At 39.1% G+C, this 576,716-nt stretch overlaps 1 protein-coding gene and 1 pseudogene across 5 annotated transcripts; both read left to right on the top strand.

Annotated features, from left to right (window-relative positions):
- Positions 1 to 182,218: 182,218 nt before the first annotated feature.
- On the top strand, positions 182,219 to 183,192 carry LOC132365522 (putative monooxygenase p33MONOX; annotated as a pseudogene).
- Positions 183,193 to 227,359: 44,167 nt separating this feature from the next.
- Positions 227,360 to 502,891, top strand: APP (amyloid beta precursor protein). 5 transcript variants are annotated; one of them, XM_059921403.1, is made up of 18 exons: positions 227,360 to 227,582; positions 284,113 to 284,280; positions 304,456 to 304,585; positions 337,832 to 337,944; positions 340,017 to 340,210; positions 383,361 to 383,563; positions 398,957 to 399,124; positions 401,660 to 401,716; positions 412,609 to 412,742; positions 417,617 to 417,691; positions 418,402 to 418,560; positions 435,659 to 435,787; positions 436,658 to 436,757; positions 475,240 to 475,461; positions 483,443 to 483,496; positions 489,974 to 490,074; positions 493,259 to 493,405; positions 501,659 to 502,891. In XM_059921403.1, exons 1-18 carry the CDS (start codon positions 227,526 to 227,528, stop codon positions 501,758 to 501,760), a joined length of 2,313 nt encoding a protein of 770 aa, XP_059777386.1. In that variant the 5' UTR covers positions 227,360 to 227,525; the 3' UTR covers positions 501,761 to 502,891. The 5 variants fall into 5 exon arrangements, with proteins under 5 accessions (XP_059777386.1, XP_059777388.1, XP_059777387.1 ...); XM_059921405.1 differs by lacking the exon at positions 398,957 to 399,124; XM_059921404.1 differs by lacking the exon at positions 483,443 to 483,496.
- The last annotated feature ends 73,825 nt before the right edge of the window (positions 502,892 to 576,716 follow it).

Here is a 576,716-nt window from a genome sequence, read left to right as displayed (position 1 = left end):
AAGAAAAAAATAAATAAATAAAATTTTAACAAAATAAAAAATAGTAATAAAATTTTTAAAAAAGGAAAAGAAGAGAGTAACCAAACCAATAAACAAATCCACCAATAATAACAAGCACTAAAAACTAGACTAAGATAACTGTAAAAATCAGAAACAAATCAGTCACAGACAGCAAACCCCAAGTCTACAGTTGCTCCCAAAGTCCACCGCCTCAATTTTGGGAACATTTGTTGTCTATTCAGGTACTCCACAGATGCAGGGTTTATCAAGTTGATTGTGAGGATTTAATCCACTGCTCCTGAGGCTGCATGGAGAAATTTCCCTTTTTCTTCTTTGTTCACACAGCTCCTGGGGTTCAGCTTTGGTTTTGGCCCTGCCTCTGCATGTAGGTCACCCTCAGGTGTCTGTTCCCCACCCAGACAGGAGAGGGTTAAAGCACTGGCTGATTAGGGCTCTCTTGCTCTCTCAGGCCAGGCAGAGGGAGGGCTATGGTAGTCATAATTGGAATGCAGGGAGAACCGGCAGTAGCAGAGGCCAGGATGACATTGCAACAACCTGAGGCACGCCGTGTGTTCTCCCAGGGAACTTGTCCCTGGATCTCGGCACCCTGGCAGTGGCATGCTGTACAGGCTCCCGGGAATGGAGGTGTGGGGTAGTGACCTGCGCTTGCACACAGGATTCTTGGTGGCAGCGGCAGCAGCCTTGGCATTTCATGCCCATTTCTGGGGTCCGAGTTGATAGCCACGGCTCACATCCATCTCTGGATCTCACTTAGGCGGTGCTCTGCCTTCTGTGGGCACACAGGGAAGGAATCCCCTCTCCTCGCGCACCCCAAAACAATGGTCTCTTGCCTCTTCGGCAGGTCCAGACATTTTCCTGGACTCCCTCCTGGCTAGCTGTGGTGCACTAGCCCCCTTCAGGCTGTCTTCGCACAGCCAACCCCAGTCCTCTCCCTGGGATCTGACCTCTGAAGCCCGAGCCTCAGCTCCCAGCCCCCACGTGCCCTGGCGGGTGAGCAGACAAGCCTCTCAGGCTGGTGAGTGCTGGTCAGCACTGATCCTCTGTGCAGGAATCTCTCCACTTTGCCCTCTGCACCCCTGTTGCTGCACTCTCCTCCGTGGCTCCGAAGCTTCCCCCCTACCCGCCCCCCGTTTCCACCAGTGAAGGGGCTTCCTAGTGTGTAGAAACTTTTCCTCCTTCACAGCTCCCTCCCCAAGGTGAAGGTCCTGTCCCTATTCTTTTGTCTCTGTTTTTTTCTTTTTTCTTTTGCCCTACTCAGGTACATGGGGAGTTTCTTGCCTTTGGGGAAGTCTGAGGTCTTTTGCCAGCATTCAGTAGGTGTTCCGTAGGAGTTGTTCCACATGTAGATGTATTTTTGATGTATTTGTGGGGCGGAAGGTGATCTCCAGGTTTTACTCCTCCGCCATCTTGAAGGTCTCCTCAGGCTCTTTTTTCTTTTATTTTGGTCCAGTTTTATTGTGATATAATTGACTTACAGCACTGTGTAAGTTTAAAGTATACAGCATAATGATTTGACCTTCATATATTGTGAAATAATTTCCACAATTTAGTTAACATCCATCATCTTATACAGACATAAAAAAGAGGAGAAAAGTTATTTTCCTTTTAACGAGAACTCTTCAGATCTTTCTTAAAGGTTCTTGACAAGAGGAAAAAGGAAGAATCTTTAGATGATGCAGAAAAAAATTGATGAGGCCAAGCAAAGAATTTGGACTCAAAAAAAATGTATACTCTTAAGGAGCTATACAGACCTGAGTTATTCTAACCTCCCTGGCTCTCAGTTTTATCACTCATACAATGAGAGACTAAATGACATCTAATTGCCATCTCAATTTTGAAATTCTAAGATTCTACTATGAAATATGTCAAAGTGAATATTAGTTTCTTACCAAAATTACTTTAAAATTACCACGTTTCATAACATTACCACATTAAACATTTTGTATAAGGATTTTTTTTTCATATTTAACCCTACGCAACACTTGAGGAGGCATTTGACCAAGGCTATCAAATACATTTCTTCATAGGGTGACTAGCAGTTAAAACAGGACTGTCTCAGTTTTACAGTTCAGAGGCCTGTGTCCCAGGACCCCCCTTGATCACCGGCCAGCCAGGAAGGCTCATCACCCTACATCATCACAACACTATACTAGTCACTCCCTTCCACCACCTCCATAGCTCCCTTCTCCTACAGGGATTAGTTCCTTCAATTGTCAGATTCAGTCCCAACCAGTTACTGATTCGATCTCAACCAAGAAAGACCTTCTATAAGGAACTATAATCTAGAATTGTCTTGGTTCTATTTCTCAGCTGCCATTTAATGAGCCTGGGAGAACCTTGGCCAGCTGCTTGCCCACTGAGAACTTGTTCCTGTATTGGTGGGAAATCCTGCTATAACAGCCTGACCTCTCATCTGTGGCCTTGACAACTTGCCATGCCCTTCTCCCACTCCCATGTGGGAGCTGTACCTGCCATTTGTATTCCTTGATGAAGGTCTGAACCTTGAAATTTGAACCAATTCAACTTTCCACCTGGTAGTAATAGATGTGAATCTCACTTCTACTCCTTTCATTTCTATGCAAAAACTCCCAGACTGGGCTGCCCTCTCACTATCCCAAACCACCCAAACACTCCTGAAAGAGAATCTAGGCCAGCCCAAATCTAGCTAGATGGCCATATCCCTATGAGCACCATAATTTGTGCCAACAGCCATCTTTGCAACCATCCTTGGTTCCTCTCAATCCTAGTTTCCCTATTCTCCCACTAGCTTGCATTGTTGGAGCTTCCAGTATGAGGTATGGAGGTTCCAGTCCAAATCATGGCCAAGCTCACCCACAATGGGATATGGCCCTGTCATTCTAAATGAGTCGAATTTCTCATATTCGACTCCTTCAGCTTGAATTTACTGTTGAAGGGACAGGTGATGCTAATGCTTGAGGCTCTGCTCCTTGCCCACACTAGTACCAACTCTGTCTCAGCATCGCTGGAGCACAGCTACGGAAAGGATGACGTCAGTAGGAGAATGAGCATACTAACCCATCTCAGCCTCTTCAAATAATTGATGGCCACCTAGAATTTCACGCAGTCTTTTTAATATACGTGGATTATATTACTTCAACACAGAAGAGTGTTCCTCAGAAAGAAATCAGGATCTTCAGCTTTAAATGATGTTTTCAGAGGATACTGGGGAGGAATCAGATCTGCTGTCAGCTGTCAGTCAATAATCCAACCAGGAGTATTGTCTGAATCTAATTCACTCTTCCTGCGGGAGCTCTTCAGTCCTTAGTGGCAAGACCCAGGAATAATGAGCACCAGCTGAGTGAGCAATTAAGACCCCTCCCCCCACCACTCCCACCCTACGGTTAAGGTGGTGGCCATCTTCCAACCTTTAGGAAAGTAAGATCCTCACTCTAAGCTGAGACATGGACCCCACCAAAGGCCCAGTCAGATGTGGGAAGGAGAGGAAAAGCATGAAAGTTAAGTATTGTTCACTGGCCCTTTCCCCAAGAGTAGTTTCAGAGGATGGGATTCAAGTGCCTCAGAAAAGGGAAAAATCTGACGTTAAATAGTGCAGAAGACCTGTGCATACTACCTGCAGGTAGGGAATGTCATACAGCTTGGGAAATCCGGGGGAGAACAGAAAACAGACACAGAGGCAAATTAAGTAGCAACAGGGAAGTGAGCCATCATGGGGCAGGAGGCCAAGAGCCGCTGGAGCTGGAAACTGCTGGAGAGGCAAGTTGGCAGCAACTCTGGAAAAGGGCAGCAGAGCAGAAGGAAGAGACTAAGGGAACTAACCAAGTCAGAGCAGCAGCAGCTGAGTCAGGGCAAAGCCTAGTCCTGTCTGGACAAGACAAAGCCAGACTGAGGCCGAAAGAGGTGTCATGGAGGTGACTCATGAATGCAACAGTTGGGAAACCATGGAGATGGGAATCAGTGGGTTGGCTTGCCCATTATGACTTCATTGTTAAAATTCTTGACAAAAGGCACACCTTGTTAAATTCTTGTTCCAGCTATTCTTCACTATAATCGTTGCTTTCCAAATGCCAGAAGAATCAGCGTGTGAAACCTCGTGACCAACCAGATATTTAAGTAGTCAACTAATACACATCCAAGACTTGTATAGTCAGGGACCATGGAGGAAAAAAGTGATTACAATGACCTGCACCTACTGAAAATTTATACAGAATCTGAGAGTGATGAAATTGGCCAAACTCACTTTGCTCAATAGCACTCACCACTGCCATTGGATTTTGGGTGTGTGAGATGGAGTACAGGACAGGCAATTGGCTTAGAAAGAGACAGTGTGTTTCTCTACTAATCCTCCAATTACCTACCCACCCATCACCCCTTCCCCCCACCCCCCGGCCAAAAAAAAAATCTACATTGGAATAAGAAACCCTGAATCAATAGTTAAGAAACCAAAGGTCAAGATAAGAATATGCTACTCATAAATTATAAAATCTTAGACATTACCTAAATGCTCAGGAACTCAACTGCTTTATCTGTAAAATGAGGGTGATGGTGCTGCTTTCAAAGTGGAATGTGAAGAGGGTAAGGTACTATAAATGTACACTACAATTATGACCATATAGAGATAATAGGAGAGGCATTTTTAAATTTCTATTTCGTTTCCTTTCTTCCTTATTTCTTTTTTTATTTCTCTGCCTGAACAGACAGGGTATATTCTACTTTCTGACTGAACAACTTTCTAATTGTCTTCAAATAAGATAAAGTACAGAGAAGCCAAAAGGAATTTGGAACATCAGGTTTATCAGAAATGCTATTTATTGTGGGATGAATTGGGAGATTGGGATTGACATATATACACTAATATGTATAAAATAGATAACTACTAAGAACCTGCTGTATAAAAGACAAATAAAATAAAATTCAAAAATTCAAAAAAAGAAAAGAAATGCTATTTATTAAGAAGGATTGTTAGATAACGTCTGCTTACTCATCATCGACAGAGGATTAGCATCAGCTCAATAGCACTAAGACATCACCAACAGCCCTTCCTCTATGTTTTCCTTCTTGTCCTTTCCTCATACATCTTACTTTGTTCTCCCTCCAAAATGGTGTCACTTTCCTGATTTTCAGCCAAGTAAGTCTTCTTGTCCTCGTGTATAGAATTTAAAGTCACTTGATTATACACGGAAACATTGTTAAAATAAACTTTGTTTTAAAATGTCTACATAATACAGTGACAGCGTCTATTATTTGTCAGAGTCTCCATCTGATGGAGACAATTTCTGAAGCCACTGGTCTGGCTTTTTAACTTCCTTTACCCTCTAAGAAAAGGAAAGGGGACAGGGGAAAGTGAAATAGAGAGAAATTGGAGAGTTGGAAATATTAGCAATAGTTTAATTTAGAATTCGAAGTTGCCCTGTGCTATGAACTGAATATTTATGTCTCTGCCAACATTCACATGTTGGAACCTAATCCCCAATGTGATGGTATTTGGAGGTGGGGCATGTAGGAGGTGATTAGGTCATGAGGTTATAACCCTCATGAATGGGAGTATGTTCTCTTATAAAAGAAGCCATGGAAAGATCCCTTGCCCCTTCTGCCATGTGAGGACACAGTGAGAAGGTGCCTGTTAAGGAATCAGGCACTTAACGGACACTGAATATGATAGCACCTTGATCTTGGACTTCCAGCCTCCAGAACCATGAGAAATTAATTTCTCTTATTGATAAGCCACTCAGTCGATGGTATTTTGTTATAGCAGTCTGAAGGGACTAAGATATCCTGGAATCCCTCCTCTCCTGTATCCTCCACATCCAACGGGTCACTAAACCTATTTTTTAAATATATTTCTATTCTAGCTCTTCCCTCTTTTATTGCCATTTCTCTATTCCATATCCTTGTGATCAGAGATCTTATAATACTCTTTTAACTGGTTCCTTCTTTCTGCCCTTTAATCTCCAGTCCATCCTCTAACTGTCATCAAGCTTCTCTGTTTAAAGACCTCTGATGGTTCCCTATTGCTTATAGTCTGACATCAAGTCTCCAGAGCCTGACCCCAGATCAAACATCTAGTAGATCTGTCTTAACACTTTTCCACCATGTATTCTTCTCTTCCATCAGAGTGGACTATTTATAAATTATCACCACGGTGTGATTTTTTTTTAAAATGAAGGCTCATAAAAAATCATTTTAGAACAATCAATCTTTTGAACCCTGAAGATTAGCCTTTCATTTAAAAGGTTCTTCTTTTCAAGAAATCACTGTTTTTCCCATAGAACTTAGACCTGGGGAGAAAAACATTACAAATCTAAATTTTAACATACTGATGTGGTTGCAGATTTCTTTTTATTCTTTCAACAAATATTTACAGAGTGTCCATCGTGTATTCTTCTGTGTTTGGTGCAGTAGACCGAGTGAATGGTCACTGTCTACTGTGACTATTAAGGAATGCTTTGTAGAAGAAACAGAAATCCATCTAAGGTCCTGTAAATAGCAAGGAAAAGGACATTCCGAATGAAAAAGCCACAGGTGTACACGTGTATGGGGAAAAGGTTAAAGAATGACATGGTTATAATGGGCATAGTTTGTTGGAGAATGTAAACTCAAAATATAATACCAAGGTCTAGTGCCACCTAAACGTTAAGGAATTTTTATAGACATTTTTGGAGATAAAAGTCATTATCATCTGACTGGAAGGGGATAAAAAATAAGGGTAAGCTTCATGATATACATGCTCAATGGATCACTTTCAGCACCCAGGCACGGCAGGGCTTATTGTGCAGAAAAATTTTGATAGAGCACAGGAATGGAGAAAGATGAAACAAAAGGAAGGAGCACCCCAGAACTGAGATGTGTGTCAATATTTTTGAGTATTTGGATCTCAAACAAAATGATAGGTAGGCAAAATGGTACCATTGAATAGGCCTTTCGATGGCATCTTTTGCTATATCTGCAAAGAGATACGTTGGTAATATTAATTTTTTGTGTTTGACTGACTTACTGGGTCAAACCACTTCGGGTCTTTTAGGATTGGAGTTGGGTTTCAGTCATAATTTATTTGGATAACATACTAATTATTTATTCTCATACTACTCTTGGAGTAGCAGAGCATATAAAATACTGTTCCAAAAGAGTTGAGGAGCAGAATCGAAAGTCCAGAAATAGACTCATGGATTTATGATCAGTTGAGTCGCAACAACTTGGGGAAAGGAGAGTAGAGAGCACAGCTTGACAATAAAAATGAATGACACAGTCAAAAAAGTGGGTAAATCTCAAAAATAGTATGTTGAGTGAAAGAAACTAAACACAAAGGAGAACATGCTGCATGATCCTATTTATATGAAGTTTAAGAAAAGTCTAATAAATCTATAGTGATAGAAATCAGATCAGTGTTTTGTCTGGAGTTGGGAGGAAGGGTGGAGACCGACTGCAGGAAGACACCAGGGAACTTTCACGGGTGATGATAATATTCTCTATCTTATTTGGAGTGATGGCTACAAGGTATATCAGTTTCCTAGGGCTGCCATCATGAAGAATCACAAACTGAGTGACTTAAAGAAGAAAAATTGATTGACTCACCATTCTGGAGGCTAGAAGTCTAAGATTAAGATGTCATCTGGTCCCTGTTGCTTCTGAAGGCAAAAAAGGGATCTGATTCAGGCCTCTCTCCTACGTTCTGGTAGTTGCTTGGCTTGTGGAAGCATAAGTGCAAACTTCACATGGCATTCTCCCTGCGTGCATGCCTCTGTGTCCAAAATTCCCCTTTTTATAAGGTTACCAATTATATTGGATTAGGGCCTACTTAATTACTTCAGTTTAACTTGATTACCTCTGTAAGACACTGTCTCCAAATAAGGTCATATTCTGAGGTACTGAGGGTTAAGATTCCAACGTATCTTTTTTTGGGGGGAGGGCACAATTTAACCCACAGCACATGGCTTATACATTTGTCATAAGTCATAGAACTGTACACTTAAAATGTGTGCATTATATTGTATACAAATCATACATCAATAAAGTCAATTTTAGAAAAGCTTGACATCTATGAAATTTTTTGTGGTTGTTGTTGAGAGTTATGTTTTATTAGGCAGAAATTTTTAGGACTTCAAGCCCAGGAGGCAGCATCTCAAGTAACCCTGAGAGAACTGCTACGAGGAGGCGAGGTGGGGAGGCAGGATATACAGGAGTTTTGCAACAAAGGGCAGGTAGTCCGAACATCAAAAGATTATTGTTAATTAAAGAAAACCAGATATGTCAAGTTAAGGAATTTAGCGCTTTTCTATGTATGGGAAGATGCAAGAGTCTGGGCTCACTGAAATCATTCCTTTGATAGGCACCTCAGTTATCTGGGACGAGTATCCTGTGTTTTCACATCCTGAGTTTCCTCAGGGAAATTTTTGACATCTGAAATGCATATTATAGAAGAGAACTCACGCTCTTCTCTCAGTACAATAGTGTGTTGTAAGGACAAACCCTCATTTTGTCCTGCCTTTTTCCCAACTATATTAAACCCAGCATATTAAACTCAGCAAAAAGACACCATCTGTGGGACTTCCCTGGTGGCACAGTGGTTAAGAATCTGCCTGCCAATGCAAGGGACACAGGTTCAAGCCCTGGTCCGGGAAGATCCCACATGCCGCAGAGCAACTAAGCCTGTGTGTCATAACTACTGAGCCTGTGCTCTAGAGGCCGCAAGCCACAACTACTGAGCCCGCATGCCACAACTACTGAAGCCCGCAAGCCCTAGAGCCCGTGTCCACAGCAAGAGAAGCCACCGCAGTGAGAAGCCCACGCACCGCAACTAGAGAGTAGCCCTCACTTGCCGCAACTAGAGAAAGCCCGCGCATAGAAATGAAGACCCAACACAGCCAAAAATGAATGAATAAATAAGTAAATTTATTTTAAAAAAAGATACAATTGCCAAATGTTTCATAAGGAATATATATATTTTTAAAAAAAGACATCATTTGTCCCATTCATCCACATGCAGGAAAGTAACCAACTCTTACTGAATGCTGCTTATACCTTACATAACCCAAGTGACTTCCTGATGAAGAACTCACTCTTTTAAATACAAGGGTATGAATACAGTTAGACTCGAGGTAATGAAAACAGTAGCCAACATTTAGGATTCCAAATGATTTTAAAACCCTTTACTTTGGTCTCATCAGTGGAGTGCAGTGTGGAAGAGGAGTACACCTCAGTGGAAAGAAATCTAGCCCTGGAATAAATCGGTGTGAACTTTAAAAATCCAGAAACTTGTAGAGCAGCGGTCCCCAACATTTTGGGCACCAGGGACCGGTTTCGTGGAAGACAATTTTCCACGGACCGGGGTCGGGGTGGGGGAGCTGATTCAGGCAGTAATGCAAGTGATGGGGCGCAGCAGATGAAGCTTCTCTCGCTCACCCGCCGCTCACCTCCTGCTGCGCGGCCCGGTTCCTAACAAGTGACGGACCGGTACTGATCCACAGTCCAGGGGTTGGGGACCCCGTTGTAGAGTGAAAAACCATCGTAAAAGCCAACAAAACTACCCTCTTTTTGGAGACATAGAGAGGTTAGTGCTTTGCCCAAGGTCACATGGCTACTGAGAGGTAAAACAAGAACTGGAAACCACATTTTCTGACAACTTGACTCATACCCTTTCCAAGCCCCTGCTCTGTCTACACTCAGTTCTTGTTATGCTCTGTGTGAAATGCAAAAGAGAGAAAGAAGAGTCTAACACAATCACCACAGAAAGGGGAGGACAGAATTTCATGTCCAAGAAAGTAAAACTCTAATTTCTTTGTATGATAAAAATGCAAGAGTGGAAAAATACAATACTCCAAAATTGAATAAATCATCTGTATATGTCTTTATTGTGGATATGTAGTTTTTCCAGAAATTTCTGTCATGACGAGTTGATATGTAAAAGCTTGAAAAACACAGATAATTTTGTCTTAAATGGTTCTCCACCTACAATTTAAGTATATTTGTAACAGTTCATATCTTTGGTTAATTAAAACACACTCATATTTTCCTTTCAATGATAGAAAGTTCTTTGGCTTTAAACCTAGCTAAGTCGTAGAGAAAGAATGTCACAATCATTTTAATACTTAAAGCAAAGTGAAATTATTTTGCCTCATTAAATAATATTTTTAACATTACAGGCATAGTTGTTGCAAAATAAAAAATTATCTGAAGATCCAGTAATTTTAAATATGATCTCTGTGTAACTCATGTACATACACATATATTTGTGTTCATTCTTTCATTTCTTAATTCATTTATTCAACAAAAATTTGTTGAGCACTTATTATGGGCCTGGCTCACTACCACAAGGTTTAAAACATAAAAATACAAAATGTTCTTTCTGTTTCCTTATCAGAAATAGTTACTTAGACCTTAACAACTGTTAGAGCAAGATAACTCCAGGCCATCCGTCAAATGTTTACCATTATCAAAACTCTCCCTGGAGGGAGTTGCAACTTTGGCTCACCTCACCAGCAGTAATTTAATTTTTCTTAGGTTCAAAGTGTTCCAAATGCCTCAGGCACAGCAGAGAAATAAAATAAGATCCCTGGCTCTGGGAAGCTTACATTCCATTGGAAGGAACAAAAATAAACAAATAAATATACAATATAACTTCAGGTAGTACAGAGTTCAAAGAAGAACAATAAGTGTAGTAGAAAGATGGCAAGCATGGGGGGAGGGGGGTGGTTATTCAAATAAGGTGGTCCAGAAAGTCCTCTCTGAATAGATGACGTTTGCACAGAGACCTGAATAAAATAAAAGCAAGCCTGTGTATATCTTGGGGGAAAGCCGTGTAGCCAAAGCAAACAGCAAGGGCAAAAATGTGGGTAGAAACATATTTAGTATGTTCAAGGAACAGCAAGGAGACCGGTGTGGCCAGGGTGCATGGAAAAGGGGGAGCGTGATAGAAAATGGCTTGGAAATGTAGACCCTTGTCTTTGTATTTTATAGTCACTGGGATGCAAAGTGTTTTGGAGGGTTCCGAGATAAGAACGGCATAATCTGATTGGCATTTCAAAAGATCACTTTGTTTTCTGTACGCAAATTAGGCTCTAGGAGAACAAGAGTGAGAGATGAGTTGAAGGCTTTTGGTGGCGGTCCAGGTGAAAGCTTTGACAAGGGTGATAATGATGAAGAATGGCTGGATTTTTGACATATTTCAGAGGTAGAGCCAAAAGATTTACTAGCATATTTGGGGAATAAGGAAAAGAAGCGTGATGGTTGAGGTTGAGTAACCAAGTAAGTGGTGGTGTCTTTCATTGAAATGGGGAAAACTGGAGAGAGGAAGACATCAGGCTTCAGCTCGAGGGCATTGGTAAGTTTGAGACACTCACTAGACATCTAAATGGAGATGTCGAATAATTGAACACTTGACTCTGGAGTTCAGGGAGAACTCCTGGCTAGAAATAAAGATTTGGAAACCACCATCCTATTGATAATTTTTAAAACCTCAGGATTGCATGAGCACAACTAAGAAACGAGTGTTAATTAGAAAAGACACGGGCCAAAGACTACATTCTCAACATCCTATGGAACTGAAAGAGGAAGAGGAGCAGCAAAGGGTTCTGATAAGGAACAGCCAGGGGAGAAGCAGGAAACCTGGAGAATGTGGGATTCAGGAAGGCAACAGAAGAAAATATATCAAGATGGAAAAAATGATCAACTGAGTCAAAACTGGTGAGAGAACAAGGTGAGGACTAAACACTCATCCCTTGGAGTTAAAGATGGAGGCTAAGACCTTGTCAACGCAGAGGGCATTAGTGATCTTGGTGAACGCTAGCAACAACACCTGCACAGAGTAGGTGCGAGAGAGTACAGAAGGTAATGGTAATGTAGCTAACAAGTAGTAGAAACATTTCCCAAGAGTTTGGCTATAAAGAACAGAGATAGGCAGCAGTAGCTAGAGGAGAAACCCGTTCATATATTCTAGATTTTCTAGTTATAACTATAAAATAATTTCTGCCCTACAATCAATGTAATGTTGGCGGGGGTTTCTACATGCACAGGCCTTTTCTTAAATTAGAAATTTTAATTTTCATAATGGCCATAATAAAACAAATTCAAGTTCAGGATGCACTTTTGATATTATCTGGAAATGTTCAGCAGGAAAAAAAATGCTGAGAAATGCAAAGCAATATTTAGGTTCATTTAAGCTACCCAGCATCTGAGGGCTCTTCTGCATCTCCCAGAGGACATAACCATTACCATGCACACCAAAACTCAGTAAATACTATTTAGATTGAATTTGACACCACCAAATCCAGAGAAAGTAAGGTTTAAAAAAAATACCAGAACAAAATATCTGAGGTTGCCTGCAGATAAGGTTCTGCCAGGAAATCTTAATGGTCATTTTCATAAAGCGTAGTACAAAGTCAAAGCAACTATGTGGGCAATTTGGATAAGATACATCGAAATAAAATCTGGAAAAGCTAGAAAAATGAAACCAAATCAACCAACTGAGAGAGAGGTAGATGCAGGGAATTTCTCTACATTTTTATTTTATCCTTTGTGTCTTGTATACTGGAAATAAGGAGTGAGTCCTTTTTCAAAAAGTTATATTAATTCTGCATATAATCATTTGAGTTTTTTTCTGAATCTGGCAACATTTACAAGATCACTTCCTTTAATTAAAATGATTTTGGCTGTGCCCTCTGGGTTAAACATCTCCTCTCTACGCACCCAAGACTCCATCCTCAGGAGACGAGAAAGCCTCATGTCCTCAAAGTGAGACCACCCCTCCCTGGCCTCCACAGATCATTCAGAAGCCCTGAAGGGGGTGTCCCAGGCCCCCACTCCTTACTACCTCTCAACATTCAAAGAATCAACCTTGAGGCCATGAGGATTCACCTAATTATGGCCCATCCCACTAATTATACGGGTCAACCCAAGAAACTCCAACTCTCCTAGGTGACCTTTCATCTCCTCTAATCTAATCTCCCAGATCTCGCCATATCCCTGGGTCTGTTTCAATCCCTGACTCTCCCCTGAGACTCTTCCACTGTGCCCTCTGGAACTCAAGCCAGACGCCCTCAAAACATCCAATCACTTCAACTCTCCGCAGGGGTTTTATTGCCCTTCCTAGTCTAACAGACACCTGGATCTCCCCGAGGGCATGCTGCCCCCCAAACCCTCTCAAGAGGTGGTTACTTTCTCCCACTGCCTCAGATTCTGAGTGGAGAGCTTGGGGAATGTCTTTCTTGATTCTCACTTCTACACCGTCTATCCTTCCTAAAAGCTCAGCTTCGAATTCCTCTTGTATCTCAAAAACCTTAGCGCCCAGCTCACTGTCATTCCCTCTCCAAAACTACCTCTATCTTTAATCCTAAGTGATTTTATTACTCATATGAATGACGTTCGCAACACCCCAGACTCTCGGCTCATTAAACTCCTCTCTTCCGTAACCTTGATCTGAACAGTTTCCCAGCCACAGACTCCCCTGGTCATAACCCAGGCCTAGTCATAGTAAATAAATGCAACCCCTCCTTAATATCAATTTCAAAAATTATATTCTCTAACATACAACAATCCTGCTCCAATAAACAGTCATTCCTTTAACCCTGCCCCCTTTCCACTCATTCTCTTAGTGTCTTCCTTTTCCTCCTGACCCAAAACTTAAATTCCACTTCAATCATTGTAAAATCTCCCTGGTGAACAATCTCGATCCCTTGCTCCTCTCTCACTCTGTAATACATTTTTAGCAAAACTTGAACCCTGGTCAAGTTCATCTCTCTACCTTCTCTACAATTGCATCTCTGCAACTAAACATGGCGAGGGTAAAATGGAAAAAACATGTTGGTTGGTCTCATTTTAAATTCATGACTTCCAACTTCAAGTGGGTTCTGTTGCTGCCCCAAAATTATGCTACACTTCCTTAGACCACCCATACTCACATTTATTCAATGATTGTGAGATACCTTCTCCTCTCTCCTGAATCTTTGACACCGTCCCACCCTTTCATCACACTCCCAAATGATCAGCTCTCTTTTCACTTCACTGAGAATCTGTAAATCATCAGAAGAGAACTTCCTCAAGTTGACCCACCTACTATCATTGGCCCCCATACACTATAATTTTCTCCTATTACTATAATCAGTGATCCTTAAAGAGTGGTCCCCAGCCCAGCAGCATCAATATCACCTGGGATATTAGAAATGCAAATTCTCAGATGGACTCAGATCTACTGAATCAGAAACTCTGGGGGTGGAGCCCAGCAGTCTGCATTCTACCAAGTCCTAGGAGTGATTCTGACACATGCTAAAAGCTTGAGAGCCATCTGGGAAACATTTTTTTTAAATGTGTCTAAAAGTCCTCCCCCAGAGACTGTTTTTAAATTTTAGGGGATAAGAGGTGGACAACAGGAGTTTTAAAAGCTCCCCCAAGTGATTCTAATGGGCAATTTTGAAAACCACTGCTATGAATGAACGGTCCACACTCATATCTAAGGACAACCTCTCAATATGATCAGTAGCTTCCCCCACCTTTGCCTCCTCAAACACAATTCACCAGCAATTTCTTCTCTTCTCTCTCTCCTGAATCTTTGATTTTTCTTCTCCGCTAGAGCGTGCCCATCTCCCTAAAACATGCTGTTCTACCTCGTTAAAAAAAATTTCTCAACTCCACCCACTTCCAGTTACTGCCCTATTTTTCTACTTATCTTTACAGCAAAACACCTCTTTTTTTTTTATAAATTATTTTATCTTACTTTATTTATTTTTGGCTGTGTTGGGTCTTCATTGCTGTGTGCAGGCTTTCTCTAGCTGCAGTGAGCGGGGGCTACTCTTCGTTGTGGTGCATGGGCTTCTCATTGCGGTGGCTTCTCTTTGTTGCAGAGCATGGGCTCTAGGTGCGTGGGCTTCCGTAGTTGTAGCACGCAGGCTTGGTAGTTGTGGCACACGGGCTTAATTGCTCCACGGCATGTAGGATCTTCCCGGACCAGGGCTCGAACCCGTGTCCCCTGTGTTGGCGGGCAGATTCTTAACCCCTGTGCCTCCAGGGAAGTCCCAAAACACTTTGAGTGGTATCTTTTTTGATACAAAACACTCAAGAGAAATCTATGCTAATTATTTCCAGTGCACATCTTTCCATTCCCATTCTCATTAAAACCACTCTAATCAGCTTTTCTCCCCACTACCCTAGGAAATCTGGACATGCTAAGGACACTAACGACCTCCAAGCTCCTTGAGCCAATGGTTCGTCTCAATCCTCATTATACTTGATTTATCAGCAGCAGCTGACACTGTTGATTACTCCCTCCCCCTGGAAACATGTTCTTCACTTTGTTTTCAGGAAACCATCTCCTCTTCGTGTTATTTTTTTCTCTCTGCTGTGCTGGCAGCTCCTTCTCTGTCTTCTTTGTTGATTTCTCCTTAGTGTTGGGGTGCTCCAGGCCCCAGTCTTTGGTCCCCCTCTCATGTCTCTCCACACTCACTCTTTTGGTGATCGCATCTCATTTAATGAATTTAAAGACCATCTAACATTAACATCTACAAAACTATTTCCTGGTAAGACCTTACTCCAAGACTCATAAAGCCATCTGTCTATTCACCATGTCCCAACAGACACCTTAAACTCAACATGTCCAAAACTGATTGCTGAGCTTTCCTCCCAAAACGATGCTCTTTCCAGTCTTCCCCAAATCAATCAACAGCAACTCTGTCCTTCCGACTAGGAGTCATCCTTGGTCCCTTGACTCCTCTCTTTTGCGCACACACACATATGCCATTCAGTCTGTCAGCAAATCCTGTTGGCTCTACTTTTAAATTTATTTGGAAACCCACCATTTCTTACACTCTCCATTGCATCCACCTGTAAACTACTGTCTCTCTTGCCTGAATTAGGCACCAGCATCCTCGCTGGTCTCAAGATTCCAGCCTTGTCTCACCACAGTCTATTGTTAACCCAGCATCCAGAGAGATACTTTTAAGATATGTCAGCCCTCATCACCTTTTCACACAGAACTCCCCATCAGTTCCCTGTTTCATTCACAGTAAGAGCTAAGGACTTTACAAGCCCCAACAATGCTATCCAATTCTAGTCTGCTGTTTCTCTGACTCATTTCCTGGAACTCCTACTCAATCACTCCTCTGTAATCACAGGGACGTCCTTGCTATTCCTCTTCCTGTCAGCCATGATCTCACCTCAGAGCTTGTGCTGAGTGTCTTCAGTAGGCCCCTCCAGACCCTCTTCCCAACCTTCTCAGCCCTGCTCTGTACCCTGGAAGGATGAACTCCATGAATGACTGCAACGGTCCCCCTGGCCCTCTGCTTCCAGGTGGATTCAGCCAGGGCAGAGCACAGCAGAAGATCTGAAGGAAGGACGAATGCGAGGTTAGAGTCTCCTTTTCTCTCCTTTGTGGTGCTTTCTTCCTGCAGTGCTGGTGCAGGCACTGCATCCCTCAACCTAAGGTCACAGCTCCCATCAGGCAGACTCTCCACACAGCCTCTTATTCCGAGGTTCCCAAACCACTGCCCAGTCACCCCCTCAGGACTAGTGCCGATTATAGTGCCCACATCTCTAGCTTCGGGAAACCACGCTGTCCCTTATCATTTCCTTACAGCCGGCCCACAGTATTTTTTAATTGAAATATAGTTGATTTATACAATATTGTGTAAAGTTGAGTGTTTTATGTATATCTTTTTTCTGATTTTTTCCTGTTATCGTTTATTACAAGATAGTATGGAGGGTCCTTTAAAAACTAAAAATAGAGTTACCATATGATCCAGCAGTCCCACTCCTGGGCATATATCCAAAAAAGACGAAAGCTCTAATTTGAAAAGATACGTGCACTCCAATGTTCATAGCAGCACTATTTACAGTAGCCAAGACATGGAAGCAATCTAAAGGGTCCACATTTTAAAAAATAATCACTTTTTTCAACTCTCCTCAAAATATCCAATTTGATTGTATCATCCGTCTCCTGCTCTGACTGATGCAGGGCCTTTGCACTTGCTGTTTCCTCTGCCTGGGCGCTCTTTTCCAAATATGTACATCACTCGCCCCCAAGCCTCTTTCAAGTCTTCACTCAAATGTCACCATCTCAGCGAGGCCCTCTCTGTTCTTCTGATTTAAGATTGCACTTTTCCTCACCCTCTTTCCCTGTACCTCTTCCCTACTTTGCTCTTTTCCATGGCATTTATCATCCTCTAATATGCCAACTTACTTATTTTATTTATTGCTTATCTCCCCCTCCTCCCACTAGAATTGAAACTCCCTGAAGACAGGGATTTTTGTTTGGTTTTATTCACTGCTTATATCATGAACATGTAGAACAGTACTTAACTGCATGGGGCCAGTATGCAATAGAAGTTTCCTAAATGCATGCAAAACAAAAAACAAAAACAGAACAAGCAGAAAAGCCCTCCTAAGATGCCAGGAGGTTAAGAAAACTTGAAAATCTTGCCAAGTTTTAGTAATGTGATCGGTTTAGCTTTATCCAAACCCAGGTGAATTGTTAGAGATTTTACTACTAGAGATTTTACTGAGTTTCACCACTGGTGACTTAAGATTCCTATTTGAACAGGTAAAGCCTAGAAAGACAGACTTGCCCTTCAAATCCCACTTTTAAAGTGAATGTTAAAGTCTATAAATCATTTCAGTTGCTTAATTAGACATAAAGCCCGGTCTCAGAAGTGTACAGCAGAAATAGCTTTAGTTTGATTACATGTGATTACTCAGTGTTTTCTATCTCCTGGCAGTATATTGAGCCTGCATTTTGTGAGTTTGTAGGAGAAAGTAATTTTTTACTCAAGTAATTTTGCGTGGATGAATTCTCAGCACCTCAGTGCCATTATTCCTGACATGTAGAAAAGCCCAAAGCCCTGCATTTCTCTCAGTCTTTGGATCTATAATTCTTTCTATAATTTTCTTGCTCCCTTAGTTCATCTTCCCCTCATTGAAATTAGAAAAATTTTATTCTTTTGTGAATGAAGCCCTCCTGACACCAGCCTACCCAGGATGCAGGTATATAACCCATAAATTATTTAAAGTTAAAAGAGCTGTCATTCTGATGATTTCACTTGCATCTTATCCTTAGGAGTTTCCTTTCATGTGAGGATCTGAAAATGTTTTACAAGCATTATTGGATGATGATACCTGAATGTCCTCCTGCAGGTACCCTGCCCTGCTTTAAAAGTCTCCACCTCTGCCTTAAGCCTGCCAGGAGGACCCCACTGTTTCAACAGAAATAAAATCATGCTTTCCAAGGTTTGTGTATTGTGATTAATATCTTTCCAATGGTCCGTTTGAACATCTTTTACACTCTGGTAGAAATACAGGATACAATTAAAGTAGGCAATATCTAGGGACTTCCCTGGTGGCGCAGTGGTTAAGAATTCGCCTGCCAATGCAGGAGACACAGGTTCGAGCCCTGGTCTGGGAAGATCCCACATGCCGCACGCAGAGCAGCTAGGCCCGTGTACCACAACTACTGAGCCTGCGCTCTAGAGCCCGCGAGCCACAACTACTGAAGCCTGTGCATCCAGAGCCCGTGCTCCACAACAAAGAGAAGCCACCGCAATGGGAAGCCCACACACCGCAACCAAGAGTAGCCCCCCCTCGCCGCAACTAGAGAAAGCCTGCACGCAGCAACGAAGACCCAACACAGGCAAAAATAAATAATAAATTAATTAATTACTTATTTAAAAAGTACGCAATATCTAAGGTTGATGCCCATTTCATATGCCAATATCAAATTTACAATATGAACTGATATGACAGAACAATCATTTTATTTCAGATTCACAGGTGGATTCATAATCCCTTGATTTATTATGATGGAATGTGTTTACGTGGTAGGGATCTGAATGTAACAATCTGAAGTGGATATTTAATATGGAACTAATTGCTCAACCGTTAAAATTAGTTGTCATATATTATGATAACTTATATTTCTTTTCTGACTAAAAAGCCACATTTATTGTTAGAAATGTGGAGTACATATAAATGCAAACTAAAGGAAAATAAAACTCACTCTTAGTCCCATGGGGCAGTCATAGAGACGTGTCACTCAGATGATGTTCAAAGAAGGAATTGTTGTCCACAGTAAATGTGACTGGCTGACAACCTCCAAAGGTTAACTCCTTCAGCACCTGCCTCAGCATCCAAGCTGAGGTCCTGCTCATCTCAGGGCAACTGCCAAACAATGACTGAGCAAGGCCATGGTAGCCAAATTCATGGTAACCAAAGTCAAGGAAGTGATGCAAAGGACTAGCCATTTCTGCCCAACGCGGCCCCTTCTAATGGGCTATCTTTGCTCCTGAGCTCCTACTGGCCTGATAGAGACTGTCTACAACACAATCTGGTGGTTCTCCTACTTAATATTCCTTCCTCCCCTTTTCTTTCACGGGTGTTACTCCCCAATAATCCATTTTTTTTATTTCAATTGTGGTGAAATAATACACATAACATAAAATTTACCTTATTAACCCTTTTTAAGTATACAGTTCAACAGTATTACGTATATTCACATTGTTGAGATTGAAACTCTGTACCCATTTAACAACTCCCCATCCTCCCCTCCCCCAATCCCTGGCAACCACCATTCTACTTTCTGTTTCTATGAACTTGACTGCTCTAGATGACCTCATGTAAGTAGAATCATGCAGTATTTGTCTTTTTGACAAATACTGAGTACGATGTCCTCAAGGTTCAAGGATGTGTCAGAATTTCATTCCTTTGTTAAGGCTGAATAACATTACATTGTATGTATAAATTACATTTTGTTCATCCATTCATTTGTTCATGGACACTTGGGTTGCTTCCACCTTTTGGCTATTATAAATAACACTGCTATGGACATGGGTATGCAAATATCTCTTTGAGACACTGCTTTCAATTCTTTTGGATATATACCCAGAAATGGAATTGCTAGATCATATGGTAAAAATATTTTTAGTTTTCTGAGGAAGCACCATATTGTTTTCCATAGTGGCTGCACCATTCTGCATTCCCACCAACAATGCCCAAGCACTGTATTTTCTCCAGATCCTCATCAACACTTGTTATTTTTAATTTTTATTTTTTGATAGCAGCCATCTTAATGGGTATGAGGTAGTATCTTGTGATTTTGATTTGCACTTACCTAGTGATTAGTAATGTTGAGTATCTTTTCACATGCTTGTTGACCATTTGTATATCTTCTTTGGAGAACTGTTTATTCAAGTCCTTTGTCCATTTTTAAGTTGGATTATATGTTTTGTGTGTGTGTGTGTGGTTGAGTTGTAGTTGTTTACATACTCTAGATATTAACCTCTTTTCAAATATATAGTCTGTGAATATTTTCTCCCATTTCATAGGTTATCTTTTTGCTCTGTTGATTGTCCTTGGATGCACAGATGTTTTTAATTTTGATAGAGTCCCATTTACCTATTTTCACTTTTGTTACCTGTGCTTTTGGTGTCATATCCAAGAAATCTTTGTAAAATCCAATGTTATCAAACTTTTCCTCTCTTTTCTTCCAAGAGTTTTATAGTTTTAAGTCTTATATTTAGGTCTTTGATCATTTTGAGCTAACTTTTGTAGTATGTGGTAGTATAAGGTAGGGGGTCTAACTTCGTTCTTTTGCATGTGGATATCCAGTTTTCCTAGCATCATTTGTCAAATTCCTAATAATCCTTTTGCACTCCTAACTTTGCCACAGTGTCTGCTTCCCAGATGACCCAATTAGCACAACCCTGAATCAGAGGTAGCAACTGCTAAGGTTCTGTATCTATCCTTCCAGTCCTGTCACTCTCTCTCCTCTTCTTCTCTCCCTACAATACACACACACACACATGCCCTTCTTCATACTGCTGTGTGTGCTGCTATTTAAACATAACAATATATTGTTATGTTTCTGTTTCATTAGATATTTTCAGCACCGTCAAGTTTAAAAACTCTGTAGTGACTCATGTGGATGTACCATTATTTGCTTAACCAATACACTATTTTTAATGACATATATTAAAAGATTACTTCATTTTTTTTAAATATCCTGTTTCCTTTAGAAGACTGACCTATGAAAAAGTATATGCTTGAATTATAGAAAAAAAAACTTTACTGGAAATGTATTGATTATTGTTTCAATTATTCTTAGCTTTTTTCTTCCTTTATAGACTTTTGTGTAAAATCTGAAAAAAATGAATATTTAGGCTTCTATGCCTTAAATAAAAATAGAATTCGCTAGATCCTTCATATGGTGCACTGGGAGACCTAAAAATGCACTTCATCCAGGTTCTGGTTGGAAGTGATGATAGGGTTTTAATTCCTCGAGGAACAAGATGCCCTGGGATGGCAAAGCTATTTAGTGCGCTTGTTAGTGCATTTGACCTCAGGGCTGACCAGTGCTAAGAAACCCACTCTCCAGCAACCTCCAACCCACTCTCCAGTTCTCTTTTCCTTGGATCTCCTTGCTCTATCTCCAGGAACTTACTGACTTCACTGGCTGCCAAAACTTTGAAAGATTCCTAGCAACAGGGCAGAAGCAACTACAGGCAGAGCAAAGCCATGGAAGACGGGAAACCAAGTTCCCCTCTGGCCTCTTACTGGCTCTGTGATTCTAGTTACATCTCTTACACATTCTGAGCCTTGTTTTCCCATCTTTAAATTAGCGGTAGTAATTACCTTCTGCTCAAAGTTGTTGTGAGCTTCAAATAAGGTAACATGTGGGGAAGTAATTTATAAATAGAAGGCATGATACAAATTTCAGTTGTTATTCTTAATAATTAGTGAGTGTGGTCAAGCGTGCAAGTAACCAGTGGCTTCAGTGCCCCGGGCTTCTTGGGGAAACAGGAGGGCTGGCAAACTTCAACTCTCACATGTAACAAACAACTTCACTCACCACAGCTTGCCACATATTTGTCAAGCTGAGCCAAGGCTCCCAAACACTACTCACTGATGGACTGATCTGCAGGTTTCAGCCCAGTCAACGGCAGCTTTTTAATCACCACTGAGTATCCATAACAACCAGCAGTGGAGATTTGTTCAGTCCTCAGACATTCAGTGGTGCCCAGCTGGTCTGAGTCCTCCTTACCAGAACAACCAGAGATTCCAGGGAGGGTGGGCAATCCCCTGGAGGAACAAGAAAATTCCATTCGTTCCAGGCTATTTGATACTGCGAAGAGTGAAGTCACAGGAACTCAGATGTGAAGAAAGTGCAGACTGCCTCACTGACCCCTGTGAAAAGTTAAAGCCTCCGTATAAGTACCAAAGGGCAGAGCCAACCTGGAATTCTTTATCCTCCAGCATCCTCAGTCTCTGAGGTATAAAAAACAACTCCATCTGAGGAAATTTCCACATCCATTCGACTCCCACTCTCTTCACTCCCTCCCCCACCCACCCCCACTGCAATGAAATGCTTCTGAAATCAATGGACTCCAACGTATTTTGAACATAAAGATGAACAGAACGTTCACCATGGTCCCTTTATAGGACTATAAATGCCTGTGCCCCTACTCTGGTCAAGAAAGGGAGAAGCTGTTTTCTGATTCTTGTATTAAAACACCTGAAATATGACACTGTTTAATCTTTCAATCAAAGGGAACTAAAACTGGAATCAAGGGTTCGGCCTGCTTCTAAGGGAAGGATCAAGACTTAGGGAAATAGAAAGTCAGGTTGACATTGTTGAGAACTCAGGATACAGCACTGTGTCAAATAAGCATCCTATTCCAGCTCAAAATCTTCCCCTGGCAGCATGGCGGTGGGGATTGTTCATATGAACTCACTGAAAATAAAAAAAAAATGTACTGGTGGTGAATTAAAATCAGAACTTCTATTTTCTAAGCTCCTGTGCTTCTGTAAGTAGAGAGAAAGAGGTAAAGAGGGAAGAAAGAGAGGAAAAAAAATTTGATACTTAAAGAGTTAATAGTATTCGTGCAGGTTGCAAGTCTGAATAAAGCTAGAAGGAGATATATAAATAGCATCTCCCTTCATACACACATTTGAAAGAAGTCAAAAATCTATTTCTTAGGGAAAATAATTGCTGTTCAAGAAAAATCATTCCAACATTTCCTTGGAGTCAGTCCCCTCCCCCAGATCCTTCCCATCTGGCTCTAACCACCATCCCACACTTCCCTCAGCCTATACCTTGGCTGCTCCAATCCCTCACTTCCATCTACTCCTCTATCTGCTACATGGGTCCAGCTTCCTCAATAACAAGTTGATTTTATTTTTGATAAGTTGAACAATGACCCTGACATCATCAAATAAAATGGACATATTTCTGTTCTTCTCTTACTTGTCCTTGTTGTGATACTTTCCATCACTGCCGTCTCAGCATCCCTCCTCCTCAGTATCTGGGATATCTCTCTATTCCAGCTTTAATCCCATTTCTCCTTCTGATCCCTTTCAAACACCTTTAGCACATTTCCTTCTCCTTTGTAATCTATGAAATGTTTAGGTTTCCACAGCTCTATTCTAAGCCCCCTGCTCTAATCGGTCTACGAACCAGCCATTGATCAGCTGATCCATGTTTATATGCCGATGGTTGTCTTCTAGCTCGTAACCTTCTGCTGGACTTCAATCCTGTATAACTGACTGCCCATGTTTTGCATCATATGGGCATCTGAACCCTCTCAAGCCTGACCTTCCTATACTTCTACGAATGGCCCTATCTTCCACCCAGTGACCACAGCCATAAACCTCATCGACATTTTAAACACTCTCCCTTTACTTGCTCTTCCACATCCAGTTAGTCGCCGTCCTATAAATTCTATCTCCTTCATTTGTCTCAAAATCATCTTTTCCCTCAATCTCCACTGCCATTGTTTAAGTCCACACTCTCATCAGTTCACTCCAGGTTTAGTTAAATAGCATACTAATCCATCTGCCCACATCAACTGTGCCACTATCTCCCTTCAACCTCTATTCTAGTTACAACTATGAGAATGGTGATTAAAAATTTCAAGTTTTTTAACTTCAAAGTATACTACAAAGCTACAGTAATCAAAACAGTTTTGTACTGGCACAAAAACAGACACATAGATCAATGGAACAGAATAGAGAACCCAGAAATGAACCCACACTTATATGGGTAATTAATCTACAACAAAGGAGTCAAGAATATACAATGGAGAAAAGTCAGCCTATTCAATAAACGGTGTTGGGAATACTGGAAGACTACACGCAAAAGAATCAAACTGGACTACTTTCTCACACCAAATATGAAAATAAACTCAAAATGGATTGAAGTCTTAAATGTAAGACCTGAAACAATAAAGCTTCTGGAAGAAAATATTATACTCTTTGATATCTGTCTTAGCAATTTTTTTTGGATATGTCTCCTCAGGTAAGGGAAATAAAAGCAAAAATAAACAAATGGGACTAATCAAACTAAGAAGATTTTACACAGTGAAGGAAACTACCAACAGAATGAAAGAGCCACCTACTAAATGGGAGAAGATAGTTGCAAAAGATATATCTAATAAGGTGTTAATATCTAAAATATACAATGAACTCATACAACTCAACATCACAAAAACAAACAACCCAATTAAAAAATGAGCAGAGTAGTGAATATACATTTTTCTAAAGAAGACATACAGATGACCAATAGGCACATGAAAAAATGCTCAACATCACTAATCATCATGGAAATGCAAATCAAAACCATCCTGCTTTGTGACCACCTAGAGGGGTGGGATGATGCAAGAGGGAGGGGATATGGGGATATGGGGATATATGTATACATATAGCTGATTCACTTTGTTATACAGCAGCAACTAACACAACAATGTAAAGCAATTATACTCCAATAAAGATGTTAAAAAAAAACAATGAAATATCACCTCATATCTGTTAGAATGGCTAATATCAAGAAGATAAGAAACAGCAAATGTTGACAAGGATGTGGAGAAAAGAGAACCACTGTGCACTGTTGGTGGGAATGTAAACTGGTGCAGCTAATATGGAAAACAGTATGGAAATACCTCAAAAAACTTTTTAAAAACTACCATATGATCCAGCAATTCCACTCCTAGGTATTTATCCCCCCCAAAATGAAAACTCTAATTAGAAAAGATATATGCACCCCTAAGTTCCTTGATGCATCATTTACAATACCAAGATACAGAAGCAATCTAAGTGCCCATCAATAGATGAATGGATAAAGAAGATGTGGTACGTATATATATAAATAATGGAATATTACCCAACCATAGAAAAGAAGGAAATCTTTCCATTTGTGACAACATGGATGGACCTAGAAGGTATTATGCTAAGTGAAATAAGTCAGACAGAGAAAGATAAATATTGTATGATTTCACTTATATGTGGAATCTAAAAAACAAAATAAAAGAATAAACAGAAACAGAAACAGAGTCATCGATACAGAGAACAAACAGATGGTTGCCAGAGGGGTTGCCAGGGACTGGGATTAAGAGAGAAATAGGTGAGAGAGATTAAAAGGTACAAACTTTCAGTTACAAAATAAATGGGTCACAGGTATGAAATGTACAGTGTGGGGAATATAGTCAATAATTATGTAATATCTTTGTATGGTGACAGATGGTAACTAGACTTATCAGGGTGATCATTTTGAAATGTATGGAAATATTGCATCACTATGTTGTATACCGGGAACTAATATAGTGTTGCAGTTCAATTATGCTTCAAGAACAAACAAACTTGTAGAAAAAGAGATCAGATTTGTGGTTACCAGAGGTGGGGGCGTAGGGGTAGGGGGAATTGGATGAAGGTGGTCAAAAAGTACAAACTTCCAGCTCTAAGATAAATAAGTACTAGGGATGTAATGTACAACATGATAAATAAAATTAACACTGCTGTATGTTATAATATATAAAAGCTGTTAAGACAGTAAATCCTAAGAACTCTCACCACAATGAAAAAGAATTTTCTACTTCTTTAATGTTGTATCTATATGAGATGATGGGTGGTCACTAAAGTTATTGTGATAATTATTTCATGATGTATGTAAGTCAAGTCATTATGCTGTACACCTCAAACTTATACAGTGTTGTATGTCAATTATATCTCAATAAAACTGGAAGAAAATAAAAAATAAAAAAATAAATATTTGAAAAATTAAAAAATAAAAGGGAAAAATGAATTTCAGGATTTTCAGTTAGAGGTTTGAGAATTCTGATCACACACTAACCAGATCCCTATGGGAAACTTCTCTAAATTTCCATTTCCTTGCCTCTATAACGAGCCTAATTATACTTTTTTGGAGGTTTGTTAGGAGAATTGAATGAGATACTACGCAAGTAGCTCTTAAACATTGCCTGGCACATAAAAAGTCCTCAATAAGTAAAGAAACTCCATCTTTGCTAATGTTACCTTATCATAACAAAATTCTGATTATTTTATTTTTCTGGTTATAATTCTAAAATTACATTCCAGTGCACCCAGAATAAGTTCAGACTCTTTTTTTTATTTCATTTTTTAAATTTTTTGGCTGTGTTGGGTCTTTGTTTCCGTGCGAGGGCTTTCTCTAGTTGCGGCGAGCGGGGGCCACTCTTCATCGCGGTGTGTGGGCCTCTCACTGTCGCGGCCTCTCTTGTTGCGGAGCACAGGCTCCAGACGCGCAGGCTCAGTAATTGTGGCTTACGGGCTTAGTTGCTCCGCGGCATGTGGGATCTTCCTGGACCAGGGCTCGAACCCATGTCCTCTGCATTGGCAGGCAGATTCTCAACCACTGCGCCACCAGGGAAGTCCTAAGTTCAGACTCCTTTTTTTATTTTTTTTTAATTATTATTTATTTATTTATTTATTTGGCTGTGTTGGGTCTTCGTTTCTGTGCGAGGGCTTTCTCTAGCTGTGGCAAGCGGGGGCCACTCTTCATCGCGGTGCGCGGGCCTCTCACTATCGTGGCCTCTCGTTGCGGAGCACAGGCTCCAGACGCGCAGGCTCAGTAGTTGTGGCTCACGGGCCCAGTTGCTCTGCGGCATGTGGGATCTTCCCAGACCAGGGCTCGAACCCGTGTCCCCTGCATTGGCAGGCAGAGTCTCAACCACTGCGCCACCAGGGAAGCCCCAGACTCTTCATTTTAGTTTCTATGAACTTCATAATCCGGCTTCTGCCTTCCTTTTGCTTCATCTCCTTAACCACCCTCACATGCCATGTCTTCCCTAGATACATGGGACACCTATCGTTTCCAAAACATACCCTGCTATGTCCTCAGCATATCCACATTGCTGTCACTGCTCTTGAATGCCTTTATTCTTTTTATCAGTCAAAAGATTCCTATTCATTCTTTAAAACTCAGATCAGATCTCAAAATCTGCAGGGAAATGTCCTTTTTCCACACAATCTCATTTGTCCACATCTATGGGAATCACATCTTGGGTGTACCTACATCTTTGTGTAACTACATCAAAGCTTTTATCATCTTCTTCTCTTTGTGCTTCTTAGCTTGACTCTCTCTCCCTGTCCCCCCAATCCAGTACCATAAACTCTATTGGTACATGGGTCTTGTCTGTGTGTTCACCTCCTCCTATGCCTGGCACATAGTAAATGCTCAAAGCAAGTAGAGGAAGGAAGGAAGGAAAGAAGGAAGGAAGGGAGGGATGGAGGGAGGAAGGAAAAGAAGGAAAGAAGGAAAGAAGGAATGGAGCAAATGGGAAGATAAGAGTAAATAGATGAAAAAAGGAAAACCAGCCATTTCTTACTAGGCTGAAGTCCCATGGTATTAATTCTTCAGCTTCTCAAGTCTCATAGACCCCCATTTTGCTGCAGCAAGAGACGTTATAATCTCTCATATAGTTTGTGTCTTCATCTCCCTGCAAACAATCACCCAGGTAGCTTTGTTTCTGTGCTCCCTATTCAATGGAATCCCTGCTTCCAGCCTTTTTTTTAATCTACTCTGATCCACAGATCTTCATCCTAACAAATGATCCTTTATTAATTCTGGAGAGATTTATCCCTTTGACTTTTTACAGTGCACTTTCAATGACGGGAACAAAAGGACAACCTGTGAAAAGAGCTAGAGAGAGGAATTTGTGCTTTACTTGTATGACTCCCCAGTAACTCAGCGAGTTATTGAACAAATATATTTTGAACATTTGCTCTTTGCCTAATAGCGCGTGATGCACAAGAAATACAAAAGTTGATACCCAAAGGTCCTGGTTTGGCAAGCTCACAGATTAGTGGATTCTTTCAACTGACTTTGTTTTGAGTGCCTACTATGTGCCAGGCACTGTACTTGGTGCTGGGGAAATAACAGTGAACAAAACATAAAAAGTTCCTGTTCTCATGGTAGTGACACCCTAGAAAGAAAAGCAGACAATAAACATTTGGGCTGCTCTGAGGATAAAAGAATGAAGAGGAACAAAGGCGAGCCCTGGGAGATCAATTATCTACTTGAGGTGGACCAATCAAGAAGTGATTGTACATTTCTTGGAGTAGGGTGGTAATGGTGGTAAAAGAAAACAAAACAAAAACAAAAAACTATTGAATTCTGTGGCGTCAGCTGAATCTGCTGACAGATTGAACATGAGTTCTTAAAGAGAAACATGAGTCACACTGACATCAAGTATTTTTGAATAGTACCTGAGAGAAAAGAGCTGCCTTTCCTTGATTTGGAAAAGTCAGCAAGAGTAGATTTTTTTTTAGTGAAATAAGAAGCAAGATGATGATCTGAGAGTAAAGAATGAAGAGGAAGTGTAGAGAAGAGAGGAGAACTAGTTGTCTGGGAAAGTATTTAATTGTCTATCCCCTCTGGTTTGAAGGTGAGAGGAAGATGAAAGATAAAAATGTTTAATTTTATGTGGTATGTTTGAGATGCCTAGAAAGAATAACAGCATTTATATATAATCACTGGAAGATGTAATCACTAAAAGACATAACGGTGTAAATTTAAATCAGGATATGTTGTGTTGGTGAAACAGTAACAGTGATATAACTTATCACAGTACGGGTTCAGGACACCATTCTCCTGCATTAGAGTTAAGACAGGGGAACATTTTGTATTTTAGAAAAGAATTGTTTTATTCTTTGTGGATTAGGATAAAGGACCACCAATCCTTTAGGAGTATAATCTCTCTTTATGGCAGCAGAAGTTACAGATCATGAGTAATGGGGCTTATGTCGCAGAAATAAATGAATATTCACCAATAGCCGAGAAAAGCATGGTTAACTCGTCTCTGCGGGGACATTGGCTTATTGCACGCCCAGCTTTATTAAACATTTAGCCTCAGTTGTAAAAACTGTGGAAAGCAAAACCTTCAGTTCATATATCAGAAGAATCAGAACGCATCTCAAAGTTTATCATCTGTTTTTCAACCAAAGAACATTTAGTGGATTTTGGTAGTGCTTTATGTAGACTGTGCTGAGTTCTTATATTTCAATAAATAGAATTTATCCCCTGCTTACATGGTAAAAAAAAAAAAAAAAAAAGTGTTTTAAGAAGGAAGAAATGATGAACTGCAACAAATGTTACTGGTGGTTAAAAGAAAATGAAGGCTGAGATTTACCTTTGAGCTTGACAATTTTAAAGTCATTAGTGACCACGACAAGAACAGTTTTTGAGAAGTAAGGGGGAAGAGGGCCTGACAAGAGGAGGTTCCAGGGAGAACAAAAGGAGAATAACTAGAAATACAGAATATAAATAACTCTTCTAAGGGGTTTTTCCCAAGAGGAGCAGAGATACGGAGTCATAGCTGCAGGAACATATGGGTTAAGGGAGGGTTGTTAAAATGGAAGAGCTTATGGTTCCTTTGAAAGCTAATAGAAATGACACAGTGTGAGTAGAAATGATGATGCAGGAGGAGAGAAGTCATAGGGAAGTAGAGAGAAAATGGAAACTAATGATGAAATAGAGGAATTGGCTTTAGATAAAATGAGGGAGGACAGATCGACCATGGTTACTGGAGATTAAGGCAAAGAAAAGATGTAAGTATTAGATTTATTAAGGGAACATGTCAAATTCTCTTTTTTTTAAGTTTTTTTTTTTGATGTGGACCATTTTTTTTAAGTCTTTATTGAATTTGTTACAATATTGCTTCTGTTTCTTTTTTTTATGTTTTGGTTTTTTGGCCATGAGGAATGTAGGATCTTAGCTCCCCAACTAGGGATCGAACACGCACCCCCTGCATTGGAAGGCGAAGTCTTAACCACTGGACCGCCAGGGAAGTCCCTCAAATTCTCTTTTGATTGTTTTTATTTTTCGGCAATATACAAAGAAAGGTTGAGACTAAGAAATGGGGAGATGGTGGAGGCTTGGGAGAGAGCAGAAGGGATGAACCAGTTAGTTACCTGGGACAGTTTTTAATTGTCTGTCCTCTCTGTGGAATATTTCCTGCAGAAGTCCCCCATCAAAACCACGTGAGTCTATGTCATGGCCACAAATCATGATGGAGAGGTGAGCCCTTGTTCTAAATCTGGTTAATTCTGTCTTCTCTTAAGACCTCAACCTCCTGGATAAGCCTAGGAGTGAGGACCTCACACAAGATGGGCGAATACTGATTCCTTCCATGGGAATTTTGGACCTGGAAATGAGAGTGTCAGTCTCCCTCTGGAAAGGCTTGATTTGTGGAAACGCAAATCCTTATTTCATGCCAGGGGACAGTGAAAAGAACATCTGCAGGGACAGGGGTGGGGGAGAATAAAGTAGATGTGAATAAACAGCAAAGTGAGAGAGTCCTGAGAGTGTGGTTAACCTTAACTCCAGGCATTCCTGAATCCGAGACCTTGGATTGCAAGAGAATCCTTAATACTGTCCCATACCCTTTTTTGCTTGACATAGCTTGACTTTGTTTTCTATCACATGCAGTTATAAGGTTCCAAAATAAGCCACCCTCCACCATGGCTGGCCTGGTGAATAGGCAGAACAGGCACTAAGGGTATATAATATGAGGGATTCAGGAAAGTGAACTTTCTTGAGCAAAGTATCTTCCCCAATTCACCAGCTGTGGTTTATGAAATTCCACAATGAGGGTGGAAGGGACTCACCATTTACCGAGTAACTTCTAGAAGTCTAACCCTAAGCTAGGTGTCTTAAAAACATTATCTCATTGAGATAGTCAGTCCTTTGGCACTGGAGAAAAGCTTAATTTTCCAGAGCCCATGGAAGAAATATCCCTTCCTAAAATATACACATAGATGTCCAAAATATCATTGTATATGCCTTTGTCCAGCTTTAGGTGGGAGTAACATTAATTATGATATTTAGAAATGATAAAATTATGATTTAATGAGAAGAAAGCAGTGAGGTAAGAAAATGTGAATTCTTGAGCTGGAGACAAAGACACTGAAAATAAGAGTACAGTAGACAGAGGGCTAGGGGTGAAGTGGCAGTCACAAAAAATACAACAGCAGACAGAGGTAAATCAGGCATAAAAAGAAAAGCTATAGGCAGCTGCTGAAAGCAACACATCCAGACAGATTAAAAAAGTGTCTGGGAAGGAGAAAGACTGGTGTGTGGAAATGCCTATTAAGGGAATCAATTATTGCTCAATATGTCAGGTGAGCGTTCTCAACTGGATTATAAGGTTGGAAGGGATTACATAAAAACTAATGTCCTTAGTTATCAGAAGTTCAAAAAAGAAAGGTCTGCCTGGATTCAGATGAAAAGCCAGTGGAGAAAAAGAATGTGATACAGAAAATAAATGTCCATAAAAGCCAACTCTCTATCCCATGGAAAGCTTTTTATTTTCAGCTAGAATAAATAACAGGATGTTGTACTTACTGAAATTTAGCTACCAAAACAGAGAGATATCTAATGCATATATATTTATATAATACATATACTGGACACATATTGTATATCTCTTTGATTTTGTGGCTAAACTTAAAATATACAAATATAAATATATAAAGAAATATGTATATATATATATATAATGCTCTACAAAAAATATTATTAAGAAAGGATTATGGGGAGGATTCAAAGTTAAAGGGGCAAGGTTGTCATTTGGGGTGGAGAAATCCTTAGCAATGAGCTACCTGCGGTGGAAAAGATCAACAGAATCCTTACACTCACCCCCCTTTTGGAACCAGGAAATCTACCCAATACTTAGTTTAAATCTTTGTTCTAGAATTTTTCTTCTCCCAGCATTCAGGGCCTGCTGAAGGAGAGCTCTTTACAATCTGGGAAGTATTCATACAATTATTTAGACTCAATTCTCCCTTCTCCCTTTTCTTTTTCCATCTGAGACTCATTTGAGAGACTTTTCCTCAAGCAATTCTCCAACTGAGGTGTGGGAAAAATATTTCTGCACAAAAGGAATTGCAATGGTTTTCAAAATGGCATATCCAAATGTGATTTGAAATGAATAACCCAAAACTTTAAAATTTTTCCCATCATCACAGACACATACAATGAAAATGAAATGAATCTGAAAAGGAATTTAGGAACCATATGGTACAAAATGCTTATTTTGTTCATAAATAAACTAAGGCCCAGATAGCCAAAAAGAAAGGACCATGGCCATACTGATCGGATCACACAACTGGAAGGAAATCAGAAGTGTTCCACTCCCAGCCCCAATTTCTTCTGAAATATACCTTCTGGGACTTTTGAAGAACTTTCATAAACTCCTGACAGCATTTGAATCTACACATTAATAGCTAACATAAAGGAGATCACTAAAAAGATGATTAACTAATTCAAAAATCTAAACAGCACATACCCTTTGTGAATGAAACAAAGCAATTCATTAAAAATTGGAAGGGGAGAAAAAAAATCTTAAATAGTAAAAATAATGCTCTATAGTTAAAGTTATCCATGTACCACATAGATGAGCACCATAAAGTTACCCCTAAAATCGCATTCATTATAGAGTCACCAAAAAATGACTCTAGAAAAAAAAAAAAAATAGCAGAACCCTAGAAGGAGTGGTTACTGAGAGAGAATATCCAATTGATGGTCTTTTTCCATCAAAAGCATTGACAGCAGAGCACAACAGGTGTGCATCCAAGAAGATAGCTGAGAAAATACGAGAGTAGCTGGACAGGTACAGCAGAACTGTGAATTTTCTCTATTAAATTCAGGAACTGTTCTACATAGAAAAGGTTTGTTAAAATATAAGAATGAAGGCATTGATTAAATAGTAAAATGAGGTAGATTTCACTGAAGTCACTAAAGGGGGGCACTCACCCTAGCCTAGATCTAGTGCTCCCTACCCCAATATGGGGCAGGACTCAGAGATGGAAGATGTCAGCTGACTGGACTGAGGTCCAGAAACTCAGATGAGGTCTTTTCCAGGGCAGTTAAGGAAGGGTGGAAAGATAGGAAACTTGGTGTAGGAAGAAAGGTAAGAGACGAACCCTGCAGAAATGTGAGGAATATGGGAATCAAGTTGAGTCAGGCACCAACAGAGAATCCATCAAGAACACAAATTGGGTGAGTAGCTTAAAGGGTCATCAGCAGCCCCACCCAGTAGACAAGAGACCCAGTCAGGCTCAGCTGGCCAGCTTGGTTCTGTCTTAACGGACCCTTTGATGAGGCAACCTGGGGCCTTAGCTCAACCCAGTGCCTATGAATCATGTGTTTCAACACTAAGCCATGTTAACATAACGCCAAATGAAAGTAAAGAAAATAGGGTGCCTGCCCAAAGGGGCAGAAATAATGGGCCTGCGAGAGTCCATTATTTCTTTGGTGTATTAACCTTCAGGGGAGAAAAGAGCTTTAAGGCCAGAGGAAACAGCAGCTTCTCAGGCATTAAGAAGATTAAGGGAAATAGTACTGGACTGGAACAGAGAGGAAATTATTCGCCTGTCTTGGAGAGGACATTTCTGTTGTTATTGCCCCTATAAACTATCTTCACCCTCAGTTTCAAATCAGGCAGGGCTGATGGGATTTGTTGAGGCGATATATCACATTAGTCTTGCTGAGGAAACTCTGGAGGGAGGCCTGGAGCCAAGGAGTGTCCTAAATTTATCTAAGTGACAGGACACTTATAAGAGCAAATGGAGCTCCTAGCTGCCACTGTGGACATCAAAGCCAAAATGATGCTGATTAGAAGGCCTGTGCCTTTAGTTCCAGGGAGGAAAGGAAGATTCGGAGAGCAGACCAACGCCCACCTAAAGTCTTTATTACCAGGCCTGAACTTGCGTGAAAATGAAAGAAAATGTCATGAACACAATCAGAAGTTCAGAGATTTCCAGCACCATTAGGAGAACACATGAGGGCTATAATGATGCACACCTACCCCGTTCATTGGATTGAGAATGATCAAGATCACACAAATATTATAAAAGCAAGTAAACTGTCTACTAAGCTTTAAGGCAAGAGGCTGTGGAAAGATATTCACCGGCTGAGTGAACCCTGAGAGGCCCCGAGGGGCCCTGAGGAGCCCCTCCAGCCTGGAGAGCTGCCCTTTCGTCACCCTCAGGGTGTAGGAGGCATACATTGTGCTTAGCAAAGCCATAAGAGTCATCTGAGCTTCTCAGTGTAATGCAGTCAGCTTCAATAGACCACAGCCAAACACATCCTACGATTTATGTTCTTGAGGGTTCACAGCAAGTTCATCGTCTTCACACGGACCAGCTAAGCCCTCCCTGTCCCCCACCAATCTCCTCTGTCTCAAGCTGGGTTCCTCAAGAAGCAGACCCTAAGAGTTTAATGTGCAGAACGTTTACCTGGGAGAGCCCTAAGTTTCAACACCTGAGCAAAGAAGGAAAAGGAAGCAAGATTCGGCAGAAGTTGAGTCATGATGCAGACCATGACAGCCTCAATGAATGTCATGGGCAGCTCTGAGGCAAGATGCCCCTTCAGAGTTGTCCTGAGATGGGTCAAGATGGCCAGGACTTTAAACCCTCTCTGATCAGTCACTAGATGTGGACCACTCGGGGAAGTGTGCGACCACTGGGCAGGGCAGCTCACTGTAGTTCAGGCAGTCTCTGAAGGGGCTGACAGCTGAAGGCTGGTGCCAACAGCATCCCAACAGGTGGAGCAACAAATCCTTCCTTAAAGGAGGATCTGGACAGCACATCACTGTATCTACCACATGCTCTCCACGGGTTTTCTAAATTTCCACGCAACTCCAGGAAGTGAACGTGGAATTGAAGTTTGAACCTCCCAACCGTTTTCAATGCAGAAACCATGGCCGGAAAAGAAAAATGCCAAGTATGAAAAATGTTTTGATGCCAAGCACCCTGAAGAATTAAAGTAACAGCCTCTGGTATTGCAATTATGAGACCAAGACTAAAAAGTGGCTTTGCTTTAAAACAATGTCTTCCCTTTGTCCCCTTCTGAGAAATGTTCACAAGTTTCATTCAATCAGTGACTTCCTATTGAGAGTCTGCTATGTGCTCGGTATTGCACTAGATCCAGCTGTAGGAGATGCCAGAGAAATACAGAACATGATCTCTAACTTTGAGGACGTTTTGGTCTAGATGGGAAGGAAAATAAACACACAGGAGCATAGGAGAGCATCTTTTTGCTCAACTACAAGCTCTTGGGAGGTCAAGGTAGCATAGTATAGCATCGTATGGCAAATTTTTACTTAATTACTGTATGAACTTGGTCACATTATTGATATGAGGTTGATCGGGACAGCTACATCTACAAGGACCACTTTCCTCTTTTTTTTTTTTTTTAAGTATGGTTGATGTATAATATATAAATTGCAGGTGTACAATAGAGTTTTTCACAAATTTTAAAGGTTATACTCCATTTATAGTTATTGTAAAATATTGGCTATATTCCCCCTGTTGTACAATACAGCCTTGTAGCTTATTTTATATCTAATAGTTTGTACCTCTTTCCCTCCTATCCCTATATTGCCCTCTCCCCACTGGATCTAGATCTACCATACCTAGCTTACAAGTGTGTTGTGAAAATTAAGTAAGGCAAGGGTTATAAGCATGCTTTGTAAGTTATAAGAAATAATGCGAATATTTGCTGCTCCTTCCATACCTGACTCTTAGTGTGTCAAAGAAGAGAGAGAAAAAAAAAAAAAAGGGAGAGAGGGGTTTCCCTGATGGCGCAGTGGTTGAGAATCTGCCTGCCAATGCAGGGGACACGGGTTCGAGCCCTGGTCTGGGAAGATCCCACGTGCCGCGGAGCAACTGGGCCCGTGAGCCACAACTACTGAGCCTGCGCGTCTGGAGCCTGTGCTCCGCAACAAGAGAGGCTGCGATAGTGAGAGGCCCGCGCACCACGATGAAGAGGGGCCCCCGCTTGCCACAACTAGAGAAAGCCCTCGCACAGAAACGAAGACCCAACTCAGCCATAAATAAATAAATTAATTAATTAATTAAAAAAAAAAAAAAAAAAAGAAGGGAGAGAAAAAATGATGAGCTGGACAAGTTAGCGATTTCAAAGAAGGAGACCTGAACATCGGAGCAAAGGCTGCGAGCTTTCAGTGTTCTGCTGGCCCAAAGTGCCCACAGCCTCGGTGATCTGTCCCACGCGATGTTACCTTCTGTTTATTCTGAATCCCTTTAGAAGGGGCGCATCATTCTAAACACGTTCTAGGTTCGAGCCAGGCACATCATTCCCACTGTCTGTAAAGCCCACTGATGAACAAGCACTGGGGACAGAGCTGTGTCAAAGAGTTTGTTATTGAACTTGCTGCAGCATGGAGTGAACGCCCGAGGAACTGAGGGTCGTTGCGGGGGGAGGTGGGAGGAGCTTCTTACGGAGTGTAGGCCTGTGTGAGAGGTGTCCGAGGAGGACGGAAGGAAGCTGGAACCAGCTGTGGACCGGAGGCTGTCGGGAGGTGGGGTTTTTTCATGACTGATTAGCTTATTAAGTTTTATCTAGGAGGTGGGAGGGTTAAATTGAGGTTCAGAGTTGTCATGGGTATGTAGTAGACAGAAGAGGGGGCGCCTTAGTCATTTTTGTGTTTCTAGCACGGTCCTGTCTCGTCCCCAGCGTGGTGGCACTGCAGCCCTGTCTGAACAGTGTATACACTCTGTGAACACGTTTAGGATCCTTTGGGAAGGTCACGGCCTTGCTGGCAATGAAGCCACTTTCCATTTCTCGTATCTTCCATCCCACCACACGCACACATTTGCATAAGTCTCCGGGTTTCTTTAGACATCTGAATTTGCTACTCTTATGGGCTGAATTGTGTCCACCTAAAATTCGTATATTAAAGCCCTAACCCAGTATCTTAGAATGTGACTATTTGGAGATGGGGCCTTTAGAGAGGTGATTAAGTTAAATGAGGCCATTAGGGTGGGCCCTAATCCAATCTGACTGCATCCTTATAAGAAGAGGAGAGTAGGACACACAGAGGGACATCAGGGATGTACCTCACAGAGGAAGGACCATGTGAGGACACAGGAAAAAGACAGTTATCTGCAGGCCAAGCAGAGAGGCCTCAGAAGAAACCAAACCTGCCAACACTTTGATCTTGGACTTCCAGCCTCCAGAACTGTGAGAAAATAAATAATGTCTGTTATTTAAGCACCCCCAGTCTGTGGTACTTCATTATGGCAGCCCTAGAAAACGAATACAGCTACCCTCCCTTAACTGAGATAGGATTGAGAGTCCAGGCTGAAAGAAACCTAACTCTGCCGGGGGGCGGCTTTCAAGGAGCTGATATGAAGAGTAGTCTTAAGGATGAGTTAGAATGTGGCGCGCAGAGAGGCAGGCAAGGGTATCCGCTACAGCAGAGAATCTGGAAGTGTGGTCCCTGCACCAGCGGAATCAGCCTCACCTGGGAACTTGTCAGAAATGCAAATTCTCACCGCCCTTCTCACAGGTACTAAATCAGAAACTCGGGTAGGGCTCGGCCATATTTAACAAGCCCTCCAAGTGATGCGGATGCCGGCTAGGGTGTGAAAACCACAGCCCTACAGTAGGCGAGAAGGCTCCCAAGTGCAATCCTGAGTAGTTCAGTTTAGTAGCTGATAAATACTAGCGTGACTCGGGAAGGTTTAAAGAGAGAAGTGGGGGGCTTCCCTGGTGGCGCAGCGGTTGAGAATCTGCCTGCCAATGCAGGGGACATGGGTTCGAGCCCTGGTCTGGGAAGATCCCACATGCCGCGGAGCAACTAGACCCGTGAGCCACAACTACTGAGCCTGCGCGTCTGGAGCCTGTGCTCCGCAACAAGAGAGGCCGCGATAGTGAGAGGCCCGCGCACCGCGATGAAGAGTGGCCCCCGCTTGCCGCAATTAGAGAAAGCCCTCGCACAGAAACGAAGACCCAACAACAGCCATAAATAAATAAATAAAATTAAAAATAAAAAAAATTAAAGTGAACTAAAATTAAATTAAAAAAAAAAAAAAGAGAGAAGTGGGAGTTGAGTGGAGCCTTGAAAGAGGTAGAAAGGTGGGTCAGTGCGAGGAGGAGGAGACGCAGTCGAGGATACAGAAATAGCGAGTGGAAACTCCTGCCTCTGGCTTAATCCTTGGCTTAGGACTTGAGATCTAAACATTGCAGTGCTCCAAGGTCAAACTGACCCTAAAATTAAGAGGTTTAGGACCAAGGGCACATTATCCTGGATTTTCTACCAAAACAAAGACTTAATGAAGAACTTGTTCGACATTAATCTGAAGTGGTGAAAAACACTTAAAACAGTCCATCTGGAAAAGTTAAAAGTTCTCAAGCAGAGAATTGAAAGAGATATTGAAAGAGATATTTTAGAGCCAAATTGAAAAGGATGTAAAAGTTGCATTAATCGTCCAGAACGCATCCTTTGTGTGGAACGCGACCTCAGCTATAGGCGTTTAGTGAAATGAAACCTCTTCACACCTCGCCAAACTTGTGACTTTCCCATATGAGGGACTGGAGCCCACCTTCTGGAAAAGGGTTGCCGCAATGCTCACCTGCCAATGTTTTACTGGCGGGGGGTTGGGGGAGGGTAGTGATGCAGAGGCTGAAGAGGAATGAAAACCATGCGCCCAGTGAAGAAAAGACAATCTGCATCATGATACTTTGGACTTAACAAAATTCGCTGTTAGCAAATTGAGTCATTCAAATCTAAGATTGGAAAGTTTTAATTAGTCTTTCATTCATGCTGGGTTGTTTTTGTTCTTTGTTTTTACAGAATTGATTGAGTTGCTTTTGCTTTCCCATGCCACATGAATGCACCTGACCAATTATTTATCGTTTCTACCCCCTTGACAGGGATGAGACTGTGTCCTGTAAATCATCATCCCATTCAGTTTATTTGCTTGGAACTTGGACTTCTGTGTTGACAGTGTGTGACTAATTTGCATGTTTCTATCTGCCCCCTTTCTCCATACCTTGCACAGATGTTATCATTTATGCTTTAGCTTTTTCAGATCCCTTTATAGCATAAACTAGTTTCTTCATGTTCATTTAATTGCACCCTGAGAAATTATCTATCCACATACTCAGTGGCAAAAGACAAGAACAGATGGCTCTAAAACTGAAATAGGAATTCTTCTGGAAACTTAAAGGGAAAGATTGTGTTCAGGGACTGGACTGTGTGTATTTCATGTTTTTAGTTCCCATAAAAAAGTTGACTTCCTCAAATCAGATATAGATTTGACAAAACCATTTATTCAGCAATGGCTTCCTTGCCCTTCTTCAACAGTGACATAAAATACCTGAGCATTTTCTTTCCTCGCTGATAAGAAAACTATTCAAATGCACTGCCATAATATTTATTTAATTAGTTTGCTGAAATCTTTCTATGGAGAAATAAATGCAACTCTACTCTTTCCCTTTTAGACTTGTAAAATGAAGCTGACTTCCAGTGCTACAATATTTTAGTGTCCTTTGAGTCTTCCAAAGATGAAACCTAGAAAATACAAATTTAAAAGAAGCCTCATATAAACTGTACTGTTATTTTAATCAGCACTTCTATTCACTTTCTTTTTTTTAATTTGCCAGCTTTTCTTCTGATTGTATCATAATAACTGTCTAGACACTGTTCTCAACTGTGATGGATTTTAAGAGACTGTACAAACGGGGCCAGAAAAAAATAAATTAGCAGTACTGTGCATTAAAGTGCCACAGTTTAAAACGTTATGAATAGAAAAATCATTGACCACTTACATGTCAGCTAAGATAGCCTGCTATCTATTCATTTTCTTCAAGGTTATAGCTTTTGATTAGGAAGTTCTTATCCACCTTGCTGTTAAAAGGTATAATACATAGTGACTTACAACAGTATGTTTCTATGTTCCCCATTTAACTTTCTGTTTTACACTAGATGTAAAAGCTTCATGGGAATCTTGATTTGGGGTTAAGTTACAGCTATGATTATAATGGTCTTGGGGACTGGTCTTATGAGTTTCCGACTTCTTTGGGGATTTGCAGGACTGCCATAGGTTCAAAGCCACAGTTATTAATGTTTTACTTCAAGCAACACAACAATAACAATGACAACAAACAATATCAGAAACAATTCTCCCAGTCTGATATTTAATCAGTAGGAACTGGTATAACCATAATGAAAGACTTCCTAAAAGGCTGAAAATCAGCTTATGCCCTAAGCATCCCCTAACCCAAAGCCCTACCACTCCACCTCTGCTGCCTCAGCCCCTTCTCCAGTATCTCCATCTCTTAATGACCTGACACCTAAAATTTAACATCTGGCCCAGTAGGGAAACTCCGTTCATGGTATGTTCCGACTGGCTACTACTCACTGATAAGCATATATGCTATAAGTATTTTTAATGTTATTCCTGATTAAACCTCATCACTTAACCATCTCAGCGAGCATGTTAGTATCCAGCAAAGCCAGATAAAAATGGGTCTCAGAACAACTCCTAGATGTGTGAAACGAAAAAGAAGGAGGTAGAGGAAATCACGAAGGGGGGAATAAAAAAAGATGTATGGGGAGAGGGTTTCTGCTGCGAAGCTTCAAAAGACTGTTATAGTTGCAAACAAATCTCTATTTCAGCATTTTCTTTCAGGTCAACTTATCTTTGCCAATTACCTAATTGCTCTATAGGATTTTCTCAGAGGCAGGATGACTTACCATGTTCTGCAATGTGACAAAAGATATATTCAGCCCTTAAGGTTAGAATTTGGGAATATTCATAGGTGGGCAGGATTCTGCCTGCAAGCTTACATGTATCCAGTAGATGGTACCCCACCCAGACCTCCTTTACTGAGCCAATGCACCCATCCCCCAGCAGCTGGTGGGAGTTTCTAGTGGTTCACAGGTGCACCCTCTTACAGGTAATTTGTGTCAGCCAAGGAGATCACCCTTGCCTGCAAATGCCTTGGAGGTATGCTTCCACCACCAGCAGAATAGCTTGCTCCTAAGGACTGATTCTATCCTTGCAGGATAATTTTTTGGTGCCATTCATGCTCCAGAGCCCTCGTGGAATCAGGTTGAGCTAGATAACCACACCTTTGTTTAGCTTCTTCTCCTGCACCAGCCTGCTTTCCTCGTGTCCTTGAAGACTTCTCCTGAAAGCACTCCCTTAAAGAATTCCTTGGGCTTCCCTGGTGGCGCAGTGGTTGAGAGTCTGCCTGCTAGTGCAGGGGACAGGGGTTCGAGCCCTGGTCTGGGAGGATCCCACATGCCGCGGAGCAACTGGGCCCGTGAGCCACAACTACTGAGCCTGCGCGTCTGGAGCCTGTGCTCCGCAACAAGAGAGGCCGCGATAGTGAAGAGGCCCGCGCACCGCGATGATGCGTGGCCCCCCGCTTGCCGCAACTGGAGAAAGCCCTCGCACAGAAACGAAGACCCAACACAGCCAAAAATAAATATAAAAATAAATAAGTAAATAAGACCCCGTGCAACCAAATAAATAAATAAATATTTAAAAAAAAAAGGAATCCCTGTGTCAGTTTCCACTTTTAGGTAACCCAATACTTTTTTTTTCTTGAAGACAGAATTGAAGACTTTTTTTGCTAAATATAAATGACAAAAAATTATATTTTTACACTTTCATCAAGTCTAATTTTTAGACTTCTGTCAAACAAATTTGAGGGACGTTAATAATGTTTAATGTTGATTTTCTACAAATTATACCATTACAAATCTAAAATAGAATGTAGTCCTAGTTTTCTTTTCTGTTGCAATACTTTTTTTCTTTTTGTTGGACTTCTGTATTTGAAACTCATGTTTTCCATTATGTTTTCCCTATTTCTGATTATCCTGCACATACAGAGATATAAAGGAAAGTGTCAATACATTGTAGACTACAATTAGCTACCTCAGCTAATAAAGAAGGCATCTGGGTATTTTTGTTTTGCCCCCCACCCCATCCACTCTCCACCCTTCTCCATCCTGCTCTGAGCCCCAAGACTTTAACTTCTGGGGACTGTACCAACAGGCTTCCTTGCCCTCCAACTTTCAGTTCAGCCAATGGAAGACATTTGCAAAGAAATTGAAGGATTAGTGAAGAATGAAGCAAGCATTTTTATTCCAGCAGCAAATTCCTTGCCAGGTCATCACAGGCTGGCTCTGACCCTCTATCCAAGGCACCGGTTCCTTTTGGGCAGCCCTTTCCATCCAGCTCTTTTCTCTGTATTCCAGTAACTAACTGCTCCCCACCCCAGACCCCTCAGAACTCCTGCTTTTGCTGGCTCTAGGGTACTGCCCTATCCTTTGTTACTTTTCCCTGCCCACATCATTATAAACACTCCCTTCATTAAGCTCCCTTCAGTGGTCCCTTTGAGAGTGTGATCTTCTGTCTGGACATTGGGTGAAACAGTAGTATGTCCTAAGTTGGCTAACACTGGAATGGAAAAATATTTCTTACTTGGGGAAAAATGAATCTGCTAGAAATACTTAAGTCATTCCTAGGGTATCTGTTTACTTAGGAACTCCTAGACTCATTATTACCCATTGATTTTTTTTTTTTTTTTGGTTATAGTCATTCAATCATTCCATTTTTTCATTTATTCCATAACCAGTTATTGATCACCAACTAAGACTGATGGTCTGTGAGCTATGGTAATCAGGCAAGGCACAGAACTAGTGTCATGCACTACATCATAAATTTCTCCCTGTGAATGATTTCCAGGTTACCTTTGAACAGGCAAATGAAAATGCTAAAGAATGGAAGTAAACATGCTGACCTCTATTTGGTACTGAAATGAGAAAGCCCAGGGATTAAAGCAATGAAAGTGACTTGTAAGACAATTGCTCTTACAGTAAGCGATTGAAGTACCACTCTGGAGAGGTCTCAATTGATGAAGAGGTTATCAACCCTTTGTATGGAAAAGCCTGTGCCCTAGAAGATGCCTGGTAGCTAAGTGGATGGTCTTAAAGCTGTGCTGAAAATTGGGGTGAAAAAAGCTATGAATCCCAAATGCTTTGGAAACAATTTCCCAGGCTGTCTTACCTAAGGGGCACGTCATTCAACAGTGACTGAACAGTCAATTTAGTGAAAGTCAGTCAAACTGTTTGATATTCTCAAGACTAAAAAAACCAGTTGTGTGACCAAGTTTTTCATTTTTCAAGGCAGTCATTGTCGAAAGAATCTAAATTTTTCAGATGATTGCTTTTAGAATAACACTGAGGTTTAATCTCTGAGTTGTTCTTTCTGCTACAGACATCTTGAAACAGAGCAAATAAATGCTGCAGAGTAAAAAAAAGTCTTCAGGACAAAAGCGTGGGTTAGGGTACCACTTACAAAATATTTCTACATTTTGCTGCATATTCTATATTGCTGAATCATAACTAAATATGTTTTCCCCCCAAAAATGTATTTCTTTAAATTAAAGGAGCTAGGGAAATGCTGATATAATCAAGAAAAGGTATTGAACGTAACAAAAGTATAGAGGGTTGTCTTCATTCTTAACCCCTACCACTTGGTCCAGTTTCCTGGCACTTCTGATTACGCCATGCAGATTGTTGAATGACTAAAAAAGAGCAGAAGTTATTTGTAGATGGCAATAATTCCATCTGTGTCTAAGAAGACGAAGAGACATTTGACAATGATATTGACCAGTATAATAAATATTTGAGAGCTGGCCAATCTATGTCAGGTAAACTTACCTGAAATAATATTATGCATAGATATGTAAGCTCCTATTGAAATATAAAGATTTGCTGATATTTTTGTGAAATACAGTGTTGCTTCTAGCCTATGCTCATATTCGTCATAGCTGCTATATGCAATCTGAAGACATTCAGATGGGGAATGGGAAGCACTAAATACTCCAGTTGCAAATTATCTTCAAGAAGAGTGGGACTAACTAATGAACATTCCTTTGGCTAAACAATCAAATGTGGCACACTGTTGGTTGGCTGATCTCTGTCAAATACAAGGGTTCCCTCATATGATAAGAAATTTGGGAGTGAAACAAATTGTCAGCACAGGGCCTCTGAGTGCCTTGGGAGCCAGACGGTACGCCATTTTTATCTTGATATTCCAAAACCTAGGTCAGTGCTTGGTGTACACTACACACAGTATATGCAAACACTGGTCATAAATATCTGTGGAGTGAACCAGTGTGTTTTGAGTTTTAGCAAAGGGTAACAATCAGTGCCCCTCTTTAGGGCATGAAAGTGTCAAAACAATAAATGACCTCATCTGGCCGGGTAGGAAACAGGTATGTCCACAATTTGACATGAAGTAACGCTGTGAGAGAGAAACATAATAAGCACAATGGATTTATTTTCCTGAAAAACCAATGGCTTCCATTTATATTCAAGCCAAAAGGTTCAGTTCTTTATACATAGTCCTAAATGGTCAGCTCTGATAGAGATGAATTTTGTCCACACTAAGTGGGAGAAATATCACATCTTTGTTTCTTTCAATCAGCTTAGTTCAACTGTGATCCATCCCACTGGAATTCCTACTCATGCTTAGCCCCAGCCTCCAACGTCCACCTCCATGTGTGCATGAATGTGTGCACACGTGCACACACACACACACACACAGATGAGGCTCTGATGAGGCAAAGATAAGAATAAAACAAAGTTCTAGTCTTTGGAAAGGTCCTTCTAAGATCCTTCAATTTTCACTCTACTTCTGAGTATGTTTAGTATGGTTCCTTTGTGTCCCGTAACCTGCCCCTGGGTCACACTTGGGGTATAGGGATTTGGGGGAGTCTGAGCAAACAGAGCCACTCCTTCCTGAGGACTCCTCACTCTCCCTGATGCTGTCAGACTGAAGAGCTTGAGTCCACAACACCAGCAGCCTGTGGTCCTTTCTCTCCTTTTCATTCTGACTTAGCTCTTTCCCTGCTTCCAAATCCTCTCCCTTGTTCCTCACCAACTCTGGCACTCCATCACTTCTAAAGGGCTGAGATTTTTATATAAAAGAAAAAAGAAGCTTTGGGTTTGACTGCTTGTGTTTTCTGCCAGGCTAACATTATCCATGAAGCAAGAAATTTCAAAACCTGGATTCTGCCTTGAAATAGAGCAAGGAAAAAGCAGAAGTAGAACAAATACGATTGAATGTCTTAAATTGTCTGCTGCAAAACAAAGCCAAAGTGTTTTTGGTGAAATTCAAGAGGATGGTAGATGGATATTTGTAATACTAACGTTGGCTAAAGGTGAATTTTAAAACTGTATTTTAGGAATTGTTTATTAATTACTCATTATGATTTTGAAAGAATCACTTTAATTGTACATTTTTACTTATGTCACCTGAAATTCTAGTAGATGATGTAGTGGTAGATTTGTGGTGGGACCGCACTCAGTGTGATTTGTGAGGGTGTATCTGTGTGTTTCCTTATAAACTCTTACCCTGCAGTATAATTTTCTCCTAAGAGCTTAGCTGCTTTGAGAAATAAATTTAGAACTCAGGTGAGGTGTCTGTTAAATAAAACCACAGAAAGCCTGGAAAACAATTTTTCTAATATTCTAATCTACCTCCAATTGGCAGGATTTACCATAATTCTATTTCAAACTTGACCCAACCTCTCCATACATATTTCTCATATGTGGCATGTTTTATCAAATATTTTACTTTAAATACAAAGAAAGTTCCTTTGTGAAAAAAACATATATTAAATCTTCTTCCTAACTGAGATGTTGGTCTAAAGCAATGTTTAAAATTAATGTAGAATTTTTTATTCTTTTTATAAGATCACTAAGACTACTTTCTGCCTAACAAAAAAAGGACCATTTATGGTAGGTAGGAAAGTGGATGGATAGGTGTATTTTACATTAGGAAAGAGTAATAAATACTTAAGACTCATAGGCATATCACTGTGCTATATAGTTCGTGTGGAGTACATTTTCTTAAAATTTTGACCACCTATTTTTTGAGGAAAAAAATGCCCAGGTAATGCAGTCACTAAGCAACCAATTGGATGCCTGTTTTCAAGGACAGTTACACATATACACATACACATATAATATGTTTGCATGTATTTACCAAGTGTTTCCAAAAGGCTTTGAAATCCAAACACACTCTAGGAATTAGCACTACTCTCAAATACGTCAAGGTCTCTGCAGTTCCCAGTAATAATCTGGATCACAGGCCATTATGCATCCCCAGCTGGGCTCAATATCTGCTCTGAATATGTATTTACTAGTGAACACTTTAAGAATTTACAGGCTAATCTGGAAGGACCAGATCAATTTGACCTGTGTTTTAATGTTCCTGTGTTTAATGCAATCTGTATTTGAACTCTTTGCTGACTCTATGCACTTTTTCGTGAAGTTTCCATCTAGTATTGAAGAGAAAAGGTGTGGGAGGATCCCTTTTTTATTATTTGTCTCATTTGGTTAACAGATGCAGTTTGATAAAGAGTAAGAAGTCTTCGCAGGTGAGAAGGGTCTCAGATGTGGGCTCTTTCCTTGGCTCTATAAACTTTTTTACTGTTTCTGAAATAGACTCCCAACCTGTTATAGACAAATCGATTTCACTGCATGACTTACAGAAATGTTGGTTGTCTCTGGGGCTTGCATTTGGCTGGTATGACTGGTTATTAAAATAGAAATCCTTGGGTACCCTTAGAATTATCCTAAAACTCCCTCCCCCACCACCCTTCCACCACCCTTGGGTCCCACTGACCTCCCCTGTACTCTAGCTCTATGACTGTGTCTGCTCTGATTGCTTTGTGGCCATCCATCAAGTTGTTAAATATTTTTCACATTATCTAAGTTCTTTTAATTATACTTGTTCTTCTGTGCGTAGAGATAGTAAGCCACATGGATGGTAGGGTTACCAGAATATTCTTTGTCGAGTGAGCTGTTCTCCATTATGAAATGAATCTTTTAATACAGGAAGTGCATTACTTTGGAGACCCTACTAATGTTATCATCAGGGCAGACAAGAATTGGAAATTAGATCACGTACCTAGCACTCCTCCACCCCCCAGATTCTCATGATGACCCATGGAGCTGGCTCTCTCTGCTCCGCTGTGTAGTGTGTATGCCTTCTTCCCATCCCACTCTCATACACCTCACATTCAAATTGGTTTTCTTCATTCAACTTGCCCTACCTAGGACATCCCATATTCACCTTCACAAATTCCTCCCATCCTTTTTTTTTATTGTGGTAAAAGTCACATAATATAAGACATACTATTTTAACCATATTTAACTGTACAGTTCAGTGGCACTAAGTACATTCACATTGTTGTGCAACTCTCACCATTATCCATCTCCCGAATTTTTCACCTTCCTAAACTGAAACTCCGTCCCCATTAAACACTAACTCCCCTTTCCCCCTCCCCACGCCCCCCTGCCAAGCCCCAGCCCCTGGCATCAACCAATGTACTTTCTGACTGTGAATCTGACTATTCTTGATACCTCATAAAAGTGGAATCTAACAGTATTTGTCTGCACCTACTGTATACTGGAATGCATTTTTAAGGTTAATTTAATATATGTTCTACAAACAGATTGTACCTTTTTTATTCCCCTGTGCTATACAGTAGGTTCTCATTAGTTATCTATTTTATACATAGTAGTGTATATATGTCAATCCCAATCTCCCAATTTATCCCACCCCCTCCCCTTTCCCCCTTTGGTGTCCATACGTTTGTTCTCTATGTTCATGTCTCTCCTCCCCTCCTTTTTATACAGTCCCTCCCTCCATATGGCTCTGTGCTCATCCTTAGGACTCTGCTTTTGGCATTCAAAGAAATTGATTATCTAAACACATCACTGCTGATGTGATGATTACTGCTATCATGAGAAGAAAAGACTTGTACCTAGTGAACTGGGTTTTGACTGTGACATTCTGGAGTCAGGGTCCTCACCGTCCTTTACTAGCCAACCCAAAAGACACTCTTAATCGGTGAGTCCTACAGGCCTGGGAGGGAGGCTGACTCACGAGAAGCTGGCTGAACCTTTCTGAGTCATCGTTACTCATGCCTCCTTCCCATCTGTGCAGTCCTTTCCAGGAGAAGGAGCATTTTCCAAGAATTGTACTGATATAGTCTGAATGAAGCAGAAGTTCTTATACCATTATTTAGTGAGTTTAAGAGATTGTTCACATTGCCTGCTTGCATGGGGCAAGCAAGGAAGAATAAATCAGTCTGCTTTAATTTTTCAGAACGGCTGGATTGGGTCCCAGATCATCAAGTTGTTATGGTACCTTCCTTTTGCTTTGGCCCCAGAGTCACTGCTGAGTAATATTCTTTAACCCAATTATATTCACGCTTCTCTCAAGTCCTCTTGTGTTCAGTTAGGATAAACATTATTTAATGGCATATTACTTCTTTAAAAGGTTTCAAGCAGCATGAACTTTAGATTTCATTTCTTCTAGCACAATCGATCAGCCACATCTCACTGTGCCTGATACTTCACACCTCAAATATCTAAAATCTACTCACTATTTGCTCATTCAAATTCATGTAAGAATCCATCATGCCAAATAAAATTTATCTCAGCTTATGGGTTTTCTCTGAGGGACCCCTAATATTCTGCCTCTGTCCATATTCTAGGAGGGTGGTCGTATAGCATAGTGTTCCTGTTCTGGTATTTAAGAAAAATCATCAGAATATACAGGTTTGCTAAAAAGGACCCAAACCACTTGAAGGAGAAACAGTAGCCAAGAGTTTGGGGGTGGAAATGGCAAAGATGTTGCTGGTTTTCAGAAATATCAGGACCATCTGCTATGTCAACAACATTTCTGCCACAGTCAGAACCAGCTGGTGAGAATAACGGCTCGGCAGGATCACAGCCCCTGCCTGAGATGAGAGAAGTCGGTCTTCCTGATAGGGGAAAGTTTGTTTTGGAAGGGGTTTGACAAAGGAGACAGCGAGTGGGGAGCTGCAGGCCCCAACAAGGTCTGTGTTTGCAAACACAACGTAGATCATACGACTGATGAGGGCTGTTTGTCCTGGCCTTGTCTCAAGAACGCCTTAGTCACACACATGGCGTTTATAGAAGTAAGGTGCCATATTACTCACTGGAAGGCCTTGTCCACACCTTGACTGGAGATGTTATGGGGCATCGATAAATTGGATTCTCTACTGTCCTTGGAGTTGTCCTGGGAGAGCATAAGAAAGCAGTAAATGAAGGCTGGCCATTGTGGTGTGGAGGATTATCTTGAGACTGTTCTGAGCCGTGGTGCGTTTGCCTACATGAAGAAGCAGTGGGTCAGATGACTCACTGGGGGAAGTGAAGAACGCTCTCCCAAGAAAACATTCCCTAAGCTATGTCTGCGCAGAAAACATTCCTGTCACCATTTACTTCCTCCTGGCCCCAAATATCCATCCACTTGTCGCCCCAAATATCCATCCACTTTTCACCCAAAATTCATGATTTGGGTTTAATCTAAGGGCCACATGAAGAATGCCATCATCATTTCAAGGTAGACAGAATGTCATGTGATAAAAGGTAAAACAAAGACCTGCATTAGATCAGGTGTATCATTAAAGTCTGACAAAGTGGAAAAGATGTGATTCAATTTTACTTTGGTTTCAATTCTGTAGAATGCTAGAATTGGTACGATCTTGCCATTTTTAGGTCTAATCTATTACGGTATAACAGCAGTTACCTTTAGCCTCTTTCAAACCTGTATAAATATAATAATTAGGAATATGTTGCAGAGATTTTGTGTGTGTGTGTGTGTGTGTGTGTGTGTGTGTGTGTGTGTGTAACTGTTCCTCTGGCTTTCAGTCCAACTATTGACAAGTGCTGTTTTGTTGTACTGTCCTATGGCAATGGTTTTTCAAGAAAATTAAGCAAGTGATAGTCTCCATTTTAGTACATCTTAGGTAATCTCCTAAAAACTAAAATGACTTTTCCTATATAATGACAGAATGGTCCATCCTCCCAATTTGACTTTATTTATACAGGTAATTCTCAGAATCCTCAAAGCAGCCAGTTTCCAATACAGCTCCCTTGAATAATCCATAAGATCACTTTTATTGCACTGTAGTCCAAATGTGAATCGTGCAGAGATTTTTTTTTCATGGCAGTTCATAAACATTCTAGTTCCTTTTTAGCTAGACTTGTCACTAACAAAGCATTTACAGTCAACATTTGAAAGGTGGCTATCAAAACTGAATTCTGTTCCTCCATACTAAAGATATTTATGTACTTATAAAAACAACTACTCAGATTCATTAAGTTCAGCTATAAATCTTCCTCCTGAAATGGTGATTCTGCTCTCTTCAAGTCTCTGCAGAAGCACAGTGCTAACTGCTGCAGGTTGACTTTAGCCTAGAGGCAGACTGCTACAGAGACCGAGACCGTATGGTAGCGTAGATAGAGTGTGAAAAGAATCCACCCCCCCAGTCTGCCCTGAGGTCCCAGGCAACCTTGAGCAAGTCATTTGGGCTTTTCTTTGCATTTCAGAGTTTCTTTCTACAACAATGGAAAAATCCTTGCATCTTCTCTCTTTGCAAGAATCATTCTAATATTGCCTTAATTTCTTCCTATTATATATATTTTTACTATTGTTTTCCTATTTCCCTTATCATATGACCATCCAACATTCCTGGGTAACTGTGTGATTATGTCAGAGAATCAGAGGACATTTATGCTTTGGGCAGGAAGCTGGATTAGAATAATTAGGCAACTGTTAAGGCCTATGATTCTCCTTCATTTCTCATGCTTCGTTGAAATGTTACAATATTTTCTTCATGGCCTTCTTTTTTTCATATCTGCTCCATGCCCCTTCCTCAGTCTTCTTTTATATAATCCACATTTGTTTTTAATATTTCAGACTTCCTAAACAAAAGAAAGGGCTACATATTACTGAGTTCTAGCATATGGGAGATGATTTATTCATTCAGCAAGCATGTAATCAATAACAGAGTTGAAGGACTGTCAGACAAAAATAGGACAAAGTTAGGAGAGTTTCAAAGAGAAAAATTTTTGACTCAGCATAAATTTTTTTCTTCCCATGTCGACTTGCTTAAATGTGAGACATGTAGGATAGAGAGCATTGCTTTGCTAGAAGAAGGCCGTGTGCTGAAAAAGAAGGAAATTCTGGGCACTACCACAACCTGCATACAACTACCCTAGTTGTACAGGCTGGGCCAGCAGAATCACTGGCTTGTCCAACAGGGTTGTCAGAACAGGCCTGATGGAATCAAGCAGTGATACCAGTGGACCCTGTTCAGCTATTGGGAAGGAGGTTCCCTGGCTACGATGTGAAGTCAGATTTCAAGATTTTGGAACATTATCCCATCCTCAACAGCACCCTAACCAGCTAGAGAACCACCACCACCACCATTGCCCTCATTCTCAGTGAAAAAGGACTGTCTAGAAATGGGGATAGTATCTGCCCCAACATACCTGGGTTCTGGCCCTGTCCTAGTTTTAGAAAGAAACTGAGATTCTGGGTAGTATAACAATGCAGACTACTGAGAAAAGAAAAGGGAAAAAAGCAGCCCCTGACATCCAGAAGATGGCCTTGCACACACAGCTAGGTCATGTTATTTTCCTATTGGACATCAACAATCTCACAGAATACCAACATCAGACAAGGTTACTCTGAGACCAAGATAAAGTAAGACAAAACAAGCCTACTTCATAATCTTGTCTAAGTACAGATAAAACCGAGGTCACTGTACCACCCATAAAATACCAAACACCCCTTCTCTTGGCCACAATGAGTGGCTGCTCCTTCTTTACTAGTTTGCCCTGTCCATAGGTAAGATTTCTTGATACCCGATTGTAGAACTGGCCCTGCTTTCTGACAGCATCCAATCTAGAGTGAACCCCCTGCTTTTTTAGACCTTCCCTCATATCACTCAACCATAGCCCAGATCCTCTAAGACAGTGGTCCCCAACCTTTTTGGCACCAGGAACTGGTTTCCTGAAAGACAATTTTTCCATGGACAGGGGACAGGGATGGTTTCGAGATGATTCAAGCTCATTATATTTATTGTGCACTTTATTTCTACTACTATTACACTGTAATATATAATGAAATAATTATACAACTTACCATAATGTAGAATCAGTGGGAGCCCTGAGCTTGTTTTCCTGCAACTGAATGGTCCCATCTAGGGGTGATGGGAGACAGTGACACCTGAAGTGTGTGACTTATGTCCAGTCTACTCCGTAATCTCAGTTTCGTTGCTGTCACTGCAGAAAATCCTGCTTCACAAAGATAGGATGTTGGAAATGGAAGCAGGCTTTTCAGTGCTTTTGTGGCAATATCAGGACATTCCACCTTGACTTTAATCCAGAATGTATGGAGATTTGAAGTTGTCTCAAACATACGTTTAAGGCCACCGTCATTTGCCATCTCAAGCAGTTGATCCTCTTCTAGCACGGACAAAGTCGATTCACCTGGCTTATTCACAAATGGGTCAAGGATCCATTCCTTCCCAGTTCGGTGGTCTTTTGTGGTTGGGAAGTAATGCTCAGACTCTTTTGAAAGCTGAGATAGGTGATCATGCACCAGCTGGGAGAAAGAAGGCCCTAGCTCAGTCTCTTTCAAAATCTCTGCTAATGTTTGAAACATGTCAAAAATCCCAATGTTCACTCATCGCCTCATAATTCCAGTTTGGCTTTGAATGCAGCCACTTTATCTGCCAACTTGAACCCAGCTGTCATTCCCCCCTGAAGTGACAGACTGAGTTCGTTGAGCAGGTTGAATATGTCACACAAGTAAGCAAGTTTTGTGACCCATTCTGTGTCACTGAAATGTGCTGCCAGTGGTGACTGTTTTTCTAAAAGAAATCTCTGGAGCGGCGCTCATAACTCAAAAGCTCTGACCAGTGATCTACCTTTAGAAAGCCATCTCACTTCTGGTATAAGAGAAGAAGTATGTGCTCTGCGTCCATCTCCTCACAGAGCTGTGTGAACAGATGTGAGTTAAGAGCATGTACTTTAATGTTGTTGATAATTTTGATCACATCCTGCAAAACGTTGTTAAGTTCAGGTGACATTTTTCGGCTAGCCGGCATTTCTCTATGGGTGACACAGTGCGTAGACTCACATTCAGAAGCGACCTCTTTGACCCGAGTAGTGAAACCAGACAGCTGTCCAGTCATGGCAGCCTCTCCGTCTGTGCATATACTGACACAAAGTGACCAATTCAGTTTTCTTGATATGTAATCATTCAAAGACTTGAATACTTCTGCAGCTGTGGTGTTGGTTGGCAACAAAAGTGCACATAACATATCCTCATGCACATCCTCCTGAAAAATATATCGCACAAAAACAAGCACTGTTGCCTTGTTGCCAACATCGGTAGACTAGTCAACCTGGATTGTGTACCATGGTGACTCATTAATCCTCTCTAACAATTGTGCCTCAATACCCTCTGCTATTTCATCGATTCGTCTAGTTATGGTGCTATCCTAAAGAGGAACACGTGCCACCTTTTGAACTGCAGCCTCTGCTAAAAGTTCACAACAAATGTCCTTAGCAGCAGGAAGGATCAACTCCTCACCAATAGTAAAGGGCTGCTTAGCTTTAGCCATGTGGTCAGCCACTAAGAATGATGCTCTCTGTGCAGATACATTTGATGAAGTGGTGGCCTTCAGTAATTGCTTCTGTTCTTCCTGTTCATGTTTTTTTTTCTTTTGAAAAACTCCAGAGTCTTGTCTTTTAATGCAGGGTGCTTGGTCTCCACATGGCAAAGCAGTTTTGAAGATTCCATGGCTTCCATGGCCTCACCACATATTACACAAAGCAGGCTTGGAGGATGGGAATCACCTGTTGCAATGAACCCATAATTTAAGTAGGACTCTTGGTATTTTCTTTTAAATGCAGTTGGCAGTCTTAGAGTCTTTTTGTTGGCAGTCTTAGAGTCTTCTGTTGTCTCATCACTAGGTCTTTCCCCCTTTTCAAAGAAGCTCTCCAGCAACATTTGTTTTTTACTCATTTTGTGTAGGGTTAGCTTGTGGGCTTACCAAAACTGTGACTGAGACAAGTGCATAGTGCGGGAAAGAGCCGCCGATGGAAGTGGTAAATAAAATAATGGGTGGGCCACACGTGGACTAAAATGTGTCAGATTCTGACTTAAATCCTGCCACGAGATGCAGCTGTACAATTGAAGTATAGCAACTCACTTGCCACTATAAAGCCTGCCACCAGATGCAGCTTAATTGTCACTTGCCACTCACTGATAGGGTTTTGATATGAGTCTGCAAGCAACTGATTTATCATGGTCTCTGTGCAGTCAAACCTCTCTGCTAATGATAATCTGTATTTGCAGTCGCTCCCCAGCGCTAGCATCACAGCCTCAGCTCCACCTCAGATCATCAGGCATTAGATTCTCATAAGCAGCACGCAGCCTAGATCCCTCGCATGCGCAGTTCACAGCAGGGTTCAAGCTCCTATGAGAACCTAATGCTGCCGCTGATCTGACAGGAGGCGGAGCTCAGGCGGTAACGCAATCGATGGGGAGCGGCTGTAAATACAGATGACGCTTTGCTCACTCACCCGCCACTCACCTCCTGCTGTGCAGCCTGGTTCCTAACAGGCCACGGACTGGTACCCGGGGGTTGGGGACCCCTGCTGTAAGAGGGTCTTTCTCATTTATTACAGAGACACCCCATAGTTTCCTATGGTGTGTGTTCTCCCTCGCTGAAACAAGTGATAAACCCAACTTGTCCAATTGCAGGTGTGCTCCTGATGGCCTTTGGCTGGAGGGATTGACACGGCAAAGTTGAATTCAAGACAGAAGCCCAGTTCTAAGGAATGAGCCAACATTTAGAAGATGAACATTTATTACAACTGTAACACGTTTGGAGTTACACAAGCAGCTGAGGTTTGCCGCAGGCCTGGACCTTGGAACTAGTTCTCACCACAAGTCAATTCCAAACTACTCCAGAAAGTAGAGCTGATGTCACAGTTCTGGCTGAAATTGGGATCTTTAGGGTAACAGGAAACACTACTTGGGCCTGCCGTGGGGAGTTAGGGAAAGAAGAAGCAAAGAGGGAAGGAAGCAGCAATTAGTGAGCTGAGCTGTTTTTATAATACTCAAAAAGCCATATAATGTTACAGGCAAGGACCTTTATAATCAGAACTATCAAATCTGTCAACCACCCAGAGATACATTAAAGAAAACCAAAAACAATGATATTATTGTTGCTAGAATCTAGGAAAACCTTAAGAAAGTCTAGCTATGAGGCCATTTATACAGTATCCTTTTTATTTAGTTTATGCTCTCTTGCTTTCACTCTCTCTCTTTCATACACACAATACCTTGTTATCAGTGTATCTTTATTGTTTTCTATTTTCAAGCCTTTTATACTTATTCTCAAGGCTAGGTGTTCTAACTTGTTTTATTTTCTACTTAAAGCAGTAGTTCTTGACTTTGGTGGCTATGCATTAAAATCCCCTGGGGAACATCAAAAAAAAAGTTGTGTCTAGGACATACCCCAGACCAATTCAGCTAGAATCTCTGGAGTAAAACTCTGATATCAGTTCGATGTTTTGTTTTGTTTTATTGTCTTTCTCTTATGCACAGGTGACTCCAATGTACAGCCAAGATTGAGACCCACTGGCTTAGAGTTTCTGCCTTAGCTTTGCTAAGAGTCTCCTTATTTAACTGGTGAGTTCTTTTCCAAAGAACAGACCATACCCTTCTGCCATATTCTTCTAACACAATTCTTGACTTGCCTAGATCCCACCTAGGGGCTTAATTTGAGAGTGCTGGGGTTGGCTCAGTCACCTGTATTGAGCACTGAACTTCCACCAGGTACACAGGGGGAATATTTAAAATAAGAACAGTTCATATCAACCAGTTAGAATAGGTGATGGCAGCTGTGCTGGGGGATTTGTGGGAAGAGGGTCACAGAGACCTCCAAATGTGCCAAATACCAAATCTTAATTGCTGGATGAAGGTGAGGCACAAGGGATCCGAAGAAGTGGTCTGGGAAGCCAGGGCAGTCAAGTGTCATTTGGAGGACCTGCAACCAGCAAAGAAGCATTTTCATGCTTTAACATCTGGTGCAGGCTTTCCTGTGAGTATGACCAGAATATCAGCCCTCCACGAGCCTGCAGCTAGAGTAACACCTGTCACTCTTGTGTAGCAACTATACATTTGCTATTTGAGAATGCATATCATGTGCTCAATAGATGCTTGATAAATGAATGAATGCATGAACTTTAATGCAGAGAGCCCTTTTATTCTTTCTCACTATATTTAAAAATATTTTCTCTTTTAGACCATAGCCACCATCTTAGTATCTTTATAACTGTAAAGACCATGAAGAATATCATAACGGCTTTTTTTGAATATTGAGCATACTGTGTGCTTAACATGGTATTTGGTATTATAAGGAAGAGCAGAAAGTATAAGATAAGATTTCTGAGTTCCAGGTGCTTATGGACACTAGGTTAGACCCTTGGTGCCATTTCATCTCATGGTCTTACCAGGCCCTATGGAATCAGCACCCAGAGGGAGCTTCTACAATGACAGCATCTCAGGTCCCATGGCTGGCTACTGGGGAAGGACAATTGGGGGCATGAAGACTTTTCTTTTACCCTATTCCTTATAAATAACTTCTTATTCATAGACACAAGAGATGAAATTTCCTGATCTATATCAAGCTATATGTTGTTTGATATACATTATTTTAAGAGGCACCTCTTGATCCAATTACTTAACATAGCAGTGGAAGCCAAGGTCAGAACATTCAACCATCCTAACTCCAGTCATTAGTTCACATTATTTTTCATGCCTCCCTCTTGAAGAAAATTAAACCAAAGCCACCAGTAGGTAAAAAGCAGAAAGAAGAACTGCATTTTACTCCATAGACAGAGCCCATAGTGAGCATACATTTATACAGTGAGCATACATTTTAGCATTTCAGAAGTCTTAAAGTGATTTATTGATTCCAAAAATGTCCTAATTTTAAAGAACCTAGGCAAACAATTTTTCATTATATTTAAAATATATGGTTAATATATTTGATTTGGTTTAAATATTTGATATCCCCACAATGATTCATATGATACACACATTTTAATCAGTCTTGAGAATTAATAATGATTATATTTGTTACTGTGAAATATCCACCCAAAGGTGCTCTCATGGGCATACAGTGCCCAAAACAAGTGTGGTCCTTGGCCAGGACCCTAACTTTAAGGATTACTTTCCTGGTCTTTCTCCAAACGGTGCCTCCATAGATAGAATGACTATCTTGATTTTTGGTCCAATGCACCTTCTCTTTATCTTAGAGTGTTTCTTTGCTATAGTGGCATTAAAATTTTTTACAATTAGTTAATATCCAACACAGATCCATGAAGATAAATACTGGTCTATCCTATCAATGACCAAAATAAATTACTCAGTTTTCCATTGCACAGGAAAAGCCCATTTTCATGTTGGTATCAGGAAACACATTGAATGACCATAATTTAATCATATAACTACAGGGTATTATTGTATGAAGCTCTTATCATTCAGGGACTTAATTTGAAGGTTGGTATTCTTTATGATAAATGTCTGCATAATATTAGGTTTTGCTCCAGTTATCTGAATACCCAATGGAAGCCTAACATTCTATTAAGGTCAATCTTCTGAAAATAAGCTGTGAGTTTAAGTTTTTTTAATGTATTCTTTCTTTGGTATCTCTCTATGTTTGATTTCTGTGAACACCTGTGTCTACAGGACACAGCTGGATGAATTTGCAGCTGGAATAATACATAAGCAGAAAAATATTCTGGGAATTCATATGAAGAGATAAAGCTCTCAATGAAAGGCCCAGCTAGCACAGAATAGTTAAGTTGAGAAATCTAACTCACAGAAGAAGAACTGGCTCTATGCAGAAGGAGTAAAGCCTTTAAGTAAAAAGGATGGAAAGTAAACTCAAGCCCGTTCCTGGCCAGCCCCACTGTTGAAGGGATCTGAACTGAGGAATCAGGATGGAATGAGGCACTGGGACTTGTCTGCAGTGCTAGCTGTCAACTAGTCATGTGAGACAAGGGGATTTGCAATTGGAGGCAAGGCACAGCAGGCTGAGAGCAAACACCCAGACACCTAGGGCATGGATTAGAATGAAATGGCAACAATAGGCTCCCCAGCTCAGCAACTGAGCTATCAGAGTAAGTACTACAGCCCACACCCAACCTGAACCCCAGTTGGGTCACACAAAGAAGGCAGTCACTGATGGAACTGTAAAAAGATGCTCTTGTCTAACATGTAAGGTTCCATTTACCTCCAGGCACTGAAACATCAAAAACGGCAGCCTGAAGAATATTTCCAGAACCTCTTGGCTACTTACTGAGGGAAAAGCCAAGAGATCCATATGACAAGTACGTTAGAAAGGAGAATGAAAAAGACGGTAACAGAAAAAATGCAAGGTCTCAGGACTTACTGATTGTTGTGTCCTGTTAGTAAATCAGATCAGTTCTAGGGCATATTTGCACTCCATCAAGACCAAATTCTCAAATGCAAATTAGCTTTCAATAAAATTGAACCAGACTCAAAATAAATCAGACTTAAGAAGACAAAATTTGTGGGGCTTCCCTGGTGGCGCAGTGGTTGAGAATCTGCCTGCCAATGCAGGGGACACGGGTTCGAACCCTGGTCTGGGAAGATCCCGCATGCCGTGGAGTAACTGGGCCCGTGAGCCATAATTACTGAGTCTGCGCGTCTGGAGCCTGTGCTCCGCAACAAGAGAGGCCGCGATAGTGAGAGGCCCGCGCACCACGATGAAGAGTGGCCCCCACTTGCCGCAACTAGAGAAAGCCCTCGCACAGAAACGAAGACCCAACACAGCCATAAATAAATAAAATTAAAAAAAAAAAAAAAAAGAAGACAAAATTTGTAATTTAAAAAACTGAATGATAAAACCAGATGCAATGCCATTGCAGCTTAGGTGCATCTACTCATTAATTTATTCATGGAGCAAACATTTGTTGAGCAAATAACATGTGGTAGGCATTGTTCTAAACACCAGCGGACAAGACGCAGAGATTTCTAATGGTGTGGGGGGGGCAAAAGAAATTAACAATAAAAATACAGAATAATTCCAGATATTGTTTGTCACAGGAGGATAATAAAGTGGGTTCATGTGTTAGAGATTGACTGTGGAGGGGAAGTGAGAGGACTTCTTTATATAGAGTGGTCAGAAGAGGCCTTTCCCAGAAGGGGTAGTTTTTGACTGAGACCTGAATGGTGGAAAGGAGCTGGCAGAGGAAAGAGTTCCAAGCATAGAGTGAAGCCGTATCTGCTGCTTAGGGTTCAAGCACATCTGGACGTGTTTGATGAACTCATTTTCAGGTCCAAGAGATCCCAGTGTCTATGATTTCACCTGCTCATAGCCCTTGATGTTTGGCTAAGAGAGACAGGAACAAGGACCTGGTAAAAAGCAATGGAAGCATTCAGGAGGACTGAACAGTGTCTGTTACCCAGCGTGGGTCCAGAGACCACCATCTGAGACAAATGAAAACACCTGCTGCAGGTCAAAGATGGAGGAAGGCACTGTTTTCCAAGGGGCTCATGAGATACAAAGGAACACCATCTAGGGGACAAAGCACATTCCAGGGTAGAGGAGGGGCATACCCTCTATTTTGCAGGGGGAAGCCCGGTATGTTTCAGGCTCATGGTAGACAAAAGGGAAAACAACACCACTTTGACACCATGAGGGATGCAGAAAGTGTAGACATCAGCATATTCATTAAGGGCCCCCTATTGAGATGGTAAGAACTGCAACTCTCAAGAACTCTGGGGGAAGGATACTCCCCAAATGAGCTAGAGTGGAGGAGCAGGAGTAGACTGTTTACAGACGTGTATATGACACCTGACTCCTAGAAGTATCTGTGGTCCACAAGAGAAACAGGGATTTAAGTTAGTAAAGCATGTATGTTACCACATTCCCAGGCATAAAATCCCCTAGAAATTCACCCTCTTCTCTGAATCTTCCCTTCACTTTTTTGTACCCCTGAGGATACAGTTTTTCCTGCTGCTCCAAGGGGTGGCCTTGATAACATTGGGTCTGCAGGTAGGGTAGGTGTCCTCATTGTTCTTTGTTGCCTCTTTCAGACAACTCTACTCCCTTTATCCTAACCCCCGTCTCCAGCATCAATAACATGTAATTATCAGTGTTATGGACTCAAATGTGTCCCTCCAAATTCATATGCTGAATTCCTAACCCCCAGTTCCTCAAAATCCAACTGTATTTGGAGACTGGGTCTTTAAAGAGGTAATTAAGGTTAAATGAGGACTTTAGGGTGAGCCCTAATTCAATATGACTGGTGTCCTTATAAGAGGAAATTTGGACACAGACACTCACAGAGGAAAGACCATGTGAAGACAAAGGGAAAAGATAGTCATCTACAAGCCAAGTAAAGAGGTTTCAGTAGAAACCAACTCTGCTGACGGACACCTTGATCCCAGATATCTAGCTTCCAGAACTGTGAGAAGATATGTCAGTTGTTTAAGCCACTCAGCCTATGGTATTTGTTCTGGTGCCCCTAGCTGACTAACACAATCAGATACTCATCTTTCTTGCTTCTGTTTTTCTGTAGTCATCTTTGAAATTTTTTATTCTTAATTTCGTCTTGTTCCTCTCTCCTATACAACCTCTGTCTCAATCTTTGGTGATTTCTAGAACTATATGTATGATCCTTCCAACACCTCAGCTTCCCAGTTCCTTGTTCCTCTCTCTGACCCAGTCACCCACTCCCAAGGTCATCAAAGATCAGAACTCCTGAGAAGAGAGCTACTCTGCCCTCAAAGAGGCTGAGAATTGTGTGAGCCTGCAAAGCCCTCAGCCAATCACTACTGGCTTCAGGCCAGATTACTGTACAGATATGCTATAAACTGTTACCACTTTCTATGTGACCACGACAGGAAAAAGTGCTAGAAGGCACTGCACTAGATCATATCACTACTAATAACAGCACCCCATTCACAGCCTCACCTCAACAATGACTTTTTTACAAATCACCATCTCCCATTGTTCCGGCCTCCTTTCTCTAGTTATCTAAATCCAGAAATTTTTTACCCCATTAGGGCCTATATGCTATTGCAACTTCCAAAATTAGTATTGGTTGAATAAATGAATAAATAGATGAATTTTTAGTGTCATCCCACCTTCTCTTTAACCTTTCTTTTTCCCAAAAGTCATGAGATTAGGATGGGGCTATTTGTGTTTCACTGGGGCTATTTGTGACTTTCCTAATACACATAGGGCAAAGGAATTAATCTCAAATTAGAATTATAATCTGTGGGACACAGCCTGAGAGCTAGGAAGCCCTCAGAGCAGCCCCACTCCACCTCTTCTCATGCCGCTCATCATGATTATCAAAACGGCATCAGGACTTTGTTTTTAGGGTTCTGAATATTTTTTTAGATGTTGTTCATCACAGCTGTTAACAAAAGCAAGTATTTTGCACTTGTCTTCAAGGACAGTATGAAGCAACTGCTGTTATTCTGCAGAGGGTTGTCCATGTTTTATTTAAAGATTAGATGTGACAGTAAATTTGGAAAAAAATCCACTCAACGTGGATAGGGAAAAGTTCAATAGTCTACAGAAAATGTTGCAATCTGCTCAGATGTCCTATTATTACCTATCTACTATCTTCAAAAATGTGTAACTTCTTTCTTCTAAAGGTTCATATATGTATCTTCAAACTCTCCTGCTCAAATAATCTCACTGAGCTATGAAATTATAACTCTTGGCAAGACCATCAGAATTCACAATGACTGCAGCTTCCCTGCCAAGACCAATGTTCTGTCTTTCACCGGCCATTGACCAGAAGGCTGTCACCCACATGGTTGCTTAAAGCTCTGTCTCTTTAGTTACCCTCATCTTACCCCCTCCTCCTCCAAATTACAGAGACTTCTCTGTTCTTGTTTTCCTCATTCCTCCATTCTCGTAACTATTTTACTTTTAATTCTCTAGAGTCTAGAAAATATATGCCTTGTGGAGAGAATATGTTCCAAAAATATTAAAAAGCATTACTGTATATCATCATGCAGCCTACTAGGATTTTTAAAAAAAGAATTTAATGTGTATTCATAGCTCAGAGAGATATTTATATATAGCTAAAACTACATATGGTTTTATGGCTGTTACTAGCACTTTGTTCTTACTTTACAACACTTATTATGGTATATTACAGTCAACCATTTAGGTGTCTGTTTCCCAACTAAACAATAAGTTCTTCAAGGGCAAGTACAAGGTCTTGTTCTTATTCATATCCAAAAGAATCTTGCCAAGGGTCAAGCACTTAGAATAAGTTGAATAACTATTTTTTTCAGTGGAAAAGGCTACATGAAGTTATTTTATTTTGTGTGTGTGTTAATGTAAAAAAAAAAAAAAACTGGCTGTTGAGTTCTACCTTCAGGAAAGTAAATAAATACATAGGCCAAAATTCTATTTTAGGAATTTTTTAAAAAGACCTACAACCAAAAATATTTCATTGCAGAAAGAGAGAAGCAATCACAAACATGTGGAACAGTCACTCTAAAAGTGGCTTTGGAAGCTGGGCTTTGACATCATTGGTAAAACTGCATTGCCACCAAGAATAGAACAACAGATCAAAAGTTGCTAAAAAAGCACAATGTGTAATGCATATTTGAATCACTATGCTTAAGGTCAAAACATTTCTCTTCTAGTTCACTATACATATATATGTGTGCTATGTATATATATATACTTCACACACACACACACACACACACTTTCCTAATTTCAAGTGTAGCCTTCAGGTCAGTTACAAAAATTTATACCCAACTATCCCAAGTCACTTTGAGAAGAAAAACAATTGATTGCACTAGTGAAAAAAACTGACCATTTTGTTGTTGTTGTTGCTGTTTTGAATTGGAGTATAGTTGTTTTACAATGTTGTGTTAGTTTCTACTGTACAGTGAAGTAGAATTCCCTGTGCTATACAGAAGGTTCTCATTAGTTATCTATTTTATATATATTAGTGTATATATGTCAATCTCAATCTCCCAATTCATCCCACCCCTCCTTTCCCCCCTTGGTGTCCATATGTTTGTTCTCTACATCTGTGTCTCTATCTCTGCCTTGCAAACTGGTTCATCTGTACCATATTTCTAGATTCCACATATATGCATTAATAATGATATTTTTCTCTTTCTGACTTACTCCACTCTGTGTGACAGTCTCTAGGTCCATCCACATCTCTACAAATGACCCAGCTTTGTTCCTTTTTATGGCTGAGTAATATTCCATTGTATATATGTACCACATCTTCTCTATCCATTCGTCTGTCAATGGGCATTTAGGTTGCTCCATGACCTGGCTATTGTAAATAGTGTTGCAATGAATATTGGGATGCATGTATCTTTTTGAATTATGGTTTTCTCTGGGTATATGCCCAGTAGTGGATTGCTGGGTCATATGGTAATTCTATTTTTAGTTTTTTAAGGAACCTCCATACTGTTCTCCATAGTGGCTGTATCAATTTACACTCCCACCGACAGTGTAAGAGGGTTCCCTTTTCTCCACAGCCTCTCCAGCATTTATTGTTTGTAGATTTTCTGATGATGGCCATTCTGACCAATGTGAGGTGATACCTCATTGTAGTTTTGATTTGCATTTCTCTAATAATTAGTGATGTTGAGCAGCTTTTCATGTGCCTCTTGGCCATCTGTATGTCTTCTTTGGAGAAATGTCTATTTAGGTCTTCCACCCATTTTTTGATTGGGTTGTTTCTTTTTTTGATATTAAGCTGCATGAGCTGTTTGTATATTTTGGAGACTAATCCATTGTCTGTTGATTTGTTTGCAAATATTTTTTCTCATTCTGAGGGTTGTCTTTTTGTCTTGTTTATGATTTCCTTTGCTGTGCAAAAGCTTTGAAGTTTCATTAGGTCCCATTTGTTTATTTTTCTTTTTATTTCCATTACTCTAGGAGGTGGGTCAGAAAAGATCTTGCTGTGATTTATGTCCAAGAGTGTTCTTCCTATGTTTTCCTCTAAGAGTTTTATAGTGTTCAGTCTTACATTTAGGTCTCTAATTCATTTTGAATTTATTTTTGTGTATGGTGTTAGGGAGTGTTCTAATTTCATTCTTTTACATGTAGCTGTCCAGTTTTCCCAGCACCAAAAGAGACTGTCTTTTCTCCATTGTATATCCTTGCCTCCTTTGTCATAGATTAGTTGACCATAGGTGTGTGGGTTTATCTCTGGGCTTTCTATCCTGTTCCATTGATCTATATTTCTGTTTTTGTGCCAGTACCATACTGTTTTGATGACTGTAGCTTTGTAGTATAGTCTGGAGTCAGGGAGCCTGATTCCTCCAGCTCCATTTTTTTTTTTTTTTTTTTTCCCTCAAGATTGCTTTGGCTATTCGGGGTCTTTTGTGTCTCCATACAAATTAAAAATTGTTTTTGTTCTAGTTCTGTGAAAACTGCCGTTGGTGATTTGATAGGAAAACTGACCATTTGAATAGCCAACTGAATCTAGTCAATTTGTTAAGAACCAGCTATCAATTATAGGCATACCCTAGAAATACTGCGGGTTCTATTCCAGACCACCTCAATAAAGCAAATATAGCAATAAACCAAGTCGCATGGACTTTTTTTGTTTCCCAGTGCATATAAAAGTTATGCTTACACTATACTGTAGTCTATTAAGTATGCAATAGCATTATGTCTAAAAAAAATGTACATACCTTAATTTAAAAATATTTTATTGCTATAAAATATTAACCTTTATCTGAGCTCCAGCAAGTTATCATCTTTTTGCTGGTGAAGGGTCTTGCCTTGATGATGATGGCTGCTGACTGACCAGAGTGGAGCTGATGAAGGTTGGAGTGGCTATGGCCATTTCTTAAAATAAGACACCAATGAAATTTGCTGCATCAGTGACTCTTCCTTTCAGGAACAATTTCTCTGTAACATGCAATGCTGTTTGATAGCATTTTACCCACAGTAGAACTTCTTTCAAAACTGGAATTAATCCCTTCAAACTCTGCCACTGCCTATCAACCACGTTTATATAATATTCTAAATCCTCTGTTGTCATTTCAAAAATCTTTACAGGATCTTCACCAGGAGTAGATTCCATCTTAAGAAACCACTTTCCTTGTTCAACCATTAGAAGCAACTCCTCATCCATAAAGTTTTATCATGAGATTGCAGGAATTCAGTCACATCTTCAAGCTCCACTTCTAATTCCAGTTCCCTTGCTATTCCACCACATCTGTGGTTAATTCCTCCACTGAAGTCTTGAACCTCTCAAAGTCATCCACGAGGGTGAATCAGCTTCTTCAAAACTCCTCAAAATGTTGATACTTTGACCTCTTCCCATGAATCATAAAATGTTCTTAATGGCATCTAGAATGGTAAATCCTTTTCAGAAGGTTTTAAATCGACTTTATCCAGATCCATCAGAAGAATCATTATCTATGGCAGCTACAGCCTTATGAAATGTATTCTCATTTTTTGTATTATTGGCATATAATTGAGGTTCAATATTATGTTACTTTCAGATGTACTACATAGTGATTTGACATATGCATACATTATGAAATGATCATCACAATAATCCTAGTAACCATCAGTCCCCATACATAGTTATTGCAATATTATTGACCATATTCCTTATGTTCTATATTACATCCCTGTGGCTTATTTATTTTATAACTGAAGATCTGTACCCTTCACTTATTGTACCTCTGCAACTCCCTCCCTCTGGCATTCACCTGTTTGTTTTCTGTATCTATGAATCTGTTTTCATTTTATTTTGTTTGGGTTTTTTTGTTTGTTTCTTAGATTCTACATATAAGTGATATCATACAGTATTTGTCTTTCTCTGTCTGACTCATTTCATGCAGCATAATGACCTCTAGAACCATCCCTGTGGTCGCAAATGGTAAGATTTCATTTTTTTTGGCTGAATAATACACACACACACACAGAGAAAAAGAGAGAAAAAAATAATACACATACATATGTGTGTGTGTGTGTGTGTGTGTGTCACGTTTTTATCTATTCATACCATGAGCATGGTACATCTTTCTATTTGTTGGTGTAATTTGAGAAGGATGGGTGTTAGCTCTTCTCTAAATGTTTGATAGAATTCACTTGTGAAGCCATCTGGTCCTGGACTTTTGTTTGTTGGAAGATTTTTAAACACAGTTTCAATTTCATTACTTGTGATTGTTCTGTTCATATTTTCTATTTCTTCCTGGTTCAGTCTTGAAAGGTTATACCTTTCTAAGAATTTGTCCATTTCTTCCAGGTTGTCCATTTTATTGGCATAGAGTTGCTTGTAGTAGTCTCTTAGGATGCTTTGTATTTCTGCAGTGTCCATTGCAAGTCCTCCTTTTTCATTTCTAATTTTATTGACTTGGGTCCTCTCCCTCTTTTTCTTGATGAGTATGGCTAAAGGTTTATCAATTTTGTTTATCTTCTCAAAGAACCAGCTTTTAGTTTTATTGATCTTTGCTATTGTTTTCTTTGTTTCCATTTCATTTATTTCCGCTCTGATCTTTATGATTTCTTTCCTTCTACTAACTTTGGATTTTGTTTGTTCTTCTTTCTCTAGTTCCTTTAGGTGTAAGGTTAAATTGTTTATTTGAGATTTTTCTTGTTTCTTGAAGTAGGATTGTATTGCTATAAACTTCCCTCTTAGAACTGCTTTTGCTGCATCCCATAGGTTTTGGATCGTCGTGTTTTCATTGTCATTTGTCTCTAGGTATTTTTTGATTTCCTCTTTGATTTCTTCAGTGATCTCTTGGTTATTTAGTAATGTATTGTTTAGCCTCCATGTGTTTGTGTTTTTTAGGCTTTTTTCCCTGTAACTGATTTCTAATCTCATGGCATTTTGGTTGGAAAAGATGCTTGATACAATTTCAATTTTCTTCAATTTACCGAGGCTCGATTTGTGACCCAAGATGTGATCTATCCTGGAGAATGTTCCGTACGCACTTGAGAAGAAAGTGTAATCTGCTGTTTTTGGATGGAATGTCCTATAAATATCAATTAAATCTATCTGGTCTATTGTGTCATTTAAAGCTTGTGTTTCCTTATTAATTTTCAGTCTGGATGACCTGTCCATTGGTGTAAGAGATGTGTTAAAGTCCCCCACTATTATAGTGTTACTGTTGATTTCCTCTTTTGTACCTGTTAGCATTCACCTTATGTATTGAGGTGCTCCTATGTTGGGTGCATATATTTATAATTGTTATATCTTCTTGGATTGATCCCTTGATCATTATGTAGTGTTCTTCCTTTTCTCTTGTAATATTCTTTATTTTAAAGTCTACTTTATCTGATACGAGTATTGCTACTCCAGCTTTTTCTTGATTTCCATTTGCATGGATTAACTTTTTCCATCCCCTTACTTTCAGTCTGTATGTGTCCCTAGGTCTGAAGTGGGTCTCTTGTAGACAGCATATATATGGGTCTTGTTTTTGTATCCATTCAGCAAGCCTGTGTCTTTTGGTGGGAGCATTTAATCCATTCACATTTAAGGTAATTATCGATATGTATGTTCCTATGACTATTTTCTTAATTGTTTTGGGTTTGTTTCTGTAGGTCCTTTTCATCTCTTGTGTTTCCCACTTACAGAAGCTCCTTTAGCATTTGTTGTAGAGGTGGTTTGGTGGTGCTGAACTCTCTTAACTTTTGCTTGTCTGTAAAGCTTTTGATTTCTCCATCGAATCTGAATGAGATACTTGCCAGGTAGAGTAATCTTGGTTGTAGGTTCTTCCCTTTCATCACTTTATGTATATCGTGCCACTCCCTTCTGGCTTGTAGAGTTTCTGCTGAGAAATCAGCTGTTAACCTTATGGGAGTTCCCTTGTATGTAATTTGTCTTTTTTCCCTTGTTGCTTTTAATAATTTTTCTTTGTCTTTAATTTTTGTCAATTTGATTACTATGTGTCTCAGCATGTTTGTCCTTGGGCTTATCCTGCCTGGGACTCTGCGCTTCCTGGACTTGGGTGACTATTTCCTTTCCCGTGTTAGGGAAGTTTTTGACTATAATCTCTTCAAATATTTTCTTGTGTCCTTTCTCTCTTTCTTCTCCTTCTGGGACCCCTATAATGCAAATGTTGGTGCGTGCATTTAATGTTGTCCCAGAGGTCTCTTAGGTTGTCGTCATTTCTTTTCATTCTTTTTTCTTTATTCTGTTCTGCAGCACTGAATTCCACCATTCTGTCTTCCAGGTCACTTCTCTGTTCTTCTGCCTCACTTATTCTGCTATTGATTCCTTCTACTGTATTTTTCATTTCAGTTATTGTATTGTTCATCTCTGTTTGTTTGTTCTTTAATTCTTCTAGGTGTTTGTTCTTTAATTCTTCTAGGTCTTTGTTAAACATTCCTTGCATCTTCTCGATCTTTGCCTCCATTCTTTTTCCAAGGTCCTGGATCATCTTCACTATCATTATTCTGAATTCTTTTTCTGCCAGGTTGCCTATCTCCACTTCATTTAATTGTTTTTCTGGGGTTTTATCTTGCTCCTTCATCTGGTATATAGTCCTCTGCCTTTTCATTTTGTCTATACTTCTGTGAATGTGGTTTTTGTTCCACAGGCTGCAGGATTGTAGTTCTTGCTTCTGCTGTCTGCCCTCTGGTGGATGAGGCTACCTAAGAGGTTTGTACAAGCTTCCTGATGCGAGGGACTGGTGGTGTGTAGAGCTGGGTGTTGCTCTGCTGGGCAGAGCTCAGTAAAATTTTAATCTGCTTGTCTGCTGAAGGGAGGGGCTGAGTTCCCTCCCTGTTGGTTGTTTGGCCTGAGGCAACCCAGCACTGGAGGCTACAGGCTCTTTGGTGGGGCTAAGGGCAGACTCCAGGAGGGCTCATGCCAAGGGGTACTTCCCAGAACTTCCACTGCCAGTGTCCTTGTCCCCGTGGTGAGCCACAGCCACCTCCCACGTCTGCATTCAGGAGACCCTACAACATTAGCAGGAATTTCTGGTTCAGTCTCCTATGGGGTCACTGCTCCTTCCCCCTGGGTCCTGATGCACACACTACTTTGTGTGTGCCCTCCAAGATTGGAGTCTCTGTTTCCCCAAGTCCTGTCAAAGTCCTGCAATCAAATCCTGCTAGTCTTCAATGTCTGATTCTCTGGGAATTCCTCCTCCCATTGCTGGACACCCAGATTGGGAATCCTGACGTGGAGCTCAGAACCTTCACTCCAGTGGGTGGACTTCTGTGGTATAATTGTTCTCCAGTTTGTGAGTCATCCACCCAGCAGTTATGGAATTTGATTTTATTGTGATTGCGCAACTCTTACGGTCTCATTGCGGCTTCTCCTTTGTCTTTGGATGTGGGGTATCTTTTTTGGTGAGTTCCAGTGTCTTCCTGTGGATGACTGTTCAGCAGTTAGTTGTGATTCCAGTGCTCTTGCAAGAAGGAGTGAGCACACATCCTTCTATTCTGCCATCTTGAACCAATCTCTCGGTTGCATCGTCTTGTAGAATAAATATGAATAAAGCCAGCACTAGCCCCCTGAGGTACCCTGGATGTCAACAAGGTTTATTATTGGTGTAAGTTCCTCACTCCCTTTTCCATTCGACCACACACTATTTGCACACCTTATTATAGCACTTATAATTTTGCATTGTGAGTGATTATGCTCTTTTCTGTTTTACCTGCTTTTCCTTAAATTCATCCAAGTAACTAATTACATCTTATTCATTTTGAATCACTACTGTACCTAGCAGAGTTCACAGTTAAAGAGAAGTAAATGTTCTTAAACTAAATTACTCAATTGATCAATTCTACCCAAAGATCAGTGCTTTTGGTGATTATATATTATATCAGTGACTTAACAAACGTCAGGTCTTTCATTTAAAACCAGCTTTCTAAAATATGAAGGCAAAAGTCAAAATTAAGATAAAAAGAAGTGCTAAATAGAAAATAGCCTGAGTGAGTAGTCCCTTGAATATGTTAAAGGGAGCCTGAAACCCACTGGTGGGTCTTGCCATTACCTCTATGTCAGCACGGTCCATGTTACATCAAATATGTTCATTTGTGTGGCACTATATTAAAAGTTTCTCATGCCGTATTCATCTTTGCAACCCCAGTGCCTAGCACAGTGTGTGACATTAGGTAAGTGTCCAATAATATTAAACTATTAAAATGTCAAGTCCTGAATCTTAACTTTCTGAGAAAAATAAAGCTCTTAATGCAAACATGGATGAGATTTACATATTTTGACTCATCTTTAAAGAAATAAATTTCCTTCTCCTCTTCTCTTGAGCATTATAAACTCATTCAAGTTTCTATCCAATTCTCATCTGTCCAAAAAGGGCTTCCCTTGACTACTTTTTCTAAAGTAGCTCTTCCTCGGTACCTCTCTATCCTTTCCCTCTATTTCTACCTTTTTTGTTGAATTGAGCACTATGTGAATTCATCTTAGCCACCTGTTTTTGGTCCTCCTTTTTCACTCTGGAACATACGTTTCCTTATCATCTTCCTGGTTTGCCTCTGTATCCAGTATCTAGAACAACTTTGCCCAATCCTAATCTATATTGGAAACACAGGGAGCTTTTAAACAGATAGGTGCCCCGGCTCAATACAGGACAATTAAACCAGACTCTGGAGCAAGAGACTCAAGAATCACTATTTCATCTTGCTTTAAGATTAACAAGTAATTGTAAAAGGCAGCCAAGTCAGAGAACCACTGACCTAGAACATAATGGATGATTACTAAGTACAAATGAATGAATTGACTAGAACTCAGTGCTCATTGTTCAGTATCTGATTTTTACATAGGATACATCCTTTTGCTTTGTTTCAAAGCCACAGCTGGAATCCTAAATAGCTCTCATGGATATAATGGCTTTTAATTTAAGCATCATCTCTTTATTGCAACTGGAAAAACTACTTGTGATGAGTCAGTAGCAGATTCTCTGTTTATTAAAGGCAGTGCATTATGGAAACAGAATAAGTAAAGGAAATCCTCAAAAATTCTAAGGATAGACAATTCTGTACATGACAGATGGATCCATGTGATAAAGGAATTGACTAGCACAAACCAAGCCATATGCAGATTTTGAAAAATGGGAGATGCCAGCTATACAGACAAAGCAAATATACAATATCCAAAATCACCATAACATGAAATTATTTTAAAATATTCTTGAAAAGATTTGTTTTATTCTGCTTTCTCTCAATCATTAAACTCCTCATGCAGTTCTCAGAGGAGGAAAGTCACGATTATATCTTATACTTAAGTGAGCTTCTTGGACTAGACGGATTTATTTCTGCATTTTGTAAGTTATTCCATCACACTCTGCTTCAGTCAATAGTAGAGAAAGCATCAAAATTCCTATCAACTCTGACACTCTAAAAGGCAGTAATAATTCTCTTTTTGGGTATTCCATATTTTTCGTTAGTCCTTCCCATCAGCCATGGAATGACAAGGATCATTTTATCCGATTTCTAATTTAAAATGCTGCAAGTAACAACTAGGAACACTAGTTATTTAATAGAATCAACAATTCTTCAGGGTGGATACAAGCATAGAATTACCTTTGGGTAAAACTTATTGGCTAAACTATTTCTTTCCAAAGTGAGAGTAATTTATTTGACTCTAGGTAATACTCGAGAAAATAAAAGAGATAGAAAGGAATTCTATATTTTAAAAGAGATACCAACCAGTTGCATTGTATGGATCTTATTTAGAACCCAGTTCAAATAAACGGAAAAATAATTTTTAAATTCTATAAGACAACTGAGGAAATGTGAACACCGACAAGGTATTTGATGATATTAAAGAAATATCAAGTTTTTTTCAATAATGGTATTATGGATGTATTATATTTAAGAATCCTTTCCTTATAGAGATACATACTGAAATATTTACAATGAGATGACATGTCTGGGAATTGCTTTCAAACAAATCTAGAAGTGGGAATGTATGGGGGTCTTGATGAAACAAAAATGGCCATATATTAATAAATGCTGAAGCTACGTAATTAGATATAGGTTTTTTTTTTTTACTCCTCTCCCTCTCTCTGTATAGATAGATAGATATGTATAGATATGTACATCTATCTATACTTTTTTATTATACGAATTTTCAAATATATATATGTATACCAAATATGTATATATATTTGAAAATTCCCATAATAAAAAAGTTATTTTTATGGGAATTTTTATGGAAATTTATGGGAATTTTCAAATATATATACACATATATTTGAAAATATATGTATATATTTGAATATATGTATATTTATATGAAAATATATATGTGTATATATGTACATATATGTATATTTGAAAACTCCCATAACGAAAAGGTAAACAACCAAAAACACATTAGACAATAGTAAGGCCAATGATTACAGTGATCAGATATTTCTTGGTGTGGTAATGCCAAAAAAAATAATAAATAGAAAAATGTGTACAACAAACTTTGATATATTGTACTTCGACCCTACCTTCATATCATTGAATGAAAAATAGATTTCAGTCCAGACAATTGTATCTAGAACTCTATCCAAACACATTTAATTCTGAAAAGTAAAAAAAAGTCTTACTATATTAGATAGTCCCCCACATGGGCTATAGAGTAAGACAAGCAGTCTAAGGTACTCTATTTAAATTTTATGCTGTCCTGTTTAAATGGATTGCTCTTTACCATTTATTCCTTCAATAAATATTCTCCATCATATACTGTGTCTCAGGGACTATTCCAGGTGCTCAGAAGGTGGTGATGAATTGTATGGTCTCTGTTCTGGAAGAGCTTACTGGCTATGGGATAAATGCTGTTGAACAGATCATCAAACAAATACACGGGCTTCTCTGGTGGCGCAGTGGTTGAGAACCTGCCTGCCAATGCAGGGGACACAGGTTCGAGCCCTGGTCTGGGAAGATCCCACATGCCGCGGAGCAACTGGTCCCGTGAGCCACAACTACTGAGCCTGCGCGTCTGGAGCCCGTGCTCCACAACAAGAGAGGCCGCGACAGTGAGAGGCCCGCGCACCGCGATGAAGAATGGCCCCCACTCGCCGCAACTAGAGAAAGCCCTCGCACAGAAACGAAGACCCAACACAGCTAAAAATAAATAAATAATTAATTAATTTAAAAAAAAACACAAATACACAATGAGATGTGTGATAAAAAATAAAATAAAATAAAATAAAAGATTTTATTTTAAAGCACTATAAAATAAAAATTACAAGTTATTTATTTTATAGAGATATTTGTTATATGGAAACATATAACAAGGCCACCTGATCTCCTCTGTGGGGTGGTGATGAGTAGCAAGAACTCATAAAGGAAGACTTTCCTGAGTCTTGCTCCTGATAGAAATGGGAAACCTTTGCAGGGTTTTAAGCAGATATGACATGATCAGATTTTCATTTTTATAAACAACTAAAGTACATCAGTAGAACATAGAAGATAAGTATAGAAGTTCCAGTTTTGCCACTTACTAGCCGTCACCTTCAGTGTCCACATCTTTAAAGTCATAAAACTATAATTCCTCCTCTGAGGATTGTATTGATATTAAAGATCAAATGAGCTAGTCCATAACAAGTTCTCAGATATATTACCAATTTTTAACACAAGAGAAAGAAGATGGGAACCTGGGCCAGTCTGTCAAATGCCAAGGGTTTGATTTGATGATTGAAGAAAAAACACATTTTCTTTCTATTAAGTATGCTTTTTTTGATATCAGTACTTGGCTTTTAGAAGTCTTTAAAATTATAGCCAATTCTTCAAAATAAAAATAGTCAATTTTCAAACTGATAATTAATGTAGAATACTCTCTTGTTAAAAGGTTAATAACACTTCTAAAAAATCTATTTTATGTTCATAAGCTGTGCTCATTTCTCATTTACAAGAATATCAGTTCATCTAAAGTGCATTCATAACATCGAAGTATTCAACCACAGCAATATTTTCCTAACTTTATCATTAGGTTCTGTCATGTCCATAGTCATGAAAACTATAGCTTGGCCAAGTAAGGAATTAGTCTGCATTTTGACTCCTACTTAAATATCTCATCATGTAACATTCAAACAATTACAGATTTTTGTAAATCCCCAGATTTTTTATTGTATCCTCATTACCATCGTAAAAAAAAATATATCCACAAGCCTACTATTCTTTGTTCACTAATTTTGTCTACTGTGAACTTCATGACAAGATAAAGAATTATGTTATTCCTTTGTTTCTTAAAAATTTTTGACAAAGGTTAAAATTTCTCTTCTAATAGCTAGCTATGTTTAGAATTCTGTTTCCTGAATTTAGTTTTTCTTGTGTAATAAATTTCAGTGTTGTTCTATTCACAAATATCTAGAAATGAAGAGCAAAGATGAACTGGCTGGTCACTACTGTCTGCCACTTTCACTGATACAGCATCAGGCCCATAGCACAGGTTACTTAGAGAGGAAACAGCACTGCCCGGAAGTAAAGGCAGTTTGCTTCCAGGGCCTGACTTTGCAATTGACAGTTGTGTGACTTTGGTAAATCTTTCACTGATGATGGCACTCTGATCCTATTATCAGCAAAATGAAGGAGGTTGACTAGATTAGGGGTAACAAGTTTGACATCTATGGACCAGGTTTCTTTGCAAGCCAAATCCACTGTCTTTTGTCAGCCTGCAGAATGCAGATAGGCAGGACATTCACTTTCTGGTACGTCATAGCCCCACTCCTTCATTTTAATCTTTTTAAAATTAACAGACATCATTTTTGAATAGTCTTATATTTACAGAAAAATTGACCAGATAGTACAGAGTTATATATCCCCTGCACAGTTTCCCCTATTATTACCATCTTATATTAGTATGGTACATTTGTTACAAGGAATGAACCAATGTTGTACAGATACATTATTATTAATAAAATCCTTAGTTATTTGAATTTCCTTACTTGTTGCCTCAAGTCTTTTGTAACAGAGAACAAAAACCTGACTCTATATTGGATCTGTTCCTTTAGCTTTAACACTTGTGCTCTACTGCCTGTGCTTAGTCATGCTGCCTCTGCACCTTTTGTAAAAGGATATTGCCTATAGCCTGAAATATACATGATAGCCCACTCTCAAGGCTCTGACCTTTAAAACCTAACACTTTTCCATTCATATAGAGATAGAAAGTTGCAGAACAGATAATAACATTCGTCTTGTTGGAGGTTTATGGAACATTGTGACCTACATGGGCAGCTGCAAGAACAAGGATTCCTGCACCAAGAAGTTTGCAACAGGCAGCCACACCCTCTCCCCTTTTAGTACAAAAAAAGCCTGAATTATAACTCGGGTAAGATGGTTCTTTGGGACACTAGTCCACCATCTTCTCAGTCTTCAGGCTTTCCAAATAAAGTCACCATCCCTTGCCCCAACAACTCATCTCTAAATTTATTGGCCTGTTGTGCTGTAAGCAGTACAAGTTTAGACTCAGTAACACTTTTTCTGTTCTGGGATCCCCTCCATGATATCATATTTCATTTAGTCATCATGTCTTTTGGGGTTAATCTGGATTGTGACATTTTCTCACACTTTTCCTTGGTTTTGATGACCATGACAGTTTTGAGGAGTACTGGTCAGGTATTTTGTAGGATGCTAATCTATTGAAATTTTTTTTTTAATTATTTATTTATTTATGTATTTATTTATTTATTTATGGCTGTGTTGGGTCTTCGTTTCTGTGCGAGGGCTTTCTCTAGTTGTGGCAAGCGGGGGCCACTCTTCATTGCGGTGTGCGCGCCTCTCACTATCGCGGCCTCTCTTGTTGCAGAGCACAGGCTCCAGACGCACAAGCTCAGTAATTGTGGCTCACGGGCCCAGCTGCTCCGCGGCATGTGGGATCTTCCCAGACCAGGGGTCGAACCCGTGTCCCCTGCATTGGCAGGCAGATTCTCAACCACTGTGCCACCAGGGAAGCCCCTAACCTATTGAAATTTGTCTGATGTTTTTCTCATAAATAGGCTGGGGTTGTAGGTTTTGAGAAGGAAGATCACAGAAGGAAAGTACCATTCTCATCACATCATATCAACAGTACATACTATCAACATGATTTATGACTGCTGATATTGATCTGATCACCTGGCTGAAGTAGTATTTGTTAGGCTTTTCCACTGGAAAGTTACTCCTTTACTTCCTGCCCACACTATATACTTTAGAAGGAAGTAACTATGTGCAGCCGACACTTAAGGAGTCGGTAGTTAGTTAAACTCCTGCTCCTTGAGGTGGAATACCTCCACAAATTATTTGCAATTTTTCTGTATGGGAGATTTTTGTCTTTTACCCTTTTAAAATTTATTCAATCACTTATTTATATCAATATGAACTCATGGATATTTATTTTATACTTTGGGGATTGTCCTAGCATTTGTTATCTGAAGCTTTTTCAGTTGGATCCTTTTCTTTGACACACCCCCATCAACGTGGGTTTGGACTTTTTTTTTTTTTTTTAGCTCTTTCTTACTTTCCGATACTATAAGATGCTCAAGATTTATGTTTTACATTTCCTGCCCCAGTCCTAGAATCAACCATTTCTCCAGGAGCCCTCGTTCCTTTTGTTGGAGAATGGTATTAGAAACCAAGATCTGAGGGGTAGGTATGCTCATTGCTACCAGGGTGTTGTTTCTTTTGGGTCCTCTCAGCTCACAGAGCCTCCCTTTAATTTTACACCTGACCTGAGTCACATATTTGGTTACTAGTCTGGGCATTGAAGACATTTGAGTTTTCTTGACCCAAGATCTAAATTACCTCTAAGTTTCCTTCCAACTGTTATAGCATTGTTAGTATTCCCTCAGTCAATGAAAAGATCGCCAATTATGGGCCCAAATTGAAATGTAAGAAATGAAAATGGATAAATTTCAGGACAAATTTATTATGGGCTCTACCCAATCAGACACATCCTCCCATGAGTTCATTCTTTTCAATGACTCTGATATATATTGCTTCTTTTATTTACATTTCACCCTAGTCCAGATCTACCTCATCACCATGGACCTTTCCAATGCAAAATTTCTCAAACTAAACACTATCAACATTTTAAGCTGGATCATTCTTTGTTGTGTGGGGCTGTCCTGTGCAATGTAGGATGTGTATGCATGATGTCTACCTCCTAGATACCAGTAGTACCACCTCCCATTTTGGTGTGACAACCAAAATTATTTCCAGACATTACCAAATCTTCCCAAGGAGGCCAAATCGCCCTGGCTTGAGAACCGCTGCCCTAAAATGTAAAGTTAAATTTTCAGAACCTGCTGCTAAATCCTTCTGACACCACAGTTCACCTGCCTGCCTGGATAGACATGTTCCTTTGGGAATGGAGCCTGTACTACAATGAGTACTATACTAAACTATCCCCAATTGTTTGCCTTGCCCCTGTGATCTCAGGGCTCTCGTTTTCTTATCCTACCTTAGCCAACTACTGAAAAAGCCCTGGCTATGAACAACTCATTGTCTCTACCCTCTTGGTATATGCTGTTTGCTATTATCTCTTCATAGGAATGCGTCTATCTCTACTTTTAACCTGCAAACATTTCAAAGTCAATGACTATAATTTGAGCTTCTCTTTATCTCAGACATGTCTAGAAATGGCTACAGTGTATAATTGTTGGTTTACTGATCATTTTCCAACTCACTACATTAAGGAATCTCAGTATATCAAAACAGTTTTTGAAAAAAAATCAATAATAATTGGGAACAAGAGTAAAGCAAGTTTAAGTTATCTTCTTTGCCAAGTTAGCAATATTATTTTAATGGAGCAATGAGCTTTTATTGTTCTGGATCCCTATTCAAAGATTTATAAGGAGGATTTGGGGAATTATTTTTCCCCCAAATTGATTTTTGAGCTCTCTGCAACCCCTTGATTGTGGCAAAGATTTTTGTGTAACTATGGGACTAGGGAAGTGAAAATTTAAATGAAGATGGAAAAGCTCACCTTTTTCTATTGTTTCTTTATATTATGGCCTACTACCTTTCAGTAATGCCCACACAGTGGGCCTCTCTTCTGGATTTCCCAGCACTTGCACCTACTTCTAGCAACAGCATCTCCTGTCTTCCTTGAGGGAAACATTTTCCCCCCACTCAAGACATGATTACGGACAAGCTGAAATCTCAGTGCTCTACTTTTAACCACATAGAGTGGATTTTTGGGTGTGGCCAATCAGTCATGGTTTTGTAAAGTAAAAGCTTCTTCTAACAAATCAGCCCATCAGGGATGGTCAGAACTAATTCCTGGAGAGAAGTCCTTCTCCTTTTTGTTCCTAACAAGGAGAATGTAAACTTAGGACTGCTGTTCACTTCATCTTCCTTTCCATAGTTGGAAGAAGCAGAGATGGTTACAACTGTGCCCCCAGTTCTAGGTCTGTCTCCATCTTCAATGATTCATCCTAACATCTGTGGTAGATTCTATTATTGCTCACAATGATCTGTGGCCCTCTCTGTAAGAGGACTCTACATCCCTTCCTTGGTCATGTCACTTGCAATATCTCCCTGTGGGAGGTGATACTTCCCTCACCTTTGCCATCAGTCTTGGCCACGTGGCTTGCTTTAACTGACAGAATACAACCAGAAGTAATTTATGATACATCCAGGCAAAAATTTTATGAGCCACCACCAGGTTCTACAATTATTTCTTTTCTTTTCCACAAGACTGAAATCAGGGGTGCTCCTTCAGCCCAGTTCCCAGAATGAGAATGTATATGGAACAGAGACACAAGCAGAATGTAAAATGAACAAGAAACAAACATTTGTTATTGTACAACAAAAACTCCTTCTAATAAATCAGCCTCTCTCTCTCTTTCTGTCTCTCCCAGAAGATGGTTCCACCAGGTTTCTATCCTTGTAACTAGAAGCATTCTGACTAATTATCCTATGACTAATATATATTCTTTATTCCATGACTAATACATACAGTTTAGCAACACATTTACAAAGCATATTACGAAGATCCCAAAATGTGTGAGCAAGTATACATTTAACTAGTCTATCCTAGAAATGGTTATTTTAATGCCAAAGAAGAAATTATCTTAACATTAAATATATGCTCAGAGATGCTAAACAAGTTTTCACAGTAACACTAATTTGTTCTAACACTCATATTTACATTATAGCTAATGTTTGTTTTAAGTCTCTTATCAAATACAAAAAATTATAATTTCAACTTCTTTTAATAATTCTTTCAATGTATTTTCATTGCTTTTTATAGTTTAATAAAATTTAAATAGTTCTTAAGAATTGTTAAATTTACTTTGAACATGCAATATTATTTGTTTCATGTTGAAACTGAAACATATTAACATTTTCATATATGTTTAGATATATAGTAAAATTTTGAAATTTCTCTATTTCCATTAGCTAATGTGTTATAGACTACTAGTGCATATCCATATTTGGTTCTCCTTTCCTTCTTACAAACACAAGAAGACCATTTTTGTCAACAATCTTGCAGTTAGAGCTGAATGACTATTTCTAGTTCAATGGGTTTCAACCGAGAGCAATTTTCTCCCTCACTCCCCACCACTCCACCAGGGGACATTTAGTAATGTCTGGAGACATCTTTGGTTATCACAGCTGTAGAAGGTGCTACTGGCAACTAGTATAAAGAGCCCAGGATGCTGCGACACATCCTACCAAGTACAAGACAGCCTGTCAATAACAAAGGATTATTCAGCCCCAAATGCCAATAGGGCCAAGGTTGAGAAACCCTATTCTAGGCAATGAAACTTAAGTGGAAGTTATTTAGGTCACTTCCAAACTGTGGCCTTCACGAGCCTCTCTTTGCTTTAGGAAGCAACTTTGGAAGCCATGTGTTGAAATGGAAGAACCACAGGAAGCAAATGGACTGGGTTCCTGAGTCATCACATAGAAAGGAGCGACCCTGGAGAGTTGCTTGAGCCTTAACAGTCTTTGTGTAATCATTATATAAATCTCTTTTTGTCTCTAACCTTTATTGTGTGTTTTAGACCAGATTTCAGGGTTAATTTGTTACTGCAGTATAATTCATCCTTTCCTTACTAATACCACTAGTTTCACAAATTTTCACTTATATGCATATAAATATACTACATTTTTTAAATGCCAGCTCATATCATATGCACAGTGTCAAGTAGCTTTCAAATATAACTTATTTTTAGGTAAATATCTTTTATTATTTCAGTCATTAATACATGCTGAAGATAGAGATTACATTATTCAAGCACGAACAGGATTTGAAAAATGTATTTTAAAGACCAATTGACAGTACACTCAATAATCTTCCAAATGTAGAACATAATTGTGGGAGTGTGAGAAGAGGAGATCACTCAGGTTTGAAAATGAAACTGAGAAATTCTGACTTCCAGGGAGTGTAGAATGTTTTTATCCACAAGTCATAAGAATATAAAATAAAGTTTGAAAATGAATTTTTTCCTCAGCAGAGTAGATACTGTGTTGCATTTCACAGCTGCCTAGCTACAGCGAGTGATGTACGCTCATAACACAGTGGCTGGTGGCTTAGGAAGGTAATCCAATAAAATCTATGTTGGAGCCAAGAATTCAATTCAAGGAAAATGCCTCTAGTTAATCACCATTATCACTCCCCCTGTGTGCCAGAGAAGGGCTCACTTTCTAATTCAGTCTTACTGTAGATTATTTAAATTAGCCAAGAGCAGTGCTACAAGGCTAAGGCTCCCAAAATTTTAACTTAAAGGTAAGAGTTACCTGTTTTTTTCATACTTTCCACATTTTTTCCTTTTTGAGTTAAAGGCATAATAATAATTTGTGAATCTTTCAATTCACGCTTTAAAGTCCTTAACAACCATCTTATTATGAGACATAAAGTTGTTTGAAAAGGAAGAAAAAATGAATAAGAAATGTGAGTCCTACTGTGATGATGCCAGCGTGCAAAATATTGACAAGCTCCAAAATGGCAATACTTGCAGCAACTGTGTATTTAACTTCAGATTTTCCCAATGGAAACATTTTATTGACAAGGAAGCAATGAAAACCAGAACTCATATATATCTTTTTTAATCAAAAATTAATTCTATGCGAGCATATCTCATGGTTACCTGGAGACCATTTTGATGTAAGCAAGGAAAACAATAGCTTTATCTAATAATTATGTTTTTCCTTGATCAATAACTTTGACCTTGTGATGGTGCTAATTATTCTAAGACAGTCTCATGCAAGTGACACCGTATGATGTTCTGGAAGGTGAAACTGGCTGTAGTTCTGGGATTCAAATTCTGATACTAAAGAACTTCTAAAACTCTAGACTGTTATGCAAATATTGCTGAGTCTCAGACAGTCTCCACCACAAAACACTAGGACCTCACTTTCACCTGGAGAGGGGAAGAGGGAAAGTCCACATTTGAGACCACTGGATACTCAACTTTGCTGTAGGAGTAACCAACAAATTAATATATTTTGTTCAGGGTCATGTAGAGAAGTCAGCCTGGTTCACACAGGTATGACTGTTCAAGAAGGTCCAATCCAAAGGGTGGAATGGACCAATAGGAGCATAAGTGACAAGACTAGTTCCTGTTGATGCTCAGAGAGGGAGGACGATCAAGTAGCTGATAGTACAGGAAGGATGATACAGCATCATTTGGGAAACATCACGGCCCTGGCCTCATAGACTGGAATTCCCAGTTGGGGGGTCCAAGCACTACAGGAAACTGAAGTGCTAGAGACACAGAGGTGCCAAACCCAACCCCATGACCTGGGCTACCGCAACAGAGGAATGCACAGGCTGTCTAAGGAAAAAGAGTACCAGGATTATGTCTGTAAAATTATATCACCTTCTACTTCCGGGTGGAACTAAAACTCCAAATTTACCCTCCATCTTCGTCAGAACTGGTGTCAAGACCAGAAAGGATGTTTGCTGGTACTCACTTTGGAGTTAGGGAAAGGCCATAACTGAGAAAATACAAAGAATGAAATTTTTTTCATCTTAACATTTTAAAAATGCTTCCATACTGTCCTTGGAAGTACAAATGTAATCTCCTAATCCAAATGCTATTCAGTGTATAAGCACTCCAGCACTGAGCGTAAATGGCGTCAGTATTCTAATTTCACATCGACAGTATATAAGAAATTAGAAATTCAAGAGTTAAAATTAAGAGAAAATACTCAGCTATTTAGAATTGTCACGTAGTTAGAAACGAAAATAAATATTGAAATCAGTTTATTCAAAGTATAACATAAACATTGTAAGAAGCATTAAATTACATGACCTTTATTTTCTGACCGCATTTAAATTGTATCCACTGGTGCTAGACTGTGAAGATGGGTTATTCACCTTTCTAACTCTTCCAGTTTCACGACTCATAGTAGGTACTAATGTTCTCAAAAGGAATGTGTTCAAACCATGGCTGTGACATCTGCTTTATGATCTCAACTTTGACAGTAGGTTTACTGTACTGAAATCATGGCTATTTTACCCACATGGTCAATCAATAAAGTAACAACATTTTTAGCAAGTACAAAACCCCCTGGGGTTTCATGAATTCAGTTCTAACTTGGTCCATAGGGAAAGTCATGGTGATTATAGCTCTAAAATACAATTATCACACTGCAACAATAGACCTTCATGCAATTGATTAGAGTTAGGTAATAGTTGCCTCTTTAACCGAGCATAAGCACTCTGGTTTCTCATAGTTACAACCACTTCTTGACTCTGAGGTCTGTGTTATTTGCTATTTGTCACTCAATTTGAGTTGTTAAACTCAGCCCGCCCAATCCCTGTGGGCATCTGAGTTTGTCCCTGCTATTTAGCCTTGACAAAAAAGCATCCTGCGTTATCTTGCAAGTGTCCTCTCCTAGCTCTTGATTTCTCTCATATTTCTTGCAAAGCTTTGGAAAGGACCCATGGAAATACGACGAAGTCAGAGGACACTCACATAGCCAGCCAGACCAATGGCCTCAACCCATGCTATCAATGGAAACAACTATTATACTTAAGAGCATTCTTTTCTCATGTCTGACATGCAAACATCATGAGGTCAATATGTTACTTTTAAATGCCTCATTACAGTGATTTCCACTGACCACATATTTTCTAAATGCCAAATATATCAAGAACCTTAATTTTTAAAGGCAAAAATTAAGGAAGTTTTCTTGGTATCATGATGTTAGAATCATTTATCATAACTTCACAGTCCGGGTAGGTATACAGTTGCCCAAAACAACTCAAAGATGAGGTCCTTATAAAATAAAGAGAGATAACAGGCTATGCAGAATGTATTATTTTGCTGAAAGTCTTTAGTCAGCCACTAGGTTCATTTTTCTGAATGCCCAGTTTTCTCCTTCAGTGATTTTGATTAAAATTCTGGAAACAGATGCAACTCTCTGGTAATATAGCAGGCAAAATGTAAAGCAGACCAGATTAACCTGTCACTAACTTTAAATATTCCTTTTCTTGTCTCGTACAAAACGAGCCTCATCTACCATGTATTTTCATTCCTCTGGCTCCTTTCAGGTTATTGATCTTTGTATTATTTCTACAAGCACATGGAAAGGTTTTATTATGTGTCTGAATTAAATCTATGATGCATAGAGGCTGCTTTACTCAGCCGAATGTGTCTTTAATACACTTCAAAGTGAATCTTTTTAAAAAAAATCGTCATTAAGAACCGTTTTCCATTATAACTTCTAAAATTACTTGATAGCCTTATGTAGTTTTACAACATGCACTAAATATAAATGAAGAGCAAATAAAAATAAATATTACACATCAGGAGTGATCATAAAACCACTGTGTAATTGTTCTGTCCTCTAACTAAGCCCAAGAAAGTAGCACCTAAAATCCTATTTTTAATGTTCTACACTTTCTATTAAAACCTTATGACTGCTCCCAAGATAAGGCCATACGCTTAAACCAACATTAGGCAATTTCTCTTTTTCTCCCATTAAAGCAACAAAACAACACAAAAAAATCCAGAAGCTAAGCAAATTTAGCTTTGGCTTTTTAATATCAACCTTTTTAATTAGGAAGATAAAGCATTTTAATCTTAAAAGCCAATTATTTATTCCTCAGCAGTTTATTTTTCCATAATATATAATACTAAATGTTCTGAGCACATTATTTAAAATAGTAGATGGGTCTCTTGGCCCCAGGGCATAAATACACACCATGATACTCTAACAATGAAGAAACAGTTTATTCTCTTAATTACTTACAATGGTTTTGTTCTCTAATAACATTTATGGTGTGTTAAGAAAATAAATCAAGAACAATTTAAAAGTAGAAATATATGGAACAATCTCTACAGAGGTCACAAAATACAGCTGAAAGAAAAATGGAAGTCTGAGTAGTTGGGGGCTCTAACACTAACCTTGGGTGTCCACTTTCATGTAAATCATTTATTCTATTCCCCCTCATTAATTATTATTATTAATAATATTATTGCTATAATATTAATTCTTAAATAATGTAATATTAATGTGAGTTAATATTTAATTAATAATCAATCTGTAGGAATATGTAATTTATATGCCCATCCAAAATGCTATTGTGCATTCTGATAGCAGACAGTATAACAATACCATCTGGGGGACTAAAATTAAGATAGGAAAACTATCTTAAGAACCAGAGTCAAAATCCACAATGTATACAAAGATGAACACAAAGTGCAGCAGGGTTTAAAGTTCTCTGGGAATAAATCAATACACAAAAAAAATAAGTTCCGCCCATGAAGGAGTGACTATTTCTTCCCCTAATTTCCCCAAGTACAAATAGAAAGGAATTTTCAATTTTAAAAACAGGGGGATTTTCAATTTAAAAACAGTCAAAAACCTTGAAAAGGGATTTTATGAAAGAGTCTATCAAAATAGCCAATAAGCATATGAAAAGATGCTCAACATTACTCAATGGGAAGTTCAAATTAAAACCCAAAATAAGATACCACTAAACACCTACCTGAATGGCAAAAGCTAAAAAGACTAACAATTCTTTTTTTTGTCTGTTGTTTTTTTACGTTTGTTTTTCTGTTTTTATTGAAGTATAGTTGATTTACAATGTTGTGTTAGTTTCAGGTGTACAGCAAAGTGATTCAGTTATACATACATATCTTTTTTTTTTCAGATTCTTTTCCCTTATAGGTTATTACAAAATATTGAGTATAGTTCCCTTGCTATACAGTAGGTCCTTTTTGGTTATGTATTATATATATAGTAGTGTGTATATGTTAATCTTAAACTCCTAATTTATCCCCCCTTTCCCCTTCAGTAACTATAAGTTTTCTATGTCTGTGGGTCTGTTTCTGTTTTGTATATAAGTTCATTTGTATCATTTTTCTTTAGATTCCACATATAAGCAATATCATATGATATTTGTCTTTCTTTGTCTGGCTTACTTCACTTAGTATGATAATCTCTAGGTCCATCCATGTTGTTGCAAATGGCATTATTTCATTCTTTTTTATGGCTGAGTAATAGTCCATTGTATAACTAGACCATGTCTTCTTTATCCATTTATCTGTCAATGGACACTTAGGTTGCTTCCATGTCTTGGCTATTGTAAATAGTGCTGCTGTGAACATTGAGGTGCATGTATCTTTTCAAATTACAATGTTCTCCAGATATACGCCCAGGAGGGATTACTGGATTATATGGTGGCTCTATTTTTAGTTTTTTAAGGAACCTCCATACTGTTCTCCATAGTGGTTGTACTAATTATATCCCCACCAAAGTGTAGGAGGGTTTCTTTTTCTCCACACCTTGTCTGGCATTTATTGTTCGTAGACTTTTTGATGGTGGCCATTCTGACTGGTATGAGGTGATACCTCATTCTAGTTTTGATTTGCACTTTTCTAATAATTAGCAATGTGAGCATCTTTTCATATGCCGAAAAGGCTAACAATTCTAAGTGTTGGCAAGGACATGGAGCAAGTAAAACTCTCATACATTTTTGGTAAGTGTGTGAATTGCTACAATAAATTTGCCTTGGAATAGTACTTGATAGTATCTATTAAAACTACTTATATACCTAACATATACTATCACCAAATAATTCCACCCTTACATATATATCCAAGAGAAATGAATGTATATGTCCACCAAAAAAAAAAAAACAAGAATTCTTAGCAACCTTCTTCATAATCACCAAAACCTAACAACCTAAATGTCTACTAACAGTAGAATAATTACCTAGCAGTTAAAGAGAAAAAGAACATGCCTTAATGCAATGAACATGAATGATTTTCAAGGGCATAAACAGTAACAACTATGTAATACGATAGCATGTGATAGAGGATAAAATTCTTCATGTAAAACTTCCTAATAAACAAGTCGAAATTTCCTAAGAAACAAGCTGAACAAATGTAGAAATGTTTGACTAAAAATATAAAATTTGTCCTTAACTGAAGCTAAGAAACTATGTTTTCTGTTTTCTCTTTTCGGCCCACCTTAAGCAATAATAATATATATTTTTTATAATTCAATACATTTACTTTTCAAATATCAAACATTACGTCTACAAGTTTAGAAATAGCAGTGTCTTTTACAAACATGCATTCCTTCTATTCTTTCCAAAATTATGTTATAAATATGTGTACTTTATATGTACTTCATATGTATACTATATATGTCCCAAATGAATTCCCTATTGTAATTAAGTATCTGAATTTATATTAGTGAATATTGAGCAATTATTTATATAAAAGAGATATTCTACTAACAGAAAAAAAAACCTATAAGTAATTTATGGGTATTGTAATGTAATTCCATTTACAAAATGTAATTCCATTTACAAAAATTCGATTTTCATACAAGTATTTATCTTTGCATAGAATGAGACTCATTTCTGTCACTTACTTAAAATGCAGTGGTTATTGCATAAGAAACAACTTTGGTTTTCACCAGCTGGGTAAGTGATCATCACAAACCAAATATCCTTAACTGCTTTTTTGTCCTCTCAATGTAAAAAGATAGATAGTTACTATGGATCAATTCTCCTCAAGATATGCTGGGATTCCAAATGGTCTGGCAAAATGGGGAAGTGTGCCAGAAAGTAGTCTACCTGGATTAGGAGATACTACTTGGTTAGGGGAGAATAGCTAACAGTATAACAAACTGTGCTTAAGTTTCAGTCATAACCAAGTTCAAATACTATGTCAACTATTTATTAGTTGTGTGACTAGTAAATAATATACTCTGACATCCTAAGACTTACTTTATTTATCCAAAAAGCATGGATAGAAGTGGTATCTACCTTGTAGAGGTATGACTGGCATTTAGTGAGTAGTCAGTAAATGGTATTATCATTATTATTATTCTATTATTGCTTAGGGAGGTGATGAGGTAAGGCTCAACTAGTGTTTTTTGTTTGTTTTACTAGAAATTATACCTTTTCCTTTTCCTCTTTACTGAAGAAGCTCTAGAAGAGAAGGTGAAGTGATTCTGATGCCCAACCCCAGGTGAGAGCCTCCATCAAAAGGAGAGAAGTTTGTCAAGAGCTAAGCAGAATATCCAGTCACCACCCATGCAGACTAAGATACAGGGCAACTGGAATATGCATTCAGGGGCCAATGGAAAGGACCAGATATGCAGATTTGGGAAACTCAGCAGGGTTTTGAGAAGATGCCATTTCTCTGGACAGGTAGGAGTTAGAGTCTCAGCCCAGATCCACTTGCTTAGACAAACTCCTCTTGCTGATGGGGCCATGGCCCTTGTGCTATGTGGAACTGGTTGCACAATATCAAGAGGGACAGACTTTGCTGGAGACCAGTAGTCATGGGCTGAATTGTGTTCCCCCCAAAATCCATACACTGAAGTTCTAACCCCAGAACCTCAGGATGTGATTGTATATGGAAATAGAGCCTTTATTTAAAGAGATAATCAAGTTGAGGGGCTTCCCTGGTGGCGCAGTGGTTAAGAATCCCTCTGCCAATGCAGGGGACACAGGTTCAAGCCCTGGTCTGGGAAGATCCCACATGCCATGGAGCAACTAAGCCCGTGCGCCACAACTACTGAGCCTGAGCTCTAGAGCCTGCAAGCCACAACTACTGAGCCAACACACCACAACTACTGAAGCCTGCGTACCTAGAGCCTGTGTTCCACAACAAGAGAAGCCACCGCAATGAGAAGCCTGCGCACCGCAACGAAGAGTAGCCCCCGCTCGCCGCAACTAGAGAAAGCCCACGTGCAGCAATGAAGACACAATGCTGCCAAACATAAATTAATTAAATTAATTAATTTTTAAAAAAATTTTTAAAAGAGATAATTAAGTTGAAAAGAGGTCATTAGGGTGGGCCTTAATCCAATATGAATAGTGTTCTTATAAGAGGAATTTGGACACTGACACATATAGAGGGAAGGACATGTAAAGACACAGGCAGAAGACCGTCTATAACTCAAGGAGAGAAGCCTGGGGCAGATTCTTCCCTCATGGCTCTCAGAAGAAATCAAATCTGCAGATACCTTGATCAAACTTCTAGCCTCCGGAAATGTAAGAAAATAATTTCTATGTTTAAGCCACCCAGCTTGTGACCTTTTCATCTATCTTCACGTAATCTTAACCATGCAAATACACCCACACGAACACGTCCCCACACGTTAGCCTGTACGATGGAGCGATATTTTATGGAGTAGATTCCAAGTTACAGATTTTCCTCAGAATCAGGAAGGTTTATTGTGCCTGTTCACCAATGTCCATGAGTCCTAGACAGCTGTTCCACTGTGAATGTTTGAGAGTCATCGGTACTTCTGATTCTGACCCTATAACCACCATTGCTACCAAACAGTTGGTCTTAATTCTAATTAATCAGGTGTATATTGAAGGTACTGTTGGATGGGGTCTCTAGCAGAGATGCAACTATTTTTAGCAAGAGAAAACAAGTGTTGTTTGTTTATTTTACAACTGTAAGATAAAAAAAAATTATGAGTTGGGTAATTACCACATATGGTTCTTAAATGTAAATGTTTAAATTATGATGGCTCTTCCTTCATATAATACACATGTCATTCCAGGCACTGTGCTTGGCATTAGGAGTGCCACTAGGTACAGGACAGGTATGATCCCTGCTGTTGAGGAGCTTACATTCAGGTGAAGGAGGTGGGAAAACAAACAAAGTGTCAAATAATTAAATAACTATTAGTGGTGGTAGCTGTGTGAAATAAACTAACAAGAATGAGCTAAGGAATAATAGCAGAGAGCAGATATTTTACAGGATAGTCTGGAAAGACCTCTCTGAGAGGGTGGCCTTTCTTTCAGACTTGATAATTGAACCACAGTCACAGTAAATTCTGTTCCATGATCAGAATCTGAACATTTCAGCTATAACGTACAATGTAAAAACGACGAACTTCTTCAATTAAACCTAAGTTACACGCCTCATGTCCCTCTAAAAGCATGGCAATCACTTGGACATGAAAAAGTTGATGTAAAAAGAAGATAAATGAGTAGGTTCTCAGGCTTTGTCTTCTAGTTTTATGAAATTCCAAACTCACTGTAAATAGCTTACAGAAACAAGCAGTTCATTGGGTTCAGTCCCTAGCAAGAGAGCACACAGCACTTAATCCTCACCAGAGTATTACTGGTACATTCAAGTCTATAAGAGAAATAAATTTCAGCACTCAATTACCAGCTCTAGTCACAGTGAATAGAAACAGGGAAAGATGTATTTACCCAATGTGAGAATAACGTGAGTACCCAAGCAGCTTAGTTGCTTTGGTAAGTTGTAATAAATTACTATGTACTTTAGCCAGTGGAATAGCCAAAGGTACATAATATATACAGTTCTTTCTAAGTTTTCAACAAATTTCAATCTGTTCTAGTTTGGAAATTTTCCTTTATTAAACAAACTGTAGGCTTTATTGTAGAAAGATCATAAAATGCAGAAAAGCGAGGGAAAAGAAGAAAAAAAGTGTACCCCTGTGGTAGATCAAAGGTAATAATGGCCCGAGTTTGTCATTCATCCCTATAGCTATACCCTTTGTCTGTAACTCTATAGCAATCTCCCATCCTGTGCGCAGACATTTGACTCACTTTAAGCCAATAAGATTATGATGAGTGTGACACAAACAAAGGCATGGAAGGCACCGGCATGATTGAGCTTACTTCTGCCACTGCCATAAAAAGGACATGCCCCAGCAAGCCCTCTTGTACCAGGAGGAGAATGAGAGATGCAAGGACCAGAGCTGAGTTGCCCCAGTCATCCTGGCAGGACCATCCTAGAAGCCACCCAGACATGGAAGAGAGCTTAGCCAAGCTCAGCAGAGCCCCTACCCAACCTATAGCTGACTGCAAACACATGCAATGAGCCCAATCCAGGGCTGATCGGCTGAACCTGCAGACCTAGAAGCTAAATAAACACTTATTGCTGTACCCCACTGAGATTGTTGTTGTTTATTAAAGAGAATTATTGTGACAATCAATTTGTGATACACACACTACCCTGAAACAGAACAATTTAACATTGCTCTAATTTTACTTTAGCATTTTGTCCAATTTATGGACTTTCTAAAGGTTAAAGATAGCAAACAACATCAGCATAAAGCACTATGAGTTCTAGTTTCCTAGATTTAATCATCACACTGGGCTAACAGAGATACTAGGAGAGAAAAATCCAACTGTAGTTCTGATATTGAAAGTTCACTACAGTAAATTAGAGTAATTTCTGATTTGCCATCCAGGCAATCAGCGAGGAAAAATCCTAGGGGAAAATAGTAGGCTATCCCACCAAGTCAAGAAAGTAAAATGGGCTAGATGTAGGGCATGAAGCTGGAAATAGGGTTGTGTTGGGGGAAGACATTCCAAATGGAAAGAATACTGTGACACTTAGGACTCTTTCCTTGCCAGCAACTCTGGCTAACTTAGGTAAACAGAAGAACTTATTAGAAAGTTTCTGGGTAGCTCACAAAATCAGAAAGAAAGCCAACCCAGCAAGCTTAAGTAAGGATAGGTAAGGGTAGCCCAAGAGAGCTCAGTAGCAGTAACATGTCTCTTCTGGATTCTTCCTCTAGAACAAGTCAGTTTTAACCACCTTTAGCTTAAGTTGTTACTCTGTTCAAAGTTAAAGACCTGGCAAAGATTATCCAAATGTGCCAGGGTTACATACACTCCCTTCCCCTACTTACCGAGCAGGGGAAGAAGAGCAGGCCACTGTGGTTGAGAGCTCTCCCGTATCCACGGAGTGAGCGGGAGGGATATGTATAAAGTAAGGGGGAAGTGTCTCAGGACAGGCAAAAACGATACATGTCTACTAGAAACACGAAGAGCAGGTGAGCAAGAGTTGTAGTTTATATGAAACAGTAAAGGGGAATAAACCACCTACTTTAGATTGGATTCCAGCTGAGATGTGAAATGGTCCATGTGCACCAATGGTCCATGTGCACCATGTGCACAAATGGTCCATGTGCAACCATGTCTCCAGAAAGGTCTCTCCATCTTAACGAGGGCTGCTCCTCTCTTACCCTAAAGGAGCTTAGCAGCTGGGAGGTCTGTCTTGCCATGAAAATGTGATTGCTTCCCAGCATGGCTCTCACTGGCCCACAGGACACTGGAAAACGACCCAGTAAAAATAGCAAAGCATATGCATCAGAGCAAAGGCAATGGGGACCATGTGACTGACTCCAATGGGTGAAATGAATATGACCATAATTCCTAAAGAGAAATTCTCTATGCCCCATTATCTTTTTCTAAGCCAAGTAAACTGAATTATCATATGAAAAATTAAATTTAAGGATTTCAATTGGGAAAATTTTTACTTCACAAGGTATGCCAAAGTGAATCTCGTGCCACGCAAAGTCCTGCTGACTTTATCCAGAAATGATCCAACAGGGACAAGTGGTCAGCTAAAGCCCCCACATTTGCAGGGCTCAGGGCAAGAGTACAAACAGAGGCCCCTATTGCATCTATCTTTAAAAGATTTGTAAAGAGTTAAATCAAGTTAATACACTGTTAAATTAAGTAAGTCCTACTCTTCTGCCTTGACAAATCCTCCTGCATGACAACCTGGGAGGCCAGGTTCAAATTTAGAATTCTCCAACATTTTGGGGTACTTTGCCAGAACATGAAGTGAGGGAAGAGCCAGCCCCCAGCCTCTGGCTTGAGGCCTGCTCCATTCCTTCCTACCCCTGCTCCATGCCACACCTCAAAGGCCTTCATAAACTTGCATGTAGAAATCCCAGCTCAACACCTGAAGCTCAACCCCAAGGCCCCACACCCCACAATCAGCCTCCCCTTGGCCACACTTGGGAGCAGGGTATGTGTGCCAGTGCAGTTATCTCCTCTTTTGATAACAGACTCGAGGAAGGGGTCTGCCATAGTGAGTCCTGTGATGTGACTCCAAGACCCCCTTCAATGAAAGAATTGTTGCCCCATCGTATGGAAGTGCTGCAGGCAGATAGATCATTCTTTGTTATTAGCTTCTTTAGGATTGTTCAGCTGCAAAAAGCTGCCTCACCCAAGGTCATGTTCATTCCACGGGCATCCCACATTCAATGACCAACTGATGTGAGACTATACAGGCCTGCCTGACCTGGCCCAATTCGAGCTCCCAAGCTCCCATGCAGTCAGCTAAGACTTTTGCTGGACCTGTAACACAGCTCAACTTCTCCCTCTGCCCAATCCTGCTTCCTTCCCCGAGCTTCCCCAGGTTTCCATCTCAAGACCACTCCTTTCTAAACATACTGCATGCTGAGCTCCTCAGAATTTGATTCCCAGGAAATCCAATCCGAGCACAGGCAGAGACACTAGAATTAGGTTCAGTGATATGTGAGCAGGAAATCCAGGATGCTGTGGTCCAAAGAGGCAGGGCACAGGCTCAGATGTGCACATTCCCTCCGTCCCATGGACACTTCATCTTATGGTAAGAGGTCCTTCAGAGTGGGGCCCTCGCAAGAATAAGGCATAGCGTAGCGATCCTCTTGACTGGATCTAAGAGCAGCACTAATCAGCCATGTTGCTTTTTAAAGGTCCCCGAATTGCCGCAAACTGAATGACTTACACACCAAGACACATATTAATCAAACTATCAAAAATTAAATACAAAGAAAAAATATTAAAAGCAGCAAGGGAAAAACAACAAATAACACACAAGGGATTCCCCATAAGGTTAACAGCTGATCTTTCAGCAGAAACTCTGCAAGCCAGAAGGGAGTGGCAGGACATATTTAAAGTGATGAAGGGGAAAAACCTACAACCAAGATTACTCTACCCAGCAAGGATCTCATTCAGATTTGATAGAGAAATAAAAAGCTTTACAGACAAGTAAAAGCTAAGAGAATTCAGCACGACCAAACCAGCTTTACAACAAATGCTAAAGGAACTTCTCTAGGCAGGAAACACAAGAGAAGGAAAAGACATACAATAACAAACCCAAAACAATTAAGAAAATGGTCATAGGAACATACATATCCTTAATTACCCAAAATGTAAATGGACATAGACTGGCTGAATGGATACAAAAACAAGACCCGTATATATGCTGTCTACAAGAGACCCACTTCAGACCTAGGGACACATACAGACTGAAAGTGAGGGGATGGAAAAAGATTTTCCATGCAAATGGAAATCAAAAGAAAGTTGGAGTAGCAATTCTCATATCAGACAAAAAAGACTTTAAAATAAAGACTGTTACAAGAGACAAAGAAGGACATTACATAATGATCAAGGGATCGATCCAAGAAGAAGATATAACAATTGTAAATATTTATGCACCCAACATAGGAGCACCTCAATATATAAGGCAAATACTAACAGCCATACAAGGGGAAATGGACAGTAACAAAATCATAGTAGGGGACTTTAACACCTCACTTTTACCAATGGACAGATCATCCAAAATGAAAATAAATAAGGAAACACAAGCTTTAAATGATACATTAAACAAGATGGACTTAATTTATATTTATAGGACATTCCATCCAAAAAAACCAGAATACACATTCTTCTCAAGTGCTCATGGAACATTCTCCAGGATAGATCATATCCTGGGTCACAAATCAAGCCTTGGTAAATTTAAGAAAATTGAAATCGTACCAAGTATCTTTTCCGACCACAACGCTATGAGACTAGATATCAATTACAGGAAAAATCTGTAAAAAATACAAACACATGGAGGCTAAACAGTACACTATTTAATAACCAAGAGATCACTAAAGAAATCAAAGAGGAAATCAAAAAATACCTAAAAACAAATGACAATGAAAACACGATGACCCAAAACCTTTGGGACGCAGCAAAAGCAGTTCTAACAGGGAAGTTTATAGCAATACAATCCTACCTCAAGAAACAAGAAACATCTCAAATAAACAACCTAACCTTACACCTAAAGCAATTAGAGAGAGAATAACAAAAAAAAAAACCCCAAAGTTAGCAGAAGGAAAGAAATCGTAAAGATCAGATCAGAAATAAATGAAAAAGAAATGACGGAAACAATACCATAGATCAATAAAACTAAAAGCTGGTTCTTTGAGGAGATAAACAAAATTGATAAACCATTTGCCAGACTCATCAAGAAAAAAAGGAAGAAGACTCAAATCAATAGAATTAGAAATGAAAAAGGTGAAGTAACAACTGACACTGCAGAAATACAAAGGATCATGAGAGATTACTACAAGCAACCCTATGCCAATAAAATGGACAACCTGGAAGAAATGGACAAATTCTTAGAAATGCACAACCTTGCGAGACTGAACCAGGAAGAAGTAGAAAATATGAACAGACCAATCACAAGCACTGAAATTGAAACTGTGATTAAAAATCTTCCAACAAACAAAAGCCCAGGACCAGATGGCTTCACAGGCGAACTCTATCAAACATTTAGAGAAGAGCTAACACCTATCCTTCTCAAAATCTTCCAAAATATAGCAGAGGGGGGAAAACTCCCCAACTCATTCTACGAGGCCACCATCACCCTGATACCAAAACCAGACAAAGATGTCACAAAGAAAGAAAACTACAGGCCAATATCACTGATGAACATAGATGCAAAAATCCACAACTAAATACTAGCAAACAGAATCCAACAGCACATTAAAAGGATCATACACCATGATCAAGTGGGGTTTATCCTAGGAATGCAAGGATTCTTCAATATACGCAAATCAATCAATGTGATACACCATATTAACAAATTGAAGGAGAAAAACCATATGATCATCTCAATAGATGCAGAAAAAACTTTCGACATAATTCAACACCCATTTATGATAAAAACCCTCCAGACAGTAGGCATAGAGGGAACTTTCCTCAACATAATAAAGGCCATATATGACAAACCCACAGCCAACATTGTCCTCAATGGTGAAAAACTGAAACCATTTCCACTAAGATCAGGAACAAGACAAGGTTGCCCACTCTCACCACTATTATTCAACATAGTTTTGGAAGTTTTAGCCACAGCAGTCAGAGAAGAAAAAGAAATAAGAGGAATCCAAATCAGAAAAGAAGAAGTAAAGCTGTCACTGTATGCAGATGATATGATATTATACATAGAGAATCCTAAAGATGCTACCAGAAAACTACTAGAGCTAATCAATGAATTTGGTAAAGTAGCAGGATACAAAATTAATGCACAGAAATCTCTTGCATTCCTATACACTAACGATGAAAAATCTGAAAGTGAAATTAAGGAAACACTCCCATTTACCATTGCAACAAAAAGAAAAAAATATCTAGGAATAAACCTACCTAAGGAGACAAAAGACCTGTATGCAGAAAATTATAAGACACTGATGAAAGAAATTAAAGATGATACAAATAGATGGAGAGATATACCATGTTCTTGGATTGGAAGAATCAACATTGTGAAAATGATTCTACTACACAAAACAATCTACAGATTCAATGTAATCCCTATGAAACTACCACTGGCATTTTTCACAGAAGTAGAACAAAAAATTTCACAATTTGTATGGAAACACAAAAGACCCCGAATAGCCAAAGCAATCTTGAGAAAGAAAAACAGAGCTTGAGGAATCAGGCTCCCTGACTTCAGACTATACTACAAGGCTACAGTAATCAAGACAGTATGGTACTGGCACAAAAACAGAAATATAGATCAATGGAACAGGATAGAAAGCCCAGAGATAAACCCACGCACATATGGTCACCTTATCTTTGATAAAGGAGGCAAGCATATACAGTGGAGGAAAGACAGCCTCTTCAATAAGCGGTGCTGGGAAAACTGGACAGCTACATGTAAAAGAATGAAATTAGAACACTCCCTAACACCATACACAAAAATAAACTCAAAATGGATTAAAGACCTAAATGTAAGGCCAGACACTATCAAACTCTTAGAGGAAAACATAGGCAGAACACTCTATGACATAAATCACAGCTAGATCGTTTTTGACCCAGCTCCTAGAGAAATGGAAATAAAAACAAAAATAAACAAATGGGACCTAATGAAACTTAAAAGCTTTTTCACAGCGAAGGAAACCATAAACAAGACGAAAAGACAACCCTCATAATGGGAGAAATTATTTGCAAATGAAGCAATGGACAAAGGATTAATCTCCAGAATTTACAAGCAGCTCATGCAGCTCAATATCAAGAAAACAAACAACCCAATCCAGAAATGGGCAGAAGACCTAAATAGACATTTCTCCAAAGAAGACATACAGATGGCCAAGAAGCACATGAAAAGCTGCTCAACATCACTAATTATTAGAGAAATGCAAATCAAAACTACAATGAGGTATCAGCTCACACCGGTCAGAATGGCCATCATCAAAAAATCTACAAACAATAAATGCTGGAGAGGGTGTGGAGAAAAGGGAACCCTCTTGCACTGTTGGTGGGAATGTAAATTGATACAGCCACTATGGAGAACAGTATGCAGGTTCCTTAAAAAACTAAAAATAGAACTACCATACGACCCAGCAATACCACTACTGGGCATATACCCTGAAAAAAACATAATTCAAAAAGAGTCATGTACCAAAATGCTCATTGCAGCTCTATTTACAATAGCCAGGACGTGGAAGCAACCTAAGTGTCCATCGACAGATGAATGGATAAAGAGGATGTGGCACATATATACCATGGAATATTACTCAGCCATAAAAAGAAATGAAATTGAGTTATTTGTAGTGAGGTGGATGGACCTAGAGTCTGTCATAAAGAGTGAAGTAAGTCAGAAAGAGAAAAACAAATACCGTATGCTAACACATATATATGGAATCTAAGAAAAAAAAAAGTTCATGAAGAACCTAGGGGCAAGATGGGAATAAAGACACAGACCTACTAGCGAATGGACCTGAGGATATGGGGAGGGGGAAGGGTAAGCTGTGACAAAGTGAGAGAGTGACATGGACATATATACACTACCAAACGTAAAATAGATAGCTCATGGGAAGCAGCCGCATAGCACAGGGAGATCAGCTTGGTGCTTCGTGACCTCCTAGAGGGGTGGGATAGGGAGGGTGGGAGGGAGGGAGATGCAAGAGGGAAGAGATATGGGAACATATGTATATGTATAACTGATTCACTTTGTTATAAAGCAGAAACTAACACACCATTGTAACGCAATTATACTGCAATAAAGATGTTAAAAAAAAAACTGAATGACTTAAAACAACACAAATTTTATTATCTTACAGTTACAAAGGTCAGAATTTCAAGACTGGGTCTTATGGTGCTAAATCAAGTTGTCTGCAGGGCTGCGCTCCTTCTGGAAGCTCTAGAGGAGAATCTCTTTCTTGCCTTTTCTGGCTTCTAGAGGTGTTGCCTTCCTTGGCTCGTGGTCCCTCCCTCCAACTTCAAAACCAGCAGTGTAGGATCTTCAAATCGCTCCTGCCTCTCTCTTATAAGGACATTTGTGATTACTTTTAGGGCCCTTCCAAATAATCCAGGATAATCTTTCTATTTCAATATCCTTAATTTTTTTCTTTTAAAAAATTTTTTATTTCATATTGTACTATAGTTGATTTATAATGTTATGTTAGTTTGAGGTGTACAGCAAAGTGATTCAGTCATACATATACATATATCTATTCTTTTCCCATTTAGGTTATTACAGAATATGGAGCAGAGTTCCCTGTGCTATACAGTAGGTCTTTGTTGGTTATCTATTTTAAGTATAGTAGTGTGTATATGTTAATCCCGAACTCCCAATTTATCCCTCCCCCTTAACCTTTCCCTTTTGGTAACCATAAGTTTGTTTTCTATGTCTGTGAGTCTGTTTCTGCTTTGTAAATAAGTTCATTTGTCTCATTTTTTTTTAAGATTCCGCCCATAAGTGACATCATATGGTAACTGTCCTTCTCTGCCTGACTTACTTCACTTGGTATGATAATCTCCAGGTCCATCCATGTTGCTGCAAATGGCATCAAGATCCTTGATCAGAACTGCAAACTCCCTTTGGCCATGGAATATAACATAGTCAGAGGCTTGGCGGATGAGGACACGGACATTTTGGGAAGGATATTATTCTGCCTACCATACCATCTTAGAGTGGGAAGTCTACATTTTAGCTACGTTTGTGAAGTTTACTCCTCCTTCAACTTGCTTCAGCCCCACTGGGCTTCCCAATATTCCTACATGCTCCAGGCATGCTTCCATCTTAGGGTCCAGGTATGTGCTGTTTCCTCAGATGGAATATTTTTACTACAGATATTGACATGGTTCACTTCCTCACCTTCTTCCAATCTTTATTCAAATGAGACCTTCTCAATAAGGTCTCCCCTAGAAATACTATCTAAAATTACAACTCACCCCTTCCCCCAGACATTTCCTAGCTCCCTTACTTTTTTCTCCTTGGAATTTATGAAGTCTCATGAAGACAGCTTATCTGTTGTGTCACTTTCTGCCTGCCCCACTAGAATGTCGCTCCATGACGGCAGCATCTGAGTCTGCATCCACATCCCTCACATCAGTACTGTCTGGCACATGGTCAGTTCTCAGTATGTAATGGCTGAGTTAGTTAACTGAATGTTCTACAGAGGAAGGGGGAAAGTCCAGCATTGCTGGGGAAGAAGGCAAAAGGATGATGCCTTAGAGTTCCCCTAAGAGAAAAGCCTAGAATAAGGACTTGGTTACAGTTAAGTTTTTTTGGAAGCTGATCTCAGGAAGCAGAAGTGAGGAAAGAGAGTCAGGCAGGGAAGGAGGAAAACCACTAGAGAGATGGTGCTTTAATGAAGTCTCTGCTATAGGCATCAGGAGTGGGATTCTGGGGCTTCCCTGGTGGCACAGTGGTTGAGAATCTGCATGCTAATGCAGGGGACACGGGTTCGAGCCCTGGTCTGGGAAGATTCCACATGCCGCAGAGCAGCTAGGCCCATGAGCCACAACTACTGAGCCTGCGCGTCTGGAGCCTGTGCTCTGCAACAAGAGAGGCCGCGATAGTGAGAGGCCCGCGCACCGCGATGAAGAGTGGCCCCTGCTTGCCACAACTAGAGAAAGCCCTCGCAGAGAAACGAAGACCCAACACAGCCATAAATAAATAAATAAAATTTAAAAAAAAAAAGAGTGGGATTCTGCCAGAACTGCTGAGAAAGCACTCATGAAATGCCTCCCAGAACTGATCATCTGAAAGGTGAGAGAGTGGAACATTTTCCCACTGGCTCCCATCTCCCATTGGACACAAATCCCTCCGCCATCCCTGCACCTCTGGGTTTCCCAATGTGAGCCAGCTGGGGGGCCCATGCATTGAAGAACGGTCTGGGGAAGACTACAGAGAGACAGATGCAAGTGCTTGCAGCAAGATCCTGTCAGGAAGAGAAGAGTCTGAGCTTCCACGGTCTGTCCACCACAGCTGTGGTTAAAATCAGAAGACAGCTGAGTAAATGCAACATGGGCACCGAGGGCCTCTGTTTCAGATGAGGACAGCAAAGCATGAAGCATGTTCTTTACAACTCACTCTCACTTAATGAAGATTTCTCATTCTTGCCATGTGGCTTAAAAACAATAATAATTCCTAATATTTACATAGCATGTTCATACATATTTAGATGTCCCAATTTCCCCACAAGGCAACAATTACCATTGTTTTTCAAGGTTAAAATAAAAGAAAGGAAAATTAATATGTCTTATGAAGCTACCAATGTGGCAATCAGAGATAAAAAAAAATAATTAAAACAATTAAAGACCATTTTGCCCAGCAAATTGGCAAAGTTCTTAGCATTATATTCCCCAGTGTCAATGAGAATACAATGAGATGGCACCCTTGTACACTATGAAGGGAGAAACTGATATATCCTTTCCAGAGGGAAACCTGAAAATATGCACCAAACATTATTTTAAAATAGTCATTCATATGGAATACTACTCAACCATAAAAAAGAAGGAAATTTTGCCATTTGCAGCAACATGGAATGACTTGGAAGGCATCATGCCAAGTGAAATAAGTCAGACAGAGAAAGACAAATACTGTATGATATCACTTATATGTGGAATCTAAAAAATACAACAAACTAGTGAATATAACAAAAAAAGAAGCAGACTTACAGATATAGAGAAGAACTAGTGGTCACCTATAGGGAGAGTGAAGTGGGGAGGGGCAATATAGGGGTGGGTGATTAAGAAGCACAAACTATTAGGTATAAAATAAGCTATGGGAAAAAAAATAAAATAAAATAAGCTATGGGGATATATTGTACAACACAAGGAATATAGCCAATATTTTACAATAACTGTAAGTGAAGTACAACCTTTAAAAATTGTGAACCACTATATTGTACACATGTAACATATAATATTGTGTATCAACTATACTTCAATTTAAAAAATAAAGTAAAAATAGTCATTCATGACACTTGATCCAGTAATTCCCTCAAAAGTGAGTAGAAAATTTATGAACAAAAATATTCATTGTAGTCTCATTTCTAATAACAAATAATTGGAAACAACTGAAATGCTCTAAAACATAGGATAGTAAAATAAAATGTGGTACATCCATATGTTCTTATCCTCTGCATGCCTCAAAATTCATGTTTTTGAAGAACACTCAATGACATATTGTTAGGCGACAAAGCATCATTTAAAACTATCCAGCATATGACAAATTTGGTTTAGGTATAAACATATATACATATACCATATATAAGTACGGTAGTGTATATTCGTACATGCTTTAATATGTCTGAATAGAAAAACACTAGAAGGAAGTAGAACAATATATTAATAATTGATAATTCCGAGTAGCTATCAGCATAGTTACCTGAGTAGTGGTAGATAATTCAAGGCACTTTTTATTTTGTTTTTATACTGTTCAGTATGTTTTAAATTTTTAGATGTAAATTCAGAAATGATTGTTTTTCTTTAAATAAATAAAAGAATCAGTACTAGCTTTCCCCAAATTTATAACTTAATGGAAAAATCAAAACAGAATTACCGTAACTTTAAAAATCCTAAAATCAGTATCAGAAATTTATACATAAGTTACTTCTTAATCTCAACGATTCTTTGTTTAAAGGAAGAGAATTGCTAAATGTTCTGAAGATAAATAAGATACCAAATAATCTGTATTCTTTTAATTTGTATCCCTTACATTTTTCACTAACTGTTTTTGCTGCATTTGGGAAGACTAAGGACTAACCTCCCTCTTTTAAAACTAGAATTTTAAGTAAATCAATATCAAGGAGGTAAAGTGATCTACTGAGTCCTTTTGGAGGGAAAAAACTATAGATTATATTGATTGTGAAAATTTTTAAGGGCAAATGAAAAGCAAGGCAGCAAACTTTATATTTAGATTCCTGCCCCTAGCTATAATAGAGTTAACCAAGCTACTTCACTTCATCAAGATCACAGGGGAGCCTGTCGGCAAAATACCTCTAAGGTCAGGCAGGGCCACTGATTCAGTCCAAGTTATAGAATAAGAGCCAGCCTTGAGCAAAATTGGAAAGCCAACAAATTTTGTCTTCTGCACTTGATGTGCCACACACATGAGCGGAAATCTATCCTTCTATGGAATTCCTCCTTCCACTCTATGCCTGCAAAGCTCCTGTCCTGTACCTGAACACACCCTCACTCTTGCCCCAGCTATCAAGGTTGACTCATAATAGATCATGCTGCCTTCCTAGAAGTAGCTTGACTATGTGACTCTCCCACTCCTCTACCTATCTGTCCCCAGTCTCCAACCAATATGGAGAACTACTTTGCACTTAAAAAAAAAAAAATTAACGGCTGATGAGGCAGGAAAATTGGTTATGAGGTTTCCTTCTTTCAGGAGACAGACTCAGATGAAAAAGGCCCTTCCAGAGGTCAGGAATAAGACAAAAGAATGCCTGTAATAGTGAGGACTGCAGATACTCTTGTCTGACCGATAGAAATACCCTGGGGTAGGCAAGACTTTTGAGTCACACCATCCCAATAGCCACCCATCCTGGTAATGCCAAGCCCTGACTGACAGAGCAATGTTAGCAAACATTTTTACAGCATTTTGTTGGAGTTAGGCAGTAAAAAGGGAAGAAGAGAAGAGAGACAAGAAACGGGGTAAAAGCTTAGAATCTGAGTTGATGGAAATGCCCAAGAGACTCCACAGAAACAGAAAGTTGGATATTCAACTCAACAGATCTAAAGCTGAGGTGTAACGTCCCTTTCCATTACCTGTGGCTTCAGTAAAGTTGGTGACACACAAATGCCTGTGTGCTTAATGGTCCTCACTGGAACAACTAGATGAGGAAAAGGATGAGAATTCTCAAAATGACTACATGAGCCATTTCCTGAAAATTTCTTCAGCAAAATAAGTCTCTGAGACAAAAAAAGTTTAGGAAAAATGTTTAGCCACGTTTCTCCCTGGAAGCCTTCTGTGCTGCTTGGTCTCCTGGTCTTCAGCCACCACTGGGAGGGGGCATCTAGCCAATTTCATCTGACTCTCAGAGGTCAGGCTGTCTCAAATGACATGTGAGCTACAGAAGCTAAACTGAAACATAAATAACATCAGTGCCATCCCATAGTCTCAGAACATGGCCAAAATAATGAGTCCTCCCTGCACCAGGCATTTCCTAGGAAAGTTACTGACAAAAGCTATCAGGTCATGAGTTTCTTTTCAGTCATTTCACTTAAGTTTTCCTGGACTAGAAATTCTACCAAGACGTATCTGAGCAACAGTCTCTCAGAAAAGATGAACCCAGGGCAAGCCAATTAGTACTTGTTGCCATGGATACCTGTAGATAATCTGAATATATGACTGGTCATTATGTTGCTTCTTCAGGGTCTTAATGAAGATAACAGAAGACAATTACTCAACCTGCCTGCTAGCTGGCTGGTTCAAACAAACAGAATCAGCTGGTAGCACACCAATATTTTTAACTCTTTCCTAGCTAGCTGCCTTTCCTCTTTCTCCCTTCTCCCCTCAACCCAAATAAAATGTAGCATTTTCCTGAATCTCTCAATCCAAACGTTACCCCCTTAACTCACCAATGACTCACTTGCTTACATATGTGTCTCCCTACTTCTCTAAAATACCTTGTTAGATCAAGGACATGAATTTTACATTTGACATTGAGCTTGGCATTTAGGAAATGTTTATAATACCTGCTGAATAAATGAAAAGTCCTTTTGCCCTTCGGGGGCATTGCCCTTCCCTTGGAATTCTTCTTCCACGGCTTTTGAGATGTCTAGCACAATCTCATCCTTAGGTCTTTGACTCAACTGGAACTTTTTGTTGACTCTTCTTATTACTTTCTCTAAAGCAGCCTCTCCCTGATTACTTTCTTAGGCATCACTTTGTTGATCTTCTTCACAGCAATTGTCACAATCTGTAATTACCTTATTTCTTTCTGTACTTTTTCATTAATGTCTCTTTTATAAATTATCTGAGAGAAGGATCCTTGTGTGTGCTGTTTACAGCTTTCTCCTTAACACCCAAAACACAGAAGCCCTCAAATTGTTGTTGAAAGAACGATTACCATGTCTGAGTTGACAGGGGAGTTCTGTAATGGAGCTTTCTGCCCAGGACACAAACTAAGAAATACCAGCTACCCAAGCAGTAGTTTCTGAGTGTGATTGTTGTCGCTTATGTGCTAGGTTTGCACTTACTTGCTAGGTCTGTGAGGTGTGACACTGGATACAACAGTATGAATCTTACCTGTGTAGATGTCTAGACACAGAGCACCCTTGCCAATGGCAAGCCCATTGGCAGATGTCCAAATTCATATTAGAGCTCTTTAGGGCTGCAGAAGGATTCTGAAGGTTTTCCTTTTACACACATATAAATCTTTGTGATCTTTGACTTTATTTTGTTCTGACAAATCCAACTTTTTTCTCCCCCCCACCCCTTTTCTTTAAGAGAGAGAGGATTTGGTTGTTCAGTCAAAAATGTTTCTAAGTCTTAAATTAAATTATTTAATCTTGTTCCAAACTTCCACAAAAACAGTGCTATTTTTGGAATGAAATATACTTACATGTGAGCATTACTTACCATCTTAACTATCTGAATAAATTTCCCTTTAAAGCTCTGCATGTATACAAAAAGGCCTTCAAATATCTACTGAAGCACATTAATTTTTTTCTTTTCGGAAACCTCAATTTATCTTGTTCTAAATGCTTTGATTATTTGATTTGTTTCCTAATTATGGCAAATCTTCTTTTAATGAGGGAATTAAACTTCTGGATAACGTCATCATGGGAAAACTAGCATTCTTAAAATTCTCTTTAGGACAAAGTTATGGTTTTGGAACATATGTTCATTTCCCTTAAGAGTTTAATGTTTCTTGATAAAGAGAAATTTTTTTCCTTGAAAATATCTTGCTGTCTCAACTTTGTATATAGTTGTTGAATAATCCATGTCAATTTCCTGTCTAAAGCTAATGTGGAAACAATATTTTGTTGTGGCCAAACTTTTAATTTCATTTCATGCGCAAATGTCACAAAATTGGTCAGCCGAGAAAAGTAAACTTGTATTTTTTAAATGAACCTTTATCTGCTTGAAAGTAGAAAGTGAATTATTGTGTGTGTGAGGGGGGTGGTAATGAAAAGCCATGTAGTCCAAAATAAAATAAAATTTGATGTAAACTTTTGTCAGTAAACATTCCACATCATGTAGATATTTTTGATATATTTTTGTTACTCAAGTTCAGTATTTTTAACAAAACGAATTTTTACGTCTCAGCCACCCTTCTTTCTATGTCTCATCCTTTCCAATAAAGCAAGGTCCCTTCAGCCTGGCAACCAGGGTCTTCACAATCCATTGCTTGGGTTTTCTTTCACCTCTGTTTCCCACACTCTATTTTTCAGGCACACTGAGGATGATTCTCCAACCTCAGATCATTGACATAAACATTCAGACTTCTGTGCTTTTCTGTATGATGTTTCCTCTTTATCCTTCCCAGCTATCCAGCCTGCATAACCAATTAATTCCTCTGTGCTTCCATTCAACTTGATATATCTACAGTTATCAAATTAATTGTTCATACATCTGTCTCCCCATCGCCCCACCTCCTCAACTTCTCCAGAACAGAAATCACTCCTTATTCATTTTTGTGTTCCTAGTACAGAGCAGCATGTGGTCATACTCTGGCCTATGTAAACACGTAACAGTTGTCTCAGCTTTGTCAGTTTTTAAAATCTGCATGTATATTTTTCTGCTTTGTTCTGATTTTTCCAACTATTGCCAGAAAAGAAGTTATTTTATATATATATATACATATATATGTATATATGTATAAAACATATCTATAATTAAAATGCTGTCAGTTAATATTTGGTGATTTAAATAATGGTCAAAGGAAATGACAGAATTTGTACTCCTTCGTATTTTTTGAAGGTCCTTATTGACTGACTGTCATGTAGTATTATCCGGGTGAGCTGTTCAACTGAATATCCACATCTTCCATCTTTTCTTTAAAACAGAGGGGAAATAACGTGCATTATTCTGAGGACTAGGGGGAAATATCAAGATTGCTTACTCATTAATAATTCTTACTAATTTAAATAACTCATATTATGTGAGTAAGTCACTGAACCAGGAGTATACTGGGAAATCAAGTGAAGAAGCGCATATTTGCTGAAAGCCCTGATGAAAACATTAGAAAGAGAATAAATCTACACCAAGAAACGATGTGTCTATTATTAGCAATCTATGATTTATCTTAAAACAAAATCATAGATCAGATTAGCTATCTCTCTCAATCTCCTAACATAAATTACTTTTCCACCTTTGTCTCTCTGGTACAAGGGAAAATTGCATAAAATCCAGCTCTTTTTGTTGAAGTCAGATCTATTCATATATATATAGGTGTGATTTTTTTTTTTATGGCCATAACGTCATCTTTGATTTCACTGGATTATAATAACACTGATGAAAACACTGGGGCTCAGGGTTCAGCAGTGGTGTGGTAAGTGAGGTTCTCTGAGGCCATGTAAACAGACTGTCTTTGCAGCCAGTGTAGCTATCATGGAAGGTCAGTCTAACTGGGGCTACCATTGCTACGCATTTTCCAGCATTATCATATTTTTAGAGCACATAAAATATTAGAACTCTTATTTGTGTACATAAGAATGTGTACCAAGATTTCGTTTTCTAAATGCCTATTAAAATAATAAGTTACATAACTCTACCAACCTCTGGAAACTCTCCTTCCATGGCATTGGGTACACCCTTAAATTAAAGCCAATGTTTAAAATTCCAACAAAGAATACACTAAAATAATTAAAGGAGAGTTAAAGGAATAATAGGTAGAAAACAAAAAATGAAATATTAATAAATCATTATTTAAATGCTACAAAGAGACTAGCTATCATTTTTTGTTTTGTCGATATCTAGAAAGAGACAAGAATTCTATAAGGAATGGTTGAAGAAAATCTACCTTCTGTTGTCACAAAGCACACAAAACATTTTCCCACGCAAAGTTTGCACTTCTCATTAAGACATTCCACATCATGTATGAATGTTTAAATTATTTAAAGATTAGTTAACACATTTCATTTTTTTTCTACTGCAGAATAAGAAAAGCATACTTCTATAATGAGAAATACCTTTTGCACATTCTATAATCAGCAAAGCTGATTTTGATTTTCAGAACAATGCAACATTCAATAATTTGATTTGCCAAACTTTCTTTTCAGACCAGTTTTACAGAAAACAACATTTGAAGAGTGGGAAAGAAATAAGGCATAGAAGAATAAAATAACAATTTTGATTACTGGTGTACAGTAGTTCTTAAGCTCAAAAAAATGGAATATTGCACAAGGAAAGATCCACTTTACAAAGAGATCATAATGATAAGCAAAATGTTGCCAGCTTAGATTGTGCTCATTAAAGTTGTAAGACTGTAATCTTGTGACCTTTCTCAGAGGTGGCATTCAGCACTTGATGGTTGTCTCATGCTATTTGTATATGCATCTATGTGTAAAGAGATCAAAGTGAAGCCTGAAAGTAAACATCAAAGTGTTAGAATGTACTAATGCCTAATGGGATCTTTTTCCCATTATGGAACCAATTAAAAAATCCTTAACCAAATTTGGGAGTTACTTTGAGCAATTTATACACATATGTGCATACATATACACACACATGCACACCACATAATATATTGGCCTTCTTTTTTACAATAGTTTTATATTCTAAAGATTGTCAAGATAAGAATACTATAATACTACTGCCCTCTCCTCTACAGACCAGATGATATGGCAGTTCAGACTGTGGTTCTGAAGCCAAAATACTCAGGTTTAAATCCTGCCTCTTCCATTCAAAGTTTATGAACTTGAAACAAATGGGACCTACTGAAACTTAAAAGCTTTTGCACAGCAAAGGAAACCATAAACAAGACGAAAAGACAACCCTCAGAATGGGAGAAAATATTTGCAAATGAAGCAACTGACAAAGGATTAATCTCCAAAATTTACAAGCAGCTCATGCAGCTCAACATTAAAAAAACAAACAACCCAATCCAAAAATGGGCAGAAGACCTAAATAGACATTTCTCCAAAGAAGACATACACATGGCCAAGAAGCACATGAAAAGCTGCTCAACGTCACTAATTATTAGAGAAATGCAAATCAAAACTACAATGAGGTATCACCTCACACCAGTTAGAATGGGCTTCATCAGAAAATCTACAAACAACAAATGCTGGAGAGGGTGTGGAGAAAAGGGAACCCTCTTGCACTGTTGGTGGGAATGTAAACTGATACAGTCACTATGGAGAACAGTATGGAGGTTCCTTAAAAACCTAAAAATAGAACTACCATATGACCCAGAAATCCCACTACTGGGCATATACCCTGAGAAAACCATAATTCAAAAAGAGTCATGTACCAAAATGTTCATTGCAGCTCTATTTACAATAGCCAGGACATGGAAGCAACTGAAGTGTCCATCAACAGATGAATAGATAAAGAAGATATGGCACATATATACAATGGAATACTACTTTGCCATAAAAAGGAACAAAACTGAGTTATTTGTAGTGAGGTGGATGGACCTAGAGTCTGTCATACAGAGTGAAGTAAGTCAGAAAGAGAAAAGCAAATACCGTATGCTAACACATATATACGGAATCTAAAAAGAAAAAAGAAAAAAGTGGTCATGAAGAACCTAGAAGCAAGATGGGAATAAAGATGCAGACCTACTAGAGAATGGACTTGAGGATAATGGGAGGGGGAAAGGTAAGCTGAGACAAAGTGAGAGAGTGGCATGGACATATATACACTACCAAACATAAAATAGATAGCTCGTGGGAAGCAGCCACATAGCACAGGGAGATGAGCTTGGTGCTTTGTGACCACCTAGAGGGATGGGATAGGGAGGGTGGGAGGGAGGGAGATGCAAGAGGGAAGAGATATGGGGACATATGTATATGTATAACTGATTCACTTTGTTATAAAGCAGAAACTAACACACCTTTGTAAAGCAATTAAACTCCAATAAAGATGTTAAAAAAAAAAAACAGTGTATGAACTTGAAAAACTTACTTAACTTCATATTTCGGTTTTCTCACGTCTAAAATGAAAATCTACTTCATACAGTTGTCGAGAAGTAGCACTTAAAATATGAAAAAAGTAGAATATGAATATTACCTGGTACTGTTGTAATAAAAGTAACCCTCTCATTCCTGCTCTAAAATATTGTTAGAAATTAAGAGGTAGACAACATTTTTGTTCATTAATTATGTAGAAGAAACAATGATTGGGTGATTTTCTTTTTCCAGAAACTAATTATAAGTAGCATCACAAGTAATAGGTTTTCTGTGAACAAGTTTTAATTTGTCACTTATTTTCTATGTTCAGTGTTTTCTAATTCACTCATTTATTTAGTCATTTGGAGGGGAAAAAACACCCTGAAAATAAAATTTTAATTTAATTGTATCCACATAGATATGTTCAATATTAATAAATCTCTACTCTTCACACATCAAATTATTTAAAATATAATTCATCACTTCTAAAATAGTTACATTATAATTATTTTAGACTCTGGAATAAAATATGTTATCTTTATAACTTATTAGATATTTATGTATTGGGTAATGTCTTTCTAAGAAATAAGAAGAGTTATAAGGATGGGTCTGCAATACATAGTTAATCAATGATCCACTTTTTTTTTAAGGAATTTTTTCAGACCTCTATGGTAGTAAGTTGTCTCAATTCCATTTGAGGTAGAGAATATTAGTTCTAAGTAGACTATGAAAAGTTAAGTATGTGTGTTGTAATCCCTAGAGCACTAAACAAACTATAAACCATATAAAGAAACATAGTAAAAAATACAATAGACAAACTAAAATGAAATATTAAAAACATTCAAAAAAAGCAAAAGGAGGCAGGAAAAGAAAAACAGAGGAATAAAAAGGAAGAAATAAAATAAATAATAAATGGTAGAGTTAAACCCAAATATATAAACAATCATATTAAATATAAATGATTAAGCAGACCAATTAAGAGACAAAAATTGTCAGAATGGATTTGTTTTAATGACCTGACTATATTGTTCATAAGACACTCATTCAAATGTAATGAACTATATGCACTTTAAAAAGTAAAAAGATAAACACTAATCACATGTAACACTAGTGTTACATGTACACTAGTGTTACATGTAAACACTAATCACAGTAAAGCAGGAGTGGTGGACTTAATACCAAAGTGGACTTCAGAGCAAAGAAAATAACCAAGGATAGAGAGGCAAACCACATAATAATAAAAGAGTCAGTTTACCAAAAAGCCAAAACAACCCTAAATCTGTATGTACATAAGAACAGAGCTTCAAAATACAGAAAGAAAAACTGACAAAACTAAAAGAAGAAATAGAGAAATCTATAGGTATATTTGGAAACTTCAAAACTCCTCTCATAAGTAGAATGGTGGTTGCCAGGGGCTGGGGGTTGGGAGAAATGGGGAGGTATTGGTCAAAGGGTACAAACTTCCAGTTATAAGATGAATAAGTTCTAGAGATCTAAGGTATAGCATGGTAACTACAGTTAACAATACTGTATTATATACTTGAAAACTGCTAAGAGAATAAGTCTTAAATATTCTTATCACCAAAAGGAAAAAAAAACCCAGGTAATTATGTGAGGTGATGGAGATGTTAACTAATCCTACTGTGGTAATCATTTCACAATATAAGTGTATCAAATTATCACATTACACATCTTAAACTCACACAATGTTATATGTCAGATATACCTCAATAAAGGGAGGAAAAACAAAAACTCCTCTCCTATCAAGCAATAGAAATAGTAGAAAGTCAGAAAGGTTACAAAAGGACTGTCCAACATCAACCAACTGTAATTAAGTGACATTTGTAAAACATTCCACCCAACAAAACCAGAATAGACATTCTTTCAAGTGCACCTGGAACTGATACAAAAATAGACTATATCCTGGGTTAGAAAACAAGCCTGAACAAATTTAAAGCATTTAAATCATATAAAATATGTTCTCTGAAAATAATGGAATTAAACTAGAAATCAATAACATAACTATAACACGAAAAACTCCACACACTTAGAAATTAAACAACAAACTCCTACATAATCCATAGGCCAAAGAGGAAATCTCAAGGAAAATTATAAAGCAATTTAAAGTAAACAAAAAAATACAATGTACCAAAATTTGTGGAATGCAGCTAAAACAGTGCTCAGAGGGAAACTTAGAGCAATAAATGCTTATATAGGCAGGCCTAGCTTTGAACCAGTTTCAATATATGTGAATTTCTGTTACCACAGTTTAACTAAATAATATCAGCCTCCCAACAACACCGTTCAAATTTTAGTTACTAAAACCTATATTTTTAGGATATATTTACTGTGAATAATTGGATAAAGTACAAGCTTTGTTTCTAGCTCTTTAGTCCACAAATCACTGTGTAAGTAACAGAAAAGCATCATGATCAGTGACCAATTGCTTCTTTCAAAGTCTGTCAATAATTGGCCACTATAAACTTATTACTTAGTTCATGCACAGACAGCAAAAAGTGTAGTTGTGTTGAATCCTTTTTTCCCAGTGATAAACCCATCTGACATTTTCTAAAATGTATAATCAAAAGAGGAAACTGGCCAACAAAGAAGAATGTGCAGCTAAGAAGTGAAATGAAATTTGAATCCAACATAAATGGAGTAATAGAAGAAACAGTTGGCTGTGGAAATGTTGACAGTGTAGCCGTTCAGGAGGTTCTGGAGGAGCCAGAGGAACTCTGTGCAGATGAACTTTTTGACAAACAAGGAAAGTGGTAGCAACCAAAAGGACAAAGAAGTCTCAAAGGAAATGACATTGACAAAACATCACATTAAAGAAACAATGGAAATAGTTCACAACATTAGGAACCCAAAGGATAAACTATTGGAAAATAATCCAAACTTAGAAAGCAATAAGACAAATTGTCAAAGCATAGACAAGACATTTGCTCCACACAAAGAGAAGTTCAAAATAGTTTAAGTTTTGATAAATAAAACATTTCATTTCTCAAAATTTATAACATTTTAAATTGCAGTATATTAAATAAGTATTAGTTTCACTGGTTATTTTTTTAAATTTGCCAGACACTTGTAACCAAGAGGAAGAAAGTATTTAATGTATTTATGAAAATTGTTATCAGTCATGGAAAAAAATTAAAACTTTTCTATGATTATTAAGACTATTTTGTACCATTTCAGCTTACATGGTCATTTTTGCAGCCCAGCACTAGCAGGCAAAGCAAGAACTGCCTGTATTAGAAAATAAGAAAGGTCGCAACTCAGTAATATAAACTTCCAACTTAAAAAATTAGAAAGAGAAAAGTGAAACAAATTCAAAACAAGCAGAGGAAGAAAAAAATAAAGTAGTAAAGATAAGAGCAGAAATTGATGGAAGAGAAAAAAAGAAAAAAATCTAATGAAAGCAAAAGTTGATATTTTAAAAAGACTTCTAGCAAGACTGACAAAGAAAGAGAGAGAAATTACTGATACAAGGAATGGGAGAGAACATATCATTACTGACCCTGCAGATATTAAAAGTATCCTAAGACTATACTACAAACAACTATGCACAAAAATGCAACAACTTTTAGATGAAATAAACCAATTCCTCAGAAACTAACCCAAGATGAAATAGACAACCTGAATAATCCTGTTATCTGTATCTCATAAAGAACTGAATTTCTAGATAAAACCCTTTTGAAAATAAAATCTACAAGCCCAGATGGCTTCATTAGTAAATTATGTCAAATATTTCAAGAAGAAATAATACCAACTTAACACGGTCTCTTCCAGAAAACTGGAGAGGATGGGACACCTCTCATTTTAGAGGCCAGTATTACCCTGATAACAAAATCAAACAAAGACAGTGAGAAAACAAAACCTCAGACCAATACCCCTCATGAAACAGGCACAAAGAGATCCTCAATAAAATTTTAGCAAATCAAATCCAGTAATATATAAAACAAAGAATATACCCTGACCAAATGGAGTTTATCCCAGGAAAGAAAGACTGGTTCTAGATTTGAAAATCGATCAATGCAATCTATCATATTAACAGCTTAAAGAAAAAAATCACATGATTATATCAACTGATGCAAAATAAAGCACTTGACAAAATTCAGTATTCATTCATTATTAAATCCCTCAGCAAACTAGGAATAGAGTGAAATTTCCTCTATCTGATAAAGGGCATTAATTAATGAAAAACCTACCTCCACATTACATTTAATGATGAAAGATTGACCGCTTTCATCCTAATAGGAACAAGGCAAGGTTGCCCACTCTCACCACTCCTATTCAATATTATACTGGAAGTCCTAACCATAACAATAAGGGGGGAAAAAGTCATATAGATCATAAGGAAAAAAATAAAACTGTCTCTACTCACAGACAACATGATTTTCTACATAGACAATCTCAAGGAATCAACAAAAAAACCAAAAAACAACCCCCCCCCCCACAAAAAAACAAAACACTTCCTAGAACTAATAAGTGAATTTAGCAAGGTCACATGGTACAAGGTCAACATACAAAACTCAATCATATATTCCCATCTACTAACAATAAACAATCCAAAACAATATTTAAACATACACATTTACAATAACTGCAAAAAAAATTAAAATCTATGTTCATGGAACACAAGGCCCAACACAGTAAGAGAAGCCAACTCTCCCCAAGTGGATTTACAGATAAAACACAACAGCAGGGCTTCCCTGGTGGCACAGTGGTTGAGAATCTGCCTGCCAATGCAGGGGACACGGGTTCGAGCCCTGGTCCGGGAAGATACCACATGCTGCGGAGCAACTAGGCCTGTGAGCCACAATTGCTGAGCCTGCGCGTCTGGAGCCTGTGCTCCGCAACAAGAGAGGCCGCGATAGTGAGAGGCCCACGCACCGCGATGAAGAGTGGCCCCGCTTGCCACAACTAGAGAAAGCCCTCGCACAGAAACGAAGACCCAACACAGCCATAAATAAATAAATAAATAAAATTAAAAAAACAAAACAAAACACAACTGCAATCAAAATCCCAGCAAGATTTTTTGGTGGATATAGACAACCTGATTCTAAAATTCATGTGTGCAAACAAAGTCAAAGCAATTTTGAGAAAGAATAAAACTGGAAGTATGAATTTTAGGCCTACTGTAAAGCTATAGTATGGTAATGGTAGAGGGCTAGACACATAAGCCAATGAAACAGAACTGAATCCAGAAATAGACCTCCACATAAATGGCCAATTGATTTTTTCTTTTTTTTTTTCCCCTAAAAATCCTCTGTGTTCCACATATTCATTGCTCCCTCTTCATAACCTCTGGTAACCACTGATATTTTTACTGTCTCTATAGTTTTGCCCTTTTCTAGAATGTTATATAATTGGGCTCATAAAGTAGATACATCTTCAGATCACCTCTATCACTTAGTAATATGCATTTGAGATTCTTTCATGTCTTTTCATGGTTTGATAGCTCATTCCATTTTATCATTGAATAACTTTCCATTTTCTGGATGTACCATAGTTTATGTATCCATTCACCTACTGAAGGACATCTTAGTTGCTTCCAAGTTTTTGGCAATTATGAACAAAGCTGCTATAAACATCTGCGTACATGTTTTTGAGTGGACATAAGTTTTCAACTCATCTGGGTAAACATCAAAAAGCACAACTGCTAGATCGTACGGTAAGAGTATGTTTAGTTTTGTAAGAAACTACCAACTGTCTTTCAAAGTGGGTATATCATTTTGCATTCCCACCAGCAATGAATGAGAGTTCCTGTTGCTCTACATCCTTGCCAACATTTAGCGTTTTCAGTGTTTTGGATTTTGGTGTGTAATGGCATCTCACTATTGGTTGAATTTGCAATTTCCTAATGACATATGATGTTGAGTATCTTTTCATATGCTTATTTGCCATCTGTACATATTCTTTGACAAGTTGTCTGTCCAGGCCTTTTGCCATTTTTTAAACCAGATTCTTCACTTTCTTACTGTTGACTTTTAAGAGTTCTTTGTATAGTTTGGATAACAGTCCTTTATCAGATATATCTTTTGCAAATATTCTCTCCCACTCTGTGGGTTTTCTTCTTATTCTCTTGAACCAACTGATTTTTTTTACACAAGTGTAAAGGTAATTAAATGGGGAAAAGATAGTCTTTTCCAAAACAGTTAAGACAATTGAACATACATAAGCAAAAAAAGTGAACAGCAACTTAAACCTCATACCTCACACAAAAATTAACTCAAAATGAATCACAGATATACATATAAACATAATACTATAAAACTTTTTAAATAGTTTTTCTTCATTACCTCAATTAAGTGAAGAAATTTTAGATATCACACCAAAAGCATGAATGCAACAAAAATAATCATAAATCAGACTTCATCAAAATTAAAAATTTTCACTCTGTGAAAGACACTATTAAGAGAATGAAAAGATAAGCTATAGACCAGGAGAAGATATTTGCAAATCACATATCTGACAAAGCTTTGTATCTAAATAGAATACGTAAAGTACTCTCTAAACTCACCAGTAAGCAAACAAATAATCTGATTTTAGAAACAGTCAAAAGACTTAAATAAACATTTCACTAAGGAGGATATACAGATGGCTAGTAAGCACATGAAATGATGTTCAACAGTGATCATTAGTCATTAGGGAAATGTAAATTAAAACCACTAGAAGATATTGCCATATACTCGTTAGAATGGCTAAAATAAGCAATACTGACAATACCAAGTGCTGACGAGGACACAGAGCATCAGTAACTCTCGTACATTGTTGATGGGAATGCAAAATGGTAAAGCCACCCTGAAAAACAGCTTGGCAGTTTCTTATAAAGTTATATATACTTACCATATGATCAAGCAATCTCATTCCTGGGAATTTACACCAGAGAAATAAAAACTCACGTTAACACAAAAATCTGTACGTGAATATTTATAGCAGTTCTATTGGAAATCACCAAAAAACTGGAAACAACCCAAATGTCCTTCAACATGTAAATGAATAAACAAACTGTGATAGATCCTTAGAATGGAATACAACTCAGCAATAAAAAGTATCAATGCACATATATCAAACAACTTTAATGAATCTCAAGGACAGTAGGCCTAGTGAAAGAAGTCAGTTCCAAAAGTTTATATACTGTATAATTTTATTTATATGACATTCTTTAAAAATACATAAACTATAGTGCCATAAAGCTGATCGATATTTGCTAAGGACTGGGAGGAGGAGGGTAGTGGAACTGTTCTTATGCTGATTATGGTGTGATAATACAAATCTATCATGTGTTAAAATTTATATAACTGTACTCCAAAAATTGTCTTATTGTATGTTAATGTTACATTTTAAATTTAAAAATTATTTTTTAGAAATAGCAATATATCTAGGTGACTCATTCTAAGATGATTTTATCTTGAGATGCTTCTTTGAATAATTATTTTTTTGTATTCTTATATATTTCTTTTATCCTGTACTATCTCTTTTGCCTTACTGCTTTTTCATGTTATTAGTACTTGTGGTGTCATTCATTCTTGTGTTCTTTAGAACTCTTTATGCTTTTACTTAAAGGAAAGTAGATATATGGCACCAGAGTAGCATTCTTCAACTTTTATGTACATGGGAATCTGATGTGTGTCAAAAAGCAGATTTCTTACCCTTCTCCCTCAGAAATCATTTAGAGGGCTAGATTAGTTCCTTGAAAATCACCATGTGATATCAATGTGGGGCGTTCCACTGACCACCCTTTGAAAAGCACTGTTAGAGGCACATGAGGCAAAAAAATGAGAACTTCCTTAGTTTGTTAAGCATCTCTTCATGAAAGCACTCAATCATCTTGGAAACTGGTAGAACATAAGATCAATCTGAAGAACTTCAGTCATTGTTACCTAGAAGATACTCTTAGCTTTGCCTATGGGGTATAAACACCATGACCAGTATTTTAGTAATGCACCCAGCTATTTGCTGGAGGTTTGATGTCTGATATAAACACCTCCCCCAACTTTCACAAAAAATGGATCAAGTTTTTTCATAAGAAAAATATAATCACAGGTTGTATTTTCTCCAAGGATGTAAACTCAAATAAATTACAGATGTGCTTAGCAATATGTCAAAAAAAACAGAGCTACAACCATTAACAATGTATTTGTTTAAATATTTAAATAATACCCTGAGCCCTATAAAATGGATATATTTCTTTGTGTATGTACATATTGGCATATATATACATATACATATATATATATGGCATATATACATGCAATATATATATATATACATATATGTATATCTATATCTAAGTGATATTGATAATAATAATAGATTCCAGGTATTAAGTACCTGCTATGTACTAGACAATGAGCTAACTGCTTTGTACTCTTTCTTTTTTTTTTTTTTTTTTTGCTGCACCTCTCAGCTTGTGGGATCTTAGTTCCCTGACCAGGGATTGAACCCAGCAGTGAAAGCGCCAAGTCCTAACCACTGGACTGCCAGGGAATTCCCTGTACCCATTTTCTTGTTTCATCTTGAAAGGAACATATTACTGTATTACCACTTTACAGATGATAAAATCCAGGAGCCAAGAGAAGCTAATTGTCTTGTCCAAGGTCACACAGCTAGAAAGTTCTATGATAAACATGTAGAAGCCAAATAAATGTAACTATATTACATCATGCATTTAACCTACTAAAATGAATATGCCAGCTATAATAACAATTAATAAACCATTTAGTTACCAATAATTCAGCTTTCTTTTAAACTTGTAAGCATTTTCTTATAATGATTTGGATGGCGCATCCCAACAAAGTTATCCAGTAAAATTTCAGACAATATGTTATTTGAGTTTTCCAGAAAAATTCTCTGAGGCAAGAGAACTTCAAAGCTTATTCCAAAGAAAATAAATAAATAAATAAACACTGCACAGTGTCATATTAAATTATGTCAATTTTCTTGTTTTGATATTGAACTATAGTTCTATAAGTTATCACTCACTGTAGGAAGCCGGGTGAAAGATTCAAGGGAGTCTCTGTACTGCTTTCGCGACTTCTTATAAGTCCATAATCATTTCAAAATAAAAAGTTAAAATAACTCTGCAGCATCCAAATATTTGAAGGCTTTCCAAAGCTAAGGTATGTAAGTTTGGAGAACTTACCCTTACATTAATCCTGTCTAAATCCCAAACCACAATTTAGAAACAGCTTTGGAAGAGAAAGGGAGTCTCTTACGGGTGTTTGTGTGTGGGGAAGAGTAGAACCAAGACTAATAAGAGTCCTTGGTCTTGGTGCTATTGCGTTGTTGGATCTCTTGGGATAACTGCATTTGCAAGTAACAGAGAAGCCAACATAAACTGGCTTAAACTGAAATTCACTGGCTCATGCAGTCCAGAGGACATTTAGGCTTCTGGTAGCTTTGATAAGGACATACCTCGCTTTATGGCACTTTGCAGATACTGTGTATTTTTGCAAATTGAGGGTTTATGGCAACCGTGCATCGAACAAGTCTATCAGCATCATTTTGCGAACAGCATTTTCTCACCTCGTGCCTCTGTCACATTTTGGTAATTCTCACTACATTTCCAACTTTTTCATTGTTGTATTTGTTATGGTAATCTGCGGTCAGTAATCTTTGATCACTATTGCAAAAAGATTACAACTCACTGAAGGCTTTATTTTTTAGCAATAAAATATTTTCTTAATTGAGACATGTTCATTGTTTTTTAGACATAATGTTATTGCTCATTTAATAGACTACAGTATAGTGTAAACATAACTTTTATACGCACTGGGGAACCAAAAAGTTGTGTGCCTTGCTTTATCATGATATTCGCTTCATTGTGGTGGTCTGAAACTGAACTCACAATATCTCCAAGGTATGCCTGTAGTTCTCTGTCATTCACTGAGGTTTACCACCCTGGTGTGCCAGCTTTATCCTGAGAGTGGCTTTCCTTATAGTAGCAAAGTATCTATAGCAGTTCCAGCCCTCACATCAAGACACTACACCATCCAGAAGAAGAGAGAACTTCTGTTCTCCCAAGCTTTGAATAAATGCCAATCAGGGCTTCACTCTGATTGGAACAATTCATGTCATGTGAACCAATCTGAACCTATCACCATGAGCAGGGAGATGGGATTGCACTATAGGCTAAGACAATGAGAGTCTAGTTCTAAAGCTAGAGCTCATGCCAGTTATCTGGATTAGTGGCTCCTCTATTGTAAAGGAGGGATGGAATTGATGCTGGAGAAGCAACAATAATGTCCACTACAGACAAAGTCACATTTAAACAGAGGCTGTACCTGCCTAACAATCATTTAGATAGTATTAACCAGAAAAGTCTGTTCCTTCATTCAAATAACAGATCTATGTAATCAAGTATGCAGGATGAAAGATATTTTTTGCTTATATGGTCAACCAATCATTTAAAAAAAGTGATTAAAGCATTGAATCATTATTTCACTATTTTAACAAGACACCTTGAGAGAGTGGGCATCCAACTATCGGTTAAATTTTATATGAGTGTGTATTCAGACTGTGTTTATATATGTCTATCATTTTTCAAGAATTTTACTGGCAGTTTTAAAAATCAATTAATTAAAGCAACAAGTAACTTACTCTTTTTAACAGGATTAATCAATAACCAAGTACTAATACCATCACGTTTTCTCTGCACAATGTAAATTCAACCAACTGCAAAGTTGAGGAGCTCTGGGGAGTAGGCAAATAGTTTCTTTCTTCTGCAAGTTGACATATAACAGATTTATTACTACTTTCTCCTCCACCCATAAATCTACTCATAATTTTATCAGATCAACTGGTTGTTTTGGCACCGTAAAGCCACAATATATATTCAAGCTGTTCAACGAGTAAATGAACTACAATATTATGGAAGCATTTTTCATATGCAAATGAAGTGCACCAAACAGAAAACCAACAGCAGTTTCCTCTAAAATTTGAAAATCAACTCTTAAAATTGATCTTCTTTAACCATCTGGTCATAGTGCTAAATGACTTAGTAGAAAAATTGTCTCACATTTTTATTGGCTTGAGAGAGGGTAAATGTTTGTTTTTAATATGTTCTATTAATTTTGTATTCAAAGGAACCAACAGAGAGCCACTGATATTAGTATATCTACTACGGAAAGCTCAGATAACTACTATGTATGTAGACTATTTTTGATCTACAATTGTTCTTTTCCACATACTCCCACTTAAATGTTTCACTGTTATTCTCTTCCAGTCACATGGTTATTTTTTTAAAAGGGTTTTGTATGTACAAAAAGATCTTTTCATTTCTATATTCTTTTGATTTATCTTCTTATCCTGACTAACTCATGGTTATTTCCCTCCTATATTTTAATTATACTGTGTCATCCTCTACCTGATTTTCCTTAGCTAATTTAGAGCAAAGGACCATGCAAATCCACTGAGTCACTTTTATTTTTAAAATACAATATAAACCTTATTTCTTTTGTGATTTCTAGATCAGTATATTTTTAAATAATTGAATATTCTTTACAAATTCACAAAAAGAAATTTTGCTCCTCTATTTCTCTCAAGATTTAGTCCTCAGGGATAGCTTGAGACTTCCTGGAACAGAAAAAAGATTGCAAGCCATTTTATTTATAGAAAAAGAAAGTATGTTAACTGAGCAACTATAAGAAGAACTATTCAAATGTAAGATTTTAGAAATTTCAAAACCACATATTTATCTTTCTCTCTGATCTAAATGTAGTTCTATTCCAAATTATAGTTTTTTAAAATGCAAAGTTAATTTCCTAAATCAACATAACATTCTATAGTAGGAAAGATTAGAAACAGGCCCTCAGGAAGACAATTTTCACAATCAAAGCTATTTCCTTTAGCTATTTGCTCTTCTTTCTCCAAATATCCATGATGCAACTGCAATACAAGCTGTCTTGAAACAAAAATATATTGATTCCCAGTGACCTCTGGCAAACATTAATACCTTTTCTTACTTGTATAACTTAATTTTTAACCAGCAAGAGAAGGAAGGAAGGAAGGAAGGAAAGAAGGGAGGGGGGGGAGAGGAGAGGAGGGGAGGGGAGGGGAAAGGAAAGGAGAAGAGAGGAGAAAAGAGGAGAGGAGAGAAGAAAAGAGAAAAGAAAAGAAAAGAAAAGAAAAAAGAGAAGAAAAGAAAAGACACTGTTTTGCAAGGATACCTTTGTCTTATACTCCTGGGGAGACATGCCAAGTAATTTAGTAATTATATGACCAAAGGAGTTTTCATGCTTTTTGCTCTACTAAAATAACTAAGTAACCCAAAGGCAAATGGTCTCAGAGAAGGCAAAGCTAATGGTTCTGCTATTACGAGCTCAGCTTTGCAGCTGGTCACAGTGAGGAACGGACGCTGGCCATCCAACCTCAATTGCACCTCGGGGGACACCACCCCCACCCCAGCACTGCAATGACATCACACTGACCTGTTTTCAGATCCCAAACTCTACTCCAGTCTCTTCTCATAACCTCTTGCGTTGTTTTCCTCCATATGTAGAAAGGAGAAATTTACAGCCCCAGTCTCAGGATTGGTATGAAGATTCAGTGAGATAATATACCAAAAATGTAAGACACATAGATTTTTCTTAAAAATAAATTTCCAATCTAACCCTCTTTAAAAGATCTAGAACAAGATTGTTTTCTTTTTTTTTTAATACATCTTTATTGGAGTATAATTTCTTCACATGCTGTGTTAGTTTCTGTTGTACAACAAAGTGAGTCAGCTATATGCATACATGTATCCCCATATCCCCTCCCTCTTGAGCCTCCCTCCCATCCTCCCTATCCCACCCCTCTTCACATGTCAATCACAAGATCATTCAAAGATTCTGACTCATTACAACCAACATTATCTGGTTTTTTCCAACAGCAAAGGTACACCTCCAGCATCAAGAAAATGGTGCAATAATTTGATACAGAGAAAGCTGGTTCCCTCATATTTTTCCTCAAAAAAACCACAACTGAATATTATAATAACAAACATCTATAAAGTGCTTACTATCTGCCATACACACATATTAGTCATTCAATCTTTAAAACCCTAGTACTGTATTATTTATTATACCCATTTTAGAGATGAGAAAATTGAGTAACCGAGAACTTAATTTTCCCAAGGGCACCAAGCAAAAGAATGGAAGAGCTGTGCTCTGAACCAAGTAGAATCTATGCTTTTTAACTTTAACTACCATATACTGTCTCCCTATGGATGAGATTCTATAATTGGGCCATTCTGTCATTAATGCCTAGCATTCGGTTCCTACTGGATGTGAACCAGTTCTTTCCTAGGAGACGTCTGCGATGCCCCTCTTGATATGGAAAGTTGCAATTTCCTATCCAGAGGGAAAATAGTACATTTACAACACAGTTGTCTAGCTCTAGCCTCTAGCAATTTGGCCTTGAGAAGCAGGACGAAGGGCCTTGAAAACAAACATCTTTGATGATTTAAACTATCTTTATGATTATTAATAAAAATCATCCAGAATGCATTCATTTTCCTCTTGTACTCACAATTAAGTATGAGAATTGTTGCAAATTTGCAGAAACTTGAAGCATCTTACACAGAAACTTCTGGAAATGATACAAATCTAACATTTCACTGCCATGTAATTAATCAGTATCACCAGGTGATGAGAACTAGTATGATGGATCTTGGGCTTGATTATGGTGGGTTCTGAATGGCAATTTATTCCCTAAAATAAAGCTTCCTTCATCATCTACATTTGATAACCTAGGTTTTATGGTGCTCATGGTGTATCCTTCAGTAGCTCAAAAAAAAACCTCTTATGGGGCTTCCCTGGTGGCGCAGTGGTTGAGAGTCTGCCTGCCAATGCAGGGGACACGAGTTCGAGCCCTGGTCTGGGAAGATCCCACATGCCGCGGAGCAGCTGGGCCCGTGAGCTGCAATTACTGAGCCTGCGCGTCTGGAGGCTGTGCTCCGCAATGGGAGAGGCCGCGATAGTGAGAGGCCCGCGCACCGCGATGAAGAGTGGCCCCCGCTTGCCACAACTAGAGAAAGCCCTCGCACAGAAATGAAGACCCAACACAGCCACAAATAAATTTTAAAAAAAACAAAAACAAAAACAAAAAACCTTTTATGATAGATGCTGTGATGCACCCGCTCCAGAACTGAGACATGTTCTAGCTGCTGCAATTACTGACTGCTGAGGGTTTTCAGCTGAGCCTCTCTCCAGGAATTGCTTGTGCATAAAAAGAGTCACTTCACCAAAATTTCTGCCCCCTCTTCTGGGTCAGCCCACATCCAATGATGGTTAATATTGGGATCTAAGGCCCTGGCCCCTTTGCCTCTATTCGGAACACTCTAGAACCATCTCAGCTCCTCCACATCCCATGGGATCAACTGAGGCCTTTGTTGGAACCACATTCAACTTCAACTTCACTGTCTGCCCAATCCTATTTCCTTCATTCTCCCAGAGCTATTGATCCCAAGAGCACTCCCCAGTAAACCCCCTGCCACAAACCTCTGCTTCAGAATCTGTTTTCTGGGAACGTGACCTGCAACAGTTGTTTAACAAAATTAGTCTCCACATCGTCTGGGGCACATATTTCCTGCCTTCTGCAGACCACACTGGCCGCATCCTCTGCTTTCCCATGATGAACAGTATTTGTATTCTGTGATAAACTGGTGGTGTCTCTGGCAAGGACATTTTCTCAGGTCAATATAATTATGAAAATTTCTTCAGTCAAGCACTGTCATTGAAGGACTTTATTATAAGCTCAACAAAAGAGTCAATCCCATAAAATTATCTAAGAAATCCCTAAAATTTCATGTTGAAAAAAGATAGTACAGTCTGCAAGATAAACAGTAATAACTTTGCTGGACTATTGGCTCAACCTGTGAAATTCAAATCTCTTAAGAGTGGCCAATAATTCAATGGAAAATTATGATTTCAATGATCATAAAAACTCATAAACCACTGATCTCAGGTAAAATAGGGAGAATATTCTGCTAGAATATGTTGATTTCCCTGCAATTCTTCAGGAGTATACATGCATCTCTTCAGAGCTCTCCATTTTGTTTGCTCAAGATTAAGACATTTTCATTCTAATAAATGGAGAGAAATGACATCAAAGCAAGGTGTGCTCCACAGCCCAGAGCTTTGTTCAATTACCAACCAATACCAGTGTGTCTTCTTTATATACACTGAACTTGTGCAGCTTTTTTCTCAACAGAAATAGACTTTTATAACCAGAAAAAAAAAAAGTTCTGTTGGACAACAGCTTCAAAACAGGCAGACACACACACACACACACACAGAAGAAATAGCATCTCTCTAACAACAAAACCTTTTGTTTTTACAAAACTACTCTAGTCTTAGAGCACCCTACTGGCAACTATGAGACCTTAGATGGACCTATACATTTGGGGCCTACGTGAACCTAAACAATCTTCCAAAGAATCTAAAATCTGAACCTAAGACTAAGATTAATAAATTATTATTGTATTCACCAGCCGAGCTTCCTAGAGTCTATAACTTTTCACTCGCTGATTATTTTTTATTGATTTAACATTATATTTAGAGATATCTTTATGTGATCTCTGTATTTCTTTAGAGTTTTATCTCTGGTTCAAAAAAGAGAAGATACTTAAACCCAAATTTGTACTGATTTGCTCTTGTTTTACTTACAGCCAACTGTATTTTCCAAAGATGGCTGCAGCAATATCTCCCATCTTTCTTGCTTTTCTTACAATATGATCATGGCATCTCTCACATGAAGCTGTAGTGTCTTTCTTTGAAACAGTTGTATCCTTGTGACTGCCTTATCCAAGAGTATGAAAGAAGTGACACACTGTGAATTTCAAGGCTAGATCATAAACTGCGTGTACTTCAGCCTTGGTCTCTTGGGGTTTGCTCTTGAAACCCAGCTGCCACGCTATAAGGAAGCCCAAGCAACCTGAGCAAGGGCATCCCTTCATCAGGGAAAATTCTTTCTGAAGGCCAAAACTGGGTTAGGATCTCCCTTACATACTTTCATAGTACTGTGTATTTTTCCCATAGATCCATTAAAACAATAGTAATTAATTAATTATTTGAATATTTATTCATTTCTGTCAACTTCTTCCACTAGAATTTAATTTCAGGAAGACTGCAACTGAGTCTGCCTTATTCTTATCTCCCTTATGTCTAGAATGCCTGCAGTGTAACAGACAGTCAACACATGTTGACTGAATTTAAAAAGGAATAAAACTGCCAAGCAATTGGCAATACCTCACCCATCTGGTACTTGTGACCTTAAGGATAAGGTACAGCTCTTTCAAAGGATCTGAAAGCTTACAAAGGGACCATGACTATGGAGATATTTACATGTATTGCATGTTTTCCCAGGTCACCGGTATCTGGCTCCACACCCCTCGTTTGCGGCAGAAGCCCCTTCCCTTTGCAGCCCTCTCACGAGGCTTGGAGCCCCCATCAGGATGTTTGAGACGTGCCTGTGGAACAGATCCTCTCATTTACCCAGCGATGCCTCCATATTTGTCCTTTCTTGCTCAACACCACTACAGTGATACAGTCATAGGTGCAAGTTAGTCATAGACGCTGGTGCTACTGACATTTTGAACTGGGTAATTATTTGTTTGGGAGGGGAGGTGGGGACTGTCCTGAGTACTGTGGGATGTATAGCAATATCCCTGGCCTCCACCCACCAGAGAGCAGTAGCAACACCCCCTCACCCTCCCACCACATCCCCCCAAATTGTGTTAACTGAAAAATGTCTCTGGACATTGCCCGATGTCCCCGGCAGGAAAAAACTGCCACTAGTTGAGAATCACTGGTCACAGAGAAAACACAGAAAAGCTGCCAGGCAGCCGTCAAGCCTCTGTCTAAGGAGCACAGTGCTGTCCCATGTGGACACCAAGGGCGTCAGTGCCCACACAGTGTGGCTCGTGGCCTTGCCAGCCTCCCCTTACAGCCAAGTCCAGGCAGGTCTGGCCTGATGCTACACGGCCTCATTTTGTTCTACGTTGGGTCCACGTGCCTACTGACCCTCAACAGCCAAGTACTCTTCACCCTCCTCTAAGGCTATACTCTGCAATAAAAGCCTCAAAGCAATGCTTTTGTGCATTAAATACCTTTTGGAGGTTTTAGACAGTTCTTTTATACATATTCTTTTTTATTGTAATCCCTCTTCATAGGGTCTGGGATGAGGCCAGTTGGCCCATCCAGAGTACAAGTGATTGATAGACACATGCTACTCTTAGGATCCCCACTACCCACCAAAGCCTCCTTCAGGACTCAAGATATACCCAAATATATAGGAATCCAGGGGTGAGCATGGCTTAGATTCAGCCTGAGACCTTTACTGTAATCATGTATGAAATAAGTAGTGCTCATAGCAGGACAGAGAAATAAATAACTATATTGAGCTTCTGTTCACATTTCTATTCCCGAATCTTGCTGGAAACGTTGGTTAAAAACCATTAGCTAACATTTCTCATAGGGATACCAGGCAAGTAAGTGTCATGAAATGAGTGTCTCTCCACATTCCTTAAAATAGCCCAGGCTTCTCCAACGGTCATAATCCAAATGACATTCCCTCAAAGTCAGTTCCACATTTCAATGCAGTAAAATTGATGTTGTTTCCCAAGCCCCAGGTAGTAGAGATTCAATAGCTCACACGCCTTTCTGCTTTCCTGCTGGTCTGTTTATAGAGTAGGCAGCCTGATTACAAATTATTGAAACAGAAAAGCCAGATAATGATGTGTTTTGAGAACAGCCTCAGAAACATTGCCTGTGCTCACTCCCTCTTGTGTTTGAGGGAAGCCTATATCATCTGGCTGTGAGAGTTCTGGTTTAATGGGGGTGATGCAGTTAAGGCCCAGCCCTCACGTAGCTCTGTTTAAAAAATAGGGATTCCTGTGCAGAAGACAGATACTCCCAGGAAACATGTGGTGGCCACTGTCTGATTTTAAAGCTCATGATTGCAAATAGCCTCACCTAGGATTCAAAAGTTAGAATGAGGAGAATCTGTCTTCCTTCTCAGTATTGCTCTGGAGATGAATTTAAGGATGTCTTCCAAAGACTAAGTGAATCACCACCCCTTGCTTCAGTTGCTCTGTGGAATGTTTTAAAATTATTTTATGTTGTTTAAAAGTTCAGATAACTCTTTACCTTCTGTGCAGTGATCTGACATTGGAAATCATTTTTCGGCAACAAGAACATTGAGAGTGAGATTTGAGGTTATTTTCCACCGCGGCAAGATAGGTATATGTGTCGCTCTTACTGCATCCATGAAGAGGAAGGCTCTAGAATCTCAAATAGGACATGAATATTCAGGTTATTTACGAGGAAACAGAACTCATCATTTACACAGATGCCAATGGCTCTGACCTGCCTACCCTGTATAATAGGGAACCTGTTGGTGACACATTTGGGATGCAGGGCGTGTGCTCTGGAGGATGGTACAGCTGAGCAGAGCAAAGCCCCAAGTAAGGAGAGCATCCCTATTCCTTCCCAAAGGGGACAAGTGAATGAGGAGTCACAGGTCACCAGCCAATAGTGTTTAACAATTACCTGTATCATAAACAGTAATTGGGCTCATCTACTTCAAGCGAGAAAAAAATGTTCTTTCACCTTAAGCAATTACTTCTATCAGCCAGTTAAAGTCCCAATCCAATGGAAAACGATTTCAGGCAATTGTGTTCTTTGAGTCGTAAGAAGAAAAAAAATAGACTATTAAAAATAAAACTTCATGAGAGACCATGACCTTAGCATGATTTTGAAGAGAAACCAAAACCATGAAATATCAAAATTGCATAGCCAATCTGCAAAGCAGATTCCAAGTCAGCTCAACTAAAGCTTTCATTTGGGATGAAGCTGAGCAGCTTCTCTGTCTTATCTATTAGACTTTCCACGTGCTTGACAGTGGATAGCAGTTTTTGTTTCAAGACTCTCTAGGGCAAGAATTGCTGAAATTTTTCCACATAGACTCTTTCCTGAGAACCAAAGCAGGTAAGCATCATTAGGAATAAAAGGGAAAGAAGATGTAATGCAGAAGCCACGGTATTTGAAATTACTAACCATGCTTGGGGTAGCATTTGGGATAGATTTCTGAGCTCTTCTGCTTCTATTTATATTGTCAGCTAACTGCGGGAAAGTCAATGTGGTGGAACAAATGAAGTAAAAATGGCAGAGAAAGGAAATTAAATCAGCATATTCTGAGATACTCTCAGGAACAACAGAAGCTGTGCCAAGGAACAAGCATAAACACAATGTTAAGCTAAATGTAGCTAAAACTGTCAAAACTTTTTAATATTTATTTACATGCCCAATTTTACCATTGCTGTGACCACTGTCGGAATGTCTTTGTTGCTACAATGGAAATATCTAGCCTGTCAACAGAAAATTGATATGCAAGAGGATAAAAGGTGTTCAAATTCTAGTGTTCAGATGTGTCCATTCTAGTTCGTATCGTGCAGTCTCAGGAGAACGTTAGTATCTGGGCTGCGATTTGGCTACAGCATAGTAGTGGTCTGTCCAGATCCTCTTTTGAGGGGGGCCCACCCAGCTCCCAGTGGCTGAGGGCTCACAGCTGCATCCCACACTGGGAATTGCCTCTGTCACAGGAACTGCTTTGCCCGAGGTCACATCTCCTGGGGAAGGTGGTCCCACAGCTAATGATGAGCTGCTATGGGGATGGAAGGCCAAGCTCCCTTTCCTCTATTTAGGAGGACCTGAAGAACCATCCCAGCTCTAAAATTCCCCTTGGGATCAGCTGAAGCCTCCCTTGCAACTGTATGGGAGGTCAGCTTCTTGGTCTTCTCAATCTTATCACCCTGACTTCCTTACCAGTGTATTTCCCAAGAACACTCCCCAACAAACTTTCTACTGCTGCCTGCAGCTCCTTATCTCAGAATCTTTCCAAGGAACCTAGTTTAAGTGGGTTGATGCCAGGAGTGGTTCCAGGAAGAAAACACTAAATTGGGATTTGGGAGCTGGATCACATAGTATCTGGCATGCTATAGCAGTGCAATTGTTCAAACTTTCACTCGTACAACGGATGTGATAGCACTGGGAGGCAAAGCACTAGCCAATGTGGTGTATCTAGTGTTTGAGAGAGAGGAGGAAAGAGGCAACTATAAGAATAGAATTGGGTGGCTGTTGAGGTCCATTGATTCATAAAAAGAAGCAGTGACTAACTAAGGGTGATTTGAGCACCGATTCAAAGCAGAAGTGAATGTACCTATGGCTCTGCAGGAGCTGGTTAAAACAGACGACCAGAAACTTGGAAAGTATGGCTGTGAATACGGATTCTAAAAGAATGTTGGATCAAGGGATAAAGGAGAGGGATGTGAAGTTGGATTAGGAAGAGTTTATTAATCTTCTTTCAGAATACAGATTTAATAATCTGGCAAGGAACCTGGAAAACAATGCAACACAGCTAGGCTGGCTCTTGGAAACTTAGACAAAGCAATAGCCCACACTCAGCGAAGTAGAAATGCCAGAACCGATATAACAGTGGGTAGGATAAGGAATCAAAGTACTCAAAAAGGTGGGCATGGTAAAGTAGATATACTACATAAAGCCTACTATTTACTGCAAGTAGGCACACAGAAGACTCCCTTTGCTGATGCAGTAAGAATGCACTGGTGAGAAAGTTTTCAGCATTACCGGGGAGCTCAGTAGCGGCCATATTCTGAAGAGCAGGGCCAGGATTGGCAACCTAATTTGCAGGGCCTGGTGCAAAATGAAAATGTGGAGTCCCTTGTTTAAAAAGAATTTCAAGCCTGCAACAGCACAGCATTAAACAAAGTGTGGGACCCTTCCAAGTGCAGGGCTATGTGCAACTGCACAGGACACACATTCACGAAGCCGGTCATGAATAGGGCTAATGGGAAAACTTGTTCTTAACAGAACCGGGCTCCCTCATGGCAATGGAGATGACAGAATCCTGAAATAACAGAGACCAAGTGGCAGCACCTAACCCTGGGAAGCAAGTGAGCACAATGCCCACAGTAAGAAGCAAGGTTGGAATAACAGCCGGGAAGCCTGACGCACAGAGAACAATGGAAATGTTCCTAAAGGCGAAATGGGTAGCAGATGACAGTCGTTCTGAACTTACATAATCAAGATGACCAGGAAGCTGAGAGCAGCCATCTCAATAAAAACTGGGTATCTCTTGCTCAATTTCCAGACATGAGCCTGTTCTCAGACCCTACAACCCACTGACTCTAGAAAGACCAGTTACCCTTTGAAGAAAGAGTCTGAAACGCCATAGTAAGTATGTTCAGTAGTAAGTTCCCAAGTCCTTCTTCCAAGGGGCTAACGCCATTTACTTAAGTAACCGTGCATTGAGGACAAAGGAATGCCCAGACCTTTCAAGAATTGGAGGATTCTAAATTGGATTGATACCCAGGGATCCAAAGTATCACCACGGTCCCCTTGTTGGGACACATAAAGATCAGTAATTAATGAAGTCCTCGCCTAGGTCCCTCTCATAGTTCATTCACTCAGTCCGTGAAGCCATCCAGTGGTCATTTCTACCAGACTCCAAATATATCACATTGGTTCCTTAATATGTGGTGTAAGCTATCATAGTGGAGAAGGTCAAGTGAAAGGTCTGAAACTGCTCCCTCCTTGACCAAGATAGTAAATCAAAACAAAAGCACAGGGGTGGGGCGGCATTGCCACCTTCACAGTTTAAAGAAGGCAGGGATGGTGGTCTCCGTGAGTTCTTAATTTAATCACTAGTCAGGCTTCTCAAACACCAAATTAATTATGGTGGGGGCTAACAAGCTGCTACCAAATTAAACAAGCATGAGCCCAACGGCAGCTGCTGGGCTAGATAGGATACCTTTGCTATCGCAGGTTAACACATGGGGTATGCTACCTTTCATCTGACAGTTTTGCATCCTTTTCTCTCCCTAACATGAAGAGGATCAGAAGCATTCTGTATTCACATAGAACAGAAAATGGTAGACATCTATGGTAGACATCTAATGATAATATACATCCTCTCACTCCTGTTTTAATGTGGTCTGAAGAGGCCTGGACTGTCTTTTTGCACAACGTCGCATTGGTCCACTCTATAAATGACATTATATTAATCAAACCAGATGAACAGGAAGTGGCACATACAGTGGAGCCCTTGGTTAAGACGCATGTGACAGAGTATAGAACATAAATCCTATGGCAGTCTCAGGAGGCCACCACATCAATGATGCGTCCAGGAGCCGGGGGTTTGCCAGAACATCACTTCTGAAGTTAAGGGCAAATGATTGCTCATTGAACCTCCTAAAACAGAGGCATGTTGCCTTATAAACGTTTTCAGGTTCTAGAGGCAGCACATTTCCTCATTTGGGAATCCTATTTTGATCTATTTGGCAGCTGACAAGGAAGGCTGGTAGCTTTCAGAGAAGCCCAGAGCAGGTCCAGTCTGTGATCATTCAGCCCTGTCTCTTGGGTCATATAATCTGGCAGACCCTATGGTCCCAGAGGCCTGTGTGGTGGAAAAGGAACCATGTGGAGTTTATGACTGTTTCAAATAGCAGAATCGCAATGTAGGCCCACAGCGTTCTAGAGCAAGGCATACAGTCTCCAGTAAAGAACTATACACCATTCCAAAAGCAGCTTCTAGCATTGCCCTTTTATTATCTGACTGTGGGACCCCAAGTGATCATGTGGCTGGAGCATCAAGATCTGGGTTCTGTCACATCCACTAAGGTAAAAGGTTGGGCAGGGGAAATTCCCTGGTGGTCCAGTGGTTAGGAATCCACGCTTTCGCTGCCGAGGGTGTGGGTTCTATCCCTGGTCGGGGAACTAAGATCCTGCAAGTCAAGCAACGCGGCCAAAAAAACATTTTTTTTAATAAAAAAAATATTTTTTGAATTAAAAAAAAATAAAGGTTGAGCAGGTCCAGCAGTCCACTGTAAAATGGATTAGATGCACACTCAGCCAGCAAACACAAGTAAGCTGCCTAATCAGGTGACCAAGACTATTATGTAATCCACAATTGTCGCTTCGTCACCTCTCCCTCAGCTCACACCTCTGGCCACATGGAAGGGTCCTTTATGACCAGCTGACAGAGGAGGAAAAAAGGCCAAGCTTGTTTCTCGGATGGGTTAACTCAGTAAGCAGGTGTCAGGCTTAACACTGTTTCATGGGATCTCACTCAATCCTCATGGTTAGATTGAAAAAAACGCTTCATTAGGTCAGAAAGTTTGTCTGTCTTGTTCACCATTCAATCACCAGGGCCCAGTACAGTGTCTATATGGTAAGTATTCTTTCAACAAATATTAATTGATCCCATAGTATATGCCTAGGGCTACAGCAATAAACACAACAGAATTTACTAGGTTATCATAGACTCAATAAATATTTGTTGAAGAATGAAAGAATAATAACCTTTTATCATCTGGGGTCCCATCAGGAATCAGAATCCAATTCAAATGGCTAAAAAGTCTTTCTCATGATATGGTCAGAGACCGGAAATAGTGAGAAGACGTTACCATCTCTAGGCCTCAAGACACGAGAGGTGGGGATGGTATGAGAGGGTTAGATTTGGAAATATGAAGCCAGGACCATCAGCAGAACGGTAGCCGAGGGACTCAGCTATTGCATGAAACACGGCCCACAGCAGCATGAGAGCCAGGAAGAGACAGCCCACCTCTCTCTTCCTTCACCCTCTGATCTCCACTGGTGTCTCTCTTTGGCAACAAATGGAAGCCAACCAACTGGTACGGAAACCTTGATAATATGGTCTGCAGGCATCTCCTTCCCAAAGAATTGACTGGAGCAGAGAAGATGAAACAATGGATGTGGGAGTGGGGGAAGAGGGCAGATGGAGAAAAGAGAATAAGCACTTTGGGAAAGGTATCCTTTTCTCCATTTTAACAGATGAGAAAGCTGAAGCTAGCCCTGATCATACAAGCAGAATTGCATAGACACTATTCAAACCCAGGGCAAATGATTCCAGAGTCATCACTTTTAACCAGTACCTTATTTTGACTCTAGACATTCTGATTTCTGGAGAACCAGAAATTGCATAGATTGCATAAATTATATTTTGTATTCCCACAAGCACCTGCAAATTAGTCTCAGTAAATGTTAGCTGATAAGGTGACACTACCCTAATAACACACCTGGAAACTTGATCATAGAAAGTCTTATAATGGACAACTCATTTCAAAGGGGAGTATGCACCAGGTCTGAGGATTGCTGACCCTCACACAGGACAGTATTTGCAATATTGGCCCTACTGATAAGCTGGTGTGAAATAACAATGGAAAGTATCATACTTCTTACCCCTCCTCTGTGCATCTGGGCTTTATGCTCCTTGGCAGGGGGGCATGAAGACTTCCCAGCAGATATGCATCATGGTGGTTTTACGTGAATCCATTTCCAGATCCTCCATTTCCACATATACCCTTTCTACAATAAATTTGCCCAATAATGTGCCTGCAGGCTGCTAGTTTTCCTTTTCTGCCTCTCATCTCAAAATCACTGTTCTCTCACTTTACAAAAGAAAGGCATACCTCTCACTCATCCCGAGACCTACTATGATATCTTGCCCCGAAGCTTACTAGCCAACCTGACACCAAGCAAAAGAACACTGGGAGGGACTTCCCTGGTGGTGCAGTGGTTAAGAATCTGCCTGCCAATGCAGGGGACACGGGTTCGAGTCCTGGTCCAGGAAGATCCCACATGCCACGGAGCAACTAAGCCCGTGCGCCACAACCACTGAGCCTGCGCTCTAGAGCCAGTGAGCCGCAACTATTGAGCCCATGTGCCACAACTACGGAAGCCCACACGCCTAGAGCCATGCTCTGCAACAAAGAGAAGCCACTGCAACGAGAAGCCTGCGCACCAACCAAGAGTAGCCCCCGCTCACCACAACTAGAGAAAGCCAGCGTGCAGCAACAAAGACCCAATGCAGCCAAAAATAAATAAATAGAATAAATAAATTTATTTTTAAAAAAAAAAGAACACTGGGGGACCATATTGCTCTTGAAGGTCAGTCTTTAAAGTACAAATTACGAAATACTCATGGCAAGGCTTCCTGCTTTAGCTAGCTAGCTAACTAGTTTTCTGAGTATCGAATTATTTATTTAATCATCCTAGAATTTGTATTCTAAAATGAGATGGCTGTCACCAGGTTGCATGTTAACAAATGTATTTGAATGAAAAAAATAAAGTCAGACTTTTCTAATGAAAACTAAGTCTGACTTGGCTGAATGATTTGACAATAGGAACTGGCTTTGTTAATTAGATGATGTGGCAGCATGTACCATAAGCTGGATAAGCTAAATCTACAGGCCCACAGTTTTGATTAAAATACATTAAAAACCCTTATGCAACATACAATATGTTGGAAACTACATCCTTTGTAACTAAACTTATGACATGTGGATTTAAAAATATGGGGGGGTACACACCTTTTAAAAATTATTTTTGGAAGTACAAGAGCAAAACAGTTGGAGGATACTATCCTAGATCTCATAGTAGAACAAAATTTAAATCTAGAAGGGATACAGCTATTTGGTACAACTTTATTTATAGAGAAGCAAACAAACACAGAAAAATTAAACAAGCTGCAACCAATTTGTGACAGAGCTGAGATTAGATCCTGAGTCTCCTGGTCCCTAAAGAATAATTCCACTGGGTACCCTTCTCTCCTAGGGTTCTGCCCTCTATCCCGCCCACACCGAGCCATGAAGGAGCCCCCCTCGTGCAGAAAGCAGACATTAGTTAAATAAATGAACAAATCTCTTCAGAATAGAAGTGCCAAAGTAGGTAGAATCTGCTTGATTGCTTATCCTTAATGGCCTTTAACTGTGACACCAGTGGGAAGAAGCGGGATGTACAATCCTTGGAGTCTGAAGAGTTAGCATGAGTCACAAAAATATCTTGATGGGCCACAGGTTATTTCACAGTCCCGGGCCAGCCACTTAACTGGAAGATCAATTTCCCCCAGCCTCACACAGTGATCACGTCTGTCTTCTGAAATGTGTTCCTTGAGCTCACCCAGCTCCTCTTACTCCACTGCCAGACTTCAGCCTGACACCTGGTTGCTTCTCAAAGTGTCTCTCTTTCAGATTTAATTAGCATGACGCTCTAGGGGAGCCCCTCACAGAGGTACAATAGCCTGTGTCCCTAAGCACGTTTGGTCATGATTTTGCCTCACAGGCGATGAAATTATATCCCCTGTTGATTCAGTCATAACTTCCCTATGACATAGTTCATGTTCTCTGCTTTATTTTCCTGGTTTGGGTTTTTTGTTCTGTTTTCTTCCTACTCCAGAGAATTTCTATTTTTCTGTTCAGCTTAACTGAAGATGTTTACCTGCTTTAAGCTCAGAGGAATGAGGGCATATAAATTATCTCTGAAGGCAGGCAAGGGAAGGCATTTGGGTTTGTAAGATTCCACTGGCTTTCATTTGCAATGACTAACAATGCTAACTAGACTAAAATCCGAAAACTATATATTAATAGTGAAGGAATAGTCCATATTAATTGGGCATACAATTACAGTGGAACATTTAATGAGCAAAGTATAAGGGCCAAGAGGGCTCACAATAAAAATCATTGAAAGAAGTTCAGTGACCATTGATTTTGAATGGATGGCATTAATTTATGAGCAATCAATACTCTTTTAATTGGAATTTTGCTGTCTTTAGGTACATAAAGAGCAAAGTCTATTAAAGCAAGTGATAAGTCCTCTTTGTTTTAGAGCTTACGGCAGGGAATTGGAGATGAGATCTTGGATTAGGACATTTATAACACTCACGAGTATCATTTAGCTATGAAATAAAATCAAAGAAGCAGCTCTATTTACACCAGAGACTCTGAATCTAAAGAAGTATTCTCTCTCCTTCTGTGTATACAAATACTGTCACCAATCACCCCCATCCTGCTTCCTTACTATCCACTATTTCAGAGAAAGCAAGGCCATGTACTTTAGAAAAGGATTTTTTTTTTTCTTGCTTGGGAGGTTAGATACTAGAAAAACCTATAGACAAGAGTGAGAGCTCCAGATTTCCTTCAGACGCCATTACTTATCACTTATCACACGTGTGACTTCTCTGAGCTTTGGTTGAATCACCTAAGAAATCAAGATAATACTATTTACTTCCTCGGGTGGTAAGGATTAAATGTTAGAAGCTATACAATGTATGACTATACAATGTAAGTCAGTATGATGGCCTCTGCTAATGGACTCTTCTGGGTGAAGATTTCACTTGCTAGCCTTAAATGCTCACCCACTTATCAAAACAAAACGTCCCCAAAATTCTAGGAGACCAGGTAGTTCCATGGACAGTACATCACGATCACATCCACATCACATTTTTCCTTGCCTTTCTACACCTTCAAAATTCATGTGATTCCACAGGCCATTTCCAGAAAAAGCCAAGGGCCCTCTGAGCTTGTCCCAAGCCTGCTGAACAATGCCAAACCCTCTTCCAACTTCAGACAAACTGAAGAACAGGAGGGAAGCGGCCCTCAAAATGAGGGAGGGGAGTGAGGGAAGATGCTACAGGGGCTGGCTGTGCTGACTGGCCTGATTCTAAGCAAATCAGTCCTGCGTGGACATTTTAAACATAATCTCTCCCCTTTCAGGACTAGCATTCAATGGAGAAACGTGTGAGAGGAAAAGCCTCTTAAGAGGATAAGCTGCAGCAAAATTCCAAAAGCCTTGAGATGTGGGAGAAAAGTGCCAGAAGAAGATACTTGGAGCATGTTATACCCAAATGCATCATCTGTTCTGACGGGCAAATTTCATGAGGAGACAAACCTTGACGATTCTCCTCCCCTGTTTTTTAAAAACTGCTTCCCGGGGCTTCCCTGGTGGCGCAGTGGTTGAGAGTCTGCCTGCCAATGCAGGGGACACGGGTTCGAGCCCTGGCCTGGGAAGATCCCACATGCCGCGGAGCAGCTGGGCCCGTGAGCCACAATTACTGAGCCTGCGTTCTGGAGCCTGTGCTCTGCAACAAGAGAGGCTGCGATAGTGAGAGGCCCGCGCACCGCGATGAAGAGTGGCCCCTGCTCGCCGCAACTAGAGAAAGCCCTTGCACAGAAACGAAGACCCAACACAGCCAAAAATAAATAAATAAATAAATAAAAATTTTAAAAAAATCTTAAAAAAACAAACAAAAAACTGCTTCCCTAGCAACCCCTCACTAAGCGGTGCAGTCTGCAGGTGTGCAGGTGTGCTGTTTGCTGGCCCTTCCCTCTCCATGAGGCTAATTTATTCAGATGGGTGGTGCAGGTGGAGAGTGAGGAAGTGAGGAAAGTTGGGAGCAGCACATCTCCGCTGTCCCCCACGAAGAGTCCCTGGCACATTTTCCCCTTATGCTCAGCTCTTGTCATGAATACATTTTCCATCTTGTAAATGTTATTGAGGGGGTTAGATTATTTGCTTGGGGGGGCATTTGTTTCATTTCTTTGATAGTTAAGTAGGATAGCAAAAGAATGCCAATTCCCTATAGGGTGTTGACATATTCTATAAACATCGTAGAAGAGCTGGCAACATAATGGGCATATCTTGCACAGTAAGAGTTTTGTATATTTTAATTTTGATAGTGGAAGGGAATTAAAGAGGAAGGTTAAAAATAAACAAAAACTACATTAAAAGTGTTATTGAGGGAATTCCCTGGCGGTCCAGTGATCAGGACTCCGCGCTTTGACCGCCAAGGGCCCGGGTTCGATCCCTGGTCAGGGAATTAAGATCCCACAAGCCGCAAGGCGAGGCCAGAAAAAAGGAAGTGTTGTTGAGATGACTGTATAGGATGTGGAGCACGCATGTGCACACACACAGACACACACAAAACTAAGTTTAGCGAATATTAGATCACAATCTAAATGGGAAAGAATTTGAAAAAGAATAGATACATGTGTATGTATAACTGAATCACTCTGCTGTACACCTGAAACTATCACAACATTGTTAATCAACTATACTCCAATATCAAATAAAAAGTTAAAAAAAGGGACCCTATCCTGAAAATCTACCATATTAGCAGATGAAAAGATAGCGCTCTGAGCTATTTTAATAAGTATTTATGTAATATGGCTATCCCAGGTCAAAAGAGGTTAAGACAACAGAAGGTTTACCTTTAGGCATGGGGGGCGTGAAATACTACAGGCAGATGCTAATTCCATTTTCCTGTACTTTTTGCCACAATACTAGAAGATCTACCTCTCCACTGACCTATGTGTTTCTATTTTAAGCTCTAAACTATCTCCACTGCCTTGACCCAGAGGTGATTTGGAAGTCAAACCAGAATATCCCAGAGAAATGTATCAGCCCTTGAATTTTTTAAAGAGCTTGCTATTTGTCTCAAATGGTAACTCCTTTCTTAAAAGGACAAATGCTAGATTGATGTTGCTTTCCCGAGAAATTAAAATAAGTTATATCTTTGGTCCAAATCCCATTTCCTCTCCCCATTATGGCTCACTTAGTCAACAGACATTTATTTACTACTCCAGACCCAGATGGTGACATAGGAGGCTCCTGAATTTCCCTCCTCCCACGGATGCACCACATGTACAGCTACACACACAAAGCAAATCCCTCTGAGAGATTCAGGCACTAGCCAAGTGACTGCTACACATCAGACAACTAAGAAAATACATCGAAACAGGTAGGAAAGGCTGAGACACACTCTTGCCATAAATTCACCTGGCACAGCAACATACATTTGGGAGGGAATCCCAAACTCTCAGTTTCTCCTGAGGAGAAAAGGGTTTGGACCCCATATCTAGCTCCCCAACTTTTAAGCCTCCCACAGAGGGATGACACCTAAGTCCCCTACCTCTGATAGCCAGTGAGGTTTTGTTCAACCAAGTCCCACAGGACTGTAGCAAACCAAGAAAGAGTTGTTAACAGGACACAGGAGAACTCACCGCAGCGCAGAGAGAGCAGACAAAAAGGCCCACCCCCTGACCTTCCCCGAGAAGGGTTTGACTGCATACTTTACAAGTCACTGCCTGAGAGTCTAGCTTCTAATTAGTAGGCATCTGGGTGATGACTGCGATCCTCCCCAGAGACTGAATGGGCTGGTGGGCACTTCCCCTCTCCCTGCTCCGGTTTGCCCCAACAATAAAACCAAGTGTCCAGTATCTCCCTGGAAGATGCTTGTCCAAATCCCAGCTGATAGCCAACAGGACTCGCATGCACAAGTCCCACAGGACTACAGCAAACAAGGAAGCAGTTCTTAAACAGGTGCCGGAGTAACCAAGTACACACACACGCACGCACACACACACACACACACACACACACACACACACCCTCTGCAGCTCAACACCTGGATTCAGTGCAAAGGGAGCAGGCAAAAGTGCCCATAGCCCAGTTTCTCCCCGAAGGAGACTGACTGCTTACTTTCCCAGTTACTGCCTGAGGGTCCAGCCTCTAATCAGCCTGCACCATCAGGGAAATGCAAATCACAACCACAATAAGGTATCACCTCACACCTGTTAGGATCTCTGTTGTCAAAAAGACAAGAATTAACAAGTGTTGGCGAGGACTTGGAGAAAGTGGAATCCTTGAGCATTGTTGGTGGGAATGTAAATTGGTGCAGGCACTGTAGAAAACAGCATGGAGCTTTCTCAACAAATTAAAAAGAGAACTACCATATGATCCAGGAATCCCACTCCTGGGTATACAGGCAGATCTCGTTTCACTGCCCTTCTCTTTATTATGCTTCACAGATACTGTGTTTTTCACAAATTGAAGGTGTGTGGCAACCCTGCATCCAGCAAGCCTATTGGCGCTATTTTTCCAACAGCACTTGCTCACTTCGTGTCTCTGTGTCACATTTTGGTAATTCTTTCGATATTTCAAACTCTTTCATTATTATTTTATTTGTTATAGTGATCTGTGATCAGTGATCTTTGCTGTTACTACGACGACTTGCTGAAGGCTCAGATGATGGTTAGCATTTTTTAGTAATAAAGTATTTTTTAATTAAGGTGTATACATTTTTTTAGACACAGTGCTATTGTACACTTAACAGACTACAGTACAGTGTAAACATAACTTTTACATACACTGGGAAACCAAAAAATTCATGTGACTCTCTTTATTGTGATATTCACTTTATTTTGGAGGTCTAGAACCAAACCCGCAATATTTTCAAGATATTTCTGTACATGCAAAGGAAACAAAATCACTATGTCAAAGAGCTGGCTGTTTTCCCATGTTGATTGTGGTATTATTCACAAGAGCTAAGGTATGAAAACAACCTAAGCATCCTTCGACAGATGAATAGATAAAGAAAATGTGACAGATATAGACACAATGGAATACTATTTGGCCTAAAAAAAGAAGGAAATCCTGCCATTTGTGACAACATGAATGAACCTGGAGGGCATTATGCTAAGTGAAATAAGCCAGACAGGGAAAGACAAATAATACATGTTGTCACTTGTATTTGTAATCTAAAAAAAAAAAAAAAAAAGTTTAACTCATAGAAACAGAGTAGAATGGTGGTTGCCAGGGGCTGGGATGCGGGGGAGATAAGGAGAGCCTGGTAAAAAGCTATCAAACAGTTATATGGTAAGGTCTCAGTATATACAACATGGTGACTATCGTTGATAATACTGTACTGTATAATTGAAATGAGCTAAGAGAGTAAAATCTAGGTATTTAAGTGTTCTCACACACCAAAAAAGGCAAGAATGCAAGGTGATGGATGTGTTAATTAACTCGATGGTGGGAATCCTTTCACACTCTATATGTGTATGTTGTTTCCCAAATTTAGAAGCTTCCCCCTCCTCCCCACCAGTACACAGAGGGCAAGGAGAGACCAAAGAAAGAGGCAGACCACTGCAAGATTAGTATGTGGCAGTTTTAATAAGCAAGGGATTGAGGACACAGGGAGGGGGAAGGTAAGCTGGGACAAAGTGAGAGAGCGGCATGGACACATATACACTACCAAATGTAAAATAGATAGCTAGTGGGAAGCAGCCGCATAGCACAGGGAGATCACCTAGGTGCTTTGTGACCACCTAGAGGGGTGGGATAGGGAGGGTGGGATGGAGACACAAGAGGGAGGGGATATGGGGATATATGTATACATATAGTTGATTCACTTTGTTATACAGCAGAAACTAACACAACATTGTAAAGCAATTCTACTCCAATAAAGATGTTTTAAAAAATAATAAGCAAGGAGCCTGAACCAAGATGGCAGAGTAGAAGGACATGCTCTCACTCCCTCTTGTGAGAACACCAGAATCACAACTAGCTGCTGGACAACCATCGACAGGAAGACACTGGAACTCACCAAAAAGGATACCCCACATCCAAAGAAAAAGGAGAAGCCACAGTGAGACGGTAGGAGGGGCGCAATCACAGCAAAATCAAATCCCATAACTGCTGGGTGGGTGACTCACAGACTGGAGAACACTTATACCACAGAAGTCCACCCACTGGAGTGAAGGTTCTGAGCCCCACGTCAGGCTTCCCAACCTGGGGGTCCGGCAATGGGAGGAGGAATTCCTAGAGAATCAGACTTTGAAGGAGAGTGGGATTTGATTGCAGGACTTTGACAGGACTGGGGGAAACAGAGACTCCAGTCTTGGAGGGCACACACAAAGTAGTGTGCGCATCAGGACCCAGGGGAAGGAGCAGTGACCCCAGGGGAGACTGAACCTGACCTACCTGTTAGAGTTGGAGGGTCTCCTGCAGAGGCGGGGGGTGGTTATGGCTCACCGTGGGGACAAGAACACTGGCAGCAGAAGTTCTGGGAAGTACTCCTTGGTGTGAGCCCTCCCAGAGTCCGCCAATAGCTCCACCAAAGAGCCGGGTAGGCTCCAGTGTTGGGTTGCCTAAGGCCAAACAACCAACAGCCAGGGAACCCAGCCCCACCCATCAGCAGTCAAGCAGATTAAAGTTTTACTGAGCTCTGCCCACCAGAGCAACACCCAGCTCTACCCACCACCAGTCCCTCCCATCAGGAAACCTGCACAAGCCTCTTAGATAGCCTCATCCACCAGAGGGCAGACATCAGAAACAAGAACTACAATCCTGCAGCCTGTGGAACAAAGACCACATTCACAGAAAGATAGACAAGATGAAAAGGCAGAGGTACTAGATGTACTAGATGAAGGAACAAGATAAAACCCCAGAAAAACAACTAAATGAAGGGGAGATAGGCAACCTTCCAGAAAAAGAATTCAGAATAATGACAGTGAAGATGATTCAGGACCTCGGAAAAACAATGGAGACAAAGATAGAGAAGATGCAAGAAATGTTTAACAAAGACCTAGAAGAATTAAAGAACAAACAAACAGAGATGAACAATACAATAAATGAAATGAAAACTACACTAGAAGGAATCAATAGTAAAATAACTGAGGCAGAAAAACGGACAAGTGACCTGGAAGACAGAACGGTGGAATTCACTGCTGTGGAACAGACTAAAGAAAAAAGAATGAAAAGAAATGAAGACAGCCTAAGAGACCTCTGGAACAACATTAAATGCAACAACATTCGCATTATAGGGATCCCAGAAGGAGAAGAGAGATAGAGACGGCCAGAGAAAATATCTGAAGAGATTATAGTCGAAAACTTCCCTAACATGGGAAAGGAAATAGCCACCCAAGTCCAGGAAGAGCAGAGAGTCCCATACAGGATAAACCCAAGGAGAAACATGCTGAGACACATAGTAATCAAACTGGCAAAAATTAAAGACAAAGAAAAATTATTGAAAGCAGCAAGGGAAAAACGATAAATAACATACAAGGGAACTCCCATAAGGTTAACAGCTGATTTCTCAGCAGAAACTCTACAAGCCAGAAGGGAGTGGCATGATAAACATAAAGTGATGAAAGGGAAGAACCTACAACCGAGATTACTCTAGCCGGCAAGGATCTCATTCAGATTCGATGGAGAAATCAAAAGCTTTACAGACAAGCAAAAGCTAAGAGAATTCAGCACCACCAAACCAGCTCTACAACAAATGCTAAAGGAACTTCTCTAAATGGGAAACACAAGAGAAGAAAAGGACCTACAAAAACAGACCCAAAACAATTAAGAAAATGGTCATAGGAACATACATATCAATAATTATCTTAAACGTGAATGGATTAAATGCTCCCACCAAAAGACACAGGCTTGCTGAATGGATACAAAAACAAGACCCATATATTTGCTGTCTACAAGAGACCCATTTCAGACCTAGGGACACATACAGACTGAAAGTGAGGGGATGGAAAAAGATATTCCATGCAAACAGAAATCAAAACAAAGCTGGAGTAGCAATACTCATATCAGATAAAATAGACTTTAAAATAAAGAATGTTACAAGAGACAAAGAAGGACACTATATAATGATCAAGGGATCAATCCAAGAAGAAGGCATAACAATTATAAATATATATGCACCCAACATAGGAGCACCTCAATATATAAGGCAACTGATAACAGCTGTAAAAGAGGAAATCAACAGTAACACAATAATAGTGGGGGACTAGTTTAACACCTCACTGACACCAATGGACAGATCATCCAAAATGAAAATAAATAAGGAAACAGAAGCTTTAAATGACACAATAGACGAGATAGATTTAACTGATATTTATAGGACATTCCACCCAAAAACAGCAGATAACACTTTCTTCTCAAGTGTGCACGGAACACTCTCCAGGATAGATCACATCTTGGGTCACAAATCAAGCCTCAGTGAATTTAAGAAAATTGAAATCACATCAAGCATCTTCTCTGACCACAACGCTATGAGATTAGAAATGAATTACAGGGAAAAAAACGTAAAAAACACAAACACATGGAGGCTAAACAATACGTTACTAAATAACCAAGAGATCACTGAAGCAATCAAAGAGGAAATCAAAAAATACCTAGAGACAAATGACAATGAAAACACGACGATCCAAAACCTACGGGATGCAGCAAAAGCAGTTCTAAGAGGGAAGTTTATAGCTATACAAGCCTACCTCAAGAAACAAGAAAAATCTCAAATAAACAATCTAACCTTACACCTAAAGGAACTAGAGAAAGAAGAACAAACAAAACCCAAAGTTAGCAGAATGAAAGAAATCATAAAGCTCAGATAAGAAATAAATGAAATAGAAACAAAGAAAAAAATAGCAAAGATCAATACAACTAAAAGCTGGTTCTTTGAGAAGATAAACAACATGGATAAACCATTACTCAGACTCATCAAGAAAAAGAGGGAGAGGACTCAAATCAATAAAATTAGAAATGAAAAAGGAGAAGTTACAACAGACACCACAGAAATACAAAGCATCCTAAGAGACTACTACAAGCAACTCTATGCCAATAAAACAGACAACCTGGAAGAAATGGACAAATTCTTAGAAAGGTATAACCTTCCAAGACTAAACCAGGAAGAAACAGAAAATATGAACTGACCAATCACACGTAATGAAATTGAGACTGTGATTAAGAATCTTCCAACAAACAAAAGTCCAGGACCAGATGGCTTCACAGGTGAATTCTATTAAACATTTATAGAATAGCTGACACCCATCCTTCTCAGACTCTTCCAAAAAATTGCGGAGGAAGTAACACTCCCAAACTCATTCTATGAGGCCACCATCACCCTGATACCAAAACCAGACAAAGATACTACAAAAAAAGAAAATTACACACCAATATCACTAATGAATATAGATGCAAAATCCTCAACAAAATAGGAGCAAACAGAAGCCAACAACACATTAAAAGGATCATACACCATGATTAAGTGGGGTTTATCCCAGGGATGCAAGGATTCTTCAATATATGCAAATCAATCAATGTGATACACCATATTAACAAATTGAAGAATAAAAACCATATGATCATCTCAATAGATGCAGAAAAAGCTTTTGACAAAATTCAACACCCATTTATGATAAAAACTCTCCAGAAAGTGGGCATAGAGGGAACCTACCTCAACATAATAAAGGCCATATATGACAAACCCACAGCAAACATCATTCTCAATGGTGAAAAACTGAAAGCATTTCCTCTAAGATCAGGAACAAGACAAGGATGTCCACTCTCACCGCTATTATTCAACATAGTTTTGGAAGTCCTAGCCTCGGCAATCAGAGAAGAAAAAGAAATAAAAGGAATACAAATTGGAAAAGAAGAAGTAAAACTGTCACTGTTTGCAGATGACATGATACTATATATAGAGAATCCTAAAAATGCCACCAGAAGACCACTAGACCTAACCAACGAATTTGGTAAAGTTGCAGGATACAAAATTAATGCACAGAAATCTCTAGCATTCCTATACACTAATGATGAAAAATCTGAAAGAGAAATTAAGGAAACACTCCCATTTACCATTGCAACAAAAGGATTAAAATACCTAGGAATAAACCTACCTAGGGAGACAAAAGACCTGTATGCAGAAAAGTATAAGACACTGATGAAAGAAATTAAAGATGATACAAACAGATGGAGAGATATACCATGTTCTTGGATTGGAAGAATCAATATTGTGAAAATGACTATACTACCCAAAGCAATCTACAGATTCAATGCAATCCCTATCAAATTGCCAATGGCATTTTTTATGGAACTAGAACAAAAAATCTTAAAATTTGTATGGAGACACAAAAGACCCCAAATAGCCAAAGCAGTCTTGAGGGGTAGAAACGGAGCTGGAGGAATCAGACTCTCTTACTTCAGACTATACTACAAAGCTACAGTAATCAAGTCAATATGGTACTGGCACAAAAACAGAAACATAGATCAATGGAACAAGATAGAAAGCCCAGAGGCAAACCCACGCATCTGTGGTCAACTAATCTATGACAAAGGAGGCAAGGATATACAATGGAGATAAGATAGTCTCTTCAATAAGTGGTGCTGGGAAAACTGGACAGCTACATGTAAAAGAATGAAATTAGAACACTCCCTAACACCATACACAAAAATACACTCAAAATGGATTAGAGACCTAAATGTAAGAGAGGACATTATAAAACTCTTAGAGGAAAACATAGGAAGAACACTCTTTGACATAAATCACAGCAAGATCTTATTTGATCCACCTTCTAGAGTAATGGAAATAAAAATAAAAATAAACAAATGGGACCTAATGAAACTTAAAAGCTTTTTCACAGCAAAGGAAACCATAAACAAGACAAAAAGACAACCCTCAGAATGGGAGAAAATATGTGCAAACGAATCAACGGACAAAGGATTAATCTCCAAAATATATGAATAGCTCATGCAGCTCAATATTAAAGAAACAAACAACCCAATCCAAAAATGGTCACAGACCTAAATAGACATTTCTCCGAAGAAGACATACAGATGGCCAAGAAGCACATGAAAAGCTGCTCAACATCACTAATTATTAGAGAAATGCAAATCAAAACTACAATGAGGTATCACCTCATACCGGTTAGAATGGGCTTCATCAGAAAATCTACAAACAACAAATGCTGGAGAGGGTGTGGAGAAAAGGGAACCCTCTTGCACTGTTGGTGGGAATGTAAATTGATACAGCCACTATGGAGAACAGTATGGAGGTTCCTTAAAAAACTAAAAATAGAATTACCATATGATCCAGCAATCCCACTACTGGGCATGTACCCAGAGAAAACCATAATTCAAAAAGACACATGCACCCCAGTGTTCATTGCAGCACTATTTAGAATAGCCAGGTCATGGAAGCAACCTAAATGCCCATTGACAGACGAATGGATAAAGAAGATGTGGCACATATATACAATGGAATATTACTCAGCCATGAAAAGGAAGAAAATTGGGTCATTTGTTGAGACGTGGATGGATCTAGAGACTGTCATACAGAGTGAAGTAAGTCAGAAAGAGAAAAACAAATATCGTATATTAACGCATGTATGTGGAACCTAGAAAAATAGCACAGATGAACTGGTTTGCAGGGCAGAAGTTGAGACACAGATGTAGAGAACAAACGTATGGACACCAAGGGGGGAGAGCCATGGGGTGTGGGAATGGTGGTGTGATGAATTGGGCATTTGGTATTGACATGTATACACTGATGTGTATAAAATTGATGACTAATAAGAACCTGCTGTATAAAAAAAATAAATAAAATTAAATTTAAAAATTAAAAAAAAAAAAAAGAACTGTCCTACTCCCATAATAACCAATTTTCAGATGAAGAATCTGAGACTGAGGACACGTAAACTGCTTAAAGTCAAAGTGCTAATATAATCTGGAGCAAGGATTTAGATGCAAGTCTGTGTGACTTTCAACCACTGAACTCAGGAATACAATTCAGGTGGTGATTATAATTCATGCTTCATTTTTATTTACTATTAAAACATTCCTTAACGCAGCCAGTATGTTGTGTACAGCACTGTGTCGGGGACATACTTGTGGAAAAATGTGTAACATAAACATAAATTATTATCTGACAGAAGCTTTAGATTTCTGGTTCTAAATGGGGAGATATCTTCCATGAGGTGGCATCTGGGAAGGTTTTTGGGAGAGACTTTGGTGGTCATGATGATGACATGATTTAATAGGGAAGCCTGTTTAAATTTAGGGAGTGGGGAAGACCCTGGGGAAGGTTTTAAATATTGCAATGTGTGGGATAACGATGCAAGATGAAGATGTGTCCCTTGCCCTGAAAGATTGTCGTGGAAGCGAGGAAGCTATTTGTAATTATCTAAGGCTAGAACCCATCTTCCATGTATTAAACATTTTTTGTGTGTGATTAAAATATACAATGAACTTTTAAAAAAATAATAATAATAAGCAAGAGAATTTACATACTGGACTTGCTTTGGGCGGCCACAAGATGAGTAGATCTTCACACCACTAGCCAGAACCTTAAAAGTTTATATAGAGGCCTTAATGGGGTTCAGTCACATACACAGTCCAGATGGTCTCAACAACACCTTGCTTTCTCAAGGTTGTGTCCTTGACAATGACTTCTACTGTGGGAACAGTGGGTGAATGTACATTCCAAGGACACGGGGAGGAGGTGAGGAACCTCTGATTGTCCTGGTCCGGCTCACAGCTAAACCAGCTGTCATACCCTCTTGATGACTTCCTCCAACAGTATATCAAATTATCACGTTGTATATCTTAAATATATTACAATTTTATTTGTCCATTATACCACAACAAAGCTGGAAAAGAAAACATTTATTTACTGAGCTTCTGCTATTGTGCACTGAAAACATACATGAACATTTTAAAACCTGGAACTTGCCCTTAAGGAAGTTTCTATCTAAACAAAAATGTTAAGACAGTCAATGATTGTTATAATTCCAGACTGAAAATAATACACAAAACAAAAATGTAATAATAATGTACTATGATGAGAGAGGAGAGAGACTATTTTGCTGGGGTTAACAGGGGAGATTTTGTGAACGAAATGACATTTAAACTGGATTTTGAAGGAAAGATAAAATTTGGAAATTTAAACCATGGAGGAACAAAAAGCACTCCAGAAAAGGCAAGGACTTGAATAAAGCAGAGAACAATAAAAAATTGTGTTAAATATGAGGATAACAAGTAGTTTGGTCTGGCTGGAATACAGATTTCATGAACAAGATAGAAATCAAGTTGGAAGACTGTGGAAGACCTGAAATGCCAGGATACGGATTTTGAGTGGAGACTCTTGAAGATATTTTGAGCAGCAGCATGGCATAATCAAACCCTTTGGGATGGTTGATCTGGCAGCCATGACCCAGACAGATTTGTTAGGGAGAAAGGAATCAACTGAAATTGTTTAAGTAAGTGGTCCTGAAGGGCTAAAATAAGGCAATGAGAATGCAAATGGAAAGAGGGGAAGAGCTAGGAAAGCAAAATGGAAAGGAGTTGGCATCAACTGGAGCAAGAGAAGTTAACCGGGGCTCATGAGTTTTAGAGCCCATGCAACTAGAAACACAGTGTCTCTTCGAAAGAAGACAGAGAAGATCTGAGACATGATTCCATCAGGAAGACACTGGCACAAATAAGTGGTACCACGGATAACCACTGCCCGGCTACAGAGATGGTTGCCTGTGCGGAGAGTGTTATAAGCCCACTGGAAGCAGAAATAGCAATTTTTTATACATAAATATGCACACATAGCCATGGTCGGATGGAGGTAGGTATTGTCATGACAGAGTCACAATGTGCTTTCAGGAAGAAAAGGTGGAACTCTCCTGCTGGGGGCTAGTCAAAACGTGTCAAGGGGATCACTGAGAAAGGGCTGAATAATGCTGGCACTCTCCACTGCCTGGTAGGAATGGGCATGGACCCACCCTTTGGAAGCATTTGGGTAAAATGTCCATCAAAAATTTCATAAAACGAGCCCACATTATTTCCCTTCTAGGAGCATAGCCTAATAATCTAAATATACGGAAGCTTCTTATAGGTATTCATCACTGCATTATTAAAATGAGTCAAGTAAATATTCTGTATCTGGTTGGGGTTATGGTTACTTGAATGTAAATGTTTATCAAAACTCATCAAATTATTCATTTAGGATTGGTACATTTCACTATAAATTTTATCTCAAAAATTAAATAATATATATAAATCTAATTTATTTCTTAAAAATAAAGAGCCAAATACCAAATTAACCCAAATGGCCCAACACAGGGAAGTATCACTCTTGGAGGATCCATTTGATTATATCCCATGATATTATTAAAGTAAGGATTTAATCATGAATGTTTCTAATAATATAGAAAACGTGCTAAGACATAAGTTGAAAATAAATACAAAATGCTATAGAGAATATAATCACAAGAATGTTAAAATATGCATAAGGGACAGACTGAAGGTTAACATGTCTAAATATTAACAGTAATTGTCATGATAGGATTATGCATTATGCTTTCTTCCTTTTATTTTTCTGTATTTTCTATATGTTATACACTGAAACTCATTACAGCAAAACAAAACTGTTTAATTATTTTAAATATTGAATAAGATGCTGCTCCCAGTCACTCCCCAACACATCTCCACTAAGTTCTTGAGCAAATTAGCAGGCCTGGACAGCGCTATTCCTAATCAAGGATAAGAATTAATCCAAAAGGATCTAACATAAATACAATTCAAAAAGGAAATTCCCTCCAAAAAAGAAGTTAGCAAATTCATGACAACATTGGAAATAAGGTTGCCAGCAGACTAGAAAAATGAGGGATCTCCAGTAGTGATAGAGCAACAGCAAATAGCCTGGCAACATAACCCAAAAGAGCTGAGGAACTCCTCTCAGAAGACAAATAAAACATCCCCAAATAGTGCTCTTTCCCTGGAAAACTCCAGAATAATGCCACTGTCAGAGGCAGTGAAGGCAGGAAGGAGAGTATGATAGTGTTTTAGGTAATTAACTAACGAGTGACACAGATAAGACAGCAACTCCCCACTCACCCATTTACTGTATTTGTCCCCAGGTTAGAGCTATGAGTAGCCCCTCCTAAGAAATCTGAGGTGTGAGACAACCAGGGTGGCTATTGAGCAAAAGAAAGGGAGAGAGTTTCTGTCTGCCAGGAGGTATGAGCAGTCTCATTCCCAAAGGTCAAGCCTCCTTCACACTTTCCTCTCCTCGCTTTGGTCTTCTTCTCCTGTAGACTCACCAGAGGTCATCAGAGTTGTGTCAACTGCCAGACAAACAGGGATTCTCATTTGGGCTGAGAAAATACACCCCAAAATCAACGAAATGTTCAATCTAGAACCTTAACCACAAATAAGAGAAAACAAGAAACACTAAATAGTTAAGGAATTTAACACTGCAAAAGAGATACTCTGGACTCAATAAATACCTATTACAGGAAAAATGATTTTTATTGAAAAAACATTATTATAATAAAAAAATTAAGTGTAAATATTGGAAAGAATAAGAACTATTATTATTATCAAACAATGTGAGTGTCCGTCTAGAATACCCAAAAGACTCTGCTAATAAACTTTTAGACCAGACAGAGGGTTTAGTTAGGTGGATACAAGGTCAACATATGAGAATTAATAGTAGCTTTTATACCCCTGAAATAACCAATTAGAATGTATTTAAAGATTCCATCATAATAGCAAAGAAAAATATTACATATTATAATTGAGTCCAACAAGAGATGTACAATACATTTATGAAGAATGCTGTATAATTTTTACTGAAGAAAGAAAAAGAAGCTCTAAATTAATAGAAGGGCAAACTGGTTCTGGATGGGAAGACTCAATAAAGTATAAGATCTCTCCAAATTTATATATAAATTTGATACAATTCCCAGTCAAAATTCTAAAAGGATGTCTTATGAAATAAATGAAATGAAGTGAAATATCCAGTAAAGTTTGGAAAAAAGGAATAGCGAGGAGGGACTTACATGATCATTCTAAATATGAAAAATAGTGTGGCACTGGTCCAAAATTAGATAAAGAGATCAATATGAAAAGATAAAGCAGGTGATATTTCAAATCGGGGAGAAAATAATTCAATAAGTGATGTTGGTATAACAGGCTAGCTATTTACAGACAGATTAAGAACTAAGCTCAATAAAACATTAAAAGCATTAAAAATGATATAAGTATTAGTAAAAATATACGAGAATTTTATGTCTTAATCTTTAAATGGGGAATGCTTTCATAAGCAAAAACAGCAAAAGTCATACAGTTAAAAGATTTGGCTATATAAAAATTCAAATAGTTTGAATAATATAAAAATTATAAATAAAGTTCAAAGATGAGATACTGACTGTGGGACAATATCAACATGTGTAATAGGTAAGTATTAATAACCAATGTGAAGGGCCCCTAGAAATCAGTAAGAAGTGAAAAAAGGCCTTCGAAAAATAGGCAAAGGAATTCACAAAGAAAAATGTGTCTAATGAGTATTTTTTAAAATATGCTGAAATTCCACTGTAATTGGAATATGCATTTTTTTAGAATAATGAGTTAATATTTTTAACTTATTGGCAAAAGTGAAAAAGCAGGATAATACTGCATTTTGACAAGGGTGTGTGCAGGGAAACAGACTCTCATTAAGTAGACATCGGAATGGACTTGTTGAAAATTTTACTTGTGCCTTTTCTTATACCTACAAAGTCCACTTCTAGGATTATATGTGATAAGCGTACTTGCAGTGTCCATGTAGAAGACTGTTCATTGCAGCATTTTAGGGTAAATATGTGGCCAAGAACAGTAGATGGTTAAATAAACAATATTACAACCACAGCATGCAATAAGTCATTTGGTAGTAGAAAAATAGGTATTGGCATAAAAAGGTCACCAAGATACACTAGTAAAGCAGAAAATTCTTATGTATAAGCATGCACAGGAAAAAGTCAAGAAGTAGACATAGAAAAGTATTAAACAGTAGTTACTTTTTAGATAGGGATGGGGTGAAGGATTGGGACTAACTGTCACTTACTATCTATACTTTTTATGTTTGACTTTTTTAAAATGACCACATGTGGAGACCAGCAGAAATGATACACTTAACCAAGGTAAAGTAAATAATTTGGCCATTTAACGCAAAGGTATACTTGATGGTAGTGTGATCATGGTTTTCTAGAGCTTTCCTTATGTGGGTGAGCTTATTCAGGTAGGTCAGGTAAGGGTCTTGACACTTAGACCAGCCTTGTTCCTCTCTTCACCCTCAGGCTCTATTTCCTCTATTTCCTGCAGCCTGGGAAGTCACATCCTAGAGCCAGTACCTACCTTACACAATGATGCTCTGCCCTGGGTCTCTCTCACCATCTAGGTCCAATTTTCCTAACACTGATGTCAGATTTCTAGCTCTCCCATCTAGGAATTGCTCTCAATATTGCATAAAGACTTTGCACGCAGCAGGACTGGTAATGGTATAATTGTTTAACACTTGTAAACCAAGGGGGGTGGGACTTACAAAGAATATACATCAAAAGAAGTACTGCAGGAAACAGGGGGGAGAAAAAAAAACTTTGACAAATAATTCTCTACACTCCCAAAGACACAAAAGAGGGAAAAGAACTATCTGAAACGGAGAACTGCATGAAGAGGGATATGAAATTAAAGAGGAAATAAGATGGCGGTAAATGCGAACTGGCAGAGTTCATAAAAGAGCTCCAAGTGAATGATACAGACACCAGAGAAATAAAAATGATACAGAAACACAAAAACAATACAAGAGATACTATTTTTGAAAAGAATTGTAACATGGAAGAGAGGCTTAAAAAAAATCCAAAAGCTTAAATGGCAAAGGACAAAGAAACAAAGGTAATTAGAAAGGTATATATGGAGAGAGATCAAAGACAGCCAACATAAGCTTGACCAGCAAAGGAAGTGGAACAAATGGATCAGAAATAATAGTCAAATATTAAATAGAACATGTTTCTGAAATAAAGGGAAACCTGAATCTGAGGATCAAAAGGTCATACCGTGTTCCAGGGGGAAGCAATTTGTTCCAGTAATCAACATGCTGTATTCTGGTGAGGTTGCTCACCTTTAAGAATAAACATAGAATTATATAAGCATTCAGTCAGAAGAAGCAGTTCACCTACCAAGTAGGAAAATCAGAGTGAACTCAGATTTCTTCACAGCCGCATTTAGTACCCCCAAAATTGTGAGCCAGGAAGTTTATAGGCAGCCTTTCTTGTGGAATAAAAAACTATTTGATGATAAAGTCTCACCAAAGAAGTGCTGTAATGAAAAGAACTGAGAAAGGAAGAATTCATGGCATAAAAGTATTTGTGATTTGCACTGAGTTGATCAGAATATAGAAGTAAGGCTGAACAATTATGCAAAGTTATAAACATTGAAATGGGTAAGTAAGAACATAGCTAAGAAAAATGGGCAATGGTGTGAAAAGATCAGAAAAAAGTACAAATATGTAAATTTCTTAATCTTTCATGTCAGGAGTTAAAAGATATTATTTACTCTTGATGTTCCGATATTTCCCTTCTGTCTGAAAAAGTTCCTTTAGTAATCCTTTAGCTGTAATGTAAGGTTGATTTAACATTAGAAAAAATATGAGTCATCATATATTAATAGATTGAAATTGAACAACCGTATGATCATCCCAGTAGATGCAGGAAAAAATATTTTACAAACTTCAACACCCATTTGGGATAGAAGTACTTGCAGCAAACTAGGAGTAAAACAGAACCTCCTCAATCCAATAAAAAGAAATTTATAAATAAAACGCTAAAGACAGAAAGCTACTAAACATTACTGAGAGGAATTAAAAGACTACTAGATAAATGGAGAGATACACTGTGTTCAGGAATCAGAAAATGCAAAATTGTTAAAATAAGATATCAAGTATCCTCACATTAATCTATAGATTTGACACAATTCCAAAATCTCAAGTGTTTTTTGTAGAAATTACACACAGATTGTAAAATTTATAGAGAAATGCAAAACGCCCAGAATAGCCAAAAGAAAGGAAAAAGTAAAGTTGGGAGTCTTTTGAAAAAGAAAAACAAAGTTGCAAGTATTAAACTCCCACTTAGTATAAAGCTTACAGTTTGACTTAGTATAAAACTACAGTAATCAAGTTAGTCTGATATTGACATATAAATCAATGTAACAGAAAAGTAAGTCCAGAAATAGACCTATACATACATAGCTCATTGATTACCAACAAAGGGGCCAGTGTATTTCAGTGTTAAAAGGATATTCTTTTCACAAATGGTGTTAGAAAGTTGGATATTAACATACAAAAACAAAAGAAAGAACTTCAACCCTCATCTTCACACCCTATCCAAAATTTAACTCAAAAAGGATCATATACCTAAATGTAAGCGTTAAAGCTTTAAAACTTCTAGAAGTTTTAGGAGAAAAATTTATTACCTTTAGTTACACTAGATTTCTATAAAAACATAAACCATAAAAGCAAAAATAAAAAGTTGGACTTTAAAAATTAAAGTTTGCCAAATGTGTATTACAAAACAGAAACAGACTCTCAGACATAGAAAGCAAACGAGTGGTTACCAGTGGGAGAGGGAAGCGGGGAAGGGCAAGATATGGGTATGGGATTAAGAGGTACAAACTACTATGTATAAAATAAATAAGCTACAAGCCCATAGTGTACAGCACAGGGAAATATAGCCATTGTTTTGAAAAAATCTTAAATGGAGTATAATCTATAAAAATGTTGAACCACTATGTTGTACACCTGAAACTAATACAATATTGTAACTCAACTATAATTTTTAAAAAAATTAAGTTTGCTCTTAAAAAGACACTTAAGAAAATAAAAAGACAAACTGTAGACTGGGATAAAATATTTGCAAAGCATATAGCTGATAAAGGATTTGCTTCAAGAATATATAAAGAACTCTTACAACTCAATAAGACAAACAATCTAAATTTAAAATTGGGGAATTTTTTTGAAAAGACACTTCACCAAATAAGATAGATAAATGGTAAGTGAACATATACAAAGATGCTCAACATTATTAGTCGTTAGGAAAATGCAAGTTAAAACCACACTGATATACCACAAAACACTCACTAGAATTAAAAACAAAAAACAAAAAAACCCCACTTAACTTAAAATATCAAATGCTGGTGAGAATGTAGACCTCCTGGATCACTCATACATTGCTGATGGAAATACAAAATGGTACATCCACACGAAAAAAACTTTAGTGGTTTCTTATTAAGTGAAATATACTCTTACCATACAACTCAGCAATCTCACTCTTAAGCATTTACCCAGGAGAAATAACATATGCCCAAACAAAAATATGTATTTGAATGTTCATAGTCACGTTGTTCGATAACCAGAAATTTGCAAACAACCCAAATGTCCATCAACTATTGAGTATAAATAAATTGTTGTACATCCATGCAATGGAATACTAAGTGAAAAAATCCAGACACAAAAAAACTGCATGTTGTGTGACTCCATTCACACAAAATTCTAGGAAGGGCAAAACTACAATGACAAAAAGCCATTTAGTGGTCGCCAGCAGGCAGGCAGACGGAGAGGCCATTGGCTAGAAAGGACCAGGAGGGAACTTTCAGGAGTGAAGGATATGTTCCAGATCATGATTGTGGTGGTTACTGCACAACTGTCATAAACTTTATTTTTGTGTAAGTACACAAAATACAACTGTATACCTTTGTCAAAACTCAGAATTGCAAACTTAAAATTGGCAAATTTTGTTGTATGTATATTTACTTCATTAAAGGTGATTTTTTTTTAATGCAAGATAATATATAATTAAGGGAAAGTCATTAGCATACCAAGACAATAACTGCAATGACACTTTAATGTTCTGAGTACTGTCAATGAATTATGTTACATACTAGATGTTGAATGTCAGTAAGGCATTGTCCCCTCTGGGAAATCGTAGTTTATTTCTAGAATGTTAGCTTCATGGGGAGCAGGGATCACATCCTTGTTTCCTACTATATCTTTTGGACCTAGTATGGTACCTGATACCTAATAGATGCTTAATAAGCATTTTTTTTTTTTTTTTTTTGATTGGCTGACTGAGTCCCTATACCCACATTTTTGAAATGTGAATATAGGGACTTCCCTGGTGGTCCAGTGGGCAAAACTCCGTGCTCCCAATGCAGGGGGCCCGGGCACCACCCCCACCGGGGAACCACATCCTGCACACATGCCACAACTAAGTGTTCGCACGTCACAACCAAGAAGTTCGTCCGCATGCCGCAACTAAAAAAAAGATCCCACACGCCGCAACCAAGATCCCTCGTGCCGCAACCAAGACCCGTCGCAGCCAAAACAAACAAACACTGGGAATTATCATTTAAAAAAAATAAAACGTGAATATAAAAAATGAAAGGAAGGAAACAATTTAAGGCTGAGAGAGAGCAATGAACTAGAACGCTCTAAACCATGCCTTTGGATTAGGTTTTCAAGCTGAACCTTGATGGATGAGTATGATGTAGAGGGATTTAGTCATGGAAAGGAGCAGGGACATGACCTTTTGCTTTACAGCGGATCTGCTGGAGCAGAGGTTTCATTTCAGCAGAGGATCTGCTGGAGCAGAAGGATACCAGGTTACATCCAGATGGAGGGCGGCTTTTAAAGCTGAATAAAGATGTTCAAATCTTTCAGAAGGTTAACATAAAGCCCACAAAAATGTTTGAACAGGAAAGTAAAAGATGAAAGTAATTTATGAAATATTAATTTCTTGGCAGAAGAAAGGCATTGTAAGGCTATCACAGATTTGCTGTAACAAGCATCCTTAACATCTCAGTGGCTTAATACAAGCAATGTTTCACTTAGGTATAATATGATTATATGTTTGCTAAGTGGCCTTCCATGTAGTGATTTAAGATGTGGTTCCTTCCCTTTTTTGGTGCCAACATCCACAGCTTCCTTGGGGGTCCCTAATGGACACTTTGCCTTCAGCTTTCCAAGGAGTGAAGCAAGTAAGGAAAATGAGGTGGGACATCTGATGATCAGACCTGGAAATGGCACATATCACTCTGACCATGTTCTATTGGATGGAACCAGTCACATGGCCCCAACCTTAATAATAAAGCATCTGGAAAATGTGGCAATCTTATGTGTCTAGGTATAGAAAAGAGAAGTGGACAGCAATTAGCCAGTCTCTGCTGCGGAACTCTAAAAGCTCAGAGAAATCTTGCAGTAAAAAGTCTGTTTAACTACGTTTGGCTTCATGCTTTCTAAACTTACTTGATTACGATTTTCAGTTTTTAGAATAATAAAAGGTGATATTTTTAAAAGCAGGAAATTAGAAAGGTGAGATTCTATAAAACACATTTTATAATAAAAGTCTAATCCCATAGACAGGATACTTCATATTATTTGTAGATGATTATTGCCACCTTGAAGAGCCCATAGGAATCCTTCAAACACTAACATATGAAAATTCAGTAAGATGACTGGCTATGAAATTAATACACAGAGATATTGATTGTGCTTTCCTACATGCAAATAATTAGTAAAAACTATAACGGGGGAAACATCACATTTCGGAATTCACAAAATATATTAAAAAAAATATGCAACACCTATATAAAGAAAGTTTTAAATCACTCCTGAGGAAAAAAGAAAAAATCAGTAACTATAAAAAGTGTTCTCTGGGGGCTTCCCTGGTGGCGCAGTGGTTGAGAGTCTGCCTGCCAATGCAGGGGACACGGGTTCGAGCCCTGGTCTGGGAAGATCCCACATGCCACGGAGCAACTGGGCCCGTGAGCCACAATTACTGAGCCTGCGCGTCTGGAGCCTGTGCTCCGCAACAAGAGAGGCCGCGATGGTGAGAGGCCCGCGCACCGCGATGAAGAGTGGCCCCCACTTGCCGCAACTAGAGAAAGCCCTCGCACAGAAACAAAGACCCAACACAGCCATAAATAAATAAATTAATTTAAAAAAAAAAGTGTACTCTGTTCTTGGTTAAGAAAACTTTGTATTAAAATTAAAAGTCTTTCTTTTCCCTAAATTGAACTATAAATTAATTTCAATCTCAATAGAACAGGCTCTAGAAATAATCCCAAACATACTTTCTGATTTTGAATATGATTAATAAGCTACTTCAAATCATTGGAGACAAATTATTTAATAAATGAAATTGGGATAACTTTTAAGCTTTAGGAAAATATGTTTATGTGTATACTTCAATCCTTAAGTAATAATAAATTCTGTTCACATCAAAGATTTATGTGCTAAAAATAAAACTATAAAGTTTAGAGGAAAATATGAGTATTTTTTTTATTATCCTAGGGTTGGGAAGATCTACCTAAGTTTACATAAAATTCAAAATTCAGAAAGATAAAAACTATTAAATTTGACTTCATGAAAAATTTAACTATCTGTGATGCAAAAATTTACTGTAACTAAATTCAAATGATAAATGACAAACTGGTTTAAAAATAATCGGCAACACAAATGTCAAAGAGCTAACTTCCTTAAAATTAAAATTGTTCTCACAAGGAATAAAGAAGAGACAACCAACCAATAGATAATATGGTAAAGAACATAAAGACGTAATAATAGTAAAGGGGAAAAAAGTACAAATGGCCTATAAAATGAGATGATGCTCATTTCACTTCACTTACAATTAAAGAAATTAATATTAAATAGGGATGAGGTGCCATTTTTCACATAGACGAGAAGCCAAAATTTTGTTAATATTTGGCCATGTCCACTGCATGCCTCCTAATGCAGTAAGAAATAGGACATAGAACTTTTTGACTAAGGGCAGCAGGAGTCACCATTTATGGGAGTAATTACTCCATTGAGTGGTACCGTGGCCCCTGCCTCACCCAAATGGTATGAGATGCAGAGAGTATGCAGTCCTGGACACCTTCAATCTGAACCATAGATCCCCAGGTTCACCTCCAAGAGGCCTAAAGAAAGCTTTGGGCAAGCTCTACTGCAGTGGTTCTCAAACTTTGGTGAGCCTCAGAATCGCATGGGGGGCTTGTTAAAACTCATATTGTTGGGTCCTGGTGTGGAAATGTATGATTCAGGAGGTCTAGGGTGGCACCTGAGAACTTGCATTTATAACAAGTTCCCAGGAGGTACTGATGCTCCCCAGCCAGGGACCGCACTTTGAGAGCCTCTGGTCTGGTGAATACCCTTTGCCCTGCTTGCTTGCCGTTTCAGTGGTAAACTGAAATAAAGGCAACATTAATCAGAGTCCCATTCTTCCTTGCCAGTCTTCAAAGCCAGACCAGCCCTCTGTGGTTTGGCTCAGTTTACCAGTTGGTAAAGACTCAGATAATAAAATATTTTCCCTCAGTATTAGTGAAAAAATAAACACATGCAGCCCTTTCCAATTTAGCAATATTTCTCAAAATTCATATGCATATATTCTTGGCCCAGAAATTCCATTTCTAGATATTTATCCTGCACATATGCTCCCCCCAAAATGCAAAGATTATATGTATGAAGATGTTTATTGCAGCATGTTGACAATAGCTAAAAACTGGAAACAACTTAAATGTCATTCAGTTGGGAATTGTTTAAATAAATTAGGGTACATCTCAAGGGAATACTTTGCAGCCATTAGGATGAATGTGGTAGATTGATCATACTGAAATGGAAATATGCCCACAATGTATAATTAAATGCAAGAGAGAAACCACAGAATGGTACATGGAATGAGATCCATTTTTTGTCAAAATTAAAAAGATATATCTTGGGCTTCCCTGGTGGCGCAGCGGTTGGGAGTCTGCCTGCCAATGTAGGGGACACGGGTTCGAGCCCTGGTCTGGGAAGATCCCACATGCCGCGGAGCAACTAGCCCCCTGAGCCACAGTTACTGAGCCTGCGCGTCTGGAGCCTGTGCTCCGCAACAAGAGAGGCCGCGATAGTGAGAGGCCCACGCACCGCGATGAAGAGTGGCCCCCGCTTGCCGCAACTAGAGAAAGCCCTCGCACAGAAACGAAGACCCAACACAGCCATAAATAAATAAATAAATTTTTTTTAAAAAAGATATATCTTATATAGAAGATATGACATATGATACATATAATGTAATATATATAAAGATATGATTGATACATGTGCACAGAGTATGCACGCATGTGTGTGTATGCAAAGGTTTCTGAAAAGCTTCTTACAGACTTAGCCCAGGGAAAGGGTGCTGGAGCCTCAAAGGCAGTGATACTGCATGGCTAGGGGGAGAGCAGGTATGACACTGAAGGACAATTACTTCAAAATTTTCCTGTTTGAATTATTTTACAACAAGCACATATACCATGTCCTGTCTCATTTATTTTAAAAGTACTTTTTCAAAGTCAAATCAAGAGCAACAATTCAATACCACCAGTGTCTTGGCCTTAAGCAAGTTTTATCTATTGATTACAGATGGTTCTCAAGGGCCTCTAATTGGGAACAATTTCTTTGCCTAGTTTTTAATCACTGGGTATAAATGAGATTAATAAAACAATGACATAAGAAAGATAAAAATAAGATAGGATATAAATAAGGGACCCACAGCAAATAGAGAGTGACCCAGTGGGCCTGTACTCCGGCCACACTCTGTCCTCTGTTCCATTTTAATTCTCTCTCCAACATCTTGAAGAAAAATTAGCATCATATAATTGAAAATGTAAATGTTTATCTTGTGTCCGCAATTTCTCTGTTGACTCAATGGTTGCTTCGATAACCGTAAACTGAGTTCGTATGACACCTGCCTACTTCACGTGGCTGCCATTTTTATGGGTTCTGGAAAAGCAAGGACAGTATATGATGCCAGTATATGATGATAATACACATGCCAGGTTATGCTAAAAATACTGGGGACCTAGAATCCCCTCATGGCAAGGGTGTACCTGAAATTAGCAACATTTAGGAGAATAACAGGAAATTACCAACTTGTAAAGAGAAATTAATGAATTCTGCTGCGGGCCTGACATTAAGGACTTTCAGGCAGCTAGGTCAAGCTGGCATTTCGATATGCAAACCTACTGCTCCAAGGTATAAGGCCAGCTCTCAGGGGAGAGAAAGCAGGGCTAAAGGTACAATCCAATTTTAAACTTCTCTTTAGAGTCATGAAAGCTTAAGCCATGAGATAAATATTTATATGCTCTGGATTTTTTTTAATTAAAAAAAAATTCCAAAAAGCCATAATGGAACAAAAGCCTATATCACTCCTCAACCTGAAAGAATAAAATAAGACTGAAAATTTCAAAGAATCACGCATTTTCTCATTCTCCCAAAAGCATATGGAAGAGGCCCTGGTACAATCTCTTAGTTACTCCATAAAGAGGCACTGATATTATCCGTAAAGTTTGTACCCTTTGGTGGAAAATTCTGTAAAACTGGATCACCAACATCCAAACAGACTCACAAGTTTATGTGTCAAACAATATAAACTAAGAAGTTTCTTTCATCCTGGAACCAGTAGTTCTCTTGCCTTAGCAGGCCCAAAACATCATGTGTTATATGTCATATGTCATTTGCCATGGACTTAACACTTCAGTTATGTAACTGATTGATTTTGGCCACTCATGGATAATCTTTCTTAACTCAAACCACCTTAAGTGTTTTCCTTAGTCACCTTAAGACAGGCTAAAAATCCTCAAACTTTTCTAATTTTTTTTACATCTACCCAACAAGTTAATTTGATTATAGCACCATCATTTGGGAGACAGGATAGGACATCACTGCACCCTTGCAATTGTATAAAGGGAAATTGACTGGAATTGGGAAAGCCACAGAAAAGCAGTTGAACTACAAAGGAATCAGAGACTTGACTAATGGCAAAAGACTTTCCAATTAATAATACCAGATAAATCTTGTGATCCTGGCTTTCTCTAAGGGACTCAAAGTGCTTTACAACAATTATTGAATGAGTAACCCAAACATCCTTGCACATCGGCAGGGAGAATGTACTATAATAGTCACTTAATGGATTGGAAAAACTGGCACCGCAGAAAGGTTAAGTGATTTACCAAATATTACAAAATGAGTCAGGATGAGAACAGAAAATAGTCCTCAATGACCCCGATCTGGTCACTGGCCCTAGCTGCATAAGCACCTTTGTTGTCTGTTTTAACTTTCTCCAGGTAATAGTGACTAACAAAGGGTTTAATCTTCTCCCCATGGACTGCTCTTTGTTGGTTCTCTTTTGTTCCTCCTTATTTTTACTCCATAATAATGAAAATGATGCTAGTAATATTTGAAGAGCATCATATCTCACGAAGTGCTTTCTATAGTCACTATCTCCTCTAATTAAGCAAACTCATTCTCTGCTTTCTGCATTTCTCTACTCCCTGACTCAAGCTGACTTGAAATTGTCAAAAGACACCATATATGAAATGTAGTGGCAAGAATGGGATTTCCTTTCAGCCACTATTTTCACGATAGACACCCAGTATGGGAGTGCCCGCCATCTTTTACTCCGTTACTCAGCAAACATTCATTGGGCACCATTCTGTAAGACAAAGCTAAGTACGACGGATATGAAGGTAATTAAGATAGAACCTTTAGCTTCAAGATGGCAGAGGAGTGAGAAGATCACCTTCCTCCCCACAAATACATCAGAAATACAACTACATGTGGAACAACTCCTACAGAACACCTACTGAACACTGGCAGAAGACCTTAGACTTCCAAAAGGCAAAAAACTGCACGAACCTGGGTAGGGCAAAAGAAAAAAGAAAAAACAGAGACAAAAGAATAGGGACGAGACCTGCACCTCGGGGAGGGAGCTGTAAAGGAGGAAACGTTTCCACACACTGGGAAGCCCCTTCACTGGCGGAGACAGGGGTGGCGGGGGGAAGCATCGGAGGCATGGAGGAGAGCGCAGCAACAGGGGTGCAGAGGGCAAAGTGGAGAGGTTCCCGCACAGAGGATCGGTGCCGACCAGCACTCACCAGCCCGAGAGGCTTGTCTGCTCACCCGATGGGATGGGTGGGGGCTGGGAGCTGAGGCTCGGCATTCGGAAGTCAGACACAAGGGAGAAGACTGGGGTTGGCTGTGTGAACACAGCCTGAAGGGGGCTAGTGTGCCACAGCTAGCCGGGAGGGAGCCCAGGAAAAAGTCTGGAACTGCCGAAGAGGCAAGAGACCATTGTTTCAGGGTGCGCAAGGAGAGGAGATTCAGAGCACTGCCTAAATGAGCTCCAGAGGCGGGCGCAAGCCGCGGCTATCAGCACAGACACCAGAGACTGACATGAAAAGCTAAGGCTGCTGCTGCTGCCACCAAGAAGCCTGTGTGCAAGCACAGGTCACTATCCACACCGCCCCTCCCGGGAGCCTGTGCAGCCCGCCACTGCCAGGGTCGCGTGATCCGGGGACAACTTCCCCGGGAGAACGCACGGCTCGCCTCAGGCTGCTGCAACGTCACGCCAGCCTCTGCTGCCGCAGGCTCGCCCCACATCCGTACCCCTCCCTCCCCCTGGCCTGAGTGACCCAGAGCCCCCTAATCAGCTGCTCCTTTAACCCTGTCCTGTCTGGGTGGGGAACAGACACCCTCAGGCGACCTACATGCAGAGGCGGGTCCAAATCCAAAGCTGAACCCCGGGAGCTGTGCGAACAAAGAAGAGAAAGGGAAATCTCTCCCAGCAGCCTCAGGAGCAACGGATTAAATCTCCACAGTCAACTTGATGTACCCTGCATCTATGGAATACCTGAATACATGACGAATCATCCAAAAATTGAGGTGGTGGACTTTGGGAGCAGCTGTAGACTTGGGGTTTGCTTTCTGCATCTAATTTTTTTCTGGTTTTATTTTTATTTTAGTTTACTACTTAGAGTTTATTATCATTGGTAGATTTGTTTATTGATTTGGTTGCTCTCTTCCTTTTTTTTTTTCCTATATATATTTTTTTCCTTTTTCTCTTTTGTGAGTGTGTATGTGTATGCTTCTTTGTGTGATTTTGTCTGTATAGCTTTACTTTTACCATTTATCCTAGGGCTCTGTCGGTCTGTATTTTTGTTTGTTTGTTTTTTTAGTATAGTTTTTTTAAATTAATTTATTTATGGCTGTGTTGGGTCTTCGTTTCTGTGCGAGGGCTTTCTCTAGTTGCGCAAGTGGGGGCCACTTTAGTATAGTTTTTAGCGTTTGTTATCATTGGTGGATTTGTTTTTTTGGTTTGGTTGCTCTCTTCGTTCTTTCTTTTATTACTTTTTAACCTTTTTTATTTTTAATAATTCTTTTATTTTTTATTTTAATAACTTTATATTATTTTATTTTATTCTTTATTTCTTTTTTCCCCCCTTTTATTCTGAGCTGTGTGGCTGACAGGGTCTTGGTGCTCTGGCCAGGTGTGGGGCCTGTGCCTCTGAGGTGGGACAGCTGAAATCAGGGCATTGGTCTACCAGAGACGTCCCAGCTCCACATAATATCAAACGGCGAAAGCTCTCCCACAGATCTCCATCTCAAAGCTAAGACCCAACTCCACTCAACGACCAGCAAGCTACAGTGCTGGACACCCTATGGCAAACAATTAGCAAGACAGGAACACAACCCCATCCATTAGCACAGAGGCTGCCTAAAATTATAATAAGGTCACAGGCACCCCCAAACACACCACAGCATGCAGTTCTGCCCACCAGAAAGACAAGATGCAGCCTCAGCCACCAGAACACAAGCACCAGTCCCGTCCACCAGGAAGCCTACACAACCCACTGAACCAACCTTACCCACTGGGGGCAGACACCAAAAACATCGGGAACAATGAACCTGCAGGCTGTGAAAAGGAGACCCCAAACACAGTAAGTTAAGCAAAATGAGAAGACAGAGAAACACACAGCAGATGAAGGAGCAAGGTAAAAACCCACCAGACCAAATGCAGAGGAAACAGGCAGTCTACCAGAAAAATAATTCAGAGTAATGATAGTAAAGATGACCCAAAATCTTGGAAATAGAATGGAGAAAATACAAGAAACGTTTAACAAGGACCTAGAAGAACTAAAGAGCAAACAAAGAATGATGAACAACACAATAAATGAAATTTAAAATTCTCTATAAGGAATCAATAGCAGAATAACTGAGACAGAAGAACAGATAAGTGACTTGGAAGATAAAATAGTGGAAATAACTACCACAGAGCAGAATAAAGAAAAAAGAATGAAAAGAATTGAGGATAGTCTCAGAGACCTCTGGGACAACATTAAACACACCATCATTCGAATTATAGGGGTCCCAGAAGAAAAAGAGAAAAAAAAAGGGACTGAGAAAATATTTGAAGAGATTATACTTGAAAACTTCCCTAATATGGGAAAGGAAATAGTCAGTCAAGTCCAGGAAGTGCAGAGAGTCCCATATAGGATAAATCCAAGGAGAAACATGCCAAGACACATATTAATCAAACTATCAAGAATTAAACACAAAGAAAAAATATTAAAAGCAGCAAGGGAAAAACAACAAATAACATACAAGGGAATCCCCATGAGGTAACAGCTGATCTTTCAGCACAAACTCTGCAAGCCAGAAAGGAGTGGCAGGACATATTGAAAGTGATGAAAGGGAAAAATCTACAACCAAGATTACACTACTGAGCAAGGATCTCATTCAGATTTCACAAAGAAAGTAAAACCTTTACAGACAAGCAAAAGCTAAGAGAATTCAGCACGACCAAACCAGCTTTACAACAAATGCTAAAGGAATTTCTCTAGGCAGGAAACACAAGAGAAGGAAAAGACATACAATAACAAACCCAAAACAATTAAGAAAATGGTAATAGGAACATACATAGCGATAATTACCTTAAATTACCTTAAATGCTCCAACCAAAAGACAAAGACTGGCTGAATGGTTACAAAAACAAGACCTGTATATGTGCTGTCTACAAGAGACCCACTTCAGACCTAGGGACACATACAGACTGAAAGTGAGGGGATGGAAAAAGATATTCCGTGCAAATGGAAATCAAAAGAAAGCTGGAGTAGCAATTCTCATATCAGACAAAATAGACTTTAAAACAAAGACTATTACAAGAGACAAAGAAGGACACTACATAATGATCAAGGGATCAATCCAAGAAGAAGATATAACAATTGTAAATATTTATGCACCCAACATAGGAGCACCTCAGTACATACGGCAAATACTAACAGCCGTAAAAGGGGAAATTGACAGTAACACAATCATAGTAGGGGACTTTAACACCCCACTTTCACCAATGGACAGATCATCCAAGTTGAAAATAAATATGGAAACACAAGCTTTAAATGATGCATTAAGCAAGATGGACTTAATTGATATTTATAGGACATTCCATCCAAAAACAACAGAATACACTTTCTTCTCAAGTGCTCATGGAACATTCTCCAGGATAGATCATATCTTGGGTCACAAATCAAGCCTTGGTAAATTTAAGAAAATTGAAGTCATATCAAGTATCTTTTCCGACCACAATGCTATGAGACTAGATATCAATTACATGAAAAAATCTGTAAAAAATACAAACACATGGAGGCTAAACAATACACTCTTAATAACTAAGAGATCACTGGGGAAATCAAAGAGGAAATCAGAAAATACCTAAAAACCAATGACAATGAAAACACGATGACCCAAAACCTTTGGGATGCAGCAAAAGAAGTTCTAAGAGGGAAGTTTATAGCAATACAATCCTACCTTAAGAAGCAAGAAACATCTTAAATAAACAACTTAACCTTACATCTAAAGCAATTAGAGAAAGAAGAACAAAAAATCCCCAAAGTTAGCAGAAGGAAAGAAATCATAAAGATCAGATCAGAAATAAATGAAAAAGAAATGACGGAAACGATAGCAAAGACAAATAAAACTAAAAGCTTATTCTTTGAGAAGATAAACAACATTGATAAACCATTAGCCAGACTCATCAAGAAAAAAAGGGAGAAGACTCAAATCAATAGAATTAGAAATGAAAAAGGAGAAGTAACAACTGACACTGCAGAAATACAAAGGATCATGAGAGACTTCAAGCAACTATATGCCAATAAAATGGACAACCTGGAAGAAATGGACAAATTCTTAGAAATGCACAACCTGCTGAGACTGAACCAGGAAGAAATAGAACATATGAACAGACCAATCACAAGCACTGAAATTGAGACTGTGATTAAAAATCTTCCAACAAACAAAAGCCCAGGACCAGATGGCTTCACAGGCGAATTCTATCAAACATTTAGAGAAGAGCTAACACCTATCCTTCTCAAGCTCTTCCAAAATATTACAGAGGGAAGAACACTCCCAACTCATTCTACGAGGCCACCATCACCCTGATACCAAAACCAGACAAAGATGTCACAAAGAAAGAAAACTACAGGCCAATATCACTGATGAACATAGATGCAAAAATCCTCAACAAAACACTAGCAAACAGAATCCAACAGCACATTAAAAGGATCATACACCATGATCAAGTGGGGTTTATCCCAGGAATGCAAGGATTCTTCAATATACACAAATCAATCAATGTGATAAACCATATTAACAAATTGAAGAATAAAAACCATATGATCATCTCAATAGATGCAGAGAAAGCTTTTGACAAAATTCAACACCCATTTATGATAAAAACCCTCCAGAAAGTAGGCATAGAGGGAACTTTCCTCAACATAATATAGGCCATATATGACAAACCCACAGCCAACATCGTCCTCATGGTGAAAAACTGAAACCATTTCCAGTAAGATCAGGAACAAGACAAGGTTGCCCACTCTCACCACTATTATTCAACATAGTTTTGGAAGTTTTAGCCACAGCAATCAGAGAAGAAGAAGAAATAAAAGGAATCCAAATCGGAAAAGAGGAAGTAAAGCTGTCACTGTTTGCAGATGACATGATACTATACATAGAGAATCCTAAAGATGCAACCAGGAAACTACTAGAGCTAATCAATGAATTTGGTAAAGTAGCAGGATGCAAAAGTAATGCACAGAAATCTCTTGCATTCCTATACACTAATGATGAAAAATCTGAAAGTGAAATTAAGAAAACACTCCCATTTACCATTGCAACAAAAAGAATAAAATATCTAGGAATAAACCTACCTAAGCAGACAAAAGATCTGTATGCAGAAAATTATAAGACACTGGTGAAAGAAATTAAAGATGATACAAATAGATGGAGAGATATACCATGTTCTTGGATTGGAAGAATCAACATTGTGAAAATGACTCTACTACCCAAAGCAATCTACAGATTCATGCAATCCCTATCAAACTACCACTGGCATTTTTCACAGAACTAGAACAAAAAATTTCACAATTTGTATGGAAACACAAAAGACCCCGAATAGCCAAAGCAATCTTGAGAAAAAAAATAACGGAGCTGGAGGAATCATGCTCCCTGACTTCAGACTATACTACAAAGCTACAGTAATCAAGAGAGTATGGTACTGGCACAAAAACAGAAGTATAGATCAATTGAACAGGATAGAAAGCCCAGAGATAAACCCACGCACATATGGTCACCTTATCTTTGATAAAGGAGTCAAGAATATACAGTGGAGAAAAGACAGCCTCTTCCTAAATGGTGCTGGGAAAACTGGACAGCTACATGTAAAAGAATGAAATTAGAACACTCCCTAACACCATACACAAAAAAAACTCAAAATGGATTAAAGACCTCAATGTAAGGCCAAACACTTAAACCTCTTAGAGGAAAACATAGGCAGAACACTCTATGACATAAATCACAGCAAGATCCTTTTGAACCCACCTCCTAGAGAAATGGAAATGAAAACAAAAATAAACAAATGGGACCTAATGAAACCTAAAAGCTTTTGCACAGCAAAGGAAAACATAAACAAATGAAAAGACAACCCTCAGAATGCGAGAAAATATTTGCAAATGAAGCAACTGACAAAGGATTAATCTCCAGAATTTACAAGCAGCTCATGAAGCTCAATATCAAAAAAACAAACAACCCAATCTAAAAATGGGCAGAAGACTTAAATAGACATTTCTCCAAGGAAGATATACAGATTGCCAACAAACACATGAAAGGATGCTCAATGTCACTAATCATTAGAGAAATGCAAATCAAAACTACAATGAGGTATCACCTCACACCAGTCAGAATGGCCATCATCAAAAAATCTACAAACAATAAATGCTGGAGAGGGTGTGGAGAAAAGGGAACCCTCTTGCACTGTTGGTGGGAATGTAAATTGATACAGCCACTATGGAGAACAGTATGGAGGTTCCTTCAAAAACTAAAAATAGAACTACCATACGACCCAGCATTCCCACTACTGGGCATATACCCTGAGAAAACCATAATTCAAAATGAGTCATGCATATACACACACTACCAAATGTAAAATAGATAGCTAGTGGGAAGCAGCCACATAGCACAGGGAGATCGGCTCAGTGCTTTGTGACCACCTAAAGGGATTGGATAGGGAGGGTGGGAGGGAGACACTAAGGGGAGGAGATATGGGGATATACGTATATGTATGGCTGATTCACTTTGTTATAAAGCAGAAACTAACACACTATTGTAGAGCAATTATACTCCAAAAAAGATGTTAATAAAAAAAAAAAAGTCATGTACCACAATGTTCATTGCAGCTCTATTTACAATAGTCAGGACATGGAAGCAACCTAAGTGTCCATCAACAGATGAATGGATAAAGAAGATGTGGCACAAATATACAGTGGAATATTACTCAGCCATAAAAAGAAACAAAATTAAGTTATTTGTAGTGAGGTGGATGGACCTAGAGTCTGTCATACAGAGTGAAGTAAGTCAGAAAGAGAAAAACAAATACCATATGCTGACACATATATATGGAATCTAAAAAAAAAGGGGGTGTTCTGAAGAACCTAGAGGCAGGACAGGAATAAAGATGTAGACGTAGAGAATGGACTTGAGGACATGGCGAGTGGGAAGTGTAATCTGGGACAAAGTGAGAGAGTGGCATGGACATATATACACTACCAAATGTAAAATAGATAGCTAGTGGGAAGCAGCCCCATAGCATGGGGAGATCAACTCAGTGCTTTGTCACTACCTAGAGGGGTGGGATAGGGAGGGTGGGAGGGAGACCGCAAGAGGGAGGAGATATGGGGATATATGTATATGTATAGCTGATTCACTTTGTTATAGAGCAGAAACTAGCACACCATTGTGAAGCAATTATACTCCAATAAAGATGTTAAAACAACAAAAAAAGAGCCTTTAAATGAAGGAGCTTATCATCTAAACATGGAAATAAATTACAAATATAATATCACAGGTGCCTGAGTGAAGGAATGAATAAAATGTCCTTGGAAATTCAATGAGGGAGAAATGAGTTCAGCTTGGGGGAATCAGAAAAAGCTGCTCCGCTGAATTGCCTTCAGCAATTTGCCCTTTCCCCCCACATCCTCTCTCCACCTGATCTGTACCCCAGGGAGCTAATATTTGTGGACAGCACCACCATGCTCCCTTGCTTGCCTTCTAGCTTTTGGCAGGGTTGGGCAATGGCTAGTTCCAGCAGGAGATCACAGGGCGTGCAGAGACAGGTGGGGTGTTTATTTCCCCAGTTCCCTCCCTGCCCAGTTACAGTTTGGCAGTGACCATATTCTTCTATCAAAAGCCAGCATGCCTGCCCTAAAGTCACAAGTTCACTCAGGGTCACTGTTCCCTTACTTACTTCCTCTGGCCCAGGGTGGTAGGCTGCCATCCTTACTAGCCCCAGAGAACCTCACCATCTTTGTACTATCTTAACCCTTTTTTATAATATATCCATGAAGATTTTCAAGTAGGAGAATGACTGAATGAGTTTACAGTAGGGAGTTATTAAATAAGGATGACCCTGGAAGCAGGGGTCCTAATTAGAAGCTGCTGGGATCTTGAATTCATACTAGAACATAAATTAAGGCAATGGTAGCATAGGATGGAAAAAAAAAATAACTGACTTGCAAGATATTTTTGGAACTTGAATTGTTATGCTCAACTGGACATTGAGGAGGGTGAGGGAATATGAGTGAAGCTGAAGGTAACTTCCAGGCTCTTTAAAAATATATATGTATATGTATGGCTGAGTCACTTTGCTGTGTACCTGAAACTATCACAACATTGTTAATTGGCTACACTCCAATATAAAATAAAAAGTTTTTAAAAAATGAAATAAACATTTGAGAAGTAAAATATATATATATATGTTTCTTAAAAAATTTTAAAGCTATATTGGTATGAGTGATATATTTTTAATTAAAGGTAATTCAGCAAAAAATGCTGCTGTTTATTAAGTGTTCTGCCCCTACATTTGGCAAGAAATCAATAGTCACCTTCAAGAAGGTTTGCATTACAAACTGTGCCACCTGAGCACAGGTACCCTCAGGTGTACTCCTCCCACCACGGCCACGTATCCAGCTGCCAGGGCCTCTCGTGGTGGATGTTCAGCCATCCAAAGCCATGTAGAACAGCAGAAAAGATCACACACCTTTGGAGTCAATCTTGTGCATTGAAGTCAATATATTTTGAGATTACCTGAATTTATGTATCATTCAGTCTAAATATACCAGAACGTGGATGAAAACATACCACATTCTAGCATTTATATGAATGGTGGTAAACCTGGTGTTTTTATGCTAAGTGAAATAAGTCAGAGAGAGAAAGACAAATACCGTATGATTGTTACCGAGTCCCAGCTCATAATGCTCACTACAGGACAGGCCAATCAAACGAGAGACAAGGCGGTAGGGCAAGGAATGGCAACGTTATTCAGAAAGCCAGTAGACCAAGAAGATGGTACACTAGTGTCCCAAAGAATCATCTTGTCCAGGTTTGGATGCTAATTTCTTTTATAAAGCAAAGAGGGGAAAGTGAGGAGGTAAAGTAAAAAAAAGGTGGTAAATTGTTGCAAATATTTCCTGGTTCCCTCCGGACTCTGGAGGGGATTTGTTAATTTCTTCCTTCCTGCAGCCATTCATGGGTGGGCCTGGTCAGGATGTTTCCTGTGAGCTTAAACAAAGGTATTTCAGCTTAATGCTCAGACATGGGAGGCAGGGTCCCCAGAGATGGGCCATTGTGTATACTTTAAGCTATAGGCAACATCCCTTTAGTAGTTAACTTGTAGCAAAAACAATAGAATATAAAGGTTAAAGTAAAAGAAACAGATCCAGTATGGAGTCAGGTTTGTTCTTCCCGATTCCATGCTCTCATTTATATGTGGAATCTAAAAAGACCAAACTCATAGAAACAGAGATCAGATTTGTGGTTGCAGTTTGGGGTTAGGTGAAGGTGGTCAAAAGGTTCAAACTCCTAGTTATAAGATAAATAAGGTCTGGGGGCTGTAATGCACAGCATGGTGACTACAGCTAATACCGTATTGTGTATTAGAAAGTCACTAAGAGAGTACATCTTATGAGTTCTTATGACAAGGAAACAAACTGTACCTTCATGAGGTGATGGAACTAAACTTACGTGGTGATCATTTCACCATACATACATGTAGCACGTCATTATGTTTGTATATCTTAAACGTACACAATGTCAATTACATCTCAGTAAAACTGGGGTGGGCGAGAACTCCTGCTATTGTTGCTTTCTCTCTAGGGCTCTGCTGCTTTGGGGGGAGGTCGTCAAGAGGACGCGGCTGCCAGTTGACCCAAGAGCTGGACTTGGGCAATCAGAGGCTCCTCACTCGCTCCCCTGTCCTTGGAATATACATTCTGCCCACCGTTCCTGTAGCTGGAACCATTTCAAGGATTACCCTTGAGAGAGTAATGTGATACTGAGACCATATGGACTGAATACTTGACTGAACCCCATTAAGGCCTCTATATAAACTCTTAAGATTCTGGCAGGTGGGTGCAGTGATCTTCTTATCTTGCTGGCCGCCCAAGCCTCAAATGTAAAACTGCCACCTGCCAATCTCAAGTGGTCTGCCTCTTTCTTTGGCCTCTCCTTGCCCTCTGGGTATGGGGGCCAATTTCAGATTTCACCCAGGAAGTTCCCGAGGGTGCAGACCAACAGCTGCCCACTTTAAATTTCCATTAACCTCAAAAGCACAAAGTGCAAACAAAAGTTTCTTTAATTCTATCACCAGACTACTTCCACATGGCTGAAATTTCCAGAGAAATGCTTGTAAAATATATACTTATAAATAGATGTAGACCTGGGTGAGAATGAAATCTCAGAGGCCATAAAAAATACATCCTTCTTTCTGGAATATGAATAATTAGGTATTATAACCATATTACAAATGCATTCCACTTCCACCAACAGTGGAAACTGAACCTTAACAAATATTCATACTCAAATAAAAACAGAGGCTCAAATAACCTTAATGTTTCTTCTATTTATGAAATAAGGGGGAAAAACATTTTTAGGTCTTTATAAGGAAATCCTTTCCTTTAAATAAAATCTCACTAAGTCCGAGGAAGCAGTAACTTTTCTGGAGGCACTCTGACACAAAGCAACACATAAAATGTGAGGGTAAAAAAGAATAGCATGCAAAAATGTATGTACAAGGATATTGATGACACTATTGATAATAACTGAAAACCACACGCATTAGTGTTCAACAATAGAGAACTGGTTTACTACATCTTGGATGCCAAGGAGATGTTTTTTTGTTCAGCCTCATGTAGCCAACCCTTATTCCAGCAGCATAAGTAGCACGCTGGGTCACCGGTACAGTCTACTCTTTTCTCAAGGCGAACTTCTCTCTGGGGTTCTTGGTGCTCTTTCTTGTCTGCAGCCCTTGATCACGGCAAAGGTTTTCCTTAACACTGAATTTTGAAAAGAGAGATTAGTATTTCTTCCAGAAGGCACTGGGGCTTCTTATGCAAATTATTCCCCACCACTAGCATCTAATTCTGCATACCAAGAGAAAGGGCAAACTTGAAAAGTGACACAGCCCTTGAAATGTGGCTCAGATTGAAAACATGTGTTTACATCTTCTGTTCTATCGCAAAATACTGCTAAAATGATGATTTTTTTAAAAAAAATTCACCTGCAAAAATAAGGAGATGAGGAGAGGAGACTACAGCCATCAAGTTTGGATACCAAAAAGTAGACAGCAAAGCTGTGACTGAGAGAGAAAAAACTAGGTCATACACACAGGTTAGGAATTAGAAGGGCATCTTCCTTCTTAACAGAAGCACTGGACACAAGAAGAAAATAAAGCAATACCTTCAAAACCCTGAAGGAAAATGACTTCCAACTGGGAACTCCATATTGAGCCACACTCTTATTAGAGTATGAGAGTAAAATAAAGATTTTTTTCAAGACATGCAAAATTCCCCAAAACATTTGCCTCCTATTCAGCTTTACTCAGGAAGCTACCAGAGTAGGTGCTCTTCCACATCAGAGAGTTTACTAAGAAAGCAAAAACAGAAACTCAGGGTCCATTTCAGAACCAGCAACATAATTTGCAGGATGAGACCCAGTATAAAATGAAAACACAAGACCCCTTGTTCAAAATTTATTAAGAATTTCAAGATGATGACAACCGAGCACTAAGCCAAATGCAGACCCTTCTAAGTGTAATGGCACAGGACCCAGACCCCATGAAACCAGCCCTGGGTCCAATCCAGGAGAGGGAAGAGAGAATTCCCAGGATGATGGTGAAGGGAGATCCCAGGACAACAGCTTTGAAGCTAGTCTAGACAATCACCAATCCACACTGGAGCTAGAAAATGTAGTGCTTCAAGAAGGATATCTGCAAGGAAAACAATGAATTACTCAATGTAATTGTAAGGGGTTGAGAGGACATTTCCACTTCTTGGGGGAAAGCATATGGAAGAATTAAAGTTGGACACAGTTAGAGCAACTTTCCAGACAAATCCATTACTGGCAAGTGTCAATATTTTATGACAAGCCTGCTGTGAGAGCAAAGGCACTGTGCTCTGGAGCTGTGAAGACAGATAAACAAGAAACTGACCTCCAATCACTTACATATTCTTGGAAGACACAGGTGTTAAACAAAGCCTGTCTTGGTAGAACAGTGGGACTTTTTTAGGAATCTGAGATGGAGAGAGGCCTTCTGGTAGAATATAGAACAACATATACAAAGGCATGACAGAGCATAGACAATGCTGAACAAGCCTGGATGAACTGAGCTCTTGGCTAATGATGAGTGCCAGAATGCGGAAATGTTCTAGATTTTTCGCTCATCATCCCTCACAAATTTCCATTCAAAGGCTGATGTGCTAGAAATATATGCGAGTGAATGGCTCCTAATTGGGATCCTATTAGGACCTGTAAAACAAGCACATTTTGTTTTCTGCATATTGATTCCAGTGTATTGATTTTAATTTATTTGCTGTAATTAAACTTGTGTAATTATTGCAAGGAAATTCAATGAAAACAGGCACAGACGTTTCTGTTCCACCAGCTCTCTACGTTGCTATAGTTCATTGAGATTCTCTCGAGGCTTGAAGGTAGGCACTCGAGGTCAAAGCAGAACGCTCCCCAATAGTAAGGGAGAGAGTAAGAGGCACAATTCAGAGCAGAATTATTTTTCCTTTTAAAGTAGCTTTATTACTGTTCTTATGATACCAGAACTTTTTGCAAGTTCTAACAGTAAAGAAAATCTCAAAGGAGAAATAAAAAAGTAATCCCAAATCCCACCATTTAGAGGTAAGCCCTATTCACTTTTATCAGTTATCCTGCTGGACGTCTCCCTATGTACTTAAATACAAAGAGAAGAAGACGAACACTAACATGAATGGTAAAATTGCATGTTACTCTGTGATCCACTTTGTTCATTCCATAATATATCTTAGGTATTTTATATGTCAAAATATTTATTTCTATATCATCACTTTAATAGCTGCATGGTATATACCATCTTATGTATGCAATAATTTATTTTAAAAACTTCTTTTGCTGAGTGTATTTCCAATTTTTCTTTATTATAAAAATAATTGCAGTAACTTAAATGTACATTATGCTTGTCTAATTATCTCCTTCAGGTAAATTCCCATAGGTGGGTTTGTTGGCTCAAAATGAACAAAATTGCCACCTGTCGTCCAAAGTTGTTTTTTTTAAATCAATTTACACTTGCACTAGGAGCATAAGAATATACAGATGCCAGTAAGTATGTGAAAAGATATTAGCCATCAGGGAAATGCAAGTCAAAACCACAATGAGCTATTACTCCATAGTCACTCGCATGGCTATCATCAAAAAGACAGATAATAACAAGTGTTGCTGAAGCTACGGAGAACTTGGAGCCCTCATGCGCTACTGGTGGGAATGTAAATTGGTGCAGCCACTTTGGAAAACAGTCTGGCAGTTTCTCAAAAAGAGTTACCTGACGACCCAGCAATTGCACTCCTAGGTATATGCTCCAAAAAATTGAACTCAGGGACTCAAACAGATATTTGCACACAAATGTTCATTGCAGCAGTATTCGCAATAGCCAAAAGGTAGAAACGACCCAAGTCTTCATCAACAGTGAATGGATAAACAAAATGTGGTATATCCATACAGTTGAGTATTATTCATCCATAAGAGGAAGGGAAGTTCTGATATATGCTGCAACACAGATGAACCCTGAAAACATCATGCTAAGTGAAATAAGTCAGACACAAAAGGATAAATATTGCATGATTTCACTTACATGTAATATCTAGAATAGGCAAATTCATAGAGACAGAAAGGAGATTAGAGGTTATCAGGGGCTGAGACAGAGGGGGAAATCGGGAGTTACTGCTTAATGGTTACATTTCTATTTAGGGTAAAGAACAGTTTGGAAATAGATACTGGTGTTTGTTGCATGGCATTGTGAGTGTAATTAATGCCACTGAATTATGCATTTTTAAATGGTTAAAATGGCAAATTTTATGTTATATATATTTTACCACAACAAAAAAATGAAAAAAATCTAAGTTCTAAAATTTTTTTAAAGGAATTCAGTACAGATACATGCTACAATATGGATAAACCTTGAAAACATTTTACAAGATGAAATAAGTTGGTCACAAAAGACAACATATTGTATGATTCCAATCTATATAAAATGTTCAGAATTGGCAAATCTACAGAGACAGAAAGTAGATCAGTGTGTTGCCTAGGGCTGGAGGCCCGGGGTAAGGTGGAGTGAAAAGAGGAGGGACGGGATGGGGGTATGAAAATGTTCTGAAATTAATTGTAGTGATGGTTGTACAACTCTGTGAATATACTAAAAACCACTGAAATTTATACTATAAATAGGTGAACTGTATGCTATATGAAATATATCTCAAAAAAGCTGTTGTGTTTTTTTATTGCAGCTTTCTCTGTGATGGATGAGTTGGACCATTTTTTCCATATTTATTGGCCATCTGTATTTATTCTATTGTAAATGGCTTGTTCATGTTCTTTGTTCTGGTTGTTTTGTTTTTGTTTTTATAAATGCAAAGATATATTCAGAGTCTACATTGACAAGTATTTTTTTAAGTACATTATTTTCTGGTGGAAAATACTGCAGGTGGCATGCCTCAAGCCAGAAGAGAAGGCCAGTTCTGAAGCTGCTGACAGTCTAACAGGCTGAACTGATTTTATTTGTAGCTGAGTAAACACAGCATGGAAGGGCAGCACAAAGAGAACACTGCTTGAATTCTTCAGTACCATACTAGGTGCTTTACAAATATGACCTCACGTAATCCGTCACACCCATTTACGAAGGAAAGAGGTCAAGTTCCCCAAGGTTACACAGCCAGCTGCTGCCAACTGGGATTTGAGCCTAGCTCTCTCTGTCTTCAAAGTGCTAGTCCATTCTAAGTGCCCTCTGTAGAGTACTGATCACATAAGCATGGCCAGTAATAGGAAGCTATGATGACGCCCTTTGTACTTTCTGAGTTCCAGACACCTATGACTGCAGTAGTGCCGAGCAGCCACTGGCAATAGGAAATTGCAGCTGTCAGAATGTACATTTCCTTCACTGCTCCCAGAGATGCCATGTGGAGAAATTTACCAACACAAACATAAATTCTTCAAGGTCCCTCGAATGGCCCTGTGGGGATTTATGAGACTCCCTGGGTTATAAGGATTATACTTGGACATCCCTGCTCAGCCAAAGCTCTGATTCAGGATGTAGCAGTAATAGGTCAGATGTCACACACAGACCAAGAAACGTCAAAGTCACACGAAGAATGACATACAGCCATCAAAAGAGCTAATAAATACCTCACTTGGGAAATTAATTTGTAGATTCCATAGGATTATACATCTGTGTAATTATGGATAGTGTCATACAAAGATCAAATTTCTTCATTGAAAGGGATCTTAGAGTTTCTCTCTTCAGACCTGTTATTTTACAGATATAGAAACTGAGATCCTGAGATTTTAATTAACTATTTTACTTAGAAAAATCTCTGAGGGGAAGGCAGCATGATTTCTGATGACTCCAAATCCCTAGCTTGGCTGCCTTTCCTCCTCACTCGGAAAAACCTCCGAAGTCATTTTTCTATGGCAAAACCATATCCTGTGAATTTAATATTTTCTAGCTTTCTGTGCTGCACTGGGAATTGTTCAACTCCAACTCTCTTTAGCTATGAAGACTGGAAGAGAATACAGTTCTCAACACTGCTCATGTTTTCAAGTCACATGTCCTCAGGTTGCTAAAAATCTCCAGTCTGTGAAACACGAAATGAAATGCCAGGATGCTATTTTTGATTGACACAGAAAGCAAGGAAGCAGATTTATATCCACTGGCAAAATCGTATGCTGATAGTGAGAAACTGCTAGTGATGATATGAATGTTACCACATTGCATCGATGAAGATTCCACTTTTCCTGTTTACTGTGATGAGAGTGCTTTCCTTTGGCCTCTACTTTCTAAGATTCTAAAATGAGACATTTAACTTTATTTTTAAATTAATTGTAAATGTAATTGTATCATAAGTGTGATTCAGCAAAGAGTGAAAAGAAAAACAAATGGAGGTCAGGAACCACTTGCTTTATCATCTTCTATTTCATCTATGTTTTCCTTCCCTTGGAATTTAATTATCTTCATATAACTTAATTTTTAAAAATACTTCTACAAATAGATATGCTCAGAAAATTTATATGAATTAATTTTTCAAGCAGATATTACAAGGGACAAAAGTGAGTTCAATAACTGTAAATATATTTTTAATCCTTATGTATAATCTAGCACAATAGAATGGATTGCTTTAAAAGATAGAAAGTGTTCATTTAATTTTTAAAAATATATTTCATGTGTATTCTGGTGTCAGCCAACCCTGTGCCCCAGTAGCAGGTAATTCAAGATAAGCACACTTAAAATATAAGGAAAATACTTAAAATGTCAAAGTCTGTGGCACATTTACATAGCAATATAGAATTCTGCTTCACTCCTTGGTTAATGAACATAATGGTCAGCCTTAAAAATAAATATTTAATATATATGCATATCTGACATTCATATAATATATAACATTAAATAATATATGCTTATATTTAATATATATTAAGTAATTATTTTAGAATACAGTTGGAATCAATTGGAAAGTCAAAATATAATTTTATATATAAAGAGGTAGATATATACTGAACTAAATATTTGTTAAATACACAATGTAATATATATATATATATATATAAAATAAAAAACCTGACATCTTCTTTTTCTCCATTCAGTTAGCCGACTGGTGATTTTTCACAATCATGTAGATAAAAATACAAACAAGAATATGCACTTATATAGCCAAGAAAAATCTATAGTATTGTCTTTTTATCTTAACTCCACTTTTGTCTTTTATTTTCTAAGGGATTAGACTACTTCTAGACTTCTGTGTTTTTATGTTAGTTTTTTTCCAAGTTGACTTTGTTTTACTCTTTCACTTCATGCCATTGTTTGCTGACATAGTGAAATGTGACTTAAAGCACAATAACCGGCCAACTGGAGAACATATTATCTGGAAACTGGGAATGCAAACAGTAAAGAACGTCAGGATCCACTAAAAATAGAAGGTTTTATACTTTCAGTTTAGTCATCTTTGTTTGGGAATAAAAATCTCTTACTTCAGCTCATCGTGAGTTTTTTGGGGTTTTTTTTAAAGCATAGTGCGGGGAACAATTCAATGTGAAAGTTATTTTTTTAAACTTTTTTTTAGCCCATCAAATTTCAGTATACATAGTTAATAACCACGTCAAATTGCTATGCCAGGAGAAACCACTCTTACCTAATTGCCTGCCAAGGCTCATAAAGCACCTCTGTGTCACTGGTAATTCATTGCTCTATTGATATCGTAACTCACAGTGATATTTTCTGGCTGTCATCTTTTACACTCACTGATGCTCACTTCCTTCAATTTTTACATCCAGTAGTTTCAAAATTAAAGGCTATGTCTTGGCCATACGATTTTTACTAGGTTCTTTACAAGTTCTCCTAAGTGGATTTTCTCTTTGTCTAGACCACACACATACGCACACATATGCACGCATGCATGTACACACACACAGACTTTAAATGGTTGAATATATTCTCCTCTGAATTTTTTCATTAGATGTAAAACATTTCATTTTCATACTGATCTACAGCGCCTTTTAAAGCTACTCCAAAGCCTCATCATGTGACACATTGGTGATCAAACCACTTTATCTCACAATGCCAGAATCTTTACAAGATCACAGCTAATGACTTCGTTTCCAGCATGGTGTCACGCGGCTCAGTTCCCAGAACCAAATCATATCTGTCAGTTCTTTTCACAGGAGCACACGTCTCCTCTGTTGGTATAGAGTGTCATGCAGTGGCCGGCACCGTGCAATGGCAAACAGCTCATATCAGGACCCTCCGTCTCTTTCCCCCGGATGACTCTGCACGAGGTGAAGAAAGAATGTTCACACCTGCCAATTCTGCCAAATTTCAGCCTCTCAGGCCACACACTAGTTCATTTCACATTCTCAAGAGTGTGAAGAGCTGTCTTTTGGCAGCAACCTGACTGTCCTCTACTACCTCGGAGGAAAGTAGAATTCATCTTTCCTAGTAGAATGGAGAAAAGTTGAGACATGATGGGAAATGGTTCCTGTAGGGAGAAAAGTTTCCTTGGATGGGTCAAATCACTGTTAGCTTCAGTAAACATGGCGACTCAGCCCCAAGTGGGCCAAACTCCTCCTTCCTCTCAACACCACTTCCTGGGACATTACAGGACACGAGCAAAGGGTGGAAACTTGATCAGTGAGGTTTGTGGAACCCAAGGTTGGCCAGGTTAAACGCCACAAAGAAATTAGTTATACAGAAATCAGTCCACTTCAGCTATAGGGCTGCCACATCAACCACAGCTTACAATTCTGTTTGAAAAAAATGTACATTTGGATTGTTTTCCAGAAAGTGGCTATGGCATTATACCCTGACTGCATTTGCCTTTGAAAAAAATGAATACAATATTCTGTAAAACTGTCCAGCTTACAATGACAAGCTATTGAACTTACTGCCTGCATCTACCTCACATATCTTAAAGTAACTCAGAAGAGCCATCTGAATGATTAAACAGTAATCTGTTTGCAAAATCATTTTGTCCACCAAAAATCACCTCCTAACATCCTTAGACCAATCAGTTCCTCCCTGGGTTTTTAAGCCAGAATTCTACAACTAACGTGGAAAAAGGCCACATTTTTTTCTGACAGTGGTGTGAACTTTTTAACTTTTCTAGTTGTTGCTTCATAAGGATCATATTCTTGAAAATTTCAAAAGAAATGTTATTGCTGTCAAGTCAGCACTCAACATTCATGTAAATGATGTGATGTTGTGATTCATAATAAGAAATATATTTTTGGGTCCCTCCCTGGTTGGTGCTTGGGGCCTTCTGTGTCGCCGCGGGCACAGCGCCGCTCACACCAGGGCTTGGGTCATGAATGCGCCACAGCCTCTTGAGAGACGTGGGTCCTCGGAGCCTCTTTAGTGCCGGAGCTCGGGCCGCAGGCGGGTCCGCAGAGGCGGAAAAACAGAACCTCTGGAATGGATGGACTCCTGCCGAGCAGCTTTGCTAATTTGCAGCAGCTGGACAATGCTCTTTTTTTTTTTTTAATTTATTTATTTATTTATTTATTTATTTTTGGCTGTGTTGGGTCTTCGTTTCTGTGTGAGGGCTTTCTCTAGTTGTGGCAAGTGGGGGCCACTCTTCATCGCGGTGCGCGGGCCTCTCACTATCGCGGCCTCTCTTGTTGCGGAGCACAGGCTCCAGACGCGCAGGCTCAGCAGTTGTGGCTCACGGGCCCAGTTGCTCCGCGTCATGTGGGATCTTCCCAGACCAGAGCTCGAACCCGTGTCCCCTGCATTAGCAGGCAGATTCTCAACCACTGCGCCACCAGGGAAGCCCAATGCTCCTCTGTAATACCTGTCAGCATAATCTTCACATCATTTCACTCTGGTAGCAGGGACTCAGCTCTGAATTCTGTATAGAAAAAGCACCCGGATCCCAGTCTTTCAATGGCTTCGAGACAACCAGAAGTGCCTGCTATTGAGCCTCGTGGGCCTCTAGGCAAGATGTCCCTGCCCATCGGGACGTACCGCCGGGCATTCAGCTATCATGATGCCCTGCAGGACCCTACGTCCATGACTCCTCCTCCATCGGACACGGGCAGCATCCCCTGGAAGCCAGTGATTCCGGAGTGCAAGTATCAGCACCTCGCCAAGGTGGAGGAAGGAGAGGCCAGTGTCTCTGCCATCGGCCACTGACGGTGCGGACAAGGTCCCCGTGGTGAAGGCTAAATCTACCCATGTCATCGTGAGGTCTCTGATCAGAAAACAGACCCAGGAGAAGGAGAGCATTCAGCGTTTTGAGCAGCAGGCAGGGCTGAGAGATGCTGGCTACACACCCTCAAGGGCCTCACCACCGAGGAGACCAAGTACCCTCGAGTGGCAGAAGCACTCCACAAACTAAAGCTCCAGAGCGGAGAGATAACAAGAGAGGAGAAGCAGCCGGCCTCCACCCAGGCCACCCCAAGCAGCAACTCCCACTCTTCCTCTAAGCAGAAGCCCAGAGGCTGGTTCACTTCTGGTTCTTCCACAGCCTTACCTGGCCCCAGTCTTAGCACCATGGATTCTGGAAGCGGGGAAAAAGACAGAAGCTCAGCAGATAAATGGAGCCTCTTTGGACCAAGATCCCTCCAGAAGTCTGATTCTGGAGGTTTTGCCATCCAGGCCTACAAAGGAGCCCAGAAGCCTTCTCCAATGGCCTGCATGCAGGCCACCCGAATGGCCGAGGATCCAGCAGTGTTCAAGCCACCCAAGATGGACATCCCAGTGATAGAAGGGAAGAAACAGCTGCCGCGGGCCCACAATCTCAAACCGTAGGACTTGAATGTTCTCACACCCACTGGCTTCTAGAGCTCTTTCTGTTCCAGGAACTCTGGATAGAGGGTGCCTTGAGCCCAGCTCCCCTTTACCTTGGCTCTGACACAGGAAAAGTTTTGTTTCGTCTTTTAAAAAATCTCTCAAACTGAGGCTAGAGCTGGAGACATAATTGATTTTTGAGAGACATTAGTGCAAAGTTTGTCCTTGTGCAGAAGATGCCATTTTGTACTGCTTTAATTTAAAGTTAGACTAAACCTCAGCAGTGATGTATGGGGACCTCATTACCTATTTTTGTATCTTTACTCTACCCAAGAACTTTGATCATTACTTACTAGGTAAATAATGTTTGTGTTGTTCCAAAACCAAGGCTTCTTGATTCCTTTACCACTATCCATGTGCGCATGGACAAATCATGGCGTAGAGGCGTTCACTGACTAGTTTAGACGACTTTGGCCCTCTTGGCTGTGCTGGCACTGTGTGCTCCAGCCTTGTCAGTTATGGGGACCCAGGATCTGTTTGAGATCTGGGTATAGTTAAGAGCCAGCTTGGCAGGGATCCCCTCTGTTTTCTGCTGAAACCGGAATCTCCTTGCTTGTTGGTAGACCTCACGGATCACTTTGTCCTGCAGCCAGTTCTTACTGTAGTACCTCTTGGGCCAGTGCTATTGGAGGGATGCTTCTCTTTTGTGTGTCACAGTACAAACACTAGCCTTACATATCCTTTGTTGCACTTTAAAGTGAGATTAATTTAACTCCCATTTGGTTGAAAACTTCCTAAGGGAGAAAATTCAGTCTACTGGTTTGGTATAAGATAAATGGACGTTAAACTTTCTTAAAGGAGGCGGCAACTGCCGTTTGAGTATAGTCTTGTGGTTCATATGAAACTAGTGTCACCCTATTTTGAGTTTCTTGTTCAGGCCAGGGCCTGAAAAATTTTTTCCTGGGAGGTGGAAGAATTAAAAAATTTTCTGTATGCAATCATTTTCCCCCCCAGATGAGCCTCATACCTTTATAAACACGTACCTCACTGAGGAAAGGGACTAGGGAAACCACCTTTTCATTTCTCCTCACTGTGTACATGTTCAATCATTGTCTTGAACACTGTCTCAAATTCCTGCTGCCTTTTGCTTTGGACAGTATGGTGTCTACACAAGGAGCTGAGCTGATCTTCCTACAGAGATGCCCTGGAGTCTAAAATGATCAGAACAATTAATTTATTTGTGTCTTCTGTTATGCTTGTTTCTCTTAACTTGTTTTGACAATAAAAATCCTTACTACTTTCTCAAAAAAAAAAATATATATATATATATATATATTTTTTGGTCTTCGTCCCTGTTTCTGGCACAGAGCTCCTAAAACTCTCGGAATTTCCTAAAGGAGTTTTGTTATGCTAATGAGGTGACTTGTGCAAAGCCCATAAAGATGGGATCTGGTTGCCAGGGGAACCAACCATATGATTAGAGCCTTGGAACTTTCAGCCTCACCACCCCAGGGAGGGGAGAGGGGCTGGAGACTAAGTTCAGTCATCAATGGTTAATGATTTAATCAACCATGCCTAGGTAATGAAGCCTCCATAAAACCCAAAAAGGACAGGGTTGGGAGAGCTTCTGGGTTGGTGAACACGTACAGATTTGGGGAGAGTGGCCCTCAGTGAGGGCGTGGAAGCTTCTCACCCTTCCCCCTTTCCTTGCCCTATCATCTCTTCCATCTGGCTCTTCCTGAGTTATATCCTTTTAAAATAAACAGGTAATCTAGTAAGTAAAATGTTTCCCTGAGTTCTGTGCTGCTCTAGTACTTTAATCAAACTCAAGGAGGAGGTCACTGGAACCTCCAAGCTATAGCTGATCAGTCAGAAGCACAGGTGATAAACTGGACTTGCAGTTGGGGTCTGAATTTGGGGGCGGGGTTATTCTTATAGGACTGAGTCCTAACTTGTGGGATCTGATGCTACCTCTAGGTAGATAGTGTCAGAACTGAGTTGAATTGTAAGACATCCAGTTGGTGTCAGAGACTTGCTTGGTGGTGTGGGAAAATTTCCCCACATATGTACATCTTGGAACTGGGTGCAGAGTCAGAGGTTACCTTGAGGGAAGAAGAACCTGTGACTTAAAATTGCGAGCTTTTCTATGTGGGGATGAGTTGTGGATGATGGATAGAAGGGTAGTGGGAGGGTTTGGGGAAAAAGAAAACACAGGTGGGCATAAAAACAATCTGTGATGAAGGGCCAACTATTCTTCCAATTTGTATTTAAAAATAAAACAAAATGGAAATAAAATCTTAAAAGTCCAAAACTCACAAAATATACACCCACAGATTCCACACTTGGATGTCATAGCAATATTAAGCTGCTATCAAGTTCTTTCAATGTTTACTCTGAATCATTCGCCTAGGACCTAAGAAGCAATTCGCAGGCTGACTGCCTCATGTTACCAGTGGAACCTGCAGCCATTTCATGTTGGCCTGCTGATATGATGGGCCTGGCAGAATTTTAGGATCTGAGTTTTCAGTCTTTTCGCCAGCTGTGGCCCCTAGAAAGAAGCCCCTTTGTTCTGGGTTGCTGCATTTCAGCTCTGCAGTTACTCTGGCCCTCTGGAGAGTCCTGGAACTCTGCTTCTCAGGTGAGAAAAGCCTTTCCCAATCTTTGCCAACCCCTCTTTCACTCATCCCTGTGGTCCTGGGACCAGGAGTTGCATTCTTACATCCTGGCTAGTACTGCTTCCTAAAATACATGCTTGCTCTGCTAACAGCTGGTTTAACTGCTTAGAGAAGCTCAACTTCTTTCTCTGTGCTTTTGGACAGGCTGAAATGTCCATTTTATGTGGACTAAAATGACGGACTCCATGACCTTAATTCCTCCCTCTCTCTTGATGCTTTAGACGGATTCCAGACCTTGTTCCTGAGCCCACTTTGATCCTCCTGCTTATTGTGGGGTTTTGGCCTGATAAATACACTCTGTCCATAGTCCATTTGAAGAGCTCAGGTGATTTACAAACCCCAGACATATTGCTGTCCTTTACCGGTCCAAAATCTAATTTCACAGCTAACTACAGGATGCTAGCTGTTGCCACCCACAATTATGGCACAAAACTTTGACATCAAAAACCCTCCCTGTGCATTCAGGAATGCTATCACATGTAAAGACAGGAGAGCTATCCTCTCACATCCCTTCAGGAAGGAAAATTAAAGATTTATGGACTTTGAGTGGAATTTTTCCTGACTCTTCATCACTGGCTAGACAGAAACAGAGATTTACTTTCTCACTGGCCCTCCTATGTGCAAGCTCAGTCAACTGCAACCCAGCTTATTAGAAAGGTCAGTGGTACCTTTTGAGCAAAGCAGAGAAAGAGACCTGAGCCAAACTGCAAATGTACATATTACTGATGACTGTGCCCCACTGAAGCAGTAGGAGGACTAAGAATAATGCTCACAGCTGCCCAGTGGAGAAGCTTTGTGAGACATTTTTTAAGGCAAAGGATTGAAGGCTACTGTGGGAGAGGTCACTGTCAGTAGGCTCGGTGCAAAATTAATAACGCAGCGTGGTTGGTACCGTGTTACATTGTTCCTGCAGAAGGGAACGGCTGCATTATGGATAAAGGAAAGGTATAAGAATAAGAAAGAAAGATGAAGTATGAAATATTCCTCAATAACGGACCATAGCTGAGCACAGAGAAGCTACAACATGCCACCTGACTCCTCCCTGTAGTGCAACGAAGGGTACCATATTTCTTGAGCATTTGGTACACTCCAGACACAGTTATTAAGGTAAATTTCTATACTATAGAAGTAATATACTACTGTCCTCTTTTCTTCACTGAGAAAGCAGAGATTCAGAGAAGTTAAATAATACGCCTAAGGTTACATAACCAGCAAGTGGAAAAGCTGGGACCAATGTCTGTCTGAATCCAATGCCCATCCTCTATGTACCAACTGACACCACAAAGAAAGTAAGTAAAATGTCTCTGACGTCAGATCACTAGATACACTATTGCTACTTCAATTCTACTCTTCTATCAAAACAAAATACTAGCAAAGGGCAGACAGCAGAAACAAGAACTACAATCCTGCAGCCTGTGGAACAAAAACCACATTCACAGAAAGATAGACAAGATGAAAAGGCAGAGGGCTATGTACCAGATGAAGGAACAAGATAAAACCCCAGAAAAACAACTAAATGAAGGGGAGATAGACAACCTTCCAGAAAAAGAATTTAGAATAATGATAGTGAAGATGATCCAGGGACTTGGAAAAACAGTGGAGGCAAAGATCGAGAAGATGCAAGAAATGTTTAACAAAGACCTAGAAGAATTAAAGATCAAACAAACAGAGATGACCAATACAATAACTGAAATGAAAACTACACTAGAAGGAATCAATAGCAGAATAACTGAGGCAGAAGAACGGATAACTGACCTGGAAGACAGAATGGTGGAATTCACTGCTGCAGAAAAGAATAAAGAAAAAAGAATGAAAAGAAATGAAGACAGCCTAAAAGACCTCTGGGACAACATTAAACACAACAACATTCGCATTATAGGGGTCCCAGAAGGAGCAGAGAGAGAGAAAGGACCCGAGAAAATATTTGAAGAGATTAGAGTCGAAAAATTCCCTAACATGGGAAAGGAAATAGCCACCCAAGTCCAGGAAGCGCAGAGAGTCTCATATCGGATAAACCCAAGGAGAAACATGCCGAGACACATAGGAATCAAATTGGCAAAAATTAAAGACAAAGAAAAATTACTGAAAGCAGAAAGGGAAAAACGACAAATAACATACAAGGGAACTCCCATAAGGTTAAAAGCTGATTTCTCAGCAGAAATTCTACAAGCCAGAAGGGAGTGGCATGATATACTTAAAGTGATGAAAGGGAAGAACCTACAACCAAGATTACTCTACCTGGCAAGTATCTCATTCAGATTCGATGGAGAAATCAAAAGCTTTACAGACAAGCAAAAGCTAAGAGAATTCAGCACCACCAAACCAGCTCTACAACAAATGCTAAAGGAACTTCTCTAAGTGGGAAACACAAGAGAAGAAAAGGACCTACAAAAACAAACCCAAAACAACTAAGATGGTCATAGGAACATACATATCGATAATTACCTTAAACGTGAATGGATTAAATGCTCCAACCAAAAGACACAGGCTTGCTGAATGGATACAAAAACAAGACCCATATATATGCTGTCTACAAGAGACCCACTTCAGACCTAGGGACACACACAGACTGAAAGTGAGGGGATGGAAAAAGATATTCCATGCAAACGGAAATCAAAAGACAGCTGGAGTAGCAATACTCATATCAGATAAAATAGACTTTAAAATAAAGAATGTTACAAGAGACAAGGAAGGACACTACATAATGACCAAGGGATCAATCCAAGAAGAAGATATAACAATTATAAATATATATGCACGCAACATAGGAGCACCTCAATATATAAAGCAACTGATAACAGCTGTAAAAGAGGAAATCAACAGTAACACAATAATAGTGGGGGACTAGTTTAACACCTCACTGACACCAATGGACAGATCATCCAAAATGAAAATAAATAAGGAAACAGAAGCTTTAAATGACACAATAGACCAGATAGATTTAATTGATATTTATATGACATTCCACCCAAAAACAGCAGATTACACTTTATTCTCAAGTGCGTACAGAACATTCTCCAGGATAGATCACATCTTGGGTCACAAATCGAGCCTCAGTAAATTTAAGAAAATTGAAATCATATCAAGCACCTTTTCTGACCACAACACTATGAGATTAGAAATGAATTACAGGGGAAAAAAACGTAAAAAACACAAACACATGAAGGCTAAACACTATGTTACTAAATAACCAAGAGAACACTGAGGACATCAAAGAGGAAATCAAAAAATACCTAGAGACAAATGACAATGAAAACACGACAATCCAAAACCTATGGGATGCAGCAAAAGCAGTTCTAAGAGGGAAGTTTATAGCTATACAAGCCTGCCTCAAGAAACAAGAAAAATCTGAAATAAATAATCTAACCTTACACCTAAAGGAACTAGAGAAAGAAGAACAAACAAAACCCAAAGTTAGCAGAATGAAAGAAATCATAAAGCTCAGATAAGAAATAAATGAAATAGAAACAAAGAAAAAAATAGCAAAGATCAATACAACTAAAAGCTGGTTCTTTGAGAAGATAAACAACATGGATAAACCATTACTCAGACTCATCAAGAAAAAGAGGGAGAGGACTCAAATCAATAAAATTAGAAATGAAAAAGGAGAAGTTACAACAGACACCACAGAAATACAAAGCATCCTAAGAGACTACTACAAGCAACTCTATGCCAATAAAACAGACAACCTGGAAGAAATGGACAAATTCTTAGAAAGGTATAACCTTCCAAGACTAAACCAGGAAGAAACAGAAAATATGAACTGACCAATCACACGTAATGAAATTGAGACTGTGATTAAGAATCTTCCAACAAACAAAAGTCCAGGACCAGATGGCTTCACAGGTGAATTCTATTAAACATTTATAGAATAGCTGACACCCATCCTTCTCAGACTCTTCCAAAAAATTGCGGAGGAAGTAACACTCCCAAACTCATTCTATGAGGCCACCATCACCCTGACACCAAAACCAGACAAAGATACTACAAAAAAAGAAAATTACAGACCAATATCACTGATGAATATAGATGCAAAAATCCTCAACAAAATACTAGCAAACAGAATCCAACAGCACATTGAAAGGATCATACACCATGATCAAGTGGGATTTATCCAAGGGATGCAAGGATTCTTCAATATACACAAATCAATCAATGTGATACACCATATTAACAAATTGAAGAATAAAAACCATATGATCATCTCAATAGATGCAGAAAAAGCTTTTCACAAAATTCAACACCTACTTATGATAAAAACTCTCCAGAAAGTGGGCATAGAGGGAACCTACCTCAACATAATAAAGGCCATATATGACAAACCCACAGCAAACATCATTCTCAATGGTGAAAAACTGAAAGCATTTCCTCTAAGATCAGGAACAAGACAAGGATGTCCACTCTCACCACTATTATTCAACATAGTTTTGTACGTCCTAGCCTTGGCAATCAGAGACGAAAAAGAAATAAAAGGTATACAAATTGGAAAAGAAGAAGTAAAACTGTCACTGTTTGCAGATGACATGATCCTATACATAGAGAATCCTAAAAATGCCACCAGAACACTACTAGAGCAAATCAATGAATCTGGTAAAGTCGCAGGATACAAAATTAATGCACAGAAATCTCTTGCATTCCTATACACTAATGATGAAAAATCTGAAAGAGAAATTAAGGAAACACTCCCATTTACCATTGCAACAAAAAGAATAAAACACCTAGGAATAAACCTACCTAGGGAGACAAAAGACCTGTATGCAGAAAACTATAAGACACTGATGAAAGAAATTAAAGATGATAGCAACAGATGGAGAGATATACCATGTTCTTGGATTGGAAGAATCAATATTGTGAAAATGACTATACTACCCAAAGCAATCTACAGATTCAATGCAATCCCTATCAAATTGCCAATGGCATTTTTTATGGAACTAGAACAAAAAAATCTTATAATTTGTATGGAGACACAAAAGATCCCAAAGAGCCAAAGCAGTCTTGAGGGGAAAAAACAGAACTGGAGGAATCAGACTCCCTGACTTCAGACTATACTACAAAGCTACAGTAATCAAGACAATATGGTACTAGCACAAAAACAGAAACATAGATCAATGGAACAAGATAGAAAGCCCAGAGGTAAACCCACGCACCTATGGTCAACTAATCTATGACAAAGGAGGCAAGGATATACAATGGAGAAAAGACAGTCTCTTCAATAAGCGGTGGTGGGAAAACTGGACAGCTACATGTAAAAGAATGAAATTAGAACACTCCCTAACACCATACACAAAAATAAACTCAAAATGGATTAGAGACCTAAATGTAAGACCAGACACTATAAAACTCTTAGAGGAAAACATAGGAAGAACACTTTTTGACATAAATCACAGCAAGATCTTATTTGATCCACCTCCTAGAGTAATGGAAATAATAACAAAAATAAACAAATGGGACCTAATGAAACTTAAAAGCTTTTGCACAGCAAAGGAAACCATAAACAAGACAAAAAGACAACCCTCAGAATGGGAGAAAATATGTGCAAACGAATCAACGGACAAAGGATTAATCTCCAAAATATATAAACAGCTCATGCAGCTCAATATTAAAACAACAAACAACCCAATCCAAAAATGGGCAGAAGACCTAAATAGACATTTCTCCAAAGAAGACATACAGATGGCCAAGAAGCACATGAAAAGCTGCTCAACATCACTAATTATTAGAGAAATGCAAAACAAAACTACAATGAGGTATCACCTCATACCGGTTAGAATGGGATTCATCAGAAAATCTACAAACAATAAATGCTGTAGAGGGTGTGGAGAAAAGGGAACCCTCTTGCACTGTTGGTGGGAATGTAAACTGATACAGCCACTATGGAGAACTGTATGGAGGTTCCTTAAAAAACTAAAAATAGAATTACCATATGATCCAGCAATCCCACTACTGGGCATATACCCAGAGAAAACCATAATTCAAAAAGACACATGCACCCCAATGTTCATTGCAGCACTATTTAGAATAGCCAGGTCATGGAAGCAACCTAAGTGCCCATTGACAGACGAATGAATAAAGAAGATGTGGTACATATATACAATGGAATATTACTCAGCCATAAAAAGGAGTGAAATTGGGTCATTTGTTGAGACGTGGATGGATCTAGAGACTGTCATACAGAGTGAAGTAAGTCAGAAATAAAAAAACAAATATCGTATATTAACACATATATGTGGGACCTAGAAAAATGGTACAGATGAACCGGTTTGCAGGGCAGAAATTGAGACACAGATGTAGAGAACAAACGTATGGACACTAAGGCGGGGGAAAGCCACAGGGGGGTGAGGGGGGTGGTGTGATGAATTGGGTGACTGGGATTGACATGTATACACTGATGTGTATAAAATTGATGACTAATAAGAACCTGCTGTATAAAAAAATAAAAAAAACTAAATACTATTAAAATGATAAAATATTATATTAAATTAGTATAATTTATGTGGGAAAAAAGACATCATCAATGACAAAAAAATTACTATAATTTAATACTATAATTATAATATAACAACATCACATTAGATTATAATTAAAGCACTAGGACAGTGCCTACCCCATGTTTCTTAAATAATAAAACATATAAATAAGCAAAATGTGAACTTATGTAAGTGCACAGACACGAATGTATTTGTTCTACTGTGTTAGCCAAACAGCTCTATGAAATTTTATTCTGTTAGATTACATTCCAATGCAAGAACTACAGGTACACTCAGAGCCTCAGCACATTTATTAGCTGTGAGACTTGATTAAAAAAATGAAATTTCCCTAGAACATATCAGGATTTGAGAACAACAGGAAACTATGCCACCCATGGACATTGGAACGTTTTTTGAAGCCCTTTGCTACTGATGTGACTATTGTTTTATCTATAATAGAAGCTCTACCAAAAATATCCCAGCCCATTTGAGCTGCAGGCTCAAAGTTCTGCCTTCATTCCCACACGGTGTGTTTGATATATCCCCAGGGATACCTGCTATAAGTATGAATAAGAAGGTTCTAGCATGTTTGTGAACATGCAAATTCTTAGACCTCACCTCATGGAAATTTTGTTCCAGTCGGCCGGAGGTGGAGCTGAGGAATCTGCATTTTAACATACATAAATTTCCGACATAGGTGGTCTAATGTCTACTGAATAAGAATCACTGGACTAGAGGATCCTCCACTCCGTTTGGGATGAGCCCTCAGGTTCATGCGTGTACTCGCAGTGTGGCTGTCACAGGCTTTCCAGCTGAGTCTAAAGAGTTTGAGGTTTTCCTGGATTCTCGAATTGCTGGAGCATTGCTTAAATGGAACCAAGTCTACATATGATAAATCCCAAGGATATATCTGCATGAGTCTGGCCTTTACAACAGGAGTGCTGAAGTTCTATTCCGATAAGAATTTGCTTCCTTTTATTTGCTCTGGGCTGTTCTCAAAATGAAGCTGTGAACTGGAAGAATTTGGTCTTTGTATCCTACCTCCTATGCCTTCATCACTTCTAGCTTCAATATCCAAACCACACGTGGGAAACTGAAGCTTCTTGGCGCCTGGGGATCACCAACTGAGGCACCCAACCAAAGCAGCCCAACCCTCCTTCCCCTGCTCTGTATTTCTCTCTGTCTCCTCCATGAAAATGCACTTCATCCATTTCCCATCTGGTCAGGATCCTAGCTAGCACCAGCACAGTGACAAGACTTTGATGTGATACAGCAAAATGAACTAACAGAGTAATATTTTATTTGGAAGCCAAGCTAGAGCTAAGAGAAGCAGGTTTTCTCTTGGGTCTCACACATTGCAAAATAAAGTTAATGAATAAAGTTAAAATGATGGTGCCAGGTGATGTGGGCATGCAAAGATGTTCCTTCCTCCACTTTTTTGTTAGAGAGAATAAGAACATACTCAATTTATCAGAAATCTACTCAATTTATCAGAAATCTACTTCCTTTGTTGACAATTCAACCAGGTCACAGAAAGTCTTAGCCAACTAATAGGGTTTGGAATTCAACATGGCAAAACCTAGACCCTAAAGAGGTTTCAATTTTTGGAAGGAAAATTCAGAATAATTTATTAGAATACAAAATATAAGAAAAATTAAAAATAGGGGTCATATACCAAAAATATTGTTTGGTTAAAATGAGCTTCCAAGGCACTGTTCGAACCTAAGACCAGCTATTGTAGCATTAGAACAGACACAACAGCCAAGCAAAATTCTCAGGGGAAAACAGAGAAAACCAGTTCTCCCATAAAAGCTCTAAAAAGGCAGTAGAGACTTACTATATTTTAGACCATCTTTGATGATCTCACAGTATCCAACATGATTAACACTTAAATATATCATGAAATAGTAGTAGTTTAGGGTAAGATAAAGGGGAGGAGAGGAATATCCTATAATTTACTGATATTTTTGCATTGTTAGAATCATTAAAACTTTGGCTCTGTCCTTGGATTCAGACATATCTAGAGGCCTTTGGCTTCTTAGTAGCAAATCATTTACCCATAACTTTCAAACTTCATGGTTACAATTAACATTTAAGCCTTAATGGATGCTAATGGGTTACTTTTTTAAGGTAGCATGTTATTTTACAGGGGATTTTTATATACAAGGCCTTACAAATTTCAGGGAATGACTCAAAGTTAGAAACAGTATGCACTATAATAAGATAGGAAGAAAGATATCAGGAGGGAGGTAAGTAGTCTTGCAACCTCTAAAATAAACAATCCTATGTTGTTACCTACAGTCTCCAATGTATAGGAAAAAAGCTTGCTGATTATAGGGCTTCCCATATGGTCCAATTTCAGCAGCAATCTCTAAGGGGAAGAGTAGAAATATGGTTCATATTGAAAAAGATCTATCAGGCAATAAAGCAAAATTCCAGCTCACATGGGCAGAAATCTTAATAACATCTATAACTTTAGGACAATTCATTTTGCTTTGCCTTGGACTGAGCTGTAGGTTTCTGAGGAGATCTTGTTAGCTTTGGAGAGTAGGAGAAGAAACACAGGCAGTCCTCTATAGAAGCTCACTTTCAGGATGAAGACAGGTCCTGGGAAGTCGATGTGTCTGAATTGTATATTTTTGATACATGAGCATATACCTGGGGCTCAAAACTGACACAATGGTAGTAATAAATGGTCCTAGCTGCCATTGACTTATAGCCAACCGCTGCACTCAGTTCTTCACTGTGTGACTGCAGTGGGGTTCTGCATCTCTCTCAGCTCTTGCGTCCACATCTGTACAGTGGATATGGTAATAATCCATATCTCTCAGGCTATGGTGAAGAAGAAATGACACCACAAGTAAAAACACTTGATGTGCTCAAGCACTACACAGTTCTTCGGTAATCGTGATACAAAATCAGATGCTTTTCTCTTCTATGCATATTTTTTCGTAAATGAATAATTGGTCCCACCCAAATAGAGAGAAGCTTTAAGAACCGCATTCTAGGGTTTCCCTGGTGGCGCAGTGGTTAGGAATCCGCCTGCCAATGCAGGGGACACGGGTTCGTGTCCCGGTCTGGGAAGATCCCACATGCCGCGGAGCGGCTAGGCCCGTGAGCCACAACTACTGAGCCTGCGCGTCTGGAGCCTGTGCTCCGCAACAAGAGAGGCCACGACAGTGAGAGGCCCGCGCACTGCGATGAAGAGTGGCCCCTGCTCGCCGCAACTAGAGAAAGCCCTCGCACAGAAACGAAGACCCAACACAGCCATAAATAAATAAATAAATTTATAAAAAAAAAGAACCACATTCTAACACTCTTTAAGAGAGGCCTATTTACAACCTGATTGTTTGAGCTTCTGATAAACATAATTGGCTGAATCATAAAACATGTTTTAGAGATTTGTGAGAAACTTCAGTGCAGTTGAGTAGGAGGATGGCTGGAGAGCCAGAGCCCCTGGCTGTCTGTCTGCAGAAGAACAGCTGCTGAGTGGCTAATTCCACAACCTCGGCCCTCTCTCCTGGTGTTCTAAACCATACTGACCTTGTGTGTCCTGATGGCAGACATCCTGTCGTCACTTCACAGATAACATCTCAGTCGAAGGTCATTTTCTCAGGGAAAAGTGAACCACTGACCCCATTCAGACTAAGTTAGACCCTTCCGTTACATTCTCATAGTATTCTGTATTTTCTTTCTAGCACCTAGCAGAGTGGATGAATAACATTGATAAATAGGATTCTTTGATGAATGCCTGCCTCTTCTGGAGTATAAGCTCATTAGGGTGCAAAGTATGGCTGCGGACCTCCTCATTATAGCAACCCAGAACCTAGCTCGTGGTCTGGCACACAGTGGGAGCTAAATAAGTGTTTGATGCTTTAATGAAGAGTGAGGACTTGAAGCCAAATCCTCTGATGCCAAAGCCAGGGTTCATTTTACTACCAAAGAAATGGCTCTAAGTATTACCTGGGGAGCCCAGTAAAATACACATTCCCAAGTATAGCTCCAACCCCATCGAATTAGAAACTCCCAGGGCCAAAGGACTCTTTCTTTTCTGGTTGAAGCCAGTCGTAGACCAGCTATAGGAACCACTGCACTGCACCCACATGTACATCAGCTTAACGAACGGTATACTTACAGAGGATCCAGAATCCTGGTATTTTCAGCTCCTACCCTCTGCTCAGCGTTGGAAGGGAACACCCTCCAATCTGCCTCATGCTGTGTCAGGTAAGTGGATGAAACTCAAAAGCAGTTCCCATGTCTTCACATAGAACGTGCACTGTGTAATCCTTCCCATAACTAAATCACATGCATTTTAAAAAGCAGAACTTTAAAGCATATTGCTAAGTGAAAGAAGCCAGCCTGAAAAGGATACATACCAGATAATTGCAACTATGTGACATTTTGGAAAAGGAAAAACTATGGCAATAGTAAGATGACCTGTGGCTGCCCGAGGCTTGTGGGGAGGGACGGAGTGATGAACAGGTGAAGCCCAGGGAATTTTTAGGATGGTGAAATTGTTCTGTTTGAAACCGTAATGGTGGATACGTGACATCACACGTTTGTCAAAACCGAGAGAACTATGCAACACAAAAAGGGAGCCCTAATAGAAACTACAGACTTTGGTTAATAATAACATATCAATATTGGTTCATTGATTGTAACCAAGGAACCACATGAATGCAAGATATTAATAGTAGGGGAAATAATGGGGAAAATGGGAAGCTGGGTGAGTGTATGGAACCCTAAGTACTATCTGCTCAGTTACACTATAAATCTAAAACGGTATCTTTTCAAAAGCATAAAAAATGAAACATACCCCAAAAATGACGGTGGGAGTGGAGCACCACGGCTTCATCACACTCTCACTTACTCAGTGCTCACTGCATGGGGAGCACCAAGCTGAGAATTTCCAAACATCACCTCCTTTAACCCCAACAATACTGCTCTGTGGCAGCTAATACCAACATCCTCACACTCCCTTGACGGTTAGGGAACCGAAAGTAGGTGCTGTTCAGTCCTCGCCCAAGAGAACATAGCCAGCCAGTGTCACTAGGTTTCAAACTCTGGTCCAGGTTGCCCCAAGCCCCCCACGTTTACCCACTGTGGGAACCTGCCTCGATTTATTTACTTGTAGTTGCTTTGACCTATGCACAAACGAGTGGTTTACTATGAAGTTTAATCCGTAACTGTAAGTCAAAATGATTAGGGTATTATAACACAGAGTCAGATGAAAAGATTCTCACCATGCAGCAATGCCTGCAGATAAGCCTGGGACAGACGCCCACAGAGGAAAACGAACACTGCCCTCCAGGAGCATGGGATGGCGGAAAAGCAGGGCTTATGAGCAGCAGCATAATGAAATCAAGTTTCAAATGCTGAAATAATTTTCTAGGTCCAAGATGGAGCCACTCCTGCCCAGGGTCCCCTATCAGGGAACTGAAACTTAGATAACCTTTGCATCCCTATAAATGCTCCCATTGACCAGAAACACAGAATATCCGGTCAGCCAATCCCCAAACGAGGTTGACTCTGTGGCCCCAGCCAATCGGATATTTTCTATTTTTGTCTTCCTTGTTCTTTATTCTTTATCCTGGAAAAGCTTCCTGCCTTCAGTCCCATTCTGCAGTTCTCTGAAAGGAGTATTAAATCAAGTTTATGTCACCTAAATTGTCTTCTTTAATCATTTTTTACCACGAATAAACCAATCACGGTAACATTGATGTATGAACTTAAATGACAACGTTTTGCTTTAAAACCAAACTATTTTTTAAATAACAATGACAACAAAAAGGCCATAAAAAAAGGGAGTAAGAGAGACTACGAACCACCACATTGAAAGAGACTTAAGGGCCATATCAGCCTTGTGCAATGTGTGAGTCTCATATGGATCTTTATTCAAACAAACCGACTATGGAGAAATTAGTAAATTTTGAACGCAGATTGAACATTATATGATGCTAAGGAATTAAGTTTTAGGTGTAGTAATTTTATTAGAATTAGATCTTTTTAAAAAAATATATCAAAACTATTAAAGATAAACCTCATGGAGATGAAGTATTATATCTGGGATTTGCTTCAAAACAATTTGAGAATGGATGGAGAGTGGGTACAGGTCAAATGGAATTAGCCGTTGACTGATAATTGTATAATTGTTGGAGAGAACAATGGGTACATGGAGTTCATTATACTCCTCTCTCCTTTTGAAAATGTTTGAAATTTTCCATTATGAACATATTTTTTTTAAGTTTATTATCCAGCATTAGTTCTAGCACTTACCTAACCATGTACATTGCTCTCATTCAATAAATATGAATATGAACATTAATTATAAAAAATAATAATTGTAACTAAAACATAAGAGGTCCATATACAAGCATGTTCACTCTGATTGTTTTAATAAATCATGCTCTACAGTTTCTGTTAACGTTTTCAGGAAACAGCTCCACATCAATCTTTTTTTTTTTTTTTTTTGGGCCGCATTGGGTGTTCGTTGCTGCGCACGGGGTTTCTTTAGTTGCGGCCAGTGGGGGCTACTGTTCATTGCAGTGCGTGGGCTTCTCATTGCGGTGGCTTCTCTTGTTGAAGAGCACGGGCTCTAGGTGCACAGGCTTCAGTAGTTGTGGCTCGTGGGCTCAGTAGTCGTGGCTCACGGGCTCTAGAGAGCAGGCTCAGTAGTTGTGGCATGCAGGCTCAGTAGTTGTGGCGCACAGGCTTAGTTGCTCTGCAGCATGTGGGATCTTCCCAGACCAGGGATCAAACCCACGTTTCCTGCATTGGCAGGCGGATTCTTAACCACTGCGCCACCAGGGAAGCCCACCCACATCAATCTTCACTGTTTCTGTTGTCTCTCTGTCCTGGGTCTCTCACTGTTCATTTCCCTCAGGAGCCTGTGGCCAGAAAAGGGCATCCCTGGCAGAAGGAAGAAGTCCAAGGAGCACTGTTACCTACTGATGTCTTCCCCTCAAGTGGAGGCCGGGATGCACTCTCAGGGCTGCTTGTGGCTGCTCTGAATACAGTAACAGGTCTCCTTCATCCCTGGGCATCACGCACTGCCACAGACACGCACATCTGGATCCAGGTGACCCAGAGCATCTTAGAATCTGCATCATTCCCCCCCACACCCGGGGTTTGGATTAGTTCTTCACTTAAGATACTTCAGAAGGACCATTCCAAGGACTCTGAGCGATTCATAGAAGATGTATAAGGGAAAATGAGGTTCTACCTCCTTCCCAAATGGAGCAGGACAAGCCCTTGGCTAGCCACAGGGAGACATTAGCCGGCAGGCTGGTGCCAAACGGGAGGAAATAGTAGTGAAACAGGAGGGAAGGGGGCAGGGCACAACCTTTAAAAGAATGAAATAGCCATAGTACATGACGAAAACTAGTGAGAACCAACTAGGTCCAAGATGGCAGAAGACTCAACTTCCAGTAGACCTTGAGCCTCATTATATGCTCATTGTAATACATTAGCATGATAATGACACACCCAACAGCGCCATGACATTCTGAAGCCAACCATAAAAGGTCAAAAAGTGGGAGGTGGCCCAATTCCTGGAAATCCCCACCCCTTCCCCAAGTAGTTGGAATAAGCCTCCCACTCATTAGCCCATAAAGATTAACCATGCCACATTTCGAAGCCTCTTGCTTCTTGCTTCTTGCCTTTTGAGATGGCCCACACTCTGTCTGTGGAGTGTGTTTCCCTCTAAATAAATCTGATTCTTACCTATCACTTTGTCTCCAAATTCTTTCGTGACAAAGAAAGAACCTTAAATTCACTGGCAACAGTAGGGATTCCATTTCCCCAGCAACAAAAGTATAAGCCTAAGTCATGAAGTACCTTCATGAAATCCAACTTCAGAGGCTGGGACATTATTTTGTTGCAGAAGTTTCTTTGATGGTAATGTCCTAGGCCTGCCCAGATGTGGGATGATCACGGCAGTCTGAATCCCACACCATGGGCGTCCTAGGATTATAAAGTTTAGTTTTGTGTTATGTTACATATGGAGCATATGAATACCTATGCAGCACATTCTGATTGCAGAGGAAGCAAGAGGTGAAAATATTTACCTGCTACTCTCTTTTCCCCAAGGAGTCCCTCACTCCAAGGAAGAAAAATTTCACAGACAAGTTAAGTGAACGTTTCAACTTTGGTTGATTTATTCAGCCAGCTGTTAAGGCATTCTTTTTAAACTCTTGTCATTTACTTGTGCAGTTTTGGCTTTTGGTATTCAAAACATTCCAAAAGTCTGCATTCATTTTCCTTTCCATAACTTCTTAAAGGTGTCTGGGGAATTTCACTAAGCCCAGTGAATTAAAATTCTAAATGTCAGGAAGTGTATCACTGTGTACTTAAACAGTGACCCTGTGTGGTACAAAAGTGAAAGATTGATTATGCAAATTGGCAAGTGCGTATTATCTGAGACGTTGTTGCAGAATATTGAACTGAATTCCAGGAGGGACAGGAGCTGGTCCCAGCCTGTCCATTCACAAACTGATGTTAGGTAAATTATGAAATTCCTTTGCGCCTCTGTAAGAGAAAGGACGCAGATTAGATGAGGGTCACTCAAAATCTCAGATTCGGTGAAATGCTTATTAACCTAATAAACCTTCAATTTACAATGATTTGGGTTTCTCTGGTATGATAAAAGTTTGAAACATGATAATAAGCCCCCAAGAGTCTGCCTCAAACCAAAACTCCAATATGGTATTCCATGCTTCGGGAACTTTCTCTGAAAAATGGCCATTTGCACAGAAGACTCCCTTTCTGAGGGTAAGTTCATCCAGGATAGCAAATTGTAATAGGGAAGAACAAACCTGACGCCATATTAGATCTGTTTCTTTTACTTTAATCTTTGTATTCTATTGCTTTTGCTTCAAGTTAAGAATGTTGCCTATAGCCTGAAATACATAGGATCACGGATTCTCAAGGCTCTGACCTTTAAGGGTGTAACACTTTTCCATTCATACAGAGATAAAAAGTTGCAGAACAGAGACTAACATTTGTCTTGTTGGAGGTGTACAGGAACATCATGACCTGACCTACCTGGACAGCTGCAAGAACACAGGATTCCGATAGCAAGAAGTTTGCACCAACCAACCAGGCCCCTCCCTCACCTAGCCTTTAAAAATGCTTTGCTGAAACCCTTCAAGGCGTTCAGGGGTTTGGGGGGCATGAGCCACCCGTCCTCCTTGCATGGGCTGCAATAAACCTTTCTCTGCTCCGAACTCTGACATTTCGGTGTGTTTGACCTCACTGTGTGTCAGGCACATGAACTTGCGTTTGGTAACGAAATCACAGATCAGATGTTGCTTAATGAACTTAGGATCAGAACATATGACATTGTGTTTCTGAAAACCTGTTTCCTGCAAACGAAAATAGCTTGTAAGAGTTCAGCCATTGCAGAAATATATCCATTTAGATACTCAGCATTAACCATGAGAATCACAGCATTCTCTCTTCTGATGAATTCTAGAGAAATGCTTTTAACGCTCATTTTCCACTCCATACAGCCAGTGATCCTACAATTACAACATTATCTCACCTCTATAATAAATGATTACATAATGACTTCTCTTACACTCTCTGCTTCCTCTTCCTTGTAGCAGACACCTGGCCACATCGCCTGGCCCACCAGATTTCAGCACAGCAGTGAAGGACAATACTGTGCAAGTGACCAGCATCTATTTCAAGCCACACTGTGGCACCTCTCAGATTCGGGGCTTTCTCTGATGTCACACAAGGCAGCACAGCCCACAAGTCCCCCCCACTAAGCACAGCTTGGAAGTGCATAGAGCAAATGAGCCTCTAGGGGCGGCCCTCCACCAACAGGAGACAGGAATTAATGGCGCCAGCCTCCCTGTCCTTCGCTGGAACATCTCTAAGGTGAATTCTTAAAGGGCTCCGACAGAATTGATCACCAACTGTCCACACAGGTAGCCAGCCCAATAACTCACTATTTTCCCCACTTCGTGTCTCACTCCCCCACTCCCTCACCTCCGCTTCCTGGGATTAACTCCCAAGTAAACTATGTGTACCCACATATTTGTCTCATGCTCTGCTTTCAGGGAGACTCGAACTAAGTCTGTTTTCATGGTCCCCTTATTTAGGATGATGACCATCAAAATATACTTCTTCCTTTTGTCTAATACACCAGGTTTGTTGAGGGAGATAAATGTCTGCCAGTCTGCTGGGGCCAATACAGTTTTCCCATGACAGAGAATTTTAACACATATTGGCTGAAAGAGTTACAGTGGTTGGCCCACTTTATGGTAATATCTGATTGTGTCTTCTGGAGTCTCTAAATCATTGTTCCCCATTTTCGTTGTCTTAGAATATATGCTAGCTGAGTTGGAATCAGCTGTGAGCTCTGAATAAAGACTTAACACCTCCCCTTACGTTAATACTCTTAGACTTACTGCTTAGAGATGATTTGGGGAAAGAGTAGGTATATTGTCCTTGAAATTAAACTTTCTTTCAAAGCAAGGCAACGACTTTTTGAAGTGAACATTTTTGAAACTTTTTAGAACTTACAGTAACTAGTTAAACATTAAGAGTAAATATATTTGCATTTATTAAATACGAAAACAAATTTACATTTGCAAAACCAAAATTCTCTCAACAGTTCTTAAGATAATTTTATTTATTACTTTGCTTTCATTTGGACTTTTCCTTATAATGAATTGTTTTACCTTTAAAGAAATGACTTCTTACAAAATACTAATAATGCCTTGCATTTGCATGGCACTTTCTTGAATTATTTTATTTGAGGCTCAGAAAAAACTCTGTGAGATAATGATAATACCCAGTTTTACAAATAAGGAAACTGAGACCACATTGCTAATAAGTAGCAGTGTCAGTGTCAGCATTCAAATCTAGGTCTTCCAGCTCCAAGTTCAATAATAAGCCATTTGTCTCATAAGTATTAACACTTCCATGAAGAATGCCTAAAAGTCACTTCCTAGCATTCCACAGAGTGAAAGAGAAGCACATTTCTCAGCAATGGTATTCCAAAAGTAAGAGAAAAAGTGAAGTCTCTCCTTCACGGAATGAAGGACAGAAACAAGTAACTACATCAGGTCATCAAGAAGAGACACTGGTCACCTTCTAGGCGTTCAGACTCCAGGAAAGACAGTTTCATTGAGCATGCAACCCTGATAAATCCAGCCACCTGACAAAACACGAGAGCTTTAAAGGGCTTGTTTTGGTTTATCAAATCAATGATCCATAAAGTCAAAACTCTCTCCAAAGGAGAACTTGACATGACGGACAGCAACAATTCTGTAGGGGCCGTTAGGGTTTATCACATTAAAGGCATTCTGCTCTGATTGCCTAGAACAAATCTTAGAGATACGCTGATACTCAGGAAAGAAGTGACCACTGATCAAGGACATGAAATGGTAGGGTGTTAACACTGGGACCCTGGACGAATGACCCCTGTGGTTCCACCTGGACACCCCGTGACCTGCATCTGTGTGACAAGGCTAACTTTGTTATGCTCTTGTCTTACTAGCGGTTATATTTTGAGGAAGTGGATCCCCATCCCTCACATAAAATGTGTTTGGTACTCTGTGACCTAGAAAAGTTAAAAAAAAAGACTTAAATGACTTAACACGTCCAAAAAAATATTATTTAAGAGCATTAACATTGATGGTACAGAAAAGTAGGTCCTTTGCAATCACAAAATCCAGAACCATTTCTCAGTAACAAAGAAATGATAAAGTAACCATTGCAAAGGGTAAAAAAGAATGATTAAGTGAATCTTGACTGAAGGAAGGGAACTAGGTGCTAAAGCTTGGTCTGTGGCAGGAATTGTATTGGTCACTCACCTCCATCAACTTTAAGCTATCAATCAAGGCTTTCTTCTCCAAGGTGCTGCAATTAACTTTGCGAGCAAAGCTTAGTCTTCTTAGTCTTTGCCCAGCACTCTTTTTATAAACTAATACCAAAAAACCCCACCAAACTTTCCAGAAATATACTCCATCCTTCTCCTTTAATAATATACTCAGTCACTTAAATATTTTAGAAGTTTGACATTTAATTTTAAAATCTAAGGAGTTGTTTTCCCTTTCTCTTCCTTTACTTCTTGAACAATTTAATCATAAATCCAATAAGTAGGGCATAGGGTTCAGCCAAGTAGGCAAACAGGCCAGGCCAGCAGGGATTGGGGTGTGGAGAGCTGAATGGCCCAGCTCAGGGTGCCAGAAATTGAAGTGAGTGAGAAGGACATTTGTGTAGGAACGCTACCCAGAGTAGAGTGTCATAGCCTAGAAGAGTGAAGAAGCATCCTCATGGAAGGATGATCTGGCACGGGGTGTCAGAGGCCAAGCAGAGTGAGGAGAGCTTCCATGCAGAGCAGGGAATAGCAGGGGCAATAGACGCCTGGTTACATAGTGATCAAATAAGTAGACATATTCAGTGTAATTGGAGCTGTTCACTGTCAGAGAAGGAAGATACAAATACTGAAATGGAAAAAATTAGAAAGCACTCAATGAACAAATTTAATTAGACTCAGCTATTATCTGTCCCTCAACCCACAGCTAAGGAGAAGTTGAGGAAAATCATTCAGTAGAACATAGGTCTACTTAGATTCATAGTATTACAAAATGAGATCTGTTAGACTTGTTTTGCCCTCTCTGGATTATTTCCATACAGATTTGACTGACTTACATCAAATCAAAAGGAAGAAGGAGAGAATTTTATGGTTGAAGAAAATACAACCTCTTTCCTTTGTACAAGATTTAAACGTATATATAATTTTTAATAATTTGATTCGGTAATTAAATTTCTCTGATAGCATTTGCCTCACTATACCAGTGATTGATAACTGGTGAAAACAAAGTTACAGATTGTCATTCCAGCTTGCCAAGTCTGAGACGGATGTTCCAGAATGGTGTTTCCTCTCCTAAATACTGTTGTTTCGGCCCAAGTGTGATTACAGTTCACTATTTTTCCAATTGGTTTTTCTTAAGCAATTACAATTATCTGGCACGTGTTCCTCTGTCATAGGAGGCAGTGGCAGGCATGAAAGTGTACTGGAAGAGAGTCAGAAGCAGACTCCGGAACAATCTAACCATGACTTTGGATAAATCACTTAAGCTCAGCATGTCTCAGTTTCCACTCTTATAAAATTAGAATATCAAGCAAGACAATTTCTAATGTTCCTTTCAACTTGTCTTCTTCATTTTCATTCAAGACATTGTCTTCATTAAATTGCAAACAACCAACTTTAATTTTTTTTAATTTTCTCACAGTTTTTTTGTTGTGGTTTTTCGTCGATTTTTATCATAGGGCCTCAGACATGTTAACAAATTGTCAGTATCTTGTCTTAAATTTGTAGAAACTTCTTACAATATTGCAGAAATTATCCACAACAAGCAAACTTGTTATTTCGGTGTTGTCTCAATTTATAGTTTCAATTTTGCACCTGCTAAGAAAATGTATTCTTATTAGGAGTGATAAAAGCCTGCCCAATTTCAGCCATCTCTGTGTTTGCTTTCTGACATACACACCTGAGGACCAACCCCAGTAATATGAACCATGTTAAAAATTTAAGCTATTTATAGGATACCAATCAATCAGTAAACATAGTAGAAATATATGTATTGTAGAAGCAGTGAATGGAATCTATAAAATATAGAATTTTTCTAAAATATACCTTTGCTACTTCAAGATACCCCTAAATAAAACCTTATTAAAGCTTTTTTTATAAATTAACAATTTACTTAGAAATTCATTTTCTTAGAAATTAACAATCTAAGTACTGATTTAGAACAAATGACCTTCGAATCAGGTTATAACTATTTGAATTTTTAATCTTTCTTAATGTATATAATTTATGTCCATTGTTTCATTATGTGAATTATTTGCAGAATATAAGCTTTTAACAATGTGGTGAAATGAATAGAAGGTTGCTAAGTAATATAATTTATTCCTCATAAGTTAACTTTCTCAGAGATTGAATGTTAAAAATGAAGAGCTCTTTGTAACATCAGATAAAATATTGCTTTTCTTTTAACTAGGTACTACTCTTATATTGAGAATCCACTTGCTTCCAATGGATTTTTAAAAATCCAACAACCCATAAATCCCAAGAGGCTCTATGAGAATTAAGTTGACATAGGCACAAACACGCTAGTAAGATTCCATCAATAAAGATAACTTATATTAAGAATCTGTTTACACACTAAATTAACGCACAATAGTGTGAGAGTTCTCATACAGTCTGGTTTTATGAAAAGAAAGTCATTTATGGAAATTCAAAGTACTTGGTGCCCAAAGTCCAAATTTTATTTACATATTTCTATTCTAAAAATAAGATACAAAATCCTTACAATCATTAAGAGAAAAATAACACTCTTCCATTAACAGATGAAAGAGCCATCATAAATAATTTTCTTTAAAGTATTTGGGAAATTTATCCCCATCAATCCATCTCCAGAGTTAGTCAAAATATTCATCAAAATATAACAAGCTATTTAGCACAACAGAACAAACTACTGTTCTTTAGAAGGTTACATTCTAGCTACATATTCAGAATCCTAACTTCATACACTGTTAAGATATTTAATTTACTTAAATAAAATCCTCAAAGTTGTGACAAACCAGATATAATGAAAAGAAATCTACAAATACTAGTTGCTGTGATTACTGAAATACAGATGGATTAGGGATAGAATAGGATAAATAAAATAACACACTAAATTCTAATGCATGACACAAGATGGTCCGATCTCTAACATGTGGGAGTTCTTGGGTCCAAAAATCTTGAAGAATTTTACAACCTGGTGGGGCTTCCCTGGTGGTGCAGTGGTTGAGAATCTGCCTGCCAATGCAGGGGACACGGGTTTGAGCCCTGGTCTGGGAGGATCCCACATGCCGCGGAGCAACTGGGCCCGTGAGCCACAATTACTGAGCTTGCGCGTCTGGAGCCTGTGCTCCGCAACAAGAGAGGCCGCGATAGTGAGAGGCCCGCGCACCGCGATGAAGAGTGGCCCCCACTTGTCACAACTAGAGAAAGCCCTCGCACAGAAACGAAGACCCAACACAACCATAAATAAATTAATTAATTAAATTTTTTTAAAAAAGAATTTTACAACTTGGATGCCAATACTCAGCATAAGACTCCCAGAGATATAAGTAGCATTTTCATTTTCTCTGGGAAAAACAATTAAGATACAGAATATTTAATGAACACTATTCACCATTAAATTATCATAATTGTAGGGTTGGGGCTTTTTAGGGGCACGGGGAGAGAGATCCATTTTTCCCTATGACAATTTTGGAATGTGAATTAACTGAAGCGTTTAAGGCAATTGGGAAAAGCTTAGACATGGTTAAATATTTGAAAGCCCTAGGAAACCACACAAATGTAGAACGAGCCTGTAAACTCCAGAAATCATTTGCAAAAAGCATGGAAGTCAGACCAGGAATGATTACAATACAGCAAACTTGGCTTGGGAGCTCATTTCTGCCTTTTCATGTCTGTAACCACAGAACCCCAGCACCGAAGAGGTGCTCTCTAAATATTGGTTGAATCAATCAATGAATGATCCTCAATCTCAAATCTATCATATTTTTCTTTTGAAAAATCAGAACAGAACTTCTTGTCCAGTGCCTGGCTCAGCATTCGGCATTTCCCTTTCTGCTCATTTCCCAGTATCGTACTTTTCTGGACTGACATAAACTCCTCTGGCCATACTGGCCACCCAAGCACAACACCATAAGGGAGATGTGTATTCCATCCCTGATCATTTAGGGTAAAAAGATTGCTTCAATTTCCTTGCCCTTTGGGAAACCAATTTAAAACATTTGTAATCTTCGTCCTCTCCAAACCAACAGTTTTTAGTCAATCCTTAATAAAATGTGTTAAAGATTCTGTTTTTGAGTGATTCATAATGCTAATGAATTCATCAATCCCATTATCACACATCTTTCTGTACATGTCAAACCGGATGTAGCTGACAAGGTCATGGCCATTAAATACAGGTTCATGGACATACACATTTGTTCTCGACAAGAGTCATCTATGGCTAACCTTTGACTTTCTATGTTTCTATTACTTGCATGTCAATAATTGCATACAATTTTCACATTACTCTGTCATTGCATGTCAAAATTTCCAAACATCAATGCATATTTTTATATATTTAAATGGATATCCTTTATTACTTTGTAACTGTCCTTTTTCTGAAAATGGTTTATATCACTTTATTTTAACATTGTTCAATAGTTATCCTACTTTGGGACTAGTGAGCATTTTCACATAGTCTTCGTTTGAGTTTCCAAGAGGCTGAGCCTGAGATAAGGATCCTTATGTTACTGATTCTTTGAGGGAGTGTTTCAGAAGAAACTTGTAAGGAAGTGAAGGAAGCAGGATAGGACACAGGGGGAAAGCAAAGCAAAGATGTGGTTTCAGCTGAAGTCTAGTCTCAGCCTGATCCCATAGTTTTGGAACAAGAGTGACACCATAAACATTGTCCCACCTTGAGGCAAAGGAGCAGGACGTTCATATTTCCTTATCGGTCAAGTAGGTGTGTGCTGCTCCTGGTTGGGGGTGAAGGGTGTTTCCCTCCAGGCAACGTCCAGGAAGGTGGGTCCCATCTATGTAGGTCAATTCTTTATCAAATGGAGCAGCTGTGGCTTTTAGCAGCTAACACACATAGTAGCTGGGTGTGGGCATGTAAGCCTCCCAGAGGGTTTTTTCCTGATATTTAATTTGACCAAAAAAAAGAAGAAGAACTTCCTATGGCTTGGTGGCTGTTTCATTGTCTTAGTAATACATACATGAACTATGTTTTCAATATGTAGACATTTTACTGAATAAAACTGCAGTGATTTGGTAGCCCACCACTGGACAACTAAAAAATTACAAAGCGGATGAAAACAGAAAGCTTAAGTGGTGCTTGTAATAAAACCTTAAATTCCAAATGCAGTCTATCCTAGGAATTCAGTGCTGGAAATTGCATTCCATGAATGATAGCTACTGTGCAAATTTCATTAGATTATGCAAATTTTTATTTCATAAAAGAAAAAAATTAAAATGACTCAAATTTTTATGTCACAAATGGTAGTAATTCCAGAAGCTTCTGTGCCACGTAAGTCAACAGCAGATTTACCAGCACAGGCGGGAGTTTTCCTTTCCCCAGGGTAAGGTCTCCCTTCATTAATGGCAATGGACCCACTTTAGCAATGGCCCTTCCCAAGAAGCAAGGAGCACTATATGATCTTACAGCAACTTGGAAACCATAGACTTTAGTTACTTAATTGACACCTGTTCTCTAATAGCACAGTGTGTCTCCATTTCTTCTTTCTATGCCCCTTACATATAATGTCTTGCAGGTTTCATGATGCCTTCTTCCCTGTTCATTTTCCATGCCACAGATTGCTTGTTCCTCTTTCACAGGATTGACTATTAAAGAAGCAAGACTAGACTACCTCTCAGGTGGACCAACTGGATGGAAGAATTGGCAACAGCCCTTCTCCTTCCTTCTTGTGCTTCTGTACATTTACAGCCTGTGTTTGGGGACACTTACATATGGGCACCAAGGTTACCCCCTGGTCTCCCTTGCTGCTTTATCAACATGGAGTAAAGTATGAGGGCAAAGGCTCTGGAGGCTGGCACAGATCCAACTTAAAGGGTTGCTGTGGCACTTGGAGTGTCAGGCTCTTTCTCTTCTATTGGCTTGTTGTATGGCTGCCTTGAGCTAGAAGCAGCAAATGAAGGTCAAAGACAACATGAAGGTCAAAGACAACAATGTATAGCTTTCAAAAAGGAAAAGGGGAACCAGTGACCACTGCTAGCAATACATATAAGAATAAAATGTGACGCAGGCCCTGACAGAGCCCCATATATCATCTTGAAGACCTAGGAATAGCCACATTTCACAGGAGGACACAGCAACCACTTCGTGAAGAAATGAGTACCGTGAATACTATGGGATAGCTACACAGGCTCACAATCCACAACCTGCAGAGATGCATCAAAAATTCCAAAACAAGTATCAGGAGAGGATTTGAGGTCAGATAATAGTTGTGCCCTTTTCAGGAATCATGGAGGGTGGAGTTTGGGAAGGAGAAGTGCAGACTTGAATTTGGGGCTTGGGAATTTTCTTCTATAGGCAGTCAGCACAACTGGGGCACCAAGCCAGGTCTGAAATTCATCTGTGTCCTTTTTGCAGAGTTCTTCAATCTGTTTAATCTGGAATCTTATCTATGACATACCTCCTTTATCTCGTATAGTTCTATCTTTCCAGGACTTGGCTGTATTTGGGACAACATTAGAATGTTCTTTAAGGCTTTCTTTTTAGCAATTTACATGTCACTTTAGAAAGGAGATATTCGTGAAATCTGTTCCCCACTCAACATTTGATGACAAATGAGGCACAGAGATGTTAATGGCTTATCTTATGTCACACAGCTATTTAGCGGGCAGTTGTAAATTATTGCATAATCATTCATTCCCACTGGCAGGCTACATATTAAGTAATTATATTTTCCCTGTGAAGATTCTTTATCTCAGATGCACTTCATGATCCAGCAATACTAAACTACTTGTACCATGATATTTCTTATTTATGTATCTCCTTACACTGTTCCTTCTTCCTGGAAAGTTCCCCACCTTACCCTGGCCTGTCTCTATATCCATGCTGTACGTTTTCACCTTTCAGGAAAGCCTTCCCCAGGAACCCCAAAATGGGTTAGGAACTTCTCATCAATACCACAGTGTATTACAACAACCTATTTTTGTACATTTCTCTCCAAAGAGCAGTGTGTGTCTCATCTTTATATCAACTAAGTATAGTACAATGATTGAGTGTAGGCGCTTACTAAATTTGTATGGAATGAATGGATGAGGAGATTAATGAATACAAATATCAATGTATAAATAAGCAGTGTGAACAACCAGCTTCTATAAGAGGTTATGGACAGTGTTTATAAGAGGAGCTAAGAAATGATGATGTTTATTTAGATAATCAAGAAAGATGCAGGGCTTCCCTGGTGGCGCAGTGGTTGAGAATCTGCCTGCCAATGCAGGGGACATGGGTTCGAGCCCTGGTCTGGGAAGATCCCACATGCCGCGGAGCAACTGGGCCCGTGAGCCACAATTACTGAGCTTGCGCGTCTGGAGCCTGTGCTCCGCAACAAGAGAGGCCGCCATAGTGAGAGGCCTGTGCACGGCGATGAAGAGTGGCCCCCACTTGCCGCAACTAGAGAAAGCCCTCGCAGAGAAACGAAGACCCAACACAGCCATAAATAAAATAAAATAAAATAAAATAAAAAAGAAAGATGCAGGTTAAGTGCTATTTTTGCTTTCCTGCATAAGGTAGTCTTCAATTACATTTGCTACGGATAAAAGTAATTACCTACTGTCAGATTCCACTTAGATCTTGAAGAGTCTAGAACCCAAAGAGCCCACCAAAGTTGCCTGGTGCCTAAAGTGTTACCTGACTTGCAGTAATTTCTCAGTAATTATTAACTAAGTGAATAAAATGCAGAAAATTTAGGACTGTCACAGGAAAGTGTTTCAGGGAGATGATGGTAGAATCACTAACTCTTAACCTTCCCAGTGATAAGTATCAAGAGGAGGCTGAAATCCAGCAATTCTACTCCTAAGTATATACTTAAGAGAAATAAAAACATGTGTCTGCACACATACAAAAAATATACATGAATGTTCATAGCAGCAGTATTCATAATGGCCAAAAGACAGGAGACAACCCAAATGTCCACCAACCGAGACATCGATGAAATGTAGTACGTATATATACAATGGAATATTATTTGGCCATACAGTACTGATACATGCTACCACATAGATAAACCTTGAAAACATTATGCTAAATGAATGAAGCTAGCTACATAAGACCACATATTATATGATTCCAGTCGTATGAAATGTCCAGAACAGGGAAATCTATAGAGACAGATTAGCAGCTGTTTAGGGCATGGGGAGGAAGTGCAGGGGATGTGACAGCTAAAGACTGTGGGGTTTCTTTTAGAGGTGATGAATTGACTGTGATGATAGCTGCACGTATCTGTAAATAGTCTAATATCCACTGAATTGTACACTTCACTTATGTTTTGGGGTGAATTTTATGACATGTGAATTATGCCTCAGTAAAGCTGTTTAAAAATGAAGGCGGGGGGAGGGAGACAGAGAGAGAATGCTGAAAGCATCTCAGACTAAAGGCTGCCCATAAGAATACTCCCAGTATGTTAACAAGATCCATTTCATTTCAGGCATTTGCTGAAGATGTTCCATATTAAGGACTTCGTTTCTACCCAGCCAATTTCCAAGGCCCCAGTCACAGCTCATTAACACTCAGCCTGTTTTAGCTCGCTACTGCACGGTGAGCTCTTCTTTTTTGCTGTTGTGTATAACCAGCCGAACCATATAGAAGTCCCTGTCTAAGCCACACCCATAGTTTCAGTACCAAACTGGCATTTATTGCATGCCCATTATGTGCCAAGCGCTTAGCACACGTCATCTCTAAGCCTCACCATAACCCCAGGAAGTAGGTTGTATTACCTCATTTTACAGAGGAAGATATGGGACAGAGCTTAGCTAATGGCCATGGTGTCACTATGTGGGAACTGACAGAGCCAGGTGTAAGGTACATGTGTGATTTACAAGATCTGTGCTCTATTCACCAATTTGTGTCCTCGAAGTCTAGTGTGGTGGAGAGAAATACATAAAACCAGTATAAGAGAGGGAATACAGAAGGAGAGAATGGACTGTCTGATAAAGACAACACAATCTGGTGTTCCAGTGTGGAACAGCGATGTGACACTCCTGTTTAAAATCCTGCCCTAATGGCCTGCACGATGACAGAGTTCCCCTGGGTCTGGGACCACTCAGGCTGTCTGCCTGAAAAGGGAGCTTTTAAATTCTTGCTCTGGCTGAGCAAGCAATAGCACACTCTCAGGTCAGTTTCTCCTGCAAAAGACCCCTGCTTTTGTTCATAATTCTAGTTGTCAGCCCTATTCCACCAACACTTGGTGCCGTATTTACTCTAAATACCTTATATTTAATGTGTCCAAAATTAAACTCCTGGTCCTCCCCACTAACACCTGTCCTCCCTCTAAAACTTGCTACTCCTACAGTCTTTCCTATCTCTGTGCACGTTAACCCCATTCTTCCCATTGCTTTGGACAAAAGCTTTGGGTCATCCTCGAGTCTTTCCTCTTTCACATCACAAACGCAATCCATGAGAAAATCAGCTTGGCTCGAACTTCAAAATATATTCCAAAACTTCTCTCAAATTACCACCTCCCACCCTCATATAAATTTTTGCAATAACCTCCTAACTGACTTCCCTTCTTCTGCCCTTGCCTCGCTATAGACAACTTTCAATACAGAAGCCAGAGTGATCCCTTTAAAACAGGAGACAAATCACGCTCTTACTCTCTGCAAAGCCTCAAATTGGCTCCTATTGCACTCAGAGTACGTACAATGGCTTTCAAGGTCCTACATTATCTGGCCCTTTACACCTCTGTATTAGTATGCTAGGGCTGCCATAACAAAGTACCACAGACTGAGTGGCTTAAACAACAGAAATTTATTTTCTCACAGTTCCGGAGGCTAGAAGTCCAAGATCAAAGTGTCCCCAGGGTTGGTTTCTTCCGAGGCTTGTCTCCTTGGCTTCTAGATGGCCACCTTCTCCTCGTGTCCTCACATGGTCTTCCATCTGTGTGCGTCCGTGTCCTAACCTCCCCTTTATATAAAGATATCAGTCATATAGGACTAGGGCCCACCCTAAAAACTTCATTTTAACTTAATTACCTCTTTAAAGACCCTATCTCCGTATACAGTCATATTCAGAGGTACTGGGGGTTAGGACTTCATAATATGAATTTTTAGGGAGCAGGGACACAATTCAGCCTGTAACAACCTCTGTGACGTCACCTCCTACCACTATGCTCCCTCATTCCCTACACTAGGGCCTCAAGAGCCATCCTGCTGCCTTCAAACAGTCAGGCTTATTCCTGCTTCAGGAGCTATTCTTCAGGCTTGAATCCTCTTGCCCCGAAACAGCTGCAAGCCTTCCTCTTCTCTCAATTCCTTTGTATGTGCACATGAATGTCACCTTATCAGCGAGGTTATTCCTATACCAAGCCTCAGACCTCCTAACTACACACAGATTCTGCATCTCCCCTTGATTCTGCTTAATTTGTCTCCATAGCCTGTATCATTATTTACCACACTACATATTTTCTTATTTACCTGCTTGTTTTTCTTTGATCTCCCTCCACTTAATAGGTACTCATTAAATATTTGCTGAATGAATCAATAAATAAAATATATTCATGTGCAGAAAGGAATACCTCCAAAGTTCAGCATCATGAGGGATCTGGCAATGATATCCTATAAGCCACTGTTCAGAAAATCAAATGTTTAGATTAGAAAAGAGAAGAGAGGCCTAAGGGAACACTGGGGATAAATGAGCTAAAACTTCTGAAGGAGTGTCCTGTGGATGACCCCGAACTCACTCTTCGCATTTCGCATTCCTCCACTTGGCCAAGTTGGGACCAACGGATAGAACTGAAGAAAAGGTAAATTTTAGCTCAATATAACAACAAAAAAAATTCCAGTGAAACGTTTATGCTTCCAGAAGATGGCTCCCAATCATAGAAAATAAGGAAGCAGAAACCAAGTAACTACCTCAAGAATATTGCAGGCAAGATACCTGCGTTCACGAGCGGATCAAACAGGCGATTTTTAAGTTGGGTTCCAATTCTAAGATTCTAGAAAGATAAATCAACTTTAGATGAGGAAAAACATCACCACTTCACAAAGTATGGCTGGTCTCAGTGCCCCACTGTTTTCGTGACTCTGGTCTGGTGAGATTGCCAGGTCTGGGAAGTATCACAAGATAAAATGAGAATGGGAAATCAGGGAGACGAGGGCCAAGCTTTGCCAATAAATTGTCACAGGACTGTAGGCAAGATACTTCACTTCTCTGGGTCACCGGTAAGTCCTCACTAAATTGAAGGCTTGGGTACATATACACAATGGAATATTATTCAGCCATTAAAAAGAACAAAATAATGCCATGTGCAGCAACATGGATGGACCTGGAGATTACCATACTAAGTGAAGTAAGTCAGACAGAGAAAGACAAATACCATATGATATCTCTTATGTGGGGAATCTAAAAAAAATGATACGAATGAACTTATTTACAAAACAGAAATACACCCACAGACATAGAAAACAAACTTATGGTTACCAAAGGGGAAAGGTGGGGGGAGGTATAAATTAGGAGTTTGGGACCGACATATACACACTACTATATTTAAAATAGATAACTAACAAGGACCTGCTGTATAGCACAGGGAACTCTGCTCAGTATCCTGTAATAACCTAAATGGGAAAAGAATTTGAAAAAGAATAGATGTATGTATATGTATAACTGAATCACTTTGCTGTACACCTGAAACTAACACAACTGTGTAAACAGACTATAGTCCAATATTTAAAATAAAAATTTAAAAAATAAAAAATAAAAGTATAATTTGCATATTGAAATAAATAAATAAATAAATAAATAAAGGCTTGGCCTAGATGAGTACTACATCCCTTCTGTTCTAAACACTGTAATTCTGGGTTCTTTTTCAACTCATAGAAACCGGAAGAGGGTTGTGATGAAAGACGGTCACAGGGTATCATGGGATGGGGAGGAGGTACCCTGGCTCGTTTGGATGGAAGGAAAATCATGTTGAATCAAATTCTTTCTTACCAGAGGAATTCAGAAATGAGAGAACAAGTTCCTCTGGGCCAGTCATCCAACATCTTCTCTTCAAGGGTGTGAAAGGTGAGGGAGCTCCAATCTTGAAAAATCGGGATGAAACTGCTACTTATACAGAAAACTGCTTCTCACTCCCAAGGGACTAATAAAGCACTGGGGTGTGCTGTGCTGTGGTTCCTGGAGACTCAGTCATACATGGAACGATTATCACTGAAGACTAATTCCAAACAGAAGTAAGCCTGTGAGTGAATGCGCATTGCTGTGCTTGCCTGAGCTGCTTCATCTTGACTGAAAAACATCCCTTGTGGATGTTTCCTAGGTGTTGAACTGAGACTAATAAGGCAGCAGTAAAGACGAGTTATTCCAGCTCCGTTTCTGACATCTTGGTCTACCTTCTGCTAGGCATGGCCTGCATATGGCTTTGAGGGCTGTTTAGACATTTCGGTGGAAAAGTACCAAGCAATGTTGACCGAATCTGATGTTTTTTAAAAAATTCCCAGTAGCGGGCTTCCCTGGTGGCGCAGTGGTTGAGAGTCTGCCTGCCAATGCAGGGGACACGGGTTCGAGCCCTGGTCTGGGAAGATCCCACATGCCGCGGAGCAACTGGGCCCGTGAGCCACAACTACTGAGCCTGCGCTTCTGGAGCCTGTGCTCCGCAACAAGAGAGGCCGCGATAGTGAGAGGCCCGCGCACCGCGATGAAGAGTGGCCCCCGCTTGCTGCAACTAGAGAAAGCCCTCGCACAGAAACGAAGACCCAACACAGCCAAAAATAAATTAAAAAAAAAAAAAAAATTCCCAGTAGCTTCCAAGTAGTTGGGACTGAAATGGTACAATGGACTTTAAGCAAATCTGTGACCTGTTTTCTTATGTAGGCCCAAAATTAGTACCAACTTTTATATTCTCCAAGATTTAATCCTGGGTAGATGCTCCAACTCTAGAATTATCTGAGACCAAGATCTGTGTTTTCACCATTGTCCCCGTTTATTTCCATCTTATTTTACTCTTCCTCTGTGAAAGAAAGCAGGCCTGCCTGGTTTCCCTATTTATTTCATCAGTATCTCTTCCCGGGCTTCACAAACTCACCAGAACAAGGTGGATTACTTGGACCCTCGGTCCCATGAGGTTTAGATAACAGAACCTGTTTTTACTGAGAGTTGAAAAACAGAAATGACAACATTCCTTTTCAGACCGGGCTCCCTAAGCCTTTTCCTTATTCTTCTTTTTGGTACAATAATGAGGGCTGACAGGGCCCCTTGACACCATTAATGGTAAATGAATTTTTCAGTAAAGACTAACAGAGAAAAACTATGGAAGTTCAGATTTATTTTTTTGACCCAGAGAGTTCTGTATCTCCTTATGCCTTTGCTTTCCATGTATACTGTATGAGAAGTTTCAGCAAAAGCTTCTTAAAATTAATCCAGTACTTGTCTCCTTCAACTCTCCTTCCTGGAATTCTTCACCCATCTGCATAGAGGTCCTAGACACTTCTTAAGGGCCCCTATCCTGAAAGATTAAAGGCAGTGCAGTCAACTCAAGTCTTATCCTGAACCTTATCTTTGTAAACTTAGCAATACTTCCTCCTTTTCACGTAAGAAAATTTACAGAGAAGCAGTCTCACATGTGAATTGGATTCTGTCCCATTGCTCTCCCAAACTGGGAAGAAGCTGGTCATATACTTGCACATTTGTATTATAAATATTCAAAGACTCTAATCCGGTATCTTCCATATAACACACATTTTAACTCCTACTTTAAACTTTCGGAATGCTTTTTATGGCATCTGTTATGCCCTACTTTAAAACGTCTGTCAGCCTAATATTTCTACTTTTTTTTCCTTTATTAATTTATCTTCAAGGTCATGCGTGGAAACATCTTTCAGGGGAAAGAACCCATCTGCTTTGGCGAAAATGTACACTATAAACCTTCATTTCTGCAAGGGTATAAATAAAAAAAAAATCTGAGAGTCTATTAGAATGCTTTCAAAGCAGAGTTCCCTAAAGCTTGCTTTGTGCAACACTGGTACCAGGAGTCGAAGCAGCAAACAAAACAAAAGCGGGGTTTGGGGGGGGGGGCGGGATTCAGCATTAGGAGCTACCCTCTTTAAAATTCAAAATGCAAAGCAGCATTGTAAACTGTTGTAGGCATTCTAAAGAAAAGATTTGCTTCATTTTACTTAACTGCTTATTTCTCAAACTTATTTGATTACAGACTCTTTTCCTGTATGAACACAACAAATAATAACATGCTGCTGTACTAGGGTTCCACGGTACACAGTTAGGAAATTGTGCTAGGTGATACTACTCTTCATTTTTCAGAAAGGACTATTCCAATGCATTCCTGTATTGGAAAATAATCTCGAGATAGAAATATAGCTCACTTCTTTCTCACACTGTATTTACAGGGGTATCTAGGGTTCATCTCACAAACAGTAAACCTCCAAGTGCCTATTTGGTTCTTATAAGTAAACACAAAAACGTATCTTCTTTTTCTAACTTCATCTGAATCATCAATGGCTCATTGGCTGGGGATAAATCATCAATTATCACATAAAACAACCACAGTCACATCTCCAGTGTTCATCTCTCACTCGCCTTCCCTTGTTTTTATTTGTCACACTTCAGGTACTTCTTACTGTATGTACTTCTGATCTCTAAATACAAACAAACACACAAAGAATCTAATTTATTATTTCCCTCATTAAAAAAAAACCATCATCAGTGATGTCCAGGTAAGACAGAGCAGGTGTCTCCCTCTTCCATCCCTTTCTGGCTGATTTAACCTCTCTCACTTCCTCATTTGTGACATGGAGAGTCACCCCAACACAACTGACAAGTATTCCCTGAGATCCTGCGTGTAAAGTCCCCAGCTTGGCACACAGCAATCCTGACGCCTTATCAGTCATAAAGTGTCCTACCATGATGTCTTCACACACTTTTTATGGTCACACCTGGAACATCTGGCATTCCCTTCTCACTCTTCCCAATCCCAACGTTTTCATCCTCCAAATTACCTACAACTTCCCCACTGACAGACCTTGCTCTAGAAATGTTAGAATATGTCCGACTGATGAGGAAACGTGTCGTGAGCAGCAGCCTGCCGAAGCCCAGCCCATCTGACCGAAGCTCCGAAGCTCCTCAAATATTCACACCTCCCCGCAGCTAATTCCCACTTACCAGCCCCATCAGGAACAGTCTTGATGTATTCACATAACCCTTCCATAAAACATTTTCCTTCTTGCCCCTTCTTCTTCCCTTTTTATGGTGATATCAAATTCCCTGCAAAAAAAATAAAACCTCTTCCTGATGTCCCAGATTAACCCTTTCCAATACTACAGGTCTATGATTCTAATTTTCTTCTGATGAATTCAGATATATACATTCAAGTTGTACTTACTGATGTATGTTTTTCACTATTTAAAAAAATTTTTTTAATTGAGATAATTGACATATTGTATTAGTTTTAAGTGTATAAGAATGATCTGATATATGGATATATTGTGAAATGATCACCACAATAAGTTAATATCCCTCACCACCATAGTTACAATTTTTTTTTTTCTTGTGATGAGAACTTTTAAGATCTACTCTCGCAGCCACTTTCAAATACACAGTACAGTATTGTTAACTACAGTCACCATTCACTATGGCTTTTATTCTCCCAGATATTTTTCTCACATAAACATAAGCTCTTTAAGGGGAGTGAATGTATCAGTTTTTTACTCCGCCCACAGTGGAAGTGTAAAAAATTTTGATTGATCCACCAATACTAAACACTTTTATTCCTAGGAGTTATATTTACTTTAACTGGAATAAATTACACATAGGACAGAAAATATTAATTGAGGGATATAGCAAAGTTGGATATAGCAAAGTTGGGGTGTTTACTTAGGGACAAATGACTGTGAAGCTTTTATTTATTTGGTAGTTGGTTTGTGTGTTTGTTTTGTCATTCAGGATATTGTTTATTTACAAAATGTGTTCAGGAATACTCAAGTTTTATCTGCCTGGAATCTTCCCAATCATTTTTGGTTTAGGTAACACTTCTCTGGCTACAGCCTTAACTCATCAAAGACTCTAGAACTTCTCTCTCTTTAAAAAGGAAACCATGAAGGACAATCCCTGGGCATGATGTATGGAGACCAGGAGGTCTAGTTGCCTTGGAGCATAACAGCCCTCAACCTCAATGTTTGTCACCAATGTTGAGTGACACAGGCCACAGCAATCCTACTGAGATCTGCGACTTCCAGCGGCTGCTCTGGGGAGTGACTCTTCTTGATCACATGATGTGGTCCTCCATCCTGCAGGAGGTGGCCAGCCCCAGGTAGTCCTCTCAGCACCTCTGGCAAGCAGCCTTTCCAAGCACTGTGCCACCTGCAGACAGGATGCCTGTCTTTCACGTACCTGGCACATGCCCTTGGGAGTGCTGAAGGTTTTTCCTAATTCTTAGCATATTGCCTAATCCTACATTACTGGAATACAAATGAGCAGCCTGATGAAAGAGTAACCTTGAGTCTGCTCTCATTTCTGTGTCAAAAAAGTAAATCACTCACAAATATGGAACTTTTATTAGCAACACATTACTTGGGGATCCACCTAAGTAACACTGAGTTGAGAGTCACTGTCAGCCCCTGGCAAGATCAACTCAAGGTCAAAGTCAGGACTGTCCCGGTCACTCAGGTGAACTCCTGCTCTCTCAAGAAAAGAGAACTGACTTCTATTATAAACTAAGCACTGTGCTGGCCACCTTCTCAGTTTGTCACACAACCTGATGAAGGGATGCATTTTCAGAAACTAAGGCTCTGGTAGGTTCCACAACTATATCCCAAACTGAGATGTAGTAGTCAAGGTTTTTCAAAGTCTGAGTCCTTTACACCATCGCATATTGCTGCTCTATTACTAAAGTTCTCTAAAGAAGCAAACCGGTGTAATGCCTGTATGGTCTCCATTAAATCTCCCTGCTACTGGATTGATTTTCTCACTTCTTACCTCTGGGATTGGCATGTATGGCCTACTTTTTTCTCCACTCTTGTTATTCCTTGTTATTCCATAAAATATAGGAATATTCTTTTAAATGAGTCCTTGCGGCAACCTTGGAATTACCATCATTCTTCAAACAAGTTATGTAAACCAGCTGCCAATAGTGGTCTCTGGTTAAACATTTAATTTTATTGTTCCATAGAGTTATTACTGAAATACACTTATTTCTAAACTATCTTTTATTTGAATCTGAAGGCTGTCTCTTAAGTAGTTTTGTGTAGTGATTGCAGAGGACTAATTTTTAAAGTGTTGTATTGTTTGAAGATATATGAACACTTCACAGGTGCTCTAGTGAAGTAAAGACCCATGAATGAAGCAGTAACTTAAGAAACAGGGCAAATAAAATGTTGCATCTTCTGTATAGGTGAAGGTATGTTAGCTATGCGCAGTTAAATACAGGTATGTTAAGGGTTAATTACTCATTTAAAATTTTCTTTATGTCTGTTCATTAAAAAGAAAGAAAATCTTATTATGTGAAAAACTGTACCCATTATTGCGAGAAAGAATTTTATCATGAAAAGCTTGAATGCCATGTACAGTTTAGATGTCTGTGGATATTGAAGGCTGTAGTCAAGATAAAGAAATATATAATTCCCTCCATCTCAGAGAAGGTAAAAAGAGATGAAAGAGAATGCAACTCAAGATCCACTTCTGGTCCGTCCACAGAGAGGAATCGGCATGAATTTCTAGAAGGGAAGACAGGTTGTGAAGCATGTGAAACTCTCAAATATGTCACAGTATCTGCCATCACAGCTAATACTCAGCAAGGAAGCACCTCTCTAGAAGGTACCATGATTTATAACACTATTGGAAGTCCAGAGTGACCAAGTTATCCAAATATTCAACCAGGAGGCAGCTAAAGAAACCACTCTGGTTACCTAGGAAGCAGGCTGGTTTCAAAAGGACGTGAATAAAAGGTGGCAGGAATCCACTCTCAAGAACAGATAGGAGAGTAGCTTAAATGTGAGGATAATGTTAGGGGTTCTGACATTGACTGAATTGTGTTCCCCCCAAATTCATATGTTGAATCCTAGTTCCTACTACCTTAGAATGTGACTATATGAGGGATAGGGCTTTAAAGGGATACTTAACTTAAAATCAGGTCATTGGAGTAGAACCCTAATCCAACCTGACCAATGTCCTTATAAGAAGAGGTTATTAGGACATATAGAAAGAGATGCCAAGCATGTGTGGTCATAGAGGAAAAACTCAGTGGGGACACAGCAAGAGTGGCCGTAAGTAAGCCACGGAGAGAGGCCTCAGAATCCAACCCTGCAAGCACCTCGATGGGCTTCTACCTTCTGGAACTGTGAGAAAAGAAATTTATGCTGCTTAAGCCACCCAGTCTGTGGTATTTTGCTATGGCAGCTCTGGCAAACTAATATAGATTTTAATTGTCATTATAAGCTTAGGCTTTGATAACAAAATCTAAGGAAAAATGTAAAAGAACATTTTATTTACTTTCAGAACCAGATGATCTTGGTTAAGGTAGCTGCTGGGAATCATGATGCAGCATGGGAGGGAGAAAAAGCAGAATTCTTCAATTTTTTTTTTTATGGTTGAGCTGCAGTAGCATGTGGGATCTTAGTTCCCCAACGAGGGATCAAACCCGTGCCCCCTGCATTGGAAGCACAGAGTCTTAACCACTAGACCACAAGGGAAGTCCCCTAAATTTCTACTTTTTTCTGTTGGGCTGAATGATCTTCCAATTGAAAAGGGCAGAAGAACCACTGATCATTGGTAATAAATGTCAAAGATTAGTGACAGGATTATAGAACAAGTCCTAGCTGCTCTAAATGAGCACCTGTTATAGAATGAATTGTGTGCCCCTCCCCCCTGCCCCAAATTCATATATTGAAGTCCTAACCCCCAGTACCTCAGAAAATGACTATAATTGGAGATAGGGTCTCTGAAGAGGTAATTAAGTTAAAATGAGGTCTTTAGGGTGGGCCCTAATCCAATATGACTGGTATCCTTAGAAGAGGGAATTAACACACAGATACACACAGAGAGAAGACCATGTGAAGACACAGGGAGAATGTGACCATTTACAAGCAAAGGAGAGCCTCCAGAGGAAATCAACCTTATGGACACTTTGATCATGGACTTCTCGCTTCCAGAACTACAAGAAAATAATTTTCTGTTGTTTAAGCCACCCAGACTGTGATACTTTGTTATGGTAACCCTAGCAGACTAATACAGGGCCCACTTTCTGGCTCAGATTAAGACTGCTTTTGGTGGAAACTGCAAAACTCCTAGAAGAAAACATAGGTAGAACACTCTTTGACATAAATTGTAGCGATATTTTTTCGGATCTGTCTCCTAAAGCAAAGGAAATAAAAGCAAAAATAAACAATGGGACCTAATTAAATTTAAGGCTTTTGCACAGCAAAGGGAGCCACTGACAAAACAAAAAGACAACCCACAGAATGGGAGAAAGTATTTGCGAATGATATGACCAATAAGGGGTTAATATCCAAAACATATAAATAGTTCATACAACTCAACATCAAAAAAACAAATGATCTGATTAAAAAATGGGCAGAAGACCTGAATAGACACATTTCCAAAGAAGACATGCAGATGGCCAAAAGGCACAAGAAAAGATGTTCAACATTGTTAACTAACAGAGAAATGCAAATTAAAACCACAATGAGGTATTGCCTCACACCTGTCAGAATGATTGCCACCAAAAAGAATACAAATAACAAGTGTTGGCAAGGATGTGGAGAAAATGGAACCCTTGTACACTGTTGGCGGGAATGTAAATTGGTGCAGCCACTGTGGAGAACAGTACTACGGAGGTTTCACAAAAAACTAAAAATAGAACTACCATATGACCCAGCAATTCCACACCTGAGTATATATCCAAAAAAACTGAAAACACTAATTCAAAAAGATACACACACCCCAACGTTCATAGAAGCATTATTTACAATTGCCAAGATATGGAAGCCCCCTAAGTGTCCATCAACAGATGAATAGGTAAAGAAGATGTGGTATATACACACAATGGAATATTACTCAGCCATAAAAAAGAAAGAAATTTTGCCATTTGCAACAACATGGATGGACTTGAAGGGTATTATGCTAAGTGAGATAAGTCAGACAGAGAGAGACAAATACTGCATGATATCACCCATATGTGGAATCTAAAAAATAAAACAAACCAGTGAATGTAACAAAAAAGAAACAGACTCGCAGATAAAGAGAACAAACTAGTGGTTACCAGTGGGGAGAGGGAAAGAGGGAGGGGCAAGATGGGGCAGGGCATTAAGAAGAACAAACTACTAGATAAAAATAAATAAGCTACAGGGATATATTGTACAACACAGGGAATATTTTGTTGCCATATTTTATAATAACTATAATAACTATGCCATATTTTATAATATGGCATAATTATAATATGGCATATTTATAATATTTTATAATAACTATAATAATTATGGTGGAGCCAATATTTTATAATAACTATAAATGGAGTATAACCACCTTTACAAATTATGAATCACTATATTGTACACCTGAAACATTAATATCGCATATCTACTATACCTTAATAACAAAAAGATTGCTTTCGGTGATATTTGCAGGGCACAGATAACACCTTAAACACAAGATGACAGAGATGCAACTCAGCAGCACTCTGCATAAAACAGACGGGAGATTTGGGAGCCAATGTGACCAATGTGAGCCACCCAATCCAACGCAACACTCACCCGCAGGCTGAGGTGGGCGAGAGACTCCTCCATGCTGCAGTGGCCGCAGCACCCTTGGAGTGCTGTGAAAAGACACAAACCGGAACACATTTAGAGGAGTGTAGAAGGAACCAGGAACAGGTGCCATTGTGCCATCTACACACCTGTTGAGGGAAGTGGAGACAGGACGCTGAGGCAGAAGCAGCATGAAAACTGATGGTTTTACTTACGTGACGATCTGTGGTGCGGAAAAGACTGGCTTGGCTTGGTCACAGAGGTACAACAAGGACATCTGAGTGGGAGGTTAAAGGAAAGGGATGTGGGCTTTAAGTGGGGTAAGAACTTTCTAGTGACCAGAGCAGCCCAAAGACAGGATGCATTGTTGGAAGAGCTAGTGACTGTCTCCCAAGCTGAGGCATTTGAGGCTGGGCTGGGGATGTTGTGAAGATTCCAGCCAATGGGTGGTCGGTCCCTGTCCCAGCGTTTCGAGTTCTAACTAGAGATGTTCTTGTGTTTACTGCTCAGAGGTTCCTGAAGATACCTCAGGGCAGGAAATAGCATAAAGTGCAGAACAGAGACAGTGGCTGAAAAGTAAAAGCCATCAGGATCTCTGAGTGGTCATGAAATGGGAGAAAAAGTAAAGAATGTCCATCATTCTGACACAGTCAGCGGCTAGTCGTCTTCCCCTAGGGAACGTCTTTTCCAGGGATGGATGAGGGGGGCGTGTTTCAACAGTGGGAAGGGAAAATGCCAAATCTAAGGACTCGTATTTTCATAGTTATAACCTCACCTCTATATTTTTGAATTTTGTGCTCAGTGAAAGTCCCTTACTCTTAAAAATTGCTTCCTCCCTCCCAGGCCTGGTTCCATGGGCATGCAATCTGTTGGGTCACACAGGGTCCCGTGCTCAGGAGGGCCCTGTGCTTGGTTGAACATTCTGCCGTTGCCATCTTAAAATTCTTAATTTTGGAACAAAAGGTCCCACCTTTTCGTTTTGCACTGGACCCTGCAAATTTTGGAGCTGATCCTGTTCCCTCCACGTCTTTGAGTCATACTCCTATTTGCATTCAGATGCCTTCAATTGTTCCTATAAACCTGGGAGAGACAGAATTGTAGTGGTGGGTAAACGTGTTTGGAAGCAGCTGGGTTTTGCTGTCACTGGGGCTTTTCTTCCCTGCAGTCCCAACTTTTTGTTACTTACTCGCTGTCAGATTAGGGAGGAGACCCTTAGTGTCAGCTTCCTAACTTACAAATGGGAATAATCACAGTAAGAGCCTCACTGACGTTCATGGGAAGTGGATGACATAAAGCATGTAAACAAATGACTCACGGTAACAAATATTTGTCATTATTTGTTGAGGACATTCAGAGGTCATTCAGGGGAAAAAGTAATCCACGGGTCAGGTTTGGATGCCTGGTAAGTAAAGACAGAAGACAACACCTGGCGGAGCTGGCAGAGAAATACTGATTTCTTGGGAAAGAAGCCAGCGTCCTCCTGGCTGAGCCAAGATCCCACATCTGAAGTCCGTGCCTTCCTTCCCTCCCACCAGCCTCACTTTGGACTGATTAGCTGATGCTCCTTCAGGTCAAGAGCAGAGGTATCTGGGCAGTTCTAGCCCATTCTAGACTCACTGGATACTAACCCAGCGTTGGATGGCTTGTGTTTAACCTAGGAGAAAGCGGCTTCCCATAAGGCTGATTTCTGTAATTTAGGACAGACACGAGGAAGAACAAGGACAGAGTTTGAGGTCAAAAGTTCTGAGGTATGGGGGTCTAATGGGAATCATCTTTCCAGACCCTTCCCCTCCTAACTTTCACTTCACCCACATCTCAGATGATGTTACATCCCTGCCTGATTAAAAACAACAACAAAAACTCAGATGGCCGTCCCCTTCTCAAAACAAAAACAAAAAAAATAAACCAAAAAAAGTTTTTTTTAAAAAAAAACCTTCTTTCAAGGAGAAGTAAATAGGTCGCTGCTTCTTCTTCTCCAGGTCCGGCGCCTTTCTCCTTCGGTTCGGTCTAAAGATAGAAATTCCAGGTTGCTCGTGGTTGCTTTTGACGGGAAAAAAAGGAGGCTTTTGCTCCCTTTACAAGCAAAGAAATCCTATTTCCTTTAAGCTTGTCTTGTTCTCATTCTCTTCCAGAAACGCCTCCCTCACCTCTTCAAACCGAGACAAAAAGCGAAATGCGGATAAAAACGCACCCCAGCAGCAGCCCTTTATACGATACCCCGAGAGGCCTGCGGGGTCGGATGAGTCAAGCTCACGGGTACCAGCGCGGAGCGCTCTAGACTTTTCTGCATCCCAGACGTCCTAGAACTCACCTTTCCCTGATCCTCCGCCGTCCCTCTCTCGGCCCCAGACTCTCCCTCCTACTGCTCGGGGGGCTCAGGCGGCCAGCGGCCGGGGAGGCGCTCGGGGAACCGGGGGAACCGGGGGAGCCGGGGTCGCCGCACCTGTGGGCGACGGGGGCGCGGGCCCCTCCCGGCCGAGCGGGCGCAGCTCCCCGGCGGCTCCGCTAGGGGTCTCTCTCGGGTGCCGAGCGGGCTGGGCCGGATCAGCTGACTCGCCGGGCTCCGAGCCCCGCCGCCGCGCTGCTGCTCCGTCAGTTTCCTCGGCAGCGGTAGGAGAGAGCACCCGGAGCAGCGCCAGCGCGGGGCCACAGGAGACGGCGGCGGCGGCGGCGACACCGGCAGAGCAAGGGCGCGGCGGATCCCACTCGCACAGCAGCGCACTCGGTGCCTCGCGCAGGGTCGCGATGCTGCCCGGTTTGGCACTGGTCCTGCTGGCCGCCTGGACTGCTCGGGCGCTGGAGGTGGGTGCCGCGCCTCGGAATGAGGTGGGGTGGGGGGGGGGGGGGAGGAGGAGACTCGCTCCCTCTGACTCTTTAATTCAGAGAAGCCGGGGGGCAGTCGAGGGGACTCCTCTCTTCTCCGCGCCCAACACCCCCGCTTGCGGGCGCCCTGCGCATCCCCGCCTCCGGCCCGGCCCAGCCCAGCCCTGCCCTGGGGACGCGCGCTCCGGCCAGCGGAGAGGGAGCGGGCGAGGCGTCGGGCCCCTGGGTCCGCGCCAGTCGGGGGCGAGAAGAGGAGGAGGCTGTCCTGAGCTCGGACCCTGACTCAGTTCCTGCCTCGGGGGCGGGGGGGAGGCGAGGGACGTCCAGATGAGAGATAGGGGGAGGGAGCACGTGGGGAAAACCGAAAACGCAGCGTCCCTGGATCCTGTCCCCGGCACTTAATCGCTGCCCTTCCCTTTCTCTCGGGCCCTGGCGAGGAGGAGTCGGGACAGCTCGGGAAGCTGGGCACCCCCCACCCCCCGCTTCCCTTTGCCTTTTCCGCCCCGTTTCACCTTCTCTTCGCATCCCCACCACCCCTTCCCGGCCCGACCTCCTTCCTCCTCCTTCCCCTTCGCGGCTGCTCGGGGCTGCCGCCCGAGTGCGACCCCAACATGCAGGGTCGCGCAATACCCTCCGCAGGCAAACTTTGTACATTTCTGCGTCTCCCTTTTGTGTTAAGTTGAGAGAGATGGGAGGGGTCGGACACCCGCAGCCGCCTCTCTCCTCTCTCCAAGCCAGGACATTGCGGGCGTTCGCTCGCACCCTCCGATTCTCCCAGTGAGGGCGAAGGTCCCCGGGAACAAAAGCCGCGACACCCCGCCCTCGCCAGCCCGGGGCGCGGTGGGCTGAGCCGCGCTGGTCTGTGCGCCACCGAGGCTGCCGCCTGACTCCCTTCCCCGCGCTGCGCGTCTGTCCCGGAGGGGGCTCTGGCGGCGCCTCGAGGCCCCTCTACTTCCCCCCCACTTCCCAACACCTCCGCGGCTTGCTGATTCTGTGCTCGGTTGTGAAGTCCTTGGGGAGAAATACGCGGAGAGTGGGGTGTGCGTCTGGGAAGGGCAGTGGCTGGTGGTGGGGAGGCACGAGCACTCCCCTCCTTGCATCAAAGGAGGCGTTTGTCTGATGAAGGCGCGGCCTCTTCCCTGGCAGCGCTGGGCACTCTGGTTTAGCTCCCCTGGGGGCGCGGGCTGCTGTAGAGGGTCCTCAGGGTCTTTTTTTTAGGGTGCAGATGAAAGGGTTGAATTGAGTGAAGATTAAGACGGAGAAGATGGCGTCTCTGCAGTGCAGCAAAGAAAATCTGTGGAGGCTGCAGCCTGGTGAAATCCACCCACCGCTAGGTGTATAGCAAGTCTTCCCCATTGATCCAACTCTCGAACATTCAGCTAACCCCTGTGCAAAATGACTATTTTCCTTTTTATCTGAAGATGCTTAGAAGTTGTTTGCTTGGCAGCTGGGGCAGAAAAGGTTGTATTTCGCATCCTTTGGGTTCCCATTCTGTATTTTACCATAGGTAACCTCCCTTCCCCGTATGTTTGTTTGTTTGTTTCTTCTTTTCCCCTACCTCATGGTGATTTTCCAAGAAAGCAATTTCTGGACAAATGTTTTCCTGTAATTGCACTGAGACTATACTGACTGTCACACCGTTACAGCTTTTTAGTCCCTAATTTACAAGGTCATTGAACTTTTTCCTCTTCTGTCTTTTTCCTACAAGTGGCTCAGGAATCACCTCAGGGCTAGTTAAGGCAGATTGCTTTAAGAGTTGAAGAATTTGGTTTTCTATTTAAAAAATGCATTTAATTAAGGGAGCTGGGATTTTTCCAATACTTAAATTTACTCCTATGATTATTTCAGTTTTCTTGATTGTCTTATTACACATTAAAAGATACAAATTAAGTAATTAACAGCATATCATATCCTTTATAGCTGAAGCTTTTGCCAAAAAGTAAATATTTAACTTTTTTGAGCAATATTTTTTTCTGTGTAAAAGGAGGCAGCGTGTAGGCAAATATGATTCAGATTTCTTTTTTAACCTGTTTGACTGCATTTTTTTGCTCTTCCTCCCATCCTTTTGGACATTTTCACTGGTTACCATCACCTCCTTCAAAGGGTGGAGGTGAGATTCCCAGTTTGCATTTTGCAAAGCGTTAATTGAAAAGTAGGCAATTCAGTCTGATGAGGTTTGAGGGGGATTTATGCAGCTAAATCTCTGTCCACTGAAAAGATATAATTATGAGTTGACTGTCTTTTGTAGGGCTTAGAAAATAGGTCTGCTGCAGATGGCTCGAAAAAAGAAATGAATAAGGGCAATGACAATGGGGCCTCAGCTTCTGGGGGAAGCGTCATTACCTGAATTGATGACTCTCCCTGGTACAGTGACAGAGTATGAGTTAAAAAGGCCCTGGCATTTATTTATTTAAACTTGATTCCTCTTAGGTTTTGATTTCCTATATTGTGGGATTTAACCTAATCACAAGTATCTGCTTTCATAGTGGTGCTGATTCACAGATAATATATACCTACTCACACTGGCCAGAACTAACCTAACGGTAGATGCCTGAGCACAGAATAGTGAAGCTCAGATTTGATGGTGAGCTATAAGGAATCACTATTTCTGCCTGATCTGTGGGAAGCCATGACACGGGCAGGGCACCCAAGCGGCTCTCTTGTCACCCTAACCAGCAGAGGCATGTGATGGGTACTTGGGAGGCCATTAGTACTGCAGAGAAGTACTCCAGAGAGAATAATGATCCCTGGTTCTGGTTGGGGAAATGAAGAGGAACATATAACTAAATAAATCACAAGGTTAAATTAGGAAAAAAAAAAAAAGAAATAATGTGGCCCATTGAATATTGGTTTGAAGAAAAACAGAGAGGTCAGAAACAGACTCACAGACATAGAGAATGGACTGTGGTTGCCAAGGGAGAAGGGGGGGGCAGGGAGGTTGGATTGGGAGTTTGGGATTAGCAGATGCAAACTGTAATATTATATATAGAATGGATAAACAACAAGGCCCTACTGTGTAGCACAGGGAACTATATTCAGTATCTTGTAATGAACCATAATGGAACAGGAAAAAAAGAGAAAAACATAGAGGTTATCCTTCTGGAAAAGGCTTTCTCCCTGTTGCTAGAGGACCTCTATTTTGTGTTACTTTTCATGGCACACTAGAAATTTCTATACAGATATTTGTATGAAGATGAAGGTTGTCAGTCATTCTAGAAATAAACAGCTATTATGTGCCTTTCATGTGGCCACTAAACTACCATTGAAGAGTGTGGTAAAATTCAGTAGAAATGTACCTTCTCTTTCTGCACGTTTGATCTAGGTGGGGATATGTATTACCTTAAGAGACTTACAAAGCATCTTTGATTAATATACTTCTCTAATCTCTGCCTAGTTATATCAGTTACAAATGCAAAGATAAGCCTTATACATGTACTTTAAAAATGAAGCTCCAGGAAGTAAGGTTTAGATTGATTTGCATACACCTTATTTCCCCTCACCCTCCTTCTCCTGTTCCCAGGAAGTTTGCAGAGTAAATAAGACGGGCACATGATTATGAAAGAAAACAGAAAGTGTTAAGTACCAAGAGGAAAGTACAGATTAAGTGCCATACTGAGTAAAATATTAACAGTATAAACATCTATATATAAGGAATAAAGGAACAGCGGGATGAGATAATCCTGGAGAATTTCTTGGTGGTTCCTTTCCAGCCAGATTTGTATCTCAGGTTGGGGGAAGGGAGATTAAGTCTTTGCTTTTACATATTTGTTTACATACTTCTCTCCATCTTTCCCCTCCTAGACACGCACGCACACACACACACACACACACACACACACACACACACACACACCCCTACACCCCTGAGGGTGTGGGTGGAGCCAGTGTAGGATTTGATTTTCTTAGTTTCTCATCTATTCATTTGGGACCTTTTTAATTGACTCTCTTTTTGGACCAAGCTCTCTCCTGTAGCCCTGAAGATAGTCTGGTGAACAAAACCGTCATTTGCTTCAGGAAGCTTCCAGTCTAGTGGGGAAAACAGACCATACACAAATCATTATAAGTGTGTGCTCATGAACTGTGACAGATGCTGAGACAGAAAGCAAAGGTTCAGGGTACACTCTGGAGAGGAATAGGGAATTCCAAATAAGGAGGTGAAGGACCGAAGGTGAGGGGCTGAAAGGAGGGTCTGAGAGCTCTGAGGTGGCATCTTCAGTAGGACCTTGACTGAGGGAATGAGTACATGATGAAAAAAGTGATTCACTTGGCAGCAATGAGGAGGCCGGGGAAAATAAAATGTTTAGCTTGTTGTTGTTTTTTCTGGTAGTTTTCTACCTCTTCATCTTCTACTTGACTATGAAATGGTTTCCTTTTTATAGTAGGACCTCACATACATATGTATGGAGTGAGAATTGATACTAGCACCATCTTCTGCAAATCCCTGGGGATGCTGTCACCCTGTGTTCACAGCCTGTATCCAGATACACCCTCATGAGTGTCTGGAGGAAGATGGAGGGTGGCAGGCAGAGGAGGCCAAAGTGAAGGAATGAGCAGACCCCCTGAATGAATAACAAGTTGAAGCCAAAAAATGTCTATTTCTTAGTTTTCCTTGTAGTAGTTAGTAAAAGGAAAACAAATAGCACCTGAACCCTCAAACTGAATTTGGAAATGAAAACCAGAGGAAGGGGAAGATGTTATGTAACTTTTTTCAGTTTAATGTGGATAGTTTAAGAAATAACTGTTTCAGTGAGGACACTAGTGTTTTTCTTTAAAAAAAAAAATCTGGTGAATTTTCCTCTTCAGATTAATGGTTAATAGATATGCTTTCCTGGTACCTTTTTAGAAGTAGAAATGCACCAAAAACTGGATTCGAATGGACTGCTCTAGGAATAAAGTAAGTCATTGAAAAAAAAAAAAAAAGAAAAGAAAAAGCCTGGACGTGTTCATGAACTAATAGATATATGAAAAAGGGATGCCGAATAGATTAGTTAACTGACTATTCAGAGTGGGATACAGAAGACTCAGTTTCACATTTGAAGTCTTAGCTGAGGTGGGGAGCTCAGAGGCCATTTTACTTATTTCGTGTGGCTACATTTGGAAGAAACATAAAATACAGATTTAGCTTGAGCGTTGCTAGGATTGTAGTATTTTATGAAAGAAGGTAGTGGTTGAAATGGGGAAAATGAAAGGCTTTTAAAAGCCAGCTCTATGGAAAACAGTGCAACTGTTCCTACATTTATAGCCTTGATTTCGACCAACGTGATGTCAGGCCAGCGACCAAGTCGTGGAGTTTCTCACGTGTTCTGGGAAGGCAGCATTTCACATTGATCAGGATATTGACTGTGGGTAGCTCGTGCCTCAGTTTCTTCCCTTGTAAAATGGGGATAATAATGTTTATGGTTGTTGAAGGTTGAGTAAATATATATGTAAAATTCTTGGAACAGTAAATGAGTAAATATTTGTGTAACATGATGGCACCTTATAAGCACTACCTGTTAGTTACAATTACTGTTTATGATGATGATGATGATATAAAATAGATACATTTAATCTCATACATTGTTGAAAGTTAAAAAAAAAACTACATGATGTTTCATGACTTATTGACTAATGCACTTACCGACCAGTTAAGACTGTTACAGGAATTTGGCAGCTTGTTTCTGAGAAGAATGAATTAATTTGATTTAAATTGTAAAAAAGACATTGCAGATAAAATTTTTATCACAAATACAATTTTAAAAATATATATTATAAAATTTCATTTATTAAATATTCGTATGTATTTTATATTTCAGTTGGCTTTTTTAAAAAGCATTAAAACAATTCATGCTAATAGAAAAACTTGAACAATATACAGAAATATGTAAAAAGCATAAGCAGTTGTTACACAAGTGAGTAAGACCTATTTTAAATGTGTGCACCCTGGCAGCTTGCTAGACATGTCTAAAATTGAGCAAGTTTATATTCTGGCTCGATTATTAACTCAACTATTAGTTGATTATCAGCTGTGTGCAAAGCGCTGTGAATAAGCTTGGTTTAGTTCTCAGCAAAACCTTTTCTAGAAAAGTGAATAAACAGGTTTGGCCAATCTAGGCAGAAATGGAAGATTTCAAATGCCAGCAAAAGAATTTTGATGCTCCCTAGAATAGAAGCTTGAAATAATCTTCATCAGAGGACCAGGAAACCAAAAAAGCAGACTGCTTGAGAAGGTAACGCTTCTGTAAGAAATCAGTTTTCAAAATAAAATGAATTATTTTACTAGCTAGATGATGACAAATTCTATGCTGGTCTACTCTAAAACTTTATAGTGATCTACTGCTTAATTTAAAGCATAGTTTTTTAAGTCAGCATATTTTGCTCATTATAAAATAAAAGGTTTCTAATCTCAGTTTCAAAATTAGGCTGAAGATATTTGAGAATACCCCAAATTGGTGATACTTTGGTTAAGGTATTATTAACACATTGAAGAATCAATAAGCAAAATCCCAAGGAATCTATATATATTTTTTAATCACACCAGTTCATGTATTTCTTTATCACTGTCCTGCTCAATCAAAAAAAGTGAGTTCAATCAGAGGATGCGATTATTGTAGCCCTGTTTGAAATAAACATGCTGCTCAGAGTGGATACAGTGAGGAATGCAGGTACCACAACCACTTATGTAGGGTGAATGAGCAGGGGCAAGGAATAAGCAAGATGACCATTTCAGAAAAGAGAAAAGAACAATAACCCTGTTTTGTAGATGAACAAATTCTAGAATTCTTAAGGTCTTATTAGTGATGGACCCCAGTATTTGTATCTTCTAATTTCCAGATCGTCTCTCTCTTTATTTTTTCTTCCCAAGTTGAGATGATTTTTAGTTGAGAAGTTTGAGCAAGAAAAAAAATTTTTGGTGATTTTTTTTGTTGATATGAAATAGTTCTTTGCTTGAGTCTCTTTCATAGAGAATCTAATAACTTGTCCTGTGCTCTCATTTTGCTTCCGCAGAAACCCACATTCTGTCTTCACTAAAGAATGTTTAAGGCATCCTAGGTGATTGGGACTGATAAATTACTTTTCAGCCTTAAAGGATGCTTATGAGAATAAGAGAACTGCTCTATCAAAAAGAGTCATTTGTATTAAGTGAAGAAATGCATTGTTACTCTTGTTGGCGTTGTTAAATTTCAAAGCTTTAATGACTGATATATTTTGACCTGGTGGAGACATTTTACAGGAATAAAGACAAGAGGTTTAATCCTACACTTGAGATACATTTGTCTACTTTAGACCTGACCTCTTAGCCCCAAGTGACCACAAACTCATTTGTTGTTTCTCCTGTCTAAACGTGCTGGATTACAATAAAACTAACACGGCAACATAGTTTTTATTTTTACTCAAAAATGAAGAAAATAGTACTATTAAGGCTTGGTTAGTCCAAAAAAAGGACTTTTTATGTTCGCTCTTACTAATGGATGGCTTTTCAAAAGCATAATTATTGTTTTTATAAATAATACAACTCAGTTATTTTGTAATGGAATTAATAGGCACACATGATAAAGATAGATTGATTTATTTATTGATTTATTGATTTTTTTCATCTTTCAAAGAAAAGAGGCCTTATCAACTTTGAAGATTGAGCCTTTAAAACTGATGCAAACTTTCTGAAATCTTTGCTTAACTCTTCAGAGACTAACATAAAAACTTATCGTATGAAAAGTTATATTTGAGAGCAAATATTCCCCATGCTGATGCTCTTAATTACTTATGTTTTTTTTTTAAACAAATAGTTTTGTCATTGCGGTGTATTGGTTTGAAGATACAAATGGTGAGTTTTTAAGAAACTCCCATAGAAACTTGCAAATATGCAGACTGATCATTCCAAGAATAATTTATTCAGATACTTACATATTAGATGAATGAGCAATTTAAAATTAAAATCAAATTTCTATAGAGAAGTTACTAGCATATTTTCATATACAGAAACTTAGATTTTTATAGGCACACCCAGGAAAGGAAAATTCACTCCTTCATTTAACCAATATTTTTGAGGTCCCTCCCCTCATGGGAGTTTACAATATAATGAGGGGTAGACAGAATAAATAGCAGTAATAGGGGACTTGGAAAAAATTAAGGTGGGTAAGGATATCATAAGCAAATGTAAGTGGAAATCTGCTGTGTGATATTTTATGTGGTGTTATCAGGAAAATTCTCTGACCTGGTCACTACCCAAATGTAAACTTAGATATCTCGAGGAGAGAACTGTTTATTCACTGTGATGTAAAACAATAACCAGAGACACAGATCTACTTTGGCGGTTAGATATTAAAAACAAAAATGGTGGGGCAGGAACTCAGGAAGGTCTAGGAGGCTGAAGGAAGCCTATTTCCTACAAACAAGAAACAGGGGAAAGGATTTTTACCTGAGAGGGTCCTGCTCAGTTTCAAATCCAGCTCACCCCATTATTTCAGAATCCCTATCCACATGCGTGGCATGTCCTCCACATATGTATTTGTAGAACAGAACAATTTTCCCAGGTGGTGAGAGTACCAGTTTCTTCCTTGTGCTTTTCTGTATTTTCCAAGTTGCCTAGAGAACTCTTGAACTGCTGCTATGACAAATCAACATGTAAAAATTTAAATGGGAAGGGTGAAGTTATTCCTGGCTCAGAAACATAGGAAAGTCAAGTAAGCAGAGGCAGAAAGCCCCAGGAGGGCAAAGAGTAGGTGTGGCCAGACTTCAGTCCATTCAAAATTTGCAAATCTGAATGGTCCCTGTGTATAAAGGAGTTCCAGAGGCACACTGCCCCCTCTCTTTGCCCGAAGATAGAAGGTCCACACAGAGTTCGTGAATCCTGGAGATTTCTCCAAATGAAAAACTTCCTGGGACTTCCCTGGTGGCACAGTGGTTAAGAATCCGCCTGCCGGGCTTCCCTGGTGGTGCCGTGGTTAGGAATCTGCCTGCCAGTGCAGGGGACACGGGTTCGAGCCCTGGTCCAGGGAGATCCCACATGCCGTGTAGCAACTAAGCCCATGTGCCACAACTACTGAAGCCCGCGTGCCTGGAGCCTGTGCTCCACAGCAAGAGAAGCCACCACAATGAGGAGCCCGCGCACCGCAACGAGGAGTAGCCCCCGCTCGCTGCAACTAGAGAAAAGCCTGCGCGCAGCAATGAAGACCCAGGGCAGCCAAAAATAAATTAAAAAAAAAAAAAAAGAATCCTCCTGCCAGTGCAGGGGACACAAGTTCGAACCCTGGTCTGGGAAGATCCCACATGCTGCGGAGCAACAAAGCCCGTGTGCCACAACTACTGAGCCTGCGCTCTAGAGCCCACAAGCCACAACTACTGAGCCTGCATGCCACAGCTACTGAAGCCTGCGTGCCTAGAGCCCGTGCTCCGCAACAAGAGAAGCCACCGCGATGAGAAGCCTGCGCACTGCAACGAAGAGTAGCCCCCACTCGCCACAACTAGAGAAAGCCCATGCACAACAAGGAAGACCCAACACAGCCAAAAATAAATAAATTTAGTTTTAAAAAGTTTATTGTATGCTGGAGTATAGTTGATTTACAATATTGTGTTTCAGGTATACAGCAAAGTGATTCAGTTATACATACATTTATTCTTTTTCAGATTCTTTTCCCGTATAGGTTATTACAGAGTATTAAATAGAGATCCCTGTGCTGTACAGTAGGTCCTTGTTGATTATTTTATGTTATTAGTGTGTATATGTTAATCCCAACTTTCTCATTTATCCCTCCCACAACCCCCAAATTGGGATTTTTAATATCCCCATTTAAGAGATGAGCAAAATGAGGTTTGGCATAGGGGGAAATCATCTATGTAGTGATTGACATCATGTCTTAATTGTGATAAGATCTCATTAATTGGGAGACTGCCAATATATCATTATAGTGATAAGTAATACTATTGTTTATTATTGTTTTCATAGTGATGTGTTACCATTATTTTTTTTTTTTAATTTATTTATTTATGGCTGTGTTGGGTCTTGGTTTCTGTGCGAGGGCTTTCTCTAGTTGCGGCAAGCGGGGGCCACTCTTCATCGCGGTGCGCGGGCCTCTCACTATCGCGACCTCTCTTGTTGCGGAGCACAGGCTCCAGACGCGCAGGCTCAGTAATTGCGGCTCACGGGCCCAGTTGCTCCGCGGCATGTGGGATCCTCCCTGGACCAGGGCTCGAACCCGTGTCCCCTGCATTAGGCAGACTCTCAACCACTGCGCCACCAGGGAAGCCCCTGTGTTACCATTATTATCACTATTTTTTGTTAGTACCTGTAAGAATTACCACTATTACTTATAAATATTGCTATGATAGTAATAAGCATTACTATTAGTAATATAATAAGCATTACTATTATAGTAATTAGTATTACTATAAATATGACTGTAAGTATTACTATCATCACTATTAGTAGTGCTTAAAATGACTATTATTACTTGCAGTAAGTATTGCTGTTTTTCTTGTAACAAGTGTTACTGTTATTATCACTATTGCTTTTTTATTATTTAGAAAAATAAATACTATTATTATTTGAAAAAAAAAATGCTGAGGCAGAGAAGGGACTATTGACTGTGATCACACACTGTTTCCTGTAATTTGTTTCATAGCTCACTACAGTGCCTTACATCTAGTATTTATGAAATATTTGACAAATGTTTTAAAATCAGGACTCTAGGAATTTTATACCGTAATGATAATTATGTTTGATTTTTGACAGTTGAATTAACTTCTGTTTATGAAAATTGTGAATGACACCTAACCATAAGTGTACAGAAAAAAATTAAGCCTTTTAACTAAGATTTATTTTTTTCAGCCTTTTCTAAAACATTTTATTGTGAAAAGGTTATATAAATGCTGTCAACAACTTCATTTGCAACTCTTTATTTCAGACATTCAGTTGACCTAGCAGAAAAATGCCTTGTTCGTGAAATATTTCATCAATCCTCTGATTGATTGGGACATTTTCAATTGAGGATGCCTAGAAATGATTTTCTTTGAATAAGATAGTGGAATTTAGAAAGCAAACATTGTGTATTGGAATGAAATTGAGTGGCCATCAAAATGAAAATTTCATTATCATTGTGTCTTTTCAGTTTTCTGCTTTTTTGCCATTTTACAGCTAATATTTACTTTCTTACTTTAATGTGAACCAGGATCAAAATTGGCCCTTTAAGAAAATAACTGAAATTCTGTTACTTCTATTCTCTAAAGGAATTGTACTTTTCAAGTTCAAGGGCTTGAAGCCAATGCCACTATATGCTATTAACTTGACAGGCATTGAAAATCTAATTGAGGTCATTATGATTAGCCTTGTGTCTTGTCAGTGTTTTCTCAGGCTTGTTTTTAACGTTTTGTGTCAAGTGTTAAATCCTTTTACACCACAGAATCCAGAAAATTGCAATCCAATAAAAGTAAACTAAATTTGAAAATCCTATGGTTGTTTTGTGCGGAGCAGGTTCTTGGCTAACTGATAGGACGATGGAACAGGAAGGCAGCTTATGTACTTCTGTTGACTTGAGGAATTGTGAAAGGCTCCACTTTCAAAAATACATTTGTGACAAAACTGCAATTTTGGAATCACTGCATACTTGTTTAGTGAATTATGAGAGGAGGGAATTCTCTGAGCGTGACCATGTGACTGAATGGCTCAAACAGTAGAAGCAAAGGCTGCTGGGTAGAGAGCTATCTTAAGATAGTGCAAGTCCCGGGAACTTGGGACTGAGTAATTAATCAACATGGCCATTTGAGACATCCAGGACAAAGATGGTGAACAGGGAGGACGTACTTAAGTGAACAAGATAGGAAGCAGCCCCACCCAGCTCCCAAGCAATTCCTTTCCTTGTCTGTATTTGCCATTTAAATATTTCACTTCAGGTTCATGAGCCTGGACTCAAAGGTTAAATTTGTATCTTTGTGAATTTTCTGGGTGGTGCTGTAAGGACACAGATAGGAAGTACTGAGTTTGTTGGGAATATTTCTTGTGTGTGTGTTCTTAGTTGTATTATTGACTTCATAAATAGCCAGTAAAGAGAAAAACATTTTAGCTTAAGTTTTGGGTTTTTTTTCCTGGAAAAAAACACAACATTGGTTAAAATATCATTCTCAGGGTTTGTTGCCATTGTTAAATTATTTACGCTTTTTAAAAAAATCTGACACGTAACCTCATTGTTGGTTTGCTCATTCATCTCAGAAATGTAACACGTGAAACTCAAACCCAAGCCTGTCAATTGATTCTTCTGTTAGCAGATGAGAGGAAAGTTTAATGCAGGATGTTTAATTGGATACTTGGATTATGTGTTCACCTGTTTTGTCTCTATTCCAAATTTTCTCAGGGTGTTGATGGTTGACTCCTGTGTTACTGACACTCACTTGGATTTTCGATTTTCATTATTCCTAACATTTTAATCTCACTGCATTTTTCTCCTACTTTTTGAATTTTTAAAAACATCATTCATTTTTTCGGACATGTGCTGGATGCCTTCTGTATTTCAGGGTGACAGGAGCCCTAGAATCTTAATGGGGCTATGTGTAAATAGAGAAGTGATACAATCTGTTCCTTGGAGGATTCGCAGCCTGATGGGAAGAAAGAGATGCAGAAATAATTAGGTACAGTGTGCCAAAGGTCACAATGGAAGAAGGTACAAAGTCTTCATAGAAAAGACTGGCAGCCTTTGAACTGGGTTTCAAGGATGAGTGGAGGTTAATTGGATCATGGTAGGACTTTCCAGACAGAAGGGGCAGCAAGGGTGAAGAGGTTAAAAAGAGGAAGCCATGTGAATGTGGGTAAGGGAGATGGTGTGGGGACAGTAGGAGATTAAGAGCTTTGGATACCTTGATGAGTTTGAACTTCATTTTCTCAGCAATGGGGTCCTTTTAGATGTTTCTAAAATGGGAGTAGCCATTGATGACTGTGGTTCAATTAGGTTTAGGAACCTTTGCAGAAGTCCTTGTCAATGTCTGCTTCATCTTGCTAGCCAGATGGTAGCACCTAGCTGCAAGGGAGGCTGGTACATGTGGTCTATTAGCTGGGAGTATTGCCACCAGGAATACATTCCAGGTTCTTTTACTGATAAAGCAGAGGTAGGGTATTGGGTGACAACTGGCATTCTGGGATGTAGAGGAAATACAATACAAAGGAATATAGAGGCAAATGGGTAGATTAATAAACAAACCGAAGGGAAGGTTCTCTCTGAGCAATTAGATTAGGTTTTGGGGATTTGCCCACTTCTCCTTATCTGCTCGCTAACCACATAAGAAGCACATCTTTGGGGAGTGATGGAGGAGGAAATGGGGAATGCTGTTTTAGTTTTATGGCAGGAACACCCAAGAGCTAAGCCTTTACTGTGGCAGATTGTACCCAAGGTGGTTTAGACTTGGGGTCCTGGAAATCCTTGCAATCAGAGTGATGGAAACAGGTGTAATTCCAGTGGCTCTGTGGATAGTAATGGCAGTAGCAGTTTACTCTCTGCACTGGTAAACTATCTTTCATTTGATCTAGAAGCTTCCCTAAAGCACCCTTGTTGTTGTGCTTGTTCTTTGAAAGGAATAGGAGATAAAACAAGCTTTGAGGTTTTTAGAAAATAGGATGATACTGAGAATCTCTTTTGAGCTAGATTTCCCTACCATGTTCAACTTCTTTTCCATTGCTACACACCCTTTCAGATCTGCTTATGTGCACCTGTGTTATTAAAACAGAATTGAAAAATCTGTGGAAAAGAGGAAAATAAACCTTAATATATTAGTAAATTATTAGTAAATAAATCAGTAAAATTAATAAATAAATCAGTAAAAATGAGGCTGCCATTTTAAAACTCATCTTAACTACTTATCTATTTTCTTATTCATTTCAATTATTCTAGATGTGGACAAATGAAGATATTTACCAAAAGTATGTGATGAAATAAAGATGAGGGAGAAAAACTTAGAATCTTGAGCAGGCTTGATATAATTATCCACGTTAGGGCGTAATTGAGTTTTTACAGTAGGCATTTTACTAGCACCTCAAGATTTATTTAAAATATGTCCCAATAGTTTGACATATTGTACATGTTTCTGTCTTAAGGAAATGTCTAAAATATCATGGTTCCTCAAAAACTACTCTTGGTTTTATTTTCCACATTATTTCTTTTTGAACCCTTGGTTCTCTTTAAGAGTAATCAAAAGCATAGTTCAAGTTTGATCATCTTAAATCTTGGCATTTCTTTTCTTTTTTCTTTTGAAGTGTCTAGCAAGGAAAATATTTTATCTTATCACTTAAAGAGACTGCCTTCAGAAAAACAATTGACAGTTTGTAGTGTCTGAAATAGTTGTTGATTAATCATGAGAATCAGAAAGAGGAGCCAATATGTGTTTGAACATATATTTCTCTCACATTATCCTGGTCATATTTTGAAATTATACTCTTTCTTTTTTTCCCCGTAAAAAGAGTGGGTGGTAAGTTATATCATGGAAGTTTGAATATTTGTTTTAAATATATTAGCTAGAATTTGAAAATATAAGAAAATCTTGTCATTTAATTCCTGCATAGTTTTCTAATGGTCATATAGATTATATAGAAAATTTATTTTAAAACTTTATTTATTATTATTGATTATTTAAAAATTCCTCAAAGGGCATATTTTATTCTGAATTCTGTTTTCCTTTATATATCTGAAAATATTTGACTTAATTACTGGCAATGGTTTAAGCCCAGTCTGAAATGGTTGTGCCTTTAGTTGGCTTTGGATTTCAGAGTTAGGGACTGTTGCTTGCTTTAAATAACTGGTAGTTGATTTTGCAGGCAATTATCAATAGATGGATTCCTTTGTTTAAGATTTCCTAATTGAAAAAGTTGGCAGTCCAAGAAAATGTTCTGAGAAGAATATATATTCTCGACTTACCTGAATCTTATATTTTATTGGCTTTGTTCATAGCCTGTTGTATTTCTAAGTAAACAAGCTCTCTAGAAACGATCTCTGCTTCCTTGATCATTTAAAATACATTAAATTAAAAATAAAATACATTAAATTAATTGATACAGATTGTAAAAATTAGTGGAAAAGTTTCTAGTTAGATATCGATGAAATGTGCTCCATCCATGCAAGTTTATTTTAGTTGTTCCTATTAAATTCGAATGTGAGTTTTAAAAAGAGAAGATTGTGATCATCTTTGTGAAGGAAACTCAGTTATTACTTTAAATATATATTCAATTCAAGGAAACGGAAAACAGTTGTGCCTGTGTAAAGGCGCATCCATTTAGGATTATGCTTCAGTCCTGTAATACAATCCTACAGTTGATAATTAAGATTTAGCCTTAGAGTAAATGAAGTGATATTGATTATTTTTAGGCCCAATGTTATTTGCTATTGATTCATTGTTGGTGAGCAGAACAAGAGAACAAAAGCAAGGCTTTAAAACAGCCATTTATAAGTATTGTGTGGAAATGATAAGCTCCAAGTCCTAATAGTGAAGAGCCAGGGAATGGCAATGTTCCACTCAGATGCTCTCCTGGTGTCATTTCATCTTAGAATTCCTCTGGCCCTCACTTAATGCCTAGGCCCAACTCGAAAACAATGCAGTTCAATACAAGTATAATGGGACCACAAGTATAATTTAAAATTTTCTAGTAGCCACATAAAAGAGAAAAGAAACTGGCAAAACTAGTATGTTTTAGTGCACCCAATAAATGTAAAATATCATTTCAACTTATGGTCAGTATAAAAATTATTAATGAAACATATTACATTTTTTTTTTTATGTCCTCACAATTTTACCCATAGAGCATATTTTAATTCAGACCAGCCACATTTCATGAAGTCAATAGCCGCATGTGGCTGGTGGCCACCATACTGGACAGTGCAGCTACAGAAGGGCCATCTCAACTCACTACTGTCTAGGAGAAGAATCAGTTTTGGGAGCAGGTAGTATCCATAAGACCTCCTGTCTATGCCTCTTCATCTTACAGATGAAGAAATTGGGATCTGGAGATGCTGAGTTGCCCAATATCACTTGAATATTAAGGGTCAAAGCCCGATCCTTGTCCTCTGGCTTCTAATCTTTCTTCATCACCCTGATTCTTCCTTCTTTTTTATGTTGCAGAGTCCACTTAAATATGTACTAATGTTAGGTGGTTGCTATCAGTTAAATATTGAGTTTTAAGAAAGTCTGGCTCACCTGAGAGAGGCATGGCCTGATCCAGACAAAACTCTCTTTTGAGGCAGGGTAAATAAAATTACCAGGGCTATCTAGAATCTCTCAGGGGAATAGTAATGTGAGATGGTGCTGGGTCCAGTGATCAATTTTGTCCTTTTTTGATGTGGGCACTGTTGGAGTATGAGTTGGGTGGACCCTTTGGGACTCATAGTATGTAACTCTGAACACTGGTTGAAATGTCTACTGCCCAGTGAAAGGAAAGGAGATCAACAAGGCATTATGTACTATGCACAATGTGTTGTGCGTATGAGGTCTCTTCCTGGAAACACTGGGTTAAGCTTTCTTCTTCTTTTTTCTTCCATTTTTTGGAAGGCTGCCCATGTGTGTGCCCATAGTTCTTACCCAATTATACTTTAAGTATGATATTTTTTGACAACTTAAGCCCAGTGCACTCCTGGCATGTAAAGTAGTTATTTTCCAAATGCAAGCAAATGTGGAAAACTTACCACACAGCATTGGGGGTTGGCGAAGGCAGGAGGTTGACGTACTCCTGGGATCATTGCTGTAAAGTATTTGTTTTATGGTATGAAAAAGCACGATGAGTGAACTTTTAAAGTTGGAAGTTGTTTTAAAATATTTATCAGCCTGAATGTTGTAGATTGTATGAGTGCTTTGAAGAGAGTTTAAATTCATTCAGTGGGGCTTCCCTGGTGGCGCAGTGGTTGAGAGTCTGCCTGCCGATGCAGGGGACACGGGTTCGAGCCCTGGTCTGGGAAGATCCCACATGCCGCGGAGCGGCTAGGCCCGTGAGCCACAACTGCTGAGCCTGCGCGTCTGGAGCCTGTGCTCCGCAACAAGAGGGGCCGCGATGGTGAGAGGCCCGCGCACCGCGATGAAGAGTGGCCCCCGCTCGCCGCAACTGGAGAAAGCCCTCGCACAGAAACGAAGACCCAACACAGCCAAAAATAAATAAATAAATAATTAAAAATGAATATCTGCTTAAAAAAAAATTGTCTAAATTCATTCAGTGACTTAGGTTTAGTGATTTTAGATTTAGTGTTAAACTTGACATTTTTTCTATTTGAATCTTAGGACTTCTCAACTGTGGCTAGACTTTACCCACAGGGTGCAATTGATCTTTAAGTTAAGCATGCACTGCGTTTTCTTCATATTCTGGGGTGAAAACAATTGCGTTTTTGCAAATGCTGATATATGAGACAATGCTTAGAGTATTCAGGGCTTGCAGGAATGAGTTAAAAGTACAGGGATATCTGTATCTCCTTTGGCAGTTGACTATTAAACTTAGAAAAAAAAATGTCTTTATGCCTAAAAAAATTCACTTTTTTTAGCCATTTTCCATATATTTTTCATAGTACATATAACCAAGAGGAACAGAAGTTAGAGCTTTAAACTGTTTGGGGGTGTCATATTTTTAAAAACTATGTATAAGAGTTTTTGAGTTAGAAAAGTATTACAACTTCATTGTAGGTAACTTAGAGAAAATATAAAAACATGCATGACCCTACCACCCGCAAATGTCTGTTTTATTTCATTTTTTAAAGCATTTTTGAGATCATGTTGTAGATTCCATTTTATCCTATCCTGCATTTTATTCCTTAACATTAAATCTCATGCCATTCTCACTTGTTCATAAGTATAATGTCTAATGGATGTACGAATCTGTGTAGGGCAACAGGAGCTCTGTAATAGTGGACATGTGCTTTTTGTATTTGGCATTTCCAACCCGAGGTTAGGATAAAAATAGTGACGTAGGGAGGGACCCTGTGCCAAATACTTGTTAATATTTTAAGTAGTTATTGAATGACCTAAATTGCTGCTCTCAAGGAGTGTTCAACACAGTGGTCCGTCAGCTATAATATAGTACTCAAAGAAAAATAGATGAACAGAAATAAAGAAAACCTGACCTAGTAATTCAAACAAGCAGTTCTCTTATTCAATAGTTCCATGATCACTTTTGTAGGAAGAAGTTTGACTGTAAGAAGTTATTAGACCTGACAGACAAATATAGTCAGGGATCGAATGTAGACATCAGTGAAATTGTGATTTCAGTTTCTAGAGCCACTCATTGGGAGCGTTAATCAGGTAACGTGATTACACAGATGTAAATAAAGCATCCTCCTTCCATTTCCCTGCTGTTTAAGTTTCTCCTGATTTTATGTGGTTAAAAAATAAGTCAGAAACATTTACTCCATTAAGCTCCCCAAAGTAAGAATCTTTCGCCACAAAAAAGAAGTAGATTTGTCTTTAAATTGAACAATGTGTGATGAAGTGTCACTTCCATAGAACCCTGTGTAGGGTTGTGGAACCCATTCAGCCAGACTCATATTAATCTTTGATTATTAACTGCTATTCACATGGACATTTAACCAGTTATATATTACCATATTTCATATCATAGGTTTTTGTAGCAAGGACTATGTTGTTTACTTTTACTTATTTTAAATAAATAGAACACAGTAAATATACAGTGAATAAATGCCACCCCTAGAAGCCCAGACGTCTTTTTCTTTGTCATGTCTCCACCATTAACTGCTCTTTCTTAAAATGTATATAATCTCTCAGACCGAATCTCTTCTTTAGGGATGTCACTTCTTTTTTGTGAACCTCTTCTTACCCTCCCTCCCCTACAACCCATGTAAAAATGTTAACATCAAATAAAATTTGTATGCTTTTTCTCTGTTGATCTGTCTTTTGTCACTTTAATTTGCATTGAACCAGGGACCAAACCTAAGAGGGTAGAGGAAAAAAACGGTTTTTCCTCTCCTACAAGTATTCAAGCTAGAGGGAATGGTAAATGCGAAGGCTGTGAGGAGGCTGAGGAAGTGTGTGAGCTGTTACGTGAATTATGTGTACATAATTTATCAATGATGGTTCACACTGATGAATCATTTATGGAAACTAATGGTCAACGTCTTCCATATTGAATTTACTCAGTCTTGGAGAAGAATGTATGTTTCAATCAAGAGGGATTTATGGAAGACATTCTGTGTTCTAAACATTCAAGAAAGCTCTTAGAGTGTGTAATAATTCATCTTTGCCTCTATTTAAAAAGCTAAAATGGGAAGAAATACTGTTTTACAGTTATTTCGGGTTTTTTGTTTTAGTTTTTGTTTCTAACATGCATTAGAAATTTGGCAATCATGTCATGTTGGTGTGATTTATTAGTTCTGGAATAAACAGCTCTATTTCTGGCATATGTAAGTATAGATGCTTCCTTGGCTTTTGCAATAATAAACAGGTATCTAGCTCTTTCTATGATCTGGGCAATGTTGGAAGTGCTTCTCATGTATTCAGCAGCTGCCTGTGAGGGAGCTACTGGTAAGCTACCCCCATGCCATGTATCAAGCCCATGAAGTATCAGCAGGGAAGGAGCTGGAAAGTGGACCAGGTTCAAGCTCTCTATCTTCACTGTCTGTATCCTTAACCACTTATCTCTTCTGCCTCTGGCAAAATGGAGTAGTGGATGGAGTTCAGCGGGTATTTCCTCTTGGACTAGGCATTTAGCTCCTTGAGGAAGCAGACCAGGGTTACAGTAGCTGCTTGTTTAGCAAAAGACTAATCTGTTCCACCTTCAGTTCCTGGCTGCTCCCCCTCCCTCCATCCTCACCTGCACGAAATTACAAGCACCAGTGTCTCTACATGGTGCCTTCTCCCCTTCTACAACCACCCCTTCCATCCCAATCCCGTTCCTTCCCTTTCTCTCAACCCCAAATAAGATTGTTCAGAGTGTAGACGTTGGCATCATTCAGACCTTGGATTTGAGTCACAACTCCTTCAATTAATTATAGAGTTATAACGAGCAGGAAAATGACTTAACTTCCCTAAACCTAAATTTCCACATCTACAAAGTATCTATAAATACGTCGGTCAGGAGGAAAAGTCAGTTAAGAATCAGGTACAAAGCATAGAGCCTGACCAGTAGCAGGCCCTGAATGAATAATGGCCCTGGTTTTCATTTTAAGTCTCTTTGTAACGTCTCCTCAGATCCTTCACAACTATCCTTGATGTTCAAGTCAGCCCCATTTTACCCCCGTGAAAATGCAAAGGCTGGGGAAGCGGCCCAGTGGCCCGTGACACTGCACTGTTTAGCTTCACATTTCAGTGCTATCAGATAGCTGGAAGGCTGTGGTATCTCACCATTTCACTGATTAAATTTTCAACATCTGAAAACAGGAATGACCTATTTTATTTTTTTTTAACATCTTTATTGGAGTATAATTGCTTGTGTTAGTTTCTGCTGTATAACAAAGTGAATCAGCTATATGTATACATATATCCCCATATCCCCTCCCTCTTACGTCTCCCTCCCACCCTCCCTATCCCACCCCTCTAGGTGGTCACAAAGCACGGAGCTGATCTCCCTGTGCTATGCAGCTGCTTCCCACTAGCTATCTATTTTACATTTGGTAGTGTATATATGTTAATGCCATTCTCTCACTTCGTCCCAGCTTACCCTTCCCTCTCCCTGTATCCAAGTCCATTCTCTACGAGGAATGACCTATTTTAAGTCCTGCATAAGCTTTGGTTAAGTTGTTCGAGTCTGAGATGTCTGTGAACCCAGAAGAAAAACCACTAGGAAAGGAATGTCAAGCATGTGCATCGCATCCGGGATGCCGCTGTCTTCCCCGCCCACTTTCCTGCCCCTCCCAGTCCGGCCCCTTGTTGGCATGTTCAGCAGTGACCCTACACAAGTGACCGTCTTGGCTGTTGGGACCAGCTGGAAGCAGCCACAAAATTCCTGGCTGCTCTCTTTCAAAGATCTCTGCTAACCCCTTTGAAAATAAAGAGATTGTTTGTCATGTATCAAAGGGGACTGGGAAGGAGATAATTGAGACATCTTTCTGATGGGACTTGTGGCTTCTAGCACCTGCAGGAGCTTCCTGAAATGGTGGTGCTCATACTTTAGCTAGAATCAGCTTAAATCTCTGGGGACCTGCTCACATGTTGCTCATACTATGTATGAGGAATGTGCATTTCTCTTCACATTTGATCGGTGTACTTCTGTTCTCATGTCATGCAGACATTAGATTCAGGAAAAAAATCACCATGTACCTTTGATGGTTTCAGGTGACTCTTAAATTTCATTAACTCACAAAGTATGAATTGAATGGAGCAGTCTGTTTTTGTTTTGGGGGAGTTTTATTTCAGAGTTTATTTCAGGGGGTTAATCTGGATTGGAGAGGGATGGAATTTTTCAAGATAATCCCAAGAGACTGCAGGGGTGTTTGATGTTTTGATTCTAGAAGGATATACATTCCCTCTTCTCCATTTCTTCCTTCTGACCTAGCAAGTGTGAGGCCCTATTAGGTGTTAGTCTGTGCAATCCTGTTACACTCACATCCTGTAGCTGCATCCAAGTGCTTTGAGGCTGACTTAACACAGATTAATTTAACAGTTGCTGTGTGAATGCAGATGCTCTCTGCTGCTTATTTCTAATAAGTTGATCAAACCATAAAAAAGATATTTTTCCTCTTTAAGAAGTCTCATCTTCCTATGAAGCTGTAGAGCAATAAAGAAAAACTGAAACACTTAGGACTAAAATTAGTGTATTATATTTAAAGCTCTTCTCCTCAGACTGATTATGACATGCTCCTCTACTGAATTTCTAGTCAGATGCTTATTCATAAAAATAAGACTGATATAAATGGTAGTGTTCAAATGTTATACCAGTCTGTTTTTGCCGTTTGACCTTTCACAGTAGCTAAATACATATTTTTTGCGCTGAGAAAAGAATTATTTAACATTCGTGAGCTAGCGGTATGTCAAGTGAATTCAGAATCTGAATGCAACAGATGAGACCCCAGGTAAAAACGTGAAAACATACTGATGTCAAAGAGAAAACCAAGCTACACTGTGTTAGAGGAGCAGTTCTAGAGGGAGAGATATTTATAAGCATAATAGATACTTAGGAAAACTAACACAATTATTATAAAAGTCATCTGGGAAAATCATTAAGTAGGAATAGACAAAAAAACTCAGGAAATATGTCGATATAGAAATTAAAATTGCATAGCATATGCAAAGAGAAGCCAAAAGGACAAAATGGAAGTTTAGAAATAAACTTGTCTGTAGATTGGAAATGAATGCAAGATAAAAGTGGTTTTCCACATCAGAGGGGGAAAAGATAGATTATTCAATAAATGGTGTTGTTGGTATCTGTCCATAGAGATTATTTACAGTTTCTGTAACAAAAGGCAAATTTCTTTATTCTGTAAAGTGTTCTTACAAATCAATTAAAATGACTACATATGATCCAGACAAAACTATAATTCGAAAAGATATATGCACACCTATGTTCACAGCAGCACTACTGACAATAGCCAAGACATGGAAACAACCTAAATGTCCATCGACAAATGAATGATTAAAGAAGATGTGGTATATATATACAATGGAATATTATTCAGCCATAAAAAAGATTGAAATCATGCCATTTGCAGCTACATGGATGGGCCTAGAGATTATCATACTAAGTGAAGTAAATCAGAAAGAGAAAGACAAATACCATATGATATCACTTGTATGTGGAATCTCAAATATGACACAAATGAACTTATCTACAAAACAGAAACAGACTTGTGGACATAGAGAACAGACTTGTGGTCACCAAGGGAGAGAGGGGGTGGGGAAGGGAAGGATTGGGAGTTTGGAATTAGCAGATGCAGACTATTTATTATATATAGAATGGATAAACAAGTAGGGCCTACTGTATAGCACAGTGAGGTATATCCAATATCCCATAATAAACCATAATGAAAAGAATATGAAAAAATACTACATATGAAAATCATAAGAGAAAAATGAGAAAAGCACTTTAAAGAACTTTTATTATGAAAAAAATTAAAACATGCAAAAGAGAATAGTGTGATGAATCCCCAGGTACCTGTCACCCAGGCTCAGAAATTATAAACTTATTGCCAACTTTATTATCTGTTATCTTGTTTTACCTGTAAATACCTCCCCTCCTCATTCTCCTCTTCCTCACTGGGTTATTTTGAAATAAATTCAGTCATATAATTTTATCCATACATACTTCGTTACGAACCTCTGAAAGAATTGAAAAGAAATCGACCCGAAAAAAGAAAGAGGCAAAGAATTTTAACAAGTAGTAGTATTCAGGAAAAAAAATAGACATAGCCAGTAAACCTATAAAGATATGCTCAATCTCATTAGTAATCAAAGAAATGCAAATTAAAACAGTGAGATAAGTGTTTTTTTTAACCTTCTGATTGGCAGAAACTAAACAGTCTTGCCAGAGTCAGGAACTATGGGAAAAAACACATTTTCTCCTACTGTCAATGCTACAAGAGCATTATCAAGAGCAATCATTCACAACTTTATGTGCATACCCCTTGATTTAGCAATTCTAGGAATTAGAACTATAGAATATAAGTGCCCACAGATGAGGATGTTGTTGGAGCATTATTTGTATCACTTAAACAAACCTGTTTTTTCACTATGTTGCTCAAAGCGGAATGTTATGCCATCATAAATGAAAAATAATGTTAAGTGAAAAGAGAAATTTTCGGAAAGCAGGCATAATAAATTACATTAAGGAAAGTTTTACATATAAAACAAAATTTGTGTGCATAAAACGTATCTGAAAGATTCAAGTAAATCTAACAAAATTTGCCTCTAGATGGTGAGACAGTGGAATGGAGGAGACAGTAGTACATATTTATTTATCATTGTTACCTTAGGTAATATTTGGATCTTTTTAACCGTAAGCAGATACTTTAGAGGCGTCCCACCAAGATGTCTCACCACATCTTGGATGTATAACTCCTTGGTTCTGTCATTCCTGATAGGTGATCAACTGGCTTCTAACAGTTGTCCCCAGAGACTTCCTTCCACAGACAAGCCATCCCATTCCATTTAAAACATCTCTAATTTTAGGAAGACATGTATTTTGATGTGATATCTAGAATCCTCCCAACTGTTCTTCTAAGGAACATCACTTTTATAAAGTTGAAAATAGCAAGTTTCAGTGTATTATAAAACTAGGTCATTTCAGTGAATTTCATCTATTTTCATGGGTAACTGATTCTTATATCAAAACTTGCTTTTGAAAGTATTGGAAATATAAATTGTTACTTAAGGCTCATTTGCCCTACATTGAACATCAAGAAGTAACTTCTTCACTGTGAAGTTTCTAGTGTGGATGCTTATAATATCCCTTCTTAAATTGATACTAATACTAGTGATGGAATTCTTATCAATTTAATGGAAATATTCTCTCCCCACTGAACTTAATTCTGAGATTTGTTATATTTTCTGCATTTTAACCCAGAAAGTTATTGAAAAGACTTGACCACGATACAATATTTGTCTTTATCTTATTTTATACTTTCTTAACAAATGGGAATTATAACTGACTTTTTAATTTAAGGTTGAATATAGACCCTCTTAAGGTAATAACAAATGTTTTAATGACTATGTGGGTATGGAGCAGTATAATAAAATGTACATTGTTTAAGATAGAAAGTATTTGTGCAGTATTATGCTGAATTAAAACTGTAAATTGAGGTTGTATCAGGGATAATGTAAACCAAATATGAAACATGGAGAACTTCTTTCCAATTTACCAAGATGTTTGTAGTATAAAGACTCACTCACTAACTTGATATTTTTTACAGCTTTGTAAGAAAGGCAGGGCAAGTACTATCTCAAAATAAAATATGAACAAAATTAGGTTCAGTGAAACTGCATAATTTGCCCCAAATTGTGGTAGACAGTTGGGTTGAGGTTGGAACCCAGGCTCTTGAGACTTAATGTAGAAATAACCTAACCAGGGCACCTCTCTATGACTCCTATGGCAAAGTCTGAAAGAACAATAACCAATAACTTTTGATTTTCAAAACTTCATTAGTTTTGAAGGCATCTCTGTTACTTATCCTTTTCTTTGGTTTATATATTAAACATTTAACATTTAAGCATTTTTTTTTTCCATCTTAAGGTTGATTTTCCCACTCATTTTATGGATCGAAACTATTATCAAAATTCATTCCCATTCCACACTGGTTATAAAAGTTGGAGGTTATAGCCAAGTACAGTAATACTGAATTTTTCTAAACCTGTCTTTGACCTTGAATAAAGATTTTTAAATTTCTTATAACATCAGTGATTAAAAAAATTCAACCTCTTTTAATAAAAATCTAGTATTGACTATTTCACTTTAAGTTTTGCCTATTCCAGAAATAGAGGTAGGATTTATTTTTGCTAATTTTCTTAAGTGATGCTGAGTGACATTATCTTAATTTTGAAACATGTAATAGGGAAACATTTAATAGGATTGAAATGGTTCTGTGAAAAAATGGGTATGAAGCTCGGTGAAAAAAGCACGTGATATTCCCATCTTAGAAAAGTGTTAGTTACTGCAGTAAACCCGCAGCGATATTGTTGACAAAGCTCATCAGGAGGAGGCATCAGGCTAGGGATGTCTGGTGGAGCAACTTGAGTTTTCCTAGTTTCTCAACGTTCTTAGCTTGGTTGCCAAGGTATTTCACCTGCCCTGGATGGGTCTCTAGCTTTAAAACCCAATGGGTATTTACCAAGCCACTTATACCCACAAACATGTTACAGTGAAACTCCAGCATAATCACCTTAATGGTTACAAAAACTTCTTTTGAAATACCCCATCCTTGGGAACTAACATCTGGATTCTGGGTACCATTTCTTTTCCTTCATCTTGCAGCCTTGTCCATAGTTTACATAGTATGACTAGGCAACTCACATGTGCTCCTTACAGCCATGTGGATGTGACCTAATGCGGCATACACAATTGGTTATCTCTGAGGTGTCGGCCATCTGTGCAGGTCAAGGGCCTTCCACAGGCCTTTCTGAATTCTTGAATGCTTTTTACTTGTGAATCTCTGTGATGTCTTAACTGTTATCATCGTTTCTTTTGAAAACTCACCTTACACCTCTCTGTTTCTTTATCTGTAAAGTGGGAATAATTAGAAAAGTACCTAACTTCTAGCATTGTTGTGAGGATTAAAAGAAATAATATAGCCCATAGGACATAGTATACGCTCAGTAAACATTTATTATTATTACTACTCTGTAAGCCAGCATTGATGATTGGCTTATAACGTCTTCTATTTGCCAGACATTTTCAGTGGCTCTGCCAGTGTACACACCCATGTGTATATGTGACAGTGTGTAACCTTCTTAACCCTCTGCCTTCCGCATCAGTTCTTATCCCCAGAGTAAAAGAACTCAGTCATCCACAACCCTGTCTTGCAGTTCCATTTTTCAATAGAAAATTAAAAGCACTTTATCTTTCCTTTGGTTTCGTTGCTTTCTTTCCTCTTGTAATGTGACCATGCCTAAAATGCAGGCAAAAATCAGGAAATTGTAAAACACACTGTCAGGCTATTCATATTAAATGTAAAACATTTAAGTCAGATTCAAGGTAATTCGTGGCTTGTAAAAACTTCCAAGGCTCATGTAATGGACAAGTGATGTAATTTTCTGAAAATTTTAATTAGACTCTTTGTGTTGGTATTTCCAAGTTCAGATTTACATGACATCATTAGCATCCCTATTTTTGCTTCTTAAGCAATTTGCATGCTCATTTAATTCCTACTCTGTTCCTATGAGGTAGGTTCTGTTTTATCCCCAAATTTACTGATGAAGAGCCCAAAATCATAGCCTTTTGTCCACGATCACAGTTAGGTGTTAGGATTTAAGCCTATGCAGTCTGATTTCAAATTCCCTATTTTTTCTTCTCTAGAAAGTCTATAAATGAATTGTTTTCTTAGACTTGTGATAAAGCTAGAAAGAAACTTGAGAACCTGTAGCCCAACCACACCCCATAATGTTTGCAATATTTGTTGCCATTTTTTCAATAGATAAGTTGAGTTTAAGGGAAAGCCTGTGAATTGACACCAGCACCAAAACCTGGTGAGAAGGTCAGGAAGGCTACTACTTTTTTAAAATCAGAATTTTTAAAGGTGTTAATTCATGTATCTTCTGCCTAATAGGTTTCCTATGTTGATTAATTTATACTATCCTCATTTTTACACAGATGCAGTAGACTTTGAATTTGTGGAAATGTGAATTTCACCTCGCATTGTTGAAATCTTGAATTCTTATCGTGACTCCAGCTGTTTTTTCAACAAGTTTGATTTAGAGGTGGGAGTTAGTGGGAATTAAATCACTGGTAAACCCTTAGATGGAATTTTTGGCCAATAGTTCTTTAGGATTCTGCCTCTCCTCCCCTACTCCTGACACTGGGCTTTGGGTGAAGAAATTTACAAAAGGAAATTGATTTAAGATACCCAGGCTGTGGTTTTCCTTTGTTGGCTCCGTATCACCTCTTAACTTGGCCCCAGTGCCTGTGATGCACGCGTTGCTGTGTCAAGTGGAAGCTGGGTTAGTTCTGACGCTCTGTTGACTCACCCTGCCAAGAAGGGAAGCTCTGACGGGTCAGTTGTGGTCACTGCAGCAACGGTTTGTTGATTGCAGGGAACATTCCACAGCTGCTGATGTAACTGAAGATGATTGGGGGTCAGCTCTCGCTCAGATTCAAACGGACCAATCAGAAGACTTGGCACTCTGTTTATCAGCTGTTTGAGTTCTGTGAAGGAAGCATTCTTTTAAGTCTGTGTTTAGGTTTCTATTTGAGAACTCTGTTCTCAGATATTACTATCTTTTTGCAAATTACAACATTATAAAAATATGTAACATCCAAAGTTGGGATGGGGGTTACAAATTACTTGGCACCTGTTTAATTCGTTAGTGTGTGAAATGCAATTCTCTAACCAGGGTGAAAATTCTCTTTCTAAAACACTGCTGCTCTGCCTGAAAATTCTGATTAATAAAATGCTTCTCATAAATTGTATGTTGAGTTTTTTAGAAATTGCGGCTGCTTTTAAAATCTGGTAATTTGCAGGAAATGATCATGGACTATCCCATAGTTCTCAAAGTGTAATCTGGGGGTGGGCTAAGCAATCTATTTAACAATCCCTCTGGTAGATTCCGATGGAAGCTAAAGTTTGAGAACCACTAATATAATTTTACATATAGAGTTACAATCTGTTGACCTTGAGTTTCTAGAAAAACAACGTTTTGTATTTTTGGCAAGGTAAAGGATGATTTTTCACATAATCATTTGATAATGAGTAACCTTTGAAATTAAGGTATGTCCACATGATAAAATGCATTCTTTTCAAGGTCAAGGAGGGGTGCATCTTTGGCTTTTCTGTCTTTTTCTTTCCAATTATTTGGTTTTGTGCATTGACACACCTTTCCTTACTTAATTCTCATCTCTTACTTAACATTGCATCATGGTGTTTCTTGTAGCCGCTGCAGTTCAAGGTATTGATCAGCCTTTTCTACCATATTAAAATGTACAGACTCCATCTAAAATCATGATTCAGAGTAATCCAATATATACAAAAGTATAAGGATGTCACAGTCTTTTCCTCCAGTCTATATAAAATTGCAAACACCTTATTGCTTGCCAAGAAAATAGGCACTAATGCTATAGAAAACCTTCCTTTTCCTTTCGTTGGACCAACTGGCAAAGCAAATAAATGGCAGTTTGCTTTTCGATTCACTTAGACTTCCATTTTGTGTTTGCGATTGATAACTATTAACAGATACTGTATTGTTGTATCCATTGGAAACTATCCACTGACAGATTATTTGTGAAATTGAGAGAAGGATGTTTTATAAATTCTTTTAATCTGTTGGTTTAATCCTATATTTTGATCCTAGAACATGTATGATATTTGTGCATACTTTACATAATTTGCCATTTTCCCAAAGGGTTTAAAACAACTTTTACTGTGGAAAATTTCAAACTTGTATCTCATCTAGCTTCAACAACTGGCTACATTTCACTGTTCTGCTTAGCACAGCCCCCAACACACACGTGTTTTTTGTTTGTTTTCTGTGGTATTTTAAAGCAAGTCCCAAGCATCATATCGTTTTACTTGTAAACACTTCTACCCATAGATTCCTAAAAGTATTTGATATCATTCAAACAGTACAGACAAGGTAAAGGCCACCAGAAAATAGTACATGGTTTACTCTTAGTTTAGACAGTCCTTGTAAAATACATTAGAGCCCTTATAAGTTTCTTAAAATATTCATTAGAACCACAAAAAAATACCTATCAGACAACTCTTACTTCAGGGGATGACGAGTTCCCTAGGAAGCCCTTTGTTTATAGAACAAATATGTATTTTGTTTCATCAGTAAAGTCCTAGAGACAGCCGTGACTCATATCCACTAAATGAATAAACAGAAATAGGATCCCCCCTGTGTTTTTAATTTACCCCTGGGATGGGTGACTAGAATATTTTTATGTTATTGCTAAGTGTTTTTCTTTTTTAACTTTGACATATTATTTGAATTTTAGAAATATATACTTCTTTTTTTTTTTTCTTTTTTTGGTTCTATCTAGAGTTTCCAAACGAGAGATTGTAGCTCCTAAAGTTTGTCTGGTTTTGCTGTCTTGGTTTCTGCTCTCAGCCTCTGAAGGTTTCTGTAAATTCCCAGCAGGGAAGGGGTCCTGCTGGGAGTGTTCTCCTGTTTTGATGAACGAGCCTTCCTCACCCCAGCCCATCTCTGGCAACTTGTTTTGTGACAGTGAACATTCTTAGAGTGTGATTTCTACTTTTTTTAAAAGATATAATTGACATATAACATGCTAATTTCAGGTGTACAACATAATGATTAGATATCTGTATATATTGGGGAAAAAATCACCACAATAAGTTTAGTTAACATCCATCATAATACATAGTTACAAAATTCTACTTCTAATTGTAATATTTTTAGTCCAAGTATAAAGCATGGGTTTTCACTTGGGTTTGAAAAAAAAGGCAACATAACCAATTCTTTCAAACAAAAATATAAGTTGGGTAGGACCTAAATTTATAAAATAGGTTAAAAAAAAAAACCATTTGCTTTCACTGAAAACTTAAAAGACCTTTCTTTTATTTGGCCTCCTCTCAAATACTGAAGCACCTCTAAGGAACCCCAGGGCTCCTGAGAGCACAGTTTGAAAACCAATGGTCTAAGGGGGCTAGTTTGTGGTTTCTCAGGGGAAGGGTCCTTCTAATCTTTTACAGATCTAGCAGCAGAAGACAGATTTGCCTTGGAGTCGGGGCCAAGACTTGACCCTAGCTTAGAAACCAGCTTTATTTTTTAAGAAAACAACCAGCCTGTGTTCTGATTACAGTGTCTGCCTTGCAGGTTACTCAGAGCTTAGATACAAGGAAGTGATTGGCACAAATTTCTACAATAGCGTTCCTGAAAAAATAGATCACGTAGATCGAGATAAATAAACTGTCCTTTAAAGATCCACATTTTGAAAATCATTTGTGAATCAAATGGCTGTAGATGCCAAAGATGAATTGAAGGTCAACTTCTGTCTTAAATTCAAATTTCAGGTTTTCTAAGGGGATAAAACATTGCGGTAACTTACTAAGAGCCTAAACAAGCTTGTGCACATTCAAAAATAACATTCCCTAGAGTCTTGACAGCTCCATGATGGAGTAGAATCATCAAATCATCTATTTATTTACTTCTTTAAAGATTTATCATGATTGTCCGCTGATTGCATCTATATGTAGTGGGGGGGGGGGTGTGTGTGTGGTGTGGTAGAGGGCGTCCTGCAGGGTGAGAGGGTATGGAATGTGGTGTATGTGTGGGTGTGGAGGAGGTATGTGGGAGGGGTGTGTGATATGTGAGGGCGGTGTGTGTAGGTGTGTATGTGTGTGTGTGATGGGGTGGGGAGGTGGTGTGCAGAGTGGGTGTGTGGCATGCGGGGGTGTGGGTGTGTATGTGTGTGTAGTGTTCTCATCCAGAGAGGCAATGGGGTGCAGTATGAGAGGATTACAAATGTGTGTATGTGGCAAAACTATTTCTAACAGACAATTCCACATATGCAGGACACCCCTAGTTTGGTGAAATTGGGGAGATGGAGGTCTAAGGTGAGGAAGAGGGAAAGGCAGGTAGAACTCTTACACTTCCAGTATCTTCCAGGTAAGGCTTTCATTTAACCTCTGTTGAAGGACTCCCCATGTGGCAAATGAAAAGATCTACTTAAGAATGAGTTTGAGATAATAGCCAAGTGTGTCCACTTCTCTAACTAGTTTGCAGTTTTCCTGATATATGAATAGGGAAATTTAAAAATTGAGATTTTGTGGTGGTTAAAATGAAAGAGGAGGTCTATATGAAGTAATTGGATTGAGTTTGCATTTCGGTTAAGCAGAAAACTCTTCTGGAATTGCATGTCTTTTCATGGTTCTATGATTACTAGTTAGGAAGTTGTATAAAATTAAATGATTTATATCGATATGTACTTGAATGTCCTAAGTTATGGAATTTGTGTATCTAATGTGGCTGTTTTCAATCCCGATAAGCTTTCCGAGAGATGGGGGAGGTCTTGAATTCCTGAGTGAGAAACTCTGGTGCTACTGTAGAGGTAATCATCTATGTTTGCCAGCTTCAACTTGTTGATAAGCTAAGAATTTAAGAAGGTAATTCTAATCCTGGCTTTATCTTTGGCTTGCTATCTGATTATGCACAGAGCACAATTATAATAAGGGATAATATCTCTTGCTGCCTTTTCACTAGCAATAGTGTGAGTGCAAAACTCTAAAAATAGTGGGAGATGGACACTCATATATACAGAGAGATGTGGTGAAATGTTAAAGTGGTGGACGATTTTAAAGGAGAATCTTATTGAAAGTAGAGTGGTGAAAATTTTATTTTTAGTCCTTTGTAGATCCCTTAGATATTTGGAAACATTTAGGTAATAAGAAATATCAAATATTTTTACTCCAGGAAAATGGTCAGCAGTGTTTTTTTTTTTAACATCTTTATTGGAGTATAATTGCTTTACAATGTTGTGCTAGTTTCTGCTGTATAACAAGCAAATATATAAATAATCGTAGACAGGCAAACATTGCTTTTCCTCTAAATGCTGTACCGCTTTAACACCTTTGGAAAATTCGACAAAGGAATTCAAACGTCAGAGAAGTCAGTATAAAATATTGAATGTCATTTTGTTAGATGTCTGAAATCAAAGTTGTTAACAAGGTTAAGTTCTAGATCAGAGCCAGGAAGAGAGATTTATTATCTAGTCATCCAAAAATAGATCTCTATTTTGATGGAAGAAAATTTTCTTATATTGGTTCTGATTGGTTGGATAATGAACGGGGAGTGTTTTCCTTTATTATCATTGTTAATCAGTTAACAGCCAAAAAGATGTAGAACAAGATTGTGCACCTAATCCATAGTCTAGTCTCCCTAGTAATTGTAATGAATAATTAAGACATTCAAACTTAGTTTGGATCTAGCATCACACAAACATTAGGCTGGTCCTCAAATCAAGATGTTGGCCAGTGTCAATAAAAATTGCATATATGATATTAATAGGTTTCTTCCGATTACTCAGGAATTATCAGATTTTGTATCTTCTCTTTGACATTGTTTCAGCAATGAAGTATACATAGTGAACTTCTAGTATAGAATACATGAACTAGGAAGACCACTTATCCATTCACTCCTTATGTGAAATCAAGCCAATTCTTCATTCATTTTGACCTTTGGGGTCTTTTTACTAAGACGTTATCGTAGGCACTCAAGGAGGATTCTGCTGTGAGTCAGCACAAAGTATTTTCCTTAGAAGGTTTTAAAACTCAAAAGACTATATAATTATTTTTTTAAAAACTAAGTTGAAGTAACCAAATATTTGCGTGTTCTTTGGGCAAGGCGGCGCTGTGTCAGCAGATTCACGACTTGTGGAGATAAAATATACGCCGTGGATGCTAAACAAGTATCCAGGTAATAAGGCAGATAATAATATACTGCATAATGGAAATGTAAAGCCCTGGAGTATTTCAGGAGTAGGAGATATTTTTTTTAATGTAGGGGAGAACTAAATTTATTAAAGAGGAGTGACCTTTACATCCTGGATTTTATAAATCTAATTCATTGCGCTTGGGGCCCTGTTCTTTTTGTAGATTTTGGTTAGAAAGAGCTGTAGTTTGCCAAATTATCTAACTGGTGCAAGGTGCAGATTTAACTGTAAGGCTGAGCTAAGATCAGAATTCAGGAATACGGCATATGTATTATCAATTTAATTTTTTCCCCTTATACTGCGTTATGACTGGTGAGCCTTAAATGCCATATATGAGGCATAACTTCTTACCACAGCAGAGCATTTTTATCTTGAGTTTGTTTTTAATTTTCCCTATTTGCAAGATTAATCCTCTATCTAGGGGCAAAACTAGAACCATCGGTTGTCATCTAAAGATTAGATGGGCAGCTTGGGGTTTTTTCGTAGCTGTTTCATGTGGTGAGGAGTTTGTTCTAGTATTTTTCCTTGTTTTAGAAAATAAGATGTGAGCAGAAAAACCGAATAAATTATCACCATCTCTTGTGAAGTAGACACCCATCTGTATAAATTGGGTGTCAAATTTGAGCTTCACGGCTTATCATTCTGAAAGTTTGAGATTCCAGACTTGGCTATCTTTCAACCATATTGTGTTATGTATAACATTTATATTATATAACATTTTTCACTTATGAGAGCAATTAGTTGGATTTCTCAGATGAATTAGGTATTAGTTCAAGTCAGTTGTCAATAAATTAAGCTTTATAATTCAGAGGAGCTTGTTATGATTGGGCGTTTTTACTGAGTAGCTCATTTTGGCTCTAAAATGTTGTGCATCAATGCTGAAGTTTTACTTTATGCAGTAGACATTTTCTTATTATTTAAGCATGCCTCCATTACACAGTTGATGTTTCCGCAAGAGTTTGATAATCTTTGTCTTGGCTTAGTAAAAGGAGCCAACAAATATTTTGAATGACTGGCTGAGTACATTGTTCTAGGCTCAGTTGTTTTTGTTGTTGTTTTTTAATTTATTTATTTTATTTATTTATTATTTTTGGCTACTTTGGGTCTTCATTGCTGCGCATGGGCTTTCTCTAGTTGCGGCGAGCGGGGGCCACTCTTCATTATGGTGCGTGGGCTTCTCACTGCAGTGGCTTCTCCTGTTGCAGAGCACGGGCTCTAGGTGCGCGGCCTTCAGTAGTTGTGGCTCGCGGGCTCTAGAGCACAGGCTCAGTAGTTTCGGTGCACAGGCTTAGGTGCACCGTGGCATGTGGGATCTTCCCAGACCAGGGCTCGAACCCGTGTCCCCTGCCATGGCAGGCGGATTCTTAACCACTGCGCCACCAGGGAAGCCCTGGGCGCAATTGTTTTTAAAGAAAAAAAAAGTTTATAGAACCACTGTGAACTGTCATATTTAGTGCTAGACAACCTTGGTGCTCCTTGGATAAGAAAATGAGTATTTTATTTTATGGGCCTTTTCACTACTTTAGTGATAACATCAATTTATATTCCCCAAGAATGGGTATACTCAAAGGAAAATAATAGAATTCATTCTCAGTAGTGAACTCCCATCAAAAGATGGTGTTGGCTGTTTAAGTAAAAATGTTTTTCCTGCTTTGTTCTTTTCTGTGGCGGTGAGGGAGGAAGGAAGGGAAGAATTGCTGCTAAAACTACAGATTCATGAGTAGAAGTAAAGTCTTTGTTTGGGTGTCAGGCTCACATATTTGTGCTGTCCAGACCTGACACATTTAGAAATAGGAATTTGCTTTTGGCCATAATCGTTGTCAAACAGTTGAGCCATTGCTAAGTATTTTTAATGTTACAGACTGTCTTATGGAATATTCTGAATATCCAAAGCAAGTTTTCTTGAGGATTTTATGAGTTTTGTAAACATGGAGAGGTACTTACTGCTCAGAGCCTGTGCCTAAAATTCAAAGACAATTGTTAGTTGGTGTGCTTTTCAGCTAGAAGCCACTGTTGTCAGGGATAAGCATGTCTCCTTATGAAGAGTCCTTGTTCTTTTCTGCAGAGATTTGGTCGTCCTTTGAAAAGTTATGCATTGCTACCTCCAGAGAAACACTGAGAAACTTGGCGATCTTCAAACAGAAATTTAAAACAAGAAAAGTTTTCTTTTGTGGATGGTTTAAAACTTTTGCCTAAATCTAATCTGTGACTAACTATAAGGGCCTAATTATAGCATTTATTTTTAAAAATAACAGTACAAATTCTGCTGCCTTAAACATTACATACAAAATGCTCTGTGTCTAATTTTGTTTGTGAATGTAACCTTCATATAAATTATCGTCTATGCATTTCTGATTGGAAGCATAACTGGTCTGCCTTTTGTGTGACGTTGAAAGCTTTCTAGCTTCTTTTTTTAAATTTTTTTTTAACATCTTTATTGGAGTATAATTGCTTTACACTGTTGTTAGTTTCTGCTTTATAACAAAGTGAATCAGCTATACGTATACATATATCCCCATATCTCCTCCCTCTTGCATCTCCCTCCTACCCTCCCTATCCCACCCCTTTCTAGCTTCTTTGCAGTGAAAATTAGCACAACTTTTTCATGGAATATTTGCAGAAAACATTATTTAAGAAATAGTGAGGGGCTTCCCTGGTGGTGCAGTGGTTGAGAATCTGCCTGCCAATGCAGGGGACATGGGTTCGAGCCCTGGTCTGGGAGGATCCCACATGCCGCGGAGCGGCTGGGCCCGTGAGCCACAACTACTGAGCCTGCGCGTCTGGAGCCTGTGCTCCGCAACAGGAGAGGCCGCGACAGTGAGAGGCCCGCGCACCGCGATGAAGAGTGGACCCCGCTCGCCGCAACTGGAGAAAGCCCTCCCACAGAAACGAAGACCCAACACAGCCAAAAGTAAATAAATATTAAAAAAAAAAAAAAATCACAACCCTAAGAGGTACAGAAAATTAAAAAAAAAAAAAAAAAGAAAGAAATAGTGAGGTTAGGTGTATTATATTAGTTACCTTTTACTTACCTGGTGCTTTTTATTTATCACCATAGATGAGCTCCACAATATCAGAAAACACATGTTAAAAAAATCTGTAAAAAATAAGGTCTTCCTTATTTAGGAGCTGGGCTGACCTCTCTCTCACTTGTATGAAAATGGGAAAGTCAGAAGTAATTTGTATTCTCTATTGTGACCTCAGTAGTGACTCGCATGCTGGGTATTGTGGAAACACAAGCACTAATTTTTCCTCCTCTTGGGTATGTGCTTCAGTTCAGAGTTATGATAGCCGTGTCTTCTGCCTTTTCTTTTTTTAGTCTTTATTCACCCATTGTTTTTATTTAGCATCACTTTATTGAATTTTACAGATGTGATTTTGGAATCCCAGGATGTGATTTAAGCACATGCACCTGTCATCAACCTTCTCACATTTATTTCACAAAATGAAAATCTAACTTTTAACAAACCCCCTTAATTCAGTTTACCTGTATAGTTTAAAAGGCAAAAGACCTAGAATTTTATTGGGACCTTATAAAGTTCTTAACTTTTCACTTTTTTGCATGTTCCTGAATGTTCATGACATGCTTTTCAAGTATTTGGGGCATTGGGGAACACAGCTTCTTTCCTGTCATCTCTTTTCTTGCTCTGCATTCTACATGTCATATCATTACTTTGCCTAAAGCCAAATCGGATGCTTTATTATAATGAGTTCTGCGGGCACTTGGTAACACTCACCACTCTGTTCCCTCCAAGACTTCTTTTTGGTTTTATTTATTTTGTTTTACTTAAAGTGACCTGCTTAAATTTTGCTTGATCATCCATTTCAGATCTCTTGCAATGTTTTTCAAACTCTGTTCCAAATATGTTAAATTTGGAATGGAAGGGTTTCAAGGCCAAATATGTTTGGGGAAACTTGGTGTAAAAATAGTCAAACTGGCTTCATTATTACAGGATTTTCTCAAAGCCTCCAATATCCATCTTGAAGGATCCATTTCCCATATGTATTTGACAATGGAATTTCCCCACCAGCAGGAAATAACTGTTAAAGTCTTTTGGAAACTCTTTTTGAGAACATTGAGAAATTAATTGAGGCGTACATTAATTCTTTGAAAAACATGTCTTGAACTCCACCAGGCCATTTGGAGTATACATTATTTGTGGTATATATGTATACATACACACACACACACACACACACACACATATGTATTTTTAATAATTTATTGGTACGAGCTTGCAACAAAAAATGTCTTAATGTAAAAGAAGCTTTCTATTAAAAATGAATTTTTATACTGTGGCTAAATAAACAGACGGAAAAATTCTTAACATCTTGAAATTTGCTACAGCTCCTTCACCCTGTTAAGAATTGTTGTGATTCACTGATAGTACACTGAGTGGACTTCATGAACCTATATTAGAGATTTTGAAAAGAGCTAAAATAGCCATTAACCTGCATGAATTAAAATATCTTAGATGGTTTAAAAATACTATTTAACACTTGGTGAGTCAGATCTGCCACACTGAGCTTGCAGGTTATGGCTGGGAATGACACATGGGCTGCAGTGTCATTACTAGTTTGTCTCTCTTAGAAACCACTTGGCAGGCAGACATCTTGCAGATAAATGAGGAAAGATTGTCTATTTCAGGTAGCATAAGACATTCTTTACCAGTGTGTCATCTCTGGTTATACAGTCAGCATTTTCTTGAGAGCAGAAAATCCTCTCTTCGAATTCCTGAATAAAACAGCAAACATCTTTGTGGGGATAACTCTCAGGAGATTTCAAGGACTCTATATGCATTAGTTCAGTCTCACCAGATGTCTCTGGAAGCTTCTCATCCTGGAATTCCTTCTTTTCTTTCTTCCTGCTAGACACAAGTGGAGTCATTATGGTTCGCTCTTAAAACAAATTGCTTACCATCCACTTTATGTATATTATTGCATTTTAATCCTCATAATAACCTGTGAGGTGGGGTGTTAACATACCCATTTTAGAGATAAAGGAAATCAAGAGTCAGAGTTAAGAAGTTCCCCTCAAACAGCAGATACGTGGTAGACACAGCATCTTTTCCTTTTGATACCAAGGTTTATAATGGTACCTTCAGGTGTGGGTTTCCTCACCCGGTCCCTCCTACAGGTACCCTGAACCTGTAAGTCCCTTGAGGTCTCTAGAGTTCTTTTAGTGATAGATTAAACTAGTTCATAGTTGCAGGTACAAGACATAAAGAAGTCTCTGGAAACAAGAAAATTTTAGTCATGACTTGTCATAGGGTTTTTGATGTTATGTAACCTGTTAGCATACACTTTTTATTCCAGTAGAGTTAATAAATTATTTAAAGGGATTCCAGTGGTTTAGCCCTCTTTCCCTTTGTCCAGCTCATTCATTATGAAATGATTGGATAGGCTTAGAAAGTCTTTACTCAAGGAGAGAAGATCTGGCTGGATTCCTTGGTCTTGGAACCCTAGTTAGGAGTGTGTGACCCTACTTTCATGTGAATTTTGCTCAGAAGCAGCTCTCACCCCTTGTGTGTGTGTGTGTGTGTGTGTGTGTGTGTGTGAGATATCACAGCTGTGTGCCTCTCTTGGTTTATTTGAACAAATTCGTTTAAAAAGTCTTGCTCACATAAACAGTCCATAGTTAGATTTCTCCGTGGAACTTAAATCTTTCCAGCACAATGTAATGCCTCTCTTCCTCAAGGGCAGGACATAGATTGTATTGCAAGTTCTTTCTCTTATTTTTCTGTAGACATGTCAGAAAGACATTCCTGTGGTTCGGGAACGGACTAGCAATGCAAGATTCCAGATCATTCTGTCCCCAGGTTACATAAGCACAGTGTTCCATGACGGAACAGCAACCCTGCACAGCTCCATGAAACATCGGCTAGTTTTGAAAATTAAAATAATTTCTTATCACTCAAGGCAAGGAAATGTAGATGGATGGATGTACCAGACTGACTATAAGAACTCCTGGTGTGATCTGGGGGGGGAGCACAGCAGTAGTGGCGGAATAGGTTGCTTGTTAATCAGGGAAGCGGTGACTAGCACGACTGCTTCCTTCCTTCTTCCACCCCATGGGGACGAACTCAAATCTTCTAGCCTGATGCCTATTGCTGTTAGCTGGGAAGGCATTGCAAACTCATACCCCGCCCATGTGCTCTCATCCTGAAATTGACACTTCTCAGCATCTTCTCCACCTCCACTTCCATCTTCTGTCCTCACCACTGGGGCTCTACTTCTTATGCTTAAACTCATGCTGTGGTCTTGGCTATGCCCATCTCCCTTTTCCCTACACCCCAGGGCCAATTCTCCATTATGCATAGCAGACACAGTGCCTTGGGTGAAAATGTTTCATTGTTCATTTCTTTTAAAATCAGAAGAAAAATAGCTATAATAATGAATATATACTAATGAATCCAGCCTGAATTACACTCATCTTTATACCATCACAGCCCCAAAGTGTATCTTTTAATGATTTTTCTTAGAGATGAAGGGGGCCCAGTAAAGGTGTTGGGAGCCCACATATCCCCCTCGTACTTGTACGTGGCAGTTGCTCCCTGTGGCTTTGGATATTTCTTACAAATTCAAGGTTGTTCACACCCAACACTGTCCTACCTTTCACACCTCCTCTCCCCACACTCATCCTATGTAGATTTTCTGCTCCCGTCTTTGGTTCTGCCTATTCTATGCAAACTCCATTCTCCTCCTTCTCCAAATCAAACCAGTCAATGCTTTATCATATCAGCGTCTTTTATGAGCAAGTGGGGCCTCCTTGTTTTCATCTCCACCATTGTATGTCCATTGAAATCAGGGGTGTTTGGGTCACCCCTCCATCCCCAGCCTTGAATGTGTTTGGTTCCAGGGAAATGTTTATCTTAATACATGGCATCAAATCAGAACTTTCCTGAAACTTAACCCAGGAATCCAACAACTCTGGAACCTTGTCTTTTTGAAGTGGGAAGGGCAAGTGTTTGATAATCAAAAGCACATGCTATTTGGCCTAGCTGAACAAATAGTTTCAAATAGAAACAAATAGTTTCTGTCTCTTCCCTGTAGTATTTTCAGGTGTATTTTTTTTCACACGAACCTTAACTTTAGGTGTTAAGTTACACTGAAATCTCTGAGAATCAGTTCTGTGCTGCTGAGGGCTTTTAGCTGCAGGACTTTTAGCTGCAGGACTTTTTAAAATAGTTGATTGGATGCTTTATTAAAGGAGTCTGGCTGCCCACACTATTCGTGCAATTCTTGGAGTTTAGCGAGGTAATCTGATTTTTTTAATTTTAATTTTTAATTTATTTTATTTTATTATTATTTTTATTTTTGGCTGCGTTGGGTGTTCGTTGCTGCGCATGGGCTTTTCTCTGGTTGCGGCGAGCGGGTCTACTCTTCGTTGCCGTGCACGGGCTTCTCATTGCGGTGGCTTCTCTTGTTGTGGAGCACGGGCTCTAGGCGCACAGGCTTCAGTAGTTGTGGCACATGGGCTTAGCTGCTCCGTGGCATGTGGGATCTTCCCGGCCCAGGGCTCGAACCCATGTCCCCTGCATTGGCAGGCGGATTCTGAATCACTGAACCACCAGGGAAGCCCTCTGATTTTTTTTTAAACCTTCCTGAATTGCACACTGATGCTTTTCTCAGGAATGTGTTCTCAAAGAGTCAGGAAATTAACTCTGAAGCTTTGGAGCCACCTTGCTTTTTGTGCCCTATTGTTTTTTGTTCTTGTTTTTCTAGGAGGAGCCTGAGGGTCTCCAACAAGTTGAGCTGTAGCTGGTATTTGGGAGTTGGTAAAGGCAGGGGCGTGTGGGTGCTGCAGTTTCCCTGCTCCACACGAGGAAATCACTCTCCTGGTGCCACAAAAAAAGAAAATCTCACAAGTATCTAAGTGGAATTATTGTTCCACGCCTTCGTCAATAATTACATTTTCTACATTTGACTTTATTATTATTTTTATTTTTCATGCCAGGCATTCCTTAATGCTTTCCATAAATATTTATTGAGTGCTTGTATGTGGGAGACAGAGCGGGGAGGGCAAGTAGTAAAAAGCAAGGCAGATCTCATGTAGGCAATGAAGTAATCCTCATCTTGTTTGCATTTATGTTAAAAAAAAAAAAAGGACTAGGATGCTTGTTCCACCTACTTGAAGCGTTTAGACATTGTCTTTACTCCAACAGAGAAAACTTAGATGAATACAGGTAGTACCATCAACTGCATCCTCATAGGAGCAGCACCTCACAATATTATCATTGCTGCTTTCCGATTGCCTCTGTGTAGATCATATCTGAGCCCCCAATCAGCCCTCTGGGTTCTGTCCTCACTTAGAGATAAAGAAACTAAGACTCAGATGTTGTGTCACTGCAACTAACATTAGAAGTAAGGCTCCAATATATTTTTGGCTCCTGGCCTTCTATTGTTTCTGGAACAATTTTTTTATGTAGCTGAGAAAATAGAAATCAAGTCTTCACTGCTGCCTCTCTTCTGAATTATTTTCTCCTCGTGTTGTAGTTCCTAATAGTCTTTATTCTGATAGAAAAGGCAATTTGAATAATTCTTATTGTGAGTCTTAGGGCTTTAGAAATGGAAAGCTTCTTTGAGAAGTGCCTTGGTGCCTTACTTAAGAAGGATAATCTCTCCGTGCTTATCAAGCAAACAGCCTGAAACTTGAACCTTGAGCATTCTTTAATGTTATAACCCTGGAGGAAGAGAAATAATCTTGGTTTAAGTTAACAGAAAACACTTGGAACAATGAGCAGGAATGCTGTTTGAAAGTTATCATAGATTTTTCACGTAAACTTAACCTTCTCTCTGATTTCTGTTATGTTTGCAAAGCAGTTTTCTCCTATACCAAAAAGTCCCAGTAGCAAAAACACGGAAAAGGTAGATAAGTAAATATTAGGCAACTTTGAAAGGTTGTAAACCAAAGGATAGAATGTAAATATCCTTTCTGCTTATCAGAAGTAAGATACTTAATGTTCTCTTCCTGAAATCATTCTATCAGTGTTTTAAAAACAGAAAGATAAAGGTCTTAGACCATGAATTCTTTGATGCACCTTATAAATATTTGAATTCTTATCCCATATAATGCATTTATTTATACTGTCTTGTTCCAGCAGGGTGTAGGTGGCTTCTTCCTCTCTAAACATAAATTGTGAAAGTGTGTACATATGTGTGTATGTTTGAAGACGTGAGAAGAGAAGTAAATGGTAAATATCTGAACCCCTCTGTCTCAGTTAGCTTTCATGAGTAAATTCTTTTATTTCCTCTTCATTCTCTTCCTGCTCACCTGACCACCTCCAGTGTGACCTGCTTTAAGGACTTTTCAGGGTACTGATGAACTTATTTGCATAGCAGAAATAGAGACACAGATGTAGAAAACAAACGTATGGATACCAAGGGGGGAATTGGGGGTTGAACTGGGAGATTGGAATTGACATATATACACTACTGTGTGTAAAATAGATAACTAATGAGAACCTGCTATATAGCACAGGGAACTCTACTCAATGCTCTGCGGTGACCTAAATGGGAAGGAAATCTAAAAAAGAGGGGATATATAACTGATTCAGTTTGCTGTACAGCAGAAACTAACACAACGTTGTAAAGCAACTATACTCCAATAAAAATCTAAATAAATAAATTTTTAAAAATTGAAAAAAAGACTTTTCAGAAACCTTTTCATGAAAGCTGTTGATTACCATTCTTCCGCTTAGGATCTTCCTCACACTGTTCATTGAAAACCATGTACCGATGTCAAGGACTCGTTGGTACCATCTTATAAAACACAAGCCTTTGTTTGTGTTGGGCCCATGCTAAAACCTACAAGTACCTTACATTTGGCGTGTAACAGCATGCTAGCTGTCTCTCAACTGCTCCGCCCCAGGCTAGTAGGAAATCTGTTGGAAATGACTTCCTAGAGGGTTTAACAGGGCTCTGAGGTTCCTGTGAGCTCCCCTCATCCGCCTGAGAGCTGCTCTTGAGATTTTAATATACATTGAAGGACAGCATTATATCTTAATTTACCTGGAAAGTGAGCATCTTTGTAAGGGTCTTCAACCTTATGAGTAATTTCATGGCATTTTAGTATTAGAAATTATAAAGATATTAAGGGATATGGATAGTCTGGAATGTACTGGGTCCAGATATGTGCCTGCCTCACTGCAGCCTAAGACTAGGAATTCCATTAACCACCTCTCCTCATTTTAGTCTCTCCACCTATGTCGGTTTCACAGTGGCCTGAAGCCTGAAACATAGTTGAGGCTATAAAGGAAAATAGGGATGAATTTTTGGGCTGACAGAGTAAAGAAGTATGCTCTCTTTTCCCCTTGTCCAAGTAGTATGGGTAACTCTTAAGATAAGGATGTATGAGTTCGGCCCTACCGTACCTGTTCTAATTAAATGATGATCTGGCTCCATTTATAAATCCACTTCTTCTGGAAGCTTGTTTTCCATTTATTTCCCTCCTGCCACTTGTTCAAACACTGTTGTCTTCTCCTCTCCATCCAGTGATCCCTTGGGGCTCTGTTTCTTCTATGCTATATACATCACGAATGGGTCAATATTGTAGTAAGTGAAAGAAATATAGAGAAGAAAAAAAGAACTAAAAAACTGTAAACTTTGCACTTATCTGTACCTTAAGCATAAGCTTTATGCTTTAGAAAATCCATTGTAGTGCTATAGATAAAGTGCTGTTGATAAAGTAAAGGTTCATTTGAGAGCTGTGTCATTAGATTGTGAAGAATATGATACTGCATAAAAGATAAAGGCTAAGTGCACCTGCCAGGTGATGAGTGAGGTACCGCAATTATGTCAACATCCAATATCTCATATTAAGAAGTGAGGGAGGGGGCACTTCCCTGGTGGTCCAGTGGTTAAGACTCCGTGCTCCCAATGAAAAGGGCCCAGATTCGATCCCTGGTCAGGGAACTAGATTCCATATGCATGCGGCAACTAAGAGCTGCATGCCACAACTAAGGAGCCCATGAGCCACAACTAAGAGTCCACATGCCTCAACTAAAAGATTCCGCATGCTGCAACTAAGACCCGGAGCAGCCAAATATATAAATATTACAAAAAAAAAAGAAGTAAGGGGAATCACCCCAGGAATAGTCCTAACAATTTAGCTTGCAAATTATGTGGTGATAGTATATTCCAAGGCAATAAAATAAATTGTATCTAGAGCTCATAACTATTCCACTTACTTGGTTGTGTCTAAGCACTAAACTCAGGTGACATTGAGACTTTAACTTTGGGTCTTGTTTGGTGCCACCTGGGTGAAATCTGGTATGATCTCAATGTGAGGTATCAAATGACAGAAGTACTTGACCCCACATTCCAGAACTACGTGTGTCCCCATTTCTCACCCCACCCTCTTCTCTGCACACACATCTCCCTCTCAGAGAGAGCTGGGCCTGGGCTATGTGTGGCAAGAACCCGCTGCTTGTGTTCCATGGATTTCAACAAGCACATACTGGATGGTAGAGTGTGATCTTAGTGGCTTGAGTATTTGGTGATGAAATTTGCATGTCCTTTGCTGGAAGAAGTGTAATTAGAATAAGATGTATTCACACAGCCACATGTAAAATGTGAGCAGGAGCGTGGTCTATTTAATAGCATTGCACTGTTTTTATTAAAGTATTTCCTTTTAAAAACATATTGAGTGACAGATATACAGAACAAACTAGTGGTTCCCACTGGGGAGAGCAAAGGGGGGAGGGGCAATATAGGGGTAGGGGACTAAGAGATACAAACTATTATGTATAAAATAATCTACAAGGACATATTGTACAACATGGGGAACATAGCCAGTATTTTACAATAACTATAAATGGAGTATAACCTTTCAAAATTGTGAATCACTGTATTGTACAGTGCACCTGCAATTTATATAATATTGTATAATACAGCAACTATACTTCAATTTTAAAAAACAGAGTGAAAACAAAATACATTTAATTTTTAAAACCGATGCACTTAAGCAAATTGTTTATCACTTACAGAGGTATAGAGAAAAAGAAAGAAAAATTAAGAAGCCCACAAAATCAGTCAAATTTAAAGATAGCAGTCGATTGCCGTCTTCTTAAAAGCTTCAGTGCGTGTTTGGAGCACCATCTTATTTCCCCCCAACTCAGACCTTCGTTTCCAGTTCTAGGAAATAAAACCAAGAGAGTATGGCTCAGCATGCCCTAGCTGAGCCATTTTCTTATCTGATCCCTACCTCACTGAATACATGAAATAGCAAATATTTGTTAGATTTCTGAATATCAATGTGCTGGTTTGTGCTAGTTGAACTAATTGAAGCCCGTACTTTCCAAGAGTTTACTAAAAAAGGCTGAGAGGGACTTCCCTGGTGGCGCAGTGGTTGAGAGTCTGCCTGCCAATGCAGGGGACACGGGTTCGAGCCCTGGTCTGGGAAGATCCCACATGCCGCGGAGCAACTAGGCCCGTGAGTCACAATTACTGAGCCTGCGCGTCTGGAGCCTGTGCTCCGCAACACGAGAGGCCGCGACAGTGAGAGGCCCGCGCACCGCGATGAAGAGTGGCCCCCGCTTGCCGCAACTAGAGAAAGCCCTCACACAGAAACGAAGACTCAACACAGCCATAAATAAATTAAAAAAAAAAAAGCTGAGAGGAAGTGATAAATGTGCAGTGAGATTAATGAAAGACAAATGGGTAATATGTTGACATGAACATAATTTATTATTGTGTTGTAAATTTTGTGCTGCCTTATGTCTGACAGTCCAGTAGAAATATAATGCAAGCGCCATATATCATTAAAATGTTTCTAAGAGCCACATTTTAAAATGTAAAAATAAAATTAGTTGTAATATTTTATTTTACCCGATTACCATTTCAGCTTATAATAATGAGGTATTTTAAAACATATCTTTCATACTAAGTCATCAAAATCTCAACTGGAGATTTTCATTGGAAAAATTTGATAGAGTGTATAAAATTTACAGTCAGAAAGTAGATTTGCTTACCCAAGTTGTTATCAACGTGCTTTAAAGTTTTTCATTAATAGGATTGAGTAATCGGTTTTTTAATTTAAATTTACATTAATTACAGTGAACTCAAGCGAACAATTCAGTTCCTCAGTTGAACTAGCTAGTGCCCACCCTCGCTGGACAGTACAAGTTCAGGGTGCTCGGCAGTAGAGTCAGCCCTGGGTATCCAGGTTTGGCCTCCAAGGAATGTGTGCTGTGTAGCACTTCGTTTTGTTTAAGGTACTTGAGCATCGGGGGATTTTGGTAGGGAGGCACGGAGGGCGGGGGCTGGGAGGAAGGGCCTGGAGCAAATCCCCTCTGGGTACTGAGGGACTGTATAACCTTTTTCTTGAGAACTAAGTAATAAGACCCATAGGCTAACAATAGAAAAAGTAGAAAAGCAGATTTTCTGGGAGACCAGTGCCTCAATAAGCTGGGTGGGGTTGACATCCCGGTTCTGAGAGGAGAACCCAGCTGTGAGGGTTTCACACAAAATATGATTTGAGCACAAGATCTTACTGCTTAAAGACTTTTGGAAACTGTTAACCTCATCTACGTCCCAACCCAGTTGAGCAGGTGACCCCTCCTGAAACCCTGATGGCTGGTTATCCATCCATTTAGTAAGTGCCTCCTTGATGAGGTTGCTCCTTCCCAACAACTGTTCATCACTGGTTTCCTGTTTATAGCTTCTTCCTTGTGAATTTCATTCTAATGTCTTCTTCCACCCTTATTCTTTCCTATGTTCCTTAGAGTCTTCTGATAAAATTTTTGTGTCCCTCCAGGTAACCTTTCTTTAATTTTTTAATGTTTATCTAAAAATATGAGTACATCATTCTAGATGTGATTTAACACAGCAAGATTTCCCATGATATTTAGGGCCCTGTATTTGTAAAGCATGAGACTGCATTAGCTTTTTTTTCTTTTTTTCTTTTATTTTCATCTCTTAAAACCTTTGGAACTTTTTCTTATGAAACAGCTACACAGCTATGCCTTTCCTGTCCTGTACTACTTCAAAGAATTATTTCAAGCAAAATATAGGATCTTGTGTATCCTTTAAAAATTCAACTTGAATTTTTACCTTCTGAAATAATTTTGAGCCCTGATTCTATCACTTAGTACTTTACTTATTCCTGGCAAATACGTGCCTGTATTAGTTTCTCTTGCTATAAATAATGCTGCAAAGCTGCAACCCACCCCAAAATTTAGTGGCTTAAAATAATAATCATTTTTATAGCTCACAGGCCAATGGGTCAGCTGATCTTGGCTAAGCTTGGCCAAATTTATAGAAAACAGTAAAACTTTAGAAACTGAATATGAATAAATTGTCTCTTGTATCTAAAGTGGAGAGGACTAATAGAATTTGATTTTTCTGTGTTGCATTATGTGCTGAATAATAGCTTATCTGCCCTAGCTGTCAGAACTAATGGAAATCATACAGTTCAGTTGTTACCATCAAATTTCCTTACAAAGAATGCCATTCAAACCAGCATCCCTGAGGACCCCAATTTCCACATCCTTCAGCTTTTTAGCAATATGACTTAAATGCAGTAAATCTACAGTGAGATTTTTAGCAAAGCACTGTCATTTGAGATTTGCTCTAATTGCTCTCTACCTGTAAGCTGTGTGTGTGTGTGTGTGTGTGTTTATTACTGTTAACACCGCCACTACATATTATACAGGTGGCCACATATAGTAGGTATATATACAGGGATATGCATACATAGGTATATGTTCATTGTTGAGAAATTAGCAAATAGAGATTAAATAAGGTAAGCCTTGAAGAACATGCGTTCACAATTTGGAATGCTGGAGATTCTGGACCCCTACTTTGGTAATTCAATTTGCTGTTTCTGATTTAAGGAAAGAACTAATTTAGGAGAAAGTTTTTTGTTTTCATTTCTGGGGAGGTTTCTTAAAGAGGAAGCTACGAAATGTAACTAGATGTTAATGTCTAGGGATTTAAATTTAAGACATGCAGATTAAACATTTTTTAAACTAGATTTGCTTCCCCTTTACTTGGTCTAAAAATAATTTTTTTAAGAACCAGTAACAAAGAACTGCAAAATACTACTATCATCAGGGGAAAAAGTTATTTGAAAATAATATTCAAGAATTGAAAATAAAAAGGCTTGAGAACTAGTAGCAGGAATGCCACCTGGCTTAGTATGAAAAAAAGTAAGCATGGGTTTTAGAGTAAACAGCCTTGATTAGACTCTTCGGCAGGTTTTGAGCCTTTCTGATTAAGTAGATGTGGAAGTGAATTATCTAGGTTCTTCTGAGTCAAATGAGATAGTGAAGGGAAAGTCCTAAGTAGATGCTTCAGTCTTTGCCCTTAACTCTTTTCTGATCTCCATGTTCACATGATCAAGGCTGATGAGATATAACAATATTGAGAGAGTCAAAATCGTATAAAGATCATGATACTGTATGTTTTTGTATGTGAAACATGCCAGTAAAACTACAAGACAGAATTAAAGAGATAACATCAAAATGATGTTGAAAAGAATTTGACTGTTACCAATGTCAGAGCACAATACACACAATTATACATGGTCTAGTATATATATATGATTTACTGTTTAGGACTAAGTGGGCATTAATTGGATCGAAAACTATAGGCAAAGAGTTTGTCATACATGAGGCTCTGTTTTTTTTTAATTCCAGTTTTATATCTGTTCTAGGCAGTGGGCATCACTCTTTCTTGGGCCTACCTAAATTCATGCTTTCAACATTGGTAATTAATTCCACGAGTGTTGAATAACAAAGGTTTCTATTGGGAGAACTGATTTTCTGCTGGGCACCAGCAGCAAGAATTTATTTACAGGCCTTTGTTACGAATTGGAAGAAATTTGGGGTCAACTTCTAAAGTCATCTATCCTTTAAGCAGAAAAAAAGCTTCATACTGTCAAATGACAAAACCAAAACAATTTAATAATGAGTTTGTTGTCCTTTATTCAAAGGAAGACCATCCATGGATTGGGGGAATACACTGCCTCATAAGCAGTGGATCACTGTTCTAATGGGATTTGGGACAAGAGCGCGTTTATAGAGCTTTAGAAGGGTCAACACTGAAACGGCATGATTGTCTAGGAGGTCGGGAAGAGAATTTCCTTATAAGGCTAGCAGGTCCTATTTTTAGGGTAAATCAAGCTAGCTTAAGCTGAGTTGGAGGGTTGTGATTGGTTTGTTAGGATTTCTTGACAGGTGTTTACCTTACGTGCAGGCTGGTATAGGTTTAGATTTGTGATGTGGACCACACCACTGGGATGGCGTTCATTTTTGGGGTCCCACTATAAGAATTAGCTTTATCAATATTAACAGAGGCCATGGATCCATCAAGGAGCTATAACTTGTCATTTGAAGCCAGGTCAACAGTGTCCTCAAAGGAATGTCAAATTTCAAGGAGTGAAATATGTGGATTAGCTCTCTGAAAGGAATGTTTACTCTCTTCACTCACTTTTTTTTTTTTCAATTTATTTATTTATTTTTGGCTGTGTTGGGTCTTCGTTGCGGTGCACGGGCTTCTCATTGCAGTGGCTTCTCTTTGTTGCGGAGCACAGGCTCTAGGCACGCGGGCTTTTAGTAGTTGTGGCATGCGGGCTCAGTAGTTGTGGCTCACGGGCTCTAGAGCGCAGGCTCAGTAGTTGTAGCGCACCGGCTTAGTTGCTCCACGGCATGTGGGATCTTCCCCGACCAGGGCTCGAACCTGTGACCCCTGCATTGACAGGTGGATTCTTAACCACTGCGCCACCAGGGAAGTCCCGTCTCTTTTCACTCACTTTTGTGGCGCATCATTTTTAGCCTGAAACTCGAGCTCTGAAATAATTGTGCAGCACCTAATGGATGTGAGGAACACGGCCGCCTCTCGACACAGGTAAATTGAAGCTGTGTACAGTTTCGGTAATCACATTTCAGTTTTCTGTATGCTTTGGTTAGCTCCTGCATTCTTTCTCACCACAAATACGTGCACACACGCACAGGGGCAAAACCTTGGAAAATTACCATTTTCCATTTTAATTTGAGAGTCAGCCTGGTCACATCAACAAAACCCTTGATGGTGTAGGTCCAACACCCAGCTCTGCCTCTTCATAATTCTGTGGCCTTGGACAAATCCTTCAGAGCCTTTTCCTTCTGCTTAAGGTTGGGATGGATGATTTTACAGATTCTTTCAGTTCTGTGATTCTGATTTTAATTTCAGTTCTCCTGTGTTAGAGATAAAATGGGCAATTGCAGGTGTTCTGGTTCTGCTTAAGTTTTGTTTTGTTTTGTTTTGCTCTTTGGCATGTAACGGAAAGCCCTACAGATAGTCTTTTCCTTTTGAGAATGAAAATTTGTTTATGTTAAGGATTAAGTGAGGTACTTTATTTGGCCTTGAAAGGGGTTCACACTCAAATCTTCTTGATTGTGATTCTACAGAATAATTACGTTGAAAATGGAATATTTGAATGTTTTAAAAGCATTTTTGTGGGGTATAATTATATTATGCCCAGGCTAAGGGGAAGTTATTTATGTGAGGCAACCACAGCTGGGATAGAAATAGCATCACTGTATGCTTTTTAAAAGATACTCACGATACAAGAATCTGACCCCGAGGAAATTGTGAACTGATTAAATAGTACCAAATAAGTGACTATATGAGGCCAGCTATTCAGACCAGTGAGAAGTTCGTTTAAATGCAGAAACAAGATGGTTTTCATTAGCCACAAACCTTAAAATTACGTAAATCCACGGATGCACTGAGCTATGGATCCGTGCCTTCTCCTTGCCAAGCAAGACTTTTCAGCCAGTGAAACAGAGAGTTCCTTGTTCCCTTTCCCTTTTAGTTGGGACTGTGTGGGGAGGAATGTTGCCAAGCCAGCTCTATAAGGAATTTTGATCTCCTTGATGATAATAAAGAGAAACTTTTTGGGGAAAGGGAACACCCAGTTTGAAAGACAGCAGGGGAGAACTTGTTTGAGAAGCTGCTTTTGCGCTTGTAAATTGCATTGATTCTAGGTGTAGGTTTCGGGGTCACCTCTGCAGATTGGCCCAGATTAGGTATATATTTATATTTGTTCATTTTAATTTTCCCTTAAGCTTTTGGAAAGCCATTTTCTAGCTAACTTCCTTTGGAAAGTCCATTTTCACTTGAGTAGCTTGTCTATATAGTATGACCCTAAAATATTCTTCTGGCAGCAAATGGTTATTTTTAAAAGATTGACAGCATTTTTAGGTGTAGTGTTTGAGTCTCTGTAGTTCAGAGCATTCTGTAAATAGCCTGTTGCTTTTGAGGCAGTGTGTGCATGTGCCATTGTTTCAGCCAGTTATTCTGCCCATTGTCACTGAGCACTGTTTTCCCATGGGAAAACATCTCTGGTCTTATGATGTCAGTGGAAAGTCATTCAGGTTACAAGAACTATCTTCATCTTCAGTCTCTCAGAAATGCAGGGACCGTGAATGGCCATTTATAGCAGGGTGCCAATCTTTTAGGTGTTGTCTTGGATTTCTGCCAAGTAACCTTAAGTTACCTTAGATAGTGTTAAGATGAAAACAAAATTAAAATGTAATAGTTATTTAAGTGGTTATATTTCCCATCCACTAAAGCTTTTATATTTCTTTTTATTAAAAAGAGAAATGTTTTTTAAAAGTTAGGAATAATTATCTTTAGGATAACTTTGACAGGGTATGCATTTTCACTGGCTATAAATAACTTACTCTAGGACTGAAAGATTTAAGTTTTAAGAGCATCCATTTTAACACGTCCTGAATAGGACCTTGTGTATGATGTATTAGGCCATTTTTTGAGGCTTCATTCAGAAAAAAGGGATTTGAGTAAACCTGTTGGGCCCTTGGAAGGCTAAGTATTATCTTCCATGTGACCGCCTTGGCTGGTGATGGTTTCCTTCTGGATGAATGCCAGGGAGTGGGCTGCTTCTAGCAACTAGGCTTTGTTTCTTAAATGGGTTATTTGATTCCAGTAAGGATCCTGGGTTGTTTGTCTTGTTTTAATTAACTGAGCCAGGGATATGTTTCTTAAAACATGAAATTCTTTGCAGGTGGGCTTCATTAAGAATAGAAAAGCTTCTGGTTCAATCTGTTATCTCCCAGCGCCTTACTCTGATCTGGGGTGTTGGCTCGGGAAAGAATTTTTGCCCAAGAAACATGTCTTTGTGATTTAAGTATTTATTTGTGAAGGGCCTCTTGTAATGTCAAATGTAACAGATATATACATACAGCCAATTTTATAATTTCTAGCATAATAAGTTACCCTTGGTATTGAGGAATCAAAGTTTGAACTATTACACAGCCCCATTCTAAGAAAACGGGTCATGTTAATGATCCTTATTTTTTTAAGTTAATATTAGATCTCATCTGGTGGAAAATCCAAAAGGAACTGAAGCATCTGTTTTCTTGTCTTAGCGCCCATTGTCAGAAGGAAGAGATCATAAGGCAATTAAAGATGTTTTCCAGTAATTTGCTAGGGCCATAATCAATTCATTTGAAGGGAATGGGAGAAAGATTACCACCATTTGGTAGTTGGAACATACAAACATGCAAACAGATGGCATCAAAATAACTGTAAAGTCAAGAAGACAGAAGGATAACAAAGTGAAGAATGGAAGAAATAGAAAGATGTTAAGAAGTCAAGGTAGGAAAAAATTGAGGAACATTTGATGTGTTTGTCAGGTAGGGTGACCAGTTGTCGCAGCTTGCTGGAGTCTACCAGTTTTAGCACTAAAAGTCTCACACCCTGGAAACTCCTCAGATCCAAGCAAACTGATCGGTCATCTTACTGTCAGGATAAGGACTTGCCTGACTTAACTGCTTTGTCCCCAAGACTATTGGGCCAACCGAATACATCACTGCCTAGCATGTGTTACATACTCAAACTTACTGAATGAAGAAATGTTAGCTGCTGTCATTTATTATTGTTGCTGTTGTTATATTGGAGTTGCCTCTCAGCAGCTAGGAGGTGAAAGCGTGCAAACACCAAGACTTCTTAAAGTAGGTAAAAGAGAAGCAATGGCCTAATCTTTAGGAATGTCTTATGCTGTGGAATTGAAGGATTTTGAGTTAGTAATGGGATAATCAGGAAAATAAAGAGAGCCAGGGTAGTTGATTGTGACAGAAGCCAAGGGAAAAGACTTCCAAGGAAGAATTCATGTATGGCAAAGAAAATGAAAAGTGACAGGTATTGAAGAAAAAGGCTTTCCTTTCTCAGGAGATTGTATGTAACCTTTGAGAAAATTGTTCGGCTGGTAGGAATGTAAACCAAACTGCAAGGGTCCTGAGAAGCAGGTAAGAAGGTGGTATCAGTGAGTGTTTAAATCACCACCTGCTAGAATTTGTTGGAAGTAATGGGAAGATGACAGTTCCTCTAGAGCAGAGGCAGGCAAACTATGGCCCACTGGCCAGATCTGGCCTACTGCCTGTTTTGTAAAGAAAATTTTACTGTAAAGTAGCCACACCCATTTCACATATTGTCTGAGACTGCTTTTGCATGGCAGCAACAGAGTTGATTAGTTACAAGAGACTGTAGGGTTCACAAAGCCTAAAATATTTACTCTCTGGCCTTTTACTTAGAAAATGTGCTGACACTCTCCTCTAGAGGATAATAGAATGGAAGGAGGTATTTTTTGTCTATTTGCTTTCTTTCAGTAGAGGAGATCAGAGCCTATTTGTGGGTGTATTATGGAGCTGGAGAAAAGGAGGAACTTATTGGGTATCTACTGCTGTGTAATAGGTTACCTCAAACCTAAGGGTTTAAAACAATAAACATTTACTATCTCAGTTTCTGTGGGTTGGGAATTTGGGAGTGTCTCTCTTGAGGTTTCAGTCACGTCAGCCAGGGCTGCCGTCAGATGAAGGCTGATGAGGCTGTAGGATGTTTCCCAGCTCACTTACATTGCTGTTGACACGAGACCTTGGTTCCTCATCACATGGGCCTCTCCACAGCACTGCTTGAGTGTCTGTACAACATGGTAGCTGACCTCCTCCACAGCAAGTGATCCCAGAGAGCAAGGAAGAAACCCTAGTGCCCTTAATGACCATGCCTTGGAAAACACATATTTTTGCCCTATTATATTTGTTGCTACAGACAAACCTTGATACATTATGGAATGGCCATGACAAGAGCATGAATCCAGGAAGTAGGGACCATTAGGGGTCATCTTGGAAGCTGGCTACCATGGGGGAGAGAAATTGGTACTTCATTGTTCCTTGAGGGGAGGATATGGAATGAAGGGCCTTTGCACTGACAAGGAGATAGTAACTATGGAACACACTGTGGAGAGTTAGAGGTACAGAGAAATGTTAAGATGGTGGAGGTAGAATTTATTCAGCAAGATAATTGCCAACAGTGGTAAAGGGTCATTAGTCCCTCTGTTCAGTTAGGGGTAAGGCCCCAAGATTCTAAGACTGGAAATCTTTGGGACAGGAATGAGTTTGAGCAGAATAAAGTACCATGGGGAATGCAATGGTGATTTCATTATTAGATTTTATACTCCTTGATAATGGAATTTAAAACATGGGCAAAGCCCATATTTTATAAACAAATACATTAATAAATTATATATATTTATTTATATATTATAAATGTATTTTATGTCCTTCATTGCATCTAAGATAGGGCCTTATCTATAGGTATCTGATCATTATTTGACTTTTTCGCAATGTTATTATCTTACTACTTACTTCAGTAAAATGGACAAAATTTATATTCTGATTTTTGAGGATCAAAACATTGAATTTTCTCTTATTCCCTCAGGAAAGCTGTGAAACTTACGTTTATGGAGCATTCTGCTTAGGCCGCTTCTTTGTATCTGTTGGAGAATGAGCCTCTCAGTTTCTGGCTTGGAAATTGCAGGTGGTGGGCAAGGCCCCAGATTGGGGAGTTGAGGGGTCCTAGCTATTCTGCTGATGATCCGATACTGTGGCCTCAGCTGCCGTTTGTTACATCTGGCAGCAGAGGGATAGAATTTCACTAAACATGCCTTATAAAGTAGAACTAGAAATGCAGAAAATGTTACCTGAAACATGGTTTTAGAGATTGTGCCAGGAGCTTTTGCACTCAGGTCTGTGATAGGTCCCAGCTAGGTTCAGTACAAGATTATTTTTTTTTTAAAGGACAAAAATCCTCTTATGGATTTATGGACAAAATATATATGACGATGACTAGAACGGACAGATGTTTGATCTATTTTTGCATTTCTGTGGGGGGAAGTGTCAGGAAGCTATTTCTTTAACTGAAATCTCTTGCTGTAATTTTAGTGTTGTTTTTTTTCCCTCCTGTGAACAATTTTTAGAAATGATACAAGTTATTATAGAATCACCCAGTTCTCCGCGGCATGAATGGCTTCTGTTGGAAGTTAACTCTTCTTAGCATGGATCTCACACATTTCCTCCGAAGCTGGATTTAACAAGGGAGGGATTACTTTGCCACCGTGTCTTTTGATACCTTGGTTTCGCATAACACTTGCATTCCTGTGGATTTATTTTTCATCTTTTGCTGATTTTTTTTTTCTTTTTGAGCTATCAGAACCTATTAAGTGAGGTAGTATGGATATTTCAGAACTTCCATTTTCCCTTTTAAAAATATTTATATGGGGAATTCCCTGGTGGTCCAGTGGTTAGGACTCGACTCTTTCACTGCCCAGGGCCCGGGTAGTGCCGGCTCTTTCACAGCTGTGCCGTGTGGCCAAAAAAATATGTCTATATTTATATGAACGTAATACCGGTGGGCAGAAGGGTTTGGAAATACAAAAGGGCACCCATTTCAAAGTTATTTTGGCAAAATAGTGTGTTGCCTTCAGTGGTCATAGCTAAGACCTATTGAGAGCTTGCTACACAGTAGGTGCTCTGCTGGGCCCTGGGTGAGACTTGTTACCTCTTTGCAGCGTAGCTGAGGAGATGAGACACCAGCACCCTTACTGTACTCTTCAGAGCTGACAGAGTGATAACCAGAGAATGTTCTGGAGAAAACTGATGGACTGGCCAACATATTCATTCATGTTTGTGCTTGGTAAATTCTACAGTAATTTTTCAGTCCAAAAAGTTATATAAAGTTGTCACTTGCTAATTAGTAAAGCTCCACTGACACCATGCCCTCAGCTCTGGGAGGTGACATACAGCCTTACTCACAGACCTGGTCACCATGCAGGGACTTGGCATTGTTCTTTGTGTGAGTCACTTGGAGGTTATTATGAGAATATGGTTTCCTCCAGAGTGATTCTATTTATTTCAGAAAAACATCTGATTTTATTGTCAGGACCTTGCAGTAAGCAAAATGGATAAACTTGTCAATGAAATCTGCCATGGGGGAAATGTATAAGCTTTTCAATGAATAAATTCTTCTCAGTACTGCTAATTTCTTCATTTCAATGTTAAAAAAACAACACTGTATTATATGCGGTTGGAGATGTCTGTAGCATCCATAATGCTTAACCCAAAGGAATTCATAATTGAGAATTAGGAGGAATAGAACTATTTTTGGCATTGCTCCAGGCCACGTTTCTCTTTACAGCCCTTCTCCCCAGCCTCCACCCCAGAGCTATGGATTTTTGTAACTAACCAAAACTTGTTTTTTCAGGTGCCCACTGATGGCAACGCTGGCCTGCTTGCAGAACCGCAAGTCGCCATGTTCTGTGGCAAACTGAACATGCACATGAACGTGCAGAATGGCAAGTGGGAGTCAGATCCGTCGGGGACTAAGACCTGCATTGGCCCCAAGGAGGGCATCCTGCAGTACTGCCAAGAAGTAAGTCTCCGCCGGTGGCCAGCGGTTCATGTTGGATCACATGCACGTTTTTTTAATTTAATTTCTTTTATGTTTGTATTTTATCTCTTGCAGTGAACGTCTTGGTTCCTAATGATTCACCATACCATTAATGTATTTACTTGCTTTACCCTACAGTATGCATAAATATTTAAAAAATTATGTCATATAATAACCATCAATAAACCAACTGAAATATAATCTTGTATGTCAGATATACTTTAATTTAAAAAAAAAAAGAGAAAAAACCCAACTGAGTAAAGTTTAAGATACCTTGGCTCTTCCTTTTATCTTGAGAGTATATCCCACTGTGGCTAATGCAAAGTATTGTGTTTAACAGTGACTAGAAATTGGGAGTTTGGGATTGACATATACACACTATATATAAAATAGATAACTAATAAGAACCTACTGTATAGCACAGGGAACTCTACTCAATACTCTCTAATGACCTGTATGGGAAAATAATCTAAACAAAAGTGGATATATGTATATGTATAACTGATTCACCTTGCTGTACAGCAGAAAGTAACAGAACGTTGTAAATCAACTATACTCCAATAACAAATTTAAAAAAATAAAATTAAAGTGACTAGAATTAATTTTCTCTGTTACCAATTTGATATATTTTAGTTCATTTATTTGTTTATATTTAATTTTAGTTTTTCTCTCCTTTTTACGATTTGAAAACCTAAAACATTTACATTGTTAAAACATTGAAATAAGAAGTTGCACTCCGAAATCTCACTTGCCATCCATCCTCTCTTAAAAAATATTTTCATCGTTCTTGATTTATCCTTCTTGAGAAAGAGAGAATTTATATTTTTCCTTCTTCTGCTTATACAAAAGGTAGCTTACAATAAGCACTGTTCTGTACTTTGCTTTTTTAACATAACTTTTAGATCCTGGAAATCACCCCCTTGCCATTTGTAGAGATCTTCAGCCTTTGTGTAATTTCTCCTAGTTTTCTTTCTGTTATTGTACAGGGTTTTTTTTTTTTAAATTAATTCGGTTTAAAATAACTGGAGTCCAAGGCATTTTGTCCCACATTTCCAGACAGTTATATATTCCTACAATATGTGGCTCTTTGTGTTTTAAGAACATTTAAAGGAATTAGTCTTATACCTCTTGGCCAAGCAAAATTTCTTACCCTACATAAACAATGGATAACCTGGCAACATTTCCTCTGTTGTAATCTTTTATATACAAGAAAATTTTCTTTAGCCCTGTTGGATCCAAAATGAGTGTTTAATGAAATATATATCTGTGTGTGTGTGTGTGTGTGTGTGTGTGTGTGTGTATATATATATATATATATATTTAACATATACATATATGCCCACATGTATTTTTTTTTATTGGTAGCACTATAAGAAAGGACAATCTAAATTCTAACTCCTGTGTTTTGAGAAGCAAAGAAGCATCTGCATTATCACAATATATTGCATATCAAGTAATTTTTGTCTTGAAGGAGTATGAACCATGATGTGAAAAGATAATTCTTCATGTTTAAGTAGAAATCACTAATATTGGCATCCTTTATATTTTTTTAAAAAACCATTTATTATATAGGGACTGATAATAAACTCGCTTTTGCCTGGATATGACATTTCTAAAATATACATTTTTGGAAATAATATTCACATTCTATTGAAGAGTTCCTCTAGTATAGTTTTGTAGATGAGTTATGAGTTGGTAAATTGGAGCTCTGTGCATGCATGCTTTTAGGTTTTTGATACCATTTTACTTATCTGGATACACATGCAGATTATGCATTCTGAATGTTAAATAAATTTTTTTAAAGGCTACAACTCAAATTTACTTAATGACGTTGACCACATCATTTTCTGTTGAATGGCTATTTTGATGTATATATCATAGTTGGCATCTAAGTTTTTCTTCAGTGTCAGTCATGAATAATCAGATGTTTTTACATTTGTATGATGACTTTATAAAAATTACTCTTCATGACCCTGAGAACAACCCTATTCCCACTCCACTTAGAGATCCCACTAATGCCTGGGTAACTTCGCTTCCTGTTTTAGTCTGTTGTTTGTCCCAGGGATAAGCCACAGAGTGGTTCTTCATAGTCCCAGCCTTTGCCAGATTGTTGGTGGTTATGGGGTGGAGGTAGGGGGAGGAAAGTGAGCCCTTTGGTTGTTTCTCCTTTGTCTTGAAATTCTGGTTATATCTGCCTATCTCAGCTTACCACCCACTGAGGTCTTGTACAACGATACACAACAGGCCAGAGTCTTAAGATGGATTAGACAAACATTAGGCTAGAGAAGTTAAGAAAGGGCCAGACCATCAGGCCTTGTGGGCCCTTTTAATGAATTTGATCTCTATTCTGTAACAACAGGATGTGTCATGGAAGGTGTTTATTTTTTTAAAAGAAAGAGAATGACTGTACATTAGCATTTCCAAAAGTCACCCTCTAATAAGAACGTACTGTATAGCACAGGGAACTCTACTCAGTACTCTGTAATGACCTATCTGATTCGCTATGCTGTACAGCAGAAACTAACACAACATTGTAAATCAAGTATATTCCAATAAGAATTCATTTTAAATTTTAAAAAAATAAATAAACTTATCAATCACCACTTTATTGTGAATCATCATGAAGGGCTGAGTCAGAAGGCTGGTCAATATGAGCACTCTGACCCTGAAAAAAATAAACAAAAATGAAAGTCACCCTCTTGCTTTGTCACTCTGACCTCATATCTAGTTTCTCAGTTCCCTGGGACCCAACTGGAGCCTCTACTCCGGAGCTGTCCAGGGCAGTAGCCACTAGCGGTGCATGGCTGTTGAGCGCCTGCAGTGTGGCTATAATGTGTGCTATAAGTGTAAGATATCAATAAATACCATATTTCAAAGATTTACATGAAGAAAGAGTATAAAATAATCACATTAATAATTTCATATTGATTGCATATTGGAATGATAATATTTTGTATATACTGTTGTAAACATCATGTATATGTTACTAAATTGTGAATATGTATGTTATTAAAATGAATTTCAACTGTATCTTTTTACTTTTCAGTGTAGCTACTGTGGAATTTAACATTACACTGGCATTATGTTTCTGTTATATTATATTTCCATTGAACAGTGTTGCTCTCCTGCCCCGCCCCATTCCACCAGTGACTCTGGGCTGTAAGGGTCTTAGATCCCATGATCTAGCAAGTAGGAGAGGGAAGCAGAAGTGAAGAGCCCCTCCAGACCTTCCCCCAGAATTTTACTGGTGCTTGGGAGTTAGAGAGGCTTATTTGGGGCCTTTTAAATACATCTTTCATTAAAAATATTTTAGTGCAAGATGATTATATGAATACTTTTCTAGAGTCCAGTGGTTCTCTCTTCCTCCTTCAGACTTATATCTCTGAGTGCTAAGGATGCAATGATGAGTAAGATACAGGACCTGTTCTTAAAGCGAGATCGCAGGGGCGAGAAAGGCTTATAAAATAATTTTAGCAACTTAAAAACTGATGATGATGATGTTGGCACATGGCGATAATGTTGATAATGCTAGTACCAACTAAATTGTATTGAGCATTAACAAGGTACTGAGCTACCCTGCCAAATGTTTGCCCTTGTTTTACCCTCATGATGCCTCTGGGAAAGAATCCTGGGAAAGAAACTTGGTGATTTGCAACATTTAAGGGGAACAAAGTGAAAGATTCAATGGAGGAGGAGCAGTGGCCAGAAACCTAGGATCAGAACTAGGTGGTATTATGTGCTGGAAGTCAAGCTAGGTTAATATCTAAATGAGAGAAATGATGAGAGTGCAAGTGTGATGCAGACCAGAAGTGACTGAAGTATAATTTTTGACAAGGCAACTCATGACTGTCTTGCAAAATGAATGCGTATCAAAACTTTTACTCAATTCACTAATTAATGAGGTAACCTGTAAGATGTTAACCAACTTGACTTGAAGAAATTTAAATCCTTTTTCAACAAACTTCATTCACGTGGCTGTGAACAGGAATTATCTGATCTGCATTGCATGAGACAGGAAACATTTGCATTGCTATCAGGTATCTACGGTATCTACTCCTACAGGGTTGTGAAGTAGCCTATAGAGAGTCAATCAGAAGAACATAACCTGTTTAATCAGGTCATCTTTTCCCCTGCCACCCCAGGCTCTGGAAGACAACACCTGCATTTCACTGCTGGGACAGCCAGTACCTAATCTCTTTTGCCCATTTCTGAATAATGGACATTTTTTATAATAAAACAGTCTCCTAATTTGGCAAATAAAAGTTCATTATTGATCTTTAGGATAGCAATTTCAAGGGACTAGCATGGGAAGAGTCAAATTACAGTAGATTACAGGAAGAATAACATGTATGGGTGTTGAAGCCATCTGTGGTCTCTTTGAGGAAAGTCCAAGAGGCAAAGAGCTTGCGGGCAATTCATGGAAAAGGGAAAGCCTTTGTTTTTTGTTGGGCTTTGTCTTTAAAGGGAAGGAACTTCAGCTGAAGGAAGCTTAAACTAAACTGCAGGAAGGGTAGATCCATCATAAGAAAACTAGTGACTGGGTGAGTCTTAGAAAAGAGAATAAAAGATGGGGAAATAGGGTGTGTTAATGAGGCAGTTTATGTTGTCAGGTGACTGAAATCTACTCGTACATGGAGAATATTTTCTCCCATTGATGGAGAGGATCTTGGGGTAGGAATAGCTTACAGAATTTTAAAAAAGGCATCCAGTAACTGGGTCCTCAGATATTGAAACTGAGACTCAGTGCTGCCTGGAATTTCTCTGTTGGGGTCTCTTGTTTTCTGCTTATCCTTTCTCCTTTATTTTCACCTCATTTTCTCCTGCAAAGATGGCTTCCTTTAGGAGGCCAGGGAAGATGGCAGCTCTGGGAGTTTGTTGTTCCAGTTTGGATTTCCAACCCCATTCTGCCAGTGTGCATTCTAATTCCCAGATAGGGTTCTCGTTGGTCCTGCTTTCAGTCACCCATCTACCTTCGGACTAGTCACCGTATCCACAAGGACTCAGTATGTACTGGGACTGGCGCACCTTGGTCATGAGGGTGTAAGGCTTGTTTGGCATCCCAACCAGAGCCAACTGGTGTGGGGAGAGGAGCTCTTGCCAGAAAAAAGGTTGAAGAGTGGCATGGGGGCAAGATAGAATAATGACCAAAGCCCAACACAATGGGCTTAGAAACACACAGTGCCTTTGTAAAAGTTTTATAGGTTGGAGAGTGGGTAGCTGAGGGAATTCACATCATGACTTTAACCAGCTTTGGGGAAGGTATTGGGGGGTGGGTGTTGGAGAGGTGTTCACTCAGAACGTTTAAACAGTGTTCAACTTTTTCTATTGAATGGTGCATCCTAAACTATCTAGAACATTGCTTATTGATATTTTAGGGTCTTTCTGCCACTTTCCACTTTGTAGGTAGTCTGAAATTTTTCTTTTGTAATTAGAAATAATAGTTTCATTTGTAGGATTGAATTTTTTTGTGTGTTGTTGGAAAATGTTTATTTTCCTTTATTTTTTTTTTAGCTCCGTATTTTTATTTTAGACAGTCGATTGATTCCCTAAGAAAGCCAAAGAAAATAATGTTCGTAATTTTTCCAACTCCCCTTCTCACAGATTTTGTAAGCTATATTATTTTTATATTTTTGAAGTTTAATATTATGGTCTGTTCTATTGTCATAATTCTCACAGTCGTAGGTTCTGTCTTTAACTGGATTCAGTGTTTACAGTCAATCCTTTCACCAAAGCATCTCTATTCCCATAATGTTTATTTTGATTCCTCTATTTTTTTGGGTGCCTGTCATCTTACTTAGTTATTTCCAGAAGTTGTTCTTATTGAACAATAGTTTAGTTATGTATAGAATTCCAGGTTGACAAGTATTTTTGTTCAGCACCATGAAGATACTTATCCACTATATTCTGGCATCATTGTGCAAATTCCCTTTTTTTAAAATGTACAAAAACCATTACTGTCACCATTTAATGTGCTATTCATTTACTGATTACTTTCTCTCAATAGTGATGAATCCTTTTTTTCTTTATGTTCTCAGTCCCTCTTGTGACCAAAACACAGATGTTTTAGAGACAGCTGGCTGAGTCAGAGAGGCAGCTGTGAGCAGTCTGTGGTCCTAGGACAGAATGAAACCAACTGAACTCATGACCGTGACCTCATTCTGACCTTTTGCTAACCAATTTAACTCACTTGTTAAATTTGTTTTTCCAAAGGACTGCCTGTATAGCTGCACATCGTATCTGTTGGTGCTTAGCTTAATATGATGTGTCAAATATTATTATTTTTGATGGTGAATTATCTAGTCCATATCTTTCATAGTTTCATGTTCCTCTCAGTTTGTATTCCCTGCTGGTGGTTGTTTTATTGTTATTATTAATATTGGCATTTTTGCCTCGTGATTTCTTTGGTCCTATTGTTGGTCAAGGGCAAGATTAGGGAGAAAAAAGTAAAGATCGAGTCTTTTACCTTTGCTCTTATAAAGCCTTTATAAAGTTTGATTGGGAAGATAGTTTGAAACTTAGGTTTGTGTAATCAGCGTTTTATCTCATAGCATACACATTCTTGGTACCCATAAATTCCCTCCTGTTCCCCAATAATAATAGTTATGTTTTTGCCCAGTCATCATTCAAATACTTGCATATTTGAAATATAAAAATTTTCTTTACATTTTTTTATTAGCACAGTCAGCACTATTCTTTCATTTTTTTTTTCATCAAATGTGTATTGAGGACTGCTATAGACTTAATGTTTGTGTCTTTCCCAAAATTCATATGGTGAAGCTTTAAGGTCCAATGGGATGGTATTTGGAGATGGAGCCTTTGGTAGGTAATCAAGGTTAGATGAGGTCATGACGATGGGGGCTTTGTGATGGGATTAGTGCCCTTATAAGACACCAGAGAGCTTGCACAGTTTGCTTTCTCTGCCTGTTCACACAAAGAGATAATGTGAGAACCCAGAGAGAAGGTGGCAATCTGCAAGCCAGGAAGAGAACCTTCACCAGAACCCAACCATGCTGGTACCCTTATCTTAGACTTCCAGCCTCCAGAACTGTGAGAAAATAAATTCCTGTTATTTAAGCCACCTGGTCTATGGTAATTTGTTATGGCAGCTTGAGCTAAGACTAGGACTTACTTTGGCTCCTTTGGGCAAAAGGATTATAGGCCCAAAGTGTCACTGAGAATTACCGTTTCTAGAGATCATGCTTTACAAAGCATTTTATGCAACACTCGGCTCTGACTCAGAGCATGTGGATTGTCATTTAGTAACTGCTTGTGGACGGCCTGTTGTTGGCACAGAGATTGGAACTGAATAGGGCAGATGTTCTGCCCTGCTCTCTACACTGAAAGAACCTACCCTGAAATGGCCTTGTGGTCTCCTCCTGCAGAGACTGTTTCTTTCCATTGATGGAATTCTAAAGAAATTTTTAAGCAAGAGTTAGGGGTTGCTGGCCCTCAGTCCAAATTTGCCCTGTTTATTTTTACCCAGTTAAGATGTAGGTGTCATGATAATGCTCAATAGTAGAGTGATAAACATATAGCAGGGCCTTAAATATTCAGTTAAATGTACTAAATGATCACTAAGTACACTTCCTGAAAACAGGAAGCAACCCTAGATTGTTCTTTATGTGACCCTGTGTTAATATGTTCAGCCGTTGACTGTTGATGAATTATGTTTTCTAGCAGTTACAACCTCCCCTTCAATCTTGGTTGGACATGAGACTTGCTTTAACCAGTAGAATAGAGTGGTAGTGGTGCTGGTTTAGTTCTGGGTCTAAGCCTTAATTCGGCCTAGAAGTTTCTCCTTTTGCGCTCTGGGAAGGCAGCCATGTGGAGAAGCCCAAGTAGAAGAGAATGGAGGCCCTCACTCAATAGCCCTACCTGAGCTCCCAGGCAGCTGCCAGCACCAGCCACGTATGCAAGGCCAGTTTGGACTCTGCAGGCCTCCTTGCAGTACTCTAGCTGACAACACCATGTGAAGAAGAATCACTCAGTCAACTCACAGAATTGTGAGGAATTCTAAATTATCATGTGGTAGCTAACCTCCAAGATGGCTCTCAGCAGCGCTTGCCTCCCTCCTCGTATTCGCATCCACACGTAGTCCTTAGTCTCCTCCCGCAGCGTGCAGGAGGATGTTACAGAAATGATGTGTGTGGCATTTGAGGCTAGATCATAAAAAGCACGTGGCTTCTACCTTGCATACTTTTGCTGTGGTGGAAGCCGGCCGCCGTGTCATGAGGACCTCAGTGCTTCTGCCAGCAGCTAGCACTCGCTGGCCAGGCAATGAATGAACCACTTGGAAGTGGATCCTGTAGCCTAGTCAAGCCTTCATTTAACCTCAGCCCCAGCTGACATCTTGACTGCACCCTTGTAAGAGACGGGATCACTCAGCTAAGTCTCTTCCAGACTCCTCACGCGCAGAAACTGTGTGAGGTAAGAAATGCTTACTGTTTGAAGCTACTAAGTTTTGGGATAGTTTGTGTGCAGTAATAGATGACCACAACAGACACTCCCTTGACGATTATATTCCTCTGTGGTCCTTTGGTAGAAAAAAGTTCCTTTCCTTCATTCTATACTAGATATAGAAAGTGCTGCCATCACAGAAACAATTTGAAAATAACTATGTAAATTATTCATCATTTAACAGCCTAAAGTGGCCACTTGCCTTAATGAACTGTTACATTACCCAGATATTGGCCTAAGGAACCTAGAAGTCTTATAAGTAGATCAAAACTAGAATAATATTCCCCTTGAAACATACATTATAAAGCCTAGGAAGAAAAATTAGAATTTTTAGATTTTGTTGTCCTCTTTCTTTTGAATGAAATGAGGTTTAAAAAGAAAGAAAAACAACATTGTTCTATTTAAACCAAAGGCTTTAGGTTGAGAGAAGAAAAAATTGGAAGTATACTTCAGTTCTTCATCTGAAGAATTTTATTCTGTCCCAGATTTAATTCAGGCAAATTGAGCAAATATTTACTGATTCAAGATAAGATTTCGCGTCAGGTGTTGCTGAGTGGCCAGACAACATTCTTGGCTCATAGGAGCTTCTAAATACACAATTAGATAAATTGAGAAAAGAATTTAGGAAATTGAAAATGTAGAATGAGGCTGTAAAGTAGAGGATCTTGATTATAAATCTGGGTTTTGGGATCTAATTCTAGAGATGAGTAAGGGCTATGGGATTATTTTTAGCAGGAGTGTTTTCTGGTCAAGACACTTTTGGAAAAATTAGCCTATATCTAAGGGTGATTTGGATTGGGGAGAGAAGGGAATTCCAATCTCAAGATGCTAGTGTGAAAGGGATGGGAAAGATCATCCTGCCCATCCTTGTTGTATAGATGAGCACATATGAGATACCCCAAGATGCTGTTATAAGGGAGCCCTTAGGGTCGAGTGCAGTGAAGGCAAAGCATGGGCTTCCCTATCAAACCTTCATTCAGATGCCGTCTTTGCTCTTTGACACCTGAGCAGTCCAGGAAAGCTGCCTAACCAATCTTAGACCATGTCCTCCTTTTATGATAGGAGCACACAGGAGTGCATTGCAAAAGTTAAATATGGTCAGTTCAACGAGAAATTGTGTAAGTCCCAGTACCGTTCTTCCTCCTCTTTTAAGGAGAGAACTTAAAACACAGGCTCTTCAACCCTCTGCATCCCTAACATGCAGAGCACATCCTGGGAGGCAGGGGCTTAGAGCAGGTGTCCACGGCTCTGCTAACTTACACTGGGAGCAGGTCTCTGGAGGGAGCTTTGAACAGGTTAAGCCTCAAGTGCTGGCAGAGATTTCCAGCTGGGAAACTTAGGTGAATGTGGCTTTGCTTCTTCTAGTCTTTCTATTAGATTTTGGGTATACTTTCTTTTTCCTAAGTGTTTTCTTTTCCACAGTTAACAGTATGTATTTTCTGTTTCTTTAACCTTCTTGCTCTAAATGAACAGTTGTTTTGGCTATAAGTTAACAGGATCGCCAAACAAAGCACACCAGTGCCTGGACCAAACAAAAGCTGATGAGTTAAACAAAGCCATTTCCTTTGCCCAGCTGTCTACTCTAAAATATATAACATGACAGGGACTCCCAGACGAGACTTGTTTGTCAACCTTGCTGCCTTCATTCTATAGTGATGTGAAGTTAAAATGAATTAAAAAACAAACAACACGAGATCCTTTTAATCTAACCAACTTTGAGGGCATATCATAGACACACTGCTATGGTAGAAGCTGTGGAACATTCTTGACCGTTATTATTTTCCTCTGTGTGCCATCTACCTTTGTGAGCTTAAAATTGACCCATAGATGACAGGCACCTATGCATTGTGGTTTTGGTATTTGAAAGATGCAAAAATTCATATTAGGTGAAAATTTTTAAGTAGAGGTATCCAGCTATCTATATACGAGTACAGATATATTTTCTGCATTATTGGTCTGTATGCTTACAAGGATTGCTTGCATAAACCTTAGGATTCAGAGGTAAAAGAGATGAAACCAGTTTGGATATTTTTTCCCACATAGTTTTCATTTAATGAGATTAATGTTTGATTTAACATTTGTCCTTGTTACTGTCTAGCTCTTTCCTAAATGCATACTCAGTTATTACATATTTGCAGTAACACTACGGACTTTTATATTTGCCGCCTTATTTATTTATTTAAAATGTTTTTCCGTAATATATTTTTCTTTTTTCTTTTTAGCTTTATTGAGGTACAAATAACAAATAATCTTGTATAGATTGGACATTTTTTTAAAGTTTGTTTTTTATATATATATTTTTTTAATTTTTATTTTATATTGGAGTATACTTGATTAACAATAGATTTGACATTTTCAAAATGAGAAAATTAGACATAAATGGACAGAGAGGGAATGAGGATCTTAGCTGTACGTGGACACATCTGTTTGTGTTTTCACATTCGTGTCCTGTCCTATTTATTTTGGTGTCCCTACCTTCCTCATTTGTCTTTACATTCAGCACGTTGTTATGAGTGATTAAACGTCGTACAAGGTTCTTGCACAATATTTTCCAACTCTGAGTATGAATGTATGCATATGACAATATATTTATATACAATGTCAGAAACAGACTTGGGCCACATTATTGGGAAATAGGCTGGTGCCCTGAAACATTTTCTGTGCCTTGCTCTTAGATAAGGTCATCATTGTGAAAACACAGCACTGCACGTACTTTCCATTATTGCACTGGTGTTTCATCAGCTGCATCTTGCTTCCCAGCACCTCATTAAATTGTAATCAGAGGGCTCCCCTGGTGGCGCAGTGGTTAAGAATCCGCCTGCCAACGCAGGGGACATGGCTTCAAGCCCAGGTCCGGGAATGCCGCGTAGCAACTAAGCCCGTGTGCCACATCTACTGAGCCTGTGCTCTACAGCCCGCGAGCCACAACTACTGAGCCCGCATGCCACAGCTGCTGAAGCCCACACACCTAGAGCCCGTGCTCTGCAACAAGAGAAGCCACTGCAATGAGAAGCCCGTGCACCACAACAAAGAGCGCCCCCCCTTCGCCGCAACTAGAGAAAGCCTGCACGCAGCAACGAAGACCCAATGCAGCCAAAAATAAATAAATAAAATAAATTTTTAAAAAATTGTAATCAGAGAACAACTTTGGTTTCCAGTTCTCTTTCTCAATTAAATTAGACATTGTCTCCAATATCTCTCATTATTACAAGAATTTATGTTGAGAAACAATTTAAGGTATTATTTTTCTTTGTGTTCCAGAAAATTTTAGAGGAGAGACTATGTTATTTTAATCCAGAAACAAAAATATATTGTTTAGCACACGCTTTGTTTTGGCTTAGACAGTGAAGTGGAAGTGGTTTAGAACTTAGAATTAATACACTCTTTGAATGCTCAGAGATATCATCTACTTTTTTTTTAAGTTTATGATAAATTTTCTTTTTTTAATTTATTTTATTGAAGTATAGTTGACTTACAATGCTGTGTCAATTTCTGCTGTACAGCAAAGTGATGTATGGAATCTAAATTATGACACAAATGAGCTTATCTACAAAACAGAAACAGACTCAGACATAGAGAACAGACTTGTGGTTGCCAAGGGGAAGGGGGGGTGGAGGAGGGAAGATTGGGAGTTTGGGATTAGCAGATGCAAATTATTATATAAAGAATGGATAAACAACAAGGTCCTACTGTATAGCACAGGGAACTATATGTTTAATTTCCTGTGATAAACCATAACGGAGATGTCACCTACTTTCATTGCTGTGTTCTAACTTCATCAATTTCATCTTCTATGAAATGGAGCCATTATCAGCTGATAGAGGTGTACATGACCTGCTACACATAAAACATTTGCACATAATAAACCTTCAATTTTATATATTTTTTATCCTCCTCTTGGATATGTCCTTTGAAAAAGAAATTGATATGTAAAAACTTTCACAGGATGAAAATATCCTATGATTAGGCTACCTCTATACCATTTTACTATAGAGTTTGATTTTTTGTTTCATGTATTTGTTCATACATGCTACCTAGGTGCCATCATGCATTTACAATTAAGATCTTGATTTGTTTATAGTTTCGTTTTTTCACTTGTAATGTAAATTTAGAAGTCTGACTTGTTTCCACTGGACTAGTTTTTTAACTTTTATTTCTTTTTAATTCAAAATTTCAAGCATATATAAAAGTAGAAAGAATAGTATAATGAATGCCCCCTGTGCTTATCACTCCAATAATTATAAAATCTAGTCACTCTTGTTCTTTGAGAAGTCTGGAATCCCAGTTCTCTATCTTACCTCCTTCAGAGTCCACATTATTTTTGGCAAGTCCCTTGTGCAGATAGATGTGTTGGTTATCCCTTTTGCACAGCTATAAATTGATTAAGATGAACTAAAGGAACACACGTTATTTATTGACTTCTAACTCACATGTTTAAAACACCATTTTAATAACTACATAATTTCTAGCATATTTTTTCAAAAAGAAATATCCTGGAAAATTTGATTAAAAATTGATTTTCAATGTTGAAAGACTAGAAAGAACAGTAAGTAAATTTTTTCAGAATTAGGAGCAATTCCCATGACCCTGACCATTAACTCTGTTTACAGCTTTTTATTAGCCACATTTGATTTTGTGTTCTTGAAATATTCTTGGTCATTTGGAATCTAGTTGTGTGTAAATATGACTTTTGTCATGAATTAATCCCTTGTCCCAGGTGGCCTGTTGCAAAAGGATACTCCGAGGGTTCCCCTGTTTGTCCTTAATGTTGCAAATAAAGGAAAGCTTTTGTAGGACTCTAACAATATACGTCTTAAATATTTTTATATTTCTGTATATATACCTATATGTTCTTGGCTTTCTTAAATATCATCCATGTATTTTCTTGGTTTGTGTATTTAACAACTTAAATGTCATCTTGTCTGAGATTAATATATTTTCAATTTGGATAGATAGAGAGAGAGAAAGACATAGAGAAAGGGAGACTTTTGATTTTTAAAATTTAGAATGAAAATGTTCTGATGGTGACCAAGTTTTAAGGTACTTTTCTGTAGTGAGGAAAACCAATTAAGTTACCAACTACAACCTTCTAATATGGATCTAAGATTGTTGCTACTCTACCTCTCTTGGTTGTTGGTATTTGAAATTTCTTCAGTTCACTTTAAAAAAATTTTTTTAATATATGTACAGATAGATTTGCTTTCAAAGATAAAACATGTTTGTATGGCCAAAATAACTGCTTGTTACAGATGCCTGGGCCAGTCAGATGGGCCTCCTTAGCCTAAGTGAGAGCCTCGCTTTTAATCTTCCTAAGTATCTTCCTCAGCTCTGTATTTATTAACATTTATTAACATTAATCTACTGCTTTCTATATAAGATGCTATCACTGGTAAAAGTTGCTACACCATACTTGGAAGAATAATATTAGAAGGCACTGAGATGCTTATTTTTCTCAAAAGCTTATAATCCAACTATAATATCATACTATTCAGATAATCTTTTTTAAGAGATACATTGATAATACCCAATGGGAGCTGAATATATACTAAATTTCCCTATGTCTAATGGATTCTGAACTTAGCAAGAAATAATCATTACCTATTTATCAGGCACTTACTGTGCTATCACGGTGTTGACCACCACTGAGGGAACACAAAAATGAATCATATTGTCCCTGCCTTCAAGGAGTGTATGTTCTAACGGGGCAGGAAGGCACATCAGTGTAATAAGAGGTAGAAAGTGGTCGGTGATCAAATACAAGCGATCGGATAAAATGCTTTGGATTCAGAGGTTGAAGTGATCAGGGAAGGGAATATTAGTGAACCAACTTTCGAGCTGGGCATTTTTCTTGGGTGTTGTTCATTCAGAAGGGAAATAAAGCTACCAAAATAGCTTATGTTTAAAAGGGGGCTTATTGAAGGAGACGCGGCACGTCTCGCTGGCGTTAGAGGTGCTCAGGTGGTCCCTGCCTTGTCCTCTGTCTATCTCTGTCTTGGGTACACAGCTGTCTCATCTTGGCTTCTCTCTCTGTACCTCTTATTTCCCTGCTTCTTCCAGAGGCCTAGTTCCCACTCCCCTGCGGGTTTTGACAGGCATCATCTCTGGCTATGACTGACCCTGCCTGCCAGCCGTGTATCCCCCCCTCATCTAACCGGAGCCTGGATGTGTTAGTTCACAACTCTTGAGCAAGGAGAATGCCCTTGTCAGTGTGCTTTCCTCGGGCTGTAACCAGCTATGGGGCCGGAGCTGCAGAGTTAAAATCTGGTCACGAATGAGTGCTCTTCCGGAGGACGGGGGGCTGGAGCGCTGCAGAGAGGGGCAGGCATGTTGGCAACCTCCTGATCACCTTAAACCAACGTTAATGAAGGCGGAACACCACAAGGAGGAGGAAATTGTGTTTCCTGCCCTTGGAAAGTGTATTTTCACTGGGGAGGCGGTGCACATATGTACCTAACCCAAATGTGAGGAGCACTGCGATAAATACAATAAAGCATTCCTGAAGTGAGAGAGAGGGATTAACATCTATTACACTGTGAGTGGAGGAGGTTTGTCTACATGGGAGACCCTGCTGGGCCTGGGCATCTGAAGTGTGGTGTAAGGGTCTTAAGAAGAGTGTGTTGGGGGCACAGTGTGTGTGTATTTCTTTAGCGGCTGCCTGTGTAATTCAGGAAGGTTTGTAGGAACTGAGGATGGTTTGCATTTCAAGTAACTGGCACAAGCTGGATTTGTTTCTGCTTTAAGTATTTCTTAATACAGCGGTTGTCATCTAAATCTTTTAATAATAAAAAACAGTCACTCATAATTGGCATGCACATAGGATACATTTTAGAAAAGGAAGGGGGCTGTATAAAAGTCGGGTTTTGCTAATGCCTGCTGTTTCAGCAAATTATCAGCAATGCTTGTTGTATTAGCAAGACATGCAGTTGCGTGTGTTGGAAAACATACAAATTAAATAGGTTAGGGATCTCAGATATCTTTATTTCCTGTGTTAACATGTGAGATGCACAAAGAAAATATAAAACATTGAGCTATGCTTATACTTAATTATGGTGAAAAGTCAGGGACTCAACTGACCACGAGCACATTTGCATGCCTAATTACTTTAATTTTTATTGTTGCCGAAGACTACGCTACTTTTTCAACATAAGACGCTTATTTGTCTCATAACACAAAAATGCTTATTTGTCTCTGGTGATATACTGGAGCTGCTTAATAAAAAATAAGATATAGTACTCGAAATTTTTGGCAGAAACTTTAGTATGTTTTTTGTTGTGTTTTTTCGTTTTGGTTTTTGCTTTCTGACTTGGAGGTTACTTGTGCATGTGGTAATCACTGTGATTTACTGGGGCTAGATGTGCTTCAGAAGAAATTCTGTGACTTTAATGTTTGGTGTTCCTCCCCTGTTTAAAATAAACCTCCTGAATTGAGAACAGCAAATTTTTATACTCTTTGGCAAAGTCGAATTAATAACTCCTTGTCTCAGGATAAAAGTGGCTGGAAGGGTGGAAGTCGCCACTTCCGTTTTCATTGTTAAGGCAGTAGGCAAACTACGTGTGGGATTCACGTGGTTCAGATTTTATAATCTCCTCCAACTGCCTATTAACAATCATCATTGTCCACGTTCTGGAGAGAGAAGTTGAAGCACAATAAATAACACATATGTCCTAGATTTCCGGGTGGGAACTGGAAGGGAATTTTGTGTTTGGCTGATCACCTCGTGAAGCTCTGGTGCCCTTCAGGGGAGAATCCCTGTCTTCACTGACCTTAATTGGTCCGTATGCAATTCTATCTGCTAGAAAATTATCCACCAAATAAGTTACTGCTCTGTTGTACCAGATATTATTGGTGCAATACCTTAGGACACTGAAGAAGGAGCACATCATGAGCAAGAGACCTTTTTTTTTTTTAACTTATCAATTTGTACCCTACAGATTGCTTTTTGGTTTTGAATTAAAAAGAAGAAAATATGACTTGACTGTGCCTGTAGGAGTTTTTTTTTTATAGAAAACTGAAAGCTCCTAAGAAAATCCTCAGCAGGGTAATATTTCTGTGAAGTGGCAGCTAGAACCCCTTTAGAAAAATATAGTAACTCACACTTTACTGCACATAATGTTGTGTCCCTCAGGGCAGGCTCTCTAGTGTCATAGAGTTTATGACTCATGAGCGCTGTACTTTGTGATATAATAAACAAGGAGAGGTGGTGGGAGAATTATATTGCTGCACAAAAAGCCACTTCACCTTTCATCTTATAGGAAAAAACCCTGGGGATATTAAATTTTAGTGGCATTTTCAAGTTGAGCATTATCTACGACTGAAATGCATGCATTGAAGAGTTAAGATATGTAAGAACAAAATAAAATAAAGGGAAGGAGCTGTTTCCATTTAGAGCTAAGTTACTGGCAAGTGTTTTAGAAGAATAACTTTCTCAGTACCCGCCCAGGATCTGATTTAGATATCCTTTTCTGTGTGTTTTCATAGCATGTACCTCCCCATTGAACTTGCCTTATACTACACTGATCAGCGTTTTATTTTTTAGAGCAGTTTTAGGTTTGTGGCAAAATGGAGAGGAGGGTGCAAAGATTTCCTGTGTACCCCCTTCCCCGACTCATGCATAGCTTCTCCCCCTTTCTCAACATCCCCCAGCAGAATAGTACATTTATTTCAATTGATGAACCTACATGGTCACATGATTATCACCCAAAGTGCATAGTTTACCTTAAGGTCCACTCTTGGTGTTGTACATTCTGTGGGTTTGGACAAATGTATAATGACATGTATTCACCATTACAGTATCATATAGAATCATTTCACTGCCCCCAGAATCCTCTATGCACTTCCTGTTCATTGCTCCTTCCCCCTAGCCTCTGGTAACCATTGGTCTTTTTACTGTCGCCATAGTTTTGCCTTTTCCAGAATGTCATGTATTTAGAATCATACATGTATTTTCACACTGGCTTCTTTCACTTAGTAATGGTCAGCTAAGATTCCTCCATGTCTTTTCATGGTTTGATAGCTTCTTTCTTTTTAGTGCTAGGTAATCCATTGGATGTACCACAGTTTTTATTCATTCTCAGTACCTGATTTTTTAATTGATTGACCTCGGGGTTGGGACAAGGGTGAGGCAAGTGAGGCAATGAGGAAGCAAGATAAATAATATTTTAATGCACTATTTTTTAAAAATATGGGCTTCCCTGGTGGCACAGTGGTTGAGGGTCTGCCTGCCAATGCAGGGGACACGGGTTCGAGCCCTGGTCTGGGAGGATCCCACATGCCGCGGAGCAGCTGGGCCCGTGAGCCACAACTACTGAGCCTGCGCGTCTGGAGCCTGTGCTCCGCAACAAGAGAGGCCACGATAGTGAGAGGCCCGAGCACCGCGATGAAGAGTGGCCCCCGCTCGCCGCAACTAGAGAAAGCCCTCGCACAGAAACGAAGACCCAACACAGCCATAAATAAATAAATAAATTAATTAATTAATTAATTAAAAAGAAATGTACCACAATTAAAAAAATATATATATATAACCATTTTGTCTTTTATTTATTTATTTATTTATTGTTGGCTGTTTCACACGGCTTGCGGCATTTCCAGTTCCCCGCCCAGGGATTGAACCTGGGCCACGACAGTGAAAGCCCAGAATCCTAACCATTAGGCCACCAGGGAACTCCTTTAATGCACTAAAAAGTAAAAATTAATGCCCAAAACTCCACAGTGAACAAAATATCAACATTTCAAATAAATCTTCAAATAAAGACAGGATCATGGCATGCTCTCTTTGAATGTGACCGACAATCATAAGAAAAATTCCTTCTATCCATAATCCACATTGTGGACAGTATCTTCTTGCCCTGAAACTGGTTTTTCCCCAAAGGCACTGCTTCCCCTGTAGCCCCCTCGGGTAGTTCTTCCCTTGCAACCCTCATAGCATTGTGCCTAGAGGTAGGGATGTGCTCCTTCTCACTCATTTTCACTTCCAAACCATTTTTTCCTTCTCCCTAAAATGCCCCCACCCAAACTGTGACATACATGCTCTTGGACTAACTTACCCCTCTCCTGCACCTGTTGGAGGCATCTGGAGAGCTCTTTCTACTGCAGTGGCATCCTCCTCAGTCTTTGAAGGTTTTAGGTCCTGACCTTCTGTCATTCAGTCAACTGCATCTTTCGTAATTCTTAGGTGATTTTTAATTTATTTATTTTATTTGTATTTTTTTTTGGCTGTGTTGGGTCTTCATTGCTGCGTGCGGGCTTTCTCTAGTTGCGGTGAGAGGGGGCTACTCTTTGTTGCGGCACACGGACTTCTCATTGCGGTGGCTTCTCTTGCTGCGGAGCATGGGCTCTAGGCGCACGGGCTTCAGTAGTTGTGGCTTGCGGGCTCTAGAATGCAGGCTTAGTAGTTGTGGCGCACAGGCTTAGTTGCTCCGCGGCATGTGGGATCTTCCCGGACCAGGGCCCGAACCTGTGTCCCCTGCATTGGCAGGCGGATTCTTAACCACTGCGCCACCAGGGAAGCCCCATTCTTAGGTGATTTTAATATCAACCTTGATGATCCAAGATTCCAGCTTCTGTTTTTTTTATTTTCATTCCTCCAGTGATCTTGCTTTTATCATTCTTCTTCAGCCATGCCCTCTGATACTCATGTTATACTCCTTGCAATTACCAATAACTGTTACTCCTCCAGAATCTTAATTTCAGCTCTCTGACTCTCCAAGTACTCCTTCTAACCACCCCATTTTCTTTGGTATCTTTAGGACAAAATTCTGTAGCGCACACCAGGCCTCATTGATACTACAGCCTTTTAAACGTGTATCTCAACCTTCATATTCCCACTTTAGATTTCATGGCCCATTATTATAACCATTCCCTTGCTTCTACCCTCAGTTCTCGTATGCTTTTCTCTCTTCATTGTATTTAACTGGCAAAACAGCAACCCTGGTGAAATGCAAGGGAAATCCCATTTTAGAAATAAATTTTTGTGTTTATATTTTTCCTTCAAATCTCTACTATTATTATTAATAAATAGAAGGGATTTGATATTTTCACAAATATATTTTAGTTCATCAGGTTTCACATTTCTTTCCAAGTGCTCAGTAAACACCGTGATTTGTTGAGAACAGTAATCAGAGCAAAGGGCTGTAATTATCAAGGGAAGAGATTCATCAATGCAATTCTTTATCTAAATGACAGTCATGATAACTGTTTGATAAATTGTGCTTATGTAAATTACTTTGAATAAAGAGAAAGATTTTTATGTAGGAAGCTTGCTGTGTGTCATATCCTGTATGTGAAATATTTGCCCAATTGAGTAAGACATGGGCGGTTTGAATTTAAGTCATGGTGATATTCCCAGGTGTATCTACTATAACATTTATTTAGGGCATTACAGAGTATCATCGTCACACCAGTTTATTTTGCATTGAAATGACCCCATGCTTTTAAGAGGGCCCCCTCCTCCCTTTCTATTTTATCTCCCCTAGAAAATATGTTAAGCCGGAATGGGTGCAGTAAAATAAAGTAAAAGTTATATTGCTTAATGTTTTGAATGGAATGATAGGTTCTTGATCTTTTACTTTACTCTGAATTCCCCAAGCTAGATCACAATTAGAGCAGGCTTGAAAACCTTAGAATAACAGTGGCGGTTCAACGTGTGCTTGTGTGCCAGCCCTGCCTCAGGTAACGATTTACCCTTTTTGTGTGCTCTCCCAGGTCTACCCTGAACTGCAGATCACCAATGTGGTGGAAGCCAACCAACCAGTGACCATCCAGAACTGGTGCAAGAGAGGCCGGAAGCAGTGCAAGACCCATGCCCACATTGTGATTCCCTACCGCTGCTTAGGTGAGCTGACTGACCTTGGAGCTGGCGTTGATTGGCTATGGGCTTTGGGGATGAAAAGGAAGGATGCTCTAATTATTAGATCAGATATGCAGGCTCTTCCTTCAGCATATTGCCACTCTGCGTTGGAGTATATTTTGGACTCTTAAAGTAGCCTGTGTCCTGACAGTAAAGGAGCAGTATGTCTGAGCTTCCTGCCTCAGAATGAATTTACCGAGTGTGTTTATTATCTTTAAAAATTTGTGGACCTATCCCATAACTGCTGAATGAAAATGCCTAGTCGTGGGGCCCAGGAATCTTAATTTTACCAATTTCTGTAGATGATTCTCATGCACACTAATTAACTGGACTTAGTAGAATTCAGACCTTGTGTGTTTCTTCAATAGATTTCATAGAAAAGAGAGCCTAATGTGCATTTTGCTAATTTCTTAAAAATCTCTTTCTACAACAACCCACTACACCTCCTGTTTGAAGATAATTGGGGAATTAGAGTTTAAGTTTTTTTTTTTTTTTCCTGCTTACATCAAACTAGAGGGAACAGTTTGATCACTAAGGTTTAAATGTGTGTTCCTTACTGACCTCAAATTTTACTTTGATTTGTTATTTTAAAAACTGAGTTGTTTTATGTGGTATCATATTTTTTCCTCTGGAAATACTCTCCTACTCTATATTTAATCTGACTTGGTTCTGTCTCTTCCTAGTTGATTTTTTTATGTAACCAGGCATTGGGAAAATCAGCAGTCTTTGATCTGATAGCTGGCATCTAGATGTTTTCCCGAAGTTTATTCATCGGTAGGATAGTTGTAAATAAGGACATAGGGATTTATCTGTGGAGGTTGTGGATATTCATTCCAATGACATCTTGTGAAGACTAAAAGGGGTCTGTCTTTAAAAAAAAGTCCCAACAGCAAACTTAGAGGGTCAGGATGACAGATTCTGGAGATCTGTGTAATACTTGGGTCAAACATGAATGTCATAAGAACATATTGATTACTGTTCACGCCTGCACACAGTTTGAGACATTAATAGAAAACTGGGCTAATGCCCAATGAATGAAGATTCCATCTGGTGGATTTATGATAAAGAAAATGTGGAAAACCAGATTCTTAAACATTTGGCAATTAAGGAGTTTCCTTGTTCCTCCTTATCCGTTGTTCCTAGATACTTTACAAGGCTTCTAAGCCATTTCTGTCTGACTGGTCAAGAAGTGAAGTTTTAATAAGATGAAAATAAGTAATGTTTAAATACTAGGTACAGAACTCCAATGTCAAGAGATATTGAGGTCAGCTGTCTTCAGGAGCTGTATATTTCAGTCTAATTATTTGTTAAACCTAAAAACCATTTCATTCAGTATAAGTTAGGAAGTAGATCGGGATCCAGTTAATTAGGTGGGCCAGGTCTTGTTACTGATTTGTTTCTTTTGGTTCTCCCTTACCCATTCTATGAAATGTTTCAAATACGTTTTCTTTACGATATAAGCTCACTGGGAACAGGTACTAGGTCTCTGGATGCGTGTTATTGCTGATGACACCTGATACAGCACTCACAACTGTAGCTGTGTTTCAGAAGTAAACTCATAACATTTTGCTTCGATCTCCCTGCTTCATAATTCTATTCTGAATCGTCAGAACTAACTAAAAGGTGGAATCCACATTAAGATCGCGCTTCACGACCATAGTGCCACTCATTGTGGCAACTTTCTTTTGAGCCCAGATGGATTGTATCCCCTCTGCCAGCCACTCTCCCTGCCCCTACTCCATACATCTCCCCGTCTCTGGAAAGCTCTCTTCCTATGGCAGGAGTATTGAAACTCCAAGGGAAAAACCACTGTGAGAAGGACCAAAAGATACCTAGAATGTGTTCAGATCTAAATATGAAGCCAGGAGATTTTGTGATAATGCTATGATTACTATCAGATACATGTTTTTATCATGATCAGCTGAGTTATGTACCATTTGGGAAAACTCCATCCTAAGTAATTTCGTTTTTGATAATTAATCTCACCCAGAAAACACTTATTTGATAGTAATGTTAATGACCTCTCCTCACCGTATTTTGTTAACCACTGTGGAAAGAGGGCCACTTCAAAATGTGTCATTCCACTATATTTACAGAGCTATATTCCACAAATATTTACAGAGCTGTAATGTGCAGGGTGAAGATGGGCAAGAGGAAATGGAAAAGCTGATAAAATCATTCTTTCCCTGAAAGGCTGTGTAAAAGGATGGGAAGGAGTTGATTCCTGCTGAGGCTTTGGCATCAGCATGTATCAGATTTCTTTTTCATCTTTTGAACAGATTGCATAATTGCAGAAGACGTCGCTTGTGATGTGTTTAGCCAGTTTCCCAGGTCTGGTATAGTAGCTGGTATTAAATTAACACATCGACACTACCGCTTCTTGACTACAAGTGGGACTAGATAATCATAAGTATTTCCAGTAGGTAACTGGCTTGTATGAATCCCTGGTATTTTTCCACTGAACCAAAAATTAGACCCTAACATGACAAGTATCAATAGAACATACAATGCTTTCTACTTTGTTACTGAGCTTAGATTAGAATTGAGGAATGTGGGTACTACTTGATTCCTAGGTGATACCAAATTTTCCAAAAGGCTTTTTTTCCTGCTTTTTTTTTTTTATCAAATGAAAGATTCTTTAAATTCTATGGTGCTTTACAATTTTCAGAAGTTTCACACACATGATTTCATATAATCCTGTAATAACGCCGTTTTTTCCCCTGCCCCTCCCCCCTTCCCTCTCCCTACTGGTAACCACTAGTTTGTTTTCTTTATCTGCTTCTTTTTTGTTTCATTCATTGGTTTGTTCTATTTTTTAGATTCCACATATAAGTGATATCATACAGTATTTGTCTTTCTCTGTCTGACTTACTTCATTTAGCATAATGCCCTCAAAGTCCATCCATGTTGCTGCAAATGGCAAAATTTCATTCTTTAACTAATAATATTACAAAAGGTGCTGTATAATATAACCACAATGAATACAACAGTGTGTTGTTTTCAGGAAAAGGAGTGGGAAAACATAAGTGTGTAATTTATATATTATTTTAATTCCATTAATACTGCACAGTCCCAATAGTTTAAATATTGTTTTTCCTATTTTCTTCCTTTCCCTTTCCCTTTTGTTCCTTCCTTCTTTGCTCCCTGCCCTCTTTGTTCCTCCCTAGATTTTAACATCTGTTACACATAGCGCTGTCAAGCTCTTTATACTTGTATAGGGCACCCACTGAAAACTTCCTCTGTGAGGCAGGCAATGTTGGTTTTATTAGTCTCACTTCACAGGCACAAATAATGAGGGTCGGCGAGACTGAATTTCTTGCAGTAACTCACACAGCTATTTGGTGGTAGAATAAGGACCGAAGCCCAAGATCTTTCAATTCTCAATCCAGTGTTCCTTACAGTATGAGAAGAGAATTGTACTAGAGCCAATAACCACCTGATTTACAAAATCAAATCATTGAGGGAAGGCTGTGATTTGGAGGCACTAAGTAACACTTTAAAAAAAATCTCACTGTAAATGTGTCTCATAAAGGACACAGCCATGTCGCTGGAACCTCCGTGGTTCCAGGATAAATTTCTCTGCATGATCAGGTTTCCACTTTATGGTAGTAACAGGCAACATTCTTATATATTACTTGCTGCTTGAACAAAAAATTACTGTTTAGCGTTACCATAAGTACCCTCTAAAATTTCTGGCTGTATCTAAATAAATACTTTAGACAAAAGAGATTATTTTACTAAAGTTAATACTTAGAAAGGTGCTACCTAGAAAACAAATAAGATTGTCTTAAACATTAAGCATATTAAAATTCAAAGCAAGGCTTGAAGAGAGAAAAATGCCTGTTATGTTCGGCACGCAGCCTTCCTGACCTTTTTATCAGATGCAGGATCCGGTGCCACACTGGGTTATTTTTCTCTAAGCCATGTATTTGCCTTGGGCATCCCTGCTCTAAGGTGTCTTGCATTCCTTGTCTAGATGGAGAGAGTGTATTAGGTTGCTGTTGCCCCTTTCCTCCCATGGAGTGGATGATTTCCCTTGAGAGTGAGCTGGCTTTCTCATTTCACCCTTTGCTTTTTAGTTATGCCTCTGGCACCACACAGTAAGATCTGTCTTAATCATTTGAACATTTTATTAATTATCTCATACGGGATTCAAGCACATCATTATTACTCAAGAATATTTTCTTTGCAAAGCATTCAACCCCTTTCCATTTGAAGTACTACTTTTCATGGTGTTATAGGTCCACTATTGAAACTGATGCTCTTCTGCATTTGCCACTGTCCAGTAAAGGCAAAGTACATTGCGTAAGGAGAGTTACTGTTGATTTATGGGGACAAAGTAGGGTTAATAGTTTAATCCAAAGGAATTAGAAATTAAGGAATTACTACCTTGAATCTCATTTTATTTCATTTTATACTCAAGGCTTTCCAAACTTACAAGTAGTAATGACAAGGAAGCTATTCAGATATGGTCAGATGAGAAATGAAAGTTACTCAGTTCATTTTAATTTTGAATTTTACTGTTTTAATAAAATTTTAGGGCAAGCAAACATTGTTTTCTAGGTGACTACTTCTGTGTCAATTATCTACAGCTATCTTGATCTTCTTTAGTGTGAAAAGCATGTATTTGGATACTTTGGCAGATATTTTACCAGCGTCGTTTTTTGGATTTATCCTAAACAATTCTCTTGAGACACAGTAAACAGCAGAACAACATTCAAGATTGCTACATAAGACTCCATCTAACTTTAAGAATGGGGATAGGGATGGGAGAACATTTTTATTGTGGACTCTAAGGACTTTTTTAAATGCCCAGATGCCCCAGTGCGATAATCGAGTAGGATAACTAGTCAATGCCTCTGGCTCCTCCAGTTCTATGACCTCTGAACTCTGTAGATCCGATCCCTTATGAAGTCCTGGAAGATGTGTGTGCTGGGGCTGTATAAATGTACAGTGGGAACGATGCTTGATGAGCCTGGCCTCTGCACATGAGATGGATACAAACCCTTGAATATTCTATATTTTTAAAGATTGTCTACATTGTGCTCTCATGAGGAATGATCAGAATCCCTGGGCGTTTCTTCATCAGGGAAGGCTAATCACCCACCTCCGAGAGACATCAGACTTCTTTTTATGTGATCTTCCACTTTGAATATTAGTCATACTCCAAAACCAGTTTATAGAGTCTGATTCTCAACTGTGTAAAACAAAATATGCATGGAAAAGAAATCTCACCAGTGTTTATCTCCAATCAGTGGGATTACAGGTTATTTTTATTTTATTTAAGGCTTTTTCTATTAATTTCTATAATAAACGAATAGTTTTTATGTTCAGAAAAAGCTGGGCCATGAAATCAGTACATAAAATTTTGTATCTACCTTCAGTTTAGTGGTGGTTAAAAAAGAGTCAAAAGGCTTGAAAGGACACACAGAATGATTCTTAATTTGTTTTATCTATTGGTAGATATGCTTTAGGAGTTTTATATAGTAGGAATAACTTCTTATGGGAAAATATATTTTAGAAACACCATGCTGCCGAAATAAAAGGATAATGTCTCCCTTCTTACCTTTACCCAATTTTAAGCAGCAATAAGCATCAAAAATTCTTCAGAAAAGATCCTTTTTTTAATATTTATTTATTTTATTATTTTAATTTTGGCTGTGTCGGGTCTTAGTTGCGGCACGTGGGATCTTTCATTGTGGCGCAAGGGCTTCTCTCTAGTTGTGGGGCACAGGCTCCACAGCACGTGGGCTCTGTAGTTTGCGGCACGCGGGCTCTCTAGTTGAGGCGCATGCACTCTGGAGTTGTGGCGTGCCAGTTCCACAGCGGGCTTTGTTGCCCCGCGGCATGTGGGATCTTAGTTCCCTGACCAGGGATCGAACCTGAGTCCCCTGCATTGAAAGTTGGATTCTTCACCACTGGACCACCAGAGAAGTCCTGAAAAGATCCTTGATCTTGCTTAATGTTTTTTTGTTTGTTTGTTTTCTCAAAAAATTGCATCTGGAAGCTACATTTGTTTCAGGGTGGATTGTTGAATAGGAAGACTACATTTATCCTATAGATTCCTTCTGGGTGGGGAAGGACTTAGAAGGTGAAGCCCCTCCCATTTGGTAAAGCAGGAAAACCCGTAAAAATGTTTTCCTTCCATTTAGGCCATCTGCCAAGATCAGTGATCCATGCTGGTCCCAGTCATGCTGGCTCCAGCTTGATTTGCTTTCTGAAAGTTTGTGAAGGGGAATGAGTTGAAAGATTGATTTTGTAAATCAAACTTAGAAAAGAGAAATTTCGTGGTTTTTGTTGCCTCCAATGCCAATTTAGCTTCCTCTTCTCGTTTTAATTGTTGTATCTGCTATTATGTCCCTATTCTGGGACTTTTAACAACTTATGTTTTGTCGGGATAAGAGCTATGATAGTATGAATAATTTACTTAGTGAAATGTTTGATTTTGTCTTTTTTAACTGGAGGTATATTTAGGAGTTGTTACATAATATGAGTCATTAAGAAAAAAACAACAACTTTTGAAAATTTGCCGTTATACTTTATAGGTGTGCTCCATTGTCAGTGTTGTACTAAAATACACAGTTATCTGCATGGGTCCTAGATGATAGGCAAGAAAAAGAAATCTCAGTTTATTTGACATGATATTGTTCCAACACTTCTCAGTAATGCATTGAAAAGTATATATACTGAGGTTAATAGGCATCTCATTTGTAATATGTGCTGCAGGTTGCAGTTGTGTGCTTGAAATTCACTGCTTACAGAAGTAACACATGTTCATTGTATGAAGTTTAGAAAATGTGACCACTACCAAAAAATAATAACCAAAAAACCATCTGGCTTCCTTTCAGTCTATTTTTTGGCATATATGTTTTGTTTTTATTATTTTTAATAGTTATGTAATTCTGTTTCCCATTTTGTCACCAGCTTTTTTTTCACCTAACATTTTTATACTTTATTCATGAAATTTAATATTCTTTGAAAACACTCTTTTTAATCTAGCATTACACCGGGCACTACAATGTGTCTGTTCCTTATTTTTGGCAGTTAGGTTGCTTGTTTTGTTGTGATTGTTGTAAATGATGCTGTGACAAACATCGTGGTAGATATATTTGCTTTCATTTGATTTTTACAAACAGTTATTACCTGCAGGTGTTGCACATCTTATAGTTGCTTTTATAAAAGATATGTACTATTTAATTGTATGTATTAAAATATGGAGGAAATTTTTTAACTGATATGTGATCCTGAGTATATAGATACCTCTATATTTAGCTCTGATATTTTTATTGATAATTAGTTAAAAACCATTCATAATTTCTATTATTTGTTAATAATAAAGAGACTATTTAAAATATTTTTTCTCTAAATTTCCAACTTGGGAAATAGTCAATTGACTAGTCACAAAGACATAAACCCTACAAAAGTGACTAGAAAGAGTTGTAATTTATATATTCATTGTGTAAGGTTTTATTGACCACCTGCATGTGCTTGACCCTGAAGATAGGTGAGATGTGGTCCCTCTTTCTGGGTTTATAATGTAGGAGTAGGGGGCTTCTGGCTAAGGACTTTGAGGAAGACTTGGCAAGAAGTAGCATTGTGCCAGGATTTCAAGGATGGGGGCAAGAATGGAGATATATTTTAGGTATTTAGACAATGATGAGCAAAGTCCTGAAGGTAGGACCTTAAAGGCTATGCATCATTTTCAGGAAGAGGGAGTAGTTGGTTATGATAGGGTATTAGTTTTTTAAAAGCATTAGTGTTTTCATTCATTTATAGTAAATACTATTATGTTATCATTTTAAATTTAAATTTATATCTAACTACTTATTTTCAGGCTGGCATCGAATATATACCTCTTTCCTTTAATGTATATGCACATGATACTTAACTGTTGTCTTTTGGCAACTGAGGTTAGAATTTTTGAGAGTAGAAAACATTTTTTTTTAAGCTAATAATTCAATCATAATAAAAAAGATGAGTAGAAACTCAGCAATCACCTGCTGCTCTGGTTGCCATTTTTATATGAAATGCCAGCACTATTTGAGTTGTATATATGTATTGTGGCTCTCTCCAAGAGATACTGGGATATGAATTTTTTTTTTTTAATTGAGATTATTATGGATTCTCCATACAAGTAAATTATGACCCCCATTATTTACTGTTTGCTTTTATAAACAGCAGTTAAATTCATGAAAAGTATATTCTGTGTTTAATTTCTTTTATTTTTTATATTGCTTTTAGATTGTTTCCATATATATAAAGAGAGAGACAGATGCTGGCATCCAAGAAATTTTTTAAAAATCACATGTAACTTAAACTTCACATGGTCACATTTTCACCTACTTTATTAAAAAAGGGCAAAAATGCCTTTAGATTTAGTAACACATCAGCTAGAGTGGATGTATGTTATTTTGAGTTTTTAATTTATCTGTGTATTTGGAATCAGTACTGTCATATCAGATCTGATGGTCTTGAAACATTTACTTTTCTGTGCCAACCAGTAAACAGCTGCTTCCTGGTTGCATCTGCATAATGTAACCATGGTAATCATTAGCTTGCTGTTTTAACATAAATTTAATATGAAGGACCATATGTTTCCAGCTAACCTCAAGTTGTGTCTTTTGTCATGGACTTTTCTTTTTTCCTGATGTGATTGAGTAGAAGTGATTATGGTAGGGAATCAAGAAAGAAATGGACTTCCATCAAAGTTCTCTTTTCACTCTGGGAACTTCTTTTTTAGGTGATGTGTTGCTTGCCATCACTTCCTGCCTGCAACAGAGAAAGGAAACTGATTTTCCCTTTTGTGTTTACAGCTCAATTCTCATCATGTTATTTCCCAAAACAACACATTTGAGATCTTTTCTTGATTTTGCTTACTGTTTTGGCCAGTAAATAACTTTCCAAAGAACTATAGTAGAAAATATAATTTGTATGACAGTTGTATAAGATTTGGGGGGAATTGGGGTACCATGTTTTAATACCACATGAATAATTGTAACCAGAAAGAGAAGATAAAATGTAAGAAAATCTCTAGAGTGGTACAGACAACTATCATTATGGTTCCTAGGACGGGAAAGTGACTTAAACCCAACATAACAATTGGAATTCAGTAAATTAACTCAGACTCTTACCACGAAATCCTAGTTTCCATTGTATTTTAATTAGCAAACTACATTTTAAAAGTTATGTAAATAGACATAGACTTAATGCCATCACAAATTACAGGAAATTTTTGATGTATTTCTTCTTTAGGAAAAAGTACTGAGAAATGCTTTTTTGTGGACTTAAAAAAATTTAGTTTTGATCTTGTTTAAGTAGGTACAGCATATCTTTATAATATCTCCAAACAGTACCCATTAAAGTATAACTGTATTTACTATGAAGGGAAGAGTTCATTATATCAAGCATACTACAGTGAAATTTGGGGAAATAATTTCTCTGAGGTATTTTAATGCATTTCAGAAAAGTAATTTGATGTTTGTATGTAATGAAAGAATTGACCAAAGAGCAGTGAGGCAAAAAGTATGCACAAAAGAAAACATCATGAATGTAAGAAATGACATAAAGATGACAGCCAAGATGAAGCCCAAGTAAAGATGTATTTCAATGTTCAACTTTTAGTACTCGATACTGCGAGCGCTCAGTGTTGGTTTTACTCAGCAGTCTAGAGATAAATTCTGTTAGTTTTCTTTTTTTTCGCAGTAGTCACGGAGTGGCTTCATTAAACTTTTTCTCTTCCACATCCCTTGATAAATTTCAGCTCTTGCTGGTGATGTGATGTGTCCCAGGAATCTTTTTTTTTTTTTCTTCTGTCAGTGGGTCTCAGACTATAGCTTTGAATCCTGGTGGTGAAGGGAAGTCCCAAGGCAACAGCTGTGCTGCAGTCTGGAGAGAAGCCAGTCCAGACTGGAGGAGAATGCGAAGGCTCCCAGGAGGGAGGTCTCCAGACCAAAAAATACCATAGCACTGATGGCAGTACCTGATGGGCCTGCCTGTACTTAGTGTGGTTATAGAGTTCTGTTGCAGAGTTCGGGAAAGATGCAGTACTGATGGGTGCAAGAGAAGATGAAGCAAGTGTAAAAATGGGGCAGGTATTAACTTTAGAAAAAGAAAAACCAGAAGTTAAAAAATAGCAAACAGCTGTAAGAGAAAAAGAAAGAATATGCCATTGCCAGGGTCTGAACAGTACTGAGGCAGTCACGATACAGATGCTATTTACATGATAAAACTATACTGGAAGGAAGGTGGGAAGGGAAGGGGTAGACTCACCTTCACATTAGGAAGACTGAAAGTGGAAAAAGCAAAGAAAATAGCTGTTTAAGTACAGAGTTTAAAAATATGGGGGTGTATAGCAGAGAGACCGCTAAATGAGATGGCAATAAATGACTTTTTTTACCTCTTTTTGCTACAGAGAAATTTATCAAGTAGGTCTATGGCAGGAAGAAGTTGAGTTTAGGCTTCCAGGGATTTTTTTAATCTAGAAATTTTCTTTTAAGATTAGAATTTGTGAGTGAAAGTAGTGTTAGAGGTGTCCTTATTTAGCTAACTTTGAGCTGGATAAAGTTAAACGGTGATTTCATAGAGGGGAGCTTGTTGTGTATTGTGTATTTCCTTAGAAGATGTTTGCTTCTCCATGGGCATAATTTATGACTATATGTATATAAAATTATCCTTATACCTATTTTACAGAATTCAGGGCAGAATGTTACTGTTTTAGATGTTGTAGAGGTTTGTAGTTGTGATTGTTTTTACTCTGGAAACATGCTGATCTTCTCTGCTGATTTAGTGACAGGTGTTTGTTCAAGGACCCAAACTCAACATGATCAAAACTCGACTCCTCTCCCCCGGAAGTTCTCTTCTAACCACAAATCTGTTGAAATCTCTAATCATTTTTACACTTGCTTCAAATTTGCTTTATGACCGGATGGTATGAACTTTTTCTGTGAGTAAGATGAGGGATTGCTGTAAGAATAGGAGATAAGGCTGGAGCGTGCAGTAGAAGTTTCTGGAAAGAAGATGAGGCATAGTATGGATCCTAAGGCATAAGTAGAGAAAATGAAGAGATATGAATTAGAAAACATTTTCCGGGGACAACAGTTTGTGTCGGTAATATTGGTACATAATGTTGGAAAATTAGAACGGAACTAAGATAGTTGATTAAGTTTGGAATAGCACAGAAATCACATTTTTATTTGCAAAGACATTAAATTCATTTGATTGTTTCTTTTATGTGGTGTCTAGAAAAATATCTGAACAGTCAATGCGGTTTTAAGCCTTTAATTATGTCAGTTCTTTTAATAGATAGTATATTGGATTAGAGAAAAAACTCCTTATACTTTGGAGTAATATTTCCATAAACTGTAGTAACCTGGCCACACAGCGCCTCAACATGTTTTGAATTTAAATAGCAGATCCATAATAAGGTAGTAAATTGGGAGAAAGTTTTACAATTAGTGGATTTGAGGGCCTATTGAGGGAAAAGAATAATCATAGAGCTATCCTGGGAATAAACAGTACATGGTCCTGAAGACTAAGATGCCCTTCCTGCAATGCTTGTAAATTTGGAAATAATTGTTTTTTTATCAGAAATGTAAGCTCTATGAAAATTGGGACTTTCGTTTCATTCACTGAAATATATTCCCAGAGCTTTAAGCATGTCATGGCACATAGTAGGTACTTAATTAAGTGTATATTGAATGAATGAATTGAGGAGTTAGATGAATGTTTTAAAAGGAAGGAAATCTTAAAGAAGAAATAGCCTAAACACTGGGAAGGCAAAGGGCGTAAAGCAGTAATTTCACATGCCTAAAAGAATCTCCAAGATTATAGAAATAAATGTCATTTACTTATGCCAGTATTTATCAGTAGGGGAAAGGCAGGTTTTACTTAACAACCAAGAAGTAACGTAGGAATCTCAGATTAGGTAGAAACTAAGATTTTTTTGGACCTGGATAAAAGAACGTTAAATTCTTATCTCTGGGAAATTAGGGTCTAATCTGTGTCTAGTTTAAAGCCAGTGTAAAAATTAATAAAGAGAAACCTCATTTAAAATGGAATCAGGCATCCCTGAAGTGGGAGCTCTTATGTACACACCACCCATCGCAGCTTTACATTTCTGAGCAGCAAGGTCTCTACTACCCCAGCAGGAGGAAGGAAGATTTCCTCCTAGCCCAATAACAAGCCCAGCCAATGGGAAACTCTGCAACTCAGCCAATGAGAAGCCATCACCACCCTGAACTGTCCCTTTCCCTTCAATGGACTTTTGCTTAGATCAGCCCCGCCCAACTTCCTCCTCTTTCTCTATATAGTAACCTTCCTCTCCTTCATTTGCTGGGCTTGCCTGTGATATTTCGTATAGCTTGATTGTCCCGAACTGCAATTCCTCTGCTATTCCTGAATAAACTCACTTTGCTGGTGAAATAACTGGCTGTTTTATTTTAAAGGTTGACACCAGTATTACCAGAGGCATCTGTATTCAGACATAAAACATACAATTAGATTAGTTTATGACAGTTTCATTATCTTTAGCTTTTAAGTCTAATAATAACAAAGGGTTGTTTTAACAGAAACCCACTTCTAAGTATCATTTATAATGGTAATGGAATCTACAAACTTATTTCAGATTTTTATGTTGTATCTTAAGAGTTAGGATAATATATGTGTATACTAACCATTAATTCCTATCATATTGAAATGCCTTTATTAGATGATGAGGTGAATGTGGTGCTTAGTAGGTAATTGATATGTAGATATTAATTACTCCCCTGCTAGAGGTTTAAATTTTCTCATGACATTAAAATTTGGGCCATCCTATTGATTTATTAATTTAGGTGTACATGTATTTTCAAAAATGTTATCCAGCTGGAGTTCCCCTAAATCTTCCCCTTTTAGTCTTAACTACTTTGAGAGAAATTTTTTTTTTTTTTTTCCCCCGCTGTCACTGAAGATCTCCTTCTTTATTGTATATCTTCATCAGCTCCAGGTTGCTGGTTTCCTATGAGTTGGTCATGTGACTCTTTCCTCTTGCTTTATTGAAAACAGAATTAATTGTCAGTCAGGAGCTTATGATATTCTGCATTATCTAAGCATATTTAATATAGTAGGCTCATTTTCAGTATGCCAAGAAGTTATCCTGTTTTGCCATTTAAAGAATTTTAGCTTCTTTTTCTATTTTTGTTCTCATTTTAAATTTTTAGCCAAAATTCTCAACTGAGTCATGGGTACCAGTGCATATATTTTCTTCAGTAGGTTCTTTAACTTCACTGTATCTGAGATTGACTTCATAATGACCTTTGGTCAGTAGACCCTTTATTTTATTTTATGTATCAGCAATTTTTAGCCTTCTCATATTTTCCTGTTCATCAAAGACCCCTGGGTCCTCAGGTCAATCACTTAACCCCATATCTTTAATTTCCACCCTTGCTCTACCCATTCACAGCTGTGCTTCTTGATACGATAGTCAGCCATTCCCATCTTATCTTTGCAACATCTGCCCCCCTCCAGTTAGCCATTATTGGTATCCATCCCTTCAACTCCAGTGAATGAGCTCTTTGCCCAGACATTTTTTTGTCCTTCTTGACGTCTCAGTGGTATCTAACCCTGCTGATCACTGCCTTCTCCCCACACTATTATTATGCTCTTGCCTTTGTTATTCTCTCCGCTGACTCCCATTCTTCCTCTGGCTCATTTTTCTGTAGCCTTCTCAATATTGGTGTTTATATGAGTCCTCCTGGATTGTTTATTTTCTCACAATACACATACTAGGAAACCTCATCAGTGCATTGGTTTCCCAAAGGCCTGGCTTGATGAATCCCGAGTTATTAAATCCAGGCCAGGCCTCCAAGTACTTACTCGTCATCAGACTTCCTATGACTCCCAGAGTCTTGATAATTAGCCTTGTCCCTGCAGGATAAGAGCAGGCAGCGAACTGCTAAGAGTGCAGAGTATTGGTTGGCTCTTAGCTTTCCTGGACATTTCATCTAAGATGTATGCCAGATTTCCTTACCAATAACTGGTGAATTTAGGAGTCTCAGATTAAACACAGAGCACATGAGCATGGGATATGCCTATCCTATTTTTCTCTGTTGGTTTATTGTATCATTTGGGATAAAAATCTGTTTTAGCCAAAAGGTAGGATTGTTTACAACTTTTATTAATATCTCCTGGACCCTTGATTTCATGCAAAGGAATTAATTGCATTTGAATGAGCTTAATGCATCAGGCTATTGATGCAAAAATACACCTCATGCTGGGCTATCACCATCATCAAGGCCTTTTGTTGTTGCTTTGTTTTATTTTGCTTTTTCTGTGGGTAAATGACAACTAGTATGCAAGAATAAAATGAATCAAACTTAAGTCCCTAGTAAATATTCATGTATTCATTTTTCACATTTTTTAAAGAAATGAAGAATGCAATTAAGCATAATCGCCTCTTAAAATTTGACTTTAAAAAACATTTTCAGCTATTTTAACTTATATATAAATTTCTTACAAAATATATATTTTTTATATAGATGTGATCTCAGTGTTGGATTTACCATCTTACGCTGTGAGGATATCTTCCATTCGTACTAAGATTTGTAATTGGAAGAAGAGAATTAAATCATTTGGAAGCAAAACATGGAAAACTGCCCCAGCGTAGGAATATTAATTAAACAGCTGCCTAAATGATTAAAGAACGATAAGATGGTCTTATCAAGTGCTCAGATTTCCAAGAAAGTACACATACCACCTATTACTTATTGTTATAGTTGATGAATGTTTATATGCACATGAGAACTGTTATCAAAGATGTCTTTTGTACTCACTTGGTGTGCAGTTGGCTTTTTCAATACCTTAGCCCTGTCTTCCCAAAGAGATGGCCTTCTATATATGGTCTTTGAAATATGCATTTTCTAAGATTTATATAAGTAGCCAACTTCTTCCCTGTTATAGAAATTTAAGAGCTAAGGCTTTGAGATATCCAGATAGTTTAAACATCAGCCAAAAATGAAACATCTAGAATCATCATGTAATGGCATGAGTGGGAAGGGTGTCAGGCCAAGAGGGGGAACTGACCTTATGCTTCTTTTGACTGGGAGAAAGGCGGACATGCCTGCCTTATGTAATGGTGACCTTGAGTAAACCCTACGTTAAGCCATTAAATGGGTCACCTTGAGCTTACATAATGTAGATCCTGTGACCTGTTAGCCTAATTGCGTTGTTAGAAAGTCTGCTTTGGGCCAGAAAATAGCAAATCACTTACACTTTTCTTAGATGATTCTGATAACCAAATATTCTTACCAAAATCAAAAGTTTTTCCTCAGCATTTTCCCAAAACCAGAACATTTCTAAGTTAAAACAACTGAGACTCTAAGTATGATTTTCCTTTGGTCTACGTTTTAGTCATCTTTACAATTTTGAGTGAAAGACAGAAACTATTATTTGGAATGAGAGATACCTTGGAATTACCCCTGTATTTGAAAGCCTTAATCATATATAATTTCCTCATTTATAAATGTTAAATCTGAAATGAGAGATTTGCCTTCTTCAAACATGTTTTGTGTGCCTTCTCTCTGCAACAGGGCCTTACTTTGAAAAACTAGCTCAGATTTAGTGTGATTTAAAGGCTGAGCTTCTGCATGCCTGGAATTCTTGCTCTTCAGAGTATTTGCTCCCTGGAAAAGTCAACTGAAGACGGAGTTGTCATGTGACTTTGGACTGTTGAGCCGGAAGACGTTTGGGTAATGGAATGGGCTTTGGCAGAGTTCTGCTGCTTTCTGGTTGAGGAGAGCCAGGAGAGGAGGGCAGGGCTGCACACGGCTGGCTGTGTTCAGATGGGAAGAACCAGTGTGAAAATGTTTGAAGCCTGAATGTGCCTTCATTTGATCATTTACTTTATTGCTTAAGAGAATTTTAAACTGCCACATCCATAGTGGGCTGTAGCTTGTAGTGACACATATTTAAATGATCTTGCGTCTAAACAAATGCATTCACTCTCTGCCTGCTGTGTAAAATCGGAATGACACCTGTACTCTGTTGGAAAGGAACAGACGTTTTCATTACAAACTTCAGTCAAGCAGAAAAGTAGCAAAGTGAGCAGAAATTTTCATTCACATCCATGATTGAAGTTGCAGTGATAAAAAGAAAATTGCTAGGTTCAAGAATAGCCTTGTTCTCATTCTGTTATACGACACGGGGGATTTGGTCAATACAGAAATAGTTTTTAATACTTACGTTGTTGAGGATGGCTCTGATCAATAGTTTCAAATTGTGCATATCTTTTAACTGACCTTAGATTTTTCTAGGGTTTTTGTAGTATCTTTAAACAGACTCCAGTATCCCCTTATTATCAAGTCCATTATTTATTTGTTAAAATGTGGGCTTTATGTTCCATTACCACAGAGATTCACAGTAATTTCTTTGCTTGTAGTCGTGAGTTTCAGCAGGTGTAGACAGATAACTCAGTTGGGCCAAACTTAGAAGCCATCATAAGACACTGGATTAGAGAGTAGGGTCAGAATCTTCCAGGGGAAATTCTCCAAATAGTTCATGATATACCTTTTGGAATATATATGTAAGCTTTAATGTAGTAATTTCCTGCTCCAAACCCTCTTCCTTGGAAGTCTAGAAATTCAGTTATTTCAGTTCTCTCAGGAGCAATAAGCCCTGGCAAACTGATTGACAGTAATGAAGCTAAACCTTGTTTACAAATCTGAGTGGCAGTTCCTAAGTCCACCGTGGAGTGGTAACAGAGGGAGAGATTCTAATTTAGCCGGATCCATCCCCATGAAAAGATCACATGATATTTGAAACATGACTCAGTAGAACTGGGTAATTTCTTTCTTTCTTTCTTTTTTTTATAAATTTATTTATTTTATTTATTTATTTTTGGCTGCACCGGGTCTTTGTTGCTGTGCGCAGGCTTTCTCTAGCTGCGGCGAGCGGGGGCTACTCCTCGTTGCGGTGCGCGGGCTTCTCATTGCAGTGGCTTCTCTTGTTGCTGAGCACTGGCTCTAGGCGCGCGGGCTTCAGTAGTTGTGGCACGTGGGCTCAGTAGTTGTGGCTCGCGGGCTCTAGAGCGCAGGCTCAGTAGTTGTGGCACACGGGCTTAGTTGCTCCGCGGCATGTGGGATCTTCCCGGACCAGGGCTCGAACCCGTGTCGCCTGCTTTGGCAGGCGGATTCTTAACCACTGCGCCACCAAGGAAGCCCAGAACTGGGTAATTTCTTAAACATGTTTTTATTGAAGAGCTTGATGAATCATGTATACTTATATTTTCTTCTGTTAGATATCGTGTCCCTCTTCCCTCGATAGTGTTTCGGGTACAATGACAGAATTCTAATCCTTTTTTCTATGTTTTAACAAAGCCTTGGGAATTTAGAACAGTGTATTCATACCGTAAAAGGCTGTACTAATTCCAAATACCACATGCTAGATATTTCCTGGCTAGCTCTTTTGTTAAATGCCGTGCTTTTTTTCTGCGTCATTCTCTCCTTACCTACTTCCTCTTGCCCTAAATAGTTTTGCATCTTTTAAGATATAATTTTTTGGGGGGGGGGGGAGTTGTGAATTAGAACATTCCTGAAATATAGAGCAACATTTACTCCTCTGAGTGTTAGGAGACAACTCCATTGTCTCCTAAAGCTAGACATTTCAAGTCTAGTCTGTACACAAGAGAATCCAGAAGGGACACTTAATAAGCTCTCAAGGAGCACAGTGTGGCAATTGGGTGTTAGGGGTCTCCCACTTAGGAGAGAGGTGGGCTGGAACAACCGAGTCTGGGCATCATGAACATGTGGAGTGGTAGCTGGTTGTAAGCACGGATGATGAATGAATGTGTTAAAGGTCCTAGGCCAGACCAGCAGGGAAACGGAATGAAGGTAGTGAAACTCCTCTGCTAACCTTAGCAAGTGATAAAGAGTGTGGGATGTGGGGTCATGAGTAGTAGCTGTAGAGGTGAAAAGGAGAGGGGAGAACTAGAAGGATATTTTTTTTTTTTTCACTCAGAGAATGATTTACTGGAGTTCAGAATTTCAGAACATTTTTACATCTGACATGATCTGAGCTCCATCTGCAGAAATATGGATAGTTTGAGTGGAGCAGAGGTACAGCCTGTGGGGATAGGGACACAAATCGGTGATAAATATTCCTGGAGAAAATAGAAGCATAGCTTAGTGGGAAAGGGGACCTGGGTTTTTACAACCAAGTAAAATTTGTTCAGCCCCCATTTGGGGCTCCCTCAAAATGTTGAATGTTGTGGTATGATGCAAAGTCTGAGAAATCCCCCCAAACCTTCACCAGAAAGCAGTAGAAAGGGAGCAGAGCAGATGTCAGTGGAGGGTAGGAACCTGGATGAAGATGAAGTGGTAGAGAGTAATAACTACTCGGAGGGGTGTGTTCCCTCCCCTACCCGGCTGGCCCAGGTCAACAAAGTGGATAAGGCCACCCAGTGTGACAGGAGCTGGTGGTATCAACGATGCACAGCTCTAGAAACCCCCTGGGCAGATGCCCTCCGTGGGTGGAGCGTCCTCTCCGTACTGCAAAATAAAGGGATCATGGGAAAAACCAAAAGAAGAAATAATCACAAATGATGAGATTGAGGAGGTGTATAATGAGAACTTCAAAAAGTGTGCAAAGGGCTTCCCTGGTGGCGCAGTGGTTGAGAGTCTGCCTGCTAATGCAGGGGACACGGGTTCAAGCCCTGGTCTGGGAGGATCCCACATGCCGCGGAGCAACTGGGCCCGTGAGCCACAACTACTGAGCCTGCGCGTCTGGAGCCTATACTCCGCAACAAGAGAGGGAGGCCGTGATAGTGAGAGGCCCGCGCACCGCGATGAAGAGTGGCCCCCACTTGCCACAACTAGAGAAAGCCCTCGCACAGAAACGGGGATCCAACACAGCCAAAAATAAATTAATTAATTAATTAATTTTAAAAAAAAGTGTGCAAAGATTAAGAAGACTGTGAAAGCAGGAAGCTGGAAGACCTGAGTAGCTGCTCAAACGTTAAGACAGTCTCTTAGTTGAGGAAAAACGCTGGCTTGAGCATTGTGCTTCCTGAGGATTCAGAAGACTCTTGAGTTGGAAGAGGAAGTTGTTAGAATGTATGAGGTAGACTGTCTCCTTGAAGAAGTGAGCCCACAGGGCTAACTTCCTCTGACATCTTCCATCTTCCCCTGACATCTTCCAAAGGAAGGTTTTATCTCAAGGCTGGTACGATAATCAGGGTGCCACCTGAGAGCTCTCTCCCTCCCCAATTTATTGTCTGACCCACCAGAAGTAAGTACGGTGAAAGCATGGTGAATACGAGCACATCCCTGTGGTTTACAAAGTGAAGGGACAGGATGACTGAGAAACCCCTCACAGCAGGCTCTGAAAGGAACATACTGTGGCTGAGCAGGAGGGATTGGAGTTCAAGAGAGCCTCTCACAAATCGCTGGAATGTAACTGTGAGAGATCGAAAACCAAGGTACCTTTGCAAAGTAACAGAGATTCAAGGAAGATGCTATAAAGTTTAGGAAATATGCAGCAGATATAGAGGAAACAAATTGCTGAGCTCCAGCTACAAGGAAGAGCTAAATATTGCATCGTCATGATGGGTTAGAATGTGTGATCTCCCTCTTAATTGGAACTACTAAAGTTATTTTACCAATAAACAAGTTAAGAAAATGTATTATTGTAAACCCTTGGAATTATAAGTTGTAAAACAGCAAATAAATTGAATTGTATGTGAAAAAAAATGTTGAATGTTGGTTTTATTCCCTATATTGCTTCCATATAAGATAGATTTTGACCCAGTGAGGAATTGCTTATTGTTCTTTGGGTACAGTTCCAGGAGTTGATGGTCCGTTGGTACTTGATTCTAATATGATTGCTAAAAGCGATGCTCTCCATGTGAGTGTCCAGCAAGGGAATGGAAACGTTGACTGAAAGGTCAACATTGAGAGTAGAGGAGGCTGTTGAATCCTTAGGCATGACTAAGGAGTGAGAAAGTACTAGCAGAGGGTCAAGGACAGAGTCTTACTTTATAATCAGAGTTACTCAAAGAGGAGCCAATGAGAGGGAAAGGATGACTAGCTTAAGATAGAGAACGGGAGGACAAGTGTTCCTAGAGAAGACAGAATTTAAGGAAGAAAGTGATATGGTAGAGAGCAGACAGCTGATTTGAGGGCTGAGAAGAGACTAATGCATTTGTTGCTGCTGACCTTGAAAGAAGACTTGCCGAAGATTGTTGGAGCAAGGTCAGATGGTGATGGGTTGGAAAGAGCAAGTCAGGGGCTTGAAAGTGACAGTCCGTGACTCTGTTGAGAAGTTTATCTGTGAAAGCACCTCTTCCTGTTTTTGTTTATAGCCTGCCTCACACATGCGTTTCTGAGTAAGGTACGTGGACAAAACATGCTGTATATTTTTACCTCTCTGTATAATTTAAGGTTTTGGTAATAACTGGTGGTTCTTTTGCCTCACCATGCTATCAGCCTGATTGGTATTTAGTTGGCAATTATGTGGCCTTTTAAAAGCCCCCATACATCACCCCAATTAATTGCATCTTTAAAACCCATCAGGCTATGAATTTTTTAATGTCAGAAAGCAAGAAAGTGTTAGGAGAAAGCAGCCAGTGAGGATACTTGCGTTTTCAAGAGATGAAAAAGAGAATTTACCAGGATATCTCTATAATATCAGCTTTTTACCTCATCTCTCAAAATATAGAAGACTGAACTAGGCTAAAAATGAGTAGGTGTAAAGGAAACCTTATTTAAATTTCCGTATTTGAATTAATCGCATGCTCATGAGTACAAATTATAATATGAGAAGTGCAAAAAGAGAAATGAGGGAAGAAAGTGCAGTTTGCTGGTAAATAGGGTTAACAGTAGTAACAAATTGAATATCCCTTTCAGTGATTAAATATATGGTGTTGTGATGGCATATAGAACTGTGTATATAGTCTTCTCAGTGTATTCAATCTTACGTTTATTTCTGTTTAGACACGTATCCTTAGATTCAGTTTCCCTCAGAACCTCAACCTGTCCACGTTCAACTCATCACTCTTTGAAAGATATTCGTGATCTTTAAAATTTGAAGCTAAGCTAGTACTGACCACTAGCCACACGTGGCTATTGAGCACTTGGAATGTTCTAGTCCAAAGTGGTGTGTGCTATAAGTGGAACATACACATCAGATATCAGAGAGTTAGTCTGAGGGGTAAAAAAAAAAACAATGTAGACTGTCTTAGTAATAACTTTTTACATTGATTGCATGTTGAAATGATAAAATCGAGGGTATACTGGGTTAAAGAAAGTATATTATAAAATTAATTTTACCCATTTCTTTTTCCTTTTGTAATGTGGCTACTAGAAATTAAAAACTACATATATGGCCCACATTACATTTCCATTGGACCGGGCTGGTCAAAGCTCTACTGGTGCAGGATTATGTCTCAGTTCTTTTGTATCCTTCATGGAACTGAGTACAGAGGGATATTCAGAATTACTCAGTGTTAATAAAGATGACCCATTAAAGTTCAACCAAATCATGTTGGGTTTTCTACCCTATTTTGTGATAACTTCTGGGATTAAAGAAACAAAGGACAAAACAGGAGAGACTTGGCTCTTAGGGATGTGTGAAAAGGTGCTCAATTCTTAAGATGGTGCCAATGTCACAAATCTATGGAACAGAACACAGGCTTATGGAAGGAAGGTGTAGAAGGTTTGATTATTTTTTTCAAAATAGGGACAGACCAAGCCAGTCACAAAAAGACAAATACAGTATGATTCCACTCATATGAGGTACCTGGAATAGTCAAATTCATAAAGACAGAAAGTATTGTAGAATGGTGGTTGCCAGGGGATTGGGGGAGAGGGAAATGGGGACTTGTTTAATGGGTATAGAGTTTCAGTTTTGCAAGATGAAAAGAGTTCTGGAGATTGGTTTCACAACAGTGTGAATGTACTTAACGCTGCTGAACTGTACACTTAAAAATGGTTAAGATGGTAAATTCTGTGTTATGTGTATTTTACCACTATTAAAAAGAAAAAGAAAAGCCATTCTAAAAAGTGTTTCATAAAGCAATAACCTGTAATTTAAAAAAAAGAAAACACTTAATGAGTTATAATGGATTATCTTAAGGAGACCCTTGCTACCTGAAGGAACAGCTGAATCCAGTCACTTGGGAGCTTGTTAGAAAAGCAGAATCAGTCCCACCCTGGACTTTTCCCATCAGAAACTGCATTTTAACAAGATCCCCAGGTGATTCAGGTACACGTTAAAGCTTGAGAAGCCCTGTTCCAAACATCATTTCTTAAAGTGTGGTCCATGAACCACCTGAATCCGAATCCCTCTGAGGAGGTGTGTTTTCACACCCATCCCAGATCAGGTCCAGGTCTTGGGGCCAGAAGAGGATGGATCTACTGTCTGATCAAGCATCCCAAGGTGACTCTGAAGCACATTAAAGTTTGAGAACCCCTGACCTGGAAAGATTTAACAACCATTATTTTCATAATTCCATCTTTTAACTGATGTTGGGATAATTACAAATATGATTAATAAAAAGGCCCATTATTAATAGAATCAAGAATATGAGTAATAAAGCAATAAAAAAGGGGCAACAGAAAAAACACATGTAACTTAACGAATCTTGGGTGGTTTGGTGAGGAAGGCATGATTCAGAATTTGTGGAATATTGTCATCTGCAGCAACATGGATGAACCTAGAGATTATCATACTAAGTGAAGTAAGTCAGACAGAGAAAGACAGATATCATATGATATCACTTATACGTGGAATCCAAAAAAAAGACACAAATGAACTTATTTCCAAAACAGAAAAAGACTCACAGACACAGAAAACAAGCTTATGGGTACCAAAGGGGAAAGGGGGGGGGGGGGGGAAGGGGTAAATTAGGACGCTGGGATTAACATATACACATGACTTTGTATAAAATAGATAACCAACAAGGACATAGTGTATAGCTCAGGGAACTATACTCAATATTATGTAATAACCTATAAGGGAAAAGTGTGAAAAAGAATATATATATCTGAACTGCTGTGCTGTTCACCTGAGACTTATACAATATTGTAAATCAACTATACTTCAATAAAACAATTAAAAACAAAACCAGAAAAAGAATTTGTGGGATACTGTAACACTTTGCTGAAATAATGAGCATTCCAATAGATTTAGGGCCCAAAGCTGAACCTGGTTCTGTTATTAACTAGACAGAAACCAGATCAGGCCTAAGATTCCTAATCTGTAAAGAGGAATTGAATTCTGTGATCGGTGACTTTTACATTTCTAAGACAAGGTTAAACTTAAAAAGCAAAGAATTTCCTTTATTATTGATATATGTGTGAATATTCTGAAAAATTTTAAAAGAATTTAAATACCACACATTACATACTGAAAAAGAGATTTGCTAAGAAAATCTAAAACTAAGCTTTGTCTAGTTATTTTAGGTGCCATAGACGAGAAAACCAAGTTAGTAAAGATCTTTTTTAACACAAGTTCTTTTCAGTTGACAGTAATTTCATGGACAGTTTTTGAAGGCCACAATGTTGATATAGATGCAAATAGGTATGTCCTTATTAAAATTTGTTGCGGAAGCTTCAAATATTTTTAAGTAGGCATTACTTTAAGTTTTAGATTGACAGAAAAATTGAGAGGATAGCCCAGAGAGTTCCCATACACCCCCTCACCCAGTTTCCCCTAATATTAACATCTTACATTAATATGGTACATTCGTTACAGTTAATGAACCAATTTTGATACATTATTATTAATAAAGTCTGTCCTTTATTCATACTTTATTTATGTCCTTAGTTTTTACCTAAAGTCCTTTCTCTGTTCCAAGATCCCATCCAGAACACCACATGACATTTACTTGCCAGGTCTTCTCAGCCCCTTCTTGGCCATGACAGTTTCTCATACCTTCCTTTTTGATGACCTTGGCAGTTTTGAGGAGTACTGGTCAGGTATTTTGTTAGATGCCCCTCTGTTGCAATTTTCTCATGCTTAGGCTGGGGTTATGGGTTTTTGGAAGAAAGACTACAGAGGTAAAGTGCCCTTTTCATCATATCACATCAAGGGCACCTATTATCAACATGATACGTAACTGTTGTTGACTTTGATCGCATGGCTGGGGTAGTGGTTGTCAGGTTTCTCTACTATAAAGATGCTCTTTTCTCCTCATTGTGTATTGAACTCTTCAAAAGGAAATCACTAGGCATAGCCCACAATTAAGAGCATTATGCCTCACCTCCTCAAGGGCATAGATGATTTGGAATTCTGCACAGGCAGAATTTGCCTCTTTCCACCCATTTATTTATTCAGTTATTTTGACTCATAAATAAATATTTTATATTTTGTGTTATAATCTAATACTACTTTATTAATTATATATATATATATATTATTGCTCAAATTGTTCCAGTTTTGGCCTTTGGGAGCTCGTTCATTTAGCTCCTGTGCTTATTTGAAATACCCTCTTTTATTTTTTTCTCCACGAGATGCTCCAACTCATCTTGTATATTTTATGCCCCAATCCTAGAATCCATTATTCCTCTAAGGAGCTCTGGTTCCTTTTATTGGAGAATAATATTAAAATCTGAGATCTGGGCGTCAGGTGTGCTCATTGCTACTGGAACATCTTTGCTTTTAAGTCCTCTCAACTGACAGAGTGAGGCGTTATATTTGTGTACAGTCCTCCTCGTATGAATATTTCTTTAGCTAACCATCTGTATCTATATTAAGCTAAATATCAGTTCATCCTGATGTCTCCAACTCTAATCTATTATTACACGGATCCTTCTTCCTCCTCCCCTTGCTCATCTGTAAATTCTCACTCCAACAGTGGGAAACCTGGTCCCACCATCCACCTTCTATTTACACAATTGTTCAATTGTGCACTTGCTGAGCAGTATCAGAATTGTTAACTCATACCTTTGTGAGGCTTTTAAAAAGCTGCAAAATTGCTAACAAATGTTTATTTTATTCTTGTCTTCTTAACATATGTCCTTTGCACTGTTTTCATCACTTAAGACCAGTGTTATTCAGAGCCTGGGTCAAACACTATTTCTATCTGTACAAGCTGCCGTTTGTGTATGTACGTGAGACAGGGCTCCATTCACTTGAAAAAATTAGAGAGAGGATTTAGGGGAAACTTTCAGTTTTCTTTTGCCTTTTTCTTATCTTGATTCGTGTAATTTCTGCCATCTGGCGAACAGTTCTGATCTGAAGACTGCCATCTGTCAGTTCTCACTGCTATCTGGTGATCATTGCTGTGAAATGTTGGTGATAGCAACAGTCACGGTCTTTGTTGTTGTTGTTGTTTTAATTGAAGTATAGTTGATTTACAATGTTGTGTTAGTTTCAGGTGTACAGCACAATGATTCAGTTATACATAACGTGTGTGTGTGTGTATATATATATATATATATGCACATATATATGTATTCATTGGTTATCTATTTCATATATAGTAGTGTGTATATGTTAATCCCAACCTACTAATTTATCCCTCCTCCTGCTTTCCCCTTTGGTAACCATAAGTTTGTTTTCTATGTCTGTGGGCGTATTTCTGTTTTGCAAATAAGTTCATTTGTACATTTTTTTTAGATTCCACATATAAGCGATATCATATGGTGTTCGTCTTTTTCTGTCTGGCTTATTTCACTTAGTCTGATAATCTCTAGGTCCATCCATGTTGCTGCAAATGGCATTATTTCCTTCTTTTTTATGGTTGAGTAATATTCCATTATATATATATATATATATATATATATATATATACACATACATACATACACACACATACCACATCTTCTTTATCCATTCATTTGTTGACGGACATTTAGGTTGCTTCCGTGTCTTGGCTATTGTAAATAGTGCTGCTATGAACTTTGGGGTGCATGTATCTTTTCAAATGGGTAATTCGCCCTTGTCCCACGACCTCTTTGAGAATCCAGTAACTACCCATTCTCTAAAGCAAAAACTGTAACAGTTCTATCACATGAAAAGTTTGTTGAAAAGTATTTTGGGTGCTTCTGTAACTATTCTTTCCATCTCTTGAACACAAATACCTTCCAGAAAAATGTCCCAGCCTATTTGTTAACATGTGAAAGTTACAAAATATCAATATGTAATGAGCAAATTCAATAAAAATGTTAGCAGAGGAAGAGTCTGACATGGTAAAATTAAAAATCGCCTGAGTGAATGCTTGTTTACAGTTCTCACTTTGATGTGCATGGATGCAGTAGTGTAGGTTACTAAACACATGAATCTGGAATGTTCTACTCATCTGCACATGCCGGGGGAAAGATTAGGAGAGTCTTGCCCAATCGTTTTCTGCCGTTTTCAGTATAAAGCATCTTCTAGCTCCTGGAATGGAACCAGTTAGATCCTTGACACTTTTTCTCTTATGCCCCTCAGTTAATCCTTTAGATTCTATCTTCACACTGTATCCAGACTCTACCCACTGCCCACCATCTCTACTGCCATCATCCTGGTCCAAGCCATTGTCATCTCCCACCTGGATCATTGCCACAGCTCACTACCTGGTCTTCCTCCTTCCAATCCGGCACCCTTGGGCAAGAATAAGTCGCTTAGAAAACCACGCCAGAGTCTTCCAGGGCTCCTCAGAGTACTGGCCAGAGTGCGGGCCATGTTTAAGGCCCCGTGCAGTCTGCTTCCACTCAATGACCTCCTCTCTGTCATTCATCTGTGACGACACTGGTCCCCTTGCTATTCTGTAAACCCACCAGGCAGGCTCCTGCCTCAGGGCCTTTGTACTTGTCCCTCCCTCTGAGATCTGGTTGGTTTATTACCTCACTTCCTCAGGTCTTCACTCACGTGTCGTATTTTTAGTGAGGCTTTCCCTGAACACCATTTAAAATTTTACCCACTCCTCCACCAAAGCCTCTATCCCTTCATCTGCCTTATCTCTGGAATGTTCATTACCGTCTGACATTCTCTTTTACTTTTTTGCTTTATCTTTCCCCACCAGAATCCCATTTAGTTTCATCTCTTTAGTCGACTGCTGTATTCCCAGCACTAAGGAAAAATAGAAGATATGCCGTGAAGAGTTAGTGCGTGAAGGACGGTGGGCACCGGAGGGGGTTCAGGAAACGCCCTCACAGCCAGGGCGCGCGAGTCCGGTGCGAAAGGTGAAAGCACTGATCACTCGGATTCCCTGCTTCTCCAGTCCTAGGGATTCCACCCCACCCTAGTGACCGCTGTTTTTAACTCTCACATCATAAGCAATACTCAAATGTAATACCATTTATCTATAGAACTATAACTTGGTAGAGATGGCGTAATGAAAATAAAACCCCATTGCCTTCAGTAGCTATTACTATTCTAAGTAACTATAATTAGTATTAATATGAGAAGCCTTAGTGGTTGATGACATACTGGGGAAAAGGTATTAGTAATAATACTAATAAAATAATTTATTGAGCACCTTTGCTGTGGGCACTGAGTTGAGTGCTTTATGAATATTAACTCATACTCCCAACTCCACCATTTACTACATGTGTGAGCTGGGCTGATTATGTAACATCTTAGTCTCACCTTCTTCTCTTATAAAGTGAGATCATTGTAGCTGCTTCGGTGTGTGGTTCTGAGTGTGATGTGAGATGATGTCCAGGAAGCATTTAGGCCAGTGCTGGGCACAGGGTCCAGAATTACTGGAACTATTGACATCTTACCTTTGAGAGCCAGATCTGGGCCACATCTCATCTCTCATAGAAGAGTATAGCACAAGGAAGGAAACTAAGGCTTTGCCATTTTTCAGGAATTCCATCGCTAGAATGTTCTCCCGCCCCCTTTCCCTTAACTCTTGAGAGACAAGGAAGAGAGGTTACACCTTGGGCCAAAATACAAAGACTTCAGATGTTTCTAGCCAACACCATTTTAGTCTTTGTGAATTCATAGAAACACAGTTTATTCATCTGAGCTCTCTGTGTCTTGAAGAACATATGTGTGGTTCTGGAATCTTTTTTAATCAATCTGTTCAATCCCACTCTGACTCTCAGAAACTTAGCAGCCTCAGTTTTGAGAAATTCTGTTCTATCCTCTGATATCCTTTCCCCCCTTTTCTCCCTGTGCCATGGATTCACAGTCTCTTTGGTTTTAGTTGTAATACTTTCTCACTCTATTCTATCTTCTTCCTGGAATCATCCGTCTTTTGAAAAGGAACATAAAGAAATTGAAAAATACATTCCTGTCTTCAAATTTCATAGTACTTGCCTGTTTAATATTCATTTCCAATTCTTCTTTTCGAACAGAATTCCAGATCTTTTTTTATTGATGGTGACAATGTGCTCAGCCAAAAATACTTTTTGCAGATTCCCTTGCAGCTTAGTGTACCAGATAACATAGCTATGGTATATAGGATGTTCCTCCCATGTAAGACAGCAAAGCTTTAATAGGGAAAAAAAACAAACAAAAAACCTTCATCCCTTGGCCTTTTCTTCCTGTTCCTGTTTGCAACTTGGATATGAAGTCTTAAGATTCTGTGGCTATTTTGTGACCATAAGACATCATGACAAATGCCAACATGCTAAGGACAGCAGTGCAGAAAGATAGGAATAACCTAGTCCCTGAGGGCATCCTTGAACATCTGCAGTAGCTTCAGCCTCAATACCAGACTTCTTATGGGAGAGAAATAATCCCATTGTGTTTTTAAGCCACTGTTGGTCATGCATTCTCTTCTGTGTTTATCCTGTGTTCTATTATGTGCAGTGGAATGCATTTTCAGCTGTTTCACATGACTTGCTAGCTAATTTAAATCCAGTTTTATTGTCAAGCTGACCACATGGTGGATCACACCACTGAAGTATTTTGTAGCCCAAAAGTGAATCTACTTTTATAAAAGCCAAAGGGAATTAGCCAAATAACCCATTTCGAACAGACTTTAAATGGCAGCAAGTTGAGTTACCACACTTGGATGGAGAATCCAGAGATTCAGATTTTCAGGCCAGTTCCACCGCCAGCTGGCTCTGTGGGCAGGCCACTTGACCTGGATTATTTTCCTCCCATCTGCAAAATGAGGTAATTTGAGTAAGCCAATCCTCTCAAAGACCACCAAAGAGCCAGTGGATTGATGCCTGCAGAGTCCCAGCTGAATTTGGCATTATTGTTTACCTTGCCAAGACTTATTAGCTAAGAAACCAAGCACAGATCTTGTTCCTTAGCTGTGAAAATTCCCTTTCAATTGCAGTGTGTGTAATATAAATTGTGAATTTTTAAAACAAGAAACCAGGTTGTATGATTATCAGTAAATATGCACAGTGTACGCTGAATTGAACCACTAGGATTAAATGGTGCCAAATTTCTAAAGTTCAGCATTAGCCAAAACATTATGATACTTAATTATCTCATTATGATACTTAATTTATTTTGGTCTCTTTCACTTGAATTCTGTTAAAATTTTTTTTTAACCTGAGGATCAAACCAAATAAACAGAAGGTTTGTTTTAAAAATTAAAGTATGCATTGTTCTATATGGAAACTCCAGGTATATATACTATCAGATTTTTTTTAAGTAAAAAACTATTTTTTAGAGCAATTTTAGGTTCACAGCAAAATTGAGTGGAAAGTACAGAGAGTTCCCACATAATCCCCTGTCATATCATAGGTTTGTTTTTTTTTTTAACATCTTTATTGGAGTACAATTGCTTTACAATGGTGTGTTAGTTTCTGCTTTATAACAAAGTGAATCAGTTATACATATACATATGTTCCCATATCTCTTCCCTCTTGCATCTCCCTCCCTCCCACATATCGTAGGTTTTTAAGAATAATGCTTTTAGAATTAAAAAGAGAGGAAACATAAACCATGTTAAACTAAACCCGTTTCTGAAAAAGGATTTGTTATATTTTTACTACTTCTCTTTAATTCCTTATTAAAAAAATTTTAACAGATTTTTGTGGTTTAATTACTTTAAAATTTCTGATGTGTAACATTCTAGTATGTTTCATCGGTTGCGAAAGTAATATAAGCAAGGTTGTAAAATCCAGTCTTTGCTGAATTTTATTTTGATGTTAGAGTACAATGAGTTTTCTATTTTGCCATTAGTCCCGAGGGCCTATTAAATAACCAGTATTAGTCCTTTAAAAAAACAATCTCATTTGAGGGACATACATTTCTTGGCTTATGTGCAATATTAGAAACCTAAGAGCATCTTTACACTACAAAATGAAGTGTCATTTTCCAAATTAAAAAAAAAAATCAAATATCCTTTTATAAATTAATGCTGTACGTGTCCTTTTGATGAACATTAGATTTTACCAAGGTAAGTATCTTTCAGTGACTTTGACTTTGCATTAAAATCTACTCCTCAGCAGATTGGCCTAAGGTCAAGTAAAACAAGACACTTTGTTGTCTGGCAGCTTTTACCCAGTTTATGCCGCAAGAACTATTTCAGGACAAAGTTGGGAGTATCCGATATCTTCTCCTGATTGTCTCATAAACTGATTTAATAGCTTTGGGCCAGACATTGACTCTTTCCAGATAACTACTTGTAAAATAGAAAAACATTGCTTAGTATTTCGGACATTTGTAAATATGCCAGTATGGCTTGACAGACCAGAGCTAATAAATCAGGCAAGCATCTTCAGGCCACTGGTCACTTCTGGCCTCCTGTGGCCTTGAAAATTGGGATGCCTCAGATATAAAGTATTCTTGCTATGGTTGATTGCCTGCCCTGAGAACCCATGAAGAGTCCACTTGGAGAAAGGTATATTGGTTTTGGATGAGGATTTTTTTTTTCCATTCTCCCAACTCATCTGGGTTTTAGTTTGGTTTTTTTTGTTTGTTTGTTTTATTTGTTCCTTTGTTTTACAGTATTCTACGTAAAAGCAAAAGAAAAAATGTGACATCACTTGCATTATGTCATTTCTTTCCATATAATTTATATCTTAATGTTTATGTCTGGGGCTAGGTTCTAATCTCCTGAAGGTAGGCGGCCTTAGACATGCTTCTGGGAAATGAGATTTATATTGTAAGAGGTCCATCACACAGCTGTCGTGGAGCTGAGACGCAGTGACGCACATAGAGAGCTAGCCACTCCATGGACTCAAGGGTTCCTTCCCCACCAAGTACCAACTGCTCACAGCCCTTGGGAGCACCGTGTCTCATTACTTCTTGCATTCTCTGTGACTCACGATACGATGCTGTGGGCACCATCGATTGTTTCAAAGATTTGAGGAATGACAAGATGACGCTGTTTATCCCCTGTGATTTGCTTAGATTTTGATCTAAATATTATTTATTAAAATAAACACTTAAATATCATGAGACGTGCATGTTTGAGCTAGAAACAGACAAAAATTTAAGCGCCTTTATAGAAAGAGAGTTTTAAAGAACCCTTTTAGGGAATTCCCCAGTGGTCCAGTGGTTAGGACTCTGCACTTTCACTGCCAAGGGCCCGGGTTCAATCCCTGGTCGGAACTAAGATCCCACAAGCCCCTTTTATGTAAAGTGAATGAAAAGTTTTTTTCTTCCCCTTCTTAGGACATTTATCTCTTTATGTAGCATTTCAGGAAATTTCATGTAATGGACTATGAAAATAAAAAAATTGTTCTTATCTTTGCTGATATGTGGACAACTTGTATTCCTTGCTCATTTGTAGTCGTTGCTTTAAATCTCTTCTTGCATGTCTTGCTTGAAGGATTGCAGTACCTTACTCAGTGGTCTCCCTGCTTTCATGGTCTCACAACGCTAGTCCATCCTTCACTTGATTAAAGAGTTCACCTGAAAATCAAACTTGAGCACATCATTCTTGCTTAAAATATCCTTTGGCCTATATGTTGCATCCAAAATGGCATCTAAAACCTTATACTCTAAAACTGGAGTCCACCATATTTCTCCAGTCTTATTTATTTCTGGACATTTTTTCCCACTTACCATGTGTTCCAGCCACAGTGAACTTCTGCCTCTTCTACAGATATGCTTTGTCCTTTATTCTTTCTTTGCACAGAAGGTTTCCTTTTGCCATCCTTCCAACCATCCATCCATCCAATATGGTCATGTTTGCCAACACTGGACCATGGATTGGGAACAGGATGTTAAACAAGATAGATACTGTCCTTACATCGTGCAACTTCCCATTCATTTCCTACACGTCACACTCCTGCTCATCCATTTAGACTCACCTCTAATGTTATTTCTATTTTGAGGTCTTTCCCAGGGCACCCAAGCAGATATGTTCACTATGTTGGCCCATCACTTTATCTCTATTACAGCATTTAACTTCTTCATTCATCAAGACATTTATTGCCTACTGTGTGCAGAATCTATGCTGAAAGCTGGGGATACTGTAGTGAACAAAGCAAATAAAAATTAAGCCCACAGCTTATACATTATGTTGTAATTATCCAACTTTCACCCTTAGGAGCATGTGAATTCTTATAGGACTTTATGTATCAATAATATCTTTATAGCTGAAGTACCAGCAATGCTAAAAATAGTTTGCATGATATACAATTTAAAAAATATATATATAGCAAAAGTCTAAGGAGTTTTCATAATTTAATTGAATTAAACTCTCTGTGTATGTGTATATATGTGTATTGTATATAAACATATAATACACATATGTGTATTTGCTTCAGATATTTTTTTAAGAAGTAACATTGTATAGATCTAGTTGAATTTCTCTGTTTTCCTCTGTGATTCCATACACTTGAAAAGTAACCATTACTTTAATTAAATTTCTTGATAATCAAAAAAGTAAAATAAAAACACTAAGCATATATTAAAAATAATAATAATACACATATGTGTATATATAGATTTTGTTTGTTTAGGAAGTAGAAAAATGTTAAATTTTCTATTAGTTTACAAAGAGATTAAAATGTCCAAGAAAGAGGAGTGGACAATTATTTATTTTGATTCTTCTCAATGATTGCCTAGGCAGTGTCAATCTGTCATTTTTTAATCCTTGTTGCAATTGAATGGCAATTTTTTGTATGATTAATCTGCAGTCAGAGATTCATACTAGTTAAGTTAAAATTTCACTTAAGACACGTAGGAAGTATTTTAACCATCAAGGTAATGTGGCAAGGAACTTGGCTGGTTAAGGAAGCAGGACTCAACATTCTAAAGGTACTAGCCTTTCCTGGATTGATTACTTCATCATTCTAAAAGCTGTATAACCTCTCTGAAGTTCTTTCAGCCCATCTTTCCTTGTTACTGTCACTGGGATAAGACCCTTGGGATGCAGATGGGATGACATGAAGCTGTTTTCCTTTCTTGCAGTGGGTGAGTTTGTAAGCGATGCCCTCCTCGTTCCCGACAAGTGCAAATTCTTACACCAGGAGAGGATGGATGTTTGTGAAACCCACCTTCACTGGCACACCGTTGCCAAAGAGGTACCAACCCATTCATTCTTTCTACTTTTAAAGTGAAGACTTCCTAGGAACTATGCACAGTGACATTTTAGAGGGTATTTGGAGGCAACAGTGGTGTTGATAAATATGTTTTTTTAATTAGTATTGTTAAAAGACTTCATGAATATTTTAAGAGGATATCTTGAGGCAACAGCTGTGTTGATAAATAAGTTATTATTATTTAAAAAACCATCCAGGAGTATTTTATATTTAGTTAGATTTATTATGTCTATGCCATGTTTTATAATTTAGAAACTACAATTTTATACTCCCTATAAACCTTAAAATATACCTTTAAAATTTTTTTAAATTTATCTCTTGTTTTCTTTTGTCATATACCAAGTTTTTATAATTTAACCTTTTTCTCTATTATCTGTTGGGGAATACAGTGGTAGAACAATAGCTTGTCCTGTACCAACCTGAAAGCTACAGTTAGAAAGCTCAGTTTCTAAGTTGTGCCACCCAATTTTGTGTTCACCATGCCATGCTACCCCCTTCACTGATCCACAGTAGAGGAGTCTATGGCACCAGTTCTAAGCTTTGCTAACCCCTGCTTTTGACAAAGCTGATAAGAGACATAAAAAAATTAGCATAAAATGTCACCTTTTTTTGGGGGGGGGGCGTGCCACATGGCTGGTGGGATTTTAGTTCCCCCACCAGGAATCAAACCCGGGCCCTCAGCAGTGGAAGTGCAGAGTCCTAACCACTGGACCGCCAGGGAATTCCCCAAATGTCACTTTTTGATATTACTACCTTCAAAACTGCTTTGTCCCTTTGATATATTATGAGGTTTTTCTAGTAAATTTGTATAGCTTTTTTGTAATGCTATCAGTCTCCTAGAATTAGCCTACTTTATCTAGCTCAGTGGTTCTCGAATGGGGTCAGTTTTACTCCACGTCCCTTCCCAGAAACATGAGCCAATGTCTGGAGACATTATTGGCTTAAGGGGTGGTACTACTGGCATTGGTGGCCAGAGGCCAGAGCTTCTGCTAAACATTCTTCAGTGAACAGGACAGCTTTTCCTCTCCCCTTGCCCTGAAGAATGATCTGGTCCAAAATGTCAATGATACTGAGGTTGAGAAACCCTGATCTACCTTCATTTAAACATTGCGTCATAGCCTTAACGCTATTAGGTAGAAAACACCACTTAAGATTCAGCATTAATTTTGCCTTTTTTAAAATAATATGTTTTAATTTACTGGCAAATGACATTGTCTTTATATAAAAATGTTTAAGAGCAGATATTAAGAAAACAAACTAGGTAATTTAAAGCCCAGTACCCATCTGATAACCTCATTTTTCATTTCTTCTTGAGTTAAAAAAAAATTTTTTTTCGTTGCTAAGAAACAAAATGACTCTAATTCCAATGAGGTCAAAATACACTCTGTAAAATTTCATTGTTTACCTATGTGTGTTGAATTATCCTCTGTCACCGCTGGATGCTTTCAAAGCCTTATGTTAGTCTAAATGTGTGGGAATTTAGCAAATCCCAGGAAAGCAAAAGGATATTGAAGGAGAAATCTCTACTGACTTTAAGTTCTGATTCATAGCAGAGGATAATTTCTTCTCTTCCCAGGATTGTTATTTTGGAAGTGAGCCAAGAGAGTTAGAATTTCTAGACTACGATAGGTCTGAGTGAGAGAGGCTTCCATACCTAAGGGAGGTAGAAGTGAGTTGGGGGGATATACGTGAAACTATCACTACTTCCCGATATGCTAATGAAGCCAGAAAGCACTGATTCTCTGATAACTATTCCCAGTGCAGCTTCTTCTACATCTTAGCTCCCAATTAGTTTCTATTCCTATTTTTTAATTAATTTCTATAGTATAACAACATATCCTTATTAAATAAGTAACAAAGTTAAACATTAAGGGTACAAAAAAAGCCTGTGCTAAAGAAACTCTGTTGTAAATCCCCTCAAAAAGCAAATGATTCTTTCCATTGTGAAATTGGTTCTTGATCTACTGGGCCTGTGTGTTGTCATAATTGCGATTTTCTTACAATGAAGCACATCTATTCCAGTACTCTCACTGTTTTCTCCTTACCTTTTGTAGACCTGTAGTGAGAAGAGTACCAACTTGCATGAGTATGGCATGCTGCTGCCCTGTGGAATTGACAAGTTCAGAGGGGTGGAGTTTGTTTGTTGCCCACTGGCTGACGAAAGTGACAGTATTGACTCAGCAGACGCAGAGGAGGATGACTCGGACGTCTGGTGGGGTGGAGCAGATACAGACTATGCAGATGGGAGGTAAGGTGGCCTTTGTGTTTGGTCTTTTGTAGGTGCCAGAACATCTAGCATATAGTTTTGTTTCTTCTATAAATCTGTCTTTCTGTTTCTCATTTAAATAATCTCTGCCCACTCCTATCAGATTTCGGTTTTATGGAAAAAAATCTAACCATGAGGTTCTGTTCTGATTATGGCCTACCATTTAATTTTAGTATAATTGATCAGCCATCACTGAGTTAATTTTAACTATTTTATTTTAATCTCAAGAGTTGGGATCAAAATTCCACTGATATTCTAATAGGTCGCTGGCAGTACTACAGAGAATTGAGATCTGGGTGAGGGACATGGCATTTTGTTTTGGTCTGTAATTTAGAAATTTGCAGGGGGGATTTAGGGATCATTTCATCACTCATTAGCTAAATCTGAATTTTTGTTAAGAAAGGTTTGGTTTTGTTTCTGTTATTGTGGGGTTTTGTTTTTTGTTTTTGTGTTTTGTCAACTTTTCCTATATAAATGAACTCAGAGGCAAACTTAAACATTTGCTAAAGTTCTTTAACTGGGAGGGACCTTCAAGATGGCAGAGGAGTAAGACGTGGAGATCACCTTCCTCCCCACAAATACATCAGAAATACATCTACATGTGGAACAACCCCTAGAGAACACCTACTGAATGCTGGCAGAAGACCTCAAAACTCCCAAAAGGCAAGAAACTCCCCACGTACCTGGGTAGGGCAAAAGAAAAAAGAAAAAACAGAGACAAAAGAATAGGGACAGGACCTGCACCTCGGGGAGGGAGCTGTGAAGGAGGAAAAGTTTCCACACACTAGGAAGCCCCTTCACTGGTGGAGACGGGGGGTGGGTGGTGGGGAAGCTTCAGAGCCACGGAGGAGAGCGCAGCAACAGGGGTGCAGAGGGCAAAGCAGAGAGATTCCTGCACAGAGAATCGGTGCCGACCAGCACTCACCAGCCAGAGACGCTTGTCTGCCCAGGCGCCTGGGCAGGTGGGAGCTGGGAGCTGAGGCTCGGGCTTCGGAGGTCAGATCCCAGGGAGAGGACTGGGGTTGGCTGCGTGAACACACCCAGAAGGGGGAAAGTGCGCCACAGATAGCCGGGAGGGAGCCCAGGAAAAAGTCCGGAACTGCCTAAGAGGCAACAGACCATTGTTTTGGGGTGCGCGAGAAGAAGGGATTCAGAGCACCGCCTAAACGAGCTCCACAGACGGGCGCAAGCCACAGCTATCACTGCAGACACCAGAAACGGGCATGAGATGCTAAGGCTGCTGCTTCAGCCACCAAGAAGCCTGTGTGCGAACACAGGTCACTCTCCACTGCTCCCCTCCCGGGAGCCTGTGCAGCCCGCCACTGCCAGGGTCCCGTGATCCAGGGACAACTTCCCCGGGAGAACACACGACGCGCCTCGGGCTGGTGCAATGTCACACCAGCCTCTGCCACTGCAGGCTCGCCCCGCATTCCGTACCCCTCCCTCCCCCCGGCCTGAGTGAGCCAGACCCACTAATCTGCTCCTGTAACCCCATCCTGTCTGGGCGGAGAACAGACGCCCTCAGGTGACCTACACACAGAGGCAGGGCCAAATCCAAAGCTGAACCCCAGGAACTGTGTGAGCAAAGAAGACAAAGGGAAATCTCTCCCAGCAGCCTCAGGAGCAGCGGATTAAATCTCCACAATCAAATTGATGTACCCTGCATCTGTGGAATACCTGAATAAACAACGAATCATCCCATAATTGAGGCAGTGGACTTTGGGAGCAACTGTAGACTTGGGGTTTACTTTCTGCATCTGATTTGTTTCTGGTTTTATGTTTATGTTTAGTTTAGTATTTAGAGCTTAATATCATTGGTAGATTTGTTTATTGATTTGGTTGCCCTCTTCCTTTTTATTTTATATATATATATATATTTTTTTTTCCTTTTTCTCTTTTTGCGAGCGTGTATGTGTATACTTTTTTGTATGATTTTGTCTGTATACCTTTGCTTTTACCATTTGTCCTAGGATTCTGTCTGTCCGTTTTCTTTTTTTTTTTTTTTTAAGTATAGTTTTTAGCCCTTGTTATCATTGGTGGATTTGTTTCTTAGTTTGGTTGCTCTCTTCATTCTTACCTGTTTTTTTAATTTTAATAATTTTTTTAATTTTTTATTTTAAGAACTTTATTTACTTTATTTTACTTTTTTCTTTCTTTCGTATTCTTTTTTCTCCCTTTTCTTCTGAGCCATGTGACTGACAGGGTCTTGGTGCTCTGGCTGGGTTTCAGGCCTGAGCCTCTGAGGTGGGAGAGGCGAGTTCAGGACATTGGTCCACCAGAGACCTCCCGGCTGCACATAATATCAAACAGTGAGACCTCTCTCAGATATCTCCATCTCAGTGCTAAGACCCAGCTCCACTCAATGACCAGCAAGCTACAGTGCTCAACACCCTATGGCAAACAACTAGCAAGACAGAACACAACCCCACCCATTAGCAGAGAGGCTGCCTAAAATCATAATAAGGTCACAGACACCCCAAAACATACCACCGGACGCCATTCTGCCTGCCAGAAAGACACTATCCAGCCTCATCCACCAGAACACAGGCACCGGTCCCCTCCACCAGAAAGACAACACAACCCAATGAATCAACCTTACACACTGGGGGCAGACACCAAAAACAATGGGAACTATGAACCTGCAGTCTGCAAAAAGGAGACCCCGAACAAAGTAAGTTAAGCAAAATAAGAAGACCGAGAAATACACAGCAGATGAAGGAGCAAGGTAAAAATCCACCAGACCAAAAAAGGAAGAGGAAATAGGCAGCCTACCTGAAAAAGAATTCAGAGTAATGATAGTAAATATGATCCCAAATCCTGGAAATAGAATGGAGAAAATACAAGAAACATTTAACAAGGACCTAGAAGAACTAAAGACCAAACAATCATGAACAACACAATAAATGAAATTAAAAATTCTCTAGAAGGAATCAATAGCAGAAAAACAGACAGAAAACAGATAAGTGACCTGGAGATAAAATAGTGGAAATAACTACTGCAGAGAAGAATAAAGAAAAAAGAATGGAAAGAGTTGAGGACAGTCTCAGAGACTTCTGGGACAACATTAAATGCACCAACATTCGAATTATAGGTGTCCCAGAAGAAGAAGAGAAAAAGAAAGGGACTGAGAAAATACTTGAAGAGATTATAGTTGAAAACTTCTCTCATATGGGAAAGGAAATAGTCAAGTCCAGGAAGTGCAGAGATTTCCATACAGGATAAATCCAAGGAGAAACACACCAAGACACATATTAATCAAACTATCAAATATTAAATACAAAGAAAAAATATTAAAAGCAGCAAGGGAAAAGCAACAAATAACATACAAGGGAATCCCCATAAGGTTAACAGCTGATCTTTCAGCAGAAACTCTGCAAGTCAGAAGGGAGTGGCAGGACATATTTAAAGTAATGAAAGGGAAAAACCTACAACCAAGATTATCTATCCAGCAAGGATCTCATTCAGATTCGATGGAGAAATTAAAACTTTTACAGACAAGCAAAAGCTAAGAGAATTCAGCACCACCAAACCTGCTTTACAACAAATGCTAAAGGAACTTCTCTAGGCAGGAAATACAAGAGAAGGAAAAGCCCTACAATAATAAACCCCAAACAATTAAGAAAATGGTAATAGGAACATACATAGCGATAATTACCTTAAATGTAAATGGATTAAATGCTCCAACCAAAAGACATAGACTGGCTGAATGGATACGAAAACAAGACCCATATATATGCTGTCTACAAGGGACCCGCTTCAGAACTAGGGACACATACAGACTGAAAGTGAGGGGATGGAAAAGATATTCCATGCAAATGGAAATCGAAAGCTGGAGTAGCAATTCTCATATTAGACAAAATAGACTTTAAAATAAAGACTATTACAAGAGACAAAGAAGGACACTATATAATGATCAAGGGATCAATCCAAGAAGAAGAAATAACAATTGTAAATATTTATGCACCCAACATAGGAGCACCTCAATACATAAGGCAAACGCTAACAGCCATAAAAGGGGAAATCGACAGTAACACAGTCATAGTAGGGGACTTTAACACCCCACCTTCACCAATGGACAGATCATCCAAAATGAAAATAAATAAGGAAACACAGGCTTTAGATAATACATTAAACAAGATGGACTTAATTGATATTTACTGGACATTCCATCCAAAAACCACAGAATACACTTTATTCTCAAGTGTTCATGTAACATTCTCCAGGTTAGATCATATCTTGGGTCACAAATCAAGCCTTGGTAAATTTAAGAAAATTGAAATCATATCAAGTATCTTTTCTGACCACAATGCTGTGAGACTAGATATCAGTTACAGGAAAAAAATCTGTAAAAAATACAAACACATGGAGGCTAAACAATACACTGTTAAATAACCAAGTGATCACTGAAGAAATCAAAGAGGAAATCAAAAAATACCTAGAAACACATGACAATGAAAACACGACAACCCAAAACCTATGGGATGCAGCAAAAGCAGTTCTAAGAGGGAAGTTTATAGCAATACAATCCTACCTCAAGAAACAAGAAACATCTCCAATAAACAACCTAACCTTACACCTAAAGCAATTGGAGAAAGAAGAAGAAAAAAACCCCAAAGTTAGCAGAAGGAAAGAAATCATGAAGATCAGCTCAGAAATAAATGAAAAAGAAATGAAGGAAATGATAGCAAAGATCAATAAAACTAAAAGCTGGTTCTTTGAGAAGATAAACAAAATTGATAAACCATTAGCCAGACTCATCAAAAAAAAAGGGAGAACACTCAAATCAATAGAACTAGAAATGAAAAAGGAGAAGTAACAATGGACCCTGCAGAAATACAAAGGATCATGAGAGATTACTACAAGCAACTCTATGCCAATAAAATGGGCAACCTGGAGGAAGTGGACAAATTCTTAGAAAAGCACAACCTTCCGAGACTGAACCAGGAAGAAATAGAACATATAAACAGACCAATCACAAACACTGAAATTGAGACTGTGATTTAAAATTTTCCAACAAACAAAAGCCCAGGACCAGATGGCTTCACAGGCGAATTCTATCAAACATTTAGAGAAGAGCTAACACCTATCCTTCTCAAACTCTTCCAAAACATAGCAGAGGGAGGAACACTCCCAAATTCATTCTACGAGGCCACCATCACTCTGATACCAAAACCAGACAAAGATGTCACAAAAAAAGAAAACTACAGGCCAATGTCTGTGATGAACATAGATGCAAAAATCCTCAACAAAATGCTAGCAAATAGAATCCAACAGCACATTAAAAGGATCATACACCATGATCAAGTGGGGTTTATCCCAGGAGTGCAAGGATTCTTCAATATACGTAAATCAATCAATGTGATAAACCATATTAACTAACTGAAAGAGAAAAACCATATGATCATCTCAGTAGCTTCAGAAAAAGCTTTTGACAAAATTTCAACACCCATTTATGATAAAAATCCTCCAGAACGTATGCATAGAGGGAACTTACCTCAACATTATAAAGGCCATATATGACAAACCCATAGCCACATGCTTCTCAATGGTGAAAAACTGAAACCATTTGCACTAAGATCAAGAACAAGACAAGGTTGCCCATTCTCACCACTATTATTCAACATAGTTTTGGAATTTTTAGCCACAGCAATCAGAGAAGAAAAAGAAATAAGAGAAATCCAAATTAGAAAAGAGGAAGTAAAACTGGCCCTGTTTGCCGATGACATGATACTATACATAGAGAATCCTAAAGACACCACCAGAAAACTACTAGAGCTAATCAATGAATTTGGTAGAGTAGCAGGATACAAAATTAATGCACAGAAATCTCTTGCATTCCTATACACTAATGATGAGAAATCTGAAAGAGAAATTAAGGAAACACTCCCATTTACCATTGCAACAAAAAGGATATAATACCTAGGAGTAAACCTACCTAAGGGTACAAAAGACCTGTATGCAGAAAACTATAAGACACTCATGAAAGAAATTACAAATGATACAAACAGAGGGAGAGTTATACCATGTTCTTGGATTGGAAGAATCAACATTGCAAAAATGACTCTACGACCCAAAGCAATCTACTGATTCAATGCAAGCCCTATCAAACTACCAATGGCGTTTTTCAGAGAACTAGAACAAAAAATTTCAAAAATTGTATGGAAACACAAATGACCCTGAATAGCCAAAGCAATCTTGAGAAAGAGAAACAGAGCTGGAGGAATCAGACTCCATTACTTCAGACTATACTATAAAGCTACAGTAATCAGGACAGTATGGTACTGGCACAAACACAGAAATATAGATCAATGGACCAGGATAGAAAGCCTAGAGATTAACCCACGCATGTATGGCCACCTTATTTTTGATAAAGGAGGCAAGAATATACAATGGAGAAAAGACAGCCTCTTCAATAAATCGTGCTTGGAAAACTGGACAGCTTCGTGTAAAAGAATGAAATTAGAACACTCCCTAACACCATACACAAAAATAAACTCAAAATGGATTAAAGGCCTGAATGTAAGGCCAGACACTATCAAACTCTTAGAGGAAAACATAGGCAGAGCACTCTATGACCTAAATCACAGCAAGACCCTTTTTGACCCACCTCCTAGAGAAATGGAAAGAAAAACAAAAATAAACAAATGGGACCTAATGAAACTTAAAAGCTTTTGCACAGGAAAGGAAACCATAAATAAGATGAAAAGACAACCCTCAGAATGGGAGAAAATATTGGCAAATGAAGCAACTGACAAAGGACTAATCTCCACAATTTACAAACAGCTCACGCTGCTCAATACCAAAAAAACAAACAGCCCAATCCAAAAATGGGCAGAAGACCTAAATAGACATTTCTTCAAAGAAGATATACAGATTGCCAACAAACACGTGAAAGCATGCTCAACATCACTAATCATTAGATAAATGCAAATCAAAACTACAATGAGGTATCACCTCACACTGGTCACAATGGCCTACATCAAAATATTTACAAACACTAAATGCTGGAGAGGGTGTGGAGAAAAGGGGACCCTCTTGCACTGTTGGTGGGAATGTAAACTGATACAGCCACTATGGAGAACAGTATGGAGGTTCCTTAAAAAACTAGAAATAGAACTACCATACGACCCAGCAATCCCACTACTGGGCATATACCCTGAGAAAACCATAATTCAAAAAGTCATGTACCACAGTGTTCATTGCAGCTCTATTTACAATAGCCAAGACATGGAAGCAACCTAAGTGTCCATCGACAGATGAATGGATAAAGAAGATGTGGCACATATATACAATGGAATATTACTCAGCCATAAAAAGAAACAGAACTGAGTTATTTGTAGTGAGGTGGATGGACCTAGAGTCTGTCATACAGAGTGAAGTAAGTCAGAAAGAGAAAAACAAATACCATATGCTCACACAAATATATATGGAATCTAAAAAAAAAAATGGTTCTGGAGAACCTAGGGACAAGACAGGAATAAAGACGCAGTTGTAGAGAATGCACTTGAGGACACGGGGAGGGGGAAAGTTAAGCTGGGACGAAGTGAGAGAGTGGCATGGGCATATATACACGACCAAATATAAAATAGACAGCTAGTGGGAAGCAGCCGCACAGCACAGGTGCTTTGTGTCCACTTAGAGGGGTGGGATATGAGGGTGGGAGGTAGACACAAGAGGGAGGAGATATGGGGATATATGTGTATATATATATATATATATATATATATATATATATATATATATATAGCTGATTCACTTTGTTATAAAGCAGAAACTATCACACCATTGTAAAGCAATTATACTCCAATAAAGATGTTAAAAAAAAAAAGTTCTTTGTCTGGTTTTGTTATTTTTAAGACATATATTTTCACCTCTTTTTCTTTGGAATCTTAATCCCATAACTTATAGATGCTTTTTTTTAATTAAGGGCAAACATTTATATTCAGATCATAAAATTATAAAATCAGCAACTTTTGGTTAGAAAGGCCATCTGGTTCAGCCATCAGTTTCATCCTATCTCATCCCCCAAAGGTGATGATGACATATCACTTCACCTTTTCCTTCAGTATTTTCTCAGATGTTCCCTAGTGTTACAGATTTCCAAATAAAACATTAAATATGAATTGTAAGACATAATAATTAATATAAAGTTTTCTGATTTTTATATAGTCAGGCACAGATTTTTTAGTAACATTTTGTAGAATTTAAAAAATAATTTTACAGAAGTACAATCTATTTTACAAATATATAAGAATCTATGTACACGGAGGTACCCTAGTTGTCATTTCTTATCAGTTAATAATGCAGGCTTCTCTGGTGGCTCTTGCCCAATTTTACCATGACTCTCTTATTGTTTGTTAAGCTCTTTTGTGTTTCCTCTTTACGCGGTTTAGAAAAATTGAGTTTAATGTAGCAAACATAAAGCTAAACAAACAAATTCTAAAGATGGGGAGAAAGAAATAAGGGATAAGTTAACTGTATACTTACAATATTTCTTTTTTTTTTTTTTTTTATGGCTGTGTTGGGTCTTCGTTTCTGTGCAAGGGCTTTCTCTAGGTGCGGCAAGTGGGGGCCACTCTTCATCGTGGTGCGCGGGCCTCTCACTATCGCGGCCTCTCTTGTTGCGGAGCACAGGCTCCAGACGCGCAGGCTCAGTAATTGTGGCTCATGGGCATAGTTGCTCCGTGGCATGTGGGATCTTCCCAGACCAGGGCTCTAACCCGCGTCCCCTGCATTGGCAGGCGGACTCTCAACCACTGCGCCACCAGGAAAGCCCTCTTTATGTTTCTAAGAGATGAAAGTTAAATAGTATAAATTCTTCTTCTCCCGTGGCAGGAAACATCAGTGAGAGCAGGACTGGCCGGTGGGAAATCTTCTGAGCATTGCATTCTGGTCCATGGCTGGTCCCCTCACCTGTGTTCCACGTGCCAGGTGTAGAAATGTCCATTGGTTTGGGTTTAATTGCCACTTTGTCTGAAAGTTGGAGTTGCTTACTTCTTATTATTTTTATAGCTTTTTCATAGTATTCCTCAGTCATATCTGGATTTGAAAGTTTAAGGGTGACTTCTTGAAATGATTATTGTCTTGTCACCGGGGCTCTTACTATATGATGCCAATGCAATCAGTATTAAAAAGGCAATTTGAGGTTGTTCAGCCATTTTCTTTATTCCGGTCTGTTGGATACTTGATCACTTGTTACTGAATTGACTCCGTACTTAGTAAACAACCCAAATAATGGTGGGTAAACCAAGAAAGCTCCGTGAGTGCTGTTAAAATCATATGGAGCTAGCTGTGTACTTGTAACCCTGTATCAAGGTTAGTGACCCGCCATTCATGATCATTTATATACGAGGGACTTTTATAATTAAAAATGGGTATTTGTGCTTTACCTGAGAGTGACAGACTTTTGTGAGGCCCTCCTCTGCAATTAACATATCTTTTGTGCCTTGTAAAACCTACCTTTTATTGGGAATAGATTTCAATGTGTCTTGATCTTTTCCTCCTACACTCCTTCCAACTTACTGACCTACTTGAAAGCATTACTAACATCATATCTTATGAAATCGTTCTCAGTGGCCCTTTCTTTTCCTATACCCCGTCTCACCATTCCTGGAAAGAGACCCACAGGGCTTCCCGTTCTGGCCTCAAGTCCCTCATTTATTTATTACCATCAGTCAGTAACTGTACCTTCTTTTATACCCATCTCTCTGGTTATGCGACTACTATATGCCTTCTTTGTTACAATCACCAAACTGTAGGACACTAGTATACTGTTCTTTAACACTTTTTTTTCTTTTAATTTATTGCATTACCTATTACTCGGTCAACTACACAATTTGTTATCCAAAGCAAATTTGACACTAGGACCACAGTCTTACCTAAAGGACTTAGACAAAACCAGGTCATATTGTCACCTTGCCTATTTCTGTTTTCAGTTATATCACTGTTCAAATTGACATTCAGTTGAAACGTAGCTGGCTTTTCCTAGTCACCTTCATTTATGTGCCATTTCTGCTGTCTGCAACAGTCATCCCTTGAACTCTGTCATCACTAAGAAATGCTGCACCTACAGGGTTTCCAGATTTGACAGTACTCTCTAAATTTGATCTTCTGATCTTAGACCTACAACACTAATTATGTCCTACAGATTTCACCCTTCCCTCATAATAATTATCTCCCCAATTCAGACTTTTAGTCCATTGTCCTCTTTCTTTTTTTGGTTCTTTCTGACCAGGATGGACCCAATGGATAACCGTTTTTACATATTCATTTGAATATCCTGGACTTATTGATGCCCTTCACATTTTCTAAAGATATTTTCATCAGTCCTCCATATTTGGGAAAAATTAATTTCTCCCTTAACTGCTTCTTAGTTTTCTAAGGTTGATGCATCATGTCACATAACCCCACCAGTTAATTCCATTTCTTATTCATGCTGTAACATCAGCTGGGATCTTAATGTTACTAGATACACCGAATTATCACTATTTGATGACCTATCACCTTCCACATAGAAATTGATCCCAGCCAACTCCATTCTCCTTGGTTCCTAGCATCACTCTCCTTTATGCTCCTCAAATGACCCCTTCACAGTCATTGGTCATCCATTGTGAATTCCTGCATCGTGGTACCTGCGATTGGGTAGGTGCTTGGTACATGTTTGTTGAATAAATTAATGAATTTTCTCCTCTACCTCAACATCTCTTTTTACCTTCCTCCATCTCTTGGTTCCCCATCGTCCCTTTTATGATTATGTTACATCTGCATACTTGATCACCTCCACCTCCTGTCTTGGATTTTTAAAAATTTATTCAAGATTATTTTTTAGAGTAATTTTAGGTTTACAGCAAAATTAAACAGAAGGTACAGAGATTTCCCATATACCCCCTGCCCCCACACGTGCATAGCCTCCCCCATCGTCAGTATCGCCACCAGAGTGGTACATGTGTTAACAATCAGTGAACCTGCATTGACCCATCATTATCACCCAAAGTCCATAGTTCACTTTAGGGTTCACTTCTGATATTGCACAAATGGGTTTGGACAAATGTGTGATGACATGCATCTATCATTCTAAGTGTCATACAGAGTATTTTCACTAAAAATCCTCTGTGTTCCACCTATTCATTTCTCCCAACCTCCCAAACCCTGGCAACCACTGATTTTTTTATTGTCTTCATAGTGTAACCTTTTCCGGAATATCATATAGTTGAAATTGTACAGTATGTAGCCCTTTCTTGCTGTGTTCTTCCACTTACTAATAAGCATTTAAGGTTCCTCCATGTCCTTTCATGGCTTGATAGCTCATTTCTTTTTAGTGAGGAGTAATATTCCATTGTCTGCGTCTGCACAGTTTATTTATCCGTTCACCTACTGAAGGACACCTTTGTTGCTTCCAAGTTTTGGCGATTATGGGTAAACATCTGTGTGCAGGTTTCTGTGTGACTCTAAGTTTTCAGCTCCTTTGGGTAAATATTAAGGACCTCAGTTGCTGGATCACATGGTAAGAGTCTGTTTAGTTTTATAAGAAACCAACAAACTGTCTAACATGTGGCTGTACCATTCTGCCTTCCCACCAACAGTGAATGAGAGCTTCTGTTGCTTCACATCCCTGCCAGCATTTGCTGTCATCAGTGTGCTGGATTTTGGCCATTCTAATAGGTGTGTAGTGGTATCTCATTGTTTTAATTTGCATTTCCCTGGTGATATATGATGTGGAGTATCTTTTCATATGTTTATTTGCCATCCACATAGCCATTCTTTTATTTTCAGTCTCCCTTGTCATTTGCTCCTTCACCTCTACCTGCAACCGTGCTGTTTTCCTGAACTGCCACTTCCTGAGTTCAGACCATCATTTACCTCCTACTAGACTAACTTCCCTGATTACTCCTTACTACATCAATGCCTTATTTTCTTCTGTTACCCTTGTACTTTCCTGTGTTCTTATAGGACCTTGACTTCTATTCCCATCCCTTGGAATTCATTCTTCTTGCCTCACAAGCCTTTGTTTTCTCTTTTCCCAGGAATATTCCATGCCTTAGTAATGTTTCTATTCTGCATTTTCAATCCTATTGACACTTGCTGGGAAACAGTGATGGTTCCTGCTGTCTATAGAAAAGTCTAAATTCCCCAGAAGGGCATTTAGAACTCTTATTACTTGGCTCCAGCCTGCATTTTAGCCTTACACTAAAATTTGGGGGTTTCATTTGCCTTAAATGAAACCCCCAAACCTTGGCCATTTCTTTCTCTGAGGTTTTGTTTTCACTTCTCTGCCCCTTTTGAAAGTGTATTTCTTTTTTGTCAAATGGTGTTAACGTACCACAAAGGCATTTGTCAATTCTAAGTTGCTACATCTTATCAGGACGTGTAAAATCCTATGTATTTTTTTTTTAATAGGCAGTGTATTAGAGTTACTGCTAGATAGCTTTGACTTTTTTTTTTTTTTTTGGCTGCGTTGGATCTTCTTTGCTGCATGCGGGCTTTCTCTAGTTGCGGCGAGCGGGGGCTACTCGTCATTGCGGTGCGTGAGCTTCTTATTGCAGTAGCTTCTCTTGTTGCGGAGCACAGGCTCTAGGCATGTGGGCTTCAGTAGTTGTGGCACTCGGGCTCAGTAGTTGTGGCTTGCGGGCTCTAGAGCGCAGGCTCAGTCGTTGTGGTTCATGGGCTTAGTTGCTCCACTGCATGTGGGATCTTCCCAGACCAGGGCTTGAACCCGTGTCCCCTGCATTGACCAGGGCTTGAACCCGTGTCCACTGTGCCACCAGGGAAGCCCAAATCCTATGTATTTTTTAATGCTCCCCCAAAAAGATACCTCCTTTACAAGTGTTCTCTGACTTCCCCTTGAAATACTCTTTCTTCTCCTACCCTTGCTCTTCCTTTGTATTCTTTTATTTATACTGCAATATCTCTTCCAATTAATTGTCATCATTTCTCCTTTTATCTGCTAGAATTCAAACTGCAGATTATGTACCAGATATATTTTGCACATTGGTCTTTAAGAAATATTGGCCAAATTGAATTGTTTATTTTTTTTAATTTTTCATAGCTTTTGGTAATGATTTTGTGGTCCATAAATGGATGTTACAGAATCTCTTGTGTTTTAGCTCAGATCTATCCCATAGAAATATAATATGAGCCACATAATGTACTTTTTACACTTTCTAATAGCCACTGTCAAAATAGTAAAAAGAAACTGGTGAATTAATTTTAATAACATTTTATTTAATCCAATATATTCAAAATATTATTTCAACATGTAACCAATATGAAATAGTTATCTATGAGATACTTCACAATCTTTTTCGTTTGTTTCTTTCATACAGGGTCCTCAAAGTTAGCACATATTTTACACCTACAGACCACCTCATTGTCATTTGTCACATTTCATGTGCTCGGTAGTCACATGTAGCTAGTGGTATTGGTCATTTGGTCATTGTAGCTCTAGATACTTAAAATTTCTAATCACTCTTTATTTTCCATTCAGACGAAAGGTTTGTACACCCAGTAATACATTCTAAGGCTGAACTAGGAATTTTTATTTTTTTTGTAACTATTGATTTTTTAAGATTCAAAGACATACAGAGGGCCAACAGGCACATGAAAAGATACTCAACATTGATAATTATCAGAGAAATGCAAATCAAAACTACAATAACGTATCACCTCACACCAGTCAGAATGGGCATCATTAAAAGTCTACAAATAATAAATGCTGGAGAGAGTGTGGATCAAAGGAAACCCTCCTACACTGTTGGTTGGAATGTAAACTGGTGTAACCACTATGGAAAACAGTATGGAGGTTCCTTCAAAAACTAAAAATAAAACTACCATACGATCCAGCAGTCCCACTCCTGGGCATATATCCGGAGAAAACTCTAATTTGAAAAGATACATGCACCCCAGAGTTCACTGAAGCACTATTTACAATAGCCAAGACATGGAAGCAACCTAAATGTCCATCAACAGATGAATGGTTAAAGAAGATGTGGTGTGTGTGTGTGTATATATATATCCACATATATATATATGTGGATATATATATATACACATACATATATACACACAATAGAATTTTACTCAGTTATAAAAAAGAATGAAATAATGCCATTTGCAGCAACATGGGTGGACCCAGAGATTATCATACTAAGTGGACTAAGTTAGATAGAGAATGACAGATATCATATGATATCACTTACATGTGGAATCTAAAATATGTTACAAATAAACTTATTTACAAAACAGAAACAGACTCACAGACATAGAAAACAAACTTATGGTTACCAAAGGGGAAAGGGGAGAGAGGGATAAATTGGGATTAGCAAATACAAACAACTGTGTATAAAATATCAATAGATAAACAACAAGGTCCTACTGTATAGCACAGGGAATGATATTCAATATCTTGTAATAATGGAAAAGAATATGAAAAAGAATATACATATGTATAACTGAATCACTTTGCTGTACACTAGAAACTAACACAACATTGTAAATCAACTATATTTCAGTTTTCAAAATAAAATTTTTTAAAAAAAGAAAGATAAATTAGAACTGGAAAAAAAAGTAAAAGAATTGTTTTGAACTTAATGTAATTAGGATATCAGGTCACTTGCATCACTTCATTTTGGAACGTGTTTTTCTGTTAGCCCTGCGGGCATGTATGCCTTCTTTCTCATCTGGCAAAGCCAGTTGGCAGAGCGAGAGAGGTATTGCATCACTGACCCACACACAAGCTGGGCTCCTGCCGCTGGTGGTTGCCTGGTTCCAGGAGCAAGCCTGCCTTGTGACACTGGAAATGCAGAATCAGAGTAAGAATTTAACACATCCTGCTTGGGAGGTCCTTAGGGGACACTGTATGACACTTCTTGAAGAGGGGAAAAGAAAGGGGAACTCTGCTCCTCCACAATGAAATTTGATCCACAGCTTAATGCACTTTGTTAGTTGGTAGGTAATGAGATTTCTGTTGGAAGGAGACGAGTGTTTTCCTATTGGTGATGAGGCATTTAGAGAAACATTCTTTATAGGATGAGCTCTGTTTTATGACCTCATTGAAAAAAAGGTAAGTCTTTTAAAAGCTTGAGTAGAAACAAATCAGTCACTGTTCCCAAAATTTGTTTGTAAATAACTCAGTATTTATTTCTCCGGTATTGTAGTGATTAAGTTCTCAGGCCACCTCAAAATACCTAGTTATGTGATCAGTAATGCAGCTTACTTATGTTAATAGTATACAGATTCCAGCCACCTTGGGTAAGAATTTTTCCATGGGAAAATTCATTGGAAAACTAACGTTTAAAGACCAATCACATATCCAGTCTAACGTTGGGAGTGAGGGCCTGGAGGGTGAGTTCTCCCCCACCTGGAACTGCAAAATCTGACTGAAACCACATAATCACAGAGGATGATGAATTTGTAGCGCAAATGACTTAAAGGAAGACCCTCTAATTCTTTTATAACAGCACATTACCTCTAGGGAGTATGTCCTTACATTTTTTTCAAAACAATCTTTAAGGATACAGTTTCTTGTTTTTAGAGTTGCAGGCATTAGTGAGAATGTGCTGACAGGTAACCTGATATATCTTCCTGGATAATTAGATGATATATTTTTCTTTTTCCTTTTAATTAAAAAAAAAAGTCATTAAGATAGATCCAGATGAGTGATTGCTTGTGACCACATCTCACAATGCCCTTCTTTAAGGCTGTATTTTGTAGCTCAGGAGAGCTTTCTTTAGTTGATGAAGGTTTCCTCAGTAGTGTGTGCACGTGTGTGTGTACATGCACGTGTGTGCACATGGGAACATGTAATACCTTACGATGCTCACTGAGCCCAGTCAGCTGAATCAGTTCTGGTGATTGCCTTGCCCTGCACTGTACTTGAAAAGCCAGTCCACCGTCATTGAGTCTCTGGGTACAGTGGGCCCTTTTTATTATTATAGTTTTTATATTTTTAAATTACTTTACAGATGATTTACAAAAACGAGAATAAAGGGATGGTGAGCAATAACTTCATTTAGAAATTTTAATAAGAATTAATATAGTAAATATCTTAATTTAAATTAAAATTTAAATACAGTTAAGCCAGGGACTTCCCTGGCAGTCCAGTGGTTAAGACTTCACCTTCCAATGCAGGGGGTGCGGGTTCGATGCCTGGTCAGGGAGCTAAGATCCCACATGCCTTGCGGCCAGAAAAACCAAAACGTAAAACAGAAGCAATATTGTAACAAATTCAATAAAGACTTTAAAAATGGTCCACATCAAACTAAATAAATAAATAAATACAGTTAAGCCAGATTTTTATTTCATCTTTTCCTGGTTTTGAAGGTAAGGATTTCTGAAACGAGCAGTATCCTTTGAATAAAACTAGCAGCTAATCATCTGCCATGCATGAACCCAAACTGTAACCGTCTTACAAATACTGATTCCAGGTTCAAATACATCTCTGTTCAGTTCTAGCCTCGTACTTCTTGGTCGTTTTCTTGCACTTGCATTTTCCCTTGATAATTGTAAAAAAAAAAAAATCAATACTTCAAAAACTTTAAGAGCTCATAATTTTGTTGAAGAGAAAACAACTATCTTCTATCCATAACTGCAAAATATTTTCAAGTTTGGATTTATAAACACCCATGAGAATCATTAATCCAGTCCTTTTTTTATTCATTTTACATTTGTTCTTTACTTCTCATTGCTTTTTAGATACTCCTGCCTTTGGTATTTGTCTACTTCTAAAGTATATCAAAAATATTCTGTTGCACAAACATCATAAAATTTGTTGCACATACGTCACAAAGGAGGAAAGAATACTGTCACACATGTTTTTAGCAATTTTAGCAATAGTTTCTGCTTTTGTTGCAAAATACTGAATGATGTCATCCAATGACTAACTGGATGAGAATACCATATTTTCTTTTTGTTCTTAGAAATGCATTGCTCACTTTGCAGTTCTTGAGCTTGAGAAAATTCATCTAGGACATCATCATCTGAAGACTCATGGTCTGAGGTTTTGCTTATGTGATCAGTTTTAGTCATCTTCTGATTTGTTTAATAATTGTGAAATATCTCCTGTCAATTTTCTCCTATTTGCCAATGTGGGAAATGAAAATTTTTGATTTTCACTTGTATTCGGGGAATGTCTCTAGACTTATTTTACTCCTTCTTGAAAGATGACGCAGTATTTGGGGAACACAGTAATAAAACTGACAATTCACTTCTTGCATCATCCTTCTAGGCAATTCCTTCATTCTTTTATTTTCATGTTGTTTGGTCTTCCTTAACACAGTGGGAAATAATTAGTGAGTAATGATGAAATAATTCTTGGGATGATAAAAATAAGAAAATTGCAGAAAAAAAAGTCTTAAGCATCAAAAAAAATTCCAGTTGAGTGATATGGTAATTACAAGATAGAATGAGTTTTATTCCATTTGAAAAAAGTATTTTAAGAAAAAATATTTTAAGAAAGTGTAAAAGTTAGAATTATTGACCCTTAGAAGTAGATACAACTGCTCAAAATGAAACTTAAAATGTAAAATTGTGTCCAGTGGACCCTGGTGGTATTCCAAGGGTCATCAGGAGTTTACATTTATTATGAGACCTGTGTGACTTTATATTAAACACTTGACCTAATTTTCTACAAGCTAAGTACTCAACAAATATTTGAGTTGAATTAAATTGACATTCAGGTTAAACGCATACACAGACATAATTGGTATCTCAAGGTTAAGGTAATGGGGCTTTAAAACAAAAGCTACCAAGTAATATCATTGCAGACATGCAAGAATTAAGTGAAATTGCATCAGGAGTCTCTAAAGCTAGAAATATTGGGGAAAAAAATACTAGGGCCTTTAGGAACATTTATTACAACCGCTTAGCACCCTTACTGTAGTTACTAATAGAATATCTTTCCATTGCTTCAAAAAGTAAAATAAAATAGAATAAAATGAAATTAAATTGGAGTTGTAAAAGAAGGTAAGATTCATCTTCATTTGAACTTTCAGATAAAAGTCCATTCTTAAAGTGGCTTTCTTATTTGAACCAGCAAGCATTTTTTGTTCCCTAGTGTCAAATTGGAGCTCTTTATTAAAAACATGAGTAGGCAAAAATTTCAGGAAGTACAAGTTATAGTCATGAGACCATCTCACCTCCCTTAGCTGTTGGCAAGCATTGTGTGATTTTAAAAATGAGTAAACAAACATTGGTTTAGAGCAATGGTTGTCAACTGGGGGCAATTTTGATGCCCAAGGAACCTTTGGAAATATCTGCGGACATTTTTAATTGTCTCAGTTAGGGGGGTGGATGTTCCTGGCATTTGGTGGGTAGAGACCAGGGATACTGCTCAGCCTCCCAAATACACAGGACAGCCTCACAGCAAAGAAGTGTTCGTAGAGCTGAGGCTGAGAAACTGGTTTAGAGGTTTCTTTAGTACGGGAAAGCTAGGGATATTATTCTTTTAAAACACAAAAAAACACAACTTCCATTCCAAGCCTTTGCCTCACCCTGATCTCCTATGGACAGAAGAGCAAACACCCCAGGAGTCTGCCTCTTGAATGCAGCTTTTGTGCACATGGGCATGTTTGAGATCAAAATAAACCTTTCAGACATAACTGCATCCAGAGCTTAAAATGTGCTCAAATACAGTGGATGTTTTAAGTCTTCTTATTTGCACTCAGTTATTTCATTAATTCTAATCATTATGTCAATTATTTTTTTCCTTTTATTAGTATCACTACTGTCCATTTTGACTACACTAATATCAGCATACTTTCTGGGACAAAATGATCATGTTTTGAAATATTTGGTGTATTTAGAGTCCTGGAAAACTATCTCCACTTAAAATATTTTCCCTTACATCTAATTAGAAAGATGTTTAAAGTATGATAATTTTTCAAAAGGAGTTGTGTCAAGGAAGATCACCTATAATTTGACCTTATTGTAAGTTTTATGTTTCTATTTGTTCTTGTTTTTATTTAGTTCTGTTTGAAGTATAAATTTTTCATTTTTAAAATAATATTTTTAAGTATTTTAAAATACATTTATAATTTTCACATTTACCCCCTTAATTATGTATATTCCTTCAAAATTTATTCATCCATATCTTTATTGTCAGACATTTTTTTGCTTCCTTTTTTTACGTTATAGAAGCCAAGCTTTTGAATTCCTTAATGTGTCTAGATTTTCCTCCCATATTATATAATATTATAATTGCTTTAAAGTACTTTTCCAAAAATAGGACAACTGGGTTAAAAGATATGAATGTTTTGACAGGACTTAAAGTTTATCTAAATGTTTATGCCCATTTACAGTGAGATATGGACAGCAGGTGGATTTATTTTGTCATTGCATACTTACCAGTACTGGATTTTTACTGTTATTAATAACATGTTCCTTCCACATACTGTCAAGTTTTCAGGCTTTTCTAGACTATGAGTGTCATGAGGGCATGGACTAAATTTTATTGCCTTCTTATATCCTTGTCTGTGGGCAAGTAGTAATAATCGTAATAGATATTATGTAATCTTGCTATGTGCAAACCAGTGTTCTGAACACCTAGCATATATTAACCTGTCTAATATTCACCGCTTTTTAATATCTGTTAGTTTCTTGTAGAATGATTTAATGAATGTTATTTGGGCTTTTCCAAAACTAGGAATAGATTTGTTCTGATTTATCTATTCTGGAGGATTTACATTTTTTTTTTCTTCTGCCAAATAAATATTACAGGTATTTCAGGTGTAAAATTCAACAGAACCCTTCTGTTGATTCTCATTCCATTAATTCCACATTAATGAAATATCATTAAGAATCTGCACTTTTGTCATTCAACTAAATTTCTTCCATTCTACCTTGAGCACATATAAATTATAATTTTAAGAATGATTAATTTATTCACTTTTGATTAAAAAAGTTTCAGACTGATAAATAATTTTGATTGAATAATTCATACTTGAGAGAAGTTAAAAATGTTTGATGTTTACTGATAGTATAGGGTACATTGGTTCCATATTTAATCTGCCCTAGTTTCGAGCCTTCCATGGGGGAAGCGGGGGCTGGGAGTATGTATAGTCTCAAGCTTTAGGTTAGTTTAATATTTACGATGGGAAATGTGAAAAAATATATATACGTTGTGTCACATGCCTAGAAAAAGGCCAGAACCTGCAGAGGGCTAACTTAAGATACCTAAAATAAGCGAGCTATTTCTCTTCAAGTTCTTGCCTTTTATTTATTTGTTTACGGGGGGTGCGGGGGGGGAAGGGTGAGATTAATGGAGGGACAGAGAATTTATAGACTCTACTTCTAGGTTAGTAGAGATCTCTTCAATCTGATTCCTTTTAAAAGGAGAAGCATCTTATTTCTATGTAAAATGTTCCACAGAGATATGTCTATTTTATAAAGAATGGGATTGTTACGAACAGAGAGAAATATACATTAAAATTACATCTCCCTTTGGTCAATAGCTAGGCCATTGTAATGTTGTTATTGATGTTTTCAGTTGATTTGGTCACATTATTAGAATCAAATAAGGTAGAGATGGAGCTGATAATACAGCTCGTGAGCCCATCATGTTAAAACTGACTATTTATGGAGGGGGAAATGATAGTCCAGTAACCCCAACCCAAGGTAACGTGTCAAAGTATAAAACATAATGACGGTAAGCTTACTTTGAATTGAGGGCAGTTGTGTCCATGGCTTCATTTGAAGCTGTTAATGGAGTTCTAGTGTGAATAACAGGAATATGATTTCATGGTGTCTTGATCTATCTTTCCTGTAAGAATATGTGGCACATGAAATATGTTGACCCAGCCACAAGTATTGGGAGCGTTTTATTGTACCCGCTACATGAGCACGATTATGAGATTTTTTAAAAATCCATTTATTAAGCCCTCTAGGGACTTGAGACTCACTCACCTTTGCTCCAGAAGCAGAGAGAATTGCTAATAACACTGGGTACAGACCATTTCCAGTCATTTCCCAGAAACTTGAGCAGAGACCGACACAAGCTGATGCTCAACATAAGGGATAAAGTATTGATCATGGTCACTATTGCAGTCAGCATAAAAAGCTCTTATTAAGGCTTGATTTGTAGGTGGCACAGTGCTAGGTATAGTTGAAAGTCAGTTTAACTGTGGTCTGTGTACTCCAAGAACTTTTCTCAGAAAATAATCACCAGATGGTAGCGTGGAGGGTACATTTCACAAACATGTTATTTGTGGTTTGTGAAAAGTTGTCATTGAATCATGGAGTAAGTTATGCCCACATTGTCTTCCAGTTACCTTGGGATGCGGAAACATTCATAGCCTTACCTGATCTCAGGCTGTTGTGAGAATGTGTCTGCTGGTGGATCAGTACTTTCTCTGTCTTTAAAATTGGTTCTGAGAAAGAGGAAGAGAGAGAGGGGGAGAGAGAGGCTTAATTTGGCTTTATATCTTATTTGGATGTCTAGAGTTAAAATTCTTTGAATGTATAATCTTTCAGCTGCTTTTCTGCCTTGCATTTTGAGAAGGTGGTAGTAAGTGCTGACAGGGGGAAAAAACTAACAACTTTGGAAGAGGGTCACAAAGTGAATCATGCAAATGATACGTTACAGCCTTAAATCTTTGCCAGTGGATGAGTCAAGAAAGACTAGGTTTGATGAAACAGTTTGTGGCTTTGAGAAATGACTGTCACAGTGATGGGCTGGCAGCATCTAGCACTGTTTGAGGCTGTAACTGTATCACTGAGTCTTGTACTGAAATATGGGAACTAATTTGAAAATGATGAATAGGAGAGAAGCAGAAGCTTGCATTTTCTCTTGAGGGCACTGGCTACCAGCTCTGAGGTCTTACTAAAAATGCTGAATTTCTGTATTGAATAATCTTGGACCGCATGTATGTCAAAAAGAAAAACAAAACCCTTTAATAACCTTAACCAGATTATAGATGTGCGGCCAAACCAGTGGGGTTTGTTTTGGTTTCTAAGCAGGTGATGGCTGGAAGAGAAGATGCCTTTGAAGTTCAGGGTTGGGTAGCTGCCATCCCAGCTACATCTGGCAGTGATCACCGTGCTCACTGGGACCTCATGGCGCAAGCTGCCCCAGTAACCACATATCACTGAATGAGAAGCGCTGGGGAATGATCCATTTGTAAAAGTTACTTGGATAGTTGGATTATTCGGTGCTGAGAATTTTATGCCTTTGAGGCATGGACGGTCTCTCTTTATCCTCCCAATGTGTTTTTTTTAATTTTTAAAAAAATTTTTTAAATTTTTATACAAGTTTTAAAGGTTACTTTCCATTTACAGTTATTACAAAATATTGGCTATATTCCTTGTATTGTACCATACATCCTTGCACCTATCTTACACTCAATAGTTGGTGCCTCTCACTCCCCCAGCCCTATATTTCCCCTCCCCGCTTCCCTCTCTCCACTGGTAACCAGTAGTCTGTTCTCTATATCTGTGAGTCTGCTTCCTTCTTCCTGTTGTATTTTTTGGATTCTCATGTCATACAGTATTTGTTTTTATCTGTCTGACTTATTTCACTTAGCATAATGCCCTCCAAGTCCATCCATATTGCTGCAGATGGCAAATTTTGTTCTTTTTATGGCTTAGTAGTATTCCATTGTTTGTGCGTGTGTATGTGTGTGTGTGTATACACATATATATCACATCTTCTTTATCCATTCACTGTTGATGGACACTTAGGTTGCTCCCATATCTTGGCAATTGTAAATAACGCTTCTATGAACATTGGGGTAAGTGTATCCTTTTGAATTGGTAATCAAAACACTATGGTACTGGCGCAGAAATAGACACATAGATCAATGGAACAGGATAGAGAGCCCAGAAATAAACCCACACACTTATGGTCAAGTAATCTACAACAAAGAAGGCAAGAATATACCATGGAAAAAAGATAGTCTTTTTAATAAATGGTGCTGGGAAAACTGGATAGCTACATGTCAAAGAATGAAATTAGAACATTCTCTACCACCATTTACAAAAATAAACTCAAAATGGATTATAGACCTAAATGTAAGACTGGATACTATAAAACTCCTAGAGGTAAACATAGGCGGAACACTCTTTGACATAAATCACAGCAATATTTTTTTGGATTCATCTCCTAAAGCAAAAAATAAAAGCAAAAATAAACAAATGGGACCTAATTAAACTTAAAGGAAAGAAAACCATAGACAAAACAAAAAGACAACCTACTGAATGGGAGAAAATATTTGCAAATTATATGACAAATTAAGGGATTAATATCCAACATATATAAGCAGCTCATACAACTCAAAAAACCACACAACCTGATTAAAAAATGGGCAGAAGAACTGAATAGACATTTTTCCAAAGAGGAAATGCAGATGGCCAGCAGACACATGAAAAGATGCTCAACATCACTAATCATCAGGGAAATGCAGATCAAAACCACAATGAGATATCATCTCACACCTGTCAGAATGGCTATCATCAAAAAGAACACAAAGAGCAAATGTTGGTGAGGATGTGGAGAAAAGGGAACCCGTGTGCACTGTTGGTGAGAATGTAAATTGATGCATCCACTGTGGAAAAACAGTATGGAGGTTTCTCAAAAAACTAAAAACAGAGCTACCATATGACCTAGCAGTTCCACTCCTGGGTATATATCCTCCCAATGTCTTTTAATTAAACTGTCCAGATTTCCTGGATTACAAAATAGTAGAAGAGGAAGAAAATACCAATCCTTACAATTTTTGACAGGTTTCTGGCAGTAGTAACCCCCAAACACTAATTCTTTGCTAAAACCAACATTTGGATTTTGTTATCTTCAGTGTAGAACCCCTAGTTTAGATGGGATTCACCATTGTTCATGTCTAGGTGGCCCTTAAAGTTATGTATTTTTTGTGTGTGTTTTCTTTTGGCCTCAAGATCCACATAACAGCATATTATGCCTAGAAATGTTTCCTTCACTTGAGCCACGTGGCTCATCAAATCCCTGGTAACTAACAATTGCATGTTGGAACTTTATCTTGAACTTAGTTACATGTAAGTCAGCTTCTGGGAGCCCTAAAATAGAAGTACATGAGGTTTCCCCCACTCCGTCTAAACTGGTACCAAGACCCTATCACAAAGAACTTAGCAAAACTTTCATAACCCTGTGTTTGTTTTGGAAGGAAGTCAATCATATGGAAAGTAATTTCCAGATACAGTTGGCCCTCCATATTCGCGATTCTGCATCTAATGCTTCAACCAACCATGAATCAGAAATAGTCACACAAGTGGGAAGCCGCATAGCACAGGGAGATCAGCTCGGTGCTTTGTGACCACCTAGAGGGGTGGGATGGGGAGGGTGGGAGGGAGGGAGATGCAAGAGGGAAGAGATATGGGAACATATTGTATATGTATAACTGATTAACTTTGTTATAAAGCAGAAGCTAACACACCATTGTAAGGCAATTATACTTCAATAAAGATGTTAAAAAAAAAAAAAAAAAAGAAATAGTCACACAAAGAAGTTTTTTTCAGGAAGTTCCCCAAAAACAAAACTTGAATTTGCTGTGCACCAGCAACTATTTACATAGCACTTACTTAGTACTTATAACTGTTTACATGGTATTAGGTATTAAAAGTAATCTGCAGATGACTTAAAGTATAATGGAGGATCTACGTAAGTTATATGCAAGTACAGTAGAACCATGAACAACTTGGGGGGGGCGGGTAGAGGCTAGGGGCACAGACCCTATGCACAGTGGAAAATCCCAGTGTAACTTTACAGTCCGTTCCAACCAACCTGGGATTGTGTAGTATGCATTTAGTGAAAGAAACCCGCTTATTCGTGCACCCGTGCAGTTCAAATCCCTGTTGTTCAAGGGCCAACCAGACAACATCATTTTATATAAGGGACTTGATCATCCACAGATTTTGGTATCCTGGTTGGGGGGCACCCTGGAACCGAACCCCTGCAGATACTGAGAGTTGACTGTACTCAAAACTATTTCCTTTGATTAGAGGTAAACAAAATCTATCCCAAGTAAGAACTAACTTCAGCTTCCTTTTTCACCTTCCATATTTACAAAGTAACATTTTCGGTGTTTTCTGTATGTAAATGGAAGAGGGTAGCATTATTCCATTTAGTTGAAACCAGTGTTCACCTGAAGTATATGTGTGTGTGTTCAATGTTCATGATTTATTGATGCTTCATTTGTTTTGAAATGATCCTAAAGGAATAGTATCCTTTCCTTCCTTCAAAAATAGCCTCACTTAGACACAGGCATAGAGAACAAACGTATGGATACCAAGGCGGGGGAAGGCGGGGTGGGATGAACTGGGAGATTGGAATCGACATATATACACTACTATGTATAAAATAGATAACTAATGAGAACCTACTGTATAGTACAGGGGACTCTACTCGGTGCTCTGTGGTGACCTAAATGGGAAGGAAATCTAAAAAGAGGGGATATATGTAGACATATGGCTGATTCACTTTGCTGTACAGCAGAAAACGGACACAGCAGTGTAAAGCAATTATACTCCAATTAAAAAAAAAAATAGCCTCACTTATCTGAAAATGAAATTGTCTCCTCAGTTAACCTGTAGCAAATTTCCTGTATGGAGTGAGACATTAGAAGAACAGTCTTCAGTAGTTAAAACTTTAGAATGTACAATATTTGAAAGCAATGAATTTATTACTACCAGATAAATATAGTAGCTCAATCTAATGATTTTGTATTCACATTATGAGTAGTAATATTTTCATCTACCATTTGTATTATTTTGTATATGTATGTGTTCTATATTACATATATTTATTTATACAAATAAATTGTTATTTGTTGTAATTGACCCAAATAGTGTGAGCACATTATACATATCCTTAGTGTTGATAACATTATTTACTTAAAAAACACACATGTCACATAAAGATAGGCATATTTTTATCTCTTTTAAAACTGTATCACTGATCATATTTAAGCAACTTTAAATAGGTATGATTTTACTTGCATCAGATGCTATGGTTATCTTTAATCAATAAGGTTCCTGTAGGAAATAAAAACATTATACCTGTAATACTTTATTGACTCCAGCTGGTTTCCCAGTTTCTTAATTATATACATAATCTAGTATCATAGAATTTTATAGCATGTTCATAAACTTTTTGAAGGTAGCTAAAGTGCAAATTATGAATGTTTATATGTTTTAAAATAATCCTAGCAGTAGTGGTTTCTTTAGCTCTACATTTTATTAATCTCTATTCATTTGTCATCAAATTAAAAAAGAAGAACACACAGACCATCGATCTGGTTATACTATCTTTACACACTTGAAGATACCACAGATGGATATTCACTGTTGTAATTTATGTCCTCTTTTACAAAACACTTTGTGCCATATAGATAGTTGTAAAGAGAACTGAACACTGAGCACATAATGGGCTATAAATGCTTGTGTATTGACTAAATTGTTTTAGTAAAGTATAATGTATAATTCTGGAAAAGATTTGCCAGTGGATATCCCAAAATAGAGCATTGTATTAGAAGTTACTTGAAAAAATATTTATAGGAGAGCACCATTTTATTGAGAGCAATAGTAACTCAAATTATATAAATGAGTTGCTATTGTATCTCCTTGTAGCATATAATGAAGTTTTCTTTTGCATTTGAGACCATTGTTTACTGTTAGTTGAACTTGTCTTCCAATGTGTTCTGCTTAGCAACCTGTTGCCAGGACTATGTGAAGAGCTCTTACTGTGGTTATAGAGGTTGCAGTGGAAATTTGCTATCTTGTTATGTCAGCTGTTCCAATACAAGTAGTCGTGAGATTAATGTGTTAGATACTAAAAATGCTAACACATGTTAGCTACCAACCTGGAAAAGAGATAATCATCACGAAGGAAAGGGCAATATTGCATTTATGGTCATTTAATGATGGTAGAACTAATCTGCATTTAAAAAAAAAAATTTTGTGTGGAGACAGAAATCTAATGTAATAGATGCACCCAAGTAGTTTAGAAAAGAAAGGACTTGTTAGTGAATAAGATGATCTTTGCTTCAGAAGTGTCTTTGAAGGTTTAAAGTGTGCTTTGAACCTAATAAAACTTTCCTGGGCCTGTTTCTTTACATCTAACATGGGAAAAATTAAAATAACCTGTATCATAGTACTTGCTTTCAGAACTGAGTTAAAGAATAGGTATCGATGCATGTTGAACTGCAAAATGTACAGTTGACTTGTTTGTAATGCATGGCTTGGAATTGTAAGGGCAGGCCAGTGTGGGCCTGGTGTTTCCTTAATCAATTCATTCTCACACTGTCAAAGAGAAAAGCTCTCCTTAGGGTGTAATGACTAATCTACTACCTCTGGTTTGATAATCATGGCTATTATAACATGTCCCTTTTTAATTAGGTCTTTAGAAAGTAGTGTAGGCCTTGTAATTATTATAATCAAAAATAATAGATAATGACTTAGGTACTTTCTGTCCTAGATGAGATTGAGAACATTGTTAAAATAAATTTTGGTAGTAAACAACTAATGATATTTTATGACTTGAAATATGCAGGAGTCCTTTTTATTATAGGGAAGCAAAAAATATTAGAAAATATGATTTCCTAGGATTGGAAAATGACTAAAAGTTAATGTAGATTAATTTGGGCTCTTTTGTACATTTTAAATAAAAATTCAATAGATGTTCAAATAGCAGTAAATCATTTTGCTTTCAACTTCTGTATATTTGAAGACCTTCAATTTTATATTTAAGTTATGTTTCAGAAGAATTATGGTATCTTAAACTTTACTGATAAATAAGGGAAAATATATATCAAAGTTTTAATCTTTTTCTTCCTGGAACATGCTGTTCATTTTTTTCCATTTAAGTGTTTGTACCTCCTCTGAGTGTTAGGTGGTTCACCTCAAGTAGTTCTCAGGAGAATTTTATAGTTAAAAATTATTAGAGAATTGGAACCAAGGAGTCATATACATGTTGAAGTGGTAATGAAGCACTTTGGTTTTATGAATTGTTTATAAAGTAGTCACAGGCAGCAACGTTGCATTTGAAGTAATTTAATGATGGTGGGACCAATCACAGAGGAGCAGAATGCCAAGACCACACTTTCATAGCATCTATATGTACCTAATCCACTTAGCGTCCGACCTCAAATACAACGCATTATCGGTGCTGAAACACACTTAGCAGTTCTTATGCCCAGGCCGTTCTTAACAAGATAGGCTTTCGCACTTCCTTCCATTTGGAAACGTTCTTCCCCAACAAGCATGTTGGCAAATTGACTCTGTAGGTCCAATTTCTGTCTTGAATACTATATCTAGAACATCTGTGATCTTTGACCATGACTCCTAAATAGGACACCATGTTTTTGTTCTGTCGTTGGTATTAGTTGACAAACAAAGTAGTACTTTTCCTCCCTCTTCATCTGCCTAATCAAGGTACCAGTACAAACAGGCCCAGATGGCCTCTGGGTTCAGGAATCTAAATATTTATAGGATAGAAATTTCCATATAAAGCTCCTTAGCATAAATAAGCTCTTAAAACCAATTATCTTTGCTATTTCTCAGAAGCCCTTTTTCTTACATAACTTGTCTGTCATTGTCATTTCCAACCAGTCTTTCCTATACATTCTTTGCGCAAGGCTTTGGAGGTTTTTTGTTCTTTTGTCGTCAACTATCCTGCCATCACTGTTTTTGTTGCTGTTGTTGTTTTAATGTTGTTCTTTAAATTCCTGACTCTGGTTATTTCTTTTTGATCATTATAGTGTCTCCCTTAATGGCCCTTTGTTCCTGCTTGCTGCAATCCTACACCCTTGACTTTAAATACCAGTCCTAACTCCAGTTAGGCCAAGGTTTATTTCTCCAGCCCAAACTCTACTTGGATATTTCATAGACATTTGAATTCTAATATGTCCAAAAGAGAGTTCGTAATTCCCACCCTCCCTGCCCCTCCCGTGGTTCACTCAAAGCTGTTTTAACTCAGTAGTGACCCCACACCCTCTCCTAGGAATTAGAGCTAAGACCCTGGGACTCCTATTGTGCCTTCCACAAATCCCGTCGGTTCTGGATCCATGTACTTCTTTCCATCTTTTCCAATACAGTCCTAGTCTAAACTACCATTATTTCTGGAGTTACTGCAGTATCCTATTCATTTACTGTTGGAGTTAACTGCAGTATCCTATTCATTTCTGTTCCCATTGTCTCTCCCCTACGCACCCCACCCTTTTCCACTCACATACACCCTAAGCCATTCTCTATATGGCAGCCGGGATGTGGAGTGTATAGATAGATACATAGAGCCGATCATGGAACTTCCCAGATTAAGTTGTGTTAGTGGCTTTCCTTAAAAAACCCCAATACACGGAGAAAATACAAGGAAGCCCTTTGTGGGAGGCTGAGGATGATGTTAACAATTACTGAACGTGTTCTTTGTGCCAAGCCCTCATCCACGTTCTTTTTAGCATTAACCTCTCTCACCCAGCTTCTCCCTACCTCTCTCCCCACTGCTGACTCCACAGCACACAAGTCAACATGGCAGGCTTTCCCCACCCCACGGCTGATGAATCTCTCGATAATGTTTTCTTCCCCAGCTTTCTGGGTTTCTGTTGGTCTTCAGCCTCAGCTTCTCAAAATGAATTCCCCTGACCGTTCCTTTCAAAACACCCTCCTCCAATAGTCTCAGTCTTAGCAGCCTATGTATTGGGTCCTGACACTGATTACACCTTCTCTGTTTTATTTGCTTATTGCCTGTCTCTCCTCAACAGAATGGAAGCTTCCTGAGGGCAGGGACCTTATCCTTTTCTCATTTAGAGCCTCAGATCTAGCAGAGTATCTGGTCCACAGTCTCTATCCACTAACAGTTTTGACTGAACTTTTCTTATACTGTTGTTTTGAACATAGTAGAATGTCCTGATTAGGCTCTTTAATCGATACAAGAGAATACCGTCTCAGGGAATTTTTCACATCGATCTCTGAACTGGGAAGCAGCTTGAATTAATGCTTGTAGGGTGTGAGGGGAAGCAGAGAGGAATGGCGTAATTAGACCTCAGAAGGCTAGATTCTATTTCTAGTTACATATGGTATCAAAGCAGAACCTATTAGCAATGCAGAAAGTAAGTGGCCATCTAGTCAGTTATCTGTGATCTTTCAAGAAGGGTAGCTCTTCAGTTTAAAAAAAAAAAAATGTGCAGCACTGTTTACTTAATGGAAATAGAAATATAGTGCCTCCCAAATTTGTGTATTTGTGTCCCGAATTTCTAGTCCTTTGTTTCCAGCTGTCTGCTGGAGGCCTCTGCAATAGATTCTTACAGCATCTGAAATCCATCATGGTCAAAGCTGAACCCATTCGTCTGCATTCCTGGCCATCCATTCTTCCTGCTGTATCCTCTGTTACCATGAGTAACTGTTTTCCACCCAGTCTCTCCCTCTGGAGACATCAGCCTCATCTTCTCACTAACCCCCTCCATCCAGACGGTCACGAGTTCTGTCGTGTTATTTTTTCACTTCCTGAGTGGTCCTCAGCTAGAATCCTCAAGAGCCTTCCCCACCCACCCCCCCACCTATTTGTCCTTTATACTTCTGCCAACTCATACCTGTTGAAATGAAACTAATCTTGCCACTCTTCTGCTTAAAGCTTTTCTACTAAGCTCTGCATCACTGGTAGAATAAGGGCAAATTCCTTAGTCTGTAAAACGAGGTCCTTCCTAGTGTATCCGAAGCCTGCATTCTGCTCACTTCCTGGTGTCCACTCCCAACCTCCAGCCATACTGAGCCATTTACAGTTACTGCAGACACTTCATGTGTTTACAGCTGACATTCCCTGTTTCTGCAGTGCCCCTCTGCCATCGTCTTCTCTGCAGACATGTATTCATTCATCAGTTCCCAGTTCACCTGTAACCTCTTCAACCCATCCCTCCCAGGTCCCCTTAGCAGATAATCCATTACAGTTTATGTGCGCATCTCTTACAGCAGCACTTTATGCATTTTTACGTGTCCACCTCTGCAGGACTCTGAGCTGTGGTCAGCGATTGGAACTCCACAGGCATAATGCCTGAGAAAAATAGGTCTTCACAGATGTTTTTCTTAAATAATAAACCCCAAGGAAAAAATATATGAAAAGCAAATGATAATTTTAATTAAACCATTTTCAAAACCTAATAGCATTAAAAAGGGAAAAAATATATATTATAGATATAAATTTAAGCCATAGTCTAATTAAGAGCTAATAGGTACAATATTTGGCTCCTACCATGTACTTGACAAACATTAACTGGTCACAGTATCTCCTAAGATAGAGAATGGTATCCTTCCATTTTAAAGGTGAAGAGACTAAGTCACAGCAGGGTAAGTCACTTGGCCACAGTCACACCAGAGTGATAGGTGGCTTCCAAAAATAATTACCATGCTGTACCTCCTCTCTATGACCCAGAGAACTAGAATATTCAGTTGACTGCAGTATGGTGCAGCGTAATTTTTCCTTGAGAAAAGGAAAAATATTCACAAAAATGTTCTCAGCAGTTCAACCTAAAATAGAATGCACTTACACATTAATTTCCTTGCCCTGTACCTCCTGCATATGTCATATTGTACAAGGAGTGTTGATACTTGATAGTTTGACTCTACAAATTTCTCAGATGTCAACTACAGATAATCTTTAAAGATATACTTACCAAGGCAAGGACGTGGGCTTGTTTGTTGGAAGAGGAAGAGAGTGGGCTCATTAATGGAAAATGAACTAAAAGTTTCATCTCTCCAAAACATGCTTTTCCTAAATATTCTGGCTCATCAAGGCTGTCATAATCGTGAAAAGTGAAAGCCAGGCTATACTTGGCTCTACCTTTTGTCTTTCCCCTATAATTTAAAATACTTATTTCAATAAATAAGTGCTAAGGATGTAATGTAATGAACACTGCTGTCTGTTATACAGGAAAGGTGTTAAGAGAGTACACCCTGAGAGTTCTCATCACAAAGAAAAACATTTTTTTCTATTTGATTTTGTATCTATATGAGAGGATGGGCGTGAATTGAATTTACTGTGGTCATCACTTCAGAAATAAAATGAATACTTATTTCAAGCCCTCAGAACAAAGAGGCAAGGGAGCCTTGTGGCTTGTTTTCCCTTAGGCATAAATGGCACTTTGTACCACCTGAGGATTGGTGTTATATGTACAGGCAGACCTCAGAGACATTGTGGGGTTGGTTTCAGACCACCACAGTAAAGCAAGTATAACAATCACAGGAAGCACACAAATTTTTTGGTTCCCTGGTGCATATAAAAGTTATGTTTACACTATGCCGTAGTCTCTTAAGTGTGCCATCGCACTGTCTTAAAAAAATGTGCATACCTTAATTTAAAAATTCTTTATTGCTAAAAATGCTAACCGTCATCTGAGTCTTCCACAAGCCATAATCTCTTTGCAATAGTAACATCAGAGATCACTGATCACCGGTCACCATCACAAATATAATAATAATGAAAAGATTTTAAGAATTGTGAGAATTACCAAAATGTGACACAGAGACGTGAATTGAGCCAATGCTGTTGGAAAAATGGCACCGAGAGACTCGCTGCCGCAAACCTTCAATTTGTGAAAAAAATGCATTATCTACGAAGCACAATAAAACGAGCTATGCCTGTTTCTCTTTCTTCCTGGGAATCCTCCCCCTCCACCCCGCCCCAGGAATCTGGGCCAGGACGAGGGATCCAGGCAGTTTCTGCTTGTGCTGGAAGGAGGAGGAGAGTTCCTTGTTATTGTTTCCCAAGTAGAACCGCTTATTTTTTCACAGGAGAGATGGTGGGGGGAGCCACAGAATCGGTGAGCTTCTCTCCTTTCTAAGGAGCAGGTACTTAACAAGGTGTCCCCAAAAGAAAGGTTAGGCTGGTGTCTTGCTTTGTGGCTTTTCTAAAGGGCTTTGTGGCCATTTTGTGCAGAAACCATCTATAGCTTTCTATCAGTGCCCATGTATGTAGATCCAGTGGAAAAGGTTGCTAGGCACGTTGCCTTTGCTGAAAGGGCACCTGTTCAGGGCATGCTCTCTTACTACTCTCTTTATTTATTTTTATTTCTTTTATTGAGGTATAGTTAATTTACATTGTTGTGTTAGTTTCAGGTGTGTAGTGAAGTGATTCAGTTATACATACACACGTATATATTCTTCTTAAGATTCCTTTCCATTATAGGTTATTACAAGATACTGAGTAGAATTCCCTGTGCTATACAGTAGGTCCTTGTTGTTTTTCTGTTTTATATATAGTAGTGTGTATATATTAATCCCAAACTCCTCATTTATCTCTCCCCGCCCCCATCCCCTTTGGTAATCAGAAGTTTGTTTTCCATGTCCGTGAATCTATTTCTGTTTTTCTTACTCCTCTCTTTAAAAATGTTAACAGTCCTCCAACTACCGACTCCAGTGTACCTTACCTAGCCTTCCTGTGTTCATTTTCTCCATAGCGGTTGTCACCTGGCATGTGCTGGGATAACATTTTTGCTTTGGTTTCTTATATTTCTACCTCTCGCCCCAGTAGAATATAAGTACCAGGAGGACAGGGAAGTTTATGTTTTATTCCCAGCAATAACTTCAGTGTCTAGAACAGACCCTGTGGAACCTAGTACCCACTCAAGTATGTTAGATGGCTAAAGATCACATATTTCCAACTCTTCACCCAAAATGTACACAGATCACCTATACTTACCAGCAACCTTAATCTTTGGATATGAGGAATTTGCTCATTCAAAGTTTTCTGGCATAGCATCTGAATAACCAAGATTTTGTTTCAGGTATCAAGATTTTAAAATGACTCTGAAAGTTTTTATCACCTTACGTGCTTCTCTTTAATCCTACTTGGTTCATGAAGCTGTCAGGAAAAGAACCTGCTTTTGATTATATATGGCTTTTCTTGCCTCCAAGATAGTCTTTTAAAAAGCAATTTAGCTTCTTACTATAATTATATTCCAAACTTAATATTTCTTAAGTCTTGCCAGAATAACATTTTCTCCCTTGCAACATATTTTTTATGATTTAAAGGTAAGACAGCAAGTGTACTAAGTACTTTAGACTATATCTTGAAAATCTAAGAACATTTTTCTACAGAGCCCAAATGATACCATCTCACCCACAAAATTAACAATAGTTTTAAAATATCATCAGGTAGTCGTATTTTCCCTAAACCTGAGGAATGACCTTCCCTGCTTGTTTTTCCACACCGTATCCCATGCAGGACCAGGCCTAGCATCTTACATCCTTAAATCTTAGGATTCAGAACAGCCCTGTTTGTATCATGACATCGATGTACTAAAGAAGCTGTACCCGTCTTCCTAGAAACTGCCCATCCTTTGACTTGCCTTAGGTCCTAGAGGTATTATTTAGATTGTTTCTCTATTCCTGGAATATTTTTCTTTTGATGAGTGTGTACTGAGAAAATGAAGAAAAGATCAATTCTTTTTCAAATGTTCTAAACAAGTGCTGCTAGCTACACCAGACCTTGCTTTAATGCTTCTCTTATCTCTTTGCTGTTCTTGTTTTTTTAGACATTCACTAAATTAAGCAGGGTAACATTTAAAAGCTGGTATAAAGAAAAGTTGATTTTATGCTAAACTATCATTTTTATAGTCTTTCTTCCATTTTCTTTCATGTCTAGCATCTTACAGTGAATACCATTAGTTTTATTCTTGGAATTGGCAAGAACCTGAGTAGTTAATACACCCATGAATTTAACACTGGATTCTATAATCTTCTATTCATATCAGTGTGCCAAGTGGTAATAGAATTCTGAAAATATAATCTGTAGCATAAGCGTTTTTTTTAACTTTAAAGATTAAGTACTTTTGTATTCCCTCCCTTAAGATCTTTCCTAGAACTGCCTAACATCTGACTCTTTTACGTTTTCTAATAAAGAAAGTCAAACTCTTCATGTAATTGTCGTAGATTATTTCAGTTCTGAGTGTTTTGGAGGACTGTCGCCTTGGGATTTAGTCATGACATCATTCATTCATTTATACGCTTGAGCCACGTGCCATGCCAAGCACTGTTCCTGTGGCCTTGGCTTTATTTCTCTCTTATGTGATACTTGCTGTGGGTCAGGTGCTCTTCTAAGTGCACTGCAAGTTTTAACCCATTTGTTCCTCATCATACCCTAGGAAGCTACGTGTTATAAGTCTGCCATTTACAGATGAGGATAAGGAGGCACAGAGATTAAGTAATTTGCTCCTGGTCACAGAGCTGAGATTCAGATCCAGGCAGTCTGGCCCCGGAGTTCATACGTTGAACCACTCTGCCGTGCTGAAGAGCCTCGCCTCCTTGGAGCCTGCATTCTGCCCTCTCTGAAGAAGGCAAGAGGCAGGGATCGCGTTGCTTCTGCTGTAGAATTTTAGAACTTGGACACCCTAGAGCCCGTGAGGCCTCTCTCTTTGTTTCCTTATATCTCCTTTGTCCTCAGATCAGGACATAGCACAGCCTCCCACTCTTCCCATCTCCACCCCACCCCAGCCCACCCTCTGTGCCAGGGGTCAGCAATATTTCTGTAAAGAGCCAGATAATAAATAGTTGAGGCTCTGCAGGCCACAATATGGTCTCTGTCACATATTTTTCTTTCTGTGTGTGTGTTTTTTTTTTTTTTTTTTCCTTTTCATCTTATAACACTTTAAAAATGTGAAAATCACCCTTAGCTCACAAGATGTCCAGGAACAAGTCACGGGCCGTAGTTTGCCACCCCCTGCTCCACGCCACTGCTCATTTGTCCTTCTTTGAGCACTCTGTGTTCTTGTCAGCTGATCTGTTTCAGGCACTCAGGTTTTCCTCTCCCCTCCACCACAGGACCTTTGCACATGTTCTACCCACTCTGCCTTTCAACAGCTGTCTTTAGCCTCTGGACTTCATTAATTTGGGGCTTTTTTTAGGCCACATTTTAGAGCCCTTCCTCGTGGATGCCTTGTTATACACCCCCAGATCTGTTCAGGTCTCATTTGTTTGGGTCTCCTAGCCCTCCATAATTGTTATCACAGTTGCAATTTTACGTTTATACAGGTGATGATATCATTGTCCTTTTGGCTGTTAGCCCACGTGAATTACCCTTGCGCCCCAGGGTATCTCTAGCTCCCAGCACGTGTCCCTAACCAGGCTCCCAGCTCCGCTCTCATCTCCCTAGAGCCCACTCTCCACCCAGCAACCAGAGTCGTCTTTAAAACAAATCAGATTTAGTCATTCCCATTGCATATAAATAAACATGCTATTTCTGACCATAACCAGCATGGCCTTGCTGGGTCATGCCCCACCTGTCTGTCTCTACCACCCTAACATACGCTTCTTCCCCCTGCCTCACTCCCCTCAAGCTCACTGGCTCTTTTTTGTATTTTTTTTCGTGATCGTGCTAAGCTTGCCCTTGCATTCAGGGCCTTTACACATTGTCTTACTCCTATCTTAGCCATCCGCCCACCTTGACTTTCAGCATTCCAAGTCTCGGTGCCCAGGACCCTTTCTCAGTGGCCTTCCCCTGATCGTCCTATTTGAAATGCTCCCCCTACAGTCCCGCCCACACACACACATCTGTTATAGCCACTGGTTAACACATTAGCCTTTCTTTTCTCAATCAACTTCTTTGCATTTTTTTTTTTGTTATTTATTTGCTCATATTTTGCCTCCCCCGCTAAAATATGTTCCGAGAAAGCAGAGGCTTTGTCATGTTCACCCATCTACCCCCGGTGCCTGGAACAGCACCTGGCACTTGGTAAAAGCACAGTCAGCGCTGTTGATTGAACCACTGGTGTGTGGCATTGAGAGGCACTTAATGGAATGGTCGGATGGAGGGGCGAATTAATGCATTACCCTTTTTTTTTTTGCTGATTATCAATCAGTGCACATCTCTCTCAACTCAGATACTCAACTGTTCACTGACTAAAGAAAAAATATCTGAATACCTGGTCTCTGCAGTTGAGCATCCATCGCTGTTAAAACCCAAAGCCTGTGTAAAATTCCGTTGTGGTCAGGCTTAGGTACTTGTTATTCCTGGTTGTGCATTATTAGGATATCTCTTCTTCATCCTCACACCCACTTTTCACGTCCTACCAGCTCCAACACCTCTAGCTCACAAGAATCACTTTCCCCTTGGAATTTCTAAAGCATTTAGAATGAAGTACGTCTATTACTTAGTAATTAGTGTAGATTCTCTCCCCTGGAATAGGGATTTATTAAATGTGTAAGAATGATGATACATCCTAGTTTAGACTAAGGTTGTGACCTATCTAGCTCACCCCTAATGCCTGAATCATGAATTTTTGGTGTCTCAATTTGGTCCTTATCTTCCTAAAGCAGGAGTCTGTGACCTGGGGTCCAGAGTAAGCTAGTGAATGGTCTGCAAGGAATGCCTTTAGCTGCAAGTAACAGAAACCCGGTCATCGGTGGTAGGAGCGCTGGGCTGGTGCAGTGATACAAAGATGCAACCTTTTTGTATCTTTCCACCCCACCATCCTAAATCAGCTTCTGCATCCTAATGTTTATCACCTAACAATTGACAGCTGGCTGTTGCCCCTCCAGGCGGAGACCAAGTAGAAGAGCAGGGGGTAAAGGAACAAAAGTGCTCTGACCATCAGTAGGAATCTTCTCATCTGGAAAGTAAGAACCGTCCTAAAAGCCCCACCTAAAAGTCCAAGCAGGTGTCCTCTGGCATCTGATTATCCAGAAATATCTCGGTCACATGGCCTTCCCTGTCCCCAAGGGCATGGAGTGTTTGGTTTCTTACTTTCTCTGGTCAAAAAAGGGATGGAGAAAGGAGTTAAGAGTGGCTTTGGGGTAGCTTTCAAACAGTTTCTGCTGCAGAGCATTTTTCAGGAGAGATGAGTCAGATTCTCAGAGATCCTGTCATGGACAAATTAATAATACCCACTACCTAAGGAATGCCATCAAAACAACTATACCGAAATTCAGTAGACTGCTAAAATGGGGGTCACTTTTAGATATTACCTATAGGTAACAGAGATTCTGACAGTACATTAAAGGTAGATAATTTTTTTTTTAGTAATCATCAACATATGATGGATTGAATCCTATGGGCATCAAATTCATTTACGAAATATCTAAACTGATGAATTCATTTAGAGAATTAGTTACTTAACTAATTCAGTGAGGCCATGACTGAAGGAGCCATAGATCTATAAGTATCATAATCTTCCCCTTTTTTGTGTGTTCAGCTCCTTATAATTTGTGCCCATAGGGGGTTGGGGGCTTGGAGTGGAGGTATATTTCTTCAAATTTGGAGGCCCTGAAGATAACAATTTTATTAATTAACGAGCTCTTATTCTAGGCCAGTCGTGAGAGTTTTTAAGAAGAGTGAGGCATTACAATAGCAGTGTCCTCTCCTTTTTAACCCTTTTTGCTGAACTGTAACGTACATAAAGAGAAGTGCGCGTAACACAGGTGTACAGCTAGATGAATTTTCAAAATTGAACACAGCCAGATAGCTGACGCCCAGATCAAAACACAGCCTTGCCAGCCCCCAGAAGCCTCTCTCCTGTTTCCTCCTAGTCACTAAACTTCCCCTTGCCAATGTGTAACAACTCCTCGGAGTTCTATCAGTGGCGAGGAGTAACTGTTTTCATAGTTTATATAAATGGAATCAGGCGGTGTGTCTTGTGTCTTATATGTTTGGCTTCTAATGGTGCCTTTAGGTGGGAGAGAGAGTGGCTTTTTCTTACTTAGCTGTCCCCCGTCTTGAAACATTTACTCAGACCCAGGAAGAATATGCTTCCTACTTTCTCACATTTTCTGGCAGCTTCTAATTTTCCTAATTTAACAGCAATAATTTCAGAGATTGCTTTCCTCTGGGACAAACTGACTTATCCAGCCATTGTACCTTCCAGGCTAAACTGGCAGCACTAAGACCTGGGGAGGAATGGGTGGGAAAGAACTGTTTCCTTTTTTTTAAATTTTGCTTTATTTTCTTTCTCTATTTCCAACCCTGGGAGACTCTTTCTTCCCCGTTCTAGATCAACACGGAAGTGTCTGAGTGTCTTCCTGTTGAGACTTGCCCTTCTGGCCCCCGGTTGGTCCTTACATTCTGGGAGCTGACAGCTGTTCTGCTTTCACTCTCCCCTCGTCACTGCCGTAGTTCAGGTCTCGTGATTGTCCAATTCACATAAACCATGGGAATCAGCTGTCTCTCTGCCATTTCCTCTCCTTTGTCCTACAAAGCAGAAAAAACATCAGTCTTAACAGAGACGATGAAAGAATAAATATAGCTTTTTTAGAGAATGCAAATGGTGCATTGTTTTGCATACTTAAACAAAAAGGAATTAAAATGTGAATAAAAATCTTTGACTATCTCGAGGGACTATCAGGCAGGCAATGGCAAGTGGAATCAAGGTCATCCTTTACTTAGAAATACAAGAAGAGCTACCGTTGTGATGCAGTATAATCTTCACCAAACTAAAGTCTCGTGTGCTGACACACAAAATTTTATCATCAGTGATTTATTTCCTCAAAATAATGTCCCTTTGACCCTTTAACCTTCTTATTTAATTCAGATACTCCTGAGATGATGAGCATTTTCAGATAAGTTCCCTCATGCTTTAGAAGTATTTTTTATTATTGGAATTTAAAAGCCGTAAAAGCTGTCTGCTTAAAATTGACAGATGCTAAAATGTATGAGTGAATGAATATTCCACCGTGTTCTCAAGGGACTATTTTATTGTGACTTGTTTGTTTATAAGGAAATTGCTTTATGACGTTCAGCCTCACATCTCCATAAACTAGCCCTTCCTTGCATTTTCTTGCACTGTGATCACCTCTCTGAAACCGGCTCACCTTGGTCACATCACAGAACAAAGCTGTCCAGCAGTTGAAAAAAAGGCGGAAAATATTTTTTCCCCTTTCTGTGTTTCCAGTTATTTATGAAAACTGCAGCTGGAAGTTGTAATGTTGGCATGTTGCGCCTTCTTTGGGAAGATGCCACATCTTTAAAACATAACCGTGTGCTACTGTTTTAATGGTGTCCAAATAGATAATTGAATTCGTGGACATCTAAATTTAATTCCGGAAATCAAAGCTATGGTAATAAGAACTGGACGCGAGTTCTCTTAGGCCAAGTAATTTAATTCCTCAGCCAGCTGAAATATTATGTGTCTCTGTTCCTTGTTATGATGCCAGTAAATTGCTCAGGCAGATGCAGTGATGGGTGGTGGGGATCTATTTCACTCTTTTTCATGGCTCCACGCATACTAGAATGTAGATCACTTTAAACACAGCTGTTTTTATACACATGTTTTCTGTTTGGAGTTTTAAATGTAACATTCAAGTCATAACAGAGATGTTTGGGGCCTAGGGTCGTGTTTTCACCATCCCACCTGGAAGCACAGTGCTGTCTTAACACTGGGTCACATACCTGGACCCTGTCACTCCATCCGTGCTTCAGAACAGCATGCACATGTCATGATTTAAGGAGAAGACTCATTGAATTTGATTTCTCTCCCTATTTTTACCTGAATTGTCCACTTAATTTGGATAACTAAAGAATATTGGTGCCTATGATTTGATTGAACACAGAAGAGAGCTCAAACACAAGAAATTGGCTGATGGCATGCACTAGGTCATCTTTATTTTATTCACTAGCAGTACAACATCAAGATTCTGTAGAAAAATAAAGAGGCAGTATCCTGGGTAAAATTGGCATCTAAGCAACTGTTGAGTTTAGGATTCTTTTGAAATGTTGTCTTAAGTGGTAGACTTTTGTGCAGGAATTCAGGCAATCAAGAAATCAATGTTCGTACCCCATTTATCTCTAAGCAGATGAAGGCTTATACCATCTGATTATCAGTGTGAATGTTTCTCTTCCTCTTCTTGCCTATTTTTCATGGTCTCATGGAAGTGTTAAAATAACTGGTTAGGGTTTTCTCTGTATTAACACTTCATTTGTTCAATTAATAATAATTTATCTATAAATAAGTTATTATTGATTTTACTCTGCCAAATAAGTTTCTCCTTATTCTCTTATTTAACCACATATTTCAACTGCTTTTGATGTGTCCATTTATTATCTGTAAGTCATATTTAGTCAGAATTTAAAAGGCGTTCCACTTGGGGGACAGGGGCTTATACACAATTTTTTAGAACTTATAAAAGTCCTTTAAATTCTGAGTTAATCACGGAATTCCTTTTTTTTTTTAAATACATCTTTATTGGAGTATAATTGCTTCACAATACTGTGTTAGTTTCTGTTGTACAACAAAGTGAATCAGCCATATGCATACGTATATCCCCATATCCCCTCCCTCCCTATCCCACCTCTCTAGGTTGTCGTAAAGGGAATTCTTTCTAGTGCTATATTCATCTTTTTACATATCTTTCTCTTTTTCACCCTCAGTACTTGTGGCTCTCCTGTCAGACTTTCAGTCTTTGAAAGCCTTTTGCCATCTTCCTTTCTGTCCCCATACACCATGGAATCCTACCATTTTCTTTCCCTAACAGGTTTGAAATCTGATTTTCTGTACAATGCCGAACTCACACTAGCGTCCCAAGGCTCCAGGTTGTGGCTGACACAAACTCTCCAGATTCCTGTCATGTCTCCCAAACAGTGAGCTTCTCCTTGTGGGCAAGAATCGACTCTGGGGTAAAATTTAAATGTCAACATGGCAGTTCTCAATCCTATCCTGTAGTGCTTCTTGTGAAATAGAACTGTGGCAGATGCTCTGGGGAGGTGAAGTCCTCCACCACATCTAGATGTTTTTCCCGTATTGATTTTGTGATCTGATCAAGGATGAAATATCTATTTCTCCTCTCCAGCCAGATGGCACATGAGATACTGTCACTGTTTAACACTTAGATTCCTGTCTTCATTTATCATCTTCCAGATGCTCTTGACCATGTCTGTACTGGCAGGTATATGACTGCCACAAGGATATCTTACTTGGACTTTCTGATTTTGTTCTAGACATACTCTTCTTTGGCCATCCAAATCTGCTGATTTATTACTTACCACTGATTAAGTATATACGTGTTTAATGCCATAAATAGTATTTCTGATCCCCTTCCCAATTATACTGTGACTTACTGCCTATCTGTTACCACTGTTCTCAGTGTTGCATATTTCAGTGGTTCTCAGAATATTGTCCCCCCACCATCAGTATCAGCATCACTGGGGAAATTGTTAGAAAGGCAAATTCTCAGGCCCTGTCCCACCACTGATTCAGAAATCTGGGGATGGCACCTGGTGATCTGTGTTTTAACAAGCCTTTCAGGTGCATCCTTTTGATGCTCCCTGAAATTTGGGAACCAAAGAGATACCTGATATTCTAGAAAGCTTACACAACTAGCAAAAGGGAGCATAGGTGTAGTTTCAGTAGGCATCCCTGACCATTGAGCTTACAGGCTTATTTAAGCCAATTTCTTCTTCCCCTTTCATTTCCAGTTTAAACTTTCAATAGTAATTTTGAACGAGTTTCCACCTCTCCTTATTGAATATCTACTCTGCAGGTGCTGTGGGGTATTTTCACCTACAGGAGGAGGAGTAATCCCAGTAACACAGTAAAGTTTGTTTTGGTCTCCCCCCACCCCAGCCTTTTTAATAGACTTTATTTTTTAGAGCAGTTTTAAGGTTAGAAAAAATTTGAACAGGAAGTACAGAGAGCTCTCCCCACCGCATTATTAACATTTTGCATTAGCATTGCATGCTTGAACCAATATTGATACATTAATTATTATTAAAGTAAAGTTTACATTAGAGCTCACTTTTTGTATTGTACAGTTCTTAGGGTTTCGACAAATGCATGATGTTGTATATGCACTGTATCAGTGGATATCCACTGATGCAGTATCTTACAGAGCAGTTTCACTGCCCTAAAAATCCCCTGGGCTCTGCCTATTCATCCCTTCCTTCCTACCCCGAACTCCTAGCAACCACTGGTCTTTTTATGGTCTCCATAACTTTGCCTTTTCCAGAATGTCATACAGTTGGAAGCCGGGTATCCTCTTCTTTGCAACTGCAGAACCTAAGAAGAGCTGTGCTCAGGGGTAAAAAGTTGCAGATATACTGAGCTGGAATTCATTTCTGACCTGCTGGCTTCAAACCTTGTGTGTGTTTTTATTCAATGTCAGGTTTCCTCTCAGATGTCCAAAATTCCTCGTCACTGATTTTTTTTTTTTTTCCTCTCCTGAAATTTGTTTAAATGACTATCATTGTTATTTCTCTTTCCTGCTCCAGTGAAGACAAAGTCGTGGAAGTAGCAGAGGAGGAAGAAGTGGCTGATATTGAGGAAGAGGAAGCCGAGGATGATGAGGATGAAGAGGACGGTGATGAGGTAGAGGAAGAGGCTGAGGAACCCTATGAAGAGGCCACAGAGAGGACCACCAGCATCGCCACCACCACGACCACCACCACGGAGTCTGTGGAAGAGGTGGTCCGAGGTAATCCACTGTTTACTTGGATTTTCTTTCTCGGGGGAAAGGAAAGCATCACACCAGAGTTTGAAATTTCTATCCACCCTACCACCATTGCGTCCCCCAGCCAAAAAATAAAAATTCATAATAACAAGTTGTCTTGTGCTTGTTGAACTCTTTTTGGTTGAACAAGCAGTCTAACAATTCATTTCAAATTAACATGACATCCTGATTTTACAGTCTGTTCTGTGCCTTGTGTATGCTACTTGGTACACTGTTCTGTAAAACTCCACCTAACTGGGGGCCATGTCATTTGACAAAGGCTGAGTTAGGCAACCTCCTTGGTATTCTCCTGATAGTGGGTGTTTATTACACTCCATTGTATGTTGCCTCTTTCACATCTAGACTGTGAGGTCCTTGATGTCAAAGACTGGATTTTACTTAATATGATGCAGAGTGCCTGCCTTATAGAAACTTTTCAATAAATCTTGGTTGAATGAGTAGTTGCAATTAGATTTCGTTAAAGCAAAAGAAGGCTATTTGGTGAGTATCACCTTATGTTTTGCTGTGAAATTTAACTTGGATGACTTGTGTTGCCTTTACAGTATTTTATTGGGGGAAGTGACAGTGAGAGGTAGATGTAGTGTTACTATCTTAGACTTTCTTTTTCTGTTTCATTAATGCTCCTATTGGAAATGTGGTAAACAGAATGAACTAAAAGACTTCCTTTTTGTCTCCATGAAATAAAAGCAAGCATTCAGTTTACATTAAACAACCAAAGCTAGTGAATTGTTGAGTTGCCTTTCTTAAAGCGTATGCATTTGTTTTGCAAATAGTAAAAGATGGTCCTAGGATTAGATTGAATGAGTGTGGACAGAATTATTGTTTTAATGTATTGCAAATACTTTTGAAGTCCATCCACAAATGCTACAACATTGTAGGTCTTTTTCTCACTTTTATTAAAGTAAAATGATTTCTGCTCTGCTGTTAAATTGGAGTTTAAAATGGGCTACTTTTTTGCCTCAAGTAGGTTCCTGATGATCATTGTAGTATCTTCTTCCCTTCACTGCATTTTTTATAACTTTATTGAGGTATAATTTACATATAAAATTCATTCACTTTAAGTGTATAGGTGTATAATTCAATGGCGTTAATAAATTTACCAAATTGTGAAACCATCACCATAATCCAATCTTAGAACATCTCCATCATCCCAGTATGAGCCCTCACACCCATTCACAGTTAATCCTTGTCCTCACTGCCAGCCCCCAGCAACCATTAATCTACTTTTTGTCTCTACAGATCTGCCTTTTCTAGGCATTTCATATAAGTGGGGTCATACGTAGTCATTTGTGTCTGGCTTCTTTCACTTAACACAGTAGTTTCGAAGTTCTGCATTTCTTTAACTTGTAGCTTTTTTTTTTTTTAAATAAATTTATTTATTTTTGGCTGCGTTGGGTCTTCGCTGCTGTGCGTGGGCTTTCTTTAGTTGCAGTGAACGGGGGCCACTCTTCGTTGCATTGCGCGGGCTTCAGGAGTTGTGGCACGTGGGCCCAGCAGTTGCGGCTTGTGCGCTCTAGAGCACAGGCTCAGCAGTTGTGGCGCACGGGTTTAGCTGCTCTGCGGCACGTGGGATCTTCCCGGACCAGGGCTTGAACCCATGTCCCCTGCCTTGGCAGGCGGATTCCCAACCACTGTGCCTCCAGGGAAGCCCTAACTTGCAGCTTTTAAAACTGAGATTATTCTGAGTTGAACACTCACGGTTAGCTTAAAATCCACTGAAGGTATCACATATTCTTTTAAAATATATAGTACCAGATAGATTGTTTAACTTTATCATTCCCTACGTAATGACAACTTCTTATTCAATTTAGCATGTAGAGTAGATACACATTTAAGTAAATGCACATTTTGTTGGAGGCACTGTTTTTCAGGGTGTTTTTCGTGTACCTCTTAGGACCGTTTGTGGCAGATCTGGCTACATGAACTTGTTAGTTTCTATTTTCCTAGCAGGGAAAGACATATTTTACAGGGCTGCTTCTTCTTGAAACCTGAAAGTTGTATGACTACAAATTACAGCAGCTAGTGTTCTGCCGTGGGACTCAAGTTCTTGTGCTCTCCATCAAGATAGCTGTTTGCATAATAATTGTTGTCCACTTATTCAACATTCATTTTTGGAGTACCTCTTTGGATTGAGCCATTTTGCTGGGCTCAGTGGATCAATCATACGATGAGAATACACAGGATAGCTGACCCTCATGGATGTTCAAGTCTAGTAGGAAACATAAGTCAAAGAAATACAAAGTGTGCTGTAAAAACACTACGAGCCCAGAGCCTACTTCAAAGAATAGGAGATTGATCAGGGAAGGGTCTATGCAAAAGATGGCATTTGAAGGGGAAGTGGAAGGGCTGGTGGTAGAGCTACTGATGGATTTTCTTGTAGCCTACTTTACAGTCAGTAGGAACAACAAAACCAATATGGTGCCTTGGGAAGGTACGTGGCATGCTTGGGAGACAAGGTTAGTCCAGTTTAAACTAGAGCAGGTAAATCTTCCATAAGAGGGTTACAGGAAATTAGGTCGGGCCTACAATATGGAGACCTTTAATGCCAGGCTGGCAAGTATGGGTATTAACTGAGGGTGATCAATTCAGGACCTGCTATGTGGTAAGGATTTTTCTAGTAGAAACAATGAAGAGATTTTGTTTTTATGTTACCGCTATTGAGGGGATGGGTGAACAGGGAGTGACATAATTTATTCAGTATGTGAGAGAATGCCACATAAACTTAATGCCTGTATTCCAAACCAAGACAGAACTCTCTTGAGATAACATGGTCTTGTTACATTCTGAATAAGTCCAGTTCTTTTTGCTTCAGTTTTTCTCTACACATTCTGAATAAGTCCAGTTCCTTTTGCTTCAGTTTTTCTCTACATGTAGCATTATTAGGTAGTAAGATAGAACATAGAGGGACATATATGTTTTGGTATTTTTATAGAAAGACAAAGGCAATTAAAAGAGAATTTAGGAAAAAATCTCCAGGCTAAAGATTAAAAAAATAAAAGAAACTAGCCTTAAAAGATAAGTTAATAATGCTGATGTCAAGAAGAGCATTAAAAGTGACCTACGAAAGCAAATACCTGATCATTTAGAGGTACCAACTGTTATTGCTAGAGACAGAAGAGGCTTTAATGGGAATCCATGCATCCATCTAAGACTCCTGAGATGGACAAAAGCTATGATTGAAGCAAGTCTTTCTGGGAAAGGAGACCTAAGAGGAGAAACATGTTGTGGTATATTACATCCATGTCAGAGAGTTTTCTGTGTTCCCAGCTAATTCTGATAAAGGAGTAGAAGAAGTTTTTGATGGTAGCATTAAAGCGACCAGTCATCTAGAGCCCTTTCCCTCCACACCATGGGTGTAGGAGGTGAGTTACAGATCTTCCCTGATGAAGAACAATGTCAATGCCAATAGGTGATTGCTAACTTTGTAAAACTCTAATTATGAGTAGCCTGCTCCTGTGCTGAGAATAAAAGTTGGAAATGACTTGCAAAGCAGAGAGATTGAAAAGAGGCTTACCCTCTAGTGTCCAGTGTTAATGTTTCAGTGCCCGAGAGAAAATGTGATTTACAACCATACTTAATAATGAACATTCTTCATTACCAACATACTGCCACTGATACGAGTCTTCCATGTGCTTCATAAAAAAACTCAATAGTTTTGTAACCCATTAAAATTTGAAAGAAATAGGCAGAGGGAAGAAAAATATAGGACATTTCAGCATGCCATATTGTGTCAGAATCATTGATACCAAAGTAGAAGATGTCAGTTCTGACTATGTTACTGATTCCAGAGGAGAAAGATTGGATCTGTTGTTTTGACCTAGTGGAATAAGCCAATACCAATTTGAGTACAATAATAGTATATTTAGACACTTGCTCCTAATTTTCTGTGTTTTGAGAAGGGATTGCACTTCCTAAACCTAAGACATCAAGGTAATCTGTGACTCAATCGTGAATTTTAAACTCCGATTAAACATGAGTATTGTAATAAATGACATAGTCTGTGAGTTAAGCTAGCCAGTTTTGTCCATCCAGAGTAACACTGCTTTTTTCCGTATGTTCATTGATTCAGCAAATACATATTCATTTCACCTCTGCTGATGGCTCAGCACTTTGCTGCTGTGGAAGGTGTGATGAGGAGTTGGCTGTTACCGTATTGTGGCAGATCAGCCTGGCATTTCTTGTGTTTGCACCACTCCCCTTGCCCTTTAGGGCAGTGATTCTATCTGTTAATCCTTGATTAATTTGTGCTGACTGGTAGAAATTTTACTTGCCCATTTAAAGCCAAGGCAACTAAAGCTGAGAGAAATTTTTTAAAAATTGTCCACGGTCACCAAGCTGGTAAGTGGTGAAGCCACGATTTGAACCCAGATGGACCAGAGTATTTCTACCACCCTAATGTCAATTTTTTCTTTTTCCTTTTATATTTAAATACATACTAGTTCAGTTTCACCTGTGTTCCCTTGTAAATGTGTATTCCTTTGCTATAGCATATATTCATCTTACTATTATTTCACTCTGAGCATTTCCTACATTTTAGAATTCTTATTTAAATAATAATGATATTATTATTATTTCAAGCTATGGCCATGGCCCATATATCAGCAAACTATGGCCATGGGCTGAAAATGGGCTGTCACCTATTTTCTAATCAAAAGGTTTTATTGGACACAACCAATCCCATTTGTTTACATATTATCGATGGCTGCTTTCATGCTACAGAGGTGAAATTGAGTAGTTGCAAAAAACACCATGTGGCCTGCAAAGCTGAAAATGTTTACTTTTCAAGTCTTTATAGGAAACCTCTGATACTGATCATTAGAAACATACTAAGAAGTTTTTATATTTCAGATTTTACCATACCAAGTAAATTTCATTAAGGTAGTTTTCATATGGTTAGAGACAGACCAGTAAAGTGTTTAAAAAGAGAATTTTTAATAGTTTTTTGGCTTTGGGCCAGTTACATAACCTTGGTAAGTCTGTTTTTTTCATGTGTGTTTGATAGATGCTGATATGATGTTGCATGTTTTTTATATGAATTACTTTAGATGATTCCTGTTAAGTATTTACCATATAATGCCTGGCACATTCTAAGTGTTCAGTTCGTTTTACAAGGACAGGCTGCTCAGAGTCAAATCCTGGCTTTACAACCTACTAACTTAGTATATTTGTATCAGTGAAATAACCTTTATGCCTCATTGCTTCCCTCTTGAAAATGGGATTTAATAACACCTACCTAATTTTAACCATGTTGTGAGCCATATATGAAGTAATCCACAGGAAACACTTGGCACTGTTCCTGCTGGAGAGTAAGTGCTCAATTAACCTAAGCTACTATAGTTTCCCTGGTTATACACATCCTTTTGAGCCTCCAGAGAACTAATGTTTACTACTAATTAGGAATGCCAAAGGTAAGCCAACAGACTGTCTTTTTTAATTATAAAAAGCATAAATGTGATGTATCCATTTCTACTGGTATCATAGAGCTGATATTTTATGGACATATGTTAAGGAAAAAAACAGCTTAAACTTGGTTTCTTGATTGAAATATCTTTTTGTGAATATATTGTATATTTAAATATCTGCAGTTAAATTTTATATCTGGCTGATAATTGAACCAAGGTAGTATTAAATGCCACTGCATTTCAAGATGGAGTTTCATTTCTTGAGGGTATTTTAAACCTCTTGGAAGTTCATCTATTAAATGGACAGAGACACCGATAGAGGTGGCACTTGAAGCATACCGTATGATGATGAAGTTTAAAAGTTTGATCTAAATGTTGCTTGCCTTGGGCAGGGTGACTGACCTCACAGAATTAAATTATTGTTCTTCTCCCTCTGGTTACCATTAATCTCTAAGAAGCATCATGTGATTTACTGCTGTACATTCCACCAACGTGGACCAGGCACTCCTAGGAACTGGGTGTTGCACCGGTTCCTGAGGGCACAGGGATATGGAGAGGGTGGTTCACTCAGGTTGCTTCCAGACATAGCTGTACACTCAGTCTTGGGGAGAAATCAGTCTCTCTGACCTGGCTGGGGAAGAACTGTGGCACACAGGGAAAGGAAAGTGCTCATCCAGGGACAGAAGTTTCCACTAAGCATTGCCAAGAAGTTGTCATTTGAGTGATTTTTAAAGGAGACTAGGGATTTGCCAGTTAATGGAGCACCAACTAGAACGAATCCAAGAAGTGCCATAAATAAATCAGAACAGCTTGCATTGATCTCAAGGGTAGAGCAAACAGAGCTTAGCCTAATTCTCACGTCTCTGGTGTGACCTGTCTGTAATGAATGTGCCTCTTGCAAGGTATCCCATAATTCACAAATAGGATCCTTGCTTATCATTCATATTTAACTTTTCACAAAGTTTGGAGAAAACTGTGAGCTTGACTTGCTGCAAGCATGGAAGTGTACTCACATACTTTTGTTGGGTCCCTCATAGGAGCGCACTGGCCCAAAATGAAAATTAAGCTCCATTTTGGGTTTGGGAACAGGGCAAAGGGATAACGGCTGCTCCCTTTCGAGGAAGTCTTTACCTCTCTGTGTTATGACCACAGGCAAGTAAGATCCACTCCTGTTCCTGGACCAGAATGTAGCATCCTTTCTAATGACTTTGAGAGAACTAGTATCAACACTGGGCATAGATGTGACAGGCGGCAGCCTTATTATTTTGTGCCCCATGGCACCACAGCCATTGATTTTGAGGTGTTTGATATACGCTTTGGTAGAGGCAGAGTGAAACGTGGCATTAACAAGCTTCTTTCCATGTCATTTAATGGTCCCAATTAGAAAGCCCACTCAAATCGTTTGCTTAAAATGCGACAGTGAGAAACAGAGCCATAGAAAAAACTGTGTGTGGTGTGTATATATATGTAATTTTCTATTTTTAGTAACAAATTTATTGAAATATAGGTTGCATACCATGGAGTAGAGAAGTCAGTGGTTTAGTATATTCACAAAGATCTGCATTGCCACCTAGAAAATTATATTTTTGAACTTAATTTTGTTTGAAATTTTACATGGCTAGTAGTGCTTAGTTAGTTTTACCTTCTACACTTTAATTTGTGTCAAGATTCTTTAATTCAATGTTAGAAAAGGAAATAATCAGCTAAAGGTATTTTAATACAATTATGTCTAAATTTATTAAAAATAAAAATAAAATTTCCAGCCCAATTCAATTAAAGTCCAGAAACCAGGTTTTTAAAAATTCTAGTCTTTTTTATGCTTTTCCCCAAATCAGTTGCTGTTCAAAAAAATATGCAAATATTGACAATTGTATGTATTTCCACAACACAGAGTTTGCAATTAAGAAAAACATCAAACCTAGTAAAAGAAATCCAGCAAATGGAAGAACAGTTCATTTAAACATGCATGTCATTTTCAGCTAATTTTTAGCTCATCCATATGTCCGATTGAGTAGGGGCTCTGATTCCTTGGGCAGGTAACAGTTGTGTGTTTTAATGGAAATATTTAGTTGCCTTGTAGAAAAATGCTTTCTGGAGTTTTCAAGCAAGGTGAATTTCAACCTAAACACCTTCTTCTCTCAGCCTTGGATCATTTTGCCCCCCTAAAAACTTATCACCTCTTCCAACATCTGACCTTTTGGGATTCTGTTAGTGGAAGAGTAAGAAGTCAGGAGGAAGCAAGACTGAACGAATCTCATACAAAAATGATGTTCAGTGGTACATCTGTGCAATGGAATATTACTCAGCCACAAAAAAGAATGAAATAATGCCATTTGCAGCAACATGGATGCAACTAGAGATTGTCATACTAAGTGAAGTAAACCAAAGACAAATATCATATCACCTATATGTGGAATCTAAAAAACAGATAGAAATGAACTTATATACAAAACAGAAACAGACCCACAGACATAGAAAGCAAACTTACCGCTACCAAAGGCAAAAGGCAGGGGTGGGGATAAATTAGGAGTTTGAGATTAACATATACATTCTACGTACATAAAATGGATAACCAATAAGGACACACTGTATAACACAGGGAACTCTACTCAATATTTTGCAATAACTATAAGGGAAAAGAATCTGAAAAAAATAGATATATATATGTATGTATAACTGAGTCACTTTGCTGTACACCTGAGACTAACACAGCATTGTAAGTCAACTACACTTGAATAAAAACACATTTTTTAAACAATGTTCAGGAAAACCCCTTGGCCTTCAAGACAGCAGTGCAAATTTTCAAAACTAGGAGACTCTTGAAACAGTGAAAGGAGTTTAGAATAGTTCACTTTGTTAAAAGTGCACTATATTGAGTTAATAGTGGTAAGACAGTTCCAGTGTTAACTGTGAGGGTGGGGTTGTCTCTGTCCCTTAAATTTACTTATGTAAACACAGATTCTAAGACAGTAGGTCTGCGGTAGGTCCTGAGTCCCAGGTGATGCGGGTCCTACTGGTCCACTGGCTGGCTACACTTTAAGGAATGGTCTCTAGTAGCATTACCTGCCCCCATACTGTGCAGATTTAGATTGAGACAGAGTAAGAAACTGAAAAGGAAAATTATTCTTATTTATGGTAGTGAAACCATCATTATCTATGGTGTCATTGCTCTTACTATAGTATCACATGTCACCAAGTATGAGAGAATCCTGATAGGTCTACTTACTGAGTAATGTTGTTAAAATTCAACTCTCACGACTGAGCAAATTAGAAAACCCTTACAATTTCCTGAACTATATAATTGTTCCTAGTTTCACCTGTGCCCCTATTTCCTCTCACAGATATGGTATAGCTGGCTCCTACTAGCCTGTAAAAGCTGATTATTCAAGTATTGAGGAATTTTGTGAGCCACTACCATCGGTAGCTTGAAATACCAATGGTGGGAGTATTTACACCATGGAAGTCGACAAACAGTATAAATCAGAGAGTTCTATTTTTGTGGTTTTCCGGACACAGTCAGATTTCCCAGCATACCTCACCTCTCAGTCAAGAAGAAAAATCTCTTCCTCTTATTTCCAGCAAAGGACATGATATCTTGTCTTATCAGAGTTTAGAGCTTCTTGTAATATTGTGTTGTGCTTCAGACTAACCACACAGCTTGATGACAAATAAGTTTATTCCTGTGACAAACAGAAAACAAAGGTATTAGGAAAAATAGCAGTGCCCTTTCGTGAATGCTCACCAGCGTCACCAACACGAGAGTATGGTTAGTCTAAACAGTTTACAAGTACTTTTTCAGGTGGCGTTTTTATAAGTAATCTTTCATCATTGAGAGAAGTGAGAATCGGGCCAGGTGTAACTCGAATGACACATGTACTGGATAGCGTTAGAGAATCAACACAATTCAGTAAAAGGCAAGCCAACTGCAGATATCTTCTAGAGACTTCCGTGACAAATTAGCACCCGTCATTTCATTCTGAGTCAGTGATTTCATTACCATGCACAGCTGTTCCCATCATTTGTTTATATATTTCAACCCCTATTTGGGGCTTAAGTGAGATTTGTCATAAGACTTTAGTTCAAATTTGCTTGCCTAATTTTACATGCCTCTATTTAGTAAAATAGGATTAGTAGGTAATAAATATCTGATCACTATTGTTCAATTAGGGGAATTTTCTATTGGACATGTTTTTTTTATTACTGTTTGCTATTATTTGCAAGCACATTATAAATACTCTTACCCATTAAAAGTACATGCATCTATTGTTGCAAAAAATACATTCTTAAAAAATAACTGGTTTTCTAGCATGTTGGAATGATTTAATCAGGCTGAAAAGTGAAGTTGTTATAAAATGGCATTGAGGTCAGCCATTTTCATTATTAACAGATTGAATGATTAGGCAGGTAAATCAACATTTATTTGAAATATTAAAGATAAGCATATTTAGTAGGTTTCTATACTTCTGTCATTGTTTCATTTTATTTTACTGTTAATATTAAAGTGATTTGTCACAAGACCAAATTATATTTGTCTTCATACATTTGCCCTTTCTACTCTAGTTTAAAACTGCGAGATACGTCATTTTTAACTTAAATGAACCTTAATTGTGTACATGCTCTTGTATCATAGGAGGAATTATGCTACTTTTTTTGTTTTTTTAAACAATATCAGAATATATAATTCCTAGGTTTCTATAAGTAACTCTCTAGTTTGATTGGTTTGATTATTCAAGTGGTTACTTTCTCAAAATTTGTAAATTTAAACTTTATGCATTCCATATAATGCACGGTTTTATTTCACATACATTCCTATAGTCTTAGAATAATTGAAATTCAGCTATTTAAATGAAATAATAATAATAAAAAGCTTTACATTATGAGATTATTCTTTAGTTAGTGCTTTATTTAAAGCTATTACTTGCTACTCTGTTAGCCCTGCTTTTTAAGAAGGCATTGTAATAACTGTACTCTTGAAAATGGGGATTTTCTCCTTATCCTAGTTGCCACTTTCACAGCTGTCTTTATGTTGAATTTTTTTTTTAAGTGTAAAATTAGCTTTCTAAATTTGGTTGTCCAAAAAAACTTTTGCTACAATTTGACATCTATTCAGAGTTAATTTTTTGTGGTTAAGCATCACATTTTGAACAGTGAATTGCATAATCATTTTATATAATGTAGGAAATATTATATATTTTAATAAAATATTAATATTAATATTTTAACAAAATATTAAATATTGTATCAATATTAAATACTATATTTGTATACTACTGATTTTTAGATAACGGAATTTAGTGTTGAAACCAGCACAAATCTCAGCAGGGACCTACGTTAAAAGATATAAAATTCTTAATGCTTTTTTTTTTAAGCACATGAACACTTTCATACTGTTGTGTGTACACTAGCATTTCAGTTTATTAAATGGTCTTTGTCTTGAAAGGTGAATAGAGCTGTTATAAAAGAAGAGATAAGCCTTCCTTGCCAGAAGAATTCAGCTAGGTGAATATTAGGAAGCCTATTTGTGATCTTAAAAGTCTAAGAATTAAATATGAATAAGCAAAGATCATAGTTCCTTAGATGTTTAAGTCTTGCCTGTGTTTCTATCTAACTTGAAACATTCTCTTTGAGAAGTATCCCTACTTCAATTCTGGGCAAATTTTCTCCTTCATTATTATATGTAACATTTACTTTGAATAGAAACAAAGGTGGATTGGAATTCAAAAAATAAAGTTAGCAAATAATTTTTAAATGTTCATCTTTTCATTTATTATTTTAGATTTTGAGAAGAGAATGAAGATGAGAAAAGGAAGCTGCAGTTTTAATTTTCAGATGAATTCTGTTTGAAGTTACAATTATATAAGGTCTAATTTTACATGCTCTACATTTAGTGGATGATTTTGTAAATAATTTTGCACTGGCTGATTATAGTAATGAATATGAAACACGTTTTTCACTGAATTTTTTCAGTGTTTCCGAAAGATTAGGAAGGAAAAGGTTTCTCTATTCAGAAAAATAATAATGTAAACATAAGCATTTAAAATGTCTTGAAAAAATAATAAAATTTCTCAAGATTTCTTTTTCTCTGAATCTAGTCATGGAGCTTTCAAATTATATATTTCAGGCTTAATTCTTTAAAATTGTTTTACTTTGTTAGGATCTTGATTGGATAGATTTCCTGGTAATTTCTCAGTGCTAGAAAGGAATTTAAAGGAATGTTTCTCAAACTGAAATTTGTAGCCGTTCAGGGAAATTACTCTGAAATGATAAATGATTCAGGGAAAGAGACAAGATAGAATTCCAAGGCAAACTGAACTACCAACGTTAACTCCCAACGTTATATGTTGGGAGTTATATGTTATATAACGTTATATATTTCTTAATGTGAGATTTTTTTCTCTTACATTTTCTGCAGATAATTGTAGATTTACATGCCATGAAGGAATTAATAGAAAGATATCCTGAATAGTCTTCACCCAGTTTTCCCCATTTATAGCATAATATCACAGCTATGAACTTGACATTGACCACTTAACACTTCTTCAGCCCAAGTATGTGCTCCTTCTTCTCGCTCTCTTGGGAGAGTCGTTGGCCATCTCCTTTACACTTATTAATACCGTGTGTAAAGGCATTAACATAATACTTCCCCAGTGCTGACCCCATGACTACCCCTCACCCTCTCCCAGACTAATGAAAGGTTCTCTTTTCAATTACATGGACCATGCTTTTGTAAAGAGAAGGGTTAGAGAAAAGGTCAGGGAGATCAGACACTTGTGTGCTCTACAGTAGAGTAGAAATACAGTTATGAGTGAGAGATGAAAATCCATCCCACTCAAGATTTCCCTCTGAAATCAGCTTTACTGCTCTAGGACGTTGATGTTCTAGTCATTGCCAGAAAGAAAGTGCTAGGAAAGGCGAGGTTGATGGCTGATCAGCAATGCTGATCATTGGAGGGATGACAGTGAGATACCCTTTATCACTTGTCCGTGCTTGCTCTGGTACAGAGCGTCTGGCGCACAATCCTCCGTGTCAGCAGATGAGAGGTTCCAAAGTGACAGGTGCATTCTCACTCCTGTTCTGCTAGGCTCACATGTGCCTGTTGCTCCATATATTATATATTTGACATTTGATTATCATATGCTATCATACCAACTCCTGACCACGTTATCTCGAATATCCTCTCGTATGTGAGTACCGTGGGATTGATTCTTATTCCCCACTATGTCCACACACACCAAAAGTCATGAAAGTATTTGGACCCATTTAAAGTCAGGAGTGCCAACAAGCCATGATAATGTCAGGGAGAACCAACAAAATGCTACAAATGGAGATTATTTGCCTTTAGGGATTGATGAGTCAAGGGTCTTATAACTGGAAACTCCAGCAAGAATTGTAGGCTCCTCAGGTAGTTTATTTATTGTATTTGCTTAGTTGACATATAAATGAATTTTGAGTCCTGAATGCTTTTTCTTCTTGACTGGGGCTCTACCAATTAGCTGTAACAGAGGGTTTCATAGCCATTTAGAATGAGGCAGAAGAAAAACAAAAATGAATGAAATAAAAATGAATGTTTCACCCGTAGTATAGGAAAATGACAATATATTGTAATATCACCTGGGTTCTAGACCCGGAAGTTTTGCTTTCGTGAAAAGTAAGAAATCGTATTAGGTCGCATACAAGGGCAAATATCTATCATGGATTAACTCCTTTGAGATCCCATTACTTAACTTGCACCCACCCGAAATTCTACCAGTTTTATTTAGTACATTGGATGTAGCATAAAGACGTTTTCTGCCCCTGCACAGCTGTGATGTATAAATGGACCTGTGACAGGCAAGTATCAGAAGATACGTATTTGGTGCTGTAAGAGGTATAAAACGTGAGGAGCAGCATGAATGTTGAGACACAGTGAGGTTTGTTGCCCACACTCCTGTGACTTAGGGTTGTGTTTCTGTGCCTCTCTTTGTAGCAGAAGCCACTTGCAACTTCAGTCTGACTTCAACCACAGTGTAGGCTCAGAAGACACGGTTGCCTGGTAGTCTTTATGGAATCGGTACAAGGATGAGTATCATTATGTGTTAGAAACAGGAAAGCACATCACATGAACATGTACAGATTGGTGAGGGAGGTATAGAAAAGGAGGGTAAAGCCAACCTGTACATGTTTCTTACAACAGAGAGAGAGAGAAAGAGAGAAGATAACATCCAGGAGTGGAGACAACTGATAGCTGTGGTTTGCAGGGACCCCACATGTGGGCATGCATGGTTTCTAGCTCTGCAGCCCAGAAGCTGCTTTGTCAGTAACTCAAAGGTGATCAGACCCCCCTACACACACACCAAAACTAACTTAATCCTTTGTAAGTTAGAATACTAGTCATTTAATCTGGGGAATAAATCAAATTACCAGCTGGATGGGATACTGTGTCAACAGTTTGGCAGATTTTTATCATACAGGAAAATTCCATAAAGAAAACTAACTAGAAACACATCATGGCTTGGCAAGCATGGACTCTGAAAGTAACTATCAAATGAGATGACCAGAATGATGGGTGATGTTGAGCTTGATGCTCTTGGAGCCAGTTGTTTCCATCCTAAAACCATCCAAAGAGAGCCAGAGTCATCTTAGACCTCTATTACACAGGACACTTCTCCTGCAGAGAGCTTGACACTCGCCTTCTGGGCTCAGGGCTGACTGTCCCTCCTTACTCTGTTGACATCATCATGATGGCAGCAGCTTCTGGTTTTGCCATCACCTCTTTACCTTGAGTGGAAAGAACAATGAGTGGTATGTGTAGAGAAAAGCAAAACAGTAGTTCCTTGTACGTCAACATTGTGGATCTTTGTCTTTGAGTGAGTGATTGATGAGACTCTTCCTAGAGCAGTCTGTTGAATATTCCTAATGGGAAGCTCTGAGTTATGCATGGATTTTTGTCTTTTAGAAGAAGGATGCTTTTCCCTGGCATGTTAGTAAAACTAAGAATAAGCAAGACATCTGAGTGTGCTGAGGTATCAGAGGGATCTCTATAAGCCTAGCTAGGGTGGGACGCAAACCGAGTAGGAAAATCGTTTTGACTTCTAACAAACGTGGAATATACATGGGAGGTAGAGTTCTAATTCTAACTGCAATAACTTTACGAATGGAATCCTACAGGTTGCTACACTTTCAGTCAATCAGGGATTATGAACCTGATTTTGGTGAGGGTGGCAAGGCATGTTGACAGGTAAGCTGTGTTATAATGTAAAACAATGTATGGTATGTATTAACAAATGGGAGTTGTTTGACTGTGTTTTGTTATTTGAACCATTTTTGGCCAAGGGACAGACCAATATTCAAAGAAAAATTTGTCTTTAATTAGAGTTAACGTAATCGACTTGAAGTTGCTTTCACAGGTTTTATGTATGTTTTCAAATATAGTCAGTGGACAGACTGGGTCTCTCTGAAAACTGGATCACATTCAGAATATGTACAATTAGTTTATACTTTAAGTCAAGGCAGTCATTTATTCAAGGAAAACAATCAGGTGTTTGTGAGGGGTTAAACTTTTCACATCATAACCAGACATAATCCTTTTACCTTTAAAGTTGCCTTGAAATTATTTAAAAGAGAAGTTTATTTTTTATAGGGAAGAAATATTTTGATGTGCGCACATCTTCAGGCATTTAATATTAATCTGAAAGCACCGAAAAGGTCTGTTCACCTCTAGCTGGAATCCTTTTATTACTACTGAGAGCTACACTCATTAAACCAGACGAGCATGCACTGCTTTGTTTCAGAAGTAATTCTAAAGTCCTGGTAGATAATTAAATTCCTCAGTAAATGTCTGGCAGATGCTGCTGGATAAACCCAGCCCAATTACCACTGGGAGGCCTATCGCGTTAAGAATAGCGAACATGTGTACATGAACAGCCAGCCGTACCTTTTCATGCTAAATGTGGTTCCCCACATCTCCTCTGATTAGAGGTGTGCTCTGAACAAGCCGAGACGGGGCCATGCCGAGCAATGATCTCCCGCTGGTACTTTGATGTGACCGAAGGGAAGTGCGCCCCGTTCTTTTACGGCGGATGTGGCGGCAACCGAAACAACTTTGACACAGAGGAGTACTGCATGGCCGTGTGTGGCAGCGTCAGTAAGTGGACCTTCCTCCAGCCTGGCCACCTTTTCATCCTTCTCGCCGCTGACTCTGCTCTTTGTAACAGACTGGTTTTCCTGGTTCTCGGGAATGGGTCTGTTGCTACCACTAACCACGTTTCTGTCAATGTCTCTAATTGCTGGGCATCTCCTCCAGGGCGTTCAGTCATGAGCACACATCTCCGTCTTTCTCTAATAAAGCATGGCGTGGATGTGTTCCTGTACTAGCTGTGGTGCGTCCGTCTTGCATTCTCGAGGGACTTTTGAGGGCTTCTCTTTAAGCCAAGCTGGAGTTGCTGTTTTGTCTTCTCAGCTGTTTCTGCAAATGTATACTTACGTGTTTGTCCGTGTACCTCTGTGTTCGGGCCTCTGCATGTGCACTCCACGTGCAAATAAGGGTTACCACCGGAAGCCTGGCTGATGACGCTTCCGTGCCACTGGCAAGACGTACTGCCGTGATGAGTATCATTTCATAACACGTGACGTTGATTGGGGTGGCGAGGGAATGGGCTTGAGCTGAGCACCTGCACTTCAGATGCCAGAGGATAGAAATGCCCCGGTGGCACCTGAGCTCACACAGGGACGTTTGCAATGGCGAGTTTTCGTGTCTTATCTTGGAATGGACAGAAGAAAACTCCTCACTTAGCGTTGGAAGCCTTCAGTGACTAAGGCTCAGGGAATATAATTTTCCAAGCCTTTTTCTCTTGCACTTTAAGTTTTTCATAACTCAGGGGGAATAAATAAATGAAGTCATGATGACTTAAATGCAAGTTGAAACTATTTCCACAGAGATAGTTCTCCAGAGGTAACACACCAAACATTTGGGACCTCTGTTCTTCTTGACAGTCTTTCACATTAAATCCCCTATCTATCTATCTATCTATCTATCTATCTATCTATCTATCTGTCTGTCTGTCTATCTATCTATCTGCCTGTCTATCTATCTACCTGCCTACCTGTGTATCTATCTATCTATTCCACTAGAAGGAAGTGTGATCTACTCAAGGAATAGTTACTCAACTTGATAAATTAAAGGTTAAACTCAATAATTAGGCGTTTCTCTTTTTGAGAGACTCCTGCCTTTTTCCCGTTGTTCTGGTGAGAGTGACAGCAACCATTTCCTGCCTAGGATTCCAGGGATTATATAAATTGTTTCCCAGTGTGATCATAAGATTAAGCTAAACAACAAAGGGTCTGCAATATCAACACCTTCTACTGTGAAGCCCAGTATCTAAGTGGAATCTACTGGAAAAGTTCCTGTTGGTCTCTTGGGTGAGAGATGACTCCCCTTCTACCCTGTGTGAGAACAGGTTTAGGAACTGGTAACCCCAAGGGCTTCTTTTCTGGCTCTGACAGGAAGATTGTGGCTTCCAGCTCAAAAGACTCCTTTCTTGAGTTTCAAACAAAAACGTTAATTAGGTCGGGTAACTTGGAGGACAATGGCGGATTCTGTTGCGTGGAGCCTCTTAAACAAAGGGCTTTTGTTATAATGATTCTCGCTGGTTTCGCTGCTGGGGGAGATTTCCTGGCAGATTTCCAACTTTTTTCTCCCTTTCCCTGGGGTGGATTTATGTTTTGAAATATAAATATGTACGTGTGGGTATATATACAAATATATACATATATACAATAAGAAAGAGGGTTTTAAAAGTTATTAGCAGTGATGAATTTGCATCAAGAATTAGAAATTATCAGGACTTCCCTGGCGGTCCAGTGGTTAGGCCGCAGCGCTTCCACTGCTGGGGGCGCAGGTTCCATCCCTGGTCAGGGAACTAAGATCCTGCAAGCCCCGCAGTGCCGCCAAAAAAAAAAAAAAAAAAATTAAAAATTATCCTCCGCCCCCCCAAAAAATCTCACTATTACCCTCACTGCACATCCTCTCCATTTGATTAGTTTGATTTGACTCAGACTGGGAGCAAGAGCCATGGGCACCACAGGTCTCTGGAGGTGCTCTGCATGGTACACCCTTTGCCAAGAAATTTGCGAAAGAGAGATGTTCCCAACAAAGGTGTAATGGACAAGCAGTCAGTACTTAGTTTCAGGGGAGATGGCTTATAGAATAACGTATCCAGAGAGCAAACACGGGAGGCTGAAGGCCAGTTAGAAGAGTGGACAGATGTAAGTGGAGAGTAAAAGCTTCAGTCAGTAGCCAGAGCCGACGGCCAGGGCTGCCCTTGGAATGGGTGAAAAGAATAGAGATACCATGAAGACGGGACGGATGGGAATTGGTGATCCTGGCACTAAGGAGGGAGAAGGGAGCAAGAAATCCTTCCACGGGGTACTGGGATGTACTGTCAGAGACAGAATATCCACAATCCAAGATGTTTTTGTGGAAAAATATCTCTTGTTTGTGTGTTTACCGTGGTTCCATGCTGGGGCCCAAGCTCGGGATATTTGTTTAGTTTTTGTTTTTAATTCAATGTTTTCATTTTTGTTATTTCCTTTGGTCAGTAGAATCGTGTGAGTGAGTTTCATCCATCATTCCCATGTTTCCATTTTTGTTTTTAGTTATGTTCTCTTATTTTCTCCATAGTGTCCCAAAGTTTACTCAAGACCACCCAGGAACCTCTTCCCCAAGATCCTGTTAAACGTATGTTGTCATTCACTCAAGGGAGGGGAGGAGGGAGGGGTACATTGCATGGCTGGATTGTAGCTCCAGCCTCCTCACCTTTGCATGGTTTTGTGTTTCTTGAACACCTATCTTTTAACAAAATGTTTATTTCCATTGCCTTGCTTGTAATTACGTCTAGTTTTGCCAGATAACTTGCACTGTTGGGCTAAGAGCTTTGACTAAGCTTCTTCTACTTCTGATCAGTTTCCTTTTTATTTCATGTGGTTCTATAAAATATTGTATATACAATGTTACTTTGTGTTTTATTTGGCATCAATATTTTATTTCCTAAAGCTCACAAGATGGCGCGATTTAGCAAAAAGCCTGTGTGTCTAAGTGACTTGTTTCCCAGAAAAATATTTAATAAGCATGCATTGTACTAACTTTATGGACTAATAACATATGCGAAGGCTTCAGTTGGGTGTGTTTCAAGACAGCTGTTATGCTTTAGGAAGTAAACGGCCGCTTTTAGAAGTCAAGACCTCTCCGTCCCCTCCCTGAAGGCACACTAGTGGGACAGAAGTGCCCATCTTCTGATTTCATCATTAAGATGTAGGGAAAGAGCTTCCTATAAAGAAATATCATATCAACCTACCTTATAATGTCTGTGCATTGTGATGATTTCAGTTAGCCTATCAGTCTAGCTTTGTTTAAAAATGTGTTGTCAAACACACAAATACTCATGTTGAAATGTGGATTATATCCCAGAATAGATTCCTCCAGCATTAGGTTAGGGATGATATATACTATGGATGCTTATGGTTGCTGGGAGAAGAGACACAATTTCGGTTGTAGCTTAGGTATAGTGAAAATTAACATTTATCTGTATCATCCTGGAAAAAAAAACACCTAGTCTCACAATTGATGAAGCTAACGATCTTTTCTTAAAAAAGATAAACTATAGTTGAAAGTATGGCAAGTGGGCAGACATAGGAGAACTAAGGAGAACTCTAGATTTTATACTGTGGGCTTGATAGTACATTGAGCTGCATGGCGTGTTACATTTTTACGAGGCATTTTTCATAGATCATTTCTTTTTCTCAAGAATATTTTGAGGCCGTTTTCCTCATTTCCTTTGTGCATATGAGAAAATGAGGCTTCAAGAGCTTGGTGACTTGTCCCCAGCCAACAAATGTGGCAGGACCAGGTTTGAAACTTAAATGACACGTGTGGCGATGCCCTGCACTCCAAATGGCCAACTATTTGGTTCTGATATTGTTTTCCCGGTTAGAAAAATTACATTTGAGCTTCAGAAGCACATTTTAAGAATGCAGAAAATCATGGGAAGTGGATGACAAATATTAAAAACATTTTTTCCTAAATGCCATGAATACAGCGTGTATCAGTAAATTAAATCTTTCCCACCCTTTTACAAAACAGTCATTATTTTTACTTTGTTTCATTTTATATAATTTGTAAGCATATGAAAGAATTGTTTTTTTCTGTTTTTATTACTGGGAATGAACGTCATCATTCAATAAATTTATTTTCGTGAGGTACTGTACTTGTGTCCTCAACTCTTCAAAACAGACATTGACAATCTCTTGTAATTTTCTCTTTCCCAGTAATTTTCTTCATCTACTTGTAGTGTGTGTGGGATCATGACACCTTTCCATTATAGGAGGGCGAGGGTGATTTTTGGCAGCTGTATTTTCTTGTCTTCCTACAGAGACTGTTCAATCACAGAAAGTGAAGGGTTTTGCAATGCTAGTCCAAACAGACTAGAGAAAGCATATAATTTCTAGTTATTTATAGCCTGTGCAGCTATGCTCTCTTATTTATAGCGAAGCTGTACATTTGAATTGAAAAAGTCATAGTCATCTGGAGGTCAAATGCAGATAGCAGACTGGCGTGGGAGAAAATGAGCCAAACTGAGAAAGGTGAGCAAGCCCGTTTGATGAGACAGCTGGGGCTTGCCCTTGGATGCTTCACCAACCTAGGGCTAATCAGAGGACATCTTTTTTCACAAAGGTGGGTGGTCTTCTGGGTTTCTCAGTCTGAGTTGCTTCTGGTGAAATAATAAGTGTGAAATGAGCTAGACAAAGCTCTTCAGTTAAACTGATAATAAGATTGCTTGGAAAAAAAAAAAAAAGATTGCTTGTGTGAAGAAAATGTGTGATGGTCTACATTATAAACACAATAATTTTCCTGTCAAGACTTCTTATTATAATTAGGCATTTCTAGATTTTAAATCTTTGTCATAAAAACCGATTTTGAGCATTGCAATTTTAAGGGACACTTGATTTTTTGGGTTTTGTTATCATAGGTAAGAATCTAAACTACAGGTAGAGAGGGTAGAGACATGAGGCTAAGAGCTTTCATTTTACTCATAAATTTATGGATTTGAGTCCTTTAAAAAAATCCCTTTCCCATTTGGAATTAAAAATCTTATGAAACTTGAGTTGCTTCTGACATGAATTTTGTGTCTGCCCATTTGGGTTAGGATGATACAAAGGTTTCACATTCACTTGGCCCAGTGCAGTGTTTGTGAACAATAAAATTACTACAGAAATATTTATTGATAGTTTATGTTTCAAACGTAAACATCATGAGAGTATGATCTTTTTTTCCCCTAGTGTTCTTCCCATCAGATTGCATCTCCAAAGGCAAACGGATGCTTTTAATCTCAAAGAGCATCATGCCAATTTCAAGTCAGCCAACTGCACCAAGGGGTCTGGCCAAAGAGAGTGACCCCTTTACCTGCAGTGAGTTGTGGCACTGTGAATAACGTACTGTGTGTCCTTTGAATGGAATGTGCCACCTTAGTCCCAGAGTTGCAGTGTCCTGTCATAATACCAAGGCCATCTAGTCTTTGGGCAGACTTGAACCATTGTTCTTAACTATACTTGTTCTTCTGATTGTGAAAGAGCAAATATTAGTTCCCGTTAGCACATTCTCTGATACTAATAGAACTCATATTTTTATGAAACTGCCAAGCATTATTAAAAACAATTAAAAGACACGATGGTGCATTAAATTACATGTCACATCAGTGCCAATACAATCTATTGCATTGACAAGTATGAGAAGCCTCATCTTTTGTATCCAGAAATTATCAGGATAAAAAGAATGGTTTTTTTTCCACCAAGCTACCATAGTGAAAAACCGTAAGATTGAAAAGAATTGATTTGCTCAGCAAACCAGCATTTAACAAAAAAGAAAAAAAGTTCATTTACTAAGAACAGTAAAAACTGCTCATTATGTATGTGCTCTGTTCTTTAGCTACAATATTTCCAAAGAAGAGTAACTAGATAGTTAAATAAAAGAGTCGGCAAAAATTTTCTGTAAAAGACCAAAGAGTCAATATTTTAGGTTCCACAGCCCAAATGGTCTCTGTTATAAGTACTCAACTCGTCAGTTGTAGTGTGAAAGCAGCCTCAGACAATAGGTAAATGAATAGATACAGCTGTGTTCCAATAAAACATTATTTACCAAAAGAGACCAGCAGTCCAACCCCTGGTTTAATAAAGCTGTTACTTTTGAGCCTGGGACATGCTGGTACTAAGCTAGGTATTTCAAGGGACACCAGCAAACTACTTTCAATAACTTGACAGTTTTATCAATGTGATGAGACTCAAGTATGTGCTGGAATTAAATAACAGTATAAACTAAAATGCACAAGTGGAGGGAAACATGGCTGTGGAAGTCTGGAGTAGAATGAAATTGGTTTTATCCTTAAGACCTCCATAGAGGTTAACAGTTCCATGTGGCTTTTACGGCTACAGATTCTATGAAAGTGGACAATACTGAAGATTTTGACTTTTTGAACTCATCTGTTGAGCATCAAGTGACTGTGGCAGGTCATCCTTTTATGATCCACCATTAATGAAATAGAGCATAGCTCTGACAAATTGACAAAAAACAATAACTGAAGGTTAAGACATCCTAGATGCCAGTGGTTGTCGCTATGGCCTCACATATGGTTTTCAGATTCAGATTTGAAGTTGCTCTTACATTTTGGTGCATTGTGCTAAATAGGATATAGACATTAATAAAAAAGAACACCAGCATTGATTCGTTCATGCTTATTTCACATATTTGACAAAATTCCCACATCAGTACATGTCCATAAGACATAAAAAAGAAATGTAGCATGACTAGAGTAAACGCAGCATAGATTACATTCTTATTACCTTATGTCCACCCGATGCATTGATAGTCTGCCAACTATGACTGCACTGACTATAAAATAAAGTGTGTTACCAGGGCATGTCAGGGGAAAGTGCCTTTGTTCTTTTTTTTGTAGAGTCTGGTACCACATGTAAGGATCACAGACTATTTTCACATTATAAATGTCTCATCTAACTGGGACTTGATAAATACTTGAGTTTAGAATGCATTAGGGATCTTAGTTATTTTGCAATTAGAGAAATGGAGAGACTTTTTTTCTCTTTGTTAAAGTTGGGGTGTCAGTCTATAAGCTCTGCCGTGTGGAGAGATGAAAGTTTCGCATCAAATCTTCCTTTACAGGTTTGTATTTCCTATATATAAATTATCCTCATTGCCACCCATCATATAAATCACAGCCATTTCATGTGACAGCATTGCTAGCTCTGTATAAAATAGGATTTTCAATGATGAGGCAATGACTGTATGGGTCTTAATTTACTTTTATCTTCTGTTGTCAATGCTATAGAGATAAATTGCCTCTTTGCTGATGAAAGGAGACCAACCAAATTTTCTTGTTAGACTCTAACATTAGTATATTGACTACATGCCATTCATGGCCTCTGTTTAGAGAGGTAGTCATAGTTGTTACTGTTTGAAGACGCGGTTATTTCTCTTTTTGCATCCTGAGCCCGTTACGACCTTAAAATTATATGTCACCCTAGAGATTGAGGAAACAAACGGATATCAAAATGATAGCGGCAATTTTTCACCATGTCCCTACTTTTGGCGCCCCGTTCTTGCTGTCTTTAATATGAATAGGAAAGGGGCACTATGCAGTGATTACAGAATCAGAACTAAAATGAGCATTTGGTGCATTTGCAGTTAAATTTGATGATGTCCCTGATACGGAAGTTCTCCATCTGTGCCAAAAAAGTGCTCTCTACCACATTCTAAGACCATAGCCGTCTTTACCTTATTTGATGTAACGCCCCTTACAATTATTAAATTTTCTGGGGGAAACACAGGAATGAAAAGGTTTCACTGGCACCATGTCGCCAATGATGGTGGTATATTTTGTGGCAGGAACATTGGGTGCAGCTCGGGTTTGCTAACAAATTGAAAGCAAATCTGCTCCCCTCTCCCACCATCCTCACCCCACAAAAAATAGAGCTCTGCCTGACACTAAGAGAGGAGATTATAGTGTGAAGTGGAAATGTTGTGACAGGCATTGATGCATCATTATCAAAACTGAAATGAACCTTCACCAACATGTGAAAACAATGTCTCCCTTAGTATCTGGTTACCCTATGGTTTAGGAAACAGCATTTTGGGGTGAGAAAAAAAAGTAAATCTGTGCTCTTTCTCATGTCTCTTTGTGTGGGTATTGGGGGGTACCTTCCATGAGACTCCCTTACCAACTTCCTGCTACTTTTCCAAGCCATCCTCATCTTCATCTTTTACTCTTAAAAGATCACCTTCTGCTTTGTCACTTAGCAGACAGAACGATCCTTTTAAAACACATCACATCACATTTTTCTCTCCTCAAAACAACCCACATGGGCTCCTCAAGAGTCCTTACCATGGCTTCAAGGCCCTTCATGATCTGTCCCCATTTCCTTTCTGCCTGTCTCACTACTCTGTCCCTTGCTTCCTCTGCTCTGGTCACACAGACCTTGCTCATCTTGGAATTTTCCAGTTTCCAGGCATACTCACTTCCAAAGGCCTTTGTGCTAGTTTCTTCATCTGCCTGTTCTTCCAGCAGGTAACTGGGAAGTAAGGCTTCAGTTGAGCTCTTCGTCTAAACGTCACCTTCTCAATTAGACCGAGCCTGGCCACCTACTTACTGCTGCACTGTCCCCACTCCTTCCCCGTCACTCTTGTTTCTTCTTAACCCTGCTCTTTCTTTCTTTTTCTCCATAACACAAATCACATTCTAACAATGTGATTTATTGTTGTCTTCGTGTGTGTGTGTGTGTGTGTGTGTGTGTGTGTGTGTGTTTGTGTGTGTGTGTGTGTGTGTGCTGTTCGTTTCTCTCACTAGAATATAATTCCACCAGGACAAGGGTCTTTGTTTCACTCGTTGGTTTCTGCCGTATACCTCACAGGTACTAGGGGCTGTAATATCTGTTGATTTGGTGAAAGGAGGAATAAAGAAACGAACAAGCACACTCGAGGCCTCAGAGTCTACATCCAAGCTGCTATGCAGCTCCTCAGATACCTCTGACCTCCCAGGATTGCAAAAGAGACAAAAGAGAGGAGGCTTATATCAAAAGCATTAGTCATCCAGTTCACATTGAGGCAGTAACGTGCTATGAATTGGAACTGCGTTTCTGTTGCGTGCTTTCATTTGGTATTACATTAGACACCCATTCTCAGTATTAAAAGGTCTGTGTCTTACTATATTCTATAAGGCTGTTATGAGACTAGACTAGGAAAATCAATATGAAGGTCATTTAAAAGTTAAAAGCCCATGCACGTGATGGTGAGAGCGCTGCTAATTATTTGCCAGCTGTAGAGGTCGAAACATAGAGCTGCAGATGTTTAAGCCTGGTTTTCTGCGGAAGGGTGAATAGACCCAGTGAGCCTGCTTGCAGGAGGTACAAAGGAGCATGTTTGAGCTGAGGCCAAAGGCCAAAAGATCATTCAGATTCAAGCTCAATGGGCTCTCTCTCCTGACCTGCTTCATAACCCTACTTCTGCTGCTGAAACGTTGGTTGGTGGTCATTTACCAGATAGCATTCAGGGCAGGAAAGTGTTTGTTAGAAAATAGGCTGGCAGTTATCATAACAAAGCATATCTTTTGCCTGTACAGGTTGGTCATGAACAAACCAAACCCGTTGTAGTACCCCAGACATGTCGATGGATTAGCCCCTTTCTGCTCTAAGTGTTAACTTTATAGCCTCTTCATGGTTTAGTAATCCTAAATTCAGACTTGCTTGTGTGTGTCTGGGGATGTGAGTATGTTAAGCGACAGTATTTCCTTAGTACACAGTAAATGTATATAACAGGGTAATGTTTTCTCCTCCCCACCTGTTAAATGAGAACACATGTAAAGTGCCTAGCGCAGTAGACGCTAATGAATGGAGGGTATTATTATTTGGCCAACCTGGAAATCTGAGCCTGGATCACAGTTTCTAAGGAACCTCGAAGGTCTCTGAACAGGATAACTGCTTTGTGCTTTTTGTTTAAAAAACACAACAAAAATAAACCCTCCTAAAAGTCAATTTGTTTCTGCTTTCTAAGCGGTTTAAGTGACTCATGATATACAGCTTCCTGTTCCTTTGTGCCCTGGAACATTCCTGACATTCCTTGAGCTGCTCCTTTCCCAAAAGGATGCACCTTGAAAGAGTAAGGGCATTAGGGCACAGGTTTTCCTGCCCCTACCCACCATCCTTGTTATCATGTCTCTGGCCTACCATGGTCATGATCACAAAATGGCAGCCAGTCCTGGTATGACCGTGTCTTTAGGATGTAGGAAAATTAGGGGAAATAGAAGCTGAGCTCTCTGTACAAACTTAAAACGTTTTCCTCTTTCTCCTCACCAGCTGCAAGGTAGTGATAATATACTACATTCATTTTAAAGTATTAAGAAATACCATCATTCTTCTCTCCTTGACTGGTCAGTGATCTAATTTGCTGATGGGTATGAATACAGGAAATTTTCAATTACTTAACACCAATTGAGATGGAGGGCTAGTATGAATGACTACAAAGTTTGAATTAAAAATTAATAGAGAGGATAGCTTCTCTTAAAGTCCTCAACTAAAGAAAGTATCAGGGGCCACTAACAAGGATTTACTGAGAAATATTTCTCAATTAAATGGGATAAATCTGTAATACAAGATTTGTATTTATTTCCTTGTTCCTAAAATATAAGTTTAATACTTAAAATAGTCTTCATCCTGTTAAGTATACCTCGCTTGCTCAGTTCTTTCTTATTCTTTTATTCTTAATATTGCAAAGCTGCATTTCAACTTAGACTAATTAGATTACAGTGACTAGGATTTTAGTGTTTCTCTCCATAAAACAGTAGATTTGCAAATCATAAGAGTTGGAGAAAACCATAAGAGTTGGAGAAGCTTTCTACTTATAGAGTAACTTTTACAATTTCAGTTTTCCAAAGAGCGTGCCATGCTATGGTTACAGCAACTTACAGCAGGTAGTTATCTTGATCTGTAAATATGACCCCAAACATTTATACATTTTCATTTGTTCAAAATGTGAAACATAGTTTGCCTAATTATATCATTCTGCCAGATTGTACTATGCCAAAAGAGCTTTAACTTGTTCTCATTTGCTACCAGAAAAGATGAGAAAATGTTTAAAATCATGGGGGAAAATGCTAAATACCACTTCCATTTCAAGTGGGGACATGGTTAGGCTAAAAATACATGCATATTGAGTTGCTTAAGCTGATGCAGAAAAACATTTACCTTTGTTTTTTTAACAGAAAAATTTAATTGAAAATTATTTTTCCGTCTTAAAAATTAGGATACATTTTCAATAATTTCAGCCTTTTATGCAGGTCATACCAAATTTTTTTAGAAAAGTACCTGTTACTTTTCCTGTCCATGGTACTTCATGATCCTGTGTGTAATTCATTTTCAGTGGATGTGAGATAAAAGTAGCTGGTTTTTCCTATGGTTAGGATAAGTGCTAAGGTTTGAATTAGGATGTAGTAATGAGCAAAGGAGGAGGGAAGGGCGCTAACATGAATGAAGTGCCATGGGTGCCACCCTTTCTGCAGGGTGACTACCACATGGTATAGCATCTCATTTTCCCAGCACTCCTAGTATGTTGGCCTGTTGTCACCACTTGATAGATGAATAAACTGGAACATAGAGTGCTTAAGTTCCTTGCTCTGGGTCACAACTAACCTAAGATCAAGATGTTATTGAAATCAAGGTGTGCCTGATGACACAGTTCATGTTCTTTGCGTCTTTCTTTCCTTGTGCTGCTGAAATACACCTCCCCCTTGTCTATTACACAGAAGACAGGGACAGATGTCTTTCAATAGGTATGCCCTGTGCCAATCCCAGACCAGTTGACTCAAAATCCCCTGGTATTTTGAAAACAATTCCAGGAATATGCCCTGAAGTGAAGTATCCTTCCACTTCAGAGCAACATCTGCATTGACAACTAAACTGCTTTTATTTTTTAAAGAAAGAATTATTAAACAGTGATTGAAGTAGAAGGGAAGAAATCCGAATGAATAGTTCTCTTTAAATTTATTATTTAATTATATAACAAGAAGAAAGCTTTCTCATTTTGGTGCAAATCTTGGAGCCTTCAGATTGGGAATTTTCAGATGTTTTCTTGAAACATGCTTAAAAGACACTTATCTTATGGTTTAGTTTCGAAATGACCTAGCAATTAATTCTTCTCATTTAAGTTCTTTTGGGGTTACTGTATCTCAGATATCTTAGATAAGATTAGGGAAGAGGAATACTTAGAACACTGGAGATAGTTGAGTAATCTTTTGAATAAAACACATAAATTGATTCGACCTGAGAACATAGTGAAAACACCTAATTTCATTTTTCTGGTTGAACATGCTTTTTTTTTTTTTCTGGCTGCGTTGGGTCTTCGTTGCTGCTGCGCACGGGCTTTCTCTAGTTGTGGCGAACGGGGGCTGCTCTTTGTTGCGATGTGCAGGCTTCTCATTGCGGTGGCTTCTCTTGTTGTGGAGCATGGGCTCTAGGGCGTGCAGGCTTCAGTAGTTGTGGCTCGCAGGCTCAGTAGTTGTGGCACACGGGCTTAGTTGCTCCGCAGCATGTGGGATCTTCCCGGACCAGGGATCAAACTCATGTCCCCTGCATTGGCAGGCAGATTCTTAACCACTGCGCCACCAGCGAAGTCCCCAGGCTTTCTTCTTTAAATCAAAATCTTGTTTTCTTTTCAGGTAGGGTTTTTTTTTTAATAAGCTCATAAATGCTCTGAATTCTCACTAGTCGTTACTGATCTTTTGTAAAACTGCTGGTTATAAGCATTATAAATCACTTGGCTCATGAGTTTCAGACATTTTTGCTTTATAGTACACTCTTCAGTTTTATGGGTATTTATTTTTCCACATAATATAGCAGTATATGCTGCAATTCAGTAATATTGCTCAGCAGTATTAGTGGAATTCAAAATAGAAATCACTTTCCTTTTGACAACTAGTATAATGAATTGGTTGACTATTGCCAAATTTGTGAAGGCAAAAAGATCCTTTTGTAATTTCAAAAATGAATTTGACATTTATGAGTTTTTTGGTACTGTTTCAAATACTGCTCACCAGCTATCTAAAATATATAGTGTAGGATTTATCTTTTCTCTAAGGTGCAGTTATTCTGCATAGGCTAATTTCGAGATTTCTTTGGGTTTTTCAGGAATCTTAAGGTGTGATATTGATACCACCATTTACTTTCAAGGTTACAAACATTAATCTAGCAAGGCATAGGGATTTGGTGCAACGTGTGTGTATTAAACACCAACTGTTTTTACTCTATGCATGCTTGTTTCGCAAAGAATTTTAAATATAATACTGTAATCGCGAAATGGACTGTTTTCAAGATTTTCCTTCACCCTCTCCTTGAAAGGGAGGAAAGACATCCTTGCTGTGCTGCAAAATGTCTCGTGGTCTCTTAAACAACATTAACATCTTGTATGTGCTTCTTTACTAAATTCTTTGTTCTGGAATAAACGGAAAATAGGGCTTTCTTTGAAATGACTGGATATTCTGTCACTCTCATCAAGCCTTCTTTCCTTCTGCTTTATAGTTCCCACAACAGCAGCCAGCACCCCTGACGCCGTTGACAAGTATCTCGAGACACCTGGAGATGAGAATGAACACGCCCATTTCCAGAAAGCCAAAGAGAGGCTCGAGGCCAAGCACCGCGAGAGGATGTCCCAGGTACATGTGACTTTCCATCCTTCAGTCGTACAATACTGGGGAAATCTGGATTTGCCTCTGCCTCAGAGTCTCCCCGGGGGCCCTATGGTTGATGAATGCCTAGGGGTGGGTAAGGTTCTTTAATTTTATCCAGATCTTAAAGACATAACATTTTTAATTGTAAATGTTTGCTATAAGGGCACCGATTTGGGGCTTTTTGCATTCTCCTTGAACTTGCCACCTAGGAAAGACACAGGTATAGTAAGTATAGTAAGATTTTATAAGCACAAATTAAGTTGTGTGTACACCTTTCTCGATGGTTTTGTCACTCTGTGTTTAGCGTAGTCCTGTAATGGTGTTGTAAATTAAAATCACTTAAAATGTTCGTTAGCAAAGATGAATATTTTTGTATGGAATACCAAATTATGAAAACTTTGAACCTAACATTTCTTACCGAGTTAATTCATAGGACTGTAGGAGCTTAAAACCAAAGTGAACCATAATGATCATTTTATCTAGTCCCATAAATGACAGATAATGCAGTAAACTTTCAAGCGTTTAGCTTCCCACTCTAGAACAAAGCAGTATAAGTAACACAGAGAGGCATTTGGAACCCAAGCCTTTCTTGTTCCTCGTACAATGCTCTTTTCACTATGTTGTGCTACAAACCCTGTTTTTTTTAATCATGTTCTTTATGAAACAAAAAATTGTTTCCAAAACAACTAATTTACATGTAATAATACCAACTACAATTTAAGTTATGCCTGCCACCAGGTGCTAGATGTTGTATTAGAGGTAGATAATACTGAGGATTTTAGTCCTTCGTCAGATTCAGATTCTTTTTTTTTTTTAAGGTTTTTTTTTTTTTTTAATGTGGACCATTTTTAAAGTCTTTATTGAATTTGTTACAATATTGCTTCTGTTTTGGTTTTTTGGCCCTGAGGCATGTGGGATCTTAGCTCCCCAACCAGGGATCAAACCCGCACCCACGGCATTGGAAGGCGAAGTCTTAACCACTGGACCGCCAGGGAAGTTCCCTTTCTCAGATTCTTTATTCATTCATTCAGTCATTCAACAAATACGTATCTATCACTTACTTGCCAATCACCGTTCCAACTCATAGTCTATACCCTGAAGAGTGAACATGAAGAAATAATAGGAAAAGTCAGATTTAAGGAAACATAAATGAGTGAATGAAGAAAGAAAAATAGGGTTTTTCTTTAGGAAAGATACACACAATATGTAATCACTGTTAAGTAGGAATAGGACGACTATCAGCTGCCATACTTATTGCCACTGAAAAGACATCTTTTAAACTTAAATCCTGTCTCACTACTTGTTTCTGAAGCTCTCAGAACCTTGTTATTGCCCACAAAATCCATTTGTGGGACAATGAAGGCCCCAAAAAGAAAAATAACAAAATAAACACTGAACGCTCAGCTTGGCATTTCCAGTGCCTGCCCCCTCACCCAACCTCCTGCACCCCAAATCCAGTCATCTTACTTCCTCTCCCACCTCAACTGCTACCATCGTCATATGGGCAGCCTTAAACCACTCTGCTCAACGTATGCTAAACTCATCACGGACTCTCTTTGCTCTCAGCATTGATCTCTGGAAAGGTGTCCCACTCTTCTTCACGCTGGCACATCTCAGCCATTCCTTACACTCACGTAGTCCTCAGAGTGAGACAAGCAGTCATTGCTCTTTTGCATTTAACTAAATATTTGCTCACCAGTTTTGTTCCTCCAGCTGGATTGTAAACGTTTAGTCCCTATACATTTATATAAGTACCTTCCTAACCTTGCATTTCTATCTTGAACCCACTTAGTCATTATTTTTTTAAAAAATACAGATTCTGAATTTTTTCCAGTATTTATTGGTCATTTTGAGCCTGTTAATAGCACTGATTTCAAATACTCTTTCAGATATTATAGATCTCTCCTAGAATAGTAACTTTATTTTAGCACACCTATTTAAGCCATGACTTAGTTCATATATGTTTTGATGGACTTTCTTCATCTTTTAGATACTACCTATATCTGAGATAATTTAAAGAATGTTATCCTGGAGCAGAGAATGTTGTCTCTTAGATTCCAGTGATCATAGGAGTATGAGATGCTTGAGATCAACATTTATCATCATAATCTATGGTACTGAATTCTGGAGACTGTTTGACTTTGAACTTGCCTGCCTCTTAAATCTCTCTGTATTAGTTGTCATTTTCTCTGCATGAAACAGCAAAGTCTTTGAAGATCCATTAATCCGGATGATACTGATACTTTCATGCATGCAGTGGAAAATTGCTTTATAAGACTATATGGTGCCACTGTGAAGTCTAGATCCTGAGAATTTTTAATTTAAAAATTTCATCTTTTAAAATGATTTTTATTACAGTTTTTGTTATTATTTGTTTTCTTACAATGCAGAGAATTTGGGGGCTTTTGTTGTTGCTGGGGCTCATGATAACTCTGAACTTACAGATTTCTGTCGTTCTATGTTATGAATAGTATCTAGCAAATATAAGAAGGCGCACGATCATTTATTCCATATGATTTTAACAGTTTTACTGTATCCTTAAAGTAAGGTTCTTCAAAATGGAAGTTGACCTTTCTCTACATTTATTATTTTTATGATAGAAGCATCAACATCTTAGGAACGGCCTTTTCTCCTGTCACCAAATATAAATAAACTTAGCTCACCTGTTGGATTTGCCATTTTATAATGGCTAATTAGGCCACAGGGGACAAAAGCATGGTCTTTAGAGCCACAAAGATCTCGGTTTATATCCTTCCTTCTCCATTTTTTTCCTGCATAACTTTGAGCAGGTAACTTAACCTGATCCATAAAAATGGGGATGGCCAAGGCTAATCTCATGTGAGAAATCAATCAAACGAGAGAGATTTTGGAAAGCTATTAACACTGGATCTGGTATTTAGCAGGTCAGGAGTGGTGCACTCTATTATCAGTGGACCTCAGTGGAAGCCATTGTTCAAAGGGAGATGTTGAGCCCACGGTGTGTGTTTATCTTTGAGTAAGTAGGCCTAGTGTGATGGTGTAGGTGAATTGTTTTATTTGGAAGGATGGAGGATATTATTAAATTGCTCTGAAAATCAAAATTTTATTTCATTTCTACAGGAATGCTTATTTTCAATGCATTAGCTAAATAAATCTCCTTAATTATTCCATGGATTCCCCTGCTCAAAGCTGAAAGTTCTGAATATACAAAGGAAGATGGTAAAGATTTAAATGTAATGCAGGAAATCAGTTTTTCACATTCCAATAAAACATCTGACTTCTCTCTCAAACTAATTTTGAGATTCCTTACCTGAAGAATTTGTGGTAGAATACTGCCACTATGAACATTTTCAAAGCAGGAAATTCAAATATTTTTATTTCAAGGCTTATCTCATCTGTAAAGCAAAAGTAGTCTTTAGTAGCCCCCATCTCACAGTTGGTCTTCATTAACTCTTGGACCCACCAAAGCATCTGGGGCATTATGTTTCTTTTCCTTCTATATTCTGTTCTTGTTCATAGCAGCTGCACATTTTCCCCAATTTTGCTGTGCATGTGTTAGGTTATTTCTTATATGCTCTTCACTTGTAACAGAGAATTCATTCCATTCTTTTTTCTCCATAATTTCATGTAAACAACATGGGGAAGCTTGTACTTTAGACAATGGATCGATGCTAACTGACAATGGAGTATCTCATTAAAAACTGACATGATGATGTGATGTGACAGTCTCACAGAACTTCTCTATCAGTAGTTACTTATGCCAAGCTTCAAGGATGTCTGAAAAAAATCAATTCCTTAGGAATAAATACCTGTAAATAACAGGCTCTTATAATACAGAAATCAGGGTTTCTTGTGCTTTGTATGTCCACAAAGTATGCAAGTACACAGCTGTCAACAAACCATTATTTTGCTTACTGGATCTTTCTGTTCTTTATATTACCTTGCTCAGGTATGAGCTACACTTAAAAAAAAACTACTTGATCGTGGGTAGTACACTTGAAAAGGAAAAGGAAGCTGTAAGTGGTGAGAATCAAACATCGTTTCCTTTCAGCAGCATCCACAGCTGCAGACTTTTCCTCTTTGCATTCAGATCAGTGAGTGAACTTCTCTCAGAGAAATCCTGAGTGAACATCATGGATGAGAAGAGGAAGTCTTATTTTCCTACAAAACAGATTAGCCTGGTTACCAAATTAGTGTTACTTACCAAGAATAATTTTTGCTACATTCAGAACATTATAACGTGTACTGTCTTGGAATTTCTGGAGGAATTTAGAGTATTCTTTGCTGTTCGTGAGGCAAGTTGGCAAGCAAAATGTTCTAATTGCCCATCAGTTCTTCAGTGGGGTGGATCTTAGGATTTCTGACAACTGAAATCTTCTTTTAGTTCCTCTATTATATACTTCTTGGTTCTGTGCTCATGGCATGTGTACACATGCATAAAGTTTTATATATGCTTTTTCCCCCTTCGTACTGTTTGAATTTTTATAACTTGCTTTCACAAAAGACTAAAACCAACGTGTTCAATTTAATGTTGGAAGACCTTATACAGGTAATATATGCCTTTTATGAATCGTTGACATTTGTGCACATCAAATGAAATGACTTTCAGCGATTTCTGAAAGTAATAGAAAAGAAAAAAGACCGACTTTGTTTCAAAGGGCCATATAAAGGTGAACGGTTATGTTTACTGTACTGCTGTGATAGTTTATATACATCTTAGTGGGAGGTCAAATATTATTGAGCTAGGGATGGAACATGATCATTTTTTTCATGTTTAAAGTGTCAAATGTCGAAGAAAAAAAAAAAAACAGTGATCTAGCTCATTAAATCTATATTTGAAAAAAGCACTGATGGTTTTAAATGATTGCCTCCTTTTGTAGGTCATGAGGGAGTGGGAAGAGGCAGAACGTCAAGCAAAGAACTTGCCTAAAGCTGATAAGAAAGCAGTGATCCAGGTAAACCCTGAGTCCGTCCTCCACCAGGCATCGTACCCTTGTTGATGTAGCGCCTGCACCTTTTCAAGCATCTGCTGGAACCGCATGCATGATTGTTCATATTTCCCTCAACTTGGACTACTGCTAATCATTGTCTGATAATTCAGTTGCTTAAACCCTGCCTTACTTTTGCTCCCAATTAGCTCATTATAATTCATTTCTTTAAAACTCATATTGTTACTTAAAGTCTAACTTTTATCAATAATATATCTTTCTGGTTGCCATAATCTTCTGCTACTTCTTCCCCGTGGCAAATTTACACGATAATTTGAATTTTTGACTGGAACCCCTCTCAGAATTGCCTTCAGGAAACCATGAGGTTATCATGATCATTTTCTTAAAGTTCTCTGAGTAAGAGAGGGCTTTCATAAATATGCATGTAATTTAGAGTTTCAAGAATATATACATTTATTCTACCTTACGGTTAGTCAAATCAGTTTTCAGTGACCATATGAAATAATGATTTACACTGAGAAATTAGGTCTGGGGATGAAAAGCAGGGAAATGGAGGGGAACCCATAAGACATGCTGAATTAGTCAATTAGTCAGTTGGAATGACTGAAGTCTTTGAATAAAACAAAGTATGATATGCCTTTTAAAAGACTTGAATTTGCTGCTCCATCCTATTTGTCCCGTTCCCGATTGTCACGTGCCTGTGTTTGTGACGGCAGCATTTCCAGGAAAAGGTGGAATCTTTGGAGCAGGAAGCAGCCAACGAGAGGCAGCAGTTGGTGGAGACGCACATGGCCAGAGTGGAAGCCATGCTCAATGACCGCCGCCGCCTGGCCCTGGAGAACTACATCACCGCTCTGCAGGCTGTACCCCCTCGGGTAGGCTTCCCTTCACAGCTCAGGGCACAGCAGCCAGTAGGCATGGGGACACTGGGGACTGAAGGCCCTAAGAAAGAAATTGGGAGAAGTTTCTAAGAGCACCGTTATTCCCAGGTTCAACCTCAGTCTGTTTTATCTTGAAGGTTAAAGGGTCACAGGGCAGCTGCCTCCATAGGACCATCTCTGTACAGTAGACACACCTTTCCACCGAGGAGTCAGACAGGCTTCCCGGGCGCTCACAGTGCAAGACCTGATTTGAGTTGGTATCCCTGGCTGGTGACAGTTCATGGTATAGTTGAAGTCAGGGAACCACAAGAGCTGGAAGGAATTTAGATGTAACCTAGCCCAGCCCCCTTATGATGTAAATGAGATCTTTAAAAGCTGAGATTTGGCTGGGTTATAAGGATTTTTAGTGGAATAATAGGAACTAGAACTGAAATTTCCTGCTGAGAGCAGCAGCCATATTCTCTGGGGATAGGAGCCCTATTTGGTCATGACGTCCACAGCAAAGGGGTTTATTTGTGGTATTCAGGGATAAATGCCCAGAAAGGCTTACCAAGCACTGCAAGCAAAGGCTTCATGGGAGAGCTTACTTTGGATGTAAGGAACATTCTGAGCATGAGTGTGTGTACATCACGTCAGCTTGTTCTATCCATTACTGAGTGAGGAATATTGAAATCTCCAACTATAATTGTGGATTGGACTCTTTCTCATGTGATACCCTCAGGTTCTGCTTTGTGTATTTTGAGGCTCTGTTCTTAGGTGCGTAAACATTCAGTGTTGTTATGTCCTCTCTACCCCCCTTATCATTATCAAATGTCCTTCTTTATCCCTAGTAACATGTTTTGCTCTAAAATTACTGTGTCTGATATTAATTAAGCTACTCTAGCTTTCTTTTAATGTATCATAGTGTATCATTTTTCCAACCTTGTGTTTTTGTTTAATCTATTCGTTTATATTTGAAGTACATTTCTTGTAGGCAGCATATACTTGGGTCTTGCCCTTTAATTAAGAAGACCATTTAATGAAGTTATTGATATGATTATGCCTAAATCCATCATCATGCTATTTGTTTTCTAGTTGTCCAATCTGTTCCTTGTTCCCCCTTTTTTTTTTTTGCTACCTTTTGGATTAATTGAATATATTTTATGATTCTATTTTGTGTCCTTTTACCTTTAACTCTTTATTAATTATTTTAGTGTTTGCTTTAGTGTTTGTAGAAAACATCTTTAACTTTTCACAATGGTATTATACCAGTACAAATGATGTTATACCACTTCCCTTATATTACAAGAACCTTACAATAAGGTACTCCCATTTCCCGTTTCCTACTCTTTGGGCTGTTGTTGTCATACTTTTTCCATACTACATTATTGTTATCTTTTAAACAGTCAATTATCTTTTAAAGAGTTAAATAATAAGAAAAATATTTATTTACCTATATAGTTACCATTTCTGGTGTTCTTTGTTCCTTGTGTAGGTCCCTCTGGAATCATTTTTCTTCTACCCAGAGGACTTCCTTTAAAATTTATTTTAATGCGTATAGATTCGTAAAGAATTCTTTTTGCTTGGGTATGCCTGACAATATCTTCATTTCACCTTTCCTTTAAAAGACATTTTTACTGGGATAGAATTCTGGGTTGAAGTTTTTCTTCGATTGCCTTAATGTTGATGCTCCATTGTCTTCTTATTTGCATTGTTTGCAACAAAATACTTATATCATCCTTTTCTTTATGTCTCTGTAAATAATATATCTTTTTTTATCTGGTTGCTTTTAGGGATTTTTCCTTTATCACTAGTTTTGAGCAATTTGATTATGATGTGTCCTGGTATATTTCAACCTGCCATTAACCCCCTCTGGCTATTTTTCATATCATACATTATAGTTTTCATGTCTAGAATTTTAATCTGGATTTTTGTATGTTTGTTTCATATTTTCCATATCTTTACTTAATTTTTGAACCTTTGGAATTTTTTTATTGGCTTTCCAACATTGTGAAGTTCACCTTGTTGAGTGCTGGGTATTTTTGGATACCTATTACTATTCCTGAGCTTTGTTCTGTAATGCAGTAAATTACTGCAATAGATTAACAGATCAGTTATCAGCCTGTGGCGAGTGATTCCTCAATCCTGAAGCAAGACCCTTCTGAGTAATCTACCATGAATGTTGAGTTTTTCCATCTGGATGATGGAAACAAGTACTATTTCTGACCCTGTGTGAACACCAGACACTGTTACCTCTAATCCTTTTGGGAGATTTTTTTCCCATGGCCTCATGTTTCTTTCATGTGCGTGCATTGATCATTAGTCAACTGCATTCTCATAGGGCATCATCTCCAGGTTCTCTCTCTGAGCAACTCCTTCCTCTCCAGTATTTTTTCCTGTGACTGCCAGCCACCTCCGTCTCTTTAGACTCTCACCCCATATCTTCAGCTCTCTGGAATCTCCCAGGCTCTGCCTGGGTTCCCACGCCTGGAACCACAGCCTGGAAACTCAAGGCAGTAAGCTTGGGCAATTGTAGAGCTCACAATATTTGTTCCTTATTTCTCAGTGGTCTCTGTCCTTCACCTGGTGTCTAATATCTTACAGAAATATAGTCCTATATAGTTTGTCCATTCTTTGGTTGTTACCGGCAGCAGGGTAAATCTAGTTTCCACTACTTACCTTGGCTGGAAGTGGCAGTCTGTGTGTACACTATGTAACTAAACCAAAAAACCACCCACTTGCACTGATTCTCCTCATCATTTTGATTTTTCTTTCTATACTAAGGTTCAGTGCAGAAAGCTCTGAGGAACCATAAGAGAGCTCTGGTACTCTTCCAGATAGCAAAATAGTATTGACCCTGTTTTACCAATGACGTCACTGAGACTGAGTGGCTAGTTCAGGGTGACACCACTAGTAATGGACAGGGTAGAGCTGTGAGTCACAGGTGACCACTGCAGGGCCTCCTACCAGACCAGGCTTCCTCTCAGAACAGAAAGCTTTTGAAAAAGAATATTCACATTAGCATTTTCATTTTCTCTTCAGAAAAAAATCTGTCCTGGCACTGTTCAGTAAAATTATGTTTACGTATCTGGAGAATGAGTTCCTTGGTTACTCTCTTTTTTTTAACAGGACTTTATTTTGGGGTGCGGGGCCATCAGCATCATTTGCCAGAGCAAGGCAGGGTGGTGGGTGTTGAGACCAGAATCTTAATAGCTGACATTTAGCGAAGCGTTCCAGCTAAAGGTCCGATTTCTGAAGTAAGATCTTTGCTAAATGGTCATTGATAGAGCTGAAAGTAAGATGAGGACTGAATGGAGTCTTCAACAAATGCACATTTCAGATCTTTCAGTTCAGTCCCATCAGCCATCACAGGAAAGACAGTGACAAGAATAATATTTGCCAAAGCTTCTTGTGTTATCAAAGGGGATAATTTCAGATTTGGTCATAATCATGCTTTCCCTGAGTCAGTTGATCACTCCGTGTAGAATTAGACAACCTGTTTATTTGAAATAAAAATTTAAAATTGGATTAAGAAGAACTATTTTACTGTCAAAAAATCAGATTGTTGTTGATTGATCCAAGGATTCATGTTGAATTCTTACCTAGAAATGCATAAAACTCTCCCATCTAATAAAAACTGGGACTGGGTAGTTACAGGCATGCAACCTTGGCATTACCTGCCATTTTTGTTAAGTTATTGTCTTTGTCTGTGGGTTTTATTTGAATTTTAATGTATAGCTTGACATGGCACTTAGCTCCACACTTCGGAAAATGCGAGAAAATTCTAAATCCCTTCTTGAGGGCTTTTACATATTGCTGTTGAAAGACATAAATCAGAAGCTTGCCAGTAACTCTCTGAGAAAGGTCATGTCTTGTATTGGAGCCATAAATAAGTATTTCTGAAATCTCCCTCATACTTACACAGTGCCTGGAAAATACAAAATATTTACTCAATGTGAGCTGAATATAAGAAAATGAATTAGTCAGGTGTTTTTTCTGTAGATTCTGTAGCTGATAATCACGTCAGAATAACTATCCCCTTAACCCTGACCACTTTTGCCAAATAGTCCCCAACTTCACAAACAGGAATCTGGAGCAAGATGGATTGTTTATACAGTCTCTTTGAAGCTTAGGTTTAATCCATGCTTTCATTTTTTTTTTAAACCCAAGCTCGGAAGTATGACGTAATGATGTTTTTGTGCAGCTGGAATTCCTTGCTCTACCACGAATTTCATTTGTGAGTCCCTGTGTCTGTGTGTGCTTTATGTTCCAAATTTCCTTTTTGATTAATTACATTCCTACTGGCTGATACACTGAATGGCCAACCGAGAAGTGCATTGTTTGAATCATATTTAGAATTTTTATATACATATGTACTTTACATATTACAGTTGTTAAAACAGTCTCTCCATGTACGTCCATCCTCTTCCGCCCTCTCCCAACCCCCAGGAATAAAAAAATTAGAATGCAGTTGTGTCTTTGCACTAGGATAAACTCTTAATCTGTAGAGGGCTAGTAACTCTTCTAAGGACCAGCTCTTCAAAATTTTCACTTCTCTAGAAGATTCCTTGGAAAAATAAAGGAGTTACGCTTTTTTCTCCAGAAAAGTTAAAGTCTTCTCCAAAGTGGCATCACACATGGTTAAACTTCTATCACCCTTGGAGGCCTTTAAACTACTAAACATAAGTACTGCTTTAAACTAAATTATCATCACAAAACACAGGACTTTGGCTTCTTATTTTCACAGAGCTCAAATTGATGCAACTCATGAAATAATGAGCTCAATACTATCTGAGCCTTCCCTCCTGTAACTGGCAGGGTCTACTTCATAGATGGAGAAAAGATTATGATATTGCCTGACTGTTCAACATTCTGTGTAATCTGAAGAGAAGCTAGACTTAAGTGGGATCCCATATAGATAAACCAAAGGCTGCATAGGAATTTCTGTTTAAAATAAACTTTCCATTGTAGGCTTAGGTCTGGAAAAACTTAGGAGCTGGAGTAAGAACTGAAGTGTTTTAAAGATAAGAGACAAAAAGCCAAAGCTTTCTACGTAATTCTTGGATTTTTGGTGTCTTTACAGATACTCAGTCTAAATCTCCATTAGACAACATCCTAATTATTATCCCGACTTCAACAACTTCTAAGAATTTTCTATGTGAAAGAAAGAATTAAACATTTTCACGTATGTCTGTGTGTCTGTGTGCCAGTAGTGTTGTTTTGGTTTTTTTCCAGTGTCTCATGAGATATCCTATCCATACTAAATTTGGATACTAAATACTGCATTGCAACCATCTTATCCATACTAAAATAAATTTCATGCTTGTATCTGATGCTTCACACTCAGACTCTCAACATTTAATTGAGCAAAAAAATTGGGGGGCAGTTTCTTTAGCACCGGCACTCTTTCCTTTCTCATTTCTTTTCTTTTTTTTTTTCTAATTGAAGTATAGTTGACTTACAGTATTATATTAGGTTAAGGTATAAAACATAGTGATTCTGTATTTTTATAGATTGCATACCATACAAAATTATTATATAATATTATTGACTATATTCCCCATGCTGTACATTACATCCCTGTGACATGTTTGTTTTACAGCTAGAGGTTTCTACCTCTTAATCCCCTTCACCAATTTCACCCATTATTCTCCTCTTCCCCTGCTGGTGACCATCAGTTTGTTCTCTGTATCTGTGAGTCTGTTTCTGTTTTTTTATATTTGTTCATTTGTTTTATTTTTTGGATTCCCCATATAAGTGAAAACATAGAGTATTTGTCTTTGTCTGATTTATTTCACTAATTATAATACTCTCCAGATTCATCCATGCTATTGCAAGTGTATACCACATCTTCTTTACACATTCATCTGGCAGTTGGCACTTAGGTTGCTTCTGTATCTTGGCTATTGTAAATAAACCTGCTATGAACATTGGGGTGCATACATCTTTCCGAATTAGTGTCTTCATTCTCTTTGGGTAAATACCAAGGAATGGAATTGCTAGATTGTATCGTAGTTCTATTTTTAATTTTTTCAGGAATCTCCATGCTGCTTTCCATAATAGCTCTACCAATTTACACTCCCACCAACAGTATACTAGATTAGCTCAGCCAAATGTTAAATTTTCTTGAGATTCCTGAAAATGTCTTCATACAATTCTTTAGTAGAATGATTTGTGAGATTTACCATTAAGGAGCACGGTTTTTTCCCTAAATTGAGATTTTGCTCACTGCTGTTAGGTGTATTTTAACAGCAGGGCAATACGTGTTCAATAAAAAGTAGCAATCATTGGAGAAAATAAAGGACAGCAATTAGTTGGTATGCCGTGGCAGGCAAACTAGTGACAGCATGAGGAGGTACCAACTAAATCAGTCTTTAGCCAACATGAATGTTGGTGTAACTATGTTTTATAACGTAAACAGAAACTGAGGTGCTAAACTTGACTGTTTTCATTTTTATATAATTGCTAACTGCCCTTCTCCCCGCAGTTCTTCATTTTCTGCTCATCACTTTTGGTCGCAAAAGAAATAGGAAGCATTGATAGAATATATGTAGATAATATATATCTCCAAGGTAAATATACTGCATATACACCTCAATATAATGGATGGTAAATAAATTAAAAATTATTTGCTGACATCTTAATATGTGAATGCGCTGAGGGAGATGAGTACTAAGAAATTTCAAACATCCTACCCTCAAGTTTTTTGGGTTTTTTATATTTATTTATTTTATTTATTTTTGGCTGCCTTGGGTCTTCGTTGCTGCGCGTGGACTTTCTCTAGTTGTGGTGAGCGGGGGCTACTCTTCATTGCGGTGTGCGGGCTTCTCATTGAGGTGGCTTCTCTTGTTGCAGAGCACGGGCTCTAGGCACACAGGCTTCAGTAGTTGTGGCACACCCGCTCAGTAGTTGTGGCTCGCGGGCTCTAGAGCACAGGCTCAGTAGTTGTGGTGCACGGGCTTAGTGGCTCCGCGGCATGTGGGATCTTCCCGGACCAGGGCTTGAAGCTGTGTCCCCTGCATTGGCAGGCGGATTCTTAACCACTGCGCCGCCAGGGAAGCCCCCAAGTTTTGAATATAATCAAAATTTTGTAAAGCTGATCAGAATGTACTTAAAAGACTACTGGCTTGAAAATCATCTTTGAGAAATATAATTATCCTGTACCTTATATATTTATTATTCATTCATTCATCATTCATTTATTTTTAGTTGAGGTTTGTAAAAATTGGTGAGCACAAGGGGACCTGTTAACTTGAGAGCTTTTAAGGACAGACCCTGTATCAAATGGTGGGTGGAAAGACAAATGGGAGAATTCGCATTTATTAAACAAAGTCCTATAAACTATGCTGTGTGGTTTGCATGCTATGCCGGAAAAACCTCTCAGTATTACCTCTTACCTTGCTTTGAATCTTTACCAAGCTGAATAGACAGATCTTACTAAAGACCAGCAGGAAGTGTGTAACGAGAGACACTAGTGTTTTCTGTTTTTAATTGAATTAAGTTAAATAGAAAATTAAGACGTATGTAGGCAAGGCATCCTCTTGAAAGCTGTCCTGTGCCTCTGAGACCCTATTCCTCACCCAGATTCCCTCCACAGCAGAGCCCCGCTTAGTCACTGTCTTCAGAGTCGAAATAGCTCTTCATCTGATGCTGTCAAACATACAGCACTGGGATGTCATATTTCGTTCTAGCAAAGGTTGCACATACATATTTATATGTCAATATCTATTTTCATTCATTCTTGAAAATGAAAACCCATTATGAAAACATAAATATTTTTTTTTAGACAAATGCATAACACATTATTTAATAATCCAGTGGTTACTTAACTCTCTGGCGTTACAGATATCTGCCCTACAGAACAGATAGCAACAAGGGATCTTCCCCCTAGAAACGTGTGTGTGTGTGCACACAAAATTACACATAGGTTTCAAGGAGTTCACTCATTTTGTGCAGCTTGTCCACGGATCAGTTTAAAGATCCTAGGTTATGGGCTTTCCTGGTGGCGCAGTGGTTGAGAATCTGCCTGCCAATGCAAGGGACACGGGTTCGAGCCCTGGTCTGGGAAGATCCCACGTGCCGCGGAGCAGCTGGGCCCGTGAGCCACAATTACTGAGCCTGCGCATCTGGAGCCTGTGCTCCGTAACAAGAGAGGCCACGATAGTGAGAGGCCCGCGCACCACGATGAAGAGTGGCCCCCGCTTGCCACAACTAGAGAAAGCCCTCGCACAGAAACGAAGACCCAACGCAGTCATAAATAAATAAATAAATACTTTTAAAAAATAAATTAAATTGAAGTACTTAAAAGATGATTAACTTTAAAAAAAAAAAATCCTAGGTTATATTTGCATTTTTGTAAGTGTAGGGGAGCAAAATTTGCCACCCCAAAAATGTGTCTCTTTGGCATGAGGATTAATTTAGGCTGATTATTTTTGAGGCCCAAAAGACTCAGGAAGAACCTTTGACCTTCCTTCCCCCTAACTGCCTAAAAGAATGTAGACAGAGGACCTGTTCCAGGGAAGGAGCTGTCACCATAGATCACTATAGTATGAGCTAGGTGTGTAGACAGGGAGGAAAATCTGTTAAAGTTCTTCTCTATGTCCCATTGTCTCTGCAAGGCCCAGCAGACGTTTGTTTACCAAACATTTGATTTTTTTCCCTTTCCATGTCAATTGCCTTCCTCCCCTTTGAAGTCCCAACCCACTACCCCCAACATCCTCTTTTGTCTTTAGCTGGAGATGGTATTTAAGGTGAGGGTTTCAGCCGTTTTGGTGAGTTACTCAATTTTCCTGGGTCTCTCCCATATTATTCAACTTTCGTTTGATTTTTCTCCTCTTAATCTGTATCATCTCAATTTAATTCTTAGACCAGTCAGAAGGCTAGAGGAAAATTTCTTCTTTCCCGACATAAGCTTTATCTTGAATTTCCTTATATTGTTTCTAGTAGGTCAAGGCACTGTGGTTAGGTAGAGTATGAGAAGAGAGTGAAATTGAAAGAAATATAAATGTGCATATCTTTGAACATGGTGTAGCCACTTAGGGGATTTGTGAAGCAAAAATGCCAAACTTTAAGTATGAATATACAAAATTGAAGCATATTGTAATTCTCTCTTAAGAAGTCAAGAGTATGGCATGGTTGGCATTTGTCAGATGATCAGACCATTTGACAAATCTTTCTGAAGGTCTGTGGTATCTTAAAACATCTTTTGTTTACGATTTCTTCCTCAACTCTGTGGGCTTTGCCGTCTGGGTTGCGTTAATAATCCTGTTCATCATTGAGGGGTTCCGCATGTTTCACTGCGTGACTAAACGAGAGTTGAAGACATACAAGTCCAAACACTTTCTGGCGCTTCTTTGCTCGCAGGTCAGCAGATCCAAGTTCTGTATCCAATGGATGCTAAGCTGGTCCAAAAGCATAAATCATGGGGTTTGGGCCAGATCCTAAATTTCAGTTGTGTATGCTGTCTTCACTAATGTATAGCTGGGGTCTGTGTAACTGAAGGAAGAAACGTTTCCTCTGCACTTAGTACTCTGACACCAAATATGTGTGGGGTTTTCCCTCACATAAAATAATTCTGACACTAACTACCTGTAGTTAGCATAGATCGCCATGGGTTAAGGTTTCAGCCCCACAAGGCTGCCTCACTTCAGAAGCCAGTTGCAAAATCCTAGATTTTCACCTTGTATTTCTGATGGGCCAGCTATAAATCGGGGGTCCCCATGACCTGCTCCTCAGGTTTGATAATTCACTAGAACAACTCACAGAATAAGTGCTTTATTTACTGTTAGCAATGTATTATAAAGGGTAGAACTCAGTAAGAGCCAGATGGAAAAGACTGTAGGGCACGGTATGGGGGAAGGGGTGTGCAGCTTGCATGCCCTCTCTAGCCATGGTACCCTTCTGGCATCCCAATGTGTTCTCCAGCTGGAAAGCTCTCTGAATTCCATTGCTTAGGGGTTTTCTTGGGAAGGTTCCATTAAGTAGCCATGAAGGATTAAATCATTGGCTATTGGTGATTCAACTCAGTCTCCAGCCCCTCTCCCTTCCCTGGAGATCAGAAAACGGGGCTGAAAGCTCCAACCCTCTAATCATTCGGTTGGTTCTCTTGTGTCTGGAACCAAAGACTAAGACCAAATATTATGACAAAAGATGCTCCTGCCACCAAATTTTATAAGAGTTTTAGGAGCTCTGTGTCAGGAACTGGGGGCAGAGACCAAACATGTATTTCTTATGTCACGGTAACCAAAATAAATTATTGCTGAGAACTAGCAAAATATCCCAGAAACAAACTAAAACCTACCAGATTTGACAAACTGTCCAAAGGTCCCTAATTTGTGAGCGACAGGATGAAAACCACTCTTATTTTCCATATTTTATAGTACAGTATAAACACCTTTTTTTTTTTTTTTAAAGTGGGAATTATTTATTTATTTATTTTTGGCTGTGTTGGGTGTTCGTTTCTGTGCGAGGGCTTTCTCTAGTTGTGACAAGCCGGGGGCCACTCTTCATCGCAGTGCACGGGCCTCTCACTATCGCGGCCTCTCTTGTTGCGGAGCACAGCCTCCAGACGCGCAGGCTCAGTAGTTGTGGCTCACGGGCCTAATTGCTCCGTGGCATGTGGGATCTTCCCAGACCAGGGCTCGAACCCACATCCCCTGCATTGGCAGGCAGATTCTCAACCACTGCGCCACCAGGGAAGCCCTACACATCTATTTTTAATTCCCAAGTTTGCCATCTTATAACTTGGAACAAGTGACTTAATGAGAAGGATTCTTCCTCCTCTATTTGCAAATTGGGGTTAATCATTCTACTTTTTTGTAATTAACATTGTCTAGCTTTTTGTTAGCCATGATTAGAAAAACAAAAGGATTAATCGAAGGTTGAGATGAGACTGTGAAGTAGAAAGATATCTTCCTCCCTGAGAAGAGAACGATTGTTAGGACAGACTATGTGGAGGCTTTGGTGCCTTGTCCCTATTAGGAAGTCATCTGCCTCCTTGTGGAGGAAGGATAGGATGGGAGATGGCTTTGCCTGTGTACTGCTGTGCTGTGTTACAGCACAAGCCAGAGCCAAATAGTAATCTGGATATGCTGGGAAGGGATGTGTCTAATGCCTCCATATTACCAAAACTGAGGAACACTGAATGGAGCCGGGCATGAGAATCTACTCCCACGTCCTCTGTGGCTTCTTCAAGACTTCTGTGTTCAACCTGACATAGAATTGTCATTTGCCTTCTTACACTCATGTCAAACTATTACAAAAATCATTTATGTGCTCTTCTGAAGAAAGGAATATGCATGAATTTTGCAGTGGACTTTAAAAATATAGCTCAACTCCTAGCTTTCAACCTTTGTGATCAAAGGTTCCCATGGAAGCTTCCCCAAATGGTTTTTTTTTTTTTCAGATTTTTCTTGCCACAGTGAGAGTGCATGTGAAATGCTGAGGAAGGTCTACCGTGGCAAAATAAACCCATCCAAGAGACCATCTCAAGCCGAAAGAGGTTTAACTCTCTTAAGGGAGTTTTTTAAACCTGCACACAGAGATTCTGTACATTGTACATTTATGTGCTCAAGATATCTCAGAATCCAAGATGTAGAACTGTGAAAATAATGGCCCTGAACCTACTTATGAAAACAGGAGGGAATTGCATTTTCTTGGTAGGTGATTAACTTCCCCAGTCACAGGGTTGGAAACCACTAGGGTGCAATTTAATGCTTCAGGAAAGGGTTTTCTGAATACGTCCCTTGTGAACTAGAAAGGTTAGGGCGCTTCCCCATAAAGTGACTCATTTACTTCCTTCTTCTTGACAAGATTATGCTTAGGGCTTTTAAAGGCTCTTGACAGATCATTCCCTCCCATCAGGAGATGGTTTCAGGCACAAGTGTCTGTTATGATAAGATGCCAGATTTCTACATCAAGCATAACGCTGCAGACATGATTGGCATTGAGTCAGTCAAATGTGTCTGATTGATCCAAAGTCCATGGACACCAAATTTATGAAATTGCATAAAAGGACCAAGTGAAAAAGACAATACATCTGAGAAGTGGGAACATTAATTTCTTAAAGTTACCTATTAGAGGGAAAGGCTGTGAAATTTCTTTCAAAATTCCATGCATCAGCCTGACATCAAAACCCAAGCCACAAGAAGACAAACTGTAACATCTTTTGAAATTAAGGATATGAATCTTGTGGACACTGGGGTTTGAACATTCTGTAGAGCCTATGAAATATTTTCTGGGAAGAGTTCCCCATTAAAACAGCTCCCTAAAGGACCCCAACACACTGGGTGGATAGATCAATATGTACCAAAAAATTGGGAATGCATCTCTTCTTGGTTGAGAGATGGTTATTTTCAACTCAGATGCCGTGAAGGATGTATTTTTGCCACTGGAACTACTTGTGCAAGTTATATTTAGCTCTAGGTTATTCATTAATTTAATTAACATTTTTTGACAACCAAATTATGCCAGGAACTGAGCCAGGAGCTAGCGATATGTTACACTCTTGTTCCAAGAGAGGGAAGTGGTTAATGTTCCAAAATGTAAATCTTCTGTTTTCAGGTTAAGTATAATACATTTTAGAAGGGCCTACTCTTAATCCTTTACGAAATTTCTTTTTGAAATGATTTTTTTTTAATGCAGTGTGATTGTGAAGTGAATTTAATGTGTACTGAAAAGTGCTACATCTGATGCAAATAGGTACTTCATAATTACGGGCTAAACACTCAGAAACAATAATGACGATAAAAAAAGGATTGGATATAATTAGTCCCCCTGGGGCAGATCTTTTCCCTTTATTATCTCTGTTCTTTGCTATAAATTTTAATAATAAGATTAGCCATTCAATGGCAATATAACCAGATTTCAGTATTAATGCATAGAATATTGTGAAATGAGGGGAATTTGGCAGAAAAAAATGTTATTACTAGTTACAGAAGATGTTAAAGACTTGAGAAAGGTTGAAATTATATGCATAGAGGTTAAAATGTTTCCTAATCTCTGCTTACTGTCAATATCCTTGCAATGAGCCACTGAATTCTTAAGCTTGTTTTTCTAATCACCTGAATAATTCTGTCTTAAATGTAAGGATCATGATGATAGAATAGCAGTTACTTTAAGAGAATATATTTCTATAGAGATACCAGGTATTTTTTCCTATCATTTCTATATGAATGTTCTGAGTTTTTAATTACAATTTTAAGAAATTCATCTTTGTCCTAACATAATGAAATAAAATTCCCGAAACAATGGAGGTTCCCTGTTATTCTGTGATACGTGAAATAGCTCTAGAAATAGTTTTAAGCCTTGGAAATTCTGCGTTCTGGCTAAAAATTGTAAAGACAGTTATTTCTGTATTTGAATGAAACACGCATGAATCACATGTCAAAGGCAGAACTCTTTTTTTTTTTTTTTACACTAAAGCAAATGAATATACAAAAGTACAAAGGAACGTTATCTATTTTTCTTTCTTAACTAAAATAGCATTTGTTTATGAGGTATCATCTGCCATTTTATTTGACATGATTTATCTGACTACTCCAACATAAAAACTATTCTGATTTTTATATTTTTCATTTCTAAGCACGATCGTTAGAAATACGTTTACATGAATAAATCAACCAAACAGAACCTTGCAATTCATTTAATGAGGGACGTCAGAGTGTCTTTCTGAATGTCTTCCTGAATTCTCGTGTCCTGAGGTGTAGGCAGCGGGAAGGAAAGGCTGGTGTATGTATAGATGCACACGCAGTGTGTATCTGAGCTCACATAAACAGTGATGAGGTCATGGCTTACACTGGGCTCTTAGGGCTCATTATCCTACAGGAGCTTTGTTCCCCAGCAGAGAGAGGCCTGGGCCATCACGGGAGCCCGGTGTGCTACTCTTTCATTGTCAAGCTCTAGGGATTTGAGGGGGGAAAGTTTGGAATATATTTCTGAATATACTTCTGAAACATATAATGTCGGTATTAAAGGAGATAAGCAATTTTCAACATGCGAACACATTAAGCATTTAATTATCCATCTTAGTAGAAGATAAGGATGGGTTTAGAACTAGAATCCATGAATGTCACAAAAGCCTAACTTTTTATTAATACCTATAATCTTTTTCCAGTAATCCTAAACAGATTGACAGAGGACCTTCCTATCTTGCTATTTCTCCTCCCTACATCCGAGGCATTAGCTAAAGCACAGCAGAATGCCAAAAACCAAGGACAGTATTTCCAAGATTGAACAAATCTGGATGATTTTCAGCACAATTAAAAGAGCAGATATTAGCGTGTCCCAAAATAATATTATCTGAGCTTATAAAAACTAGAAATACAGGCAAGGACTTCTAGAACAGGCTCTCATTTCTAACTATTCAGCGATTTCTTTCAGTTTCCAGTTCTATAGGTTACTTTGTGGAACGTGTCTTTGGTGTGGTCCATTTTAGAGTTTCCTTGAAAGGCAGGATCACATAGTGATCAGGAGAACGGGCTGCGGAGCCAGTGTTGGGCTACCTGTTCTTGCTGTACCCCTGGCTAGCTCTGTAACTAAATGGAACCAGCTTCATAGTCCTAAACCTCCTTTGTGCCTTGTTCGCTTCATCAGTGTAGTGGGGCAAGCAGCTGTACCTCTGTCACAGGGTTGATAGGAAGATTTAATGAGTTACTATGAATAAAGCACTTGAAACACCATCTCATTCATATAAGCAGTCAATAAGTACTGAACAGTTATTGCTTAGAAGAAAGGGAAAGGGGGAGGGGATGGAGGTAGGGACTGAGTAGAAGAAATAAGCGTGTACTGAGTAGCAGCTGTGGATGCAGCATTGTGTGGGAAACTAACACACAACATTTTTAATTCCCACATACACCGTATGAAAGATCATTATCTGAATGGTACAGATGAGGAAGATGAGGCTTAGATATTTCGTGACTCGTGTTTATTTTTAAATTAATGTTAACATTAATAATAGCAAGTGGGAATCGATACTGTTTGTGGTGATAGTGGAAAAAAGTGGTGGGGAGAAACCCAAGTGTCAGTTGGCAGAATTCAGCTTAGAGCAGCAATGCCAAGGCCAGTTTGGAGCAGTTATATCCTAGTGCCCATGCTTGGAGGTGACGGTCCTCTGAGGACAACATGCCTTGTAGAAACATTTATAGGTGACTAACTACAAAAAAAAAAAAAAAAGAAGAAGAAGAAAAGAAAGTTATGATGAAGAACAATCTTTATGTTCAGTTGAAGTATTTTTTCTTATTTGAGCTCTTAAAGAAAAAAAGTTCCATTTTCTTTAAAACAACAAAGCCTTTTCAAGAGGAAAGAAATGAAATAGAGCACCTGAGAAAGCACATTCAGCCAGTCGGCTGGGACACCTTTGATGAATGCAATTAGTTGCAGTCTCCAATTTTGGAAGCATAATTGCAGTAGAACTAGAGGGACTTTTTTAGGACTTGGTGTTGTGAATAAGGAACAAGCATGTATGTAATATCCTGATTGCACAGTTCTGCATATAAAATATCCATTGCATTCAACAATACTCGGCCTTTGATTTCTGACCCCAAAATCAGCTTTTTAAATATATGTATTTAAAACCTATTGTCTTTTAAATATGTATATTATCGATGAAGTTTGTCAGTTTTTATCTCTTTTACTACTTTTCACTTTTTCAGATTTAAAAGGCCATTCCCTGATTTGTAGGGTCAACCAGATTTCAGAGTACCAATGAAAATTGTAATGATGTGCTGCCCAAAACTGTTTCAAGCTGTAATGTCTGCCTATTTTGGAGATTATGGAGAAGCACATTAGGATAAAAGGATAAAAGAAATAAATAAGGCAGATGATAAAAGAAATAAATAAGGCAGATGAACTCAGGCTTACTTTCTTTTCATTGTATTTCTTTGTTTGTTTTTCTTAAGTATAGGAATGTGGCCTGTGGAAGGTATAGTACAGAGCACCCTCTCTGAGTCAGGCACTGTATATTGTGTGATTCCTGATAAAGAAAGACAAAATCTAGCCCTTAAGAATCTCACAGTTGAAGAGAGCAGTCAGAAATGCAATAATGGGGGTTTGCATAGCATTTCATGGGAGCACAGAGAAAGGGTACCACCTCTACCTGGCATGTCAGGGAGGTGGCCCTAAGTTAAGCAACAGGAGAAGGGGAGGCACGTTCCGTAAAGTATTGGAAAACACACACACCATCTCTGTGAATAAATTCTCTACCTTCCAACTGGTTTTCAAGGTGCCCATGACTCACAGGTTAATAATAACTAGATAGACTCAAATGGCCAAAATTCTATGTCTGATATGAACTTGCATAGGTAATTTTTCTTTGTTTGTTTTAATGAAGAAGAAACATGTATCTTTGGAAATCATTTTTAAAAATCACATAGTAGAATGCATGTAGCAAGAGAATTGTTAAAGATAGAGAAAGCAGACCTTGTCCCTTTTTTTTATGAGGATGAATGCTTTCAAGTAAGACTGGAATAAAAATGAAATGGAATCAATTAGAAAAAAAATAGAAACACTTAAGAAGAAACTTAATTGTTGCTGAAAGAATTAGAATCTGATGGCGTGGAAAGGATTTAATTAAACTCCAAAGTAAAATAGTACATTGGCCTTTCTCCCAGAAAAATATGATGTCTCTTAGAGCTTATCAGCTATTTCTCGGCCTGCAAATTAGTAGTGGTTATCTATTATTTTTCTCATTTTGATTATTACATGCTACTGATGGTGGGATTATTTGTGCAACAGTTACTGCTGAGACAACAATTAAGACTGTGCAGATAGAATTGTAGTCTCATATGCCCCTGTATATTTGGGTGGGAAAATGGAAAGTACCTAACTTAAATCTGACAGATCCAAAATCAACTCTCCTTCAATAGCAGAAGGCACTGTTTTAAAAGAAAATGTTAACAAGGATAGCCATCATCATATGTGTCAAATGCTAAGTGCTGTTACAGAATTGAAAAGTGACCAATCAAGTAAGAATTACCTAGTAAGAAGGGAATGGAGAATTGCAAAAACGTGACTCACAGTGCTTTCACATCATGAATGAATTAGCGGGACCTCTGACCCAAAGCCATTGGAAGAAGCAATATTTTGGACAAACCTGAACTTTTTTTTCCCCCTACAGCCTCGTCATGTGTTCAACATGCTAAAGAAGTATGTCCGTGCCGAACAGAAAGATAGACAGCATACCTTAAAGCATTTTGAACATGTTCGCATGGTGGATCCAAAGAAAGCTGCTCAGATCCGGTCCCAGGTAAGCACAGAATGTGGTAATCATGCAACTTGGACAATTCAGTGTTCCTGCCCTTTGAGTCGGATCTTTAGGTATTCCCAGAATAGCCATGGGTGTTGGACCTCTATAGCAAGAGTTCTTTAATACCTGGTAAATTCTAAAGGCTTGTCCTAGGGCAACATGTGGTTTGGCACTTTCTGAGTTATGAAAATAACAAAGAATATAAAAATCTTGAGTGTCTACTGCTACTGATTCTTAAGGAACCATCAAACTCTGATGACTAAAATGAAAACAAAATTGTATAAACCAAAACCGCTAAAATTTGGTTCAACTAAATTATAGAAGCCAATCATAAACTCCATTTCTACTGTAATGCTTGGAGATAATGTGAGACTAAATGAAGCTTGGTAGTGATAAGTTTTATACTCTGCCATTTTCAAAACTTGACAACTGGGATCTACCTCTGGAAATCTGAAATTTTACATTTCCTTAAACAGAAGAATTTTTTGAAATATCTATATTTCATGTGAAATATCCATGTGATCCCATCTATTGGAAACTTTGCAAAGACATGTATATATGGAGCATCAGAGCTTATTTAGGAATCTCAATATTAGGAATCAGAATTGGGCAGAAATGGTCTTTTCAATTGGCTTTATATTTTATGGTTACAAGCATATAATATAATGGAAAGTTTAAAGCAGCTCCAAAGTTAGAGAACAAAAAATGAGGGAACAAGAAAAATAAAGATGCCCTTTCAGGTTCAAAGTTCCAGCAGCATTTTGTCAGTTTTATTTGGGAAGTTTGTATCTGTCTGCGGTGCTTGGTAAGGAAAATAATTCTTCCTTACTCCAGAGCTGGTTTACCTGGAGCTATCATCCTTTGCTGCAGGTTATGACACACCTCCGCGTGATTTACGAGCGCATGAACCAGTCTCTCTCCCTGCTCTACAATGTTCCGGCTGTGGCCGAGGAAATTCAGGATGAAGTTGGTGAGTGAGCTGTTTTTTTTTTGGTGCTGTACGTATTAAACATATTTTCCTCCTGTAGGAGAAAATCAGGGAAATGAGTTCATCTTCATCAGGAATCATCAGTGTTTTAATATGTGGAAGGAAAAAGAGCAGATTCCCTTCTACAGTGAAACTCTTGGGGAGTGGAAGTTGCTCTCATCTTAGCAATTGCATCAGGTCTTAACTGCATACTGACAAAAGCCGAGGGGGATGTAATTTGACTTTGGTCTATTTGTGTGATAATGAGCCACTTGTTGGATTTTACTTGTCAACAGTTTTCTAATTTAGTCAGTCTTATAAATATCACCTTATGATGCTTTGGTACTTTACAGTTTAATAGAAACAACCCTTCATGTCTTAATTCTTTATTATCATAATCTTATGAGTGCCATGATATCCTCATTTTTCAGATGAAGGAGCCCAAACTTACAATTTAAGAAACTTGCCTATGTCACGCATATCCCAAGGAGCACAGCAAAACCACAAAACTCTGACTTTTGACTTTGAGGTTATTGTTATATTCAGTAACGCATCTTTCTTTGATGCACGCCCCACCCCCTGCATAGCCATGAGTGTTCTCTGGACCACATTGTTGTTTAAACTTAATTAACTATATGCCCACTATCTTTCATTAAACTTTTAAAATAATCATTCACTCATAAGAAGTTGGAAAAATAATACAGAGTAGTCCAAGGTAGACATCACCCACCTTCCTCAGTAGTAACATTTTACGTAACATCATGCATTATCAAAACCAGGAAACCGACCTTGTGTGCCCACTGTCTCCTTTGGCCATAGTTTTCCTAATGACATCTTTAATATTTCATATGAGTAAGTTCTCCCTTTTCTGTTTTTCTTGGAAAGGGAGTAAAGTATCGCATAACGTTATTCTCCACAAACCCCCAAGATGCCCATATTTGTTTAACTTTACCTCACAAAAGTACTTAGGTGCAATTACCCTAGTTCATCTTTCAACATAAAGCAGATGTATGAATCCGGGCGATGTGGTGCATAAACCGTCTGTAAATAAGCAATATGTGTGTGGTGGGTCCATCTCCATAATGAGTCCTGTTCCTTGTTAATTGGGTTGGAAATAGATGCTTAATTTGGTTTAAACAGATGCAGGTTATCTGAAAACAGAACACCCAGGATGTTGTAGATGGTGTACCGGTTGCAGGAATTCCTGCTTTGAAGTGCCCAAAACACGGCTTGGCTCGATTTTTACATTTCATACCAGTGCCGTTCTACTCTTTTTTTTTTCTAGCTTAGTAATACCTTGCAAATGTTGTTTGTATTACTACCAAGTATTTGGCACTTATCAGGGGATAATGGTCTGTTCAGTGTTGTGTATTCACACACAGGATCCTTTCTTTAAGAAACGGATATTCTTGTTATATATTAGGATAGACATGTGTAAGGAACCTTTAAAATACTGTATATTAAATAAGTATAAGAAAGTCCTCCAATAAGTTGTAGAAGGGACAAAATCAAAGAAAAATCACGTTCTTAATGAACTGAAGCTCAAATCTTCTAGATGAATGTATTTTGGACTTATAGCCATCTTATCAAGCTTATTTTCATAAGCAACTTCAACTGAGGTGTTGCCAGTAATACCAAACTATAGAGGAATAAGCCATTGCAAAGGACTAGAATATTTCACTCTCAGCCAGTAATTATGGTTGACTCTTTCTAATTAAATTACCAGACGTTTTCATTCAGCAAGATACTACTGAAAGCAGTGACCACTAATAAGTGACAGTTCCACAGAACAGATGGTGATTCAGCTGTCTTGAGTGTTGCAAAATGCCCAAGAATAGAACCACACACTAAACTTCAAATCTCAGTGGCAGGGAGAATATTCTGTAGAATCATGGAATTTTTTTCTTTAACAAAAAAACTGTTAAGTAGGATTAAGAGCATGTCATTTTTAAAAATAGTTTTGTCATTCTGAGTATACCGAACACCGAATCCTGAAAGATAATCATTTAAAAAATCTTTCTTGCCTCCATTTTTAAATAGCTGTTTCCTGTGGGAAGAGAAGCTTGCAGTAATGAACTTCCATTAAATAGAGCTGTGTACCATTTGAGGTCCTAACACCAAAGCCAAAGAAGAGAGCTCCCTGGGGAGAACGGCTTTTCTGGGTTAAGCTTAGCTGTCTTATAGAAATGTTCTTCATTTGAAGGAACATTTAAACATAACTTACTTTTAAAGTAGGACCAGGGATGAAACAAGATGGGCTGTGAGTTCTAATTGTTTAAGCTGAGTGCTGTTTAAGCTGAGTGGGAGTTCTTTGTAGTATTCTCTATATACGCTTGAAATTTTCCATAATAGAAGTTGGTTTTTAGCTTCCTTTCCAAATAGAATCTGCACAAATTTCTTCCAGTGTATGTCTTGTACATTTAATAGTTTCTAATTAAATGCTTTGTCATTAGTCTGATTTGCATGCATCTGCCTTTTCTGTGTGTAATCAAATTTTAGATTTGGAGTCAGTTCAGTGTAAGTAAAAAGCATACTAAAATTCAGAGCTGCTGGGAAAGGGAGAAGATCCAAAAGAACCTACAAATGCATGTTGTTTATATAAAAGTTTGTGCTTATAAATGCAGGCAGTTAGAAGATGTTTAGAACAGTAAATCATCTGGAGAGAAATACAATAGTTTTGTTAAATAAGGGTAATAGTTGCTCTGGAGATGAAGGGTTTTCACCAGTCCTGAGGAACTGCTAGTATCTTTCGTGACATAGGTTTATCTGCTTCAGGTAGGTTATGCTCCCACGAGGGTAGAATTCTCTATTATGGGTGAAAATGAGGAATAAGCTAGTCACACCAGAAAGAAAAGGGTGAAAGTGGGAACTGGCATCAAATTTGTGAGAACAGTAAAGTGTGACTGACTAAAGCCTAGAATTTATCAGGCCCATGAGTTCCAGCCCTGACCGTTCTCACCCACTGTGCTTTCCTAAGAAAACCATCTGTTTATGTTGCTCTACTGTTAACTCCAGTAAATCCCACATCCATAACAACAACCTGTCTGCTGAGTCACAGTGACATAGTCCAGACTCAGAATACAGGCATACCTCGTTTATTGCGCTTTGCAGATATTGCATTTTTTACAGATGGAAGGTATGTGGCAACCCTGTGTCAAGTGAGTCTGTCAGCACCATTTTCCAACAGCATTTTTTCACGTCATGTCTCTGTGTCACATTTTGGTAATTATTGTGATATCTCAACCTATTTCATTATTATTACATTTGTGATGGTGATCCGTGATGAGTGATCTTTGATGTTACTATTGCAAAAATACAGTGACTCACTGAAGTCTCAGATGATGGTTAGCATTTTTTAGCAATAAAATATTTTTTAAGGTATGTTCATCGTTTTTTTAGATGTAATACTATTGCGCAGTTAATAGACTACAGTATAGGATAAACGTAACTTTTACATGCACTGGGAAACCAAAAAATTCATGTGACTTGCTTTGTTGAGATATTTGCTTTATCGCAGTGGTCTGGAACCGAGCCTGCAGTGTCTCCGAGGTATGCCTATATTTCACCCATTTCTCAAACTCCAAACTATGTGTGTAAGGAAGAAATCATTGTGTCCCTCGTGAAATTGACCCACTTTACAATCTCAGTTATGGGTTCTCCCAGTTGTCCTATACATATCCATGATTCCTTCCTCTCCTCCACCCATGATTGCTTATCAATCTGAAATCCTATATATTCTACCTCCTATATTCATGTGGAATCCCTGCTCTGTAAATCCACGTTGTTAGCTCAGATCCTTATCCTCTCACATGAGTTTCACTAGACTCTCAACTAGTCATCCCGCCTCTTGCCTTACCTTGGTCCCCTCCTACCGAACTTCTTCCTCTTCAGGGCTGAGTTCCCTGCTAAAATGAAAATACAACCTGCACGTGGTTCTTCCTTGCTTGAAAAGCAGCATCCTTCAATACTCACCTGAAATGTCCACACTCCCATAAGCCCTTGACTAATTTGCATAGGGAGCCAGAGGGAAGAGCTGGTGTTTGAGTGACAGTTATATGGCAAACTGATGAGAATCTCTTACTGATGATGTTGCTGGCCTGAGTTCTTTATGAAAGTTTACCCTTGTTGAGGTTCAGGGCCACCACATATAGATGTGGCAGGTGGTTTAGGGAAAAAGCGTAGACTGACATGCATTCCACATCCCACTGACGAAGCCAGGCCCTCTGGTATGGGGCCACATCCACGTGAAGCAGAGCTTTCTTATAATTAACACAAATGCAACAAATGCGCTAGTGACAACACTGGTGAATTCAGTGACAGCACCTCCAACTAACTTGCCCTTAACAGATAGTAAAGTGATGAAAGTGGAATTGGAGCCAAGGTCTGCATGAGTCTGAAATTCATACTCTCTCTGCTACCCACTTTCCTACTCTTAATTCAGTAGAATTTTCTTCTACTAAACCTCAGTGTCTAAAGCACCACGTATCCACCTCTAATACTGTACTCTACTTTGTATTTAATTGTTTATTGACATGTCCACCAGCCCCCAATCCTGTGAGATCTTCCAGGACGTGTCTTGGTCATGTCTGTATCCTTGGGATCCAGCAGAGGACCTGGTACTCTGTAGCATTAGTCATCAGAGCCTAGGTTGAAGCAAATCCCTAGGCTGCAAAGTAAATGCTCCTTAACTTAGGTGGATCAGGTGGTTTCCTCCACAACCCTAAAGACCCACCCTGAGCTCCTTCCTTAGCACCCAGCATAGCTAGTGCTACACAAAACAAATCTCTTTCCTCAGCCACAGCATTCTCTAACGCTATGATTGATCAAGCCAACAAAATGGGTGCGTTGGCAAAGGTATCAAAATAAAGAATAAAGCAGAGTTCTCAGGACTGTAATTAATAACATTTTACAATATTGTACTGTATCATATCCATGACCCTTTGCTATTTGGCTTTCTGCCCAATTCATATACTTTGACACTTGATTTATTAAATATGTTGTCTGGTTTGACTCTTCCATCAACCAGAGTCTGAGGCTATTTATTTGCTTTGCTTCACCAATAAGTATGAATTATCAAAACTACTCTATTAGTTTTATAAAAGCTTGCTGTTTATTCTTTTATGATAATTTTTTCAGTTCAGTTTGAATTATATTATGTGCAAGTTCCCAGGCACATCATTTATTACTTAGTGTTTTCCTTTTTTAAAAAAATGTATTTGCATACAAATTATGAAGTTTTCTGTAAAGAAAGGCATAAGGCGTTTGTAGAGGGGGAAAGAATCCCTTCCTCGTTTAAAATAGCTGTTTAGGACAATTTTTTTTTTTTTATTCAGCAAATGATAGAATCATTAATTTAAGGAAATTATGCCTCTTTTCAATGTCCATATTCTGTCTTAATCATCTTTTAACCCTTCAAAAAAGCAGAATTCCTTCATCTCTACTATTGTTCATCTCGGCTTTGCTTTGTCAATTTGCTGTTTCAAAATGAGTGGATTTTTTTACCCTTTGTAATCTTCCTTAAATCTGTGCTAAAAGGATTCTATTCTTCTATCAGCACTCACCAGAGTACTTCATTTTACAGCTTTCTCAAGGCTAAAAACATTGCAGCTCTCAACTCAGGGCTGGCTGTTTCACAGAATGCTGTAATGATCAATTTATGAGAAAGATAGGAGGAAGGAAAGGGGGAAGGAAGGCCTAATTGTTTCATACCCTGGGTTTTTTTGGGGTTTTTTTTCTTTTAGCATTCAAAATTAGTAAAAACATGAATTATTGTAAACCAGATGTTGGAAGGATCTCTGGCGGAACAAATCCATAGTGAATGGGGTGGGATTGAAATACGTGGCAGGAGATCAAGAAACTCAAGTTAATGAAAGAAGGCTTATAATTTTTTATTACAATTTGACTGTGGCCTCCTGATAAACTTTTCTGCTCTTTGGGAAAAATACAGCATGTTTATTTCAAGGACAGTGTTTCCATTCTCTGTTCCTAGTAAACCTATTGATTTTTGGATTTAATGAATCCAAAGTAGTCTAGACTTAAAATAGAATATTTATGGCACTTGCCAGACCAACAAAATGGAACATTCATTACTACTGAGAATTTTAAGTATCCTTGTGTATAATTGTTAGTCAAGGGAGGGCCTCAGGAAGAAAAAAAAAAATCATAAAAGTGAATAAAGTGAAAGAACTATTAACTTACTCCACTCTTATTCGTTTTCCATAGGAAATGACTTTTAAGTATAAGTAGATTTTATATTTTAGAACTGATTTAAGTATTTGGCAACAAGAACATTTATTTGTATCATAAATTGCCAAAGACATGTTCTTCCTTTAGTTTTACAGTAGTCTCAGAGCTCCTTATTAGTATTCTTTCCAGTATTATTACCTGAATTACAGGTTTGACCAGTGTTTATTTGCCTACCCTCTAAATGTATATCTTTGTCCCCCTCTTAAGCAAGACAGTTACTCTTCCAAAATAGTACAACTCATTTTATAAATGAGAAAATGAAACTGCGTTGTCAAGTGACCTACATATAAGCATATTAATCTTCAAAATGGAAAAGTATACTATGACAACAACCCAGTTTTCTGATGCTTTGCCTGCCATGTTGAAATGTCTCTAAACAGCAAAATATAGATGTGTCAATGCCAATGAGTTCATACCTCAAACCCAACTGGTCTGTAAATAGTCTTAGGAGGTTACAGCCCTTAAGCATTTAACTCACCCATAGTGGCTAGTTTAGTGCTTTGCAGACATTTAGTTCTTTATACCTTTTTTGGATATGACATGTAAGCTGTCTTTTTCTTAGGAGTTTAATTACTGAATCTATAAATATAGTGTATGTCATTCAGATGATCTGTGGAAGTCAGTCATAGGGTCCTTTTGACGTATGTAGGGTCTTGCCTGGTGGTCCAGTGGCTAAGACTCCAAGCTCCTGATGCAGGGGGCCTTGGGTCAGTCCCTGGTCAGGGAACTAGATCCCACATGGTGCAATGGGAAGATTCCTGCATGCCGCAAATAAAGATCCTCGCGTGCCACAATGAAGATCCCACACGTGGCAACGAAGATCTCACGTGCCGCAACTAAGACCCGATGCAGACAAATAAATTAATTAATTAAAAAAAATATTTTTAAATGCTGACTAATATTAAAAAAAAAAAGTTGATGTATGTAACTTGACATATGTAAATTATTGACATGGAAATTATTCAGGGAAACAACATCAGTTTCCCTGGGTAATTTTTATAATATTACCTTCTGGCAAACAGATGTGTTTTTTTCTGTATTTTCTGATCCATAATTGTAAAGGAAAAGTCAATCCTTTAGCATTATTTAAAAAGAATACACTTTCTAGGAAGAATGAATGTCAAAAAGTTTAATTTAAAACAAATAAGCATAATCTCTGCCATTCTGGCAGATAGATTGTAGACATTAATATGTATAATTCAGAGTGGTATATTGATCTTATTTCTTGCGATCCCAGTGTACCCTGGCAGTCATTAGATGACAGATGACTTACATATAAACCACATTGTTTATTTCATGCCATTGCAGTGGCTCTCTGGATTATGTTTTCAGTCTTCATAAGTAGGCGGTATCTATTAAAATCTTTTGCATATTTTTAATAGGGCTCTTGCATTTTTATTATTGAGTTGTAAAAGGTCTTTATATATTCTGGATACTAAACTCTCATTAAATATATGATTTGAAAATATTTTCTCCCTTTTTGTAGGTTTTCTTTTCACTTTCTTGACATCCTTTGAACACACAAAATTGTAAAACTTTGATGAAGTCCAGTTTATCAATTTGTTTTCTCTGTTTCTTATGCTTTAGTATTATATCTAAGAACCATTGCTCAATCCAAGGTCAAATATATTTATACCTGTGTTTCTTTCCAAGAGTCTTATAGTTTAGCTCTTACAGTTAAATCTTTGATTCATTTTGAGTTAATTTTTATATGTAGTGTGAGATAAGGATCCCCCTTCATTCTTTTACATGTGGATATCCAGGGTCCCATCACCATCTGTTGAAAAAAACTATTCTTTCTACTTTAAATGGTCTCGGAACCCTTGTCAAAAATCAGTTGACCAGGGATATATGGGTTTATTTCTTGACTCTCAATTCTATTCCTTCTATACATACATTCTTATTACAATACCACACTATTTTGATTACTGTAGCTCTGTAGTAAGTTTTGAAATCCGGCAATGTGAGTCTTCCTCCTTTGTTCTTTTTCAAGATTGTTTTGACTATTTGGGGTCCCTTGCTTTTCCATATGAATTTTAAAGTCTTTTTTTTCCTCATGTCTGCAAAAAAGGTAGTCAGAATTTTAATAGGGATTACCTTGAATCTATAGATCAATTCGGGGAGTATTTCTATTGTAATTTTTTTAATGAACTTTTAAAACACTATCACTACTTGAAGAGACATCCACTATGAGATGATTCCACTTTGACCCCATTCAGGAGGGTAAATGTTTAGAAGTCGCAGGAAAATTGATTTAGCACACTGTCACCCTTTACTCCAAATTTTGGTGAGATTCAAGGACATTTCTTTGTGAACTCTTCCTTAAATCATGACAACTGTGACACAGTGGTGGGTTTTGTCTGTTTTCATGCTGTTCTCTGATTGTGTGTGTGTGTGTGTGTGTGTGTGTGCGCGTGCACGCGCACCTTGACCAAATGGGTGAAGCCTGAGGCAGTGCCTCTCACCCTGAGCTCTGCTGGTGCCTGTGATGATCCAGTGCAGTTCCAGAGTTTTTCCTTAACTCACCAGCTCTTACACATGGCCCTATAATTTGAATCAAAATCCAAAAAGAAATCCTAACTAAAATGATTGGGGGGTGAAGTCAGACCACAGTGGGGACTCCTAGACTACTTCTGGCAGGGAACCCTGCCACAGATGTATCCTGATTTTTTTTGGTAGATTCTGGGGAGCAACCAATGATTTTACAATGGGGAAGAAGGCCTGGTTATTTTGTTTTTCACAACCAGCTGCCTTCAAGGTTCATATTTTTAAAGAGAAGAAAAACATTGTAGTGATATTTGCCACCCTGAAAATAGAGATGCATTCAAATTGAGATTAATTTTGAAATCTGTTTCCACAAAGTCTAACTGGGAGAGAGATGAATGTATTTGCATGTGAGAAAGACTTTGGAAGGAATGTTAATTTGCCTCTTGCTCTTCAACTCAGAAACAAATTTTGCAATGTACTCCCTGAGTAAGCTCTGTTACTCTTTGTTAACTATTCTCCTGCCATCTATACCGTGGCCTGCTTTAGAAAATCAGTCATAGACACTGGGGTATAATGTCTCATCAAAAACAGGAGATCAATCTATTAACCCATTCCAGATTATGAGGCATGTGTCCAAAGGAATGTTTACATCATATGAATCAAAACACTATTCAGAAACAATCTTTTGGACTTAGAGTGAAAAACAGGTGGTCAAAAGGCCAAAGTTAGGGTGTTACTTAATTTCAACTACTGTTGCTAGATCCATTGACCTGAGACAGTGAATTTAAAATAGCCTATTTAATGTGTTTAATTTTTTACAAATATATTTATTTACATGTGCTCATAAAAGCATGAGTTAAATCTTATTATTTCTGTGGAACAGCAAATGGTGACTACTTGGATTGTCTTATGCATGTCTCAGTATCTTTGCTTTTGGTCTGGGTGGTAGTTAGAAGAGTCTGCCCATCCCATGAGAGCAGATAGAGGAACTGTGTGTTCAGCTTCCTCTTTAACATTAAACTTGATAAAGCTTCTCCTAAGGCCAGTAGAGACCAGAGGCACTGTCATCTGAGAGCAGGAGGAAGGGCCAGCTGCAAGTTTCATGCCTCTCAGAAGCAAGAGCCTGAGCCAGCCTGGCCTTGGCAAATGATGCATTTCTTCTCTTTCAGGGGCTAGCATAGTGAAGGGAAGCTCTGGGGCTGTAGTGAGTTGCTTCTGAAGCTTTGCCAAGTTATGAAGGAACTTCCTGGGACCTGAACAGTGGAGATCTGGGAATGCAAAAGGGAACATATCATATTAATATGATTATACTTATTAACGTCTTATATTATTTTTATTTAGGAAACTCTAGAAACAAAGCAAATTTCATATTCTAGGTTTTGGGCAGAGGGCAGGAGATGTGGAGAGAGAAATTGGTGTTTGAAATTCTAAATTAGTGACTCTTTTGCAAAAACCAGCCTTCGTTTTGTTGATGATTACTGAGGCTTGAAATAATTAAAATGGGTTTACTCTCAAATGATAGTCAACATATTTGATAGAAAGGAAAGTTGCCAAAATGCCCTTTTTGATGTGGCATGCACAATAAGAAGAGTATCATGTATGGAGCTGGACTTGAAAGCATAATCATTCATAATGTAACCTTTCTTTATTACACTAAAACTTTTTCTTTAGTCATGACTGTGACCAGATAACATAAGCTTCTTGCTGTTTATAAGTTTTCCATGATACCAAAAAGCAGTTTTCTAAAATTTTTGTATATGAAACTTTGTTAATAGTTATAGTTTTCTAATCAAACAGCTTTAGTCAAATTAAAAAAAAAAATTAACTTTATCATTGCCACTGAGATATCACTAGGTAAATGCCTTAATTCTCAGTCACCACTCTAATAATATCAAGGGAATATTAGAGGGTTTCAAAAGTATATATGTAGGGCTTCCCTGGTGGCGCGGTGGTTAAGAATCCACTAGCACGATAGCTAGTGCTTCCCACTAGCTATCTATTTTACATTTGGTACTGTATATATGTCCATGCTACTCTCTCACTTCATCCCGGCTTGCCCTTCCCCCTTCCCGTGTCATCAAGTCCATTCTCTATGTCTGTGTCTTTATTCCTGTCCTGCCCCTACGTTCATCAAAACCATTTTTTTTTTTTTAGATTACATATATATGTGTTAGCATACAGTATTTGTTTTTCTCTTTCTGACTTACTTCACTCTGTATGACAGACTCTAGGTCCATCCAACTCACTACAAATAACTCAATTTTGTTTCTGTTTATGGCTGAGTAATATTCCTTTGTATATATGCACCACATCTTCTTTATCCATTCATCTGTCAGTGGACACGTAGGTTGCTTCCATGTCCTGGCTATTGTAAATAGAGCTGCAATGAACATTTTGGTACATGACTCTTTTTGAATTATGGTTTTCTCAGGGTATATGCCCAGTGGTGGGATTGCTAGGTCATATGGTAGTTCAATTTTTACTTTTTTAAGGAACCTCCATACTGTTCTCTACAATAGCTGCATCAATTTACATTCCCACCAACAGTGCAAGAGGGTTCCCTTTTCTCCACACCCTCTCCAGCATTTATTGTTTGTAGATTTTTTGATGATGGCCATTCTGACTGGTGTGAGGTGATACCTCACTGTAGTTTTGATTTGCATTTCTCTAATGATTAGTGATGTTGAGCATCTTTTCATGTGTTTCTTGGCAATCTGTATATCTGCTTTGGAGAAATGTCTATTTAGGTCTTCCACCCATTTTTGGATTGGGTTGTTTGTTTTTTTGATATTGAGTTGCATGAGCTGCTTGTACATTTTGGAGATTAATCCTTTGTCAGTTGCTTCGTTTGCAAATATTTTCTTCCATTCTGAGGGTTGTCTTTTCATGTTGTTTATGGTTTCCTTTGCTGTGCAAAACCTTTTAAGTTTCATTAGGTCCCATTTGTTTACTTTTGTCTTTATTTCCATTTCTCTAGGAAGTGGGTCAAAAAGGATCTTGCTGTGATTTATGTCACAGAGTGTTCTGCCTATGTTTTCCTCTAAGAGTTTTATAGTGTCTGCCCTTACATTTAGGTCTTTAATCCATTTTGAGTTTATTTTTGTGTATGGTGTGAGGAAGTGTTCTACCAATTTCATTCTTTTACATGTAGCTGTCCAGTTTTCCCAGCACCACTTATTAAAGAGGCTGTCTTTTCTCCACTGAATACTCTTGCCTCCTTTATCAAAGATAAGGTGACCATATGTCTGTGGGTTTATCTCTGGACTTTCTATCCTGTTCCATTAATCTATATTTCTGTTTTTGTGCCAGTACCATACTGTCTTGATTACTGTAGCTTTGTAATATAGTCTGAAGTCAGGGAGCCTGATTCCTCCAGCTCCGTTTTTCTTTCTCAAGATTGCTTTGGCTATTCGGGGTCTTATGTGTTTCCATACAAATTGTGAAATTTTTTGTTCTAGTTCTGTGAAAAATGCCATTGGTAGTTTGATAGGGATTTTATGGAATCTGTAGATTGCTATGGGAAGTATAGTCATTTTCACAATGTTGATTCTTCCAATCCAAGAACATGGTATATCCCTCCATCTGTTTGTATCATCTTTAATTTCTTTCAACAGTGTCTTGTAGTTTTCTGCATACAGGTCTTTTGTCTTCTTAGGTAGGTTTATTCCTAGGTATTTTATTCTTTTTGTTGCAATGGTAAATGGGAGTGTTTCCTTAATTTCTCTTTCAGATTTTTCATCATTAGGGTATAGGAATGCAAGAGATTTCTGTGCATTAATTTTGTATCCTGCTACTCTACCAAATTCATTGATTATAGCTCTAGTAGTTTTCTGGTAGCATCTTTAGGATTCTCTATGTATAGTGTCATGTCATCTGCAAACAGTGACAGCTTTACTTCTTCTCTTCCGATTTGGATTCCTTTTATTTCTTTTTGTTCTCTGATTGCTGTGGCTAAAACTTCCAAAACAGTGTTGAATAATAGTGGTGAGAGTGGGCAACCTTGTCTTGTTCCTGACCTTAGTGGAAATGGTTTCAGTTTTTCACCATTGAGAACAATGTTGGCTGTGGGTTTGTCATATAGAGCCTTTATTATGCTGAGAAAAGTTCCCTCTATGCCTACTTTCTGGAGGGTTTTTATCATAAATGGGTGTTGAATTTTGTCAAAAGCTCTTTCTGCATCTATTGAGACGATTATATGGTTTTTATTCTTCAGTTTGGCAATATGGTGTATCTTATTGATTGATTTGCGTATATTGAAGAATCCTTGCATTCCTGGGATAAACCCCACTTGATCATGGTGTATGATCCTTTTAATGTGCTGTTGGATTCTGTTTGCTAGTATTTTCTTGAGGATTTTTGCATCCATGTTCATCAGTGATATTGGCCTGTAGTTTTTTTTCTTTGTGACATCTTTGTCTGGTTTTGGTATCAGGGTGATGGTGGCCTCGTAGAATGAGTTTGGGAGTGTTCCCCCCTCTGCTATATTTTGGAAGAGTTTGAGAAGGACGGGTGTTAGCTCTTCTCTAAATGTTTGATAGAATTCGCCTGTGAAGCCATCTGGTCCTGGGCTTTTGTTTGTTGGAAGATTTTTAATCACAGTTTCAATTTCAGTGCTTGTGATTGGTCTGTTTATATTTTCTATTTCTTCCTGGTTCAGTCTCGGAAGGTTGTGCTTTTCTAAGAATTTGTCCATTTCTTCGAGGTTGTCCATTTTATTGGCATATAGTTGCTTGTAGTAATCTCTCATGATCCTTTGTATTTCTGCAGTGTCAATTGTTACTTCTTCTTCATTTCTAATTCTGTTGATCTGAGTCTTCTTTTTTTTCTTGAAGAGGCTGGCTGATGGTTTATCAATCTTGTTTATCTTCTCAGAGAACCAGCTTTTAGTTTTATTCATCTTTGCTATTGTTTCCTTCATTTCTTCTTCATTTACTTCTGATCTGATCTTTATGATTTCTTTCCTTCTAACTTTGGGGGGTTTTTTGTTCCTCTTTCTCTATTTGCTTTAGGTGTAAGGTTAGGTTGTTTATTTGAGATGTTTCTTGTTTCTTGAGGTAGGATTGTATTGCTATAAACTTCCCTCTTAGAACTGCTTTTGCTGCATCCCATAGGTTTTGGGTCATCGTGTTTTCGTTGTCATTTGTCTCTAGGTATTTTTTGATTTCCTCTTTGATTTCTTCAGTGATCTCTTGGTTATTTATTAGCATATTGTTTTTAACCTCCATGTGTTTGTATTTTTTACAGTTTTTTTCTGTAATTGATATCTAGTCTCATAGTGTTGTGGTCAGAAAAGATACTTGATACGATTTCAATTTTCTTAAATTTACCAAGGCTTGATTTGTGACCCAAGATACGGTCTGTCCTGGAGAATATTCCATGAGCACTTGAGAAGAAAGTATATTCTGTTGTTTTGGGATGGAATGTCCTATAAATATCAATTAAGTCCGTCTTCTTCAATGTGCCATTTAAAGCTTGTGTTTCCTTATTTATTTTCATTTTGAATGATCTGTCCATTGGTGAAAGTGGGGTGTTAAAGTCCCCTACTATGATTGTGTTACTGTCGATTTCCCATTTTATGGCTGTTAGTATTTGCCTTATGTACTGAGGTGCTCCTATGTTGGGTGCATAACTACTTACAATTGTTATATCTTCTTCTTGGATTGATCCCTTGATCATTATGTAGTGTCCTTCTTTGTCTCTTATAATAGTCTTTATTTTAAAGTCTATTTTGTCTGATATGAGAATTGCTACTCCAGCTTTCTTTTGATTTCCATTTTCATGGAATATCTTTTTCCATCCCCTCACTTTCAGTCTGTATGTGTCCCTTGGTCTGAAGTGGGTCTCTTGTAGACAGCATATGTACGTGTCTTGTTTTTGTGTCCATTTAGCCAGTCTGTGTCTTTTGGTTGGAGCATTTAATCCATTTATATTTAAGGTAGTTATCGATATATATGTTCCTGTTACCATTTTCTTAATTGTTTTGGGTTTGTTATTGTAGGTCTTTTCCTTCTCTTGTGTATCCTGCCTAGAGAAGTTCCTTTAGCATTTGTTGTAAAGCTGGTTTGGTGGTGCTGACTTCTCTTAACCTTTGCTTATCTGTAAAGGTCTCAATTTCTCCATCGAATCTAAATGAGATCCTTGCTGGGTAGAGTAATCTTGGTTGTAGGTTTTTCCCTTTCATCACTTTAAATATGTCCTGTCACTCCCTTCTGGCTTGCAGAGTTCCTGCTGAAAAATCAGCTGTTAACCTTTTGGGGATTCCTTTGTATGTTATTTTGTTGCTTTTCCCTTGCCGCTTTTAATATTTTTTCTTTGTATTTAATTTTTGATAGTTTGATTAATATGTGTCTCAGAGTGTTTCTCTTTGGGTTTATCCTGTATGGTACTCTCTGTGCTTCCCGTACTTGACTGACTATTTCTTTTCCCATGTTACGGAAGTTTTCTACTACAATCTCTTCAAATATTTTCTCAGACCCTTTCTTTTTCTCTTCTTCTGGGACCCCTGTAATTCGAATGTTGGTGCATTTAATGTTGTCTCAGAGGTCTCTGAGACTTTCCTCAATTCTTTTCATTGTTTTTTCTTTATTCTGCTCCCTGGCAGTTATTTCCACCATTTTATCTTCCAGGTCACTTATCCGTTCTTCTGCTTCAGTTATTCTGTTATTGATTCCTTCTAGAGTATTTTTAATTTCTGTAATTGTGTTGTTCATCGCTGTTTGTTTGCTCTTTAGTTCTTCCAGATTCTTGTGAAATGTTTCTTGTATTTTCTCCATTCTGTTTCTGAGATTTTGGATCATCTTTACTATCATTACTCTGAATTCTTTTTCAGGTAGGTTGCCTATTTCATCTTCATTTATTTGGTCTTATAGGTTTTTACCTTGCTCCTTCGTCTGTAACATATTTTTTTTTTCGTTTCTTTTTTTTTTTTTATGGGTGGTGCTTTATTAGTGCCAAATTGGTTGTTTGGCCTGAGACATCCAGCACTGGAGTTTGCAGGCAGTTATATAGAGCTGGGTCTTGGTACTGAGATGAGGAGGCCTCACTCCGATTGATATTCTCTCGGGTCTGAGTTTCTCTGTTAGTCCAGCAGTTTGGACTCTGAGTTCCCATCACGGGAGCTCGGGCCCGACCTCCGGCTTGGGAACCAAGATCCCTCAAGCTTCATGGCATGGAAAAAAAAAAAAGGAAGTAAGAAAGAAAAAAAGGAGCAGTACAAAGAATAAAAAAACAAAGTAAAATTAGAAAGATAAAAAATACATTAGGAAAAATAAAACTGTAATTGAAACAACTGCAACAAGGTAAAATAAAACCACAGCAGAAAAAAAACGGGGTGGGGGGAACAAGCCAAAAAGAGTGATCACTAACAATGCATAAAGAATAAAATAAAATTAGAAAAATAAAAGATTTATTAGGAAAAATAAAAATATAAAAGAATCAACAAGGTAAAACAGAACCCCAATCTAAAAGAGGAAAAGAGAAAAGGAAAAAAAAAAAAGAAAAGCCTTGGCTAAGGGGGCGGAGTTTAGGCAGGGGTGGGGTTTAGGGTGGGGTGGGACCTAGGCAGGTGGGGGCGTGTCGTTTGAGCATGGGGCGGGGCCTCTGCTTAGGACCTGCACGGAAGGGGAGGGGCAGCATGTCCAAGGGGGGCTTCTGGAGTGTGCAGTTCTGGAGTTTGGAGGTAGGGCCCTGGGTGAGGGTGTGTGGGTGGGGTTTAGGCCCAGTGCGGTTGGAGGGGGTCTCCGAGTGTAGAGCCGGGGCCCTGGGTGGGGGTGGGGCATGGTGGGGGGGGCTTGGGCTCTGCACTGCAGGAGGGAGGCTCTGAGGGCAGAGGATTAGGCCCAGGAGCCCAGCCGGCTCCCCAGTGCCTAAGTAGACAGGGAAAGTGCTGGCCACGTTCCCTTCCATTCCTTCACACCCCCTCCCGCACCATCTCCCCCAGGGTCTCCCATGTCCCCACTGGACCCCTAACCATGGGTGGGTCCCGCTGGGTGTAGGACGTCCTCCCCTCCCCCAGCCGCCCCTCAGGGGTGCCGGTCCCAGAGGTCCAGCCTTTGCTTTTGCTCCCCCTTCCCTCCCTCCCACTCCCTCAGGACCCGCACGGCTGGAGGGGGCCTCGGGGGGCAGAGGATCAGGCCTGGGAACTCAGCAGGCTCCCAGGGGCCCAAGTGGGCAGCGAAAACCTGACCACCCTCCCTTTGGATCCTCTGCCCTCCCAGTGGTTCCCCAATTTCCCCCTTCGGGCGTGGGACCCCTTCCCCTCCCCCAGCCGCCCCTCAGGGGCACCAGCCCCGTCCCGCCTCCACTTCTCCTCCCCCTTCACTCGCCCCACGTCCTACCCAGTCGCTGGGGGCTCCTCCCATCCCCTTAGGTGTCCGTGGTACCGCACCAGTGCTTGGTAGGTGCTCTCTTTTCTTCTCTTTTTTTTAATACTCATTTGATTCTCAAAATAACCCTGAACAGGCAAAGCAAATCGTGGGAAAAGAATCTGAAAAAGAATATATATATCTGAATCACTGTGCTGTACACCTGAAACTAACATGACATTGTAAATCAACTACACTTCAATTTTTTAAAAATAATAATAAAATAACCCTGGACAGGCAAAGCAAATAGTTGTTCCCTTTATTCTCCTTCATGAGCCTAGCTTTCCAAGAAGGCTGATCTTATGTCCACAGCCCTGGATACATTGACATACGCTGCTCCATCTGCCTGCAATACCCCTGCCCAGTTTTGGCCTGTTGAGATCTTTTTGAGCTTCCAAAACTTCTTTAGAAGATTTGTGATTCTTGGACCAGCATCATGAGCATCCCCTGGGAACTTGCTAGAAATTCACATTCTCTGGTCCCACCCCAGACTTTCTGAATCAGCAATGCTGGGTTGAGGAATTAGCAATCTAGCTTTTAACAAGCTGTCCAGCTGACTGTGATGCATGTAGAACTTTGAGAATTACTGATTTAGGATGTATTCAACTTACGAAAAGTTAATAAACAGGTGAGGATCTATTCTAGCCCACCAATAAGCCATTTAGATTTACCCATACTGTTGTGTCCTAAATCCACATGATAAAAACACCATATACCACAAAAAGTGCTTAAGGTGAAAACCTGAATGAAGTTAATGTATTTGATTAATTCATAAATACAACAGCTCCATTTATAGAAAAAGATACATAATTGCTGAGTAGTCTTAGATGAAAAGGTGTACTTCTCATGATTAAATACTAAAAATCAAAACATAATTTTTTTAAATTATCAAATTGGTAATTTTTTAAATCTGTCATACCCTGTCATAACGAGGGTAAGTGAAAAGGAACTTCATAAGCTATTGATCATTAAATGGGTATAACATTTTTCTGGAACTGCTTGCCTCTCCCTAATGAATTAAAATGTACAGTCTTCTCTAATTTGACACCATATTCCTCCAGATATCCTGGCCCACCTGTGGAGAAGAGAGGGACATTTCTACTGTCACTTGAAACCCCTCAGGACTATTTATATTTTTTTGATAAGCATCACTGCCTTTAAAATAACTATAAAGAAAGGACAAACGACATGCAGCAAACTTGGCTCCCCCTTCTCAGACTCCTCTTCAGTTTATATTTCTCTCAGTTTGGAGTTCAGTGCCCCTAAAATTGTAGGGAAATTGCAATACGTGATGTTGGCTGGAAATGTAGCATTTCAAGAAACTTAGGTGGAAATGGTTTTAAGTCCTGAGTCTAAATGATCAGTGAAAGTGTTAGACCATCTCTGTTTTTTTTTCTTCCAAGGATTTGTAGTCTTCTGTAACCCTAGAGATCTCAATTTCTATGCTATTCTGTAAAAAAAGAACGGAGATGCTTCCTAATGCACTATTGCTGCCCTCCTCCTGTTTTTTAGGGTGTTGTCGTCTGTCAAAACAAGTTCTTGGCAATTTTTTTTAATACTGAGAATGAACACTTGAAGCAAACCAACCAAATTTAAGTGTTTCGAGGATAATAATAATAATTTCAGGAATAGCCTCTCGGTTTTCTGCTAAGAATCAATCTGAATAGTTTCCAAATTGCTGTTGGCAATGGCAGTTATCATGAGGAAAACAGAAAAAAGAAGCTGTTTCAAGAAAACTAGGAATAGACACAGTCTGGGGGAAGTACCTTTTTAATCTAGTACTCAGGCCTTGCCAGAATGGATTTCAAGTTTATAGGCTAAGTCTCTGCTTTATTTCTCTTGCCTTCCTTTTGGCAGAAAACCAATTTTCAACACTTCAGTGCCTTCTTTCCATCTTGATGGAGAAGCTTTCTTATACTTGAAGTACCTCTTTTGGGTATAAGAGAGGAATTAAGTTGAGACTGTCTGCAGAGTTACTAAAACAAAGTTATCCAAAAAAAAAAAAAGGCCTAGTTTCCTGTCCAGTAAGTCAAATATTGTATGAATGTATGAGAGAGACCTTGCTTGCTTTCTAGATCTCTTTGATGTAAAATAAAGAGATGGGTCCACACTAGCAGAGCAGGCTAGTGTGATGAGCGTATTGACTCAACAGCTCATAGCTTAGGCTTCCTTCACTGCCCTGTGTGATTTCTGCACCTTTGTACATCAGCCATGGACAGAGGAAACTACCTGGCATTTGCTGGTTTGGTTGCTGTTAAGTCCTTGGATGTGAAAAGCACCTGAGAACTCATCCAGCGTACTCCGTGTGGAAGTTGTTATTCTGGAAGCCATGTGCTCTTGGGGCCAAGTGATGCCCAATAATGTTGGGGCATTCTTGTTAAAAATGCAGATCTCTGGGCTCCACCTCTGATTTACAAAAATCTTCATTTTCCTTACCCTTCCCAGGTGATTCTTAAATATTCAAAAGTTTTAGAACTCATGTTTATATGAAGTACCAAAAATACAAGGATTCTTACAGGCTTAGATTATGTTTCTGTTGGTCTTAAACGTCGAAGAATAGCAGTTGCTGTCATTGAAAATTAGCCATGTGGATTTCTAGTGGTGCTTATTTCCAAAGCAGTGACTATCTAAAATATTAAAGTGAAGCATTATTAACCTTGAAGTTCAAATTCATTGAGAATTTGTTTAGTTGTGACAGGGTTGGTGGCTATGTTTTCTTTATCCACGTTAAGACTTCTTATTAGCTATGAAAAGGGATTGGCATAAACAGCTTATTAACTTTGATTAACTCTCTCTAAAAGAAATGAACAAGCATAGGGCAGGCCCCAGTCAGCGAATGCTGTCTCTCTTAATGTTTTCCGCATTTGCTCTTTTATTTGCTTTCAGAAATTGTGAATTTACTCCTCTACCTACCAGAATCTTTTCTTCCCTCTTTAGATTCTTCACTTTCTATTATTGATACTGACATTTTACTCAAACAAATTACTCATTTAGGCTCTCTTCAAATCGAAAGTGATATTATTTTAATAAGGGATAAAAGGGAAAATTGACAAAATACACCTGGAGTTGTCAGCATTGTAAATGACAAACGGTAAAAGCTTAATCTTGGAGGATTGTCAGAGAGGCTAACATTAGCTCAGGAAGTGTGTGTCTCCTTACAGAATTGACAAAAAAAAATTCCCAAGACAAGGCACGCTGGGTACCAACTTCAGGTGCCAGACCTGAGAGCATCTCATTCTGTTAAGCAACAGTGTATGTATTTTTTTGATAATGCAGGAATGCAAATGATATTCCTTTGCTACTTAAAGTATCTCCTGTGGAGACTTGGCATAAAAGTCATACACCATCTATTTTTTTCCCCCAAAGCAAGTAGACCACATAACTGGAAATGTCCCAGACGTGTGAGGAAATTGTCCTTTGGAATTTTCCCTCTGCCTGTAGTGAAGGCAGGTAGCAGAGCAGCTAGCACTTGAGAACTTTCTTGGCAAATGGCCAGAAAAAGTAAGGAAAATGAAAAGCCCCAAAGGTCAAGTATACTTTCCAACCTTGGACTGTGTCACATTTGAAAGAAATCACTTCCTTGTCATTTTTATGAAAGGGGCAGGACATAAAATTCACTGCACATCCCTGGTGACCCACTGGTAATGTACACTCCTTTTCTCATCTTCAGCCATTACCTTTCCAAAAAAAAAAAGAAGAAAGCAACAAAATCCCTTTGAAAAAGCTGTTCTGACCTTTGCTCTTCCTTTGATCTGGGTATGACTAGGTGGGCATTCTAGTCAACTCAGGCTGCCATAATAAAATACCATAGATTGGGTGGCTTAAGCAACAGAATTTTTTTTTCTCACAGTTCTGGAAGCTGGAAGTCCAAGATCAAAGTCTCAGCAAGTTTGGTTTCTCCTGAGGCCTCTCTCCTTAGCTTGCAGATGGCTGCTTTCTTGCTGTGTCCTCACGTGGCGTTTTCTCCTTACACAACTGAGAGAGATCTTCCAGGCTTGTTGAAATAGGGCTCCACCCTATGACCTCATTTTACCTTAATTACCTACTTAAATCTCCTGTCTCCAAATGCAGTCACATTAGGGCTTAAGGCTTTAACATATGAATTTGGGGGCGGGGGGGGGAACACAATCCAGTCCATAATAGTTGGCTACACCATGTTTTTGGATAGATCCAGTGTACCCCGTCTTCAGTATTCCTCAACCATCATCTATTTAGTGCATGTGGGTTCTTTCATCCTCAGAAAGTCAAGGGAGGCCATGAAAGACATTTTTCCTGCTTCTCTACCCTAAGTCATTGAAACCAGTTTTCATGTCAGCAGTCTTCCACTCTCTCTTTGTCAACTTCAAATACAGACCTCTTTGATATATAAAAAGCATACACTGGACATGGAGAGATTTGATGGATTTTTAATTTTATTTATTTATTTATTTATTTATTTATGGCTGTATTGGGTCTTCGTTTCTGTGCGAGGGCTTTCTCCAGTTGCGGCAAGTGGGGGCCACCCTTCATCGCGGTGCGTGGGCCTCCCACCATCGCGGCCTCTCCTGTTGCGGAGCACAGGCTCCAGACGCACAGGCTCAGTAATTGTGGCTCACGGGCCCAGCCGCTCTGCGGCATGTGGGATCTTCCCAGACCAGGGCTCGAACCCGCGTCCCCTGCATTAGCAGGCAGACTCTCAACCACTGCACCACCAGGGAAGCCCTGGATTTTTAAATGTTGTTCTTTTACTAATTTCTCCATATTCTTCTCTTCATCTCTAAGTGACTAAAGCCAAGCATTCCCAGTGTTGGGGCATAAGGACAGACCAGATAGGATAACCAAGTAGAGCAGGATAAATCCACAACCAGGTATTGGTAGCCATCTTTTCTCATGTCTTGAGCCAAAAGTCACAAATAACCTAGTTGTAGTAAACATTCATTCTGTAAAATATTCTATTCCAATCATCCATATCTCATACAAGAATAAAAGTAAAACTTTAGGCCCCTGGAGAAGTTTCATTAAGTTCCAGCTTGTTGAATGGACTCTAAGTTAAAATTGATATGCTGAATGTTACAGATGACTCCAGCTATTCAAGCATCACTCCGTTTAGCTGCTGAATGGAGGTATGACCTACGTCATACTGGCATATGCAGACTTAGTTCTGGCATGAGAGATGGTTATGCTTTCATCACCCTAAAGTTAATAAAACCTGAAACCTGCCAGGCATTTACCATGCGTTGTGCTGCCAAGGACAATTCAGCTTCCAGCTTCTTAGAAAGGACATAACGTAACCTCTGTGTTTACAAGGTTTTTGAAACTGAAGCCCTTCCACTTCCTTGCTGAGCTTGCATTGACACTGGTACCCAGAATTCCCGTGCAGCCAGTGAGGGTCCAGAAAAGGAAGTGGATGATTTCCCTGTAGAAGCGAGGAGAGATGCTGAGAGCTGAAACAGAGAAACCTTTTGGTCTCCATTGAAGCACTTTCTGGTGTTCAGAGGGAAAACATCTCTGCACTGATGGGGCCAAATTAGGCTATTCGATTATAGAGCTCTTCACTCCTCTCCAATCCACTTATCCCAGCCTTGAATAAAGGGCCCCCTAAAAATCTACATTCTACTCTTGTATGTTTATTTATAGTCAGAAATGGCTATCTCATTAGCAGATGGTTAATATTCGCTTATATGGGTAGTGTAATAGTTTCCTAGGACTGCCAGAACAAATGACCATAAACTGGATGGACTAAAACAACAGAAATTTATTCTTTCACCATTCTGGAGGTTAAAAGTCTAAAATGAAGGTGTCCACAGGACCATGCTCCCTCTGAAGAGCCTAGGGGAGTATCTGTTTCATTCCTTTTTCTTGCATCTGCTGTGGCTGATAATCACTGACGTTTCTTTGGCTTGTAGATACCTCACTCCAACCTCTGCCTGTGTGTCTTTTCCAGTACGACCAAGAGCCCGCCTTACTCCTGTAGGGTCCATATGGGATTGAGGGCCTTATTCTAGTATGATCTCGACTTGATACATCTCCAGAGACCCCATTTCCAAATAAGGGATATTCAGAGGCACTGGCGGTTAGGACATCGGTATATTTTGGAGGGGGAACACAATTCAACCCATACCAGGCAGGTTTTTTTGATTTTTTGTGTATTTTTTGGCCACACCGCACAGGCATGGGGGATCTTAGTTCCCCAACCGGCGATAGAACCCGCGCCCCCTGCAGTGGTAGTGCAGTCTTAACCACTGGACTGCCAGGGAAGTCCCAGGCAGTTTTATTTTTAATTTCCTTTGACTTCTACAAATCCAAAAAATTGTCCAAGTTTCTTTCTAAAACATTATCAAATTTAAGTCAAAGGACTGCATGTTTTTTTATGACCTCTTCATTTAAAAAAAAAATTTCCATATTTAATTGGTTCAAATTGTGAAAGGCTTTAAATCCTTTGCATTTGCTTGAGGCTGATTAATGAGTAAATTTGTAAACCATGACTGTTTTAATTAGCCAAGGTTAATTAATGTTTACTGCACTTGGAAGATGAAAAGACATGGATAAATGCACCGTAATGTGAATCATTTTTTAATTTGTTGTTGAAGCTTATAGTACATTCGAATAAAGACTGCTTATATCACAAACACACACACAAAAGGTTGTTGGAGCCCTGTGGTAATTAGTGTAGAGGGCTCTAAATTTTGAGGTTAATTATTTACATATTATTGAAGATGATCATGTTTTGATACTGTATATTCAGAGAAAGCTAGTTATATTTTTAATCTGATTGTGTAAAAGGGGGAAAGAATAGAAATCTGAGACCAAACTGATAACTCTTTATATAGTATATCATAATTTAAGATGAAGTCTGTTTTTTGTTTTTTTATTTCTGAGTTGAGACTTTTTCAGAGCAGGGTGGAGGAGAGAAAAGGTTAACTCTGCTGAGATGAAAGTAACATTTTTAAGCAACCTTTTTGAAGAAGGGAAATTACTAGAATTCCAGGTAAGTTTTCAACAGGAAAAGCATCAGCGGCTTGGACGAGGTCTAGTGCTGAGATTGGAAAGTGCGGAGATTAGAAACAGTTTAGAAGGACAGACTAGGGCAAGATCCCTGTTACAAGGCAGCAAGGAGTGTATCGTGGAAACAGTTGTCTCAGGCAGCAAAATGGGTTATCCATTCTTGGTGAGGACGTGGTCATCTGGGGTAATTTTCCACCATGTTCAACGGAACACACCTCTGGCACCAGGATTTGTGGCTTATAGGGAACTTGAAGCAGAGCTGGCTGGCCTCAGTGACAGCACCCCCCCCCCATTTCATGTCATCATTGTCTGAAGGGAGAGCTTATTCAAAGGTAAATTAGCAAAAGGGTTGGGTCTACTTTATTTTTTATCTCCTACACAGTTTTCTCATTAGTTCTTTGCAGAATAAAAAAAATAAGGTTGCTTTTTTTTTTTTATCATCTCATGGGTGCTCATACTGAAATGATTGGATTTAAGCGGGGGTGAGGGGAAGACCTGTGAAGCTTTCTGGATGCAAAATACTTTGCTCCCTGCCGTTCTTAACAGTAACCACCAATCTGATGTTAAGCACAGCAGTTCAACACCGTAAAGAATTTTTAGTGAGGATGCGACACTTCACTGTGGATGGAACTGTTCATTATCGAGCAGAATTCAACGTACGATAAATCCCTCTGGGGGGAATCTAATGTGGGCTTTTTTACTGAAATACCTGGGAAAGTGGGAAAACTCCCCATTTTCATCCCAGTGCCTACCAGTGGGCCTGTTTCAGTCTTTCCATGAGCTCTCCAGGCCCATATTTCCAGGGGCTCCAGACCTCTCCACCATGATGTGTTGGAATATCACAAACTCAACATGTCTAAATAGAACCTGTCTTTCTCCCCCCATATTTGCACTTTTGATGGGCAAAACTGAGGTCAAGAATAAAAATATCACCAGCCACCCGATAGCACCTCCACGCCTATCCCAGTCACAGCCTCCCCTGTGCACCTCCCACCACCTCCAAAGTAACACTGTTGTTTTTTCTTTGTATCACTTCCTTAAATGGCTTTCAGTTTTTATCACTAGTGTACATCCTTGCCCACTATCTTCTTCCCCTTTTTTTTTAATGTTGACATGTCTCTTTAGGATTTTATAATCCTCAGGTTTCCCCTCTCTCCTTTTCTTTTCTTTATAATTTACTTATTACTGAACTGCAGGCCACTCAACCCATGGAATAACCATAGTCTGGATTTTGCTAATGGCATACTCTTTGTGCAGGTCAGTATATTCCTTTGCCCTGTGTATATCCCACAAATGTAAAGCCCCTAGCTTCTGTCTAAGCTGCTTCCCTTTTCACCTCCCTTGTGTCCCAGGAACCAGAAGAGTCCCAACTCTTGGGCAGCCCATCCTCTGTGCCTTGATCCATGCACTTGTATCTACTAGAACAGTAGTCTGTCTTCCTTAGCAAACCTGTAATATCACTATCTCCCCCACCCCAAAGTCCCAGTTTGTTTCTTTCTTGCTCTGTCTATACCCCTTACCATAGTATTTGTATAGGAATTACTTTTATGTCCATCTTTCCTCTGAGGCCGTGAGCTTTGAGTAAAAAGAAACTGCCTTAGTTATTTCCTGCACTGGCCTGGAAGATGTAGGATTGCTGAACAGCTGAATAAATGAATGAATGAATGAGCTCATTAATTAATAATAAAATGATTCTAATTTTCTTGACTCCAGATTAATTTTCTTAAAGTGAGTCCTTTCAGCCTCTCCACATCTGCTCTATTAATGCTTCCCCAAAGACAGACACTTTGCATCCATCTCCAAGCTTCAGATGCCAAGCACTTCCCATCGCCAGGCTTGGTTCCCCCTGTATTGTTAAGGGATCCCGTGAGTCTGCTACTGCAGAAGAGAAAGAACCATTGCTGTCCTAAAAATGTTCATTGCAGAACCATTTTGTGTTAAAGAAAACAAAAATAGGCCAGTGTGCAGAAGAGCATAGAGGGCTGATGTGGTTTTTTTCAATCTGCATAAATGAACCTTTCAGATGCACCACCACGTATACAAACATGCTACGCTGTCTACAGGAACAGGAGCCTCCCCCCTTGTGATTTGCGCTGATCTTATCCACCCTCGCCTGCACCCCTTCTGCTTACCAGCATAAATCTTAGGCTCTTTGCATGAAATCACCTATGTATGCGTGTTGAAAATGTTACTTTCTACCATGAGCTAGCCAGCCTTGGTAATCGATACCTTACGTCCTTCAAAATACGGGCATACCTAAGAGATAATTGCAAACTCGGTTCCAGACCACCAGAATAAAGTGAATATCTCAATAAAGCTAGTCATCTGAATTTTTTGGTTTCCCAAGTGCATGTCCAAGTTATGTTTAAACTATGCTGTAGTCTTTTGTATGCAACAGCACTGTGTCTAAAAAACAACGTACTTAGTTCAGCTAGAAAATACCTTATCGCTTAAAATGCTAACCATCATCTGAGCCTTTATCGAGCTGTAATCTTTTTGCATTGGTAACATCAAAAATCACTGATCACAGATCACCATCCGAATATAATAATAATGAAAAAGTTTGAAATATTGCAACAATTACCAAAATGTGATCCAGGGACAAAAAGTGAGCAAATGCTGCTAGGAAAATGGCACCAATAGACTTGCTTGACACAGGGTTGCCAGAAAGCTTCAATCCGTAAAAAAATGCAAAGCACAATAAAGCGAAGTATTGCCTTTATTGTATGCCTGTATAGAGTTCTGTCAATTAGGCGTTTTTCAGATATGAATCAATTAGCGTGCACTGTTCTCATAGCATAGCAGAGAATGATTACTAGCTGTTGAGAGGGGCACTGTTGCCCATAGGGTGTCTCTTACCCAGGTGAGAAAGACTCTCTCACAAGTTTGGGAGGAGGCGCCAGTCAGACAGGACCACTGCTTACAGTGTGCAGGTTGGACAGGACACACTGGTAGGGGCATCGCTCAGACTCCCTCCCTTGTCACGTGCAGCTGGGGGTACAAGGTGGAGCTGAAATCCAGTCTGCACAGAGCTTGACAAGCCATGTGCCCCATATGTGACTCACATCCTGTGGGCTGGTGAGGGCCTGGCCTTTATCAGAAGTAAAGGTGATGTTTTAATCTCCAGCTGCTCTCTCTTAGTTGGTTTAGAGCTGAGGTGGAGCAAAAGGGGGGATATCGTGGGTTGGTACCCAGAATGCCCCAGCATCTATGGCGAAGCCTCCAGGGGAGTATGTGCTCAGATTGTATACAGCTGCCAGAATGACTTTGCATTTATAAAAGTGTATGCAAGAGCAGTTAAACAGTCATTTGAGTACTTTTTAAAAATAATCTTCCTCATTATCCTTTCTTGTGTTCACTAAAAGCATGAGCAATTTTTAAAAAATGAAATGTGATACTGACCCAGATAGAGCAAACCTCAGGTTTTATTTCATGTTTCCAATTTACTGTATAGCGGAGAACTTATAAGTACAAAGAAACAAACAATAAACTGTACCAACTATGCAGAACAACCTACCAGAGAACAAAGAAATACATACTCTGGAATGGAACTGGAGAAATACGGATTCTTGTGATTGCGTCTCTCTGTGTCCTCAAATCTGATAACTCCAATTCCAGGGGCCTTCTCCAGTAATCTCACAAAATTCTGTGTCCTTGACCACAGTCCTAACAACTAGATACTAAAGTGATGAGGGGACGAGATGAAATAATTGATTCCGTAAAGGGTAAAACTATGTTAAAAATTATTTTTGGTGGGATGGCAAGTGAATTTTTGTTTCTTTTGTTTTCTTTGCACTGAATGTATGTGACTCATAATTAGCACCAAACTACATTTTTATATAAGGAGGGATCACAGTGAAGTGATGCTGCAGGGGTTAGGCTCTTAAAGACAATTTTGAAGAGAAAATTCTACATAATCATAATTACTTTGAAACTCCTTGAGCTTAGCCATAAAAGTATATATCTCTCAACTACCCCAAGACAGCCAGTTTTTCCTCTAGCATGTGAAGAGACAAATGCTAGGTTTGTCTAGAATTTAGACATTTAGTCTAACAAATGCTAGGTTGAAGACCATAAGAAATAATTGACTTTTGTTTAAGGGATATAAGGCATAACAATCACATTTATTTTAATTTAGTTTGCAGCGGACATTTAGTCTGCATCTGCTTACATTCATGGACATATATGCATTTTCACTATATGTATTAACCAGAGGAAAACATCCATACATACACAGGCTAAAGCTGGCATTACAGATTAGCCCTTTACACTGAAATTCTTCACTATGTGTTGTTTCTTCAAAACTAGGACACATTTATATATGTGAATTACGCCCTCAACACAGCATGCTTTGAGATTCTTTCTGTAATATGTAAACTTGGTTTTTAGCTTAAACTTTAGAAGATTTTTCCCCTCAGGATTGCTTAGGCTCCTGACTACCCAGGCGGGACCAAGACTTCTACTGTGGTTGGAAATAAGATCAGGTCATTGGCTCAAGTTCCACAAGTAAACATGAAGTAGGATAGAAACCAGGGAGCCTGACTGACTTTTATCTTGATTTCTGACGGCCATTGGTAGGTCTAAGTTGTTTGATCTGCGTTGTTTGAAAGTCAAAAGGAAATTTGTCTTGAAAAGGAACAACTTCTGTACGCTCCATTTGAAGCGAGACAAGTGATGCTTCAGGAAAATGTCACTTGCAACAAGGGATGTTCTCACAAGTGACGTGTAGCCATGTTTGTATCACCTTCAGGGATAGTTTGTTGCCATAAGTGGACAAAGCATGCTCCATTTAAAATCTCTGCCCAAGAAACTACTAAAGAAAAATAAACCCAGATTCAGACATGGAGTCTGAATTTTGAGACTGTGAGAGATTTTCAGGGTTGATAGTGTAGCTAAAAATAAGAGGACTGACCCAGTTTTCTGGGAGGTCAAAATAAAAACTAGATTCGTGGAACAGTTTTGCTTTGTGATAATATATCTCATTTTTTCCTCAGGTTGGAAAATATGGCAGCCTTGTAAATTTAAATCGCTCAAAATCCAAAGCAGTCTAAATTATCTTAAATTTGACTCAGAATCGGTGAAACCTAATGACAGTTCATGTAGCCATCATACTTATACCAGTCTACCAGAGAAAGGGAAATCTAAAGAAGTGGGAGGGGTGGGATAGGGAGGGTGGGAGGAAGAGAGCCGCAAGAGGGAAGAGATATGGGAACATATGTATATGTATAACTGATTCACTTTGTTATAAAGCGGAAACTAACACACCATTGTAAAGCAATTATACTCCAATAAAGATGTTAAAAAAAAAAAAAAGAAGTGGGAGGTGGGTGAGAGGAGAAACTGCTGCTGAGGGTGGACCATCAAAACAGGAGTGGCAGGTAAGCCTCACTTAGAGAAGGGAGCAGTTCATGGCTGTGCAGCTGGGAACCACCTGGCCTTTCAGCTCTGCCCCACCATCAAGAAGCTCTGTGACCTTGCACTCCGGCTCTGTGATTACCTTGGTTTCTTCACGTGTAAAAAATATATCATTAAATTCATCACTTTCCAAATCGATCAAAAATAATGTATGCAAAACAGGATGCTTGTGATGATAGATGTGGATGTATTTTTATAATAGTAGTTTCTGATCAAAGTGAAATAGCCATGTCCTCCATAAAATGGTTTTTTTTCAATGGAATAGTGAGAAGGTTGCACTAGGAATCGGGATACTTGTGTTCAGGTCCCAGTTCTGCTACTCGATAACTTTAAATGTATTTCTCGAGGTTGGTGTCACAGTTTGCTCAATTGTCATTGGGGGTAGTAGTCCCATTATGAAGGTTGATGTGGGTATCAAATGAGCTAACAGCTATGTAAAGGCCACAGGCATGGAAGGCGTCATTGGTGCCGTTGATCTCATGCCATCAAGATGTCATAGCATGACACAGTTCCATCACAGTATTGCTGTCCCACCAGTCACACGCAGATCGAAACATCCCAGCCGTGTGCAGTAATCACTTGAAGTCCACATAGGTTCTCCCCCAAATCAGCATTTCAAACAACTTCTGCTCCATTGAACTCTAAGTCAGTCCACGCTTAGACGTAAATTCAGTCTTTATAGGGGAGAGCACAGCAGTGAAGTATGTCCTCTGGTGCCCTCTACTTTTTTAAGTACATTATTTTTCTCAGGGTCTGAATAACAATGACCTGTTTGTTTCCTGAACACTTTCCTGCTCTGGCTCCTATGTAATTTCCTGCCTGACAAATAGTCTGGCAAAACAAAGGAAATTCATAACTAGTCTTTCCTTTCCTGTGGCTCTCTGGTTCAGAAAAATGTTATCGTGAATGACAGCTTCAAGGCAATAGGGTGGGTTGGGTTTATGAACACGCCTTTGAGGTGTTTTGCAGCAAGGTTTCTTCTGGCAATATTGTTTCTTGGCCATACTCACCTTTCACACCTTGTTTTGTTTTGAGGCTTGTCTTGTAGGAAGGGGATAACTGAGGCCATTTTGTAGGGATGCCTTTGTACACCTCGTGGCAGTGGTCAGACTGTAATGTGCTTAAGACTCGCCTGGGATCAGATGTATTATGCTAAGTGAAATAAGCCAGATAGAAAAAGACAAATACTGTATGATATCACCTATATGTGGAATCTAAAACATACAACAAACTAATGAATACAACAAAAAAGAAGCAGACTCACAGATAGAGAGAACAAACTAGTGGTTACCTGTGGGGAGAGGGAAGGGGGGAGGGGCAGTATAGGGGTAGGGGATTAAGAGGTAATATGTCTAAAATAAGCTGCAAGGATATATTGTACAACACAGGGCATATAGCCAATATTTTATAATAACTATAAATGGAGTATAACCTTTAAAAATTGTGAATCACTATATTGTACACCTGTAACTTATATAATATTGTACATCAACTATACTTCAGTTTTTTAAAAATTGCCTGGGGATCATGTTAAATGTGCAGATTGTTTCCCTAGCTCTGGGTGGAACCCGAGATTATGCATTTCGACAAGCTCTCAGGGGATGCCCACACAGCAAGATTATAAATAACAGGATTCAAAGTGAAGAAACTACAAAGACCATCCATCCAACTTCCCCTAATTTTATGGATGAGGAACCAAGGCTTAGGGAGTTTCAGAGGCCATGGTGACGTTAAGTATAATGAACAGCGTGGTAGTTATATGCTAAGCCATGTATCAGACATGCACAGACTGTGATTGGAAAATTAAATCTGATCTCATCGTCCTGGTGTGGGCAAAATGCCTAGAATGGATGACAGCAGATTTATAGTAGAGCTTCTTGATGGGGAAAAAATTACATCCCTTTTATAAATACATCCATTGCAGCTGTGGCAGTTGCAGGGGTGGCACGGTGGAGGGATGCATTGTACAGAGGTGTAATCCTCAGTCCTTTTAAATGCATAAGTAATCATTTGTTAAAATATAAGAATTGATCATGTGAGACTCTCCTGTTAGACAAGGTTGATAGGAAATTTCCATTGGGGAAGAGGCTGCAGATAAATGTGTATTTTTCCACTAGGAACCAGAAGAATCAGAAAATTGGGGAAAAATGAAGATAGCGATGCAGGGTCAATTCTATACAGTAGAAAAACCAGCAAGCCTGAGCATGTTCACCGGTCTCCAAATCAGACCTTTAATAGCCATGTTTCACAGGGGAAAAGACTGAGGTTGGACCTCCTCTATGTGAAGGATGTTTCCCACCCACCCCAAATGTGTTTAAAGGATGGAAAAGGTAGTTCAATAATTAACAACTGAAGCTTGTAGAAAAACTGATTTAATGTTTATAAACTTCATTTTCTTGAAACCTAAAATATGGCAGTTAAACTTTCAGAAGGACTTTGGCTAGTGGATTAATAATTAAAAGAAGATCATTAGATGAATTATCTAGGATTCATCTGTTTCCCATTCATAGTCCTTTATGAGGCCATTTCTCTCAAAATGAATTATCCTGGAAGTCTATTGCTTTTACAAAAACAAAATATGGTAGTCATTTGAAGTTGAAATCACTACTGGGGATCTCTTTTGATGTTGCTTTCTTTTTTTTAAAAAATAAATTTATTTATTTATTTGACCGCGTTGGGTCTTCGTTGCCGTGCACGGGCTTTCTCTAGTTGCGGCGATGCACGGGCTTCTAATTGCGGTGGCTTCTCTTGTTGCGGAGCACAGGCTCTAGGTGCGTGGGCTTCAGTAGTTGTGTCTCGTGGGCTCTAGAGAGCAGGCTCAGTAGTCGTGGCACACGGGCTTAGTTGCTCCGCGGCATGTGGGATCTTCCGGGACCAGGGCTCGAACCTGTGTCCCCTGCATTGGCAGGTGGATTTTTAACCACTGTGCCACCAGGGAAGCCCTGATATTGCTTTCTTTAAAATATTTTAAATATTTTCAATGATAGCTAAGTGGTGGTGTTTCGTTTTCTTTCTCTTATTTACTATAAGTATGCCTGATACACATCCTCAAAACATTTTTAGGAGGGCAACATACAGTGGGGTTCATTGCATGTTTAATATTTGAAATTAAACCTCTTTTTATTGTTTAAACTGTAGGTTAAATATTACCACCATTGAATTCAGTTAAATATTTCCACTTTTAACTGCAAGGCTCATATGCTTGGGTATTACAGAAGATATTTAACTACAGAGGTAACTGCTGCAATTTTGGGCAGTATCAGTTAGCCTTTAAGAAAATAAAGAGTCTTGGGGGGGGAATGTGCCTTTTAGTTGAATACAGCAGTTGGCAAATGTAGATGCTTAAAAGCTTTGACATCCCAATATATGCCATCAAAGCATTGTAATAAAATATTAAATTAATTCAGATAAAAAGATAATCCAGGGGCTTTCCTGGTGGTGCAGTGGTTGAGAATCTGCCTGCTAATGCAGGGCACACGGGTTCGAGCCCTGGTCTGGGAAGATCCCACATGCCACGGAGTAACTAGGCCTGTGAGCCACAACTACTGAGCCTGCGCGTCTGGAGCCTGTGCTCCACAACAAGAGAAGCCACGATAGTGAGAGGCCCGCGCACCGCGATGAAGAGTGGCCCCCGCTTGCCGCAACTAGAGAAAGCCCTCCCACAGAAACGAAGACCCAACATAGCAATCAATCAATTAATCAATCAATCAAAAAAAAAAAAAAAGATAATCCATCGGGGCCACCAACATAGTAGAAGTGTGGTTTCTGTGTAATTAGTCTGACCACAAAATTCAAAGATAAAGTCCCACTCAGAATGAACAATGAAATGATCATATTTGGCTTTGAATTTTTTTTATTATCATAAGAGGAATTGCCTGGTGCCAATTGTGTTAACAGTTGGTAAAATCCTGAGCCCTTAATAATGTCAAGAAGTAGGTGACCGTCTTAGACATTTTATGGTCACAAAATTGAATTCTACTGCAGCTAACAGTAATCCATCATTTCCACCCTCTTTTCTTCCCTTAAACCCAACACTGACCTCATTGTTCCAAGTGAGATGACCAAAGGTGGTTGTTTCTAAATCTCCTATGTTAGATAGAGATAGGAAAGTGGATTTCTGCTTTGGTACCAAAAGTTTTTTTAAAGCTTAAGTGCTTCTCAGTCTGCCAAAAATGTAATGTTTGTTGAATATTTTTTTCTTTCATTTTCTGAAAATGAATATAATAAACCAGGAAAATTAACCACCATGGGGCTCTACATTTTAGCAGCCATTTGGGGGAAATTTCCTGCCAACAGTATAAAAAAGAAAAGGGGGCACACCATGATTTGCTGCAATCTAAAATGCCGTGCCTCTTTTATGAAGCACAGATGTAAGATTTTCCACTGTGACAGTTCCCTACACTATCTTTTTTACTGCCATGGCTGAGATGGGTACAGGACTCCCCCCAGCTCCCATGCCTGGGAAATGCCTATTTGAGAGGACAAAAGCAGTAACCATTCCATAGGGCTCGTGGTGTTTAGGTCAGCTTACAACGTAAACGTGGAAGACATTATGGAACAGTCATGCTTATAATGCCTGGTTTCTCCATTTACTCTGTAAATGAACAGTCCAGTGATGAGAATAAGAGTGATCCTGGATAGGTAGGGGTTAAATCAGGGAGGTTGGTGTTATGTAGCCCAGGACTTGGATTTCAGCACTGATGCTTACTGGCCATGGAATCTTGAAGAATCCATTCACCTCTCCCGGCCTCAGATTCATGTTCTGTAAAGGTAATGATGCCTGCCTCATAAAGTTATTGGAAGGAGAGCTGTAGAAGAAGGGGCATTGGAGCTGGGCCCAATACAATGAACTCTATAAGAGTTCACTATAGTTTATATAAGCAGAGATGGGCTTCCCAGGTAGCAGGAACAGAGAGCAAAGGTGTCCTGAGGGGAATGCATGGTCCCATCTGAGAGTAATCCAGACCGTTCAGAAGTGGTATTATGATTCTGACACCAATTCCAACATGTGGAGTTCTCCACACACCAACAAGTGATTCTCCAGCGTTAGCTGAGTGTCCTGCAGTTCAACGCAATGCTGATACTACTACCTGGAAGGTAGCGTCAGAGTCCACAGGTCAAGCAAGGGCTGAGTCCCACAAGACTTCCCACCCCGCTCCCCTCCACAGCCAGTCTCGAGTCCTGGTTGTCACCTGGCCTTCTGATGGCCATCTGTGAATCAGAGACTCCAGCCACCTCCTCCTCAGGTTCTATTAATTTCCTAGAATGGCTCACAGATAAATGTTTTACTTACTGGATTTTTAATAAACCAGCAGGTTTATTAAAAAAGGATTTAACTCAGGAACAAGAGAAGGATAGGGCAGAGTATGTGGGAAGGAGCTCAGAGCTCTCCTGCCCCCTCCCAGCCCAGCACGCTCCCACATCTCCACGTCACGTGTTCACCAATGCTGAAGCTCTCCGAACCCTATTCTTTTTTTTACATAGCATATCTTTTAAATGTTTACTTTCTAATTGTTGTGAGTATATAATACAGCTGAGTTTTTATATTGACCATTTATTCCACAGCCTTGCTAAATTCACTTATTAATTCTTTTCTTCCCTTTTTTTATTGAGGTATACTTGATTTATAATATAAGTTTCAGGTGTACAGCATAGTGAGTCACAATTTTGAAAGCTTATACCCCATTTATAGTTATTATAAAATGTTGGCTATATTCCCTGTGCTGTACAATATATCCTTGTAGCTTATTTATTTTACACATAGTAGTTTGTACCTCTTAAACCCTTATCCATATCTTGTCCCTCCCCTCTCCCCACTGGTAACCAGTTCTCTTTATCTGTGAGTCTGTTTCTTTTTTGTTATATTCACTAGTTTGTTGTATTTTTCAGATTCCTCATATAAGTGATATTATACAGTATTTGTCTTTCTCTGTCTGACTTATTTCTCTAAGCATAATACTCTATAGGTCCATCCATGTTGTTGCCAATGGCAAAATTTCATTTCTTTTTTATGGCTGAGTAATACTCCATTGTATGTATATGTACCACATCTTCTTTATCGATTCACCTGTGGTGGACACTTAGGTTGCTTCCATATTTTGGCTATTGTAAATAATGCGAACCCTATTCTTTGGGGTTTTTACAGAGGCTTCATTACATAGGTATGTTTGATTAAATCATTGGCCATTGGGGGTGAGGCTGAAAGTTCTAACCTTCTAAGCATGTTGTTAGTTCCCCTGGTGACAAGCCCCCATCCTTAGGTGACCTAGGGGCTTTCAGAAGTCACCTCATTAATGGAACAAGACACCTTTATAGGTCTCATCACCTAAGAAGTTCCAAGGGTTTTAGTACCTCTGTGCCTATAAAGACCAAATAAATATTTCTTATTATAAATCACAATATCACAGGTGTATACAGCAAAGAGCTGTGAGCCTGATGGCTAAAAAGATGAGGTGGGCCCAGATCCCAGAGGGCCTTTAACATTTGGCAGAGGAGTTTGGGATTAAGTCATTAGAAACTGAGAAGCCGTTGAAATGGGGTGGAGCCATTCTTTAATATCAGGAAAAGATCTGGCAAACAGAGGAATAAAAATTAGAGGAGGGAGAGCACTGAGGAGAGAATTATCACAATTATCCAGGCAAAAAGTAATGATGGCTCAAGGGAGGTGGGTAATGGAAAAGGGGAGTGAGAAATGAATACGAGAGAATCCAAAAATGGAATTAAAAAGGAGCCGTCAGTAATTCAAGTATGGGACACAAAAATATAGAGTCACAGATGGTTCTGAAGGTTTCAAGCCTGTGGCTGGGAGAATAGTTCTGCCATGATTAGAAAATGGGAAGGCAGGAGGAGAGCCTTGAGCTCAGTTTTGTACATACTAAGTTCATGGAAGATCTAAGTTAATAGTTCCAGCAAACTGTTAGAAATATATACACTAGAGTGGGAGGGAGAAGTCAGAGCTGGGGAAATACATTTCAGATTCAACCAAAAGTAGGGAGTCCTTAGCGTTTTAAGAGTGGTTGGGATTTCCAAATGAAGAACTGAAGAAAGAGATGGAAAGAGATACAAGAAGAAAATGACAGAGACGAAGAGATTAGAAAAAATGAGCAGAGAGTTACTCAGAGAAATCACAGGAAATAAGCTCAGTACTGTGTATACAAGACAAAGAGAAAAAATTTCCAGATGGAGGAAGAGGTTAAGTGATGGTAAATGCCACAAAGACACCAAGAACAACATGGCGCCAGGTGGGGCCAGGAGCGGATCCCGCTGGCAAAGGTTATTCATTCCCTCACAAGATGAACATGTAAGCACCAATAATTATTCCAGAAGATCCTCTCTTTATATTTTAACTACTTAACAGTCACAAGCATAAGATTTATATAAAAGACCCATTTAATTTATTAAAGTAGACATTGGCTAAGTTATTAGCCATTACCTATGACTCTGTAAGACATGAAAAAACTGGAAGAAATGTAATGCGGGCCTTTTATCTGTATGGGAAAGGTCATTGCAAGCATCAAATATTGAATTTTAGAATGGTACCCCAGCAAACAGATATATATTATAACTCAAATTAGACTTCAAGAGGACCAATTTGCTTGAGATTTTATCATTTAAAATACCTTGCAATAAAACTGACTTCATAGAAGGACATTAATCTCATACTTTAATGCTAGTCCGTCAAACTGTTTTAATAGATATATTTGAACAGAATTTTAATTTTTCAGATAAATTTTTTGTGAATTTAGAAGAGAATGTGAAGGATAATAGTAAGATGTTACAAATCAAATTTAAATCCTGATTTTACTTTTTTCATTTTCTACATCAATAATACTAACCAATGATTGGTTTGAAATATATAATACAGTAAACTCTTGACAGAGGTATGATTGGAAAGTGAAAAGTTCTGATTAATGTTATTGTTGATAGCACACATGCTATTTATAAGTCTCTAATGTTAAAAATATGTCACACAGAAAAACCTGGTGAATCTTTGGCAACATAATAGGAGAATCACAGATCTTGTGATACTCAGTTTTTAAAACTGCAATTGCACTCAATACAGGGTTATGTTCCCAGCTCTTTTTTACGGTAAAAATGCATTTCAATAATGAAACGTGTAATTTGGGAATTTTCACTGGTCTACAAGAACTTCAGATAGGTTGATTATGTTCCATAGAGTTGATTTTGTTTAGTCAGTTTTGAAAAGGGGTAACTGATAGTATTTTTTGAAACGAGACGCAAACAAGACAGCAGAGAAAGACAGGATATTTGGTTTGAGAGCCCATGAGAAATGTTGGCAGGCGGGGCTGTTTATCCCACAGAAGAGAAGGCTGGAGCAGAGCTTCACGTCTGCAAGGCCAAAACTGGCCTTCTTTGTTGCCTCAGAACATATATCATGCAGCACCTGGGAGCCTTTGAGAAAGACAGATTTTTTTTCAAGGCAAAACAATGAGAACTGTTGAAGAATGGAGCAGGCAGGCGGCCCATCACTTACGCTTTTCTTGTCCTTACACATGTTCATGGAAAGACTAGGGATTCGCTGGATATGTCCTTTGGCTTGAAAGAAACTGTACCTTGCATACTGCCGCCACTCCACTGCAAACACCCCGCCAAAGCATGCTCTCCATTCCTCTGTGATCACAGTAGACTAGGAGAGAAGGGCCGTTTACCTCTCAAGGTTTTTCACCACTAGGGGGCGTGGTGCAGCGGGTCAGAGCATCGGCCTTGGTCTAAGCCACTCTACCTGGGCTCAAATCCCACCTTGGGCATTGCTAGCTATGATTTTGTGTAAGTGGCTTAACTACCGTGTGCCTCAGTTTTCACATCTGTAGGATGGAGATGATGATGGTACCCACCTCGTGGCTGTAAATAAGATCATGCATGTCAAGTAGTTACAGTCGTGCCTGGCAGACAGCAGATGGTAGCCGCCGCTGCTCCTTCTGTTGTGATTGTTGTGTTACTCACCAAAGACGTGGCTTTGTTTTGTTCAGATGAGCTGCTTCAGAAAGAGCAGAACTACTCGGACGATGTCTTGGCCAACATGATCAGCGAACCAAGAATCAGTTATGGCAATGATGCTCTCATGCCATCTTTGACTGAAACCAAAACCACTGTGGAGCTTCTTCCCGTGAATGGAGAGTTCAGCCTGGACGATCTCCAGCCCTGGCATCCTTTTGGGGTCGACTCTGTGCCCGCCAACACAGAAAATGAAGGTAAGAAGCCCAGGAGGGAACAAGAAAAGTCTGGTATGTATAATCTCTCTCGTGTTCTTAAGGGGTGACTTTTGATATGAATTTTTAGAAGTGCTTTCTCACTGAGAGGTATTTTGTTGCCTCTGGAATGAAAGCACAATATTCAATTAGTGTTTATGAGACAGTGGCCTAGAATGCACACCTTTGAAGAAAACAGACATGTGATAAAACTATGGAAATCACAGATCACCCAGTGGAGAGAGAGTTTTTTTTTTTCTTTTTTGGCCACACTACGAGGCTTGCGGGATCTTAGTTCCCCGACCAGGGATTGAACCTGCGCCCTCGGCAATGAAAGCACAGAATCCTAACCACTGGACCACCAGGGAATTCCCAGAGAGAGAAATTTTGATGGGGCCTGCATAAATGGAGGTTTGAAAGCCACCAAAATAGTCTTCATTGGTTATTTATTCTAGTGCATTACATTTCAGATCACGTTAAATGTTAAAGGCAAAGATAAAGAACCACTTATGTCATGAAATGTAATTTTGCTTAAGAGTTACACAATTCTGTGTTTGGAAAGTTAAATATAGGCAGCTTTCAAAATTAAGAAGCACACTGACCTAAACATTTCTTCCTATGATAATTCAGAAAAGCAAGATTTTCTCTGTCAACAAATTTGCACAATGGATTATGAACTTTTCATTCACAGGGATTTCTTAGCAGAAGTTTTCAAATAATATCTATTTGGGAGAGAGAATTTTTTAGTTCTTATTCCATATCATTTTACATGTTCAGAAGTATAAAATTTTGAACATAGGAACACCTTGATTTCTAGATACTAATAGTTTGTTTTTCAAGAACACATAGGATTTTTTTTTAATAAATTTATTTTTATTTATTTTTGGCTGCATTGGGTCTTTGTTGCTGCACGTGGGCTCTCTCCAGTTGCAGCGAGTGGGGGCCACTCTTCAGTGTGGTGCGCGGGCCTCTCATTGCGGTGGCTTCTCTAATTTCAGAGCACGGGCTCTAGGCACACAGGCTTCAGTAGTTGCAGCACACGGGCTCAGTAGTTGCAGCACACGGGCTCAGTAGTTGTGGCTTGCGGGCTCTAGAGCACAGGCTCAGTAGTTGTGGCGCGTGGGCTTAGTTGCTCCACGGCATGTGGGATCTTCCCGGACCAGGGCTTGAACCCATGTCCCCTGCATTGGCAGGTGGATTCTTAACCACTGTGCCACCAGGGAAGCCTGAGAACACACAGGATTTTATCTGTGATTTTTCTTTGTTAAAGAAGCAACTTTTGACGGTAATATTTTGACAGTAATAAATATGGATATATGTAGTATGGATGCCTCAGAATACAGTCACTCCTCAGACTAAATATAAATCCAATATTAGACTGTAAGTGCACTGGAGAAGCTTTTTTTTAAAGAACCGTTGCAGAAAATCTTTATATGGACTGTTTTCATAACATGAGTAATCACCCCAAATGTGTTTCATTAATTTGGAAAAAGGTACCTTCTAGTAATAATATCAGACCGTAAACAGCAGTGTTATTTATAATATAAAAATAATTAAGACTACCATTTTTAAAAATAGTTCTAACACAGAGGAAAAGAATTTAAGGATATTTAGTTATCAAAGAGCTGGGTGACTTCCTTATTAAATTGTATTATTACTAGAATGCTAGTTTTGTCATTTTTTAAGATAAATACATTTTGGTCATTTAAAATCCTCATCAGTCAGTCTCTAATGAGAATTTTTTGTGAAAAATGTCCAATCTCATTTTGTAAACTGAACACACACAAGATTTCTTCTTTTCCTTTAGGATATTGGGTTGTTTAATTGATAGAGAAATAGGTAACATGTATGGAGTCTAACAAACTTTGTTTGGTAGAAAATTGCCGTCCTTGATGCCCTTTTTATACCAAATAATGTTAAATGTGTAGTTTGTCATTTATGTCCAAGTTTTAGCTTTTTATGGAAAAATTTAAATACATAGATTATTCTCTATTTTTATTAAAAATTGCCTCTGCCATTGAGAACTTATTCATCTCCAATGTGATTCTAAAATTATAATTTATAAAGAATTAAATATCAATTTCTTATAATTTAAGACCTTTTCACATGTCTTTTAAATATATATTTTCCATAAATGAAATGTTCCCATTTAATATTTTCCATTATTTATTGATTTTGGAAAAGTAGGATAAAACATACTTTAGAGTTTACTGTAATCATTTTTATGAACACACACACAAAAATAATAGAGACTACAAATTGTAATTTATTTATGGTAAAATTTATGGAAAGAGATTTAGAAAGCTAACAACGTAAGCTAAGTTAGCAGCAGAGTAAAATTAATTTACAGACATTAATGTGGATGTTTGTTGTAATATTTGGTATTTCCTTTAGAAATGTGAACTGTGCAAAGTTTAATGAAGATAAAAGACACTCCAGCCCCTGTTTTGTGTTAACTCTTCAAATTTAGTGAATACAGTGAAATGCAATGAGCTTGGTACCACAGAGCACAATAGAGAACAGCAAAACGTTATAAACATCCCAGAAGATGCTTTACTTCCTGAATTTCAGAATTTCCCTTTCTCTATCCAATCTTGAGAGCTCAACTGCTTTATATATGAATATCAGCCTACATGTTTCCTTGGTGTCTTTAATGAGGTAAATTTAGCTTTGCATTTATCATATTAATAGTATAAGTAATACCACAGTTAAATAAATCTGCTCTTATATGCCCTAAGCATTTTATCTTGACTTTATGTGTACTCAGAGGCATATATATGATCTCCACTAAAAATTATATGCACTCTATCAATATTTAAACATGCTTCTTATGTTAAAATTTTTAAATAGTAGCCAAACTGATCCATTTTGTTTAGGAAAAAAAAATGGGATGAATACTGACTGTTCCTTTTATGTAGAAATATAAAAAGGAACTATTTCATTTCACTAAAGCCGCTTCCTGAAGTTCCGCCCCTGATGCCATTGTCAGCACTCTCAACTGTTTTCCTGTTCTTCTGCCCCTTAACAATTCCCTCAAATCAAACAAGAAACAAAGAAGTGTTGGTACAAGTTAGAAAGCAAGCTGTGATTTTTTTTTCTCCTCCTCTTGCCAAATAATCCAAAAAAAAACTGGGTTTATCCTGGGTTTCCCCAAAGTGATCAGTTTCCCCAAGGTGATCAGTTTTTGGAAGGTCAAGAACAAAAATGGTTTGGAGATACCCCAGAACAGCAATGGACTGAACACACACCCCAGGGCCCTTGAGTATTGCCAAGATAGATGCCCAGTTGGACATAGTCCGTGACTGAGTGCCTCTGGATCCCTGACCAAGAGACAGCTGTTACATTGCCTAGGCCTCATCAAAAGAGCTAATAGTCTTGTTAAATAAGGATGTTATTGACAAACATCCAAATCTTACATAAGAGTATTGGAGGCAATAATATTTAAGATCTCAGAGCTTGAGTTCTGGTTTTCACCACCATCAGACCACCACTCCTTTTATAACATTTTGAAAAGTCTCTCTAACAATGAATCTTAAACCGAACTGACAGAGTTTGGTAGGGGAGTCAATACAATGGATGTAATTTATAGTAAGTGTTTCAACAAGTGTTCAGGCTTGACCACCAATGGAAACAATGGCAGTCAGGCGTTTGCTCCCTTATGGATGTGACAAATACAGACGCAGACTGATAGGGGGGCCCTGAATTCGTTTTTCTTTCTTCATTTTATCCAATGGTAAGCTCCAGGAAGATCTACAGTAAGAACTGTGCAGAAATGCATTGTGTTTATATATAAAGCTGAATGAGGTTTTGGACTCACATAATCGTAAATACATGAATGTCCAGCAGGAATTTAGGAAGCTGTGTAGGGTGCAGGACAATTTCTATTTCTGTGGGATTGCCCTGTGCATGCCACCTAGCATCCCCGGTCCCCAGTCACTAAAAGCCAATAATGTCCACCCTCCTTCTCCCATCATAGTGACAACCAAAAGCACCTCCACATTCTCCACCATCCCACACTACAGAATGATGTGCATCAGCGTTTAAATTCCAGCGCTACTACGTGATTTGGGGCAAGTCACAGAGCCTCTTGGGCTGCTTCCTAGTCTGTAAAATAAAGTTGGTAATAATTGCTAACTCAGAGACAGGGTGTGAGCATTAAATGAGATGGCATGGAAAACTCTTAGCAAAGTGCCTAGAATGTAGTAAATGTTCAGTGGTAGTTTTTTGCTTGTTGGTTGATTTTATTTTGTTTGTTTGTTTGTTTTTAAATAGAACCAGGATCATATTAGAGAGGTTTTACCAGCTTGTCTCAGAGAGTCACCCTATCACCCAAACAGTATATCCTTAAAATTAATGAATATAACAAACCGTATAATAGTCCTAAAATCCTACCCTTTCTCCCCATCTTCCTCTTCTCCCTCTCCCCAGAGCCTGTTCCTTGTTAATCTTACAGACATGTGCTTGCACACAAAGCTATTGAAAATATCTAAAATTCTCAAAGGATTTCCTTTCATTGTTCATGCAATCCTTATCATCATCAGAGCTTCGAACGCTTACCAAAAATTTGTTATTTTTCTCAAGAACAATCAGTCAAGTCCACAGAGAGGGTCAGACACCCAGGCATTCTGTTAATTTATATTGAAAAAATAAGCATATCACAAACACAGTTTTCCAATATTTTAGGCTCTTTGACCAGCTGCGATTTGCCTTCAGGGGTTTTTATTCTGTGGTTTTCTGAGCCACAAAACTGAAATGGCTAAACCGAAGTGAAGCTGTTGTTTTATAAAACAGTTGTTCTCATGGATTGTGAAATCATCTGGCTGAAAGCTTTTGTGCTGATAGCGTTTTTGTTTGCTCTGCATTTTCATGACTGCCTGACCAAGCCAGCCTGAAGATGAGGAAGAATGCAGTGGCCACCAGAAAGTTTTTGTGGCCAGCAGTCAGCTTGTCTGTGTATAATACATACACCAAACACTATGATATTCTTCAAGAGGCACACTAGGTCCTGTAAGATTGTATTGTGTAATTGCATCGTGAATTTGCCCTCTGGTACATTTTCACTTAGCCATAAAGCAGCAAGGAACAAAGCACTTTAAATGGGGAAATTGAGATTAAATAATGTCTTTCATCAAACCTGCAAGCCAGGGCTTTTCAGGCCCCTCTTGTCTACGAGTAAAACTGATTTCCTGCTGATCCCTCCATCACCTTAGGCCTGATGGAGAGGGGAGGTCGTGCTGGGCAGCATTTAGCTTAGAACTGGTCTATTACAAGGAATGCCAGAGCTAACAAACTCAAAAGTCCTAGCGCTTCCATCATTCTATTTCTTTTTATAGGGGACTGTTTGATTCAGAGCTGCTGATGGCAGTAGAATAACATATTTCTGCCTAAGTTTTATTTTAACTCTTTAAGACAATCTGTTTCTAGTGTTTAATTTACTAAACAGCCAAAGTAACATGTTTTGAACACTATATTGAAGTTACTTGCTGGTTCAATGAGTAATGGTCCATTTGAAAAATTAGAAAGTATTTATTTTGGATTGGGAGGTAATGCGCTCCTTTTTCTTGTCAATGTATCTTCTTTTTTGCAGTGATGAAATTATCTTTTAATTATTGATGTCTGATCACTGAACATGAGTTACTTATTTTTTGAATATTTACTCATATTAAATCAGCCTCACACTGTTAAAGCAGACTAAAGTTTAAGTCACTAAAATTATTATTGTTTATCTTCCTAAAAAATATAGTTTTATTACTGTTTTCAAATAATACATGCACCTTGAAACAGAAGGGCAGAGAAATTTATAGGAATGATGTCCTCACCCAGAATAAACTACTGACAGCTTTTTGTGGTAATATCTTTCAGACCTTTATCTATGCACATTTGATGCGTTTCCATATTCCCTTGAGTAATTATGGAATAGGGCTTTATCATTTGTAAGGGTCTTTGGCATATGTGTGCACGTTTGAGCCCTGGAAAAACCCAGCTTCCTTGTGACAAAACAGAAGCTCAGAAAGAAGGAGGTTTGCCCAAGAGCGCAGAGAAAACAAGTGGTGGCATTAAAATGGACCCTGAGATTAGACTGACTACCACATCTTCAGTCCAAATTTAAACCACAAACTCAACCGCTTTCCCCTGAGTGGAATACAGTTTCTAATGATTGAACCATTGATGAAGGTAATCACTTTAAGTTACTTTTTTGCTCTGTGAGTTTGCTTTGGTACATTCTTACCTTCAACTGAAGCACCATTTGGGGCTCTTGTCATCAGGAAGCTCTCAAAAAGTACAATAATCCTTCAGTTAACACCATTTTATAAGGAGTAATAAAGTCCCTCACTATACGTTGTTGCGGATGGGAAAAAGGATGAAATACAGAGAAACAGTATTGTTCAGATGTATTTGTGAGTTGCAGAAGGAAGTATGTCTTAATCTGATACATCAATAGAGTGTTAGTCATCCTCACAACAGTTGTCATAGACTATTTCATAAATAAGATATTTAATAAATGCAGTTTTATAGTATTTGAGAGTTTTTGAAATGGATTTTTTTAATTTTTGGTTCCTCATTACAATTAGAAGATAACAGTTATTATTTCTATTTTACTTATGAAGAAACAGCCTCAGACGTGATCATTTGCCCCAAGTCGCCTGCATTGTAAATGTTGGGTTTAGATGCCTCCGCCCTCCTTTTCTCCTCTATGGTGCTGCCAGGCTGCATGATAAAGGACCAAACCACCTTTTTCTTTGGATACATCCAAATATCTTGGTAGTCTCAGCAACATTATTTTCTCCTATTTTGAAGACTTGGCTTGCTGCCACTTTCTCCTCACTTACTGTTCCCTGCTAACGTATGGCATTCAAAATCGACTTGGGCTTATAATCCCATTTTTGAAAGCCCGGGCTGCGTGCATCAGTAAGCTGTATGGTCTTACTGAAATTTTTGATCCAAATGCCATCCCATCGAGCACACCTTCTCTTCCCATGGGCACCTCTGCTCACTTTTCCTTACCTTCTTACTTTTATATTTCCCAGGCCTTACCCAAGAGGCTGTATCCTCCCTCATGGCTTCACTGGCCCCTTGTCCACTATTTATCCTAAAAGCTTTGTTTCTTTCCCTTGCCTGTTTCTTCAAAGACCAGGGTAAGTTCAAGTTAATATTTTCTGAGAATCAGAAGTACTTTGGAAATACCAGCTAATGGTCAACAACAGTGGGCACTATTGTGCTGACTGCAATGTTTTCTTTGGGTCAGACCCAGAATACTCGCAAAGAAAAAATTGTGAAAGTCGACAAATATGAAAGGAAGTATTTGCACTTCACACATTTCAACTCTATGTCATCTATGAAATAGAAACCAGTCTTTAAAAATACAGAGAGAGGGGGAGGAAACTCTGGTTTACCTCTTCTACCCTCAAACTGGGAACAAATTTGCTTCGCTAAATGGCAGATTATGTGGTGAAACGTTCCTCTCCTGATAAATTCCTATTTGCATTTCTCCTGGCGATTTAACGGAGTCCTTTTATAGTTAATTAACTGTAAAATGAAATAAGATTTTTAAAAAAAAGATAAGATTGGATAGTTGTAAAAGGAGGTATCTTTAAGATTTTCCACTGCGCTGGGTATAATGTATTTTATTTCTAATCAAAAGCCAAGAAACTATTTCTAAATTCGCTGAGAGGAAAACCCACACTCCCAGCCCCTCTTCTTTGATGTTGCCGCGTATCTTATCCTGGTGAGCGCATTTATTAGAAAACTAAGGAGTAGGATTGGCACATCAATGGCGATAAGCCTTTTGAAGTGGTACCCCTCCCATCCTTGATGCTCAGGATTAACTCACTGTGGTTCTTTTCTAGCTGCTCCTCTTTTTTTTTTTTTTTTTTTTATAACTTGTGTATTGCACATGCTTTTCCTTGCGCTGTGTTCAGGAGCCACGACTTACCATCTCGATTTGTCTTGTTTGCTTTCCGTGTATCTTGCTTCCTGTGCCCAGTCGAGCCCGTTGACGCCCGCCCTGCCGCCGACCGAGGACTGACCACTCGACCAGGTACATCCCGGTGACCCTCCGCCCCTCCGCATCTCGCGCTTGCGCAGACGCAGCCCCTTTCTTGGGGGTTAGCCTCTCTGAATTGCAGATATGGAGAAGCAGGGTTTGAAATGACCATGGAAACCAAACTTTTTTAAACTCCCCTTTGCTTTTCCTTACACTTCATTTCCCAAGTTCCTAAGTAGGTGATCAATTTTTTTTCTTTCTGAGCGTTCCTTTTGAAGCAATAAAAAGGAGCCCTTCCAACGTTTGGTTTTTTCTTTTGATTTTCTGGTGGAGAGGGTTCTGTAGAGCCTGTCGGTCCTCAAAAATGGAAACCTACATAGATGCAGACTCTAGCTGGTGACGACCTGGTTACTGCTGGAACATCTCATTCTTTCTTTCTTTTTTGGTATCCGGATGGTCCGTTTCTAACTGAACTGGGCTCAAACTTGGCACAGTTCCTCAAGTAGACATGAGTTCCTAACAATATCAGAATTGGAATATCTTTAGAGCCCAGAAATATTTCCATTTTATCTTTTGTGGGTTGTATATACTTATTCTTGATGAGTGTCTAAAACACAGCAGAGGTACGTGCCTAATTTTCCATACAAGTTCTTTATTTTTTATACTACTTAAAATTCCCATTAACACTGATATGGACACTTCTTTTTTTGGTAGTTTCCCAAGCATTAAGAAGAAACACACTTTCACCTTCCTGTGTCTCAAATTTAGCGTTAAGAATAATGTCACACCCAACAAAAGCACATACATGCCTGGTTTTGACCCCGTGCACTACCTCGTCCAACTGATAAGTAGCCATTGCCTTCAATGAATCAAAAAGAGAAGTTACTGAATTGACAAATCTATATATATTCTGGGGAGATTTTACTCCCCCAACAGGGCAAACCTACCCATAAATGTTTTCTTCTGTATCTTCGTAATGTCCCCACGCGGTAATCTAGGAACAGGGCATTAACCTCATATGGCGATGTTAACACAAGGAGGTGGACCTTTGCTCCCAGGTTGAGATGCAGTCAGCAGCGGGGCCAGGAGCAGCCCCTGCCCCTCTCTGCCAGCACAGGCTCAGGTTCCATCTGCTTCCCACCACAATCACTGACGAGAAATTCAGAGTCTGCCTTGTGGCACCTTCATGCCTCTGCGCTATGATTAACAGGGCAGCGGGGGCAGTGGAGTGACACATCTTGACAGCCAATCTCCTTGATTTTATGAAACTCTTTCTGTAGGGCTTTTCAGAGAAATTTAAATTATAGTAAGTCAGACCCAGTTTCAGCTCTTCTAACGTCTTCCTTATTGCCAGTGTCACACAAGTAAATTTCAAGGAACCAGCAGTTGACACATCCCCAGCCTGCTCAGCCCACTGGTAGGGCCCAAGGCTGAGTGAGGGTCCGTTCCATTCTAACTGCAACTGATACCAGCTTAGGCTGGTCCTTTGCCTTGGGCCTTTTTTTATGGCACTTCCTACTTTGTTTTTAAAGGAAGAGATGCTTTTCATATCCAAGCATGAAATGTGAATTAGAAGTGCTCATTCAACCAATTTTATTAAGTTGCTACATTGGGCACACTGGGCAGTTATGTTCCTATTGAAATACCCAGGAAGAGGTAACACCACTGAAGTCGATTTTTTTCCTTTTTTAAAAAAATCTAAAATGAGAAGGACTTTTCCATACATTCTGAAACAAAAACAATTTGTTTTAAGGGAAGAGCTTGAGAATACTTAGAGGTAATATACAGATGGGAAGAAGCTCCTTCTAAAGTCTTTGTTGTAACAATAGCAATAGCTCATTTTGATGTTTCACAAAGACTCTCCAACTGCTTTGGAGGGTCGAAAGAAATTAAGTAATAAGGCCCCTGTTCTCAGGAGCTTGAATAGAAAGACCACACTTTGTGTATTTAGAAAGATGAGATGGAATTAGAAAGGCACGGAAATACAAAGTAACATAAAGTGTAAACCACCTTGTGATGTTTGTTTGTGATGTGAGCAGATGGGGCATTAACCAAGGGGTGTGTTAAACAGGGCACTTGCTGGAGATGAGCTTTGAGATAGGTTTTGAAAGGTTTTGGGCACATCCATTGTCAAAGAAGAGGGGAATATTCTCTACAGATAGATGAGAGAATGGCCTGGACCAAGCTTCCTTTCTTATACTATTGTAAGGCTTGGGTTCCCCAGTAGAAGAGGGCCATAGTGGGGAAAGAATGCTCAGATAGGAAGTGAGGGAGATTCTAGCTAAGGTACGTTTATGAACAGTCCTATTTGCTGCATATGTCTTAAGACATACGTATGCTCTATATTTTTGTGCTTGTAGTGAGTCTTTCGAGCATTTGGACCAGTTTCCCCCTGTGTTTTCTAGCATTACTTCCGGTTCTTCATCATCACACTTGATGAGACCACGTGTTTGAGTCTAATGTGCTCAATTATATCATTAGATTTTCCAAACTTAGAAACCCTTTCCAGGATTGTCACATCATGTTATTCAATTGATGTCATTGTTTTTTAAATAATCACTGCTGTCACTCTGAAACAAGTAAAGAAAGGGCTTTTGTATAATCACAACTAAGGAAAATGACTTCTCCTTGACTTCCATATCTGAAATAACAGGGCGCAGTAACTTCTAGAATGTAGTGTCAAGGAAGGAACACCATAATATCAGTGGTGATTTCTAGGGACGGTGACCATTACAGCTACTCCTCTGGGCTTATTTCCAGAGAGAAATAGACTCTGAAGGACAAGTAACGCCATTTGACCAGAATAAAGGAGACAAATACAGGCATACCTCGTTTTATTGCTCTTCACAGATATTGCATTTTTTTTACAAACTGAAGGTTTGTGGCAACCCTGAAGTGAGCAAGTCTATTGGCGCCATTTTCCCAAAAGCATTTGTTCACTTCATGTCTCTGTGTCACATTTTGGTAATTGCCCATTATTTCAAACTTTTTTGTTATTATTATATTATGGTGATCTGTGATAGTGATCTTTGATGTTACTATTGCAAGAATATTACAGCTAGCTGAAGGCTTAGATGATGGTTAGCATTTTTTAGCAATAAAGTATTTTTAATTAAGGTACACGCATTGTTTTTCAGAATAGACTACAGTATAGTGCACACATAGCTTGTATATGCACTGGGAACCCCCCAAAAATAGTATGACTCGCGTTATTGCAATATTCACTTTATTGCGATAATCTGAAACTAAACTGCAATATCTCTGAGCTACGTCTGTACATTAGCAGGCTCTTCACAGGGTGGAAAGCTTACCCTTCTCACTCTAATTTTAACCACGCTTCTCCAGTCCTAATAAAGGAAACCAGATCCTTTGAGAAGGGTTTCCTGAAGGACATGCTTCCCTTCTTCAAGTGAACATGCTTCCCTTCTTGCTGAGAGCCTGGTGTCAGAGCTTAGAGAATGAGAGTCTGGTGTCAGAGCTTAGAGTGGAATCAGGACAACTCGGAAAATGCATGTGGTAAAACTGTACGTGAAGATCCCTGTGATTTATTTAAAACTTCTCATCACATATCACTGTATGCAGTTTCAGCTTATTGTCAGTGACATTTTCCTGGTGCAAGCTTATTAATTTTTTCCCCTTTTAATGACATTTGCTTAATGTATGGAAAGGCTTTTCAGTGAATGACTGTACATGCTGTACAAAAATAAACTAGGGAGAGCTCTTTCCACTGAGAGTCCTGCAAACTATTGTGCTATAATTAATTATCTGTTGTTCTGACTTGCTACATGAATTTGAAATTTTTTTGACTATGAAAAGTAATCTTCGTGTCCTTTCAGAAAGAGTGTGGGTTTTTCTAGAAGGAAAGACTATTCAAGAGAGTTTTCTTCAAATCTCAGAAATATAATTTTAACTATTGCACTGTTAGATCCTGATGACAGAAAGAGGGTAAGGTATAAAGAAATCACTTTGGTTCTAAAGGGACCTCAGATTTAAAAGGGTTTGTAGAAAGATAAAAGTATACAACTAATGAGAAATAAAAGAGCATTAGTGTCACAGCCCAATAAACATTTGTATCAGGAAGATTAGAGGTCAGAATAAGATGAAACTTATTAGAAAATGCTAGTCATTTTAAAGCAAGAACATAAGTAAGAATAGAGAGCCCTACAGCTCTTGGGATGGGGTTAGGGATCAGGGGACAGTCAGTGAGTGGACCAGTAAAAAGATGAGAGAGGATGGGAAACGGTCCCACTCTGATTGTGCTTCTTTCTTTCATGTGTATATTAAACAGGATGGTCTTTTGTTAAAGGAAAGGAAAGTCCAAGACAGGTGAAGATGAGAAAACAAGGCACTAGCCCTTTGTAATAGTTATCTATTACTATGTAATAAATAACCCCATAACTTAGCAACTTAAAAACAAACATTTACCTTCTTATAATGAATTTCAAGGATTTCAAACATGGTTTAGCTGGGTGCTTCAGGCTCAGGGTCTCTCAGGAGGTTGCAATCAAGACCTCTGCCACAGCTGCAATCATCTGAGGGCTTGAAGTTTGGCTGGGGCTGGTGGGTCTTTTTCCAAGATGGCTTGCTCACATGGCTGTTGGCAGGAGACCTCAATACCTCACCATGTGAACTTTTGAGTGTCCTCACAACATGAGTGTCCTCACAACATGGCAGCTGGCTTTCCCCAGACCAAGTGATCCAAGAGAGAGAATACAAAGGAAGCTGCCTTGTATGACCCAGTCTCAGAAGTCATACCCCATCAATTTTGCCATATTCTAACAGTGGAAGCAAGTCACTATATCAGGTCTACACCTGAGGAAAAGGGAAATAAATCCCACCTCTTGCTGGGAGGAGCATCCACAAATTCGTGGATATATTTTTAAACTACCACACTTCTCTACTCAAGTCCAAGTTCCTATAAATCATGGGCTAGAAGAACTTGAGGGCAAGATCGTAGAACCACTCTCCCTGATGTTTGTGGACTAGGAAGAGCTGGGAAGATAGGGATAAGAAAACGTAGTTGTGACAAGCAGAAGGGAGAGAAGACAGCATCACAATCTACACGCCGGGTGGAGACTGACATTGATCTTGGGTCCATTTTCAAATAGGTTATTAAATGGAAGCTTTCTGAGCAGTTGGCCAAGAATCAGTGATATGTCACAACCACTATGGGTTCCCTGGATCTTGTAAAATTATCCTCTTTTCTCTTTGTGTAGACTGTGCTGTTAGACTGGCACGTCATACACTGTGGACATTGCTTTTCAATTTCAGCAAGATGTGTGACAAGGTTCACAGCACCTTGTAGACAAGACATAAGAGTTGATAGACCAAAAGCAGGAAATCAGGTCCCATGGGAGCTGAAGGAACTTGGTAACATGTAGCCCAAGTAAGAGAAGAATCAGCAGGAACATGGTGCCTCTCCTTGGGTATCTGATCTGTTCAAGGCTATAGGGCAGAAGGGAGATTTAGGTTTGCTCTGTGTTGAACAGAGTGGAAGTTATAAGGAAACTGATTTTGGCTTAATGTAAGAAAGGCCATTCTAGTAGACAAAGCTGTCCAAAAATGGAGGCAAACTGATAATTCCTCTCTGTTTAAGGAGAGCTGAGAGTTTACCCCTGGGTGGGAACACCAGAGAAGAGATGATTTTAGAAGCCATTCTCATCCTAAAATTCTGACTTTTGATATTTAATTGCTACAACGTGGAAACGATATTTACACTTTGTAATTTCACTTTTTGTTTTAAAAATTACTTTGCATTTTGATTTTAAGCTTCAAATTACTATCTGAAAAATTAAATTCATTATAACAATTAGTGTAAGAATCATATAGCAATTTATAGAGAAAGAAGAGTTAGTACGTTAGAAATTCTGTTAGTGCCACAGAAGCATTTTTCAAAAATTATGTACTGCAGTTCTTTATTCAGCAGATGAACCGTTTACATTATGTATCTATAACTAAATCACTTAACTAAATAAATGATATGATTTTTACAGTGCTTCACTGCATAGATGCACGAACATAATTTATTTGTAATTGGAACAAAGTCCTAAAGTAGCAGTTTTGTTCTGCCAGGTAATTAATACTCATTTTTAAAGCCTTTTATTATTTTTTCTGAAGGAATGAGAGCACATGGAAAAAGACATATAATAGGCTAAACAATAAGCACCTAAACCAAGCGAGCATATTCTAGGAGCAAATCCTTTCCAGCCTCCCAACTAGCATTTAACTTCTGTTTTTTTCCCCATTAAACAACAAAAAAAAAATTATAGCATGTGTTTAAAGACAATAGAAGCCTGAAGTGCAAATTTCTTTAATCTTTAATTTCTTTTTGTTTAAAATAGGTAGTGGTTAAGGATTTAAATATAGGGTGTCATTTTTCTTGAAGAAAGTCATTCATCTATTTTCCTCTAACTTCAGGCCTAGAAAGAAGTTTCTGGTAGGCTTTGTGTTATAATGTTATTGTTTATAGATAAAACAAATGGACTGGCCTGCGTATTTTGATTATGGTGTAATGCTTACGGTATCATGCAGGTTCGGGGTTGACAAATATCAAGACGGAAGAGATTTCGGAAGTGAAGATGGATGCAGAGTTCCGACATGATTCAGGATATGAAGTTCGTCATCAAAAACTGGTACGTGACATAATCTACCTCTTCCGACCACTCTGTCTTGCCAAATGACTTTCGTTCCTCTTGGGTCAGAAATCCAGTTAAGGAAAAGATTAAAACAAAAATAGAACACTTGCCTATAGGATCATCATGAAAACGTGAAGAAAAGAAAAAGAGGCTCTTTATATAGTAGTTCTTTAGGTCTAGAAAGCAGCTGAGCCCACGTTGGGCTTAAAGTGGAATTACTTTGTATTCTACCAGCCATTTTAATTAACTTCCTGTCTGTTTTCTAGGAAATCAGGTTTATAATAGGTTTGTGTGAAGGATCGAAATCTCAAATAAACACGTACAAACACTACTTGGGTTCACAGAACAGCTTCACGGCCGTTGGCTTAATTTCACATCTGTAACTCTTCCCCTGGGCTTCGTCGCCTCTCTCTCACCCCTCCTTTCTGTCCCCTCCCCACATTTTAAATTCTTTCTCCGGGGTGGGATGTTTGGGACCCTCTGGCGGTAGGTAGAGGGTTAGGTGAGCCAGACTGCATTATGTTCCCAGCAGTGTGTTCAGCCGAAGGCTTGGGCAAGAAAGACTGTGGCTTCGTTTTCAGACAAAATTGCCCTTTCCCCTCCCCCCCCAACCCCAAATGTTAGAATTGGAGTAAATCAAAAGGCACCCATCTCCCTTAAGGTTACATAAAAACCTTTACCGAAAGCTTCAGATAAATCAATCCTGCATTATGCTAGGGGTCCTCCCATCTTAAGAGTAAATAAGCCCAGTAAGTGGCTTAAATTAATAAAGAAGACAATTTTGTTGCACATTCAGTAGTGAACAAAAGTGGTAATCAAATTCTGAAAGCAGTAATAATACTTGAGAAGGACTCTCTCAGGCACTTATTTTGTTTTTGTTTGTGTGTGTGTATACATGTGTTTTTCCCTTTCAAGGGGAAACTGTCTTTCCATTATTCATAAATAAAATTTATAAATCCAAGTATTAAACTCCAACAGAAACCCCTATAAGGTATAGTGTATGCCTCTTTTCACTCTAAACAATTGAGGCAAGTTCAAAATTGACTTGAGATTCAGGTTTGCATTTTAACTCCCATTATCTTTTTTTTTTTTTTTTTTTAAAGATTAAGTAACTTGCTCACAGTCACAACCATTTGAATAGGAGCTTTTCTTTTTTTTTTTTTTTTTTGAGAGAATGTTTTGCTTATCTCTTTTAAATTTTATTTTTTTTATTTATTTATTTATGGCTGTGTTGGGTCTTCGTTTCTGTGCGAGGGCTTTCTCCAGTTGTGGCAAGTGGGGACCACTCTTCATCGCAGTGCGCGGGCCTCTCACTATCGCGGCCTCTCTTGTTGCGGAGCACAGGCTCCAGACGCGCAGGCTCAGTAATTGTGGCTCACGGGCCCAGCTGCTCCGTGGCATGTGGGATCTTCCGGGACCAGGGCTCGAACCCGTGTGCCCTGCATTGGCAGGCGGATTCTTAACCACTGCGCCACCAGGGAAGCCCTCCCATTATCTTTTTGATAAAAGCACAGGGAACTTTTGGAAGCATGGTTTTCGTTGGCAAGTTAATCCAGTGTCAGTTATTATAGAATCAGGGGCACTCTTGATCTGGCTGATGCTGAAGAGGTTAATAAAAACTTGTGGAATCTGTTGAGGATTTGGGAGCTGGTGGGGCAGAGAGCTGAAGATTAACGTGTGGATTTGTGTTTTCTGGCGCCTGTGTCATAAAAGCCCGTCTCCGCAGTTACACTAACTCCTGTAATACGACCGTGGCTGATGGCAGGGGCAGCAATTAAGAGAATCAGCTCCCTCTGCTGAGCCAGTTGACGAAATAATGTACTACAATTAGTGCAATGAATAGTACAAAATTACAGGATTTTCTTAAAGACATAGGAAGATGTCCAGACTTGCATTCATTTCTGATTACCTCATACTTTTATCGTTAGCTAATTAATGATTTGCTTTTTATAAATATGTTGAGTGAGCATATTGGTTTAGAAAGGGGCATAATTATGAACAGCTTATAATTTCGTTGCAGATATACCGTAAGTAAAACTCTTTTAGAAATTTGCTTTATTTGCTGTATTTCATGTTGCCTTTGCAGACTGCTAGGATGTTAGTTCTAGCCATGCCAGTCTGTCATTTTACTATCTTGAGATTATACTAAAAGAATTATTTAGGGAGCTGTTTTTATTAATTGACATAGCAAATGTGGTATATGTTCAGTAGTAGTTGGGCCAGATGATCCGTCGTAAGAGCATGTCCTTACATAAAAAATGATAAAAGTTGCAGTGTGTTTTTATAATTCCATTCAAGTAAAGTTGAAAAATAATGACTTGCGTTTATAAACAGTATGAAGGAATGTAGTGTACTAAATTTATCACTGAATAAATTTCTTCTTTACAGTAGTCTCTAAATTCTTTTCATGTTTAACACAAATAAACATCAAGAATAAAACAACATTTTTAGTTGAGTTGCCAGAGACAACATAGCAAGAAAGCATGTGTTAATGTGTGGCTATTAAAATTCCTATCTTGTTGCCTACTACTTCTTCTCTTTGAAATAAGTGCCTTTTAAGCATGATGCTTCTCAAGGTTAATTGGTGTCTTGCTGAATTATTGTGGCTGAAAGTAGGTAACAAGATGCCTTTTTTCTTCTGTTTAATGTCTTTGTTTCAGAATGCTTATTCCTATGTATTAAAAATGTCCCTCTAAGGAAATGAGGGCATCTATAGTTTGGAAAAGCACCTAAGGCATAGCGGTCATGCGTCAGGTCTCCCAGTTTAAACCTGCTGTGACTGGGAAAATACTGACCTCCTTTCATAATCACGATCCGTGCCTTTCCAGTTTTTGATAGATCCGAGAGCTGCCGTCCCCCTCTTACAGAATGTTCCATCTGTCAAAGGGTTTCAGGTCCCTGCAGGCTTCTGTTTTGCCGTTCTAGAGACATGTGGGGGATGGAGGGAAGTGGACTTTCTAGGACTGGGGAAGCCACATGTTGTACATCATTCTATAGACTGCAGATGTCATTCTTGGTAAGTAGAATGTGGGGTTTTTCTTCAAGTACGCACCAAATAATTGAGTGACCAACAACTCAAACTTATGACATAAAATATATACCGAATATACTGAAACTTTTCACATACCTCATCCAGATATCTCCCGCAATTACAATCCTTTCTCTTGCATTTGTTTTCAAGGTGTTCTTTGCAGAAGATGTGGGTTCAAACAAAGGTGCAATCATTGGACTCATGGTGGGCGGTGTTGTCATAGCAACAGTGATTGTCATCACCCTGGTGATGCTAAAGAAGAAACAGTACACGTCCATCCATCATGGTGTGGTGGAGGTAGGTAAACGTGTCTGCATGTTTGCAAGTGGGAGTGAAAGACTATGAAGAAAATCTTGCTGGGTGTTAGACTAAGAATCATCCAAGTATCTCTTCTTTGAACAAACAATCCATATTGCTGCTCAAGTTGCAGCTATTTTCTTGCTTCTGGTTTTTATTCATTCCAACTTATAACTACTGTGATCAAGACATTGGGGATATATGCTGCTATCTCAACTTCTTATAATTTGTATTGAAATATCAAAGTAATACTAATGGTAATGCCTGGCTTACGGATATTGTGATTATGGATACTGTGATTACAAACATTTAAAAGAAAAAATAACAAATGAAAAAGGAAGTGGAAGGCTGCTTTTAAAAAAAAAATTTTTTAAGCACATTTATTGCTGGATTTTTTTATCTTAAATAATTTGATTTCTACCTCAAGCCAGGTAATAGTAAATAATTTTCAGTAAAGAGTCTTACCTTTAAAGTTTCACAGAAAATCACATTGTACCAAAAGGCTGAGTGAAACATACAAGGTTGTTCAAGATCTTTAACCTGTCACCCTGCACATCCACCTGAAATATCTTAGTTTCAAGGTGTTAGTGCAGTGGCACTGGAGGTGGAGAGAAGACCCACAAAGTGACAATTACATTTACTTGAGACTCTCCAAACACCCCAACCTGTGAGAAACAGGAGTATGTACAACACAGAGGTAGCAAGTTACACCAACAAAACAGAGTAAGCTGCGGGATTCAAATATGATGCCTTAAACCCATGATACAAAATATTTTAAAATAAAATTAAATGTGCAAATAAGTTCTTTATATGCATTTAAAATGCAGGGTTTAGGGGAGGAACCTCACAGTATATGTATTTTTTAGGAAACTGTTAGAGAAAGTGAATTAATACATCTTGAGAAGTTTAGAATTTTTAGAGCTGAAAGAGATCTCAATGATCAGTTAATTGATCTTCTCATTTTCTAGATGAGAAAACAGACCCAGACAGAAGACATGTCCTTTCAATGTCAAATTCCGTAGAGCCAAGTTCACAGTACAGATATCCCCACATCCTGTCCATTGCTTTTTCCATCAGAGCAAAGTTCAGATATTTCCAGTGAGTTAAACTTCTCACTAACCCCAAGGAAATGTGCTCCAAACCATTCTTGATTATAGGAGGGTAGGAACGGTTTAAATAAATTAAGTTTGTGGCAAAGCCAGAAACCTCATTTAGTTCAGCACTTGGAACATCCAAGCTCCTTGTTTACAGGAGCTGCTGATGGAAATTTGTTTTGAGTCTTGTTTTCCATGCCCATCCTCGTGTGGAGGTGCTAAAGAACAGTGAAATGAATGAATCCAGGAAACAGGTGGCAAGATGTATAAGAGCTGAATGATTGACAGATAGGAGGGTAAGCACATAAAGAAGCGATGACAGCGTCATGAAGTGTGGGGCGCTGCTCTTCATAATAGTATTTCTGAGCTTCTGTCCTTTGAAACAGTATAAGATGTATTATTAGTAGTGTTATTAGCATCAGTAATCTCATTTCTACTCAAAACAATTTTTTTCAAAAAAAAAACAATTTTTTTTCATTTTTCATTTTAATTCCATGTTTGAGCAAAAAAAAAAAACTGTTTTCATACTTGAATAATTCAAAAGCCCGTTTAAATTTTTTTAATATAATCATACATTTTAATGGCCTTGAACTGATGAATCTACCCAAGAGGTGGTTTCCTTTTTATCAAAGTGCCCGTCTTTGGTGCCAAAGGACAAAGAGCCTATATTGGTTTGCTCAGGCTGCCATAGCAAAGCCACAGGCTGGGTGGCTTAAACAACAGAAATGTACTTCCTCACAATTCCTGAGGCCTCTCTCCTGGGCTCATAGGTGGCCTCCCTGTGCCTTTACACCGTCTTCCCCTGTGCAGGTCTGTGTCCTAATCTCCTCTTCTTGTAAGGACACCAGTATTAACTGCCTAAGGTCCACACTAATGACCTCATTTAACCTTAATTTCGTCTTTAAAGACCCTCCAAATACAGTTATATTGTGAGGTATTAAGGATTAGGTTTTTAGCATCGGAATTTGGGGAGGACACAGTTCCGCCCATAACAGAGGCCAGTGATGCTGGGCGGTAAAAACAAGGCCTCTCAGGGGCTCTTTGCCATGATTGCCATGGTTGTGCATGAGACTTACCAGGTACTGACTTCAAAGGACACATTCCCCAGGTCCCACCTCAGACCTAGGAAAACAGAATTTCTAAATAAGAGGCTGGAAATCTGAGTGTAGAAAATGTTCGCAGCTGAATCAGACATGCAGTCAGTTTTGAGAATCACTGATGTATATAGAGTGTTACCGCTCCTGCCTCTTTGTTGTCTAAGCAAACCTTAGGGAGCAGAAAATGGTATCTCCTTGTCTCCAAGCTCACTAGTCTCTCACTAGTCGCCTTTTAAGCCTTCTTACAGCTGCCTAGGTTAAATGTTTCTTTTGGTTAGTTAGCAAGAAAAGTCTCCTTGGTTTTGGAATATTAGAGCAGTTGATGCTTTAACATGAGTTCTGAAAAAAAAATAAATTAATTTTTAAACCAGAAGGCAACCTTGTAGGGAGGGCAGTCGATCAGCCCTTCTCTTGGTGTTTATTTTGTTAGCTACTTGAGAGCAACTAGGAACCTCTAGAGTGACTGCCCCACCTCCTTTTGTGTTTCTTTTCTTCATGTCCTCTCACTTCCTTCTTCCTTAAAGTAACAATGTTGTCAAGAGCCGGGAAACCATCCCGTGTTCCCTGGAAAGGCCTTCCTTTCTCTCCATTCCTTAGGTAACCCTTCCTCAAGCTCCGTGTTGAGCCAGTGTTCAACACGGAGCTTGAGGAGCTTCAGGCTAACTTCATCTAGGGTGCTTGTCACCATCCCTGCCCTCAGGAAGGTGATAGTCTAGCTGTGGTGGTTGAACTTGGACACAGAGAGCTGCAGCCCAGCCTAGACACCTAGGCTGCCTCACGTGGCCTGGGTGATGCAGGGTGCTGGGGGGTTTCAACCTCATTGCTCTCAGAGTCTACGCCGAATGAAGTGATCCTCCCACACACGTTCCTCTGCCTGTCTTAGCAGGCTGTCACCCTCAAGGACATGGAAATAAGTTTATTGCCAGCTCTGGTTAACCTATTTCATTAATGAGTAACCTTATTTCACCAAGAACAAAAATGAGTAAATGGGTATTCCCAGATGGATGGGTCTAAGTCTGTCAGAACAGAATACAGTCACACCTCACGCCATCCGTGCATGAAGGAGAAATCACAACAAAAGCTTTGGTGTCCGGGAAATCGCTCCTTCTTAGAGGAAAAGATTCCTGCAGAAGATCACAGAGGTGTGGAAGTGAAAGCAAGCCCAGTACTTTTATTAATAGAATCGTTACCCGGTAGAAATGAGCAGTTGCTAGTTTTGGTTTTGAAAAACTAAGCAATAAATGTTGATTTAATGACTTGCTTAGTCATAAGGCCAGAGATTCAGTCTGTAAGCCATTAGCCACGGTTTCCCAAGGAGATGACAGTGCTTCATTTGTGCTTCAAGCAGTGACAAGATAGGCTTCTGTTATTCTGTTTCCCAAATGTGCGCACCATCTCCGGTGGCTGAGTATCCCAGCGCCTGCTGAGTTACCCACCCTTGTCCTGCTGTAATCAGGTTCTGCAAAGCCCATTGACCCCAGGTTCTGTGTAGTAGCAGACGGGCCTTTTCTGCGCTGATGTCAGTTGACACTAAATATTTTAAAATATATATTGGAGTAGTATGTCCACTACTCCTCATCTTTAATAAGAAGTGGGGGGGGGGCACAAATTCTCTTTATTGAAGGACATAACAAAATTGTTCTTTCACAGATCTGATAACTAGAACACCAGAAGTCTCCCATCCCCGCCCCCAGTCATCTCATGAATGATCTAAAGAAGAGAGTTGCTTCTTTAGCTTTTTATGGAGATATGGCATATGACTCTTTCTAATGAATGTGCTATCAGATTGGTGACATTATAAAAATAGGTCCTTATGGGTCCTTTCTTCCTGGCAAAAAGTCAACTTTTAGCGGAGGCACCTAGCAACCGCTATAGAAATCAGACAGATTGGTCAGGTTAAATTGGAAGCAATGGTAAGAAAAAGTGAGGGTGGACTCCAAGTCTTCAGGCGGCTGGAAGTGAACAGCAGGAGGAGAAATTGGAAGGTCAAAGGAAATCCTCAGCGTAGCGGGAGAGTTCCAGGGCATACCTGGAGAATTACTTGATGTAGGCACTAAATATAACTGAACTACTTATAAAGAGCTGGAAATATAATTAAGAAAATGAACATGTATACTGTAGAGTAGAAAACCAACACTGCGAGGTTACTAGAAGGGATAAACCATTAGCTTGAAAACGTCATTGCTGTTCTCTTTGCTTGTACTTTCCTTCCCATGTTCCTGGTGGTTTTGATCTTCTTACACTCTCCGGTTACTTTGCATGTTTAGTTTATCTTATCCTCCATTCTTTGTCCACCTAGATGACCTGAAATGGAAAGTCTTAGGGGCCGGGATTCTGTTGTTGGGCCATGCATAAAGGGACACCCATCAACACACATCCTGCTGACTACTATACGTAATAAAATTAAAATACAGTGTCCACTGGCCCTCCTCCAAGCTTAAAGTACCTACACGAGAAACGGGATGGCAGGGGTATCTAGAAATTAAGGAGAGACCCAAATAGATTTTATGTCTGTAGTCTAGTGGTTGAGCTATAAATTCTTCTGGATATAGTGAAGGAATAAATAGCTCCAAAGAGTCAAGTTCAGGGAGAAAGGGGTAGGAAGAGGGCATTAGCCAAACAGTAGCCAAAAGTTCTACTCAAGGTCGTATTAGGACCAGATGAATCAGGCTCTTTGGGCTCAGTTCTCAGTGTGTGTCAGCAGCAGTGACCCGTGGAAGTCCAAGCTGGGGTGCAGCGCAGGGGCCCCGGGGTCTCTAACAAAGATGAAGACTTCAGATCAGTCATTGCTCCCATCAAGTCCAGAAAGTCCAGAGAGGGGACGCTCAGAGGTGTTGTGCCAGGTGGGTTTTCATCTCAGCAAGTGACACATGTTCCTGCCCCGGGGAGCAGATGGGGATTCTGTCCCCCACTCCATTGTTCTGTGGTTTCTTCCAGAATAAGCACCACTGGCTACATCTTCCCCCAGTTCCATATGAAGGGAAATAGTGAGTGACAGATGGCTGAGCCTTGCTGGGGAGGAAGGTTCCCCCTTACCTGCTGCCCTTCCTTCCGTGGTAGGTTTATCCATGGACATGAGTACTGTTTCACTTTTAGCTCTCGAGGGGTTGGGAATAAAAAGATGCAATCCACACTCCTTGGGTGCCATGTTGTAAAGGCAATCCCTTCTCCTGTAGCTCCTGAGCCCTCTGAGACCTGAGGGCCAAGTCGCCGCACTGCAGGACCGGCAGAACAGCTGCCCTCCCAGCGGCAAAGGGTCATGAGGATTAGCAAGTAGAAAAGAGGCCAAGGAAAGACAGGAAAGTTAGCTGCCTGACTTGCAAAGCAGCCTCTGAGCCTGGCATTTACTGGCACAGCTCTCTTAAAGAGTTGGGCTTTGGCCTTTGAAGAGAAGATCAACTCTTAAGTTGCCAGGTGTTCCCCTGCCCTTGATGAATGCAGCCAGTATGAGGGTTGACGTGGCTCTGGGGGTAGATACAAGTTTAACACTCCAACAATCAAGCAGCGCTATGTTTTCTTCTACACTCGGAAACATAGCAGCTTTGTGCTTGATCTCCTCGGCAAGATTTTTTTTTAATCTCCACATTCTTTGAAATCTCAGTTAAGAGGTGGCACAGCGCGAAAAGATGCCCAAGTTCAAATGGCATAGGGCTGCAGACAGGCTGTTTCCTGCAAGCAGATTTGGAGAATGAATGAAATCTCTTGTTATTGCTGCTGACCTTTAATGATGGCGTTTTAACTTACAAGTCAGTGGCTAATGACACAATTGCCAGTTAAAGCAAGGTGACCTCATTTGTTGACAACAGAGCAGATCAAAGGAAGAGAAAGGGATGGGAAAACACCAGTGGTTATTCCCCCGGGGCCAGCGATGGTGAGCCTCCATTTGAGCCGTGTCCTCTGAGGGGAATTTTATGACTTTTTATTCCAGCTGCCTTGAGATTAGCCAAGGTGATCATTCCAACTCATGACCAGACTGAAAGGCGTCAGTTAGTCCATGAGGTGGAGTCATACAAAGTAACCTTGGGGGAACCAGATTGTTCCAGTTTTATTGAGATATACTGACATATAACATTGTATTAGTTTTAAGTTTGCAGCATGATAATTTGATATATGTATATATTGTGAAATGATTACCAAAATAAGTTTAGTTAACAACTATCACTTCACATAATTACAATTTTTTTCTTGTTGTGAGAACTTTGAAGATCCATTCTCTTAACAACTTTCAAATATACAATGCAGTATTGTTGACTATAGTTACCACGCTCTACATAACATCCCCAGAACTTATAACTGGAAGTTTGTATCTTTTGACCATCTTCACCCATTTCACCAACTCTGCAACCACCAGTCTGCTCACTGTATCTATGATTTGGGTTTTTTTAGATTCCACGTATAAGTGAAGTCCTATAGTATTTGTCTTTTTCTCTGTCTGACTTATTTTGCTTAGCATAATGCCCTCAAGGTTCATCCCTGTTGTCACAAACTGCAGAATTTCCTTCTTTATTATGGCTGAATAATATTCCGTCATGTGTGTATCACATTTTCTTTATCCATTCATCCATTAATGGGCACTTAGGTTGTGTCCATGTCTTGGCTATTGTAAATAATACTGCACTGAACATTGGGGTGCAGGTATCTTTTCAAGATAGTGATATCATTTCCTTTGGATACACACTCAGAAGTGGAATTGCTGGGTCATGTGGTAGTTAGTTCTCTGTTTGGTTTACTGAGGATCCTCCATACTGTGTTCCATAGTGACTGCACCGTGCTTTCGGTCTAAATTATTCTTTAGCCGGTGTGGTTTAGCCATGGTGTATCAATCGCCCTCCATCTCTAGACCTAGTGTCCTAGCACCAACACACCCACTCTCTGGTGTTTGTCCTTCGTCTGGTTCACGGGGAAAAGCTGCTTCAGGAGCTAGATGTCACTTTGCAGCCCTGGACAGTGGAGAACAGGCCTGTGGCATTCTCCTGGAAATGATGAAGGGAGCCCGATCTCATCGTGTACAGAATAGAAAACACCCCTTTGAAAGAAAAACCAACTTCTGGACAGCACATCTTACCCTTTCCTGTGGAAGACATGCTTCTTCACTCTGATTAAGTTTGTGTTGATCTTCTCCATCTTCCAGTGGTTTTACAGAAGGTTTAAAGCAATCATAACAAAACTAAGCTTTCATTTATTCAGCAAAGAGTTAAGTATTTGCTTCCTCTCTTCTGTGGACTATTTGAGGTACAGCAAATATACTAGAAACCTAAACATCCCCCCACACACCCCAACACACACCTGGCCCAGCCTGCAGAGAGTAAATAAGTGTAGCTCGGGCCTAACAGTGACACTGAGGGGAGGAACACAGGTTTACCACTGCTGACCTGATCTTGGAGGGGAGCCATCATATCACAGAGGGAATCTCTTTAAACCTTCGGATGACATACTTTTAGAATCTTAGCACTAGGTTAAAAAATAATAATAATCTGGAACAGCATGTTCTTTCTGTGTTTTTTAATATCTTTTGATATACCTATATCATTATTTTAATTAAAAGAGTCTTTCTTTAACATCTTAAATTTAGTGAACACGGGGACAAACTAAAACGAGCTCGGGGAGATATTCAGCAGTCTTCCTTTCTACTTTGCTGAATCTCTCTCCGTAATACTGTTGGCTTTTTTTTCTAGCTTAACACCACACTTTTCAAGTAAGGGAGTCTTTCCTGGAAGCCTTTTGTCTTTTTTCGGGCCAACAAGGGAAGAAAAATATATTTATTGCCCTAGATGTATCCAGTTACTATTCAGCTGGGGAAGCAAACCAGTGAGCGCTTTGCAAGCCAAGCCAGCGGGTCAAGGTTTTAAGCGCCACCTAGTGGTAGATGGAGCATCTGCATAACTGGTGGGCACAGGCGTTCTGCTGTATGTCAAAGTGGTGAAGAAAGAGGGAACATTGTGGGTGTTCTGCAATCTTGGCAAGAGAAGAGTACAGTGCGCCTTATCTTTTTACTGCTTCTCCGTGTGCACTCTTAAAAGATTGCTTTTCTTAACGCATTTGTCCTCGTTCTTGCTTTGCAGGTTGACGCTGCTGTGACCCCAGAGGAGCGCCACCTCTCCAAGATGCAGCAGAACGGCTACGAAAACCCAACTTACAAGTTCTTTGAGCAGATGCAGAACTAGACCACCACCGCAGCAGCCTCTGAAGTTGGACAGCAAAACCATTGCTTCACAACCCATCGGTGTTCATTTAGAGAATAATGTGGAAAGAAACAAACCCTTCTGTTTTATTATTTACTCATTATCGCCTTTCGACAGCTGTGCTGTAACACAAGTAGATGCCTGAACTTGAATTAATATACAAATCAGTAATGTATTCTCTCTCTTCACATTTCAGTCTCTCCACTACATTATTAATGGATTTTGTGTACTGTAAAGAATTTAGCTGTATCTAACTAGTGCATGAATAGATTCCCTCCTGATTATTTATCACATAGCCCCTTAGCCAGTTGTATATTATTCTTGTGGTTTGTGACCCAGTTAAGTCCTACTTTGAAATATGCTTTAAGAATCGATGGGAGATGCTTCATGTGAACGTGGGAGTTTAGCTGCTTCTCTTGCCTAAGTATTCTTTTCCTGATCACTATGCATTTTAAAGTTAAACATTTTTATGTATTCCAGATGAGTTAGAGGATTTTTTTTCCACAATGGCATTTTACTGTACAGATTGCTGCTTCTGCTATATTTGTGATATAGGAATTATGAGGATACACGTTTATTTCTTTGTGCCTGTTTTATGTGCACACATTAGGCATTGAGAATTGAAACTTTTTTTGTCCACGTATCTTCAGATCTTTGATAAATAAAAGAATCCCTGTTCATTGTAAGCACTTTTACAGGTGGGGGAGGGTGGGATGGGATTGCCCTGCTGGTCTCCAATTACCAAGAATTCTCCCTCAAAATTTTCTGCAGGATGATTGTACAGAATCATTGCTTATGACCATGATAGCTTTCTACACTGTATTACATAAATAAATTAAATAAAATGACGCTGGGCAAGAGTTTTCTTTGAAGGATGACTATGGATGTTAAATATTCAAAGTAATTTTGGGTGGGGAAGAAGAGGTAGATTCGGTTTCTTTCACCCAGTCTGAAACACTTTATTTATGATACCAAAAAAAAAAAAAAAAAAAAATGAAAGTGGAAGGGACAAAATCAGGGAATGCGGAAGGCAAGCCTGGACAAACCCTTTGAGATTTGTCTTCAATTTGTATAAAACGGAGTTTTCATGTAAATAAATACATTATTGGAGGAGCGCCATTGTGCGGTGTGAGTGATTCCTTGGTAACAACCTCCTGGTCCTTGACTCATCGGAAGACTAAGACCATTCTAATGCCGGGCAGCAACACCTGTGGTGCCTTAGCTGTAAGTCTGAGCAGGAAATCGGGGCCAGCAGGCAACTCCCAGTGCTAGTAAAATACTTCATAGACCTGATTCAGTTGTTACTTGGTCCAAACTATTTTGCTGCCATATCTTCATCCTCAAGTTTGTCCCTGTCTTAGCCCATTCAGGCTGCTATAATAAAATTATAAGCTGCTGGGCAGCTACTGGGTTTCTCACAGTTCTGGGGGCTGGATGTCTGAGATCCGGGTGCCAGCATGGGCAGGTGAGGCCCCTCTTCCAGGTCGCAGACTTCTTGCGTTCTCCCGTGGAAGGGGCTAGGGCCTCTCTGGAGCCTCCTTTACAAGGGCACTAATCCCATTCAGGAGGACTCCACCGTCATGACCTAATCACCTCCCAAAGGCCCCACCTCCTAATGCCATCGCATTGGGCATTAGGACTTCAGTGTGAAGTTTGGGGGAACACAAACATACAGACAGATTGTAACAGCCCCTAATAAGATATGAAGAGAAAAGTTCTAGGGAAATAAAAGAAGACCAGCTGATGATAGTTATCGATAAAGCAGGATTTCTCAACCGTGGCACTTTTGATATTTTGTAGGGAGTAATTCCTTGTTTTGAACATTGTAAGATGTTCAGCAGCATTCCTGGTCTCCACCCACTTCATGCCAGTAGTGTTCCCCAGTTATGATCATCAAAAATGTCTCCAGATATTGCCAGATGTCCCTTATGGGGGCAAAATCATCCCCATTTGAGAACCTCTGCTCTATATCTACTTTAAAACAATGTCGTGTACTGTACGTGATTTTTAATTGGAGAAGCCTGGGCAACTTCTATTCCAAAGGTCTAAGAACACGTTGACCTGGTGTTTTTGCTGTGCTGTGCTTGATAATGGGAACATGAGAACCAGCCAGCACCTTTTAGCCTTAAATAGCAACCTTTTAAACACTAAGCACAGAAAATTAATCAAAATTGTTTCATCATGTCACTATGCAGTATGAACAGACAATTAAAACTCATCTGACTGTGTCTTATTTTGAGGAGAACAAAATACTCATCTCTTGCTGTTCAGGGCAATTAGACATGACTGCTATATGAAGATGCTTAACTTGACAGTTTACATGTATAAGCAACAGTTCCATTTTGCCTGACCCAAAGAGAGGTAGCTAATGAGGGGAAATTAGTCCTAATATAACAGTAATGAAACGACAGTAACGAAATGAAACCAAACCGTCTCAAACATGTACGATGTTACTCCCAAGCCAGCCTTTAATGCCAGTAGTTGCAACCTTTAGCTTTGATCATTTCGGAGCTAATGAAAAGAAATTATATATATACATATATATGTATATATATATACACACAATTATGTATATATATACTGTATATAATTATGGAGGAAAAGAATAATCTTATTCTCAAATTAAGGTATAATGAGAGAATTCTCCAGATGATCTGGGGATTAATCAATAGATAATTTACACAAAACTAAAGTGTTACAAAATAAAATTGTAGTAGTAGTTGCCCAGGCCAAATTTCAATGATTTTGAGGGAGTTTGGCCTGGCCAGCCTGATGGATGAAGAACGGCGTCTCAATGTAGTTGTTTTTTTTCTTTGGTTTTTGGTTTTTCTATTTTTTATTTTTTATTTATTTATTTTCTTTTTAATAACAGGGTCTTCATTGAGGCGTGTGGGATCTTCTCATTGGGCTTCTCTCTACTTGTGGCGTGCGGGTTTTGTCTCTCTCATTGAGACGCGCGGGTTCAGTAGTTGTGGCGCGCGGGCTTAGTTGCCCCACGGCATGTGGGATCTTAGTTCCCCAACCAGGGATCAAACCCGAGTCCCCTGCACTGGAAGACAGATTCTTTACCACTGGACCACCAGGGAAATCCCTTAATATAATTTTAATTCATATGTATTTATTATGAGTGAAGTTGGAAATTCTTTCATGTGTTCAATGGCCGTTTAATAACTCTGAATTTTCTGTTTATCTGTTTTGTTTTGGGCTTAAGATCTACTTGGCTATCAGGATTGCAACCCCTCTGTCTTACTGTTTCCATTTGTCCAGTAAACCTTTGCCCAAGCTTTTATTTTTAGCTTTTTCAATTGCTGCACTTTGTGTGTCTTGTATACAGCACAGGGTTGGGTTTTCGCTATGTGAGCCAGTTTGAAAATCTTTTAAGACACACGTTAGGCCCATTCAGTTTTATGATATGCCTGCTATGTTTGCTCTCAATTCTTTCATATCTCCTATAGTTACTGAGTGTATTATATTTACTTCTATGACGGAAGGACTCTTGGCCTGTCGGGGGAGGGGATTTATAGGAAGCTTTGTATTTTTATTCTAGTAGTTACTGTTACATTAATATTTTTTCCAATGCTCTTAACCCCTTTTTTCTTAACCTTTTGCTACCTGTCTTTTCTAAATGACATTCTTTGCCTCCCACTTATCTATACAACAATCAGTGGTCTTACTCTCCTTTCCCCCTTTTCTCTCTCTTCTCCCATTTTTTTGGTTGTGTTTGTTCTAGTTTATCGGTACATAAGTGTTAACATGTTTTTTTTCAGCCCATGACCTCCGCCCCCCATTTTAGTCTTAGCCCTGCAGTTGAGTATGTGGGATCTCTCCATCAGTCTTTTATTCCCAGACATCTTTAGGTCAACGGAGCTCACCCTCCAGTCAGTTCCTCAGCAAGAGCACATGGAAACAGTGTCCTGGAGTTCTAGCAGGTTCAAAACCGATTTTCTAGGACCTTGAAATTTGAAGTGCAGCTTGTTTACCCTTAAGTTTCTTGAGAATGCTGCACCACTGTTTCCTTGCTTTGTATGTTATTTTTAGAAATCTGAGGCCAAATTAAGATCATGCATTTTGCATGATCACTCCCTCCCCTACAGTGACTACACAAGTCAGGAAAGATCATAAAAATCACTGCTTTGGTTGCTGGTGGACCCCAAGGCTCTGCCTTCAGGTTTCTCTTCTATACACTCTCTCTGAGTAATCTCAGCCACCTGGAAAGTATTGGTAATAACTCATGTGCAAAGCAATAGCTTAAACCTAGACCCCTTCCCTGAGTCCCAGGCCCAGATTCCTACTTTTTGTTTCGATAACATGCATTGTGATTATAAACACGAGGCGTGTGAATTGCAGAAAATACAGAATATAGGAAGAAGAAGAATTCACTCATAATCCCATCATCCAGAGGAAAGTATTGTTAATACCTTTGCATATATGCTTTTAGTAATTTTAAATCACGTGCATTTACCTCACTTGCCATTTTTTTGTCACAGCTTATAGCCCATATCCTATTTTTTCTTGCCTTAATATGTGCATGTTCTCATGCCATTTTAAAACCCTTAAAATAACCATTATAATGACTGCATAAGGATATTTAATTCATCTTCTTCTGGAAATTTTTTACTATTCTAAATAATGTTTGAACCAATATCTTTGACCACAGGTCAATGTTTTACTTAGTTTTTGGGTTTTTTTAATAAAAGCCAGATTAGCAACTGATTCAAGAATGCAGACTTGAGCCAGGCTCTGCCTTCGTTTCCTCATTTGTAAAATAGGATAATAATAGTACTTCATAGAGTCGTCTTGAGGATTCAACTTGTTAATAAATGTAAAGTGTTTAGAACATTGTCTGATATATTGTAAATGGATGTAAGTATTAGCTACTCAGGAGTGTCCAACAAGTAGAAGGGTATTTTTTTTTTTATTGAAGTATAGTTGGTTTATAATGTTGTGTTAATTTCTGCTGTATAGCAAAGTGACTCAGTTATACACATGTATACATTCTTTTTAATATTCTTTTCCATTATGGTTTATCCCAGGAGATTGGATATAGTTCCCTGTGCTATACAGTACGACCTTGTTGTTTACCCATTCGAAATGTAATAGCTTGTATCTACTAACCCCAAACTCCCAATCCATCCCTTCCCTCTCTCCCTCCCCAGTAGAAGGGTATTTTTAATTCTTATCTCTTTAGTCATAATACCAAATTGCTTTCCAAAAAAAAGGAAGTCCCACTCCCATCAGTAGAGTATGTGAGTGCCCTCTTAAAATACCACAAGACTAAGGGACTTGGATAATGTCATGTATCGCCAAGTTGAAATGAAAAAAGAGAGACTAATTTTGGCCACATCATACATACCATTTCCCTATTAGGCTGCTCACTCAGGGATAATTCTCTTGTAGAGAATTCTTGAAAGGTCCCTGAGGCCATTCTCTTATTCTCTGTCCCCTAACTCACAAGCATAAGGGCCCTATAGTAGTAAGATTTTCTGCATATAGGAAAAAATGGAGCAGAAATCACTTATTAAATCCCTTGCTTTGATTATATATATTTACTTTGTAGAATACATTTGCAGATCAGATCAGAATATGACGCTCCACTGTGGTTATTTAAGCAACAAAAGCTATTCTCCACCTCTTCCTGCGACCAGCACACAGCTTTTCATTTCTATCATCACTCAGGTTTTAATTTCCAAAGTAAATCACTTTAATTGTCAATAAGTTTTCTTAGATAACGAAGTATTCTTGGATAACGTGTTTTACACACCTCAGAGCATACTACAATTCTTAACCACCCTGAACTGGGTTTTTCTGAAACTGAACTTTGTTTCTCCAAACTAGGAATCTTTCAAAGTGATCTCTAACTTCCCTCTTTTCGTTTGTGAGATGGCCACAGCTGCTTCATTTGGGTCATTCATTCATGTAAAACAGTTATTGAGTGCCTACTGTATGCACTCAGACAATGCCAGAGATGGGGGATGCAATGCTTTAAAAAAAAAAGTAGTCCCACTCTTGAGTCTGCAACCATTACCACCCCAAACGATGGCTTGTACGCTAACAATTTTTACTTTGCCACGGATCAGCGGTTCGGGTAGGGCCCAGCGGGAAGGCTCGGGTCTGCTCCACACAGCATCAACCGGGCAGCTCAGCTGAAGGCTGGAGGATCCATTTCCAAGATGACGCATTCCCATGGCTGGTGAGCTCGTGCTGGCTCCCAGCTTGGAGTTGGGTTGGGAACCTCAGTTCCCCTCCACCGGTGCCTCTTCATACGGCCTGGGCTTCCTCATAGCATGGTGGCAGGGTTTCCAGGGTGAACGACCCAAATAGGAGGGCAGAAACTGTATTGCCTTTTATGCCCTAGTCTCTCAGAAGTTCCATGACATTGCGTCTGTCATTCCCAATTCATCAAGGCAGTCACAGGGCCTGCCCAGATCGAGGGGAGGGGACATAGATTCCGTCTCTTGATAAGAAGCATATCAGGGCTTCCCTGGTGGCGCAGTGGTTGAGAATCTGCCTGCCAATGCAGGGGACACGGGTTCGAGCCCTGGTCCCGGAAGATCCCACATGCCGCGGAGCAACTAGGCCCGTGAGCCACAACTACTGAGCCTGCGCGTCTGGAGCCTGTGCTCCGCAACACGAGAGGCCGCGATAATGAGAGGCCCGCGCACCGCGATGAAGAGTGGCCCCCACTTGCCACAACTAGAGAAAGCCCTCGCACAGAAACGAAGACCCAACACAGCCAAAAATAAGTAAATAAATAAATAAATAAATTTTAAAAAAAAGAAGCATATCAAAGAACGTGTGGACATGTTTTAAAACCACTGCATTAGAAAAAATATGTTCTATTGGAATAAGTAGAGGTGACAACCATCCCCCTTTCTTGATCTGCAGAGTGTAATCAACTAGCGACAAAAGACTGATTGGGGCAGAATAGGATGTGGCTTAATCCCCTTGGGTAGGGTGATTTCTTTTTATATTTTCCATTTTGGACCTGTCCGCTCAACTCCAGAATCCTTGCTGCCCTCTGGTCTCTCCATTTGAATAGTTAACAGACGTGTCACCCTTGATGCATTCAATGTCAAACTCCAGCTATCTGGCTCCTCATTTAGCATTTCCCTTCTCAACAAATGACAACTCCATTCTTCCAGTTGCTCAGGTCAAAAGCCACTGGTTAACGATTCATCTTATTTCCTTGTCTCCTTTAGGTCTTTGATCGAATGTTATTGTTTGGACGATGTTGTACCTGACCATGCCAGTTAAAACTACACTCCCTCCCTGCCCCCAGCATTTCCTACACCCCTTCCCGCCACCATTTTTCTTCTTGGTACTGACTCATATGTTTTACTCTTTTATTTGCTATTGCCCTTGTCTCATTCCGATAGAAACTCCACAAAGGCGGGATATTTTTGTCCGTCTTGTTCACTGATGAATCCTTAGTGCCTAGAACAGGGTCTCACTTGTGATGATTGTTCAATGAGTATTTATTTTAAAAATGCATGAATTTGAGTTGACACACTTTGGCAACTAGCACAGAGGAAGGAGCAAGGAGGAGGAGAAATGAGAGGAAGGGGGAAAACTTACTCAAATATTATATAAAAACTAGAGAGAAACAGCAGAGCTGTATATCTTGTTTTGCTTTCTCAAGATCCGCTCAGAGACTAAATAGTTTTAAATATTATTCATAGTACATTGGCTGGGTCTAAATAAAATGTCTATGTTTGTGTCCATTTCCTACGGTAGTTTCTTCCATGTCAGAAATGGGCTGGGAGGGTCTGGCAGAGAAAATAGGCTTCTCATCAGCTTGTGTGTCAAAAAACAAGCTCCTAAATTGCTTCCATCGTTTTTATTCATTTTTCCAAACCAGAGGGTTTTATCTCCGGTCAGCAATCTTTTCACATCAAGTGATAGAGCTCCAACAATAGGAAAAGGAAAGCAATTGTTCGATGAAAATTACACCTATTATTGAAGAATTTTACTTCAGCTTCGAAGTTATGATAAAAGCTTTGGTGAACTGCACCATGAAATATAGATATTTAATAGGAGAGAGGAAAACAACAAACTCAGAGAAATAGAAACACCTTGGGAGGATCCTACCAAAGGCAATATTCAGTATAGAACCTTTTTTTTTTCTGCTAAAATAATAACTTTGATGGAAAATATAAGACAAAAAAATTAGATAAGATTTGGTACAGTATAAGACACCAGCAGGGTACAGTGCCAAATTAAGAACAGAAAAAAGGTCTTTAGAAGATAGCAGGTTCTAACATGTATATGTATAACTGTTTCAATAGAATCTTTAATAAGCTTTAGGAATTGAGGAAGCAAAACTGTCTACAAGGAAATGGGCCAAAAAAGATGAGTTACTGGAGATCACACCTAGCCGATTTCAATGGAGATTTATAATCACATGTCTGGTCTCTCTTGGCTCATTTCAAACTTAGGTCATAAAAGGTCTGCATATATGGAAGGAGAATCTTCTTCCAGCCAAAAGATAATCCAAAAAACAGTGGACTCTCAGCAGAGACATCAACACCATACTCTGTGAGCATCCCTTAACCGAGGCCAACGTGCGTGCAGGGCCTGGCCCTGGGACTCCTCTACGAGTCTCTAAAAATGTTTCCAGCTAAAGATTTTGCATCTTTACCTCCAAGAGAAGAGGAGTGCATTCCACTTGATTTTATGGCTGTCTTTAAAAAATAAATGAAGAACAACAGAATTTTATATATGGCTATTGTACTTTTTTTTGTTTTGTTTTGTTAAATAAAACATCTGTGTTCTGTTACTTTTTTGTTCTGGTTTTCTGGGTTTTTTGTTTTTTTGGGGTTTTTTTGCTTTTGCTCAGTTTTCTGATGTTAGAATGTTGTCTACCGTCTACTACAGGGTAAAGAAAAAATTCCCTCTAGCTCTCTTTTGAGTGAGTGAGAGAATTCTCATTGTTTCTCCTAGGAAAACACAGGCTGCCAGGAAAAGATCACCCTCCAGAGGCGTTACTCTACACAACTGCAAATGTTGGACTGCCAAGGCCAATTTCATCTTAAATCACAGCAAAATGGCATTAAATACATTATTTATTGTTTTCAAATTATGTCAGAAAAAGACCAACTTCAAGTTGCTAATAAGTTAAAAAGTCATCTCTCAATAAGCCACACAGATAGGGACTGAGATAACTATCTTACATTATCTTCATGCTGTGAAATTCCCTACCCCAATCCCAATATGATTTTGTTGAGCCAAAAGAATGAGGTTTTGTTCCTAGTTTTCACTATGATGTATAGCAGAGCGTACGACTGTTGAAAGGGCCAAAGAGGCCAGCTTGAGACTAAAAATCACTAATGATGCTTTACTAGAAGAAATTTTTAAAAAATTATCTGGTTCTAACCATTTTATTGTCTAAAAGGCAAAAACTCAAGAAAAAGTAAGGAAGGAAAGAAACTACATATCGTGGTGGGATTCTCCCCTACTTTTTTAAAGGAAGAACTTTGTTGTCGCACGTCGACTGAAAAAAATTGCACAACGTGAGAGTTGTGAGTTAAGTTTTATTTGGGGCAAAATGAGGACTAGAGGGCAGGAGACAGCATTTCTGACAGCTCTGAGAAACTGCTCTAGAGAGGTAGGGGGGAAGGTCAGGATATATGTGATTGTGGTGAATGGGGAGTACATGCAATCAAGCACATATTTTTTGCAGAAGTTTCTGCTACTCTAGTAAAAGTCCCTGCTAGTCAAGAGGAGCAGACATCACCATGAAGGATTTTAGTGCTTTTCTAGATATGAGGAGATGCAAGAATTGGGGTCATAAAATCTTCTCCTGAAAGTATCTAACTATCTGAAGACCTCTTCTGCCAGTTTTTCCCAGAGCACAGAGTGCCTCATTTCTGCTCTCCACCCTGAACTCCTTTCAGGGGGTGTTGAAGGTCAGGCTCAGAATTTAATCCTTGTAGAGGTAGATGGCAAGTACCAATAGCAAGTGCCAATTTGTAGGTGACACTCAGTTTAAGCTGCAGCTGCACCATGGGTCTCAGCTGCTGTGGGCCCCTGCCCTGCTGGGAGGTGCTTACTTTCTTGGTCTGGCCTTTCAGATGTCAAGACTGGAAGGGCTTGGTTCTCAGCAGTTATCTAGAAAGTCGGAGGCAAAGCCACAGTGACAGACGGCCTAACGCCTGTGCTTTCCTAGGAGAAGCAATGAGAATTCTCTCATTCACTCAAAAGAGAGCTAGAGGGAATTTTTTCTTTACCCTGTAATGAACAGTAGACAAAACTCTAACATCAGAAAACTTTGAGGAAAAGAAAAAAAAAAACCCACAGAACAAAAAAGTAACAGAACACAGATGTTTTATTTAAAAAAAAAAAAAAAAAAGCACAATAGCCATATATAAAAGAACCCAGAATGAAAGTCCAAAACAGTTCATTCCATTATGATGCAAACTGCTCTGACACCAGTAGTCTCATTATATCTACATTTTATTAAACTAATTTCAATGCTATCACTGAGTCATCTGACCATTCATTTTTTATTGCTTATGCTAATGGATTTTGTGGGTGGTGGATTAGTCGCATTTTAATGCCCAGTGGCAAAAGATGAAAATATTTCGATGACAGTAATGGATGGAAGAGCATCCTGCTGCTAGCTTCAGACACAGAACTACATGATTTTTTGTTTTAATGTATGTTGCCTTTGCTGGTTTAACCACTTTGACAATAACAGACCTCAGTTGCACAGCGACTTTTCCCAAACAATCCAATGTCTCTTGCATAATATTTTTCTCTGTACCATCCCCTAAATCTTTCCTAAAATTTCCTAAAAATTACAGAGAAGTCTGGCAAATGTATACGGTTCACTGCACATAAATCTATTTAACTTTCGTATATGAGTGGATTCACTTGAAGGAAAGAAAATAACATAACACTGATCAAAATAATTCTTGGTTAAAAGTGGCAAAAGTTTGAGGGGAATAGAATGAAAATTCTGGGCTTACAGACCAGCCAAGGCTGGAGAATATTTTCTCTGGCTGCGCAGCAGGTAAGTCTCCCCACCTTAGAGTGATAAAATGTTGGATCTTACCCACAACCAGTATAATGTTTCCTGTAGTGGAAAGAAAGGAAAGCTTGGCAGGCACAATGGCCTGGGTAGATCTTGTCTTTTCTCTCCCTGTGACAGAGTGGAGTCTTCAGAAAGCAACGCAAATGCTGTAGACCTTCCAGAAGTTAATGAAGTAATTATCCGTTCTCAACTACCAGCGTGGAGTCCTTTCAGATTAAATTCCACTGGGTGAGAGGCTCAGACGGCTCCTGCCATACAGAACCCAGCTATCTCTAATCATTTCACTGGCTGTGAGGGTCCAATGGGTATTTAAACAACCCGGACAACAGACCGAAAAGGGTTTGGTTTTTTTTTTTTGGAGTGAGGAGGGAGCAGTATGGTAAGGTAAGTAGAGAGAGCTTAGAGACACCATAAGTGACTCTTGTAAATATTTTCCAACCTGAATAGCAAACTGATCCATGAACTTTTCACCTTTGGCTTTTTCCTTCATTTCTTCAGCCAAGAAAATCAAGGCATTTTCTGCCAACAAACCTCTGTAAGCAAGAAAGTTCAACACAAAACTTCTAATGGATTTTTCTTGTACTCCCCAGGGAAGAACATCCTAGGAAGGATTTGTCTATTGTCATGAAGAACACGAAACCACTCCTGTGTTTGCCACTGATTTGGGAGACAGCAGGGATGGATGGCACTGACCCCAAACCAACAGCTCCCTGTAAAGATGCCACACCCATTTTACACACACACACACACACACACACAAACACACACACAGCAAAACAAAGCTGGAGACATACACCGACAAGAACCCATGAGCTAGAAATGAGACCCTTCAAATGAATCTTCTCGGATTTTTTTATAAAGAAATATTTATATTTCTCTTTGCCTTCAGTTTGAAATAGTCACCATATCTAAGCATTGTGAAAATCACTATAACAAACCAGAGGCTAGAGTTTGGAACCACCTTGAAATAAATGTCCAAGCTGAACATATTATCTCCATTATATAATGCATGTTATAATGTATAATGTAATGTATACATATATATGTATATATAATGACATGTAATGTATATATAATATACATATATACTCTCCATTATATATATATGGGTTTTTTTTAATAAAGGAATGGTATTAACTAAAAAGGAGCTATACCTCTTATTAAGTAGAGCATATGCATGGGCATGTGATAGATTTAGGTGATTAATATAAGCCCCCATGAGAAGATTTTGAGAGTTATTAATACAGAAACAACAAGCCAAGATTCTGAGCTCCAGGCTACAACAGTGGCATTCAACATCACAGAGGCCCATGCTAATGAGAAGGTAGAATCCAGCTAAAAGAAGCACAGGGTTAGAGAATGAGTCTATTTCCCAGGACTGCCTATTATAAGTGGATCCCTCTCCAGAATTTGGTTTTACCTTTTCTGAGGTGGCAAAGTGGAAATCTAATGCCATGAGAAAGAAAAGAGTAACAATAGCACCATCGGCTAGGATACGTTATTTTAAATCTGAAACAGCACTATATTCCTGATTTTTATAATTACGCTATGATTACATGTAAGATGTTAGCATTAGGGGAAGCTGGGTGAAGGGTATATGGAGTGCTCTTTCTTATTTTTGCAGCTTTCTGTAAGCCTAAAATTATTTCAAGGTAAAAGATTTTTAAAAAAACAGTATTATATGGTACAAGATTTTTTAAAAGAAGTTAGTAGAGGTGTATCAAAGTCCAGAGTCTTTATGAGCTGGTCTCTCTTTTGGATGATTATCATAATAAACCTTGTGGCCACTATTTATAAAAAGTTAAATACTCTCATGGGGACTCAATAGCTCTTGCCAATGAAAACCTCAAAGTGTCCCAGTTTGAATCAATTTAAACTGAAATGACACAAAACATAAAGTAAGAAAGAAGCAGTTGATGGAGAACAATGAAATTTACCAGATAACCCAGAGACTGAGAAAGAAAAGTTAGATTCACTGTTAGCATGTATTTTATTAGCAGCTTGTAAGAGTAAATTAATTTGGCAAAAATGGAAGGAAATAGACATCTTTGGTCCCCTGTACTTTAGACAACTAAAAAAAAGTTGCTCTCCATCTGGTTCTATTGATACAAGAATGAAATCACTAGCCACTGCAGTCGACCTTCAACACACCCTGAAAGGAGTTCAGGGCGGAGCTCAGGAATGAAGTACTCTGTACTCTGGGAAAACTGAGTGTTAGATATTTCAAGAGAAAATTTCAGTGTTAGATACTTCAGAGTGTTAGATATTTCAGAGTGTTAGATATTTCAAGAGAAAATTTTATGAACCCCAATTCTTGCATCTTCCCATACTTAGAAAAGCACTAGAACCATTAACTAAGATGTCTGTTCCTCATGACTAGCAGCAGTCTTCTAGAGGTGTGCTTGGTTGCATTACCCCCTTCACTAAAATCATATATACGGACCTGCCCCCCTTACCTCTTTGGAACAGTTTCTCAGCACTGAGAAGCTGTCTCCCGGGCTATAGTCCTCAGTAAGACAATGAATAAATTTGACTCACAGCTTTTACGTTGTGCGTTTTTTTTTTAAGTCCACACTTTTTACATGGTCTTTGTAATATGCTTCTTACCAGTTTGCTTATTTTTAACTACCCCTTCATTTCCCCTCAACACACTAATTTTGAACTTTCATTAATGTTTACCACCTCTACAGCATGGCAATAACATTAAACATTTTGCATGGAGTACTTTAACATAAACTTTTTAATTTTCTATACTACTAATCTTTTATCATCTCTACTATTATATCTTTTATCATTTGACTTTTAAAATAAAAAATCGATAAATTGTATTTGTTAAGAAAACAAATACATTTATTCTAAATACTCTTATGCAGACATACCATATACCTTGGCATTCTCAATTATTCCCTAATTATTAAAATTTATAACTAACCCTAAATGCATGTTCTGTTGCCCAAAACTGTGGCACCAAAACTCATCTGGGAACCAGAAAAGAAGTGGAGGCAGAGGTTGGAGAAAAAAGCAAAAATTTTCTTTTATAACATTTCCAAATCCTTGAACAGCAGAGGGATCGTTACATTCTTGTTGACACCTTTGCAGGTAATATACGAATAAATGGATGAATGAGTGAAATTTCAAATGGTTTGCCACGTGAATGGAAAATGTTGCCTGCCATATCAGTAAACAAAGGATGTCGCAGCCATCAAGCCAGTACAGCCGTCCCTACAGTGAGCCCTGAAGGAACTCAGGATGGGAAAGAAGAGGGTACTGGCCATAGATAGCTAAGGTGCATATCAAAGGAATGATTTCAGTGAGCCCAGACTCTTGCATCTTCCCATAGGTAGAAAAGCAGTACATTCCTTAACTGAGATACCTGGTTTTCTTTAATGAACAGTAATACTTTGATGTTTTGATTACCTGGTCATTGTTGCAAAAACTCCTATCTATCCTGGCTCCTCTCTGACCTCTTTGAAGCTGTCCCTCAGAGCTATCTGAGAAGCTGTCTCCCGGGCTTGAAGTCCTCAGAAAGTCTGCCAATTAAAACATCATTCTCAACTTTTAGGTTGTGCATTTTTTTTCAGTCGACAGCCACAAGGAGGCACTCTGAGGGCGATGGGAAAGGGAAGGGCTGACTGAACTGCTTAGCCTTGACTTGCAGAAAAGTGACAAATGCACAGGTAACTATAAAGGAAAAAAATACAGATTTTCTTAGACAACATGAGCCAATGAATGCATGAAAAGCGGAGAAACTGCCAATTAGCCAAATATTTGCAAACTGAGAGTTTCCAGCTATTTGAATATTCTGCTTAATCGACCTTAATCAAATTTGGATCACCCATTTAAAAAAAAAAAAAAAAGGCAATCAACAACATTTGATTCTTATTGAATAAAGTTTGGTCTTTGTTTAGTTATTTAATAGAACACTGAGATCTTACAATGCTTTTGTGTGATTTGTTCCTTTATTTAACACATATTTATTGAGTACCTACTATGTTCCAGGTACTGGGGAGAGAGCAGTGAACAAAACTGACAAAACGCCTGCCCTCGTGGACTTTACATTCCGGTGTTAGAATGGTAAATATCAGTTATCACACAGATGCTCAGAGAGGTGGCTCTAAATTTCTTTTAGTTCATGGGCTACTTGAGAATGTGTTGAAAACTGTGGGCCTTCTCGCTTTAAAAAATACATAAATAAAAAGAAAGAAAGAAACATGTATGAACATATATATACGATTCAGTTTATTTCAATATCAACTGGCGACTATTGTTGCCACGACCTCTGAGATTTCAGAGATTTTGCTCCTTTTTTTGAACCTATAATTCATTGATTTATTAGAACAAGAGACAGACAGATAAAAATTGGGCTATGTTTGCTAATTCCAGGTTATTTCAAAGAACCACTGAGCTGTCTTCTGGAATGCTAGTGTTTACATATGATTTATAAAGACAGAAACCCACTGGCCTTTGTTTTCTTTGAGTCATATTGTTGAATCATTCGGTATATCCCATTGATTGTCCATGCCTTGGCATATTAAACTGGGTTAAGTTCTATTCTAATAAACATTGTCCATACCTTGGCATATTAAACTGGGTTAAGTTCTATTCTAATAAACAAAGTCATGCTTTTTAGCAGAAAACAATTACGAATTGCCCTGAGAGAACGCTGGCTTCAGCCAGAAGAAGAAAAAGCATCATTAAGTTATTTAGCTTTCGGGAGACCCACATTTCGAAGGTCTATCTTGGGGTTACTAGATATGTCATTTTTAGCATAAGAAATTATGGCAGGCAACATTCAGATGAAAGGATAATTAAGAAACATACTTGGTTGCTGAGTTGTTTTGTCACGAAAGTAGGCACTCAGATTTCCTTAACCCAGGCAAAAGAAATTTATTTACCACTAAATCAAATTTATTCACCACTAAAAAGTCATTTACATTTTTAAAGTAATGTAAAGAAAAGCTGGTGATCCAGAAAGACCATGTAACTTAGTCCTGAATCAGGTTCCCTTGATGAGAATACAAGTCAATCCCAGGTGCCAAGGGGAGGTGGAGGGAGGAGGTGGAGAGGGTGAAGATCATCAAAGACTAAGCTATTGGATTTTAAACTAGTCCACATCCCCTTTTACTACACTAATTGCAAGCAAGTATTTTGTCATGCTCAAAAACAAAAAGGCATTGCAAAAAAGCTAACCACCTCAATCTCCATTTCTCAGTGGGGTCACTAACATAAAAGCTACTGCTAGTTAGGTCAAGTTTTGAACAGAGTAAGTAAGGCTTTAGAAAGTGTTGACTAAGTATGTCCTTGAGACCAAGTTATTGTCTAAACTGTGGTGGTCTCAAAAATAAAGAAAAAGAAGAAAAATTAGAAGAAAGGAAGGTAAGTAAGGAGGAAAGGAGGGAGGGAGGGTGCTTCCTGATGTATATATACTGTAAATTATAACTTTTTCTCTCCTGAATAAAGAAAGGAAGGGACCAGCCGACTAAGCCGCGAATTCTATTACTTTTATAGAAGTTGTCACCTTAATTTATGATCTTTATAACCAAAACCAAGTCCTTTCATGTTATTTTTTAGAAACTCCCTAACAGTCAATCTATTACACTCCTCATTAGACTTACCCACCCTTGTTTCTGGAGTCTAGTTTCTTTGGCTTGGGTGGATCGTTCAGCCCTTAGGAGATTCCTAATAGGTGCAATGCCAAACTCTTTTTTTTTTTAAATTAATTAATTTATTTATTTATGGTTGTGTTGTGTCTTCATTTCTGTGTGAGGGCTTTCTCTAGTTGTAGCAAGCAGGGGCCACTCTTCATCGCGGTGCGCGGGCCTCTCACCATCGCGGCCTCTCTTGTTGCGGAGCACAGGCTCCAGACGCGCAGGCTCAGTAGTTGTGGCTCATGGGCCTAGTTGCTCCGCGGCATGTGGGATCTTCCCAGACCAGGGCTCGAACCCGTGTCCCCTGCATCGGCAGGCAGATTCTCAACCACTGCGCCACCAGGGAAGCCCCAAACTTGTCTGATCAAATTGTAATGAGTTAATGACTTCACAAAAATTTATTTTGATCCAAGCTTTCCCAGGCACACAGACTTTTTAAACGAATAATATTTTCATACTTGGAGAAGAACAACAACAGAGCTTTTAAAATATTTGATTTCCTTCCTTGTCATCCCAGCTGAAAGCTTTCTTCATTCTCCATAGAGGTTGGTTTTAAAGGATGTAAGCAAGTATAAATCACCTGCCTGACTAAACTTAACCTTCACACTCTTAGTGGACAATAGGTGATGGGTATTTCTGATTTACACTCTACATTTCCCCTGAGGGGTTAGTGAGTAATGAGCCAGTGGGGGAGAGGCAGAAAGCCCAATTGTGATCCCTGCTGGGTGACCTTGATTAAGCCCTATTTTTTGGTTGCAGGTTCTGTATCTCTCAAGTAAGAAAGCTAAACTCCCGGGACTTTTCTGAGAAAAGAGGCAGAGAGGTGACTGGGGCAGAAGCACAGAATGTCTGCTGAGGCCATTAGAGGCAGGAAGTTGAAGATCAAGAGTCACCTGCTCACAAGCTAGCGCCAGGCAGAACTACGGGGACTCAAAAACATTCCGTCTTTTCCAACATGGGATGTGGTAAGTGAAAGACTGTTGAAAAAAAAAAAAAAAGAAAGTTCTGCAGTCAAGGTCTATGTAAATTCCAGTTATGGCTTATCATTGTGCATGTGAAATATAAATTATAAACTTAGCAAGTGTGACATTGTTTTTCAAAATAAAGTTATCCATCTTGATTTAAAACAGGAAAAAAATGAATTTTTATGGCTGTATTGGTTAAAAAGATAGTTTTTACAACAGCACTGCAGACATTTTGGGCCAGATGATTCTACGCTGGAGGTACTGTCCTAGGCATTGCAGCATGTTTAGCTGCATTCCTGGTCTCTACTCACTAGATGCTAATAGCACCCTTTCCCCAGTCCAGAAAATCAAAATGTCTCCATATGTTGAAAAATGTGCCCTGAAGGGCAAAATCACACCTGGTTGAAACCACTGTTGTTTCTGGCTTTTTTTTTTTTTTTTTTAAGATAAGGAGCCACTTAAAAGCACCCTTAGTTTTTGCATGAAACTCTCAGGTCCAAAGTTTTGATGTTTTGACTTAGCTCATGGAGAAAATCTAAAGCTTCTCATTTGAGGGCCTATCACTTTAAGAGAGTCTTCCAAACATCTGGGAATATGTTAATTACACCAGGCTTGAAGGTTTGGAGAGGGAGGGCAGAGATTATGTATTTCCTATTTGTGCTACTTACTAGTTCTTGGCATGATGTTAGCAGTATAGTGTGCTCTGGTAAGTACTTTAATGGATGGATGGTTGGATGAATGGATGGATGGATGGACGAATGGATAGATGAATGAAAAAGTGAAATAAGAAAGAAATCAACATAGGGAGATACGGATTTATTTTCTTTGGTTGTCTTTACCTACACTACACCAGGGTACGCAAAGAGCATCTTAGTGATGAAGGAAGATTAAAGTGTTTGACTCTAGAAGAAAATCCCAGTGAGCTTCTGAAGTTGTAATTTAAAGGGCCAGGAACACACTGTGTTACTTCGGGTCTCTCATCCATTCTGCAATAAATAAAGCTGCCAGGTTAAGAATTAAATCAGCCATGGCCCTCGTCAGGGAAAGTAATGCACAACAGTAGGTACATAAATACACCAAGGTGTTAGAGTCTCTTCCACCATTTGTATTACTCTGTTTCTTCCCTGCACCTTTCGGGGACAAAGAGCTTAAAGTGGGTCAGCAGATAGTATGATGAAGATGCAAGCTTCTCAGGGCAAGCTCTCAGTTCAAACTACATCTGAGGTTCCAGGCCTGCCTGAGGTCTATAAATGCAAATTCCTTTTCCACAGCAGTAATTTAATATGCCATCTTCTATTGTGGTTGGCCAAGTTTGTCTAAATTACCCCTTCTGTGACTCTGAAACTTGACCTTGTGGATTTGTTTTTGGAAAATTCTTTTTGTAGTCTGAAATCAGTCAGTTTCCAATTTGAAGATCTCATCTTTAGGCTATATAAACAAACAAAGTTCTGACATGATAGCCCCAGTCTCAGTGGGCTCTGACTTTTCTAAAAGAACAAAACTGGGGCCTGTAGAAGGCTGGGGATGGACAGTTCCTAATGTTTCGACTTTGTGGGAGGTATTTTTATTGCTATAGAAGTGAGCAGAATATCCCCACTTGCCCCTTCATTAATAAGTCTGGCCAACACCCCATCTCTGCTGTGAGGAAAATGACCTGTTCATAATGCATTTATGGCAGGACTGTTTGACTCCCATAGATAAATGTCGCATAGGGATCTTCTACTTCCTAGAAATCACTCTCTTCCTAACTCCGGAGAGAGATTATTCCTGACTTTTAAATGGCACTCTCTGCTCAGCAGGCCAAGCAAAGAAGAGGAGTTAATCACCCCTTTTAAGGATCAAAATTGAGCACCGAGACAGAGATGGCAAAAAAAAGGAAGAAAGCTTTTAGAGCACTGGGAATGTTAAAATAAATAAATAAATAAATAAACATCTAATAGTTGTCAACGAGAAAGAAATTTTCCTCTACCCTTATAGGTTTTTCTGGCTGGTCTAAGAATTAAATTAACATGATACAGATTAACAGGAGAAAATCAAACAAAAGTTTAGTAACATATATACATGGGAGAGACCAAGGAAAACTGAGTATCTTGCCAGAATGACTGAACCCTCACCTTAAATACCATTGGCAGCTAAAGACAAATGAGCACGTTGGAGTAGTGGTTTGGGACTTGAAGGGGAGGAAGGCAATTCACATGGAGAGGAAAAAGCAAATGTTTGGTAAACAAATGTTCGCTGGGCCATGCAAAGACAACAGACACAGAGAGGAATTTTAGCAAACAAATTTGCTAGGTTCCTCCCTGTCTACATACCTAGTTCATATTATAGTTATCTAACAGGTTTTCTATCCACATTCTTTTGGGCAGTTAGGGGGAAGGTCAAAGGTTCTTCCTGAGTTTGTTGGGCCTTAAAAATAATCAGTCTCAGAGGGAGAGGATATATGTATATGTATAGCTGATTCACTTTGTTATAAAGCAGAAACTAACGCACCACTGTAAAGCAATTATACTCCAATAAAGATGTTTAAAAAAAACAAAACAGCCTCTGGGAATTCCCTGGTGGTCCAGTGGTTAGGACTCGGCACTTTCACTGCCGAGGGCCCTGGTCGATCCCTGGTTGGGGAGCTAAGATCCTGCAAGCCACGTGGCCAAAAACACAAAAACAAAAACAAAACAGAGAAAAAAAAATAATCAGCCTCAATTAATCTTCGTGCCAAAGAGACACATTTCGGGGTGGCAAATTTTGCTCCCCTTCATAATGTTGCCTCCCACCACTGTGCAGAAGCCCAGCATCTCATGACCCAGCTATGTCTCCCACTCTTTTTGTGCATAGTGCCCCAAAGCTCAAAAATGAATAAGACCAGAAGGAGATCAGCCCTTGATCCTCAAAGATTTAAAATCCAGATGTGTGGTGGCAGAGAAATAAGAAATATGCACAAATAACAATAAGACAAGGCAGAACGTGATGGCATGAATGCCCAAACGACTCTAAGATCCAACAGAATGAGAAAACATATTCATTTTGTGGGGGATGAAGAATGACTTCATGACATGTGAACGGATCTTGAAGAATGGATTGAATTTGGACAGGAGGAGATGAATGTACGTGGAGGAGAGGGAGGACTGTATTTCATGTGATGCAGAAAGTGAGCAAAGTACAAACGTGGAAAAGTGCTCAGAAGGGAGAAAGAGAACAGGAAGAAGTCATTTCACACTTGGAGGTTGCATCATTCAGGGTACATTCAGGAGAGAGAAATCACATCAGCTATTTTAACAGAGAGAAGTTAATATAAAGAATAGCTAACTAACATAAAATTCTGAACTAGATAAGTGAAAAAGTAGTATTAGTCATATTCAGTATGAACCATATTGAAGCCTGAGGCAAAAAGAAAGGAAAACTTGTGTACCCCAATATACATGCTTTTATGTATTTTTTAAATGGTGAATTTTTCCAGAACATTAAAGTAGTTTGAAAAAATAATGAAAAATTGAAAAGTTGGTGTATTAAAATTCACAACATTATTTTTAATTTAAATGCTGTATTTATACTCAGACCTAATTTATTAAAATTTTACATCAGCTTAGGCTAATTCAAAATTATCCTTTGGACAGGAGAAATGGTCAAACATGGTAATTCTCTCAATAAAAATTGAAATAAGTGGACTTCCCTGGTGGCACAGTGGTTAAGAATCCACCTGCCATTGCAGGGGACATGGATTTGAGCCCTGGTCCGGGAAGATCCCACATGCCACGGAGCAACTAAGCCCATGCACCACAACTACTGAGCCTGCGCTCTAGAGCCCGTGAGCCACAACTACTGAGCCCGCGAGCCACAACTACTGAAGCCCACGTGCCTAGAGCAGGTGCTCCGTAACAAAAGAAGCCACCACGATGAGATGCCCACGCACCACAACAAAGAGTAGCCCCGCTGGCCGCAACTGGAGAAAGCCCATGCGCAGCAATGAAGAGGCAACCCAGCCAAAAATAAATAAATAAAATAAATAAATTTTTTTAAAAAATTGAAATAAGCAAAAAGGTATATTTTAAAGATACTATTGATGAGTTTGTGTCTATTAAAGCCAGTGGAGCACATTTTTTCCTTTAGCCTCAGGCTCTAAGATGCCTCAGCATGGCATTGATCTCTAAAATTTTGATATTTTGTTCATCATGGTTTGTGCATTTAATTTTGATTTTTGAAAAGTATTGCATTCACATATAGTTTACCTGGATTCCTGAGAATTTTGATGCCCCCTTGAATTCTATGCCTGAGGCAGCTGACTCACTGACCTCACCCTGGTCTCTGCCCTGTGAAAATGTAGAAGAGAACTCTAATCGCCACATGATCCTGCAATCCCACTCCTGGGCATATATCCAGACAAAACTATAATTCAAAAAGATACATGCACCCCCTATGTTCATAGCAGTACTATTTACAATAGCCAAAACATGGAAGCAATCTAAATGTCCATCGACAGATGAATGGATAAAGAAGATGTGGTACATATATACAATGGAATACTAGTCAGCCATAAAAAAGAATGAAATAGTGCCATTTGCAGCAACATGGATGAACCTAGAGATTATCATACTAAGTGAAACAAGTCAGACAGAGAAAGACAAATACCATATGATATCATTTATATGTGGAATCTAAAATATGACACAAATGAACTTATTTATGAAACAGAAACAGACTCACAGACTTAAAGAAGAGACTTGTGGTTGCCAAGGGGGAGAGGGAGTGAGGGAGGGATGGATTGGAAGTTTGGGAATAGCAGAGTCAAACTATTGTATATAGAATGGATAAACAACAAGGTCCTACTGTATAGCACAGAAAACTATATTCAATATCCTATAATAAACCATAATGGAAAAGAATATGAAATACATATATGTGTATAACTGAATCACTTTGCTGTACAACAGAAATTAAACACAGCATTGTAAATCAACTATATTTCAATAAAAAATAAATTAAAAGAAAAAGGGAACTCTAAGGTATCACAGCTAGGTGAATAAGTGTTTCTGGCTCCTAGGAGCAGACAGCCTGAGGGAAGCACCCGGAGAACAAACAGGAAGAATCAGTCCCTTCTTCCTCCTCCAGCCCTGCAGTCTCCCTCTCCCATTCCCTAGAGGAAGAGTCTACCAGGGAGCCTGCAGGCAAAGCAGTGTCCTGGTCCAGCATCGCAAAGCCAACCATAGAAGAGTGAGTTGGGAGCTAAAAGAAATAGCCAAATAACCGGCGCATGGATGATTTCCCTTGAGTTGGATCTTGAAGGACAAGTAAGATAATCATCATTTTTCAAGCACCATGCTAAGCTCTTTACAACGTCACACAATACACAAAAGTGTCCTAAATCCAAACCTAGTTCAATGTCGTCCCAAAGCCTCTGCTCGAAATCACTATGCCACAGGCGAAGAAGGAGAGGACATTTCAGGCAAAGGAAACAGAACAGAGCAAGGCAAAGGGTTGAAAAATAACATGACGTATGATGGAAACACATGGTCCACTTATAGAACATCTCTTATGTGCCAGACACCTTACAGAATGTTTTATTAAAAATATTTTATTTGGGGGACTTCCCTGGTGGTCCAGTGGTAAAGAATCCGCCTTCCAATGCAGGGGACGTGGGTTCCATCCCTGGTCAGGGAACTAAGATCCCACACGCTGCGGGGCAACTAAGCCCACACGCCACAACTACTGAGCCCGTGTGCCTCAATGAGAGAGCCCACATGCCACAAACTACAGAGCCCAGGCGCCACAACTAGAGAGAGAAAACCCACACGCCACAACTAGAGAGAAGCCCGCAGCCGCAATGAGGACCCGACACAGCCAAAAAAAAAGAAAAAGAAAATTTTATTTTTTACATGTATGCGCTCCTTTTAGTCCCATTTTACAGATGGGAAACTAAATTATAGAACATTAGTTAAATTTGCCCAGGGTCACTCAGCTCATAGATGAAGCAACCAGAATACAACTTCAACTCCAGAGCCCTTGCTCTTACTCACTAGTCATACTGCCCTGACAGAACATAAAATGATCATGAGGCCAAAGATATGATAGAGTCAGGTCATGGAGGCCATCCAAAGGTGCAGGACTCAATTCTCTGTAGTAGGGGGCCGGCTAAAGCATTTTAAACAGCATTAGTTTTTTTGTTTTGTTTTGTTTTGTTTTGTTTTTAATTTTATTTTTATTTATTTTTTGGCTGTGTTGGGTCTTCGTTTCTGTGCGAGGGCTTTCTCTAGTTGCGGCAAGCGGGGGCCGCTCTTCATTGCGGTGCACGGGCCTCTCACTATCGTGGTCTCTCTGGTTGCGGAGCACAGGCTGCAGACGCGCAGGCTCAGTAGTTGTGGCTCACGGGCCCAGTTGCTCTGCGGCATGTGGCATCTTCCCAGACCCGGGCTCGAACCCGTGTCCCCTGCATTGGCAGGCAGATTCTCAACCACTGCGCCACCAGGGAAGCCCCACAGCATTAGTTTTGTGTTTTGTATGGATCACAATGGTCTGAGCCCAGTTTGGAGGATGGATTTTAAATATACAAACAGGAATTGGAGAAACCAATTAAGAAACTATTGCAATAATTCAATGAGTAGAGCTCTGATGGAGTTGAGAATAGGGAACATATTTAAGAGACTAGAGATACTTATAACACTAATGAATGGATGTAGATGATAACGAACAAGAAAGACTAACAGACTACCAGGGTTTGGGGGGATGGCCAGTAGGTTAGCATGTCATCCACTGATAGAAATATTAGTCTGGTGCAGTAGATTAGTTACTTTCAACATTTGAGTTTTCTGGAGCTTTGAGCATACGTAGAAGTATAAAGTAAGCCAAATCTGTATTTTCTTGGTTACTGAATACCAGCGAAGGAATTTTAATTTCACGGGAAACCAGAATCTCAAAAAAAAGTTTTTAATAAGATGCTATGACCATAATTGCACTGAAAGAACCGCAAATTTGCTCTTCCTTTGATAGAAACTCATGTGGTATCTCAGGCCTCTAAAATCTCTAACATGTTCCTTAAAAGAAATGTATCTTCAGACCAGTTTTAAATATGTTCCAACACACATATCTCCTAAACAAATGAGCATCAAGCTACTAAGATCCTCACTAGAGCTGCAAAGGGTCTGATATTTTACCCCACTTTCCAGCCAAGTTATCCTGCCACAATTTCATAGATGCAGGCAATAGACCCGAGGGTCCTGGGTCAGAGACAAAGGACTACTACACAGAGCAATGGCAGTAGCCAAACTATCAGCATTTGCATCAGTTCCTGGAGACCCAGTTCCCACAGGACAATGTGAAGAGAGCCAGGTGGTACCTATATAAGCAACAGAGTGTGTTAAAGAAGAACCCCAAACAAAGGAAACCCATATATTTTACAATGAGCATTAAGCAAACCTTCCTTAAAGGAAGATACTATCTTTAGCTTCCAAGACAAATATTCTTGAAAAGATAGCCTGGAACAAAGGCAGCTCTGCTCACAAGACATGTAGAAATGTGAGAGATCTATGAAGATTTGTCTCCCAACAATTCAATGTTTTTATAATTTTCAGGTGACTTTATAGAACTCTTGGCTTTGGCTTGGCAAGTGCACAACACAAAGGTTTTAAAAGCATGCAACATAAGGAGAAAGAATTAATGTGGCTCAACAAATAGAATGTGTAGTAATAGCTAAAATAAGCCAACTAGCTAGATCAAACTCACTGGGAAATAGAGGGGCGATCACAAATACAGATTCCAACAACCAATTTTGCAGTGCTTTGGGAAGTGAGAAACAGGGGGCCAAGAACAGGCCGAAAAACAGATGCTACTTGTCTAGGAGAAAGAACAAAAGAATTTAGGGAGCAGTTCATTTGCTTGTTGGGGCTGACATTTGCAGTTCTGTCTGCAGCAGAAGAATATACCAGAAATTGGAGACCCATGATTCATATCCTGGCTGCAAAGATACTGCACTAAGGAGTTGGGGATTAGAATGGGTTTTAATGAGAGATGATAATCCAAATTTGTATTCACATTTGACTGTCTGAAAGGATTTTTACATATATCATCTTATATGCTTTCAATCAGCCAGAGATCAGCATAATAAGAGAAAACAAGAAGCTCACAGGGAGCTGAGAGAGAAAGGAAGTTCCTCTTTCTCCTCTGCTTAAAAAGCCACAAACTTGTGCTGGGAATGATGTTGCCAGGCAACCACCAACTTCTATAAGCTTTGAGACTAGACGTTCTTACTCTCTAGTAGAATGAAATATCAGATTGAAGGCACAGGAGAGAGAGGAATGATTTGCTTGTTGATGGTGGTGAACTTGCCTGCATCCTGAGGGTCATTGCTCACTGGGTCAGCTCCAAGGAAAGTCATGAGTCCAAGACAGGCCTTACACGTATCAAATTTTAGAGGGTTTTTTTTTTTAAGCTTATCTAAACAGCTGAAAAAATTATTTTGCCTTTCAGAAATTATCAACCAATCAAACATAATTACAGCATGCCTCTGGAGAAACTTGTGTGGCAACGTTGAAGTGATACAAGATAAAAGAGTTCAGCTTCCTTTCATGCTGCCCAAGTTTTTTTTTTATTACAGTAGAGAAGAACAGGGAGAGAGGGAAAACAAAACGTCAAAGCCCCCTGGTCCATGGATTATTTAAGAAAATAAGAAGAGTGAATATTAAAGCAACGCAGATCTCCATCCACAAATACTAAATTTAGAACAGTTACATGTTTGGGGTTTTTTTCCCAGTAATATTCAGCATCATGTATGCAGGCAAGGAAAAAGGGAATGGTTTTCTAGGGCTGCAGATTTATGAAATTGGCTGTACTGGATGGAGAGGGGAATAAGTCATTTGAGTGTAGATTCAAAAAAGTGATTACAATGATGAATTCAAACCTATAAGCTGGTAAGGAGGAAAGTGAAACCAAGAAGTGATAAAAAGAGAGTCAGTGAATTAAAAGATCCTAATGTTACATAGGAAAATTGGTCACAATGTTTTGCATTTCTTTCTATCAAGAAGTGGAACTTATTTTCTCACTCCTTAAATCTGAGCTAGCGTTATGACTTGCTTTGATCCAGAGAGTATGGCAGACGTGATGAGCAAGTGAGTTCCAAGCCTAGACCTCAAGAGCTTTGAATGCTTCTTCTTGTTTTGCTTTTGGAACTCTTCAAATTACACATGAACAAGCCCAAGCTAGCCCATTGCTGGAGGAGAGACCACATGGAGAGAGACTTCAGTCATCCCAGTACTCCCAGTCTTCCCAGTTGAGACCATAATAAATCAGCCAGCATAGTCATCACAACTGCTGACCACAGATGCATGAGAAAGTATAGGCAAGAGGTCATCTGAGCCTGGCCAAGAACTGAAGAAATTCCCAGCTGAACCCAGCCCAGGCTGTCAGCATAGAGAATCATGAGCTGGAGAATGGGCTCTTGTTCAAATCCACTAAGTTTTGAGATAGTTGGTTATGTAGCAAAAACTAACTTTTATGTTCTAATGAGAGAAAATAATTGTTTCCATGGGGTATTTTAAGCAAGTGAGCTATAAATATAAGCAGTTATAGTTGGAGAATAGGATGTTCAAACTTGTAATGTTCACAGTAATGTTTCTGTTGAAGACAAGGTCCAAATCATGACCATTCCTAGCCATGTGGGTAAGAAAGAGTGGATGAAAACGTCCTAGGAAGGGGGAGGTAAAGACACTGAGAAGTTGGAGTAATTAATGGCATGTTGACATCACGAAGGATGATGACAGAAATAGCATTAGAGAAGAAGTTTTGGTGTCAAGTGTAGAAAAATTAACAAACAACCAAAGTGAGAGCAAAGTGCGGGTAAATGGCAGAAAAGCCAGATGCCACAGGCCGAAAAGGAGCTAGGATTTTATAAATGGGCAGAGGAGTAGAGGACTGAGTTAGGCATTGGAAAGCAAGAAGCAAGTGACTTGGCACTCTAGCCTGAAGTGTGAGGTGTGAATAAATAAATATCCTGTACTTGAGAGGGATGCAAATAAAGCAATATCCTTAGAGGACACAGTTCATGCTTGGGAGAGGAAATGAAGGATATGTAGTAGATGAGAATGAGATAAGAGAGGTGCACAGGAGAAAGAGATGAAGGCAAAAAGAGTTTGAGAATAAACAGTGGTTGTCACCCCCTAAGATGGAGTTCCCAAGGACTTAATAAATAGGTTCAGGGAGTTGTATCGGGTGGTGAGGAGATGGGGTAGTAAACAAAGCAGAATAGAGTAAGATTTGGGGAGATAATATATGACTAACCAGATAGAGTTTAACAGAGGTGTGGGGTTTGGTGGAGTTAGTCCTTGGAGTCTGAAGCAGCATGGTGAGCACATGGGCCTAGCAGGGAGGTCGTATAAGTGTAGGTAAGTCCATGGTTTGGTGCAGAAGGAGTTGAGATGGTTTATCCTGTGAGAGAAGCAGACAGCTATTCCAGCAGGCCTCAGCAGGAAGGTGGCCTGTGTGGAGTGTTTTGGATAAAGCTTCCCTGTTTGAGAAGAAGATACAAACTGGTTATGAGGATCCAGCTCAGCTGCAGGAAGAACTAGCCCCACAGGAGGGGTTGACAAAGGCTCCCCCTTTGTCATTTGAGGAGATGACAAGTGTGTGGTCCAAACAGGGCTATGTCACATGGCCCCATAGCTAGACAAGTGATCCCAGAGGGCGGGGGTATGGGCTGTGGATGCAAGGCCATGGGGACCACATTGCATAGTGAAAATGTGAGGCCTACGGCCCAGTGGAGTATAGATGGAGCCAACAGAGGATGAGATCTGTCTGCTGTGTTTCAGAGATGGGGGTCCATGAGCCAACTGAAGACAGAGTATAGGATTTTCAGGACTTCAGTACCAACTACTCTGATAGAAGCTTAATGTGAAAAATACAGGTTTGAAGAATTAAAGGATAAAATATATCACATAAATGAGATTTTTATCCAGAGAGAGATTAAGTGAGCCATGAGACCTCTTCTAGGATTTTAATCTATAAGGGGCACTGAAACATGATTCAGGAAATGAAAACCTTACCAGATGTGAACTGAGATGGAGAAAAGGGTTGCTAGATAGTATACATCTCAGAGGATGTTCCATGTGATGAGGAAGAATAATTTGAAGAGCTGCTGTTGATGGGGTGAGGGATGAGACAAGGCCCAGAAACCACCTTCTCAGGAGGGTGAATTCTGTAATCTTCAGTTTGTTTAGTGATGTGGGTTACACAAGTTTGGGGCCAAAGTTGAGATATTTGGAGCAAGAACAAAGAAACAGCACAGGGAGATTGGGACTGACATATATACACTAATATGTATAAAATGGATAACTAATAAGAACCTGCTGTGTAAAAAAATACATAAAATAAAATTCAAAAAAAAAAAAAAAGAAACTGAGCACAGACTTCCATGAGTCCTCCCCCACCACCACCTTTTCCTTCACAGCTCTTGGACTCTCCTCTTTACCCATGTTGGAAAATACTTAGAGAATTTTTGTTTACAAAGGTGCCTGATCTATTATTCTGCCTATAGTACACATATCTGCATCTGGTTCTGACTTGTGGTAGCTTGCTTTCATAGACAAATGGCATTTTTAAGTCCATTATGGGTTACTCCAACACAGAGCTGGGTAAACTCTGAAGAGTTTATCTCTTTCCTGGCCCTTTACAGTCTGAAACAGAGATCATCAATGCACTGCATTCATAGGAGATACAAAATGACTCTTTTGATGAAACATGCATAACAGGTTGGGGAAGCAAACATCACAGAGGCAAAGGCCACATTTTACATTATTTCTGCCTCAACCAAGAACAGATTCTGACAGTGAACAGTCCAGTGTTCTCCAAAACTGTTCTCCAAAACTAGCTCAGGGAGCAAGTAAGTAATCCCTGATCCATGTATATAGGGATATTCAGCTGGTTGATCTAAATTAGTCATTATTATAGCTAATCTCATCAGAGGGATCCTAAGCTGAACTGAAGAAAGGAGATATAAGTAGAGCACTGAAAAATAATTCTCCAGGGGAAACAAGACTGATTAACCATTCGTTTAGGGCAGGTTTCATTGCCTTTCGTCATCTATATCTAAATAAAGATGTTTACACTCCAGAGCAAGAATTTTGAAATAATGAGCATATTTCTTAATAGAACATAATAATCAGTTTATGCAAATAGATAAATGCAAACAAAGGCTTATTTAGTAATACCAAATGACCACCACCATCACCAGCCACAGAGAGCCAGGAGTCTCAGTTGCCTGCCTACAGCATCTAAACAGCATGTGACAAAACAGATGTTGAGAAATAAAACACGTAAGCAAAAGCTAATTAACAAATTCAGTAAAGTTGCAGGATACAAAATCAATACATAAAAATCTGCTGCATTGCTATACTCAAGTAAACAAACTAGAAAAATAAAGAAAGAGAAATAAAGAAAATAATCCCACTTACAACTGCATCAAAAAGAATAAAATACCTAGGAATAAATTTAATCAAGGAAGTAAAAAATATGTATACTGAAAACTACAGATATTAATGAAATAAACTGAAGAAGACACAAATAAATAGATACTCTGTGCTCACGAACTCTTTGTGAAGAGCTGAAGTGGGGAGCTCAAATTACAGCTCTTGATAAATGTGGCACATATGACATAGCCAGAGACTCCAGGAAAAACTAATCATCTCAGCACTCAGAGGATAGAAGAGGAGTGATGCCTTGAGCCAAGCCAGACCTTGATGGTCAGGTAAAAACATCAAAATTAAAACCTGATCGTCCTCTCAGACATTTACTTCTGTTTGGCCCGCCATCCAAAGAATATACCTGTTTACTTATTGTCTGTTTCCTCCATGAGAACACAAGGCCTGTGAAGGCAGAGATCACTGAGGTGTCCCCCAGAAGTAGACCAGCATGTGGCATTTAAGAGGTTCTCAAAAAATATTTGTTGAATGAATGAGTAGAAGCACAAATGAGTAAAACATGAAGCAAGGTTTTGAGTGTCTTTACCTGTAAGATACCCACAAACAAGTTTAGTGAAGACACTGAGATGACTCATGTAAAGCTAGTTCTACTACATAGAAATCACTCAACGTTAACTATTATTTTCAAGTGTACTATCTTCAGCAACACCTTCATCTATAACATGCCAGGTACTGAGTTAAGTACTTTCCAGTCATTATACCTTATTCTATTCCTAAGACTTTCAAGAACGTTGAGAAGAGTAAGTAGGTAGTATTGTTTTCATTTTAGAGGTCAGAAATTGGGATTTAGAGAGGTTTGCAAATTTGCTTGAGGTCACTGAGAGAATTGAAGAACCAGGATGGTGACCCTGTGTCCAATACCCACTGTCTTATCTGCCATACTGTGTCACCTTCCAGGGTCTACTTTACCTTTAAAAGCAACTATCAAGTTGTGTGACAGCTAGTTCTGCATTAAGTACATAATATTTCCCCACTCAACTGTGAGCTCCCAAAGGGAAGGCGGTGCATAGTCTGTTCATCATTGTGGCAACTTTCAAAGTGGGTTTCCAGCTGAATTCTGCAAGTCCAAGAGGCTGTCTTGGCGAGCCCAAAGGACACCCACAGGGAAGGAGAGAAGTGGTGTGCTCTGAGCCCCTTTCTCCCACCTCAGTTATTTGGTTTTCCTCTTAGGTTTCTATACCATTTCCACTGAAGAAAGGATTCTGCTGGAAGAAAAAAAAAAAAGTCGAGTTCTAGAATCTGCCAATGCCCGAGCACTCAGTGACGTTAATTAAATAAAGACTAGTTAGAAGCAGAAGCAAAGGACAGCCTCTAAATGTGAGGAGTATGGAAGGAACCAGTGATCTTCAAACACTGGTTGTTTCGGTGTTACTTATTTGAATGAGTCTAAGATTGGAGAGTCATCTTTCCATATAAAAGGCAGCACAGTACAGTCAGTGTGGAGGCAAGAGAGAAATTAGGACTTGTACCTCAACCACAGATGTGAGGCCACCTGTTATACTGGATGACAAAAGCAGGACATGAAAACTGATAAAAATAAAACCCAAAAAAAGCACAATTAAGCTTGCTTATATAATTGAGAGACAGTAGACTTCTTTTAGGGAGTGCAAATTTAGTGTCACCCTAAGATTTCAGACTAGGAACATGCCCAAGTATAACACAGCAACAAGAAAACACACTTTCTCCATAGCAACGATCTGAAAACTCAGCTATATTCTCATTACCAGAGACCATTTGACAGAGAAATCTTGAGAAGCAGTTTTTCTCCAGAGATTTATCAGGTGGCAGAAAGGGAACGTGGAAGAGAACTTGAAGAAGAACCAGCGCCAGAAGACGAAGTTACCAAGGTGTAGGAGGTGCTAAATGGGAGAGAAGCAGGGAATAATCCACAAAAATTATTTCAAAAATTCAAAAACATTGATACCATGTAGAATGGTTGATTAACCAAATGCTGACTCAATCACCCACAAGTCCAAATCACTCTGTACCAAAGCAGGGAAGCTGAAAAGCAAATTACTCACTCTTGACAAGGAGGCAACAGCCTGACCTTCAAAAAGGGACAGTGACATCAGACTAATCTGTTCCCTAGATAGGCCCAACATTGACTCCTACAGATGGGCCCTTGCCAAGGAGGATCTGGGCCACAGAGCTACTTGGGGCTCTGTGCAGAGATGCATTAACTTTCAAGAAGCACCTCCAAAAAAAAAAAAGAAAAAAGAAAAAGAAGTACCTCCAGCACAAGAAAAGACACCAAAATGCCCAGATGATCACTTTTGAGGCGAGTCTTAGCCACTCAGTCAGAGCTGGGGTTAAAATTCATTCATTCATTCAATCAACAATTATTTAAGAAGCATTTATTGAACAGCTAGGCACTGAGATAGATAATACAGGTGCAAAGATGAATAACATTGTTTAGGTGCTCAAGGACCCCATTTGGGAAGGCAATGGTTCATACTATGATGGAGGGTTGAACAGAGAATGGGCAATAGGTCCCTGCAGTCAGAGAGACCTCGGTTCGAGTTCTAGGTCTGCCACTTCCCAACTGGATGTACATTGTTTAATCTCCCCTTGCTTCCATTTGGAAAGAGATTATTCCTCCTTTGCAGGATTGTTTTCCGGACTTTTGTGCTAGCGTAGAGAAGAGTCTCAGCACTGACCTGAAAGCTGTGATTGCTTTAAAAAAAAAAAAAAAAAGTGAGATTTTATTCAAATTTACTATTATGTACAGTGCGTTGAGAACACAGAAAATGGTCATGTAAGTTGTTTCTCTCTCTACCCTTGGAGATTCTGGAGATTCTGTTCTTAGCCTGCAGTTAGCAGCTGCCAAGATACACGTAGTGAAAAGGGATTAAACTACCTCCATGGATTTGAACAGCAAATACACAGTGGCCATCACGAGCAAGAACACCACAGCATAAAACAAAACGCAAACGCCCCCACCAGGGTAACGCTAGAATAATTGGCCACCACTCACCGCATGCATTCTTTCTAACAAGTCTCCGATGTGTGTTAACGTGTCTTTTGCCACACTGTCTAATCGTAACTTAAATCTGGGGCTTCAGGAGCCTACAATTGAAATCTGCTTACATTAAGGCTGTTTACTTCCTTTGTCATATCAAAGTGTGAAAGAAACTTCCCAGAGGGAAAGTCTCAAAAAATACCCTCATTGCAAATCACTCTAGTAGAAGGTAGGTGAGGGTCTCAATAAGCAACCGTAATGAACAGCCGCCTCTGGACATACTGTCAAAAGTGTCATCTTATGACACTTACTCTTGTTCACTCTAAATGCATTATTCTCAGTCTCCGAAGGTGACAGGATTGAATTTCAAGGGCTCCCTGAACGAGTAACTTGGGCAGGGAATAAGTAATGAGACCCCAAGGCACTGGATCTCTCAGGAGGTGCCAACCCCACTGGGAAGAGACAGAAGGGACCCCTGGACTGAGGGGCAGAGAAGCGGGCTCCGGGGGAGACAACTACGTGCCTTGGGCCAGTCCCCACTTTGCCTTCTGCCTCAGCTGGGCTCCTGACAAAATGGAGCCACTTCCAACCTCCTTTTCCCCTCCTCCCAGGGGATACTGGGTCTGCTGCTTGGTTGGTTCCAACAGGCTAACTTAAACCAGAAAGCACGAGTTGTTGGTAGCAAATCTGGGTCTCATTAGAGGATGAAACGTAGACAGGGAAGTGAGGCGCTCATGCGCTTTCTCTCCATCTCTCAGGGAGGCTGGCCTCTCTCTGTCTCCATCCCGTCCTCCCTCTCCAGGCCTCCTTTCTTTGCCGCCACCTCTCCTACCCCACACCCCCGGCCACACACACAAGCCAAGGAAGGTTAATCATAAAATTCAGGAAGCTTAAGCTGCAGGATCTCTCACTTGCAGGGCCTCTTCCAAATAGAGATTCTATTTCACACTCCATTTTGGCTTAGTTGGTTTGTTTTTCCTGAAGAGGACCCTACGTCGTATGTGCTTCAGAAATCGGGATCTGTTCCTGCCCTTGAAGCATGTGTTGCTATAGCTGACAGCTTTCGTACTCCCTATACCTTCCATTTATGTCACATAGCCCCAATTTAAGTCATCCCCATACCTGGAGCCTCAAAGAAGCTATCTAGACAGCACTTTTTGGTTTTTCAATAAATGGATTTTATTTTTTTAGAGCAGTTTTAGGTTTCCAGAGGAATTGGGCAGGAAGTACAGAGAGTTCCCGGGTCTCCTCCTCCCTGCCTACCCACCCACAGGTGTCCCCATTACTAACAGCTTGCATTACTGTGGTACGTTTGTTACAACTGATGAGCCAATATTTATACGTTATTATTAACCAAAGTCCATAGATTAAGACACTCTTTGTGTTGGATAGACAGATTGTTTGAATCTCAATTCTAAGTCCCTAGGTGAGCAAATCTAATGGGCTTCGTGGAGTAGGTGTTCACTCTCCCAGGGGTTGAGACCACGGGGGTCTGTTGCCCACTCAGCAGGGCTGAGAACAGATTCTATGAAGTGGGACTGTGGCCACGGCTGTGTACATGATAGGTAGGGTGGTTGCTGGGCAGGTGTTTCTACAGAAGATCTACTGCAGAAAGATAAACCAAATTATATATAAGAAAACAACTGGAGATCTTCATAAAAATGGTATTACATATATAGAGGATGTCATTACCGCATCATATTTTCTTGCAATACATTTGAAAGAACTTTTTTCCACTGTCCATTTCCATCCAAATGGGTCAACTATTTCTAAGAATTAATCAGATTTCCACTTGACATATACCCCTTCTTCAAATTTTTAGTTTTGCTAGGTAAAAATAAAAGATTGACCAACTAAAGGAAAAGACTACACAATTCCATGCTCAGATTTAGGGGAGGATGGAGGAGATAGATAATAAGGCAAAAACTGGGCATAGTTTGAGATTTGCGTTGTCTCTCACTCCACCCAGCGCCAGAATGACTCAGGAAAATATATTTACTAAGCAGGACAGTTCTGGACAAAGCCTCCTATCTTTTTGATCAAAAGAGGACACATAACTGACCTTTGCTCCTTGTGGTAGGCTAAAGAATGGTCCCCTAAACATGTCCATGTCCTATTCCTCATAACCTACAGATGTGTTAGCTTAACGTGCAAAGGGGAATTAAGATTATAGACGAAATTAAGGTTGCTTATCTGCTGCCCTTAAAATAAAGCTATCCTGGATTACTTGGGTGGGCCGAATGTAATCACAAAAGTTGTTAAAGTGGAAGAAGGAGACAGAAAAAGTCAGTGTCTGTGATGAGACGTGAGAAGGACTTGACCAGCCTTTGCCGGCTTTGAAGACAGAAGTGGGACATGGGCTAAGGAATGTGAACAGTCTTCAGAAGCTGGAAAAGGCAGGAGCCTTCCAGAAAGAATCCAGCCATGCCAACACACTGATTTAGACCCCATGAGTCCCATATCAGACTTCTCACCTCCAGAACTGTAAGATAATAATTTTTTTAATCCACCAAATTTGTGGTATTTTTTTTACAGCAGCAAAAGGAAACTAACACACTCCCCAACATTCTGCTGTTCTTACCATTGGTTTACTCCTGGGAATTGAGGCAATCAGGTCCCTGAGGGCAGGGATCCTCTGTCAGTTCCACAGTTTCCAGTGCATTGCTCTGCACATACCGAGTCTTAAGGAAATAAGGACTGAGTCCTAACTTCCATCTAAATGCAGATCAAATTGAAAGGGGAGTGTGGGAAGCACTATCTAATTTCATTACTTACCAATTTTTTCTGCTTCCCAAAATGTTTTAATTGGAATTTCTGAACACTGATATAAAGGGAAAAGATTGATATTGAAAAGTCTTCTTTCAAGAGACTGCTCACCCATTCTGCCAATGTACTGGAATTTAGGACACTGAATTATTTGTGACAGCTGGTATGGTGAAAATTATTAGTCCTAGACAGCTGCAAAAAACATGCAGGTCCCTAGTGACAGAAACTCAGTTCAGGAAAGAGTTCTGTCTGCTGTGACATCTTTGAACTCAAGGAAAATAATAGCACAGATGCACAATATTGTAAAGAATTTTAAAAATTATGAAATGAAATGCAGCCAAAGGAAACTAATGTAATGCATAACTCTGAGAGCCAAATCATTCTAACTGTAAGGAAAGAAATATTTGGTTGATTTTGAAACGCCTTAATACTCAGAACACTATTCATCATGTAAGCGGCACAAATGCAAAAGGCTGAGGCCTAGCATATTTCCTAAAATAAGCTATACAAACTCTGAAGAGTTTCAGGCACCATGGAGGATGGGGGTCATCAGGAACATGCTTTGTAACCTCAGTGCACATAAAAAGGCAATCTGAGAGTTGGATTTTCTGATTCAGAAGATGTTATTCTCCCAAGATACAGTGTATTGAAAATGGCTACAATTTTGACTAATTTGAAGAATTTTGTGAAATTCTAAGAGTGGTTTCCACTGGTCTTTCCAGTTTCCAAGCCAGACTTATCCAATTTGAAAAGAAAAGAAAGTGCTATTGGTGCCAGAGTGGACAAATCTGTTTTCCACTACCCACAATTTCAGGATATAAGAAATCTGTGGGATTTTTAATTTTCCCAGACAGATCCCAGCTTTGACCAAAGCTTGAATGCGCAAAAATCATAATTTGTTACTTAGTATACAAAGTTCATTCCTTTCACACTAAGTGTGGACTCTTCTGCTGAGCTCATCTAAATACCTATTTCTCGATAGCCTTCTGTGGTTGGTGGAATTGAGTCTCCCCCGCAAAAGATATGCTGAAGTCCTAACCTCTGGTAAAAGTGGATGCAAATTATCTTTGGAAATCGAGTACATCTTTGCAGATGTAATCAAGTTGAGATAAGGTCATACTGCGTTAGGATGGGCCCTAATTTCAATAACTGTTGTCCTTATAAGAAAGCCATGTGAAGACACAGGAACACAGAGACACACAGGGAGAAAACTATGAGATGATAGAGGCAGAGAATGCAGTGATCAAGTTGCACCCCAAGGAACACCAAAGATTGTTGGTCACCACCAGAAGCTGGGAGACAGGCAAGGGATGGATTGTCCTTCAGAGCCTCCAAAAAGAACCAACCTTGCTGACATCTTGATTTGGGACTTCCGGCCTCCATAACTGTAAGAGAACACATTTCTGTTGCTTCAAGCCACCCCATTTGTAGTAATTTGTTCTGGCAGCCCTAGGAAACTAATATACCTTCTACTAGGGATGGCTTCAAAATTAGATCTCTTGGGGGCAGGGGGTTTGTTTTTGTTTGTTTGTTTTGTTTTGGCTTTAAGCTGGTTTTCACTTCCAGCAAAGTCCTCAGAAGGAATTGTTATGACTCTCATGAAAAGCAGAGCTCTCTTATGTGATTGCTGATGAACCAGTAAGATCATAGATGCACACTGCCTGTTCTTATGCCAACGCACACAGGGTGTGGTCGCAAGGGCCCAAGGAAAAAAGTGGGGGCCAACCACTCTGACTGATTTTTACCATACTTCGGCCTCAAATCAGCAGTGAACAATACATTATGCAGAGATATTTCTCACCACTATAGATTTGTGAAATTATTATACACTCATGGTGTACTGTCTATCAAGGCATATCATCAATATTCACAAAAAAGGGTTAAGACGGTTATCAAGTCTCAAATTGGATGAGTATCTAACAGTTTAAAACAAAACAAGGTTCACTCATTTAACAATTTTTATTAACCACCGCTCTGGAAATTACTAGAACTTTGTTTGCATATTTATCTTGGGGGATTCTGGTTTTACCAATCTGTCTGTTCCAAGGTTATTTGAATATGCGACCTGGAGCTCGTACGGAGGACATAAAAAGAGGAAAATATGAGTCTTTGCAAGTTCTTTAGACACCATATCTGCAAAATTGGAAGGAGGGACGGTTTCCACCCAGTAACAAGGGTGTCAGGGGTCAGCCCTTCCTCGGAGAACAGCAGGAAAGTCCAAAGGCTCTCTGAACAGGTATCTCAAAAGGACACTTCCTCAAAAGGCTTCTTCTGTCATCACTGGTGCCAAAGACTCAGCAAAGATTCCTCTGTGGACCCAGATTTGCTCAACATTGAGCCTGGAAATGGTCCCCATGCAGAGTGCAGAGGCATCCTAAGTTGGCCCTGACCTCTGCTCTTAGCGACACTTGCTCATTTCCAATGCTGTGTGACATGTCCATACATCTCTCATCTTTAAAAAATAAAAAAGTACAATTTTCTATTGGCTTAGTCTCTCCCTCACTTAGAAAACCTCTCTCTCCTTTCAAAGAGATTCTTCTTGAAAGAGAAACCCATAGTTCCCCATCTCTTGTTTATTCCTCAATCCATGGCAGTCTGGCTCTCTAAAAACTCTCATTTGATCATTCCACAAAAGCTCCCACCCAGCATTGACACCCAGCCTCTTTAGATACCAAACCAAAAGGGCAGTTTCAGTTGGGATATCTTCTTGATATCACTGAGGCATTTCATCACTCTCCCCTGGACAATTTCTCCTCTCGTGGTTTCTGAGTCACCACTTCTCTCCATCTGAATCTGACCTTCATTCATAATCTCCTTGCAAAGTCCCTCTTTGTATCTCTCTTTGATATTTGTGTCTTGTGCAATTTCGTCCTGGCTCCCCTCTCTTTCTATAAACACTTCTTGGATGTTTTCTAAATCCATGGCTTTAATCAAATCTAATTCAACTAACTTCATCTCTCCTATTAGCTCCAGACTCATATGTCCCCGGCTGTCAGCAGGGCATGTCCACAGGAATATCCAACACACAACTGGAAAATCACCACATCCAAATTTAACATTATCTCCACTTTCTACCCGATCCTTTTCCTGTGATTCCTGTGTCAGGAGCTGTTCCAGATAATAGGCATAAAGCAGCTAATGAAATAGTCAAAGCTCCTAACATTACAGACTTTTGTTCTAGTTGGGGGAGGTGAATAATAAACTATTAAGCATGGAAAACATCAGAGTGGGGTGAAGTGCTGGAGGAAAAAAATGGAGCAGGTGAGCGGATCAAGAGTGACAGGTTTGTCTGATATGGATGCTGAAGGAAGTCCTTGCCAATAAGATGGTATTTGAGCAGAGAGCTGAAGCGAGTGAGAGGTACAGCCAGGTGAGGATCTGGGAGAAGACAATTCCAGGCAGACGGAAAAGCCAGTGCAGAGCTGGTGAGGGCAGCGTGTGTCAGGATGGCTTGACTTGAAGGACTAAGGAGTTCTGAGTGATTGGACTGAGAAAGTAAGGGGAAGAATGGTAGCGTGAAATGTCAGGGATGGAGCACAAAGGCACATGATGCAGGACCTTGTAGGCTAGAGCAGGGACTTTGGATTTTATTTTTATTGATACTAGAAGCCATTGTAAATATGATCTGACTTATGTTTTTAAATTATTATTCCTCCTGCCAAATGGAGAAGAGACTGCAGGGGGTTTATTCATTCAGGAAATAGAAACCACCCTAGGTATTTCAGGATGATCCTAATTGGAGCAAAAAAAAAAAAGGAGTCTTTTTTCCTTCCGCTTACTTCTCAGCCTCTTTCTAGTGCCCCTCATTGTCAGAACTAGTGGGAAGCCAGGGGCAAAGAAGTGCAGTTTGTGCAAAGCAGGATCCAGAGAGCAGTTTGTATCAGTTAGGGATGAAATAAGATGCACATCAAAGAGAAATCTATGAACAGTGGCTTCAATAAGTAAGGATTGATTTTTTTTCAGTAGAAAGAAACAGGGTGGGGATGGGGTGGCTGTGAGCATTGGTTCAGTTATTTAATGGTGTCCGGGCATGTGTCTTGGAGAGTCTCTGGGATGTTACAGTTCCAGGCACGGCATTCAGAACATCTAGAAGGAGGGAACAGTACCAGCTCCCAGAGACCCTTGATCGTAATTCTTCTGACCTCTCTTTGACCTGAATAGTCAAATGGCCACTTCCAGCTGCAAAGAAGACTAGGGAAGTGAGTGCTTGTCTTCCTGTTTCTCTAGTGGATATTGGCAGGGGAGAAAGCTGTGGGACATCCGTGTTGAAACAGACAGTAGTGACCACCATATGATCTAAGGGGGTCAAGCTTTGAATTGGAGGAAGAGTAGGGAATGCTATGAAGACTCAACGAACAAGCTTACTCAAAGATGCTTCTTAAATGAAAGAAGCTTCTACTTGGCTCTGTCCAGTGTGGTAGACTCTATCTAGCAGCTACATGCAGGTGGTGAGCACTTGAATGTAGCTAGTCTGAATTCAGGTGTGCGATACGTGTAAAGTACACAGCAGATCCCAAATTTCTAATACAAAAACAATTTTTTTTAATCTCATCAGTAATTTCTTATGTTGATTACATGTTGAAATGATATTTTGGATATATAATAAAAAATTTAACCTATTCCTTTTTACTGTGTTTAATATAGCTGCTAAAGAGTCTTAAGTTACATATGTGCTTGCACTATATTTCTGTTGGATTGTGTTGCTCTAGATTATTGAATGACCCTTTCTTTCTCTAAAGAGAGTCCTTAATTTCCTGGCTCTAAATCAACTTTTCCTCTCCTGAGGATGCTGGTTGTCATGGTTTTCTAAATCTAGGAAGAACTTACCAGAAGTGCTTCTTCCCTGATCTTTGTTGGTCTGATAGCTCAAAAGGTATCTTCCAGTGACAGGTTGAAAAAACAACCCAAATCCTCCTCACAAGACACTAGCCATGGCTATTGTATATATTTCAAGCTGAAGTAGAAAAAAACAATTATAAAAGTGATTAATTCAAGGAAAAGATTTAAATGAGGAATCAAATTATTCAACATCAGTAATACCCCAAGCTATCTGATGAGATGATTTGAATAACTGGTGAAAGGGAAATCCCAATTTAACTTAATCCTTTACTTAATCCCTAATTTTTTTTCCCCCACTGGATGCAAGGAATCATGAAATTCTAATTTGCTACAAGCCTGTCCATGGCTTCGCATTAAAAATTTCTTCAGTGACTTTGGTGGGAAGATGGATGAGATGGACGATGAAATCTATGGCCAACTTGTGGTAGGCAGAATAACTACCCCCCTCCCACCAAAGATGTCAATGTTCTAATTCCCAGAACCTGTTAATATGTTACTGTATATGGCAAAGGAACTTTCCAGGTATGATTACCTTAATGGTTTTGAGGTGAAGAGATTATCCTGGATTATTTGGGTAAACCCAATCTAATCTCTCTTAGGTCCTTACAGCAGAGAATCTTTCCCAGCTGGAATCAGAGGGAGATGTGACTACAGAAAAAAAGGACCAAGTGATGCAAGGCACTGCTGGCTTTGAAGATGGAGGAAGGGGCCATAAGCCAAGGAATGTGTGCGGCCTCTTGAATCTGGAAAAATTAAAGGAAATAGATTCTTTCTGAGAGCCTCCAGAAAGGAACACAGCCCTCTTGACACCTTGATTTTGGCCCAATGTGACCCTTCTAACCTCCAGAACTATAAAATAATAAATTTATGTTGTTTTAAGACACTGAGTTTGTGGTGATTTGTTCCAGCAGCAATAGGAAACTAATATAAAACACAAAGAGATAAACATTAAAACAATAAAATGAAAACATTAAATTTTGAGAATATTGTTGTTTTCTGTCAAACTTCTATCCTCACAAAATTCTCACCAGCTTCTCTGTCAGCTATTAGAGGCTAAAAGTAATAGGGCAACCAGTTTATGAGACGTTATTCTAATGTGATATTCTCCTTTATTCATTATCCCTTCTCCCCACATACACACAAAAATGCACAAACATTTCCCAAAGGATTAAAAACAAATTTCCCTCTCCTGCTACTTACTCTTTTCAAATAATACATAACACTATAGGTTTAGGGGAAGAAGTATCTTTTCATTTCCATGTTTATATCTTATTTTTGCTAGCTGATAGATCGGTTTCTTTTGCCTTACCCTTTATCTTAGTTTCTTACTTACATTACAGAAGTCATTTTATCCATCCCTCTCAACTGTGGCGATACTTAGACTACCAGGCCTTGCTCAACACCGTTTGTCTGTATCAGGAAATAGGTTCGTGCAAGAGAATTTTGCTGTCAGCAATAGAAAAAATAAATTCTATCCACTTTGTATTTAGACCAGATGAAATTGAACAAAATCACATATGATGAAATACTATCCACTTCATGAGCAAGAGTTTATTTGAAAATTTAGCACTGGGTTGACAATAAAAATCACAGAGAACTAAGCAAATATAATCTGAGGGAAAAACTGGTAAGGAGATATCCATCTGTTACCAAAGTTTCCTCCAAGAGTCCTCTTTCAGATCTGCAGGGAAACTAGGGAATCTTTAGGGTATCTCTTACTCATATAACTGAAAGGCCTTCAGTCTTCCAGTCATTAAATGGGTCCAGATCAAAGAACTCCAAGCCCATGCATAAATGTGGGTGTTACAGCACACACAGTATCTTGCTTCATTGTCTCCTCCATCATGGCTGGCTCTCTGAATCTACCTCCTGATGCTGCTTTAGGTCTCTCTGATCTGCCCTGTTCCTGAGCCCCAGAAGGTGACCTACTAACATGAGGCTCTAGGGCATGAAGGATTAAGATTGTTGAAAACAAGATAAGAGGCACAAGACAGAGTCATTTATGCTAAGCTCCATGTCACGAAATCAAGACTTAATTACAGTTTCAGCTCTCTCAGAAATGGCATCTTAAGCCAGTTCATCCGGAATCTCCTGATCAGAACTACTGAGGTCACCTGCCTGACAGACCCTGCCATCCTCTAAAGGAAAGTGACTTTGCAATAACCCACCCGCTTTTTTGTCTAGTCTAACTTCCTTGATCTCTCCCACTTCTGCCAGTAAGTCTCTCATTTTGTACAGCTCCTCAGAGCTCCTTTCTATCTGCTGGATTGGATGCTGTCCAATTCGAATTGACTTTTGCTCAAACTCTCACAACTTTTCTTATGCTTCAGTTTATCTTTTCTCAAAATAGAATAATTTGCAGCAGGTAGAATTAGCAGCCCTGATGCTAAAGTTTATCTACCTTTCCCTGCCCCAGGGCATCTCTCGATGACTTTTTCCTCCTCTAACCTCCCATTCTTCCGTCTTGTCATTTCAGCCTGTTCCCTCCCCGTCTTCCCTAAGTTCCAAGGATCTGACATCTACTCTTTCTGGAAGCCCACATAGCAGCTGCCATCCTAGGTCACTCTCTCCATCCCCAGGGCGGACACCATTTTAGTTGGTCTGTTACTTCCTCTCTAGCCCAGACTGGTTCAGGCCTTTTCGTTTTATAACCAAAGGGCCCACTAAGTAGTTTTTCTAAACAAAAGCATATGATTTTCCATGAGGTGAATTCTGCTATCCCCACAGAATAAAAATGTGGCTAGTCAGTTGAGGTTTTTCTTTAATAATAATATTTTTCTTCCCGCTGAAATATAGGATGTATTTCTTCATCTTTTTTTGCTGTGTAAGCCCACAAATAGTTGCATTAACATAGGACGTTGGTTTTAACAAAATGCTATCGCAGCACATTGGAAAGTGGTTCTGCCCATCCAGCGGGGGTACAAAAGTGCTTTAAAGAGGGGGAAAGCACCGGGTTAGATCCTAATTGCATGTTATGCCCTGGGGTGATGCCAAAGAGGGCAACTCAAAATGAAATTTTCCTCTATTCCAGCATCACATAAATGGAAATGGCAATTTCTGAGTATATCCAGAATTTCTTAATTTCCCTTTACAGTGTAGGTCTATTTTCTCAAAGTGTATGTAGTCTAGAGACCACTGTATTAAAATAACCTCTGTTTGTTAAAAATGTGGCTTCCTGCCCAAGGTCTCCCTGTCCAAATGAATCAGAGTTTTCAGGAGTAGGACCCAGGAATGCGCATTTTTTAAAATGGCAATGCGGGGAATTCCCTGGCGGTCTAGTGTTTAGGGTTCCGGGCTTTCCTGCAGGGGGCAAGGGTTCCATCCCTGGCTGGGGAACTGAGATCTTGCATGCTGCATGGCACGGCCAAAGAAAATTTTAAAAAAATAAAAACGGCAATGCAACTTTTATGGCCAGCTAAACTTAAGAACCATAGCCAGAGTAAAGTGGCTTCAATACATGGATTAAGCCATTGAGCATTCCAGGAAACGTATCTTATCCTTTGTAGTCATCGTTTCCCAGAATAAAATAAGGGTCAAAATAAGGAGTAACTTCACAATAGAGAAACCTGACAAATACTTCTCAGCCAGGTGATCAAATTCAACAACTACAGTGATAAATTGTGTCGATAGTAGGTACCTTGATGTGATATGATGAAAATGGTACTTTACCTCTGTGATCTTCCCCTCAAAGCCCATAACCCCCATCAAATCATGAGTAAAACAGCAGATAAATTTCAACTGAGGGATATTCTACAAAATCCTAACCAGTACCCCTCAAAACTGTCAAGGTCAACAAAAACAAGGGAAATTTGAGAACTGTCACAGCCCAGAGGCGCCTCAGGAGACATGATGACTGAAAGTAATGTGGTTTCCTGGATGGAGTCCTGGAACAGAAGAAAGACATTAGGGAAAAGTGAAAGACATCTAAAGAAAGTATGGACTTTAGCTAATAATAATATATTAACATTGGTTCACCAATTGCGACAAATGTACTATATTAAGGTAAAATGCTAATAACAGGGGAAGCTGGGTGGAGGATAGACAAAAACTCTCTTTACTACCTTCACAGCTTTTCTGTAAATCCAAACCTCTACTACAATTAAAAATTCATTTGAAGTTTTTTTTTTTTATAATTTTTTTTTATTTTTTATTTTTATTTATTTATGGCTGTGTTGGGTCTTCGTTTCTGTGCGAGGGCTTTCTCTAGTTGTGGCAAGTGGGGGCCACTCTTCATCGCGGTGCGCGGGCCTCTCACTATCGCGGCCTCTCTTGTTACGGAGCACAGGCTCCAGACGCGCAGGCTCAGTAGTTGTGGCTCACGGGTCTAGTTGCTCTGCGGCATGTGGGATCTTCCCAGACCAGGGCACGAACCCGTGTCCCCTGCATTGGCAGGTAGATTCTCAACCACTGCGCCACCAGGGAAGCCCTCATTTGAAGTTTTTTAAAAATGGGAGTCAAGACAGAGAAGATTGATCTACACTATTGTTCTTTGCACTGACTTCCTAGTCCAGCAATCAAAGCTCTATTCCACACGGGTTAACATCACTAAGATAAAAAAGTTGATCAAATAACTGACATCATGGTATACGGAACTGATAGGTTTAATTCTTCTATGTTGTTTACACACAGGGCTCCCATGCTGTACAAGTTCAGAAGGTTCTAGTCACACAAGGTGAGAGTGAAAGAAAACCATTTCTGTAGACCTGTAGGGGAGGAAAGACTTTCCCTACCTTCCTAGGTCCAAAAGCTGAGCCTATGAAATAAACTGACAACGGTATATTAACAAGAGAAATTGTTTATAAATTTATTAACTTAGTACTACATGTATGGAGGCATCACAGAAAAAAAAAATAGCCCAAAAAAGAGTGACATATGAGAGCTTACATATTGTCTTAACAGGTGGAGGGGTGATGTAGACCATTTAAAGGAAAGTAAATGATTTTTAGGAAAGATGAATGAGCCCTTAGAAAAACAGATGGGAGACATGATAATTTGTGATAAAGTTTGTCTGAGTGTGGCTTCCACTTCTACTCTCCTCTCCTGTGATTAGAGCAGATCTTCCCTGGTTGAAGAAATTCCCAGAGAGGAGATTTATAACTGCATTCCTTTTGAAGGATCTGTCTTTAGGCAGATAAGGGGAGTTCAGAGAAAGTCTCTCCCTGCATTTGCTGTTTCTCAAGTGCCTATAGCTCAAAATAATCAATATACCAAAGTGGCATATTTTGGGGCAACAGGTCCTGAACTCCTTCAGAATACAATATGAGTATCTCTGGAATTGTTCTAACTTCTGGCCTATTTACATACCACGAGTAGGAATGATCAACCCATTTAAGCTTCTAGTGGGTAAAATGTACAAGTAGGATATAAATAGGGAACATTTGGTGTGCCATGTTTATTTCTCAAGTAAGTCTACCAAGAATAAAAAAAAAAGGCCATCCCCCAATGTATCCGCTCCTGCCACCACTAATCTTTTCTTATGAATGAATACTCTATTCACCTTCTCAACTGGCAGGACATTGCTTCTCTCCATCAGTAGTTATCTGCTGTGCTCATTTCTCCTCACTCCTTTTTAGATAACTTAGTCTCCTCCAACTGAGAACCCACTTCTCACCACTCACGTCAAAATGTGAAGGGAAGAGTGAAAAGGGAGAAAAGTCCTAAGGGTCTTTCCCCAACCACTTGTTCATGTGTGTTACCCTAGAGCAAGTGCTTATTGGCTTGCTTGCAAGAATCTGTTGTTACATCTACAGCAATTTTGTAAGTTGGTTGTTAAAGTATTAATAGCTTTAAATCATCATGATCGGAGTATTTTATACTCAAAAATTGGCAAACACTACAAATCGGGGCTTTTTTCCCCCTCCAGTACCCACCACGCCTTATTTCATATACGAATCTACAGACCTCAGAGCCCTGTTCTCTTCCCCATTTCCTGTAAAAGTTCCTCTGACATGTAGAAGATGGGTTTTGGGGTGTTTTTTTTTTCTTTTTTGTTTTTATCCTTAAACACCTAGCTCCATTGTCTTGGTCAAACTGTTTTGGTCTCAAGAAACTGAGTCCCAGTCATCATAACTCAAAAAAAGAGATAAGAGTTGTGATAGTAACTGAAAAGACACAGAAGAATCTCAGATAAACCAAGGCAGAAAGTACACAGTCTGATGTTAGGGTACATGAACCCAGCAGGTCTCCACCACTAGGAGTCACCCAGTTAGCTGGTTTATGGTACAATCAGCCACAGGCTGAGGAATCTCTCAGTAAATTCGGCTGCCTCTCTGCTTACAGGGCCAAGGTTCACACAGGCTAACACAGTGAAACATGGCCAGCACATCTTCCTATAAGAGTTAGGACTTGTCTTTCCCTACAGGATCTGGGTGGAAATCGATGCCTTATTTTTATTTAACTGTTTGCAATGAAACTCACAAGATGCGTCCAAAAAGCTGAGTTCTTACCTGAGTTGACAGTAGAACTTGAGTTCTATGTAAGAGGCAGGAGAGAAACTATCAAAGTATACAATCCTCCTTAACGGATCAGGAATGGTTAGAAACTGGAGGGATTTCATTTCAACGATGATATAGCCCCTCATATGTGACAGGAAATGTGGTTAGACAGTCATGATAAAGGATTTATCAAGGATCAATCTTTCCAGGAACTCATCTTTTAATAAGAAGCTCATGATCTAATTGGAAATAAAGGATGGTAACAGCAGAGTTTGTAGCATGTTGTAGAGTAAGTCTTGGGGGTTTCAAAAAAGTCAGACTGAGTTCAGAGGTTACCCTGCAGGTGGTTCATGTCTTCCAGGTTCTTGTTGCCTCCTGACTTCTCATTGTCTGTTTGGTCCAGAGGAGACACCTCCTGCTTAGGTGGACAGTGGAAGCATCATTACTTTCAAAGACAGCAAGTAGAGGGTGGAGAGAAGTGTGGTCCCTAATTTCACTTTTAAGAAAGATACATTTCTGGCTCCCTAAATGGAGAGTCTAAAAACATCCCATACAACAATCATTACAAATGATGGCTGGATTTTCTAGCATTATTCATATGGAATTCCCCCGCTGAGTAAGACTAATAGGATTCCTTAATCTGGTTGTGAAACCTAACATTGTTACTCTAGGGAAATTCACTGCAAATTGAACCATAGGATTGCAGCTGGACTTTTGGAAAGAAGGGCATCCCTCCCAGCGAGCAGAAATAAGACTGTTGATCTGGGTGAGAGTTCAAGCCACTGACCTCCCCTTCCCCACCTTGCAAGTGTGCCTGCAATTTAGGAGAAACAGGAAGTTAACCCTGAGAAGGGAATCATAAGTTATTGTAACAAATTAATTGAATTCTTGACTGGAGACTTCTCAAACGCAAGGGCTTCCTATACACATACGGATATTTTCCTGTTTTTCTTTTCATTCTTCAGTTTTAAGAGTAAAGGAAATTTTGAAGAGCATGGCTGTGAAAATTATGGATTTCCAGTCAATCTTTTCAGTGTCTAACACTCCAAAAATAATGTTCTAAGCAATTTTCATTGATGAAAACAGCTAATGTGGAAATAAACCTCCACCCTCTAAGCTATGTGGTTATAAGACATTGCGGCCCTCCCTCTAAGACCTGCTGAGTTCTTTTTGTGTTTGGGCTGTGAACATAATCAACCAGCTGTTCCTAATCCCTAAATTACAGAGTTTGGGGAAAACAAGAAACAAAGAGGGCAAGAAGGCAAAACAAGAGCTTTGTCAGTCGCTCCATGTATATATTTTGTTGCTATTAAGTCATTCACAAACATTTATTGAGCCCCACTATTTGCCAGACACTGTAGTTCGACACCGGGGATATATTGGTGCACAAAAAAGATATGTTCCCTGCAGTCCTAAAGAAGTAAAAGCTAGAGAATTCTCTGTCAGTCCAGTGATTAGGACTCCATGCTTTCACTGCTGAGGGCCCGAGTTCAATCCCTGGTCAAAGAACTAAGATCCCACAAGCTGTGCGGCGTGCTCAAAAAAAAAAAAAAAAAAGTAATAGCTAACATTTACATAGTGCTTATAGTTTCAGACTTGTTCTAAGCATTTTCTTATATTAAACTCATTTAATTTAATTTATGACGTAGGTACTGCTATCATCTCCAATTTAGAGATGAGGAAACTGAGAAGCAATTATACTCCAATAAAGATGTAAAAAAAAAAAAAAAAGAGAGATGAGGAAACTGAGGCATAGAGAGTTTTAAATGATAATCACATAAATTCACTAGTGAATATATAATTTCAAAGCAATCTAAGGTCTCTGATGGAAAGTTATACCAGTGGCTCATTTCAAGCAGTGGATCCTGGGATCATACATCATTCCTTGAACAGTTCTATGGTAAAGGGCAGATCCAAAAGATGTGTTATTAGGCAAGTGGCTTTAGTTCTCAAAAAAAGAGCAGTCAGTTAAATATAGAGGAATTGCCTCTCTAGAATATCTCTCTAGACTTAGAATGTTAAAACTCCATTCTGTATCTCTTTCTGCCATTGCCCTGTGAGGAAATGTCATAAGTCTTGGTCTTCCTGTTTTGGGGAAAAACATCTCCTACGAGATTGATGTCTGAATAAAGTTTCAGCCATTTTCAGGTATTATTGAAAAAAATGTTCTCTGTAGGAAAATGAATTTCATATCATCAGAGATGCAGACTAATACACTGAGTTTTATCCTGGAGCAATAGTGAATGGGTGTGTCTAAACCTGGTAACCCAATGGCATGCATTGGAAACATGCTAAGTGGGTCAAGAGTTCTAATCTGGTCGAGGGGAGACAGTTTTTTCATTAGAGCTATGCTGTACCTTTGTCTCATCAGCACTGTGTTCTCATCAACCAAGCTTTCTGGACCAGCTCAAATGCTGTTAGTTTCAGTGGCAGAGTCTACCTCTCCCAGGAAATGTGCATAGCGTTAGGTTAACAATTAGCATTAAATTAGGACACAATCATTTGGAAATTTATGTATTCAAAAAAATGATAATAGAAAACTACATAGAAATGCTACCATTAAAATGATAATATAAAGACTACATAGAAATATAATTTGTGACTTGAATTCATTGGGAAAAAATAGGATATAAAACTGCATGAATTATATTTATAATTAAATGAATTATCAAAGCACCAAAGACTAGAAAGTCACAAAAAATAAAAAGAGGTTAAGACTGAATCAGAGTGAAGAAATTATGATACTTCTTATACCTTTCTAGCTTTCTATAATGGGCTATGTCTTTTTAAATTGAAAGGAAGAAAATGTAATGTTTTATGTACTATTTTAAGATGTCAATGGCCTTGGTTTACTACTAACTGCTCTTGTCAAAGTTCAGAAATGGGAGCCATACCATGACTAGAGGTATAAATCCACAGACTTACTGTGTCCTCCTTCATCAGAATAGAAATCCTGAAAAGAAGAAAACAAAATCTATCTGCATAGCTCCAGAGCACAGAAAGATCACATGGTGACTTTACTTAATAGGACATACACAACCATTTTTTAGGAGGGTTCTGGAATAATGCATATTTGTCTCCAGTCTTAAATACTTGTGATGCTCTGTTGTTTAAAAAAAGATCTTGGAAATTCTCTGGCAGTCCAGTGGTTGGGACTCCGTGCTCCCACTGCAGGGGGCCAGGTTCCATTCCTGGCTGGGGAACTAAGATCCTGCAAGCCACTGCTCAGTGCGGCCAAAAAAAATAAAGACCTTGTGCACATGTCTCTGTCCTCCCAGCTCCCAGGCAACTTCTCCTTGCCAAGCCTGTGATTCAAGGCTGTCTGTGTTAGAGCGTGGATACGGGCTCTGCCCCACTGGCTCATCCCCAGTCCATATCTCACCGGCCTGGGAAGGGGCTGAAGGGACCAGCAATTCTGAGTCTCTGTCGCGCCCGTATTTATTTACTCGAAGCAGATAGTTAATGTTCTTTCAGTGGTTCTCAAAGTGTGGTTCCCCAGAGCAACTGTGTCAGCATCACCTGGTATCTGGTTAGAAATGCACATGTTTCAGGCCCCACCCCAGACCTACTGAACCAGAATTTCTGGGTGAAGCCCAGTAATCTGTTTAAACAAGGTCTCCAGGTGATTGTGACACTCACTACTGAGAACCACTGTCCTGTTCCATAAGCCTAATTATAATATATTTCTACTTAGATACCAACACAAGCAGCAAGAATATATTACTTTAATTTGCTATTGTAATCACAAATTATCTTAACATCTTATTTTTGAAATAATTATAGAAGTATAGAAGAAATGCAAAAAAAAAAAAAAATGGTACAGAGATATTTTTATACCCTCCACCTAGCTTCCCCTAATGCTAACATCTCACATAATGAAGGAACATAAATCAAAACCGGGAAATTAATTTTGGTACAAGACTCTTAGCTAAACTACATTTTCCACTTGCATTTCACCAGTTTTCCCACCAACGTTTCTTTACTGTTCCAGGATCCAATCCAGGACTTCACATTGCATTTAATTGTCACGTCTTCTTGGTCTCTTCTCATCTGTGACAGTTCCTTGGTCTTCCCTTGCTTTCCATAACCTTGACATTTTTGACGAGTACTAGTCAGATAGTTGCAGAGTATCCCTCAGTTTGAGTTTGTCTGATATTTTCTCATGATGAGATTGAAGTTATATGTTTTGAGGAAGTAAAACACAATGATGATGCGCCTTTTTATTGCATCACATCAGCTGGTATAGTATGTTGATAATATATCTTATTAAAGGTGATCCACTTGGTTAAGCTGGCATCTGCCAGGTCTCTCTACCATAAAGTTACTATTTTTCCCATTATTATTAATCATTGAGGCTATGCAAATATTCAGCATCTCTTTAAACGTCCATCTACTCACCCTAGCGTTTATTGGATAATCACATATTTTAAAAAATATATCTCAGGCTTCCCTGGTGGTGCAGTGGTTAAGAATCCACCTGCCAATGCAGGGGACATGGGTTTGAGCCCTGGTCTGGGAAGATCCCACATGCCGCAGAGCAACTAAGCACGTGCACCACAGCTACTGAGCCTGCGCTCTAGAGCCCGCGAGCCACAACTACTGAAGCCCGCGTGCCTAGAGCCCGTGCTCCGCAACAAGAGAAGCCACCACAATGAGAAGCCCGCGCAACGGCAATGTAGAGTAGCCCCCGCTCGCTGCAACTAGAGAAAGCCCGCGCACAGCATCGAAGACCCAATGCAGCCAAAAATAAATAAAATAAAACAAATTTTAAAAAATAATAATATATATATATATAATCCACATCACCATAGTTTAGGTGGCTCTGGCTATGATTGGCTGAGCAGGGCACACAGGTCTCGTCTGTGACAGTGGTGTTTGAGGCATAGTTGCTTGGGATGGAGACAGAAGACCTGAGGAGACAGAGGGCAACAGGATCACACACTCTTTGCCAGTCCCAGGGATATGTCTGATCCCATATAGAACACTCCTGAAGGGAATGATTTCCAGCAGGGATTTTAAGAGCAGCTTATAGTACTGCTCTGGGTCTCAGATGATAAAATGGAGCCCTGAAGTGGGAAGAGAGGCATCCTGATTTCTGCATGGAATGCCAGCAAAAGAGTGACAACTGACAAGAAAACATAAGGACCTTTCTAGTAGGAGAACCATGTTCTTCCTTAGGGCAGGGGTGAACTGCAGCCTCTGGGGACGCCACCTTCAGTAAGGATGCCAGAGCTAAAGAAAAGAGTGGTCTTTTTCCAGAGGAGGGGGAGACTTTGTGAGGAGGCAGTGAGAATTGTGAGGTGGTGAGTTGCCAGGGGAGTGAATAAGCCAGAAAACTGAGGTGAATAACGTGACAGCACTCCATTTGTACCAAAAGACTCTGGTGGAGGCAGAAAGGAAGGGTCTGGGCATATAATTATGCAATCATACATTCAATTCATCACATGACCAACCAAAACTCTATTTTTTTTTTTTTTAGAGGTTGCAAATATTTATTTCACAGTTGACACCTTTCTTCTCACTTTGTATAAAGCATTTCTTACCTTACAGAAATGAGTTGTTTTTTTTTAACATCTTTATTGGAGTATAATTCCTTTACAATGATGTGTTAGTTTCTGCTTTATAACAAAGTGAATCAGCTATACATATACATATATCCCCATATCTCCTTCCTCTTGCATCTCCCTCAAACCCTCCCTATCCCACCCCTCTAGGTGGTCACAAAGCACTGAGCTGATCTCCCTGTGCTATGCGGCTGCTTCCCACTGGCTATCTATTTTACATTTGGTAGTGTATATAAGTTCATGCCACTCTCTCACTTCGTCCCAGCTTACCCTTCCCCCTCCCCGTGCCCTCAAGTCCATTCTCTACATCTGCCTCTTTATTGCTGTCCTGCCCCTAGGTTCTTCAGAGACTTTTTTTTTTCTTCTTTAGATTCCATATGTATGTGTTAGCATATGGTATTTGTTTTTCTCTTTCTGACTTACTTCACTCAATATGACAGTCTCTAGGTCCATCCACCTCACTACAAATAACCCAGTTTCGTTTCTTTTTATGGCTGAGTAATATTCCATTGTATATATGTGCCACATCTTCATTATCCATTCATCTGTCGATGGACACTTAGGTTGCTTCCATGTCCTGGCTATTGTAAATAGAGGTGCAATGAAAATTGTGGTACATGACTCTTTTTGTATTACGGTTTTCTCAGGGTATATGCCCAGTAGTGGGATTGCTGGGTCGTATGGTAGTTCTATTTTTAGTTTTTTAAGGAACCTCCATACTGTTCTCCATAGTGGCTGTATCAATTTACATTCCCATCAACAGTGCAAGAGTGTTCCCTTTTCTCCACACCCTCTCCAGCATTTATTGTTTGTAGATATTTTGATGATGGCCATTCTGACTGGTGTGAGGTGACACCTCATTGTAGTTTTGATTTGCATTTCTCTAATTGTTAGTGATGTTGAGCATTCTTTCATGTGTTTGTTGGCAATCTGTATATCTTCTTTGGAGGAATGTCTATTTAGGTCTTCTACCCATTTTTGGATTGAGTTGTTTGTTTTTTTGATATTGAGCTGCATGAGCTGCATGTAAATTTTGGAGATTAATCCTTTGTCAGTTGCTTCATTTGTAAATATTTTCTTCCATTCTGAGGGTTGTCTTTTCGTCTTGTTTATGGTTTCCCTTGCTGTGCAAAAGTTTTAAGTTTCATTAGGTCCCATTTGTTTATTTTGGTTTTTATTTTCATTTCTCTAGGAGGTGGGTCAAAAAGGATCTTGCTGTGATTTATGTCGTAGAGAGTTCTGCCTATGTTTTCCTCTAAGAGTTTTATAGTGTCTGGCCTTACATTTAGGTCTTTACTCCATTTTGAGTTTATTTTTGTGTATAGTGTTAGGGAGTGTTCTAATTTCATTCTTGTACATGTAGCTGTCCAGTTTTCCCAGCACCACTTAATGAAGAGGCTGTCTTTTCTCCATTGTATATTCTTGCCTCCTTTATCAAAAATAAGGTGACCGTATGTGCGTGGGTTTATCTCTGAGCTTTCTTTCCTGTTCCGTTGATCTATATTTCTGTTTTTGTGCCAGTACCATACTGTCTTGATTACTGTAGCTTTGTAGTATAGTATGAACTCAGGGAGCCTGATTCCTCCAGCTCTGCTTTTCTTTCTCAAGATTGCTTTTGCTATTCGGGGTCTTTTGTGTTTCCATACAAATTGTGAAACTTTTTGTTCTAGTTCTATGAAAAATGACGTTGGTAGTTTGGTAGGGATTGCATTGAATCTGTAGATTGCTTTGGGTAGTATAGTCATTTTCAAAATATTGATTCTTCCAGTCCAAAACATGGTATACCTCTCCATCTGTTTGTATCATCTTCAATTTCTTTCATCAGTGTCTTATAGTTTTCTGCATACAGGTCTTTTGTCTCCTTAGGTAGGTTTATTCCTAGGTATTTTATTCTTTTTGTTTCAATGGTAAATGGGAGTGTTTCCTTAACTTCACTTTCAGATTTTTCATCATTAGTGTATAGGAATGCAAGAGATTTCCTGCATTAATTTTATATCCTGCAACTTTACCAAATTCATTGATTAGCTCTAGTAGTTTTCTGGTACCATCTTTAGGATTCTCTATGTATAGTATCATGTCATCTGAAAACAGTGACAGTTTTACCTCTTCTTTTCTGATGTGGATTCCTTTTATTTCTTTTTCTTCTCTGATTGCTGTGGCTAAAACTTCCAAAACTATGTTGAATAATAGTGGTGAGAGTGGGCAAACTTGTCTTGTTCCTGATCTTAGTGGAAATGGTTTCAGTTTTTCACCATTGAGAACAATGTTGTCTGTGGGTTTGTCATTTATTATGTTGAGGTAAGTTCCCTCTATGCCTACTTTCTGGAGAGTTTTTATCATAAATGGGTGTTGAATTTTGTCAAAAGCTTTTTCTGCATCTATTGAGATGATCATATGGTTTTCCTCCTTCAATGTGTTAATATGGTGTATCACATTGATTGATTTGCGCATATTGAAGAATCCTTTCATTCCTGCGATAAACCCCACTTGATCATGTTATATGATCCTTTTAATGTGCTGTTGGATTCTGTTTGCTAGTATTTTGTTGAGGATTTTTGCATCTATGTTCATCAGTGATATTGGTCTATAGTTTTCTTTTTTTGAGATATCTTTGTCTGGTTTTGGTATCAGGGTGATGGTGGCCTCATAGAATGAGTTTGGGAGTGTTCCTCCCTCTGCTATATTTTTGAAGAGTTTGAGAAGGTTGGGTGTTAGCTCTTCTCTAAATGTTTGATAGAATTCGCCTGTGAAGCCATCTGGTCCTGGGATTTTTTTTTTTTTTTTTTTTTTTAACTTTTGGGTTTATTTATTTTATTTATTTATTTATTTATGGCTGTGTTGGGTCTTCATTTCTGTGCGAGGGCTTTCTCTAGTTGCGGCAAGTGGGGGCCACTCTTCATCACGGTGCGCGGGCCTCTCATTATCGTGGCCTCTCTTGTTGCGGAGCACAGGCTCCAGACGCGCAGGCTCAGTAACTGTGGCTCACGGGCCTAGTTGCTCCGCGGCATGTGGGATCTTCCCAGACCAGGGCTCGAACCCGTGTCCCCTGCATTGGCAGGCAGATTCTCAACCACTGCGCCACCAGGGAAGCCCTGGTCCTGGGCTTTTGTTTGTTGGAAGATTTTTTCATCACAGTTTCAATTTCAGTGCTTGTGATTGGTCTGTTTATATTTTCTATTTCTTCCTGGTTCAGTCTCGGGAGGTTGTGCTTTTCTAAGAATTTGTCCATTTCTTCCAGGTTGTCCATTTTATTGGCATATAGTTGCTTGTAGTAATCTTTCATGATCCTTTGTATTTCTGCAGTGTCAGTTGTTACTTCTACTTTTTCGTTTCTAATTCTATTGATTTGAGTCTTCTCCATTTTTTTTATGAGTCTGGCTAGTGGTTTATCAGTTTTGTTATCTTCTCAAAGAACCAGCTTTTAGTTTTATTGATCTTAGCTATTGTTTCCTTCGTTTCTTTTTCAGTTATTTCTTATCTGATCTTTATGATTTCTTTCCTTCTGCTAACTTTGGGGGTTTTTTGTTCTTCTTTCTTTAATTGCTTTAGGTGTAAGGTTAGTTTGTTTATGTGAGATGTTTCTTGTTTCTTGAGGTAAGATTTTATTGCTTTAAACTTCCCTCTTAGAACTGCTTTTGCTGCATCCCATAGGTTTTGGGTCGTTGCGTTTTCATTGTCATTTTTTTCTAGGTCTTTTTTGCTTTCCTTTTTGATTTCTTCAGTGATCTCTTGGTTATTTAGCAGTTTATTGTTTAGCCTCCATGTGTTTGTATTTTTTCAGATTTTTCCTGTAATTGGTATCTAGTCTCACAGCACTGTGGTCGGAAAAGATACTTGATATAATTTCAATATTCTTAAATTTACCCCGGCTTGATTTGTGATCCAAGATATGATCTGTCCTGGAGAATGTTCCATTAGCACTTGAGAAGAAAGTGTGTTCTGTTGTTTTTGGATGGAATGTCCTATAAATTTCAATTAAGTCCATCTTGTTTAAAGCTTGTGTTTCCTTATTTATTTTCCTTTTGGATTATCTCTCTATTGGTGAAAGTGGGGTGTTAAAGTCCCCTACTATGATTGTGTTACTGTTGATTTCCCCTTTTATGGCTGTTAGCATTTGCCTTAAGTATTGAGGTGCTCCTATGTTGGGTGCATAAATATTTACAATTGTTATATCTTCTTCTTGGATTGGTCCCTTTATCATTATGTAGTGTCCTTCTTTGTCTCTTGTAATAGTCTTTACTTTAAAGTCTATTTTGTCTGATATGAGAATTTCTACTCCAGCTTTCTTTTGATTTCCATTTACGTGGAATATCTTTTTCCATCCCCTCACTTTCAATCTGTATGTGTCCCTAGGTCTGAAGTGGGTCTCTTTTAGACAGCATATGTACAGGTCTTGTTTTTGTGTCCATTCAGCCAGTCTATGTCTTTTGGTTGGAGCATTTAATCCATTTACATTTAAGGTAGTTATTGATATGTGTGTTCCTATTACGATTTTCTTAATTGTTTTGGCTTTGTTATTGTAAGTCTTTTCCTTCTCTTGTGTTTCCTTCACTCTAGATTAGTTCTGTAGCACCTGCTAAAGTTTATTGCTTCTGAACATTTTCTAATGCTTTTCTTTTCCAGTGGCACTAGAATGATCTTAGGAGTTGAGACCATATTATCCAACAAGGCCATGAGGGAATATCCAATATCCAATTTGATGTCATTTTAGTATCTAGTAGGAGTTGGGACCTTACAAGATAAGGAAATTAGGAAGAGGATGAGGAATTCCCTCAAGTTCAAAGTGCTTTGGATCTAGCTGGAAAAACATTTAAGTATATTATGCAGCAAAGAAATGTAAAATTCAATTAAGTAAAGTACTGTCCTGGGTCTGAGCTGCAATCTTTTATCCGTAGATGGAAGGAAAAGATAAGGATATCAGGCAATCTCAGGTGTCACCGTTTACTTTATGTCAACTTGACTGGATCAGGGATGCTCAGAGAACTGACTAAACATTGTTGCTGGGTCTGTCTGTGAGGGTGTTTCCAGATGAGCTAAGCATTTGAATCTGTAAAGTATATTGCCCTTCTTGGTATGGGTGGCCATCTTCCAATCCACTAGCATCTGAAAAGACAAAAGACAGAGGAAGGGAGAATTTACCCCTTTTCAGCCAGAGTGCTTGAGCTCAGACATCAGTCTTCTCTGCCTTGGACTGAGACTTAACACCATTGGCTCTCCTGGTACTCAGGTTTTTGGATGTAAATTGAACTATAGCATCAGCTCTTCTCGTTCTCCGGTTTGCACATGGTGAATTCTGAGACTTACCCTTCATAATTGCATGAGCCAATTCCTCATTATAAATATATATATATATATATATATATATAATACATGTTTATAGATATAGATATATAGGTATATGCTATTGGTTCTTTTCCTCTGGAAAACCCTAATACACCAGGGAAATGATAACTCTCTTCTCTAACTTTGGAACCATGATACAGTGGCTGTGCTTGGCTTAGCAGCTGGGATGGGGAAGAATCAATCCAGTTGTCATCCTAGGCAACATTTCCACTTGTTATGCCACCTCAACCAGCTGTTTTCTGGAAAACTTTAGAATTAGGTCTAGAGATGTTTCAGAGAATCAAGCACATAGTATTAACGTCCTTTGTATTGTGCTTAAGAAAAATACACATAATATTTGGTACTTAAAACCTGTCATGCTTAAGAGAACTTGGCCTATTACAAAAACAATTCAGCCTATGATATCAACTTAAAACATATCATTGATTAATTGATCTTAACTCATGATTTTAATAGAAAGGAATGAGAAAAATTCTTACTGAACTTATGACATTGAAGTTATACAAAGGTTTAGGATAGACCATATTAATAAACTTTATTTTTTATTGAAGGATAGTTGATGTACAATAATATAAAATGTTACAGGTGTACAATATAGTAATTCACAATTTTTAAAAGTTTTACTCCATTTATAGTTATAAATTATTGGCTATATTCCCCATGTTGTACAATATATTCTTGGAGCTTTATTTATTTATTTATTATTTATTTACTTTTATTTTTGGCTGCATTAGGTCTTCATGTGCGAGCTCTCTCTAGTTGCAGTGAGTGGGGGCTACTCTTCATTGTGGTGCGCAGGCTTCTCATTGTGGTGGCTTCTCTTGTTGCGGAGCACGGGCTGTCGGTGTGCGGGCTTCAGTAGTCACAGCACATGAGTTCAGTAGCTGTGGCTCTCGGGCTCAGGCTCAGTAGTTATGGTGCACGGGCTTAGCTGCTCCGCAGCATGTGGGATCTTCCCAGACCAGGGCTCAAACCTGTGTCCTCTGCATTGGCAGGCGGATTCTTAACCACTGCACCACCGAGGAAGACCCCCTTGTAGCTTATTTTATACTTAAAGGTTTGTACCTCTTAATCCCCTACCCCTATGTGGCCCCTCCCCCCTTCCCTCTCCCCACTGGTAACCACTAGTTTGTTCTTCATATCCATGAGTCTGCTACTTTTTTGTTACATTCACTAGTTTGTTGTATTTTTTAGATTCCACATGTAAGTGATAACATACAGTATTTGTCTTTCTCTGTCTTTCTCTGTTAGTTCACTTAACATAATGCCCTCCAAGTCCATTATGAGAGTTATAAGAATTTAAGTATGTTTGAGGTTTATTTGATAACTGAAGTATCTTAAAAGGTAATCAAATATGTAAACTGTGGTTTAAGCTGCTGAAAGGAGTTTAAGTTTGTAAATGAAACCAAGGATCAAACCTCTGTATTAGTTTCTATGGCTTCTGTAACAAATGACCACACATCATATGGCATAAAACAACAGAAATTTATTGTTTCCCAGTTCTGAGGGCTAGAAGCCTGAGATTAAGATATCAGCAGGGCCACATTCCTTCCAAACTTTCTAGGAAATAATCCTTCCTGCCTCTTTAAGCTTCTGGTGGCTCCTGGCTTTCCCTGGCTTGTGGCAGCATCCCTCCAATCTCTGCCTCCGTCTTCATATGACCCTATTCTCTGTGTATTTTCTGTCTCTAATAAGGACACTCTCATTGTATTTAGGGCCAGCCCTAATCCAGTATGACCTCATCTTGATCCTTACCTAAATATCAACTGCAAAAATCCTATTTCCCAAATAAAGTCACATTCTGAGGTTCTAAGTGGACATGAATTTGGAGGGGACACTATCCTACCCACTACACAATTTAAGTGTACCACTCTTAACAATTTTAAGAGTGATTGTTAGAGTTTGCTATACTTATAAGTAGAATAATGAGATTTGTAATCTAAAGATTACTAAGAGCAAGGGTTTTGAGTATGTTTCTTTAACTAATTGATTATTAATTTGAAAACCAAGGTCACCTCTGAATAATCTATTCTGCACTCAGTTCTCTCTCAAGGTCACCCAGCAACTCACAGTCACACAAAAGAATACTTTTATTAAAAAGGCTCTGGCAAGGTGGCTTTCCTCCTTCTCATTCTGCTCTAATATTTCTCTTTGAAGACAGCAGCATTTCTGCCTGTTATTCACTTAAACTGACTAAACCTGGGCAAAATGAACACCTGTCATGATAAAGCAGTTTAAGAATAGGATTCGTGGGCTTCCCTGGTGGCGCAGTGGTTGGGAGTCTGCCTGCCAATGCAGGGGACACGGGTTCGAGCCCTGGTCTGGGAAGATCCCACATGCCGCGGAGCGGCTGGGCCCGTGAGCCACAACTGCTGAGCCTGCGTGTCTGGAGCCTGTGCTCCGCAACAAGGGAGGCCGCGATGGTGAGAGGCCCGCGCACCGCGATGAAGAGTGGTCCCCACTTGCCGCAACTAGAGAAAGCCCTTGCACAGAAACGAAGACTCAACACAGTCATAAATAAATAAATAAATAAAAGAACGTGAATTTCTAAAAAAAAAAGAATAGGATTCGTATCTAAAGGCCAGAAGAATATCCCAAACACCAGGATGAAACAGCTCTAGAGAACAAAGCTGCAAAGCTACAGTCTCAGGTGAAGCCCAAAATACTCTTTAGCTGATTAAAAGAAAGTAGACCACAACAAAAACACAATTTGTCAGTGTTTGCTATTTTTAGAGTCTTCAGGAAGCAGAATTATAAGACAGAAAGGATTTTCAGATAAAAACATCTTAGCTAACTCTAGCAAATCTTGCAAAAGTCAAACGATCCCAAGCACAGATGAACTCCTTCCAGATTTCTTGAATAATGGCTTCTACTCCACTGCCAGCTGCTGAGGGCTCAAGGCAAGGGGCTGCAGGTCTGGACCCTGCCCATTGAGAACATTCAGGAATTTCATTACTTCCTAGAGACAACCTACAGCAAGAGCTTAGAAGAAATGGTGTATGATATGTCTGTCTCCAGGCACTGGTCTGCAACAGGGCCAGGGAGGTAATGAGGAAGCTCCTATCAGACAGATAAGACATCACACAGAAGCTCCACTCAACTCAGCTTTACAAATGGTAAGAGAAGCAAAGGCACCAAGAGCAACAGTTCCTAGAGGCTGATTTCCCCAAAGAAGTTTACATAAAGCAGTATTTGATCATAGGAAGTAGGCTTCTTTTTTAACATTCATTGTATGTGGCTTTTTAAATGTACGTATTTTTCAGACAATTATGGTACTTCTCTAGTAATATCCTCATCTTTAAGGAGACTGGATAACAAATTCTTTGATTTACAGGTGTAGTTCCAAGTTCTCTCTTTAGAAACATTACCGTTATTTGTTAAACAATCCCAAAACCAAGTAATGAGCACTCTTCAGACTGCTACCCTCCTCCAAAGAGCTGAAAGCACTTTATATTAGTTGCTGAAATAGAGTTCAGATTGGAGGTAGGGAAAAGAAGAAAATACAGGAAGTAAAAACTTTGATATAATAATGAGAAAGAATTTTCTAGGCATAGAAGAATATAAGATGGAATAAACAAATTGATAAGCAAATAGCAGACTGAAAAGAAGTTTTCAAATAATAAAACAAAGAAAAATACAAACAGTTAAGAGTCTTAGTTCATCAAGAGCTTAAAATCAATGAGAAAATATTGATGGGCCATTACAATTTGGCAAAGGATTGAACAGGCATTTCCTAAAAGAAAAAAATATGACAAAAAAACATGTGATTATATATTCAACATTATTAATTGTCAAAGACATCCACAACAGAAATCACTGGGCACAGATTTAATGTGTGAATGTAGCACTTATTAGACAGTATTATATAGCTTTGCATCTGCCAATCATTTAATTCTTGCAACAATTCAATATTAGTAGTACTATTATTATCCTCATTTTACAGTTGAAGAAACTGAGACACAGAAATGTAGTAATTTAACCAAGGTCATGTGGCTAGTAATTGGCTTAGCCAGACTCCATCCCCAATAGCTGGGCTCCCTGCCCAGGCTCTTACCACCAGGCTTTACTGTCTTTCTGAATACTTACAATGAACCGAATGTTTGTGTCCCCCTGAAATTAATATGTTGAAATCCTAACCCCCAATATGATGATATTAGGAGAAGGGGTATTTGGGAGGTATTTAGATCGCGAGGGTGGAGCCCTCATGAATGGGATTAGTGCTCTTATAAAAGGGACCCCAGACAGCTTTCTTGCCTTCTTTCTGACATATGAGGACACAGTGAGAAGTCAGGCAGGGGTATTTGGGAGGTATTTAGATCGTGAGGGTGGAGCCCTCACGAATGGGATTAGTGCTCTTATAAAAGGGACCCCAGAGAGCTTTCTTGCCTTCTTTCTGACATATGAGGACACAGTGAGAAGTCAGGCAGTCTGCAACCCTAAAGAGGGTTCTTACCAGAGCCTGACCATGCTGGCATCCTGACCTTGGACTTCCAGCCTCCAGAACTGTGAGAAATAAATTTCTGTTGTTTATAAGCCACCCAGTCTATGCTAGTCTGTCACAGCAGCCTGAACGGACTAATATAGCACTGCTGGGTACAGTGAGACTCCCTCTCACATATTGCTGGTGGGCAGGAAAACTGGCGCAATTGTTGTGGTAATAGGTGCAACTGGTAAATGAAGCAGTGGCTTTGTGTAAAAGTTCTGAAATATCTTTGTATGGAATAAGATTTTTTTAAAAGGAATAAAAACCTTGATGACAATGAACAGCATAAATGTGGACTGGATCCCACTGACAACTCTGGCGCCAGGAGTGAATGCAGAGAAAGGGGTCTCTACCTAGGGCTAGGTTGCTGGCAAAGCTGGAACTGCAGAAGCAAAAAAGGGGAGGATTGAACACGTGTAACCGAGGGAGTCCCATTTGGTGGCCTCATCTTCTCAGTAACACTGGAAGCAAAGTCACTGGCAGAAAGCTTTGAGAAGCGGGAGAGAAAGGATGCCTGACACAATCGCTGCATGGATTGTGGTAAGGAATCAGAAGAGATGAATTAAAACTTTTCTGAGCCGCGGAAGGATGAACTTTAAGCAAGACAATGGGAATTTTCAACGGACTTGGATTTGGTAATGAGTTATGTCAGCCTTGGTGTCACCCTGGACTAAGAAGCTCAACTGAAGATAGGGGCAGGAATCCAAGGTTTGGAGTGGATGAGAAGACAAGGGGAAAAGGACATAAGGATTACTGAGAACATGGGCATCGTGCTGGACCATTACAACATGATTCAGGGTAAATGACAGCAAAAAATACCCAGGAAAACAGTACACAAACCCTGAAGTTTCACATTTGTGAATTGCTTCCTTGGGAGATCTTCAGGCACCTCACTGAAAATGTCAGGGAACAAATCAACATTCTTACAAAACGCCAAGCATTTAAGAGAAAATGGAAGAAAATTTCTTACACTCTCTCATTGACTTTATCAGAATCTGGGGAACCGATTTTCACTTACTTGACGGAGAAAGAGCGTTACCTGCTTCCTCCAATACTAATTGCACATGTGGCCACCAACACAATTAAGATATAGGACGTTTTCATAGAGAACAGACTTGTGGTTGCCAAGAGGGAGGGGGTAGGGGAGGGGTGGATTGGGAGTTTGGGATTAGCCAATTCAAACTATTATATATAGAATGGATAAACAACATATCCTACTGTATAGCACACAGGGAACTATATTCAATATACTGTGATAAACCATAATGGAAAAGAATATGAAAAAGCATATATATATATATGTATAACTGAATCACTTTGCTGTACAGTAGAAATTAGCATAATATTGTAAATCAACTATACTTCAATAAAATAATTTTTTTTAAAAAGATACTGGACATTTCCATCACCCTGAACAGTTTTCTTGTGTCCCTTTGCAATCAATTTTCTGTCCCTTCTCTCTGGTCTGATCTGCTTCCCACTATTATAGATTAGTCTTGTCTGTTCTAGAAATTCATATAAATGAACCATATAGTAAGTACTCTCTTGGTCTGGCATCTTTGGCTCAGCCTAGTGTTTTAAAAATTCATCCAAATTATGTGTATCAATAATTCAGTCCTTTTTATTACTAATAAGTATTTCGTTGTGAATTTCACAATTTGTTGATCTATTTACTTGTTGACAGATACCTGGGCCTTTTCCAGTTTGGGGCTATTAATGAAGCTGCTGTGAACATTCCTGTACAAGTCATCTTAAGGACATGTTTTCATTTCTCTTGGGTAAAGTGTAGCAGTGGAATTGCCAGATCTTATGTAAAGTGTATGTCTATCTTAATATGAAAGTGCCAAATTGTTTTCAAAGTCATTGTACCATACTATATTTTAAATTTTTCTTTTCTTTAATTATGGTAAAATACACATAACCTACAATTTACCATATTAATCATCATTAGGTGTATAAAGTTCTGGAGTGTCAAGTACATTCACATTGTTGTACAACCAGTTTCCAGAAGTCTATTCACTTTGCAAAACTGAAACTCCATATCCATTAAATAGCAACTCTTCATGCCCCCCTCCCCCAGCCCCTGGCAACCACCATTCTACTTTCTGTCTCTATGAATTTGACTATTCTAGGTACCCCTTATAAGTGGAATCATACAGTATTTGTCTTTTTGTGACGGGCTTATTTCACTTAGCATAAAGTCCCCAAGTTTCATCCATGTTCCTTTCATTTTCAAGGCTGAATAATATTCCATTGTATTTATATAACACATTTTGTTTATCTATTCATCTGTTGATTAGGTTGCTTCTACTTTTTTGCTATTGTGATGATGTAACTAAGAACATGGAGTACAAATATCTCTTCAAAACCCTGATTTCGGGCTTCCTTGGTGGCGCAGTGGTTGAGAATCTGCCTGCCAATGCAGGGGACACGGGTTCGAGCTCTGGTCTGGGAAGATCCCACATGCTGCGGAGCGACTAGGCCCGTGAGCCACAATTACTGAGCCTGCGCGTCTGGAGCTTGTGCTCCTCAACAAGAGAGGCCGCGATAGTGAGAGGCCCGTGCACCGCGATGAAGAGTGGCCCCCGTTTGCCGCAACTAGAGAAAGCCCTCGCACAGAAACGAAGACCCAGCACAGCCAAAAAATAAATACATTAATTAATTAATTAAAAATGTTTTAAAAATTAAAAAAAAAAAAAAAACAAAAAAACTCTGATTTCAATTCTTTTGGCTATATACCCAGTAACGGAACTGCTAGGATCATACGGTAAACATATTTTTAATTTTTTGATGAGCCACCGTGCTGTTTTCCATATCGGCTGTACCATTTTACATTCCCACCAACACTGCACAAGAGTTTCAATTTCTTCACATCCTCATCAATACTTGTTATTTTCTGGTTTTTTGATAGTAGCCACCCTAATGCGTGTGAGGTGGTATCTCGTTGTGATTTTGATTTATTTGCATTTCCTTTATGATTAGTGATGTTGAGCAACTTTTCATGTGCTTGTTGATCATTTATATATCTTTTTTAGAGACATACCTATTCAAGTCCTTTGCCCATTTTTAATTGGGTTATATTTTTTGTTGTTGTTGAATTGTAGTTCTTTATATATTCTGGATATTAATCCCTTATCAGATACATGATTTGAAAATATTTTCTTCCATCCAATAGGTTGCTTTTTTCACACTGTTGATTGTGTCCTTTGATATAAAGAAGTTTTTTTAATTTTGATTTAGTTCAATTTATCCATTTTTACTTTTTTGCCTATGCTTTTAGTGTCATATACAAGAAATCATTGCCAAATCCAAAGTCGTCAAACTTTTCCCTTGTTTTCTTCTAAGTGTTTTATAGTTTTAGCTCTTATGCTTATGCTTTGATCCATTTTTAGTTAATTTTGTATACGGTGTGAGGTAATGTCCCAACTATATTCATTTGCATGTGGATATCCAGTTTTCCCAGCACCATTTGTTGAAGACTGCCTTTCCCTATTGAACAGTCTTGGCACCCTTGCTGAAAAATCATTTGACTATCTATGTGAAGGTATATTTCTGAATTTTCCATTCAGTTCCATTGTTCTATATGTCTGTGTTTATGCCAGTACCACATTGTTTTTTTTTGTTTTTTGTTTTTTTAATTAATTAATTAATTTATTTATTTATTTGGCTGTGTTGGGTCTTCGTTTCTGTGCGTGGGCTTTCTCTAGTTGCGGCAAGCGGGGGCCACCCTTCATCACGGTGCGCGGGCCTCTCACTATCGCGGCCTCTCTTGTTGCGGAGCACAGGCTCCAGACGCGCAGGCTCAGCAGTTGTGGCTCACGGGCCCAGTTGCTCCATGGCATGTGGGATCTTCCCAGACCAGGGCTGGAACCCATGTCCCCTGCATTGGCAGGCAGATTCTCAACCAGTGCGCCACCAGGGAAGCCCCCACATTGTTTTGATTACTGTAGATTTGTGTACCATGCTATTTTATATTTCCACCAATAATGTATAAAAGTTCCAGGTGCTCCATATCCTCATCAAAATTTGGTATTGTCACTCTTTTTCATTTTAGCCATTACAGTGGAGATACAGTAGTATCTCAACATGGCTTTAATTTCCATTTATCTTGTGACTAGTGAGACTGAGCATCTTCTCATGTGCATATTAGCCATTTTTATATCTTTAGTGGAATGTTTGTTCAAATCTTTTGTCCGTTTTTCACTGAGTTGTATGAGTTTTTTGCATATTCTGGTTACAAGTTCTCCATCAGAAAAATGTTTTGCAATTCCCGCCCCACCTCTGACTGTGGCTTGCCTTTTTCATTTCTTATAACACAGTTGTTCAAAGAACAGATACTTTTAATTTTTATTAAGTTCACTTTATCATTTTTTTTTTTTTGGTTAGCAGTTTTTGTATCCTAGTAAATCTTTACCTCCAAGATTGTTTTAGAAGTTTTATTTTCTTTTCAAAGTGTTTTTAGTTTTAACTTTTATATTCAGTTAATCAATTATTTAGAGTTAATTTTCATGTGTGGTGTGTTGTAAGGGTTGAGGATCAGTTTTGTTCACACAGATACCCAATTGTTCCAGAACAATTTGTCAAAAAGACTCTCGTTTCCTCAAGTATTATTTTAGCAACTTTGTCAAAAATTAATTGACTGGGCTTCCCTGGTGGCACAGTGGTTAAGAATCCGCCTGCCAACACAGGGGACATGGGTTCACGCCCTGGTCCGGGAAGATCCCACATGCTGCGGAGCCACTAAGCCCTTGCACCACAACTACTGAGCCGGCACTCTAGAGCCCACAAACCACAACTGCTGAGCCCACGCACCACAACTACTGAAGCCTGCAGGCCTAGAGCCTATGCTCTGCAACAAGAGAAGGCACTGCAATGAGAAGCCTGCGCAGCACAATGAAGAGTAGCCCCCTCTCGCCGCAACTAGAGAAAGCCCGCACGCAGCAATGACGACCCAATGCAGCCAAAAATAAATAAATTAAATAAATAGAAAAAATTTTTAATTAAAAAAAATTAATGGACCACATAAGTTAGCGGTCTATTTTTGGACTTTCTATTTTACTTCATTGATCCTTACTCCAACACTATATTGTTGTGAATATTTTATTTTATGTCAGGAAATTGGGTAATGTAAATCTTCCAACTTTGTTCAAAATGGTCCTGGCTATTCCAGGTATTTTGTAATGACGTTTCACATAAATTCACAATTCACATAAATTGTAGAATCAGTTCATCAATTTCTACAAAAAAGTCTAAGGGATTTTGATTAAGGACGCGTTGGATCTACAGATAAATTTGGGAAGAATTGTTATCTTAACAATATTGAATCTTCCAATCCAATGACATGGTGTACCTCTCCATTTACTTCTGTCTTCTTCCAGCAGTACTTTGTAGTCTTCAGTACACAGATAAATCTTGCACAAAGTTTTTTTCAACTTATCCTTTAGGATAATGTTCTGGGTGCTGTTATAAATGGCATTCTTCATTTTAACTTCATTTTCCAATTATTTTCCACTAGTCTTTAAAAATTCAATTGATTTTTGTTCATTGACTTCTTTCCTACAAACCTGCAAAATTTGCGTAGGTATCAGTCAGGTGCAATAAGTCAACAAAAAGAAAATTAGAAAACAGAAAGATTAGAAAAGAATGTGTATTTCTAATCCATTAATTATTTTTAAATCTTTCTTTCTGAAAAAGTCTGATAGTCTATGAACTATGATATAAAGTAAACTGCAATTTGAAGTCCATGCGTTTATTTTTTAAAAATTTAAAGGTGATACTAGAAGAATAATGGCTGTCTACTGGAGCAGGATTTATAGAATCCAGGGTTTGAAGGAATCTTAAATTACCTAGTCCAACCAATCTTCTACATCTTCTCAGCTAAACACTTTTACTCCCTGGGATTAAACCCCTTCAGAGATAGGAATTTCCTTTTTGCTCCACCCACTTCATCTTTGGTTGGCATTATAAGAATGTTCTTAATTTGAGCTCAAAACTGTCTCTCTGAAGGTTCTATTCATTTCTTTTAAAATGTATGATATGATATAAGGGTGGGCATTCAGCTGGTACATACTGGTGCAATGTACTAGTTGCTAAAATATTCAAGTACCAGTTATTTAAAAACCACACTACCTTAAGTCCACACTACTGCCACTGGACAGTTCTGGACCACTTCATAATCTGGCAACTAAATGACCCAGCAGAGGGCCCTGGGGCCCTGCTCCAGAAATATGACCTATACCCCTTCTGCTGTACTTGGTATTTTTAACATCATCCTTGCTTATACCTCTACCACATAGAAGCTTGTTACTTGGCTTCTAAAAAGCTCGAAAGCCTTGCTAGTCAAAGAATGATGCATCACCTTGGAGTTTTTGAGATATGCAAAATTGCAGGCACCACCCCAGACCTACTAAAGCATAATCTACATTTTAATGAGACCTCCAGATGATTCATATGCAAATTTTGTTTGATTTGTGCTAGCTTAGATCTTGCTTCTAGGTCGGGGCTTGAAACCTAGTGGAAACAAAGCCATGGCAGTAGTGAGGGCTCAAAGCAGTGGTTATTTAACAACCACTACATGAATACTTTAACAACTAGTACATTATACCAATATGTACCAGCTGAATGCCAACTCTTGGGTTGTATGATAGATTTTCAGAGGAATGAATAGAATCTTCAGAGAGACAGCTTTGAACTGGTAGATTAATAATGTAGAGAGAGGAGAGTTCATCAAAGGATCTAAATCCTTGAGAAGGCAAAATGTTCTAAGTGCATTGGGCCAAACTGGCCTTTGAAAGGAAGAAGAAATAGGTAGGAAGAGGAAGCCAATGCAGAAGTAGGAGTTTTGAAGATTTGGTAATGAGAAGGTAAGGACATTTCTCTCAGATGGATTTTGTCATTTCAGTGAAACCTGAGGGAGTTTGTCAGCTGAAATGGGTGGGCAGGAGAATATGGAGGTTTAATCAAAGAGGAGAGGCTGTTGAATTAGTCATTTCAGTGAGTAGACAGCCTTATTAGAAAAATGTTGGTAGATTCCTGGACAGCGTTAAGTGTGTTTGAATGTTGTAAACATGAATTTAAAGAGAAATCCGTCAGCCCATTTGGGGCTGACTTTGCTCAAGTGCTAGCCCAAGGATGACAGATGACAGATGGTAAATTGCAGCCAGTGTTAGGATTTTGTTAGCCAGATAAGTCAGAAAGCTGAAAAAGCAAGGAGTTGAGGACATTGCAAGGATTTTCCATAATGTCATTCAAGACAGACAAGGAGGGAAGTGAATGCAGAAATGGGCTGGGAGATAAGTGAGAAAGTTGCTGTCATGTCAATGGATGGAGATCTTAATGAGACTGAGAATGCTGGAATGCTAGAATAAGTGGGCTTGAAATACAGGCGTTTGTAGTGTGAGGGTGAAAGGCTAGAAATGATTTTGGAGGTGGTAATGTACCAGAAAACTGGGTTTACTTCTTGGTGGGTGGAGAGCCAAAAGGTACAACCAAGCCAAAGATCAGAAGAAGGATTTATTACTTTCATCAAGTAAGGAGAACACCAGGGATCTTTCTCAAAGCAGTGTCTCTCCGAAAGCAAAATTGGTAAAATTTTAAGCCAAGGGTACATGCATATTCATGACGGGGCTTCAAATGGAGAATTCAGCATAGAATTAGGGCAAAGGTCAACAGAGTCCAAGCTTTAATTGACTGAAGTCACGAGGGTCAGAAAAGGTCAACCTCATCATTCCTTAGGTTCCAGTTGATCTGATGGTAGAGCACTTCAGGCTAATCTTTACCACCGAACTGGGAGTCTTTACAACTGATTTATTATCTTTGCTGTTGTTATTTTTCTTGCCTGATAACAGTTTGCTTCTGCATTCTCTTGTTCCCTTAAGATCATTAATTACTGAGACCTGTTAGAGGACAAGCATTGTAGCCAGGCTTAGATCACAAGATGGCTTAGGACCAAAATGGTTTCTCTTATTTCAAGAAAGCCACGCCTGGTTCTCTTTCTCTGGGGACCCCTACCCTATCTGCTTACAGTAATTTGTGTTGGCAAGGTTAAGTATGACCATGACACTGAGTGGTTCAAGTGGAGTAGAAATCAAGGACCTGAGAGACCATGGTGTTGGCTGGGACACTTACAGATATTTTATTTAATGTTTTATTATGGAAAACTTTCAACATATACAAAAGCAAAGAGAAGGGTATAATAAACCTCCATGTATACATCACCCACCTTCAACAATTATCAACTCATGGCCAATCTTCTTTTATCTTTGGAAGCAAATCCAAACACCACATCTTGATATCTGTAAATATATCAGAATGCATCTGTAAAAAATAAGGACTCTTTTTAAAAACATATCCACTCTACATCATCACATTTAAAACAACTAACAATAAGTACATCATATCATCAAATACCAGATCAGTCACATTGATGTTTGAAGTTCCTTGTCATTATGACAGGAATTGATTTGGAGATAAAAGTTGACAGCCAGGAACTGATTCCCAAGGGAGGAGGAGGAGGGGCAGAGATGTTGCCAGGTGACAGCAATAAAGAGGGAAGAGATTTCCAAGTCAGGTAGCCTAAGCCTCAAAAGTGCAGGTGAAACCCCCCCCCCCCCCACCCCGCTTCCAAGAAAGGTGGAGAAATGGCTTGGAAATGGCAGTGAGAAGCAAAAAGGAAAGCTTTGAGTCTCAGAGTCTCACCTTGAGAAGCAAGGAGTATTAGAGCAAAACTAGTCTCCACTTGAGAGATTTGAAGGGCGAAGACATTTCACAGGGAGGAGCCAGGTTTCAGGTGAATTCAGGAAGTGAAAAAACGTTTATCAAAGAGATGGAATGTATGAGGATCTGCTGATTGCAGACCTGGAGCGCATAGTGAATAATATGGACATGGGTGAGGATGAGGGTACAGAGAATCAAGTTAGATTTATGGGGAGATGTTCTGGACAGTGTAGGTCATGATTAGGGTGATGATACACCCCATTTTCCCAAGACTGTTCCCATTTATATCTCTCACCCTGACATGCAATTTACTATATGTCCAGGTTCAGATAATAAATTATGTGATCTCCCTAGACGGAAGGGTTGACTGAAGTCTGTTCTCCAGGCAATGACTGAGTGAGCAAGGAAGCCCAGCACGGTGAGATTGGTCCTGAGAACCAGTCTGTTCTAGCTCCGTGCAACCTTGCGGTGACCATCACCCTGCAGTGCTGGGAGCTGGTGCCTAGGATGGTCTTTTCTACACCAGTGAGTGCTTTTGGGGTGAAGAATGCGAAACTTTAGATCCAGATATTCCAAAGCTGAGAGTCTCTCCCTAAGGAGATAATCAATACTGCAGACAAAGATTACTTACCAAAAAATTCTTGCTTCCGTATTATTTATAAGAAGCTAGACTCCCCAGGATAAACAGAGACTATAATTAACCATCTTTAAATGAATAGCTCTACTTCTCTCCTGGGGAATAAACTACACAGAATTATCCATGTGTGAAATGTCTGAATCTCAAATAACTACCTACAATTCTCAGCATCTGCCATCATGATCTTGGATTTGAAACTCATATATGACACCACTAAGGGAGGCACTGATATCAGCGCATTTAAAATGCTTATCAATTTTTTGAGTTTTTCTCTTTTTCTTGAGCTAATTTTAATGCATATCATTTTTGAGATAATTACAAATGTGTAATTTTTCAAATTTATTGGTATGAAATTCCTCAAAATACCTACTCATGATTTCTAAATTCCTTATGTTTTTTCTTTGTTCTCTTTCTTTTACTTGATCCAGTTCTAGTTTTTTGACACTATCATTTCTTGTTTTATATCTCATTCATTTCTACTCCTGCCTTTATTTCTCTTCTAATACTTACCTTGTTTATTTATCTAGCTCTTGAGATAACCTCTTACTTTTCAATCTTTCTTCTTTTTTTAATGAATGTATTTCAGAATATAAATTTACTTCTAAATGTAGATATTTGAATTCCACAAGTTTTGATATACCATACTTTATTATTCAGTTCTAAATATTTTCTAATCTTCTCTTGGGAATTCTTTTGGAGGAAGTTTTTAGGATTGCAGCTTTTTAATGCAGTTTTTAGGATTGGGTATTTTAAAAAGTGATTTTATTGTTGATTTCTCATGTTACTGAGTTACAATGAGAGCACACCATATCATATTAACTGACATCTGCTGAAAATTCTCAGTGATCCAGTGAGTGGTTAATTTTTGAAATGTCCTGTATAATTTTTGTTGGAGGCAGAGTTCTAGATATCTATTAGATAAAGCTAGTTTATTTTGTATATGTTCTTTTTTTTATGTATAAATTTATTTATTTTTGGCTGCATTGGGTCTTCGCTGCTGCACTCAGGTTTTCTCTAGTTGCAGTGAGCAGGGTCTATTCTTCGTTGTGGTGCATGGGCTTCTCCTTGCGGTGGCTTCTCTTGTTGCAGAGCATGGGCTCTAGGCACTCGGCTTCAGTCGTTGTGGCATTCAGGCTCAGTAGTTGTGACACACAGGCTTAGTTGCTCTGCGGCATGTGGGACCTTCCCAGGCCAGCGCTCGAACCCATGTCCCCTGCATTGGCAGGCGGATTCTTTTTTTTTTTTTTAAACAACTACCAGGGTACCATTGGGCATCTTTATTTTTTTTTAATTTTATTTATTTATTTATTCATTCATTTATGGCTGTGTTGGGTCTTCGTTTCTGTGCGAGGGCTTTCTCTAGTTGTGGCAAGCGGGGGCCACTCTTCATTGCGGTGCGCGGGCCTCTCATTATCGCGGCCTCTCTTGTTGCGGAGCACAGGCTCCAGACGCGCAGGCTCAGTGATTGTGGCTCACGGGCCCAGCCGCTCCGCGGCATGTGGGATCCTCCCAGACCAGGGCTCGAACCTGCGTCCGCTGCATTGGCAGGCAGATTCTCAACCACTGCTTGGCAGGCGGATTCTTTTTTTTTTTTTTTTTTTTTTTTTAATGTCTGAAACATTTATATTAACATATTTCCATACATATTTCCATACAAATACAAATATAAGATTTTTAGAAATTTCATGTAATGTCTGAAACATTTATATTAACATGTTTCCATACAAATAACCCAATGAAAGTTTAGTATTAGTTGTTTGTTTTTTTATACTGCAGGTTCTTATTAGGCATCAGTTTTATACACATCAGTGTATACATGTCAATCCCAATCGCCCAATTCAGCACACCACCATCCCCACCTCACCGCAGTTTTCCCCCCTTGGTGTCCATATGTCCATTCTCTACATCTGTGTCTCAACTTCTGCCCTGCAAACTGGCTCATCTGTACCATTTTTCTAGGTTCCGCATACATGCATTAATAGACGATATTTGTTTTTCTCTTTCTGACTTACTTCACTCTGTATGACAGTCTCTAGATCCATCCACGTCTCAACAAATGACTCAATTTCGTTCCTTTTTATGGCTGAGTAATATTCCATTGTATATATGTACCACATCTTCTTTATCCATTCGTCTGTTGATGGGCATTTAGGTTGCTTCCATGACCTGGCTATTGTAAATAGTGCTGCAATGAACATTCGGGTGCATGTGTCTTTTTGAATTACGGTTTTCTCTGGGTATATGCCCAGTAGTGGGATTGCTGGGTCATATGGTAATTCTATTTTTAGTTTTTTAAGGAACCTCCATATTGTTCTCCATAGTGGCTGTATCAATTTACACTCCCACCAACAGTGCAAGAGGGTTCCCTTTTCACCACACCCTCTCCAGCATTTGTTGTTTGTAGATTTTCTGATGATGCCCATTCTAACAGGAGTGAGGTGATACCTCATTGTAGTTTTGATTTGCATTTCTCTAATAATTAGTGATGTTGAGCATCTTTTCATGTGCTTCGTGGCCATCTGTATGTCTTCTTTGGAGAAATGTCTATTTAGGTCTTCTGCCCATTTTTGGATTGGGGTGTTTGTTTCTTTGATATTGAGCTGAATGAGCTGTTTATATATTTTGGAGATTAATCCTTTGTCCGTTGATTCATTTGCAAATATTTTCTCCCATTCTGAGGGTTGTCTTTTCGTCTTGTTTATGGTTTCCTTTGCTGTGCAAAAGCTTTGAAGTTTCATTAGGTCCCACTTGTTTATTTTTGTTTTTATTTCCATTACTCTAGGAGGTGGATCAAAAAAGATCTTGCTGTGATTTATGTCAAAGAGTGTTCTTCCTATGTTTTCCTCTAAGAGTTTTATAGTGTCCAGTCTTATATTTAGGTCTCTAATCCATTTTGAGTTTATTTTTGTGTATGGTGTTAGGGAGTATTCTAATTTCATTCTTTTACATGTAGCTGTCCAGTTTTCCCAGCACCACTTATTGAAGAGACTGTCTTTTCTCCATTGTATATCTTTGCCTCCTTTGTCATAGATTAGTTGACCATAGGTGCGTGGGTTAATCTCTGGGCTTTCTATCTTGTTCCATTGATCTATGTTTCT

The sequence above is a fragment of the Balaenoptera ricei genome, chromosome 4 (genome assembly GCF_028023285.1).
Source record: "Balaenoptera ricei isolate mBalRic1 chromosome 4, mBalRic1.hap2, whole genome shotgun sequence".
Classification (NCBI taxonomy): Eukaryota; Metazoa; Chordata; class Mammalia; order Artiodactyla; family Balaenopteridae; genus Balaenoptera; species Balaenoptera ricei.
Note: the sequence above shows the minus strand (reverse complement) of the source record. Positions and strands in the feature narration are given on the sequence as shown.

Bases quoted from the DNA above. Each gene is read 5' to 3' on its own strand.
- APP (XM_059921403.1), top strand. From the start codon at position 227,526: ATGCTGCCCGGTTTGGCACTGGTCCTGCTGGCCGCCTGGACTGCTCGG. The intron at 304,586-337,831 runs GTGAGCTGACTG...CCTTTCTTGCAG, and splicing joins GATTCCCTACCGCTGCTTAG to TGGGTGAGTTTGTAAGCGAT. The intron at 340,211-383,360 runs GTAAGGTGGCCT...TTCCTGCTCCAG, and splicing joins ACAGACTATGCAGATGGGAG to TGAAGACAAAGTCGTGGAAG.